Here is a 576,716-nt window from a genome sequence, read left to right as displayed (position 1 = left end):
CAAGCCCTGCATGTCACAACAATGCATGGACACCCATCACAGACCTGCATCGACACCCATCACCAAAGCATGTCCAAGAGAGAGACTCACCCAGGGCACACAATCACCACTCACACAAGGGCCAAGGCGATATTGCAAGTACAGTAGTAGAGGGAAACACAACCATTGCACAAGATGGCACACACAGATACAATAACAATGCATTTACACCCCTACAGGACCCCTACCCAATGGCACCAGACAGGAGGTGCCAGCCATATCCTGTCGCCCCACAGAAGAGGCCCACAGTGACGACAGCAGCCCTGCACGCCGGGATCAAGATGACCAGCCCGGCCCATCAGGGACTTCTGGACATTCGGTTCCCCTGCCACAGTCCCAAACCACCACTGAACCTCACCCCTCAGGAAACACCACCACAGCACCCACCCAGCGGGCCCATGCTACTGTCCCCAGGACACGTCAATCAGCAGTGTGTCCACCACTACAGAGACCCCAGCCAATCCCAGTAACACAGGACGATCAGGGACCTGGGGTCAGTGGCAGTGGGCACACGGTTCAGGGGACAAAGGCACAAGACAACAGGGAAGCTGGGAGGACTGCTGTACGACAGGGGGAGGACAGGCCCAGGGAACCCACTCTCCACGAGGCACTCTCCAACATCATGAGAGCATACCACCATTCCCAGGAGACCATGGGCACGGTACTGGCCAAGTTTCAGGAGACCCAGCTGCTGCAGGAGGAACAGTACCTGGGGATCAGGGAGGACTTGAAGTCCATTAACACCACCCTGGTCACCATTGCAGGGGTGCTGGCAGACATGGCCAACACCATGAGGGAGACAGTGGCATATTACCAGGCACCTGACACCAGCCCGAACGATGAACAGCCTTCCACGTCCGCCGGCGCTAGTGGACAGGAGGTCCGCCACAGGACCAACAGGCCACCAGCACCCCACCCCCTGCAGAAGGAGAACCGCCCCGCAAACGGTCCCTGTGATGCAGGCAAAAGACAGAGAACATTGCCAAGATCCCCGCCAGGAAATAAGACTCTTCTGATTGTCACCCTTCTGTCCCACTATGTCACCCTGACCACCTGGAACTGCCATTGCTCCACTTCCTATGCCCCCTTGGACAATGAACCTGTGATACCAAGAGACTGGACTCTGCCATGGATATTCCTCCACCATCACCCCGGCCCATTGCACATCCCCCTCTACTTATTAGCACTTAAATAAACACTCTTGAATCACAAAACGATCTGGAGTCAGTCTGTACTTTCACAAATGAATTATTACAACTTCTTCGACAAATATCAATGTAAATGTTCATTTGCACATACCAAAGTTTGACAGTTGTTGGGCAGCAGTAAACATAGCAGAAGGCAGAATGAGGTACCCTGATCTGTGAAAAGGAAAGTCAAAGTGAACTGTCAGGGTCCATACAAAGAGGTTAAAAGGCTGACTTATACAATGTCCTACAGTAGTCAGATATGAGATGAGCAGTGCCAGTCTCTTACCTGTGTCTCACTAGAAGTACTGCATGATGATGTTGTTTCGGTTGTCAATATCTTCTTCCTCTGCCTCCTCTTCCTCACTGTCCACAGGCTCCACAGCTGCCACAAGACCAACATCAGGGCCATCGTCCTGCAGAAAAGGCACCTGGCGTCGCAAAGCCAGGTTGTGCAACATACAGCATGCCACGATGATCTGGCACAACTTCTTCGGTGAGTAGTATAGGGAGCCACCTGTTAGATGGAGGCACCAGAATCTGGCCTTCAGGAGGCCGAACGTCCGCTCAATAATACACCTAGTTCACCCATGTGCCTCATTGTAGCGTTCCTCTGCCCTTGTCCTGGCATTTCTCACTGGGGTCAGTACCCATGAGAGGCTGGGGTAACCAGAGTCACCTGCAAATATTGATGGATATCTGTTAGACACACACCAACCGTTAGGGACTACCCCATACCCAGACACCTACTCATACTGTGTGGGGACTTTGGGCTCACCTATTAGCCACACATGGTGCCTCTGGAGTTACCCCATCACATAAGGGATGCTACTATTCCTCAAAATGTAAGCGTCATGCACAGAGCCAGGATACTTGGCATTCACATGAGAGATGTACTGGTCTGCCAAACACACCATCTGCACATTCATTGAATGGTAGCTTTTTCGATTTCTGTACACCTGTTCATTCCTGTGGGGGGACAAATGCCACATGTGTACCATCAATGGCATCAATTATGTTGGGGATGTGTCCCAGGGCATAGAAGTCAGCTTTCACTGTGGCCAGATCCTCCACCTGGGGGAAAACGATGTAGCTGCGCATGTGTTTCAGCAGGGCAGATAACACTCTGGTCAATACGTTAGAGAACATTGGCTGAGACATACCTTATACCATGGCCACTGTTGTTTGAAAGGAACCACTTGCCAGGAAATGGAGCACTGACAGGGGGGATACCTGTGGGATGGCGGATAGCTGACATCAGGTCTGGCTCCAATTTGGGCACACAGTTCTTGGATTGTGGCACAATCAAGTCTGTAGGTGATAATGATGTGTCTGTCTTCCATTGTCGACAGGTCCACCAGGAGTCTGTACACCGGAGGATGACGCCATTTCATCATCTGCCCCAGAGGATGTGTGTGGAAAGGGCCCCTGCCTTCACTTCGGAGGAGTTGGAGAGACTAGTGGATGGGGTCCTCCCCCAGTACACGCTACTCTACGGTCCTCCAGACAAACAGGTGAGTAAACTGTGAGCATGATGCGTGGGCCATGAATGTATGGAGTGGTGAAGATGGAAGATACATGTGGGGGGGCTGAGGCCTGCATGTGAGGATCGTGAGTGTATGTGTGTCAGGGCATGGGTGGAAGTGGTGAGCAATGAGTATGACGAACCGGACGGGGGAGTAATTTCCTTTCATCCCTTACCTTTCTTCTAGGTCAGCACCCACCAGAAGAAGGGTATTTGGTGTGCCATCGCCAAGGAAGTGCGGACCCTGGGGGTCTATCATAGACGGAGCACCCACTGCCACAAGATATGGGAGGACCTGCACCACTGGAGCAAGAAAACGGCGGAGGCCCAGCTGGGGATGGCCTCCCAACGTGGAAGAGGTGCCCATCGCACCATGACCCCCCTGATGTTCCGGATCCTGGCGGTGGCATATCTGGAGTTTGATGGGTGCTTGAGGGCATCACAGCAGCCACAAGGGGGTGAGTAGAGTCTCATTCAGCTGACTCTGTGCACTTTACGAGGTGTCTGGGTGGGGGATGTGGGCTGTGGGTTCCCCTAGACCAGGGCAAACTTGGTAGGGTAGGTCCCTTGTTAGGCAGGCTCTGTGGCACTCCAACCCCAATAGTGGTAGTGGCCATCTACAACTAGTCAACCTCCTGTGGGTTCCAGGTATGCAGCAAATGGGGTTAGGCATAGTCCCCCATGGGCAGGTGCTTTTCCTACTAACTGCTAGTGCATGACCTATTGCATAGGGCTGCTCCCTGTGTGTTGTGTCCACCAGCGGTAGTGGTGTTTCTGGCATTGACCATGTGTATCATCTGTCTTTCCCCCGCTTTTTGTTTTGTCACCCTGTCCTTGTGTGCATTAGCACCATCTGGCGGAGGAGCAGAGGCACTGGAGACGGAGGGAGCTGCATCCCACATGGCCAAGGAGGGTGAATGTACTGAGTCTGAAGGCACCAGTGGGATGAAGGGCGAGGGGAGCTCCATGACGGGGACATGAAGGGACACAAGCAACAGCAACTCCTCCTCTGATGGGAGCTCCCTTGCGGTGGCGGGCACCTCCCTCCCAGCAGCCCCTCAGCATGTTTCCGGTGCCTGCTCACCAAGGAAGGTGGGCATCTCCTTTGCCCCAGGCACCTCAGGCCCTGCCCCAGTCAGCCCTGCTGCCCTCAGTGAGGAGGCTATTGACCTTCTGAGATCCCTCACTGTTGGGCAGTCAACCATTTTGAATGCCATCCAGGGTGTCGAGAGGCATTTGCAACAAACAAATGCATACCTGGAGGCCATTCATTCTGGCATGGCGGCCCAACAAAGAGCATTTCAGGCTCTGGCCTCAGCACTGATGGCACCCATTGTCACTGTGTCCAGCCTCCCCCCTCCAACTTCCAGTACCCAGACCCAATCCCCTTTACCTAAGCCTATCCCAAGCACACCGTCAGACCAGCATGCACACACATCAACACACAAAAGTGGCTCAGGCAAACATAAGCACCACACATCCCACAGGCACTCACACAAGCACCATACCCATGCAGTCACATCAACATCCACTACCTCCACTGTGTCCCCCTCCTACACGTACTCAACCTCCGTCCCAGTCATGTCTCCACTCACACCTGCATGTACTACATCCTCAACCACTACTTCCATCACCAGCATGCCCATCACTACACACCGCTCACGTGCAATCACCACCCCCACTACCATTCACATGTCCCCTGTGTCCTCTCCCAGTGTGTCTGTGAGCCCTTCCCCAAAGTATACAAATGCCGGCACACACCCACTCAACAGCCATCCACCTCACAACAACTTCCAACCCATGCACCTTCACCCAAACTCAGCAGACGTACACCTCCTACAACCACGACCTCTTCCTTCACTCCCAAACCCCCTCCATCTTCCCATCCCAGTGTGTCTAAAAAACTTTTCCTACCTAACATTAACCTCTTCCCTACACCTCCCCCTGTCCTTCTCCTAGGGGCAGAATGTCTAGATCCCAGACCAGCATCTCAGCCACCAAATCTGTACCTGCTACTACTGGACAGTCAAAGGGGGCACCCGTCAGAGCTGCCAGTGTGCCACCTACTGAGGCTAAGCACCATCCGATTCCACCACCTGCCAAGGTAAAGAAGGGGCCAGCATGCAGAAGGGAAAAGCCGCACCACCCACCCAGCAAGGCCTCATCCAGAACCAAAGAGGACAGTGTCAAGGTCCCAGCAGCGACTACCAAGGAGGGGAAGGGACACAAAAGCAAAGGAAAGTCAACTCAGGGCACAGAGCCTCCTGGTGAGGGACTGGTGACCCCCATTTCTCATGACAGGCCAGCAACCTGTACCACAGTGCGTACCGCCGCAACGACCTCCACCTGCACTGCCATTTGCACCGCCACCTGCACGGCAGCTGCCACAACTACAGTCACCAGCATCATCCCCAGTGGGCAGCCATCCGAGGCTGCAGGAGATGGCCTGGGGCCAGATGTAGAAAACGTTTGCGACTCGCAAACGGGCCGATTCGCAATTTGCGACAGTGCAAAATCGGAAATGGGATGCAAAAAGCCCATTTCCGACTCGCAAAAAGCGATGGGACCCGTTTGCGAGTCGCATCCGTTACGACCCCATTTTGCGACCCGCAAATTGCAAGTCGCAATTTGCGAGTCGCAAACCTTATGCAATTGCAACTCGCAAATTGTGACTAGTCGCAAAAAGCCCAGTTTGCATGTCCCATTTACCACTAACTCAGAGCAGGTGGTAACCATTACCAAAGTATAAAGGGGGACCCAGAAGGCATCTGGGTTACTCAAGATGGCAGAGATATACCTGATAGCAGGGAGGAGGAGAGTCTACGCAGCCCAGCAGAGGAGGAGGAGGGGCCACAGACAGGAGAAGATATATAGAACCAGGCAGACTCTTTTTCAGCAAACTGAAGAGGAGATCTATGACAAATACCGCCTTAGCAGCGCAGCCATTCTAGAATTAATAGATTTACTGAAACCACAGCTAGAACACAAGACTCTGCGTGGCTGCGCCATCCCTACGCATGTGCAAGTGCTATGCGCACTGCACCTCTTGGCCTCAGGGAGCTATCAGGGGGTCATTGCCGGGGCAGGTGGGGTATCCCAAAGTGCAGTGTCAAGGTTCCTCAGGGCATTCCTAGATGCCTTAGTCACGCACATGTCTCACTTCATATACTTACCAAGGAATGAGGCAGAAATTAACAGCACCAAGCTGGACTTTTACCGCATTGTCCACTTTCCTCATGTCATAGGGTGTGTAGATGGGACACACATTCAAATATGCCCCCCTGCTAATCTGGAACACATTTTCCGCAACAGGAAGTGTACCCACTCACTCAACATACAGGTTGTTTGTGATGCCCATTATGTCATCACAGACATCGTAGCTAAGTTTCCTGGTAGTACCCTTGACTCATACATTTTTAGGCATAGTGGGATACATCAACGCCTGGAACGTGGGGAATTTGGAGACGGTTACCTCCTAGGTAGAGCCACAGACACTTGCAGACATACACACAGGTCACTGTGCACGACAATCTGGACTTCCTAACCGTGTACTTTTGTGCCCAACAGGTGACAGTGCATATGCTCTCAGGCCTTGGATCATGACTCCGTTTTTAACACCCAGAACTGAATCAGAGAGGCAATACAACAGTGCGCATAAGAGGACCAGGAACCTGATCGAGCGCACCTTCGGACTGCTGAAGGCAAGATTCAGATGCCTCCACCGCAGTGGAGGCGCCCTCCAATACACCCCCATTACCGCTTTCAAAATCGTGGTCGCATGCGCCATCCTCCACAACATAGCCACCCGACGTGGGCTACCTCTCACCCCTGCAGACCCAGATCCTGATGATGAAGAGCAAGAACAACCACATCACCATCATGGGGATAGGAGTCTAGCTAATCAAGGCAGACTGAGACGGGACCACATTGCAACGCAATATTTTGGACGGTACGTGTCAACTCCCACCATACTCACCTATTAACCATTTGTTAAGTGGACCAAAAATAACTGTTTTATTAATGTCATGAAGAACCTATATACAAGTTGAAATTGTCCATGGGCAGGAAAATGCCAACCAGTCATGTGGCACATTAACGCCATGTGCCACATGAATCTGTCCTGGCTGTTATCTATTATCTCCTGCCCCTCCTGCCAGCCTGGCTGGTCCCTGCTGCGTCCATGGTGCTGTGCCTACCACTCCTCAGCACCCTACTGTGAGTGGCAGAGACACTGCTCACTGTTGAGCCCTCCTCCCAGGTGTATTTGTTAACTTCCTGGCTGTGATGTCATCATCATGTGCCAGGAAGTGTTTCCAGGGTGTTCTGGTATGCTTTCTGGAGTGTTCTGCTGCATCTGCAAGCAATTTTGAAGGTATTCGCAATTTGCGACACCCACTCGCTAATTGCGAGTTCGTTTTTTGCACACTCGCAAACAGCGACCTCGCAAACTGCGGACTCGCACACAGCGTTGCGAGTCCGGCTGCGAGTCGCAAAATCGGATCGCTTTTTTTTCTGGCATTCCAATTTGCGACTCGCATTTTGCGAGTCGCATCAACTCGCAAAATGCGAGTCGCAATTTTTATTTTTGCTACATCTGGCCCTTGGTGTCTCCCTCCACTACTACAGACACCTGCACCATGGGCAGCACCACCAACATCTCTGCCGCAAACACCGCCGCAGCCACCGCCACCTGCCCCGCGACGTGCCCAGCCACAGCCAGTGCCACTACAGCAGACATCAGCAGCATCCCCAGTGGGCAGCCGTCACATACTACATGAGGCACCACCACCAGCACTGGCACTACCAGCAGTTTGCAGCCTAAGTCGCCGCAAGGTGGAGTGTGGCTCTGCCTCTGTGGAGTATCATGCTACCTGTTCCCTGAAAATTTTGTGGCTCAGACACCCAGGTAAAGGAATGGGAACTGACAAACCCCAGGAGCAGCATCACTGGGCACGAAGCCCCCTCCAGAACCAGTAGAGAAAAGCATCCACTAACACAGTCCTTGGCAGGATGAAGCACACTGGGCACCAAGCCCCCTCCAGAACCAGTGGAGAAAAGCTTCCACTAACACAGTCCTTGGCAGGATGAAGCACTCTGGGCACAAAGCCCCCTCCAGAACCAGTGGAGTAAAGCATCCACTAACACAGTCCTTTGCAGGATGAAGCACTCTGGGCACCAAGCCCCCTCCAGAGCCATTGGAGAAAAGCATCCACTAACACAGTCCTTGGCAGGATAAAGCACTCTGGGCACAAAGCCCCTTCCAGAACCAGTGGAGAAAAGCATCCACTAACACAGTCCTTGCCAAGATGAAGCACTCTGGGCACCAAGCCCCCTCCAGAACCAGTGGAGAAAAGCATCCACTAACTCAGTCCTTGGCAGGATGAAGCACTCTGGGCACAAAGCCCCCTACAGAACCAGTGGAGAAAAGCATCCCCTAACTCAGTCCTTAGGAGGATGAAGCACTATGGGCACAAAGCCCCCTCCAGAACCAGTGGAGAAAAGCATCCACTAACACAGTCCTTGGCAGGATGAAGCACTCTCGGCACCAAGCCCCCTCCAGTGGAACATGTCACTGACTTGAGAGCCTGTGGATTTGCACTCCCCGGGAACAAGCAGTGGGCAAACCACCCACTTGAGAGACTGTGGCTTTGCACTCCCCAGGAGCAAGCAGTGGGCAAACCACCCACTTAAGAGACTGTGGCTTTGCACTCCCCAGGAGCAAGCAGTGGGAATGGAGCCCCCATGAGGAGCAATGGCGTCGTCCCATCATCCGGCTGAGGTGCCCCCCCTCCCCTTCCCCCTGAGGTGCCTGGTTTTGTTTCTCGACCTGATGCCCCTGCAGTGTTCTCTCTATTTTGAGGCAGGTGTCATGTGTGGGCTTTGCCCATGCTTTTTGGGACCACTGGTCCATGGACATTTCATGGGACAGTGTACGGACTTGTGTACTTGCTGTAAATATTTGTATATACTGATTATTTACTGTTCTCTTGGGCTATCTAATTGTTTGAATATTGCACTAGTTAAACTAATTTCGTTTGGTCCTTGCGTTCTTCCAGGGGGTGACGGGGTGTATCTGTGATGTGATTGGATATGTGTGTGTGTTGTTGTGTATGGGGGTGTTGCATGTGTGTGTCACTCTCTTTTCCCTCCTCCCCTCCCCTGTGTGCTAGGTGCAGTACTCACTGTGGTTGTCGCCGCCGTCCTTCATACTCCTGGTAGATGAGAAGATACACTAACATTGGTAACACCTGTAGTTCGGGCTCCATGGCGTCCTGGTTCCTCGCTGGGTGTCAAGAGGTGAGTGGTTTCCCTTCTGTGTACTGCTTCCGCCGTGCTTTTTGATGGCTTTGGTACCGCCCAGAAAAGCTGGCGGATTGGTGCCTTGCAATAGTGTAGGTGGTATATTGTCTTCCACCTGTCTGTTGGTGGTTACCGCCGCAGTGTTTGTTTCTACCGCTGTGGCGGTCGGTGTGTTAAAGTGGCTGTCTGTGTTGGCGGTTTCCGCCATGGTCGTAATTTAATTTTTTTACTGCCGGCCTGTTGGCGGTATTACCTCCGCTTTATCTCCGACCGCCAGGGTTGTAATGAGGGCCTTGTGGACTGTCCCCGAACTTGATATATACAGGATCTCACTTCTTGACTTATTAAAGAGACCGAATGTGGCTACCATTCCTTGGGTCAGACATGAGCCCAACTGGTTTCGAACCCTGGGCCTGGAAAGTTTTTGGGAGAACCCGCATAAGTTGGAGAAATACCATAAAACTATTTTGAAAGCTGAATATTGGTCCCATGTAAGGAATGATTATATTTGATGTAAATCACGCAACTGACTAACTAATTTATTTATTGATTTTAAGTGGTACCCACAGTATGAACCATATTTAGACATAATACCAGATTTATTGGGTAAAGGTTTTTACGCTCGTTTTCGTTTTGGGAGTTTACCGCTGATGTCCTTAATAAGCAGCTGGGGATCAATTGCTACCTCTGATTTATGTCCAGCATGTTGTGGTAGCTCAGAAACTGTTGAACATTTTATGTTTTTTTGCCCTGCCTACTCCTCTCCTCGGTCACAATGGATTCGCAGAAATTGCCAAGAAATGGGCTTGAATCAATGTTGTACAGCAATAAGGGTTTTAAAAAGTGATAGCTCTAATGATTTAATTCTTGCAGTCAGCACGTTTTTAGTGGCAGCATGGCACATACGCAATCGTTTTTTAAATAATATTTTATGATGGAGTATGGGTGGAAGTATTTAGACTTGAGAACTTTAAGATTCTAAGTATTTATTAGTTTTATCTCTATAATTGTATTGGGTTTTAAATTTTTTTATTTGGATTTTAAATTGTACTGTGATGCTTTGATGGTTATTTGACCAAATAAAGCTTGTCCGTCTAACGCTTTTTCTATGGAAACATGGTCCTAACTATAACTACGTATTGCCGACCACCAGTAGGTAATATATATGTATGTATGTATATGCATATATATATATATATATATATATATATATATATATATATATATATATATATATATATGTATATATATGAATATATATATATATATGTTTATATATATATATATATATATATATATATATATATATGTATATATATATATTTGTATGTATATATATATATGTATGTATATATATCTTCACTGGAAAAAAACATAAAAACAAAGGTTACAGGGACATTATAGTTAGGAACCAGAATTACAAAAACACAGAAATTCACTTAAAAAAACAAACATTGGGAGCATTGCCTGCCAAGATGGCCAGAAGGATGTAATCCCGTTCGGCTCCACAGTTGTTCAGATTGGAATTAGGACAATGACTAGTATCAGAGGCACCTACCCACACTCCCAATGTCTCTGAACATAGAGGATGTCGTAGGCTCCCCAATAGGCTGTTTGCGGGGGGCACGGGCGGCAGATGGCAGAAGATTCGAAAGCCAACGTTTGGGGCCTTGAAAGCGTGGTCCCGCCTGAGGACTGGAGCACCCGTAGGCACGGCTGCCCCGGAGACTGTGATTCGCCCGAAAGCAGTGGTGCCAGTGAAAGTGACAGGTGACAGTGACAACCCTCTCACACCGTAGACTTGCCAGTCAGTGAGATCGCCTAGGGGCAACATGTGTGCGGGACGAGTGGCAAAGGCCTCTGGTCTGAGGCTAAGAACCAAAGGACTCACCCGAAGGTGGGGAGGGTGATCAAGAGTGCCGATGGGCACAGGCCAACCCCCAAGGCAGCACTCCACCTGTGGAAGTGGGAGAGGCCCCCCAGACATCAAACCTGCATCAGCAGGCTGCCTGACCTCAAGATAGCACCCGTCTGACCTGGGCGACCACCAAGAGATTTTACTGGTACACCAAGGGGGAACATTCAGTGGGGCATACCAATAAAACCACAGAAGAGATCCCTGCAGGTAGCTAACACACCGAAAGACACTTGTACCAGTGGCGGCAAAGGAGGCAAAGCCACACATGGAAGGGTTTGGGCCTGGTAGGACACACACTCCCGCTATGGATAGGCCTCCCAGCAGAGGGAACGAGCACCGAGAAGCTAGGTAGTAGTAATAGTATTTACTTTATTTTGGTTAAACAACCATAAAAGTATGCACAAATACATTCATAAAATTGAGTATACACAATCTCCTAGTGCATTCAGAGCTTAAAAAAAGATAAGAATATGCATTATTTACACATGTAAAAGAATTAAAACACATATGCATCGTGTAAGTGCAAGGTACAAATTTTATTTGAAGTACATGTACTGCATTTGGGAAACAGGTTTAAATTGGAGATGGAGTAATCAAATGTAAATTCAAAAGTATCTGTCCGATAGCTAGACAGCCTGGGCGCTTTGTCAGTCCAAGAATACCCATTAGGACATGGCTCTCTGTCATATGAGCCATGATTGCTTCAGATATGTGGTTACATCAACAACTATCACCGCCTTCGAGTCATATTTAAGGATTCTCAGGGCCTCCCAGTAGTGTTTGCCACCCAAGAGCTTAAAAACAGAGATGATCCATCTCCCGTGAGGGTGTGAATATTGGGGGAAGAAAAAGTGCTCTTTCAGTTTCCTTTAGCTGAGGACAGAAATGACAAGACACAGAGGAAGTTGCTTCTCCCATTTAGCCGTTAAATGTCTTAGTGGTAGGGACCCGTACCTAAGCTGTACGTACAGGAGCTTGGCAAAGGGGGATGGATTTCATCCAAGAAATTTTCATAGGATGGGGAGCATTTAATGTTTAAAAATTGACCATTGTTTAACCATGTCTGTTCCAAGGCATAGTTCCAGTAAGCTCTTTTTAATGTCAGGGATACGTCCTTGGCAACCACTGTGGGAGACTTCCAAAGGTCTATCATTTTCAGTTTCTCTCACTGGGACTTAATGTAGTTCAGCCAAGGCGTAATTACCCGTGAGTCATTAGAAATTAGGTCAATCAAGGAGTCCCTATACGGTGTTAGTTCCCTGCATTTCCACAGCCTCACCCAATACAACAAGGGTTTTAAAGCCACCACCAAATCTATAGGGTTTAGTGCTAAATCCATCCTCAGTGGCACCAGTGGTGTGCCTTTAGGTAACTTGAGCATTTTCCTAAGAAAATTGTTGAAGGGCAGGAGCATCCGTGAAGCCCCAAATCTCTGCCCCATGAGTGGCTGCTGTGAGGGGCAGTAGCTTTGTATATCTGGAGAACCGGGGACACTGCATCACTCCCTGTTTCCTTCTGTTTCCTGCTGATTGGGTAAGCCTTCTGGATGAGAAGATTTTTGCTCTTCACCAACTGATGGCCCCAAGACATTGAATCAGACAGTCGGACCCCCAAGTAGTCAAAGTGTAACATTCTCCCTCTAAATGTCTTGTGGGTGTTTATCCCCATCCCATAAATTTTGTTTTTGTTGGGTTAATTTCCAGACCCCTTGACTTACAAAGGGCCAAAAAAGGAGTCCAGTTCTGCCTGAAGGCCCATTGGAGTTCTAGAGATGAGCAGGTTCTAGTCGGCGAACATTAATATCGGAAGTGGGGTTCCAGCAAGCTTAGGTCAAGCATCATGCGTACATTGTGAAAGCCATTTAACTGCCCCTTTAATGTAGAGACTGAAAAGTGCCGGGGCCAGTACGCAACCTTGCTTTACCCCTCAATGAGTTAGAATCGGGTCTGTTAAATCCACCCCGTGTTCCATCTCACTTTGGCATAGGTGTTTATGTGGAGTGCTCTCAAGTGCTCCTGAACCCTGCTGGTCATCCTCAAGGATATGATTGTCCATTATCCATGCTTGTAGTTTAGACAGAACCTGTCTGCAAAAGATTTTTTGAGAATTGTCCAACAGGCTTATGGGTCTGTAGTTAGAGGGAACTTCCTTACTTCCTGGGCCAGGGCCTTCTCCTTCTTCATTTGCATCAGGGCTACCCTGGTTTCAGCCTGGAAGAAATATGGGCACTCGGTCTCTACGTTAGCCTCCATCTCAGGAGGGTTGGAAAAAGCCTCCAGGCCTACCAAGCAATCCCTCTCAATTAGTTCCTCCCTAATGTTTTCATCGTGTTCCACCCTCCCCGCCCCCCCACCGTACAGGAATCTGAAGTGCTCAAACCAAGCTCCCAGTTGCACTACCGCTCAAGGTGGTTATCTATTAATTTTGAGATGGATGCCACCAGTGAACAAAACATCTTCTGATTTTTACTCTTAAGTGCATAGGTAAGCTCTTCCCATTGGGCCATCTCCCAGTTCTGTTTAGCCTTTTTTAGGATAACCTTGTAGTTATTCCTAGCAATCGTTATTTTTGGCTTGATTCACTGCTTCAAAGTGTCTAGGAGACTGAGCTTGGCCAACCGACAGCCCTTAGTGAACCATCCTGGGGAAACTTTGTTTGAAGGCCCTCTTTTCCTAATTTTAGTAAACAGAGGCCTAAGCTGTTCCATGAGCTAACAATGCACAAGAACCATATCGGGCTCATACCTCCTTAACGGTGTTACTTCAACTAGGTTATCCACAAATAGTTTGTATATTTTAGTTTGAATTTCCGCATATCCACGACTTTTGCCCTTTTCACTTTCCTCCTGTAATTAACTGTCTGTTAGGGATTTGCATGGATTACCACTGACAGATTAAAGCTAGTAAATATAGCAGGAGAGAATACAGCACTTAAGGCCTCATGATCGCTATCTGGATAACTGCCATATCTGTCAAGAGCGGACACATTCCCAGGTCGACCAGGAGAAAGTCAATATAAGAATCAAAATGCCTCTCTTAAAGGTCGGGTGCGGGGGATTATCGGAACAGGTATTGCCATTAGCAATTAATAAGCCATTTTCCATTATCAGATCTTCTAGTTGGCCAGCTACAGTGCTTGATTTCCCTGTCATTTGTGCGGCTGCCCCAGAACCAATCAGGGCATCTATAGATCCTGCAAATAGACTACCTCCCTCTGCCCTTTTCCAAGTGTTGTGTTAGAATCACCTGCGATCAATTTTAAGGTACCTCCTTTTAGATACTGAACAGTTTTAGCGAGATGAACTACTGTGGTGGAGGGGATATTTACAGGGACTGATCTAATGTAGGCATTAATTATCGCAATATATTTAGCCCCAGTAGGCGTTTTAAGTTTTATTTCTACCCCTAGCAAGTCCTTACTTCCCATTGGTACTACTTTCACTAATAGGAAAAGATCTAGCTTCAACCAAATAAGAAGACCCCCAGAAGCTCTACCCATGGATGAACGACCGCATTAGCAACAAAGGTAATATACCCACTTCTATGTACTGGTGCCACTGCCCACGTCTCCTGCAAAAGTATAATCTGGTGATGATCAATGAACTCACCCCACTCTGGGTCTGCAAGCTTAGCACAGACGCCTGCTACATTCCAAGTTAGAACCCTAATGGAGTTTTCGGCAATCAGCCTGCTATCCCACCTCGGTCCCGCCCTAACGCCTGCCTGTTCAGCCATAATAAAATTAATCTTACTCTGTATAGCTGTGTCCCGCATATCTTCACCCACGGCACTCAGCTCTAGTTCCTCGATTGCGCATGCTGCAGTTTGCCCTCTCATGCCTCCCCTAGATGTACAGTTGAGGACAGAACTTGTCCTTGCCCCCCTCGATTGTCAATCAATGTCTGCTAAATTAGAGCATTCCCCCACTAATGTGGTGCGATGGAGGTGAGTTAAAGAGTTACACCCTTCAGGGATCTGGGGTTCTACTAGTCAGCTGGGGGCATTGTGTTTAAGGCGTATGTGTGTTCTTGGTGTAGGTCTAAATCTTAATTCCATGGATATCAGCTCATCCACCAATTTAGGACTCTTAAATTTCACTCCTATATAATCCCATTGGTGTGCAAAGGGGCTACAACGTGAGGCAGATAATATGTCATCCCTAATGATAGATGTACAACCCCTGGTGTGGCGGAGCCAGTGGATTACTTTGTTAATGCAAGATTCTTGAGTTTCACTGGCTCCGTGTGTAAATTTGGGGACATTTGTCAGGTGGATTATGCTAGACAGGCGTGTACTCCGGTTGTTACTGAGGTGTTTTGGCTCCCACAATGAATCTGGTCTGTTTGGCATGTGGTTGGCCGAGTGGGCTGTGCACCGTGTTTCTTGAAGGTGTATCTATCTCCAATTAATTCTCCTCTTACAAGGTTAGATGAGGTTGAGCATGCTACGCTAGCAAACCCACCATTGTCAGCAGCTAACCCATTACCCTTAACTGACTGGGGCTTTGGAAGGGGTGCTTGGCTATAGTGCTTTGGCATTGGGTTTGCTCCGCTTATCTTTGTTCCTAAGTTTTCCACCAAAGTAGATAATTTGGCCACCTTTTCACCTAATTCGACAGCCTTCTTGTTCATACACTCACGTAATCCCTGTATCTCTCCACTAAGTGCCTGTAGCTGTAGCTGTGCCAGTGATTCTCCTATCTTGGGCTGATATAGATCTACTGTGTCTGGGTGCCTTGCTAGATCCAATGAATCGGGGTTCTCATCTGGTACAGTTCCTTGGTTAGCTAGGAGGGCAAACCGGTTTGAGGAGTCGATATTAATAGCGGCTGTGCTTTCAACTTGAGGATGATCTATTGAAGGGACCGTGCAGCCTCTAGTGTGCTTACTCTTAAATGCTCATCCCCTGGTGCATAGCTATCTTTTGGGCTAGAGCCGGACCTGGTACTACGCCCCTTTTTCGTTTTCTTAAAGTAGGTCTGTATACCCTTGGGAGGTATAACTCGTTTCCCCTTACGCTGAGATGGGTCTGCATTGTTTGTGGCCAATAAACCCTCTACTTCTACTATCAGATCATCAATTTTATTCAGGGTACAGTTCTCTGCGGAATGCATAGTGAACTTGGTTATGCCTGCTGCCCCAAGGGTTTATCGGTGGCCTTTCTCTTGCCCATAATAAATGAGTTACTTCCAGAATTACGAAGGAATCTTGCGTGCCTCAACGATATGACAGCGATTTAACTATAGAATGCTTTATTGATAGAGGCCAGCTCAGCCCTTGTACCATGTGATACCCTCGCAAGCGTTCACCCGCACCATTCAAGAGATTATGCCCCATATACCCAAGCCACCGACACCCTGCGCCAAGACTATGACGGGCCTAAGGAAAGCCTTTGCCGTCTCTTCCCTTCTTTCCTACCTGCCCTGCACAAGAGCTCCCACGCAAAGGCCAAATGGGATGGCCCTGCCTCTTCCTGTCGCTGATGGGCGCAGGACGGGGCTGCCATTGGCCCAGGCTTTTCCCGGGCACGTCCAGTGCTGTGATATGCCCCCTTGCGCTTTATAGCCCTCGTTGGATCTGGCAAGTGGGAGCAGGTGATGCAGAAAATGGCAGCCTCCAGGGGCCACAAAGCAGTCTGGGATCTGTAGTCCCTCCGGCCTCTGGTCTCGATCAGCACATCCTATGCTGCAGTATGCCCCCTTGTGCTTTATTCCGCTTGTTGGATCTGGGAAGTGGGAGCAGGTGATGCAGAAAATGGCAGCCTCCAGGGGCCACAAAGCAGTCTGGGATCTGTAGTCCCTCTGGCCTCAATCAGCGCGTCCCACGCTGCGGTATGCCCCCTTGCGCCTCATAGCGCTTGTTGGATCTGGCAAATGGGAGCAGGTGATGCAGAAAATGTCAGCCTCCAGGGGCCGCAAAGCAGTCTGGGATCTGTAGTTCCTCTGGCCGCTGGTCTCAATCAGCACGTCCCGCATTGCGGTATGCCCCCTTGCGCTTCATAGCACTTGTTGGATCTGGCAAGCGGGAGCAGTTAATGCAGAAAAAAGCAGCCTCCAGGGGCGGCAAATCAGTCTGGGATCTGTAGTCCCTCTGGCCTCTGGTCTCAATCAGCACGTCCCGCGCTGCAGTATGTCCCCTCACTCGTTATAGCGCTTGTTGGATCTGGCAAGTGGGAGCAGGTGATGCAGAAAATGGCCGCCTCCTGGGGCCACAAAGCAGTCTGGGATCTGTAGTCCCTCTGGCCTCGGGTCTCGATCAGCGCATCCCTTGCGAGCTGCAGAGCACAAGCACCGTAACACCTTCTAGGTCCTTTACATCTGCTATGATAACTGAATCCAGTGACAGGGCCAGTGGAGTACCAGAAGTCATGAAACAAAGGCAGGCTTGGAGTTTAACTCCCTTTAGGCACTACTTAGCTACATGCTACCCAAAAACAACATACTAACAGGGTCCTTAGCTACTTCACCCCCACAAAAGCAAGGCCAGCATCACCTGAAGCTACCAATATGGCACTTTCACAAGATGAGCTGCTCTCATCACTAAGAGACTTAAAAAAAGTCCTCTCAATTAGATGTCCACACGAGTCATCTGGATGAAGTGACACAGTCCCTATGACAGCAACTCCAGGCATCAATACTCAAACAGGTGGACCTAGAGAACAGGTCTTGGCGAGACAATATCAGAATCTGGGAACTAGCAGAAGGTACAGAAGGCCGGACCTCAAGGCCTTTGTGGTAGGCCTGTTTACAAAGCTCCTGGGGGAGTCGAAGATAAAAAAGAGTTCACAGAGTCGGCCTACATACCGTTATGCCAACAAAACAACATCCTCCGCATTATGACCCACAAATCACCACAGCGCACAATCAATGGTGGGAAACCATTGGTGGTAGACACCAGCATCGTCAGAAAGGCCACCCAAATTTATAACAACCCAACATTGGCCAAAACTAAAATCAAACACCTGACACCGATACACACATCACAGCCACCCACCGACAGCACTCTAAAATACACACCCACATTACCCAAAACCCTTTACGAACATGAAACATAGCCAAGAGATAGCCACGCAAATCTCAGACACAACTACACACCACATACACCCATCCATCCGTCACGCCCCCCACACCCCATCACATTACTCAACACCCAATGCACAACACACACCACACAACACCCATGTCCCTGCAAAGGCACCCCCCTTTCACAGATAAGGAGTTGCGGGTCATGGTGAAGGAAATAGTCAGGGTAGAGTCACAGCTGTTTGGAGCACAGGTACAGCAAATCTCCATTGCAAGGAAGATCGAGCTATGAAGGAGAATCGTGGACCGGGTGAACATCATGGGACACCATCCAAGAACAAGGGATGACATCAGGAAGAGGTGGAACGACCTACGGGGGAAGGTACGTTCCATGGCAGCAATGCACCCGCTCGCCATCCAGAGGACTGGCGGTGGACCCCCACCTCCTCCTCCACAGCCGAAAGCATGGGAGGAGCAAGTCTTGACAATACTGCATCCTGAGGGACTCACTGGAGTTGACAGAGGACTGGACACTGGTGAGTCAATATTTACTACCTGTCCCCCCACATATCTGCATTTCACCACCACCCCTCACCCTGACACCCATCACTCCACTCAATTCCCCCCACAGTGTACCACCACAATATACTAACCTGAATGCCGAGCCCTGCATGCCATACCCACTGCATGAACATCCCTCCACCACCAATCCATGCACTTCATGAATAACAATTAATCTCACAATACATCACCATACACAAACAAAGGTGGCAAGGCAAGAGCAAGGATATAGGCTAAGCTTGGGATGTAGAATATGTCAAATATGTAGAATATGTCACAGACATGTAGCATAATACACCACTTACATCCCCACAGGTGCCCCAGTCAATCCCAGTAGCAAGGAGGTGCCACGGCTACCCAGTCTCCCATCAGAAGATTCCCCCAGTGATGACAGTTACTCTAGACTTCTGGATCTAGATGAACTTCCTGGCCCATCAGGGACCACTGTTCAGTCGGCTACCCCAGCCCACACCTACTCCACCAGAGAGCCTCCCCGCAGTACCCAACACCACAGCAGCCACCCAACGTCCCCACAACTCTGTCCCCAGGACTCATCAATCAGCAGTGTGCCTACCTGTACAGGGAGCCCAGTCCACACCTCATAGCCAAGGTAATCAGGGTCCTAGGGTCAGTGGCAGTGGGCACACTGTTCAGGGGACACAGGCACAGGGGGACAGGGACACACAGAGGACAGCTGTGCACCAGGGGGAGGACAGGTCCAGAGAACCGACTGCCTAGGAGGCACTCACAAATGTCCTGGGGGCTTACCAACAATCCCAGGACAAGTTGGGTCAGATGTTAAACATCATGTAGGAGAACCAGGGGCTGCAGGTGGAGCACCGCCAGGAGATCAGGAAAGATTTGCAGGCCCTCAACACCACCATGGTCTCCATAGCAGGGGTGCTGTGTGATATGGCCAACATCATGAGGGACTACACAGCACACCAGCGGGCCCCTTCCGCTAGCCAGTCAACTGAACAGCCCTCCACATCTGCTGTGGCTAGTGGACAGAAGACCCTGTCACAGGACCCACTGGCAACCAGCACCCCTCCCATTACAGAAGGTGATCCACCCGGCAAACGCTCCTTGCGACCCAGACAGACGCCAGAGACACTTGCCAAGACCAAGACCACGGACAGGAAATGAGACCCTCCTGAATGTGCCCCTTGTGTTCCACTCTGCCACCCTCTCCACTTTGAACTGCAATTGCTCCCCTCCCTATGGCCCCTTGGAAACTGGACCTGTGCTACAAACAGAATGGCCCAATACCCTGGACTTACCTCTACCATCACCCCATTCCATTGCACTATTCCTTCTATATTTTTCACTACAATAAACACCCTTGAACACAACTTGAGTGATAGTGCTTTATGTGATTAAAATGTGCAATAATATTGACATTTTCATCTTATGCAATTGTCCTGAACTTTGTGATTGCATACAAATAATGGCCTGTAGCTGTCTGTAGTCATCACATCAGTACACAGTTGTAACCACACCAACATCTGCAAAATGAGAAGGCATAGGTGACAGTCAGTTGAGATGGCAAGGCAGTGACTGCCATCATGCTTCAGCCACACTCAAAAAAATATCTTCAGAGGAATGGTCAGTTCCACTGTCTTACCTGTGTGCTATTGGAAGACCTTCTCAGGGGAGTAGCAGAGGGATCCACCTGTCAGATGGAGGCATTTGCACCTGGCCTTCAGGAGGCCGAAGGTCCGCTCGATTATCCTCCTGGTTCGCCCATCAGCATCATTGTTCCTATTCTCGGCCCCTGTCCTGGCTTTCTTTACAGGGGTCAAGAGTCATGACAGGTTTGGGTTGCCAGAGTCACCTGCAAGAACTGAGGAACAAACATTAGCCTAGCACAATGGTATGAGGGATGACTCCTGAAGGCATACACTAACATGCATTAGGTGGGGACTCAGGCTCATCAGTTAGCCACATCCTGTGCCTCTGTAGTTGTGCCATCACATTTAGGATGCTACTATTCCTCAAAACAAAGTTGTCATGCACCGACCCAGGATACTTGGCAGTGACGTGGGAGATGTACTGGTCATCCAGGCACACCATTTGCACATTGAGTTAGTGGAAACTATCCTGATTCTTGAACATCTGTTCATTGTGCTGGTGGGGGGGCAAATGCTATATGTGTTCCATCAATGGCCCCAATAATATTTGGAATATGTCCCATTGCGTAGAATGTAGCCTTTACAGTGGCCAAATCTTCCACTTGGGGGAAAGCGATGTAGCTGCACATGTGTTTGAGCAAGGCAGACAAAACCATTGCCAGCGCTATTGAGAACATTGGCTGTGACATTCCTGCAGCCAAGCCCACTGCCACTTGGAAAGAGACAGTTTCCAGGAAATGAAGCACAGATAGAACCTGCAAAAGAGGGGGGATCCCAGTGGGATGACGGATATCAGATATCAGATCAGGCTCCAATCGAGCACACAGCTCTGTGATTGTGGCTGTGTCCAGTCTATAGGTGAGTATTATGAGCCTGTCCTCCAGTGTAGCCAAGACCACAAGGGGTCTGTACACGGGGGCTTGCCTCCTCCTCCTATTCCTCCACAGTGTTAGGTACCTAAGGGACACAAAAGTGAGAAGGGAGTGACAAACTGAACAATGGAACCACTTCAGTGTACATTGACCATGTATGTAACTGGACTATGTAATTGGCAATGAATGTGCAATTGACAGCAGTGACACAGTTTTCTATTTCAGAATGTTGACCAGCACCATAAAATGGCAAGCGCCTGTCCTGTATGTAGGGACAGGTGGAAGTGATGTAACTCCGCCAGTGTTGGGCATCATGGTGAAAGGCGGTCTTGCACCGCCGTGCTATTCCTCATTGGCTAAAACGGGGCTCTATGGAGTACAGTGTCCAATAAGGATCACCAACGGCAGTGACGGTGTACACCGCCGTTGACGTGATTGTCATTTTCTGTCTATGACCTCACTTGATTCCTGACTTTCGACAGGATAACACACCCACTGCATGTGATGCTGTGACCTGAGTCTGGAACCTGCCATGCCCCGTGTGACAAGGGAAAGGGCCCCTATCTTCACTTGAGAGGAGTTGCAGCACCTGGTGGATGGTGTCCTACACCTGTGTGGACAGCTGTATGGGCCTCCAGACCAACAGGTAAGTACAGCATGGGGACACTGCATGCAACAAGGTTGCATGTAGATGTGTGTGTGCCGGCAGTGTGTTAGTTGGGTGGGAGGTATGGTTGGTGGTAGTGTGCATGCAGGGCTCTGGTTGATGTGTGTGACAATTGAGGGGAAATGATATTTGTGGGCCATATGTGTGACAGGCTGGATTGTATGGTTAATGGTGTCCTCCTGTCTGTATTTCCTCTGCAGGTCAGCGCCCATCAGAAGCAGGGATTGTGGAGTCCCATCGCCAAGGACGTGTGGACCCTGGGGGTCTATAGCAGGCGGAGCACCCACTGCGGGAAACTGTGGGAGGACCTCAGACGCAGGGCCTGGAAGACCGCAGAGGCCCAGCTAGGGATGGCCTCCCAACGAGGGAGGGGTGCCCGTCAGAACCTGAGCCCACTGATGACCCGCATACTGGTGGTGGCCTACCCAGAGATGGATGGGCGCTTGAGGGCAGCTCAGAAGCCACAAGGGGGTGAGTACAGTGTGTGTAACAACCATCTTTGTTGCCTAGCATGGGATCCTGGTGGTGGGTGACCCTTAATGTCAGCTCAGACATTGCTGCGTGGTCTAGCTCAGGGTATATGCGCGAATGGCAAAATCTTGTTAACTAGCTAGGTGGCATTCCATGTCAGACAGGGATTAGTAGGTCCCAGGAGGGGTGTAGATAGCGGTGGTTGGCTCTCATCTTGCTATAGTACCTAGCGAATGGAATGCCAGTGCGGTGCATAGTGCTCAATCTTGATCCCTGTCTGTAATGGTAATGTGTATGCCATCTGTGGTGTTGGTGCTGTAATTGACCCAGTGCTCCCTTTCTCTCTACCCTCCCTATATTCTTCTGTCATCCTGTTCATGTGTGCATTAGCATAACCTGGCAGAGGAGCAGGGGCACTGGCTTCTGAGGGAGCTGCAGCCCACAGGACCCAGGAGGCAGAGTCCACCGACGCCGAGGGAACCAGTGGGACGGAGGGCAAGGGGAGCACCACGGCGGGGACAGGAGGTGACAACACTGACTCTGATTCCTCCTCCGGTGGAAGCTTCCTGGTGGTGGCAGACACCTCTGGAACCACTACAGGTACAGCCAGCACTTCCCATACCAGCACCGCCCTCCCAGTAGTCCCCCACCAAGTTGCCTGTGCCCGCTCACCCAGGAGGATGGGCATATCCTTCGCCCCAGGCACCTCAGGCCCTGCCCAAGTGAGCCCTGCCGCCCTCACTGAGGAGGCTATTGTCCTCCTAAGATACATCTCTGTAGGGCAGTCAACCAAAGTGAATGCCATCCAGGGCCTGGCATCCCAGATGCAGCAATGCAATGCCTACCTGGAGGGCATCCACAGTGGGTTGGTGGCCCTTAAGAGATTGTTTCAGGCTCTGGCCTTCTCTCTGATGGCAGCCAGTATCCCTGGTCCTACCGTCCCCCCTCCAACTACTACTTCCCAGTCTCCTTAACCCCAACCCATCTCATGCACACATACAGACAAGCCTACACACAAAACATCACACAAGATTGGCACAGACAGCACACTTCAATCCACAAGCACTCACACATACAATAGACAGTTGCACAAACAACAACATCCACTGCCTCCACTGTCTCCCCCTCCTCCTCATCCTTCTCCTTCCTCACAGTCACATCCGCACACACGCCTGCATGTACTGCATCAACAGCCACCACTACCATCACCACATCATGCAACACACATACCTAACTTGCAGACACCTCCACAACATCTATCCACACGTCCTGTTTATCCTCTCCCACCCTGTCTGCCCCCCCTCTTCAGAGGCACAAACACTCCCACTCAGACACCCAAAAGCCATCCACCTCACACATGCACACAGTCCATGCACCCAAGTCCAGTAGACATACACCTCCTACAGCCACCCCCTTTACCTCCAGTTCCATCCCTCCTCCACATCCCGCCCCAACGTCTCTAAGAAGATTTTCCTTACCCAACTTGACCTCTTCCCTGTTGGAAAGTACCATCTTCCTTGGCATGTTACCCCCATTTTGTACCTGTATGTCAGTATGTTGTTGCCTGTCTCACTGGGATCCTGCTGGTCAGGACACCAGTGCTCATAATTTATGGCCGAATGAGCATGCCTGTGTAGTGCCTAACTGTGTCACTGAGGCTCTGCTAACCAGACCCTCGGTGCTTATGCTCTCTCTGCTTTTAAATTTGTCACTGTAGGCCAGTGACTTCATTTACCAATTTTAATTGGCATACTGGACCCCCCTTATAAGTCCCTAGTATATGGTACCTAGTTACCCAGGGCATTGGGGTTCCAGGAGATCCATATGGGCTGCAGCATTTCTTTTGCAACCCATAGGGAGCTCAGACAACCCCTTGCACAGGCCTGCCATTGCTGCCTGCGTGAAATAACACACGTTATTTCATAGCCATTTTCACTGCACTTAAGTAACTTCTAAGTCACCTATATGTCTAACCTTCACTTGCTGAAGGTTAGGTGAAAAGTTACCAAGTGTGAGGGCACCCTTGCACTAGCAAAGGTGACCCCACATACTTCAGGGCCATTTCTCAGGACTTTGTTGAGTGTGGGGACACCATTACATGTGTGCACTACATCTAGGTCAATACTTATCTGTAGCTTCACAATGGTAACTCTGAATATGGCCATGTAACATGTCTAAGATCATGGAATTCTCCCCCATTCCACATCTGGTATTGGGGAGCCAATTCCATGCATCCTGGTGGCTCCACCATGGACCCCCAGTACTGCCAAACCAGCTCTCTGAGGCTTGCACTGCAGCTACAGCTGCTGCCACCTCACAGACAGGGTTCTGCCCTCCTGGGGTCTGGGCAACCCAGTCCCAGGAAGGCAGAACAAACATTTCCTCTGAGAGCAGGATGTTACACCCTCTATCTTTGGAAATAGGTGTTACAGGCTGGGAAGGGGTAGCCTCCCCCAGCCTCTGGAAATGCTTTGAAGAGCACAGATGGTGCCCTCCTTGCATAAACCAGTCTACACTGGTTCAGGGACCCCTTCTCCCCTGCTCTGCTGCGAAACTGGGCAAAGGAAAGGGGAGTGACCACTCCCCTGTCCATCACCACCCCAGGGGTGGCGCCCAGAGCTCCTCCAGTGTGCCCCAGACTTCAGCCATCTTGCTTTGCAAGATGTGGGGGCACTCTGGAGGCCTCTGAGTGGCCAGTGCTTGCAGGTGACATCAGAGACCCCTCCTGATAGGTCCATAGCTGATAAGGTAGCCAATCCCCCTCTCAGGGCTATTTAGGGTCTCTCCTGTGGGTTCTCTTCAGATTCTGCTTGCAAGTTTTCTTCAGGAATCATCTGCAACAACCTCAGACTCTTCTGACTTCGGATCAACCGAAGCCTGCTCCAAGAAATGCTGTAACTGCAACAAAGTGTCTACAAGAGACACTTTTCTTCAGCAACCTCAGCATCAAGTCAATAACTGCAACAGTTTCTACAGTGTGCACATTCTGGGTACTCCCTGTCTTCATTCTGCACCAGAAGGACTGAAGAAATCTCCCGTGAAGTGATGGAGTCACTCCCCTGCTCCAAGCAGGCACCTTCCAAGACGACGACCGGCACCCTGGGACTCCTCTCACAGCGACGAGCATGCTCCTAAGGACACAGAGGGTGGACATCATCGACATAAACTGAGTCCTGCTGACGTAATTTAGAGGTGGTAAGGCCCTGCCTGCCCTGAGAGTGACGGTACGCCTGTGTACTGCATCTTCTTCACCTCCTGAGTCCTATGTGCACTCTTTGCAAAATTTCTTCATGCACAGCCTGGCCCAGGTCCCCAGCACTCCATCCTGTGACGCTCAACTCGCTGAGTTGTTCTCTGGCGGCGTAGGACCTTCTTTTGTTGTGATGCATCAACCACGTTTTGCACCTCCTTGGTCCCCGGATCCTGCGACTCCCGGGGGCGCTGGCTGGTATCCTCAGGGCTCTCTAAAGTGCTGAGAGCGACCTCTTCCACCTCACACAGAGTTGAGGCCCCCAGGTCCCTCCTGGGTCCATCCAGTGCCATTTTGACGCAAAACTTACTTTTGTCATAGCCAAGGCTTGTTGGCGACTTCCAACACGAAATCACGTCTGCAACAATCTTCACACCGTGGACATCTTTTGCATCATGCAGGAACCTGCTGGCATCTTCCTAGGGTGCATTTCTGCAGTCTTCGACTAACGGTGGACTCTTCTTTTGCACCCTCTTCTGGGTTGGCAGGGGCTCCTGTCCTTCCTGAAACTTCTTTCGACTTCTGGACTTGGTCCCCTTCCTTTGTAGGTCTTCAGGTCCAGGAATCTAAGCAGTTGTTCTTTGCAGAATTCCAATCATGAGGTATAGTGAGTCCTTAGGAAACTTGCAGTACTTTACTCCTGGTTTTCTGGGCTCTGGGTTGGGGTAATTTACTTACCTTTACTGTATTCTTACTCTCCCAGCAATTCTGCACACACTACACTTGTCTAGTGGGGAATTTGTGATTTGCATTCCACTTTCTTAGTATATGGTTTGTGTTGCCCCTAGACCTATTTTCTCCCATTGCAATCTATAGCATTTCCTATTGTTTGCATTGTTCTATGACTATTTACTTGTCTAATTTTGGTGTCTAGTGTATATATTGTGTATTACTTACCTCCAGAAGGAGTATTGTCTCTAAGATATTTTTGGTACTGTGTCACCCAAATAAATACCTTTATTTTTGGTAACATTGAGTATTGTCTTTACTTGTGTATAAGTACTGTGTAACTATGAGTGGTATTGCAGGATCTATGCATGTCTCCTAGTTCAGCCTAAGCTGCTCTGCTATAGCTACCTCTATCAGCCTAAGATGCTAGAACACTACTACATTTCACTAATAAAGGGTAACTGGACCTGGTATAAGGTGTAAGTACCCAAGGTACCCACTACAAGCCAGGCCAGCCTCCTACATTCCCTCTCCCTCCACCCCCACATTCTGACTGTAGGAGCAGGGTACCAACGACCCAGCCCAGCACCTCAGCCAAACAGTCTGCCACAGCTCCCACCAAAAAAACAGCTGCTGGCACAAAGGGGCCCCTGAGTGTGACAGCAGCCACTCCTAGTAAGTGCACACCACCACCTCAGAAAGGGAGGACTAGGGTGGCAAAACCCAATGGACAGAGGACAGGGTCAGTGGATGCACCTCCTAGACCTGGAGACAAGGACACCAGTCAGATGTCAAAGGCCAAGGGGCCCGTCACAAGAGGGAACACATGGATCCCCCTCCACCACCAAGGAAAGCCAAGGAGTCCCCTCCACCACCAAAGAAAGCCAAGGAGCCTCCTCCACCACAAAAGAAAGCCAAGGTTCCCCCTACACCACCAAAGAAAGCCAAGGAGCCCCCTCCACCAGCAGAGGGCAAGGAGCCCTCACCACCAGCGAAGGCACCCAAGGAGCCCTCTCCACCAGCAGAGGGCAAGGAGCCCTCTCCACCAGCAGAGGCACCCAAGGAGCCCCCTCCACCAGCAGAGGGCAAGGAGCCCTCTCTACCAGCAGAGGCACCCAAGGAGCCCCCTCCACCAGCTGAGGGCATGTAGCCCACCCTCCAGAGACTGTTGTGCAAAGAGGCTGTGGCCTTTCACTCCCTGCCCGTGACAATAGGGCAAGTAGCCCCCTCCAGAACCAGTGGGCATGTTACTCACTTCAGCTGAGGTGCCCCACTCCTCCCCCCCTCCCCCTGAGGTGCCTGCCCATTTCAACATGATGCCGTGAACAGTGGAGTCCGGATTATGTCAGGAGTCAAGTTGGGCCTTGGACTGTGCCCTGTGGCCATGTGGGCCTTTGGTACTTTGGACTGGCCATTTGCCCAATCTGGACATTGACACCTGCATTTACATTTCATGTTTGTTTATGGGGGCTGTTGGCAGCAAATTACAGTGTTCGTACATCAGTATTGTTGTCCTTGCATTATTTTCACATAGGTCCTGTGACATTAGTTTTTCTCTGCAGCTGGTTCTGTGTATGGTGTGTGTGTGTGAATGGTGTGTGTTGTGCGTGTGTGTCACTCGCCTTTTCCTCCCTCCCTCCCTTGTGTGCTAGGTGGCTTTACTCACCGTCATCGTCTTCATATGCATTGGTGTTCCAGAATGACCATGCCGTGTTAGAGCATTGAGAAGACTTGGAATTCCAGTTCCATGGCTGCCGAGGAGTCCTCTGTGTCCCTGATGGTGAGTCTTTCGTTTTCTGTGAAGTGTTTTCACCAGACTTTTGATGGCATTGGTGCCGCCCCGAAAATGCTGGCGGTTTGCTATGTCATAATATGGTGGGCAGTACCTAGACTTCCACCTGGCTGTTGATGGCTACCGCCGTGCTCAGTGGTGTTAACGCCCTGGCGATTAGTGTGGTACATTGGCTGTCTATGGGAGGTATCACCGCCATGGTAAAAATTTGGCGGTAATTACAGCCAGGCTGTTGGCAGTATTACCAACACTTTAACAGTCACCGCCAATGTCATAATGAGAGCCTTATTCTTTTGAAAATTCATATCTTGGCTTGTGTATGATGGATTTTTGTCATTTTGGTCGTTTGATTTTGATAAATATTACCTATTTTCCCAAAGTGGTGTGGTGTCCATTTTGTGGTGTTTTCAGTGTATTACTGTGTGTGTTGGTACAAATACTTTACACATTGCCTTTGGGATAAGCCTGACTGCTTGTGCCAGGCTACCAAGGGGGTGAGCAGAGGTTATCTTGAGTGTGTACCTTCATTGCCCTGACTATAGTGAAGGTCCCTGCTTGGACAGAGTGCAAACTGCCTGCCAACCAGAGACCCCATTTCTAACAGTGTCACAAACCGAGATCCAATCAGCAGCCACATGACAATTGACCCCCATTGTAGAATTAGTCCAATGAGAAGGCACTGCTAGAGGGTCTGAATCTTTCCCTTACTCCCTACTAGTTACCACATTAACCCCAGCAAGACCTCGGCATCTCGCCTTTTGGAAACATATTCCGGGGACAATATTCCAGACACACAGTGAGACAAACTTAGAGATATTCAGAAGTGCAACCGCTCCATAGCATTGAAGGAAGCTCATTCTAAGACCCCATACAATTAGAACCTATACCCTACAAAATTGCAAAGGATATTTCCAGCAACCTCAGATCTCTGCCGGGGGGGGGGGGTTGTGGACTGCTGCGTGACTTCCACCACGTGTGGTGGGACTGTCTGGAAAGAGATTCTAACACATATTAGGGATATCCTAGGATACCCAATACCCAACACAATAGGCTTTGCCCTTCTGGCTTTATGAGACGATAATCTTGAACACCAAACACGCAGTTACAGGGCCATCATGCAAGTGTTCCAGCGAGTTATTATGGTCTTTGTACTAATTTTCAACTTAATAAAAACAATTTTGACCAAAAAAAACAAAGGTTACAGGGACATTATAGTTGAGCTCCCATTTTAAACTTACAAAATCATAGAAATTCACCTGTTAGAGTTATCTCAAGAAACTATAACTTGTGCCCTAAGGTAACTATAACTCGCACCCCCGCCATGCACAGATTTTTCATCAAAACTTTGACTGAAAATATTGAATTGGTATTAACAGTGATGTTATCAAAGATGTCATGAATGCTGTAATTTGTGGGGTGATTAGCAGTGCATGGTGAGGGTGCAAGTTATAGCTACCTTAGAGCACGAGCTTAGGGCACGAGCTATTGTTACTTGAGATAACTCTAACTCTAAAAAGTTAATTTCTATGGTTTTGTACATTTAAAATGTGAGCCTAACTATAACATCTCTGTAACCTTTGTTTTTTTTACATGAATTCCTATAGTTTTTTTAGTTCTTTTTCCTAACTATAACATCCCTATAATCTTTGTTTTTTTCAGTAAATTTCTATTTTTTTTAAAGTAAAGTAATTTTCATTACTATACATTAATCCAACCACCCCATGCACAGCCTGTGGTCATGTGCTGCTGCAGTTGGCCGGTGGGCCTGGCCTGCGGCCAGCCCCTGCTATCAACTTCCCTAACTACCCAACGCTGAGACAGAGAGATATAGAGAGAAAGTGAGAAATTGAGAGAGAGAGCTGTTTAGGCTTTGAGGAATGATATACTTAGCTATGACATGCAACCCACAGATTTTGAAGGAAAAGGACTTCAATGTTCCATCACTAGGAAGGTTTAACAGTCAAAATACTAAGAAATAAACAGACACACTGTCATGATGCTAGGATTTGAACCTTCAACCAACTGACAGTGCAACAGCTGTACCATTAGGCCAGAAGTGACCCTTCTCTGCTATCCATCAAAACAAACATCTAGCTAGTTTGACTCTTTGAAGCTATTGCTTGTAGTGACCATTGTAATAACAATCTCTCTCTCTCTCTCTTACATCCCATTATGGAATGGAAAATAGAGGGAGAGAGAGAGAGAGAGAGAGAGAGCGAGAGAGAGAGTGAGATAGAGAGTGACCGGACCACAGACGGAGCTTCAAGGCTCTCTTAGTCCTAGCTGGCTCCCCACATCCTGCGGGAGCTGGCACTGCTCCCAAAAACTGGGAGCTGCTTTAAATAGCAGCTCCCTGTTTATGGAAGCAATGTTTTAATTTGTTTCCCTACACGTATATTTGCGTGGAAGGAAACACATAAAAACCTCGCTTTCTGCGAGTGAGAACTGTTTGACAGCTCTGAATTAGCAAGAACTGTCAAAGCTCCTGCCAAGTCAGAGCAAACAGCGATATCCCAGGTGTGTGCACCCCAGTACATAGCCGGAGCCGGTCCTAGGGGGGTGGCGATCCCCAGGGCCATCTATGGCTCCTCAAGGGGGGCTGTGTGCTCCCCCTCCAATGTAAAATAGTCCAAGAGCGGTGGTGGTCCCCTGGGTTGTGGGGGGCCAAACAGCCCCTGGATTATACTTGATTAAAGCCCTGGGGTGGTGGTGGTCCCTAGGAATGCAGAGGGGCAAGCACCCCCTGCACTGTATTTGATTTCAGCCCTGGGGAGGTGGTGCTTTAATTAATGTTGGGAGGGTCATGTGGACCCCGTGCCCCGAGGACCACCACCTACCTGGGGCCAATGTAAAGTGATGTGCAGGGGGGGGCTGCGTGGCTCCCCACAGCCCCGGTGACCACAACCTCCTCTGGGCTAATGTTTAATTAAATGCAGGGGGCTGCCTGGCACCTCCTGAAGCCCCGGGGACTGCCACCTCTCTGGGGCACAATAGTAATGACATGCAGGAGCTGCCCCACATCCCCACTGCCCTGGGGACTACCATCTCCCCAGGCCTACTGTTTAATTAAATGCGTGGGGCCACCTGGACCCTCCTGCAGCCCTGGACCGCCACCTCCCCAGGCACAATAGTAATGACATGCGGGGAATGTGTTCCCGCATGCGAAGGTCAGGGAAGTTTGATAGCTTTTACTATCTCAGCTAGAGGGCGTGAATGAGAGTTGGCCTTGTTTTGGAGCATATAGGTCAGTACTGTGAATGGGGAGTCTCATCAGCTGGTAGACCCCGTGTTTACAGTAGGTCTGAAAGTAGGGAGTGCAGGTTCATAAAATGGAAAGCTGGACCACTAGGTCCATGAAGAGAAGGAGCAGTAGCTGCTGGCAAAGGAAGCTCAGAACAATAGCTGTAGGAAGAGGTCATAGATGTGTATGCTGAAGAAGAGGAGGTCAGACCCGTAGGTTCAAGATGGGTCATGAAAACCGGGAGGTCAGGTAAGAAGCCAGAACAGTTAGGTAAGGTGGGGGCCAGTAGGACTGTAAACGGGGGGCAGGGTTGGGGCGGGGGGGGCAATAGGCCCAAGTTGGTTGTACATCGAGAGGAGGAAGTCAGCCGGGCACATTAGTCTACGGATTAAGGGGACTTTCTAGAAGTAACTGGCCACGCGACAGTGTCTCTGTTTTTGGTTGCTCCGTTTCATGCAATACCCATAGTTTTCGAGTTTCCAGGACTAACTGACTAGCAGCTTCAGTCCAGGTCTTCTTCTTTGCATTCTGGGGCTTGTGCACCTGATTTTGTAATGGGATAACCACGACTACTTGGACTGGAGCAGCTAGTCACCCACTGACCTGGAATCTTTGGCAGGGCTGAACGCTACTAGTACAGGTGTGCTTTAGCTCAAGGTGCTTTAGTCCCTCCCCCACCCTCCAGTTGCTCTGGGCTGGGCTGGGCTGGGCTGGGACCTCTGGGCTGGGGATACCAGCTTGGCCTAGCCGGGTAGTCAAGGTAAAGCGTTCTGCTCACCTCATAAACATGTTTAGAGTGGGGGACACCTTTTTTTGTTTTCATGTTTTAAGGTGCCCCTGCTGTCCACTCCGCCCTGCCTAATCATTTCCCTTTCATGAAAAATGTGTCTGTGGTACAGGTGTAAACTCAGCAGCAGCTGGTGAAAGCTGTTATTATCGGATTCCACCACAACCCCAATAGACAGAAGGGTTCCTCTGTAACCAGGGGCGTAGCTTGGCCAATAAGATTTGGGATGTGAGCTTCAGATTTTCCAACTACCATGCAGGCATATAATGTAAAAAATACATTAGACGACAATCAGTGCATATGAGAGGGGCTAAAGAGGCAGTGGAAAGGGAGACAAACACAGATTAGTAGGGTTATTAAGTGAGAGAAAACACCATGGGCCAGATGTATCAAGCGTTTTTGCATTCGCAAACGGTGTGAATGTCCGTTTGGGAATGCAAAAATGCATTTTACGATGTATGAAAGGCATTTGCAGTGGGAAAATAAGAAATAGCAAAAATAGAGATTTTTTGCGAATGACACACGAATTAGCGTGTTGCAAACAGCGTATCGCAAATAGCGATATGATTTACCAAATCGCTTTTTGCAAAATGCTAATTGCGATACAGAATAGCGAATTGCAGATAACGATCTCCTAAATTGTGCCGCTATTTGTGAGATGCAGATTGCGACACGCAAAACCGGATTCGCAATGTGATGTAGCAAAAAATCGCAAATTGCGATTATTCGCAGAATGGCCGTTTGCACATGCAATTTACCACAAACTGAAACCAGGTGGTAACCAGGTGCAACCTTTATAAAGAAGCCCAGAATGCCTCAGCCCCTCTTCCACAATGGCTGCACTCTATGTCATGGCAAGGAGAATGAGGATCTTGGCAGGTTTGAGGAGAGAGAGGAGGAGACAGGAGCGCATTTTCAGAGTGCGCATAACCCTTTTTGAGCAGACTGAGAAGGAAATTTATGATAAGTACAGGTTAAGCTCAGCCATGATACTTGACCTGATAGCTGAGCTACAACCCATGATGCAGCGCACAACACACAAGACCAATAGTATACCCACACATGTGCAGGTATTATGCTCCCTTCACCTACTAGCCTCAGGGAGCTATCAAGGAGTCATAGCAGCAGTTGGAGGGGTATCAAAGAGTGCCCTCGATAGACTTTTCAACGCATTTCTCAATGCCATGCTGAGCAGAATACAACTGTACATAAGATTCCCCAACACCCCACAGGCATTATAACAAACTAAAGTTAATTTTTACCAGATAGCACAGTTCCCACATGTCCTAGGTGCCATTGATGGGACACATGTGGCAATCTGTCCACCATCGGCCAGCGAGTATGTGTATCGCAACTGTAAAAACCTTCATTCTATGAACATACAGGTGATATGCAATGCCTCCTTCATCATTACCGATCTCGTGGCCAGGAAGCACACATGACTCCTACATCTTTCGCCACAGTGGGATACACACAAGACTGCTAGCTGGGGAGTTTGGGGAAGGATATCTACTAGGTAATTTGATAGGTCAGAATAATGCATGACGTCAGACAGCAAATATACTCATTTTACTCTCTGTGCATTCAGGAGACAGTGCCTACGCAGTGCACACCTATATGCTAATGCCCTACCTGAGCCCTGCCACTCCAGCAGAGAGGAGGTACAATGCTGCACACAGGGCTACCCGCAATGTGGTGAGGTGCTCTTTTGGGCTGCTGAAGAGCCGTTTCAGGTGCATCCATAGGAGTGGAGGTGCACTACAGTACAGCCCTGAGACAACATGCAAAATTGTGGCCACATGTGCTATCCTGCACAACATAGCAACCTCCAGGGGCATACCAGTGGAACTCACGGAGCCAGACTCAGATGAGGATGATGATCCCTTACCACCCCTTCTACAAGCAGACAGGACCAGTGCAGCAGAAGGCAGGCAAAGACGTGCTGACATCATGCGCAACCATCTTTGATGTAAGTAATGACAAATCCACTTCAATTACTATGTATTTCAGTAGTTAGCATCTTTATTACCTTGACTTCAGGTAAAAAATGTGTCATTAGGACATAGCTATTCACAATAGGCAGACATGAACTATTAACAGTGTCACACTATTAGCATCATAGCACTTTATGAGGTGGTCCTCTGTAGCCCTAAACATCACTTCTTACGCCCACGCACACTCCACTTGAGTGCTCAGTGCCCTCGCTGGCACCTCTAGTAGCAGGTTCACCTGCAGTACTGTGTCTGGCACTGCGACGCCTCGGATCAATCACAGGGACTGTCAGACTGCTGAGGCTAGAGGACTCTTCACTGTCACCAACACCCAGTTTGCTGGTTGTGGCACTGCGTGCTGTTTGCATGGCATCTACTACGTTAGTAATTTGCACCAGTCCCTGTGCAATGTCCCGACTGCAATGTGCCATCTCCACCTGAGTGGTAACGGCACGCAATGATATCTGTGCTGTTGAACTTGCAAGCTGATTGACTGATCTACAGAAGCTATCAAACTTTCCCAGATATTGGTGATGGTGCCTGCGCTGGTTGACGTGCTCCTGCCATATCTCAGTGCATAGTTCCCCAATGGCCTGTTTCAACTCCTTGATGTATTTGCTGTCCCTCAATCAGGGTCTCCAAGTGCTTGTTTTGTAACCCCATATTGATATTGTGAGACACAAACTGTCTGAGCAATGACTTCAAATGTTTGCATTGCAGGCGCTGCACCTTCAGCATGGAAGCTTCCAGGCCACCAAAGATTGCCCTGTCTGCCTGCATCGTGGCGCCTCCTGAGGGGAGTTGACTGACGCTGGTGCTTGTGCAGGGACTGCTGTCTTCCTGTGGTACTCGCCGCTGGTGGTGGTGTGGGTCCATGTTCTGGCATCTCACCTGAGTCCAGGTTGTACTCTGGCAGTGGTAACACCCTTGCCCTGCGTCTAGTCGGAACAATACTGTTAGACTCACTGGTATTTGAGTCTGACTGTGTTTCTGCTTCCCCCACTTTTTCAGATCCTGCAGCAGCAGGGACCAAGTCATCTGCAAGGACAATGTGCAGCATGTCAGTTCTAGCATTTGTCACAGATTTGCTTTAAATGTACAATTACATTGTGTCACCCTGAGTCGTTTGTTGTGTTTCTCTATGTGGCTGACCATTATCTTGCTATTTATGTTGTGTATTCACCTTAGGGTTGTGTACTACCACTCCCATAAGGCACTCTTTTGTTGTATGTAAGATGTGACATGGACTACTTTTCATTGTGCATCAAGCTATGTTCTATTTCCTAAGGAGCATGTGTACATGCACATGTGGGGATACACATAATCACTGGCCTTACCTTTGCTGGTGCTGGGTGTCTCTGACGTGTCAATGTCAGTTACACCACTGACAGCTTCCGGCAGCAATGTGGGCTGCACCAGGTCTTCCATAGGGGTGGACGGTGTGTGGGTGGATGGTCCGCCTCCGGTGTTCCTTGCCTCCCTAAGCCTGCTGGTCACCCTCTCCTTGGCACGGGACCGCAAGTCGTACCATCGCTTGTGTATCTCCTCCACAGAGCACTGCGTAACACCCACTGCGCATATGTTTGTCTGGATGTCAGACCAGAGTTTCCGCTTCTCACTCTCAGGTACTTGGAGTAAGGTCTTGCCAAAGAGTTTATCATGGTTCCCAACAACCTCCTCAATGAGCACCTCCAATTCTTTCTCACTGCATTTTATCTTCCTCTTCCTGTCTCCCTTCTCCTTCCCATTGGTGGCATTGGCCAGGTTGCAGTTTGATCCTGGCTTCTTCACAATGCTGACTCCCTGGTGCAGGGTTGTGTTGCTCTCACTGCTCCTATGGGTGTGGCATCTGGAAACAGCATGGGCTGACTCACTTCCTGCTTGTGATGTCATCAGGCTTTTCCGGTTTGCCATTTTCGCTATTTGCGATTTTCAGTTACTGAATCGCACATTTTTTTGCGATTCGGTATTTGCATCTCGCAAATAGCATTTGCGAATTTTAAGAAAACGCTACTAGCGAGTTTCAAATTTGAAACATTGCGTTTTGCATTTCTAAAATTGCAATTTCTTAAAATTCGCAATTTGGAAATCGCTAACTGGAATCTTGATACATCTGGCCCCATATGTTTTAAACATTTGAAGACTTTTAAAGCAAAGAAGGAGACAATGAGTGTACGTTTTTGTCTGTGTTTATGTAACATTTCCTTATGAAATCCGACAGACACCGCCCCACACCCAACTGAAAGCACCTGTACCTTACTGTTTATCAGAAAATACATTTATTGCTGGGGGTGTAACACCCCAAACACCCCCCTGACGTTTTGCCCCATCTGTAACACTCTCAGACCAACAAGATGGAGGCAATAATAGTTATCACATGGCTAAAAAAAATATAGAGACAATTACAAGGTTTTAAAAAAAGGATTGAAATTGGAACAATGCATGCCATTAAAACACTGATATCAAAAACACATTGTTCTATTTTTTGGTTGCAAGCTAACCATTCCTAAGTGCAGTAAGGGGGGAAAAATACAGTATCCTGATATAACGAGTTTAAAGTACTATATAAGTGAAATATCAAAACATGCACAAATATGCATTTGTATATCGCTAGGCATAGCTGCCTTCGACCCTGAACTAAAGTTCCAGCTTTAATTCCAGCAGTGGTATCTCTGCTTTTCATCCTTCAAGGACTGATACTATGGTCAAGACTACGTACCATTTACGGTCTGCAAAAATGTAAAACATCCTGTAGCAAATGCTATTCAGAACACAAATAATATATTCATAAAATGTGAAAACAGCTTTCAAGAAAATTTAAGGCTGCATACTACAACACCTATAAATAAAAGCTCTCTAAAAGAAATCAGTTACATTGCTTTTAAAAATCAAACTCCTTTCCAGTTATATTTTCTCCTCCTGAGTAATGGATAGAATTATGTCCTGTGCTTAGTGTAAAGATGGACATTCAGAATTAGCTAAACGGTTGTATGTTTTTATTCAAAAGTACCTTAATGGATGCACTTCAAAATGTTTACAAAATATATTTGTTATGTGATGTAGTCTACTCTGTTGTTCCCTTAACTCTGGTTCAATGCTTTACAATAAGGAGCTTTCAATAACTAAGACCCAGATTACAAATGGACCAGTTAATTACGACATGTGCATTTACTCCTTTTTACTCCTTTTATGGCATATATCCGAATTAAAAGTTTTGTGGTAAGCATCAGGATCTCACAATTTTCAGGGCCTCACAATTTTCAATAGGTAAACTTTCGCTGGGAATCCTGCTGAATTTACTGGGGGAAATGTTGGTATGTGTGGAGAGCACTAAAATCTGCATCTTATGCTCCATTGTTTTGGGAAAAACGCATAATTGGTGCTATTTATGCATGTGATAAAGTAAGATTCCTGTGGTCTCAGATTGTTTCCGGTGAGAGGAGACATTCTCATCCACAGTATTCGTATTCGTAATGTGGTAGATCTGAATACGTGTCCTTATCCAGGCTTGTTTAGCAAAGGAAACAAGCCTACAATAATGCTTTTCCTGAATGGCCATGGTTTTTTGATGGTGTGTTTACTTCATCCACGTTTAGTTACCTGATTTAAATGTGATGTAGTGCAACTCCAATGGTTGTGCTTTGCTGGAAGAGTGAGTTTATGGGGTAACCTTGATGGAAAAAGAATTGCTGTCAGCCCTGTGGACTACTTGGCTGATGGTGTCATGATGCACCATACATGTGGGTGTACTTAAGTTTGGAGTGAACCGAAGATGAGTGAGAAATATAGTCACAAACATTATACATACCACTGTTGTGCAAGTTGGTGGATTTAAAATGTGACCTGGGGGGAAACGTTTTGTTGTACAGCATGGTAAACAGAGGGGTGCTCTTGTCATCAATATTGCAGATCCACTTAAACTTGAAATGAAGTGAAGATGACTTAGATATGCTAATACCTACTATGTGCATCAAGGTGACTGACAGCTCTTTGGGACTGTTAGTGTGTGTACTGCTTTGCAGTATAGATGTCACTTATTACTTGACAGTTGCCACAATTTATTGTCTACCAGAAGAAATGGTCTTGTGGTCTAAGGGTGGAGGTTGCTTTGGGACTTAGTTCTGAGATAGTATTCCAGGCTAGCAGTTTTAATTACATGATGGTCTGCAAGGGCCTCTCACAGGGTGGTACAATGTTCTAGGTAGCGGTGTACACCATGTTATGAACTTCTGAGAGTAAGCTGTTGTCAAGGTTTGAGCAAAGTACTATGGTGCCGACAATGTTCCTACTACCTCTTGGTCGATAGGTAAAGCACGCACACATCAACCAGCTAACATGAGGGGAAAAAGAGAAGAAGGAAGAAATATACCAGTATCAATTGTCCGCTTCCTGAGTTCAGCTAGGAGGTTAACAAGCTTGGTAGTGGATGTGATGTTATTCACAAATAAATATATATAAGTCTGATGTGCAGCAATGATAGATAAATAACCCAAGTTATAAATATTAAATCTTTCTTACCTAACTCTATTGTGGATGTGCTGTAATGAGCTCCACCCCAACCACGATACAGGCATGGAACCCTGTAGTTCCAGGAGAGTCAAAGGCAGTGTTAAAGGTAAGGAATCAAAGAACAAGTGGAATTGAAAGGACCCTGTCTAATTCTGCTAGCACGTGGTAACAGAAAATGATCTGTAAGCTTACGCAGGGTCATCCCCAGTCTTTTTGCCTCCTTCCTCCTGGTTTTTCTGACCTCTTGCTGTTGGCTCTAGGACTCTGAGCACTTTATCACTGCTGACCAGTGCTAAAGTGCAGGTGCTCTCCTATCTAAAGTTGGTATGATTGGCTTATACCTAATTGGCATATTTTATTTACATATAAGTCCCTTGTACAGTGGTATCTCTATACCCAGGGCCTGTGAATTAAATACTACTAGTGGGCCTGCAGCGCTGCTTGCGCCACCCACTGAAGTAGACTTTCAAACGTGTCCCAGGCCTGCTAGCGCAGGGACTGTGTGAGCAGGTTTCTGCCACAGGGACCTGGCATGTAAATTTACTTGCCAGGCCCAAAACTCCCCTTTTACTACATTTAAGTCACCCCTAAGGTACGCCCTAGCAAGACCTATGGGCAGGGTGCCATGTATGTAGAAGGCAGGACATGTGCCAGGTTGCGTGGCCTGTCTTGATAGTGACAAACAGCCTAACTTGGTGTCTCACTGCTGTGAGTGCTGCCTTCTCATAGGATTGCATTAGAAATGCCCTGCCTTATGTGTAAGGGGTATTGTCGGATTTATGAGGGGTAGCGTAGACGTGTTTGGTATGGTTGTGATGGTGATAATAAATGCTGCTTACTGGTGTAGGTGTATTTTTTATTACTATTACAGAAATGCCACTTCTAGAAAGTGCGCATTTATCTGTGCTTATGACTCTGGTGTTTTGCAGCTTGACTCCAATCAACGTCTGGGCAGAGTGACAGTTGGGGCTTTGTGCATACTTTTCCAACAGCCTGTACACAGGGAGGGTGGAGGTGTCACAGAGGTGCATCTGCATACTGAATAGTCTTCCTGGGCCGAGAGAAGGGAGAGGCGGGCACACCTACATTTGTAAAGGCTGTGCCCTGGTCTCACACAATAGGATTGTTTACCCCCCACTGATGTTTGGAGCCTGTGCTGAAGGAGAGATGGGGCACTCCCAGAACCAGTTGTAACTGGCTGGAACCTCCTCTCCCTGTCATTGCAAAACATTGTAAGGACTGAGATTAAGTACAGGGGAATTTTCCCCACAATTTGGAGACTCTTGGAATTATTTTGGAACTGCACACCAAAGGCTGAAAGGACTCACCAAGAACCGCCATGGACTGCTGCTGCTGTGCTGACCTGTGACCTGCTTGCATCCTCTATGTGCTGGCCTGTTCCTGGGCCCCTTCACCTGTGGGCCTTCTTCCGGGACATTGTCCCCCAGGGGCAGGGTGCTGTGGCCCCTCACCCCTGCATCAATTTTTATCATGAGGGGTGCTTCACTTTTGTTGTGGCCGTCACAGTGCTGAGTGCAGTGCGCTTTTGGAGCCTTGGGAGCTCGTAGGTGCCTTGCTGTGTTCTGTCCTTTAAACAATCACCGCCGTGACCGGGCTCGCCAGGAATCTCTTGCGCTCGTAAGCGCTCTACAACTGGAGGATTCACCGTCGCAACCCGGGTTTCACTGGAGTTCCGAGCGCGTCGGAGGCGCTCGGCAGTTTGTGCCCCCAGGGCACCTTCAGGAAACATATCAGGGCAAACGAGCTCCTAGCACGCCCCAGGATGAGGTTCACTCTAGGGAGCGCCCCAGGGGCACAACCAGGCACCTACTGGGTGGCTGTCGTCGGCTGCAGCCCGGGCGGGCCGCAGTGCACAAGTTGAAGGCGGGCAGGGAGAGAAGCCGCGTCCGAGGCTCCCTGCCCCACCAGAACCCTTGTGTGGGCCGTGCCCCGATCGCGGGCCCCAGGAGGGGCCCGGTCAACCTCATTGGCAGAGCGGGCGGGGCGGAAGCCTCACCGGGGGCTCCCCGCACCGCCAGGCCTTGTGTTTGGTGCTCTGGGCTTTATGGTGTCCCCCCCCGAGTGGGAGGGCCAGTGGTGGCCTGGGGGGGGGGCCCGGCGACCGCAGGCCCCAGGAGGGGTCTGCCCTGAGAACAGAGAGCGTGCATTGCGCCCCCTCCTTCACTGAAAAACATTTCCCTGACTCTGCCCCCCACTCGTGAGGGCCAGTTGAGGCCCGGGGGGCCCCTAATGATCACGGGTCCCCAGAGGGGTCCGTTCACAAAAGAGAGGAGGTGCGTGCCGCCCTCCTCTGGTCTAGGGATCAGGAAGGCCCCCGTTCGGCGCAGAGGAGCCCCGGGGGACCCATCTTCTCATCTTCTAGGCACAGGAGGTGCCTCATTATCAAGACCAGGTATTTCCTAGGGAAATAAGATATATTCTCAGTTCTTCCAACAGACTGGAGTACATGTATTGCCTACCTGCTTGATGATGTTTATGTATGTATGCAAATGTTCCTTTTATGGACATGATTAGCTGATATGTATTTTTTATGACTTGCCGTATGTTTTTTAATGTTCCTACTCTGGGCATTTTATGATATTCGTATGACAAGTGCTTTGGTGTAATAACGTTTTTCCTGACTACTGCTTATGTTGCAGAATACTGAGTAACCTGTGTGTTATGTGAGACTACTGCTAGTTTGCAGAGTAACTAATGTGTAACGTTCTGACAACGGCTAAGGTAGCAGGATAGTACTGATATGTGATGTTTGGTCTAATAATTGCGTTGTGTACAATACAGTATATTTTCATATAATCTGGTGTTAAGTTTCCTTTGTGGTGGGGATAGTGCGTCACATGTGTTGTGTGTGTTGTGCAAACGCTTTACACATTGCCTCTGGGATAGGCCTGACTGCTCGTGCCAAGCTACCAAGGGGGTAAGCAGGGGTTATCTTGGACGTGAAACTCCCTTACCCTGACTATAGTGGGTGGGTTCTGCCTGGCTGAGGTGCATAACCTAGCCAACCAGTAACCCCATTTCTAACAGTAAGAAATAACAATCTTTTGCGTGGTGTACCCAATGATTTTTGCCCAATCTGTTTTTGCTGACTATAGCACTCTATTCCTTTTACCCCTGCTAACCAGTGGTAAAGTGGCTGTGCGTTTCTTTTCAGTATCATGAAATTGGTATGCTCCAAACTGACATTTTTTACTTGCCTAAAAGTTCCTAGTCTATGTAATCTAATTAGTGGGCAGCAGCACCTATTGCTCCATCCACTACACTGGGAGAATAAAACATGGCTTCAGGCCCACTCATTTTGCATGACCAAAGCAGCTTTTAAGCTACAATTCGGCTTGTCAAAATAAATCCTTTGAACAGGTCTACACTTTTCTTTTACATTTTAATACATCACTCCCAGTCAGGCCTTAATGCCCATAAGGCAGGGTGCATAATAATTAAAAGTATATTTATTACAAAGCCTACTTCACTGGTTTTAAGTGACCACAGAGGAGCAGTTGATTCTATCCCTGGGCACACCCCCGGGGAGGGCACACAAGTTCTGCACAACTGAAGAAGGGTTTCACCAACTTAGATTTAGGCTGAGCGGATCACTGTGGGTTTGTTTGTTGTAGGACACAGAGGAGAAGCTGCAAAGGTGGGTAGGGTTACCCTCTGAATCTTTACCCTATTGTTTAGTGAGGGGCAAGAAGTCATCCTACCCACAAGCTAGTGCCAACTATAAATATGGCACCCACAAATATGGCACCTACTCTCTTCAAAACATTACTGGACCTGTGGAATTTCGGAAGAGGACTGAACCTGTTGTTTGAGAGCTGAGAAGAGCTCTGAAAGGCTGGACCTGCTCTCCTTTTTGTATCCAGGACAAATAAGTGGACCCAAAATGTATAAGGCTGGTCTGTTCAAGTGATAGGGACAAAAAACTACAAGAAACAGGAGGTCTTTCCTGCAGCTTCCCAGCTGACCAGTTTCAAATAAACATCCACATGACCCTGCTTGTGGCTCCTGTTGAAGTGAGTCTTAACCCCCAAGTGCTGTTCCTGAGATTGTGGCACCTTGGACTGTGTCAAAGCGTACTCCACCACATCCTGAGAAACCTTGGTCTTGGAAACTGTTGTCCTCCAAAGATGTAGGGAGGACCATGACAAACCTGCTGAGCTGATCTGACCTAGATGTGTTGGCTGAGGATTCAGGTTCCCCACTCAGACTTTTTTAATAGCACCAATACAATACAGAGGGACCTTGCAGAGGAGGATCTGGCCTCGTGGAACCCTCTTCAGCTACAGCCTGCCGCCCTGCCCCACTGGAGGAATCCGAGCTTCAAAAAATAATGTACTTGTAACTGTAGAAATCTTTATTGACCAGGTGCCTAAACTATTTGTCTGGTGAGGAACAATCTTTGGATTCAAAATTTTAATTCCTCCCACTTGGAGCTTCTCTGGCAAAAGTCAACAGCTTCATCAGGACTTCGTCCAACAACTAGGAATCCGCATGGTTCCTTCCTCAGCCACAGCCTCCTGCCTTGACCTGCTGATATTTTGGACTTCCATTTCAGAAACAGAAGGTAAAACATCTGACTGTATCATACCTAGATTCTCTAGCCGACCCACACTTGTCGCAGTTGACTTCAAATTGCACCGAGGTCCTGCTCTATCCTGAGCAGTTGACCAAAGTTGGTGTTCAAGCCTTTTTGCAGCTATTTTTGTTTAAGAGGTTTAAAACTTTAAAAAAATCATATCCATTAACTCATATTTATTTTACCCCTTAGTGGATTTTTGTCATTTTGGTGGAATTATATTTCTTTAAATGGTCCTTCATAGTCTAAATTCATTTCAGATATTTCTTTACTTTTGACTTTATTACGGTATTGGTACTGCATAAATACTTTACACATTGCCTCTGAGCAAAGCCTGTCTGCTCTGTGCCAAGCTGCCAGGTCTTGAGCTCCAGTTTACTTACTGAAGGGAGCAGTAGTGGTGGTGACTGATTGGATTGGGAATCTATACATCCAAATGGAGAGTTTCCAGGCAGTTTCTACAAACTGAACTTAAATACTGCTGCTGCCTAGACTGCCCCAGAAGTGGTGGGCCAAACATTGAAATGAATAAATAATTGAGTTTGTGGTCTAGTTCTCACTTCCAACTTACATTGCCATGTTCTTCACCACTTCCAGCCTACCTTAAAGGCTCTAATTTTGGTATTTGTGGTTGCATTTCAGAACTTTAGTCTGACCTGTCTCTTACCTGCATCATCTGTTTTCTCCATTTATGGTTATTATTATCCCTTCCTGTAATGTTAACTTGACCCTGCTTCACACTGCTTTCACTTGCAAAGTTATTTCTAGGGATGCTATGCTTTGGAGCTCTGATGGGAGGGGCTGCCCTTTTGTTTTCATTTGATGGCCAATTTGTAGAGCCTTGTGTAATACTGGAAGAGCATCTTGTCACTATAGTCATTTCACTTCTTCCGTTTATGTCTTTACCATTGAAGGAGTCAGAACGTAGCCTAATCTTATACAAATGAGATATCAAGGAGGCAGGAAGGTGATAGTTGAGTGCGATTAAGCTGAATGTGTTTGAATGTCTGTGGAGGGTATTGTTGGTCTTAAAAATTGTACAACTGATAATGGTGGGCAGGTAAACATTGAAAGAGCTGAAGTGGTGGTCTCTCTAGATGACAAGAAGATTTACTTTCCAGTCACCAGGTAGAGTCCTGGTGGGGAAATGATTACATCCAGAGTGTGCCCAGCTAGTCATTGTTATCGTACCAGGCACAGGAAGTAACTGGCTGCAGGCATTTTGGCAAAAGGTAGAGAGCAATGAAAAATTATTAATGAAGAGGGCACGACAGAGTGGGAGAAGGAAAGATGTAGATATCATGAGGAAGGGTTACAGTGAAGCAATTGCGGATGGCAGAGAGAGAGAGAGAAATATAGAAATAAGGGCAGAAATATCTGAGCAGGCCAAGGAGAGCCCCTGTGAAGCCTGAACTGACCACTCACTCCATGGAGTCTAAAGGCAGGCCTCTAATAACAGTTATGTTCAGCTGAAGAGGTATCAAGAGGAAAAGCGGGAGGGAGAGACCAGCTTCTTTGGGGACTGAGGCCAATAGGGCCAGAAATGTATTGTCTGTAACTGTGGTTTAAGAGGGTGAGAGTTAGAAGGCAGGGCTTTCAGGGAAGGAAATGGTTGAAATGGAGATTACTGAGTGTAGGTATTTTCCGTCTTAGAGTTATTGCTTCCTTCTCAGATACGCCATTGCTATACTTCTGAAAATAAAATGAGGGTGGGATTAGATTTGATTTGCATGCACTATTGCTTAACATTGTCATTAAAGGTATTGCTACCTCACAGTTTGATCATGCTATTATGTAAGTGTGTGTTCCAAGTTCTATACTTCAATGGGTATTCATTTACAACTGCCAGAAGTAGTTGAAGTGACTTCACCCAATTTCATTGCCATATGTAGCACAGGGTGACACTTCGACACACACGTAGCTCTTCAGCATCCCAGTATTTGCTGCCCAGTCTCTGGGTGGAGGGAAAGGCATATAAAATAAATAATTTAAAGAAACAAGGATTTTAGAGACAATTTGTAGGAGAATCAATACCATGGGTACCACATAGTAAACTATTTCAGTAATTGCTACACCTGGTAAACCATATTGGAATTCCATGTATGGTCTGGGGCAGCATGGCTAATTCTTTGGACATGCTATAACAGGAAATCTTTCCAAATATTAGTACACCTGAATCTGTATTCCTACCAAGAAATTAAACCAAGAAAATGCAATGGGAGTTATTCAGTACCAATGAATACATTTTCCAACTTCTATGTGTTACAGTGCTTTGACATGGGGCATTCCCACCAGACAGCAAGAGAGGGGTTTATTTACTAAAATCCTATTCTGGCAAAAGCACGAAAGTATTGTGTGCAGATAAATGCAATTGGACTGTAACTCAAATGTGCTTAAACTGCATTGTTTTCTCCCACTTTTCTAAAGCTTCTTTTGGGGAAGGATACTCCAATATCTTGTTAAATGTGTGTTTGCTTTTAAGGCCTATTGGGTTGGTGCAACTGGCCTAATGTGTTTGGAACCTATAATTTGTCATAGATTGACGTTTACAGTAGAACCTCACATTCTACATCGTACTATGTCTGATGAACAAATATGTAACAAATTGGAATAGTTGCCATTCATTGTGCTACAATTCATTGAAAACACTAAAACCTATCTAACTAATGTTTCTCCCACTCTTCTAAACCTTCTTTTGGGGAAGGATACTCCAATATCTTGTTAAATGTGTTTTGCTTTTAAGGCCTATTGGGTTAGTGCAACTGCCCAATGTGTTTGGAACCTATAATTTGTCATAGATTGACGTTTACAGTCGAACCTCACATTCTACATCGTACTATGTCTGATGAACAAATATGTAACACATTGGAATAGTTGCCATTCATTGTGCTACAATTCATTGAAAAAACTAAACCTACCTAACTAATGTTTCTTACCTAGTATACTTTAAAATGCTTGCTTGCCACATGTAGTTGAGAAGAATGCCCCCCTGGGTAATTCCAGGCATACCCCCAAAGGTAATTTTGACATGGCTATAAAGATGTTTCCTCCCAACTGCTTGATGTGTTGCCCCTTCCCCCCCAATGGTTGAGCCTAGTTTTGCCCCATAATAGTATACACAAAACAAGCATTTGCAATGCAACGGGTCTCAAGTTTGCTCGAGTTAGAGCTATTAGCTTTGTGAATTCCTAACTGGACATTTCTTGCCACATAAACTGAAAACTAAAACTAAAACAGTTGGCATAAGCGAGCCGGTTCAAAGCGCCACTGCCACCAGGAGCGTGAGCGCAAAGGAGAGACACAAAAGGAAAAAGAAGTTTGCTCCCAGTCAAAGCTATCGGCAAAAGTGCAATTATCCATGTAACAGGATCGATGCCCAAGGTGGTAACAAAACCGCCCCAAGGAGGGACAAATGTAAAGCATTTACCAATGAAAACAAAGGATTTTTGAAAGGCAAGCCCATCAACGAGTGATAGTGATGGGCATGCAGTGGGCATGGTTAAAAGCCCAGATACATACTGTGGTGTGGGCCCTCACCCACTCTGCCAATAACACAGACCACACTCTCAGCTAGATGCTCACAGGACTGCCGGGTCAGCAGTCGTACATTTATTTATGAACTCGGGCTTACGCCCGCCCTCTTGCTCCCAGAGGGCAACAAAGTATAGAAGAGCCTGGGTGGCTCTCTACATCCTTCCAAAGGTTTAATAAGGAACAGAAAGAATTAACTGAAACAAGAGAAATAGGAGGCAACAGAAGATGTAACAATAATGCAAGTTCAAATACAGGTGGTTCGTTTGAAGCAGCCGCTTCATCCACATTTTGTCTCACCGCCATGTCCTCAAGGTTGGGTATCCCAGGCAGCAGAGTTCTCTCGACCTAAAATCATTATTCAGCAAGCAAAATCTTTCAGTCTCTGGCTGGGCGCAGGATTGGGTCGAAGATGATACCTCTCACTCCAACCAACCTGCACTCCCTCCTCACCTTCGCCAGACCAATCCGTCCCTACCAGTGGCAAAACCTCTTGAGTGTCCGTCCCTCCTTCCACTCCGTGTTCACTTTCTACGATGACACCATCTTCCTCTTCCACCTCGCTCATCCTCGACTCACCAGCCCACTTGTAGTGTGATGCATTTCTTGTCACTCGTCTCTCTCCTCGGCAAGCGGTCGCCATGGATCCATGTACCTTTACTACTTTCCACACCTCTGGCTCGAATGGTGTCTGAAACTTCCCTCCAGGGTGCCGGCTCTTAACAACTACATGGTCACCTGCACGGAAGTTGCAGGGGTGTGTTCTACTGCTCTCATTCACCTTCTGGTTGGTCCGCATCCGGCGTCATTGGGTGGCTTCCACATCTAACTCTGGAGACTCCCACTGAGGGTCACCCGGGATGCAATCCTGCGGGGCTACCTTAAACATCAACGCAGCCGAAGCACAGTTAGTGGTACTGTGGGGCCTTTGTCTGTAGGCCCTTAGGAATGAGTGCAAACAGTGTTCTGCATCTTAGCTCCTTTCTACCCCAATCCGCAAGGCGCGGTTTAGGGTCCTCATGAATCTTTCCACGTCCGCGTTGGCCTGTGGCCAGTAGGGCATGATCTTGCGATGACGTACTGCAAACCTTTCCAGATAGTTCTTGAAGTCTTGGCCCTGAAAGGGCGGACCATTGTCTGTGCGGATTTCATCTGAGAGCCAGAAGACTGCAAAAGTTTTTATCTAACACAGGTGTCACGTTTTCAAACGAAGTGGAGGGTACCACCTCCACCACCGGAAACTTGGTGTATGAATCGATCATGACTGCTGTCAGCCGCCTGTCAGGAAAACTTCCAAAGCCCAGGCTCAGTTTGGACCATGGCTTCTGACTGGGAGGTTCGGTAACTATTGGGCAAACAGGCAGTTTAATGGAGGTAATGATGCATGAGTGACAGCTTCCAACTAGGGCGTCCACATTTGGGTCCATGCCGGGGAACCATACTTTGGCTCTAAGCCGCACTTTTGTCTCGGCGGCCCCTTGGTGGCCCTGGTGGGCGAGTTCCACCATGCGCTTCCAAAGGCAGCGCGCAAGACTATCCTCTGTTCTCACAGGACAAGACCATTACCTCCTAGAAACAGCTCATCCTTCACCTTCCACATCCCCTGCATGGTGGCTCTTTCTTCAGGGTCATATGTTCTCGCCCCTCCGAGGAAGTGTTTCCATTGTCTCCTGCTGAGCGCTTCTCTGATGCGGGTAAGCACTGTGTCCACTTTCGCAGCTTCTGCGATGTCTGTCACTGTTAGGGACACAGTGCAGGCTGACTGGATGACCATGCTCACAAAGTTCTCGGTGTTCACTTCATCCCCCTCATGGAAAGCGTCAAGGGTATCCGTTGAGGGGTGCCTGGACAGGTAGTCTGCTGGGTTATTTGCACCAGGCCTGTCTGTGACCGTAAACTGGTAGGGTTGGAGCAGGACAGCCCAGCGCTCAATCTGTAGGGGAGCCAGGCGCATGGTCCCCACAAACAAGGAGACCAAAGGCTTATGGTCCATCACCATGTGGAACTCATGCCCATAGAGGTACAGATGGAAGTGATTACATGCCCACCAAATCGCCAGTGACTCCCTCCCTACCTGGGTGTACCGGGTCTCCATGTCAAACAATGCCCTGCTGGCATACGCCACTGGGGCCCACTCCTGGTGACGCTGTTCTTGCAGTAGGACAGCCCCCAGTCCTACCAGGCTGGCATCCACCACTACCTCAGTCTGCTTTTTTAGATGAAAATAGGCCATGGTCACTTTGTCAAGGAGAGCCTTTCTCACGTCATGGAACGCTTTGTCGGCACCAGGGCTCCATTACCACTTATGACTTGCCTTTGTGAGCTGCTGAAGTGGTTCCGCCATCGTGGCCAGCTGGGGAATGAACCGGCCAAAGTATGTAGCCATCCCCAAGAAACTCCTGACTTCAGTTGCATTCCGCAGGATTGGAGCTTGACGGATGGCGTCAGCTTCCCATGGGTCTACCTGAAGGCCATCCTTGGAGAATATGTACCCAAAGAAGTCAACTGATGTTTGGTAAAATGCACATTTTCTCTTGTGGAGGCTGAGACCCGCGTCAGCGAGTCTCTGCAGGGTGGATCTCAGGCGGTTGTGAGGCTCCTCATGTGTCTCGGAAAAGACCAGGATATTGTCGCTCAAGTCGATTACTCCTGCCAAACCTGAGAGTGTCTCCCTGATGGCGTTTTGAAACACTTCCGCTGCCGACGACACCCCAAAGCTCAACCTCTTGTACCGTCTTAACCCCACATGGGTCGAGAATGTGGGGATGTTTCTACTGTCCAGGTCTAGCTCTAGCTGGTGATAGCCAGAGTTCAGTTCCAGCTTTGATAACCACTGAGCTCCGTTCAAGTCCGCAATAAAGTCTTCCATTATGGGTGTTATGTGATGTTTTCTCCTGATGGCACGGTAGGGGAGACGCATATTGACGCAGAGGCAAATGGCTCCTGGCTGTTTGGGCTTGGGAGCAATCACTAACGGTGAAACCCAGAGGGTGGGCCCATCAACCTTTTCGATCACTCTTGGTCTTCCAACAGCTGTAGTTCTCTTTCAACTGCTGGCCTGAGATGAAAAGGCACTCTCCGGTGTCTCAGAGCCACTGGTGTCACATCAGTGTCAAAGTGTAATTTAAATCGCTTGCCCTCGAGTTTCCCTAGCCCTGTGAATAGCTGCGGGAACTCACTGAGAAGAGATTTGGTCTGTGACTCATACAATTGGCGCGCAAAGAATACTAGTTCCAGATCTTCCACAGTATGGCACCCCAGCAGAGTGCCTCGGTCTCCTTTGACAACATAAAACTTTGTATTGGTGGTGCGTTGTCCGTTAGCTATGGACACCTCTATGGTGCCTTGCAGGGGAGGAGGGTCACGTCCTCCATATGTGTAGATCTTTGTTTTGCTGGGGGTCAGGCTTGGTTTGGGCGAGAGCTGTTTATACATGGAATTGTCCATATTGACCGAGGCCCTTGTGTCGATGAGCACTGCTACCGGAGTGTTATTAATTGTCAGCTTGCTCATGGGAGGTGGTCGCCTCTTGTGTTGCCTCCACCCTGTAAATGAGATGACAAAGATCTCTTCTACGTCGTCATCCTCATACGTCTGCACGTTCGTGTCTCTGTGTCCACAAGGTGTGTTATCTCCCGAACTTATGCTCCTGAACATGCCCGCTTTCGCTTTGGGCTCCCACTGTCTTCCTTTTCCCATCTGGCACAGTTTGTCAAAATGGTTACCCTTGCCGCACTTATTGTACGATTTTCCGCTTGCTGGGCAACTCCCCTGCATCTTGTGCTCATATTCGCAGCTGCCACACGTACTCTTGCACTGTCTCAGGTTACTTTGATGACGTGCGAGAGTCTGACAGGTCTGTATGGCCTCGACCTGCTCCTCCTTCACAGGAGATGGGCGAGGCGTGGTGGCAGCCGCCATGGATTGACCTCTTACAGCAACCATGGTGTCCGCTCAGACGGCAGAGAGTTCGTGGGAGAGTGCAAGGATAAAGATCCCAGTAAGGGAGATACCGGGCTATCACATGATTAGTTTCCGCAGCATGTTGGACCGGCACCCCTCAATGATTTACGCTTGAATCTCTTTGTGTTGGTTCTATAATTTGGACTTATATGTCAGTACTGTGTTGGAAATCATATTTTGGTAAATTTTTGCTTGATATAAATTTTGTTGGTTGTTGTTTACAATTTGTTACACGTGTGCCTTCACAATCAGTGAAATGTAGTCCAGTTGTTTGGTTTGTGCTCTCATTTTTTTTTTCAGTTAGTGTAATTGCGTACTGGGATATCTGCCCAGGGTCAGGCAGTGCTGTTTGTGCCCTTGACTGTCCCTAATACTGGGGCATTGAAGCTGTGATTGCCAGTAAGCTGTCACTGGGGTGATGACCATGCACGTACCTCTTAGTGTCCAGCCTTGGCCATATGCATTCAGTCCTTCATGGATTTGCGTTATTTTTTTTCTCTTTTGCTGTTTATTGCCCTTTTATTTAGTATTATACATGTCCTTTGCTGATTGTTTTTTTTTTTTTAATTGAGGCGTCCTGTGCCCTTCAGGGAGCAAGCCAAGCCTACCTTGCTCCTGATCGTCGTGTGGACAGGCACTGCGGTGGCCGCCTTCCTGGGTCCTTTCACCAGCCTGCCTCGGACAGAGATGCCACACGGGGCTTCTCTCCTCGCGGCCTCCTCAGGCACCGCTCCTGCAATGCTGTGTCTCCGCATGTCGCTTGGTTTAGCGAGCGCGCACACCCCTTTGTCTAGAGCATTGGAGTGAGCGGTTCAGGACAGGTAAGCCGCTTGTTCATTCATGGCGTCGTCGCGCGGGGCTCAGGCCGTGCCTGCGGTCTGGAAACAGGGTCGGCAGGGAAATCCACCACCAGACTCGCGAGTGTAGAGGAGTGAGTTTAGTTCGATTGTGCACACCGGATTTTATTTTCTCCATGCCTTCGCAGATCCTGCCCTCATCGACAGTGTGGTGTGGGCCCTCACACACTCCGCCAATAACATAGACCACACTCTCAGCTAGGTGCACACAGGACTGCCCGGTCAGCAATCATACCTTTATTTACGAACTCGGGCTTACGTCTGCCCTCTTGCCATCAGAGGGCAACAAAGTATAGAAGAACCCGGGTGGCTCTCTACACATACCAACACGTCAGAAGAGCAGTGCTCGGGCGCTGCTATGCTCAACCTGAAAAATGGGTGCGGTGTGGACAAATTATTCCCTGGTGTAGAGAGCCACCCGGACTCTCCTATATTGTGTTGCCCTCTGAGGTCAAGAGGGCGGGCGCAAGCCTGAGTTATTAAATAAATGAAGGGCTGTTGACCCGGCAGTCCAGTGTGTGACAGCATACTAGTGTGATGTGTTTCAATTACTCATTACATTGGCGACAAGCGTGGGATCTGCAAACCCGTGGCATCCACAACGCAAAACCCTCAGAACAGAGCATTGGCGCAATACCGAAGATTGGACGGACGAAGGAAACAAAAAAGAAAAGAAAGGAAAAATGTGGAATGGCCGATGGCACTGTGATCGGGAGCAAGGCAAGTTCGGCCTGCTTACCGACGAATGCTGGCCATGTCGAGTCAGCCACTAAGGCCCCGCAGTAGTGTGGATTTTATTTATTTTTCTCTTCCTTTTTTGCTTTTCTGGGTTTCCCTCTCATGAAAAGGGAAACTCAGCAGTTGACCCATCGCAGATAAAAGGCCACTAACGGCAAGAGGGCATAAAAAAAAAAAATAACACCACATTCCGCAGGTGCATGCTCCATAGAGAAAAAAAAAAGAAAAAAAAAGAAACGGTGGTGAAGGAAAAAAAAAGAATAAACCCTGCTGATAGTGACACAGACACTTTTTCACCATCAGGGGGTGCCCAGCATTTCCCACAAAACTGAGTGCGCAAGGCATACTGGTAGCCCCAGGAGGCGTGCGCCAGGCTCTGATCCTGCTGAATGCTTGGCCACATAGTCCGCTGGTGCCCCGTGTGCCACTCTTCCCTCAGAGAGACACTTAACGTTTGGCGGGGATAAATGAGGACGTCACAGCAGAGTTGTGAGAAGCCACCCGCACCTGCTCCCCCAAACATCCACTCATCGGTGGCAGCATTGCCCCCTTTCAGGCAGCTCATTGACCCCCATCACAGCTGCGCCGCACTGGCGTCTCTGGCTCAGCCGGATGGATAATTATTTCTGCGCCAAAAGAGAAACGGATGGAGCTGTGCGCAGGTTACTGATGCTCCACATGGGGGCAACGAACTTCACAAATTTTTCGACACGCTCCCCAACACGGGGGTCGCCACCAATTATGATGCTGTGGTCACCATGCTGAACTGGCACTTCGACCCTCAACCCAGATTACGGACGTTTCAAAATGCACCAGGCTCAACAGACTGACGTCGAGTCGGTAGACATGTTCTATGCCAGACTTATAAAACTCACCTGCACGCGTGAGGGGTGCTGGTCCAACATGCTGCGCTAACTAATCATGAGGCAACTTGGCATCTCCCTTGATGAGATCTTAATCTTGGCTCACTCCCACAAACTATCTGCTGTCCGAGCGGACACCATTGCCGCGGTGAGAGGTCAGTCCATGGCGGCTGCCACCGCGCCACGCCACTCACCACTGAAGGAGGAACAAGTTGATGCCATCCAGATACGTCCACCCCTTGCACATCGTCAAAGTAACCCAAGGCAGGGAGAGGGAACGTGTGGCAGCTGCGGCTACGAGCATAAGATGCCTGGAAGTTGCCCGGCGAGAGGAAAATCCTGCAATAAGTGCGCAAAAGCAATCACTTTGCCAGGATGTGCCGGATGGGAAAAGAAAAACAGTGGGAGCCGAGAGCGAAAGCGGCCACGGTCAGAACCATCAGCTCGGGAGAGACCACACTGTGTGGGCACAAGGACACCAATGTGCAGACTTACGAGGAAGACGACAAAGAGGACATCTTCGTTGTATCATTCACAGGGTGGAGACAATACAAGAGGCGACCACCCCCCATGAGCACAGTGTCAATAAACAACACTCCGGCGATGGTGCTCATCGACACAGGGGCATCGGTTAATGTCATGGACAATGCGATGTACCAACAACTCTCGCCCAAGCCAAGCCTGACTCCCAGCAATACAAGAATCTACATCTATGGAGGATGTGACCCGCTTCCTTTGCAAGGCACCATCGAGGTATCCATAGCAAATGGACAACGCACTACTAATGCAAAGTTCCATGTAATAAAAGGAGATTGAGGCACTCTGCTGGGGTGTCACACCATGGAAGACTTAGAACTGGTATTTTTTGCACGTCAGGTGTATGAAGCGCACACCGAATCTCTCCTTCACGAGTTCCCGCAGATCTTTTCAGGGCTAGGGAAGCTCAAAGGCAAGTGCGTTAAATTGCACATTTACCCAGATGTGACACCAGTGGCACTGAGACATCGGCGGGTGCCCTTCCACCTCAGGCCTGCAGTAGAAAGAGAACTACAGCTGTTAGAAGACCAGGGGGTGATCGAAAAGGTTGATGGGCCCACACCCTGGGTTTTGTCGCTGGTGAACGCTCCCAAACCCAAACAACCGGGAGCCATTATCCTGTGCGTAGACATGCGTCTACCTAATCGTGCCATCAAGAGAGAACGCCAAATAACACGATGGATAACATTATCACAGACCTCAATGGAGCTCAGTGGTTCTCGAACCTAGACCTGAATTCAGGTTATCACCAGTTAGAACTAGACCCAGACAGTAGGAACATTACCACGTTCTAGACTCACGTGGGACTGAGGCCTTATAAGAGGTTGAGTTTTGGGGTGTCATCGGCTGCGGAAGTGTTTCAAAACACCCCCAGGGAGACACTTTCAGGGTTGGCAGGAGTAATAAATTTGAGCGAAGACATCCTGATCTTCTCTGAAACCCACGAGGAGCACCATCAATGCCTAAAACCCATGCTGCAGAGGCTTGCGGATGCAGGTCTCACCCTCCACAAGAGGAAATGTGCATTCTACCAAACGTCAGTTGATTTCTTTGGGTACATATTCTCCAGGGAAGGACTCAAGGTAGACCGGCGGAAAGCTGATGCCATTCGCCGGGCCCCATCCCGAGAAATGCAACGGAGGTCAGACGTTTCTTGGGGATGGCAACATACTATGGCCGATTCATACCCCAGGTGGCAAAGATGTCGGAACCACTGCGACAGCTCACAAAAGCATGTCACAAATGGGAATGGAGCCCGGATGCCGACAAAGCCTTCCATGATGTGAAAAGGGCTCTACTGGACAAGGCAACTATGACCTACTTTCATCCAAAAAGACAGACTGAGGTAGTGGTGGATGCTAGCCCCGTAGGCTTGGGAGCCGTCCTCCTGCAAGACAGCATCACCAAGAGTGGGCACCAGTGGCGTATGCCAGCAGGGCATTATCTGCCGTAGAGACCCGGTATGCCCAGGTAGAGAGAGAGGCACTGGCGATCCAGTGGGCATGCAAGCACTTTCACTTGTACCTCTATGGGCATGAGTTCCAAGTGGTGACGGACCATAAGCCCCTGGTCTCATTGTTTGCAGGAACCATGCACCTGGCTCCCCCACGGATTGAGCGGTGGGCTGTTCTATTCCAACCTTACCAGTTCACAGTCATCTACAGGCCGGGCGCGAACAACGCGGCAGACTACCTGTCCAGGCATCCCTCATCGGACACGCTGGATGCTTCTCAAGAGGGAGAAGAAGAAAGCACTGAGAATTTTGTGAGAATGATCATCCAGTCCTCCTGCCCTGTGGCCCTGACAGTTGCTGACATTGCGGAGGCCGCGGAAGCCGACGCCATTCTCTCCCGCGTTAGAAAACCGCTCAGCAGAAAGAAATGGAAACATTTCCTTGAAGGCGTGAGAACACATGCCCGGACGAAAAAGCCACCATGTAAGGGATGTGGAAGGTAAAAGACGAATTGTCAATGAGGGTCGATGGTCTCGGCCTTCAGGGACAGAGGATAGTCCCCCCACAGTGCCTATGGGATCGGGTGGTAGAGCTCGCCCATCAGGGTCACCAAGGTGCCGCCAAGACCAAAGCAAGACTCAGAGCCAAGGTATGGTTCCTGGGCATGGACGCAAAGGTAGACACAGTGGTGAGTAGATGCCATTCCTGCATCATCACCTCCATCGAACAACCTGTATGCCCAATAGTCACTGAGCCTCCCAGTCAGAAGCCATGGTATAAAGTAAGCATGGACTTCGGAGGTTTTCCAGACGGGCGGCTGACGGCAGTCCTGATAGACTCATACATGAGGTTTCCTGTAGTGGCGGTGATTGCCTCTACCTCCTTCGAGAACATGAAACCAGTGCTGGACAGAATCTTGCAGTCTTTGGGCTCCCTGATGAAGTCCGGATGGACAATGGTCCACCCTTTCAAGGAAAGGTTTGCAATACGTCACCGCAAGATCACGCCCTACTGGCCGCAGGCTCCTGGGGATGTGGAAAGGTTTATGAGGACACTAAACCGTGCCTTGTGAATTGGAGTAGAATGGAGCGAAGATGCAGAACATTGTTTGCATCAGTTCCTGAGAGCCTACAGACAGACGCCTCACAGAACCACTGGCAGTGCTCCGGCTGCTTTAATGTTCAAGGTGGCCCCGCAGGACTGCATACCATCCAACTCTCATTGGGAATCTCCAGAGCTGAATGTGGAAGCCACCCAACAATGCCGGGTACGTACCAATCAAAAGGCAAACAAGAGCCGAAGAACGCGTTCCTGTGACTTCCAGGTGGGAGACCATGTGGTCGTGAAAAATCGGTGCCCTGGAGGGAAGTTTCCGACACAGTTCAAGCCGGAGCTGTGGGAGGTCGTAAAGGTCCATGGGTCCATGGTGACGGCCTGTCGAGGCGCTAGACAGGTTGTGGGAAATATGTCACACTACAAGCACGCTGGTGAGTCAAGGATGACTCAGGAAGAAGAAGAGGCAGGCACCGTTGGTGAAAGTGAATACGGAGTGGAAGGTAAGACGGCCACAAGGGACACCTTACCATTGGCTGAGATGAATCAGTCTGGCGAAGGTGGAGAGGAAATACAGGTCGGTCATAGTGAGAGGTATCATCTTTGCCCCAATCCTGCACCCAGCCAGAGGCTGACAGACTTTGGGGGTCATTCCGACTCCCGGCGGCGGCGGTAAGGCGGTATGGCGGCGGCGGCCATTCTGGCTTTCCCGCTGGGCTGGCTGGCGACCGCCAGAAGGCCGCCCGCCAGACCAGCGGGAAAGCGCCTTCAACGAGGAAGCCGGCTCCGAATGGAGCCGGCGGAGTTGAAGGCGTGCAACAGGTGCAGTGGCACCCGTCGCGATTTTCAGTGTCTGCTTGGCAGACACTGAAAATCAATGTGGGGCCCCCAGGGGCCCCACGACACCCGTTACCGCCATCCTGTTCCTGGCGGTGATAACCGCCAGGAACAGGATGGCGGTAAGGGGGTCGGAATCCCCATGGGGGTGCTGCAAGCAGCGCCGCCGTGGAGGATTCCCTGGGGCAGCGGGAAACCGGCGGGACACCGCCGGTTTCCCGTTTCTGACCGCGGCTGTACTGCTGCGGTCAGAATGCCCATGGAAGCATCGCCAGCCTGATGGCGGTGCTTCCGCGGTCCCCGGCCCTGGCGGTCATGGACCGCCAGGGTCAGAATGACCCCCTTTGTCTGCTGAACATTTAGGCAGCTCCAGAGAACCCTGAAGTCCTAGGAGTCACCCTAACCTGGAGATCCTGTTAAAGACTACAAACTGTGTATGGACCAATTATATATGTATATATATATATTCTCATGTTGTTTTTTTGGTTTTTCTTTGTTTCATTTATTTCTCGTTGTTCATGACTAAACCCTTGGAGGGATGTAGCGAGCCACCCGGACTCTTCTATACTGTGTTGCCCTCTGAGGGCAAGAGGGCGGGTGCAATCCTGAGATATTAAATAAACGAAGGGCTGCTGACCCGCAGTCCAGTGTGTGACAGCATACTAGTGTGGTGTGTTTCAATTAATAACGAGGGCGAGGGCCCTGATTACACCTGGCACACAACCACTGAATAGAGGGAAGCCACAAACCACTAAATCAGACAATTATAAGCTTACCCTGTATACATGAAAGCTTTGCTTGAGACGCATATTTACTTGCTTAACCAAACGCGGCAAACAGCAGTCTTCATTGCGAGCGGGCAGCAGTGGGCTCTTGCTATTCAGCTTCCCTTGATGCGGATATTAGAGACAATAAGGGAGAGCCTGCAGCCGGAAAGACACACTCACATGCAATATCCGTACCCGTCGCCCTGCACACTCTTACTGAGCCAGCCTCTGAAGTCCTCCTCCAGTTCCAGCTCCCTCTTGTAGTTCTGCACATATCGCCTTTTGACTGTGCCCGGGGACTCGGCGGAGGATGCAGACCTGGAGATTTGTTGGAAAGAACTCTTAACGCGCCCTTTTATGTTAATTTATTACACATTAGGACTCGTTTTAGGCCAATGAATCTTTTGACCCAGTTGAGAGACACCGTAGGACGAGACAGCTGATCAATATGTCAATCAATATATCAATAATGTCATCAATATTTATCACCACAATACATTTCACTTTGGTCAAAATCATTAATCAAAATTTAGCGATGCAACCATGACCTTCAGCCATGAATAACCACACCTTTATTAAAATGTTATGTATTTTATTCCCTATTGATTACAATCTACGAGCAAAAGAGTCAATCTCAACACCAAGAAGCATAGTAGCATAGTCACGATATGGCAACTGTGATGAGATTTCATTAACGCGAGAATCACAAGCATTAGAACATAACACGGCGTAAACATAGATCAGAATACAGTACAGCAAATGTCATATACGCATCAAATCAGCATAGCATAATGTCAGTCATTTGTCTATTTGCGTCAGTCAAAGTGAACTCCTGTCCTAACCACAGATTAGCATCAGCATTTTGGGCTTCATGCAAAACAATTTAGAACACCAATTTGGAAAACATCTAACTATGGTCTCTAACAAAATGAGCAGTTGGTACCTGGAAAGGAAAAGCAAACAGACAAATTACAAGTTGCATTGTCATAATTACCCTCCAAAGATTAGGTCAGCACACAGGAGCAGTCTTCGACTTCAGGACATCAGTCAAAACGCCATCAGTCAGGACTCAACTAAAGGGCAAAAGTGGGCACTCCCCTCATAAGGAGGATAAGTGAATGGGCAGTCTATGGGTGAGGATAGTTTCTAATAAGTCTCAAGTCACCAAACAGAGTGACAGAGTTTCTGGATAAAATCGATAACCTTCCCTATCTAATTCTCCTGACCCTTCTGTGACGTTGGTTTTTATCCCTATAGTACAGTCCCCCAAAATTTGATTGGTCATTTACTATACCCCACTATCTTTAACCTATCAAATTAAGCATTAGGTAATCCCAATTGTCACCCCACGATTATTCATGACATTTTGATTGGTCTTCACAATTGACATCTGTGGAGGTGGCACGTCCGGGGTTACTTCATCTTTTGGCATTTCTTGGCACGTTCTTTGGTCAGCAGCTTTCATCGTTCACGGTTTAAGTGACCTTGTACATAACATTAATCTACACTTGTTTCAATTTTGTATACAAACTTAAACTAAGGCGGCAAATATGCGGAATTACAAAGATACATGCATCTTCCAAGTTGGAAAAAGAACATTTGCAGGGTCATGGCCCTTTGCGATTCAGCACACTGGAAAACAGCAACTAAACTGCAGCTTACGTTAATTTAAGGCCTATGAGGAATTTTAATACAGTTTCATTAATACGAACATTAATATAAGCTTAATTGAATCTAACATAAACATTTTATTCATTATTATTAGTTTGCGTATCTATTGGTGGCCATTTACCGTAGTCACAAATCAGATGCGTGTTTAAGTGAGTTTGCTATTATTACAGTTTTCTATGCAGTATCATCACACATTAATATAGATATACTACTCTAATATATGTTATATAAATCTACACTCTCTCAGAGACATGGCTTAAAATCCATCGAATCCATTATTTTGCTGAGCCTACCTCACAAGAATATCGGCGCTTCGTTTGTGACTGCTTTTGTCACCAATTTGTATAGTAATCCACCAAAAACCCAGCCTTGTGGCGCCATCTATCGTTTTCTTGAGAGAAGTGGGAAGTGAAATCGGCAATGCTTTCTTTGGCTCTTTTGCCTCATCTCCTTTCAGAAGAGAAAGGAAGTCCACGTAATGTAATGCATGTATTTCCTCCTTTGCTGCTCCCCTGTGTTGCTAGGGCCTAGCAGTGACAGCTGATTGTGTTGGGGCTACACTGATATTTCAATTCCATTTGGCCTTGCTACATCAAACAATTTAAATTGCACTTCGGCATTGAATATCAAGCACTTTTGGCTAATGGCCGTACTTAACCCATTTTATGCTAAATGTGTTTAAGCAAGCACATTTAGAGGGAGAGTCATGCCAGGGACAGTTTAAGGATTTCGGGTGCCCTGGGCCAAACTTAATTGGGGGTCCTGTTGAGAACAGCTTTGCATTTATAATCTAATTTCAAGTCTCTCGTGCTCTCTTTAGTCAGGTCACTGACAGTGCTCTAACAACCTGGTGCAAACTGCAAATGTGTTTACATTTAGGGCCATATTTATACTCCGGTTGCGCCGAATGTGCGTCAAAAATTTTGACGCACATTCAGCGCAAACGATGCCCCATATTTATACCCTGACGCCCGATGCGGCGCACAAGGGGAATGGCGCTATGTGCGTGAGTTTTTGGAAGCGGCACCCCGCCCTGCGTTAATGACATGCAGGGTAGGCGTTCCCGTCCAAAAACCCACGCATACAGCGGTGCGTCGTATTTATGCTTCCGGGCAAAAATGTCTCCCGGGCCGTAGGCGGCGCAAAAAAATGACGCAAAGCACGAATAGCGTTAAATTTTAACGCCTGGGTCAGGGCAGGCGTTAAAATGGGGCAAACACACCTGTACTTAAGCAGAACACACAGAACAAACAACAGAGCAGCAGAGCAGCAACAGGGAGCTATGGAGGTGCTTTTTCTTCAACGTGCACGTAGACGCAGAGCCCTGCAGCAACAACAGCAGCTACAACAACAACAGCAGGGACCCCAAAGACAGCGCAGAAGGCAGGACAGGATATTCCGCCCAAGAACAACCCTGCATGGCCTCAGGGAACGGGACATCATCCAGAGGTACCGGTTGAACTGGCAGGCCATTCAGCAGCTGCTGGCAAATATCGAACAACAGTTGGCCCCCACTTTAGTGACACCCCGCACTATCCCAACTGAAACAAAGCTGCTTGCCGTACTACACCTGCTGGCAAGTGGCTCCTTTCAGACAACTGGTGCCCTGGTTGGTGGAATATCCCAACCATCATTCTCTGCATTCCTGCCTAAAGTCCTGGATGCCATCATTCGCCTGACACCCCGCCATATCTGCTTCCCTAACACACTGCAGAAGCAGCAGGAAATTAAACAGGGGTTCTACGCCATCAGTGGCTTCCCGCACGTCCTTGGTGCAATCGACTGCACACACGTACGCCTTGTGCCACCTGCTGATTCAGAACACCTCTACCGCAACAGGAAGCACACACATTCAATCAACGTGCAGGCCATAGTCGATCACCAAGGACTGATCACCAACATCGTGGCCAAATATCCTGGGAGTGTACATGACGCATTCATCTTCCGTCACTCCACCATCAACCAACACTTCCAGGATGGACGCTATGGCAATGGACTACTTGTTGGTAAGGACAAAAAACAAACCCATACACACACCGCACACAAACCCTCTAGGACAAACAACACATACACCACAATAGCAACACCTAGCCAGGAACACACTGAGGTACTCACATCACTAGCCATGTGTCAGAAGTCAACATTTAACCTGTCACACATTGGAATTTAATCCACAGCCTAATGTGAAGACATCAATGAGTGTGGTTGGCCAAATGTCACTTTACAGATTGGAAGTCTCAAAATAACCTGTACACTAATACAATGCATAAGTCAAAAGGTATGGGATGGCCTGGGCTCATACACATGAAGGTGTCAAATACACTTTCACGTTTTAACTCGGCATGGAACTAACATCACACCCCCAGTGAGGACACACAGACAACTGTATCACTAGTCACAATGCTAGGGAGGGAACACTCTACTGCAACAACAAAAACAGTCCTTCTGACAAACGGTTAGCCAACAAACACTTGCTCAGCCAAGGGAAAATATATCAAAGCAAAGTTTTCAATAACAACCATAGGTTGGAACATTAGTACACAAAAGAGTCACAGACAACACAAGACAACTACAGCCATCAAAGATCCGTACAACACTGCCTCCTACATCTAATTCAATCCATTCTCTTTCTCTTTCAGCTGATCAGGGGTATGGCATCCAGCCTTGGGTGATGACACCATTCGGGAACCCAATCACTGCTGCTGAGCGGGCATACAATGACGCCCACAAGAGGACCCGCAGCATTGTGGAGAGGACCTTTGGGATCCTAAAGTCTAGGTTCCGCTGCCTTGACATCACTGGCGGGAGCCTACTCTATTCCCCAGAGATGGTGTGCAAAATCATCCTCACTTGTGCCATATTGCACAATATATGTGTCCAGAGGAACATTCCCCTCCTTGAACTGGACCCAGGCATGCCTGAGGATGACGAAGAGGAGGATGCTGGGCCGCAACAGGAGGGGGGACAACCCAACACGGCAGCAGGACAGCGTAGGCGCCAGCAGCTTGTAAATAATTTTTTTGCTTAATGTATAATAATCACCTGTATTACACTATTGTAAATAAACACAGATATCAAACACCACATCATGCTTTGGTCCATGCATTACTGAGCACCTTTACTTATAAAATGCTGACGAAGAATGTGGTCTCCTTGACCAACAATGCCATAACAATCATCACAACAAAAAAGAACATTTCAATTGTATGCACAGAGGGTAGGATGTGACATGATACATTGCCATACACAGAGGCCCACATGAGTACAAATGTGGCAAATCCACATGCTACATCAAAACACCTGAGACAGTCTTGCACCCAGACAAAAAAAGTAGATCATGTGAAAGTCACATCACATGTGGTCAGAGACAGGGTGGGACCATCCATGTGTACGTCACCATGTCATCAATGGCTTCTCTCCAGTGGGTGATATGAGCAAAACACAATTGGGACAACATTAGCTGCCACTAACTCAGGAGGAGACCTGGATGTCACAGTGACAACATACACCCAGACAGGTGATAGTGGATCCACATACCAACACACATGTACACATATGTCATACAATCAACCAAATTATTGAAAGTAGACCATCACAGTCGGGTCCCAGTTTGAACCTAGCAGGAAGAATGTGACATGCCACTTAACCAGTTAATGCAGAAAGGGACACAGACACCCACTAAAGAATATTCCCCAGAACATCAGGAACGCTCAGAGTCTTCCAAACATAGTCATTGGGAAATGGTAGGCATGTCAGCTCAAAATCATCATTACTGCAAACTTCTAATGGGCTAATGAGATGAATGAATGGTCAACAGTCATACATACCATATGGCCTTACATTAGCCTGCTGCTGCAGGTTTCCCATAAAATATTAAGCCAAGCCATGGATACTGTAACTAATCAGGATGGTCAAATCCTAGGGTGCTGGGGGCCTAAGTCCACTTCTACGGTCCCACACACATACACAAATCCTGTACTTGTGAGCCAAACACATGCATAAGGTACATGTGTGGCCTACATGTCAAGAGTAGAACACAAAGCACAAACACAAAATGAGGCTAGGACATGGTTAGCCCCATAATAACTGTAAGTGACCATTGCACTCCCTGTTAGGACTCCAGATAAAAGCATCACCATCATAAGTGTGGACCAAATTTGGAGAAGGAATACATCATGGTATCCCATCCATCATTTCCAAACAGCCATCAGCAATTGCCACAAATATGTTGTCAAATATGGAAAAGACATTATGTAACGTATCCACACCATTACTGTGTGAATGCCTGCCATACATACAACAATGGACATGTGGCATATCCAAACACAAATGTGTATCACATTGCCCCGTTTGACCCTGACAAATCACCTTCCCCAAGTTAAAAACATGAAGACGTAACAAAAAGATTTGATCATAATTCTACGCATACAGCATGGGTGTCATATTTTGGTCACGTACATGAGTGCACAGAATGCAGAGTCAAATCTGAATGTATTCAAAAATTTCACAGATTTAGACAGCAAAATATAAGTTACATCATATTTCAGATTTGACTCAGCAGCATGTGCATTCCTGTACGTTTCAAAAATATGACGCCCATCATGTATGCGTCGGAAAAAATGACGCAACATGCACATATTTTCGTACATCTCGTACAGTAAATGAATATTAATATTTGTAGGAGGCTGGACTGGCTTGTAGTGAGTACCAAGGGGTACTTGCACCTTGCACCAGGCCCAGTTATCCCTTATTAGTGTATAGGGTGTCTAGCAGCTTAGGCTGATAGATAATGGTAGCTTAGCAGAGCAGCTTAGGCTGAACTAGGAGACGTGTGAAGCTACTACAGTACCACTTAGTGTCATATGCACAATATCATAAGAAAACACCATACACAGTTATACTAAAAATAAAGGTACTTTATTTTTATGACAATATGCCAAAGTATCTTAGAGTGTACCCTCAGTGAGAGGATAGGAAATATACACAAGATATATATACACAATAGCAAAAATATGCAGTATTGTCTTAGAAAACAGTGCAAACAATGTATAGTTACAATAGGATGCAATGGGGAAACATAGGAATAGGGGCAACACAAACCATATACTCCAGAAGTGGAATGCGAACCACGAATGGACCCCAAACCTATGTGACCTTGTAGAGGGTCGCTGGGACTATTAGAAAATAGTGAGAGTTAGAAAAATAACCCTCCCCAAGACCCTGAAAAGTGAGTGCAAAGTGCACCAAAGTTCCCCTAAGGACAAAATAGTCGTGTTAGAGGGAGAATGCAAGGAAAACACAAATCAGCAATGCAACAACGATGGATTCCTGTCTGAAGGTACCTGTGGAGCAAGGGGACCAAGTCCAAAAGTCACAAGCAGCTCGGAGATGGGCAGATGCCCAAGAAATGCCAGCGGTTGGTGCAAAGAAGCTCTTACTAGGCTGAAGAACTGTGAATACTGCAGGAACGACAAGGGCTAGAGACTTCCCCTTTGGAGGATGGATCCCCCACGCCTTGGAGAGTCGTGCAGAAGTGTTTTCCCGCCGGATGGACGCCAACAAGCCTTGCTACACGCAAATCGTGCGTTTGGCGTTTTTGGACGCTGCTGGGGCCCAGGAGGGACCAGGAGGTCGCAAATTGGACCTGCGGAGAGAGGGGACGTCGAGCAAGACAAAGAGCCCTCACTGAAGCAGGTAGCACCCGGAGAAGTGCCAGAAACAGGCACTACGAGGATGCGTGAAACGTTGCTCGCCGAAGTTGCACAAAGGAGTCCCACGTCGCCGGAGACCAACTTAGAAAGTCGTGCAATGCAGGTTAGAGTGCCGTGGACCCAGGCTTGGCTGTGCACACAGGATTTCCGCCGGAAGTGCACAGGGGCCGGAGAAGCTTGCAAAGTCGCGGTTCCCAGCAATGCAGCCCAGCGAGGTGAGGCAAGGACTTACCTCCACCAAACTTGGGCTGAAGAGTCACTGGACTGTGGGGGTCACTTGGACGGTGTCGCTGGATTCGAGGGACCTCGCTCGTCGTGCTGAGAGGAGACCCAAGGGACCGGAGATGCAGCTTTTTGGTGCCTGCGGTTGCAGGGGGAAGATTCCGTCGACCCACGGGAGATTTCTTCGGAGCTTCTGGTGCAGAGAGGAGGCAGACTACCCCCACAGCATGCACAAGCAGGAAAACAGTCGAGAAGGCGGCAGGATCAGCGTTACAGAGTTGCAGTAGTCGTCTTTGCTACTATGTTGCAGGTTTGCAGGCTTCCAGCGCGGTCAGCGGTCGATTCCTTATCAGAAGGTGAAGAGGGAGATGCAGAGGAACTCGGCTGAGCTCATGCATTCGTTATCTAAAGTTTCCCCAGAGACAGAGACCCTAAATAGCCAGAAAAGAGGGTTTGGCTACCTAGGAGAGAGGAAAGGCTACTAACACCTGAAGGAGCCTATCACAAGGAGTCTCTGACGTCACCTGGTGGCACTGGCCACTCAGAGCAGTCCAGTGTGCCAGCAGCACCTCTGTTTCCAAGATGGCAGAGGTCTGGAGCACACTGGAGGAGCTCTGGACACCTCCCAGGGGAGGTGCAGGTCAGGGGAGTGGTCACTCCCCTTTCATTTGTCCAGTTTCGCGCCAGAGCAGGGGCTAAGGGGTCCCTGAACCGGTGTAGACTGGCTTATGCAGAATTGGGGACATCTGTGCCCAACAAAGCATTTCCAGAGGCTGGGGGAGGCTACTCCTCCCCTGCCTTCACACCATTTTCCAAAGGGAGAGGGTATCACACCCTCTCTCAGAGGAAGTTCTTTGTTCTGCCATCCTGGGCCAGGCCTGGCTGGACCCCAGGAGGGCAGCTGCCTGTCTGAGGGGTTGGCAGCAGCAGCAGCTGCAGTGAAACCCCAGGAAGGGCAGTTTGGCAGTACCAGGGTCTGTGCTACAGACCACAGGGATCATGGGATTGTGCCAACTATGCCAGGAATGTATAGAGGGGGCAATTCCATGATCATAGACATGTTACATGGCCATATTCGGAGTTACCATGGTGAAGCTACATATAGGTAGTGACCTATATGTAGTGCACGCGTGTAATGGTGTCCCCGCACTCACAAAGTTCAGTGAATTGGCTCTGAACAATGTGGGGGCACCTTGGCTAGTGCCAGGGTGCCCTCACACTAAGTAACTTGGCACCTAACCTTTACCAGGTAAAGGTTAGACATATAGGTGACTTATAAGTTACTTAAGTGCAGTGTAAAATGGCTGTGAAATAACGTGGACGTTATTTCACTCAGGCTGCAGTGGCAGGCCTGTGTAAGAATTGTCAGAGCTCCCTATGGGTGGCAAAAGAAATGCTGCAGCCCATAGGGATCTCCTGGAACCCCAATACCCTGGGTACCTCAGTACCATATACTAGGGAATTATAAGGGTGTTCCAGTAAGCCAATGTAAATTGGTAAAAATGGTCACTAGCCTGTTAGTGACAATTTAAAAGTAATGAGAGAGCATAACCACTGAGGTTCTGGTTAGCAGAGCCTCAGTGAGACAGTTAGGCACCACACAGGGAACATATACATGCACACCTATGAGCACTGGGGCCCTGTGTGACAGGGTCCCAGTGACACATACATATAGGCCACAAACCTATGAGCACTGGGGTCCTGACTAGCAGGATCCCAGTGACACATAACAACCATACTGAAAACAGTGTTTTCACTATAAGCACTGAGGCCTGGCTATCAGGATCCCAGTGAGACAGTGAAAACAGTGACAAACACCCTGACATACACTCACAAACAGGCCAAAAGTGGGGGTAACAAGGCTAGAAAGAGGCTACCTTCTCACAATATTCATATCATATTTTTTCACTCAGCAGCATTAGCACTCCTGTAGGTGGATAAAATATGACGCCCATCATGTATGCGTCGGAAAAAATGACGCAACATGCACATATTTTTGGACATCTCGTACAGTAAATAAATAGTAATATTCATATCATATTTTTACACTCAGCAGCATTAGCACTCCTGTAGGTGGATAAAATATGACGCCCATCATGTATGCGTCGGAAAAAATGACGCAACATGCACATATTTTTGGACATCTCGTACAGTAAATGAATATTAATATTCATATCATATTTTTTCACTCAGCAGCATTAGCACTCCTGTAGGTGGATAAAATATGACGCCCATCATGTATGCGTCGGAAAAAATGACGCAACATGCACATATTTTTGGACATCTCGTACAGTAAATAAATAGTAATATTCATATCATATTTTTACACTCAGCAGCATGTGCAATATTATGCGTCATAAAAAATGACGCGAAATTATGTATGCGTGAAAATACGACGCAAACCGCGATTAAAAAACGGCAGCCATTTTATGCAGGAAGTGATGTAATAGGATATCCTGTTTGCCAAATCTGTATTGGAAGTTGACTTTCACTTTCACTTTTCAGTCTCAGATTTTTCTAGACTGTGTGGTTCAGTGAAGAGTGTTGTCCTGTGAATTACTGCTTTGTTGTCCTGTGTAGCTTGTCTTTTGTACTTTGTTCATTCTAATATTGTTGTGTATCATTGTCTCAGTCTGTTAAGTCTAGTTTTGTCCATTCCTGTATTTGTTTGTATTGTCTGTGGGAGTCTGTTGTGGCTAGGGTAGTTATTGGGGTTAGTTGGGCTATTTACTCCTTTTCTTAACTTCACACCTCTACCTTTCCCCATTTCCTACTTTATTTTTTCTGTTAGTCATCAGTCATAATGTCAGGGAGGCCTCGCCTGTCCAGGATGGGCGAAGATGAATTGGGGGGATTTATCTGGCTAGTGTGCCATTTCCTCCCGCTGATGCTGGAGGCTGGGGGCCGTGTGATACAGGGGTATCACACGGAGGCCCGGAAAATTAGCTGGGAGAAGGTGCGCCATCACATGGTCCGGGTCCATGGGACCATGCGGAATGTCCATCAGTTGAAACACCGCTGGGCCGATCTGATCACGAGGGAACAGGACCTGCTGGACCACCTGGGAGTCAGGATTGGTGGCCCTGTTGGTGAGTAGCAATCAATTACATGGACATGATAGTAATCTGTGTGTGAACATGTGATGAATGTTACCCAATCTGCTAGATAAGGAGCTGCCTATGTGTAATGCTAGGGAAACCTAGGCCCTTGTCAATATATATTGATATCCCCAAATTGGCAACACTTTTTCTCCCTCAAACAGCAGAAACTTAATACATATATCTGTATTTGGCAGGTGTGGCCCATCTCTGCGTGATGCAATGATGCAAATGCTGCCTTACTAATGTTTACATATGTGCCCTAATGTGTACGTGTTGCACAATGTGTATGAAGACCTATGCTAGCAGTCAGATGGCTCAGTTGTTCTACACATACCAGATGGCTGTAGCTGTATGTAATGTAGTGTAGCATTTGTGTCAGACAAGCAACACGTTAATGGCTCTATTTGTACTCTACATGTCATAATGGGCAATGAGTAAGTCATGTCGAAACAACATACCTACATATGTAGACCCCATCGCTCGAAATCTGATTTGAATCCCATGATGATGATATACATGTGTGTTTTATACACGTCACATGAAGTCAGATATGTTTTCCACAGATATGTCACATGTGTGTGTGGTTGCTGTGTGTTGAACATGTCCACATAGGCTGTTTGACTGTGAGTGGTCATGCAGTCCTCATGGAACAAGTGTCTGGATGTCTCTCTGGAATGCACATGCTGAGATGTTTGGATAACAATATTGGCGGGGCATAATTATTGTGAGTAAACTTGGACGACACCTGACTGTCCTGGCCACTGCATGTGTGTAGTAGGGTGTGTAACTGTAGCAGGAGAATCATCCAATGTTAATGTTGAATACAAACTCATCCATGCAGTATGAGCATGTGTGAAAGTGTATCATTACCATGTCATATTCTCACAGTGTCATTGTAACAGAATTATTTTGTCAGTCCACCCAGTCTGAGTACATTCTTCCTGTCATGCTTTACAGGTGGACCAGAGCCTTACACCGTGGGAGAGGTGGCACACTTCGACGACCCCGATACCTACAGTGAGTGTTGCCTGAGTGCTATTTGATATATTTATTTGGCAATGACGCAAAATGGACTACTGTGTGTTCAAGAGAAATCATGATGTGATGCGCTGGCCGTTCATTGCCATTGTCGTGTTAGTGTGATATCAAATTGGACTTATGTTTCTGTTAAGCAACACCTAGCCATCTCTGAGATTGAGGGGCTGTAGGACATTACAGTTGGGCCGCAATGGGGAATGGGATGAGTTACTTAGAATACACTGGTCAAAGTAAGACTTGGTCGGGGACTTGACATGAACTGAGTCTGCATATCAGACTGACAGTCTCCCATATAGCTTAGGCACATGGCTGTGATGAAAAGTGCATCTTCCTAGTTGAGGATGGACTGTGCACACTGTAGGTTGGATCTTCCGGGGGCATGTACTTACACAAGCTGAACTAGGAGTGTGTGTGACTTGAGTGCAATGGCCTATGTGTTCTGTTGAATCATGAGAATGGGTGTTCCACCTCCTCTGTGTGTGTAGTAAAACATGCCTCACTGATAGTATGTCATGTTGGCAAAAGTCATATCATTGTGACATGTGTGGTCCATGGATGTCACAATGTTTGCCTAAGTCCAACGTGTTGCTAGCCATTCATAGGTCTTGTGTGTGAAGGCACATACTTGGTGAACGTTCAATACACTCCTGGGTGTGCATTTCACATGGGATTGGTGGTTGTTCTTCCCACACCACCCTCAACGACTGGGATGTTAATGTGAAACAGGCTACCTTGGACTGTAGCAACCAGTATCTCACACTTACTTGACACCTTTTGTGTCGTGAGTCAGAACCTAGGGCCAGATGTGCCAAACTGTGTACAAGTTGATAAACTCATAATTATTGTGTGTGAGTTGCAAACATCTGTTTCCTATTCCGAAATGTATTAGGTGATCATGAAAATATATGGGAGATTTTATTCCTAATCCTAAATATGAAGGCTTTTTCCAGTCCTATTTGCAACTGACAGTGGTATGCAAGTCCATTTGCAATGGAGTTTGTGGTTGCTAAGTGAGTCGCAGTTATCATCCACTTTAAGTGGATGGTAACCCACTTGCTAGCAGTAAGGGGTCCCCATTGTAACCCATCACCTTTCCGAGTGTACCAAAATAATCCTGTACAAAACAGGCAGTGGTCCTTGGGACCACTGCGGCCCGTATTTATAATTTTTTTGCACCACATTTGCCCAGCTTTTTGACGCCAAAACGGCGCAAACTTACAAATTACAATTGGAATTTGCAATTTTGCGCGGCTTTTGCGTCAACAAGTGACGCAAATGCGGCGCAACAACAAATATAAATACGGGCCTAAGTGCCTTAAATTATTCAATATTGAAATTGTCGTAATTTATTTCTAAGTGCTGCTCATTTCCCGTTGAGGTAAACGGCCTACACTTGGGGAACATGTTCTGCGTTATTTCCAAGCGGTCACGGACATGGAGGTCTGCTGTTCCCAGCAGGCCTCCATCCCCGTGAGTGCCCATAGTTGCAAAGGTGGAGCAACTTGCAACCCACATCATTGATGTAAATGAGGTGGCTCTTAGCAACCCCATAGCAACTCACAGACGGTGTCAGATACCCCATTCTGCATTGCAGATTGTTCGTCCCATTTCCCATCTTCCTACATCTGGTCCCTAGTGTAGACATTGGGTTATAGCCCATTGGTTCAATCTTAGCACACAACCAATTCCAGATGGCTTAGAGTGAGGAGTGTGATAGTTATCACATATAGTGACATATGTAGTGAAGTAAGTATGCGGAAGAGGTGCAGCCATGATGTACAAAACCGTAGGGATGATTAGGATGAGTAGTGTAGGGTGATGTCATCCATCATGTAGAGACCTGGATATTCTAGGTGTGATATGCCCTTATGTATGCATGCTTCACATGTACTTCCTCTGAGCCCTTCTGTGAACTATGTTGTGACAATTGCTGCAACCTATACATTTCTAGTAATGTACAAATAACCCATTGTGCTATCCCACCCAATGCAAAGCCAAAGGTAAATATCTGCCTTTTCTCTTCACAGCTGCTAACATGAGGGCGGCCGATCGCATCCATTTTGAGCGGCGTGCCATCCGTTACAGGCACATCCTGCAGGTGCAGTCTGGGTATCGGCGGATGGGCCGCAGGTATCACTCCGAAAGGGCCTCCGGGGCGTGGTGGGCCACACCACAGCCTCCAACAAGTGTGCCACCTACAGCCACCAACGACACAGCCACCAGGTCTGGCCCAGTGGTCCCATCTACTTCGGCTGCCATGGACCCGCCGCATGCAGCACGACCTGGACCCAGCCGTGTGCTGGCAGCAGGACAGTCACATGTCCCACCAACAGCTGCCACTAGCTCGACCTCTGCTGGCACACAAACCCTCCCCACAGACCCTCCCGTGGACCCTGCAGCCTTCCAGGCATTGTCCCAGAAAGTGGACAAACTTTTGAGGAAGGTGGACAACCTGACTGATGACATGAACTATGTAAAGACCCGGGTCCGCGACATCAGGCGCACACTAAGGAGTGCAAACGTCTAGTTCGTTTGCCCTCTTAAACTTTTATCCCTCCCCTCTCACCTCTTTCCTTTTTTTCTCCTGTTAGTTGGGCTTTGGGGATTAGTATTAGGATTAGGATAGGTATGTAGCTTAGTTAGTGTTAGGGAAGAGGGTGGGGGGTCCTTGTTATTTTTCTCAAATATTTGTGTGTGGGTGGGTGGGTGGGGGGCAATGTTGGGATTCATGTTTAATAAAACAAAAAAACAAAAAAAATGTAAAACAAAAAAATAAAAAAAATTATCTGCTTGTTTAGGATAGTGTAGTATGTGTGTAGGTTAGTATGTTTTGTCCTGCATGTGTCCTGTCTCATAATGGTGGGTGGGGGGTTGATGTTTAGATCGTTTCGTTACATGTGTAGAGTAAGTTTAGCTTAGGTTAGATAGGGACAGTTGTGGGTTATTAGTAGTCAGGTTAGATTAGTGTAGGTGTACCTTTCCCTTAGTTGCCTCTTGTAGTACTAGATATAAATAAATATTTTGTTAACCCTTTACTTGATGCGTTAGGTGCTACTTTATCATGGCCTTGACATCCATGTTGCAGAATGATTTAGTGTGACATTTGTGTCCTATGCTCAGCATCCCCTGGGAATGGATGTTTAACATCCCATCTACCCGTGTGCTCACTTGTTAAGTATCCTCAAATTGGGAGACTCCCCATTGGTAGTGTGCATTGTACACCAAGCTTTTGTTATGATATGTGTCCAACTTCACAAAGAGTGCTTCATTACATGTCAATGTGGGTTAATTGTTAGGTCGGACAGCAGTGTGAAGCTCAGGGAGATCTTTGTAGATGAGGAGTTGTTCACACTCATGTATTGCTGCTTTCATTGCTGAGCTACATCATGTGTGTACTGAAGCAGCATGAATTTCCTTCATGGAAGCCTACTCTGTAAGGGAAGTTAATGCAGTGTGATTTGTACACGATTCATTACATTAAGCGGCATCCATTCTTATTTAAGTCTTGCATGGAGCCTACATTTCCCAGACACCATTTGCTCTCTGGAATAGCGATAGATGGTGCATCATTCTGACCAACACAGCATGATTGTGTGTGCTTAGTTCCTTCCTCAGTTATTTCCCTCAGTATGGTAGGGCTATGATGCAATCCTGGCCAATGCACAGATGGATCTGAATATATGACATCAGGACAGTAGTATAGAGATTCAACAGGGTTGCCACACAGCCACTTTGGAGTTAGGTACTGCACAGTTGAAGTGTGAAATGACACAGAGACACAATAGGTGAGCAAGTGCGATTTATTTACAGGTGTTGTAGTGCAAATTGTCCATTCAACATTTTGGCAGAGTCCGTTCTGGGGCATCATTTCTTGGTGAGCCTATAGAAGGTGTCAGTGCAGAGGGACAGAATTACCAAATTGTAGGAGAGAGACATTCACTGGCAATGTGGACAAGTCAAACAGTGGATTGCCAAACAGTCATTGAGTGTAGGTGTTCAGAAACTGGGCTTTGACTAAACGCAGGACCTTGGTCAGAGTAGGCCATGGTGCAGGGACTAGGGCTTCCGGGTACTCCTCCGTGTGAAGGTTATCTGTTCCACGTCTTCTTCTTCTGATGTGTGTGTTGCCTCCTCTGTCCTTGTTGTTGTTGGTTGTGAAGGGGCAACACACACCTCAGTGTTAGAAGACATGGAGGCAGACATCCCGGGGGCTAGTCCCTGTGGACTTAGGAAGGGCAATACTGCAGCAAGGAGGGCCTGCTGGTTTCTCAGAATGGCAGCCACATCCCGATGGTAGGCAGCCAGGTCAGCCCTGAGGGGTTCGATGTTGCATTCGTGCACCCGTTGACTGGCTTGCATTCTTAGTTGTTCCGTCAACTGGATGACAGCTGTGGCGATTTGCTTTTGAGTTTCTACAAGTTCCTGCATGTGCGATGTTAGTGCTTGCATCACAGCTGTCTGATCAGCAGGAGGGATCATGCACGAACGCACCCTCTCAAGGCTGGCTGCCATAGTTTGCATCCCCACCTGCACCTCCTTGGCCAGCTCCCGCTGGACCCCAACGACGGTTCTTTCAAAGCTGGTTCCAGTGTCGTCGGAGTCCTCAGCTGTGTTGGAGCTGGCAGGTATTACATTTGGGGTGGCAGGTGGGTCTACTGGGGTGGCTGCTTCTTCTGGGCTCCTCCTTGGGACTGAAGGTGGGGTTTGGAGGCTTCCTAAGACCATGTTGAGGGTTTGTGGGGAGAGGTTGATGGGGTCGTCATCGATGTCATCAGGGAAATCAGGGTCAGGCATATCGGCAGGAGATCCATGTTCCTCTGCAATGAAACAGGGTACAATTAGTGTGTCTGTGTTGTAACAAGTTTGCAAACAGTTACAGGCGTTTGGATGCCTTATCTTTGGTGTCTGTTTTTTTCTGGGTATCTGCTGTCCTTCATATGGGCATTGTTGTAGGCCTATGGCCCACCTGTGTGTCACATGTGTGATGTGGAGCTACCAGACTTGTCTGCCTAATTGCCGCTAGGTGTTGCTTTGTAACATTTTGTGAATAGGCATCTTTGTGTCCTACTAGTCCCTCCGTGATTAACTATTCTTATGTAGAGACATTTTCGAGGGTGTGTTCTCATTATCCGACCTGAGCTGACTTGCTTACGAGGCAGCAGGATAGCTAATGGTGTGATGGACTGAGTCTGACCCACTTTTAATTGACTCTGTCACCCTGATTCTTTCATTTTGCTCTAGCTAACTAGCATTGGCTCATGTCTCCCACAGCAAAGGAATGATTATACATCCGAGCGCATGACATCTTTGGAACTTTTCAGGGAAGTTGTGGTCACTCAGATCCCAACATCTTCACTCTTTTCTAGTATGAACTCATACACAAAAGTCAAAGACAGTATTTGTTTCATATGATGATCTCTTTGAACAACTGACTTGTCTATATTTAGGTGTGAGCCACAATAACCCAAATACTTCAACATGGTAGACTTGAAATAGTCAGCAGGAGAGTAAGACATTGGTCGAAAGCTATCATGGTGCCTAACAGTTTGTACTCTCCCTCTGCTTGTTCTATTTATAGCACAGCATGTTAAGCTTCTAGCCTGCCTGTCTGAATCACTGGGGAGACTTCATCCGTCATATCTGAGCAATGGCCTGTGATCTGGTTTTGCATCTGCAGCAAGGCAGGCAGCGTCTGGTGTTTCTCTGTTTGGAGACTCCCTCTTGTGTGTCTTGGGACAAGGAAGTGATTTTATAAGTCATAAGTCATGGTGATGAGATAGTTTCCCTACGCAGGAATGGCAAATCAGAACCCCTACCCCATCTATCCGCAAAGTACCAGACTGTATCCTTGACTGGGGCACAGAGTGTATCTGTTCTGGCACACTCCAGTGCAGATGTAGGCAAAACAGTGTGATTGGACTTATTAACAACACCCTAGGACTGGGTATTTGGTATATTTCCTGATAGGAAGGCCAATGAGAAGCATGTAGTGCAAAGTGCTCAGAGGCTCTTAGATGTGAGCATATGCGTAAGAGTACATTCAGGGTAAGGTGCAGAAAGGCCTACAGCCTGAGGCTAATGCGCAAAGTATACATTACACTTGCCAGAATACACATTGACTGACTGTGGGTGTTGTGAGTGCCCTGCCAACACACTTGCCTCTCAGGACCTGCCCCATTCACTTTTGATTCACATTGCATGCAGTGTACATGTTCCGTGCCATTTCCTATGCATGTTCATGTTTGGATGTGGTGTGGATGTAAACATTGTTGATGTTTGAAGATGAAGGTGGGTCATGTGTGTTTGATTGTATAAGCCTGTTTATCGTATGAAGGTCCGATTTGTTTGTCAGACTTTGCAGGTGTGTTGGAGTGACCAGTTGCCTATGTCTCCTCCTCAGGTGTTGTCTGAGCAGTATGACATTAGTGATGTAGCCTTGTTATCCAGGCATGTGAGGGACCCTGACGTATGCAGCATGTGTGTGTGGTTGGTGCTGTGTGGGTCCTATTGCTGTTTACTTTGGCTTATGTATGTGTCAGGTATGGACATTGGGCATTTGAGTGTACTGGAGCGTTTGTATTTTTACACTGACTTGTTGCGGATGTCAATGTCACCCCCTAATTTGTGTATGTATATTCCATGGGGAGGTTGCTGCCATTTGGTACTGTAGCTGCACAGAGATGAGAGGCGTTATTGTAAGGTGTTGTGGCAGTTACATTGCAGTTGTTGCTTTGCCTACTGGGTTACTGATAGGGACCTAGTTGCTGTAGGATAGATTTTACAAAACAAGTGCCTGGATGTGAGTTTGCTGTAGTGGCCTTCCTACCTGTCGCTGCTTTCCCTTGGCTCTATTGTTGTACTTACAGGATGTCCCCATGGGGCTGTACTTCTTGCTGTGTTTGGTGGTGCCCCAGCTTCAGTGTGTGCTAGGCATGCCCCCCTACTGTGCTCCTTTACCCATGCCACTCTATGTATATGCTGACTTACATGCATTGTGTAGTAGGTATTCCCCCCCTGGTTGCAGTTAACATTAGTGCATTATAATTCCCCATGCGACTTACCCTGCATGTGCATTGTGTCTTGGTAGTCTGCACTGTCCTGCCCTTGAATCCCTGTGACGATCTCCTCGGGGATGACGGCTGCAACCATCTCCTCCATGTGGTCCAGGGCCTCCTGTTGTGCTGGACTCCCACCTCCAGTCTGCATTGCTGCCTTCCTGTTCCTGGCCATTTTCTCTTTGGTCCTGCGTTTACAGTCATGCCAGCGTTTCTTACACTCAGTGACTGTGCGGCGTTCTTCAGCCACACTGTTGATCTTGTCCACTATTTGCTTCCATATGGCCTCTCTCCTACTGAGTGGCAATTTGGATGTTATGAAAAGTTGGTGCTGGTGTTCCGTCACCTCTCTCACCAGGATTTCCTGCTCCTCTTCACTGAAGCGACACTTTCTTTTCTTTTTTTGGTTATCCTGGTTTGTTTGTGGGACCTCTTGGCTGGTTCCTGGTCTGCTGTCATCATCCTGGGCTCTGTTGTGTCCACTGGGATCCATGTTGGCTCTCTGGTAACACTGCAGTTTTCGCGCTAGAATTTGACGCAATTGCGTGAGAAAAACCAGCGCTTTCACGATTGCGCTGTCGTAAATCGGCCCACGGTGATGTGCGTCGCCTTTACGTGGTTTTTCCTTACGACTTGACGCCGCTGTGTGCGTCACAATATCCTGACGCCCACCTGTTGGTTGCGCCGCCGTACGTCAAAGTATAAATTTGACGCCCGCACGGCGCATCCAAATGGCGTTAGACGGCGCAAATTTTTTTGACGCAAAACTGCGTTAGCGCAGTTTTGCGTCAAAAAGTATAAATATGGGCCTTAATATTTGTGGATAGTTATGTGTATTTTCCCTAACATTACTGCAAATAATCTTTGTGACCCCCTCCCGTATCTTATATGTAGACCTGTTTTGATCTAAAAGAAGCTTTTGTGTATGGATGTTGCGTGGTGTGGAAAAACAAACATTTTCCTGAAAAATGTCTGTGATAGACTCCCATGCATCATCCAAATTAAAATAAATGAAAGGGAAAGGGTACTTAAACAACCTGTTTAAGAATAATTCAAAGTCATCAGTGCAAGACTGTCAGCAGAACAGAGTTGGCTCTGTCAGCCCCCCTTCTCCTCCACCGAAAGGCTGGGGCCCTGGGCCAGGGTTCATTTTGCCCATGCCTTAAAATGTCCCTGAGTGGTGCTAGGTTTCTCGGATGGCCCTAAGAACCAGTGCACGTGTCGGCCCATTGCAATTGTTTGGCGTAAATATGCAGAAAATATAGAGTGACATAATCTTTCAAATGATACACAAGAGCCATTATTGTATAGGCCACACCCTGAAATAAAATACTCCACAGCGCTCAATGGGCCATATTTATACTTTTTGACGCAAAACTGCGCTAACACAGTTTTGCGGCAAAAAAATTAGCGCCGGCTAACGCCATTCTGAAGCACCATGCGGGCGCCGTATTTATTGAATGGCGTTAGCCGGCGTTAGCCGACCGGCGCTGCCAGGTGTGCCTGAAAAAAAACGACGTACACCAGGGAAAAATGGCGTTTGGGCGTCCCAAAATGGGGCAAGTCAGGCTGAGGCAAAAAAATCGTCTTAACCCGATTTGCGCCATTTTTTTGGGGCGCCCAGACGCCATTAACATGACTCCTGTCTTAGCAAATACAGGAGTCATGCCCCCTTGCCCAATGGCCATGCCCAGGGGACTTATGTCCCCTGGGCATGGTCATTGGGCATAGTGGCATGTAGGGGGGCACAAATCAGGCCCCCCTATGCCACAAATTTTTTTTTTAAAAATACTTACCACAACTTACCTTTTCTTCCCTGGGATGGGTCCCTCCATCCTTGGGTGTCCTCCTGGGGTGGGCAAGGGTGGCAGGGGGTGTCCCTGGGGGCAGTCGAGGGCACCTCTGGGCTCATTCTGAGCCCACAGGTCCCTTAACGCCTGCCCTGACCCAGGCGTTAAAAAGAGGCGCAAATGCGGGGTTTATTGCCCCGCCCACTCCCGGGCGTCATTTTTGCCCGGGAGTATAAATACCACGCACATGCCTGGGAGTCATTTTTTAAGACGGGAACGCCTACCTTGCATCTCATTAACGCAAGGAAGGAGTTCACGCCAAAAAATGACGCTAACTCCATGAACTTTGGCGCTAGACGCGTCTAACGCCAAAGTATAAATATGGAGTTAGTTTTGCGACTAATTTGCGTCGAAAAAAACGACGCAAATTCGGCGCAAACGGAGTATAAATATGCCCCAATGTGGCTATCAAGGAAAAACAGCATTGGCAAAGCCACTATTCTTGGCCTCGTATTTATCCGTATTCTTCTGCATTGACTGGTGATTGTAGTGTGCGTATGGGTGGATTTGATCGTGGAGTAACTGATGAATCAGTGAATGAGTGAGGGAATATGTGGGTGAACCTGCTGACTCATGTTCCTGTCATCCATCCACACACTCTTTGGAGTGCAACTCTGGGTAAAGGAATGAATGTAACAGTGGGTTCAGGAATGAATGCTACATAAGTGGATTAGTGCAGCACTGAATGAGTTTGTACCAGAAAGAATGCATGAATGCATATCACTGAATCAGTGTATTAATAAACGTCTGAGAAGAGCATTTATTATGTGATAGTTCAGAAGTGAGTGAATGGATAAATGAATGAGTGAAAAACTGTAGGAATTAATACAGAGCTCAAGGAATAAATGCAAAAAATTGAATGTCAGCAGTAACAAATGAGCGAGTAGAGAAATATATGAATGAATAAGTGGGTATACGTAAGTGAAAGAGTGTAGTAGTGAGTAAACGACTGCACCAGAGGGTGCATAGAACAGTGAATGGGGGGACTGAAGCAATGAGCATTGGCAGCAAGCACTGAGTGCAATAGTGTGTGTATGAGAGTGCGAGTTTGAGAAGGTCATGTTTCTGAGTGGCTACTGCCAGAGTGATGAAATAAAACCAGATAGAACAAACAAAGAAAATAAAAAAGGGAATCTCAAGGTGCAGATCAGAGCTAGGAGAGTAAAGGGGCATAGGACTTTGACTGTTGGAGCTACAACTAACAATATGAGGAACAAATGTTTTCACAGTACCAAATTAAGGATTTATGGGGCACCGGGAACACCTATTTTGTGGCGCTGTTCAGAACAACTGTTCATTTATTGACCTTTTTAGCTAAATCCAGCCATCAGAATTCCAAACAAAATTCAAATATACTTAAAACAGAGGCCCAAAATGCTGAAACTACCAGGCTCTTGACAGCCAAATAGTACCTAAAGAAAGCTCAAACAATTGTTGATAAAGCCATTTCATTTTTGTGATTGACTCCAGATTGTGTGCCCTGCAGCCATAATAATTCATGTGAAATTCAGAGCCTAGCCAGCCTGTTCTTCCCAGTGTATCAGAGACATAGTATCGGTGACTTTGCGGATGCTTAATGGAAAGCTGCATAATATTAGAATAGAACATATGCAGAAATCACTTGAAATGCTACCGTTACTTTCAGATATTTATAACCGGAAGTAAATCAACTTCACAATCGGCATTCCTGTTGCCACGGTGAAAAACAAAGGGCTACACCGAGGTTTTTCATCATTCCATCAGGTGAAAGCTGATAATTTTCTGCTTACAAATGCCTCCCTGCCTTGTCCCTTCTCTCTGCTTTCTATGTGTGCACTTCTTTTGTTAGGCAGTAAATTCACGATTTACCGAGTAAGTTGAAATAGCACAAGAGGGGGGTTGGAGGTAGCGATACAGCCAAGGTGGAGAGGTAAGCGAGGTCGGAGGGATGTAGGGGAAAGAGAGATAGCTAAGGTAGCCAGAATGAAAGTTACAGAGAGAAAGAACGAGGAAGAGGCAGGTAGAGAGAAAGAGGTACCCAGCTAGGTAAGGTGTTACAGTGAGGAAGAGAGAGCTAGAGATGGGGAGAAGGAAATGTAGGGCGAGTGATAGAGGTGGAGTACACAGGGATAGAAAGAGATAGGAAATTGGTGATATACTAAACCATATAGATAGATCAAAGGGAAATAATGTAGTGCCGGAAGGAGAAAGGTAGAATGGGATGGGTGAAAAGTAGAAAGAAAGGTGAGGATTGAGAGAGAGCAGTTGTGAAGCAGAGAGACAACTGGGGTATAGAGAAGTGAGATTGATGTGATGGTGGAGAGAAGGTGGGGAAGGTGGGGACATGAAGTCAGAGGTAAGATAGAAAGTAGTACAAAGAGAGGGATGTAAGAAGAGGAGAGGAAAAGAGGGTCGGCTGAAATAGAGAAAGGGACAAAGAGTGATGAGAGAAAGAGAAATTAATGATAGAGAAAAAAGTGGCTGTAGAGTAAGAGAAGTAATGAGAAAAGTAGTGAGAGGTGAGGCTTATGGAAAAGAGTTGCAAAGAGATGGGAACTGGAGAGGGAAGGGAGTGAATATATGGTGAAGTAAACTGGTAGGTTTGGTACTAAGGGAGAGAAAAAGATGGGGAAAATATGAGGTGTAGTGAGAGAGATGTGAAGTAGAGAAAGAATTATGATAGAGAGAGGTGAGGTAGAGAATGGTTCGATAGAGGGGCTAGGGAGCCTAAAAAGGGTTCGGAGAGGTCCAAAGAGGTGTAGTATAGACATGAGAGAGATCGAGAAGTGATGTAAAGAGAAAAAGGAGGTTGAGTGAAAGGTGAAGTAGATAAAGGAAAGATAAAGTAAATGGTTATGGAAACAGAGCAGTGCGATGCAGGGAGAGGGGCATGGTAGATAGTGTTGGCGTAGCGAGGTGGGGTTGAAGAAGGGGATATACAAGTGGTGTTATAGTGAGTAGTGGAGAGAGTGCCCCAGTGATTGCTTGGAAAATGGGGCCCTAGAACATTGCCCACTTTACCCATGACTTTAAAAAACTCTGTGATCATGGTGCATTCCATTCTGAGATCACATTTTTAAAAGCAGTTCCCAAAGTAGCAGGCTGCACACAGACACCTCACCTGACATATAAATACACTAGGACACAAAAAGAACATGAAAATCATCCATACAGGTTTGGGATGAAAGTGCTGCTAACACACTGTATCAAGCAAGATGTGAAAGTGCATCCCATTGTATGTAGCTCCCACATCCATATTTCACACATGCACATTCACTGTGTCACATTCACACTCATTCGTTCACATACACGCATACACAGAAATCCTTGACTTTTGGCCAGAGTCTCAACTACCATTGTGATTGTATAGCTCTAGATAAAACAATTGTATAAAAGAAAAATAAATATCTGTGGTTTGAGAAGGACCGTAAGTGGTGGGGTTTACGCAAATAGTACATGGAATATTGTACGGATTCCCAGGATCACAGGTTGACTATGTCTGGAGTTCAGCAATGAACTTAATGCTTTGTATTCCCAAAGTCAAGAAAGTACACTTCATCTGTGGATTTTGCTCCTCGACTGGCATAGTTTAGAAAAACCTGTGTTAAAGTGTAAAAAAGAGTACTGCAATAAACCACTATTGCTTTTGGTTAATCTTGGGGGGGCTAGTATGAAATTTGCAGGTTTTTCACATGGACAATTCCTTACCCTGCTAAAGCCCAGGAACAGAGCATGATTCTGATTGGTATCACAATCCATAGCTCTACTGAGTTTTCACAGCAGGTCACAAAGCAGAATACAGCATGTGATAACGCGTCCCAACTTTGATAATTTACTTACAGGGGGACTCATTTTAGGCCAATGAACCTTTTGACCCTGATTGGAGACTCCTCAGGATCTCAATTGATAGATCAATAATCAAATTGATATTCACAATAACTAATCAATCAAACTAATTAATAAAATGTAATGAGAATGAAACACACCATGACCTTCCATCCATAAATAACCACACTAATCTAGTAAGAGTTTGGATATTTATTCCCTATTAGTTACAATCTACTAGCATATTCATTAGTCTCAATATCAATAAGCACATCAACAAAACTACGATATAGCAACTCTAATAAGACTTTATCAAAGCAAAGATCATGAACATTAGGACAAAGCACAACTTCAACATGAATCAACTTTAGCAGAGTATCATTAGTACATTATTCAACAAAGCAAAGATTCAGTCATTTGTCTATTTGCACCGATATTAGTGAACTCCTTAACTAACCTCTGATTAGCATCAGCATGTTGGGCTGCATGCAAAACAATTTAGCAACATGAATTTGGAAAACATCGAACTATGGTCTCTATCAAAAGAGCAGTTGGTACCTAGAAAGAAAAGGCAAACAGACAATTTCAATTCATCAGCAGATAGTTACCCATCCAAAAGGGTCAGCATGCAGGATCAGTCTTCGTCCTCAGGACATCAGTCGATTCACCATCAGCCAGGATAAGCAGGTGAGTCTCAGCAGGGCATAGCAAGAAAAGGCTCTTCCCTCATAAGGAGGAAAAGTGCATATCAGGCAAGGGGTAGGATGAGGATGGTTTAAGTAAAAGACAAAGGGGGTCATTACAACATTGGCAGTAAAAGCCGCTTATTGCCGTGCAGAAGACCGCCAATACACCGCCGCGGAATTCCGCCACAGCTATTATCACCCACGTCTCGGAATCCGCCGAAATTCAGACACCCACACAAGTCCGCCACACCAAAGGTCAGTGATAAACTAGCGAAAACAAATCCTCCACCATCACGCCAACAGAAACACGCCCAGGCTATTACGACCCACGAATCCACGCGGCGGTCTTTCAACCGCAGTATTTCATTGGCAGTATACACCGCCGCGCTCAAAATACACACACATCTCCAAAACACCACCACATTGGACAATTCGAAATACACACACCTGATACACATACAAACAACACTCCCACACACCCAACACAATATAAAACACACACCCACATCACCCACAAACCCCTACGACCCAAAATCAGAAAACCTCACCACACAGAGGCACAAAACACCATCACCCACACAACATCCACGCACAAAATTCCACACACCACTACACATCACCACACTCATCACCACATACACCACTCCACACATCACCTACACCACCCCATGGCACGCCAAAGACACCCCAGGTTTTCGGAGGAGGAGCTCAGGGTCATGGTGGAGGAAATCGTACGGGTAGAGCCACAGCTATTTGGATCACAGGTGCAGCACACCTCTATAGCCAGGAAGATGGAGCTATGGTGAAGAATCGTCAACAGGGTAAACGCAGTGGGACAGCACCCAAGAAATCGGGAGGACATCAGGAAGAGGTGGAACGACCTAAGGGGGAAGGTGCGTTCAGTGGTCTCCAGGCACAACATCGCGATTCAGCGGACTGGCGGCGGACCCCCACCTCCTCCCCCACAACTAACACCATGGGAGGAGCAGGTCTTGACCATTATGCATCCAGAGGGCCTCGGAGGAGTCGGTGGAGGAATGGACACTGGTAAGTCAAATCTTAACTATCATATCCCCCACCCTACCTGCATGCTATCACACACCCCCACCCTCACCCCCTCCCCTATCACTCCAACTCCTCACTAATGTACTAATAACACAAACCACCCATCCCAACACCAAGCCCTGCATGACACAACTAAGCATGGACACCCATCACTGAAGCATGCCCACTGCACATACCCATAACACCCCCCCAACCATCATCACACAAGCCCCCACACAGGAATGCTTGCACTGGGGGACACGCACACCCACCCATTGCACACCATGACACACACACATGCAATAATCATCCTTTTACACCCCTGCAGGACCACTACGTATTGTCACCAGACAGGAGGGTCCAGACATGTCCACTCCACCCCCAGAAGAGGCACACAGTGATGACAGCAGCTCTGGCCAACTGGATCCAGGTGACCAGCCCGGACCATCGCGGGCCTCGGGACAGTCGGTTCCCCTCGCACAGGCACAGCCCAACACTGACCTTCCACCCTCTGGTAACACCAGCACAGCACCCACCCAGCGGGCCCATACCTCCGTACCCAGGACACATCAGTCAACTGTGTGTCCACCACTACAGGGAAGCCAGGATAACCCACCACCCCAACAACAACAGGGACCTGGAGGCAGTGGTAGGGGGCACACGGTCCAGGGGACGGAGGCACAGGAACACAGGGAAACTGGAAGGGCTGCCATGCGACAGGGGGCGGACAGGCCAAGGGAACCTACTCTCCACGAGGCCCTCTCCTCCATCATGGGAGCATACCACCACTCCCAGGAGACAATGGCAACGGTCCTGGCCAAGTTTCAGGAGACCCAGCGCATGCAGGAGGAACAGTAGTTGGGGTTCAGGGAGGAGCTCAGAACCATCAGCTCCGCCCTGGGCACCATCGTAGGGGTGCTGAAGGACATACAAAAGACCATGAGGGACACCGTGGCACTCCAAGGGGCCCCTGACACTAGCATGGATGATGAACTGCCCACCACCTCCGCCGGCGCTAGTGGACAGGACGCCCCACCACAGGACCACCACACCAGCACCCCACTCCCTGCAGATGGAGAACCACCCCGCAAGTAGTCCCTGAGATCCAGGAACAGGACAGAGCAAGATGGCAAGACCCCCACCAGGAAATGAGACCACCCTGATTGTCCTCCCACTGTCCCACTTTATTACCCTGTCCAGATTGGAACTGCCCCAGCTCCACTTCCTATGCCCATATGGGCAATGCACCTGTGAGACTAATAGACTGGACTCCGCCATGGACATTCCTCCACGATCACCCATCACCATTTTGCCACCCCTCCAATAATTAGCACTTCAATAAACACCCTTGAACCACAAAACAATCTGGAGTCAGTCTGTGATTTTGAAAATGTGTATTAGCTATGAAAGTGACAAAATCCGTTCTCAATAGTAATGTCAACATACCTATGTCACACATCACAAGTCCATGAAGGATGCAAGCAGATGACACACATTGGTAACCACACCTGTGAAACCGTAATGGAAATGTATGACTCAGTTAGCAGATACTACTTCAAATTGACAGACAGGATAGAGGTGGAAGTGTGAAAGTGAATGTAATAGTAAAAAAATTGTTCTCACCTGTGTGTCACTGGAAATATTGCTGTATGACAGAGTCCCTGTTATCAATGGCTTCTTCCTCTGCTTCCTCCTCATCACTGTCCACAGGCTCCACAGCTGCCACAACACCGTCATCTGGACCATCCTCCTGCAGAAAAGGCACCTGGCGTTGCAAAGCAAGATTGTGAAGCATCGAGCAGGCGATGATGATCTGGCACACCTTCCTTGGTGAGTAGAATAGGGAACCACCTGTCATATTGAGGCACCTGAACCTGGCCTTCAGGAGGCCGATGGTGCGTTCTATCACCCTCCTAGTCCGTCCATGGGCCTCATTGTAGCGTTCCTCTGCCCTGGTCCTGGGATTCCTCACTGGGGTCAATAGCCATGACAGGGTGGGGTAACCAGAGTCCCCTAATAGCCACACACGGTGCCTCCAGAGTTGACCCATCACATACGGGATGCTCCTATTCCGCAGGATGTAGGCGTCATGCACTGAGCCAGGGAACATAGCATTTACCTGCGAGATGTACTGGTCTGCCAAACATACCATCTGTACATTCATCGAATGAAAACTCTTCCGGTTCCTGTACACCTGTTCACTCCTGTGGGGGGGGGGCAGAGCCACATAGGTCCCATCAATGGCACCTATGATGTTAGGGATATGTCCCAGGGCATAGAAGTCACCTTTAACTGTAGCCAAATCCTCCACCTGAGGGAAAACGATGTAGCTCCTCACGTGTTTCAGCAGGGCAGACAACACTCTGGACAACACGTTGGAAAACGTAGGCTGGGACATCCCTGATGCCATGGCCACTGTTGTCTGAAATGACCCACTTGCTAGGAAATGGAGCACTGATAGCACCTGCACTTGAGGGGGGATTCCTGTGGGATGGCGGATTGGTGACATCAGGTCTGGCTCCAACTGGGTACACAGTTCCTGGATTGTGGCACGGTCAAACCTGTAGGTGATGATTAAATGTCGCTCCTCCATTGTTAACAGGTCCACCAGCGGTCTGTACACCGGAGGATTCCGCCATCTCCTCACATGTCCCAGCTGACGGTGCCTAGGAAGGACAACAGCGACCACAGAGTCAACAAATTCTGAGGTATGTACCCACAGCTACACAGAACACGACACTAAATACAATATCCTTCCTGTATGTGTGTTGAGTGTAGGCCTAGGTATGTGTGACGCAGTTGTAAATGAAGTCATGTGGGCCCCTCAAATGGCGGCTGCCTGACCCCTAAAGTGGGACAGTGGGATGTGAGGTAACTGCACTGGGGTTGTACACCGTCGCGGTAGACGGTCAAAGACCGCGGCGCAATGCTACATTGGTTAACATTGGACCCTATGGGTCCCAGGAGCCAATGACGAAGTGCGCCGGCGGTGATGATACGCACCGCCGTGGACGTCACCGCCGCGGACGTGACCGCCATTTTCTATCTGTTCAATCACTCGATACCTGATCTTCGACAGGAGAGGACCTACACTGCAAGTGCTGCTGTGACCTCGGTCTGGAAGAGACAATGGCTGATGCGTCTGGGGAAAGGGCCCCTGCCTTCACTGCACAGGAGTTGGAGAAGCTCGTGGACGGGGTCCTGCCCCAGTACACGCTACTCTACGGTCCTCCAGACCAACAGGTAAGTACACAGGGAGTACGTTGTATGGGCTATGCCTGGGTGGAGAGGGCTGGATGTCAGTAGGAAGGAGGCAGAGTCCACATGGCAAGGGCAGTGATGTGGGCCACTCACTTCGACGGTGCTGTTGCTAATGACTTCTCTTCTTCCCCTGTACATGTCATGTAGGTCAGCGCCCACCAGAAGAAAGATATTTGGCGTGCCATCGCCAAGGACGTCCGGACCCTGGGGGTCCACCAGAGACGGAGCACTCACTGCCGTAAAAGATGGGAGGACATTCGCCGCTGGAGCAAGAAGACGGCGGAGGCTCAGCTGGGGATGGCCTCCCAACGTGGGAGGGGTGCCCGTCGCACCATGACCCCCCCTGATGTTCCGGTTCCTGGCTGTGGCCTACCCTGTGTTGGATGGGCGCATGAGGGCATCACAGCAGACACAAGGGGGTGAGTACACTCACATTCTCATGACTTTGCACTCAGTGGAGGTGTCTGGGTGGGGGAGGAGGGCTGTGGGTTTCCCTAGGCCAGGGCGAGTTCAGTAGGCAAGGCCCCTCCGGAATCCAGGTCATGTGCCACTCCACCCCACCTCTGTAGAGTGCCAAGTACAGGTATACATGCCCCTGTGTCATCTATGTGGGTAGATGACACTCATAGCCATGTAGGCCATATCCCAGGAATTGCATCTGTAGAGGCCAAGAGCACGGTGTAGTGCAGTGGGCTGCTGTGTCTGTATTGTCCGCCAACGGTAGCAGTAAGCCATGCACTCAACCTGTCTTTCTTCTGTTCCCCCTACCTTTTTGTGCTCTCCCTGTTCTTTTGTGCATCAGCATCATCAGGCGGAGGTACAGTGGCACCGGAGCACGAGGGGTCTGAGTCCCACATGGCCATTGAGGGCCACGCCACGGACACAGAATACACCAGTGTGACGGAGGGCGAGGGGAGCTTCAGGTCAGTCACCGGATCAGCAAACAGCGCCACAGACTCGTCCTCCGATGGGAGCTCCCTTGTGGTGGCAGCACCATCTGTGCCCCCACTTCTACAGGTACAGCCGCCACCCCCCCTTCCAGCACTGCCCTCCCAGCAGCCCCTCAGCCTTCTCTCCGTGCCCGCTCATCCAGGAGGGTGGGCATCACCTTCGCCCCAGGCACCTCAGGCCCTGCCCCTGTCACCCCTGTCACCCCTGCTGCCCTCAGTGAGGAGGCCATTGACCTCCTCAGGTCACTCACTGTTGGGCAGTCTACCATTGTGAATGATATCCAGGGTGTAGAAAGGGAGTTGCAACACACTAATGCATTCCTGGAGGGCATTCATTCTGGTCAGACTGCCCATCATCGAACCCTTCAATCTCTGGCCTCAGCAGTGATGGCAGCCATTGTCCCTGTGTCTAGCCTCCCCCCTCCAACTTCCTCCATCCAGACCCAATCCCCTGTACCCCAGCCTATCCCAAGCACACCATCAGACCAGCCTGCACACACCTCAACACACAAGGGCAGCTCAGGCAAACATAGGCACCACACATCTCACAGGCACTCACACAAGCATCACCCACATACAGACACAGCAACATCCACTGCCTCCACTGTGTCCCCCTCCTCGTCGTCTCCCTCCTCCCTCTCAGTGTCATCTACACTCTCACCTTCATGCACTACCACTACAGCCACTAGGACTCGCACCAGAACACCCAGCACCACACCCCGCACACCTGCACTCACCACCCCCACTACCATTTATACGTCCCCTGTGTCCTCTCCCAGTGTGTATGTGACGCCCCATCCCAAAGTACACAAATGCGGACACCCACACACCCATCCACCTCACGACAGCCTCCAGAACCTGCACCCAAATCATCTAAAGTTACACCTCCTACAACCACCTCCTCTTCCTCCACTCCCAGACCCCCTCCAGCTACCCATCCCAGTGTTCGTCAGAAGCTTTTCCTGAGCAACCTTGACCTCTGTCCCACCACCCCCACCTCTCCAATTCATAGGTCCCGTACTAGCACCTCAGCCAAAAAAAGTCCGGTACCAGTGGTGCGTGTTAGAGGTATGTGGAGTGCACCGGCCACCAGGGCAGCCAGTGTGACACGGAGCCAAAGCACTGCCAGTCCACCCCCTGTAAAGCACCAGAAGTTGGACAGTGTCCAACGGGCGAGGGTGAAGACTCCTGCTGGCAAAGCCGCCCACAAGGGTCCCGGGGGGAGTGTCGAGTTAGCTCTGACCCCTCCCAAGGTGGTGAAGGGGCAGAAGAAGTCTCCAAAGTCTGGTAAGAGCAGCACGGCAGAGGCGGCCGCCATCCTCTCCGCTGGCCAGGATGCCACCTCCAGCCCCATCATAACTGGTCCGGAGACCACTGCCAGAGTCAGTGCCCTGGAGGGCAGCACTATCGTCACTGGTCCGGAGACCACCGCCAGAGTCAGTGCCCTCGAGGGCAGCACTATCGTCACTGGTCCGGAGACCACCGCCAGAGTCAGTGCCCTGGGGGGCAGCACTATCGTCACTGGTCCAGAGACCACCACCAGCGTCAGTGCCCTGGAGGGCCCCGGCACCCATAGCCCCTCTGGGCACTGAGGGACCGTCATGCCACACACCGCTGCACAGGTCACAGACAGCAAAATCAAGCACCGTTGAACATGGCAAGCACCGCTGAAGAGGGCAAAGACCGCCATGGCAATCACCGCTGAACATGGCAAGCACCGCTGAACAGGGCAAAGACCGCCATGGCAAGCACTGCTGAACAGGGCAAGCACCGCTGAACAGGTCAGAAACGGCAAAGTCAAGCACCGCTGAACAGGGCAAAGACCTCCATGGCAAGCACCGCTGAACAGGGCAAGCACCACTGAACATGGCAAGCACCGCTGAACAGGGCAAAGACCACCATGGCAAGCACCGCTGAACAGGACAAAGACCGCCATGGCAAGCACTGCTGAACAGGGCAAGCACCGCTGAACAGGTCAGAAACGGCAAAGTCAAGCACCGCTGAACAGGGCAAAGACCGCCATGGCAAGCACCGCTGAACAGGGCAAGCACCGCTGAACAGGGCAAAGATCGCCATGGCGAGCACCGCTGAACATGGCAAGCCCCGCCGAACAGGGCAAGCACCGCTGAACAGGTCAGAAACGGCAAAGTCAAGCACCGCTGAACAAGGCAAAGACCGCCATGGCAAGCACAGCTGAACAGGGCAAGCACCGCCAAGTCAAGCATCGTTAGCCCATGTGCGGCTGGGACAGTGACGGAACTGGGACCGTCACGTGGAGCGTGATGCACTCTGGGCACCAGTCCCCCTCCAGAACCAGTGGAGAACTGCATCCACTACCTGAATCCTTCACAGGATGAAGCACTCTGGGCACCAGTCCCCCTCCAGAACCAGTGGAGACTGTTATCCACTTGAGAGACTGTGGCTTTGTACTCCCCAGGATGGTACAGTGGGCAACCCACCCACTGTTATCCACTTGAGAGACTGTGGCTTTGCACTCCCCAGGATGGTACAGTGGGCAAACCACCCACTGTAGAGACTTGAGAGACTGGCTTTGCACTCCCCAGGATGTAACAGTGGGCAACCCACCCACTGTAGAGCTTTGAGACACTGTGGCTTTGCACTCCCCAGGATGGTACAGTGGGCAACCCACCCACTGTAGAGACTTGAGAGACTGTGGCTTTGCACTCCCCAGGATGTAACAGTGGGCAACCCACCCACTGTAGAGCTTTGAGAGACTGTGGCTTTACACTCCCCAGGATTGATCAGTGTGCAAACCACCCACTGTAGAGACTTGAGAGACTGTGGCTTTGCACTCCCCAGGGTACATCAATGGGCATGGAGCCCCGTCGTGGATCTGGCTTTGCACTCATCCGGCTGAGGTGCCCCCCCTTCCCTTCCAACTGGGGTGCCTGTTGTATTACTATCTGATGCCCCTGCGGTGTTCTCTCCGTTTATGGACAGGTATCGTGTGTGGGCCTCGCCCATGCATTTTGGGCCCAGTGGTCCACGGACATTGAATTGTGCATACCTGCACTACTAATCGTGATGTATATATTTGGAATGTGTATATATTTCTGTATATATGAGCTTACTGTATTTTTATTCATTACAATAGTTATACTGATTCCATTTTGTCTTTGCATTCTTCCGGGGGGGTTGTGGGTTGTTACTGTGATGTTTGGATATGCATTAATGTATATGTTGTAGTGGGTGAGGTTCGGGGTAGGGGTGGGGGGGTTGCGTTTGTGTTCCCCTGACTTTTGCCTCCCCCTCCACTATGTAGTAGGTGCAGTACTCACCGTTGTCTTCGGCGTCGCCGTTGCTGATGTTCGTAGAGGAGCAGGAAGACAAGCGCAGGGAGTATTTGGAGTTCGGGCTCCATGGTGCCCTCCTTCCTCGTGGAGTGTGTTAAGGTGAGCGTTTTCCCATTGCAAAAGCTGTTTCCGCCGTGTTTTTATCCACGGTGAATCCACCCCGGAAAAGGTGGCGGATTGGCCTGTTGTAATAGTGTGGGCGGTACATTGTCTCCCGCCTGTCTGTTGGCGGTGACCGCCGCGCTGCTTGTCTGTACCGCCGTGGCGGTCGGAGTGTTAAGGTGGCTGTCTATGTTAGCGGTTTCCGCCACGGTCATAATTCCCTTTTTTTCTCCGCTGGCATGTTTGCGGTATTACGCAGCTTTAACACCGTCTGCCAGGGTTTTAATGACCACCAAAGTCTCTCAGAAAGGCAAAGGGTGATGAAGAATGTCTCGATAATGGCAGGATAATGGCTAAGAACGGCAAAGTAATGGCTGGCTTCTCCTTGTGTCACGTTGTTTTATCAAAGTTGTCGGAGAGGTCCCTAATTTCCCATTGGGCAATATTTGGTGTATCGTTATCTCTGTCCAATAATCAGTCGCCCACCTCACTAGAATTTTCACCTAAGACAGTTCTCATGCAGTCTATTGGCTCCTGTGACTGACGTCTTCACCGGGTAGAATGTCAGGAAAGAAAAGTTACACTTGTTGCTCCAGTCAGTAGTTCCATTGTCTTCTCCTAGTTTAGGCGACCTTTCACCTGTTGCGAATTACACTGTTGCATTCGGCAAGAATGTCTCCTTAAGCAAGTCGGGTCCCATGAGAAAGAATTTACTACAGTTACACACATATCTCTAGCTTCTGGAAAAGTACAGCGTCGTGTCCTTCAGGGAAGCAGTACATTGCACGTTAGAAAACACAGTTAATATGAGACCAGGCAGCTAGGCCCAGACCCTTGCTAACTAAGGCCTAGTGAGTAATTTATCAAACCTTAATACAGAACTCTTAGTGCTAATACAAAATCATACATGAATACATTATTAATTCATTTTAGTCAGTTTAATTAGTCATCGTATATATTGGTGGCCACTGCCCGTGGGCACATTTCAAACGAGTGCATTGTATTGCATTTATGCGGTTTCATTAGACATTACATTGCAAGCTTTTCATGTTAATATTGATTATAAAAGTCACACTCCAACAATCCCTCCTCTGATGACTCTTGTCATCACACAAACCTTCCTTCACAATTTATTCATCTTCTGAATTCCTTCATCTCAATTTCTTCCCCCATTTTTGTCGCGTCTAATTTTTCTCTGAACAATTTCTCCCTTTTCGCTTCTTCCTTCCTCTGATTCTTTTTCGCCCTTTTCATTTTAATTCATTTACTAATTTTGCATGACAACCATAATCCAAATAAGCAAGCCAAAATAATCAATATTCCCTGTATTATTTCTGCTAATATCCCATGCCAAATGTTACTAAACCAGCTTCCCACTTTAGCAAGTCCCTTTCCAACCTTTTCCCAAACACCTGGTTCCTTCAGTTCCTTCAAATCTGTACTTTCTCTTGTTAGGTTAGTAAGCATACTTCTAATTTCATTACTATTGTCAGGTATATACGCACAACAAAGTCGCTTATTAAGCATCTTACAGACTCCGCCATTTTTCGCTAAAAGAATGTCTAAAGCAAGCCTGTTTTGAAGAGTCATGGCCCTCTCCGCAGCAAGTTCAGTATCCATCAGGAGTATAGCTCCTGTAAAATTTGTCAGCATGTTATCCACAATAGTAGACAACTTTTGAATCTTTATGGAGTTCAGGATAACTCCCACTGAAGGAATTATTGCTCCAAATATGTCTCCTACCACACCAGCAGCAGTCTCTCTCTTTTGTCTAGTATGATGTAATTCAGACAATTTCGGAAACTTTTTCAAATCCTCTAACTGATATATCTTTGGGAAAACTATCCCCAAATAACATGTCCCATACCATCCCTTTGGAAGACGGTAATAAGCATTAAGTCCACAGGTATAATAGGTCCACAGGGATCGCTGGATCCTGTACATTTAACATGAACGTCCACTTACTCTGAAACAAAAACACATGCTTACATTCACTTGTTCCCACAAACACATTGTCATAATATGACTTAGGTCGTGTTATGCAAAGCTTTCCTACGTGTAGTGCATCTAAAGCTAATTTCCCTTGTTCCCTAATTGCACTATAGCTCTCACTATTTACAAAAGTTAGCTGCTGCAATCCTTTCTCCAACTTCCCTTTCAATGCCCTTCTTCTATCTTCCGTGTGATCTAGAAAGCTTTTCTCTACAGGTGCAAGCAAACATGTCAGATTGTTGCGGTGTGCATAAGATGTACTAATTGCTAATGTCGCCTCAAAGAACCCTTTACCTAACTTTATGTTATAGTATTTCGCTACACTATTCAGATCCTCTATGTTAGGCACATAAGAAAACACAAGATCATTATTAGAATAAAAGTACTGGATCTCTTCTTGATTATAGAATCGGGTTAGTAGCAAACTACAGCTTATCCCATAAGTTAGAGGCAAACTATGATAGGTAACTCCCTCTTGCACTGAAACGGGAATTTGTGTACACACATAACAATCTTTTGCATCCCTAGTGTCAACATACTCACTCAGCAAGCGATAGAAAACATTAGTAGATAGTTCCCCTTTTACGTTAGTTCCCTCATGCAAATATCTTGTATCCTGCTCGAACCTCTCCCACGGTGTTAGTGTAGCAGTCTCAGGAATTATAGCATTGTTAGTTTCACTCTTATCCACCATAGGCATTCCCACAATCAGAACTATAATGAATATCACACATACAACACCCAAAGCAACCCCCAAACATTTACATTGCCTACTTCCCCTATTATCATCTCTAGTGTTAACCATGATCTGTAAAGAATCAGAAAGTAAAGTGCTATAAGTGCAAACAACAACCAACTGAGGACGGTTAACGCTTTTGCTTCTTTCTGTTTTTTCAGCAAGTTAAAGCAAGCGGAAGTCTTTCTGTCGCAATGATTTACAGCTTCCACATTCACTCCCAGGATCCTTGTAAATTCCGGTTAGCAGCTTGTCAAAATCAGTTTTTAAAAGTCAATTCAGGATAACAGTGTCACATCCGGTAATTTATCAGTCTCTTTTCTCAGTTCTCTTTAACTCAATTTTCACATTAGCACAGTCTCTTTCCCTGGCCAGACTCAGGTACCATAGTATTGACCTGGAACTTCTCGATCAAAACAGAACGGCAAGAACTCTTGCTGCCACTCAGCTGATGTTGTGTATGCCCATTCAGGACCTGCGTACCGTCTGTTTGCCACTCTCTTTCTTTTCAACTTGCGATCACCCTGCAACTCTCCTTCACTCAGATCTTCCTTCCTTGTTGTATCAACTTCTTCCTCTACTGTATCATCGACAACCACCTTTCCTTTTGCCACTTGTGATTTTGGCCACTTATCTCCTTTCAGCGTCTCTCTGGTCTTTGATCTTCCTTGTGGCAGCTCGTCGCCCTCCTCTGACTCTATGGTGTTTTCTCTTGGTGGACCTGCAATTGGCTCAGGAGGAGTCTGAACACTTTGACTCTCTTCCGCCTCAACTCCTTCGCATTCTGGGTCTGCTAGAGGCTCTACTTCAATACCGCATCCGTCTGCTTCTGGGAGAACCTCTCTCTGGGTCAGTCCTCCTGGTGCCTCAGTTGAGATAGGCTCACTGTCACCCCTCTGGGTCTCGTCTCTAATTGGAGTGACCAAGCCGTCCTCAACGGGCTCTCCTTCTGTCTCAGTTCCCCTTTGATTACTCTCCGGCCCTGAAACTTCCTTTTCTGGAGCTGTTATTTTCGACAATTCAATTTCCTCATCAGTTGGACACGTCACCTTTTTCATGTGACTGGCATGGATCCAGTTTGGAATTCCCGCACACTTCACAGCAGTAGTAGTCGTTAGTATTACTTGATATGGCCCCTTCCAACGTGGCTCCAAACATGATTTCTTCACGTGTTTCTTGATGACAACCCAGTCACCCGCTTTCAGGTTGTGACCTGGATCATTTATCGGTGGCAATGTGGTAGCTTCCACCTGGTGAGAGAAGGAGCAGACCTCGTCAGGCAGACCCTTGCAGTAGTCAAACACCATATCATCCGTGATATTCACAAGAGCATTTGCAGGCACTGCGGGCAGTCTCATAGCTCAGCACATGAGAATTTTATGAGGAGACAGTCCTGTTTTCTTGTTGGGTGTATTTCTCATTGACATTAGCACTAAGGGCAATGCATCAGGCCATTTCAAATTTGTAGCTGCACACATTTTTTCCATTCTCGACTTCAGGGTACCGTTCATCTGCTCCACTAGTCCTGATGCTTCAGGGTGGTAACTACAATGCAACTTCTGTTCAATGTTCAATGCTTCACACAAGAGCTTAACCACCTCGTTGTTGAAGTGACTTCCCCTATCTGATTCTAAAGAGATCGGAAACCCGAAACATGGAATCAACTCCCTAAGCAACAGCTTTGCTACTGTGAGACTGTCATTTCTGCGTGTAGGGTAAGCTTCAATACAGTGACTAAAGATACACACAATCACCTCCACACACAGGCATCTCAATAAAGTCCAATTGCATTCTGCTAAATGGACCTCCTGCTCTCCCAATGTGGCTCAAATTCACCACTGTCCCTTTCACAGCATTCATCTGCTGACAGATGATGCACCTGTGGCAAATCACTTCTGCGGCTTGTCTGAACTTTGGGTTAAACCAATCAACTTTGAACAACCTGATCATGGCATCTCTCCCAATATGTGCTTGCCCATGGTAAAACCTTGCAAACTATGACAGGAGACTGTTGGGCAAAACTATTTTCCCTTCATCTGAAACCCACAAATCATCTGGTCTTTGTACACATTGCATCTTTAGCCAAGTACGTTTCTCATCTCTGCTAGCACGTCCATGCAACAATTTCAATTCCTCCAGCGTGTCAACCACCCTTAATGCGTAACCTGTGCATGTCTCATTTTCTGTTTCAGGTAACAAATCCCACTGATCCTTGAACGATATACAGTTCAATGCTCAAAACCTTGCAACTTGATCCGCATATCCATTTCCCATTGAAACAAAGTCTTGTGACTTCACATGAGCGATACATTTTACCACAGCAATTTCAAGAGGTAACTGAATCGCATGCAACAATTCCTTAAAAATGTCACAATTTTTCACTGGAGTGCCAGAAGAGGTCAGAAAACCCCTCTGTGACCACAGCTGACCAAAATCATGAACAATTCCAAATCCGTATCTGTTATCAGTATAGATAGTCACTTTCAATTGGGCAGCAGCATGGCAAGCTCTAGTAAGAGCAACCAACTCAGCCACTTGAGCAGACTACACTCTCTCAAGCCAGGAAGCTTCCAGGATACCAGTGATCGTGCACACAGCGTATCTGGCTCTCAGCACTCTTACTGAGTCTCTCAAGCATGAGCCATCAACAAAGATAATGTGGTAATTTTCTTCCAATTGGGTATCTTTAATATCAGGTCTTGGTTTGGTGCACAGTTCTGTTACCTCAAGACAATCATGTTCTACCTCATCAGCATCTTCAACCTCTGTATTTTCATTTGAAAGCAAAGTTGCCGGGTTCAGCACTGTACATCTTTTCAAAGTTACATTTGGTGACCCCAATATAATCGTTTCATATTTCGTCAGTCTTGCATTTGTCATGTGCTGCGTTTTGGTACGGGTTAACAAAATCTCAACTGAGTGTGGGACCATAGCTGTTAAAGGATGTCCCATCACTATGCCTTCACACTGTCTGAGGCTTTGACCAACTGCTGCTACTGCACGCAGACAACCTGGCAAGGCTGCTGTGACTAGGTCCAAAGTAGCTGAAAAATATGCTACTGATCAGTTTGCACCTCCATGGACCTGTGCCAGGACAGATAAAGAACATGCATCACGTTCATGACAAAACAGAACAAAAGGCTTTGTGTAATCAGGCATACCTAAGGCTGGAGCCCTGCACATACATTCCCTTAGCTCAATGAAAGCCCTCATCTCTTTCTCGGACATAGTTATGACATCTGGCCCATCCTTAACCTCCTTAACCATCAGTCTAACCAATGGCTTGGAGATAATTGAGAAATTCGGGATCCACTGGCGGCAGTACCTCACCATTCCCAGAAACATCCTAACGTCTCTCTTTGTCGTTGGGGGACTCATCTGCAATATGGCGGTCACTCTTTCTTTGGATATTTTCCTCGACCCCTTCTCAATTAGATGACCTAAGTATTTCACCTCTTTCTGGCAATACTGCAGCTTCTTTGGGGACACCTTATGCCCATTCTTTCCCAAGTGGTTTAGTAAGGCAATGGTATCATACTTGCAATCATCTCTTGTTTTGGATGCAATTAACAAATCGTCAATGTACTGCACTAGAGTCGATTGAAAAGGAAATTCCAATGGCTCCAAATCTTTCTTCAGTATCTGATTGAAGATTGAAGGTGATTCCGAAAACACTGGGGGAATTCGACATCAACTGTAAACCTTGTCCAAAAATTTGAAACTGAAGAGAAATTGGCTGTCCTCGTGAAGAGGCACAGAAAAGAACGCTTGGGACAAATCAACAACTGAGAACCATTCTGCATCACATGGAACCTGGAACATGATCACAGCTGGATTTGGCACTACTGGGCAACACTTCACCACTATGTCATTGATTTTCCTCAAGTCCTGCACAATTTGAACTTTCCCACAAGGCTTTCTCAGTCCCATTATAGGTGAATTACATGGACTGCTCATCACATCCTTCAGGACCCCTTGCTTCACAAAGTCTGCAATTATCTGTGTTACCTGTATTAAGACATCTTGCGCCATGTGGTACTGCGGTACCTGGGGAAACACGGCATTTGGCTTCACACTGACCTTAACTGATTCTACTCCTTTTATCAGTCCCACTTCCTTTCCTGTCAAATCCCACACTTTCTCCTTTACTGTCCCCTGCAAATCTGATGGCAGATCAGTCACTGTGAACATTGGGAAGAAGCTTATCAGGGGGTACTCCTCCTCTGTGGTCTCCGTCTCAGGCTCTGAGATCTTTCCGTCCTCCCCTTCGTCGTCACTGTTTGTCTGCACCTCAATTCCTTCATTGGAACAGGTGATAGAACACCTCGTCTTCCACAGTAAGTCTCTTCCCAGTAGGGACACGGGACTTGAGTCACAAACCACAAATCTGTGCAATCCCTGAAAAGTACCAATCTCAACCTGAACCGGATCTGTAATCGGGTTAGTCAGAAGCTGATTCGCCACTCCTACCACCTTTATTGTGCGTCCCGAAAGGGGCAATTTCGGAACCTCTGCACTTCTGACTGTAGAGCGTGTATCTCCTGTGTCAACCAAGAATGAAACCTTGTGACCCATCACTTTCCCTTGCACATAGGGCCCTCTTTGATCTACTTCTATGGACGCTGCAAGTCTACACTCCTCACCATCTGAACTGTGATCCGACCATTCATCGTTTATTCCATTCTCACCACGCAATGGGAACTGTTGTACTGCATTATTTTGACTCATTCCTTGACCTGTGACCTGTTGAGGTAGCATTACCTGTTGCTCTCCCATTGGTGCCAAGGGCAACTGCATTTGCTGTCTAGGTACCACAGGAATCTGCTGCTGCACTTGCTGCATCTGCACTGGTTGTACACGTGGCATCTGCAATTGTTGCATGGGTTGAAGACCCTGCATCTGAACCATGTTATTCTGGAAGTTCGGATTTTGACCCCTTATTCTTGGTCCTTTAACATTTTGGAATGCTTATACATCATTGCTTTGTTGAACAACACCCTCCTGCACCATCATCAGGCACTCCCGCTTCCAGTGTCCAAAGCCCCCGCACGCATGACATGGTAACACCTTCTTCATCCCCTGTACATCATTTTGAACCACTACAGTATTCAAATCTGGACCACGATTCTCAAAACCTCCTCGACCTTTACCTCTTACTTGCGTCTGAAACATCCCGTTTCCTTGCGGCTGTTGCACCATCTGCTGTAAACCATTTCCCTGCATCCCTGCTTGTGCTGCCTTCATTTGCATCACCATCACTTTCTCCTTCAACTTTCTCTCCCCCTGCAGCTCCTCCAGCTCCTCCAGGTTCCTGAGTTCCTGAGACCCACCTCACAGTAAGTACCCCCCACCTCCCAACCCCCCGCCCTGCTCCGCGCTACTCACCCTCTCTCCTGCTCCTGCTTCTTTTCCTCCTCTCTGTCTCTTCCTCCTCGCTCCTCCTCTGCAATCTTCTTCTGTACTCTTCTTCTCCCCGTCTTCTCTCTTCTTCTGTGTGCTCGTCAGCCTCTCCTGTCGCCTTTCTTCTTCCTCATCTTGCTCTGTGGTCTTCTGCCTTCTGCTCTTCGTCTTCTGTATCTTCTTTGTTGATCTTCTGTTCGTCTGCTCTTCTGCTTCTTCGTCCCCTGCATCTTCCTCTGTGTTCTTCTGTTCTTCTGTGTTCTTCTCTTCTGTTCTTCTGTGTTCTTCGGTTCTTCTGTGTTCTTCTCTTCTGTTCTTCTGTGTTCTTCCGGTCTTCTGTGTTCTTCGCTTCTGTTCTTCTGTGTTTTTCCGGTCTTCTGTGTTTTTCTCTTCTGTCCTTCTGTGTTCTTCCGGTCTTCTGTGTTCCTCTCTTCTGTTCTTCTGTGTTCTTCCGGTCTTCTGTGTTCTTCTCTTCTGTTCTTCTGTGTTCTTCGGTTCTTCTGTGTTCTTCCGGTCTTCTGTGTTCTTCTCTCCTGTTCTTCTGTGTTCTTCTGTTCTTCTGTGTTCTTCCGGTCTTCTGTGTTCTTCTCTTCTGTTCTTCTGTGTTCTTCTGTTCTTCTGTGTTCTTCCGGTCTTCTGTGTTCTTCGCTTCTTCTGTTCTTCGGTCCTCTCCGACTCCTGTCTCTTCCCGCCCCTGTCTCTGCCCTCCTGCTCCTGCCTCACCCCCCTCTATCTCTCCACCTATCTCTCACTATCACCCACATCTACCCTTTTGCTACCTGCCTCCCTCACTCCTCTACCTATCTCTCCATCTAACTCCCTCACTCACCCCCTCCTCCTATCTACCTATTTTTCTATCTCTCCACATATCTCTAAATCTATCTATTTCCCTACCTCTCCCCCGTCCCGACACCCCCTCTGTGACCTATCTCCCTATCCTCTCACTCTACCTCTCACCCTCACCCACCTCTACCACCCCCCCTCCCCTATCTTTTCAACCCTACTCCTATCTATCTCCCTATTCTCCTAAAACTCTAACACTCACCCCCCCTCCACCCTTAAACCCCCGCCCCCAGCTCTTCTCACTCTACCTGTCCCCCCTCCCTCGCGCTTTCCCGCCGCGACCTCCTGCACGCCCCGCCCCCCAGCTCCCATTTGCCCCCAGCTGACCGCTCCCCCCCCTCCTCCCTCTTATGGCGGCCGCTGCGCGACAGTGGTAGCGACCCTTGACCCAAGGGTAGGTCGCTCCCCCTGCCGTTGCAGCTCCTCCAGGTTCCTGAGTTCCTGAGACCCACCTCACAGTAATTACCCCCCACCTCCCAGCCCCTCGCCCTGCCCCGCGCTACTCACCCTCTCTCCTGCTCCTGCTTCTTTTCCACCTCTCTGTCTCTTCCTCCTCGCTCCTCCTCTGCAATCTTCTTCTGTACTCTTCTTCTCCCCGTCTTCTCTCTTCTTCGGTGTGCTCCTCAGCCTCTCCTGTCGCCTCTCTTCTTCCTCATCTTGCTCTGTGGTCTTCTGCCTTCTGCTCTTCGTCTTCTGTATCTTCTTTGTTGATCTTCTGTTCGTCTGCTCTTCTGCTTCTTCGTCCTCTGCATCTTCCTCTGCGTTCTTCTGTTCTTCTGTGTTCTTCTCTTCTGTTCTTCTGTGTTCTTCTCTTCTGTTCTTCTGTGTTCTTCCGGTCTTCTGTGTTCTTCGCTTCTGTTCTTCTGTGTTCTTCCGGTCTTCTGTGTTCTTCTCTTCTGTCCTTCTGTGTTCTTCCGGTCTTCTGTGTTCCTCTCTTCTGTTCTTCTGTGTTCTTCCGGTCTTCTGTGTTCTTCTCTTCTGTTCTACTGTGTTCTTCGGTTCTTCTGTGTTCTTCCGGTCTTCTGTGTTCTTCTCTCCTGTTCTTCTGTGTTCTTCTGTCCTTCTGTGTTCTTCCGGTCTTCTGTGTTCTTCTCTTCTGTTCTTCTGTGTTCTTCTGTTCTTCTGTGTTCTTCCGGTCTTCTGTGTTCTTTGCTTCTTCTGTTCTTCGGTCCTCTCCGACTCCTGTCTCTTCCCGCCCCTGTCTCTGCCCTCCTGCTCCTGCCTCACCCCCCTCTATCTCTCCACCTATCTCTCACTATCACCCACATCTACCCTTTCGCTACCTGCCTCCCTCACTCCTCTACCAATCTCTACACCTAACTCCCTCACTCACCCCCTCCTCCTATCTACCTATTTTTCTATCTCTCCACATATCTCTCCATCTATCTATTTCCCTATCTCTCCCCCCGTCCCGACACCCCCTCTGTTACCTATCTCCCTATCCTCTCACTCTACCTCTCACCCTCACCCACCTCTACCACCCCCTCCCCTATCTTTTCAACCCTACTCCTATCTATCTCCCTATTCTCCTAAAACTCTAACACTCACCCCCACTCTACCCTTAAACCCCCCTCCCCAACTCTTCTCACTCTATCTGTCCCCCCTCCCTCGCGCTTTCCCGCCTCGACCTCCTGCACGCCCCCGCCCCCCAGCTCCCATTCGCCCCCAGCTGACCCCTCCCCCCCTCCTCCCTCTTATGGCGGCTGCTGCGCGACAGTGGTAGCGACCCTTGACCCAAGGGTAGGTCGCTCCCCCTGCCGCTGCAGCTCCTCCAGCTCCTCCAGGTTCCTGAGTTCCTGAGACCCACCTCACAGTAAGTACCCCCCACCTCTCAACCCCTCGCCCTGCCCCGCGCTACTCACCCTCTCTCCTGCTCCTGCTTCTTTTCCTCCTCTCTGTCTCTGCCTCCTCGCTCCTCCTCTGCAATCTTCTTCTGTACTCTTCTTCTCCCCGTCTTCTCTCTTCTTCTGTGTGCTCCTCAGCCTCTCCTGTCGCCTCTCTTCTTCCTCATCTTGCTCTGTGGTCTTCTGCCTTCTGCTCTTCGTCTTCTGTATCTTCTTTGTTGATCTTCTGTTCGTCTGCTCTTCTGCTTCTTCGTCCCCTGCATCTTCCTCTGTGTTCTTCTGTTCTTCTGTGTTCTTCTCTTCTGTTCTTCTGTGTTCTTCCGGTCTTCTGTGTTCTTCTCTTCTGTCCTTCTGTGTTCTTCCGGTCTTCTGTGTTCTTCTCTCCTGTTCTTCTGTGTTCTTCTGTTCTTCTGTGTTCTTCCGGTCTTCTGTGTTCTTCGCTTCTTCTGTTCTTCGGTCCTCTCCGACTCCTGTCTCTTCCCGCCCCTGTCTCTGCCCTCCTGCTCCTGCCTCACCCCCTCTATCTCTCCACCTATCTCTCACTATCACCCACATCTACCCTTTCGCTACCTGCCTCCCTCACTCCTCTACCTATCTCTCCACCTAACTCCCTCACTCACCCCCTCCTCCTATCTACCTATTTTTCTATCTCTCCACATATCTCTCTATCTATCTATTTCCCTATCTCTCCCCCCGTCCGACACCCCCTCTGTTACCTATCTCCCTATCCTCTCACTCTACCTCTCACCCTCACCCACCTCTACCACCCCCCCTCCCCTATCTTTTCAACCCTATTCCTATCTATCTCCATATTCTCCTAAAACTCTAACACTCACCCCCCTCCACCCTTAAACCCCCCCTCCCCCAGCTCTTCTCACTCTACCTGTCCCCTCCTCCCTCGCGCTTTCCCGCCGCGACCTCCTGCACGCCACCGCCCCCAGCTCCCATTCGCCCCCAGCTGACCCCTCCCCCCCTCCTCCCTCTTATTCGGCTGCTGCGCGACAGTGGTAGCGACCCTTGACCCAAGGGTAGGTCGCTCCCCCTGCCGCTGCAGCTCCTCCAGGTTCCTGAGTTCCTGAGACCCACCTCACAGTAAGTACCCCCCACCTCCCAGCCCCTCGCCTTGCCGCGCGCTACTCACCCTCTCTCCTGCTCCTGCTTCTTTTCCTCCTCTCTCTCTCTTCCTCCTCGCTCCTCCTCTGCAATCTTCTTCTGTACTCTTCTTCTCCCCGTCTTCTCTCTTCTCCTGTGTGCTCCTCAGCCTCTCCTGTCGCCTCTCTTCTTCCTCATCTTGCTCTGTGGTCTTCTGGCTTCTGCTCTTCGTCTTCTGTATCTTCTTTGTTGATCTTCTGTTCGTCTGCTCTTCTGCTTCTTCGTCCCCTGCATCTTCCTCTGTGTTCTTCTGTTCTTCTGTGTTCTTCTCTTCTGTTCTTCTGTGTTCTTCCGGTCTTCTGTGTTCTTCTCTTCTGTTCTTCTGTGTTCTTCCGGTCTTCTGTGTTCTTCGCTTCTGTTCTTCTGTGTTCTTTCGGTCTTCTGTGTTCTTCTCTTCTGTCCTTCTGTGTTCTTCCGGTCTTCTGTGTTCCTCTCTTCTGTTCTTTTGTGTTCTTCCGGTCTTCTGTGTTCTTCTCTTCTGTTCTTCTGTGTTCTTCGGTTCTTCTGTGTTCTTTCGGTCTTCTGTGTTCTTCTCTCCTGTTCTTCTGTGTTCTTCTGTCCTTCTGTGTTCTTCCGGTCTTCTGTGTTCTTCTCTTCTGTTCTTCTGTGTTCTTCTGTTCTTCTGTGTTCTTCCGGTCTTCTGTGTTCTTCGCTTCTTCTGTTCTTCGGTCCTCTCCGACTCCTGTCTCTTCCCGCCCCTGTCTCAGCCCTCCTGCTCCTGCCTCACGCCCCTCTATCTCTCCACCTATCTCTCACTATCACCCACATCTACCCTTTCGCTACCTGCCTCCCTCACTCGTCTACCTATCTCTCCACCTAACTCCCTCACTCACCCCCTCCTCCTTTCTACCTATTTTTCTATCTCTCCACATATCTCTCCATCTATCTATTTCCCTATCTCTCCCCCCGTCCCGACACCCCCTCTGTTACCTATCTCCCTATCCTCTCACTTTACCTCTCACCCTCACCCACCTCTACCACCCCCCCCATCTTTTCAACCCTACTCCTATCTATCTCCCTATTTTCCTAAAACTCTAACACTCACCCCCCTCCACCCTTAAACCCCCCTTCCCCCAGCTCTTCTCACTCTACCTGTCCCCCTCTCCCTCGCGCTTTCCCGCCGCGACCTCCTGCACGCCCCCGCCCCCAGCTCCCATTCGCCCCCAGCTGACCCCTCCCCCCCCTCTTATGGCGGCCGCTGCGTGACCGCGTGGCCGGCGCGCCAGAGGCAAGCCTGTCTGCATCTGTCCGCGCCTGGCCCGCGCCTGGCCCACGCCCAGCGCCACGACCCCTGGTCCCCAGCCCTCCCCTACCCCGCTGACCCGCTACGACCCTACCACCCTCCACGCCCTCAACCCCGGGCGCTCCAACACCTGCTTCCAAGCCCACCCCAAGCGCACCCATGGACCCTTCGCCTGTAACACCTGCAAACGCATCTTCCACCACGCAACTACCACGACCACCAGCCCACGCGCCATCAACCACCTCAAGTGCATCCTGGTCAACGCTCGCTCTGTCCACAAGCACGCCGTTGAACTCTGGGACCTCCTGGACTCCACAGCTCCGGACGTCGCCTTCATCACGGAAACCTGGATGAACGCCTCATCAGCTCCAGACATCGCCACTGCCATCCCCGAAGGCTACAAGATCTCCAGAAACCAACCAAGTAGGAGGAGGTATCGCCATGGTCTTCAAAGACTCCATCAGCGTCACCACCTCCACCGAAGACACCCCTCTAGCCGCTGAACATCTGCATTTTCAAATTCACACCGACCGCAGGACCACCCTCAGAGGATCCCTCGTCTACCGTTCCCCCGGACCGCGCGCCCCTTTCAGCGACGCCATCGCCGACTTCATCTCCCCGCACGCCCTCACCTTGCCGGACTACATCCTCCTAGGCTACCTTAACTTCCATCTGGAACAGAACAACGACCCCAACACCACCGCCCTGCTCGACAACCTCGCCAACCTCGGCCTCAAGCAACTGGTGAACACCGCCACCCACATCGCCGGACACACGCTCGACCCTATCTTCTCCGCCAGCAAACACATCTTCTTCAGCCACTCCTCCGCTCTACACTGGACTGACCACAGCTGTGTCCACTTCACATTCCGACGCGAGACCCATCCCTCGTCGACAGTGGAACAAGATCCCCGAAGAGCAACTCTTCTCCGCACTCGTCGCCAACCAACCCACCCTCACCACCGACCCCAACGACGCAGCCCTCAGCCTCACAAACTGGATCTCCAACTGCGCAGACAACCTTGCTCCCCTCAAACACACGCATCGACAGACCAACACCAAAAAACCTCTCTGGTTCTCTGACACCCTCAAAGAATAAAAGAAAACTTGTCGCACCCTCGAGAAGGCCTGGCGCAAGGACCACACCGCTGACAACATGACCGCCCTCAAGAACGCTACCCGCGAACACCACCACCTGATCCGCGCTGCCAAAAGGAACTTTTTAACCGACAGACTGGACAAAAACAGCCACAACAGCAGAGAACTTTTCAGCATCGTCAAGGAGTTCTCCAACCCCAACACCAACGCCGTCACGCCCTCACAGGATTTGTGCGAATCCCTCACCACCTTCTTCCATCGCAAGATCAGCGACCTCCACGACAGCTTCGGACACCAGACCCAACCAAACATCACCGAACCCGCACCCCCTGCCTTCACCCTCAACAACTGGACCCACATCAACACTGAAGAAACCAAATCCATCATGAACTCTATCCACTCCGGCGCTCCTTCGGACCCCTGCCCTCACTTCATCTTTAATAAAGCCGATGACATCATCGCCCTGCACCTCCAGGCCGTCATCAACTCTTCTTTTTCTTCTGCTACCTTCCCCGAATGCTGGAAACACGCCGAAGTCAACGCCCTCCTAAAGAAACCTACGGCTGACCCGAGCGACCTGAAAAACTTCCGCCCCATCTCTCTCCTGCCTTTCCCAGCCAAGGTAATAGAGAAGACCATCAACAAACAGCTGACCACCTTCCTGGAAAACAACAACCTGCTCGACCCTTCACAAACCGGATTCCGAACCAACCACAGCACGGAAACCGCCCTCATCTCAGTCACAGACGACATCAGAACCCTGATGGACAACGGTGAAACAGTCGCCCTCATCCTCCTCGACCTCTCGGCTGCCTTCAACACCGTCTGTCACCGCACCCTAATCACCCGCCTCCGCTCCACCGGGATCCAAGGCCAGGCCCTGGACTGGATCGCCTCCTTCCTCTCTAACCGTTCCCAAAGAGTTTACCTCCTACCGTTTCGCTCAGACCCCACCGAGATCATCTGTGGCGTACCTCAAGGCTCCTCGCTCAGCCTGACACTCTTCAATGTCTACATGAGCCCCCTCGCCAACATCGTACGCAAGCACGACATCATCATCACCTCCTACGCCGACGACACCCAACTTATACTCTCCCTCACCAAGGACCCCGCCAGCGCCAAGATCAACCTACAAGAGGGGATGAAGGACGTCGCAGATTGGATGAAGCTCAGCCGCCTAAAGCTGAACTCTGACAAAACGGAAGTCCTCATCCTCGGCAACACCCCGTCCGCCTGGGATGACTCCTGGTGGCCCACGGCCCTCGGCACCGCACCAACCCCCACAGACCACGGCCGCAACCTCGGCTTCATCTTGGACCCCCTTCTCACCATGACCAACAAGTCAACGCCGTGTCCTCCGCCTGCTTCCTCACCCTCCGCATGCTCCGCAAGATCTTCCGCTGGATCCCCGCCGACACTAGAAAAACTGTGACCCACGCCCTCGTCACGAGCCGCCTGGACTACGGCAACACCCTCTACGCTGGGACCACCGCCAAACTCCAAAATTGCCTGCAAAGCATTCAAAACGGCTCGGCCCGCCTCATCCTCGACTTACCCCACAACAGCCACATCTCTGCACACCTGAGACACCTGCATTGGCTCCCAGTCAGCAAAAGAATCACCTTTCGACTTCTCACCCACGCACACAAAGCCCTCCACAACAAGGGACTGGAATACCTCAACCGACGCCTCAGCTTCTACGTCCCCACCCGCCTCCTCCGTTCCTCTGGCCTCGCGCTCGCTGCCATCCCTCGCATCCGCCGCTCCACGGCGGGTGGGAGGTCTTTCTCCTTCCTAGCAGCCAAGACCTGGAACTCCCTCCCCACCAGCCTCAGGACCACCCAGGACCACTCCGCATTCCGGAGACTCCTAAAAACCTGGCTTTTCGAGCAGCAGTAACCCCCCCCCCTTTCCACTAGCGCCTTGAGACCCACACGGGTGAGTAGCGCACTTTATAAATGTTAAAGATTTGATTTGATTTGATCTCTGCTTTAACTCAATTTCGTCACTACAGTATTTTGCATACTGCAACACCTCATCAATAAGCTTCTCTTGCCAACAGATCAAATGATTCTTAATCATCTGGATAATCTCTGGTCTCAATCCCTCAACAAACCTTAACACAAGGTGATTCATGTCTTTTGCTTCTATGACCTCTGTACCACTGTAGTGTTGGAACGGTTTCAACAACCTCTCATAGTAGGCTTGTATCGACTCTTTGGCTTCCTGTGCCGTTCGATCAATCTTTTGCCAATCAATAGTTTGCGGCCTTCTGCTTCAAAAACTCAATCACCTTATAGTAGTACCTCATTACCCACACTAGTACTTGGTCTATTATCATCTAGGGCATATGGTGGTGGTTGATCATGTAACAACTGATTAAGGAACTCATCATCATCTGAGTCATTTGCCTCTGCCCAGGACTTTTTAGTCTCCTTTTCTTTGCTAGAACCATTATCCGTTTTACAAGTGGCTTTTCTCCCTTGCGTGCCGGCTTCTTGAGTTATTGCCGGAAACATCCTAACTCCATCTGTTATCTCCCTTATCCACATCCTGTGGTCACTATCCCACCTAACCTCCGCTAGTGTCTTTTCTGCCTTCCTCATTCTCCTCTCAAATTTCTGTTGCCATTGTCGTATGGCCATCAATTCCCAAATTGTTAATGCCTCAAACTGTGCTGGCCTCGGAGGCAGCTTTTGCTCATTTAACGCCTTCTGCAAATTCTCTAAGATCATTATATTGAATGACCCATGCTCCAGAAACGCCAAACACCCATCTTTCTCTGTTAATTTGCACCATTGCTTTAGCCAAAGACATGGCCCGACTCCTCTCTCCTCCATTATGGCATAAGCCAGAGTATCCTCTGGCAGTGTAGGCTCCCCCACACTCGCGGTAATGTACACATCTCCCCTCAAAGCACTCCTTAGAGCCTTGAAAAACGTAAATTTTGCATCTTTTATTTTGTTTACAACTGAATCAGGAAGTGACTTTAATTCCCAGAACTGTCTTCGCACACATTCTCAACCAATTGTTTCTCACGGACGGCTGCCAATCCATGCGCGACCCTTCTCACTGACTGACCTATCCCAGCGCGGCTCCAATGACGTCACACTCACATGCACTGCAGCTGACAAAGTCTTGCGGCTTGTCTTCCTCACTCTCGATTCGCACAAAACTAATGCAGTATATTGCGAGCACTAACAAAAACTCAAATTTGCCGATTTACTACAGGAAGGGTAACCCAATCGCTTCAGAACTTTACGTAGATTTTGGTTTAAGCCTCAGCCGCTACCCTCTCCTTCTCATCTCCCACATTGGCAAGCAAAATTTGACCCGCAAATTCTACTCACGACTTGTCAATGGTTACCTTAGACCTCCCCAAATCTCCATCGAAGTTTTCATTCACTCACTATGACTCAAACTCGACTCGTCAACAACGCCCGATTGACATATTAAACCACACAAATTTCAACGTAAACCATCAATATACTCCGGAGTCTTAGACCACGCATGGTCTGTACATCACCAACAACCACGTGGACAATTTTGAGCACAAAGCATCAAACTCACATGAAGTTCGCCAACTTCCCTACTCTCATACTGCGGAGTACACCCACTCCTACTAAAACATTACCTGGCCTAAAATTCTCATAAACCACACAATTCACCTGCGGTATGCATAAGCTGTGCAAGAGCAAACCCTACATCACCCACACTATCACTAGAACGCCGAGAACATACCCTACTTACTTCGGCAAGCTCTGAGATTCCGGGAAAGTCATTTGGGACTTAGGGGCACATCATCTCTTCAATTTGCATTATCTCAAAAACAAGTTTCAAACAATGGTCCCTCGTCCTAGGGCCCCAAAGGTCCTAAACCGTCCTCTGTCACCAGAACTGATAACGTGTCCCAACTTTGATAATTTACTTACAAGGGGACTCGTTTTAGGCAAATGAACCTTTTGACCCTGATTGGAGACTCCTCAGGAGGAGATATCTATTTAACATCTCAATTGATAGATCAATAATCAAATCGATATTCACAATAACTAATCAATCAAACCAATCAGTAACATTTAATGAGAATGAAACACACCATGACCTTCCAGCCATGAATAACGACACTAATCTAGTAAGAGTTTGGATATTTATTCCCTATTAGTTACAATCTACTAGCATATTCATTAGTCTCAATATCAATAAGCACATCAATAAAACTACAAAATGGCAACTCGAATAAGACTTTATCAAAGCAAAGATCATGAACATTAGGACAACGCATGACTTCAACATGAATCAACTTTAGCAGAGTATCATTAGTACATTATTCAACAAAGCAAAGATTCAGTCATTTGTCTATTTGCACCCGATATTAGTGAACTCCTTAACTAACCTCTGATTAGCATCAGCATGTTGGGCTGCATGCAAAACAATTTAGCAACATGAATTTGGAAAACATCGAACTATGGTCTCTATCAAAAGAGCAGTTGGTACCTAGAAAGAAAAGGCAAACAGACAATTTCAATTCATCAGCAGATAGTTACCCATCCAAAAGGGTCAGCATGCAGGATCAGTCTTCGTCCTCAGGACATCAGTCGATTCACCATCAGCCAGGATAAGAAGGTGAGTCTCAGCATGGCATAGCAAGAAAAGGCTCTTCCCTCATAAGGAGGAGAAGTGCACATCAGGCAAGGGGTAGGATGAGGATGGCTTAAAGTAAAAGACAAAGGTGGTCATTACAACCCTGGCGGTCGGTGTTAAAGCGGCGGTAAGACCGCCAACAGGCCGGCGGTAAAAAAATTGCAATTACGACCGTGGCGGAAACCACCAACAAAGACAGCCACTTTAACACTCCGACTGCCACGGCGGTACAATCAAACAGCGCGGCGGTCACTGCCAACAGACAGGCGGGAGACAATGTACCACCCACACTATTATGACAGGCCAATCCGCCACCTTTTCCGGGGCGGATTCACTGCGGATAAAAACACGGCGGAAACAGGAATCCCGAAGGGAAAATGCTCACCTCTACACACCCCATGAGGAACGAGGACGCCATGGACCCGGACCTCCAAATTCTACCTGCAATAGTCTTCCTGCTCCCCTACCAGGAGCACCAACGCCGGCGGCGAAGACCACGGTGAGTACTGCTCCTACGACACAGGGGAGGGGGAGGCAAAAAACAGGGACACACACACGCAACACCCCCACCCCCACCCTCAACCACTACAACACACACACTAATGCATATCAATACATCACAGTTACACCCACCAAGCCTCCCGGAAGAATGCAAAGACAATAGAAAATGAGTGTAACCATTGTAATATATTAAAAGCAAGTAGGCAGAAACATATATATATATATATATATATATATATATATATATATATATATACCATGCACAAAATATATTCCAAGCATAGTAGTCCAGGTAGTGCACTAAGAAAGTCCGTGGAACACTGGGACCACACGGTATGGGCGAGGCCCACACAAGATCCCCGACCATGACGGAGAGACTACTGCAGGGGCATCAGAGAGCAACTAAACAGGCACCTCATGGGGGGGAAAGGGGGGCACCTCAGCCGCTTGAGTGCACAACGCCAAATCCACGAGGGGGCCACATGCCCACTGTTCCATCCTGGGGAGTGCAAAGCCAGAGTCTCACAAGTCTCTACAGTTGGTGGGTTGCCCACTGCCATATCCTGGGGAGTGCAAAGCCACAGTCTCTCAAGTCTCTACAGTGGGTGGGTTGCCCACTGTTCAATCCTGGGGAGTGCAAAGCCACAGTCTCTCAAGTCTCTACAGTTGGTGGGTTGCCCACTGTTCCATTCTGGGGAGTGCAAAGCCACAGTCTCTCAAGTCTCTACAGTGGGTGGGTTGCCCACTGTTCCATCCTGGGGAGTGCAAAGCCACAGTCTCACAAGTCTCTACAATGGGTGGGTTGCCCACTGCCATATCCTGGGGAATGCAAAGCCACAGTCTCTCAAGTCTCTACAGTGGGTGGGTCGCCCACTGTTCAATCCTGGGGAGTGCAAAGCCACAGTCTCACAAGTGGATGACAGTCTCCACTGGTTCTGGAGGGGGCATGGTGCCCAGAGTGATTCATCCTGCTAAGGACAGAGGTAGTGGATGGCAGTCTCCACTGGTTCTGGAGGGGGCATGGTGCCCAGAGTGCTTCATCCTGCTAAGGACAGAGGTAGTGGATGGATCTCTCCACTGGTTCTGGAGGGGGCATGGTGCCCAGAGTGCTTTATCCTGCTAAGGACAGAGGTAGTGGATGAAGGTCCCCACTGGTTCTGGAAGGGGCATGGTGCCCAGAGTGCTTCATCCTGCTAAGGACAGAGGTAGTGGATGGATCTCTCCACTGGTTCTGGAGGGGGCATGGTGCCCAGAGTGCTTCATCCTGCTAAGGACAGAGGTAGTGGATGGATCTCTCCACTGGTTCTGGAGGGGGCATGGTGCCCAGAGTGCTTCATTCTGCTAAGGACAGAGGTAGTGGATGGCAGTCTCCACTGGTTCTGGAGGGGGCATGGTGCCCAGAATGCTTCATCCTGCTAAGGACAGAGGTAGTGGATGAAGGTCCCCACTGGTTCTGGAAGGGGCATGGTGCCCAGAATGCTTCATCCTGCTAAGGACAGAGGTAGTGGATGGATCTCTCCACTGGTTCTGGAGGGGGCATGGTGCCCAGAGTGCTTCATTCTGCTAAGGACAGAGGTAGTGGATGGCAGTCTCCACTGGTTCTGGAGGGGGCATGGTGCCCAGAGTGCTTCATCCTGCTGAGGACAGAGGTAGTGGATGGATCTCTCCACTGGTTCTGGAGGGGGCATGGTGCCCAGAGTGCTTCATTCTGCTAAGGACAGAGGTAGTGGATGGATCTCTCCACTGGTTCTGGAGGGGGCATGGTGCCCAGAGTGCTTCATTCTGCTAAGGACAGAGGTAGTGGATGGCAGTCTCCACTGGTTCTGGAGGGGGCATGGTGCCCAGAGTGCTTCATCCTGCTGAGGACAGAGGTAGTGGATGGATCTCTCCACTGGTTCTGGAGGGGGCGTGGTGCCCAGAGTGCTTCATCCTGCTAAGGACAGAGGTAGTGGATAACAGTCAGGGGGCATGGTGCCCAGAGTGCTTCATCCTGCTAAGGACAGAGGTAGTGGATGGATCTCTCCACTGGTTCTGGAGGGGGCATGGTGCCCAGGGTGCTTGATACTGCTAAGGACAGAGGTAGTGGATGACAGTCTCCACTGGTTCTGGTGGGGGCATGGTGCCCAGAGTGCTTCATCCTGCTAAGGACAGAGGTAGTGGATGGATCTCTCCACTGGTTCTGGAGGGGGCATGGTGCCCAGAGTGCTTCATCCTGCTAAGGACAGAGGTAGTGGATGACAGTCTCCACTGGTTCTGGAGGGGGCATGGTGCCCAGAGTGCTTCATCCTGCTAAGGACAGAGGTAATGGATGGATCTCTCCACTGGTTCTGGAGGGGGCATGGTGCCCAGAGTGCTTCATCCTACTAAGGACAGAGGTAGTGGATGACAGTCTCCACTGGTTCTGGAGTGGCCATGGTGCCCAGAGTGCATAATTCACCCCGTGACGGACTCAGTTGAGTCAGTGCCCCTGCCGCTCATGGGCTAGCGGTGCTTGAGACGGCGGTGCCCTGTTCAGCGGTGCTTGAGATGGCGGTGCCCTGTTCAGCGGTGCTTGAGATGGCGGTGCCCTGTTCAGCGGTGCTTGAGACGGCGGTGCCCTGTTCAGCGGTGCTTGAGACGGCGGTGCCGTGTTCAGCGTTGCTTCAGACGGCAGTGCCCTGTTCAGCGGTGCTTGAGACGGCGGTGCCCTGTTCAGCGTTGCTTGAGATGGTGGTGCCCTGTACAGCGGTGCTTGAGACGGCGGTGCCCTGTTCAGCGGTGCTTGAGATGGCAGTGCCCTGTGCAGCGGTGCTTGAGACGGCGGTGCCCTGTTCAGCGGTGCTTGAGAAGGCGGTGCCCTGTTCAGCGGTGCTTGAGATGCCGGTGCCCTGTTCAGGGTCTCAGCTGCTGGCAGTCCTTTATGGCCCAGCGGGGCTTTTGCTGGCGGTCCTTCATGGCCCAGCGGGGTTTTTGCTGGCGGTCCTTCATGGCCTAGCGGGGCTTTTGCTGGCGGTCCTTCATGGCCCAGCGGGGCTGGTGCTGGTGGTGGCCTCCTGGCCAGGTGGGCTGGTGCTGGCGGTGGGCTGGTGCTGGCGGTGGCCTCCTGGCCAGGTGGGCTGATGCTGGCGGCGGCCTCCTGGGCAGCTGGGCTGGTGCTGGCCTCCTGGCCAGGTGGGCTGGTGCTGGCGGTGGCCTCCTGGGCAGGTGGGCTGATGCTGGCGGTGGCCTCCTGGGAAGCTGGGCTGGTGCTGGCGGTGGCCTCCTGGGCAGGTGGACTGATGCTGGCGGTGGCCTCCTGGGCAGCTGGGCTGATGCTGGCGGTGGCCTCCTGGGCATCGGGTATGATGTCGTCTTCTCCGCTGTGCTGCTCTTCCCAGACTTGCCAGGTTTCTTGTGGCCCTCCCCACCTTGGAAGGTGTCACAGCTGACTCCACACTCCCAACGGGACCCCTGGGAACAGCTTTTGGTCGCTGGAGTCTTCCCCTCTCCCGCTGGGCACTGGCCAACTTCTGATGCTTCACAGGTGGGGGACTGTCTGTGCTGTGGCTCCGTGCCACACCGGCTGCCCTGGTGGCTGGTGCACTCCAGATTCCGGGGACTACAGGCACCACTGGTCCCGGAGATGTTGTGGCTGAGGTGCTAGTTCGGGACCTATGAGACGGACGGAGTGGGGGAGGTGTGGGAAAGAGGTCAAGGTTGGACAGGCAAAGTTTTTTGAACACACTGGGGCGGGTAGCTGGAGGAGGTTTGGGAGTGGAGGAAGAGGTGGTGGTTGTAGGAGGTGTACGTTTGGTGACTTTGGGTGAAGGTGCATGCGCTGGAGGCTGTCGTGAGGTGGATGACTGTTGGGTGGGTGTGTGCCTGCGTTTGTGTATCTTGGGAGGGGGCATCACAGACACACTGGGAGAGGACACAGGGGAAGTGTGAATGGTAGTGGGGGTGGGGGTGGTGACTGCACGTGAGCGGGGTGTGTGGGTGGGTGTGCTGGAGAGGGACGTAGTGGCTGTAGAGGTAGTGCATGGAGGTGTGAGTGTAGACAAGACTGGGAGGGAGGAGGGAGACGAGGAGGAGGGGGACACAGTGGAGGCAGTGGATGTTGGTGCATCTGCATGTGTGTGATGCTTGCATGAGTGCCTGTGGGATGTGTGGTGCTTATGTTTGCCTGAGCTTCCCTTGGGTGTTGAGGTGTGTGCATGTTGGTCTGTAGGTGTGCTTGGGATAGGCTGAGGTACAGGGGATTGGGTCTGGGGAGGCTAGAGACGGGGACAATGGCTGCCATTAGTGCTGAGGCCAGAGTCTGAAAAGCTTGCTAAAGGGCCGCCTGACCAGAATGAATGCCCTCCAGGAATGCATTGGTTTGTTGCAACTGCCTCTCTACACCCTGGATGGCATTCAAAATGGTAGACTGCACAACAGTGAGTGACCTGAGGAGGTCAAAGGTGACTGGGGCAGGGCCTGAGGTGCCTGGGGCGAAGGTGATGCCCACCCTCCTGGGTGAGCGGGCACGGGGCAAAGCCTGAGGGGCTGCTGGGAGGGCGGTGCTGGTAGGGGGGGTGGCGGCTGTACCTGTAGATGCGGGGGGCACAGATGTTGCCGCCACCACAAGGGAGCTCCCCTCAGAGGACGAGTCCGTGTCCCTGGTGTCAGCTCCTGTCCCCGCCATGGAGCTCCCCTCGCCCTCCGTCCCACTGGTGAATTCAGACTCCGTAGTGTCGCCCTCCAGGGCCATGTGGGATGCAGCTCCCTCGTGCTCCGGTGCCACTGCTCCTTTGCCTGATGATGCTAATGCACACAAGAACAGGGAGAGCACAAAAAGGGGGGGAAGACAGAAGAAAGACATGTTGAGTGCATGCATTACCGCTACCGTTGGTGGACACAACAGACACAGAAGCCCCCTGCACTACGCCACGCTCTTGTACTCCACTGTTCAATTCCTGGTAAATGGTCTACAAGGCTATGGACAACATCTGCACACATAGATGACATAGGGGCATGACTAGGTGTACTTGGCACTTTACAGAGGTGGGCTGTGGTGCCACATGGCCTGCCTTACAGAGGGGCCTTGCCAACGGAACTCGCCCTGGCCTAGGGAAACCCACAGCCCACCTCCCCCACCCAGACACCTCCACTGTGCGCAAAGTCAGCAGAATGAGAGTGTACTCACCCCCTTGTGGCTGCTGTTATGCCCTCAAACGCCCATTCAACTCTGGGTAGGCCACCGCCAGGATCCTGAACATCAGGGAGGTCATGGTGCGACGGGCACCCCTCCCACGTTGGGAGGCCATCCCCAGCTGAGCCTCCGCCGTCTTCTTGCTCCAGCGGCGAATGTCCGCCCATCTTTTTTCCGGGAGTGGGTGCTCCGACTGTGGTAGACCCCCAGGGTCCGGACGTCCTTGGCGATGGCACACCAAATATCTTTTTTCTGGTGGGCGCTGACCTACATGAAATGTACAGGGGAAAACAAGACGTTATTACCAACTGCACCGTCAAACTGATTGGCCCCCATCCCTACCCTTGCCATGTGGCACATGCATTCACCATCTTTCATGCACGCAGCACTCTCCCCCCTTCCTTCTTACATCCAGCCCTCTCCAAACAGGCATAGCCCATACAACATGCTCCCTGTGTACTTACCTGTTTGTCTGGAGGACCGTAGAGTAGCGTGTACTTGGGAAGGACCCCATCCACGAGCTTCTCCAACTCCTCCGATGTGAAGGCAGGGGTACTTTCCCCAGACACTCGAACCATTGTCTCTTCCAGACCGAGGTCACAGCAGCACTTGCAGTGTAGGTCCTCTCCTGTCAAAGATCAGGTATCGAGTGATTGAACAGATAGAAAATGGCGGTCACGTCCGCGGCGGTGCGTACCGTCACCGCCGGCATACATCATCATTGGCTCCTGGGATCCATAGGGTCCAATGTTAACCAATGCAGAATTGCGCCGCGATCTTCGACCGCCTACCGCGACTGTGTACAACACCAGCGCAGTTATCTCACATCCCATTGTCCCACTTTACAGGTCAGACAGCCGCCATTTCAGGGGCCCACATGGCTTCATTTCCAACTGTGTGACACATACCTAGGCCTAGACTCAACACACATACAGGCCACATTTTGTGTATGTTTGGTGCAGGTGCTGTCAGTGCTCCATTTCCTTGCAAGTGGGTCTTTTCAAACAACAGTGGCCATAGCATCAAGGATGTCCCAGCCTATGTTTTCCAAAGTATTGTCCAGAGTGTTGTCTGCCCTTCTTAAACATGTGGAGCTACATCGTTTTCGCTCAGGTGGAGGATTTGCCTACAGTGAAAGGTGATTTCTATGCCCTGGGACACATCCCCAACATCATAGGTGCCATTGATGGGACCCATGTGGCTTTGGTCCCCCCCCCCCACAGGAGTGGACAGGTGTACAGAAACCAGAAGAGTTATCATTCTATGAATGTACAGATGGTATGTTTGGCAGACCAGTACATCTCCCATGTGAATGCCAAGTTCCCTGGCTCAGTGCATGACGCCTACATCCTGCAGAATAGCAGCATCCCTTATGTGATGGGTCAACTCCAGAGGCAGCGTGTGTAGCTATTAGGTGAGCACCCGGAGGCAAGTCAGTGGGAATGGTTGTCTGGGTCTGGGGATATCCCTCCAGGTTAGTGTGTGTCTAACAGTTGTCCCTCACCATTTGCAGGTGACTCTGGTTACCACAACCTGTCATGGCTACTGACCCCAGTGAGGAATCCCAGGACAAGGTCAGAGGAAAGCTACAATGAGGCCCATGGGTGAACTAAGAGGGTGATCGAGCGGACCTTCGGCCTCCTGAAGGCCAGGTTCAGGTGCCTCCATATGACAGGTGGATCCCTATTCTACTCACCAAAGAAGGTGTGCCAGATCATCGTGGCCTGCTGTATGCTTCATAACTTGGCTTTGCGACGACAGGTGCCTTTTCTGCAGGAGGATGGTCGAGATGACGGTGTTGTTGCAGCTGTGGAGACTGTGGACAGTAAAGACGAGGAAGCAGAGGAAGAAGACATGAACAACAGGGACTCAGTGATCCAGCAATATTTCCAGTGAGACACAGGTAAGAGTACAGACCTGCCTACTGCATGTACTTTAACACTACTACCTCTCTACTGTGTGTCGTTTTCACCCAGTGTATGGTCACTGAGTTGTCACTTTCCCTTACGATTTCACAGATGTGGGTCCCACTGTGTGACACCTGCTTAGATTCCTCATGGACTAGAGCTGTGTGACATAGGTATGTTGACATTACAATTGAAAGAGCATTTTGTCACTGTAATTGCTAATACACTATTTCGAAATCACAGACAGACTCCAGATTGTTTTGTGCTTTAAGTGTGTTTATTTAAGTGCTCAATATTGGAGGGGGTAGTGAAATGGTGAGGGGTGATGGCGGAGGAATGTCCATGGCATAGTCCAGTCTATTAGTCTCACAGGTGCATTGCCCAAATGGGCATAGGAAATGGAGCTGGGGCAGTTAAAGTATGGACAGGGTGACAAAGTGGGACAGTAGAATGACAATCAGGGTGGTCTAATTTCTTGGCAGGGGTCTTGGCATCGTGCTCTGTCTTTGTCCTGGATCTCAGGGACCGTTTGCGGGGTGGTTCTCCCTCTTCAGGGGGTGGGGTGCTGGTGTGGTGGTCCTGTGGCAGGGTGTCCTGTCCACTAGCGCCGGCGGAGGTGGTGGGCAGTTCATTGTCCCTCCTGGTGTTGAGTACTTCCTTCAGCACCCCTACGATGGTGCCCAGGGTGGAGCTGATGGTTCTGAGTTCCTCCCTGAAACCCATATACTGTTCCTCCTACAGGCGCTGGGTCTCCTAAAACTTGGACAGTACCGTTGCCATTGTCTCCTGGGAGTGGTGTTGCATTCGGCAAGAATGTCTCCTTGAGCAAGTCGGGTCCCATGAGAAAGAATTTACTACAGTTACACACATATCTCTAGCTTCTGGAAAAGTACAGCGTTGTGTCCTTCAGGGAAGCAGCACATTGCACGTTAGAAAACACAGTTAATATGAGACCGGGCAGCTAGGCCCAGACCCTTGCTAACTAAGGCCTAGTGAGTAATTTAGCAAACTTTAATACAGAACTCTTAGTGCTAATAGAAAATCATACATGAATACATTATTAATTCATTTTAGTCAGTTTCATTAGTCATCGCATACATTGGTGGCCACTCCCCGTGGGCACATTTCAAACATGTGCATTGTATTGCATTTATGCAGTTTCATTAGACATTACATTGCAAGCTTTTCATGTTAATATTGATTATAAAAGTCACACTCCAACACATGTAAAGTTGCACATGGCTGTCAGACACAAATTAACATGTCGTGCTCGTAATCAAATTCAGGAACTGCTAGATAGACTAATTCAAGAGTCAAACAAATTGCTGGTTAAGCCATCTTACTCCAAAACTCAGAGGCTGAACATAAGCCTCAATAGTGTCACATTATCACCTGCAATTCTCCATGGTTCTGTGAGCATTGACTTGTCCCAGCTGCTGAGCAATCCAATTACAGCCTACATTGGGTGAAATGAGTAGACAGAGCATTGACCCTCTTTTTATGTGTGAAAAAGGCCGCTTTATTGAAACAGGTGTGCATCACAACATCAACCTTGGCATGCTGCCTTACAAAACTACAGTCCTCAATATACATCAAAAATCCCCCTACCATCTATCCCCTCGCCCCTAAAGGCCCACCCTCTCCTTTAACCCTGCAAAACCATGCATCATGATCTACTGACTTCTAATAGTCAAAACACTTGAAGGTCCCCCTGCTCAACTTTAAACTCTTGAACATTACTAAATGTAACCTCCTGTGGATAAACTACAGGTCCTGCTCTCTTCTGTTTTTAACTTGTTGAGTTCTTCTCTTAGAGCCTGGTTCCCCTTTGTGAATTGCAATACCCTTCTGTAAAGGCCCTGCAAACTTTATGGCCATCGGTCTACCCTTATACCTGTTTCAACGAAGTGACAATGAAGTACAGCAGTTAGAACCCTACGCACCTGTCACCATACGCAAAAGGCTGCCTGAGCCCTACTCCTGTATCTCCTACTATTAAACCCTAGGGAGGGAAGGGAAAACCACAGCACACTGCATACTGGCGAGGGGCTGCCAGCAGGTGTGCTCACCCAGTGGCGGCTGGTGACATTTGAAAGTGGTGTGGCGTAAAAGTCTGGATACGACTTTTATGTAGCGAGTGAAGTTAGCAAGCTCAATGGCAAACATGGGGTCCAGGGTTGTACCTCCTCCAAAGAAAAAATTTAAAAAAGGTTGACAAATGTTGCATTTGAAAGGAAATACATTTAGTGAGAAAGCAAGGTTTATATAGCAGTGGGAATGTATAGACTTGAAATATTAAACACATTGAAAACTGCCAAAGATCTTACTGCATAGATATGTTCACCCTTTACTTTAATGTGCAAATTGTACACTGCAATAACTTCAGGCCCTTTAAAGTGTGTGCTTACCAAGTGTCTTGCACTGCATGCAGCATCAACGTTGGAAGAAAATGCTCTAACCAGGCATCAGGAAGCACCCACATATGCTGGCTGCATCCGGTCATACAGAAATATGTGCAGACAGGTCTTTAGGTGGAATGAAAACAGTGGGGGCTCTCTTAAAGGGAACATGTAAAATACATTTCTGTGATTCTCATAGTGTGCCACCCAGCCTGTATTTTGGTTTGTCTCTGAGATGTTATTGCATCCAGAAATATAACACAACTGGCATGCACCTAAAACCTGCCAGTATTGTTGTCTTTGTCAATGGCTGTTAGCTGTTTAAGATAAATGAGTAACAACAATGATTAGTTATAAATAATGAACTTTGGAAATTTTCAATTCTGAAAGTGTGAGACTGTGAATTAAGTATTATTGAGGCCTGTGGAGAGAGTAGGGCATCAGTTATGTGTGCTTTGTGTTAGGTATGTTTGCCCTTTTTCTCTTCACATGTCATCCATCTTTACAATCTCCTCTCTCCTCTTCAGCACCCTTTCACTTTCCCCTGAATGCACTTCCTAGATCTCCTCATTTTACCACCCCAAACATACACTGCACTCATGCACATGTAAGCACTTTATTTATTTGTGATTTTGCCTAAATATTTTGACCTCTGTGTACTCCCTTCCCACACATTTACACTGAATTTGAATTGTAACTGGAATACATGACCATTGTTCTGTGTGCTCTGCAGACCCACTGACAGGCATTTTGCTTTACCTTCAGCCTCAGCACCAGCACTCTCACTCAACGCCTCTCTTAAATAAGGGTCACAAGTCAAAGTGTCTACTATGCAAGAGTAATACAATGCACAGAAACACAGCATGATGTAACAGCTAACTCTTTTGGGGAATGCAACATTAAGTAAAACATGAGAAATAAGAGGAACTAAATCGCTTTTTTAACATTCGTTGTTTGCATATCAATCCATGTTTTTGGCTAAGGGCATAACAATATGGCCAATTTTAAAGCCATAAGGCAGATTAGTGCCTTTACTGTAAGCACATATTTCTCCTTTTGCGCTTGACTCCGATATTTGGATCAATTTCGCAAGGGAGCAAGAACCGTGCTCATCTTTTGGATCGATTTCATGAAGGAACAAATACAGAAGATTCATTCTGAAGAAGCAAGCGATTTGCAGCCAGGGACTGGGGTGTCACAGTAGGGGATGTAAGTGTGACAAGGGGTCTTAGTACAATAAAAATAACACAATATTAGCATTATAACAAATTACGGAAGCCAAGGCACCAAGATACAAGTGCTTGCATCCACTTCTACTGCATGACGGATGGGGAAAGGGCGGGATCTATGCCTCTCAATGATGGATGGCTGTCCTCTAGCAGGTATTAAGACTCTGACACCTGAAACCATGATGCTAAAAGGGTCACTGGCCTGTAGTGGATATTGCCATAGACCACAATGAAAATGAAGGGCTGTATAGCAGTCAGCCCTGCGCTGTACATCACAGTGTAGAAAGTTGATTTACTGCCTGGCTTCCATCTCCTGCTTCAAAGCGATGTGGGGCAGACAGCCCAGACTTAAATGTATCGATTTGTTTAGAGTTACGTTGCGATCTCATTTCTGAACAAATTGATCTATTTTCTTTTTTGCTGTAAATGTGTACGAATTTCAGAGGGGTGCAGCCCCTCAGCCCTAAAGGAGAAACCACCCTGTGTTCACCCTAAAATGGTGACCTACACCGTAAAATTACCGCAATTAATATCCATGGGCACCATCCTTTACCAGATGTAACCCAAAGTAGCCCAGTCTTTTAGACTGCGCTACCTTCCCTTAGTGCCCCCGGGAGACAGACTGGCCTGCCGGTTGGCTGTCCCCCAAAACCCTATTGATGTGATAACTTTCTTGGAAGGAGAATAGGCTGTCCAGAAAGGTTGTTAGTGCTTGCACTACATAGTGTCATGGCACACCCTCCTAATGTATATCTATAAAAAGTGCAACAACGCCTTGCAACGTTCCTGTCTCAAAGCGTGAGACAAGCCTAGTCAAATTGTAAAACTGAAAAGCTTAAAAGGCAATTCATTTTACAAAATGACATCTAACAGTAAACCCATCACTAATGAAAACAAAGTGCATACTCTGGCTGGCGGGGCAGCACACGCTGAAATAAAGGAGCAACATTTGGTATGAAATGAAATGGGCTGAAGGAGGTGTTTTTCATCAGACAAGCCTTTGAAATGTCACCGCTTGTTGCATGAACCTAGTAACTTGTAAGTCATGGCTTTATGTCATAAGGACGTCCACAGTGCAGAATGAATATTTAGTCATTCATATTTCCCAAGTGAACTTGATTACTTTCAAGGCGTATGTGCATATCGTGTAGAAGCAAAATGCTGTCACTCAAAATGAGGAGAGCCAATTACTGAAGTAGACCTACTGACTGTCCCATACTGTAGGCTGAGCTGGGCAGAAACACAATTTGAATGACTGTTGTAGAGACCAATGGATGAAGATCACTAACTGAAAGCCTCTAAATATACGTATAGTATGTATGAATATTTTGTGAATTCAACAGCCTGGCTCAAAATCCAGACCTAATGAGACTATGATGTAATGACAGTTGAAGAAGATCACACTATGATAGGGAAAATCTGGATTTTAGCCCAGGTTTCCTGGTGTCCGATAGTACAGTTTGGTATTGTAATGATAGCTTCTTCTGTATCCTGTTTGATACTCAAAGACAGTGTTTTTTATCAGTTCTATCAGGAGCTAAATAATTTGCTGTGATAATTATATATATGCTCGAATGTTATATCAATCTGACACAAAACGTTGTATCAGTAAAACTGTAAAGTTATTTTAAAAGAATGTACTACACACTTTATATATTTATATCACTGGCTTCTTCTCACTTAACAAAGAGAATGACTTCTGGAGTGGTTCAACACTTCAGTGGGCACTGTAATTTATATTAGCTGAAGAAAGAGGCGTTGAAGATCACACAGAGTTGGCTCTCCAGGTTCTACAAGTCTTCAGAGAGACACGTGGAAGCACAGAGCTCAGCTGCAACAGAATTCTAAAATACACTGCAATTCCCCAGTTATACTTAGATTAACTATAACTTTTGCCCCATCTGCACTACTTATAACCCCAAATACGACACTCCACATGCCATGCTAAATGACACCATTGATGATCTCGTTGATATGATCGTAAATGACTAAATTGATGACTTCACCAATAGCATTGCTGGTGACATCATACAAAACCACCAATGCTCTGAACATTTCCCTTTAAAAATATTCTTAAGGATATTAATATTTACAAAGTGTCTCACCTAAAGTACTGTTATAACTAATATTACACTCAGTGCAGCCTGTTAATCCATATAGTTTGCCTATGAGTACATCTTGTAATAGTACTGTAGCTATTACCACAGAAAGATAATGCGTTCAACAATTAACCCACTATAATCATAATAAACATTGTTTTAAAGTACATGCCTCATTATTGATTACTGAAACCGACTGAACCTGTCATAAACCACAAGAAACTGACCAAGACAGACAAAAAGACACCCAATATCTCACTACAACACATGTCTCATTACAACATGATGCATTCACCATAATATACCACACAACTGCAGTAGAAAGTAAATCACTCATTATCATGCTGCGGCAAACTTTCCATGATTTAGAAACTCTCCTATATAATACAGATTCATCAGTTTCATAAATCACATATTCACTATTAAATACAAATACAGAGAAGTGTAGTCAGCCTGAACAGAGCAAACATGAACAGATACACAATTAGAAACACTTTCACCATATAGCATACAATAACATAAGCATCACCACATAAACGCAAATGTAGTCTCAACCCCATATCCCACCTCGGGCATGTTATCTAACACAGCGCAACCTATGCTTATATAACCAGTCAACAAACATTCAAGTATTTGTACAGAACAGAAGAAACACTATTATATTGCAAAACATGAACAGCAACCATCCACTCTGCAAATTCTATAAAATACTGTCACAGAAACAGTAGATCCAAAACAACTCGTTATGAAAAAAAGATATTACTCATGTGATGTATACATCTAAATTAATAATTTACATTATTATAAAACTCAAACAATGTCAATAGCATTAACTCTGGACATTGTCATCAGTGGTGTCATCAAGTGATATCATTACTGATGTTATTTAATATGCCCTGAGTGACATAGTAAATGACATCACATGCACTGCTTAGGTAGTAAGCAGTGCATGAAGGAGGCACAAGTTGTGGTTAGTTTATCTAAACATAACTGGCAGATCTCAGAGTTTTTAGATTTCGTTCTGTAACTATAACCTCACTTAAATGTCTTTTATTTCAGTGAAATTCTATATATTTAGGTTTAATAACTAAAGCCAACCACAATCTCACTTTCACCATTTGTAAGTTTAATTGATCATAAGCCACATGGAAACTAAGACCAAACTTAACTGCATTGATGGTGGTTGGCTGCACCCTGTATCCAAACGTCTGAGAGTGGCTAAGACCTGCTGCTCATGACCTTTAGTGGGGATTAGCCACAGAGCCTGGCTGTTAGGAATTTGAGAAAGTATTTGGCTGACAAGACTTAGTGGTAGGACGCAGAAATCTCCAGTGAAGAGACAGAGCAGACCACAGCCAGACACACTTGCAGTTACGAGGAGATTTGGCTGTAATGTTAGTTAGAAGCTCTAGAACACTGAAAAATGGAAGCTAGAGTCAAGAACCTGATAGCTAACCACCTTGCGTGCTCACTTCCAGGTTAGGAAATCCATTCCCATGGTAATATAAGTAGTGGGAATATTTAAGCCTAGTGTAAGCATGCACAAGCTGCCTGGTGACATATGCACTGTTCTGTATGGCTTCTCAGCTGCTTTCACACTCATATTCCAATTCCCTCAATTTTTTTTGTTTCCTCCTTTTTTCCTGTTCCCTCGCATTAGTTGGGTTTAGGCAGGCTTCCTGTTGTTTGCTACTTTTTCTGTCTGTACATCCTTCACCTGCAAGAACTGGCTTTCCTTGGCATTTTAAGGTTCCACACCTGTATCCAGTTTGGTGTGGTACTCAGTCCACCTGGGAGTTCAGTAAGCTATGATCAGTGCTGGTTTTCTGATTTGATTATTCTTCTGGGTAGACATCTGACCATTGTGTGTTTGTCTGTAATCAAGAACCACATCCCAGCAGAACCTGTGACACTCCTCACTGAGCCAAAGAATCAGACGAGAGGCCCATGTGTCTTTCTCTCCCTCTCTTTCTCTCGCCCTTTCTTCCCATTTTGCTCTGACTTAAATGATATTTGTGTCCTACCCATCAACAGAGAAGGAGTGGGATGGCAGAGATTCTTCATATCATCTTAGCCCTTCACTCAAAGCTTGTCACTGATTCTCTACTAGGGCCTGTGTCCAACATTCTGTGGGATGTCAACCCATTCTGCGCAAGGCCGTCAATCATGCACAGTAGGGAATGTCTGTAGGGTCAGGGGCTGTGCTCATCCGTCTGAGGGCAGCTAATTACTCTTCTGGGTAGACATCTGACCATTGTGTGTTTGTCTGTAACCAAGAACCACATCCCAGCAGAACCTGTGACACTCCTCACTGAGCCAAAGAATCAGACGAGAGGCCCATGTGTCTTTCTCTCCCTCTCTTTCTCTCACCCTTTCTTCCCATTTTGCTCTGACTTAAATGATATATGTGTCCTACCCATCAACAGAGAAGGAGTGGGATGGCTGAGATTCTTCATATCATCTTAGCCCTTCACTCAAAGCTTGTCACTGGTTCTCTACTAGGGCCTGTGCCCAACATTCTGTAGGACGTCAACCCATTCTGCGCAAGGCCTTCAATCATGCACAGTAGGGAATGTCTGTAGGGTCAGGGGCTGTGCTCATCCCTTTGTGGGCAGCTGATTACTCCTCTGGGTAGACAACTGACCATTGTGTGTTTGTCTGTAATCGAGAACCACATCCCAGCAGAACCTGTGACACTCCTCACTGAGCCAAAGAATCAGACGAGAGGCCCACGTGTCTTTCTCTCCCTCTCTTTCTCTCGCCCTTTCTTCCCATTTTGCTCTCACTTAAATAATATATGTGTCCTACCCATCAACAGAGAAGGAGCGGGATGGCTGAGATTCTTCATATCATCTTAGCCCTTCACTCAAAACTTGTCACTGATTCTCTACTAGGGCCTGTGTCCAACATTCTGTGGGACGTCAACCCATTCTGCGCAAGGCCTTCAATCATGCACAGTAGGGAATGTCTGTAGGGTCAGGTGCTGTGCTCATCCCTCTGTGGGCAGCTAACACCCACTGTACAAAACCATAGACTATTCGTACCTAGGGTTAGGGTTTCAGGCAACCCTTCAGGCACCCTTCAGTGCATAGCCTTTGGTTGTGCGTAGCAGGAGTTGGCCCTAAGACCTGACCGGTGGCTGGCCTGGTGTTTGTTTTTAAAGAGTGTTACGAGTTCTCAGACCCTTTTTTGGGGTTTGCAGAACTAACTTTGGTAACGTGGACCTGAAATGGACGATGAGAGTAAAAAGCTCCCTTGTTCAATAGGCTGCTTTTGTTTTTAAATTCGGGACTGAGGACAGTCTGTGGACCTTGGTTTGAGCACTGTCCGCTGACTAACAGTTCAGATATCTCTAACTTTATTCCTTTCAAGCCCAACAACACATCTTTGTAATGCTAATTTTATAGAAAACTATTGAACAAATTTACATCAAGTCAAGCAAAGGGCACTCAAGATATGAAAAGTGCAATCCAAACATGGTAAATGTACAAATCTGTAAATCTGCACAATGTTTTAGCAAATTATGTTAAAACCCATTATGCTTCTCTGTTAAATTGAACCCGACATTTCTGCACCGGGATTAGCAAGCTAAGAGCCAGCCAAAGTTCATGCAGATTTATTAAAGAGTATCAAAGTTATTGGTGCGTGAAAGTATTTTGCCCCCTTTTCACCACCCCTTCTTAATTGACCTGCAATAAACCTGTCAGCCCCACAGAACACTGAGGGGCATATTTATACTCTGTTTGCACCGAATTAGTGTCATTTTTGTTTTTACTCTAATTCTGTGCAAAACCAACTCCATATTTATACTTTGGCGCTAGACCCATCTAGCACCAAATTTATGGAGTTAAAGTCATTTTTTGAACGTGGAAACCTACCTTGCCATAATGAGATGCAAGGTAGACGTTCCAGTGCAAAAAATGACTCTGTGGCCTTAATGCCATATTTATACTCCCCTGCAAAAATGGAGCAGAGGAGGGAGGAGGGGTCAAAAAATGGTGCAAAGATTACTTTGCCCCATTTTTTAACCCCTGGGTTAGGACAGGACAGGAGTCATGTGGTATGGATGGTTTTGTGTCGGAAAATGACTCTAGGCAAGTTAGAGTAATTTTTTTTACTCTAACCTGCCTAACGTCATTTTTTGGTGCAAAACCCCCTTCTTCCATACCACCAGCCCCACCCTTCATTTATTTTTTACACTAACCTACCCTTTGCACTGGCTTGCACCGTTCCATGAATATGGTGCCAGGCTTTTGCACAGAAATGGTGCAAGCCGGTGCTAAACTTTTTGGTGCAATACTGCCTTAGTGCAGTTTTGCCCCAAACAGTATAAATCAGGGCCAAAACATGCTAAATGACTACACAATTTCTTCTGGTCTTCTGGATTCATCACATTATATCACAGTAAGTAGCAACAAAGACATTTTGATGCCCCTTTTAACTGTGCCCCCTTGACCAATCGGTAGAAGTTAAAAAATATGAAGTTCGTTAAACATACTAAACATCTTCCAAATTTAGTATGAATTCATCTAACTATGCTAAACTAATAGAGAATGATAAATACACCTTTCCAACTGTCAAGCTATCTCTATAATTTAACCTCTTCAAGCCCAAGCTGAAACAGTTTTTAAGCACTAATTCCAAAAAAGATACTTAACATATTAAATGCAAAAGGCAGGTCCTTCAGTAAAGTTTACCTTTAATGCCTAGTTTGGTGTAATTTTGCTCAGCTGTTTTTCTGGCACAAGGAGCAAATAACTCTTTGTGGGTTAAAATGGGAAATGTCTCTTTTTGGGCCCCCTCTGTTTTTGGCCCTGGCTTGACAAATCTAAATGAAATCTCCCACAATGAACCCAAAGGGAATGAACCTTTAATTGGAACGTCTAGTGCCAAACATACAAAGAGCTAATAAAATAACAGAAATTGCCCTTTAATAGAAACTCTGACCTAACCATAACTACATGGGCACTAGCACCTGTAACAAGCTTGTAAGCACGGCTACATCCACCTCCAGCACCAGCGCTCATGGTACGAGTCTTATGAGTTTGATCCGACAAACTCTCCCCCCCCCAAAAAAAAGGATTCCTGGTGTTGACATTTTCTCAGGTAATCTGATATGATAGAGATAAAGAGCCTATGCAGGATTGGGGATGGTGTTGGGCTTAAGATGTGAGGAGGAAATGTGCCCCTAAAGACAAGATTCAAAACAACATTTCAAATAACAATCAATTATTAAGTCCCAGGACTTAAAAACGTTTTAGGAAGTTAGAAACCATAAAGGTTTATTAAAAATATTAAAGTGCAATTGTAGGAAAGCACCCTTTTTGCAATGGCTAGCCCCACACTTTTTGCCTTGTACCTGATTTGGCTTGGACTGTTCGTGCACTGCGTCCCTGCTAACCAGGCCCCCAATTCAAGAAATCTTTCCCCAAAACTGCACAGTTGTTTTGTACAATTGGCAGACACTTTAACACTCACTGTAAGTCTCTAGTAGATGGTATCACTGGTATGTAGGGCCTGGGGTTCTAAGGAAGGTCCCTGAGGGCTGCAGCAACAGTTGTGCCACCCCCAGGGAACCCTCACTAAACCCACAGAGTGCTGTCATTGCAGACTATGTGCGTGGTGCAGGCTAAATTGAAACAAGGCCTATCACACACCCCTGTGTGCCAGGTCCACTATCACTGCATGTGCCAGCTGTAAGCCACCCATAAGGCATGGTGCATCAGGGCACATGTGAAGGCATACATGCATGAGTAGATTTGCCCCTGCTATGTCTCTGTCGATTCTGAGAGATAGTACCTGAACAGGGAAGCCATTTTAAATGCATGTGCTGGACACTGATCATTACTAGTTCCCCAGTTGTATGATGGCTTCTCTCAACCATGGGATGTTTGATATCAAACATCTCAGAATCTTATTATCTCAGAATAATGAACCCTCACTGAATCCAGTGATGGATTTTTTAAATAAATGCACACAGAGGACACCCTGGAGGTGTCCTCTAAAAAAACTACCAGCTACTAGTGTGCTGACTAGCTGATTCTGACCAGTTCAGCCACCACAGACGCGTTTCTGCCCCCATCAAAGGTGAGAGCCAGCGCTCTAGAGGGTCTGAGACAAAAGCCTGCACTGAGCGGAGGTGTTACCACCTCACCCACGCAGGATGGACATTCCTGGGTGGGGAGCTTTAAAGGTCTAGTCACCCTTGTAATGTGACCCAGGTCTCTCCATATGGTGGAGATGACCAAACCCTCTCTCTTGACCCAACTTTTGGCAGCAGCACAGGTGGGAAATGTAAGACCTGACAGCCTTAGTGTGGTCATCCCCCAAATTTTTGCCTGCCTCCCTCCATTTTTCTGATACTGTTTTGCTCGTTTTAGGACTCTGCGCTCTTTACCACTGCTATCCAGTGCTAAAGTTCATATGCTCTCTCCCCTATACATGGTAACATTGGTTCCTACCCCAATTGCCATATTTAGTTTATCTGTAAGTCCCTAGAAAGTGCACTACATGGGCCCAGGGCCTGTAAATTATTAAATGCTACAAGTGGGCCTGCAGAACTGATTGCGCCACCCACATAAGTAGCCCTTTAACCATGTCTCACGCCTGTCATTGCAAAGCCTGTTTTGCAAAGCCTGTGTGTGCAGTTTCATTGCTACTTCGACTTAGCCTTTAAAACTACTTGCCAAGCCTTAAACTCCCCCTTTTCTATATATGTCACCCCTAAGGTAGGCCCTAGGCAACCCATAGGGCAAGGTGCTATGCAGCTAAAAGGCAGGACATGTCCTTATGTGTTTTACATGTCCTTGTGGTGAAAAACCCATACATTCGTATTCCACTACTGTGAGGCCTGCTCTTCTCATATACTAGCATTAGAACTGCCCTCATATACTCTTAAGTGTTAGATTATGATCTGAAAGGAGTAGCAATGTCTTGTTTGGTATTGCCAGAATGGTAATAGAAAATCCTGCTTACTGGTGAAGTTGAATTTAATATTACTATTTTAGAAATGCCACTTTTAGAAAGTGGGAATTTCTCTGCACATACTGCCATCTGTGTCTTACAGCCTGTCTCCAATCCACGCCTAGTTTGTGCTGATTGATAGCTCCCCTTGTGCATTCCACCAAGGGTGCCAAAAACACAGGACACTCAGTCACATCTGCATTCATCTGCGTACCGAATGAGTCTTCCTGTGCACGAAGGGTGGAGGGGCTTATTCTTACATTTCAAAGGCCAGTGACCTGCCCTCACACAAAAGACTGATACCCCCCCCCCCAAACGAGGATCCTGGCAGACAGGACTGAGATGAAAGGGGAACTTGTGCACTTCAAAACCACTCTTTGAAGTTTCCACCACTTCAAAGGCATTTTTGGGTATATAAACCGGGTCTCTGACCCCACCAGATCAGACGCTTCTGGACCTACACCTGCACTCTGTCAGAGGAACTGCCTGGCTGCCCCAAAAGGCTCATTGAGACTGCTTTGCTGAGAAGGACTGCTGCCCTGCTTGTTGCCCTGCTGGGCTCTGACTCTGCTGGAAGGACTCTGCCTTCCCCCCTGAAGTGCTCTCCAAGCTCTTGGATTGAGCTTGCCTCATGTTCCTGAAGTCTCAGGGCCAACACAGTCACTTCATGAAAATCCTCATGCATCGAAAATCGACGCAACGCCTGCAGAAATTGCAGCAAAGCTTGCATCAAGACTGAGAAATCACCGCACCACTGATGGAACGATGAAACACTGACTTCCTGACTAAAAAATCGATGCAGCGCCTGCCTTGCGACGGAAAATTCAATGCATCGTCTACCAGATCGACGCAGCGCCTGCTACTTCTGCCAGCGAGTCAAGGATTTTCAACGCATCTTCCCTGGGTATCAAAATATCCCTGCATCGCAGTGAGGAACCAACACTGCGCGCCTGAAAAATGACACAACCCCTTGCAGCGTGGAAAGAAACAACGCATCGTATCTGCCACACTGGAAAATCTGACGCAACACCTTATTTATCCACGCATCTCCTCCTCTGCGGTCCCAGTGCATCAGTATTTTTGACACATCCCGGGTACTGTGTGTTACAAAGAAACAACTATTGATTTCTAAGGATTAGGACTCTGTTAAACTTTTTAAAAGTGATATTTCAACTTATGTTTATTGGATCTTTGTTGTGTTGACCTTATTTTTTTTCAGACAAATATTATCTATTTTTCCAAACTTTTGTGGTGTATTTTTGTGGTGTTTTCACTGTGCTATTGTATGATTTATTGCACAAATTCTTTACACATTGCCTTCTAAGTTAAGCCTGACTGCTCAATGCCAATCTACCAGAGGGTGGCCACAGAAAACTTTGGATTGTGTTCTGACTTACCCTAACTAGAATTATGGTCCCTATTTGGACAAGGGTGTATATCTCTGCAAACTAGAGACCCTATTTCTAACAGGAACATTATGCAGATTAGATGGTGTGCCCACTTCATGCCAGTCCAACCCCTATGGTGGATGAGCTGAAGTGGACACTACTTTTCAAATTCTTCCATCTTGCTTGGAAGGAATTAGGCCGCTAGGGTTAGGGTTAGGGTTATGCCCACTTCCCAAAGGAAGTGGTCCTGGAAAGTGTGTAGTCACCCTAGAGGGAGGAAGCCCATTGTCTACCGTCTGCCCCTCCCTGTAATGCCCCTAAATTCTGTATTTAAGTAGCACCCCTAAACCCTAGAACTCAGATCCTGATGACCTAAGAAGATGAGGACAAAGAAGAGTTGCACCCGCAGAAGAGGAAAAGAAGAAGCAGCTGACAATGATGTACCCCAACTACCCTGAGCTTGAGTCCACCCTGGGTCCACCCCTGCCAGACTCCCCCACAATGCCTGCAGCCTCAACACACAGGACCCGCTGACCGCGAGTGCTCTCAGACGAGAAAACCCGACACCTAAGGACACCCCTGCATCCGTCACCCCTGGACCCTGTAGAAAAGGACCAAAGGTGCACATCTGTCCTCAACCACCCCAAGTCTACTACCTACCTGCTTGTTGTCACTGTCTGGCTTTCTAGCCAGAGTCTGTAGCCTGTTTGTCATGAGGTCCAACTCCCACAGAGAACCATTAGGCACCCAGCACCTTACTGCACCCCTGCATGCGGCCACCCCATTGCAGCCCGGTATGACCTGTTGGTGTGGTTATGATTAGTGCTCAGTACTTACCTTTGCTCCCTGAGCTTGACCTCGTAAGTCACTGTTAACCATGTGTTTGCTGAAGATTGTTTTCCTCCATAAGATAACATTGAGAAAACTCTGAAAATCGCACTGTGTTGGTTTCTGAAACTGCAAAGTATTTATGCTTAAAAGTTTACTTACCTGATTACGAAGTTCTTGGTTTTGAAACATATATAAAAAGAATTGTTATTTTTCTAAATTGGCCCCAGATTTCGGGGCTGATTACGAGTTTGGCGGTCCCGTGACCGCCATGTTGGCAGTGATGGTCTGACCGCCAACAGGCTGGCTGAGCAGATCGCCTTATTATGAGTTTGGCGGCTGAGGAAATAGAAGACCACCATTGCACACCTGCCACCGCCAGGAAGCACAGACCACCACAGTCTTCTGGAGGCATAAACAGGCCGGTGGAGACCATTTTTCAGCTGGACCTATTACAAGGTTGCACACCGCCAATGTGACTGCCACGGTCCACCCACCATGTGCCAGAAGGCGGAAACGAGCAATTTAAAAAATGACACTCATCTGCAGACAGCAATACACGTCCGGAGCTTCGATGGAGCCATTCCTAAACATCATGCTGCTGCTCCTGCTTGCCGAAAGACAAGGGATACAATGCAGATGTGGATAACACGAATCATAAGTTCACACACCTACCTGTATTAATAACATGTATAACTTTTTTTACCACTACCAAACACATTATTTAGGGGGTGGGAGCCAAGGTCAGCAGCTACACCTATCTTTCCCGACACACACACACACTTCCATACTGCAACTTAAACATAAACACACATTCACAACATGCACACTTCAGCCAGGGCACGCACATACTGCACGGCAATGCCACACATATACGCACAGATACACAACACAGGCTCAGCGACATAGAAGGCCACAAACATACACACAGAGAGCAACAACACAACCAATGCACAAATACAAAATCATTCCACAAACTCACACTCAGCACTGGCCATTGGACTGCCCACACATACAACACACAAATACATCCATCTTCCATGGCACACACACAACACCACCATCAAACAACCCTCCTATCAACAGACACACACACGTACACCAATGGGCCAACAATGCCATGCACAATGCGCACAGATACAATTAAACAAAAGACACACAACAACACCAGCAAGCTGCAATGGGAGCAGCAGGACCATACCTGGAAGGAGGCTGCACTGGACACATATTATGTTGAACAAGGCACCAAACAACATGCGCACAGCAGTTGCACACAAGTGGATATCAGGGACAAGCAATACCAATCTCAATTGACTTGCACAGTCACACCATGGGGAAAGGGCATGGGAACAAAGAACACACAACTCACATTCCATGGGATATACCCCTACACCAACCAGCTGCAAGGGACACACACCTACATAGGCACATGTGCACTCAAATGCAAAGCAACCTACCACAGCTGAACACACACCAGGTCTGCACTGACAAAACTTAAGAACACACACACTACATGTAGACATTAGCCATATCAGGGGACAAGTCGTTCAACATACATGTCCACACCGCACAAAACAAAAAGATACACATACCACTACATTCACAACACAATGCCATGACACCAACATTGCGCTGCACACACACTCACATACTGCAAAAAACACCACATGGAGCAGCAAGCAGCCCAAACACACACAACTACAGGGACACAACCAATGTCAGCCAAGAAGAGCAGAAACCTAGGGAAGGAGAAGCAGGACAAAGGTCTATCCAAAATACCAGCAACTGGTTGGCTTTATTAAGGAAATTTTCTTGTAGTCCAAGGCCATAGGCCATTCCAAAAATGTCTGCCAAAAGGCACACTGTTGGGCCTCTACTTGATTTCTGACTGCCATGTAACCTCCACAGGTAGGGACATCAAGGGTTCAGGCAGGCACCTCAGGGATTATCAGGAGGGGGTTGGGTTTGGGCTTTGGGCTTGGGAGGGGGGGTTTGGGTTTGGGCTTGGGAGGGGGTATTTGGCTTTGGGCTTGGGAGGCGGATAACCTTCTCAGGAGGGGTTGGCATGCAGGAAGGAGGGGCACAGACCTAGCACTCACTATCAGGAGGAAACCAAATTGTTATATAATGACAATCTACATCACTACCCGCATATCAGACATGACAAGAATGGCATCTGTATGTGGATGATTCCCTGAGCCCTAACACATGTTATGCCAACATTACTGCAAGTCAATCCATGATGCATCCATACAGTCAGGGCACAATTCCCAAATAACACAGAGGTGATGTGAACTGACAACCATCATACCACATCAAGAGTACAAATCATCATGTGGATCAACAACCTGCCCCTACCTGTCTTGTCCATCCTAGCTACTGCAGTTTCACATGACTTAAGACATACTATGATGCAATAATGTTCCTGTCTGACTATGTATCATGGTGACACAGTCCTGTCTGGGGCATCACAGCAACTGGACAGTCTTTGCAGATGTGTTATAAGGACAACAGGACCCCATGAACATACATGTCAGACTTTCACATCATCCCATATGCATGGCTAGCACATGCCATACATCTACTTCACATACATGTATCCTAGTGGGAATGGAGCATACGCAGACACGTTGGCTCAAGGTATGTGTACTACACTGATGACACATTAACCCTGGCAATGCCCATTCCCCACTTACCAAGGGAAAGTAGTATGCTACAGCTGCCAAAATTTAACATGAAAGTCATGTCACATGTATGATGGACACCCATGCATCACAGACTGCTGTGAGGCACCAGCACTTAATATACAATGGAGAAATCTTGCAGCTTGTTTGAAGATGTCAACCTACACATATCCCTAGACACATGACATGGGACTATGACCCATATCCAACTTACCTTTGGACTGTAAAATTTGTCTGGAGTGATTTGTTGGTAGAAAGTAACAACCACCAGGGCAGTCAAAACAGGATATCTGAACAATAAACACAGTCATACATGCTCCATGCTGGGCATTTTGACTAAGGGTTCACTATAGCTTATTCCTAGGTCCCATATACAAAATGGATGAGCCCACCAGTGTGAAACACATGGCACATCCACACCAATTTGATACCAGAAGATATGTGACACATGACACATGCTACATTGTCAGGGGGAGCAGTCTGTCCCTCACTCAATCACCCACAAGAGGTTAAATCTTGATCATTCTATGTACTCACTTCCTCAAATGCCCATCCAAGGCCAGATGGCCCACTGCCAAAATGCAAGCCATGGGGGGGGGGTCATGGTCCGACGGGCACCCTGTCCTTGTTGGGAATACATCCTTAGCTGGGCCTCTGTCATCTTCTGGGCCCAGCATCTCAGGTCCTCCCACCTTTCTGACAATGAGCGATCTGCCAGTGGTGGACCCCAGGGTCCGCACCTTCTTGGCAACGGCACGCCATATCCCCTTTTTCTGATGGGCGTTTACCTGCATGGATACAAATGACAAGACAGAATATTATGTCTACAAATCCCATACAGAATGGCTGAGTCACATACACGTCATTTCACCTCTTAGGCCTGACAGCTCTTGGCGTGGTTTCCCTGTACTTTTTGCTTTTGATCCCCTGTTTTTGAAACCTGTGCTGTAATTCGTTTTTGCTGGTTTTGGTGCTCTGGGCACTTTACCACTGCTCACCAGTGCTCTCTGTCTAAATTGTATTGGTGATTGGTTTATTCATGATTGGCATATTTGATGTACTGGTAAGTCCCTAGTAAAGGGCACCAGAGGTGCCCAGGGCCTGTAAATCAAATGCTACTAGTGGGCCTGCAGCACTGATTGAGCCGCCCACATATGAGTGGCCCTGTAAACTTGTCCCAGACCTGCCACTGCAGTGTATGTGTGTGCAGTCTTGTATTGCAATTCAACCTGGCAAGTGTACCCACTTGCCCGGTCCAAACCTTCCCTTTTACTACATATACGTCATCCCTAAGGTAGGCCCTAGGTAGCCCCATGGGCAGGGTGCAGTCTATTTAAAAGGTAGGGCATGTATTGATGTGGTTTACATGTCCTGTCCTGCTAAATTCAGTTTTTACTATTGCAAGGCCTATCCCTCTCATAGGTTATTATGGGAACTGCCTTTAAATATCTTTTAAGTGCAGTTTCCCATCAGGAGCAGATAGAGAAGTGGAGTTTGGGGTCTCTGAACTCACAATTAAAAAATTCATCTTTTGGTAGAGTTGGTTTTTAGATTTTCTGTTTGAAAATGACGCTTTTAAAAAGTGGTATTTTTCTTGCTTAACCATTCTGTACCTCTGCCTTCCTGTGGAATCCACATTTGGGTCAGACTAACAGTTGGGCTGTTTGTGAATTCCCTCTAGACAGTAACACAAAGGGAGCTGAGGAGTGTCCGGCATATCCTGATAAGTCCCTTGGGCTAGAGTGGGGAGGAAGGAGCTGACAAATATACCTGAAAGGGCTGTGCCTGTCCTCACAAAATGCAGACTCCAACCCCCTGGAGTGTGTCTGAGGCCAGGCCTGGGCAAGGCAGGATCTTGAGAACAACAGAGATTTTCCTTTGAAGTTTGCCTATTTTAAAGGCAGAAATGAGTATAAGTAGTAGGTGCAAAACTCCACTCTTTTAGATCACTTCTGGATCAAGGGGAACCTCTGCCAAAGAGAAGAGCTTGATGCTTGAGGAGGACCTGCCACTCTGCCTATTGCTTTGCTGTGCTGGCATGCTGCTGCTGCTGCTTCTGCCTGAAGAGGGAAAGAACTGGACTTTGCTTTCCGAATTTCTGCTTGTGAAGTTTCTCCACGGGCTTGGACTGAACTTGCCCCCTGTTCTGAAGTCTCAGGGACATCAAAGACTTCATCTACCAGTGCCTGGGCTCTTTTGCTGAGAGTCCTGACTTGCTAAGTGGCTAAATTCAGTCCCTGGGCCCTTGGAAGTGGAAGCTGGTACCCTGTGTGGGAAAATCTACACACTACTGTGTGCGCATCAGAAAAATCAATGCTCGACCTGTCCTGTGGCTAAAAATTCAACACAGCTCCTACCTCGCACCTGGAGAAACAATGCTGCACCTGTTCTCACCACGGACTCTTCGCACAGCGCATCGGGAAATTTCCCTGCATGGATACTGGGCGGCAAAGTCTTCATCACCACATGGACCTGAGGCTCCACACCCGGAATTGCTGCACGGCCTCCCTTGCGCTAAAAGAATCGACTAACGACCTCCAATGCATGTAAAGAATCAACACACAGCCTCACTTGCGAGTAAGGAATCAACACATTGCTTGCTTATCTGACGCACTGTCACCCTTGCACAACTCATTCATTGACTTCTATGGATTAAGACTCTTTTACTTTAAAAATGTATATCTTAACTTGAGTATGTTGGATGTTTGTTGTTTTGGCCTTGTTTGATTTAGATAAATATTGGCTATTTTTCTAAACTGGTGTGGGGTCCTTTTGTGTTTTGTTTCACTGTGTTACTGTGCATGTTCTGTGCAATTACTTTACACATTGCCTCTGCCGTAAGACTGACTGCTTGTGCCAAGCTACCAAGGGGGGATGATTGGGGTTATTTGAGCTGTGTATCTCCCTTACCCTAACTGGAGTGAGGGTCCCTGCTTGGGCAGAGTGCAAAATGACTGCTAACCAGAGACCCAATTTTTTAAAAGCACCTAGTTAATTACATCCTGTCCTGACCATCCTGTCCACCTGTGGCACATACCTTGCAATAGACTCAGGAACATGACTGAAAACACTTCAAATAACGGAGCAGTATACGCACTCTCCAGCTCAGGGCCTGCACTGACATGGTAGAAAATCAGTGACTTGGATGGGACATGAGTTAATCACATGCCATTGACCAGTAACACAATGGAACACATCTCACAATGTTGCAGTTGACAGGTAAAGCACACTGCACACAATGCACAAATACATTCACTACCACTAAATGTCACCCACTGCATACAGTCCTGACTTGTCACAGCAAGCCTACATACAGACCTATTGTGCTTGGACCACATTTAAGGGTGTGACATGTTGAGCACACAAAGAGGCAAGCCTGTCCATGTGTCGACATGTGCAGATACAGATGCAGGCACCTGCTAGTTCTGGTGGTGGTGGTCTGTGTGTCACATCCTCATTTAGGAACAAACATCCACACGTGTGTCTACAAAACCTATGGTACTGAAGGAGAATCCTGGCCCTGCATTGTACACGGTCAGTCTCATAACCATGATCGCAGAGTCCAGTATTATGGCACCTCACTGTAAGGTACACTGCATGGAGATGTATGATGTCCAAAATATTATGCACGTGCATTGGACACATCAGAGCTGGATGAAAGAGACAACAGGCCAGTGGCATCTAGGGATAGGTCAAGGCTATGTAACGCATATTGTCAGATATGATATTAGCACATCAGTTACAGATTGTGACCCTGCCCCCAATGCAAATCTCATAGTAATCAGTGGTCATGCCCTCAAGAAGCTGCGTATTGGCTGTGAGGCATGATTTTGCCCCATCACATGCTGTCCAGGGATACAGGGAGTGGTCACTGTGTCACACCTTTTGTTTAACTATGAATAGATATCAGCAAAGATTTCTAGTTATGGAGTGACTGACAATACACAGGCCCCCTTTCTCTGCAGCTGTGCAGACATATCTACATAATACGCCATGTCCAAAAACATCACATGCATTACAGTACATCATGTAGCCCACAGCCAATTTAAATTTGCTCCCCTATGTGCAGAGCTGAGGGGCAGAGTGAGTCATTACTTGGCTTCAGAACAACAGTCCAACAAGGCCAGGTGTGGCCAGAGATCACTGTGCAAACACAGAAGGAGCACAAATGGTGGCCAACCAACACAAACAACATGCATTCAACCCTACAGCTGTCATGCAACCACATGTGACTATGCGTTACAGACATTTAGTGGCAAGATTATGATGGGGATGGCTGTCAGAACACCTTACCTAGACATGTGCATCAGACACAAGTTGGTTCAGGGAACACTCAATGCACACTCACCATATTGTCTCTGGACTACAAACCTGTCAAGTGACATAGATACATGCCCATTGACTCAACAGTTTATGCACACTGACAGCAACTGCAGGGCTTTGCAGATACAATCACGCAAACTGGACTTAAACCTAAGATGATGAAAGATGAAATAAGTAAGGGTACAGAGAAAAGTGTGCACATGGTGCACTTACCTGCCTCTGGTGCATCATAGAGCTGTTCATACAGGAGTAGGACCTCCTCCACCAGCTTCTTCAGCTCTTTGGGTGAGAATGCAGGGGCCCTATCACCTGTAGGATGTGGCATGATTGCTTCCAGAGGCGGTACCCAGCAGCTCTGATCGTGGAGGTTTGCTGGCAGCAGTGTCAGGAGTTAAGTGAGAGAATCAGTAGAAAATGGTGATCACGTCTGCCACGTACGTGAACGTCACCACTGCCGGACACTGCCATTGGGCCAAGACCACCACAGGCAGCAATGTTCTCCTATAGCAGTGTCCGCTGCGGTAGCATCCACCTACATCAATGACGACTTCCGCTGGCTGTCATGGGCGCTTCCTAATGTCCAATGGAGTAGGTCAGGCAGCTGCCATTTTAGAGGTATTCAAAGCAATTACAACATATACCTTGATGCGTCACAAGCATAAAAATGATGTGCTTGCTTATATTGCGTGCTGGCCTTGTCCTGTCATGTAGGTCAATTGTTTCCGTTACAATGTAGATATGTGGTCCTGCAGATGTGACACCATTATTGGGGATACAGCCACCACTTTCTCCCACACTTGTAAATCGTGATTTGGGTCACTGAATCACAGGCAGTTTATGGAGTAACTTGAACATGAGTTAGCTGACCATATAGAGATTGTTTTACACATATGTCGATAAGAAAGGCATCAAGGTTTCACAAATGGGCAAGTGTCATCCCTGGTGTATGTTGTGTATCATGTTTACAGTGAGTCACATGACATGACACATTTTATGTCTGACATGTATAATGTAAATTGCTATTGACACATTTAGTGACTGCGTTTTTTCTTTTTGTCCCACATAGTTACCCTGGGAGGAGAAGGATCAAACACCCTCCTATGTACCATCCACTAGCAGACTTGCATTTCATGGTTGAATTGACATGTCATACACTTGTACCATCTGGATTGGCAGACAATCATGGATCTCTGTGGTCAGTTGGAGCCAGATACGATGCCAGCCATAGTGAGAAAGTAGCCTCTTTCTAGCATGGTTACCCCCACTTTTTGCCTGTTTGTGAGTGTGTGTCAGTGTGTTTTTACTGTGTCACTCAGATCCTGCTAGCCAGGACCCCAGTGCTCATAGATAAAAACCTGTATGTCAGTGTGTTTTGCCTGTCTTACTGGGATCCTGCTAGCCAGGACCCCAGTGCTCATAGTTTGTGGCCTAATGTATGTGTTGTCAGTAGTGCTTGACTGTGTCACTGAGGCTCTGCTAACCAGAACCTGAGTGCTTATGCTCTCCCTGCTTTTAAATTTGTCACTGTGGGCTAGTGACTTCATTTACCAATTTCAATTGGCATACTGGACCCCCCTTATAAGTTCCTAGTATATGGTACCTAGGTACCCAGGGCATTGGGGTTCCAGGAGATCCATATGGGCTGCAGCATTTTTTTTGCCACCCATGGGAAGCTCAGACAAACCCTTGCACAGGCCTGCCATTGCAGCCTGCGTGAAATAACGCACACGTTATTTCACAGCCATTTTCACTGCAATTAAGTAACTTATAAGTCACCTATATGTCTAACCTTCTCTTGCTGAAGGTTAGGTGCAAAGTTACTAAATGTGAGGGCACCCTTGCACCACCTTTCTAGGGTGCATTCCTGCAGTATTCGACTAACTGGGGATTCTTCTTTTGCACCCTCTTCTGGGTTGGCAGGGGCTCCTGTCCTTCCTGGAACTTGTTTCAACTTCTGGACTTGGTCCCCTTCTTTTACAGGTCTTCAGGTCCAGGAATCCAGCAGTTGTTGTTTGCAACCTTGGTTGGTTACTGCATAATCCCAATCACGATGTGTAGTGTGTCCTATGGAAAGTTGCAGTACTTTACTCATGCTTTTCTGGGGTGGGGTAATTTACTTACCTTTACTGTATTCTTACTCTCCCAGCGATTCTGCAAACACTACACTTGTCTAGGGGGGAAATCGTGACTAGCATTCCACTTTCTTAGTATATGGTCTGTGTTACCCCTAGACCTATTTTCTCCCATTGCAATCTATAGCATTTCCTATTGTTTGCATTGTTCTATGACTATTTACTTGTCTAATTTTGGTGTCTAGTGTATATATTGTGTATAATATTTACCTCCAGAAGGAGTATTGTCTCTAAGATATTTTTGGTACTGTGTCACAGTAGGAAAGTACCATCTTTCTTGGCATGTTACCCCCAATTTTACTTCTATGTCAGTATGTTTTTGTCTGGCTCACTGGGATCCTGCTAGCCAGGACCCCAGTGCTCATAGTTTGTGCCTAAATGTATATGCCTGTGTAGTGCCTAACTGCGTCACTTTGGCTCTGCTAATCAGAACCTCAGTTCTCATGCTCTCTCTGCCTTTAAATTCGTCACTACAGGCTAGTGGCTACATTTACCAATTCTGATTGGCATACTGGACCCCCTTTATAAGTCCCTAGTATATGGTACTTAGGTACCTAGTATATGGTACCTAGGTACCCGGGGCATTAGAGTTCCAGGAGACCCATTTGGGCTGGAGCATTTCTTTTGCCACCCATAGGGAGCTCAGACACACCCTTACACAGGACTGCCACTGCAGCCTGCGTGAAATAATGCAAACATTATTTCACAGCCATTTTCACTGCATTTAAGTAACTTATAAGTCACCTATATGTCTAACCTTCACTTGCTGAAGGTTAGGTGCAAAGTTACTAAGTGTGAGGGCAACTTTGCACTAGCAAAGGTTCCCCCACATAGTTCAGGCCATTTCCCCGGACTTTGTGAGTGCGGGGAAACCATTACACGTGTGCCCTACATATAGGTCAATACCTATATGTGGCTTCACAATGGTAACTCCGAATAGGGCCATGTAACATGTCCATAAGTCCCTAGTATATGGTACCTAGATACCCAGGGCATTGGAGTTCCAGGAGATCCATATGGGCTGCCGCATTTCTTTTGCCACCCATAGGGAGCTCAGAAAAACCCTTACACAAACTGCCAATGCAGCCTGCGTGAAATAACGCACACATTATTTCACAGCCATTTTCACTGCACTTAAGTAACTTATAAGTCACCTATGTGTCTAACCTTCACTTGCTGAAGGTTAGGTGCAAAGTTACTAAGTGTGAGGGCACCCTTGCACTAGCAAAGGTGCACCCACATAGTTCAGGGCCATTTCCCCAGACTTTGTGAGTGCGCGGTCACCATTACACGTGTGCACTGCATAGAGGTCAATACCTATATGTAGCTTCACAATGGTAACTCCGAATATGGCCATGTAACATGTCTAAGATCATGGAATTGTCTCCCAATTCCAAATCTGGTATTGGGGAGCCAATTCCATGCATCCTGGGGGCTCCACTATGGACCCCCAGTACTGCCAAACCAGCTCTCTGGGGTTTTCTCTGCAGCTACAGTTGCTGCCACCCCACAGAAAGGGTTCTGCCCTCCCAGGAAGGCAGAACAAAGCATTTCCTCTGAGAGCAGGGTGTTACACCCTCACCCTTTGGAAATTACAAGGTGGGGGGGTAGCCTTTCCCAGCCTCTGGAAATGCTTTGAAGGGCACATATGGTGCCCTCCTTGCATGAGCCAGTCTACAACGGTTTAGGGATCCCCCCGTCCCTGCTCTGGCGCAAAACTGGACAAAGGAAAGGCAAGTGACCACTCCTCTGTCCATCACCACCCCAGGGGTGGTGCCCAGAGCTCCTCCAGTGTGTCTCAGACCTCTGCCATCTTGTTTTCAGAGGTGTGGGGGCACTCTGGAGGCCTCTGAGTGGCCAGTGCCAGCAGGTGACGACAGAGACCCCTCCTGATGGGAACATACCTGACTAGGTAGCCAATCCTCCTCTGACGGCTATTTAGGGTCTCTCCCTTGGGCTTCACATCAGAACCCGACTTGCAAGAATCCAGCAGGACTCCTCTGCACTTCTCTCTTCGACTTCTGCCAAGGATCAACTGCTGATTGCTTCAGGACGCCTGCAAAACTGTAGCAATGTAGCAGAAGACTACCAGCGACATTGTAGCACCTAATCCTACTGGCTTTCTTGACTTGTTCCTGGTGGTTCATGCTCTGGAGGCTGCCTGCCTTCACCCGGCACTAGAAGCCACGAAGAAATCTCCCGTGGCTCAACGGAATCTTCCCCCTGCTGAAGTAGGCACCAAACTTCTGCTTCACCGGTACTCTGGGTCCCCTCTCATCCTGACGAGCATTGCCCCTGGAACACAGGTTGTGGACCCAAGTGACCCAGACTGTCCAGTGGTCCAACTGTTTGAATTTGGAGGAGGTAAGTCCTTGCCTCCCCTCCCCAGACAGTAATCCTGTGCACCGTGTGATCTGCAGCTACCAGGGCTTCTGTGCACATTTCCAAGAAATCCTGCATGCACAGCTTAGCCTAGGTCCCCAGCACTCCGTCCTGCAATGCTCAGCTCCCTGAGTTGACCTCCGGTGTCGTGGGACCTCTCTTTGCAGTGTTGAGATGACTGCTGTGTTCAGTCTGCTTGAACATGTGTTCAAGGACTTTTGCGGGTGCTTCCCTCCTTTCAGGGGGCTCTCTACATTGCTGAGGGCCCCCTCTGTCTCCTCTCCCAAGTGGCGACATCCTGGTCCTTTCTGGGCCTGGGCAGCACCCTTTTTCTTTAACCGTCGCAGGTAGCAAGGCTTGTTTGCAGTATTTTGCCAAGGAAACAACTCTGTATCCTCCAGCACGCCCTGGGACATCTTCTGCCTGAAGAAGAACCTCCTATCACCTTTCATTGGTGCAAAACCAGCATCTTCTTCCAACCGGAGGCAGCAATTTTGCACCTTCATCCGGGGGTTGGTGGGCTCCTGCCCTCCCCGGGACACTTTATCGACTCTTGGACTTAGTCCCCTTCCTTTGTAGGTCTTCAGGTCCAGGAATCCGTCTTCAGTGCTTTGCAGTCTGTTGTGGTCCTTGCAAAATCCTTTATCACGACTTTAGTGTGTTTGGGGGAAATGGTAGTACTTTACTCCTACTTTCCAGGGTCCTGGTTTGGGGTCTCCTTTACACCCTTGGTGTTTTCTCACACTCCCAGCGACCCTCTACACACTACACTTGCCTAGGGGTGCATTTGTGGTTCGCATTCCTCTTACTTAGTTTATAGTTTGTGTTGCCCCTAGGCCTATTGCATCCTATTGTGTTTTACAGTGTTTGTACTACTTTCTGACTGTTTTACTTACCTGATTTGGTTAGTTGTGTATATTTTGTGTATGTTACTTACCTCCAAAGGGAGTATATCCTCTGAGATATTTTGGCACATTGTCACTAAAATAAAGTACCTTTATTTTTAGTAACTATGAGTATTGTCTTTCCTATGATATAGTACCTATATGATATAAGTGGTATTGCATGAGCTTTGAATGTCTCCTAGTTCAGACTTGGCTGCTCTGCTATAGCTAACTCTAGCAGCCTAAGCTGCTAAAACACTACTAGGCTCTGCTAATAAGGGATAACTGGACCTGGTATAAGGTGTAAGTACCATTGGTACCCACTACAAGCCAGGCCAGGCTCCTACAGTCACCCAAATAAATACCTGTATTTTTGGTAACACTGAGTATTGTCTTTACTTGTGTATAAGTACTGTGTAACTATAAGTGGTATTGCATGAGCTTTGCATGTCTCCTAGTTCAGCCTAAGCTTCTCTGCTATAGCTATCTCTATCAGCCTAAGCTGCTAGAACACTACTACATTTCACTAATAAGGGATAACAGGACATGGTATAAGGTGTAAGTACCCAAGGTACCCACTACAAACCAGGCCAGCCTCCTACAGCCATGCTTCATCCAAATAGCATACCATCCATAGTACAAGTCATGTGAGTGTTGCACTTCCTGGCCACAGGGTACTTCCAAAACACAGTGGCCCCATGTAGCAGCCTATGTTCAGTTCTGTGTTGAAGGATGTTCTCTCTGCAGTGTTGAAACACCTGGACAGTTACATTTGTTTACCTCAATGTGAATTGTGCCTGTGTTAAAGCAGTGTTATGTGGTTTGGCACACATTCCACATGTTGGAGGAGTCATTGATGGTACCCATGTAGCCCTGGTTCCACCTCATGGGAATGAACCGTTCTATCGGAACAGGAAGAACTTCCATTTCATCAATGTCCAAGTAGTGTGTTTGGCAGACCTCTATATTTCTCAAGTGTGTGCCGGGTACCCGGGTTCAGTACCCTGGTTCAGTATGATGCCTTCATCATGTGGAACAGTGCTATTCCCCAGCTGATGACACAACTGTACCCAGAGATGGTCTGGCTAGTTGGTAAGTCACACATATCATGTGTGTATGTATGATATGCCTGCTGCTACTGACATGTTGTTCTGGACCGATGATTGCACGCATGCCGTATTTCCTTATAGAGGATTCTGCCTACCCAAACTTTCCCTGGTTGTTGACACCAGTGAGGAATCCAACTATGCCAGGGGAAGTCCGCTACAACGAGGCACATGGAAGAACACACCGTGTTGTGGAGCAGGCTTTTTGTCTCCTGATGGCAAGATTCCACAGCATAGACAAATCCTGTGTAGCCCTCCTTCACTCACCAGAAAAAAATTGTAAGATCATTGTGTCCTGCTGCATGCTCCACAACATTGCCCTGAGGAGATACATACCATACATCCCTGATGAGGGGGAGCTGGCAGTGCCACCGGTTGAGCCTCCTGAAATGCCAAGTGTGGATGACAGTGATGGGGATGTAGGGGGAGACATGCAGGCAGATCTCAACAATCAGTACTTCACATGAGTCTAAGTATGTGATGTTCTGTGTGACTGCATGGGGTACTGGAGGGGTCAGGATTTGTGGAGAAAAGTATCTCTGTCACCATGAGACAGGGCATCTCATTCTATGCACCATACAGGCCACATTTGCTGGCTTCATCTGACCTGATGATGTGCCGCTCTTGAGGACCTCCTATGTTTGGGGCAGTCACATTGCACTGTCAGGGAAAAACAGAAGTTTAAAATGACTCTTGTACCTCATGTGTGCCTTTGCCTGCCCAAACTCCTTGTATGTCACTTTTTCCTTCCAGATCTCTTCACCATGCCATTCTCATGTGGTCATTTCAGAGTTGTGTCATTGGCAGGTGGCTGTAGCTGGTCCGACATGTGACGGGGACATGGAATTGATCCAGGTACTGTTTGTCACATATTTGGGTTGTGTGAGTTCCATTCCCGGACTGCCTGGACAGTGAGAGGGCAGTTATCTGAGCTGCAGAATAGACCTGTTTGCCATGGTATGTTGGTCTATTGGTATTCATGTGTGTGATCATGTGGCCTTGTAATGTGTGATCCTGTGAAATCCATCCATTCTCCCTACAAATTGTGTTGCTAATGATCCTGTATGCCCTGCAGGTAGATGTCAATTTGTTTCCTCATTGCAGGCCATAGTGCCTGTGCCACAATAGTGACATACGTATGTAACATGCCTCCAGATGCCTAACCATTGTCATGGAATGGGCCTCTGACTAGGGACTGTTGTACTGTCATCTGTCTGTCATGGGATATGGTAGTTTGGATAGAACTGGTTTTGGTATGTGATAAGGGTCAGGCTGGTGACAACATCCACCAATATGTTTGCCTATACTACGGAACAGGGTCTGACATAGCCCTGTCTTCTGTGGACAAGAGGATGGTACTTTTAGATATGTAGCCAGAGGGAACAAGTTTAATCATTCTTGGCAATGACGGTCCAGACATATTAGCAGCCTATGGGCTGTACAGTGTAAATAAAAAAAATGGTGTGAGTGACCACTTGTGTTGTTGTGTTGCTAGTAATCCTTAGCCTGACAGTGCCAGAGCCATACCCCTCTTTACATTACCATCTTAAGAGTAGGGTTGTGCAGAGAGCTCCGCCCTGCTGGCGGAGCTAACAATGTTTTTGGAACTCTGTCCTCTGCTTGTAGCACTGAGTTATCCAAAAACTTCGCTAGCCCTGCCAGCGGAGCAGAGCTCACCCGTGGCACGCTCCAGCCCAGTATGGGCTGCACAGACAATCAGTGCTTGCGCTGTTTAGCCCATAACTAGGCTGCAGCATGCACCGGAGCAGAGGCCAGAGGGAGGAAGCTGATGAAGACTCGTTGCCGTCAGATGAGGAAGAGAGGAGGACCCCCTGGAAGACCCAGGTAAGTCCTTGTGTCTTTCTTTTGTTGTCATTGTTTGTGCACATTGGTACGCAAACAAGGACTGAAATGGCAGCTTTTGCTGCCTATGGCCCTGGCCTGAATTCAGGCCAGGACCAGGGCCGTAGGCAGTAAAAGCTCCCTTTTCAGGTCTCTTGTGCACAGGCGTGTTCTGTTTGCACTGCACATGGGGCAGGCTAGTGCACAACAGGACTGGCAGCTTTCGCTGCCTGTGCCCTTGCCTGTATTCCGGCCAGGACTGTAGGCAGGGAAAGAAAGCTGCTCTTTCATGCCTCTTATGCACAGGCCTGCCCTGTGTGCACTGCACAATGATGACAAATCACAATCAGACATTGATTATGTGCTAGTTGAGTTTATTTATAGGAACTCTGAACATAGAGGTGGATTTTGATTAAACCAAAAATGCAAATATTGAATAAATCAGTCATATTGGTTGTAATCAATGGAGTAGCTGCCACGCATTTGAAGTCCAAAGTCCAGTGTCCTGCAATTCTGTGTGAAGAAAAGTCAACAGAGTGATTCATGGCACACAAAGGGGCTCCATCAGTAAGGGGTCACTTCCTGGCAGTGGTTGAGGTCTTGGTAGCTGTATCTCTTGGTTGTTTGGGTGGACATCCCTACTTGCAGGGGGGTTCTTCAGCTACAGAGGCAGGGGTGTCTGAGGCAGGTCCTTTCATTGGCAGGGCCTCCCTTCCACTGGGTGCTACCAAGGTCGAAGGGGCAGATGTTACTAGGACAATGTGGGGGGGGGGTAGTGTTGTCCTAAATCCCTGCTCATAGTGGTTTTCATGTCCCTCTGCACCCCTGTTAAAGACGCCAAGGTGACATTGTAGGCCTCGCACTGTTGCAATATTTCATGATGGTAATCCCTCTGCAGCTGCTTGATCTCCCTGAGTTCAGTGAGTACCTGGCTCATCACGCCTTGGGATTATTGGTAGGCTTCCAAACCGTGAGTGATGGTGTCCTGGCCAGACACATCCTCAGCAGTCTCATTCCGCTGGCCCACACCATCCCTCCCATGCACCCTACCCCCACATGCCTGCACCCTTGGCACAGTTTGGCCCCCACAACTGGGTCCAGGTCCATCATTCTCTGAGCTGTCTAATTGTAATACAAGCACCTGGACTGGGGGGCACAAGATTGTTGAATCAGTCGTCTAGGCCCAGGTTCGGGGCAATCAGTTGCCAGAGATGTTGATGCAACAGGGCTGGGAGGAGTCAATGTGGTCAGGGTGAGGCTGACGAGTGTCATCTGACCAGGTTTCCCCAGATGGGCCAGCGCCCTCCTCAACGTCTACATGTCCAGGAGTGGTATCCTCTCTGAGGGCTTGATCCATTGGGGGAGCAACAGTGTCTTGATAGGTGCCTGTGTACCCAATGGCAGATAGACCTGTTGGAGGAGAAACATTATATTTCAGTTTGTATTGTGACATGTACCACCAACAGTTTACAGTGACATTTGACTAAGGCCGCGTACATATTAGCTTTGCATTTTTCCCTTATATGAGAGGCACACCTGCTATCAACTGTATAGACCTGACATATGGGGAACAGTCCAATGCCATTTCAAGTCTACAGGATGTCTGAATATTTTGGCACTTGGTTGTGTGTTCATGGACTCCTACCTTTCCAGCAGTGCAGTCAAAATAGTAGATGTGCATAATGTGGCCTAGCTCATCCCACGACCTAGTGGACTGTGATGCAGGCAGAACTGGATCCTTGTTGTTGTATATCTCAGTTGTCATCATCTGGTCAGAGCACAGTGAATGTGTGTCCTGCCACAAAACATTTAGGTACCTTTGAGGTGTCCTACATTCATTGGGCACATACGTTGGCTCTCCTTCCTGTCCACATTATTGACATCTTGGCTTATCTGCTTGAGATGTATCTAGTTGATTAGGCTGATCACAGAGTATATCATGATCTGTATTTTGGGCCCTCCTAGGTAGGTAACCTGCATTTGTGATTAAACATACAACAGCACTATGTCATTGTGGACAGTGTCCTGGTTATTGGAGGTAGAAGTACTATTCCTCCTAGGATTTACAGTCATGTTACACCAAGTTCTACACACAGCATACATAAGTCTTTCTCTCAGGTGACTAGACTTTCTTAGTGCGTTGATGTAAATGGATGTTACAACAGATAAACAGTGAGCTTGTCTTTTTTGCACTGAGTAGACAGTGCCTGCTGACCTTGGCATTGCTGTCTTGGCTTGACCTAGCCACACCCTATCGAGTTAATATCCCCATGGGTGAGTACACTGCAAATGCTGAGTAGGAGTGGAATGGTCCTATTAGCAGTGCACACAGTATTGGCTGAGTGGATTGACATTATCAGTGTCTGCTGACCTTGGCATTCCTGTCTTGTCCTGTCCCCCAAGGGTGAGTACATGGCAAAGGCTGAGTAGAGGGGGAATGGTCCAAGTAAAAGTGCACACAGTATTGGCTGAGTGGACTGACACTACCAGTGCCTGCTGACCTGGCATTTCTGTCTTGGCCTGTCCTAGCCACACCCTACTTCAGTTAATATCCCATCAGTGAGTACATGGCAAAGACTGAGTAGAGGGGGAATGGTCCTAGTAGCAGTGTACACAGTATTGGCTGAGTGGATTGACATTACCAGTGCATGCTGACCTTGCCATTGCTGTCTTGGCCTGCCCCAGCCACACACTGTACAGTTTGAATCCTCTCAGGTCGGTACACTCCAATGTGGAGTTGACAAAGGTAGTGATTTGGACTGGGCTACACTGTTCTGGTCTTAGTGATAGTGGAACAGGATCTGCTGGGAGTTGAAGGGCTGTCAATCCCTGTACTACACTGACTATACATAGATGTTGTTCCCCCAGGAGGGCGTGATTGGCATGTAGGAAGCCAGAAAGTGGTTTATGGACAGGTGGATACTGGTCTTTTGTGTGGTGTGACATTGTAGGTGAGGAAAGGTGATCAGTGAGCATGCATTCCAATCCATTTTGGTGGGCAAATTTTGTTGATGTAACTTACCCTACTTGATTCCCCCAAGTATTACTGTTAAGCTCTCAGGATGCAGGATGGCCAAGACCTTCTCTTCCCATGATGTGAACTGTGAGGGAGAAGGAGGGGACCACCACCAGTCTTGTGGACCACCAGCTGGTGCCTGGCAGACATGGAATGTACCTTCTCCCTGAGGTTGTTCCACCTCTTCCTGATGCTGTTCCTTGTGAGCGGGTAGCTGCCTACAGAGTTCATGCTGTCGACTATCCCTTGTCACATTTCCATTTTCCTAGCAATAGTGGTCTGCTGGACTTGTGCTCCTAAGAAATGTGGCTCTACTCTAATGATTTCATCCACCATGACTCTTATCTTGTCATCTGTGAAACATGGATGTTTTTGTGGTGGCAAGGTGGTAGTTAAGAAGTAATGAGGAAAATAATTTGTAGGTGCTGTGTGATGAGTTGAGCGACGGGGTAAATAGTGTGATGAGATGCAAATATGTGTGTTGGTGGTGTTGTGAGGATGTGTGATATGTGCTTTGTGTGAAGTGGTGGGGTGCTTAATCTATGGTTTGATTTGCTCTGATGTTGCTCTTTCTTCTGTGTTTGGCAGGGGAGATGCAAAGGATTGTGGTGTGTGGAAGGGTGTGTTTTATAGTGTGGTTAGTAGGTGTGTTGAGTGTCTGAATGTGTGTCAGCTGTGTTGTTTTCAAATCTACCTAATGTGGTGTTGTGTATTACTGTGGGGAGTGGAGACCGCCTCGGTTCGCACCGCAATTGGAAGACCGACAAGGCGATTTTCAACTTCTGATAGGTTCGGTGGTTGGTTGTCAGGCTGGCAGGGCCAGTAGTTGGACCTCCTCTTTCCCGGCCTCCAGAGTCCTGGCAGTGTTGGTAATTTGGCTGTTTTTTTAGCAGGCCTGTGTGTGTAACTCGTAATACGGCAGTCTGTATGACTGCCAATCTGGCGGTCTTTTGGCAGCCGCCACCACGGCGGTCTGGCGGTCAGACCACCAAACTTATAATGAGACCCTTACTCTTTGAGTGTGTGTCTCATTTATTGCCTCTGTGAGTACAACAAATGCTTAGCACTACCCCCCGATAAGCCTAACTGCTCGCCCCCACTACCACGAAATAGAGCATTAGACCGATCTACTTTTGCCTCTGCAAACCAATTGGAAATCCACTGGACTCTCTGTACAGTGTACTTCTTTTTAGTGCACAATATAGAGAGTCAGTGTCCTACAGCAAGCAGAAGGTAGACATATAGTTAGTCTCATAATGAGTCAAATGCATAATAGCCAGTCATAGGGAATTACCATAAGGCTCAGAAATCATTTGTCATCAAGGCTGGCAGCATTTAAATAGATGCAGATTGAGCAAAGTCTGTAAATAGTCTGAGTCAAGAATATGCAGAAACTCTGTAGGAAATTTGGGAGCATCCCTACAGACTCAGAGAAAGGGCACTCAGAGCCTCAAAATCATGGCTTTTTATAGACCCATTCATAAAAAATGCAAGTGAAAAACTCACAGTCAGTATAAGGTGAACAAATGTATCACAGGCAGGTGAATCAACATGTATAAGTAACACTACATCATATAATGCCACCATCCTAGTACTATCCCCCTCATTGCATAATAATAACAAACCCCACTCTGATCTGATATCATCAGAAGCAGCAGTACAAATATTGTTACATAAACAATAAAAGTCATATAAATGAATGAATCTGCATTGAGTGAGCCAGAAAGAGACCATGGAGAGAAACAAATTAGCAAAACAACTTCCTCAGAGGCTCTTCAAGAACAGTGTGTCATCACAAAGCAGTGGTGCACATTTTGCTGTGAGGGTGTGAATGAGAAATGAAAACATGATGAAAACATGGCTATTCTCAAAACTAAGAGGGAAATGCCTAATTGAAGCTCAGTTTGGCCAATGCCAAGAAAAGAGTCCTCTCCATGCACAGTGTTGTTATCGGTGATGTAGTTTCAGATGTCATTAGAGATGTTCTCAATTCAGACATTGAACATGTCTTGAGTGATGTAATATGTGAGGGTACAAGCAGTGCATAATGAAGCGTGAGGTATAGTTACTTTAGGGCACAAGTTTTAGTTACTTGTGACAACTATAACTGGTGAATTGAAGTTGTCTTGTTAGTTTAAAATGTTCATCTTTTAACTGACATTTTACCTAACTATGAAGTCCCTTTAATCTTTGTTTTTGTCAATGAATTTCTATGGCATTTTTCAAATGTAAAGTAAATGTTATTACCTTATCTAACGTTAAAGTCACTTTAACCTTTGTTTTCTTTTCAGTGAATTTCTGAGGTTTTTTTTTTAACATAAAGTAACAATATAAAGGCTGTCATTTTACATAAGGCAGACCTACTGGCTTTGTCAAATGACAAGAAGCCCAAAATTAAAAGGCAGGCCTATTGGCTCTAGAAGGAAATCAGCACATCAATATATATAACGCACTAAGTCACCACAATAATTTATCAATAACTATAATCCAATGTTTTCCCATGTATAAGGCTACAATTAATAATAAGTACTTTCACAAACATATTTTAAATAAAATATTTTGATCCTACATGTTATAAATAGGGTCTCTAGTTGGCAGTGTTTTTCATCCTGTCCAAGTAGGGACCCTCACTCTATTCAGGGCATCACACAGCTAAGATGACCCTTGCTCACCTTCTTGGTAGTCTGGCTCAAGCAGTCAGGCTTATCTCAGAGGCAATGTGTAAAGTATTTACACACACACACACACACACACACAGTAACACAGTGACAACACTACAAAAGTACTCCACACCAGTTAAGACAAAATAGCCAATATTTATCTGAGTAAAACAAGACCAAAACAACTATAATCCAATATTCACAAGTAAAGATACACATTTTCAAAAGTCAAATCTTAGTAAAACGCTTAGAAGCACAATAACTCCAACTGGGGTTATCAGGATGTCTTGACGGAGACATTCCAAACAGTCTGATGCCACTCGCAAGGGGATGCGAGCCAGTCATGGAGTCACATGGACCCTAGATACAGTACCTTTAAAAATGATGAGAAAACAAAGATGTTGGACAGAGTCGGGGAGGTGAGGTGTCCCTGAAGGCGATGCGGTATCAGTTCCTTGCTGCTACCAAAGAGGTGAGGTATAGGTTACTTGCTGCTATACAGGGGAGGTGAGGCATTGGTTCCTTATCGTTACAGGGGAGGTGATGTGGCGTCGGAAGTGAGGCATTGGTTCCTTTCGATCCAGCCTGGTCGATGAATCCAGCAGGTCAAGACATGAGACATTGACTTTGCGGTGTAGCGATCACACCACTGGGCCACAGGTGCTGTGGAGGAGCTGGAGTCGGGTGTTATGGACATCGGTGACACAACACTTGGGACTCACGTTGTGGTGGGACGTTAGACCTGACATCCTTAGGGTGGCCTTACCCCAGACTTTTTGCCTTTACCTCCTGTTTTGTTGATGTATCTTTTTGTTGGCTTTAGGTCTCTGACTACTTTATCACTGCTAATCAGTTCTAAAGTGCATATGCTTCTCCCCTAAAACATTGTAACATATGTGTGTCCACAATTGACATATTTAATTTACTTGTAAGTGCCTTGTAGAGTGGGATACCATATACCCAGGACCTGTAAATCAAATGCTACTGGTGGGCCTGCAGCACTGATTGTGCCACTCGCTTAAGTAGCTCTGTATTCATGTCTCACGCCTGCCACTGCAAAGCCCGTGTGTGAAGTCTCACTGACACCCGTTTGGCATCTAAAACCTCTTTCCAAGCCCAGAACTCCCCTTTTATTACACATAAGTCACCCTAAAGTAGGCCCTAGGTAACTCATATGGTAGGGTGTCATGTAAGCAAAAGTCATGGCATGTATATTTAAGTTTTTCATGTCTTAGTAATGACAAACTCCTGAAGTCACTTTTCATTCCTGTGAGGCCTGCCCCTCTCATAGGCCAGCATTAGAAATTCCTTATAAAATCTTTCAGCTGTAATTCCTGATCTGAGAGGTGTAGCTGTGTCATGTTTAGTGCCATTGGAATGGTAACAATAAATCCTCTTTACTGGTAGAGTCAGATTTGTTATTACTATTTTACAAATGCCACTTTTAGAAAGTGGGCATTTATGTGCACTCACTGTCCTGTGTGCCTGCAACCTATTTCCAATACATATCTGGCCTGGTGAGATGACAGTTACACTTGTGCATTCTCTTCAGACACCTACAACACAGGATACTCAGCTATATATACATTCACCTGCAAGCTGATGGGTCTTCCCGGAGAGGAGGTTGGGAAGGGCTCGCACTTACATTTCAGAGGGTAGTGATTAGAGTCCAAGCAAAGGAGCTTTATACCTCCCACTTACAGTCTGGAGCCGAGGCTGACCTGAAAGGGGGACCTGTGCCCTTCACAAGAACTCTTTTGTAGTCACCCCCCCACATCAAAGGCATTGTCAGTATAAGTACTGGTTCTCTTGACCCACTCAAGCAGTACACTTCTGGACTCAAAGAAACTCTGCTGGAGTAAAGACTGCAGCGTGCCAGGATTGCCACTGTGTCAGATCTGACTGTTCCCAGGACCTGCTGCTGTGCCCTGCTTCATGCAGATCTCTGCCCTGCATGCCATGGACTAATTTTCACTCCAGAGTGTCTCCAAGGGCTTGCTGGCTTGCCCCCTCTTTTTCCCCGAGGTCTCAGGGACAACAAAGACCTCATGCTTCCAGCCCTGCACCCCTGTGACCAAGACTAGCGCTCTGAGTTGTAGGAGTTTGGCAGGCACATCTTTGGAGCAAACACGGTAACCCACCTCTGCACCTTGCACTGTGTGACTCAAGCAAGTCCCTCGCCGTTGCTCATTGCTTGCCAGCGGGATTAGCGCTACCATTCCCTGAGTGCAGAGGAGGAGCATTCCTCGCTGGGGAGAAGCATCGGAAGAGCAGCGCTTCCCGGTGTGGCCGAAGTGGGTGCCCTCCCAGTCGTCCTGATAACCTCTGCAGTCTGAGCGCGCACCCACCAGTCTCCCAGAGACCACCAACAGCACCTGCAGCTTGTTCCAACTCATCTGCACTGCAAAGCCATGCAGTGACGCAACTCACCATCCAATGGCTGCGATGTCCCCCTAGCGGTACCGAAACTGTGGTTTACCATCAGACCTGAACAGTCTACAAGGATTTTGCTGCGCTCCTCGCAACTGACCCCAGTTCACTTTCAGTTGACCTAATTACTCTGGCCAGACCGGAGATGTACCAAAATTTCCCTTTACTGTGCTCCTCACAGCAGACTAACATGTTCCCTAATTACCGTAAAGACTCTAAGAGGAGCCCCGTTCTAAGCACTGCTTTTTGATTATCCTAAAAAGTGAATATCTTGAAAAATACTAATTGGATTCCTGTTGTTTTGTTCTTATTTCAATCAGATAAACACTATCTATTTTGGAAACCTGTGTAGAGTTTTTTTGTGGTGTTCACCCTGTGATTACTGCATGTATGTTGCACAAATACTTTACACATTGCCTTCTAAGTTAAGCCTGCCTGCTCTGCACCAAGCTACCTGAGGGTGAGCACAGGTGAATTTAGTCTGTGTATCTGACTTGTCCTGACTAGAGTGGTGGGTTCTGTCTGGCTTAGGTGCATACCGTAGCCAATCAGAATCCCGATTTCTATAACAGGATTTCTGAGGAATTGCGGTGGCGTCGGGCCTGCGGCATCTGTCACGGTCATGCACTCAGCTGGGACTGTGACTGCAGTGCAGGTAGCCCTCTGGAGTCAGACAGCAACGCTGGTTCCGAAATCCCTTTGGAGTCGATGTGCTTGTTTCTTCTTGGTTACACAGGAGCTCACTCCCAGGTGCCCAAAAACTGGATTTGGCACCACTTGGCAAGTCAGGACTCTCAGCAAGAGAGCCCAGGTGCTGGCAAATGAAGTCTTTGATGTCCCTGAGACTTCTTAACAGGAGGCAAGCTCAGTCCAATCCCCTGGAGAACCTTTGGAAGCAGGTTGTAAAAATCAACGTCCAGTCCTTTCAGTCCCAGGACAGAAGCAGCAAGCAGCAGGCCAGCATAGCAAAGCAACAAGAAGAGTGACAGTCCCTCATACAGCATCCAGCTCTTTTTCCTGGCAGAATGTGCTCAATCCAGAAGGATCCTAACTTTATGGGGTCAGAGGTCCAGTACCTATACCCATTGCTGTCTTTGAAGTAAACAAACTTCAAATAACAGTCTTTGTAGTGCACAAGCACCTGCCTTTTCCTGCCCTTGGCCCCAGACATACTCCAGGGGGTTTAGAGATTGCTTTGTGTAAGGATAGGCACAGCCCTATCCAGGTTCCTACAACCACTCTAGCTCAGGAAGACCCATCAGGAAATGGAGGGCACACCTCAGGTCCCTTTGTGTGACTGTCTAGAGTGAATTTGCAAACATCCCAACTGTCATCCTGACCCAGACGTGAATTCCACAGACAGGTAGAGGCACAGAATGGTTAAGCAAAAAAAAGCCAACTTTCTAAAAGTGGCATTGTCAAACTTACAATTTAAGAAAACCAACTTTACCAGGAAATGCATTTTTAAATTGTGAGTTCAGAGACCCCAGACTCCAGATCTCTACCTGCTCCCAATGGGAAAGATAGGCCTTGCAATAGTGAAACCCATATTTAGCAGTATTTCAATATCACAACATGTAAAACACACCAGTACATGCCCTACCTTTTAAATACACTGCATCCCTTCTCATGGGGCTGCCTGGGGCCTACCTTATGGGCCCCAGGCAGCCCCATGTCTTACATATAGTAAAAGGGAAGGTTTGAGCCTGTCAAGTGGGGGCACATGCCAGGTCGAAATGGCAGTTCAAACTGCCCACACACACACTGCAGTAGCAGGTCTGAGCCATGGGCCATGAGGGCTACTCATGTGGGTGGCAAAAACAGTGCTGCGGATCTACTAATAGCATTAGATTTGCAGACCTGGGCACACGTATTGCACTGTACTAGGCACTTACTAGTAAATCAAATATGTCAGTCATGGATAAACCAATCAACAATACTATTTAGACAGAGAGAAATTGCACTTTAGCACTGGTCAGCAGTGGTAAAATGCCCAGAGTCCTAAAGCCAGCAAATACCAAATTCAGCACAGGATCAAAAACAGGAGGTCAGAAGCAAAAAGGAGGGGGAAACTACACCAAGAGCTGACAGGTCTAACATCACACAGTCCTAAACATGTGTTTACGCTTTTTCATATTCTTCAGCACACAAACTATAGAAATAGAAACAACCAGAAGGGGTTCCCTCACAAATGGCCTACCAAGTAAAAAACTAATAACATTAGCCCAGGGCCTGTCACAGAAGTAACCAAAGACTATAACATGCTAATATAATCCGGATACAAACAAAGAAACTAAAACACACTCTCACCTCTAATGGGCTGATCTGAAGACACTTGGGTTGGCATCTGGCATCAATAAGGACAGAGACATCAACCCACATTTGACATCATATGTTGGAATGTTTATGACAATACCATGTCTCAAGAAGCAAAAACAAATTATATAGTTGAAAGGTGGAACAATACCTTCCAAGGAATGCTTTGAAGAAGACACCCAATTCTCAATACATTTCTAGAAATGCTCAAAAAAGAACAAAGGTACAAAGAACTAAGAATCCGTAACAGAACTAAAACCAAATATAGACTGGCAAACTAAACAAATTCATTAAATGCTAGCAAAGTATAGCTATTTATTGACAAATAACATGTACCCTATCTTGAAACAATAGCCAGAACACTACTATACAAAATCACTTTTAAATTAAGCTAAAACCTGGTTCATACTAATTAAACAACAGAAACGTACATACCTTTATAAATAACAAGTTAGCATTTCCTTCTGAATAACAATAAAAAGAAACACATTTTAGTATCATAAAAATTGACAATATTACTTATAAAAAACAGAGCCAAATAAAAAAACGTAAAATACAAGAAAATAAAGCACACAAAAATTAACAACTGTACATAACAACTGTACATAAAAACATTACACACATTTACAAAATACCAACACATTAGCAAACAACTAAGTCCCACCCAACAAATAAATACAAAATAAATTTACTCATGATTTTGTAGCTGAGGTCCTCCATAAACAATACGATAGCCATAACAAAACATAATTTGTCAAAATGGATAAAAAATGTAGCCCAAAATGGAAAACTACAAATAAGGAATATAAACTATCCAATATGGCCAAATGAAGACACCACCCAAAACCCAAACAATAATAAAAAGACAAAACGTGTTCCAAGAAAGCCACAAAAAACAAAGAAAAATGAAATAAAATCTTGGTTAAAAATACCAACTAATTTTCCTTGTAAATACAAAAATTAAAATGTATCCCTCATCCAAAATCAGTATCTCGCCTTCTTAAACAAAACATGTTAAATAAAATGCAAGCAGATACCCCCCAAAAAAACAAAAAAAACCACTAACAAACAAAACATTTAAAATATAGCAAACTAACATTAAAAATACATTTACATTAAATCAGATTTAGGCCTAGTGCATACCCCCAAACATCAATGAGAAAAACCTTCACTAACTATAGTTAAAAACACATAAAAATACAGAATACTAACCTAGAGAACAACATACCACTTCTTCAATTCATATTAACTATGCAAAAGAGATTAAAATTAAACTTATCCTCATTGAGGGACACCAATCAATCAATCAATCAATCAGGATTTTGTAACGCACACTACTCACCCGTGAGGCGGTGAGGGGGGGAAGGTCTTGAGAAGTTTCCTGAAGGTAAGGAGGTCTTTGGTCTGACGCAGGTTGGTGGGAAGAGTATTCCACGTTTTGGCGGTGAGGTGCGACAATGATCTACCACCGGTTGTAGTTCTGCAGACGCGTGGGACGATTGCGAGGTCGGCGGAGCGGAGATGCCGGGTCGGGGTGTAGAAGGAGAGCCGTCTGTTGAGGTGTTCTGGTCTGGTGTTGTGCAGTGCTTTGTGAGCATGGGTGATGAATGAACCAATAACCTGTACAGCTGCTGGCATCCAAAAAGGATGAAAGCAGACTACAAAATAGAGCAAGTGGTATAAAATTGGTGGAATTATGAAAATGAAAAACTACTTTCTAACTGTGTAAACCAATGGAATAAATTAATACAAATAATGTATTTTGTTTCAAAAAAATGTACAAACTATATGAAAATATTATAAATATGCAAGGCTGTTTTAAAAGGTAATAATTCATTAGTAATTGTTACAATAAACTGTTATTTTTGCTATTTACCAAAGTGTGTAAAAATAATAAACATGTAAAATTATTAAATGAATTCTATATCATGGTAAATAACATTGTATTAACTTCAAACTAACCAATATAACCCTTGATCCTCGACCTCCCTGGTCTAATGAGCCACTCCTCCACTGCTGCTACCTCAGCGCCCGATAATGTGACTCAGCCACAGTCTGCAAGCCCTCCAGTTCAGACCCACTGTCGAGTGACTGCATTGTTTGGACCTTCATTGTCAGTTTAATCCCCCTTCTGTGTTATTGCTGGGAGACTGAATTCCGTAGCAAACATTCTGCACACACAGGAGGAAATTTAGGAAGAGGTGGAACGGCCTGCAGGGGAGAGTGTGTTCCCTGGCCTCCAAGCATCACCTGGAGGCCTAGAGGACTGGTGGTGGTTCTCCTAGCCCCCCAATACAACTATTTCTCTGGAGTGAGAAGGTCTTACAGATCCTACATCCTTAAGGCCTGACTGGAATCCCTCGTGGAGTGGTGACTTTTAAGCTAAACTTAGCAATATCACACTAATCACAAATGGAGGTTTTGCTCTTATGTTAGCTGTTTAGAATGTTTTAAGACCCTTATCAAAACATGTAAATAATTAAAAATTAATTCATCAAAATATCTTATTTTATCCATATGGTTGTATTTTTCTTTTTAACAATGAGATATCAGAATGTGTGTTGTTCTCCATTGATCACCCCTTACATTTGCCTAGTTTCTTGATTTGGCTTAATCCTTGTAAGTGTTCCTTTCACCTATGTACTTCATTCACATGAGTGTGTACATATTGTAAATATGTGTTCATTTTCACTGTAGGTATCAAAATAGGTATGTTTAACTCACATTTTTAACAAGTATTCTCAATGGTAATTACCAATGACTACAACTACCACAAAGCCAAGTTTTTGACTCTGGAAAATAGTAGCACAATATGATGCAGTTCAACTTCTCATTTCTTCCATAAAGGCACATATGTCAAACTGTTACACATTTGTCAGTCACCATTTCATGCTATGTATGAAAATGGTATTTGCTGTGTATGTATGTTGTCACCTTCATTTCACTCCATTGAAATGATGTGATTGCTTTCATAATTCATAGTCTGTTGAATTAAAGATTTCCAATCGTATTCTGTGGCATGCTGAATATTAGCAGTTATGTTACAAAATTTACTTTGCAGTATTTGTTTGATGACCAATGTCATTAATTCTACTAAATTGTACTGTAGTCTGTTTTTAGCCTGCTAGGCCTTGGAATGGTTTAGTTCTCAATTCTCCCCTCTACTGTGTTGGGATGAAGTCTGGTAGCTGTAATGTACACGTTCTAAATAACATTTTTCATTTCGGGACATCTCTTCAACATTTTTACTGAAGTTTGCATCTGTGTAAATTAACCTGCATGTGTAATTTAAGAAAAATCACACAAAGGCCTAATCATTCCATCAATCACATTTGTTTAGTTTTAAGTTACTTCATTTGTAGCTGAAAACACATTTGAGGTACAATCAGACATTTAATTCCAAATTGTTTTCAATTCATATCAGGTCCAAAACCCAAGGCCAGTGGACTACCCTCTACAACTGAAGACACCTCCACTCCAGACCAGGATCAAGTCTTCAGTGGGGACACCACTCATTCAAGTCTGGTTGATGTGGAGCTGCCTGCTCCATCTGGTCTGTCTGGGCAGACAGCTCCAGTGTGTCTCACCCGGCCCATACCTATACCTCCCACCCCAGCTGCAACAACACCTCAGTCAGTGGATACCTCCACTTCCTGTACCACAACCATCTTGTGCCCCCCAGTCCTGGCTGCTGTTGAGCAAACCCCACCACCACCTCCGGTTCTGCCAGGACCCAGTAGGGTGGGACACACTGCCTCAAGAGCACAGGGTAGTGGGGGTAGGGGTTGTAGGAGAGAATCTGTGGGCCAGCAAAGTAAGGCCACAGGGTACAGTGTCACCCAGACCACCATCAATTAAGTCTTGGAAGCACTACAGAAGTCCCAAGAAGTGATGGGCCAGGTCCTAACAGAACTCCAGGGCACAGAGCAGGAACACAATGTAGAGATGTAGAATCTGTACTCAAATGTGTGCTCCCTGATTGGAATGATGTTTGACATTTATCATCACATGTGCAGTGCATTTCCTCGACCATCTACCTCTGTCAATGGTCCTTCAACATCGGCACAAAATACATCTGCCTCAGCCATAGACAGGGAGGTCCTGCCACAGCAAGAAACTGCTCCACCCACCCCGGTCCCTGAAACTGTAGACCTCCCCCACATTCCAGGAGGGGACGTTCATCCGAAACACCAGGAGAGGATGATCAGGCCTCCACTACAACCTCCAAGAGATGCCTAACCTATTTTCTTCCATTGTGTGTCTACCATTCACTCTGTGGACTATTTCATGGACACATTTACCTTTTTTGAGGACAGTTGTATTTTGTACATTGGACTTCAAACAATTTTAGTTCTACAAAAATAGTTTCATCCACCATGATGGTCTTATTTCATTTTCCTTTGGTTTTAAGTTTAAAAAGATATTTAGATAGTGTGAGTTATCAAAATAAATTCACATAGCACAAATTCAATGACTGGTGTTGTATTTATTGTGGTATTTCCTTTTTTATGTCTTCCTTCCACCATCATTTAAAAAAAAAAACTAGTAATCAATAAGATTCAATCACAAATAAGATATAACATTTAGGCTATGTGTTTCCCATTTCCAAAAAAGGTAAATAACAATAAACCAGATCTCAATGTATTGGTTTCATTCATTTGTAAGTAACAATTATTTGTCAAAATGTTAAATAATTTTTACATCCCACACATAGCCCAAGTCTGTGCCATTTAGATTTGACGCTTCAAGACCTTGACACCATGGAAGAACGGGAAATAACCCAAATGAACATATTAAATAGGCAAACTATTATTGATTCATGTCATCAGTTTGAGCCAGACATCCTGCCTCATAATAGGAATTCAACATCATTTACACCAATAGTCAAACTCATGGCAGTACTACATTGTCAGTTAGGATAAGCTGAGTCTCCTATTTGAAAGTGAAACATATATATTGACCAATATATTCTCATCCCATTGAACATTTGTAAACTAAACAAACAAATGATCCTATTGTCATATTGTACTCACCAGCAAGCTAGACCCTCTTAGATCCACCTTGTGACATTTGCAGGGGTATGGTGCTGTTCCCTAGTACAAAGGACTCATGTGTTGACCCAGGGAAGTGGGCATACACGCTTGAGATGTACAACTCTGGTAGACAACTTGCACATTGAATGGAAGTTCTTCTGATTACAGTAGGCATATTCCCTGTTGTATGGTGGCACCAAGGCAATTTGTGTGCCATCAATTGCTCCATCTAGATGTGCTATGCCACTCAAAGCATAGAAATCTCCCTTCACATTTGCAAAATCCTGATGTCGTGGAAACTGGATGATGCTGTTGATGTATCTCATCACTGAAGAACTGGCTTACTGTTGCGCACCACTGAAAGTTGGTTGGGACATGCCTCCAGATACTGCCACAGTATATTGAAAGAATCCTGTGACCACAAAATGAAGTACTGCCATTAGTTTTACTATTGGTGTAAATGATGTGGAATTCCTGTTGTGAGGCAGAAGAACTGTCTCCAGCTGATGACATAAATCCAGGATTGTTTGCCCATTCAATCTGAATTCATTATAATGGCCCTTTCTTCCATGGTGGTAAGCTCTGAAGAAGGTCTGACTATATGAGGCTGTTGTCTTTTATCTTTCCCTGGGTCCATAGGCCTGCATATAAGAAAAATAAATTATCAGTTAAAATGGTCATACAAAACTTTGAGAATCAATATACATCTCATGTCATTATAAAAGTGCTTTTTTTGTGACATATAAGTACACATCAATTTTCTATTGATGTTGCAAATTATAATTACAATTTTTCACATCTGATATTTAAAAAAAACAATGTGTAAATAATACATTTGAAATGTATTATTGCCACTTTTTTTAAATCTTATTTTTCTAAAGCTCTGTCAATGAAAGTATAAAATACACTGCATCACTATCGATTTTAAAAACAGTAATGAATTACATTATAAGATGTAAAAAAAAAAATATAAACAGTGTTGTACGTATTTTTCATTGGTAAACAAAGTAGCCACCATTTTGAGTGGTGGTGACGCTCTTCACATTTAATAATACACTGGTTCACATCCTTAAATGGCACCTGCCTGACCTTGCCGCCAGGACATTGGCAACCTAAAGGCCGTCGGTGTAAGTTGACCACGTAGTAGGTGTAACACTCCACGACAGACACAGCCATAGGCTAACATGTGTGACAGCAATGCACGAAAGCCAATGGCTGTGACTGCTGTGTCACTGATCAAGTATGTCATGTAGAAGTACACAGCGTTAGGAAGAAAGCTCACTTGCCTCCTAACACTGAAGCCAACAACACTTCCTCCACTTTTGCTGCTGTTATCGACCTCTGAGAGCCAGGATGTTGGGCAGAGTAGGTGACAGGCCCCCTAACTTCTATACTGCCGGGTGAGGTAGAACCCGTCGGTCCACCTAACACCGCCCACGGTATTTTGAGCATCCTTACTGCCAGGGATTCAGTGGCTGCAGCCCCGACACAAAATCCCTAGCGGTAAGGATAATGGCAACAGGAATACTCCCACCCCGACCCCGTTCTGTACCCCCACCCCTGATCCCTGTACTGTATCCCAGCCCACGTTTCCCTACTGTACCCCTGCCCTCCCCATCCACGCACGCACGCACACACCACACTTGCATGCATGAACGCAGACACCACACATACATACATACACGCACACATCAATGCTCACTCATTCACACACACATGCACACATGGCCACAACACTCCCCCACCCCCCGCATACATGCACACATACACCCCCTGCATACACACAGTCACACAGGCACACAGACACTTGCACACAAACACACACAGCACCCCCAACCATTCACAGACACACCCTTCATTCATGCACACAAAACTCAAAACCCTCCCTTTCCGGTCGGTCGATCACCTCACCTGGTGGTCGTGGTGGTCGTCCGGAAGGGAACGGGGTCCATGGAGCTTGCTCCGCCACCAGCACCCCGCCAACACAACACCGCCACGCCGTCTACAATCTAGTAATATGGCTAGCGGTGTTGTGGTGACGTGGCGATGGAATAAGCTCCACTAAGCCCCTGGCCGCTAGTATGGCTGTTGGCCAAATAGTGGCGGAGAGCAGCCGTCAGGCTTTATATAGCGGTCTGAAGACCACCAACACTGGCGGTCATGTGGCGGACATGACCTCGGCGGTCTAAGAAAAAGACCGCCGAAGTCATAATGAGGGACATAGGGGGTCATTACAACCCTGGCAGACGGTATTAAAGTGGCGGTAAGACCGCAAACAGGCCAGCGGTAAAAAAATGGGAATTATGACCGTGGCAGAAACCGCCAACAAAGACAGACACTTTAACACTCCGACCGCAACGGCGGTACAGACAAACAGCGCGGCGGTCACCGCCAACAGACAGGCGGGAGACAAAGTACTGCCCACAGTATCACAACCTACCAATCCACCACCTTTTCCGGGGCGATTCACTGAGAATAAAAACACAGCGGAAGCAGGAAAACACTCACCTCTACACACTCCACGAGGAAGGAGGACACCATGGAGCCGGAACTCCAAATACTTCCTGCACTAGTCTTCCTGCTCCTGTACGACCATCATCAACGGCGGCGCCGAAGACAACGGTGAGTACTGTACCTACGACATAGGGGAGGAGGAGGCAAAAGTCAGGGACAAACACACGCAACACCCCCACCCCCACCCTCACCCACTACAACACACACACCAATACATATCCAAACATTACAGTAACAACCCCCAACCACCCCGGAAGAATGCAAAGACAAAAGGAAATTAGTTCAACCATTGTAATATATAAAAATACAGGAAGCAAATATATACAGCTATATATACACATTCAACAAAATATACATCACGATTAGTAGTGCAGGTAATGCACCATTCATTGTCCGTGGACCACTGGGCCCAAAATGCATGGGCGAGGCCCACATCAGATACCTGATCAAAACAGAGAGATCACTGCCGGGGCATCAGATTGAAATACAACAAGCACCTCAGGGGTAAGGGAAGGGTGGGCACCTCAGCCGAATGAGTGCACCACGCCAGATCCACGAGGGGGCTCCATGCCCATTGATGTATCCTGGGGAGTGCAAAGCCACAGTCTCTCAAGTCTCTACAGTGGGTGGTTTGCCCACTGGACCATCCTGGGGAGTGCAAAGCCACAGTCTCTCAAGTCTCTACAGTGGGTGGTTTGCCCACTGGACCATCCTGGGGAGTGCAAAGCCACAGTCTCTCAAGTGGATGACAGTCTCCACTGGTTCTGGAGGGGGACTGGTGCCCAGAGTGCTTCATCCTGTTAAGGACAGAGGTAGTGTATGCATGACTCCACTGGTTCTGGAGGGGGACTGGTTCCCAGAGTGCTTCATCCTGTGAAGGACAGAGGTAGTGGATGCATGTCTCCACTGGTTCTGGAGGGGGACTGGTGCCCAGAGTGCATCACTCTCCCGTGACGGTCCCAGTTCCGTCACTGGCCCTGCCGCTCATGGGCTAGCTTTGCTTGAGTTGGCGGTCCTTGCCCTGTTCAGCGGTCTTTGCCCTATTCAGCGGTGCTTGAGTTTGCAGTGTCTGACCTGTTCAGCTGTGCTTGCCATGGCAGTCTTTGCCCTGATCAGTGGTCTTTGCCCTGTTCAGCGGTGCTTGAGTTTGCAGTGTCTGACCTGTTCAGTGGTGCTTGCCATGGCGGTCTTTGCCCTGTTCAGCAGTCTTTGCCCTGTTCAGCGGTGCTTGCGTTTGCAGTGTCTGACCTGTTCAGCGGTGCTTGCCATGGCGGTCCTTCATTGCCCAGCTGGGCTGGGGCTGGCGGTCCTTCATTAGGCAGCTGGGCTGTGGCTGGCGGTGGCCTCCTGGCCACTGACGATGGGGCTGCCCTCCTGGGCACTGACTCTGGCGGTGGCCTCCTGGCCACTGACAATGGGGCTGCCCTCCTGGGCCCTGACTCTGGCGGTGGCCTCATGGCCACTGACGATGGGGCTGGCGGTGGCCTCCTGGGCAGCGGGGGATGATGGCGGTCTTCTCCGCCGTGCTGCTCTTCCCAGACTTTAGCGATTTTTTCTGCCCCTTCCCCACCTTGGGAGGAGTCACAGCTGAGTGGACACTCTCCCCCGGGACCCTTGTGAGCTGCTTTGCCGGCTGGAGTCTTCCCCCACTCCCGCCGGGCACTTTCCAACTTCTGGTGCTTCACAGGGGGGGAATGGCTGTGCTGTGGCTCCGTGTCACACTGGCTGCCCTGGTGCCCGGTGCACCCCACATACCTCAGCAGGCACCACTGGTACCGGAGATTTTTTGGCTGAGGTGCTAGTACAGGGCCTATGAATTGGAGGGGGGGTGGGAAAGAGATCAAGCTTGGTCAGGAAAGGTTTCTTCGGTACACTGGGACGGGTAGCTGGAGAGGGTCTGGGTGTGGAGGAAGAGGAGGTGGTTGTAGGAGGTGTAACTTTTGTGGCTTTGGGTGCAGGTGCATGCGCTGGAGGCTGTCGTGAGGTGGATGTATGTTGGGTGGGTGTGTGCCTGCGTTTGTGTACTTTGGGAGGGGGCGTCACAGACACACTGGGAGAGGACACAGGGGACGTGTAAATGGTATTGGGGGTGGTGAGTGCAGGTGAGCGGGGTGTGGTGGTGGGTGTGCTGGTGCGGGACCTAGTGGCTGTAGTGTTAGTGCATGCAGGTGAGAGTGTAGACGACACTGGGAGGGAGAAGGGAGATGACAAGGAGGGGGACACAGTGGAGGCAGTGGATGTTGCTGTGTCTGTATGTGTGTGATGTTTGCGTGAGTGCCTGTGGGATGTGTGGTGCTTATGTTTGCCTGAGCTCTCCTTGTGTGTTGAGGTGTGTGCAGGCTGGTCTGATGGTGTGCTTGGGATAGGCAGGGGTACAGGGGATTGGGTCTGGGTGGAGGAAGTTGGAGGGGGGGAGGCTAGAGACAGGGACAATGTCTGCCATCAGTGCTGATGCCAGAGTTTGCAGGGTTCAATGAAGGGCAGCCTGACCAGAATGAATGCCCTCCAGGAATGCATTTGTGTGTCGCAATTCCCTTTCTACACCCTGGATGGCATTCAAAATGGTAGACTGCCCAACACTGAGGGACCTCAGGAGGTCAATGGCCTCCTCACTGAGGGCAGCAGGGGTGAGAGGGGCAGGGGCTGAGGTGCCTGGGGCGAAGGTGATGCCACCCTCCTGGGTGAGCGGGCACGGGGCGAAGGCTGAGGGGCTGCTGGGAGGGCGGTGCTGGTAGGGGGGGGCGTCTATACCTGTAGAAGTGGGGGGCACAGATTTTGCCGCCACCACAAGGGAGCTCCCATCGGAGGATGAGTCCGTGTTGCTGGTTGCTGATCCGTTGACCGCCGTGAAGCTCCCCTCGCCCTCCATCCCACTGGTGTATTCTGAGTCTGTGGTGTGGCCCTCCATGGCCATGTGGGATGCAGCTCCCTCATGCTCCGGTGCCACTGTACCTCCGCCTGATGATGCTGATGCACACAAGAACAGGGAGACCAAAAAAAGGTGGGGGGGACGACAGAAGAAAGACAGGTTGAGTGCATGGCTTACCGCTACCGTTGGCCGACAATACAGACACAGCAGCCCCCTGCACTACGCCACGCTGTTCGGTTCTACAGATGCAATTCCTGGGATATGTCCTACATGGCTATGGTCGACATCTGCACACATAGATGACACAGGGGCATGTATACCTGTATTTGGCACTCTACAGAGGTGGGGTGGAGTGCCACATGGCCTGCATTACGGAGGGGCCTAGCCTACGGAACTGGCCCTGGCCTAGGGAAACCCACAGCCCCCCTCCCCCACCCAAACACCTTCACTGCTCGCAAAGTCAGCAGAATGATGTTAGACTCACCCCCTTGTGTCTGCTGTGATGCCCTCAAGCGCCCATCCAACTCAGGGTAGGCCACCGCCAGGATCCAGAACATCAGGGGGGTCATGGTGCGACGGGCACCCCTCCCACGTTGGGAGGCCATCTCCAGCTGAGCTTCCGCCATCTTCTTGCTCCAGCGGCGAATGTCCTCCCATCTTTTACGGCAGTGGGTGCTCCGTCTCTGGTTGACCCCCAGAGTCCGGACGTCCTTGGCGATGGCACACCAAATATCCTTCTTCTGGTTGGCGCTGACCTACATGACATGGACAGGGGAAGAAGAGAAGTCATTACCAACTGCACCGTCAAAGTGAGTGGCCCACATCCCTACCCATGCCATGTGGCACATGCATTCACAGTCCTTCATGCACGCAGAACTGTGGCCCCTTCCTTCTTACAACCAGCCCCCTCCACTCAGGCATAGCCCATACAACGTGCTCCCTGTGTACTTACCTGTTGGTCTGGAGGACCGTAGAGCAGCGTGTACAGGGGGAGGACCCCGTCCACGAGCTTCTTCAACTCCTGTGCAGTGAAGGCAGGGGCCCTTTCCCCAGACGCACAAGCCATTGTCTCTTCCAGACCGAGGTCACAGCAGCACTTGCAGTGTAGGTCCTCTCCTGTCGAAGATCAAGTATCGAGTGATTTAACAGATACAAAATGGCGGTTACGTCCGCAGCGGTGACGTCCGCGGCGGTGCGTATCATCACCGCCGGCGCCCTTCGTCATTGGCTCCTGGGACCCATATGGTCCAAGGTTAACCAATGTAGCATTGCCCCGCGGTCTTCGTCCGCCTACCGCGACGGTGTACAACGCCAGCGCAGTTACCTCACATCCATTTGTCCCAGTTTAGAGGTCAGGCAGCTGCCATTTCAGGGGCCCACATGGCTTCATTTTCAACTGCGTCACACATACCTAGGCCTAGACTCAACACACATACAGACAACTTTTTGGATTATGTTTCGTGTTCTGTGTAGACTGTGGGTACATACCTCTGAGTTGGTTGACTCTGTGGTCGCTGTTTCCTTCCTAGGCACCGTCCGCTGGGACATGTGAGGAGATGGCGGAATCCTCCGGTGTACCGACCGCTGGTGGACCTGTTGACAATGGAGGAGCGACATTTAATCATCACCTACAGGTTTGACCGTGCCACAATCCAGGAATTGTGTACCCAGTTGGAGCCTGACCTGATGTCAGCAATCCGCCATCCCACAGGGATCCCCCCTCAAGTGCAGGTGCTATCAGTGCTCCATTTCCTAGCAAGTGGGTCATTTGAAACAACAGTGGCCATGGCATCAGGGATGTCCCAGCCTATGTTTTCCAACGCGTTGTCCAGAGTGTTGTCTGCCCTGCTGAAACACATTCGGAGCTTCATCGTTTTCCCTCAGGTGGAGGATTTTGCTACAGTTAAAGGTGACTTCTATGCCCTGGGACATATCCCCAACATCATAGGTGCCATTGATGGGACCCATGTAGCTCTGGTCCCCCCCTCCACAGGAGTGAACAGGTGTACAGGAACCGGAAGAGTTATCATTCGATGAATGTACAGATGGTATGTTTGGCAGACCAGTACATCTCCCAGGTAAATGCTATGTTCCCTGGCTCTGTGCATGACGCCTACATCCTGTGGAATAGCAGCATCCCTTATGTGATGGGTCAACTCCAGAGGCACCGGGTGTGGCTATTAGGGGACTCTGGTTACCCCAACCTGTCATGGCTACTGACCCCAGTGAGGAATCCCAGGACCAGGGCAGAGGAACGCTACAATGAGGCCCATGGGCGGACTAGGAGAGTGATAGAAAGGACCTTCGGCCTACTGAAGGCCAGGTTCAGGTGCCTCCATATGACAGGTGGTTCCCTATTCTACTCACCAAGGAAGGTGTGCCAGATCATCGTGGCCTGCTGTATGCTTCACAATCTGGCTTTGCGACGACAGGTGCCTTTTCTGCAGGAGGATGGTCCAGATGGCGGTGTTGTGGCAGCTGTGGAGCCTGTGGACAGTGATGAGGAGGAAGCAGAGGAAGAAGACATTGACAACAGGGACTCAGTTATCCAGCAATATTTCCAGTGACACACAGGTGAGAACACATTCCTGCCTACTACAAGTACTTTCACACTTCTGCCTCTATCCTGTCTGTCGCTTTCAACCAGTATATGGTAACTGAGTTGTACATTTCCCTTACGGTGTCACAGGTGTGGTTACCAACGTGTGTCATCTGCTTAGATTCCTCATGGACTTGAGATGTGTGACATAGGTATGTTGACATTACATTTGAGAACGCATTTTGTCACTGTCATTGGTAATACACATTTTCAAAATCACATACAGACTCCAGATTGTTTTGTGGTTCAAGGGTGTTTATTGAAGTGCTAAATATTGGAGGGGGGTGGTAAAATGTTGAGGGGTGATGGTGGAGGAATGTCCATGGCAGAGTCCAGTCTATTAGTCTCACAGGTGCACTGCCCACATGGGCATAGGAAGTGGAGCTGGGGCAGCTCCAATATGGACAGGGTTACACAGTGGGACAGTGGGATGACAATCAGGGTGGTCTCATTTCTTGGCGGGGGTCTTGGCATCGTTCTCTGTCCTGTTCCTGGATCTCAGGGACCGCTTGCGGGATGGTTCTCCATCTGCAGGGGTTGGGGTGCTGGTGTGGTGGTCCTGTGGCGGTGCCTCCTGTCCACTAGCACCGGCGGAGGTGGTGGGCAGTTCTTCGTCCATGCTAGTGTCAGGGGCCCCTTGGAGTGCCACGGTGTCCTCCTGGTGTTCAGTATCTCCTTCAGCACCCCTTCGATGGTGCCCAGGGTGGAGTTGATGAATCTGAGTTCCTCCCTGAAGCCCAAATACTGTTCCTCCTGCAGGCGCTGGGTTTCCTGAAACTTGGCCAGTAGTGTTGCCATCGTCTCCTGGGAGTTGTGGTATGCTCCCATGATGGAGGAGAGGGCCTCGTGGAGAGTGGGTTCCCTTGGCCTGTCCGCCACCTGTCGCACAGCAGCCTTCCCAGTTCCCCTGTGTTCCTGGGCCTCCGTCCACTGGACCGTGTGCCCACTGCCCCCAGGTCCCTGTTGTTGTTGGGGTGGTGGGTTATCCTGGGTTCCCTGTAGTGGTGGACACACAGCTGATTGACGTGTCCTGGGGACGGAGGTATGGGCCCGCTGGGTGGGTGCTGTGCTGGTGTTACCAGAGGGTGGAAGGTTTGTGGTGGCCTGTGACTGGGTGTGGGGAACCGACTGTCCCGAGGCCCATGATGGTCCGGGCTGGTCATCTGGATCCAGTTGGACGGAGCTGCTGTCATCACTGTTGGCCTCTTCTATGGGTGGGGTAGAGATGTCTGGACCCTCCTGTCTGGTGACGTTGGGTAGTGGTACTGCAGGGGTGTAAAGGCATGATTATTGCATCTGTGTGTGTCATGGTGTGCAATGGGTGGGTGAGCGTGTACCCCAGTGCTGGTATTCCTGTGTGGGGGCTTGTGTGATGATGGTTGGGGGGGTGTTATGGGTATGTGCAGTGGGCATGCTTTAGTGATGCGTGTTCATGCTTTGTTGTGTCATGTAGGGCTTGGTGTTGGGATGGGTGGTTTGTGTTATTAGTACATATGTGAGGAGTTGGAGTGATAGGGGTGAGGGTGAGGGTGGGGGTATGTGATGGCATGCAGGTAGGGGGGGATATGATAGTTAAGATTTGACTTACCAGAGTCCATTCCTCCACCGACTCCTCCGAGACCCTCAGGATGCATAATGGACAAGACCTGCTCCTCCCATGTTGTTAGTTGTGGGGGAGGAGGTGGGGGTCCGCCGCCAGTCCGCTGTACCGCGATGTGGTGTCTGGAGACCACAGAACGCACCTTCCCCCATAGGTCGTTCCACCTCTTCTTGATGTCGTCCCGATTTCTTGGGTGCTGTCCCACTGCGTTGACCCTGTCGACTATTCTTCTCCATAGCTCCATCTTCCTTGCAATGGAGGTGTGCTGCACCTGTGCTCCAAATAGCTGTGGCTCTACCCGTACGATTTCCTTCACCATGACCCTGAGCTCCTCCTCTGAGAACCTGGGGTGTCTTTGCCGTGCCATGGGGTGGTGTAGGTGATGTGTGGGGTGGTGTATGTGGTGATGAGTGTGGTGATATGTAGTGGTATGTGGTGTTTTGTGCGTGGAAGTAGTGTGGGTGATGGTGTTGTGTGCCTCTGTGTGGTGGGGTTGTCTATGCTGTGCTGTCTCTCTGGCCTTCGTCAACATTTTTGGTCGTAGGGGTTTGTGGGTGATGTGGGTGTGTGTTTTATATAGTATTGAGTGTGTGGGAGTGGTGTGTATATGTGTGTCAAGTGTGTGTCTTTCGAAATGTCCAATGTGGCGGTGTTTTTTTAGATGTGTGTGTATTTTGAGCGCGGCGGTGTGTACCACCAATGGAATACTGCGGTTGAAAGACCGCCGCGTGGATTCGTGGGTCGTGGTAGCATGGGCGTGTTTCTGTTGGCGTGACGGTGGAGGTTTTGTTTTTGCCAGTTTATCACTGACCTTTGGTGTGGCGGACTTCTGTGGGTGTCTGAATTTTGTCGGATTTTGAGATGTGGGTCATAATAGCTGTGGCGGTATTCCGCGGCCGTGGCGGTGTATGGGCGGTCTTCTGCACGGCGGTAAGCGGCTTTTACCGCCAATGTTGTAATGACCCCCATAATGTTTGTAATGTCTGTAAACTTAAATGAAAAGTAATCTGAAAGAATAAGGTGACTTTTCATTTCTATGTACTCACATATCAAGATTTAAGTTTGCAAACTGCATGACCCTTACTTCCAGTAGTCAGTAGACACTGTACCATGAATATAAGTGAAAAACACAGCCATATCTTGAAATGATAGAAATGTTAAGTGCAAGAAAAAACTTTCAAGTTATGGACTTGTCAGAATATTTGCTGTACGTTAGTTTTATCCCATTTTCTGAAAAATGAATATTTGTATGTTTTACCAATTAAATGTTGCCACATATGGGGAAAGTAATATCCTGTGCTGCAAGTACATGTGCCACAGGCTTTCAATTACCCATACACTTATATTTCTTTCCTACACACACTTGTTCATACATCACCAAGAACCATGCTATCACTGACACATGGCAGCCCTTCCATTCTGCCCTTAGTCATTGTATGTAATTCAAACCACAGTATCTGGTTCTAAAAACATTAGGCAACCAAAGTAGCTGTGCATGGGGATGTGTGCTAATAATGTACAAGTTGTTTAGCCTTCAGTAGCTCACAATGAATTGTACTGCTCAAAAGTAGCTCCCACTACGGGACATCTTTCAGACTCCTGGCATAGATTATGTTTGCAGCCTGGCTTTGTAACCTGCAGACATTAAAAGTGTTGAAGGTACTCAACAGGTCACTACAAATTAGTATTTCCTAGGACAATTAACATATTGGTAAATAATCTGTACTAATGTTTTGGAAATGGCTGTGAGAGATCTTACAAAATTATGTCACAGACAAACTAAACTTTACAAAACATATTTTTCTTTTTTTTCTTTTTTTATATCCATGCTGGTCAACGCCCTCAGAAGATGGAGATTTGGAATGCCATCAACAGGAAGATGCGGACCTTGGGGGTCTACCAGTGGCGCAGCCTTCATTGTCGCAAAAGGTGGGAGGATCTATGACGCTGGACCCCCAAGTCAACTGAAGTCTAGCTCAGCCAGTCCTCTGAATGTAGGAACCGTGTATGCTTTACCCTGACCCACCTAATGGCCCACATTCTTGGAGGGCCTATCCGGACCTTGATGGGCAGTTGCGAGTCCAACATCAGCATCTAGGGGATAAGTTAGTTTATTGAGTTTTTATTGTCACCTGACTATTTTGTGATACAGCAATGATTTATGGGATCAACATTAAGGTTGACACACATCCAAGGCACAAGAGGATATCTGGAAGCTATACATTTGGCATAAGGTGTATGATGATATTTTTTGTGTATTGATTTGTGTTAAAGGATGCCACTTGATTACTTATCACAACCAAAGCATTGTTTTGAGCAGACATATGCCTGCCTAAGACAAAAAAGGTACCTGCTTTTTGTCTATGCTATGAGGGACAGTTGTATCACACAGGCCCCAACTGAGGATTCTCTATGGTGTGATGCTGCATCACTCACAAGTGTGAGTAGATAATGTTGGTCCTATTACAGGTGACATGGCATACAATGCACTTACTTATGATACAGTGTATGTTTCTGACTTCACATTGGTAAGTTGTTATTATGACCAAACAATATTGAGCAGCTGGTCAAAAATGACTAGGAACTTGAGTACAATGGCAACATTTCTTAGCAAAGACATTTGACGTCACAGTTTTTACTGCAAGGTTTAAGTCAGTTCATGTTGACCGTAGCAGACTGGCATGAAGCAGTACTCCTGCACAAATGTGCATGTAGGCCAGTCTGTTTCAACAAACATAAATTTAGCAGGCAAACATTCTTAATTGAAACAGACAGGAATGTGTACACATTGATGAAGGAGTACCACATACTATTAACCATTTTAAGGTGTCCATTGTTATGTCCAGATAATAGATCAACGATGAAGAAAATGGAAAACTTAAAGGGACTTTTGTAGATGGAAGGTTCCATCACATATATGTTTGAGTATCCATCTGGAAAACTCAATATCAGGTCCAAATCATGACTCATTTTGAAAATGTAGAAATGCATGAAGTTGTAATCTGTAGAATATTGTGAGTTGTATGTGCATCGTTGATGAAAAAATTACATATGAATCAATGTATGTAATATTTACTGTGATGTTGTAACAATGTTTGCCTAAAGTGAAAGCCAGCATATTTTGTAAAACAATTACACAATGGTAAAAAAAACTTCCAATAATAGAGATGTTTAGGAATCAAGGCCCATATTTATACTTTTTGACGCAAAACTGCGCCATCGCAGTTTTGCGTCAAAAAAATTTGCGCCGTCTAACGCCATTTGGATGCGCCATTCGGGCGTCAAATTTATACTTTGACGTACGGCGGCGCAACCAACAGGTGGGAGTCATTATTTCGTGACGCAAACAGCGTCGGTCTGTCGTAAGGCAAACCCACGTAAAAGTGACGCAAATCACTGTGGGTCGATTTACGACAGCGCTATCGTGAATACGCCGTTTTTTTTCACGCTATTGCGTGACATTTTTGCGCGAAAACTGCACTTACAGGAGAGGAGACCCAAAATGGATCCCAGATGCCCCAACAGACCCCAGGAGGATGAGAGCAGACCAGGACCCAGCCAGGAGGAAGCACACAGGAACCAGGACATGTTAAAGAAAAAAAGAAAGTGTCGCTTCAGTGCAGAGGAGCAGGAAATCCTGGTGAAAGAGGTGACGGAACACCAGCACCAACTTTTCATATCCTCAAAATTGCCACTCAGTAGGAGAGAGGCCATCTGGAAAGAAATTGTGGACAAGATAAACAGTGTGGCTGAAGAACGCCGGACAGTCACCGAGTGTAAGAAACGCTGGCATGACTGTAAACGTAGGACCAAAGAGAAAATGGCCAGGAACAGGAAGGCAGCAATGCAGACTGGAGGGGGGAGTCCAGCACAACAGGAGGCTCTGGACCACATGGAGGAGATGGTCGCAGCCGTCATCCCAGAGGAGATCGTCACAGGGATACAAGGACTGGAAAGCGCAGACTACCACGACACTACGCACATGCAGGGTAAGTCGCATGGGGAATTACAATGCAATAATGGGGACTGTAAGCAGGGGGGGGATACCTACTACACAATGCATGTAACTTAGCACATATATGAAGTGGCATGGGGAAAGGGGCACGGCAGGGGGGAATGCCCAGTACTGACCATAGCCGGGGCACGACAAAATACTGCCACCACTACAGTCCCATGGGGACATCCTGTAATTACAACAAGAGAGCCAAGGGAAACCAGTGACAGGTGGGAAGGACACTACCCTGAATCCACATCCAGGCACTTGTTTTGCACAAACTATTCCCCATCAACTAGGTCCCTACCTGTAATGCAGTAGCAAATACAACAACTGCAACTTAACTGCCACCACAGTTGACAATAACACCTCTCATCTCTGGGCAGCTATAGTACCAAATGGCAGGAACCCCACCCTGGAACATACATTCCTAAATTAGGGGGTGAGGATGACATCTGCAACTACTCCTAGAAATAAGACAAAGCTACCAGTACACTTAAATGCAGAATGTCCATAACTGACATACATAAGCCTAAGTAAACAGCAATAGGAGCCACACAGCACTAACGACACACACATGCTGCATACGTCAGGGTCCCTCACGTGCCTGCCTAACAATGCTACATCACAAATGTCATACTGCTCAGACAACAACATTGACGAGGGGACACAGGCAACTGGTCAATGAAACACATCTGCACAGTCTAACCAAAAAATAGGACATTCATACGATAAACAGGCCAATCCAGTAAGACACACATGAGACCCCATCAGATACAAACATCAACAATGTTTACATCCATACCACATCCTAACATTGACATACATAGGTCATGCCACCTAATATGTACAGATCATGCAATGTGAATAAAAAGTGTATGGTGCAGGGCCTGTGAGGCAAGTGTGCTGGCAGGGCAGTCACAACACCCACAGTCAGTCAAAGTGTAGCGTGGCAAGTGAAACGTATACTTTGCGCAATAGCCTCAGGCTGGAAGCCTTTTTGAATCTTACCCTGAATGTACTTATACTCATTTGCTCACATCTAAGTGCCTCAGAGCACTTTGCACTAAATCTCATTGCCCTTCCTATCAGTTAATGTAGCAAATAGTCAGTCCTAAGGTGTTGGCAATTAGTCAAATCACCCTGTTTTGCCTACTTCTGCACTGGAGTTTGCCAGAACATATTCCCTCTGTGGCCCAGTCAAGGATACCGTCTGGTTCATTGATGATAGATGTGGTAGGGGTTAAGGTTTGCCATTCCTGCGTAGGGAAACTTTGTCATCACAATGACATATGTCTTTTAAATTCACTTCCTCGTCCCAAGACACGCATGGGGGAGTTTACAAACAGAAAATCACATCTAGATGCTGCCTGCCTTGCTGCTGATGCACAACCAGATCCCAGCCCATTCCTCTGATATGAGGGATGATGTCTCCCCTGTGATTCAGACAGCCAAGCTCCAAACTTAACATGCAGTGCTATATATAGAACAAGCAGAGGGAGAGTAGAAACTGTTAGGCACCATGATAGCTGTGTACCAATGTATTACTCTCCTGCGGACTATTTCAGTTCTAACTGTGTGTATTGTTTTGGTTATTGGGGCTCACACCGAAATTCCTACAAGTCAGTTGTACAATGAAACTTCATATCCAACAAATACTGTCTGTGTCATTTGTGTATGGGAACATACCGGAAAAGATAGAAATGTGTAGGACCTGAGTGACCACCACTTCCCTGAGAAGTCCCAAAGATGTCATGGGCTTGGACTTCTAAACATTCCTCTGTTGTGGGAGACCAGAGGCACTGCTAGTCTGTCTGAGCTAAATACAATATCTGGGTGACAGAGTTATTTACAAGTGGGTCAAACTTAGTCCCCCACACCATTAGCTATCCTGCTGCCTAGAAAGCCAAGAATCACATGTAGGATAATGAGAGCCCACCCAAACAAATGTCCCTCCATAACAATAGTGAAACACCGAGGGAGGAGTAGGACAAAAAAATGCATATTCCAAAATAATTACAAATCAACACATAGAGATGACCTGGCAGGCATGTCTGATAGCTCCATATCATATATGTGACACACAGGTGGGCCATAGGCCTACAACAATGCCCTATGACAGACAGCAGATACCAAGACAAAATCAGAGTACAAAGTAAAGGCATCCAAAGGCTTGTATCTTAGTGCTAAATGATCTCAACACAGACACACTAATTGTAACCTGTTTCTTTGCAGAGGAACACGGATCTCCTGCCGATATGCCTGTCCATGAGTTCCCTGATGACATGGATGACGAGAACATCAACCTCACACAAGAGACCATTGACATGGTCCTCGAAAGCCTCCAAACCCCCCCTTCAGTAACAAGGAGGAGCCAAGATGAAGCAGCCACCACAGTAGAACCACCCGCCACCCCAATTGTAAGACCTGCCAGCTCCAACACAGCTGAGGACTCTGACGACACTGGCACCAGCTTCGAAAGAACAGTCGTTGGGGTCCAGCGGGAGCTGGCCAAGGAGGTGCGGGTGGGGATGCAAACTATGGCAGCCAGCCTTGAGGGGGTGCGTTCGTGCATGCTGTCAACTGCTGATCAGGCAGCTGCAATGCAAGCCAGAACATTGCTGTTGGAGGAACTTTTAGTAACACAGAAGGCAATCTGCACAGCTGTCATCCAGTTGACCAAACAACTCCAACAGCAAGCCAGTCAGCGTGTGCACGAATGCAACATCGAACCCCTCAGGGCAGACCTGGCTGCCTACCATCGGGATGTGGCTGCCATTCTGAAAAACCAGCACGCTCTCCTTGCTGCAGTACTGCCCTTCATAACTGGACAGGGATCAGCCCCCGGGATGTCTGCCTCCATGTCTTCTGACACTGAGGTGTGTGTTGCCCCTTCAAAACCAACAACAACAAGGACACACCAGGCAACACACACATCAGAAGAAGAAGACATGGAACAGATAACATTCACACGCAAGAGTACCCGGAAGCCCTAGTCCCTGCACCATGCCCCACTCTGACCAAGGTCCTACGTTTTGACACATGCCAGCCTCACTCCAACTACCCTCAATGACTGTTCGGCAATCTACTGTTTAACTTGTCCACATTGGCTGTAAATGTTTCTCTCCTACCATTTGGCAATTCCTGTTCCTCTGCACCGTCTGTGACATCACCCCAGCATGTCAGGAGCATCATCCACACCCTGTAAATAGGATCACCATTTAAGAATGCACCAGAACGGACTCACCTAACATTGTTAATGGACTTTTTGCACTACTCAACCTAAAAATAAATATCACTTGCACACCAATTGTGTCTCTGTGTCATTTCACACTTCAACTGTGCAGTACATAACTCCAAAGTGGCTGTGTGGCAACCATGTTGATTCTCTAGACTACTGTCCTGATTTCATGTATACTGAAACATCTGTGCAGTGGCCAGGATTGCATCATAGCTTTACTAGACTGAGGAAAATAACTGATGTAGGGACTAAGCACACACAATCATGCTGTGTTGGACAGAATGAGGCCCCATCCATAGCTATTCTAGACAACTAATGGTGGATGAGAAATGTAGGCACCTTGCGATACTAACACAATACATTATGCTGTGAAATGAAAGGAATGATAACCAAATTACACTGCATCAATCACCCTTACAGCGTAAACTACCATGAAGGAAAGTCATGCTCAAGCAGTACACACATGATGTAGGTCAGCAATGACAGCAACAAGACAAGAGTGTGAACAAATACTCATCTACAAAGCTCTCCCTGAACTTCACAATGCTGTCCGACCTATCTATTTACCTACAAAATCAACTCTGGAAGCACTCTTTGTGAAGTAGGATACATACCAACCCCAAATCTTGATGATCTATGCACACTACCAATGGTGGCTCTCCCACACGGTGGATACTTACCAAGTTAGCACACGGGTAGCTGGCATGTTAAACCTCAATAGCCTGGGGATAGCGAGCATAGGACACAAATGTCATACTAAAACTTTCTGCTACACTGATGTCAAGGCCATGAAAAGGTAGCACCTAACGCATCTGGTAAAGGGTTAACAAATGTTTTATTTCCAATAAGTAAGAAAAGAGGCAACTAAGGGAAAGATAAACCTACACTAATCTAACCTGACTACTACTAACCCACAACTGTCCCTAACTAACCTAAGCTAAACTTACTCTACACATGTAACGAAACGATCTAAACATCAACCCCCCACCCACCATTATGAGACAAGACACGTGCAGGACAACACTTAATAACCTACACACATACTATACTATCCTAAACAAACATATATTTTTTTGTATATATTTTTTTTTTTTTTTTTTTATCAAACAGGAATCCCAACATTGCCCCCCACCCACCCACCCACCCAAAAATATTAGATAGAAAGTATAAGGACCCCCCACCCTCTTACCTAACACTAACTAAGCTAATTACCTATACTTATCCTACAACTAACCCCCCAAACCCAACTAACAGTATGAAAAGAGGAAAGAGGGGAGAGGGGAGCGGTAAAAGTTCAGGAGGGCAAAATAACTAAGGATTTGCCCTCTGAAGTGTGCGCCGGATGGAGCGCACCTTCTTTTTAACCTCCGCCATGTCCTCCGTCAGGTTGTCAACCTTTTGAATTAACCTGTCCAGTTTCCTAGACAATGCCTGGAAGGCTGCAGGGTCAATTGGAGGGTCACTGCTGGTCTGCGTGCCGGTGGAGGTGGAGATTGTCGCTGGAGTGGAGTGGCCACGGGACAGCCCTGCTCCCAACACACGGCTGGGTCCAGGTCTTGAGGAAGATGGCTGGTCCGTCGCTGGGTCCCCTTGGGCAGACCTGGTGGTTGTAGGTGGCACCGTTGGTGGAGCCTGTGGTGTGGCATACCACGCCCCGGAGGCCCGTTCCGAATTGTATCTGCGGGCCATCCTCCGATACCCACACTGCACCTGCAGGATGTGCCTGTACCTCATTGCACGGCGCTCAAACTGGTTGCGAGCTGCGGCACTCAGGTTTGCAGCTGTGAAGGGAAAAGGCAAATATTGAGCATAGAATTTACAGTGGGTTGAATACCACAATGGGTAATTTGACCATTACTAGCAATGTATTGGTTGCAGCAATTGTTACAACATATTTCACGGGAAGGCTCAGAGGAAGTACATGTGAATCATGCATACTGAAGGGCATATCACATATAGCATATCCATGTCTCTACATGATGGATGACATCACCCTAAACTACTCCTACAATTCATACCTAAGCCATTATACATTATGGCACCAGCTCGTCCGCATACTGACTTCACTACATATGTCATTCTATGTGATAAGAATCACACTCCTCACTCAATGGCATTTCGAAATAGTTGTGTGCTAAGATTGAACCCCTGGCCATGAATCATATGTCGACACTATGGGCCAGATGTAGGAATTGATGGGAAATCAACTAGCAAATTGCAAAGCTGAACGGTGTCTCTGACACCGTCTGCGAGTCACTATGGGGTCCCTAAATCCCACCTCATGAACATCAATGATGTGGGTTCCAACTTGCACCACCTTAGCAACTATGGGCACTCACGGGGATGGAGGCCTGCTGGGAACAGCAGAACTCCATAGACGTGACTGCTTTTAAATGAAGCAAGTTATTTTTCACCAAGTGTAGGCCCTTTATCTGAAAGGAAAATGAGCTGCGATTTGTTTAAATTCACAACAATTGATTGTTCGTAATTTACACAATAATTATTGCTTCCCTAGACCACTGTCTGTTTTGTGCAGGAGTATTTTGGTCCACTCACAAAGGTGAAGGTTCACAATGAGGACCCCTTCCAGTCAGCAAGTTGGTTAGCAGCCACTTCAAGTGGATGATAACAGCTACTCACTTTGCAACCACGTACTCGTTAGCAAATGGGATTGCCTAACACTGTGATTTGCAAGTAGGGCTGGTAAACTCCTTTATTTTTTTACTTTAGAAAAGCATTTTGCGAATATGTACATGACCACCAAAAACATTTCGGATTAGGAAACAGACGTTTGCAACTCACTAACATCAAATTATGCTATTTGCAATGTGGAGACATTTTGCTACATCTGGACCTAGGTACAAACTCAAGTCACAAAAGGTGTTAAGTATGTGTAACATACTGGTTGCTACAGTCCTAGGTACCCTGTTTCACAGTAACATCCCAGTCTTTGTGGGTGGTGTGGGAAGAACAAACAACAATCCCATGATCAATGCACAACCAGGAGTGTACAGAAAGTGCAACAAGCATGTGCCTTCACACACAACACCTATGAAGGGCTAGCAACACGTTGGAGTCAGCCCAACCTTGTCACATCCCAGGTCCACACATGTCAAAATGACATGACTTAGCCAAACATAACATACTATTAGTGAGGCATGTTTTACAACACACACAGAGGAGGTAGAACACCCATTCACATGATTCAACAGAACACCTAGGCCATTGCACTCAAGTCACACACACTTCGAGGTCACCTTGTGGAAGTACATGCCCCCGGAAGATCCGACCTACAGTGTACACAGTCCATCCTCAACTAGGAAGAAGCACTTGTCATCGAAGCCATGTGCCTAAGCTATCTGGGAGACTGTCAGTCTGATATGCTGACTCAGTTAATGGCAAGTTCCTGACCAAGTCTAACATTGACCAGTGTGTTCAAAATGAGTCATGCTATTCCCAATAGTCTCACTAATTGAATGACCTACTGCCCCTCAATCTGAGAGATGACTAGGGATTGCTTTACCGAAACATTATTCCAATTTGATATCACACCAAAACAACAAAGCCAATGAACGGCCAGCACATCATATCATGAATTGTCCTGAACACACAGTAATCCATCATGCTTCATTTCCAAACAATGTGAATAGCACTTAGGCAACACTCACTGTAGGTATCGGGGTCGTCAAAATGGGCTACCTCACCAACGGTGTACGGGGCTGGTCCACCTGTAAAGCATGAAAGGAAGATTATACTCAGACTGGGTGAACAGACAAATAATTTCTGTTACAATGACAGTGTGTGAATATTACATGGTAATGATACACTTTCACACATGCTCATCCTGCCTGGCTGACTTTGTATTCTAGATTATCATTGGATGAGTCTCCTGCTCCAGTGACACACCCTACTACACTCATGCAGTGGCCAGGACAGTCATGTGTCGTCCAAGTTACTCCTCCATTAGTAGGCCCGAACAATCATGTGATCCATACATCTCAGCATGTGCATCCCAGAGAGAAACATTTCACAACTGGTTCCATGAGGACTGCATGACCACTCACAATCAAACAGGCTATGGGGACAGGTTCAACACACAGCAACCAGACACACATGTGACATATGTGTGGACAACATGACTAACTTCATGTGACGTGAAGGCAACACACAGGTGTTGCATCATCATGTGTTTGCAATTTTCGGTCTAGCTATGGCGTCTACATATGTAGGTATGTTGTTTCTACATGACGTACTCACTGGCCATTATGACCAGTAGAGTACAAATAGAGCAGTTCACGTGTTGCTTTTCAGACACAAATGCAACACTACATTCCATGCAGCTACAGCCATCTGGTATGTGTTGCAAAGATAAGGCATCGGCCTGGTAGCATAGGTCTTCATACACACCCGGCAACAAATACACATTTGGACACATATGTATACCTTTGTAGCGCAGCATTTGCATCATTTTGTGACGCAGAGAGGGGGCTACTTAGCAAAATACAAATAGATGTTGCATTTTACTGCTGTTATTGGGTGTACATGTGTAGCAAAAATGGGGATTTATGTGTATGCCCATGGGCCTAGGTTTCCCTAGTATAACACGCAGTCAGCTACTTATTTTGCAGATTGGCTACCAATCATCACATGTTCACGCACACATTCCTATTATTCCCATGTAATTGATTATTACTCACCAACATAGCCACCAATCCGGAGTCCCAGGTGGTCCAGCAGGTCCTGTTCCCTGCTGATCAGATTTGCCCAGCGGTGCTTGAGTTGATGGACATTCCTCATACTCCCGTAGACCTGGACCAGGTGATGGCGCACCTTCTCCCAACGTATTTTCCTCGCCTCCGTGTGATACCCCTGTATCACACGGCCCCCAGCCTCCAGCATCAGTGGGAGGAAATGGCTTACGAGCCATATGAAGCCCCCCAATTCGTCCTCACCCATCCTGGACAGGCGAGGCCTACCTGACATGATGCGAGGTGTAAAAAAGTACCAAAGAAAAATGAAAGAAAAAGTGGGAAATGGGGAAAGGTAGAGGTGTGAAAGAAAAAGAAGAAGGAGAAAAATAGCCCAACTAACACCCCAAACTATGCTACCCACAACAGACTCCCACAGACAATACAAACTATCACAGGTATAGACAAAACAACACTAAACAGACTGAGACAATGTTTGACAACAATAAAAGATTGACACAAAGACAAAATACAAGGCACACAGGACACTAAAGCAGTAAAACACAGGACAACACCTTTCACACAACAACACAGTCTAGATAACTCTGAGACTGCAAAGTGAAAGTGAAAGTCAACTCCCAGTACAGATTTGGTTAACAGGATATCCTATTACATCACTTCCTGCATAAAATGGCCGCCGTTTTTATTTTCGCGTAATGCGTCATATTTTCACGCATACACAGATGTGCGTCATATTTTTTTGACGCATTACAGTGCACATGATGCGGAGTGTAAAAATATGCTATGAATATTAAAATTTCAAATTGTACATGAGATGACCAACATATTGTGCATGTAGCGTCAATTACACCACGCATACATCATGGGCGTCGTTTTTTTTACACGTACAGTGGTGCACATGATGCGGAGTCAAAAAATATGATATGAATATTAATAATTGATAATGTACATGAGATGACCAACATATTGTCCATGTAGCGTCATTTTGACCACGCATACATCATGTGCGTGGTTTTTATTACACGTACAGTGGTGCACATGATGCGGAGTCAAAAAATATGATATGAATATTAATAATTGATAATGTACATGAGATGACCAACATATTGTCCATGTAGCGTCATTTTGACCACGCATACATCATGTGCGTGGTTTTTATTACACGTACAGTGGTGCACATGATGCGGAATCAAAAAAAATGCTATTAATATTAATAATTAATACTGTACATGAAATGAGCAATATATTGTGCATATAGCGTCATTTTGACCACGCATACATCATGTGCGTGGTTTTTATTACACGTACAGTAGTGCACATGATGCAGAGTCAAAAATATTGTGGATGTAAATAATAATTTGAAGGTGAAATATCAAGACACTTTTGGATACATTTGTATCTGACTCTGCATTGTGTGCACTCATGTACATGAACAAATTATGACGGCCATGCTGTATGCGTAGAATATGGAGCAAATTGATCCAAATGTCTTCATGTGTTTAGCTTTGGAAAGGTGATTTGTCATGGTAAAACGGTGCGATGTGAGACACATTTGTGTTTGTATCTGACAAATGTCCGTACTTTTATGTATAGACGGCCTTCACACTGTGATGTTTGGGATACGTTAACTAATGTATTGACCATATTTGACAACATATTTGGTGTAATTGCTGATGGCTATTTTGAAATGAGGTTTTTGATACCATTATGTATTCCGTCTCCAAAATGTCCCCACCTTTATGATGGGGATGCTTTTATCTGTAGTCCTAACAGGGAGTGGGAGAGTCACTTTCAGTTTTTAGGGGGCTGACCATGTCCCATTATGATTTTGTGTTTCATATTTGTGTAGGACTTGTGACATTGAGGCCACATATGTGCCTTATGCATGTGTTTAGTTCACAAGTACATGATTCCTGTATGTTTTGGGGGTGGTAGAGGTGGAGTTAGTCCCCCAGCACCCTAGGATTTGACCATCCAGAATAGCTACTGTATCCATGGAGTATTTTTATCATATCCTGGCAAACCTGCAGCAGCGGGCGAATGTAAGGCCATATGGTATGAATGACTGTTGACCATTCATTCATCTCATTAGCCCATTTGACGTTTGCAGTATTGATGATTTTGAGCTAAGTTGCATTCCATTTTCATATGACTAAGGGGGTCATTCTGACCGCGGCGGGCGGCGGTCGCCGCCCGCCAAGCGGTTCCCGCCGAAAGACCGCGGCGGTCATTCTGGCTTTCCCACTGGGCTGGCGGGCAACCGCCAAAAGTCCGCCCGCCAGCCCAGCGGGAAACACCCTTCCCACGAGGACGCCGGCTCAGAATGGAGCCGGCGGAGTGGGAAGGTGCGACGGGTGCAGTTGCACCCGTGGCGAATTTCTGTGTCTGCAAAGCAGACACTGAAATTCTTTGTGGGTCCCTCTTACGGGGGCCCCTGCAGTGCCCATGCCATTGGCATGGGCACTGCAGGGGCCCCCAGGGGCCCCGCGGCTCCCCCTACCGCCATCCTGTTCCTGGCGGAAGACCCGCCAGGAACAGGATGGCGGTAGGGGGTGTCAGAATCCCCATGGCGGCGGAGCGCGCTCCGCCGCCATGGCGGATTCTCAAGGGCAGCGGGAAGTCCGTTTCTGGCCGCGGCTGAACCGCCGCGGTCAGAATGCCCATCGGTGCACCGCCAGCCTGTTGGCGGTGCTACCGCCGACCTCCGCCAGGGCGGTAATTACCGCCAGGGTCCGAATGACCCCCTAAGTTTGCAAGACTCTCAGCGTTCACGATGTGATAATGCGAAGATTGTTTTGCTTGTCTGTGTCCCTTTCTGCATAAACTGGTTTAGTGTCATGTTACAATCTTCCTGCTAGGTTCAAACTGGGACACAACTGTGATGGTCTACTTTCAAATATTAGGTTGGTTGTATGACATATGTGTACATGTGTGTGGGAATGTGGATCCAGTATGACCTGTCTGTGTGTATGTTGTCACTGTAACTTCAAGGTCTCCTCCTGAGTTAGTGGCAGCTGATGTTGTTGCAATTGTGTATTGCTCACATCATACACTTGAGAGAAGCCATTGATGACATGTTCACGTACACATGGATGGTCCCACCCTGTCTCTGAACCCGTGTGATGTGACTTTCAAATGATCTCCAATTTTGGGCTGGATGAGAGACTGTTTCAGTTGTTTGGATCCGGCATGTCTAATTGTCACATTTGTACTCTTGTTGGGCTCTGTGTATGGTAATGTAACATGTCACATCCTACCCTCTGTGCATACAGTTGTGATGTTTATTTTTGGTGTGATGATTTTTAATGGCATTCTTGATCAATGAGACGACATTCATCTTCAGCTATTTCAAACTAAAGGTGGTCAGAAATGAATAGGCCAAAGCATGATGTGGTGTTTGTGATCTGTGTTTATTTACAAGTGTGGAATACAAGTGATTATAATGACTTAAGTAAAAAAATTGTTCACAAGCTGTTGGCGCCTACGCACTCCTGCTGCGGTGTTAGGTTGTTCCCCCTCCTGTTGCAGGCCAGCATCCTCCTCATCATCATCCTCAGGCATGTCTGGGTCCGGTTCAAGGAGGGGAATATTCCTTTGTACACAAATATTGTGTAATATGGCACAAGTGAGTATAATTTTGCATACCATCTCTGGGGAGTATAGTAGGCTTCCGCCAGTGATGTCAAGGCAGCGGAACCTTGACTTTAGGATCCCAAAGGTCCTCTCCACAATGCTGCGTGTCCTCTTGTGGGCTTCATTGTATGCCCGCTCAGCAGCAGTATTTGGGTTCCCATATGGTGTCATTATCCAAGGCTGGATGCCATACCCCTGATCAGCTGAAAGAGAAACACAGAATGGTATCAATTAGATGTAGGAGGCACTGTTGTACGTATCTTTGATGGCAGTAGTTGTGTTGTGTTGTCTGTGACTATTTTGTGTACTAATGTGACAACCTATGGTTGTTGGTGGAAACTTTGGCATTGTTTTTTTTCCTTGGCTGAGCAAGTGTTTGTTGTCTAACTGTTTGTCAGCAGGATGTATTGGTTTCTCAAGTACAGTGTGCCCTTCCTTGCATTGTGACTTGTGACACAGGTGTCCGTGTGTCCTCACTGGGGGTGTGATGATAGTTCCATGCAGAGTTGAAACATGAAAGGGTATTAGAAACGTCCATATGAACATAGCCAGGCCATCCCATCCCTTAAAAGTTATGCATTGTATTAGTGTACAGGTTATTGTGAGACTTCCAATTTGCAAGGTGACATTTAGGCAACCACAGTCATGAATGTCTTCACACTAAGCTGTGGAGTAAATTCAAATGTGTGAGAGGTTCAATGGTGACTTGTGACACATGGCTAGTGATGTGAGTACCTCAGTGTGTTCCTGTCTAGGTGTTGCTATTGTGGTGTATGTGTTGTTTATCCTAGAGGGTTTCTGTGCAGTGAGTATATAAGTAGATTTTTGTCCTTACCAACAAGTAGTCCATTGCCATACCGTCCATCCTGGAAGTGTTGGTTGATGGTGCAGTGACGGAAGATGAATGCATCATGTACACTCCCAGGATATTTAGCCACGATGTTGCTGATCAGTCCTTGGTGATCGACTATGGCCTGCACGTTGATGGAATGTGTGTGCTTCCTGTTGCGGTAGAGGTGTTCACTCGCAGCAGGTGGCACAAGGCATACGTGTGTGCAGTCGATTGCACCAAGGACGTGCGGAAAGCCACTGATGGCGTAGAACCCCTGTTTTGTTTCCTGCTGCTTCTGCAGTGTGTTAGGGAAGCAGATGTGGCGGGGTGTCAGTCCAATGATGGCATCCAGTACTTTAGGCAGGAATGCGGAGAAAGATGGTTGTGAGATTCCACCAACCAGGGCACCAGTTGTCTGAAAGGAGCCACTTGCCAGCAGGTGAAGTATGGCAAGCAGCTTTGTTTCTGTTGGGATAGTGCGTGGAGTCACTAAAGTGGGGGCCAATTGCTGTTCAATATTTGTCAGCAGCTGCTGAATGGCCTGCCAGTTCAACCGGTACCTCTGGATGATGTCTCGTTCCCTGAGGCCATGCAGGGTTGTTCTTGGGCGGAATATCCTCTCCTGCCTTCTGCGCTGTCTTTGGGGTCCCTGCTGTTGTTGTTGTGGCTGCTGTTGTTGCTGCAGGGCTCTGCGTCTACGTGCACGTTGAAGAAAAAGCACCTCCATGTCTCCCTGTTGCTGCTCTGCTGCTCTGTTGTTTGTTCTGTGTGTTCTGATTAAGTACAGGTGTGTTTGCCCCATTTTAACGCCTGCCCTGACCCAGGCGTTAAAATTTCACGCTATTCATGCTTTGCGCCATTTTTTTGCGCCGCCTGCCGCGCGGGAGTGATTTTTGCCCTGGAGCATAAATACCACGCACCGCTATGTGCGTCTGTTTTTAGACGGGAACGCCTTCCTTGCATCTCATTAACGCAAGGAAGGCGTTCACGCCAAAAAATGACGCTATTTGCCCATACTTTGGCGCTAGACGCGTCTAACGCCAAAGTATAAATATGGCGTTGGTTTTGCGCCGATTTTGCGTCGAAAAAAACGACGCAAATTCGGTGCAAACGAAGTATAAATACGGGCCCAAATGTGAAAATATTTTTGCTCTGTACTGAAGTGGATTAGAAATGTATTGAGGCCTAGGTATTTACTTATGCTGGAGAAGTCATTTTTCAGTCCACCACCAAATATTTTTTCATAATTTCTTTAACAGCATAGATATCTACATAGTGTGTGATAAATTGATAAGCTACTTCAGTACAGAATCCATATAATCTTTTTTACATTTGAAATGTACTTGAGTTACTTGAAGTAAGTGTTACCATTGTGAAATGCCCAAACAAAGGAAACAGGTTCTCAGTTTATACAAATATTGGTGCTACATTGCAGTATTTGTTGACACACATTGATTCTTTTTTTACTTTTTGTGAATGAAAATAATGCAGATTTCTGGACCTTGTAATCACATTGTACGAATGCATTTTTGGTTTACATCCTTTTTGGTGACATAAGTTCACTATTCTAACCCACAAAGCTCAATCGTTCAGAACTGTTAAACAGGGATATAAAAATTGATAAGAGACAACTTTATACTTGATATCGAAGCTATCATGGGGAATTACAAAACTGTGACCAAATGGTTTCTGAAAATGTTCCCTACATGCATCAGATAATGATAATAAAGAACCAAAGTTTGAGAGCCTTGATGCAGATGAAATATCAAGACTTGGAAAATGTTTTGTGATCAAAGTTCATGATCAGTTCTATTTACACAGATACACCTGAACGTACACAACATACACCAGACCCACCGGCAACTGCAACCTCAACAGACACACACACATCACGCACTGCCACTCCCTCTACCTCCCAAACTCAGCTGCCTGCAGACCATCCTACCTGTTTTCCTCCTGAAGATGTTTTATTTGCTCTTGCCTTGAACCCTTCCAAATCCCAAAACACCCCTCCCAAATGCAAAGCCACCCCTTCCAAATCCCAAACCACCTCTCCCAAACACAAACCCACCCCTTCCAAACCCCAAGCCATCCCTTCCATACCCAAAACCACACCGCACAAACCCATAACTACCCCTCCCAAACCAGAAACCAGCCCTCCAAAAACCAAGACCACCCCTTCGCAACCCAAACCTCATCCTTCCAAGAAAGATCAATGAGTTGCCTGCTCTGTGCCTACTAGATGCCCCTTCCTCAGGAGGTTCCCCTTGGCAGTTATTTAGGAGGCAAGCTTACTGCTACAGCACAACAGTGCACTGGACAATTGTGATTTATTAACGTTTTTAATTTGAAGGATGTGTCTAATTGGTTTAATAAACCACTATTTTGATTTCACCAATTTTGTCTTGACAATAATTTTCCTCTGCAATTGTTTGATCCCTAGCAATGTTTCTCGCTGAAATGTGAAGTACATATTTTTATTTATTATTATGGCAGGAAAAACAACATTTTTTAATGTTTATTTTGTTACATGCATACACTTGTTAAAATAAGATGTGATGGTCATTTGTATTTAGGTGCAGCCATTCATCATAATAATGGGCACTTGCAGCAACAAATAGATGTTTGAATTTATTTTTTGAAGTGTTACTACAGGTGTGGTTATTTCACCTTGATTACTGAATAGAATAAACACATATACATTACACCTTAAAAAATAAATAGACTATTGAATTTGGATACCCTACAGGACTTGCAATAGACAAGGAGAAATGTTTCATGGATGAATATGTTGAATTATTCGAATTTGGGACTGACATTTATTTAGCAGGTAAGTACTAGGGTGAAGTTCATACCTTGTCTAGTGCAATGTCTACATCATGTTACTTTGCACTTATCCCATTGATGTGTAATGCATATGTTTTTAATTTGACAATTTTCAAAATGTATTTAAACACACTTGTGTGGTGATTTTTTGATTAGGTGTCCATTTTTTTGAGGCAGCTTGCACCAAATTTTGAAGTACAATGTAATCATACAAGTGTGTTTCTTTAAATGACCTAAACATCAACACGACACACATAGGACTTGCACATTGGTATGCTATTGCTTGTAAGAGGGATTTAAAAATGAACAAGCCCAGTGCAAATGTTTATAGAGAAATCAAAAGGTAATAGGTAAAAGCGGAGCTTACCGTTGATTCCGGCCACTACGGTGTTGAATTTGTTTGTCATCAAGCAGCAGCAATATAGGCAGTACTTAGAAGATTGGGTCCATGGTGGACAAGGAAGTGGGAAAGTGAGAAATTGTGAGTTTCTGCCTTATATTCCTTTGAAACTGCCAACCCAGGTGTGGAAGTATCACCACCACTGTAAGGCTGGTGGGAGGGCATATTGTGATTGCTCCAGCAGAAAAACTGACGGTTCTCCCTCCGGCAGCCGGTTTTGCCTACGCCGCCGTTGACGCAGGTGAACATACCTGGTAAAGTCCGCAGCACTCCAATGGTCTTTTGCCAGTCGCACCACCAGCATCTAAATAGAGCGGGCGGGCCACCTAACAGGAAGATGGTTAATCCATTGAAAAAGTGACGATGGGACCATTACCGCCAAGATCTAAATCAGACCCTTAATATCTCACACTCTCTCATCCGGTGTTCAGTGTGTAAATCTTCTTTTATTGGAGCCTAGCCATTCCACTGTCACTCAGTCTGCATCTACCCACTCTCTACTGCCCATCATGGAGCAACACTTGAGACCCTAATGTAACCTTGAGGAGCCCTTCACTGGCCCTCTCATTTCCTCAGACAACACTCACAAAGCCTCAGCTGCCTTTTACAGCCCCTCAGATAGCTCACATAATAGACCATTAGCCCCACGTTGATAGCCACAATATCCCCAGGGCTCCTGTACTTTCTGTTGAATCAGTCACTAAGTCCTAAAGGGTACCTCATCTGGCATAAGGCCATGTCTGCTGATGTTCTGATATCATAAACACACCTTTGCTAGTCCTCGTCCTCTCCGCCCCTGTGCTCCACAATATCCATTAGACACTCTCTCCTTTTCAGTCTAATTAACTTCCTGACAGTGGGCCATGAGCTCCGTGCTCTAAGCTCTAAGCCGCCAGGCACCAGCACTAACTGCAGCTGGTACATCACAGGTCTGCTGCTTCCAGGTGGCCACAAGATATGAAATTCAAGCCCTGTCCATTGGAAAGGGACTTAGCCCTCTGCAGGAATCTTTTCACATGAAGCATATCAACACAGTTTCAATTTCAAACCTATAAGTGCAGGGGTTGCCCAACACTAGGGGGGCACTTAAAGGCCCCTCTGGTGCTCGGCACCAGAGGGAGGTCCTTTCTTTTATTTTTTAACCAGGCTGCTCAGGAAGAGCTTACCAGGCAGTCTGATCCCTGTTTTATTACAATGATGATTGGTCCGCAGGGCGTGCTGATCTAATTGCAGTAAAAATGAAAGAGAAAGAAGCAGATGGGTTTGTTTTACATTCACTGAATCAGTGCTCAAAGCACTGATTCTAAAGGGAGGGGTATCGTTGAGAAGGAGAGAATATCCCCTTTCCAAAGGTACCTCTGCCCATTGGATCCCTGCTTGCCACAAGGGAGCAAACCCTAAACTGGGTTCCACCCATTAGCCACCAAGGATGGGGGAGCAGCCCCTTGAGCAAGGGCTTGTGTTCCCCTTTGGGCCCTGTTTTTAAATTTTAGTCTTTCTACCCTCCCTGGGGGGGGGGGGGCAGAGCACCCACTAGGCACCAGGGATCTGTTTTTAAAATAAAACTAGAGGTGTGGGGACTGCCCAGAATGGGTATGGACATAACCCACCACTAATAAAAAGGGATCTGTCTCCCCCCAGGAAGACAGAAAGTCATCTAGGCACCAGGGATTTATTTTTCAAATAAAACTAGAGGGGTGGGGGCAGCCTGAAATGGGCATGGCCATGTCCCCACCCCTAATAAAGGGGGGAACTGTTTTTCTGCCCCACAAGGGGGGAGATGGGGACAATTGCATCCATCTGCACCCCCAGGTGGAAAAGCTACCCCAGCGTAATCCATGCGAGGGCATCCATTGACCTTGGTTTGATCAGTAGGTTCAGCCACAGAAGGGGGACAGCGTTTTTATCGGCACAAGTGGGGTAATGCTGAGTGATAGGAATTTTGTGGATTCCTGCTGGTTCCGTAAGTTTCAATCACAGAAATGTAAGAGAAATGCAGGATTTAAGATGATGTTTGAGATTTGCTGGGCAATGTGGGTAAAACTACCTGATGGTATCCACGCAAGTCACTCCATCCTGGATCCCCCTAGGTGTCTAGTTTTTTTTAAATGTGCAGAATTGCTAGTTTTTCCTAGGTGTCGGCTTAGCTAGGGCCCAAAATCAACAACTACCTACTTTGGAAAAAACATGTCAGTTTTAAATGGAAAAATGTGATGTATCCATATGCATTTTGGGCAGTTTCCTGTTATGGGCACTAGGCCTACCCACACAAGTGAGGTACCATATTTATCGGAAGACTGGGGAATGCAGGGTGGAAGGAAGTTTGCAGTTTTCTGTAGATTCCAAAGCTTTCCACCACAGAAATGTGAGGAAAATGTGTTTTTTAGTCAAAGTCTGACATTTGCAAAACAACCAGATGAGAGCCATGCAAATCGCCCTATCATGGATCCCCTACGTGTCTAGTTTGCAAAAAATTTACAAGTTTGCTAGGTTTCCATAGGTGCTGGCTGAGCTAGGGTCCAAAATCCACAGCTAGCCACTTTGCAAAAAATGGCTCAGTTTTGAGTGAAAAAGTGTGATGCATCCATGTTGCATTTTGGGCAGTTTCGTGTGGCAGGCACAAGACCTACCTACAGAAGTGAGGTACCATTTGTATCAGAAAACATGTGAGAGCATAGAATAGTAGGATATTTGGTATTACCAATTGGATTTTGCTGCATTTGTGCCTCCCAAATGTAAACCAGTGTGCAAGAAAGAACACATTCTGAAAAATACCCTCTAAAACATATGCTCCTACGGGTAGCCAGAAATTAAGAGATGTACAAATAACCACTACTCTTAAATTCCATATCTTGTGCCCATTTCAGAAATACACAGGTTACCTTGATACCTTTTTTCAATCTGCATATTTCACCATATGAATTGGTCTATACTCTGTACACAATAAAAAAACATAATACAGTGCAGGTCAGTTGTTGTCTCTGGGTACCTCGGGTTTCTTTGAGAACCTACAAACCCTATATATCCCCACAACCAAAAGGGTCTGGCGAACATAATGGTATATTGCTTTTTTAAATTGGCCATCGCGACAAAAAGTTACAGATGAAAACATTGTCACAAATGCAGTAGTGGCCGACGTCAGGTAAGGGTGGTGGTGGGGTGGAGAGAGGTTCAGGGGGTCGACGGTGAAAATAAGAAAATACATTTTCAAAAAAATAACTTACCTGCCTCATGAGGGATTGCCGCTCTTCTGCTCCTCTGGCTCCACAGAAGGCACAGGCTCCCAGCCTGCCCTGCAGCCAATCCTAACACTGCTCTTATGCTTCTGGCAGCATGAGAGGAGCATCAGGATTGGCCTGAGCGCCCTTGACTTGCGCTCCCAGGCAGACTGGGAGCCTGTGCTTGCTGTTTCCAACCTAGCAACATAGCTCGGGTTGGAGACAGCTCAGTGCGCATGTGGGTTTGGCCGTCCTGAGATGGTCAGCCAAACCCACATGTACACTGAGGGGAGTGCACACCTCTCCCCCTCCATGGCTGTCATCACGATGATGACCCCATCCCCAAGACTCGGCCAGTGACAAAAAATAAAATAATAATAACCCTTGTTTATTATCATTTCTATTTTTTAAGTTTGTCTCTGCTGGCAGGGGAGCAATGCTCCTCCCCCTTAAAGGAGCAGCCGCTCCTGCACAAATGGCTGGTTTTACTACTGGTTTTCAATGTGTCTTTATTTCAACACGTAGGGCTTGATTTAGATATTGGTGCACAAGTTACTCTGTCACAAAAGTGACGGATATCTCATCTGCAGAGATCTAAACTCCATTATATCCCTCTACGGGACAGAGAAAATAGACAAGATATAGCTACATTTTGAGTTTTTGGGGGAAAAATATGAAAAAAAGTGCTCCGGATAAAAGTGTTGTTTTTTCTTTTCCATAAAAATGACATCAAATAATGGTTTGCTGTACTAAAGTTGTCATCTTCACTGCTTTCAGGAACATGAAGAGGTGAATCAAGAAGCCTATTTTTTTTACCACCGTTTTTGCATTTTTCAAAGAGGTAGCTCATTTTTTCCATTTTCTGTGCTTTCAACCTACTATCAGTTTGTGGTGGAAACCAGTGTGAAACCCATTGGTGATCCAGGGAAGCTTTGTATTTCTGAAAAGTGGACACATTTCCAAAATCAACAAGGGATCATATGTGTATGTTAGACATGGGGTCTCTGGTTGGCAGTCAGTTTGCACACTGTCCAATCAGGGACCCTCACTCTGGTCAGAGTAAGGGAGATACACACCTAGGATAACCCCTGTTAACCCCCTTGGTAACTTGGCACAAGCAGTCAGGCTCATCTCAGAGGCAATGTGTAAAATATTTGTACAATCACACACAGTAACAGTGAAAACACCACAAAAGGACTCAACACCAGGTTAGAAGGAAAACAAGACCAAAATTACAAAAACCCAAAATACACAAGCGAAGTTATGAATTTGCAAAGATTAAACTTCAATGTAGTGCTTAGGAAATCAAATGTTTAAATTTGGCGATATTATGGCGTTGTGACGGAGTTGCTCCCAACAATCCGACACCACTGGCACTGGTCACGGAGTCACACGAACCCCAAGTACAGTACCTTGTGAAAATGAGGAAACAAGCCTGTGCACGGAGTCAGGAATTGAGGCACCGCTGGGCCTGGTGTGGCGCCGGTTCTGGGGCTGCGGAGTAGAAGAGTGGAGGCATGGGGTCCTTGCTGCGGACCTGTGGAAATGAGGTGGCGTCAGTGCGAAGCATCAGATCCTTGCACTTCTGGAGTGGTTGATATCCGGCGGTTATGGCTTGGTGCAGTGACCTCACGGGTTGCGGCCATGCCATGAGGCTGCAGGCGCCGCACCAGAGTCGGGTGTTACAGACGTCGGTGACACGACACATCGGAACTCACGGAGTCATGGACTTTGGTGAGGCTGCAGCAGTGTCGCATCTACGGGGTTGTCGCACTCTAGCGGGGACCACGGCTTCAGTTGCAAGCAGTGTTGCAGGATCCGGCAGCGGCGTCAGTCCGGGTGTCGTCCAAAGTCAGTGCATTTGGTTCTTCATGGTTTTTCACCAGCTTCTCCATTCAAGGTCCCAGGGACGGGATTAGGTACCACTTGGCAGGGTAGGAGTTTCAGCAAGAGAGTCCAGGTACTGGCAGAGGAAATCTTTGATGGCCCTTAGACTTCAAAATAGTGAGTGACCTTAGTCCAAGCCCCTGGAGAAACTTCTCAAGCAAGATACACAGCAAAGTCCAGTCTTTGTCCTCTCTAAGGCAGAAGCAGCAACGGCAGGCCAACCAAGCAAAGCACACACAGCAAAGGGGCAGTACTCCTCCTCCAGCTCTTCTCCTCGGCAGAGGTTCCTCTTGATCCAGAAGTGTTCTAAAATTCTGGGGCTTTGGGTCCACTACTTATACTCCTTTCTGACTTTGAAGAAGGCAAACTAACTTCAAAGGAAAGCCTCTGTTGTTCACAAGCTCAAGCCTTGCCTAGGCTGGCCCCAGGCTCACATCAGGGGGTTGGATACTACATTGTGTGAGGGCAGGCACAGCCTATTCAGGTGTAAGTGTCGGCTCCTCCTTCCACTCTAGCCCAGATGACCCTTTGTGTCACTGTCTAGTTGAGATTGACAAACAGCCCAACTGTTAGTCTGACCCAGACAGGAAATATACAAGCAGGCAGAGTCACAGAATGGTTTAAGCAAGAAAATGCACACTTTCTAAAAGTGGCATTTTCAAACTGACAATCTAAAAATCAACTTTACCAAAAGCTGTATTTTTAAATTGTGAGTTCAAAGACACCAAACTGCACATCTTTATCTGCTTCTATTGGGAAATCACAGTTGGAAGATATTTCAAGGCAATCCCCATGTTACAGTATGGGAGAGATAGTCCTTGCAATAGTGAAAAGCGACTTTAGCAGTATTTTACTATAAGGAGATGTCAAATACACTAGTACATGTCCTACATTTTAAATACAAAGCACCCCACCCATGGGGCTAGCTTTGGCCTACGTTAGGGGTGACTTACATGAAGTAAAAGGGAAGGGTTGGGCCTGGCAAGTGGGTGTACTTTCAAGGTCGAAATGGTAGTTTAAAACTGCACACGCTGGCATTGCAGTGGCAGGTCTGTGATATGTTCATAGGGCTACTCATGTGGGCGGCACAATCAGTGCTGCAGGCCCACTAGTAGTATTTGATCTACAGACCCTGGGCACACATAGTGCACTTTACTAGGACGTACTAGTAAATCAAGCATGCCAATCATGCATAAACTGAATGCCAATGGGAGCTGAGGTGAACCCTGCTTTTCCTGATGGCCCATTATCAGGCTGATGGACCTTCGCGAGCTAGAGTGGTGGGAGGAGCTGACACTTGCACCTGAATCGGGCTGTGCCTGTCCTCACACAAAGCAGTTTCCAACTCTCTGGAGTGTGTCTGCGGCCAAGGCTGGGAAAGGCATGGTCTTGTGCACCACAAAGACTTCTCTTTGAAGTTTGCCTACTTTAAAGACAGAAATGGGTATATGTACTGGACCTCTGATACCACATAGTTAGAATCCTTCTGCACTGAGGACATTCTGCCAGAAAAAGGAGCTGGATGCTGTAGGGGGGGCTGCCACTCTGCCTGCTACTTTGCTGTGCTGGCCTGCTGCTTGCTGCTTCTGTCCTGGAAGTAAAAGGGATGGACTTTACTTTCTACATCCTACTTCCAAAGGTTCTCCAAGGGGTTGGACTGAGCTTGCGTCCTGCTAAGAAGTCTCACGGACATCAAAGACTTTATCTACCAGCTTATGGGCTCTCTTACTGAGAGTCGTGACTTGCCATGTGGTGCTAAATCCAGTTCCTGGTCCCCTAGGAGTGAGTTTTGGTGTGCCAAGGAAGAAACAAGTGCATCGACCTCCAGAACGACTTTGGAACCAGCGCCGCTTTCTGACCTCAAGCCACTGCCTGCTCTGGAGCTGTGGTCCCCACTGAGTGCAATGACCGTGACCGATGCCACAGGTCCTCTGCTGCCGCAGTGCCACCAAAGTACCTCCACATCGCAAGTCCAGAGTGTCGTGCCACCAACGTCTCTGGCCACAGAACCCATGGTCCCATGGTGTGATCGCGGCACCATGAACGGGACGCCTCGCATCTTGGCCTGCAGGATTCATCAACCCAGCATTGTCGTAAGGAACCACCCCTCTCTGCCAATGCCACACCGCCTACCATGCAATGGTAAGGAACCAATGCCTCACCTCCCCATGTCACGCAGTAAGGAACCAACACCTCACCTCCTCGTGGCAGTAGGGAACCGACACCGCAACGGCGTCAGCGCCACCTCTCCTCCCCAACTTCGTGCAACGTATTTGTTTCCTCATCGTTTTCCAAGGTACTGTAACCGGGGTCTGTGCAACTCCATCACCGGCCCGCACTCCCTCGGGAGAGGTGTTGGACTGTTGGAGACCACTCTGTCAAGACGTTGTGATAGCCCTAGTTAAAGTTATTGTGTTTCTAAGTGGTATACTAAGATTTAGGCTCTCATTATGACATTGGCGATAAACCCACTTACAGCCACGCTGACTGCCGCCAACTTACTGCCTCTGCGACGGATGTCCGTCCACCATATTATGACACACGCACACACCAATCCGTCACTATTCAGCCACATACACAATTCCGCCACACCAAATGTCAGTGATAAACTGGCGGTATCAAAACCCACAATGGTACGCCAACAGAACAACGCCCATCACATTATGACCCACGAATCACCACGGTGGACATTCAATGGTGGTAAACCATTGGTGGTACATACCGCCGCACTCAAAATACACACACAGAAACAAAACAACACCACATTGGACAATTCAAACAACACACACCTGACACCCATACACACACCACACCCACCCACTCACACCACTATAAAACACACACCGACATTACCCACAACCCTTTACTATTACAAACAATTGCCAGCAGAGAGACAGCAAGACCACAGACACAACCAGAGGCACACACTACCTATACCTATACACCAACCACACACACCACATCACACACCCCAACACATTACCCTACACACCCTCGCCTACACACCTCACAAAACACCCGTGGCACCACAAAGACGCCCCCGATTCTCAGAGGAGGAGTTAAGGGTCATGGTGAAGGAAATCATCAGGGTAGAGCCTCAGCTATTTGGAGCACAGGTGCAGAAGATGTTGATAGCTAGAAAGAAGGAGCTATGGCGGAGAATCGTGGAGAGGGTCAACGCCATGGGACAGCACCCAAGAACTAGGGATGACATCAGGAAGAGGTGGTACGACCTACGGGGGAATGTATGTTCCATTGCAGCAAGACACCAACTCACTGTACAGAGGACTGGCGGTGGACCCCCATCTCCTCCCCCACAACTAACAACATGGGAGGAGCAATTCTTGCCAATCATGCATCCTGAGGGCCTGGCCGGAGTATGATGAGGACTGGACTCTGGTAAGTCAACTCTATACTATTATCACCCCACTACCTGCATGCCATCACATACCCCCACCCTCACCCTCACTCCCATCACACCACCACATTCCCCACCCCCCAACATCACATCTCACTCATCCCACTGCCAAACCCTGCATGCCATAGCAATGCATGGACACCACTCACAGCCCTGCATGGACACCTATCACAAAACCATGCACACTAGAGAGAATCAGCTATCCCACCACATACCAACGTAAACAAGTGAAAGCTGTCAGGGCAAATACAACCAAAGAGGGCAAGCCACGGATGCACAATATGTCAGACACAGAAACCATAACACATAATTTACATCCTCACGGGTACCCCAACCAATTTCAGTGGAGAGGAGGTGCCAGCAATATCCATTCCCCCAACTGAAGAGGCCCACAGTGTTGACAGCAAATCTGGTCTTCAGGATCTGGATGACCAACCTGGCCCATCAGGGACCTCTGGACAGCCGGTTACCCAGGCCCAGTCACACACCACCACAGAGCCTCCCCCATCAGGAAACACCACCAAAGCACTCACCCAGCGATCCCATACCTCTGTCCCCAGGATACGTCAATCAGCAGTGTGTCCACCTCTACAGGGACCCCAGGGCACACCTCATACCCAAGACAATCAGGGACCTTGGTTCAGTGGCAGTGGGCACACGGTTCAGGGGACAGAGGCACAGGACAACAGGGAAACTGGGAGGAGTGCTGTGCACCAGGGGGAGGACAGGCCCAGGGAACCGACTCTCCAGGAGGCACTTGCAGAGATCCTGGGAGCATATCAACATTCCCAGGGCACGATGGGCCAGATCCTGGACAATGTGCAGGAGAACAGGTGGCTGCAGGAGGGACAGCATCAGGGGATCAGGGAGGACTTGCAGGCCATCAACACCACCCTGGTCTTCATAGTAGGGGTGCTGGCAGACATGGCCAATATTATAAGGAAGGCAGTCTCACAACAGCGGGCCCCTGCCACTAGCCAGACATCTGAACTACCTTCCACCTCTGCTGCCGCTAGTGGACAAGAGGCCCCGCCACTGGAGCAGCACCCCTCCCCCTGCAGAAGGAGAACCACCCGCAATCGTTCCTGGCGATCAAGACAGAAGCCAGAGACACTTGCCAAGACCCCCACCAGGAAATGAGAGTCTCCTGATTGTCACCCTTGTGTCCCACACAGTCACCCTGTCCACCTTGAACTGCCATTGCTCCCCTTCCTATGTACCCTTGGACAATGTACATGTGCTACAAACAGACTGGAACAATACCCTGGACCTTCCTCCATCATCACCCCATCCCATTGCACTTGCCCCTCTTTTTCTTAGCACTTCAATATACTCCCTGGGAAAAAATAGACGTACGGAGTATGTCAAATGTTTCAAGTATGTATTTATTTAACCAGGTTCAAACATTGCAATTCAACTGTACAGTAAATGAGCATATGTTAATGACCTGTAGCTGGCTGCAGTGATCACACCAGGAACTATTGTGAGGCACCAACATCTGTAAAATGAATTGCCAAAGGGATACAGTAAGTGGGCACGGAAGTGCGAGATAACAGCATGTCAGTGCCACAGAAATTCAAAATAATTACAATGAAATGTGAAGTAACACTGTCTTACCTGTGTGTCATTGGAGGTATTGTCTGATGACTGCTGTTCTGTTGTCCTCATCCTCATCCTCTGCCTCCTCATCCTCACTTTCCACAGGGTCCACTGCTGCCACACGGGCATCTCCATCCTCCTCTTCCTGCAGAAAAGGCACATGGCGTCTCAGTGCAAGGTTGTGCAACATGCAGCATGCCACTATTATCTGGCTGACCTTCTTGGGTGAGTAGCACAGGGATCCACCTGTTAGATGGAGGCACCTGAACCTTACCTTCAGGAGGCCAAAGGTCCGTTCTATAATCCTTCTGGTTCTCCCATGCGCCTCATTGTAACGCTCTTCTGCCCTTGTCTTGGCATTCCTCACAGGGGTCAGCAGCCAAGATAGGTTGTGGTAAACTGAGTCACCTGCAATATTGAGGGACAATATTTAGCCACACACTATCCCATATGGCCCACACCATACCCATACACCAACATGTACTGCGTGGGGACCAGGGCTCACCTATTAGCCACACCCTGTGCCTCTGTAGTTGGGCCATCACATTAGGAATGCTGCTATTTCTCAGGACAAAGGCGTCATGCACCGTCCCAGGATACTTAGCATTGATGTGGGAGATGTACTGGTCTGCCAAGCACACCACCACTGTATGTACCTGGGTGTGCCTGGGTGTGTCAGTGTCTGCATCAGTGTGTGCCTGGGTGTTTCAGTGTATGCATCAGTGTGTGCCTTGATCTGTGAGTGATCCCAGTGGGTTGACGGATAACAGATATCAGGTCAGCCTCCAATTTGGCACCCAGCTCTGTGATTGTGGCCCTGTCAAGTCTATAGGTGAGCATTATGTGCATGTCCGCCAATGTTGCCAAGTCCACCAGGGGTATGTACAAGGGGGTATGTCTCCATCTCATAGTCATCTGCAGCAGTAGCAATCTATGGGGCAAAAGAATGAGGAGCTAGTCACAAACTGAACAATAGGGCTACAACAGAACATTGCATGCTGTTAACTTGTAATGGGTCAGTGTGAATTGTCCAGTATGTCCAAATTTAAACAGTGATGCAGCAATTATCCAGGGCTTGCCACTCCCCCCTTGAAATGGCATCCGCCTGTCCTGTGTGGAGGGACAGGTGGAAGTGAGGTAATTCCGCTGATGTTGTGCGCCATGGCGGGAGGCAGTTGGGAACTGCCGTGCAACTCCTACTTGGTTATAATTGGACCCTATGGGTTACAGTGGCCAATGGTGATCTATGCCGGCGGTGACGGTATGCACCGCTGCAGACGTGACCGCCATTTTATATCAGATTCCTCACTTGCTACCTGATCTTCAACAGGAGAGGACCTACACTGCATGAGCTGCTGTGACCTGTGTCTGGAACCTACCATGGCCCGTGTGACTGGGGAAAGGGCCCCTGCCTTCACTTTGGCAGAGTTGGAGAGACTGGTGGATGGAGTCCTACCCCAGTACCGACTGCTGTATGGGCCTCCAGACCAACAGCTGAGTACACTGTGGGCACAATGCATGTGGAATTAATGCATGGAGCGGTGTGTGTGAAGTCCTCGTATAAGGGGGGGAGGGGGGATGTCCTCTGGGTCACGTATAGGTTGTGTGCTGGGCCATGTGTGTAAAAATAGTGATGTGAAGGAGTATGGTGGGTCATAAGTGTAACAGGTAGGACTGTCTGACTAGTACCATTTCCCTGTGTGTATTTCTTCTGCAGGTCAGCGCCCATCAAAAGAAGGGTATATGGCATGTCATCGCCAAGGAATTGCGAACCCTGACCCCCCTGATGGCCCGCATACTGGCGGTGGCCTATCCAGAGCTGGAAGGGTGCTTGAGGGCATCACAGCAGCCACAAGGGGGTGAGTACAGTGCCCATCATTACTACTAATTCCTGGTGGGGTGGTATCCGGGGGGTGGATGTGTGTCAGCGGGTGCCCCAGGCCAGGCCTGACATTGCAGCATAGGTCCCCTGGTGGCTAGGGTTCTGAAGGGATAGTCCTGCTACCTAGCTCGTAGGCATCCACTACTGGTCAGGGCTGCGTGGGTCCCAGGTGTGCTGGATTTGCTGGTGTGTGCCCCTCCCCATGCCTTGGTGGCTAGCAATATCACTGGTAGTGCAATGCATAGTGCATAGGCCTGTTCCCTGTGTGTGACGGTGATGTGTACTCCAACGGTGGTGTTGGTGCAGCCATTGACCAAGTGTATCCTTTGTCTCTCCCCCCCTTCTTGTTTTGTCACTCTGTCCTTATGTGAATTAGCATCATCTGGTGGAGGACCAGAGGCACCGGCGACGGAGGGAGCTGCATCCCACAGGACCCAGGAGGCAGAGTCCACTGACGCTGAGGGCACCAGTGGGACGGAGGGTGAGGGGAGCACCACAGCAGGGACTGAAGGGGACAGTTCTGACACGGATACCTCCTCTGATGAAAGCTCCCCGGTGGTGGCGGACACCTCTGTGACCAACCCCAGCTAAGGGTACAGCCGCCACCCCCTTACCAGCACTGCCCTTCCAGTAGCTCCTCATTGAGTTGCCCGTACCCGCTCACCCAGGTACACAAACGCAAGCACTCAGACACCCAACAGCCATCCACCTCACAACAGCATCCGGCCCATGCACCTACACCCAAAACCAGCAGACAGACACCTCCTACAACCACTTCCTCTTCCTCCACTCCCAAACCTTCTCCCTCTTCCTGCCCAATGTCCCTAAAAAACGTTTCCTAGCCACCATTGACCTCTTCTCTACCCCTACCCCCGTCCAGCATGTCTGGCCAGGGTGCCAAAAACCCAGCCAAGCACCTCCGCCACCCAGTCCACGGGCCCAGTCGTCCTCATACCAACTCTTGGTGGAAAAGGATCCATGGCACATGTCCTGAGGGTGAAGGAGCCTGCACCAGGCAGCCTCAAGGGAAAGGAGTCTGCCAAAACTGCCGAAAGGAGCAAGGAGCCTGCCCAAGCTGCTGCCAGGAAGACAAAGGAGCCTGACCCAGCTGCTGCCAGGAAGACTAAGGAACCTGCCCCAGCTGCTGGTAAGAAGTTAAAGGAGCCGGCCCCAGCAGCTGCCAGGAAGTCTAAGGAGGCTGCCCCAGCTGCTGCCAGGAAGACTAAGGAGTCTGCCCCAGCTGCCAGGAAGAGCAAGGAGCCAGCACCAGGAGGCAGGAAGGGCAAGGGGCCTAGGGCAGGAACTGTTACGGAGCCCCCACCACCAACCATGGTTGTGCAGCCGTCGGAGGTTGCAGGGGATTGGCAGGAGCCTCCCCCCAGCAGCAGCAGCACCACCACCATTGAGCAGCCGTCCGAGGCTTCAGGAGATGGGCAGGAGCCATCCCGCCCCCCAGCAGCACCACCACCATTGAGTAGCCGTCCGAGGCTGCAGGGAATGGGCAGGAGCCCCACCCCCTCAGCAGCAGCAGCAGCACCACCACCACCATTGAGCACCCATCACCGCCGGCGGATGGTATGTAATCCTGCCTCCATGGGCTGCTGTGCGGGCTGCCCCCTCCAGAACCAGTGGGTAAGTCACCTACCTAGCCCAGCCTCCCCAGGATCAAGAGCACAGGGCACAATGACCCCCCCTCCAGAACCAGTGGGTAAGATACCACCCTACCCCAGCCTCCCCAGGAACGAGAGCACAGGGCACAATGCCCCCTCCAGAACCAGTGGGTAAGAAACCCACCTGAGAGACTGTGGCTTTGCACTCCCCAGGATCAAGAGCACAGGGCATGTTGCCGCCTCCAAAGCATGTGGGCAAGCCACCCACTTGAGAGACTGTGGCCTTGCACTTCCCAGGACCAAACACAGGGCATGTTGTCCCCTCCAGAGCATGTGGGCAAGTCACCCACTTGAGAGACTGTGGCCTTGTACTCCCCAGGACCAAGCACAGGGCATGCTGACCCCTCCTGAACCAGTGGGCAAGTCACCCACTTGAGAGACTGTGGCCTTGCTCTCCCCAGGACCACGCACAGGGCATGTTGCCCCCTCCAGAGCATGTGGACAAGTCACCCACTTGAGAGAATGTGGGCTTGCACTCCCCAGGACCAAGCACAGGGCATGTTGCCCCCTCCAGAGCCAGTGGTCTTGTTCTATCTGCCGGCTTACGTGCCCCCTGTCTGCCGTCTCCCTGAGGTGCCTGCCTATTTCAAAACTGATGCCCCTGTAGTGTTCTCTTCGTGTTGAGGCAGGTGTCATGTGTGGCCTTAGAATTTGGCCTGTGGCCATGTGGACAATGTACATTGTGGACTGGGCTGTGTCCCTTTTTTATGTACATATGTATCTACCTATTATCTTGCCTCACTTATTTATCTTGAGGTATTGCTCCCATTACATTCACTTTTTCTAACACGTTTTGTCCTTGCATTATTCATCCGGGGTACAAGGTAAATATGCTTTAGTAATGCAGCTGATTGTGTGTATGGTGTTGGGGGGTGTGTGTTGTGCATGTGTGTGTCACTTTCTTTTTCTCCCCCCTTCCTTGTGTGCCACGCGTCTGTACTCACCATCGTCGTCTTCGCCATCGTTGGTGTTCGTGGTGGAGCAGCACGTAGAAGACCATGGGGAAGACATGCAGCTTGGGCTCCATGGCGGCGTGGTTTTTCTCTGTGTCTCCAAAGGTGAGTCCTTTCACTTCTGTGCAGTGTTTCCGACAGGCTTTTGATGTCGTTGGGTCCGCCCCGGAAAAGGTGGCGGTTTCTTAGGTAATAATATGGTGTGCGGAACATTGACTTCTGCCTGGCTGTAGGCGGCTCCCGCCGTGGTGGTTGTTGTTTCCGCCCTGGCGGTCGATGTGGTACATTGGCTGTCTATCAGAGATAACACCACCATGGTCATAATTTGGCGGTAATTACACCAGGCCTGTTGGAGGTATTACCGCCACTTTTACACCAACTGCCAGGGTTGTAATGAGGGCCTTAATCTTTGAAAATTTGTATCTTTGCTTACGTATGTTGGATTTTTGTTGTTTTAGTATTGTTTCACTCAGATAAATATTGGCTATTTGTCTAAACTGGTCTGGAATGCTTTTGGGGTATTTTCACTGTGTTACTGTGTGCCCAAATACTTTACACATTGCCTCTCATCATTGGACAGCTTTTAAAGCGATGAGGAAGAGTGCATTTTGTTTTTCTGGTTAACCTGCTGGGTTTGGCGGCCACGTGTTACACGTGGGCAAGCCAGCAAATACATAGAGAGAGCCTAGCCTGAGCGGCCGCACGGGGTCTGACTTGGCCGTAAAAGTCAAAGCACAGCCTTTACCACCAAAATATTTGGTATGTAAATTAACCAACAAAAAATTAGTAAAATTATAATAAAGACTTTAAATGTTTAAAAAAAGTGTGTTTCTTGAACATTTAGGGCCACATGTACGTAGCATTTTGCACGTCACAAATGCTGAATCGGGCCGTTTGCGACGTGCAAAATGCACTTTGGGATGTACAGACCCATTTTTGCGATTTGGTAAACTATTTACCGAATCACAAAAAGGGGTTGCGAGTCGCAATAAAGAAAGGGTGTTCCCTTCCTAATTGTGAGTCGCAGTCCCATGTATGATTGTTTTGTGACTGCGAATGCGGTCGCAAGACAATCACAGTTAGCACCAGTTTCAAACTGATGGTATCCCATTCGCAAACGGGAAGGGGTCCCCATGGGACCCCTTCCCCTTTGTGAATGGCACCGAAAACATTTTTTCAGAGCAGGCAGTGGTCCTACGAACCACTGCCTGCTCTGAAAAAATGAAACAAAAACGATTCATTTTTTGTTTTTTTAAATGTATCTCGTTTTCCTTTAAGGAAAACGGGCTGCATTTTTTTTTTAAACTGCTATATTTAAAAGCAGTCACAGACATTGTGGTCTGCTGTCTCCAGCAGGCCACCATCCCTGTTAGGGCGGCCATTCCCAAGGGAGTTGCAAAATGCGACCTACCTCATGAATATTCATGAGGTAGGTCATTTGGGACCCCCTTGTGAATCGCAAACAGTGTCATTGACACTGTTGAACATAAGGTTTTGCGACTCGCAAATTGCAAGTCGCTCTGACTCACAATTTGCGAGTCGCAAATCCTATATTTCGTACATGTGGCCCTATGATATACATATATTTAGTATATTAGATTTAATCTCTGTATTTAGTCACACTTAGTCAAGGTTACTAAACATTAACTTAGAAACAGTCATGAACAACCCTGATGATACTGCCATGAGTGATACAAGAGGCAAGTGAGTTATCATTTGCCCTTTACATATGGCCAACATATCTTTCATAGATGTAGCACATTATAGTCTATTAAACAATAACCAAAACGTTTTTTTGTATGGGACACATTGTGAACAGAAATACTTAAGTGAAGTAAAATGATTTGATTAGCACCACAAACAATTTCCACATGACAGGAATGCAGGATTTGAATTTCAGATTTCTTGGTTACACACAGTGCAATTCAGCCATTCGATTGATATATTCTTCTGTATCCCATTTAACACAAATGATAATATTTGTGTTAATTTTTTAAGGAACTACACTGTAAACTGTATTAAACATAACCCCTGATCACATCTTAAATCAATCTGACACAATGTATGTGTCTACAAAAAAAGTACGAATTTAAGAAAAAAAGTATGTAGTTAAGGGAAGGCTATTTGTATTTTATAGTATCACTGGCTTTACCTGACTTAAGAAAACGATTTTAGGAGTTCTTCATCTTAGTGAACGTAACTACAAATATTAGCTAAAAAAAAAGGTGTCAGACATCCCACAGAGTTGGCTCTTCAATTACTACAAGTGTGCAGTGGCATGCATAAAAGTTGACTATTCGGCTGCAGACTGTTTCATTCAGACTTTCTGCATTTGAACTGCAGACAGTGCTACATGCAGACTTTCTGCAGCAGAAGATCACTTTTGTTTAGCATTTGGTATGTGCTCATATATCCACTGCTTACATTTTCTAAAAAACACATCAGTGAGGGAAAAGGGGAGCATTTGGAATGCCAGCCGTGGTCTTTTTTGACAAGCCAGTCATCATGGTCACGACTCAGGCCTAGACAGACATTTTGGCCCTGCCAGGCTTGAGCCCTGTGGCCTGCTTACCCACCTATAATAAGTGTGAGTCTCCAGTGGTGTCTGTGACATATGTCATCTACCCTGGGACACTCACAGACTTCACTAAAGCCAGTGGTGACGCAACGAGTTTCAGAGTGGGGGTGCTACCATCAATGTTACATCACTGAAGTCGTAAGACTTGGGCAAAATCCAAGGGTTACACTAGGAAACAGTGTAGCATATGAGCCATACCCAATCAGCAGGAGCGTGATATGGGTATAGTATGTACACTGTGGTGCATTTTTAGTATATTAACGCAAATACACTACCAAAGCATGCTGTGGTGGCACACTGTCGCTTATAGACAGCACATTTCTAGTTGAAATGGCCAGTAAATTTGCACAGGCATACAGTTTTAATAATAAAACTACATAGTGCACAAACAATGTGTAGAAAACGTGTTTCAGTAAAAATGTATCATTTGTGCATCACCAAGTGTTTTGATTGGTTTTGATCCTGTTACTGTCTTTGTTTCCATTATGCTACAGAATTAAAAAATGTGCTTCATTGGGCTTTCCTAACTGCTGATATATTTTGAAACAGTTGTACAGTCCATTTACAAGTAAGCAAATTCCGTTGGTTGTTAGAAAAAATTACACCCCACAGCCTTTCCTTTTATACCTTCTGTACCCAAACAAGATTGTCACATAGATTACTTTCGAAAAAGCCTCTCACTTTGAAGTCAGAGAAAGACTCGCAATAATCGCCATAATAAAAGAATAAGCAGCAATTTGTCAAACGACATAGCCTCATATTTGACCGCTGTCTTGGAACTCCCAGCAAATGTGTGAAGATAAAAACAACATTTAAAGGCATCTTTATTGCTCGTTTACCTTATGAACTCTGGCATGGTTATTTTGGGTGTGCTGCAGCACTTCCAGCACCTTATGAATAAAGCTCTGTAAAACTCTGCTCTATCTTACAGCCTCAGGGAAGCAGAGGCAGAACATGAAGGCTGCACACAGCATGGACCTTTGCTGTAGTCATGCTTCCACTCCACTTAGACATACACTACGCAACCCTGCCTCTAGCTGGGGCACATACGATTTATCGATGACCACCATTTTGTTTTACACTTACAATCAAGCAATCAATGAAGCAGAAAAAAGTGTCGCTAAAATATGTAAAGTTTATTTAAGCAAATTAAGTTATGTTGAGTGTATCTGTAATTTGAACTAAAGCTAAAATAAAGCAGTGTCCTAGTGAAGTGTTCTAGGAGTGCACAACTGGAAAGAGCATTGATACTGTTAGGACACTTTGCTCCATGCAAATTCTTGTGAAAATTCCGGTAAAATAAGTGCCCTCTGATGAATCTTTAGTTTTTATCAACCTTTATTTTTGGATTTTATATCATATAACACAAAAAGTAGACATTGCAAACACTGCAGAGGCTGCAAATCCAGATATAATAGTAATAATATTGCCATCAGTCCTAGAGAGTTAACACAGTACTAGTTATAAAACAGCTGGCAAATGTATAACAGGGGTAAGGGAAGGGGTGTGGGTAGAAAGGTTTATTAACGGAGCACATTGCTGAGACAGAGCCAGTAAATGAAGAAAAAATAAGTTGAGAGAGGCTGAGGGCGCCAATCGCCCAGGTTTACAGTGAAACTGTATGCGCAGGGGCCTGCATACGAGAGGGCACGCAGGAGGCGATGTATTATCAAAAAGGTGGGGTGTCTCCTAGGCCATCTGTTAACGGAACAGTCAGGGTTAAGAGATAGTTCAGAAGCGGCTGTCATATGTTTTTAGGATGTGAGGATGGCGGTTGCAGTGTTGCATACATTTCGCTGGTAGTATCACAATAGGACATTTCTCACAGCCAGGCCGATATAGTAGGGAGAGTACTGCTACCCCAAAGAAGTGCGATCCGGCACTTCCCAAGAACTAGGGCCAGGGCAACGAAGTGTCGGTAGGCAGCGGCAGTGGTTTCACATTTCCTAATAATGCCAGTAGCGGGGATCGGGGTAGGTAGGTGCCCTGTCATTTGTGTGAGGGTAGTATAGATGGAATCCCAGTATGCACGGATCGGAAAGCAAGTCCAGGTGAGGAGCGCAAAGTCAACATACTTGACAGAGCATTTTGGGCATCTGTGGGATTGAGAGGGGTCTAGCTTAGCCAACAGCCGGGGTATTAGGTATGGGCAATTTAAACATTGGTAAGGCAGCAGCTTATGCCGATGATTGTTGGAGATAAGCTTAGTTTGGGTACAACAGTAGACTTCTCCACTCTGTCAGGTCGTAATTGAACAGAGGTGTTGTAGATACGGGATATCAGATGCATATTGTCGGGGGCTACAAGGATCAGGGAGAGAGGAGAGAATTCAGTTGGCTCCTCTGGATACTTAGGCAAGATGGGATGCAATGTGCTATGTAGGCGGTATAGGATAAATCTATCCATGTATGTCGTGTTATGTCCCTCACGTAGAGCGGCAGATGATGATGAATCTTTAGTTGACTGAGGCTGACTTCAAGATCAATACATTTCAATAATGTGAAGGACATTTGGCCCCACAAGGAAGACAGACAATGTTTAAGTTCAAAACCTTAAATGTTTATTAAATGATTCGCAAAGTTACAAACTTAAATCATCAGGATTATTTGTAATTTAATAGCCAAAACATGAATAGTCAACATATTCAAAATAATACAAAAGCATATGAGCAAAGACAAACTGTTATAAAGTTGTCTGAAATGGAATAGAGCAAAGCAGTTCTCCCATAAAGGAAACAGCCTACACTGCAAGCTAGGTAGGTCAGGAAAAACTGAAGAGATTTCAGGATTCTGCCAGCAATCCTCTCAAAGGCAAAGGCAAGCATCTGCTCAAAAAGAGGGAAAAACAGAATCTGAATCTAAAGACAGGCAGGGATGCACCTGAACACTCGTCAAGATTGCATTTGTTTAAACACACACCTTTTGTAACACTCTTTACACCTACAAATGATTCCTCGACAGAGAACCAATCAACTTAAGTCTCAAGCAGATAAGGTAAATTCATTACTTTTCTCAAACTACTACGCAAAGAAGCTTCCCATAAACGTCCTTCAGACTTGTAGTTATCAATAACATAATGAGATACATGTTTGAAGGCTGTGCTTTGCAGGTGATTCACAACAGCTCATTAACACATTCTACAAGGATTGCATAAAGAAAAAGGAACACCAAACAAGCATTGATAATATACGTGGAGTCGAAATCTTCTGAAATAAAAACACATGTTTAAAAAGCAGGTTACCAACAATTAACCATTTTAAAATAGGCCATACATTAGTTAGAGTCAGTTTAAATCTGGAAAAAAAATACTTTCAATACATTTGCGTGTTGCATGGTAATATTGATACTGAAGCAAACTATTTAATTATGAAAACAAACTTCATCAATACGATCGCACTCAAACATGACTACTGTGATAATTTATTGAAAGCAAGTGGTGCTTATAATATTGAAAAAAAAATACAAAATAGGGCATGTAGTGGACATTAGAAAGAAAAGGGGTAAGACCAAATGACCTGGCAAGACATGGTCTACTGAAATAAGCAATATTTTATTATTAAAGATGGAGATCATCCCTCTGTTGGTAAGTAATGTAGATTTTCCTAGTAAACTATGACAGAAAGTCTTAATTTTAATAAAGACACGGAGGCGAGTGTTATTTTTCTCTAATTTCTCTAATATTGCTTTAATTGAATAGCAGCAGTCAAGAAAACTACAATTCCCACGAGGCTAGACAACAAATAGCCAATGGGAATGCAAAAAGTATCGTAATAAGCACCAATCATAAACCAGCATATAGTATAATCATAATACTTACCTGCAACCAGCTCTCTTTTCTTGTGCAAGAAGCTAGTCAGTATGAGAGAACATAAGAAAAATAGATAAAACTGTAGTAATTGTCAGAATCAATGACAAAAGTTCTGGACAAACGTTCAACCTTGAACAAGTAGAATTCTGCACTTCCGGAAGAAAGCCATGCTGGTGTCGCGTAGGCTCTCATTATTCTAATGAGACTACTGGATTTCGAATGGCAGAATCGCCTGAGGTGTGGGAGACTGAGTCTAACCCACAACAGGTAACACCTGTTGCTCCAATCAGGTTCTGCTTCGGCTAACTAGCAGTGCCTCATCTCTACCCAAGGGGAGGGATGATTGGGCAGCCGAGCGCATGACATAACTGGTTTCTCAGGGAAGCCGTGGTCACTCAGGTCTGATCTGTTTCTCTCAGTTACATTAGTCTCACACACAATGACAAACAGAGGCAGTAGATATTTCAATAATGCTTTATAAAGCAACTGCATCTAATATAGTAAAGCATGGACTGCAATAACCAGGACGATACAGCATGACAAGATTTAAATTGTGACAAGGAGAGTAAAACATAAAAATAACACTACCATATTGTCACTAGAGTCAACAGACTAATTCCTACCTAGAGTACAATAGAGCACAGCGTGTTAAGCTCTAATCTGCCCTTCAGTTTACCCTGGGAAGACATCATCCCCCATACCTGAGCAAAGGCCTGAAGTCTGTAAAGACAGCTGTAGCGAAGCATTCGGCAATCAGCATACAGCTGTGGTTCTCTGGCTGGAAGCTCCCTCTAACGTGTAAGAGACAGGGAAGTGTTTTTATAATAAAACAGCTGATGTTCTGAGAAAATGACTCCACGTAAGGATGTGTATTTTCTATGAATGTCAGAGACTAAACTTATACCACGTTTACCTGCAACCTATCTTAATGCAGCCTCGGAAGAAGCACAGAGTGAGCAACAATGTCTTGTTTGAGAACAGAGTGCTGGCCTAGGAAAAAACAGTCAGTTAGAGAGAAAATAAAACAAGACCATAAAAGTGGCTACTGTAACAATAATAAAGTAAAGCGGAATAAAGTATATCTAGGTTAAAGTGCACAGCAGCAGGCCTAGTTATGTTAAAATAACGTGCATGAAGCCATAACTAAAACGGCTACACGACACTGGACCCGAGATGAATCCACAGGAGCAGATGAAGACTCCAATAAAACTGTTCAACTACCAGGAAAAATATGTTGGTTGGATCACAGATGTTGTTAGGGAGGGAAATGAACAACAACAGTTACTGAGAGTTGTGGAGGGATAATATTCGCCTTCGTGTCTTTAATAAAATTAAGACTTTCCGTCATAGTTGACTGGGAAAATCTACATTTTATGTCAAGACTGGAGGCTCCTATTATGCTTTTTTAAAGTATGTTAATCACTACAGAAGTTGCTGCATGAACTAGTTTACAACAAAGCGTCCTGAAAACATTATCATTGGACAAATTAGCCGATTTCAGAATGTCTTCAAGTCTGGAACCCACCCAGAAGGCCTTGGAGACCATGTCTCCCCTAGATGAATGAACCCCAAAATCCAAAGTATCAATGCTTGCAAATGACATTACTCAATGGACCCATCTGGCTAAGGTAGCAAAAGAAATGGGTTTGTGAGGTTTGCAGAGAGAAATAGGAAGTTGAGAATGAGAGGGCATTCTGAGATTAGCTGTGTGCTCTTCATAAAGCATAAGTCATTGAACTTCACAAAGTTTAGGTTGATTAGAAAAGTAAGGATAGAACACAGTACGTACATTAGCCTTAGTACATTTGTTGTCAAAAAACAATACTTCAGTTAGAGTAAACTGACGAGAGGAGCTATCTAAAGCTTTAACATCTGATATACGTCTAATGAAAAAAAGACATAACAACACAGTGAGTTTAGCAGAAAGCATTTTCAGTGAAAGGTCTCTATTATCAGGCCAAGATAAAAACACATTTAAAACAACATTAACATCCCATAATTTTCAATATTTGGGTAGGGGAGGAATATAAAAGGTTACTCCTTTTAAGAGACAGCAAAGGAGAGGATGTTCTCCCACTGATTTCCTGTTAATGTAGGTGTGATGCATGGAAATTGCAGATCTGTACAGATGAATTGTTCTGTAAGACTTACTTGCACTGGCTTCCGTAGATAACATTTTTATAAATAAATTATATTGGCTGAAATGGGATCGAGATTCCTTCCCATACACCAGCTTGACCAAAGAGACTTAGCTGAACTGTATGCCTGTCTAGTACCTGCAGTCCAGGCTTTGTTAATAAAGTCTGATGCTTCTGTCGAAATTTGGATGGCAGATTGGTCTGACCTGACTCTTTCCATGGTGAAAGGGTGAGGGATTTGTTGAGAAATAAGTTGCCGGGATTACCTTAAGGTTCTAGGAGGAAGGAATCAAAGGATGGAAGCAGGACTGGGAACTGTTTGCCATAAAGGTTCTACTATCTCCAATGTTGCTTTCTGACGTCTGACCTGGGCAAGAGCTCTGCTGACCATGAGGAAAAGAGTGAAGGCATAATTCACCAAAGTGGACCAGTCCTGCAGAAAAGCATCTGTGGCCAGAGCCAGGTGATCTGGACACCAGCTGAAGAATCAAGGTCATTGGGAATTCAGGCAGGAAGCAAAGAGGTTGATGCAAAAAGGACCCCATTTGTTGAGGAGAGACTGAAATACTAAGGGATGAAGTTTCCAGTTGCTAAAATCTCGAAGAAAACGGGAGTGCCAGTCTGCGGTTGCATTGAGTCTGCCAGGCAGCTACTCCGCTGCAAGGGTTATCCTGTTGTGGAGACAAAACTTGCAAAGGCTTATTGAGTGATCTACCAAAGTTTTTGATCTTGTACCTCCCAAATGGTTGATGTAACGGACAGCCGAAATACTGTCTATGCGGAGGACGATAGAACATTGAAATTTGTCTCTTGCTAGGCTTTTGATTGCAAAGGAGCCAGCAAGCATCTCTAAATAGTTGATAAGCAATTTGGACTCCACGATGTACTAAGTACCTCCAGTCGAGATTGAACCACAAAGGGCACCCTAGCCTGTCAAGCTTGCATCTGATTCTAACACAAGATCTGGGGCTGATGTGAAGATAGTCCTGCCGTTCCAGGCCTCTAAATGGTCTATTCATCACTGCAGTTCTGAAGAAGACCCTTGGTCTAAGCTGATAACATCTGAATAGGCGAGACCTTTTCTTAGATGATGATTTTTTAAGCGATGAAGGGCTCAATAGTGAAGAGGTCTGGGAAATTTAGCTTGAATCGATGAAGAAAGGAGACCTAATATCCTAGCTAGTGATCTGAGAGAGATTTGTGTACTGTGGAGAATTTGAAGGATCTCTGTTTTTATAGTTTTTACTTTTTGCTGAGGAGGATGGAGAGTAGTGGTTGAAGAGTCCACCACGAAACCTAGAAACTTTATTTGTTGAGTAGGAATCGTAATGGATTTTTCTTTGTTTGTTATGAAACCAAACTGAGAAAGAAGGGAACAAGTAATGTGGAAATGAGACAGAAGTTTGTGATGTTTTGGTTCATGAGGAAAAGGTAATCTAGATATATGATTAACCTGGCGCCCAGAGATCTGAGATGTGCTACCACAGGCTTCATTATCTTTGTAAAGAACCAAGGTGCCGACGAAAGGCCAAAGGGAAAGGAAGAAAACTTGTACGTTTTTCCCTGCTCCTGGAACCGAAGGAACTTTCTGTGCTATGTGTGAATTGGAACGGAAAGGTATGCATCCTGCAGGTCCAAACGTACCCTGTAATCGGGCTGGAGAAGAGCGTCTTTTAGATGTTTTATTGTTTCCACCTTGAAGTGACGATAAATGACATATTCGTTGAAAGCTCGGAGGTTGATAACCAGTCTCATTTTGTTGTTTTTCTTTTTTACCTGAAAAAGGGAACTTAGAAATTCTGAAGGGTGTGTGTGAGTTGGATGGCATTATTTGATAGAAGAAAACTGACTTCCTCTGAAATGAGGGTGGACATTTCCATAAAAAAACGAGGGAAGGGCTGAAAGAACCTCTGAAACTGGGTAGAGTAACCCTGTATTGTATTTAGAACCCATGTGTCTGCAATTATCATTTTCTATTTTGTTTAAAACAATTATAGACGGCTCCCTTCTGGAGGAAGGCCAGAAATAGAACTTACCTTGTTGATTACTATACCTGAAACTGCGTTGTCCTCTATCTCGATAACCTCTGCCACTTTGAGGATAGAATTGGGGTTTGTATTCCTGCACTCCATACAAAGAGTTGAAGGAGCCTCTACATCCTTATGAATAAAAGGAACGGCCGGTAAAGCAGCTCCAGCCTCTACAAGCCTGTGCAAAACCCCGTAGGTTGAAAACCTTCTTGAGAGATTGCTGAGGTTTATCGATAGAGGAATATGTAGACACATATCTGCTCAGATCCTTAATGAAGGAGTCTCTGAATAGTAGACCATCCGCTTTGATGCCAGGATCGAGAGTTGCCAAATTAGCTAGTTTAGGACCTAGCTTTAACAAAAGTCCTTTTCTTCTCTTGTGAGTAATGGCTGCATTAGTGTTCCCCAAAAGGCAGAAAGCTCTCTGCATCCACAGAGAAAGTTCTAATTGATGAATGTCTGAATTTTCCAGCCATGCTGACTCCGCCATATAACAAATACAGGCCAAAGGGCCCACTAAGTCCAGCAATTTGCCCTGGCAGATCGAGCAGGCCTTGTCTACCCCTTCACGTGGATCTTTGCCGAATTTGGAAAAGAAGGTAAGGAGGGGTTGGTCTATGGAGGAAGTAGATGTAATATTGGGAGATACTGAGGGTCTAGAGCATTCACATTTAAATGTTACCCTTGTCAGTTTATCTAATGGTAGTCTTAACCTGGAGGAATTGTAATCCCCAATAGGGGAAGAAGGAAAGCATTCTGTTCAATTAAGATGGTGTAAAAGGGAGGGGTCAAACACAGAGGTGCCTTCTGAGTCTACAATAGTTTTGTCAACATAAGTGTCAGGGGAAGAAAATGATAACTTAGGTCTGTTGGGAGGAGGGGAAGAAAAATAAATAGTGCCCAAATATCAGAGGCATCATCCATATCACCCATGTCATCATCTGTATCAAGGATATGTAAAATAACAATTTAGGCGTGCTCTGCAAATGTTCTACCTTAGATCTGCATTTAGAGTGTGTAACAGAAGAATTATACTCCTTAACCCCTTCGCTCCCAGGCCTTTTCCCCCTCCTGTGCCAGGCCTTTTTTTGCCTATTTTGGGCAGTTCGTGCTTAGGCCCTCATAACTTTTGTCCACATAAGCTAACCAAGCCAAATTTGCGTCCTTTTTTTCGAACATCCTAGGGATTCTAGAGGTACCCAGACTTTGTGGGTTCCCCTAAAGGAGGCCAAGAAATTAGCCAAAATACAGTGAAAATTTCGTTTTTTTCAAAACAATTGGAAAAAGTGGCTGCAGAAGAAGGCTTGTGGTTTTTCCCCTGAAAATGGCATCAACAAAGGGTTTGCGGTGCTAAACTCACCAGCTTCCCAGCTTTCAGGAACAGGCAGACTTGAATCAGAAAACCCAATTTTTCAACACAAATTTGGCATTTTACTGGGACATACCCCATTTTAAAAAAAATTTGTGCTTTCAGCCTCCTTCCAGTCAGTGACAGAAATGGGCATGAAACCAATGCTGGCTCCCAGAAACCTAAACATTTCTGAAAAGTAGACAAATTTCTGAATTCAGCAATGGGTCATTTGTGTAGATCCTACAAGGGTTTCCTACAGAAACTAACAACTGAAAAAGAAAAATATTGAAATTGAGGTGAAAAAACATCACTTTTTCTCTATGTTTTACTCTGTACCTTTTTCCTGCAATGTCAGATTATCGAAAGCAATATACTGTTACGTCTGCTGGACTCCTCTGGTTGCGGGGATATATAGGGCTTGTAGGTTCATCAAGAACCCTAGGTACCCAGAGCCAATAAATGAGCTGCACCCTGCAGTGCGTTTTCATTCTATACCGGTTATACAGCAATTCATTTGCTGAAATATAAAGAGTAAAAAATAGCTATCAAGAAAACCTTTGTATTTCCAAAAAGGGCACAAGATAAGGTGTTGACTAGCAGTGGTTATTTGCACATCTCTGAATTCCGGGGTGACCATACTAGCATGTGAATTACAGGGCATTTCTCAAATAGATGTCTTTTTTACACACTCTCCTATATTTGGAAGGAAAAAATGTAGAGAAAGACAAGGGGCAATAACACTTGTTTTGCTAATCTATGTTCCCCCAAGTCTCCCGATAAAAATGATACCTCACTTGTGTGGGTAGGCCTAGCGCCCGCGACAGGAAATGCCCCAAAACGCAACGTGGACACATCCCATTTTTTTTAAAGAAAACAGAGGTGTTTTTTGCAAAGTGCCTACCTGTAGATTTTGGCCTCTAGCTTAGCCGGCACCTAGGCAAACCTACCAAACCTGTGCATTTTTTAAAACTAGAGACCTAGGGGAATCCAAGATGGGGTGACTTGTGGGGCTCTGACCAGGTTCTGTTACCCAGAATCCTTTGCAAACCTCAAAATGTGGCTAAAAAAACACAATTTCCTCACATTTCGGTGACAGAAAGTTCTGGAATCAGAGAGGAGCAACAAATTTGCTTCCACCCAGCGTTCCCCCAAGTCTCCCGATAAAAATGAAACCTCACTTGTTTGGGTAGGCCTAGCGCCCGCGACAGGATATGCCCCAAAGCACAACGTGGACACATCCCATTTTTTGAAAGAAAACAGAGGTGTTTTTTGCAAAGTGCCTACCTGTAGATTTTGGCCTCTAGCTCAGCCGGCACGTAGGGAAACCTACCAAACCTGTGCATTTATGAAAACTAGAGACCTAGGGGAATCCAGGATGGGGTGACTTGTGGGGCTCCGACCAGGTTTTGTTACCCAGAATCCTTTGCAAACCTCAAAATGTGGCTAAAAAAACACATTTTCCTCACATTTTGGTAACAGAAACTTCTGGAATCAGTGAGGAGCCACAAATTTCCTTCCACCCAGCATTCCCCAAGTCTCCCGATAAAAATGATACCTCACTTGTGTGGGGAGGACTAGCGCCCACAAAAGGAAATGGCCCAAAACACAACGTGGACACATAACATTTTTTCACAGAAAACAGTGCCTACCTGTGGATTTTGGCCTTTAGCTCAGCTGGCACCTGGGGAAACCTAGCAAACCAGTGCATTTTTGAAAACTAGAAACCCAGGGGAATCCAAGATCGGGTAACTTGCGGGGCTCTGACAAGGTTATGTTACCCAGAATCCTTTGCAAACATCAAAATTTGGCCAAAAAAACACTTTTTCCTCTCATTTCGGTGACAGAACGTTCTGGAATCTGAGAGGAGCCACAAATTTCCTTCCCCCCAGCGTTCCCCTAAGTCTCTCGATAAAAATGGTACCTCACTTCTGTGGGTAGGCCTAGCACCCACGAAAGGAAATGGCCCAAAACACAACGTGGACACAACATATTTTTTCACAGAAAACAGAGGTGTTTTTTGCAAAGTGTCTACCTGTGGATTTTGGCCTCTAGCTCAGCCGGCCCCGGGGGGGGCAGAAATGCCCTAAAATAAATTTGAACCCCCCGCCCCCCCTGCCCGGGAGCGACCCTTGCCTAGCCTACGGGGTCACTCCCCCTGCGTGACATTGGCGCCAAAAAACAAATCCCCGGTGCCTAGTGGTTTCTGCCCCCTGGGGGGGGCAGAAAAAGGCCTTCCCCAAAAAAATGCCCCCCCCTGGGAGCGACCCTTGCCCAAGGGGTCACTCCCTTTTGTCACTTTCTGGAAAAGAAAAAAAAATCCTGCTTTTGAAACCCTGGGAGAGACTTCAAAGGGAAGGAAATACATTTCCTTTCCTTTGAAGCCCCTCCGGGCCTCCCCCAGTGATTGAAAGAGAAATGCTGAGCATTTCTCTATCAATGCTTCCAGCGCGATGGGGGAGGTCCCTGTGACAAATCAGCGTGCGCTCGCGTGCTGACGTCACAGGAGGGGTGGGGGGGTTCGGGGGTGGAAGGCAAAGGTCTTCCCCTTCCATCCCCGCTTTGGGGGGGAAGAGGGGGGTTCACAGGGGGGGCGCGCTAGCGCTCCCCCAAGTTCCCGTGCTTTGAACGAGGTGACCTCGTCCAAGGCACACAGGAACTGTAGCCTTGGACGAGGTGACCTCGTCCAAGGCACAGAAACGGTTAAGAAGGAGGCCTGGGAGGATCTAAGGGCCAGGTGTATGAAAAAGGCCTTTTGCGAATCGGAAATAGCGTTTTTTAAGAAATCGCTATTTCTGATTCGCAAAATGCAATGTATCACATTTGCGATTCGGTAATAGCGATTTCTTAAAAATCGCAAATGCTATTACCGAATCGCAAATTGCAACACCAGCCCCCATTCGCACCTATGGGCCTGTAGGCCCATATTTGCGCATTTTTTGCATTTCCAAAATTGCGAATTCCTAACTGGAATTTTTGGAAATGCAAAGTCCAGGGTGCTGGGGGACTTAGGTCCCCTCTGCTGCACCCCAAAATATTTTTTTACAACACGTAAGGTGCACACATGCCAAAAGGGCATGTGTGCTTTACATGTTAATTTTAAAAATGCATTTTAAATGCATTTTTTTAATTTGCACATGGTTACCATCAAGTTCAACTTGGTGGTAAATAGCGATTCCTTAATGCCCAATTCGCATTAAGGAATTGGTTGTTACATGTGCTTTAGAAATCGCAAATAAGTATTCCTTATTTGCGCTTTCTTATTTAGAGAGTTGCAATTTGCGACTCTCTAAACAGGGTCGCAATTTTAAGGAATCGCTATTTTAGAGATTCCTTAAAATTGCATTCAGAATGTCTTTGATACATTCTGGAATGGCTTTTTGCATTCGCAAACGGGCATTCGCACCGTTTGCGAATGCAAAAAGCTTTGATGCATCTGGCCCTAAGTCCTCAATCTGAAGTGAAGAAACTTCACCAGTCAATGCAACGCCAGAAGGGGTGACGTTAACTTTGATCTTGAGGGATGACATAACATGAGTTTACATTTTCTGCTATCCCCGCTGCCGAGCCCAAGACACGTTCATCGGGACGGTGAGTCTTGCTCCGAGCCCCCCAGGGTTCCGAGCAAGCCACGCTATGCGACACACAACTTCTGCCTCGGGCCCGCGACCCCGCTGAACCTGCTGAACCCTGAGGGTCCATCTGAGCTCCTCGAGGCCCGCTTTGGAATCTGCGTGGCAGGTTGCAGGACATCTGGACAGCTGGCCGGCTGGCTGGCTGACAGAAGGAGTGCAGAGTGCCGACCGGGACGGACATGGCTGATCCCTTATGTTATGGGTAATAATAGGTTGGACATTTAATTCCAATAATATGGAAAGACAATCAATGTAAAGACCATGCAAATATAAGCCCTGAATGACGAAATGCGTTGGCTGATTGCTCGTTTGTTCTAGAAGAGGCAATAATAAAAAATGAAGATTTTTAAAAGACAACGTTGTGTTATTGGACTTTACTGACTTTGCGCAGTGGTGCACTATCCATATCTTTTTGCAGGGGAGGCACAGGAGTAGAGTTCAGTGGATCACAGTGGAGTGGTCAGTCATTGTGCTTACATACGCCACAGGGGGCCACAGGGGGCCAATTGACTTTGTAAGGGCCCTTTGCTTGGGCCCTTCAGGACAGTAGCATTGCAAGTAGTCAGTTGCATGAAATATTGCCCAAAGCATGCTTGTGCCCCCCGCCTGAGGTGAAGCAGTGAAGTAGAATGGCATGGGGTGAGGCAGCGCTTGACTAGTGCTGGTGGTATGTGGCAAGTGGGCAAGCAGACAAGCGGACAATTTGTTCATCATTCTCCTAATGCAATATTCTTCTAACCTAAAGAACGCCCACAAAAAGCAACATAAACGTTTAAGAAAGGAAGCAAGCACCTAAGCAAGTACCTAATCAAGAAAGCAACATCAAGTAACATCTCACACAAGACTACTCCCTGGGCTTTTGGGCATAGTTCCTGGGCAAAATTCCTGAGTAAATGCCCTGCACAAAGCCCTGTGCAAAGTTGGTTTATGCCTCCCCTGGAACAGAAGCAGGAGCTGGAGCAGAAGGCTGAGGCCGAGAGTAACAATGACAATGTCAACTATACGTTGATCATCAACATTAAGTCCCCTTGAAGTTGTGAATTCATGAGGTTAGTGACTGAGATACAAAGGGAGAGAAAAAACTGAAAATTGGAAAGAACAAAGGCTCTCAAAATATTCGGAGGTAACTGGAAACCGGCTCATAGAATTTTCTCCAAACATAGGGTTCGCTGCAAGTTGAAGAGACAGCTCGCATCAACACAACAGTCTCAGCTCATGGACAAGGGTCCGAGGTTATTCAACTGGTCCAACATGCTCAATATGGGAGCTGGTATGGAAGACGAAGGTGACCCCCAAGAGAATAGACACCCCGTAAGCCCTGCAAGCTCCACAAGGGCCTTGGCTTGCTCCACAGAATTTAGAGAACTTAAGAGTCATGATGTGGATGACAATGAGCTGGGTGTGGAGGCAGGTCAGCTGCCGGTATATCGGCTCAAGGACTAGAGGGATCATAAGTTGGGGCCCAAGTGTAAGGCTCTGAATTCTGCAAAGCATATATACACAACTACTTTACAAGAGAGAGGAGTGGGGTAAGGGAATCTATTAAACCCATGGGCAACCAAGTCACATGGATAGCTCCTCCCACTCTGATCTTGGAACTAGATCCATTAACGATGCCAACACAAACGGAGAAAGCACAAGGTTTTGCTAGCTGCACTACAGGCTCCAGCCTGGATGCTCCAAGGGGAATTGATAGAGCTGGCAGACACTGCATTAGGAGAAAGCAGGAGCAGTTACCACAGCAATTACAACAGATCTAGTATCAACACCAACCCAACGGAAATAGACTGCGGTACCGAGGCAACCAGAATTTCTCCCATGTTGTTGACATCTTGACAGTTGAATGGGGGCAGTATGCACCCTCAAGTACAAACAAATTACAAATAGAGACAGAGGTCCATTGGACAGTGCAATCTAAACCAGTGGAAAACTATGCATAAGAGACCTTTGGCAATAGTCAGTCTTGCTCTACACCTCTACGAGGTGTAAAGGAAGGTCCCCAGGTCATGCTCACCACATAGGCTCGTCATTGCAACAAACAAGCTTGGAAGAACAAAGCTGAGAAGTAGAGTGTAGTGGGGCCTCTGGGAAGGATGCAGCAGAGGAAAATTCGTCCAGTGAGGGGTTGGGGGAAATGGATTGACCAGACTGTATTATAAATACCATTAACGCCTCTCTCTTAGCTGCAGTTGAAGCACTCACTTGGCAGTCACACAAAATGGAGATCCATCTAGAACTAACCCACATACTGGCTCAAAGTATACTCACGCTAGATAACAAATTGAATTCACTAAGCAGAAAGCTAGACTGGTGGGGCAACAGATGGAAAGATGTCAATATGGTGGAGGGGAGCTGCAATGATGAAATAACAGACAAACTATCACCCTGCCAGATTTCTTAACTAGCCTCATCCATCATTGCAAAATAGTTGATGAAACTAATAAAAGGCTTAGTGGTCGGACTCCCGGAAAAAAGCAGCAGGATATAGTTCCTACCGAACTAACCAGTAAAGGGGGATCTTCCATATCCACAGAGGATAAGGAAGGAGATAGGGAGAAGAAATCAAGTAACAGGCCAGCTATTACTGCACACTCTACGCTGACAATCTCTCCAGGCACTATTGTTGCTGAAAACAGTACAAAAGAGCAAGTTTTGGAAGTAACTTTCAAGCCACTGCGTGAGCCTGATATTGGGAATACTCAGCAGCCACAACTAACAGGAAGACAAAAGAAAAAGCTGAAAAAATCACTCAAAGTTACGAAAAAAACAATGGACGGAGTCGTAAAGAGAAAGTCGTGAATGCATCTGGTAATATGCCAGTACAGCTTGGGACCTACCCAATTTTCCAGCAGTGGTCATCTTATGTTTCTATATCCACTTTCTGCGCACATGCACCCATTGCCCCATCAATCAGGGAAGAACTGGCCAGTGAAGGAGATTACAAATTTCTACCTGTCAATAATGTGGAAAGAGGCCACAATGCTCAGTTGGCAGGGCCTACAGCAAACATCGGCAAGGTACCTTTGTTTGTGTCAACGGCGTGACCAAAGGTCAAGGGCTACAGTGAGGAAATTGATGATTCAATTCTAATGAGAAACCAAGCACCCTAACAGACCAGTGAGACTGAGATTGTATATGGCCAAGAGCCGCTCCCTAAGACCGAGGGGGGTGTTGAACTTATGCAAAGTGCTACCTCTAAGAGGAAATCCTCAATACACCAGCTTCTGCTGGAGGGAAAGATGCGCTCCATAGAGGGTAACTCAGAAGTGGCGGCCCAAAACAACATCCATGCTAACAACGGAGGGCTAAAATTACACAAAAAACACAATGGAGAGAGTATGAGGATACCCCCCATTCAGTGACCAACCCAGGAAGAAACCACACTTGAATCTAATAACCGCTTACTAGGGTTACAATTGAAAGGATTGCGGGAGATGACTAATGCAAGTCTCTCTATATCAAGGCAGCCCAAGCAAAAATGTGACTATCAGGAATATAAACCCATGCAAGAAGTAACTCCATCCCCAGAGGTAACATCGATGGGCCAGGAGGAGGCTCTGAGTAGAGAATGAAACTACCAATTGCCTGTTTATTTAACTACTTGAGAAAATCCTGTCACACACGGATCAGAGCTTGAGCAGGAGCACAATGGAAAACTAAACATAAATATTGTAAATCTTCAGGAAAACACCAAACAGCTGGCAATAATAGTTACCCCTCTATATGCACCACAGGGGCCATGGGATATACTCAACAGGACAAATATTCTGCGGCTGCTGCACCATTTACCATTATTTGCGAATCAGGGGACCTCTCAACAGTAAATTTCAACACTTATGCATGGATCAGCCAACATTGACAACATGGACTGCTAAATGTATTGTCAATAGAATATTTGACTATGTGGGGGCTGCTGGAAAGTGGGGGCATAAAAATCAGCAAACCACAAATAGAACAATACCCTTGAGTTCTGTCTATAGGAAATCAATAACTATGCACAGTCAAAAAACCATTCAGTGCCGTGAGAGGAACCCCGGTGATAGAACCATTACGGGTGGATACAAAATTTCAATACAGTTGACAAGGAATACAGGAGATATTCAACTTGCTGATGCAAGAAACGATCACAGGTAGTCAGGTGGGCGGGCTGGTACTGGCTTCCCGCAGCTTTGACCACCAAAGGGAAAACACATTTTTAATTGTGAAGGTCTCTCACCAAACAATCCAAAAAATGTGATCAAGATAATTATTTGGAATGTGGCTGGCCTGGCTTCTCTTATCCCTAGTTCCAGCATTGAGGGCTTTGTAAATAATAAAGATATTATGTGCTTTCAGGAAAATTGGTCGGTGGAGCCATTAACCATACCGGGCTTCATAACAACTCAGAACCCTGCACAAAAGAAAAACCTGTTTGGAAGACATATGGGAGGACTTGCAACATATGTCAAATTAGATTTAGCTGTCAAAGTGGTGCCTTGGGAGAAATCAATAAGGGATGTTCATGTGCTAACTATATACGGCCTAGCCTTTACTAAGAAAACAATTCTGGTATCAGGAATAAACTTGTACATAAATCCCACTCAGGGAAAGAAAAAGGCGAAGGTTAAAGCAATTTTGTCCCTACTGAAGGAATTTTTATATGATCACCCTGATCACGAACACATGATTGCAGGAGATTCTAGCATCTGCTACCTCAACCAGGAGGCAGGGCATCCAGAAGACCCCGTAAAATTAGCCCTAGAAACCTTTTTTAAAGAATTCGAGCTGAGGATGACCAATTGTAGTGACACAGTAATGGGTACACTCATTCCAACATTCAGAAATATCTCCACATTAGATTACATCTTTCTAAGCTCAGTAATGATGTGCAGATGTCTAAATCACAAGGTGATCAACAGATCTGAAAGTGATCATAACCCCTTGGCAATAGAAATCGATACTGGTGCAGTAAGACATCAGTCCTACAAGGCGAGTGGCAGCAATTATCAGCCAGCTTTTGCCCCTTGACAAACCTGATCAAATGGAGAAAGGCTTGCACGGCAAAATACGATCTATAAAAAGCAGGCCAATGGCCCATTAAATCTTAAAACTGGGGCAAGTTGGTTAAAGCAATTTTGTCCCTACTGAAGGAATTTTTATATGATCACCCTGATCACGAACACATGATTGCAGGAGATTCTAGCATCTGCTACCTCAACCAGGAGGCAGGGCATCCAGAAGACCCCGTAAAATTAGCCCTAGAAACCTTTTTTAAAGAATTCGAGCTGAGGATGACCAATTGTAGTGACACAGTAATGGGTACACTCATTCCAACATTCAGAAATATCTCCACATTAGATTACATCTTTCTAAGCTCAGTAATGATGTGCAGATGTCTAAATCACAAGGTGATCAACAGATCTGAAAGTGATCATAACCCCTTGGCAATAGAAATCGATACTGGTGCAGTAAGACATCAGTCCTACAAGGCGAGTGGCAGCAATTATCAGCCAGCTTTTGCCCCTTGACAAACCTGATCAAATGGAGAAAGGCTTGCACGGCAAAATACGATCTATAAAAAGCAGGCCAATGGCCCATTAAATCTTAAAACTGGGGCAAGTTGGATCACCGACCAATGGGAAAACATGATCAAGAACCTACATGTCTCCCTTTGCAGCCCAGTGCAGCACGGGCACATAGGGAGTACAAGGTGAAAAGTTGACAATTTTGTAGCATCCAGAGAATTTTTACAGAGCAAAAGATAATTCAGGCAAATAGAAACGCGATACAGGAGGAATAAATCCCCTGCAGTGAAAGCTCTTAGAAGGCAGGTAAGGAAAGAGTACAAGGGAATAATATTGAAATTGAAGCTAAAGGAGACTGAAGAATGCTGGAACAGATTATATGCACTGTTGCCACCAAGCAAAAGCAGAGAATTTTGGGACTATGGCCCTCATTATGAACACTCCCAACCCCTCCCAGCATCTCAAGCCATACACACCAGAATAAGAGGTACTTACCCAACACAAGGCAACAAAGACCTGCACCAAAGTACACACACCCCCACACCACACCCCCACAATGAAACGATGAACCACATCTCTATATTGTGCGAACAGCACCACTGGACACACAAACTTTAATAGACCATTAAAATAGTAATGCCTAAATAAGGCCATTGGCCAGTCCATGCAGAATACCCTGAAGGGCCCAAATGGGCCAGACTTGACTCCCACATGTGCATAAGGTACTCCACTGTAATGAGTCATCAATGGGGCAGCCAGGCACCTCAAGGAACAGAGGCAGAGGGTGCCGGGGTGGGGATTTACGCCTGGAAGGGGTGGCTTGGGCTTACGTTTGGGAGGTGGAGGGGGTTTGGGCTTGCCCTTGGAAGGTGGAGGAGTGGGCTTGGATCGGGGGGTGGTAGAGGGACCTGGGGCGACATGGGGCTTCTCCCTCTCTGGTGAAGGGTCATGGGAATGGGAAGGGCGTACTGGGGCAGACTTGGACGAGGAAGGAGTGGGCAGGGCAAGGAGATGGGCATGTTTAGGGACGAGACAGGGTGGGCCAGTGGGTTCAAATAGGTCACCACAGGAGAGGAAAAGTCTCTTTGGGGCAGTTGGGGTGGATATGGAGGAAGGTGTGGGAGTGGAGGTAGAGGGAGTGCATGTACCAGGTATAGGTGTGCTGGACGTGGACGCAGGTGCCTGTACAGTATGCTGATGTGTGGTGGATGTGTGGTGAGTGGGTGTCTGGGAACGTTTGAATGTCTTGGGAGGTGGGGGGGTGGACACAGTGGGACAAGACAGGCTGCCATTGTAAATGGATGTTGTCTGAGTGTCTGCAGGTCTGGTGAGTATGCTGCATTTGTCAGTCAATGTATTTGTGGTGAGTGCAGGTGTGGTGTCTGGGGTGGATGACTGGATGTCAGATGTTGTGGTGACTGCAAGAATGGGGCCAGCAGCAATGACTGAGGGTGCAGAGCTTGTGGGTTTGCATGTTGAGGTGACAGACAGGGAGGCAGGAGAGGTGGACACACTGGGGGAAGTGGATGTTGTGGTGTGTGCCTTTGTATGTTAGGTGTGTGTATGCCTGTGGTGGGAAGTGTCATGCTTGTGTTTCTCTGTGTGCTTCTTGTGTGTTGAGGTGTGTGCATGGCTGTCTGAATGTGTGCTTAGGATGGGTGAAGGGAGAGGGGTGGTGGAAGGGGTAGAGGTGGTGGTAGAGGGGGACGGAAAGACTAGGGACACTGGCTGCCGTCAAAGAGGAGGCCAGAGCCTGAAAAGATCTCTGTAGGCCAGACAAGGCACTGTGAATGCTTTCCAGGTGTGCATTGCATTACTGTATTATGGATGATAGCCCCTGGGTGGCATTCACAATGGTTGTCTGCCCTACAGAGATGGTCCTCAGGAGGTCAATAGTCTCCTCTGTGAAGCCAGCAGGGCTGACTGGGGCAGGGGATGAGGTGACCGGGGTGAAGGAGACGCCCACCCTTCTGGGTGAGTGGGCACAGGCAACTGGGTGGGGAGCACCTGGGAGGGCGGAGATGGCATAGGGGGAGGCGGAAGATGACAAAGAATGGGCGAGCCCACTAGGGTCCGCCACCACCAGGGAGCTGCCATCGGAGGAGGTGTCAGAGTCACTACCGCCAGCGGTAGTTGCCTCCCCGTGGTACTCCCCTCACCCTCCAACCCAGTAGTCTCCTTGGGCTCCGCCAACTCTGCCTCCTTGGAACCGTGGGCAGCTGCATTCCCACTCGCCAGTGCCACTGCTCCCTCGCCAGATGATGCTGATGTACACAAAGAACACAATAGCACAGGGGTGGGGAGACAAAACATGAACGAAATCTGTAAATACCTGTATGAATGTACATACTTGGTGCACACACAACCACATCCAGCTTACACACCTACACGCAGCACCTACAACAATAGTCATGGCTATGCCCCTGACTAGTGGCCACTACCCCAGAATACAATTCATTTCCCACATGAAACACAGACTTGATGAGCTGTGCGGACTACACACATGGGGGACCATGGCCAGCCAATGCACCCACTAGTCCATGGGCCCACAAAGAATCCTACAGTACAGGAAGATCAACCCCCATGGGCCTATTTGGACCGGCGACACCTGCCCCACACCATTTCTGTGCCTTTGGGGGGCAGGACTGCAGGAACACACCTGTCAGAGTGCCTGGCACTAGACAGCATACATACCACAGCACCCAAACACATCCATCAACGTAGCATTAAACAGTGTTGGCACTCACCCCCTTGTGGCTGCCGTGCTGCCTTCAAGCGCCCATCCAAATCTGGATATGCCACCACCAGAATGCAGGCCATTAGGGGGGTCAGGGTCCGATGGGCACTCCTTCCTCATTGGGAAGCCTTCCCCAGCTGGGCCTTGCAGGTCTTCCTGGCCCAGCGCCACAGGTCCTCTCACTGCTTCCTGCAGTGGGTGCTCTGCCGGTTGTAGACCCCCAGGGTCCGCACCTCCTTGGCGATGGCTTGCCAGAGTCCCCTCTTCTGATGGGCGCTGACCTGTATGGGACACACAGAGAAGAAAAACAGACGTCAGGCTATGCCCATCTGATACAGCTGATTTGTCGTCCCTATGGGACGGAAACTTCACAGGATCATTTTACCAACTCACCAACTCACTAACAGTACATGCCACACAATCTACGCCTGTGCTGTTATAAATCGAGCACACATGCATACAGGCATCTGCCACCATCACACACATCCATGCAAGACAACCACCAACTCACCTGCTCCTCTGGTCGCCCATATAACTTGCTATACAGGGGTAGGACCCCGTCCACCAGCTTCTCGAGCTCCTCCGTGGTGAAGGCCGGGGCTCGTTCCCCTGTGACTTGTGCCATTGGAGTAACCAGAGTCAGGACACAGCAGCACACTCAGTGGAGTACTTGCATGCACGGGAATCGGGAGTCAAGTGAAATTGGGATGACGTCATGGCGTACGCTCCGTGGCGGTGTGCACCGTCACCGCCGGCGGCGATCATGATAGGCCCAGTTTCCCCATTGACAACCATGTAAACCAATGAATGGGTGCACCGCTGTCAACAACGCCTTCCGCCAGCGGAATGATGTCACTTCCACTCCTTCATATCTGGATGGCAAGAGGCTGCCATTTTTCTAGCACCACAGACATATTTCCTGGTCAGGGGCCCCATTCAGAGCCTACAAATCCCAGCCCTTAGTCACCTGCCCGCATGAGTGTCTGTTCCTCACATTCACCCATCTCATGTAATGTATCCACACTGGCATGCCATTAGACCAGAGGTATCTCTGCATACAGGTGCCTAACGTTGTACATCATACATCGCTTGTGTGTGTAACCTACGTATTGCACACCAGTTATTCATTCACAACATGTTTTGCATGTGTATGTGTGTCCCTTTTATGTCTTCTCTCCTCCCCATAGGTACAGACCCATGTGGCGAGGGAGGGCCCCATCTGTGTACAGACCTCTTGTTAATTTGGATACCATGGAGAAACATAACATCATTGTCACCTACAGACACAATCGTTCAACAATTCGGTACCTATGTGCTTTACTGGTTCCTGTACTGAGACGGGCTAATCGAAATCAGCATGCCATTCCTACTGAAGTGCAAGGGCTATTTGTACTCCATTTTTTGGCTACGAGCTCATTTCAGGTGACAGTGGGCATGGGTGCAGGGCTCTCACAGCCAATGTTTAGCCTCATTGTGTCCAAATTCCTGGATGCATATGTACAACACATCCAGACATATGTCTAGTTTCCCCAAAGGGCTGAACTCCCTGCCATCAAGTCCAGATTTTATGCCTTTGCTAACATACCCCATGTGATAGGTGCCATTGATGGAACCCACATAGCTCTCATCCCCCCAAGAGTGAATGAACAGGTGTACAGGAACAGAAAAAACTTCCACTCAATGAACATACAATTGTTGTGTACTGCTGACAAGTACATATCACATGTCAATGCCAGGTTTCCAGGATCAGTTCATGATTCCATTGTCCGGAGTAACAGCAGTGTGCCACACATGATGGAACATCTACAAGGGGACAGAGGTTGGCTCATAAGTGAGTGTTTATGACACTGGATCAGTACATAGCTGACAGACAGGCTGTATGTACGTAATAGCAGTTTGTTAAAGTCCTCTTTCACCCACTTGTGCAGGTGATTCTGGCTACCTCAACTTGCAACGGCTCCTGACACCTGTGAGAAATCCCAGGACAGATGCAGAGAGAAATTATAATGAGGCCCATGGACGTACTAGGAAGGCTAGATTTTGTTGCCGCCATCTCTCTGGGGGATCCCTGTGCTATCGCCCTGAGAAGGTGTGTAGAATAGTGGTGGCCTGCTGCATGCTGCACAACTTGGCTGTGAGGAGAGCTATCCTCCCAGCTACCTCCCCTCTGGGCAGCAGTAAGCTCTTGGTGTGTCTTTGAGTGCGCGCAAAGGGAACCAGTCGGGGGTTCAGCCAGTGTGCCTGTTCCTTCCCTTGTCGCTGCTTACTGAGCCCCTGGTCGAGGAAAAGAAAAAGATCGAGAGCAGACTTGGGCAGAGGGAGTCCTGCCTGCTGCTCCAGCAAACTGTGCTGCAAAAGTAGGAGGTGGCAGCACAGGGAGCCGCTGATCACACCCACCTCCCATTATAAAAGGAGTGCAAGGCACGAACTGACCTGCGGCAAGAGCCGGCTGCTGCTCTCACTACATGGATTATCTGTGGCTGCATGGCTGAAGCTTGCTGACATTGCACTGAAAGAATTGCTTCCACCATAGCTTGGAACTCCGTTAGAGCGCTTTGCTACAAGGGACTACCGCCTCCGCGACCAGAGTATGATGTGGTTTGTATAGGCCTTACTGGTGCTGGCAAGTCAAGCCTCCTCTCGCAACTGCGCTCAGAAAGTGCAGACAACATCGTGCCTACTACAGGTTTTAGCATTAAAGCCGTTCCATTCCAAAATGCCATCTTGAATGTAAAAGAACTTGGAGACTTCCTGGCCGCTCCTCCGCAGATTGGTGGTTTGGTGCGGCGTCTTTGGTGTCTGGGAGCTACACCAGATCATATTGCAGCTGGTGATCACGAGCACAACAAATTTGCTGTAATTTTACTACCACTGCCTCTCCTTACTACGTTTAAAGAAATCTTATAGGCTTGCACAAAGGTTGTGGGCGATAGATCGACGATACAGCGTAGCAAATTGGAGACTTTCAGATCCTCAGTTTAAAGAGCCATAGAGGCCATGAGTGTTGGCGGCTCAACACTGAAAGGACTGGGATTGAACGTGCGGAGGACAAAATGACGGCAAAAAAATTGAGATCCGGTCGTCTGGTTTTGGGGAGATCATGTTCAAAAACAAAATCTAATCCACTGCGCAATAAAGTTTTAAATACCTATGGCCTAAAATGCCGAAATAAAAATTTCTCCCTATGGGATAAAGAGAAAGCTCCCCTTATTCCTTCTAAGCCAGACTCTTTAGATCAAAAGGGTTTTTCTTTACCAGAGGAACCCCTTTCCACCTGTCCATGTTACAAGGAATCAGCCCCTGCACATGTCTTTGCTGATCTAAATAAGAGCCCCGCTTTGTCTCATACATCTTCCTCCATTCGTGAGCCTGTTACTTGTTGCAAAGTCTTTTCACCTGCTTCAGTTATTACTCCTTTACCAAATCACGACGAGAGCAGCTTACCCCCGGCAAAGGAACCTTCATCTCAGAATTCTGGCTCTGATGCTCTTTTTTCATGTACCAACCAGGAGAATCTTCCCGGGGACTTCACCCTCCCTGATCTAGACTTAGAACTTATCCAAAGATATGGATCTCATCAGGAAGCTGCTACTCCCCCGCCTTCCCCTCCCTCTCTACCCAAGGGATTAGGGCTTTTTAGTAGTACACCCTCCAACCACTCCTCTTTTTGTTCTCACCTTTCAGTAACACCTGATCTGAGCCTAAACATTAATCCTTTAAACAATAATCTTGATCCAAACACTTTGGTCTCCTCTTCACTCTCAAGCCTAAAGAGTCTTCTATCCTCCATTTTGAACCTTTTAGAAAAATTGGTTGGCGGGTCCGATTGTATTCTTGACTCTGTAACGACCATTTTAAAAGAACTTACAACTGGCAATGGAATAATTCCTGGTTTCCACACGCAGCACTGCAATGATCTCCTAGCACAGAATCACACAATTATAAACAGTGAAACACCCGCTGGTATTGACTTTTGTTCCCAGGCTGGAGCTCTGCTTTCCATTGGCATGACAGACGTGGGTCATGCCAATTGAAAGCCCGGTTAACTCCATCAGATTTGTACTAAGAGACTTTACAACAGAGACAGACACAGAATCGGTCTGCCAAAATCCCAAGACGGCTATGTTTCCAATCTTTAAAGCACGTTCAAAGGCTAACATCTTAACTAGTACCTCTGATATCCTAGAGCAGCCTCCAATACAAAAAAAGGGTCTAGAAAATCAACCCGGAGACATCTCAAAAAAGGTCAGTGAAAGATACGTTTTCACAAGGTACAATCTGGCCTGCAAGATTCCTTAATCCAGGAGTCCCCAGCTTTACATTCTTGCCTCGCACCTTCTGCCTCTCCATCAATGTGCGTCCTCCACCCTCCTATCGACATTTCCGTAACGGCCAACCACATTTTAACCTGTGAGCCAACTACCTTTCAATCAACTAGGTTATCTTTGAATCCCCTTGCTCAATCTTTTGAAGCCACCACCGTTCCTACACCGGCCCAGACCTGGCTGCAACCTGTTTCAATAGGACAGGGTTGCTACCCTGTGAACACCTTAACATTAGATTTCATGCTCTTATTTGACAATGATCTCTTCTTAAACAGATCTCAATTGTTAAAATGTTTCTCCAGTATTGAACTCCTAAGAATTATTGAAAGTAAGGACATACATTTGGTTTTCTTGAAGGTCGCAGATTCTGGTCTGTCTTCACATGTATCGTTTTTCTCCAATTTGACAATTAACAAAATATTAAGCAATTTGGAGTCTTTACAACATAAAGGTATTGATGTAGTTCCCGTTTTAAGTGAGATGGCTTTAAGGTTAACAAAGGGGGATCTCCAATTTTTCAATGGTGTGTGGAAACCTCTCCCCTCAGGCATCCCTTTGGTTAAACAGGACATAAACTCTCACACTTACCAGGACCTAAAAATTCACCTGGGGGCCTACGGCCGGTAAGTATTATTTGAGGAGCCTCCCGTTTGTCCACCTACTGATTTAAGTATCAACCCCCACTCTTGGAATTGGTTACCAGCAGTTCTGAGTAGTTCTACTACAATCTCTAGACCAATAGCCCCACTAATGTAGCAATGAGCCTACCCTTGTATCCTGGAATGTGGCAGGTTTTAAGTCTAAAGGGGAAAAAATAGATTTTCTAAATTCTCTCAATTCCGATATAATTTGTCTCCAAGAAACATGGTTTATTGGGGAGCTTCAGCTTAAAAAATACTATTTTGTTTGTTGTAAGGCCTCCCCCTCAACGAGAGGTGACGCAAAGGGGGGAGGAGTCGCATGTCTGCTATCGAATAGACTACATTGGCAGCATGAATGCTTTAGAGATTCCAGTAATTTGTTTTTAGCAGTAACATTACACCGCATTGGAGTTGGAAACAAGGTAGTCTCTCTCACTTTAATTAATTCTTATGTTCCGCCCGGTGTCCCTTTTAATAATCTTCTACAGAAGGTATTTCTTTACATTAAGGAACTTTATTACAGAGATCCAGAAGCACAAATCATATTGGTAGGAGACCTACATTTTAAGCTTTCTAACCCGGGCGTGCATCCTTCTAGGATGAGGAAAAGGAAGAAGCATTTAGATTACCGCCTTGTATTTTTCCCCACAAAATAAATTCTGATAAGTGTGGGCGGCTCTTTTTAGAATATTTGAGAGAGAGTGATTGCATTATTGCTAATGGTAGACTTCCATCTGACTCTCCAGCCCATCCGACCCATAAATTGCATGGGGGTGCCGCAATCCTGGACTACGTGGTAACAAGCTACCAGTCTTTCTCTATATTAAAGAATTTATTTGAAGTACAGACCACCCTTAGTGATCACAATGTTCTGGTAGTATCTCTTGATTTGAAGGCACAACATTCTGATACATGTAGTCTGGAAAGGCAGCACCCCCAGCTAAGCGTTAAAAATGGCAGAACATATTGGTGCGTGAGTAGTTTTAAGGGGATTAAACGTATTCTGGAACGTACCCTGATTGATCTCGGTAGCTGGGTAGGAAACGAAATGGAGAGTTTCATTTGTTTCATGCAACTAGTTGCTTCAGTTTCTAGTCAAAAGCCTCTGAATAAATATATAGCAAAACCCTCCCCCCTTTTATTAGTAAACAGAGCAATAAACGCTCTAATCCGTAAGCAGTATAGGAATCATACATCCATGAGGCAATCCCAGTTAGATATTCTAAAAAGAAGGAGAAGGATATTAAGAGTGCACCTAAAAAAAGATGCCATAGATAGATCCTGGGTCACAATAAGAGCAGCAGCCTCTTCCGGCCACACTAGGCGGTTTTGGTCCCTCATTGCTGAAGGGTGTGGTTCTAAAGCCAAGCCCCTCCCAATAGCTATTTGTGAGTCAAGCTGGTCGACATTTCTATCTGTTCTTTATGCCTCTAATGGTACTACTATGGATATCCCTCTAACTAGATCTGATTCCCAATACTCATATCCAACCCTAAAAGAAATTGAGGCTACAATAAAAGGAATGCGTAGTTCCGCAGCAATGGGACCTGATGAAATCCCAATATTGTTAATAAAACATGACATATCGTCCTGGTGCCAGATTTTATTCCCAGTGTTCCAGCATTGCTATGAAGTCAGGGATATCCCCCATTCTTGGAAGGGTAGCGTTATAGTCCCCTTGTATACAAAAAGGGGATCAAAACTGTCCTATGAATTACCGCCAGATTGCGGAATTCCTGCTGCCACAGATTAATAATTGGGCAGAAAGGTGCAAAATTATTCCCTTAGAGCAGTCAGGTTTAAGGAAAAATTCTGGCACATTTGACAACATTTCCATTTTGCAAGTAATTAATGAAAAATATGTCTCTTTGAAAGGGGAGCAGATCTATGCAGCCTTCATAGATTTCTCCACAGCTTTTGATAAGGTTCACCATGTTCTGTTATGGAAAAAGCTTTTAAGATTAGGCATGCCCAGCCCCCTCTTTGACCTTGTGGTTGCTCTTTACTCCTCCACCTGGTGCAGAGTTTTGCTAGGGGGTGAACTAGGTCTATCTCATGTTATACTCACTAAAAACGGCCTAAAACAAGGATGTAGGTTAGCTCCACTGTTATTTTCTCTGTATCTTTCAGACTCACCAGCACATTTAACTTCATGTGAGGGTTTTGCTCCCAAATTAGGAGGCAGATCGTTATGCTGTCTACTTTATGCAGATGACATAATCATTTTAGATCGTACCCCAACAGGGCTTAATAATAGGCTAAAAACCATCAAGCAATATTCTGAAGCGCACTTTTTAAAGATAAATTGCTCAAAAAGTAAAATCTTGTGCTTTCATGGGAACAAAAAATTAAAGTACAGCAATTTTAATTGGACCTTGGGAGCTCAACAGCTTGAAGGAGTAACCTCTTACACATTTCTGGGTAAAATTGTCTGTGGGAATCTCAAAGAAAGAGAGCATATCGAGCATAATCAAAGAAAGGCCCAATCTCAAGCCAATGGTTTGAATACCCTCTATAGAGCAACGGGCAGAAGGCATTTTAGCATCTCCTAGAGGTATATCGGGTGAAGATACCTCCATTGTTACTGTATGGTATTAAGCATATTGCAGTTTCTAAGTGAATCTTTCTCGACAAACTCGAAGGACGTGTTTTAAGAAATATTTTAACCGTAAACTCTGCCTTCTCTGCACCGTTACTAAGACTTGAGTTGGGCCTGCGTAGTGCTTTTATTCAAGGCCTGGCCGCAATAATCCGTTGGATGTTTAATCTGATGATGAGCTGTGACGACTCCTTGCGGTCACTGCTAAAAAAAGAAATATTAGCTGATCACAAAGTAAAATATACCATCAGTAAGAATTTCTTGTATGACATGGATCTCTTACAACTAGTCCATCTGCAATTTTTACCCTCTCACCAGCACAGCTTAAATTCGCTCTGAGGAAAGTAATTTGGGCAGTGAGTTTCAGCCACGACAGTCAGGCCTGTACACATGGACAGAGTTTCCATATAATAGCTGACTCTTTAAGGCCAGGGGTCACGCAGCCCGACCTTATCTGGAACTTGCCTCATGGGGTGAGAAGATTCTGGCTCCTGCTGCGACAGGGGCAGCTTCCCCATAACACATTACAAGCAAAATGGTTTGGCCCCTCCGCCATTTGTGATCTATGCTATAATGGCGTTCAGGATTTGACGCATGTCGTCTTAATTTGTTCAGCCTCATTGCCTTATCGTCGCAAGTGGTTGCGCCCCATCTGTCTATCTCTCTCACTCAGATCTGCATCATATTTATTTCAAGCCTTATTTATTCTGCCTAATGAAATGTTCTGTGCTAGAGTTTTCAACTATTTTAAGTGTTTTTTAACTTTGTAATAATGTATTTCAAACTGTCTATCAAAGTTTAATTCAATTGTTATTTCTTATATTTCTTCTCATTGTGTATTCATGTTTATATCTTATGTGGATCTCCATCGGAGTTCCATAACATAATAAACTTGAAACTTGAGAGCTATCCCCCTTCTAGAGGAGGAGCGCGCTGTACATCCAGACCTGCAATCTCTGAGAGGGGATGAGAGTGATGGTGAGGATGAAGAGAGGGTAGATGTCAGCTCCAGGAACCAGCTGATCCGCCTATACTTCCAGTGACTATGAGGTACTGTTCACTGATGCTGTTGTCTGCACTGCATAATGTTTGCCTGACTCATTTGCTTGGGGATGTGCTGTCTGTAGTCATTGACACTTTTACCTGAAGACTGAGGTGGCATATGCCATGGAAACAAACTTGGTGTACATTTTGACTTACTCCAGATTCTGTTGTGCGTGGGGTACCATTCCTGCAATAAAGGTATGATTATGGAGTTGACTGGCTAATGGATTCACACTAACAATTGCCAACTCATAATGACAAGGGACATACGAATTGGTGTAGATGTGTTTTATTACGTATCACAATTTCATAGGTGCGCTGTACTGTAATAGGGAGTGGGCTCATGGTGCATATCCATACCAAGTACATGGGCTCAGTGATTGGCAGCAGTGGAAATGGGTCAATATGTCCCTTGCAAGTTGATATGTTGGTACTGGCGGGTCAAGATGGTAGCACAGTGGCACACAAGAGAGACAGCTCAGGGCTGAGTCACGTCTTAGCGGGGGCCTTGGTCTTGGCAGGAGTTCCAGTGCCATATCTGGGTCTGAGGGCACGTTTGAGTGACTGGTGCTAGGCTGCAGGGCCAGAGGTGCTGGTCTCCTGTGTGTCCTCTGCCAGTGCCACCAGTCCAGTTGCTGCTGCAGATGTGGATGGCAGGTATATGTCCTGGCTAGAGGTAGGGGCTTCTAGGTGTGTGGGGGTCTCAGGCTGGCTAGGGTATTGGTACTGCAGCACCCCTGCAATGGTGGCTATGGTGGCATATAGCTGCTTCCATTGATCCATTGCCTTTTGGTGTTGTGCTATCTGCAGCCTTTGATTCTGCTCCAGGGTGGCCAGGATCTGGTCCATCCTGTCTTGGGTATGGTGGTATGCTCCCAGGACCTCAGATATCACCTCCTGTGCTGCAGCATCCATCCTTTGGCCTCCCTCCTTGACCACTGATGCCCTCCCACTGGGCCTAACCCCCTGTGCCTGTGTCCCCTGCACAGGTCTGGCTGTCCCACTTGCACTGGGGCCATCATCGTCCTGCCTGTTGGTTTGTGGAGACTCTGGCCTCTGTACATGTGGTCCATCAGTCTGTGGCCTGGAGACACTGGCGTGGGGTCATTTGGCCAGAACTGGTGTCTGGGTGGTAGGGGTAACAGTGATATCCTGGGTGTGACTGCTGGAGGGTGACAGGCCAGGACTGTGTGATGGTCCAGGGTATTCCTCACTGTCCATACATCCCTCGCCAGTCTCCTGAGTGGGGCCTCTGTCTTTGTGTGGGGTGCTGGCACTCCTTGGCCTTTCCGTCCTGGTGGCATGGGTGGTGGTGCCTGTGGGGGGGGAGTAGACGTGTATGTTACATGTACAAAATCAGATAAGGATGCACAGCCCTGCCCTATTTTATGCTGCTTATTCCCCTGTCGGGCCATGCAGGGACCTTTTGTGGGATTATCCTTTCATTTTTGCATGGGATGTGGAGGTGCATTGTGGGTGTAGTAGTGCCATTGTGAATCCTTGCAGGGGTAGGTGACTGTGCACAAGAGGAGGGATGTCGGCCTGTTAGTGGGTTTATGGGCATGTAGGGTGACTGGATGTGAATGTTGTGGCCTGGTTGGAGATGTGGTCCTGGTGGTAGTTGGAGGGTGGGGTGGTACATGTATTACAGGTGTGGTGGATATGAAGTAATTTTAGATGAGTTGCCTGAGTCCAGTCCTCCGGTGAGTCCAGTGAGCCCCTCCGGGCGCAGAATAGCCAGTACCTTCTCCTCCCAGTCGGTGTAGGTGGGAGTCCTCCACCAGTCGTCTGTACTGCAATGTTGTGCCTGGATGCCATAGAGCTCACCTTCCCGCGCCGGTCGTTCCATCTCTTCCAGATGTCGCCCCTATGTGTGGACGGTTTCACACTGCACTGACCTTGTTTACAATCGTCTGCCATAACTCCATCTTCATGCCTATGGGTGTGTGCTGCACATGTATCCCGAATAGTTGTGGCTTGACCTTGAGTATTTCGTCCACCATGGTCCTTAGCTCCCTATCTGGGAAGTGTGGTTGCTTAGGGGGTGCCATGGTGTGTGTTATGGGTGTGGTGTTCTGGGTGTATTGGTGAGGGTGCTTTTGTTTATATGTGTGTGTGATTTTTGATATGTTGTGTACAGTGTGTGTGTAGTGTTGTCCGTCTGATTCGTGCAATTGGCGTTGCAAAGGATTGTTGGGGTGTATTTGTGAGTGTTTTATAGTGTTGTGGATGTATGTCAGGTGTGTGGGTTTCAAACTTGCCAATGTGTGCATTTCTTGCTGTTGGGTCCCATTGCTGTCCGTGGCGGTCCATACCGCCAATGGTCGTTCGACATCCACTATCCGCCAAGGTGATTTGTGCATCATTATTTGATGGGTGGAGGATTTGTCTGCTTGGCGGCGGCAGGGTGGGATGTACAGCCTTTTGGCCATCATAGGCCCTGGCGGTGGCTGGAGGTTGCAGGATTTTTGGAGGTTTCTGTTTTTGGCATCATTATATGGCGGTGTGCTGATCACCGCCACTGGTGGTTTTCTGTTCACCATCCCCACGGCGGTCAGCGGTGTTTCCCGCCATGTTCATAATGACCACCTATGTCAACTCTTTGCTACATGCATTTGTAAAAAGGTCAGTGTGATTTCTGCCTGTGATTGGGAAAGCCAAGTGGTAAATCTTTATGTGGATCCAGAGTACGTTGATGCCCACGGCACCACTGGGTTGCAACATGAGTTAGACGGCCTAGATAACCCGGCGTTAATTGTCACTGCCAAATCAGTGAAAGTGGTGCTCGGCAGCATTAGGCGCGATGGGGCACCTGGACCGAATGTCCTTTGGGGGAGCAATTTCAGCGATGAACAAGACTTTTGGGTTCAGCCTTTGACCACTCTATTTAATGAGTGTTTACACTACTCTGCGGTCCCGCAGGCATGGAAAGGGTCAATATTGCACCCAATCTATACAAAAGGAGACATCACTGTACCAGAAAATTACAGGCTAATAGCCCTATTAGACGTGAATGGTAAGGTCTTTGCAAGGGTATTGCTTCAAGATCTTGAAAATTGGATTACCGAAAATAACATCATACCCATATACCAGAATGGCTTCAGACCTTGCTCTTCCACCTTAGACAATGTTCTTGCTCTTTCGTACCTTGGTCAGAAAGCACTGAAATCATCAGCTCAGCTGCTTTTTTCTTGTTTTATTGATTATAGTGCGGATTTTAATGGTGTTGTGCGCCATCTTCTCTGGACGAAACTGGCCGCCTGGGGAATTCCAAGGAAATTGCTAGCATCTGTAATCACACTATACTCAGACACTTGGGAACGAATCAAGATCACAGACACACATGTAACCAAGAATATATGTACTAACAAAGGCTTAAAGCAAGGCTGTGTCATCACCCCCACTCTTCTTAATCTATATACGGCTGACCTGGGCGCGGAGTTCCTCAGAGGAAATACATTTCCCCCTAAACTGGGTCGGACTGTGCTCCCCATAATCCAGTATTCTGATGACCTGGTCTTGCTTGCCCAGACCCGGATAGGGTTGAAAAAGGGCCTGGATACACTACATAGCTATAATGAAAAAACGCATTAAGGGCAAATGCAACCAAAACCAAGGGTCTGGCCTTTGACCACCAAGCCAAAAAAACACCATAGAGATTGGAACTTGGCCCGTTAAAAAAAGAGATGGAAGACAAGTATCATTATCTCTGAGTCTGGATATCAAACATGGGGAAAATCTCATATCAGATAGCGGCCTTAACAGCTAAAGCAGAGAGAACTACATATGCTTTAACAAAGCTCTATCACCGGCTCGAATCATCGACATCAGAGGCAATCAAGAGAGTTATTAAGACAAAACTACTACCTGCAATCTCCTATGGACACCTTGCATATCCTGGCCGGCTTATAACACAGTTGGAGAACTGTCAGGTGAGAGCCTATAAAAGGATATTTTAGATTGCCAGACCAACCAGGCATGTAGGAATACGCCCGGAATTTGACATAGTAAGAATGGATATAAAATGTAATATGGACATAATTAAGCTCTTCCATTGTGTTTGTAGGGCCAAACAGTTTGAGGGGGTCCTTGAAAGTAATCTTTAAAGATGAATCCAGTAGTTGGGCAACCAATCTCAGGTGTGCCGAGGAATCCTTTAAGTTGGCTCCCTCCTATGTAACAGATCCTATTATAACGATCGCTCTGCTAAAAAAGACCTTAAAAGAGCTGGCTATGCAAGCATCAATGGAAAGAGACATTGCCACAATCCGGAATATCAAGAGAGCTGAGGGGCTAGCTGAGTCTTACGCAACCACTAATGGCCAACCGTATATGAAAGCAGCATTGGGTGCTCACGCGTTCCACAGCATCTTTCCAATGCGTCTTTTAACTCTCCCTGCCTGGGACTATAGACCCAATTTGAAGTCCTCGCATGGCTATTTGTAAAAATGTACTCTGTGTAAATACCATACTGAATCAATAATACATCTCGTATGTTGCCGTCCATGCTTGGCCTCAGAGAGACGTCAATTATTAAAACCCTTATTTTTGAAATATGGCCTGAGAACATGCAAAGAAGCTTTAAATAACATATTTACTGCAGTGGTCACTATGGAAACCGCCTGCCTTGGGAAATTCTTCACCAAAATGGGAAGGGTTTTACAGCTTGCACATGGCCAGCAAAGGGTGGGAACAAACAGGGGCGGTTTGGTTCAAAAAGAAACTTTACTGTTGAAATGGCTCCTACCTGCATGATAATCTTATTTTACTTATGATATCTTTGGTCTCTGTGTTTAAGGCTTTGGCGCTGCAGACATGTCACAGGACTTTAACCTTCAAGCTTTACCACTTTCTTCATCACATTTTGTCTTATCTTGCTGTTACCTTCATACTAAATTTTATTTCACCCATTTTTGCTCTAAAGTTTCTGGTTCTACAGTCACGTCTTATGGCTTCGACTTTTAAATTCTACCTCCCTTTCCTTCACATTCTGTTTTAACTTGTTTAAGATAATATATGCAATATTAATTAATTTCTACCGTGGTTCACTTTATACTGTGTTATGTAATTTTAATGGATTTTAGATATACATGTGAATGTGTAATATGATAATTTTCCGATCTTGGCATAGCTTCACCGCATCTAGGGCCAATGACCTGGCAGATAGGATATATTCTGCAGTATTTGACCTACTTGGGAGGCTGGACGATAAGAACTTATTATGCACTTGCACTTTATTTGTCGTGATCCCAGACTCTCAGTATAGGAAACAATCTGTGTATTTCTTTTGATTCATTACAGGAGGTGAATGATGGATAGGAATATTTGTGTAGGCATTTGCACTTTCACTTTTGTGATTTTAGAATTTGATGATAAAACATAAGTTGCTTTGTTTAAGTATCTTGTGTTAATGAGCTCCATAAAGATGCCTGTATCTTACAGGTGGCAGTTAATATCGTTGTAAACATTATTGTTTACACCATATTTTGTGTCCCTTCACCATGGATTACTTTGTTCTCGGTGCCCCATAGTGTGCAATATATATGTAATTGCGAGTTAAAAAATGTATTATATATGTGTTTGTATGTGTTTTTTTGTATTCTGTGCAACTATTTTAAGTAATCATACAATAAAGTTACGTGCCTACCTACCTATTCCCGTTGAATGGGCCAGTAAAGATTTTGTCATCATACTCTTAACAGAGGTTTCCAGATTTTGGCCATTTTATCCATAGAGGCCTCAATAACTTGTTCCACAGAGTTGTGAATAAAACTACTTAAATCTTTATTGAAAATATCACCCTCATCATTCGTAACTTGCATAAGGGGAGAGCTGTCTATTTCCATAATAAAATCACTAAAAGTATGGACTTTGGGGAGAAAAGGGTTAGGAGTCAGTTGACAAACCCCAGGAGGAAGAAAAAAATAGAAGTACACCCCCGAGGAGGCATGAACTCTCTTGCCTGAGGCAGAGGGAAAAGGCTTGAGGGAAGAGATTTAGGCCCCTTCCCCTGTGATGCAACAGGGTGGGAGGGCCGGAGTCAACAACAGGAAAAAAACGAGCAAACGCTGACAAGATGTGAGAGAGAAAGCATCTCTGGAGCAAACAGGAATGGCTGCCTTAACGGTCTGGCAGAGTTACCAGAGGTAACAAGAAGCGACCATTAAAGGCGTTGACAGAGCACAAAGAGTGCGCGTGGAGAGCATGTCAAAACAGAATGGTAATCAAATTATAAAATAGAAAATACCAATGACAAAACAAGTTAAGCAAACTATTGATTCTGTGTATAAAACATGAGAAGGGAGTACTTATCTTGACTGCGAGCAGCAAGAAAAGAGGGCTGGTCGCAGTCAAGTATTATGATCATAGCAAATGCTGGTTTATCATTTGTGCTTATTACAGTACATTTTGCGTTCCCATTGTCTATTTGTTGTCTAGCCTCATGGGAATTGTAGTATTCTTGACTGCTGCTATTCAATTAAAGCAAGATTAGAGAAGCATAATAGGAGCCTCCGGTCTTAACATAAATGGGTGTTATTTGCCTGCCATGCAATTGTCAGTTTAATATAAATGGAAGGACTAGTGAGAGGAAAAAGCATATACTTGGCCAATCAGTTAATTTTTGGTTGGAAACTTCTACCTCATTATCCTTAGAATATGGAGAAGCCAAAAATATGAGCAAAATAATGTGTCATTACTGCAGTAATTAGCTAATTGCGATGAAAAAAGAGATTGTGCAGTACAACACCTCATATAATTTGGAACTTTCATTCACGCTGAAACCAAGAGAGAAAAAAAGAACTTGCAGTTAGTTGGCTGAAAAGAAAAGTTTGCTGGACGTAAATTACTTGTGTGATTGAGTTTTCACTACGGTTTCACAATAAACAATACGAATTACATAAACGTTTGTTTTGGTACCTTTTGAGCATTAATATTACATCGACATAAACCTGCCAAAAGAACACCTAATATTTGAAAGGAATTCTGCTTGTGTTTGTATTTAGGTGGTAACAAAGCCAAACCAATGGATAAATCAGAGGAGGAAGGCGAAAAGGTTACAAATGTATCTTCAACTATTTTTTTAATTTGTGACAGCAACAGAAAGCGAGAAGAGACAGCTGCACGCTCCACTGCCATGCTGTGGTCGAAGGGGGCTGGACAGGAGGAGGAGGAGAGAGGTTTAGATTTAGAGACCGCACCAAGCTCTCTCACGTTACCAGCACGCCTGAGTCCGGGAGGTCAGCGGGCTCTGTCCCGCGCTCACTCCCCGGGCGACCGCACCCGGGCTCGGCCGGGCCCTCTACGAACACCCACGTGAGGCGGGTAAACTCCCCTTTTCCGGGCTGCATGGAGCCGCTGTCCTGCCTGAGCTCGCACCTGCCGCTGGCGGCGGCGCTGCTGCTAGGTAAGCCGAGCTTCCGGAGACTAGCGACCCGCCCTGGCTGCTTGCTTGGGCGGCAGGTGCGGGCCCTTGTGACCGACCTGGGAGCGCCTTGACCCTGATTTCCTCGGCCCGGTGACGCTGGTTGTTACTTCACGTGCAGGGGAGGAATTCCCTGCCTAGTTTGCAACGGGAACACCACGCCGTGTTTTCGTGGAATCTCATTTATACGTTGTTTTGTCAATTATCCATTTTGGAACTTTTAGTATTTCGGTTTATAGTTTTTCATCTGAAAATATTTTATGCCATTTATCTGACACCTTGTAAATAATATATACCCCTTTCGCTCTGATGGTGGCACAGGGTGCCGTGGTCCCCTATTAAAAGCAAGGAGACCACCCCTCAACATTACCATATTTATTTATGTATACCGTAAAAAAAAAAAAAAAAACGGGGGTTCAGCTGGCTCCTTGCGCCTCTGGAGTTGGTACCTATGCACCTGTTGCACTATTGATGGGCACGACCCACCGCTCTGCTCTCGCGTTTAAATTCATGAGTGACGTACGCTACTCCCCCCCCCCCCCCCCCGCCATTCTATCGACTGCTCTCTTTGGGGTCTCTTCTGTCCGCTTAGGTTTGGGATGGGGACACTGGGTCTTGCTCACCCGTCCTAAAACAAATAACGTATATGGAATTCAGAAGGAACTTCCTCCGTAAAGACCGGTTATTGCCATCCTTGGAGACTGAGAAGACTTCGTTCTTAAGTTTGCTAAATGGTTTATTGGTGCTTCCTTAGTTGGGATGAAACGCATGGGCACATTTATGGTAAAATAAATTAAAGAAATTCTCAGATTTAACAAGCTTTGATTGTGACAGTATGTTTTACAGTACCACGAGTAAACTCCCCAGCGTTGCTTAATGACTCTGGAATGCACATAATAAACACTGAGGTTGCAGAACAGGTGCTCGGTGAGTGCACTTGCACAACGCCTTTGTTTAATTCTTGAGCTATTTTGGGTGGCGCTCTTGGGTTTGTTATTACCCAGCAACCTCTATGAAAGTGCGCATTCCAACTTTTAACTGGGGGACTGATATTTCAGAAGAAGCCTACACCTCCGATGCTGAGGTACTTTACTCCCCTTCCTAGTACTTATTAAAATTTGCTGAAGAAGGAACTGAAAAAACACAGTAAATACACTTTGAAACTTAACTCTCTAAATAGACTGCACTATATCGCGTCTAATTTGGCTGCAAAATCAAATTTAGCTTTTTGAGAAGGTTGCTATTTTACGTTCCTATTCTCCAATTTGATGAAGTAGGGCAGCATGAGATGGCCAAAAGTAAAATGTCAACTTTCTATTAAAGCTCAGGCACCTGCCGAAAACCTAATGTTTTTCCACGAATTTGTACTATCCGTTAGTAAAGTATATGCGTCTGCTGTTTAACAGAGCTGTTACAAGAGCTGTAAATTCAGTGGTTTTCTCCGTCTTTAAGGGGTACCAAATACTAATATTAGTTGATTTAATTTAGACGTCTGACTATTTGAAGTATGATGTGTTGAATTTTATTTACATAAAGGCTGTTTTTTTTTCTTTTCATGTCTCTAAAATAGTAATATAATAACATTTTATCACAGAATACAAAATACTAAAAGGTCGGTAGTTTTTTAAACCAATTGAAAGCCTGAATGGGATCATGAGTAATCTCAGTTGAAAGAGCTTCACAAGATGTACACCTTTTGAGTGTAGCTTCTCAGGGTCTATGACCGACCTGAAAGCCTGCATATACACAGTCTCCTACGCCAAAACCATTTGACTATTTAGATGACCATTGCTGCCCATCAGCACTTTTGAAGCAGTCCCAGTTTTTCTATGAGAGAAACTAACCACTCTCCCTTTCCTGCCTCAGGTCTACACTTGTTAAGGATACGGTCTTAATCTGAGGCCAGATACCATTCCACCTGTTCCATTTAAGAATTGCTTAAGGAGGGGCACCAGTCTTACATGTCTATCCAGAGCAAGAGGGGGAACCTAGAAATTCAAAAGATGCATTGCATGATTGTTCAGGCCTGGTTATTAAGGAGAATCAGACTTCAGCGAGAAGTACAGTGATTGATTGTGTCTAGGAGGAGCAGTGCAAAAGCGCAAACAAGAAAATAGTGCAAGATCTAGGACTATCACCTCTGTGACCCACTACTCTCCTTTCCAGATTGGGTGCACGCCTGGGACCACTGCGGTGTCATTGTTGCTCCTGTTTTGAGAAGACCGCCAATGTGAGATGCTGAACTCAGGCCACTAAGAGAAAGACCTACACTCCGAGAAGAGCATAGCCCAGGTTGTTGGAAGGGCATGTGTGGGAAGGCTGTTGGATTATGTTGCCTGCCTGTCAACCACCCATCTGACCTACTGTGAGAGAATTGCTCCCACGTATGAGTGCTGTGTGAGTGCAAGGTTTTATCCCCTCCCGCAATCCCGACAACTGCAGAATGTCATTTTATATAAAACATAGTTGAGCACTCTTAAAACTAATCATTTTCTCGGATAATTGGGTGCTGTTAAGCAATTCTCCTGGTTGAAGTTTGTCTCCTCCCCTTTCACAAAGAACAGTGGTAGTTGATAAGTCTTGCGGTGTGGGGCAGCTTTTCTTTGTCTATCCAAGTAGACTTGACTCAGTTAGATAGAAAGTGGCAGTTTTAGTGTTTTGGGGGAAAAGTATGCCTTTTCTGTGTTGTTGAAGTAATCGTCCACTTAAAGACTCAAGCTTACCTTTGCTCTGTCGTCTTATTGGATTCCTCCCTTTTCTTTCACTTTGTTTTGATTGGATAAATGATTTCCTTCCTCAACTGATGCCCTGAAACTGTTTTTCCTGGGCTGTTTTTCTGTGGCATTTCACGTTTTGAAGTAATGAATGGCTCCTCCTCTTCCTAACCGCACTCTTATTAGTCCCATGGCTTGCTTTCTGCCTTACCTCTATCTACTGTGGCTCCTTCCCACTATTTCTCCTTCACCATCCATTAGTGTGACCACTGTTCCCCTCCTGTATACCTCACATACTCTAATGGACTGATTAGTAGTGGTCCTTGTTAGTCGCAATAATTTTTGCTCCTGATGAAACCTGACATCAAGATGTTTGGAATCTGTTGGCTGAGATAATTATGCTATAAGTACCTAACCCTTTTCGCTGCTAAATTCCAACAGGTTTGACCCTACAAAATTTAATGGAGGGTGTAAACGTTGTTGCACCCAGTAATTAACGGGTGCAATAAATATCACTTTGCTCATAACTGTAATCCCTGCACAGTTGTAATTGTAATAAGGCACTTAGTGTGGGCTTTTCGTCTGCCCCTTGCGCATGATCCAATTTCTTTTGTGTCTGTCTCATCTCCCTGCTTTTCATTGGATGGTTTACCAGTCTATTCTTGTGCTTGTGCTACCAGAGGAGCATTTTACTTTCATCTTGTTTTGAGTAGATGAGTTGTATCATTCCACTGCTGATGTAAGCTAACTCTTTTTATTTTTCATGTTTTGCACTCAGTGAGAGTAGATGGCCCTTTCTTTTTTTCCTCCAGCCCTTCAGAATTTCAGTGTTTTCCTTCCCGCCTTGTGTTCATTTCCCCATGGCTCAGTCACATGATCTTTATGTGGCCACCACTCTCCCCTTGCCCCTCCTTCTATACTTTGTGTCCAGGTTTGTGATTAAGATGGATACAGTAAACATTGTTGTCAATATTGCCTTTGCGAATGCATGTGCAGTTGGAGTGTAAAAGTTGACAGAGCCAATCATGTAGCCTCCTTCAGAATTCTATTTTTTCAATTATTTACTGCAGTAATACCCTTCCAAAATTACCACCACATTGCAGCCACTGTGGAATGGTGTAACTATAATACTAGAAAAAGTTAGAGTTCCTGGGTGAATCCCACACCCCCAACAATACCCCATCCACACCCCACAATGCTTTTCTAATCTATTTGATTTGACAGGCTGAGAGTGCCTGCATTTACTGCGGAACCCCAAGTGGTGGCCTGAAAACAACTTGAAAAGGAGATTGTACTGAGTTTAGAAGAAGAATGCTATAAAGCTTCCTCTTCTTGAATGTAGTCTTGTTTTAGTCCCACATTAGACAGAATGGTGCATGAAGCCTTCTTCCTACACGTTCGTGCTTTTCTGAATAAGGACAATATTTTGCCCAGGTCCAAGAAATATTCCCCTTCATAGTAACAGAGTACAATTCTTCATGCTGAAACTGGTCTGACATGAGCATTCAGACAGTCCATTCTGGGATAACTACCACAATAAAATGGTAGAAGGGATTGGAGAGGTCCTGAATAAGCCTCTGGGGAAAGAGGGATCACTATGGAGGACTACAGCTATATAAGAGGGCTTCTAAAATAGTTTCCTTCACCCCCTTTAGATTCTGGTGCCAATGCAGTGCCGTGGCCAAAGACTGTGATCAGAGGCAGTGTTGGGGGTGAGGTTTTCTATGCATACTAAGGAAGAATGCAACTGCAGTAGTCCTTCAGTCTTCAGCTACAATCTTCATGTTACCCTGGGTGTGTCTGAACGTAGGCAAGGCTTGTCTTTCAAACCAGAGTTCCCGTCTCTTCACAGATGGGACATATCTTGTAGTGTTGACTGGTAACAGAGTATCTGGTCAGGGTTCTTCTACTTCTACTTCTGGCTCAATAGCCTTTGCAACAGGGAGACCAAGTTGAGGAACACTCCTGTATGGGAAGTTAGTTGTCATTTGAAGTAGCCCAGTGTTAGAAATAGAAAGGAGCATTCTCTAAATTCATGGTGTTCTCAAACATCTTTGCCTCTTCTGTCATCAGCAATGGTGTGAGTGTATGTAGGGCCATCACTGTGTGAAAGGAATTTATAAACAGACCAGGTCTAAACTTATTCCTTTTAAGGTACTGTCTTAGTGACTGTTTGAGTGGCTTTAACACAAAGAGAGAGGTGAGTGGAACACAACCCTCCACACATCCACCCAAAAGCTAATCAATACCCACCAAAGTTGTGGAGGGGCAACTAAGTTAAAGTGGGTGCGCTCACTTGAAGCTCCACCCAAACAGAAACAAACTAGTAGTTCCGCAAGTGGATGCGTTAACTTGAGGCTTGAAAATAAATTTACTAATGCTTCCACAGGCGTTCATCTATTAACTGGAATAGCAAGAATTCCTTCTTTTTGGAAGAGGTGTTCTCACACACTTAATAGTGTCATGCTTCATCATAGACCACCTCTCCCCACCCCGTAGGACAATGCCACAAGGGATGAATCAACCTCTCAGTTCAGGCTTACCAGAGGGAGATCTTAGATAAACCTCACTGGATTGTGTCGGGATCCAAATTACTAAAAATACCTAGTGGACTACCAGTGATTTACCTTTAATTAGGGTGTCCACTGACATGGTTTAAAAAAAACAAAAATCGACCATAAGCATAATGACTCAGCTTAACTTAAAAAACAAAACAAAACAAAGTCCAACATGTTTCTGTCCTCTCTATAAGCCTGTATTGATCTGGGGCATTTATCAGGGCTGTGGATCCCTATCTAAGTTAGAACGGATTCTTGCCAAACTAATTAAACAGTGAAAGCAAATAACAAAGAACACACTCTGGCCCTACCTGAGTGGTTTCAGTCATCTGAGAACCCTATTTAGATGAGTTAAAGGTCTAGAGTCTGGCCATTTGTCAAAGGATGCATCACTCACTCACACCTACCTATCCACCTCTCCCAGCTGCTTATCCTGAGGCCTTTAACCCATCGGTTCTCGGATGACAAGAGTCCATTCTAACTTAGATAGGGATCCGCAAACGGCTGCACTTGAAACATTTGAGCCTAGTAGTCGCTGTCTGCCTTAAAACCAGTTGCATCAGATTTGCTGGTCAAAGGTTGGAATTCCAGCAAGGACTACTCTTCTTTTTATCCTTTCAAGAATAATTATTCTTGTAAAAAGAACAGGATTTCAATGTCTTTCAAAAGGATTTATTGCTTTACCAGCCACAACGTTGACCTCCTCAACAGCCAGCCCAACGTTTTGCTTGGAACTCCTGCGCCAGACAGGAAAACATCATAATGAATATTACATCATCAACATTCTATTGAATAGATAAAACCCACTCCCCTGAAGAATATAATACATCTTCCTTTATAATCATGTAAAAGAAAACATAAAAGTAACAAGAGAACTGAATAAAAAGGCGCAAAATGACCAGTGGCGGCCGGCAGCTTTAGGAGGGAGGGGGGCGGGCGGGAAGGGCGCACTCACACACTCATTCTTTCACACACAGACACGCACCCACGCACATCCATGAACAACACACAGAACATTCAAACATGCACACACCAAACATTCATTTTAAAACCGCACACACAGACACACACTCACTCATTCTTTCAGACACGCATGCACGCACATCCATTAAGTCATAACATTCAAACATGCACGCATGCACCAAACATTCATTTTAAAAGATCACACACACTCATTCTTTCACACACACACATGCGCATGCACACCCAACCATTAACAACACTCATAACATTCAAACATGCACGCACGCACCAAACATTGATTTTAAAACATCACACACACTTACCTTCCGCCTTGAGGTCCCAGAAGGCAGCAGTTCCAGCCTCGTCAGAGTAGGATGGGGTCAGTGAGACTGCTGACCCCACCCCACTCTGTGACGAAGTGTCACTGATTGACACTCGCCCTGGGCGCTTCAGGGCTTAAACCTGAAGCGCCCAGGTCAAAGTCAATGGGTGACTCTTTCCTCGTCACCCAGGGGAGGGCCTCGAGGCACCTTTACTAAGCCGAAAAGGTCACGCCCATAGGAGCTGTGACCTCCTCAGCCCAGCAGAGTTCAGCTCAGGCAGCCAGGAATCTGCACAAATCGCGCATGTTTTACTCCTGGCTGTCTGAGCTGAAAATGAAGTGTCTGTCAGGCTGACCTTTGTTCAGCCTGACAGACACTCTTCATGAGGGGCAAAAGGTGGGGGGTGGTGTGGCCCCTCCACCCTAAAGGACGGGCCGCATCTGAAAATGACGAATACTTTACCATAATCCGTCAAATATTCAGGAGACCTCCTCAATCCAGGTGTCCTCCTTTGCTCTTGCGCACGTCTCATCTCCAATAGAATATCTCCACCCTCCACAGTCACTCTCCCACCAATTACACTGGGTTCTTTTCCATGGTTTCTTCCTAGGACCTCATTGCCACCCATCAGTATGAAACTATTAAATCCACTCTTTGTTTGCACTTACTTTACGAGCCATACCATACAAAGCAGCGCCACTCCAATTCTATCTTTCCCTATTCTCCAGCATCACAAAGTACTGATGAAACTCTTTAACCTTAAAAGGTTAATGGAACTTCTTCAGACCACCATCCACACACCCAGACTTCACCTTCCCCCAAATCACTTCCTTCAGTTCTACCAACCCATCCTTTCCCTGGGAAGGAATACCTTTCCTTTTCATCCGATAAAGACTTCTTCCAAGATTGTAAAGTTTCTTTGTGCCAGATTTCCTTCCTCTCATTATATCAACAGGAATCCTAACTGAAACTCCACTCTTACCTGTAGGATAAGCCCAAACCAGATCCATCACCTCCAAATTGACATCCTTCCCATTAACTACTGCCATCTAAGTCACCATGTGGTTAGCTCTTTCCACAATACCTTTGGCCTGTGGTTTGTACAGGTTAGTACGTGAACACTTGATCCCACACACTCCCAAAAATGTTCTCAGCTAATAAGCTACTAACAGAGTTCCATTATCCATGATTAATTTAAAAGGAAAATCTTCCCTTCAAACAACGTCTATGGCCTTAATGAAAGGGTTTGTAGCCGTGCTTAATTTGCGCTGGTGGTTTCCAGTGCGGGGCAACAGTACTTATTTTTGAGGTCCCTCACTTTTTCTGCATTATTCATTTACAGCGAGCAAAAGACACATATGGGAAAGGCAGAGGAAGAGAAGAATGAAAAAGTGTCAGAAAGGGAGAGAGCAGAAGGCTGCAAGAGTGAGCTGAAGGGGCATGGAGTGGTGTGAATGGTTTAAAAGGCCCCAGTAGGCTTTAGGATTATGCTGCCTCAATGGACTGTTTGCACATTTAATTGCAGCAGCCGTGCGTTTCACAGGAGAGCTTTGGGCACCAGCATGTTTTTATTTACAAATTAAGCACTGGTTTGTAGTAATTCAAATTTAATGCAAAATTAACCTCCCATCCATCATCACTAAGTGGTCCAATAAAATCCATACATATAGTATGTCGCACATCACCTGGATTCTCTATCACTCCACCATATGCTTGTTTACCAACTGTCAATCTTTCCGCACCTTCTTTGCAATCACAACACTACTCCACCATCCATTTCTAGATACCAAAAATGTTCACTCAACCTCTTCTTTGTCAACATTTGGCCTAACTGGCCTTCCTGTGCTAAAATAAACAATTTCCTTCTCATACTTTCTGGTGGGACAAAATGTATCCCCTCTCGGGATGACATTCCCATCCAACACAGATAATTAATTGACCATTTGACTAAATGGCAGAACCCTCAGACCCACTGCACTTTCTCTCTTGCTCCTTTCACAATTAACTTTACCACTTCTTTTAAAACAGAATTATCTGTTATTCCTCTTTTGACACTGCACCATGGGTACAGTCAATTACATCCCCAATACTAGCTACAGCTTCTCTTCCAAAATTGTTCATGTTTGTTTTATCAACATTTTCCCCATATAAAGGTAGACATGACAGACAATCATCTTGACTGTTGAGCCATTTAGGAGTATATTCTATATGGTACTCATACTCCTGGAGGTGAAAAGCCAATCTATCCTTTTCCTGCTTCTCCTGGTAATAGTATTTTCATTATTGTTTTATGATCAGTGCAGAGAATCACCTGGAGAACCCAAATGTAAGTTCTGAAATACTACATTCCCCAGTCCACAGCCAGTGCCTCCCTCTCCACCACTGAGTAATTTCTCTCAGTGTGGGTTAAAGATCTTGAGGCAAAAGCCACTGTCCTTTCATCACTGGCATGTATTTGAGACAGTGTTCACCTTCCCTAATGGCACTGGCATCCACTGTGACAAGCATTTAGCCCAACATCAAATTGAGTTACTGCTCCAGCTTTACATAAATCATTCTTTGTTTTCGAAGGCCTCTTGCTGACAATTCTTCCACACAAAATCCCAGCCTTTCCTCGTGAGCTTTCTCAAATTCCCAGTCTTATCAGCAAAATGTTAAAAAAATTGGAGTAATATTCTGCAGGTCCCAAAAAGGACCTCAGTTGATCTTTAGCCTGAGGAACAGGAGCATCTATTATAGCCTTTAACAGACCTCTCACCACCCTTTGAAAGAGTGTACCCCAGGTACTCTATCTCCTTCACCAGAAATTTGCATTTTTCCATCTTAAGAGTCAACCCTTCTACAGCAAATCTGCCCAATACCTGCCTTTAGGGTAACAGTATGATCTTCCGTGGTTTTATTAAGCACTGGGATGTCATCTTTGAAAGATATTAAGTTGTCTGTTCCTCTAAATACCTCTCTTGTCATTCTTTGAAAAACATTTACAGCGGATAATAGTCCAAACACCATCCTGGTTAACTGGAAAGTATCCTGCATGGTAATAAAAGCAGTAAGTGGCATGGACTCTTCATGGAACTTAATATGACACTATTCATTTTGGAGATCCAATTTACTAAATAATCTCTCTCCTTTTAGTAGCAAAACCAATTCATTAATGTTGGACAAAGGATAATTGTCAACTACAATGTTCTGATTAACACTCAGATGATCAACACAGAACCTGAGACCCTCATTTGCCTTCTTCATACTAACAACTGGAGAAATGCAGTTAGAAATCTTAGTAGGCTCAGTGATAACTTCCTTCACCTTGTCCAGAAGCATTTCCCTAGCCTCCTCACTCGCTACCACCAGAACCGTGCTTAGCTTACGTTGAACAGGAATGACATCTGGTTTAATAACATTTGTATGACATAACCCTTCAGTTTTCTTAACATTTCAGCAAAAAATGTATTTAGCACCCTACACAATTTCATCAGTTGAAATGTCATCCATAACCTGGTTGGGTGCTTTTAGAGTGATAATGTGCAGATCGTATTGATGTAGCCAACCCAAAACTGAGGGACCACTCTCTGCTTCATACAGTTTCCCCAATATTAGTCTGTCTTAAAATTCAATCTTAGTCAACATATGTCTAATAACATCAATTATTTCAAATTGATAGCCAACAAGATTTATGTATTTTGGCAACAAAGAAGTATGTGGCCACTCCTGTAAGAACATACACCTAGGAACAGTAGTATAAAGTGAACCTGAGTCCACCGTAAGTTGAACAGTTCTCCCTTTCACTTTAACATCACCTTTAGGCCTTCCAACTTGTTAATGTCATCCACACATAAAATTCCCTCTGTTTTCTCAAACACTAAATTCTCATTTTTATCCCCCACCACATTTTCTTGTATCACAACAACTTTAGTTCTCAAATTGTTCTTACATATATTCACAAAGTGCCCTTTGCTTCCACACTTCCTGCATTCTTTTCCCACAGCAGAACAAGACTTAAATCCTGAATTGTGAAGTGTACTCCCACACCTAGAACAATACCTATTGAACTGTCTGTGCAACGCTCCACATTTGTTGGAGATATTACTTCTGTTGGTCGCAAATAATACATCATCACCTTCTTTCCCCACAAATGTGACATCTTCTTCATTTTTATTCCCCCCTCTTTTCCATCTCCCTTGTGCAAAACTCAGATTGTTCTACCACTTTAGCTATTTCAATACCATTTTTCAGCATTCAGCATTAGCAGAGACAGATTTTCAAGCACCCAGAGCCTTTCTTGCATTTTTTTTCTATTGCAATGTAGTATTTCATCCGCCATCGTGCCAAATTGGCACTTAATAAACATTTTACTTAACCTGGACACATTCATCCACCAATTTACGCTCTTTCTGAGGTTGAGTATAAAATTTAAATCTGTTAATAATCACTCTGTTTATAAACTAGGTTTATAAAACCAATCTGTTTATAACCTTTACTCTGCTCCTTAGTAAGCATCTGTAACTTCTTGCCCATCTTGATCCAAGGCAATGGGTAAATACTTGAAATATGTTGTCCCTCTTTGCCAAGGGTGCTCAAAAGAATGGCTTTTTCCTGGATGGCTGAAGATTTTGCCCGTCCAGAGCTTCCAAATAGTTTTCAAAAATATATCTTTCCATTTTTCCCAATCAGTAAAGTGGAGTCCCTGTTTGAGTCAAAAACAATGTCAGAAGTATTAATCCTGAAGAATGTGCTGCTTTCATACTGAAAATTAACTGTAGTTATGGAACTCAATAGTCATTCAACTGTTTCCACTAGACCCAGGAGTAAATACACTGTCAGTCCCTTTTCTATATCCACAGAAAACTGCAGTGCTCCAGTCCTGTGTCAGTTTTTATGGCAAATCCAGGAGAACAGAGATGTGCAGAGGAGAGAAGGGAGCTCAGTGCCACCATGGAATACCGTCACAGAAAAAATCTCTCAAATAGAGCGGTACTGTGAGAGCAAGTCTCCTCTGTGGAGAACATGCAAACAGGATTTCAGTGTCTTTCAAAAGGATTTATTGCTGGAACAGCCAGAACACAGTCCTCTCTCATCATCCAGTACCAACCTACTCACTTGAAACACCTACGCCAGGCAGGAAAATATAATTGATATATACATCATCCACATTCTGTTGAATATAGAAAACACACTTCCCTGCAGAATATAACACTTACCAATCTTCAGTGCTTTGTAATAGTAGCCCTCATTTCCTATAGTGTATACAGAGTGCAAACATGTGAGCATAAGGTGCTAGATAAGCTTCTATATTGAAGTATTTAAAGCCTGCCATCCTATTAGGTGTTTGATTCCCCCTGATTTAATTGCAGAACGGTCTTTTGGATAACTCAGCAGGTTGACAAGGGAAGGCACAGATTTTTAGCACAGCCGCAAGAAGGTAGGGGGACACCAGTAGCCGTACTGTAATAATTTGGTTTTATAGTCACCAGCTTGCCTGTCTCCCATATTGTGAATAATTGCTAGAAAGAGGTCTTTACGTAATGACATAACAATTTGACAACGTTGATAATAGGGTTGGTGGCCAAAGGCAGATTGGTGCACACAGGCAAAGGTTCCTGGTGTGAGAACCTGAACAACATAGTGGAGGTGGTTCAGCCATGGAAGAAAGAGAAGAGGCAGAACTAACTGCATTCTTCCCCAATGGAAAGTCAGCAGCTGGGAAATGTCAGCCTTACCACAGCCAGCAACTGTTGGGTGTATAAAAGAGGGTAGGTTGCAGTAACTTCTTTTAAAATACCGTTTTCACTTCGGTGAAGCAGGACTTTAGTTATATATTTGGTTTATGATGTAATCTTAACAATGTATCAAAGCAGATGAGATTAGTCGATTTTGATTTGCAGCTCCTGGTTAATCATCACAGTTTTCAATTTCAGTCTGTTGGGAATCAATGATGAGTTGGTGTGAGATTCAAAGCATTATTCAAAATCTTTTAGTAAGTTAATCCGTAATAATTAGCATCAGAAATAATCGATCAATTGAAAATCAGTATAAAAAAACTAGCATCAAAGCAAGTCCATAAAACATGTTTCATAAAGGGAAAACATGCTATTCTGAGCTATGGAGAATTGAGAAAATCATCCGTCAGAAACCATAAAAAGGCTCTAAATCATGAAGTGAAAACATGAAGCTTTTAGCATCAACTCTCAAAACGTAAAGCAGAACTTCCCATAATGAGAGGTTCAAGGAACTCAGAGTCTCAGAGCAGCATCGATTCAGGCAGGAAAAAAGTAAGGTTCTTTCAGAATGATCCTAAGAAGAGCCTGCAAAGGGTTCTGCTGAGAGTCTCGAAAGGGTCAAGCAGAATTTGTTTACTCTAGGTACACACACTTATATAATGCTTTCTTATCATTGTTCGAAACAAGTTGTTTCCATCTTCAGTTCGCTCATCCAATCAGCTTGTGTTATCTTTGTGGGAACAAGAAAGCTTCAATCATCTAAGCAGTCAAGAGACAATAACTTACAGATATTAACATTAGAGTGAAACATTATGTGAAACATTTTGTAGAACTTTGGGGAGTTCTCACCATTTCTCTGCTATAAGAAAAGTATGGTGCCTGTTTGGGTTATTTCATCATTCATTTAGATCATGGCTCTTTCACCCATTTTAACTAACAAGACTGTTGTTAATACAGAAACATTCTACGGAAATTTAATTTAACATTTTAATACAATATTCTTTACAAAATATGCCTATCGGAAGGCCATAATCGAACATTTTTTGTTAAGTCATTCTCTCCTCAGTACATTAGTGTCATTGAAAGTTTAACATTCTATATTCCTAACCTAGGTTTGGTTTTGTGAGAAGAAAAATGCATTCTGCTGCTATTCAAAATTAACATGTAAATGTGAAAGCCTAGTGCTCTCGCTTACTTTTTGGGTAAGGCCTACATATTATTTCTGCATGTTAATTGAATTCATTTTTATTATTCAAAAACGCCTCTGCAATTTATAGCTATTAAAGCAGGCTGGCAAAGATCCAGGATTCCCATCACCAAATAGTTGTTGCTTTCACTAGGAAACTTACTTGCTCCTGATGCAAACACAGCAGTGGAAAGAGAATGCGAAAGAACCAGGTACCAAGGGCATAATCCAGGCTCTACAGTGGGGGGAGGGAGGATCGGACAACCGTTCAGGGGCCCCCCATTTAGCTCAAGGCCAATGAATATCTGTGAGATATAGGAGACTAAGGGGCCCCTCTTCACATTCTGTGGGAGGGCCCCATTATTTTGTGTTGTGCCACTAGGTACCTAGGCTCATTAGTATGTGGTGGACTATTATTAAAATGTTGAAAAAGGGTTACTGATAATTGGATGGTCACACAGTGGATTTTTTATTTTCTTGATTACTGACTTGCCCAGAATTGCAGGATGTCGATCTAACGCCGAAACACAAACCTGGTTCCCCAGTTGTAGAATCTGCAGCTCTAGCCGTAACGCCCCATCCTGCCCCCTAATATAATCAAGTGATTAACTGAATAAAAAATATAGAAGATAGCAAATAATTTAAAAGTGCTTTGTTGCTTTTGAGAACTCGGAAAAAACATTCTCATTTTAGTTTTTTAGAGCACTAACCATAATTTCATTGAGAATACAACCCTTTTAGTTTTATAATTTCTAAAGCAAATACTTTAAGTAATGCAGTTTAATTACATCAAGATGTCGGGCGTGACACCCTTTTGTAATAAATATAGAATGTTAGCAATCTTGTTCTTCATTAGAATACTGTTGGGAGGCAGAAGTCAGGGGCACAGACTCGGATAATTGTGGGTGAGGGGAGGGTGCAGAGGCAACAAGTTGACTACGCTCGGCAGCCGGGAGGGTCAGTGGCAGCACAATGGACCATAGAGGGCAGGGGCAACAAATCAACCATGCAGGACAGGCAGATGAGGCTGTAGCACTTTAGCAGATCATTGCAGAAGGAAGAGGCAGTGGTAGTACAATCATACCTGCCATCAGACCCGATTCAGGCAGGAGACTCCCTTCATTTTATCCGTCACCGATCTAACATCTTCTCCTTATTAATGTAAATCAATAGGAAAAATCAGTTTCCCTAATTTTTTTTTTTCCAAAATCTCCCTCTTTCCAAGTTCTAAATGTTGGCAAGTATGGTACATTTCATCATGGAGGATGGAGTGTTGGTATAGGGTAGAAATATGGACTTGGATAACAGGCAGGAGGGAGATGGGCAGGGGCACCAGACTAACCTTACAAGGCAGGTGTCACGGTCTTCAGCAGCACCATACACCCCACAGGACAAGCGGGATGGCAGTGCAGCACAAGAGCCCATGTAAAGCATTAGGGAGATGACAGGGCCATGCACATGGCCAGCAGAGAGCAGAGGAGAAAAAGGCAAGGGCAGCAAGCTGGGACAGTTGCAGCTTAATGGACCATGAAGGGCAGGAGAGAGGAGGGAGGGAGGGTATAGGGGCCTGCACATGGAGGGTGGGGCAAGGGGGCAGGGCAGGAGCAGCAAGCTGACCATGGAGGGCAAGCGGGATGGGCACTGGAAGCAAAACACACCTCGGAAGGCAACAGGGAGGAGTTAGATGGGGCAGCAAGCTAACTGTTCAGGCAGTCGGGAAGGCCAATGGCAGAACAATGCATAGACATGCCTTTGGTTTTTATCAGTGAATTTCTATTTTTTTTTTTTATTTTTTTTTTATGTGAAATAATATTTAATTGCCATACATTAATTCAACTGCTGAACACAGCCTTTGTCAGTACATGGTGGGGTTGGGCAAAAAGGCCTGTCTAGTAGGCAAGCCCTGAGGCCAACATGCAGCCCTGTGGCCAACCTCCTCCAAAGACAACTAACCTGGGAGGGAGGCACGCAGACCCTTCCCCCCCAGCCCCCAGGCCAATTTCGTACCCAGAGACCCCATCATCTGGGACCCACCACTGGGTTCATGGGGGAGGGGGGGCACGTAGCCAGTTTCTGCCCTGGGGACCCCATCTCCTGGGACCTGTTCATATATTAAATGGGGAGGGGGAAGCTGGCTGGCGCTATGGGGGTACTGGGGCTTTTGCTATGCAGATTAATATAAAGTACAGATTCTTCTAGTACCCAAGTATGGATCCAGATTATTAGGAATTTTTTCCTAAAAATGTGCTCAAATAGCAATGGACCACCAAGCATTAAAGTGCAAGCTTTTGTTCAATCTCTTGGCCAGCATACATACTCTGAAGAAGAGTGACTTCTGAACAAATAATTTTCTGTTGGACCATTTGTTTATGTTTTTAACCTTATCATGAATTCTCATAGAATAAAGTGGATGCATGTGGGTTCACAAAGTCCGTTTTAATCTTCACTGCTATTTCACTTACTTCACAGAATCACCCACCATATCACCCGTGCACAGATCACGATTATGGGCAGTGAAAAGAACTCCCATAAAAAGTGCACCCTCTTAAGGAGTCAGACACCCGCTACTCTTTGCTGTGCTCGCTTATCGTGGATCTGAACCCGTTGATAAAGTATGCCACCTAGATGGGTGAGGTTTAACAAATCCTAATTTGGGGTGTCCCACTTAACCTGATTCTAGGACACAGATGACCTCAAATAACTAGTAGGTTGAGGTTAACTTTGTGGAACCTCACATCTTATTGATTTTCTTAATGTTTATAGATTTTAGTCCTACTTTAAATATTACAAAAGGCAGAGTGGCGATGTGATAGCCCTAGTAACTTAGTGTTACTCAGCTTGTATGTAAGTTGGATAAAGTGCCTGCAAGGGAGTCCAAAGGCATGGAACAAAACCCGGCAGTAAGAAAAAATATTATTTCCTCCCTTGATTGCTTCACTTCACTAATCCCTTTTGCCGTTCTCAGGTTGATCAATCACATGGTTCTGCAATTCAGTCTGCTTGGAATTCCCAAGCAGAGCTTTTAGGCTCAGAATAGCAATGCTATCTTCTTAAAAGCAGATGTACTAGCGTAGTATGAAGCTTGCAGCCTTTGACTGATTGGGTTTTATTAGTACCCCCTTACCTCTTTGAAAGTTTTGGCTCTAAAATCACTATTACATAGGTCTTGAAGCGAGCACTCAATTGGTGCGGCCTTCTATTAGCAGCAGAATAGAAAAGAAGAAGGAAAAACGTACTTTTATTTCTCCATTAAAGCATGTATCTTGGACTTGTCTATAACTTGCCACATGCCCTTCCTTGCATCTTACCCCATGGCTTTTTTAAATTTATATGTTAAATGTTTGTTTACCCTGGTGTTATAATGACAAAATTATGCCATAGATGGCTCCCTTGTCGCTCTTCATGTTAGGTTAGCTCTTAAATAATGCTGCTGATATCCACGCCCTAATCTGTGTCAACCCTCTCTACTAAGTGACCTTCAAGATGTGGATCTAAGCCATTGGTGTTCATCATGGATCTACGATGGCTGAAGCCATGCTGGATTTTCAGGATAAACTGAGTGATTACATTTTTCCTTAGTAGTTTTGGAACCAATGTATGATAGTTCTTATGTGAATAGTCTGAAAATCAGCATGGATCCAGCCTTCCTGCAGCTTTGCTGGGTATCCTTGCTCTATCTTCAATAAACCCTTTTGTGCACTTATAGATCTTCAAATCAAATCAAAAACATTTATAAAGCGCGCTACTCACCCGTGAGGGTCTCAAGGCGCTAGGGGGAGGGGGTTACTGCTGCTCGAAGAGCCAGGTCTTGAGTTGCCTCCGGAATGCGAGGTGGTCCTGCGTGGTCCTGAGGTTGGTGGGGAGGGAATTCCATGTCTTGGCCGCCAGGTAGGAGAAGGATTTCCCACCTGCCGTGGTGCAGCGGATGCGAGGGATGGCGGCGAGTGCGAGATTGGGGGAGCGAAGATGACGGGTGGGCGTGTAGAAATTGAGACGACTGTTGAGGTATTCGGGTCCCTTGGTGTGGAGGGCTTTGTGTGCGTGGGTGAGGAGCCGGAAGGTGATCCTTTTGTTGACGGGAAGCCAGTGCAGGTGTCTCAGGTGGGCGGAGATGTGGCTGTTGCGGGGTATGTCGAGGACGAGGCGGGCGGAGGCGTTTTGTATTCGCTGCAGACGTTTCTGGAGTTTAGCAGTGGTTCCTGCGTATAGGGTGTTACCGTAGTCCAGGCGGCTCGTGACGAGGGCGTGGGTCACAGTCTTTCTGGTGTTGGCGGGGATCCAACGGAAGATCTTTCGGAGCATGTGGAGGGTGAGGAAGCAGGAGGATGATACGGCATTGACTTGTTTGGTCATGGTGAGAAGTGGGTCCAGGATGAATCCGAGGTTGCGTGCATGGTCTGAGGGGGTTGGTGCGGTGCCAAGGGCTGTGGGCCACCAGGAGTCGTCCCAGGCGGACAGGGTGTTTCCGAGGATGAGGACTTCCGTTTTGTCTGAGTTCAGTTTCGGACAGCTGAGTTTCATCCATTCTGCGACGTCTTTCATTCCATCTTGCAGGTTGGTCTTGGCGCTGGTGGGGTCCTTGGTGAGGGAAAGTATCCGCTGAGTGTCGTCGGCGTAGGCGGTGATGGTGATGTTGATGTTGTGTTTGCGTACGATGTCGGCGAGGGGGCTCAATTAGACATTGAAGAGAGTCGGGCTGAGCGAGGAGCCTTGTGGGACGCCGCAGATGATCTTGGTGGGGTCTGAGTGGAACGGTGGGAGGTAGACTCTTTGGGAGCGGTTAGAGAGGAAGGAGGTGATCCAGTCCAGGGCCTGTCCTTGGATACCGGTGGAGCTGAGGCGGGATATTAGGGTTCGGTGGCAGACGGTGTCGAAGGCAGCCAAGAGGTCGAGGAGGATGAGGGCGACTGTTTCTCCGTTGTCCATCAGAGTTCTGATGTCGTCTGTGACTGAGATGAGGGCGGTTTCTGTGCTGTGATTGGCTCGGAATCCGGACTGAGAGGGGTCGAGTAGGTTGTTGTCTTCAAGGAAGTTGGTAAGTTGCTTGTTGACGGTCTTCTCTATGACTTTTGCAGGGAAGGGGAGGAGCGAGATGGGGCGGAAGTTCTTCAGGTCGCTGGGGTCTGCCGTAGGTTTCTTCAGTAGGGCGTTGACTTCTGCGTGTTTCCAGCTCTCTGGGAAGGTGGCAGAAGCAAACGAGCTGTTGATGATGGTCTGGAGATGCGGGCGATGATGTCGTCGGCTTTGTTGAAGATGAAGTGTGGGCAGGGGTCCGAGGGGGCACCGGAGTGGATGGAGTTCATGGTAGCTTTGGTCTCTTCCGTGCTGATGTGAGTCCAGGCGTTGAGGGTGATGACTGGGGTTGTAGGTTTTGTGGTGGTTGGCTGGGTCTGGTGTCCGAAACTGTCGTGTAGGTCAGTGATCTTACGATGGAAGAAGGTGGCGAGGGAGTTGTAGAGGTCTTGTGGGGGCGTGATGGCTTGTCCCTGCAGATTGCTTATTTTGGGTATGAAAAGTGAATATGGAAAATATTTCGGCCACCATCATTTTTGCAAACAGTCCTTATAAAGTTCTCAACAAGCACTGTGTTGAGTTATTGAAATAACTTTCACAAAGCTCATTACGAGTGTTTCTTCCTGCCTGTAGATTTGCCATCGAACGGGGATATCTACTTGCTAGAGGGGTGGGATGCTTCGGATAGCTTCTTGACCTGTTGTTAACAGTCCTTTTGGTGCCAGCAATGAGGTGAAGCATTATGGCAGTGTTATCATTATATAAAAGCTTTGATAACTGTCTGATAGGCTTCATCTCAGAATTGAGTTTGAATTCCAGTAAGGCCCTGATTTTGCAACCTTTCTGGCAATCTAAATGCAGGGGCAGGAAATAGACGGAAAGTAATAGTTCCAGGAATGGAATGCTCCGTAAATCTCTGATCATCCACAAACTCCTATATTTAACCCCTTGACTGCTGCTCCCCCCCCCCCCCTTCCAGTTATGAGCCGCTTTTTGGCTTTTTTGGGGTGCTTAGGCCTCCATAATGTTTTGGCCACATAAGATATCCATGCCAAATTTGCGTCCTTTTTTCTCAACATCCCGGGGATTCTGATGTTTTAAATGGCATTCATCAAATAAGTTTCACTAAATGATGTAGTAGAAAATATTTAAAATTGCACACCAGTTTAATAAAACATTTTTAATGTATTTGTTTTGTTCACTTTTCTTTTGAAAGCAACCATTCACCAGTCTTGCTTTCCTGCTTTTACCTCTATTCACATATATTCAAGGAGCATTTCTGGTGCATTATAATTAACCTGAGATTATTACATTTTTCAAAGGGAACACGTTTTTATATAGCAACCACTATCAGTAATGCAAGCTGAGCTCCCAGCTGCCTGCGTTTCCTGAGAGCACTTGTCGTATTAGTAAAGGCTTTACATTAATAAATCGTATTATACAGTTTTGAAGACCTAGCACATATGGATGCTAACCTCGCTTTAGTGACAGACAAGGCTCTTTCACAGATCCATACAGTGGTACTGTAAACTGGCAGTCCAAGCGTTTATGCTGCAGGGTGTTAGGCCTACTTGTTGGGAGGACAAAATGCATATGGAAGCTTGCTGCCCTTGATCCCAAATAATATGTCCTCACCCCTGAATCTACTCACAATTGTGATGTCTCCTTCTTATGGAGTGGTATTGATTTCAGTCAAAACCTAATATCCCTAGCCCAGTGAGTTGTCTCTAATGCAACGTGAACATGTGGGCCAGTGATCCATACAATATATACCCCAAGGAGCAGTTGTAGACATGGAAAACCTTAGTTTCAACCAGTTGGTTAAGTAGCCTACCCACAGGATACACCATCTAATTATCACATTCTTCCTATTTCTCTATGCTTCGTGTTACTGATGACTGTCATCTCTCTCATAGTCTCACCACTCTCTCCTCACCAATCTGCCTAAATGAGTGGTGCAGATTTAGTACACTGTAGGAAATGATACTCTGCCTCCCCTTCTGGTGAAAAATATTTTGTTCCAAGCATCAGGTGCTTTTCTTGAAGGATTCTTCTCCTACATCTGTATAGCCTTAGGCTTCCCAGTGACCATTGAAAATAATGTGAATACAGGATTGCCTCCTTCAAGTTTTCATAAATTCATGACAGGCAAGGAATCTGCCAACCCGTCGCACATGGATGGTCTTCATTAACTACAACGACAAGGCAAAAAGTGGGGAAAATCTGACAGAAGTGTCATCTCCCTTCTAATTGAACAAATTCCTCCTCTGCTATTTTGGAATAAAGCAAGACCTACTGGGAATCTAAAAATACTCATTTCCAAAGTCAGATCTCTGAGACAGACATCTGTTTCACAAAGAAACCTCAGAACTGATGATATTCACCTCAGTACATTTTCTCACCGAAATCATTATAAATGATCTGTGTAATTCTTGTGAATCACTTCAGTAACAAGATTGGTGGCATTGAAGCCACAATCCCACACACCTCTTCACTCGAGACCACCTCTCTAAGAGCACAGCCCTCTTTTTTTCATGTTTACTTCAGCTACCAAACATAGTATAAACAATCCTAGCTTTGCTCCAACAAACATCTTTTCTAAAAGACCTCTACAATCCTAAGATATCCATCTTGATCCTACCAGTCCTTGCTCTTTTTATCACCTCTCACATCCATGATTCCTTCCCCACTGGTACCTTGCCTTTGACCCATTTTAGCAAAAAATGAATGCCAGTGTAGGGGACTCGGACCTGCCAGTTCACACGGTACTACTGTGTGTCCCACAGTTACAGCTCCTTTCACATGGTCACTCAGTGAGGAGTGGAAATCACACAGTGGCGGAGAAAACGAGCTGGCTCTCCATCTCATCTTTAGAAGCTCTGAGAAGCTGATGTCCATGAAGGGGTGAAAAAACACTGGAGGACATGGGCAACAGAGGCCCTGTCTTTCCTTTTTTTTTTTTTTTTTAGAAAGGAGGAGTTTGGGGGCCTTGGTGAGGAGCAGAGTATCTCTTGGGTAGCTTTCATCCCGATACCCTGAGTCCTCTGAGTCCCTGCCCCCTCCTCACACAGTCAAATCTATAAGTTGGCAGGTATGTGGACTTAACCCCCTTTAATTCCTTCTCTGGCTTTTCAGTCACAGAAACTGCTTGAGGCTACCATCTCCAACCTCTGTCCTTTTACCTGGAATTCCACTGCCGCCTCTACAAATCTTAATCTACATTCTGCTCACAGAGAGGAACGAAAACCACTCAGTTGTGGTTAAGGGGGCAACTACTATTGTATATCCACTAAAAGAGTGAGAGGGTGACGAGTCCTAAACACAGCCTCTCTAACAAAATATATACCACACCAAATGTACTATGGTCAAAAAAGAAGTGAATAATTCTTTAAATCCTAAATTGTCCACAGGCATCCAAAAAGATCTGGCTAGCTCACCTCAACCACTCGTTGTTGTGGCCTGCTTCATCATTGATGTCCTATCAACACCAAGGAAGATGCACCTTGGAGGACTCAACCGGAGAGTAAGTGGTCAGTTAAAACAAACTAAATATTAACAGGGATCCTCACTAAAATATCTTCTGGTATATCCTTTAGGTTTTTCCGCTTTTAGTGGGGTACCCTCTATATGGATAGAACCGTGTTACATGGATGTCAGATGAATTGTGGTAAATCACGCATCCACTTTTACTTAGTCACCATATTTGAGCCTTCATTTAAGCCCTAATGGGTCATCTGCCTTCATCAGGGCTTCACTAGGTTTTATATGCATGGCTATGTCACAATTATTCCATGCATCACACAAAGGAATGCACATTTGTTTTATGACCTACTTGGTTTAGATTGGTACCCTAATTTTTGGTTACCTTTGTGTCCAGGACATGAGTGCCCCCCCCCCTTATAGTCACACATTTGTCAAGGGTTTTTGTCATGTGTTTGGCGCTGTGGTCAACCTACTGGTTTCTCATCAGTAGGTCACTACATTAACCTACCCACACATTGCCTTCACTACTTTGTCTGTCAGAACGTTGTCTCAGGGCTGAGGGGAGACCAACCGAATTCCATTTTTCTTTTATACTTTATGTATGTTTTATCCAAATTAGCTTGGAAAATGCTAAAGAAATAATTTTGTTAGTAGGCCAGTGTAGTGGAGGTGATGTACTGGGGTTGTAACTGTTCCTTTGCAGTTGTGTTACAATGCTTGTTAAGAAAATGTTACCTTTTTCAAATGTTTCCAAGCAACAGGATACTCTCTCAATATCATGGAGTGGCATTGCCTTGTGAAGCCAGAAGGAGGGATTCCAGATTTTTCTCAAGGTCTAGGCCTGACATGGATGAAAACGTCCAAGGCTGACCTCCAAATCGATCATTTAAGACTTCTGTCTGCATTTCATACAGTTGAAAAGAATTTAACAGTAAAATAACTCTTTCTTATGTAATGTACCCATTTCTCCTAGGATGGATGTAGCACTGAATGGTGATAACTGGAGCAAAGTCCTCAGTCTCCTGGTTTCCCAAGGCTAACTCTAGATGATTTCTTGTAAACCCAGATGCATAGGATACAAAGAATTCTTATGCAGATTGAAATTAATAATCAAACAAATGGTTTTTAAAATGGTACATCCATTACATTCCAGTTACCGTTAAATGCTGTGGCAGATGGACAGTGGGCAATCTACCCTAAGAAACAAGTTTAAAATGCATTTTAAAACATATGTAGCTAGGAATTTTTATTGTATTTATGGTTGTTGTAGTCTATGACTGATTCTACAGATGTATCAAATGCTTTTAAATTATTTTTAAGACATATAAAACATGTTAATACATATGTTTTTATTGCATAAGTGTGAACAGTTTGTTTTGGTTAAAGCACTTGTGTGTGTGTGTATAACGTACTGGCAGCCGCCAGTATGTAGTTATAGTTAGGACTTAGTTTCCATAGGAAAAGCATTTTTTTGTTTTGCCAATAACTTTAGCACCGTTTGACGAATCTTCACAAAATTGTTCAAAACTACTTACCACTCTCTACAACTGCAGTCTGGAATGTTTTGGGGTGATTCGCCAAGCGGGGGTCCTCGAACACATTTTCCCCTTGCAATTTCACATAGGGATTTTAGAAAGGATACAGCCCGAACCACTGAACGGAATATCGCCAATTTTGGCTGAAAGCTAGATCTTGGTCCAGAAAGAGTGTTTGTTGTAATTGGGTGTAAATCCATTCAGTAGTTTTGGAGTTATTAAAGAAAAATATGTATGTATATCTAGAGATGTGAATCCTCCCTGGATCTGACAGATCTCATGGTGAAATCTGATTGGCTGCCACCACTTCAACCAGGAAGTGGTGGCAATGAGCTTGGGAATCAGGACTCGATGAATCCTGAGAAGAAAAACGTTTAAAAAAAAAAAAAAAAGACAAGGGGGCAGGGTAAGAATGCCCTGACTCCCTAGGCCTCGTGGCGGGGTTCCACAGAGACCCCCCTGCCAGGGGCCAAAAACACTTTAAAAAAAAAAAAAAAAAAAATCTGCGGATCCATGGCAAAATTTTACAAAATTAATAAAACGCACAGTTTCCTGCTTAACTACTCTAACATATATATTACTATGTAAACCATTAAGTTTGTTTAAATCTTTTCCAAGATAGACAAACTCTCAAACTTCAAATATGAATGCAAATCAAGTTTTTATTGTCGATTTCCAGCAGTGCCTGAAATTTATTACTGCAGCAACTCCATAGATCAAGCAAACACACATAGATTATTCAAGATAAGCTTTTTGTCTTTCAGCTGATGCTGTTATTGGTATGTGTCTCCTAGAATATTTTTTCCACCCAACAAATTGTTTCTTGTTGTATGTCATATGGAAATAAGTATGCACAAATCAATCTTTGAATTTTCAAGTGTTATGAAGCAAATGGCTGACTGCCTTATTTTGTTCTTTAAGGTGGTATGGCAACTGTTTAAAAAAACAATGGCTACCTATGAAGCAGATGCACTTGTCAAATTAAGGTAGATGTTTTACTTCCTCCTTTTCTTCACTATACTTTGTGACTGAATCAAAACAATGAAGGAATATATCACCCTTTTATTGACAGTTAATTAAAACCATTTAAAAAACACAATTAGCCAGTAGTGTAAACATGCCTTGCGTCAAAGACTTTAGTTAAAAAGCATTGGTATGGTAAAGCCATTAGTACAGTTACAATGTTAATAACAACCATGTGACTTAATAATTCACTGTAAGACTTTACTGTGCAATTTTAATTTAGTTCCCTCCATAGATTTGCTGAAATCGCTCAGCAAAGTCTAATCTGTACCCTTTAAAAAAACAAAATATATAGATCAGGGGTCTCCAACCTTATCATTTTTATGGACTACTCATATTCAATTAAAATTATCATGAGTTACCAATATTATCAGTGTTGTAATAATGACCACATCAGAAAAGATTACATTATTGGTCACTCCATGCAGGATTACCAACAGTGATCACCTTATGTATCAAGCAGGGTTTCCAGTGGCAGTGTAAAAAGACACTATCAATTTTGAATCCTCTTATATAGGTCCCGCATAACAGCCATAGCTGCAAAGCTCCAGCCCCCAATGTAATAGTAATAAGTCTCCCCAGCACCAAATGATTTATCACTCAAATATCCCCTTTAAATGTATTTTGGGAAATCAACCATTTTTCTCCAAACAGCCTAAAAATTCTGACAATACACACATTTGCATCACCAACAACACACCCTTTTCAATTTTGATATACATACATTATTTAATTCAGCCTAACGAAAGCTACTTAAGCGGTAGATCTGCACACTTTAAGGAAGCTGGAGATGGTACCAGCAGCTCACAAGCTACTTGTTGGAGAAGCCTGAGATAGATAGTGAGCGATTGCAGGTACGCACACAAAGTCCTGGAAAGGCGGGCAAGAAGTAGCAGTTCCGTTGTTTGAAACGATCGGAAGAAGTTATAATCAAATTGACAGACAAAGCAGGTGCTATGGTAATCCAAAACTGGGAAGACTACGAACTAGAAATTGAGAGACAATTGAGTAACACTGAACACTACTTAACAGTGAGTCATGATCTAATCGAAGAAGTACAGGCTGAGAATAACGCACTAATTGGTGATGTGTCGATTGAAGAATAGCTCTCAAAAACTGAAATTAATTAATTGATCAATAAACATCCAAGGACAGCAGTACTGGATAGAGTACTAAATATTAATAGGGATCCTGTGACACCACCTGGAAGACCCATACAATCTGGGGTAAATTCGATCTTGGATCTTCTGGCCACGTAGACATATGTATTCTTGAGCCCATTCATTTTGAAGGTAGCATCCTAAGTCAAAACGCAACTCTGCTGTGCATGAGATGCCAAAAGAAGAAAGTGTCTATCCTGAGTTAGTCAGCTATATTTGGAGAAAGAAAGAACAACTTTCCTCCAAATATTCCAGGAAACTTATTTACTATTCTAACTCAGTCCTGGAATACTTTGGGGAAGTAATATAATCTATATTTTTTAGGAAGGGTTGGAAAGTAGCAATTTGAATTGCAAAAAGTGGTTCCCTGAGGGCACAGCTCGGGGCAAAAAACTAGGCATACCCAGCGTAGACACCACATATGTGTCACCTAAAAGCAAAGGGCCAAAAGAAACGAAGGCACTGACTCCCTATGATGGTTAAACAAACCTAGGGCACGAAGGAGCGGCAAAATGATCAGAAACTGCAAAGGCGCAAAACCCACAAGTAATCGAACCGCATAAACAAAAGGTGCCTAGGAAGGGTTGGAAAGTAGCAATTTGAATTGCAAAAAGTGGTTCCCTGAGGGCACAGCTCGGGGCAAAAAACTAGGCATACCCGGCGTAGGCACCACATATGTGTCACCTGAAAGCAAAAGGCCAAAAGAAACGAAGGCACTGACTCCCTATGATGGTTTAACAAACCTAGAGCACGAAGGAGCGGCAAAATGATCAGAAACTGCAAAGGCGCAAAACCCACAAGTAATCGAACCGCATAAACAAAAGGTGCCTAGTTTGTACCTAACAACATAACTGAGCCTGACAGAAAGGCATAAATCAGCAGATGAGACCAAGAGGGTGGTGCGCGTGGGGTGATGAAAGATGGGTAAAGTCTAAATTCGGGAAACTGGCACACATCACTTATTTCCTTATTTTCCAGGAACTTTCATTGTTTAGGAGTATATTGTTATGTAGACATAGATATTTTTTTAAGCACGGATAGGATACAAGATCACCGGTTTCTATAAAGACACACCCGGCTTACACTTACATTTTGTATATGCCCCGAAGATCTTGTTGTTTTTTTTTTTTTTTTTTTTTTTTTGGTCCTCGTATATGAAATTGAAATGTGTTGGCATTACCGTTTATTGCTTTGGTGCCTTCTTTTAAATGAACAAAAACCAAAAAAAACATGTACTAGGTTCAAGCACCCTGGAAAGCAACTAGGTAACAAACCGTATAGGGCTATTCTTTGAAAAACAAGTCTTTTAAAACAAATGTTGGGAATGAGGCTCATTCTATTTACACTAATTATTTGAAGTGCTTAAAATCGCTCTTATCAAGTGTTCATGTTGCCGTATAGATGTATGTCTTGCATATATCAATGTTGTAATGTTATTTTCATGGAAATATGATTTGGCCTGTATAACTACAATTCACTCTTATCTGATAAAAGGTGACTTGATGAATAAAGTCTGCATGTTGCCAAACTTCACGAAATAAATGATAATCAGTAGTAAATGATGGAACTTTCTTTTTGTTTATAGTAATATGTACTCCTACTCATCCTCCTGAACAGGGTCAAACCCTGTATTGTTAACACATAGGTGAACAGTAGCTTGGGGGTGGGTCACAGTAGTGCTCAGTATTTGCAAAGAGCACCCATAGGATGTGTGGCCCTAATGGACCAGTGGCTTCTCTTACCAGGTACTTCTCAAGCGGTAAATGTGGAGTAGATGGAGAGCACCCGACAGACAGGGCAGGGCTCCTGGATAGTAACCGACACTGTGAGGACCAGTTCTAGTCACCCTCCTACCATCATCCATCTGCCCTCACCTCCCTGATGTCTTTGCCTTCCAGTGCTTGTCTTGGCGCATTGCCCAGCAGGTTGCATTTGGCTGCTGCTTCCTTCCTCCCAGTTCAGCAGGCCTAGACTGCAGACACTTTGCCTTTGATTTGACAGTTTCTTTTAACCCGACACAGTAATACATCAGGGGACATGCAATGCAGACGGAGACTCGCATTTACAATCGCTCCACCAGCATACGCCGTCATACTTTGTGCGTGACTGATCCTCTTCTGCCCCTACAGTCCTTGGTGCACTGTTTGCTGTTGGGAGAGGAGGGCCAGTATGGGAGAAAGAGTGCTAGGGGCCAGGCTGCACCTGACATGCCCGCGGCACCAAACCCACAAAATAACAGGACATTTGGGCCGCTCATAGCTGGCAAGTGAATCCAGGGGCACCAGCAGCCGTGGGAAAAGGTTCCTTGCATTTTCCTAGTCATATTGGGTATTAACATGGCATGCGCGAAAGTGTTCAAGGCTAGTGTCCTTTCGGTCATCTAGACAGTCACACCTTCATTATTACTGCTCAGATTAATGCTATTGGAAATCATTGGCAATCCACTGTGAGTGGATTCCTATGTAAAGCACACAATTAAAACTGCTGCTATCCCAGCATGAGTTTGAAAACAGCAAATATACATTTTCGTGATCAGCATAACAGAAGTACATGTTAGAGCATTTCGAGTACTGTTTTATGAAAACATATTTTAAAATCTATGAAGTATCTACCAGGCCCATAGCGCGTTTCACCACATAGTAGAATAGAAATGCAAAAGTAAGTAATTTGTAGTGTTATCGATTTTTGGATGATATACTTTTGTTAATGTGTTCTGCACGTTTTGCAGTGAGGAGAATTGCCCACATAATGTCTTCAGCATTGCCAGTGCAAAATGGAACGTCAGGTTTTTTGTGGAAAGAAAGTCTTGAATAGTTTTTGAATCTGAGTCTTTTTGAGGAGTACTAGCTCCCATGGAGCTGTTATGTTCAAATATACCATACGTTTTTTAAAGATGAGTCATGCATGCTATGCATATTTTGGCAGGCTTACGGGTGCTTTCTTCAGTTGTGGATTAACAGAGACTCTGCTCTCAAAAATGCATGGCAGGTTACGCTGTTTCTAAGCCCTCCCAGTGGACCGGTTCTGCGTTTGAGTATTCATAAAGATGGGCTGAAGACCTTTGGAGAGATTCACAAAGCAAATCACAAACACACAACCATGATCGCTTCTGGAAATCACAGATGGTGGGTTTGTCTTAGGTGAAGGACTTAATCACATGGACATTTTTGTGTGAGTACATTTGCTCCTGGGATAAGGCAATAAGCGTTCCATGTTTCGAATGCACCGTTTGTTCACATCCACAAACATTCATTCTTTATGGGTATACCCAAATGTTGGACCTGGCCCTTTCTGCATGGTCATGCCCATACCGTTTGCCGTTACCCTCTGCTTTTTGCTGTATTAGTTTTTGTTGGCTTTAGGACTCTGGGCACCATACCACTGCTGACCAGTGTAAAAGTGCAGGTGCTCTAAACATGGGAATATTAGTTTACCCACAGTAGGCATACTTTTTATATTTGTAAGTCCCCAGTAAAGTGCACTATAGGTGCCCAGGACCTGTAAATTTAAATTTAAATGCTGCTAGTTGGCCTGCATAACCGATTGTGCCACCCACTACAGTAGCCTTGTAAACATATCTCAGGCCTGCTACTGCAGTATCTGTGTTTACAGTTTTGAACTGCCGTTTCGGCCTGGCAAGTGTACCTTCTTACCAGGCCTAAATCATCCTTTTTATTACATGTAAGCTACCCCTAAGGTAGGCCCTAGTTAACCCCGAGGGCAGGGTGCAATGTATTTAAAGACTTGGACATGTACTTTTAGGTTTAACGTGACCTGGTAGTGAAAAATTAGTAACTCTCTCGTAGGTTATCTTTGGGATTTCTTTAAAACATCTTTAAGTGTAGTTTCCAATTGGGACAAGATAGAAATGTAGAATTTGGTGTCTCTAAACTCACAATTTAAAATCTGAATTTATGGTGAAGTCAGATTTGAAATTGTAAGTCTGAAATGCCACTTTTAGAAAGTGGCATTTTCTTACTTTAACCATTCTACGCCTTTGCCTGTCTCTGAATATACATCTGGAGTGGATTACAGCTGGGCTTTGTGCGTTCCCTCTAGAAAATCCCACACAAAAGGAGATGGGGGTGTGACATTTGCATCCTGATGGCCTGTCACCAGACTAATGGGTCTTCCTGAGCTAGATGGCGGGAGGAATGGACACACCTGAATATGGCTCTCTCACCACACAAAGGACTGCGTAGCCCCCTTGTAGAGTGTCTGGAGCCAGGGAAGGAAGGACAGGGACCTAATGCACATCAATGTCTCTATTTGAAGTCTCCTCCACTTCAAAGGCTCAACTGGGTGTAAGTACAGGCACTCAAACCCCACCAAATCGGAACTCCATTGGAACCAAGGACATTCTGCCAGGAAGAAGAACTGCTGTGCTGCCAGGAGGAACTACCACTCTAACTGCATTGCTGTGTTGGCCTACTGTTTCTTGCCTGGAATGAGAAGGACTGGATCTTTTCTCTACATAATTGAGCCCAAGATTTTCCAAGGGCTTGTTGGCTTGCCCCCTGTTCTTCTGCAGTCTCAGGGACATCAACAATTGCCTGCATCTCTGCTGTTGCCTCTGGATTCTGCTGTCTGCGAGTCCTACCCTTGCCTGAGGTGCCCCCTCCAGTCGTAGGCCTCAGGTATGGGCTTTGCAGATGTTTTCATCAAAAAGCAAAACATTGAGGCTGTTGCGACATGTGGAACCACTGCAGTGCCCTCTGACGCATTGCTGATTGGATGATGCAGGTTCGACACACCTCCGATCCGAAGACATTGCTGCATAGCTCAGGACGCATCTCCACGGAGTTCGACGTTGATGCGGGACCCGACTGCAAGGCTCGATGACTCATCTACCCAAGTGCACGGATCTGAACTGGCGCATCAAGGCATCGAAGCTTGCTCTATACAGGGTACTTTTTCAATGGGCCTGCCTTCCATCTGTGTCGGCCTCAACTTTGAATTTACCCCGGTCTAGCATGACCTTTAGTAAACTCTTCTTCTTCTTCTTCTTTCTTTTTATTTTTTTATTTTTTATTTTTATTTTTTTATAATTTTTTATTGTTTTTGTTTTTAAACAAACCAGATTCTCCAACATTTGGTACAGACAGCACAACAAGTTTCAATTCCATGAGTCATTGACATTTGACCTATGACATTTCAGGGGACATGCGTGTTTCTCCAGCTAAGTTTAACAATGAGGGAATTGTTTCCCACTCTGACCTATAGCAGCATCTCCAGCCATTCACCCCATATCTTTTCATGTTTCCTGGGACATCCTCTCGATTCGTACACCCACCTCTCCTGGTTTGCACACCAGTCCATTCCTCTTCTCCATTTTTGTATGGACGGGCCGGAGGGCGAGTTCCAGGCCGCGGCAATTTCCCTTTTGGCAATCAGCAGGGCTGCACCAACAAGAGCGCGGTTCGCCCGGGATCTCACCACGTCCTCCATTACCCCTAATAACACTAATCTAGCAGAGAGCTGTACCTCTGGCTCCAATATCCTGTTTAATTCGTTTAACACCCTTTCCCAGTATATCTGCAGTACTGGACAGGACCAAACCATATTAACAAAAATCCGCGAATTCCTCCGCACATCGTGGACATTGACTATTGGGCCGCAATCCATCTCGACTGAGCCTGACAGGTGTTAAATATGCTCTGTGGAGATAGTAGAATTATATTGTGCGAAGCCTCACCGATACAGCCAGGGTCCTGGGGGCTCTCAGTGCTTCCAACCATTCTAAGTCGTCTAGGGTGTCCACCCACGCCTCCCACTTTGCTCTACTCGAGTTCAGGTCATCTGGTGTATTATAAATTAACATTTTGTAGATCTGCGAGACCCCTTTCCCATCTAGACTCCCCATAAGCAACCTGGCCTCAAATGGGCTAAATTCAGGAAGAGGACGCGCCCTCTGAAGGTGTGTTCTTAGGGCATGTCTAAGCTGAAGGCACCTGAAGAATTGTGTGCGGGATAACTGAAAGTCTGTCTGTAATTCCTGAAATGTCTTTAGTGTCTCTCCTTTCCACACAGCTCCTACCAATGAAATGCCCAGCAAGTCCCACTCCGCAAACTCTTCTAGCGCAAGAGTAGCGCTCATCCATTTCCCCCTCCACAGCAGAGTCTCGAGAGTAACCACAGCATTCCAATGGGTGTGTCACAGTGCCGCCCGCCACGCCAAGAAAACCGCCCTGGTAATCGTTTCCATACTTTGGGGGAACGGGTGTACCATATAACATATCAAGGATACGCGGGAATCCCAGGACTTCCAGTTCCACCTGGTATGCCGGATCCGACCATCCTCCAGTGAACCAATCATGAATCACTAGCAACTGGGTCGCCAGGTAGTATAGGTATGGGTCAGAGGCACCCAGGCCCCTTTCAAATATTCCTTTCTGGCAGTACTGTGCCGTCACTTGGTGCCTGGCTCCTTTCCAGAGGAACAGCGCCGCGGCTACCTCCAAAGCCCGGAACCATGAACGTGGGATCGGGAGGGTTAAGTTCTGGAAAACATACAACAGCTGAGGCTAAACCATCATCTTGTACAGAGCGATACGGCCCATTCCATTCAGCGGCAGTGACTGCCATCTCTGTAAGTCCGTCTTGACACGCGCCAGAAGCGGATCTATGTTCTTTGCCCATGTTAGTTCCATTAGGAGAGTCACCCAAACGCCGAGATATTTAAAACATAATCTATAGAGGGGTATTGTGTCTTGCCAATCAAAACAGTCGTGGGTGATGACCAAGGGAACAAGCATCGATTTTGTAGGGTTCATTTTTAAACCTGATGCCATTTCATAGCTTTTTAAAAGAAGGCAGCGCGGGCCCGGCACACCTGGTGTGCCCATGTACAGCAGGACGTCGTCCGCATATAAGGCTATTCTATCTTCCCGGGTGTGCCTCCATCTCCAACCACAATATATTGTATCAGACCGGAACATCTGAGCCAGTGGTTCAATAACTAGGGTAAAGAGAATGGGAGACAGCGAGCAACCCTGTCTCGTACCTTGTCGGACTTCACAAACTGATGACAGGGTCCCGTTGACCTGCACCCTGGCCGAAGGGTGTACCTTTACCAGGTGACAAAACCTCGGTCCGATACCCGCCCGTCAAAGCACCAAAAAGAGAAAACCCCAGTCTACTGAGTCAAAAGCCTTCTCAAAGTCGATGAATAGAAGAGCCAGGTCCCAGGGCAGTCGGTGACGTTCAGCAAGGGCCACGTGTAGATGGCGGATACAATGTCGAGTACTCCGAGTTGCAATAAATCCGCATTGGTCGGAATTAATCAATTGTGGCAAGACTCTTTTGAGACGCATTGCAAGGATAGTAGCGTAAATTTTAACCTTGCAGTTAATCAGAGATATCGGCCTATAATCCGCACAGTGTAGCGATGGGGGTTGGGTTTTGGGGAGCACTACAATGGTGGCGGCATCCAGCCCTCCTGGAAAAGACCCACGCCGCTCCGCCTCCATGAACTGAGCCAACCGTCAGGGCCCCAAGTCAGCCTTATACGTTTTATAGTATTCTGACGGGAAACCGTGAGGACCCGGAGTTTTCCCTGTCCCTAACTCTGGCTCCGCTGACGACCTCCTCGCTAAGAGGTTAATCTAGAATTTGCACCTCAGTCAGGGGCAACCACGGCAAGGAAATGTCTTCCAGTAGCAGGCGGACATGGGTTAGATCAACCGATTCCGAGGCCTTATAAAGCGCTCCATAGTAGCGGGCGAAGGCCTTCGCTATTTCCTGGTGTCCCTCAACTCTGCCCCTCACCCCGTCCCAGATTTCAGGAATAGTACTAGAGGACCGGTGGTGGGAAACCAACCAGTACAGCAACTTTCCATTCTTGTCTCCCCAAACATAGATTCTCGCGGTGCTCGCTCGTCATAGAGCTTTCGCTGCCTCTAGAGATAAATCCCTAATTTCCTCATGTATTAAGGAAAGCTGTCGCGCCGCCACTTTGTTGGGCTCTACTTCCTGTGTACGTTCGATACGTGTTGCCCGCAGTTCCAATAGTTCGATGTTTTGGGTTTTTAAGCGTTCTATCTCTCGCATTTAGCCCTTGGCTGACCCCCCGCAGCATGGCCTTGCCTGCAGCCCGTAGGGTGCCAGGAGAGGACACTGAACCGTCGTTAAGGGTAAAGTATTCATTCTGCGCCTGTGGTAGGTGCCCCACAAATGCTTCGAGCTGCAGGTACCAAGCATTTAGCCTCCACATAGGGTGGTTGAGCGGTCGGGTATGGCTCATCACAAAACGGAGTGGTGTATGGTCGGAGATACCTCGCGTCAGAATCTCAATGTGGGAGAGGGCACCACAATCCATACTGGGCAGCAATATCAAGTTGATTCGGGACTGTAAGCCGTGGGCCCTGTGAGGTATGGGTGAACTGCCTTTGTCTCGGGTGCCATAGCGCCACGCGTCATGCAGCCGCTAGCCAGTCCGCAAGGCTCGCCGCCATAACGAGCCTGTGAGTCGGTATCGGACCGACTACATCCAAGGCGGGGTCTGGAGCCGCATTAAAATCTCCTCTCAACATAGTAACCCCCTGAGGCAGGCCTAGGAGAAACTGGGTCAGATCCCTGAGAGTCCCGCGTACCAGCGCCGGAGGGGCATACACACTGACTATGTTCATCGTTACCCCTTCAACTCTTCCAGTAATGGCCACAAAACGCCCTGACTGTCCCTCCAACTCTGTACCACTGTCAAAGGAAAGGAGCGGTGTAATAGAATCGCAACCCCACCCGTGATCCCCGTGCGAACCCTGCATGGTACACCCTATCAAAACCCCTCCGCTGCAGGAAGGGGCAACGCTCCCCGCAAGGTGCATCTCCTGTAGCAGGAGCACATCAGGTCAATATCTATGTATGATGGTAAATACTGCAGTGCATTTTAATTTTGTCTAAAAGACCATTAACATTCCAAGAGATAGCCTATATTGGACTCATCAGAATAATTGTAGGAAGATGTTACAACACTACCCCTGGGTGTGGCTGTTCTGGGTTTGAGGTTCCCCCTCTTCTGCCTCTTATGGGCCTGAACAAGAACTTTGTTTTGCCAATGAAGTCTCTGTACCTTCTGTCCTGTACGTCAACTAAAACAAACAAACATGTCAACTCGACATTAAACAATAGTGAATATCTTAATATAGGACTTGAACTCCCCAAACCCCCCCCCCAGAAGCATCTGTCGCCCCTATATATAAGCATTACCCCCCAAATCTAGTGGGGTAAAAACCAATAACTGAGTGAGCAGTGGTGGACCCCTCCATATCGTCGGATCATTTAAAGAAGTACAATTCATGGTAGTTAGTTATGTATGGCATTAATTCTTCATCATGGCAAGTAGCCCCCTCCCTGGAGTTGTCTTCGTTCATAGGGTTATAGTGCCGGGCTGCAGGATAAGTCAGTATTCTCAGATGAGTCCGAACCAGCCCGCGGTGAGCTTTGCGGCTTCAGGTCTCTCTCAGATTCCCCAAGCCCCTTCAGTAGCTGTGTATCTTTTGGGTTGTCAGATGCGACCACTAATGGGGAGTTCGAGCGAGAGCCAAAGCGTTCCCTGCGTTTCCTTGAACGTGTGCGATGCTGCTTGGCATGCAGTCGTTTCTGTTGGGTGCTAGACCGGTCTTCCGTCTGCGCCAGACCGAGGCGCCCGCCCATCGATCCGAGCGGCAGCTCCTCAGTCAACCACGTCCAAGCCGCAGTCGGTTGCTCAAAAAATGAGGTTTTATTGCCATGAACCACTCGCAACTTCGCGGGCAATAAAATACGGCACTGAATGTTCATTGCTCTCAGTTTTTGTTTGACTTCAAGAAATGAACGCCATTGTTGTTGCACGTCCTTTGTATAATAGGGAAAGAGGAGGACCTTAACCCCATTGCAAAAGAGGTCTCCTTTGGAGCGAGCCTCCTGCAAAACCACATCTCTGTCTTCAAAATTAAAAAGGCGAAGTATCACCGGTCTAGGTGGAGAGCCCGGCAGGGGCTTCATTTGTAGAGCTCTGTGAGCTCGTTCGATGGCGAACCATGGGATGAGACTGTCCGCTGGCATCCAGGAGCGAATCCAGTCTTCTAGGAACGTAGCGAGGGGCACCGCAGCTGTGGCCTCCGACAGACCCACAACCCTGAGATTATTTAGTCTAGATCTGTTTTCGGTGCCCCAACGTGATCTCAGATGCCTATCTTCTTCAGTTGTCTTCAATGGGCTCCGAGAGATGACCCTGCCATGTCCTTCTCTGGCGTAGCTCAACTCCTCCCAACCTTCTGCACCCCCCGTCACAGCCCCGAACAGAGATGAGGGAGAAAGAAAAGGGAAGCCAGCAGGGGATGTTCCATGGTGTACTGCACGCTCTATCTCCGCCTGCCTCAGCGTGACTCTTCCGTTGTTGTCTCCAAGGAAGGAAAAAAGGGGGGTGAGAAATGAGGCGAGAGGGGGGTTTTGTTCCCCGGTACTAGCACAGCCCCCCTCTTCAGTGTCCTGGGCCCCCCCATCTGCGCTCCTGTACCTTATCGCCGCCGCTGTCTCCAACGTTGGGCCAGCTCAATTCAATCCCGAGCCGATCTCCGTGACCGGTGGGCGCACCACCCTCCCAGGCACAGTCTTCCGCGTCGCAGCCACAGCAAGGGAGCCGACTCCGCTCACCCGGACCCTCGGTTCAGCCCACACCGCCGGCCGCCATCTTAGATGCGGGTCGTCCTGACCCTTAGTCGCCTCACCGCCGGTCGACGAACTGGTCGAATTCCTCTGTTCGGGAGGGGGGATGGGGAGGGGGGGAAGCGATCAATCCCCGTCCCCGCTTCTGGATAGCCACGGCAGGGGAGCGAAAGCTGCTCACCCGGACCCTCAGCACTTCTGCGCCGTCGGCCGCCCACGCTGGCCGGTAACATGGGCATGAGTCGCCCCGGCCCTTCTCTTCTTCACAACCGGTCGAGAAGCCGGTCAAAGTTTCCAGTGTACCGGGAGGGGAATAGCAATGCCCCCCTAGGCAAGAGGATGCCACTAATGAAGGCGGATTCTGGGCGAATTTGAAGGCAGATGAATGAGCGGTCCGGAGCACTACAAAAGTGCATCCGCCATCTTGATGCCTTGGCCACGCCCCCATCTTAAGTAACCTTTAAGCGCTATTGACTCCTAAGCACTGTTTCTGGATTTAATCTTTAAAAATTCACTTCTTGAAATCTTTTAATTGGATTTTTGTCATTTTGGTCTTGTTTTACTCCAATAAATATTCTCTATTTTTCCAAACTGGTATGGAGTCTTTTTGTAGTGTTTTTCACTGTTACTGTAATTTAAGTGTTGCACAAATACTTAACTTATTGCCTCTCAAGTTAAACCTGACTGCTCTGTGCCAAGTTACTAGAGGGTGAGCAGAGATGAATTTAGGTTGTGTATACTACTTACCCTGACTATGATTGTGGTCTCTACTTGGACAAAGTACATACATATGCCAACTTGAGACCCAATTTCTAACACCAAACATCTGCCCCTCACCACTTTACCCCACCCACCACCACGGAACATGCACATGTTTTCCAAAGGTTCTCCTGGAGAAACATGCAACTGCTTCAGTTTTTCAGACATACTTCTAGAAACATGTATGATTTTCTAAAGATCATACATTTACACCAAGTGTGGTACGTGTATGGGTGCAGATTTTGGTGTTCCCTAAAGAACCATACTTGTTCCCAATGGCAGGCTGGTTTACCAAATATATTTGAAATCGAACTTTTAAAGACTACTGTTTTTTTTGTTACTTTTAGGATGTAGTTGATTTGCTAGGTTGTTGAGGTGAATCTTTTTGTCACATTTTAACGGTTTACTGCAGATGTATAAAATGTCTAGGTTACTTCAACTTCCGGCACTGGAACAACAGCCACACTAGCAGTGCAGCCCGGGATTGTAGTTCTTTCTTCAGGAGGTGCACGTCTGCTGCAAGGGCTCAGACATGGAGGCTGTGTATAGAAGTGGTTAGCTTGCCAGTCAGTTACTCCTTTGTGTGGAACATGAAAATAACAACTTTTAAGTTAAAAAGAAACTCCCATCATAAGAGTGTCATTTTCTTTTCTCTTATTTTCTATCAAGGACTCACTTTTCTTAGATGTATCGGTGCAGACTGGAATTCAACAGCCAAGAACGAACTTAAGGAGGCGCTCTGTGCTGAAGCAGAAGAGAACTGCACAGGTAATAAAAGACTAATACTAATTGTAAAAATCGGATAAGAATATTTCTATGTAATGTAATTTAGCAGACACTGATTTGTGAAATCGAAAGGAGGCCCAAAATATAATCCATAATAGTCTGATTGAAGAGTACCTAGGTAAAATAGTGGACATTGGAATCGGCACATTGTTTAGAGTAAATGTGCAAAGATTTAAATACTCGCAACTTCCTCTCTTATTTACCATTCATGTTTGGAAACTGAGTTCCCTTCAGTTATGGCGTTCACCTGGCTCCATTCACGGCTTGCTTTATAGGAAGGGCTACCTCTGCCTTATGACAGATAATTGTGTGCAAGCTTTATATGGCACATTACTGGTATTTGACCTCTGCCTTTGTTAGCAGGCATAGCATATATCAACTCAATGAGGTAAACTGTAATGTAACTCCTCCGTCCATCTATGTTTCTAAACTGGGTAGTTAAGGGGTGGTTGGTGTGTTACACCCCCAATTAAATACATTCTTGGCAGTTTGGTGTGGGGGCCCTGAGTCATGTCTGCTATGTATGTTGGCTTTTTTGTCATCCTGTTTTCAATAAAGGTTTTTACATGTTCATTTTTGGGGGGATCATGAACTGAAATCTATTTAGGCCGAGATTTACAAAGATTTTGCTTTGGGGTTGCGTCCTTTTTGGATAGAGCTCCAATGCAAAATCCTTTTTGGTATTTACAAAGCCTTTCGAATGTCAATTTATGTGACTGTAAGAAAAAGTAACACAGTGCACCATGTTGCACTGTTTTGTGTTACTTAGCGTCCGGTAGGCATTCTGTGGGTGGTCCATGAGAGTCACTGTGCATCCACCCATGTATTTTGATGCAAACCCATATTTGCATAGACCTAGATTTCCAAAGATTTTGTCTGGTTGCAATACTTTTTTGTCACACCCTTCATGCAAAATCCTTTTTGCCATTTACAGATCCAAACAAATGTTCCATGGGTGGTGCATGGGTGTTCTGTGCATCCAGCCATCCCATGGGTTTTGACACAAACCATATTTACAAAGATTTGTAGACATGGATTTCCACCAAAATGGTGCTCATGTCTGAGGCTGGTGTAATGAGGCTAAATATCTTTATTTCTCCTCGTTATGTCCTCTTTGCCTGTGTGCCACATTCTGCAGCACATATACAAAGGAGATAAAAGACTCCAACGAGAGTTTTTTTTTTTTTTTTTTTTTTATGCAGGAAGATACGACATCTTGCACCAAAAACTGTCTTGACCATACCACAAACACCCTTGCACCATGGCACAATGGTGTCTGCATTGTGGCCAGACAGCCCAAAGTACACCAGGCCGTAGAGAGAGCAGAACTGCAACATTTCTTTGAAGATATAACACAGTTGTGCCCTCAACAACCAGCAACTTTGGTTGCTCTGGTGGTTTGCAGCACTTCTTTGTAAATATAGTCATTAGTGGCTGGTTCACCAAAAAAGTAGCAAATCTGCCCCATAGTAATACTCCTTGAATTGTGTGCAAATTTACTACATTCTAGAATTCATAAACATTGGCAGTAGTAGGTTTGGAAAACTACTCTAGTCTCGTGTTTCCATGCATTCTACTTCCAATCAAACAGCCAAAAGTTGATGAACAAATGCTTGCAAACAGTCTAACAATGGACAATGCCTCGGGTAGCATTCCAAACCATTGTTTATTGCCCGTTGTGCCACTCTAGACACTCAGCAGACAGAGTAAAGGCAGGGAGGGTGACAGAGAACTTTATAGTGGGGTACCCTCATTACATTGTCTCCATTATATCTTCTTACCATTACCCCATCAGTTTCACCTTAAATCTCCCTTGTCAATCACCTGTAGTTTGACACCATTACACTGGAGTTATGTTTCCCTTGATTGAAGTAAATTAACATAAGGCCTTTTAGAGCATGGGTACTCGCAAACATTTTCCAGGGGCCACAATGTTTGGTCTGTGAAGTGACAGAGGGCCACATTGATGCCAGCAGTGTGATGGTCAGAGGAGGATAGGGTATAGGGGAAGCGAGGCATATACATCCAGTGGCTGAATTGCACAATGTGAAACCAGAAAACCTGGGATTAATCATAGCTTCCCCACTTTACCAACCTGTGACCACAGGCAATTGTTATACGTCAATTTCTCTCCTTTTTCTTCATTATCCTCAAGATACATGACTTCAAGATGTGCACTCCACAATACCTTCTCCTGTGTTTTATTCAGTAAACTATAATGTTGTTCATGTATAACAGGAAGTCAGGCCACACGAAGAGTGCACATAACTGACTTGCCCCTTAGTTCACTATTGGCATTGTTGTCCATGTGGGGGGAATAATAAATATATCTACATTCATATTTGAAAACTATAATTTTAAGAAAATACTTCTCAATGCATGGATATAATCCTGATGTACTAAGGTGAAATAGTTCTGCATGTAAATAAAATACACATTTTTTTTAATTTTGAAGAGGTCTTATTATATTGTCACACTTTTACGCAAGATGGCTTTAAAATAAAGGTGTTCCTAAAGTTAAGTGGTCCAGCACAACCTAGTTATTTCCTTTCTTTGACTTCAATTAACCATTAAAAAAGGTTTGCCTGTTAATTTAACATCTTTTTAATGTTAGTGCTGAATCAAGTGAACAACCAGGGGCCGCATGTAAAGGTCAGGAGGGCCATACTTTGTGTATCACTTTGTTACAGAAAGTTTCAGGGTAAAAGTAAAAAATAGGGTAACATAGGCTTAAAAGGTGCAAACTGATGAGGAAAACTATTGAAATTACATTAGTCAGAAGAAAACTATTATATAGTGAAACGTTTGGAAAAAATATCTTATTAGTCTGGGAAAAACAAGTTTTAATCATATGACATAACTTAATGCATAATAGTGACTTTGCCGTACTGGGATTGTAGGAAAGTACCCTCTTTTTGGCATGTTATCCCCAATTTCTCCCTGATGTTAGTGTGTTTTTGACTGTGTCACTGGGATCCTGCTAACCAGGACCCCAGTACTTATGGTTTATGGCCTGCTTGTCAGTGTGTTTCACTGTTTTTCTAAATTGTCACTGGAGTCCTGCTAATCAGAACTCCAGTGCTCATGCAGCCTCTGTTTCTAAATGTATCACTGCATACTAGTGACTATATATTTCACTCCAAATTTGCATACTGGACCCCCCTTATAAGTCCCCAGTATATGGTACATAGGTACCCAGTGCATTGGGGTTCCAGGGAATCCTTATGGGCTGCAGTATTTCTTTTGCCACCCATAAGGAGACCTTACAAAGACTTCACTGCACCAGGTCACTTATAAGTCACCTATATAGCTAACCTTCAGACCCTGAAGGCTAGGAGCACAGTACCTGTGTGTGAGGGCACCCCTGCACTAGTGGAGGTGCCCCCACATCGTTCAGGCCCATTTTCCGGGACTTCGTGAGTGCGGAGACGCCATTATAAGTGTGCACTACACATATAGGTTACAATGGTAACTCGGAATATGGCCAAGTAAGGTGTCTAACAACTGGGAATTGTTGCACAATCCCATGCACTCTGGGGGCTCCACCATGGCCCCCCAGTACTGCCAAACCAGCCTTCTGAGGTTTTCACTGCAGCCCCTGCTGCTGCCACCTCACAGACCGGCTTCTGCCCTCCTGGGGCTTGAGCAGCTCAATCCCAGGAAGGCAGAACAATGCATTTCCTTTAGGAGAGGGGTGTTACACCCTCTGCCTTTGGAAATAGGTGTTACAGGCATGGGAGGGGTATCCTCCCAGAGCGTCTGAAAATGCTTTGAAGGGCACAGATGGTGCCCTCCTTGCATAATCTTGTCTACACCGGTTCAGGGACCCCCCCCCCCCCAGTACCTGTTCTGGCGTGAAACTGGACAAAGGAAAGGGGAGTGACCACTCCCCTGTCCATCACCACCCCAGGGGTGGTGCCCAGAGCTCCTCCAGAGTGTCTCTGGGTTCTGCCATCTTGTTTTCAGGATGGTCAGGGAACTCTGGGAGCATCTGAGTGGCCAGTGTCAGCAGGTGACATCAGAGACACCTCCTGATAGGTGCTTACCTGGTTAGGTGAACAGTCTCCCTCTCAGGGCTATTTAGGGTCTCTCCTCTGGGTGTTTCTGCAGATTTGGATTGCAAGACTCTAGCAGGAATCCTCTGCATCCTTTACTTCATCTTCTACGGACGGATCAATCGCTGACTGCTCCAGGAACTTTACAAAACTGCAACAAAGATGCAAAGATGACTTCTGCAACATTGTAACTTCAGCTCCTGCCAGCAACTGCAACAGTTTCCAGGTTGTGCATCCTCCGAGGACTGCCTGTTTTCAGCCTGCATGTGAAGAACTGAAGGCATCTCCACTGAAGTGATGGAGCCACTTCCCTGCTTCAGCAGGCACCTCTCTGCAGTGACGACTGATGGCTTGGACCCCCTCTCCAGACGACCTGCTAGATCCAGCAACACGGGTGGTTGACTAAAGTGACTCTGACAGTCCCAACGTCCAGCTGTCCAACTTTGGTGGAGGTAAGAGCTTGCCTCCCCACGCAAGACAGTACCCCAGTGCACCGCCTGACTTGCAGTTGCTAAGGTTTGTGTGCGAGCTTTCAAGAAATTCTTCATGCATAGCACAGCTTAGGCCCCCAGCACTCCATCCTGTGATACACAGCTTCCTGAGTTCTCCGGCGGCGTGGGAAACCTTTGTGTTGTGCTGCGTGGGCCCACATTTGCATCTTCTTTGTCCCCGTCCTGAGGGACTCCTGTGCGCGCTGCCTGGTCTTCTGAGGCTCTGTGAGTTGCTGAGAGCCCCCTCTGTCTCCCCTCCTGGGTAGATGCCATCGGGTCCCTCTTCGTCCCAGGCAGCGCCATTTTCAACTAACCGCAAGCTTGCGTTTACAAAGGCTTGTTGGTGGAATCCAGTGACGCAAACCAGACTGCATTCATCCATCCGGTGTGGGACATCTTCTGCACCAACCAGGAACCCGCATAACTCTTTTTTTTTTTTGGTGCACAACTGACTTTGTCTTCTGACTGGTGGTTCCACTTTTGCACCATTGTCCAGGTTAGCAGGGGCTCCTGTTCTCCCTGGACACTTCAGTGCTTCTTGGACTTGGACCCCTTCTTCAACAGGTCTTCAGGTCCAGGAATCCATTGTTGGTGTCTTGCAGTCTCTTCTGGTTTTTGCATTATCTTCTACCACGACTTCTAGTGTGTTTTAGGAAACTTTCTGTGTTGTACCCCTGCTTTCCTGGACTCAGGGGTGGGGCTCCTTACTTACCTTTGGTGTCTTCTTACACTCCTAGCACCCCTCTACACACTACACTTGCCTAGGTGGAAAACAGACTTTTGCATTTCACTCTTTTAGTACATGGTTTGTGTTACTCCTAAGCCCATTGCAACTATGGTGATTTCCGCTATTTGCACTGTTTTCCTACTGTGTACTTACCTGTTTCTGGCTACTAGTGTATATATTGTGTGATTTACATACCTCCCAAGGGAGTATAGCCTACAAAGTATTTTTGGCATTGTGTGACTAAAAGATAGTACCTTTATTTTTGTAACACTGAGTATTGTCTTTCATGTGTGTAAGTACTGTGTGACTACAGTGGTATTGCAAGAGCTTTGCATGTCTCCTAGTTTAGCCTTGGCTGCTCTGCCTACAGCTACCTCTAGACAGCCTGGCTTCTAGACACTGACTACATTTCACTGATAAGGGATAACTGGACCAGGTATAAGGTGTGAGTACCTCTGGTACGCACTACTAACCAGGCCAGACTCCTACAGGGATCACATGTTGATGTATTCTGCATTTAACTAATCCAGATTGTAGCCATGTAATCATCTAGTTAAAGTTGACATTTGTCCTTAAAAAGCGGGGACCTAGATAATATTAAAGTGAGTTATACAGTTAATACAAAATCATGAATGGGATAGCTTGAAAATAGTGGAACCTGGACATTTTATGTTTTGTTATTGTTGTTTTATAACATGCTAATCAGCCATGAGGGCATCTGGTTGCTCTGTAGTAGGAGTCTGAGGCCAGCCCTGTGAGCTTCCTCGAAAAGCCAAGTCTTCAACTTCTTGCAAAAGTCAAGAAGGGAAGAGGAGGCTCCGATATGTTGTGTGAGGTCATTCCAGGCTTTAGGGGCCAGGTACAGGAAGGCACAGCCCAATGCTCTGCTTTTGTGTATGCGTGGGGTGTGTGCTGTTGAGAGACAAGCAGAGTAGAGGTGTCTGGAAGGTTGGTGTAAGTGAATATGCCTGTTTGGGTAGGCAGGGCATATTCACTTGCAGAGAGCTTTGTATCGAGAGCCAGTGGAGTTCCTCCAGTGTGGTATGAGCTGGGCTTGGCGTGGGAAGTTGAGGGCCACTCTGGCTGCTCAATGTTTGATGGTCTACAGTCTTCTTGTTAGCTGGTTGGTAATCCCTGCATGCAAGTTGTTACCATAGTCTAGTCCAGTGGTTCCCAAACTGTGGTCTGGGGGCACCTGGGGGTCAGCAAAGCCTCCTCAGGGGTTCCACGACTGCACAGAAAGTTAAATAATATTAACAGAATAGGTCCTCAGCTTTCAGTAATGACTCAGTAGGGGATCCACGGATGATTCAGTGGGGGTCCCCGGGTTCCAGTAATAAAGTGGGGTCCACAGAAGTCAAAAGGTTGGGAACAACTGGTCTAGTCTGCTGGTAATTAGGGAATTGGATGATTGTTCTCCTGGTGTTATCTGGTAGGCACTTGACTGTTTTCTTCGCCATCCTTAGTGTGTTGAAGTAGGTCGAGAACACTGCTTTGACTTGGGCAGTCATGTTCAGTTTGTGGTCTATGATGATTCTGAGATTGCTCAATTGCAAGGAGGAAGTTTGAGTGGGTCCAAGGGATGTTGGTCACCAGGTGGAGCCCCATGGCAAGGCATTCTTCCTGAAGATTACCACCTTGGTCTTGTCAGAGTTCAATTTATTGGATTTCATCCAGGTGGCTACTTCTGCCATGCTTGTGGAGAACATGTCCCTTTTTTTTTTTTTCTTCTACCAGAGAGAGACAGTATCAGTTGTTTGTTGTCGATGTAAGTGAGGATGTTTATGTTGTGAGCTCTAATTATGTCAGCCGGTGGGGTCATGTAGATGTTGCAGAGTGTTGTGCTGAGCAAGGAGTACTGTGGTACTCTGCAAATAAGATCTAGTGCTTCAGAGGAGTATGGCGCCATGTTAACAGTTTGGGTCTTCCAGTGAGGCAATCCATTCAAGAATAAGTCCCTTTATGCCTGCCTTGTGGAGGTGTTGGATTAAGGTGTGGTGGGAGACTGTATCGCAGGCCGCTGATAGATCTATAAGGATGAGGACTGTGGTTTTCTCCTGTCTAGTATGTTACGGCGGTCCTCCAGTGCTGCCATAAGGGCGGTTTCCTTGCTGTGGTTTTGTCTGTATCCTAAGTTTGTGATATTGAGAAGCTGGTGTTTGTCAAGGTGGTAGGAGAGGTGCTTGTTGATAGCTTTTTCCAGGGCTTTCGATGAGTAGGGAAGGAGAAACAATGGTCAGTAATTGGCAAGTTTGGTCAGGTCTGCCAACAGTTTTTTTTTTTTTTTTTTTTTTTGGGATTGTGTTGATGGCTGCATATTTCCATGGTTCTGGAAAGGTGGCATTACTGATGAGGATATTGAAAATAGGGGTGAGGCCTCGCTGATAGGGATTGCTCATTTGACAAACTTGTGGTGGGGGGCATGGATCTGCTCGGGATGCAGAGTGAATGATTTTCCTGATTGTTGTTGTTTACTCTGTGTTCCTTGTGGCGATTGTGTTGACTTTCTTTGTCACTTGGAGACATCTGCAGAGACCGGCGGGGACTGTTCTAGGGGGAGGTAGAAGTATATGGCTGAAGTGCTGCTGCAGAAGATGTTTGAGAGGTCTATGCATAGATATTGCAATGAGTTGATGTTTCAGGTGACAGCTGTGAGTGTGGTGAGGTTTTTGAAGACTGAAGATTTCTTTGCTGCTGGTGTTTATTCGTTCAACTAGGGCCTTCCTCTTGGTTTCTTGGATGAGTTGGTGGTACTGCCTCTGGACAGACTTGAAGGGGTCTTATTCAACTTATCTTTTGCTGGTTCTCCATTTATGGTCCAATTGTTTGCAGTGTCACTTAGTCATTTTGATGTCTTCTGTATACCAGCTGGATTGTGTTCTGGTTTTTTCTGTGTTACTATGATGCATGGGGTAGTGCATCAGTGCAGTGTAAGATCCATTTGTTGAAGTTCTCGATTTGTTGTGTGCCAGGATGCCTGTAGTTTCCTGTGTGTTCTCATGTAGAGTGGTCATCCACTTCACCTCTGTTATGTTGCTCCAGGGTCGGTTTGCTAAGCCCACTGTGGGGGTCTTACAGATTGATAGAAATGTATTATAAAACGGACTGTGGCATGTTCTAGCCAGGTGGTGAGACTTGATCATGATGTAGTCAAAAAATGTAAAGAAGTGGTGTAGGATATGTCCTGAGGCATACGCAGGCTTAATGACTAGTTGTGTTAGTCCCAAGTTTCTGAGTTTGTCAAGCAGTGCAGCTGAATTGTGGTCAGTCCAGTCTTCAGGATGGAAATTGAGGTCTCCTAGGAGGATGGAAGAACTGGAGTCGAGGACATGGGGAGGGATGAAGTATGTGATGTTGTGTTTGAAGTTGACTCACCGGCCTGGTGGGTGTTGGCCTAGGATCCCATCCAGTTTGACATTTTCTGTGATTTGTAATTTGAAGTTCTGGTGATCCATGTAGTTTGCTCTGCTCTGGTTTTGGCGGAGATGATGCAGATGAATGTCTTTTTAGAGGATGGGTATTCCTTCTACAGGACTATTATTGGCAGTCTTACCTGGAGATCTTGTGTCCGGCAGGGATGGTGGTGGCTGTGTCTGGCACTGAAGCTGGGATAAGCCGTGATTTAGTGAGGAAGAGGAGGTCCAGGGTGTCATGTTCCAGCAGGTCCCAGATCTCCATGGTGAGCTTGCTGAGTGTGTGGTACTGAGGAGCATGCACGCTATTCGTGTGGGGGGCTGCTGGTGTGTTTTTGGTACTGGTGTTTGAGTGCATGTTGGTATAGTGGATAAGTTCTTGGTGGGTGTTGTGGGCGCAGTAGTGCAGGTGAAGTCAGCTTTAATGTTGTGTTGTATGGTGTGGCGTACCAGCAGAAGGTAGTAGGGCATCCGAGTTTCAAGGCATTAAGGAGATCCGCAAATAGTGTCTCTGGCACTGGGCTTGGTACGTGTGTGTATGGGCTTGACTTTGATGCACCTTTGGCACACCTGCTGCGCGCAGCTGCCATTAATTATTCCCTGGGAGGGGCGCAGGCGGTGATAGGCGGAGCTAAGGAGGAGTACAACAGCAGAGAAGGTGAAGGTGAGACTCGGATGAGGAGCAGGGGGGGATGTGGATAGAGAACGGGTGAGAAAAGGGTGCAGAAAAAGGTGAAGGGATGGCAAAGGTAAAAAAAGGAATGAAAGAAATGGCACAGAAAAGTCACAGAAGTAATAATAGAGTGAGAAATGGCACAAACAGCCAAAAAGAGCAGGAAACGGCACAGAGAAGTCACTGAGTGAGAGAAGTGGCACAAAATTTACAGAAAGAGATTAGGTGACGGAGAGAACTACAATGAGAGAGTTGAGGCGGGTGCCGTGAGGTGGTGGAGCTGGCCCTTAAAGAGCCTTCACCATATTGGAAGAGAGGTTGAAGGTGAGTCCAGGAGGAGGAGCTGGACCTATGAACCTGCTGAAGTAAGCTTGCTTTGATGGCTGATGCATCCCCCACCTTGGATGTTGGGAGTGAAATGCACTGTGAGATTCTTTTCAGCAGGGGAAAACAGGATCTCCTGAAAAGAGCATAGAGTAACCCCTGGGAACTTAAACCCCTTTTTTTAGGGAGGAGGCAAGAGTCTCCTCTCCACGCATGGCCCTGCAAACCATAAATTGGACGCCCCCAAGGAATCCTCGTGAAAGTACTTTCTGGCCCTGCGTTAAAACTGAAGAAGAATGACACTCTGTTTTCTGTAACCTGAGAGGAGCCCTGAAGGACTGGTCCTGCTCCCTCCTGTACCCATGACCAAAATGTAGATTCCAAGAGTCAGTCTGCTGACCTGCTGTGCGGCTACAGGGATATAACAAGCTGAAGAAACAGGTTTGTCCCTCATGGAGTTTCTTTGCAACAGTAAATCAATTTCAGAGCGCCTTTGTCGATAAGGTGTCCAACCCAGTGGGGCCTTCTTTGGATACAGCTTGCTGCCTTGTCCCACTGAAGAAATCCGGGCTCCGCTTCAGAGATTAACTCCCAAGGTAGAAATATTGACTGGACAAATGCGCCAAAAGTATTAGACCAATGCAACAATGACCCTGGTTGCAAAATTCGACTTTTCTGCCTCTGAAAGTTTCCTGCAAAATCAGTGGCTTCAGCATGAGCTCCTGCAACGTCAAGCAGATTCCAGTAAGACTTTCCTGGATTCAGACTGCGGCCTTGCCCCACTGAGAGGTTGTGACTTCCATTTTGCAGACTACGGGCCTGATTATGACCTTGGCGGAGGGGATTACTCCGACACAAACGTGACAGACATCCCACCCACCCTACTACAAGTTCCATTATATCCTATGGAACTTGTAATACCACGGATGGGATATCCGTCCCGTTTATGGCAGATTAACCCCCTCCTCAAAGGTCTTAATCAGGCCCGAACTCTGATATATTCCTCAACAGTCCAGCTTGGTGTATCTGACCTCTGGATCCATTGTGGTCACCCTTACAGTATGTGCAGGTCCTGGTCTTCCACAACTATTGTACCTTAGCAGCTTTTAGCTCTATTTTCAATTAAAATAAAAAAAAAAACTAACATCTCTGGTTCCCCTGACTGGATTTTTGTCATGTTGGTGTCATTTGTTTATTAAAATGTACTCTATTTTTCCAATTTGGTTTGGGATTTTTATTGCTTTGTGTTTTGACATTACTACTGTTTTGGTACTGCATAAATACTTTATACATTGCCTTAAGTTAAGCCTGTCTTCTTTATGCCATAGCTACCAGGGGGTCGAGTTCAGATTAGTGACTTTTGGGATTCAAATTGAAAAATAGTGTTATTATGGCCTGTGATAGGTGACCTCCCACCCCATGTAATAATCCACTTATTTACAAAGAGCCAACAAAAATCTTTATCCAGCAAATTGCAAAGCTCTATGCCAGCAAGCGTTTTTAGCAGCTTCACCCTGGCTCTTTCCTGATCTTCTCGGCAAAACGTTTATAATCCCATTATAGCAAACTAATTGACGACTCCTGCTCAAAGCAAACCTCTCCATAGATCGCTGTGGGGTGATACTGAAAGCACCTACTGTGGTCACCAAGTTAGTAATGCTTCTTTCTGGACACTCCAAGTAGTGATCTACTGCTATAAAAATATTGCCAATACAATTCAAAGTCTGCAGGCCTCAAATATCCAGCCATATGTTCTCCCACAGTCTTTACTTGGAGACAAGGCAGGACAGGAGCAGTCACCACATCCAAACATGTACTCCATGCCACCAGTAATCTTCCCCCTCATTGCTAGATGTTCGTCATGGACTAAACTGGATAGGATAGTCTTTCTCATAATACATATCTTAATGCAGTCCCGTGCTTCAGATTTAACTCATCCATCACAGACCAAATATTGACAATTTCTCTTAAGTTATTTTTCTTAGGAAACTTTAATTACTTTTCAGATCAGTTCTAAACATCTGTGATCGTTTACAGCATCCACTTCCCAGTCTTCCTCACCCAAACACACTTTTGCAGCATAAACACTTTTACTTAGCCTTTGTTCTTCATAAAGGTAATGTGAACATTTGGTAGATTTTGCATTTCTAATGAAACGTTTAGCAAAATATGCCACCTGCTTCATGAACTCTATGGAAGTGGAATGTAATTCTTGGCTCTCAAAGATAGCCTGTAATGGTTCATGATGTGTTTTTGGTAATGTGTTACCTTACAAGAATGGCTCACATTTTCAGACTCATAACATCTTACCTCAACCCTATTTTTTTCAACGGTTGCACATATCTTTGAAATACATTTGCCTCACTGACGTGACCCAAAAACTTCCTTAGGCTCCAATAATTGACAAACGTGGTGACCTAATGTTTCCTCCATACCCCTTCTGAGTGATCGTAATGGTTACTTGCACAGTCCCATATATGCTCTCGTTGATGTGCCTATGTACAACATTTATTGTACACAAAAATACAACAACTTAACAGGAAAACATAACAAGTATGCAACATGCAACTTGAACTGTAACAGCGCTATCTGGTGTGTTTTTCTGTGTACACATATATGATACTGTTTTTGTGTTTCATTTTTATTGTGTTTCTTGAGTGTGTTACACTGTACCTGGCCTGAACCTTCACTCAGGCCTCTTTGACCTATTATACAACTGGACCCGCAGCCCGAGAGGGTCCAGGAGTCTTTGGAGGCCCCGTTTAAAATTGCGGACAAATTAACCAGAAACCTGGTAGTTTGGGATTAAAAGAAGTTGTTACATTGTGCCTTGTGTTCGCCTTTCAGCTCGAAGGAGCGCAAGCCAGAGTTGGAATGTGCCTTTGAGGGAAACTGTAGGCCCGTGCTGTGAAGGAAACAGTGGATGTGAAGAATAAGCACTGTTGAGCAGTGTTGGAAGACTGCTGTGAGACCAGGAATGAATATTTACCTTGACTTGAGCGCTTCTTGTCGCTGCATGATCACTACACCAGTCTCACCTTAGAAATAGTTTAGGGGGTCCCTCCAACAGCTTCAAGTATCTGGGATATTAGCTAACGTGTAACCTTCTTACAGAGCTTTCTTTGGTTAAAAGAGATTGAGAAACTCCAGTACCTTGTGTGTTTGTCCTAACATCTGGATGAGAAGCTCGAGCGTCAATTTCATGATCATCTTCCAAATGGCTCAGCTCTAGAATTTTATATACTTTTATGCAGGGGCGGCTCCTTCGCTGTGGCAAAGGAGGGCCGCCCCCAGCTAAGCCAGGAGCTGGAAGATCAAACAATATTTCTTTATTGTTTTATCTTTCAGCTGCTTGCTCAGCCAGCAGCATGTGGAGGGAGGAGCAGGCTGGACCACGGGAGGTTGGAAGAGAGTGCCCCTAAGTGCGCATGTGTGTTTGGCCTGCAGTTTCAGGCCAGCCAAAAGACACATGTGCACTTAGGTTTCTCCAGCCTGGCTGCATTATACAGCCAGGCTGGAGAAACTGCACAGACCCCGGGGTTAAGTCTGAGCAGCAGTCCAAGCCGCTCATACCAATCCAGACGCTGCTTTCTTGCTATGTTTAGCATGAAAGCAGCACCAGATTTGCTGGGGAGCCTTTGCTGGTGTTCCAGTGAATGCTGGTACACCAGAAGAGAATCGAGGCAGCGACAGCGACGGGAAGAGGTAATTTCTTTTTTTAATTTTTTTAATTTTTTTGTTATTTCCCCTCCCCTTGAGATTTGCGGCAGACACTGCTGCGTTTATAGCATATGCTAGCAATAAACAACACAATATTGTACAAACTTTAAAAAAACACTGCTATATGTACAAACCATACATTTTTATTATGTGATTTATACATTCAATATTAATAGAAAATTTGAATCAAAAATAAATGCTACATGTATGTAAATTTTGATACCTATGTGGAAAATACGAAAGGTAGAACCAAAGAAAGACATTTTTTATATCTTCATAGAGTTATAGGTTTCCATTCTAGCCTAATGCTTTTAGGTAACTGGGATGGCATCTAGTGTTTATAGTGGTTCATATAACTCAGAAACTGTCACAATTCACATATGATGGGGACTTCAATCTACCCCACAGGGTTCTAAGGCTAATTCTTTTCCTCAATAATGTTCATGGCCTGATCTCAATATTTTGAGGAGTCTTGTTCCTTGGGCTAATATTCTCAATGGCATTATTACATCACACAGAAATCTGGAGCAGTGTTTCTACTAGGCACACAAAATATCTGGTGGCAGTATTTCTCCTGGTAAAGTAGTCTTCGTAGTACTTCTGTTTATAAGATGGCCATATTTATGCTGGAATTCTAGCCATGATGAGAATTATTACATGAGCCCAGCTTATCAGTTACAAACATTTCATCGCTTGCACAAGCATTGTGCAATAGCAAATCCAAAATTTGCAAAGTCAATAACCAGTTCTGTCTGGTGCAAAGGGGCAGTAGAAAGGTATTCCTCCAGCTTTGTGGCTATGTAGTATCCCAGATGAATCTCAGATTTAGGCTCTGCTTCAGGAACTGATGTTATTTTCTAAAGTCAGTACTTGGTATGGGGGTAGAAGAGGGTCTTGCATGCCAAAGAAGTATCAGTCCCCAGACAAGTTGTAAATTCTAATACGATTGTCAGTAGGACCCTCATTTGGAGAGAAACAGGCTCATTAAGTCTGCATGTGCAGAGGAGAAGAACCTTGGAGAAGTTCTGAGTCAGCACGTGGTAATGAAAAAGGAAGGGAACAGGGACATTGTAGGTGTCTGTGGGCGTGCAGCTAAGTGTGTGACTTTGTGTGTACATGGCATATGAAACCATCTAGTGTGGGTGGGGGTTGGGGTTTACAGTGTGGGGATCCATTGTGGCCCACCATGACTTAATGAAGTCCTGTTTAGCAGCAGTTGTGTTCTTTATGGCATGATAGTGGTCACTCCAGAACTTAATGTTGCCATTTTTGTTGACATTCTGACTATTCTTGGCATACATAGTGACTCCTTCATCAAATATTTGGGTCATTTCATAGTGACAATCTAGCTTTCCTTGGCACAATGGTAATCGCTCCCAGACGTAATATCCGTTTTGACCAAATTATGGCTACCACTGGCACTGGTTATAGCCACTCTGATATATATCCTGGCATTTTTTACGACCGCCTCTTTGTCTGACATAATGATGGGCAGACCTTGACCTAATATGGACATTTTAGGCAGAATAATAACTGTGCCTAGCATAATGGTATCTGTCCTTGACTTATTGTGAGTGTCCTTGACACAATTCGGGTGTTTGACCTGGCCCTTGTGGCAGGGTCATCCCCTGACTTTTTGCCTCCTTCCTCCTATTTTTTTCTGACCTCTCGCTGTTGCGTCTAGGACTTTGAGCACTTTATCACTGCTGATCAGTACTAAAGGGCAGGTGCTCTCCCATCTAAAGTTGGTATGATTGGCTTATACCTAATTGGCATACTTAATTTACCTATAAGTCCCTTGTACAGTGGTATCTCTATACCCAGGGCCTGAAAATTAAATGATACTAGTGGGCCTGCAGCACTGCTTGCGCCACCCACTGAAGAAGCCTTTCATACCTGTCTCAGGCCTGCTAGTGCCGGGCCTGTGTGTGCAGTTTTCTGCCATAGGGACCTGGCATCTAAATGTACTTGCCAGGCCCAGAACTCCCCTTTAATTACATGTAAGTCACCCCTAAGGTAGGCCCTAGCTAGCCCTATGGACAGGGTGCTATGTACGTAGAAAGCAGGACATGTGCCAGGTTGCGTGGCCTGTCTTGGTAGTGACAAACAGCCTAACCTATTGTCTCACTGCTGTGAGTGCTGCCTTCTGGTAGGATTCCATTAGAAACGCCCTGCCTTCTATTTAGGTGGTATTATCTGATTTATGAGGGGTCGCGTAGGCATGTTTAGTATGATTGTAATGGTGATGAGAAATGCTTGTTAATGGCGTAAGTGGATTTTTTATTATTATTACAGAAATGCCACTTCTAGAAAGTGAGCATTTGTCGGTGCTTATGACTGGTGTTTTGCAGCTTGGCTCCAATCCATGTCTGGGCAGAGTGACAGTTGAGCTTTGTGCATACTTTTGAGACAGCCTGTACACAGGGAGGGGGGAGGTGTCACAGAGGTGCATCTGCATACTGAATAGTCTTCCTGGGCTGGGAGAAGGGAGAGGCTGGGCACACCTACATTTGTAAAGGCTGTGCCCGGGCCTCACCCAACAGGGTAGTTTACCCCCTACTGATGTTTGTAGCCTGTGCTAGAGGAGAGGGGGGGCACTCCCTGAACCAGTTGTAACTGGTTGGAACCTCCTCTCCCCTTCCTTTGTGGACACACTGTAAAACTGAGTATAAGTACAGGGGGGTTTTTCCCACAATTTGGAGACACTTGGGAACTTACTTGGAACTGGACACAGAATGCTGGAAGGACTCCCCAGGACCCGCCATGGACTGCTGCTGCTGTGCTGACCTGTGACCTGCTTGGTCATATGGAGGAACTGCCAACTGCCTGCATTTACCTTGTGCTGGCCTGCTGCTGGTCCCTGCTGCAATGTGTTTCCTTAACTTCGTCCCCCAGGGGCAGGGTGCTGTGGCCCCTGACCACAGTAACTACTGACAACACAGGGAGTGCTGTATTTCCCTTTATAGCGCCTGGAAGGCACTTCACGGAGTTTGTCATAACAGCCTTAGCGCCTTGGGAGCGCCTTCTTTTTGCTTATTTGCTCTGGTAAGCGATTTTCTGCCATTAGGAATCACCACCACGACCCGGGCTCTCTAAACATCCGAGCACTTCTGCTGGTGCCCCCGGGAGGAGGAGGAGGAAGGGAGCACTGCGTTGAGGTGCCTCCAGGGGACTGAGGAAATGTAAGAAGTGCCCCCGGGGCATAAGCAGGCAACCATTCCTGGTGCCTGGTGCTCCTGCCGCAGCGCCTCTACGAGGGAGGAACAGGGCAGGAGAGGACTGTGGTGGCCCTGAGGATCGGGGCGGATTAGGGGCCGCTGCCAGTGCTGTGCAGGCAGCGGCCCCTGGAAGGTGCAAAAGCACCATTTTGGCTCGTGGACTGGGGAGGGAAACCTCATCGGAGGTTCCCCAGCTGCCGAGCCTTTCTCGCTTTGCCGTCCCCCTCAGCTTTTCGGATCAGGGGAGGGAGGCCTTATCGGAGGCTGCTTCCTTTTGCCCTCATTGTTGTACCCCCCCTCGTTGGACGGCCAGTGATGGCCCGGGGGGGCCTCCCAGAAATGCAGGCCCTAGTGGGGCCCATTATAAACTAGAGGGGGTGCGTGGTGCCCACCTCCTTTCCTAATCATGTTGATGGCTTTGGTCCCTGCTCTAGAGGGCCAGTTGAGGCCCCGGGCACCCCCCCTCCTGAGATCGCAAGCCCCAGGAAGGACCCGTTATAAGCCAGAGGGGGTGCGTGGTGCCCCCCTCCTTCCCCATACTGCAGAGTGGCCCCCAGAACGAGCGGAAGGAGCGCGCGGGTGGGCCCCATGTTATCACTCTTGGCACCAGGAGTGCCGTTTTTATCAGGACAAACGGGTACTTTAAAAGGCATCCCTACTTCTTAGGGTTCCTAATATGGACTTTATGGATTGAATTTAAATGCTAACCTGTTTGCCTTATGATGTGTTAAGTATTTGTTTGCTAATGTTCCTTTTATGGGCATAACATGCTAATATGTTTTTTCACTTGCCATATGTTTTATAAGTTTCTTGATATGGGCGTTGATGATATTTCTATGACAAGTGCATTGGTGTAGTAATGTGATTCCTGACTACTGCTTATGTTGCAGATATTAAGTAACCTGTGTGTTATATGTGACTACTGCTGGTTCTGCAGAGTAACTAATGTGTAACGTTCTGACAACTGCTAAGGTAGCAGGATATTACTGACATGTTGTGTTTGGTCTAATAATTGCGTTGTGTACAATACAGTAGATTTTCATATAACTTGGTGTTGTGTTTCCTTTGTGGGGGGGGATAGTGCGTCACGTGTGTTGTGTGTGTTGTGCAAACACTTTACACATTGCCTGCTTGACTGCTCATTGCCAAGTTACCAAGGGGGTGAGAGCAGGGGTTACCTTGGACGTGTAACTCCTGTTAACGCGTCCTTTTATGTTAATTTATTACACATTAGGACTCGTTTCAGGCCAATTAATCTTTTGACCCAGTTGAGAGAGACGTAGGACGAGATAGCTAATCAATGTCAATCAATATATCAATAATGTCATCAACACTTATCACAACAATACATTTCACCTTAGTCAGAGTCATTAATCAATTCAACGACGCTACCATGACCTTTCAGTCATGAATAATCACACCAGTTTAGAAGAATTTTATGAATTTTATTCCCTATTGATTACACTCTGAGTAAATGAGTTAATCTCAAAACCAAGAAACATACAAGCATAGTCACGATATGGCAGCTGTGATAAGATTTCATTAACGCGAAAATCACAAACATTAGAACATAACACAGCGTAAACATAGGTCAAAATAGCAGAGTGCCAAACACACGTCAGTTCAACATAGCACAATGTCAGTTGTTTGTCTATTTGCGTCAGATTTGATGAACCCCTGTCCTAACCACTGATTAGCATCCGCATGTTGGGCTTCATGCAAAAGATTTAGAACCCCAATTTGGAAAACATCTAGCTATGGTCTCTGTCAAAATGAGCAGTTGGTACCTAGAAAGGAAAAGCAAACTCACAAATGCATTGTCATAATTACCCTCCAGAGATTTGGTCAGCACACAGGATCAGTCTTCGTCTTCAGGACATCAGTCAAAACGCCATCAGTCTAAACTCAACTAAAGGGGATAGGGGACACTTCCCTCATAAGGAGGAAAAGTGTAAATGGGCAGTCTATGGGTGAGGATAGTTTTAATAAGTCTCAAAGCCACCAAACAGAGTGACAGAGTTTCTGGATAAAATCAATAGCATTCCCTACCTAATTCCCGAGACCCCTCTGTTACATGGGTTTTTATCCCTTTTTCGTAGTAAATTCCCCCAAAATCCTATTGGACATTTACTATACCCCACTATCTTTAACCTATCAAATTTAGCATTTTGTAATCCCAATTGTCACCCCACATTTATTCATGTTTCTTTGATTGGTCTTCGTAATTGACGTCTTATGAGGTGGCACATCCGGTGTTACTTCACTCTTTGGCACGTCTTTTGGGTCAGCAGATCCATTGTCCACCTGTCTAAGTGACCTTGTACATTACATTAATCTACATTTGTTTCAATTTGCACATAACTTTAAAACCAAGGCACCGAATATGCGCTTGGGAATGGAATTAACATAGATACATTCGTCTTCCAAGTTGAAGAAAAAGAACATACATTCGTCTTCCAAGTTGAAGAAAAAGAACATTTGCAGGGTCATGGCCCTTTGCGAGTCAGCACACTGGAAAAACAGAAAAAATGCATTTAATATGAGAGCTGGGCAGCTAAAACCCACAGCTCATGCTAACTTAGGCCTATAAAGATTTTCAATATAAATGCAGTAACATAAATGTTAATACATGAACATTTTATTCATCATTATTAGTTTGCGTATACATTGGTGGCCATTTACCGTGGTCACAATTCAGGTACACGTTTAAGCAAATTGCTATCATTATTATTTTTCTATGCAGCATCATCGCACATTGATATAAACATTTCATTTTAGTATATATTCTTATTTAGACGATGCTCTTTCACTCCCTTGCCCTGACTAGAGTGGGTGGGTTCTGCCAGACTTAGGTGCATACCCTAGCCAACCAGAAGCCCCATTCCTAACATTGGGTTTTCCACCATATAGCAAAATTGTGACCATCTCTGATCTGTTATGACATTCTTGACCCAATCGTGGCTTTCTCTTTCCTAATGGTGATAAAATTATCTGACATAAGTAGACATCCATGGAATTTGAAATGAGGTAAATGAGCATGAAATGTTGGCTCTCTCAATTTGAATCACTAGTGTCTGAGTGCTTGGTGATAGTGACAAGTTGCTGTTAGGGGAATCGTACATATTCACTGGAAAAAAAAGAAAATGTGATATTTTGAAGCGAAAACCCATTCTCCTGCCTGCCCCTTAGTGATCTTTCTGAATGCTGTTTGGGCTTTGATGTTTATGCCACATTTCTTTCAAATTCATCAGGCACCAGTATTTATATCATTGACATAACAGCTACATAAAGGCCCAATTCCTAAAACGAGTAGTAAGTTTGCACCTGCGGTTCTGTTTCTACATGCAGGTGAAGATGTACTATTGTTTGGAGTTCGCCATTACTTGCTATGCTCCACTTGTAAAGCTGTCCCTCGCGAGGTTTCCATGCAGATTCAATTTTGAATTACATGATGGCAAACGTTTGTTTCCATTCACTGTGTTTGGAGCTATCATTTGTGGCGAGCTCAGCACAGGGCAAGTGGATTCCCTTGTGCAAATGCACACTCATTTTGTATTTCCCCCACGGGGATTTTTTTTTTTTTTTACCCAGGGAGAAATCCCTTCCCCCCCTGCCCAAAAAGCCAGTGATACATGCTTTTTCCCACCCCAGAAGGAGAGTTACACCATCCCTGTCATTAAGTGCCTCTCCTGCCATTTCCATGGTGTGAATGGGGTAGATTGTAATTTGAGGCAAATGTCAATGTTTGCGGGTGTTGCGAACTATAAAGGCAAGCTATGCATTGACCTGTCCATCTGCCTGTGTATTTTGTGGATTTAGCGCTGTGGAGCTCCCGGCTCTTTTGTCAGTGATCCCCTCACCTGCAAATGAGCTTAGGTCTGCGAACAGCCCCTTTCTGATTTCTTAGGAGGCATAAAAAAGGTAAATGTGATTGTAAATGTTAGTTTACAGCAAAATGTACCTTTGTGCAAAGGGCTGTGAGTTTTTATTAAGGTGGAGAGAATAATTTAGGAGATTTTCACATTTGTTGTTACCACTTACTGTGGTATGGTAGATTCATCATTAAAATCATTCTTTCCCCAAGTACGACTACTGGTTGCTTCTTGTGATTTATAAATGCCAAGATGTAATTTTGATTAATCACATTCCTGCTGCGTCGACAGGACATTTTCACTTCTTTTTTCTTATATAAATAAACCATGGGTCCTTAGAAAAAGGTCTTAAGGGAAAACCCTTCTTTATAATGTGTTCTTGTGGAACTTGGGGCTGAATTTGTTGATGTTGCTTTAAATATTGGAATGTTTGTATTTGTCATGCTATCGTTCTCGGTACCTTCTCTAATCTCCAATCGGTTACTGATTCGAGTTGCAGGCAGCTGTACCAGAGACATCTTGTGACCTTCCGATTTTAAAATAAACTTCCTTCTGCTCATGATCACCAGTTTCCTAAAATTCCTTAGCGATGGCATAGCCTATTTTGATGAGGAGCTATACCTCCTACAAGTCGATTGCTTTCTCTTATCCAAATCACAGGATTTTAGCCCAGTTGGGTGGAGCAAAATACTTTTCAGCTCTAGATCTAAGAGCCACTTATCACCAGGCCGAACTGACTTAGGATTTCGGTTCTTTGACTGCATTTAACACCTTTTCTAGGGCGTAATGAGTCCACTTTTTGGAAATGAAAAAGGGGTTATAGCATATCAGGATGGCTTACTGATATTCAGTTCAAGAACACTGAGGTGCTTTACAGGGTCTTAACCGTTTTCGAACTGCATGATGTTACAGTTAATAGAAACAAATGTAATTTCTTGTTGGATGTAATTGATTTATTTGGAATATCCTCTATCGACCCAGGGCATTACACCCAATACATTGGCAGCTGCCTCCTTCTCCAACCTGATGCATGGAACCTTGGAATGATTGTCAACTCTGAACTCTCCTCTAGTCACATCAATATGCTGTGCTTAACAGGTTTCCACCTCTTAAGAATCATCAAACAAATATTCCTTTTTATCCCAAAATCGGCAAGGAAAGATCTGATCAAGGCTTTATTTCTGTCAAGGTTCAGAGACAAAGTAAAATCTTTTTTCTTTGTCTACTACAGGGCAAGCTTGTCTGCAGGCTCGATAGTGCCTCTTAATGGATGACAAATCTGCCTTCCACTGCCGACTTTTGGTTAGTTTTTGCTTTGGACACTTACTCCTGGAAGTAACTGACTGTGCTGTTTCAACTATAAACTATGAAGTCAAATCAAGAGACCTCATTGAACTAATAAGGGAAGGACTGTTGAGGAGGTTACTGATGAGTGGTTGTTAGAAATGGGGTCTTTGGTTGGCAGTCAGATTACCCCCTGTCCAAGCAAGGACCCTCACCCTAGTCAGGGTAAGTCGCACACAATCCAAATTATCCTGTGCCCACCCTCTGGTAGCTTGGTACTGAGCAGTCAGGCTTAACTTAGAAGGCAATGTGTAAAGTAGTTGTGCAATATTCATACAATAACACCACACACATACACCACACAGTGTTTAGAAAAATATATAATACTTATCAGGATAAATGCAGGTCAAAATGATTAAAATGCAATAAGTAAATGTTGAGATATCACTGAAAAGTATTTTTAAAGCAAACAAAGTCTCTTTCAAGCACAAAGTACCTGGTTCACGTGAAAAATCTCCGCATAGAACCACAGAAGAGGAGAAGCATGGAAACAAAGGGGTGTGCGTCGATTTCTCGGGCCGCACATGGCAATGCGTTGTTTGGTTTTCATGAAGGGGCGGCTGTGCGCCGATTTCCGGTGCTCGGTCGTGGATCCTTTTCGGGTTGCGGGGTTTTCAGACGCCCTGGGGACCGTCCGTGAATTTCTGGCACTGGCAGTACAAAGTCACAGGAGCTCTGTCGATCCGGTGGGTGTTGCTTCGAATTTTCTATTGCGTGGCAGGCGGTGTTTCGCTTACTCTCTGGAAGTTGGGCTGCGTCGCTCCGGCTCTGCTCTGCATCGATCTGGTAGGGCCGTGTGTTGAATTTCTGGTCGCTACGCTGGTGCTGCGTCGATCTTCTCGTTGCGAAGTCGGGCTGCGTCGTTCCGGTTCGGCTTTCAGTGAAATTTTCACTGCGATGCAGGCTGTGCGTTGTTTCTGGGAGACTGTGTGTCGAATTTCGCCGCACAAGGAGTCCTTCTTGTAGATTATGTCTTTTTGGTCCTGAGACTTCAGGGAACAGGAGGCAAGCTCTATCCAAGCCCTTGGAGAGCACTTCTTCACCACAGCCAGAGAGCAGCAAGGCAGCAGTCCTTCATAGAATGCAGACAGGTGAGTCCTTTGAGCAGTGAGGCAGGTCTTTTTGGCAGGATGCAGGTTCTGGTTCAGGTTCTCTTCTCCAGGAAGTGTCTGAGTTGGTAGGGGCAGAGGCCCTGTGTAAATACCCAAATGTGCCTTTGAAGGGGGGGGGGGGAGACTTCAAAGAGTGGCTTAGAAGTGCACAAGGTCCCCTTTCAGTTCAATCCTGTCTGCAAGGGTCCCAGTAGGGGGTGTGGCAGTCCTTTGTGTGAGGGCAGACTACTTTCCTTTGACATGCAAGTGTCAGGCCCTCTACCCTCCCAGCCCAGGAAGACCCATTCAAAATGCAGATGTATGCAAGTGAGGCTGAGTATCCTGTGTTTGGGGTGTGTGAGTGAATGCACAAGGGAGCTGTCAACTAAGCCAAGCCAAACGTGGATTGTAAGGCACAGAAAGATTTAGGCGCAGAGAAATGCTCAATTTCTGGTGGCATTTCTAAAATAGTAATATTAAATCCAACTTCACCAGTCAGCAGGGTTTTGTATTACCATTCTGGCCATACTAAATATGACATAACTACTCCCTTTAGCAGTTACCACTCACAGTGCATGAGGGCAGCCCCAATGTTAGCCTGAGAAGGGGGTAGGCCTCACAGCAGTGTAAAAACAAATTTAGGAATTTTCCACTACCAGGACATGTAAACTACATAGGTACATGTTCTGCCTTTTGCCTACAGAGCACCCTGCCCCTGGGGTTACCCAGTGCACACCTTAGGGGTGACTTATAGTAGAAAAAGGGGAGTTTTAGGCTTGGCAAGTACTTTTAAATGCCAAGTCGAATAGGCAGTGAAATTGCACTCACAGGCCTTGCAATGGCAGGCCTGTGACAAGGTTAGGGGGCTACTGAAGTGGGTGGCACAATCAGTGCTGCAGGCCCACCAGTAGCATTTAATGTACAGACCCTAGGCACATAGAGTGCACTCTACTAGGGAATTATAAGTAAATTAAATAGCCCAATTGGGTATGATCCAATGTTACAATGTTTAAAGGGAGAGAGCATATGCACTTTAGCACTGGTTAGCAGTGGTAAAGTGTGCAGAGTCTAAAAACCAGCACAAACAGTATCTCACAAGTGGAGGGAGGCAGGCAAAAAGTTAGGGGTGACAACCCTAAGGCTGTCAGATCTAACAGTTGTGTAAAATTAATTTGGGGAGCTGAAGAGAGTGGGGCATTTGAGAAATGTAAACCCTTGATCATAAGAGGTCCAGCTCTCCTAGTGTTTAGAAATGATGTCTGGCTGCCAAACCTTTTGCAATGTGTTCAAAAGGGAGAGAGATCATGTTGGTTATGGATAACAAGGCTTAGGTATGTTTACATGACAACAACATGGGAAACGTAAGTCAGAGTTTAATCAGCCTTTTTTCAAGAAGTAGAAGTTAAATTTCAAAATCAAACACATTCCTGGCGGGAGAAGTGCTAGAGCATATTTTTGGTCTGTGTCTCCGATTTTCAATACTGAAACGGGCAGTGATGAAGATGAGAGAAAGCATGACTGGTCTTCTCTATAGCATTGTGGCAAACTCTGATCACTCCACAGGAATGGAAGAAGTCTGTGGTAGACATGTCTGACCAATCTTAAAGAGTTTTTTGTTTGTGGTTGGCCTAGAGAGAATGGTTTTCCAAGATAATTGTCACTTTCCAAAGTGAGAGGCCAATAAATATCGAGAGAGCTTTGGTTCTCGGAGATAGTATGTTAGTCCCACAGACTGAGGTAAGAATCCAGGTGACTGGGCTAGTTTCACAAGGCCATACAGAATGTACTGTGAATAAAAAAAGGACTGAAGTTGTACTGCTGGTGGCCCAGCATGGAGACAGAGGTGGACAAGTTTGTGGCTCCTTGTATCACTTGCAGTGATTATGATGAATTGCTGAGATCTTATAAAGCACTTTAGTGAACTCGTAGTTTTCCAGGTTCCCCTGGGAGACGTTGGGAAGGGATTTTGTGGGATCGATATACCAATTGAGGTGAAAATAATGAGGTAAGCTTAAGGGGTTGTGGACAGTTACTCCAAGTGTTGTCTTGCGAGTTCATGAAAGAGCCTACCACGGACAATGTGACAGTTTCTGTGTATGTTATTTTGATTTGCGGGAGCGCCAAAAATAATGATTACTGACAATGGAGTACAATTTAAATCTTTCCAGATGGAGTCTTTTTTTAGGTGATTTAACATCCAGCATTTGTCAACTGCCTTATATAGCCCCTGGGGTAATGGTGTGGTGGAGAGGCTGATCAGAATATTGAAGGAGACTATTCAGCTGGCATGCAATTCTGGCTTGGACACTAAGCAAGCTTTCTTTGACAGAATTTGGAATAACACTCCTCATTCCACCATCATGAGACTTTGACCTTGTTATGTGGAAGGAATTATTTAAACTGTCTCTCGCCTTGTTAGGTGCTCCAGAAAATATGGCAACTAATGTATGTCAGAGGTGGGTGATAGAGTAAAAGTTATGCAGGAGAAGAGTAAAAAGGTATGATGAACTGAAAGGCTGGGTTTTCAAGTTGAATATGTGATTAAAATGAAGAGATTAGCCATTTCCAAGGAGGGGTCCTTCAAATATTATCCAAGCACTACAATTTTTCAGGTGGTTTAAACATGCAGTCTTGTTAGGATATGGTAGAGCAAGAGCAGAGTTGCAGTAATACAAAACTCATGTTCACATGATAAGAATGATGAGGCTCCTGGTAAACAGATATTGATAGAAAAGAAAATGAGTGAGTTTCTTAATATAGAGGAAGGTGCTGGAAAATACATTGTGAGTAGTGCAGGTGGAAATGAGTGCAAGTTTGTTAATGATGAATGACTTGACTTGTGTTATGATGAATGGCCGTGCTGGTAACCCGATCAATGGTCTTTCTGGTAACATGTTTCAGAAGGACAGTGCTGCAGAACGGTCTTTGTTGAATTACAGATACAAAGGGTCTTCTCACAACCTCAAGCATTTGCAGAAATTATTTTTTATATTAGTTTTTCATTTAAGTTATGAGTTTTCATTATGAGGGGGAGGTGTGTTGTACTTGTGTATTGCTGGAAATAACCCTGCAGGGTCACCCACAAACTTCTTGCCTTCATGTTTTGCTGAATTAGTCATTGTTGGCCACAGGACTCTCTGCACTACCCAGTGCTAAAATGCTTGTGCTCTCTCCCTAAAACATGGTTTATTTGCCATATACCCAGTTGGCATATTTATTTACTTATAATGCCCTAGTAAAGCACACTTAATGTGCCCAGGGCCTGTAAATGCTCCTAGTGGGCCTGCCGCACTGATTGTGCCACCAACTTAAGTACATTACTCAGGCCTGCCATTGCGGAGCCTGTATGTGAGTTTAAACTGCCATGTTGGTTGGGCATTTAGAACCCCTTGCCAAGCCTTAAACACACCATTTTAATACATATAGTTCACTACTAAGGTAGGCCCAAGGTTGCACATAGAGGAGCAAAGTTCTATGTAATTAAAATGTAGAACATGTGCCTTTCAGTTTCACATGTCGTGGTAGTGAAAAACCACGTTAGGAGTTTTTCACTACTGTGAGGCCTACCCCTCTCATAGGATAAAATTGGAGGTTCCTTATTACGTTTAAGAAGCTGTAATTCCTGACTAAGAAGAGGTAGACACATCATGTTTAGTACCTATTGAATTGTAATAATAAATCCTCTTTAATGGTAAAGCAAGATTTATTGTTACAATTTTGAAAATGCCACTTTTAGAAAGTTAAAGGAACAGATGATGGACGGAATGCTGTACAATGCAAACATCCCCCCCCCGCCCCTTATAGGGTATAAGAATGAGACTTCTGACCCTACCAACTCAACATACTTCTGGACCTGTGGATAGTCTGCCAAGAAGAAGGGCTGCTGTGCTGCTACAAGGACTGCCACTCTGCTGGACTCTTGCTTTGCTGTACTGACCTACTGCCCTCCTAGCCTGGGTGAGAAGAACTGGCCCACATTACTTGAACCCAGCACCCAAAGTGACTCCAAGGTCCAGCTGACTGGTCTCCTGTTTTCTGAAGTCTCCGGGACACAAAAGACTTCCAACTTTCCTGCTACAGCACCTGGACTCTTTCATTTCTGAGTATTGTCCTGCCACTTGGTGCCAATCCAGTCCTGGGCCCTGGGAAGTGGGGATATAAAATGTTGCTGCAATCAGAAACCCCGCATTGATGCTGTTGCGCTGCTCTGAACTGGCCCATCTCCATCAACTCGTCGCTGCTGGTGCTAGAATTGAGTGCAACGCATCGCTGACTGCATGGCACATCACCTCCATTTCTGATGCATCTCTGCCTTTGAGCGGCTCAGAGCCAATGCATTGTCTCCATCTGAAAGATCACCGCTATTGCATGGCTCTCCTGCTCCTCGCATCTTCCTCGAAATTTATGCAAACAAGGTACTTTTCCAGCAGGGCAAGGCTGGTCCTTGAATCCGACCCACGCTCAATTGCGGTTGGCCTGATTTTCAAATTTGACCTGGTTTAACACTACCAGATAGCCCTGGTTGGAGCTTTATGCTTTTAAGTACTGCATTTCAGTTTGTTTATTATATAAAAATTCATAACTACCATTCTACTTATTGGATTATTGTTGTTTTGGTTGTGTTTTGTTCATAAAATTAAGTACTGTTTTTCTAACCAGCTGTGGTATCTTTGTGTGATGTTTCAAATGTTTCACTGTTTGAACTGTTGCACAACTACCTAACACATTGCCTCTTAATTTAAGCCTGCATACCCTGTGCTAAGCTACCAGGGGATGAGCACAGGCTAATGTAGGGTGTGTTTGTGACTTACCCTGACGGGGATTGTGGTTCCTGCTTCGGCGGAGTGCATACCCCTGCCAGCAGGAAGCCCGAAAACATGGTTGATGTTCCATTAATTATTGGAATTTTTCTATTTGTAAGGCCATGACTCTTGGTGTGTGTTAGAGTTGGAAAGCCGTCTTGCGCAGTTCCCATTTTGGACTGTTTACCAGCAAGATCTGCGAGAGGGCATAACTTATTTTCCCCCCATACCTCTTGCTGAACGGGTTCCACTTGGTTGTTGAACTCACTCAATAAGTAACAGAAGTGTTTTTATTTTTTATTTTATTTAATCCTTAAATTGTATTGAACTGAGGACTTTGGCCAGCACGCATACTCAGAAAATTGTTCCAACACCTCTGTTCTAGACTGTCGTTTTTTGGCTATCATCATTTAGTGTACTCCCGTGCTGGGTCGAAAAACCTATTACCTGGTATACTTGTATGAAAACTGATGATTGGTTAGTAATGCACAGTTGGGTTGTTTTTCACCTCGCACTAGACAGTGACACAAAGGCGGCTGGGGTGTAACATGCATTTCCTGATTAGCCATCTCTGCTAGGAGGGAGGGGTGCTGCTTGACTCGTGAACGACGGAGGACGACGACGACGCAGGTGCCGGGTGGCTCGCGTCTTGGATTCGCCGCGGAGGGTGGGCCGTGAGCGTACCACCGCTGCCGCTGCTGCTGGCGACCTCGGACGGTGTGTGCTCCCGGCAGTATTTCGGCAGTTTTCGGCAGTATTTCGGCCGAGGGTGAGGGCTCCTTTCCAGCGTCGTGGTCTTGGGGCGGATTGGGGTGCGAGGAGCCAGAAAGGAGCCACAAGGAGCCACAGGGAGCCTGAGGGAGTCTTCTGCCTCCCCTGCGGACCCCCTGCAGACACAGCCCGGACCAGGTGAGCAGACCAGGAGAGCAGCTGGTCTGGCTGTTTTTTGGGGGGGGGGATCCCTGTTCAGATCCTGTCGTATGGGACACTTCTTGGCCACTTGATCCTCCCCCCGTCTCTACTCTCGGCTCTGGCCCCTGGTGCTTAGTCTCACCTAGCCCCACCCAGCCCCATCCAGCCTCGGTTCTAGCCCCAGCTTTAGCCTTGGCCTTGGACCTGGCGTTGTTGTTGGTGGATGTTGTTGGTGGTCCGGCTGGTGGTCTATCCTAAAGACTAAGTAAGGAAGGAAGCTAGTAAGGAACTAAGGAGCCAAGTGGGTGGGGAGCGAACGGTGAACGGTGAACGGAGAAGCCCTCGAAGATGGTTGGGACAAGAGGAAAAACAAAGAAGGCCAGGGAGGCCAACGAGGTGCTCGTTCACCCAGTGAAATTCAAAAAATTCAAAAAATCAGAGCAGAAACTCAATAGTTCACAAGGTCTGGGGTTTGACCAGGACCAGGGGGGGGGTTCATAAATCTAGGAGAGGACACAGCAGAGGGTGTCCAAATCGGGATTCCTGGCGACGAACGCGAGCCTGGAGAAGTGTTGGGTGGGACACCAGAAGCGGTGTCAGCGCCTCGGCTGCCAGCCCATATTGTCTCCGATGACGTGGGGAGCGCATTACTGTGTGCAGGGGAAACTGTGGGGGGCCTTGCAAGTCCTCTGTGTAGGAGACAACAGTATACACCGATGTACCCGGGCCCGGGTGGAAACACAGGAGTAAGGAAAACTAGATTAAAAATAAACACTATTACCAACTACTATAGCCAAGTGAACTTAAACCCCGAACAGCTGCAAATGCAAAGTTCCAAAGCCAGTGATCTCCCATTACAGCCATCGGGGGAAAAGGGTGGCAGCAATGTGGGGGGGGGGGGGTGAACTGGAGCTATCAGAGACCGGGCTCCAGGACACTCGCCTATTCCAGCAGCAACTGGCTGGCTTATCGCGACTATCCTGTCCAATGAATAACCCCCTTGGGGATGGCGAAGTGGAGTCAAATAACTTCCCAAAGTGGGGCAATTTTTCAGGAGAGCAAAGGAAAAGCAACGAATCACTTTATCCTGAACCCCAAATGGGACTATCAAACTCCGGGAATCTCTCATTAACATTTCCTCCACGATGTGCCCAAGCAGAGTTTATAGCACTCCAGAATACAATGGGTCCGGAAATAGATCAATTACCATCCAAACAGACCCATAAACTATCAGCGACACAGCCTCACTGCGAAAGCCAAATTGTAAAAACAAATTTAACTAATTTAATGCTGGGCAGTCTCAATAGTAGTACCTTCAGTCTGGAGTTTCCTTGCCTGACAACTCCGTTATTGGCAATATAGATCCCCAACTAAACAGTATAACATCAGAAGATCTAAACTTTCTGGAAGGTAGCATAATAAAAGGCCACAGAGGAGAGGAAGATAATAACCTAGGAGGCCAGATAACCAACGAGCAAAGTGGGCAAAATTGGGGAAACAGAGATGACCCTTCATTAGATCAACCAATTCTTAGCATCATGAAAGTTATATGTACAACACTGGGCTCAATTGCAACAACGATTATGGCCCAGTCTCAAAAATTTGACGACCAACTTGAGCTGATTAAACAATTTACAACCTCGATACAATCTATAGATTACAGGATGGCCCTAGTAGAGGGCGTAATAAGGGAAAACCTGTTGCACCAGGCAGCGGCTGACAAGATGGACAAGACGGACAGACAAGCCTGTGGACCACTGCTGGAAAAATTACTGGAAGTCCCGAAAGTAATCAAAGACATAATCGAAGATTGCAAACATAGCCTCAAAAGCACACAGGTGTGCAATTATGAGTCAGGAAAAACAGAATCTAGATTAACTGAAAGGCCAACAGACAGAGAAGAAAGAGAAAGGCACCCTGGCCCAGGACGAGAGAATTGCCCAGATGCAAAAAATCAGACAGACAAGATGGAGAGAACCAACGGAAGTCCTGAACTTGGAACCAAAGCCCCAAATATAGCAGAAAAAAGGACCCCGAGTAAAAGGCCTCAACCAATAGGCAGATGGAAAAATACAGGGAAGAAAGCTAGAGGAAATAAAAAAGCACCAGCAAAAAAGGTTTTAAACATGCAACAACAGATAAGCCCAATAGAAGAAATGAGGAACACATGTGATGAGACTGCTCAACAGCAGCAAAGAGACGAAAGCATTAAGTCTGAGAGTCTTGAGAAACCTACTGACAAAGTCATTAATTTTATAAATAAAAATCCTGGTTTACTATGCGACAAAAGTTGCACTCACCATTCCCATATAAATCGCATACCCACTGGCCCCAGGGGACACCAAGCATCTGGGCATGACTTAGATAAAGGAACGTGGTCTGAAAAAGATCCTGGAACAAATCAGGGGACAAACGAGGCTTATGAGGCAAACGACCCCCTAGCCAATGGACAACCCAAGGGGAGCCCAGAAACAACAAAATCAAGTACTGGCATCGATAAGTACCTCTCAGCTATAAAAATAGAACACTCAGCCCAGGTACATTACTCAAACATAGTAGGAGATCTCCATGGAAAATGCCAGCAGCCTCCAAACTCCATTACTGAGGTGGTAGAACAAGATAACAGCATAGGTGAAAGCAGAAGGGCAGAGACCCCAAAGCACATAGGAAGAAGCAAACAAAGTATAAGAACAACCATGTGCGTGGACAACACAATAGCCCCGGTTCCTGCACCCCGGACAAAGGTAAAATATTGCCCTCAGGTTAGCCCTGGAAATTACAATCTCAGTAACCAGTCTGGGTGGATCACTGATTCGCTTGCTCTACCGCGCCCAGCACTGGACCCGGAAACCAAAGGAAAAAGGGATAACTGGCTTCCAAAAAGGCAACCTAATGAAGAACATGGGTACAAAGAGTTGCAACTTGGGAGGGAAAAATGCCAGGTAGAACGATCATTGACTAGTCGGGCTGTTACCACTCATGACAGACAAAATGAAGATAATGAACTCCAAGGAAGACGGTCGCAGGGAGGTGGTGGGCATACTGAGATCTGCACTGAAATAACTAAAGAGCTTGAAGCCATGATCACGTTTATCCCTGAGTACTCTTCAAGAGGAAGTCACGACATCCTGAACAGGTCTAACATCCTACATTTGGTCAACTCCCTGCCAGCCGTACAGAATGTAACATCTAAAGACCTCCTCTCAGTAAGATTCATACCAAAAAAAGAATTAGAGAACGGGGAATCAACCGAAACAGTTTGGGCCTCACCTTGGATAGCAGAACAGATCGTAAAATGTTCTAACATGATGAAGACCTGGGGAATATCCATTGCTATTCCACAAAAGGAACCATATCCAACAATATTTCTCGAAAAAGCTTCAAACCAAAACATGTTGGGTAGGCAAAAGGTAAAAGGCAATCCTGGTTCGATACTCCAGGGAGCAATTAGCTCCAAACAACAACTCCCTGAACGAATAAATCTGAGTAATATGAGGTTCTGCCTGTTGGCTAATTCCCCTAGAAACAGCAGGGGCAATCCTCCACAGTCACAGAATCGCGAAGAGCAACCATCTAGAAGCTTGTAGCAAAAAATGGACGGCTTGAACACAAAAGAAAAAACTAGTCCCAGATTAAAAATTCTAAGCTGGAACATTGCAGGCCTAAAAAACAAAATGGAAGATAAGGACTGGGTTGAATTCATTAAAAAACAAGACATCAGCTGTTTCCAAGAAACTTGGTCTATTCATGCTATTGACCTAGATGGGTTCTCCACTTTCCACTCACCCGCTATCAAGCAAAAAAAAAGGAAGACCATCGGGAGGTCTGATCATTTGGATCAGAACTTCACTACTGGGAAACTCCGTAGTAACTCATGCTGTATTAAGCAAGGAAATCCAGACGCTTGCAGTAAAATATGAGGAGTGGTCACTCAAAATAGTAAACGTGTATTTCCCTCCTATCAGCCGGGTTCAAGTCATGCCAGGTGTGCGGCTCCTTAAGGAACATATCCTAAATAAAAGAACTAAGGGTTGGAGGAACCCAGCACTAGGTCACACGAACAACCGCTCTCCTCAGACTTGTAAAACAGTTCTACTATATGCGGTGATTTCAACACTAAACCTCATTCTATCCTCTGGGATGAACAAGTAGTAGAGGAGGACCATGCTTGGAATATTCCAACGCCTCTCACCCAGCGTTGTAAAGACTCCAAGAAAGGAGAACTAATCTTTGAAGCATTAATAGAAGGAGGAATCCGCATATTAAATGGAAGAACAAATTCAGATAGAACTTTTAAATCTACCTTTCGATCTGGAAAAAGGCAAAGTATAATCGACTACATGGCAATAAACATCGAAGCCTGGCATTATGTCATCGATATGGAAATAAGGGACAGGATTGAGAGTGATCACGACCCACTGCTAATGGAGATAGTCCATCCGGACACGAGCCCAGGGAAGGCTGAGTCTCCATTCAATGGAAATAGCTTAACAATAACCATGAGACCAAACAGGAAAAACATATTAAGGTCAAATGAGGACGAACCTTATATGAGTGCACCTAGTCAAACCTGGTTGCAATCACTTAGCACGTTTTTAAACCTACCAGTTAACGAAGCCTCACCCCTCCTGCATAATTTTAATAATTTGCTAGTACAAACAAAAAAGGAAAAGACCAAGCATCTTCAAATTAATCCTAAAATGATGGAGGGCTGGTTCGATGAAGAGTGTTTGAAGCTAAAAAAGACCTTATCACAAGCACTAAAGAACCGGCATTTGAACGACTTCAGTGAGCAATATTTTCATGACTGCAGGCAACAGTACAAAAAATTACTGAGATACAAAAGGAAGATATTCCCACATAAACTCTGGAAAATTCTACTGCAGGCAATATCGGCAGGGAACTGCAAAAAGTTTTGGGAGATAGTCAGGTGGGGATGCGAAGGTCCTTTGAAAAATCTAGAACTGAATATCAACCCACAACTTTGGGTAAAGCATTTTACCGCCTTGTACCAGGAAGAGGCCAAGACGGCATCCGGGAGCACCAATAACTCAAACACTCTCACTCAAGGGCTGGTAGGCAGAAATCAAAGATCAACTAAGGTATTTCCACCTCAAAAGACTTATGCAGTATCTTCAAATTGGCTTGCTAGATTAGCAAATGAAACCCAGAATGAATTAGTCCCTAACGAATTCCCCAGCACAAATTCCATGCAGGTAGCCTATGCCATTCCGTGTGTAATGGAGCTAATACCGGAATTCAGTGAGAAAGAGATTAAACAAGTTATCCTCCTCCAAAAGCCGCATAAGGCCGCAGGCCCAGACGGCATTCCTTTAGACGCTTACCGTAACCAGCTAGCGTTATGGTTACCTGCTCTAGCCCGTCTATTTAACAGTGTTTGGCACCACGAGGTAATCCCTACCTCTTGGAAGAAATCAATAATTGTTCCAATTCACAAAAAAGGGCGTCGGGATATGGTGAGCAATTACAGGCCTATTTCACTGCTTGATAGTGTTGGAAAGATTTTTGCCAAAATGATTCAGTCGCGCCTAGACCAATGGTTAGAGGATGGAGATCTAATATCAACACACCAAGCTGGTTTTAGGAGAGGCCAAAGTACAACAGATCAACTTTTTAAGCTAAACATGATCTGCACTAAATATGCCACCCTTAAAGATTGTCCATTATATCTGGTCTTTGTGGATCTTCAAACAGCCTTTGACAGCGTAAATCGCCAAACTCTATGGCAATTATTGACGGAAATGGGCATACAAGGAAAAATTTTAAGGCTGTTAATTCTATTGCATACAGGAAATACTGCCAGGGTCAGATACACCACGAGAAATGATTATACGGCAGAAATTCCAATCGAGCGAGGTGTAAAACAAGGCTGTGTTTTGGCCCCAACCTTATTTAATTGTTATATAAATGAAGTAAGTCAAGTCCTGAGGGAATTAAATCTGGATGTGCCAAAACTAGCCAATGAAAGCATACCTATCCTGCTCTTTGCTGATGACGCTGTACTACTAGCAAGAACGGAGATAGCAATGCATCGACTACTCGGGGGTTTCGAATCATTTTGTACCTCAAGGAGCATGGTAATCAACGAGGGGAAAACAAAGTTTATGATTCTTAACCAAAAACAGACGATGCAATCGACTTTTAGGGCAAACAACAAGCCTTTGGCCCGAGTGGCTACTTATGATTACCTGGGTTGCAGATTAGACGAAAAACAGACATGGAAACCACAAATCTATAAAAGTAGTATTTCCTTGGCCCAACAAGCTGGAGCAGTACTCAGATTTGCAAAAGCTACAGGCAACCATTCTGTGAGTTCTGCACTGCTTGCATATAAAACAAAAGCAAGAGCTGCAGCACTTTACAGCGCAGAGATCTGGGGATTCAGAAAGACGCCATCAATACAAGTAACCGAGAATAAATTTTTATGCCGATTACTTTGCTTAGGCAATGCTACACCAATGAATGCAATAAGACTTGATCTTCAAATGAGAAAGGTTGAGGACTACATTGCTCTGGCTCCAGTAAGATACTGGATCCGTGTTTGGTCAAAAGAGGAACTTAAACCATACAGAGACGTACTTAAGGACATCATGAAGCTACAAAGCCATCGGAAATTGCCCTGGTTCAAACATATCTCAACTACCCTGGCTGCTATCGGCCAGGGAGACCTCTGGCTCCATCCAGAAAAAATCAGAAGGCCTAGTTTAGCTGTCATAAAAAAGGCATATTGGGAGCAAAAGACTGAGATTATGTGTGAGTCACCTAGCCCTTTATTTAAGCGCTACATTTTGTTTAACCAAGAACTTAAACCAGCAATATTCATAGACAATATTTTTCCGGAGGAAAAAGGGTTCTCTATTTTAAATTCCGTATGGGCACACTACCTGTGACGGCGGTGGTAAACAGATGGCAACCCGTTCCTCTGGGTAGATTAGAATGTTGTCCATGTCTTCATGGTGGCCCAGAAACACTTTCCCACTTCCTTTTATTATGTCACTTTACGCTCAAACTCCGCAAATTGTATTTACGCCCACTTTTCAGATCTTACGGAGTTAGGAAGTGCAAGGAGGCGGAAGTGTTATGTATGCGATCAGACGAGAAACACATTGTGACAAAGGTTTCAACTTATATCTTGGAAGCATGGAAGTTACGTTCATCAATGCACCCACAGTTGGCACAGGCATAATCGCTTATGTCATCCCATAGCTATCCAGCTTGGGAAATCGGTGCAGGGTGGTGTAAAACTGGGTTAGGCCTCGGGCTTCCATTAAACGTTTGGCAGACACTGCAAGGTCCCAAATGATTTGTGCCAGAACAAGATATTTAAATATTAGATTTATAACGTTTTTAGAATAAGTTAAGTTTTTATGTAAATTATGGTTATATATTATGTTTTATGATAATGTAGGGTAAATCGGATACATTTCGGCACATGTTAAATCAATAACTTAAGCACAGTTTCCTTTTCTACTGAGATGTTTTATTAATGTGATTTTTACCGAGTGTGATGGATTGATATTTATTGTGTGATTATTGTTATGGCCGGATAGGCTAACAACAATTAAATAAATGGTAAAATGGTTAGTAATGCAAAATATATATATATATATATATATATATATATATATATATATATATATATATATATATATATATATATATATATATATATATCGTTGGAGCTTCAAATAACGGGTTTCTAGTGCACAGAATGAACAAAAAATCCAGTTTTCTTAAACTCCAATAAAAAAGATCTACTTTTGATTCTCAGACAGTCTGGAGCCGGAGAAGGGAAGCCATTTTTCTCGGTGTGCCAAAGAGTACGAACACTACTGTGTCAAAGGGAAGTGCCGCTATGTGGTGGAAATGAAGAAACCGTCCTGTGTGTAAGTTCTTTTTGGGCTAACGCTTAAACTTGGACACGTTACAAAGTGCGGTTATTTTGGGCTGTGTGAAGTTACCACTGCTAATGCTTAGTAAAGCCAATGAGTCAAACCAAAAGGCGCTATCCTGTCACAAAAGCATGAGTCAGGCAGGGTCCCGGGAAACGTGAGAGTGCCAAGAAATCTATTTCTGTGCTCCGCCTCACCTGCTGCAAACATGCAGAACGCTGTGCAGTATTTTGAAAGCACGCATGCGGAAGTTCAGTTTAACGGCACAAGTTGGTTGTTGGTTTCATTTTATTTGGCCCTGGGGTACCCGACGTCGGCTGCAGTGACATTTTTAAATGTTGCCCCCCTCTGCCCTCTGGTTTGTCACTAGACTCAGCTTGTGGGCTAATTAACTGGTGCAGCTGTCTAGTGAGCCACTTAGAATAGTTAAATAGTGGATTTGTAAATTAGGTTTAATAGGTTATACCACAAACATATCCCAACAGTGCTGAAGCCTTTCTAAGTGAAAGGGAATGCATCCCAAAGCAATGATTATTTCGAGAAAGGGGGACATTTTCAGCACATCTGGTGTGAAATAAACCCAGCGGGCTGTAGCACTTGCTGCAGAGGTCTGTCTAACGAGAAGTTCTCTCGTTTCATCCTTATTCAGACTGACTTCCACTTTATTACAATATAGATAACCGCCACTAGCAATGAGAAGGGGGGATACCTGCACTTGATATCTACAACGCTAACCACAGACCCAAGGAAGCAGTGTGTGGAAAACGCATTATCACTTATTTTTAAAGGTCTCAATGTAAGTTAGTCAGTCCGTTTACATTGTTTTATTTTTGATTACGTATTTGGAATGAAATGGCAAAAACTCATCTAAACTATTTTCCCTCAAATGTATATTTTAACTGTGTGAAACGTTTTATTTCCGGGCAACTACTGAAACACTTCACATACCAAGTTCTGACGCTTTTTAGGAGACGCCTCAAGACAGGACCACCAGAATTATGCGTCAAGAGAGGGCCATATCATGCGACAGGCTTTAACTAAATTATGCAACAAGAAAATGCTAATTATAGGGGTCCGTGAAGCACGTTTTGTGATAGCATCACTTAATATATTTTGTCATTTTACACTTGTAAACACTGTCTGGGTATAGTTTGCACCTACTTCATAAGTACGAGTTTAATACCCAAATTTAGCAATAAGCAACAGAAAGTTGACCGGTCAACCTTTACAGAAGGCCTTCCACTGTGCGGCAACACGTGTCTGTGCATTTTTAGCAACTTTTGAAGTGTTTGAAGTAGAAACAATTTTTATTTTTTTCGTGGGTAAAATCTGCATATTATGCAACAGGTGGTCGATTATGCGGCAAATCCATAATTATTGTAAAAACTCAGCAGCCGAACTGTTGCATAATTCCAGTGGCCCTGCCTATAGACAACTTAAGCTGTCTTTTTGAACACCTGTTGTCCCTTCTCTATCAAAATGTTTACACGTAAAGGGCTTTTGGTCAGATCCTTGCTCTGTATTATAGGATGGAGTTCTCCACTTAACTCATTTCTGTACTTCTTATTCATTGGCTCTCCTCCGTGTTCCTTGTTTGTTCTCTTTCTGAAGCATTTTTTATTTTTATTTTTTTTGATTTTGTGCATTTTTTTTTTTTTAAATTGCGCACACTCGACCCAAGGTATGGAAGCACTTTACAGGAGCACCAGTTACATTACACAAGGACACATTCATTTTTTGTAGGCACAGGGAGATTAAGTGATTTGCCCAGGATCACAGAATGTTGAGCCAATGCAGAGACTCGAACCTGGTTCCCCAGCCTCTAAGTCGGCAGCTGTGGCTCTTATCTCACTTACTCTTTACTAGTTCTGAATGATGACTTGTGTCCTTCCACTGCTTGCATGCCAGGAAGTACATTTATTTTCTTTTATTTTTTTATTTTTCTTGTTATATCACTCGTGTGTTTCTTTTTCTTTTCTTTCTCTCTATCTGCTGATTTCTCTTTCCATGCTGTCCGTTCTGGATCCACGTTTCTGTCCAACTGAAAGTTAAGACTCATAAAGTACAACATGCATTGTTTGAAATATGGCTCCTTGTGTAGAAGAGCTTAAAAAGCTCAGTAAAAGTACTTATGTGTCACTGTACAGACTTGTCACTGACGAGTAGTGCACCCAATTGACTCATTTTCTGCATGGAATCGTGACATATGGGCTCCCTTTTTCAGAATTAAAATTACAAGGCAAAGTTTTTTTGGAAAGCAAACATATTTGACATGTGAAAAAGGGGACATTAGCCGCTCTCTGTGTCACATTATCATTAATTTCAGCCTTTTTTTAAATGGATGCAAGCACGTGCAGTCAAAAAGATGACTGATGCCAGTAGCTCCCAATCTGCCCCAGAAAACTGCTCACTTATGTGCTAATAGGATACCTGGGGCCCTATTACTCACAGTGCGCACTTTCTCTGTTTGTTCCACAGTGTTTTGAGGTGTGCCGGGCGCAAACAGAGAAAGTGCGCCCTTTTACACTGAATGTGCTTCCCTTGGGGCCCTGGTGGCGGCACATTCAAATGAAATAGAGAACGGCTTTGAAGCAGCCACACCATATTTCACTGTGCAGGCACAACCCACCTGCACTTCTAAAGGGGATTAGCGATCCCCTTGCAGACTGGTGCAGTGAGTGAATGCAGCCTCCTGCAAGGGGATGTCTGGGGGATCCATTGAACCCCCTTCAGCCCTCCATAGGGCTGCCATCATGGGGCACACTAAGAGTGGGCCTCCTGACAGCTTCTTTACCTCTGCGCCTGTGTCTGTAATATGGCGCAAAGAGATTTCCTCATTTGCATGGGTCCATGCCCTCATGCAAAGGAGGGAAAACCGCTGGGGCACATATAGCGCTATTGCTATCTGTATTACAGAAAGGACCACACAAGCGTCTGCAGCCCTTTCTATAATACTGAAGTGCCCCAGGGTGCACAATGCAGGCGCACATGCCTTTTGCGCCCCTGGGGCATTTTGTATAATATAGCCCTTGGTCTCTTAACAGATATGATAACTGTCCTCCTTTCCACAGCACATCCGGACTCTTGCCATGAGAGGTTGGCGTCTGATGTAAATGGGCGGATTTGGGGATTGGAGTGCAGAATAACCCAATATTACAGGGGCTGTATTACATAAATGCCCCAGGGGAGCAACAAGTGTTTGTGCCTGCTTGGTGCCCCTCCCCCCGGGCCACTTTTATATTACAAGACCGGCTGCAATGCTTGTGCTGTCTCTTCTGTAATGCAAATACTGCTGACTCACATCTAGCGCCAGCGTTGTCAATAGAAGGTGTCCCCTCATTTGCATAGGGGTGTGGTCCCATGCAAATGAGGAAATCATTTTGCCTGTGCACTCACACTGTATTTCCGATGTGGGCGCAGAGGCAAATGTGCCTTTAGAGGTGCACAGAAAGTGCACCACAAAAAGGTGGTGCACTTTCAGTGTGCCTTCTAAATGCAGACCTCTTAAGTGTTGAAAGTGGTCCTATGGACCCCCCCCTCCCCCAGACATCCCTTGCAGGCGGGTGCAGTCACTCACTGCACCTGCCTCCAAGGGGATCTCTAATCCCATTTAAAAATGCAGAAAGTTTGCTGCCTGTACAGAGAAACACAGCAGCTTTTAAACAGCTGCTCCGTATTTCTCTTGAATGCGCTGCCCTGGGGCAGCACAAGTCAGCGGCTGTCCCAAGTGCAGCACCTTCTGCCTAATAGGGCACACTTTCCATGTTTGAACCCGGCACACCTGCTTTAAGGTGCACCGTGTTGCAAACATGGCAGTGGCCCTATCTGTAAAACGGGGGCAGGTGTCCAACAAAAGAACTGAAGCTCCTACTCAGTCCATTATCTGAGCCTCCACTTCAATCCCTCCCAGCTACCACTGCTGTTTTCTTTTTTTCTCTACACTCGTAGAGACGACAAGTCTGCGATTCCTAGCAACCTTTTGTTTTGTCTGGGTTGCAGCTGTCCAATGTGGCCTTTACCACCCAGGTACCTCCTGCTGGATTGCCAGCTCACTTACCCTGCAGGTGGTATATCCTTACTCTCCTGTATCTGCTTGACTTCTTTGCCACAGTTATCCTCATTGTACATAATCAAGAACATACACTAAAGAGTCTTATTCAAGACCCTTTGCTTCATGTATGCAAGTAAAACGTACAGGAGGAAGTTTTTTTTGCTGTATGCCTCACTAGGAGCACAGTGTTTGCTAGTTCAGTCCAATCTTTAAGTATGGTCTGTTTTGCCCACCTGACACACTTGACACACATGTGTAATTCTCCAACCTAGTGATACATATGCACAAAATATTACTACCATGGTTCACTGAAATAACTATCACAAGTGGAGCATGATTAACTTAGAGCTTCACTCATAGATACAGATGAGGCCCAGCATTGGCAAAAACGGTGCAGTATACTTTCACTAACATTATCTGTATAGGCAGCAGCTGTACAAGCCTCCAGTAAGCATTTTTAAATTATTCACTGGGACTACTTTAAAATAGGTAAGCAGTATCACATGGCCACAGGGAGAGCAAAATCCATGCCATAGTCCAGTTGCTAATTGGGTGGTAATAAAACCTGCAGAAAAGTCAGGTTGTATTACTGCTGTGCATTTACAAGCTGATTCTCCTCCAAGTGTGCACCACGGTGGGCACCAGAATTGTTGGGGTGGGAATGTTCCCTACATGTTGTACAGTCATGCCCCTACCCCGAATAACTAACTGTAAGATCTGGTATTCTCTTGTTTGGATTTTTCCCCACAGACGTGCGCTGATCTAGCGTTCGTGGAAAGCCCCTATGCCTGACCCTTGATGTGGTTTCACCCTGGGAGGTGTGCACAAAGTACAGTCTCCATAGAGGGCTACTGTCTGTCATGGTATTAAGCGCAACGTTGGCTGCATGTCATGTTTTTAGTGATACCAGCGTCACCTGACCTTTTTTGTGTGTCACAGGATTGGTGGCATACTTAATGTTCCATTGCTAGAGATGTACTTAGATCCCTGAATCAATATTCCAAGTGCAGGTGTGTAGTATTATGCATGTGTGTGGTCTACCGGTTACACATTGTGCTTATCTGACTGAACAAGAGTGAAGGAAGCCTAAGGGTTCAATTTTGGGAGCCCTTGGCCTGTTCATGTGCCCAAGATGAACCAACAATGTAAGAGTATTCCTCACATTCCTGGTTGGATACATGGGACCTAGACACTGAAATGGGGAGAAAGGAGACAAGCTCCCATTGGAAATTTCTTTTGCTTAAAGGGACTGTTGATCATTCTCCCTAATCACTACCATTTGTTGGATGGTTGGAGTGTAGGGCAGGTCTGCAGTTGTTGTTAGTGTGTGAAGGATCCTTCAGAAATTTCTCAGCATTTTAACTCTCTCCCTGACAACTGTCTGGCATGATTGCTAGGTTCAGAATACTCCCACCTCTTTGTGCCTCTGTCGTGGGTATTCCAACACAATATGACCTTGCTATGAGGAGCGTCTCTATGGAGAAAGACTGTCTCTGTGAGACCACCTGAGAAGGACACGTGAAAGAAGCACCTTCCATAACTGACTCAGGTAGTGCAGTTAGAGAATACACATCCTTGATCTGCTGTACCTGCATAAATTATGGGAGCTCTTCACTCACTGGTTGTCCCAGTTCTGAGTTCTCTTCCACCACTTAGGGGGTGCTCTGCATAGTGTCTAGAGGACTATTGCCCAAAGAGGGCTGATGTTTTCCTTGACAGCCAGCTCTCAAGAGGTGATGAGACATCACCTGGAGTCTGACCTGAAGGAAGAGCTGCTCCATGCCCTGGAACACCTGTAGGATCTTACCTGGAAGAAGAGGGTAGGAGTGAGCCAGCTCTATTGTGCATGAGCAGTTGCCTCTGGTGCTGTAGGTCGATCTGATTGAGACTTGTGGAAGCGTGACTAGTTTGCTCCAACCTAGGAGCCGGTCACTATTGCAAAGGAGAAGGATTTGCCTCACCACACTGTAGAAGTGTGCCTGAGCTGATCGTTATACCGGCCGGGGCACATGCCTCAAGTGTACCCAAGTTGTGTATGTTGCTGAAGAGACTAGTGTAGGCCCATGGTACTTGTCAGAAGTGTGCCCTAATGGACTTGTACTGTGTCTAGGCACTCTGTTCACATTTGACCTCATGGGCTACATTGCTAGTAACGATACTGTTGCCTCCGGGCACTTGCCCCTGTTTGTTCAAGTGACTGCATGTGATTTAGTGCTGAATGAACATACATCTTATTGAACCAAGCCGCTGCGCCTCTAAAGTGACTCAGCTGTTGTTCCCTGATATGCATCCAGAAGGGGACTGCATCACATCCTGGATCCAGGTAGGACCAAGCTTCTGAATCAATAGCTTACCAAATCAAGGAGGAAGAAAACCCTGCCTCACCCTGCAGGCCCCTCCACCACAAATGGTGTGTGCATAGAATAGGGCTGCTGACTTTAGACCGTTGCATGCCTGCTGTGGCGTCCGAACATTGCTGCGTGGCCTGCCTCTGCATGAAAGGAGGGGAGCAGCTGTTTTACACACCTGTTGCTGGCACATCTTCCCCCACCACGGTATATCGGGACTGAAGAGTGTAAGGTCTACCCCAGACAAGTTGAGTGAGATGAGCACTAAGTGCCTGTTAGTGCCTACCATACCAAAGGGATGAGAACCACTACACCTATGCTGAATCCTGCTACCAGAGCTGAAAAAATTAAGACTGTGCACTGTTATGACGAGACAGTAGTCTCACACCAGAGAGTACCTGATTGTTTTTCTGTAACGTGTAATATTGAATTTCACTGTTTATTTAAGTGGATGTCTTTTTTACAAAGTTAAACATGTAACTGTGTGCACAGCACCTTGCCTTCCATCACAGCCTCCAAGCACGTTCCAGGATTTTTCATACAACACTCACTCACCTCCTCCAGACTGGAGGCAAATAAGTAAGCCATGTGTGGGACTCTCATGAATGTCAAGACTCACAAAAAAAAAGAAAAAAAATGAAATTTGGTTTTGTCGCTTGCCGGCCTGTGTAAGGTGACCAGTCTGATGGACTGGAGGAGCTGGATCGTCCTCTTGAGCAGCCAGAAGTCGGTGTGTGCTATGCTAGCCTTTTATCTCTGGGGAGCCCAGTCCCCATCACTTTATTTCCACTTAACTGCTTTTGACGTCAGCCCTGCAACTTAGGCCCTGAGTAGAAGCGGCAGGGCTCTTAGTTGGTCTCTGTAATCGGATGAGTACCTAGCTGACTGAGAAGAGCTGCTGTCTCCCTAAACAGGTCTTTGTGCTAGCAAATCACTGAGCACATTAGCAGGAAGTGCTGTATGGCGGAGGATCAAATACCTCTACCGTGCTGCGTCACCCAGCCACTATTGTTGCTCAGATTGTATAACTAGAATCTCTGTTTAATGGTTAACATTGCCATGCAAGACTGTTTTTTTCAGTAAGGGCGGAGTTGGCATTACAAGGATAGTGTGCTTTTATGTCAGTTCCTTACTCAGGGCCCACTTCTTAAAACCTCCCACTTTACTTTGCGTTTTCTATTTGACCTTTATCCCTAAACACTTTCAGACTGATGCCTTGCGATCAGCATCATGCAGCACTGAATTTGGGACACTGGCAGAAACAGTTCTGGCTTATAGACCAACATAACCTTTTCACAGGGACAACCTAGATTCTACTTCCTTGCGCAGCTGTACAAGTGTATTATTGAAGCCTCCTTTTATGGGCAGTAATCCCCAGCCCATTTGCTAACAACGTTTTGCAGGCCAAGCTTAGTGACCATGGATGCCAGCCCTATGACAGAACCTAATTCGACAATCATAGAGCCTATAATTTGAATTTAATGCCCTATTAACCTGCATGAACAAACCATAAAGCACTGATAATGTATTCCTTAAAATATAATAAGCACCTGTACTGTAGTGCATATTCAACTTATTGTTGGACCCAAAAGTAGACCCCAATACTTTGAGGCACCAATTTCATCAAGTCAGCCGAAGATTGCTTCCCAGAAGTTAAAAAGAAGGAATCATCCTCTGGTCCCTTACTTAGTCCTGTGCCACATTGATGAGTTAGTCATGGAACTTGCCCACACATGCAACACAAGATGAAAGAGATCCTTTTGGAAGAAGCGACTGTATAGGGAAAAGCTTTAATTCTATTCTGCATGTTCCTACCTGCCAGAGGAAGTCTTGTTTTATCCTGGGGTTCTCAATAGAGCTGCATAGTCCAGTAGAATCCAAATGGAAAGAAAGTTAGAGGAGCCTTGTTTCCTTCTAGAAACGTTAAGCAAAGCTAATATTTTTAATTGGTCTCCAATGTGTATCTTGTATAAAAGAGGTTGATAAAGGTTCGTTATATCTAGGATGTAGCAACAATTTAACTCCCTCAGTGTCGCCACTTTATTGAACCTTCTATCAAGATGGGCCCATGCTGGGATAGAGAGAGCAATAAATTGGGTGCACTGGGTAGCTTCTCTCTGGTGATTTTCCAGTCCAACATCATTTCTCAGTTACTGTCCTCACAGCAATGGGTAGTCATTGAGTAATTGTTGCAGTTCTTCCCTGCTCAACAAGAGAAAACAGGTAGACTCTGTTAATGCAATAATAGAGCTAATATCTAACACCTTTTTGAAATCCTCATTAGCTGCATCGGATACAGTCAGCAGTCAGCTCACAATGGATTCGGTATGCAGCCTCACTCATGGTTACACTTTTCGCTATTGAGGCCTTAGGTTCAAAGCCATGTAACAAACATAGCATTTTACTAGGTACATCAATTTGGGTCTTGTGTTGACTAAACACCATAACTTATTCAAAACAACTCTGAAACAGCTAAAGCTATGTGCGCCATCCAGCAAAGAGGAACCTTTCATAGGGGAGGAATATCACAGGCCAGACCATAAAGCAGGTGGTGATACACCATTCTGGTGTATCCATGACCTGTTTCTAAAGTCTACTTCTGAACTGCAGATTGCTGTCCTTAGAATATCCCCAAAGTGCTATACTGGATCAAGTGATTTTTTTTTTTTTTTTAATTTTTTTTTTTTTGTGGCAGTGCTCCTGCATGCACCTAGGTGGTGCCGTGGTACTCTGTGCTGTCTCCATACTGCCTTCGAGGAGACTGAGCGGAGCTGCAAATAAGTGCCATCCCAGCATACTGATGTCACTGTTTTTCTTTCCGCACCATTGTGCTAGGGAACAGTGTCCCCATTGGAAATAGCAGGGTTCAAGTTGCAACTACAGAAGGCAGATGTTAGTCATGGACCTGCAAGACATGTGCCTTAGTGCGTGGGCTCAGTCGTCTCCTCAAAGTTGTATGATAAGTGTACCTTCATGCACCCATAGCTATTCTAGAAAAGGATATAAATTTGTATGTCACCAAACACAGAGAGCCATGGCCCTCACGTATATTCTGGTCCCAGTCAAAGTATTGGTCCTAGTCACAGGACTGCTTCGGTGACCGCTCCATCGACCACCTTATGTCCTCCTTGAAATCCTCCCGCAAGCCTTAATCCAAGTCTAAACGGAAGCATAAAAAAGCAGGAGTCAACCAATTCCACCTATCTCTATCCAGAGAGAAGGGGTGAGGGGGTTCAGATGTTAAGCGCACCTCATTGAGGTCGCTGTCCACAGAGCCAATCCCTCCGACTCTTTGCATCCAACTTTTTTAATCTGTTGCAGATGAAGGCCTGCAAAAAGACCATGACAGACTTTTTCAGAGTACTTGCAGCTCTCTGTGGTCTGCCTTTGGGCCCCAGGACAACGCAGGGGCCTCCAGTCCGGTTACTGCCAGCGAGCCCCTCCCATCAACATATTTTCCCTCTGGCCTATTTACTGGGCCCATATCCCCTCCAGTACAGACCTCTTCTCTCACCTCTAGATCATCACTGGTTTCTGCTTGCTGTAGATGACCAAGTTCTGATGCCCAGGACAGACCATGAAGAGATGTCAGCTCGAACTTGACTAATGTCACGTTAGGTGATTATATAAGTGCAGTCTGTTGTTATGCTCCCTGACTTAAAGCCTTTTTTGCTACCATGTTGCAGCTATCCGCAGATGCTCCATTGTCTTTTTTTTTTTTTGCCTCTGTTTCTGACCCGATGCCAGAGCAGGGTAGAAGCCAGCATGTTGATGGACATCTGTTATGGAATGTGGGAGTTGCTCGCCAAGGGTGACATAAAGATGGTACCGGACTATGAGAAAGACTGAGGTGGTCATTCTCTCCATCTCCTCACACCAAGAAAACAAAGGCAGAAGATGGGGCCATTAAATCCTATCTGCCCTGGACTCAGGAGCCTCTGTGTTCTTAGACTTGCAGGAGGTATATTTTCATATATCCACCCTGCAGTCCTACAGCGTTACCTGTGATTGAACATGGACCAGGAATATTTTCGGTTTGTCCTTCTCTCCTTCAGCCTCACCAGTGCTCTTCGGACGTCCACGAAGGCCTTGATTACTGGCCATTTTCAGAGGTTGAGATTTCCTGTATTCCTATACTTCAGAGACTGGCTGTTAAAGGTAGGCTTGCTGCAGTTATTTGTGGATCCCTCCAGACGATGGCAGTTTCTCACATCCTTGGATTTAAAAAAAGGAGATGGAGCATGCTACCTAGCATACCAGCACACTCAGTTGGGCAGATGCATGGCGGTAAATCTAGTGCATAACAGTGACTTTAGTTGAAAATATTTGCAGTATTCACTGTTATTGTCAAAGCCGGTGCTGTGTATCTCTAAACGTGCTTCCAGATATTTGTACTCCTACAGCAGAAATTAACACAGTTTAGGGTGCTGGAAATTCAGTCTTTCTCAGGTGTCTAGCACTCACAGAGCACAGGTGTATCCTAATGAATTTTCCTCCATAAACGAGCCAAAGTCTAATCTGAATACCTCACAAAGACTTCTGTTTGTCCAGCCAATCCTAGACACAGTGGAGTTGAGGTCCCTGCCCATCCTCCTCCCCCTTTGCAATGAGTCCAGGATATTCATGCAATGAGCCAATGTTTCAGGACATGGATTCGGACGGGGTGGGTCTGAGGCTTCTTAGCTTGAGGGTGTCTTAGCTTTGTACTTCTTCCTCTTCAGCCGTTCCAGATGCCACATGTGAGCCATGCAGGGGAAGCTAAAATTCCTGTGGCCCAACATCTGTGGGCTGCCTTTCAACCAGCTCTCGAGGGATGGCTGTTCAAGATCTGCAGTGGTGGCTGACTGATCGCACACTGTCCTGTGGCAGACCCCTTTTTATTACCCTCCCATACTTGACAGTGGTGGTGGATGGAGTGCTGCTGTATTGGGAGGGGGACATGGATCTCTGAGGGCTCTGGTCTCCAGTGGAGGAATGGCTCCACATCAGCCTATTGGAGCTGTAGGACCTTCATCTGACCCTGAATCCCTTCCTGCTCTCCATCAAGGGGAGGTTGATGCAGGTTGTCGTAGACAACACTGATGTAGTACCGCAACAATAAGGGTAGAGTAGGGTCCTGGGTCTTGTGCCAGGAGGGTTTGTGCTTCTCGATGTAGCTAGAGTACCTTGCCATCTTTCTGATTGCAAACCACCTCACAAGGTACCTTAATGACAGAGCAGACAAATTGAGCAGACGTCTGGCAGATCATGAATGGCATGTGCATACTTAGGTGGTGCAGGGTATGTTCCATGAGCGAGAAGAACCCGGTCTAGATCTTTTTGCCACCATTGAAAATAATCTGTGTTGGAATTCCCCAGTTGGCTTTTTCTCTGAGACTCCTGCTGCCTAGAGTGAACCTTAGGACTCCTGTATGTGTCTTCCTGAGCTGCCTCTTCTGCCCCTAGTTCTGAAGAATATCAGGAGCGACTGGTCCCCAGCCATGCCAGTGGCACTGGTTTGGACCAGGAAGTTGTGGTACCTGAAACTCCTGGCCATGAGCATCTGTACTCGAGCCAAGCTGCCACTTCTGGAGAATCTTCTGTTGCAGCAGCAGGACAGGTTGCTGATCCTTAGCCTGCACAATCTGCATCTCCATGCTTGGAGATGTGGCACGTGACCCCCATTTGACATTCCTCCTGAGGCAGTTAATGTCATCTTGGTTGCAAGGCATCCCTCTACAAAATCCCTGTATGCCAGTATTCGGAACATATTTGTATATTGGTGTGGCACCTGCTAAAATTTACCCAATACAGCCAGGTTTTCTGACTTTTTTGTCATTTGTGTCTCTTGCCCAATAAGAACTTGCTTTGGGCACTATTAAAAACTTTTTGTTAGCCTTTTCGACTTTTTTGAGGTTGCCGGATGAGTCTTTATTTAATTCATCCATTGTAATGAGATTTTTAAAAGGTTTGCACTGGTTTCCTCCAACAACCTTCCTGATGCCACAGTGAGATTTGAACTTAGTTCTCATTTTTTCGATGTGCAACTCTTTTGCTGCATATTTGTCCATTAAAGCTTGTGACGTTTAAAACGCATTGGCTAGGCATGTGATTTAGCTGCAAGCTATTTCTGTCTGCACACCTTATACAAGATTTTTCCAAGATAACTTGGTTTAAGGGCTCAAGCTTTCTTTCCACCCATAGTGGTCAGTCCATCTCATGCTGGGCATGCTAGTATCTTTCCAGCATTCTTTGTCCCACCTTTCCCTTTAAGGAGGAAGAGGGACTGTATTGTTTGGACCCTAAAAGGGCAATAAACTTTTATATAGATCACACCAAAGGCCATTGGGTGGATGGTCAGCTCTTTGTGGGGTTCTGTGGGGAAAAGAAGGGCAAGGCAGTGCAAAAAGACTATCTCCTAGTGTGTTCTCTGCATAAAGAACTGCTACGCACTGGCGAAGATGCTGCCTCTGGAAGGCTTACGGGCTAATTTTACCAAAGCTAAGGCAGCTACCACTGCACTAGCACCTGGAGGACCTGTTCTGGACATTTGTCAGGTGGCTACATGAGTGTCAGTACAGGCATTCATTAAGCACTAGTGCCTCGCCCATCAATTGGGGGGGGGGGGGGGGGGGGGGGGGAAATCTGATTGCATTTCCTGCAGGACTTTTTGATCTGAGCCAGTTTGCAGATGCGTCACCATGGGAGGTATTGCTAAGGTATCTATTTACAAGGGGATGAAGCTTTGGTTAAAAGTATCCGTCTGAAGAACAAGTTACTTACCCTAAGTACCGCTCTTTCTGGTGTATACTGTAGCTAACCACGGATATCTCCTCAACCATTCTGCCTCTTCGTTCTGTGAACTGGACTCTCTTCCATCTAAAAAGGTCCAAATCCAGAGATGTGCACACTGGCCGTGTCGGCCTTCTAATGGGCTCTGTGTCTGAAAGTACACATAGCCTAAGAGAGCAACTGATTTCAGCATGCATGCATGGTGCTAATATGCTCCTCTGCCCATCACTTCTGCAGGGGACCAACTTGGTGTGGAGCCTCAGGGCACCACCTTTCGGTGCATGGGGGTACTGCTTTAAAGTTTCTGATCCAATCTAACACTTGAATATTCACAGGGTGAGGAATATGCAGTTAGATAGAGCATCCACCAGAAATACTGTCAATGAAGATAATTAACTTGTTCATCTAGTCCGCACTGTGACCATTACTATAGATGTTTCCCAGACAGGTTGAGTCTTTCATGATCAATGGTAGTGGTTTCATATCAGTTTCCAGGTACTGCTGACAATGTTGCTTGTTGTGAGGGCTCTCCGGCATAACTTGCATAGGCTTAGTTGTTCAGTTTGTCACAAACCACCCCAGATCAGGGTTTTACTGGAACAAACATGCAAGGCAAAATAATTGATCTCACAGTCAAGACTGGTTCAAGTCAGTTGGCACAGAAATGTTCAGAACTCAGCGCTATAAAATGTTCTGTTTTTGCCAAGGGAAAAGAAAAACATTGCAGACACTCAGTGCACAATTGGGAAACGTGCACAATTGGCAATTAGACCAACCAGTGGAAATGAGACTATGCACTCATAGTGTCCATCCTCAATATATATTAATTCACTAGACAAGGCAACAAACAAAATGTCTAAACGTCGCCTGCCTGAACCCACGGCTACAATGTAGGGCAGTTCTGTAGATCCCTTGATCAAGGTCTGCTGCTTACTTTTTTCTCGATTCTTCTACTTCTGCCACACATGGTAGCCAAAAGCAGATTTTTCAGAATGATTGTGAATCCCCTACCACTTGCTAGGGTACAATAGCCATGCTTCACACGCTTAATGCATATTTTGGCCCACTGCACAGAAACGCCCTTTGCCATTTTACTGAAGTTGCTATGTATAGAAGTCCGTTACCTAGACTTCGTCAATAAACATGAGTGGCTCCTAAAATGTTAGATTTTTGATTGCTACTGCTCTCTCAACGATTAATGGCTCTCGAGGGTGAATTGAAGGCCTGCTGCAGAGATAATTTATGCTGCAAAATTGCAACGTTTTAATGCTTGGATTGCAATTGCCAACATCTGATCTAACATCCTCCAAGATACGCTACATTTTCCGAATTCTCACTTACCTGTTTTAATGCATTTCTCGTAGAACGTATCGAAGTGCATCATTGTCACATTCTCATAATACATTCCTTTTCAAATAATGTAAATTAACTTTACCCACCGGTATTCAAGCCTATACTCATTTAAGGCAGTGAATACGGTCCAAACTGTAACCCACGCATAACTTTTATTTTAAACACTCAAGCTGGAATGTTGCCATTTTGGTTGCAGTTTTTCTCAACCAAAAATGACAAGTGAAATCCCAGTGCGACCCCAATAATTTGTGATAGTAGTTTTACACTCACCCCCATCATTTGTCCCAAACGTTGTTTCGTCATTCCACATTTATCGGCCTTTTCAGTTGCCTTCCTTCTTTCCTAATCTACAGTTGGCAGAAAAATTGCTTTAAAATACTTTGGCTAGAGTAATGTGTTGTGGTGGTGGTAAAAATAATATATACTATATAATCTAACCAAACCCCTTACCGGGCCCTAAAAACTACCCATCCTTTAACCATAAAATATCCTTACCACTTCTATGCTCCACCATTCCCTGGGCCCTAAAATGTACATACAATCGTGAAAACTACCCACCCCTGAACACTAAAAGCTTACTACCTTATGCCTCACCGTACTATGAGCCCTAAAAACTTCTTTACACACCTAAACCTATCCATTCCCGAATCCTCGATTCCTTACCACCCCAACGCTTCTTGTAGGAATGTGTTGTAGAAACCGTGTTGTGTTGGTGATGCCTCTTTGTGGATTCATTGTTAAGGTGAGTTAATGATTTCTGCGCCTATAAATTCACCAGCTTCTACAACATGCAAATGTTTTCCGAGCGAGACCACTATTCCATCTCTAAAACAAAAAATCAGAAAGCACGCAAAGAAGAAATTGCCATGAACTTGGATGACCCGCAAGGCTAATCATTTTTTTGAACCCGCAATGGCATGTATCCTGTGTGCTTTATCTCCAGTATGGTTATCCGGACAGTAAATGAGGAAAGCTCACCTTGAGTCTTCAAACTGTTGCGGGCCTGGTCAAAACAGAATCGTGAATTACAAGCTAATTTTTGGGCCATGTGTTGCCTGTCTGTAGAAGATATATTTGCAATACCTGCAATGTCTCCTACATACTCCTTATAGGGAATCCTAAAATGCGGAACTGTGACCTTTTATAGAAGGTAACATTGAAGTTTACGAGTTGCAAACGTAGTGGGAGTGATGCTCGGATGCCGTACATCTTACATGTAAGACTGCTTGTGATGTGGCTTTCTGGAGTGATGAGATGATAGTTGTGGAATGAACCGATTTAGATTGGGTAACCCTAGGCCTTGAGCGGATTCTACACATCCTCGTGACTTCTCTGGCTAATTGACAGTGCTGTAATGTTAAGTCTGTATTCTTTCAACTAATTGAAAAGACAAAGTACATTTGTACAGGTCGTCTCTAGCCACTGATCATCACCACAAACCACAGCCCAAGTCCCTGTAAAACAACATCCTAGCAAAGCATAACGGGAAAAGCATGTAGGTATTTAGTTGTGCTTTTAAGTAGTGAACGGTTTTTCTTATCTTAAGGTTTAAGGGAAGATCATGCCATATTTTAGCTGCTGATCTATATCATCTTGTATTGGTGGAAGTCGTCAGCCTTTCGAAGAAAGTTTAAAGGATAGTGCCTATAAACGCATCTTATTAGCACCCCTTAAATATCGCTTATTCTGTATGAAGGGAGTGTAGCTGCAGGTTAAGCTCGTGTCATGCTATCCATACATTTAAACGGTAAGAATCAGATTTTAAAATGAATGGGCTTCATATTGTGCACCATTGTAGGTTACATTTACATACAGAAACGTGCGCACATCACCTCAGGTCGAATTTCTGTCTAATGGCTGTTTTGGGCTAACTGCATCATTTCGCATTGGATGGCAAGCCTGCATGTAATGCGTTGCAGTAAGGTAGAAAGGAATTTATTGCAGCTCACTGGCAGCCTTCAACACTATGAACAGGTGCAGCATCGAGGCTGGGATCGCATAGCACCTGGCACGTGCTAATTCAAAACCTTCTTGAAGAGTTTTTGAAGTATGAACCTCTATTGAGCCTAGTCACTCAGGCTGTGGTTGGGCTGCCCAAAATGACATTGTCCTATGATTTAATGGCTACTTCTAAATATGGAAGAAACAACAAAAGGAGGGGCAAAAAGTGGGATATTCGGAGTGCAAACTCCTGGTCCCGTGCGTAAGGTTCCCAGTAGTCAATGAATCAAAAAAGATTACACACGTTTCCAAACAATACAGAGGGTTTCTTTCAAGGGGATGGTTCAATCAGTAGATGAAAACCGAAATTTTCGAAGCAAGAGCCCTCACTCACCTTCCGGTGACATGCTTCACAATAGGGCCCAGCTCCTCGTCAGGCCGGCGCTGCAATGCCTGACGGGCCCCACAAGGGGGCTCTTTGCCGGAGATCTTTTAAGAATCGTGTATAGCCGGTCAAAAACAATAAAGTGAAGGATTGGTATATGGGAAAATGTTAAAAATGACTAGAGGTAACTACTAATGATTTTTATTCTCATGTTGATACTTCTGACATGATTAAAACCAGTATGTGGGGAATTAGTGGGATGATGTCCACATACCCCATAAAAAACAGGTAGGTATAGTTGCTGTGTCTCTTAATAGGGAATAGTAAGAAAGAGACAGTGCACACAGGATCCCCTGTGTCACTCTATGTAGTTGGTCAACATGTTTCTCGCTTTTTTCTCGTCAGAAAATGATCTTATGCGATTCGTCAGGACCTAATTACATACCTAATCCTTTAAACCATGGATATTCCCAAAAATAAGGAAATCAAAACCCTCCAAAGACTAATGGTAGGGCCTCATCGGGGTACCAGGCTCTAAAAATCCACTCTGATTTTAACAGATGGCGCGCACTGCCAGACCACCTACGCCTGTTCCTATCCCCCGGTATTCATACCTATTAAGAGACACAGCAACTATACCTACCTGTTTTTTATGGGGTATGTGGACATCACCCTTGTGGGGCCCGTCAGGCATTGCAGCGCCGGCCTGACGAGGAGCTGGGCCCTATGATGAAGCATGTCACCGGAAGGTGAGTGAGGGCTATTGCTTCGAAAATTTCGGTTTTCATCTACTGATTGAACCATCCCCTTGAAAGAAACCCTCTGTATTGTTTGGAACCGTGTGTAATCTTTTTTGATTCATTTACTTCTAAATATGTGCAGACCTGCAAGCTTGTGATTTTAATTTTATTTTTTATTTATTTTTAAATGTGTGTGGAGGGGTCGTGGCCATGAAGGGGGGAGGGCTTAGTACAGAGCACAGCCTGAGGCACTTCTAAATCCATAGGCTCCCCCCAAACATGACAAGCACCTGCCCCTCCTACAACACCCCTTCCTTACCACCACAAACGGAAATGAAAGCTTTTCAGGCTGCTGCAGACATCCTGGGGAGGTTTAACACCTCATAATGGAAATGGGATGTGCTAACCCTCCAAACAAAAACAATTAACTGGAAACCTGCTCTCTGCAGGGGTTTCCACCTATTTGTTTGCCCACCATGTGATGTCAGTTCCTCACCTGGTGACCGTGTAAAAGGAGCCGATAATGTGGTACACACAGTGGCACTGTGTGAGGTGGCAGGCCTGTATTTGCAAAACTTGGAACTTTCTGGATGTTGTCGTGGATTATCACCCAAGTAGGAATGGTGTCAGAACTCGCATATTCACTACTCTATAGATTCCCCTCAGTGCGTTAAGCACCTGCTCAAGAGAGTTGTCTGGAACCTGTATATCACCCATACTTTAACTGTACATTCTTTTAGCCATGAAAGCTTGTACTAATTTTCCCTGCTTGATCTGGTCTGCTGGGAGTGGAAAATTGCACTTGCTGCCTGCTGGGTGGATGGGTTGCTTTGCTACTACAATCCAGTAACAATTCTGTGAGGAAGCAAAACTTGCAATGCTGCTGCCTGATTTGCATGTCCTTTGACTGGGAAAGCTTGCCTTGCTGCTTCCCTACCTATGTGTCCTCTGCAGGAGATAAGCTAGCACTATTTCTGCCTGACATGTACCGGTTCTATGAGGAAGGGGTATTTTCATTGCTGAATTAAGGTGTCTTGACTGCTTATGAAGAAAAGAGGATATTCGTGATGCACTTGCATAATAAGCTGTACGACTAGGCACTTTTCCACAATATTTGATTTGAGGAGCCTGTAGTTCCTGAGGAAGTTCCTAGTCCCAGAGGGGCAATAATTGAGCGCCAAAGCATTTTGATGGAAAAGAGAAGCTGTCTCTGTTGCCCTCTGTAGGAAATGCCTCCTTGGCATGGTTACCCCCTAACTTTTTGCCTTTGCTGATTCTAAATTATGATTTGAAAGTGTGCTGGGACCGGGCTAACCAGGCCCCAGCAGCAGTGTTCTTTCCCTGAACTGTACCTTTGTCTCCACAATTGGCACAACCCTGGCACTCAGGTAAGTCCCTTGTAACTGGTACCCCTGGTACCAAGGGCCCTGATGCCAGGGGAGGTCTCTAAGGGCTGCAGCATGTCTTATGCCACCCTAGGGACCCCTCACTCAGCACATGCACACTGCTTCACAGCTTGTGTGTGCTGGTGGGGAGAAAATGACTAAGTCGACATGGCACTCCCCTCAGAGTGCCATGCCAACCTCACACTGCCTGTGGCATAGGTAAGTCACCCCTCTAGCAGGCCCTACAGCCCTAAGGCAGGTGGCACTTGTACCACAGGTGAGGGCATATGTGCATGAGCACTATGCCCCTACAGTGTCTAAGCAAAAACTTAGACATTGTAAGTGCAGGGTAACCATAAGAGTATATGGTCTGGGAGTTTGTCAAACACGAACTCCACAGTTCCATAATGGCTGCATTTAAACTGGGAAGTTCGGTATCAAACTTCTCAGCACAATAAATGCACACTGATGCCAGTGTGCAGTTTATTGTAAAATACATCCAGAGGGCATCTTAGAGATGCCCCCTGAAAACATACCCGACTTCTAGTGTAGGCTGACCAGTTCCTGCCAGCCTGCCACACACCAGACCTGTTGCTGGCCACATGGGGAGAGTGCCTTTGCACTCTGTGGCCAGGAACAAAGCCTGTACTGGGTGGAGGTGCTGCTCACCTCCCCCTGCAGGAACTGTAACACCTGGCTGTGAGCCTCAAAGGCTCACCCCTTTTGTTACAGTGCCCCAGGGCATCCCAGCTAGTGGAGATGCCCGCCCCTCCAGACACTGCTCCCACTTTTGGCGGCAAGGCTGGAGGAGATGATGAGAAAAACAAGGAGTCGTCTCCCACCAGTCAGGACAGCCCCTAAGATGTCCTGAACTGAGGTGACCCCGGCCTTGAGAAATCCTCCAACTTGAGTTTGGAGAATTCCCCCAATAGGATTAGGGATGTGCCCCCCCTCCCCACAGGGAGGAGGCACAAAGAGGGTGTAGCCACCCTCAAGGACAGTAGTCATTGGCTACTTCCCTCCCAGACCTAAACATCTCCTAAATTTTCAGTATTTAGGGGCTCTCCAGGTCCCAGGAATTCAGATTCCTGCAACCTGAAGAAAGGCTGCTGACCTACAAGCCTGCAGAGAAGGAGGAAGATGACAAATGATTGGGCCCCAGCCCTACCAGCCTGTCTCCAACTTCGAAAACCTGCTCCAGCGACGCATCCGACAGGGACCAGCGACCTCTGAAGCCTCAGAGGACTGCCCTGGACTACAGGACCAAGAAACTCCGGTGAACAGCGGCCTTGTTCAAAACCTGCAACTGCTTTGCAACAAAGAAGCAACTTCCAAAGACTTCACTTTTCCCCACGGAAGCGTGAGACTTCACACTCTGCACCCGGCTCGACCTGCAGAAAACCAACACCTCAGGGAGGACTCCCCGGAGACTGCGAGCCCGTGAGTAACCGGAGACGACCCTCCTGAGCCACCACAGTGACGCCTGCAGAGAGAATCCAGAGGCTACCCTGACGCGACTGCCTGTAACAAGGGACCTGACGCCTGGAACCAACACTGCACCCGCAGCCCCCAGGACCTGAAGGAACCGAACTTCAGTGCAAGAGCGACCCCCAGGTGACCCTCTGCTTAGCCCAGGTGGTGGTAGCTGTCCCGAGAAGTCCCCCCTGTGCCTGCCTGCAACGCTAGAGTGACCCCCGGGTCCCTCCATTGTTTTCAATCTAAAACCCGATGCCTGCTTTGCTCACTGCACCCAGCCACCCCTGTGCCGCTGAGGGTGTACTTTGTGTGCCTTCTCGTATCCCCACGGTGCTCTACAAAACCCCCCTGGTCTGCTCCCCGAGGGCGCAAGTACTTACCTGCTGGCAGACTGGAACCGGAGCACCCCTGTTCCCCATAGGCGCCTATGTGTTTTAGGCACCTCTTTGACCTCTGCACCTGACCGGCCCGGAGCTTCTGGTGTGGTAACTATGGGGTTGCCTTGAACCCCCAATGGTGGGTTGCCTGTGCCCCAAACTTGAGACTTCTAAGTGTTTTACTTACCTTCAAAACTAACCTTTACTTACCTCCCCCAGGAACTGTTGATTTTTGCACTGTGTCCACTTTGAAAATAGCTTATTGACATTTTTACAAAGACTGTACATGATATTGTTTTCATTCAAAGTTCCCAAAGTATCTAAGTGAAATACCTTACATTTAAAGTATTAGCTGTAAATCTTGAACCTGTGGTTCTTAAAATAAACTAAGAAAATATATTTTTCAATATAAAAACCTATTGGCCTGGAGTAAGTCTTTGAGTGTGTGTTCCTCATTTATTGCCTGTGCTTACCACTGCCGTCTGATAACCTACTGCTCGACCACCCTACCACAAATAGAAGATTAGAATGATCTACTTTTGCCACTATCTTACCTCTAAGGGGAACCCCTGGACTCTGTGTAAACTATTTCTTACTTTTAAATAGTATATACAGGGCCAACTTCCTACACCTACCCTCTATTTCTGATCATGTGGAGGGATGACACAAGTAACATATTTTTCATATTGGTGTGTAGGTTTAACAAAGAGGAAACATATATGTTGACATAAGGGACATAACTTCACAAAAATAGTGAACCGATAACTAGGAGACTACAATTAATAAACACTAGTACTCTGGAATGTTTCCAGAGAGTGAACAACAGTACTTTAATTTTGCCAATGCTTATTTTAATGCATGACATGAATGGAAGAGTGAACCTCTACAAAATATGTGAGCGGAGTTTACTTTTATCTGTGAACAGTCAAGTCAGATTTTAAAGTGTACTAGATGACTTTGTAACATTTTAAAACCTAGCTGAAAAGAGACTTCATGTAATATCTAACCTCTTGAACAAGTTCTGAAATTTTAGCCAGAATCACTTTGCATTCTGGGAGTTTGAATCCATAAGGTAAGTATTAAGGCACACATATAAGCCCCACAATACAATATGCCGTTTGATGTAAACCGAGGAATGGTGGGATGTCAGTCGCGGTGTAGGAAAGTACCATCCTTCTTGGCATGGTACCCCCAATTTCTACCTGTTTGTCAGTATGTTCTTACTGTCTCACTGGGATCCTGCTAGTCAGGACCCCAGGGCTCATAGTTTGTGGCCTATATGTCAGTATGATTTATGTATTTTGTCAGCATGCTTGACTCACTGGAGTCCTGCTAACCAGAACTCCAGTGCTTATGCTCTCTGTTTCCAAATTTGTCACTATAGCCTAGTGACTCTACATTCCACTCCAGATTGGCACACTGGACCCCCCTTATAGGACCCTAGAATATGGTACCTAGGTACCCAGGGCATTGGGGTTCCAGGAGATCCTTATGGGCTGCAGCATTTCTTTAGCCACCCATAAGGAGCTCATACAAACACTCCTTCAGGACTGCCATTGCAGCCTGAGTGAAATAGTGTAAACACTATTTAACAGCCATTTTTACTTCACCAGGTACCTTATAAGTCACCTATATGTCTAACCTTCAGTTACTGAAGGCTAGGTGCAAAGTTACTATGTGTGAGGGCACCCTTGCACTAGCAAAGGTGCCCCTACGTTGTCCAGGACCAATTTCCCAGACTTCGTGAGTGACGGGACCTCATCATAAGCATGCGCTACATATGTCATTACATAAATGTATCTTCACAATGGTACTTCCGAATATGGCCATGTGAGGTGTCTAAAATTGAGAAATTGTACCACCAATCCGAATCTGGCATTGGGGGGCCAATTCCATGCACCCTGGGAGCTCCACCATGGACCTCCAGTGCTGCCAAACCAGCTCTCTGAGGTTTCCACTGCAGCCCCAGCTGCTGCCACTGCACAGACATGTTTCTGCCCTGCTGGGTATTGAGCAGCTCAATCCCAGGAAGGCAGAACAATGCATTTCCTTTAGGAGAGGGGTGGTACACCCTCTCACGTTGGAAATAGGTGTTACAGTCATGAGAGGGGTATCCTCCCAGAGCCTCTGGAAATGCTTTGAAGGGCACAGACTGTGTCCTCTTTGCATAATCCAGTCTACACCGGTTCAGGGACCCTCAGTGCCTGCTCTGGCATGAAACTGGACAAAGAAAAGCAGTGACCACTCCCCTCTCCATCACCACCGCAGGGGTGGTGCCCAGAGCTTCTCCAGAGTGTCCCTGGGTTCTGACATCTTGTTATCAGGATGGTCAGGGAACTCTGGGAGCATCTGAGTGGCCACTGCCAGCAGGTGACGTCAGGGGCCCCTCCTGATAGGTGCTTACCTGGTTAGGTGACCAATCCCCCTCTCAGGGCCTTTTAGAGTCTCTCCTCTGGTTGTTTCCTCATATTTGGTTTTGCAAGATTGCAGCAGGACTCCTCTGCAACCTCTGCTTCACCTTCTACCATCGGATCAACCGCAGAACTGCTCATGGAACGCTACAACTGCAACAAAGTATCCAAGAAAGCTACTGCAACTCTATAACTTCAGCTTCTGCCAGCAAATGCAACAGTTTACAGGTCGTGCACGCTCTGAGGACTGCCTGGCTTCATTCTTCACCAGAAGGACCTTAAAGAATCTCCAGTGGAGTGACGGGGTCACTTCCCTGCTTCAGCAGACACCTCTCTCTGCAGTGACAACCAGTACTCTTGGACTCCTCTCCTGTCTATAAGCTTGATCCCTGGAACACAGGTAGTGGACCGAAGTGATCCTGACTGTCCAAAGGTCCAGCTGTCCAAATTTGGTGGAGGTAAGGGCTTGGCTTGCCTCCCGAGCCAGACAGTAATCGTATGCACCGTGTGTTTTGCAGCTCCTAGGGCTTCTGTGTACTTTTTCCGGAAATCCTTTGTGCACAACGTAGCTCAGGTCCCCAGCACGCTATCCTGCGATGCTCAGCTCCCTGATTTGTTGTTTGGAGGCGTGGGATCCCTTTGTGTAGTGTGCGACTACTGCATTTTGCAACTCCTTTGTCCCCGTGTCCTGGGACTCCTGTGGGTGCTGCCTGGTCTTCTGAGGGCTCTCTAAAGTGCCAAGAGGCCCCCGTCTCCACAATCCGAGTTGAGACCCCCCAGGTCCCTCCTGGGCCCAGGTAGCGCCTTTTCCCGCAACCGTGACATTTGCGTAAGCCAAGGGTTGTTGGCAGAATCCAACGATGAAAATCAGCCTGCATCCAACGACTCGACGTGGGACATCACTTGCACCAAGCAGGAACCCACAGCTGTCTTCTTTGGTGCATTTCTGACTTTTTCTTTCAACCGGAGAATCCACTTTCGCACCTTCATCCTGATTAGCAGGGGCTCCTGTTCTTCCTGGACTCTCCATCTTTTTTGCACTTGGTCTTCTCTCTCCACAGGTCTTCAAGACCAGGAATCCATTGTTGGTAGTATTGGTTGGTTTTTGCATAATCCTTTATCATGACTCCTAGTGTGTTCTGAGGAAACTTGCTGTACTTTACCCCGGTTTTCCCAGGCTCTGAGGAGGGATACTTTACTTACCTTTGGTGTTTTCTTCCACTGCCAGCGCCCCTCTACACACTACTCTTGCCTAGTTGGGGAACCGACTTCTGCGTTCCACTACTTCATTATATGGTTTGTGTTGCCCGTAGGCCCATTCTAGCCTATGGTGATTTTCTCTATTTGCACTGTTTTGTGACTGTGTACTTACCTGATTTTGGTTACTGGTGTATATATTATATATGTTTTACTTACCTCCTAAGGGAGTATTGCCTCCAATATATTTTTGCCTTGTGTCACTAAAATAAAGTACCTTTAATTTTGGTAACACTGAGTATTGTCTTTCTTGTGTGTGAGTACTGTGTGACTACTGTGGTATTGCAAGAGCTTTGCATGTCTCCTAGTTCTGCCTTGGCTGCTCTGCCTACACCTACCTCTAGACAGCCTGGCTTCTAGACACTGCCTACATTTCACTAATAAGGGATAACTGGACCTGGTATAAGGTGTAAGTACTATAGGTTCCCACTACAAACCAGGCCAGCCTCCTGCATTCCTTCATTGGAAATACGTGGTTGTGGTTGCAGCGTTTTCTGCAAAATTGTGTATTTGGTGTACTTGTCACATAATTCATCATCTTCTGCATAATTTGCAGATTTTACCCAGAAAAAGTTTTCAGCATACACGGATCAAAAGTTATTAAAACCTCTACCACATGTGTTGCTGCACTGTGGCAGACATTTTGTCATGCAGAGGAAGGTCACCTTTCAGTAGCTGTTAAACTGATAATAATGAGGTAAAATCTTTGCCCATACAGTGTTAATATATGTGAAAATAATAAAATAGTGAATTATTAAAACTTCACAATGTGGTGCACTGGGCCGCATAGTTTGCCTTTTCATGTAGCATAATTTAGTTAGCCCTGTGGCATAATTTGGTTTTCCATTGCAGTAGAATGCCAGGGGCCCTGGATATAGTGCACTTTACAGGCAAGTGAAATGCAAAATAAAATTTTGTTCCTGGCTTTCTTCTTTTTTTCCTGAGAGTGAAACAGCCCAGTGGGTGTGATGGCCAAGATACCCTTTCAATGCAAGTAGAAACATCTCACTGCTAATGGGCTAACAGTAACACTGCCAGGGGGGCTTGCTAAAAAACACAGGGGGTCATTATGACCCCGGAGGTCGGAGCTAATGTGGCAGCAGTAGCGCCAACAGGCTGGCACTACTTACCCCCACATTAAGTCATTGGCGGGTTGGCTGAAGCCAACCTGCCAATGTACCACTCCGACCGCCATGGTGGTAGCAACCGCCGGGCTGGAGATGAGAATCTCCAGCCCCGCAGCCACCATTGTGCCGCATACAGTATTATGTCCCTGCCTACCAGCCATGAAAACCATGGCGGTAGGCCCGATCAGTGACTGGCAATTCCTTCCCTGTCACTGATAGGAGACCCCCCTCCCCCAACACTACCCAGATACTCCCTCCCCCTCTACATCCACGCCCCCCTTAAACACACAAACACACACTCATCCACACATACATACACGCATGCATACATTGTTTAATTCACGCACACATCTGCACACACATCAAAACATACATGCAGACACGCATTCACATTTCCATTCATACACACACTCACACACATTCATACACGCACTCGCATACATTCATACACACACGAAAACACTATATACATCTTGCATTCACACACACTCACACATACATGCACTCAACCACACACACACACACACACACACACAAAACACCCACCAACCCCTGTCGGAAACCTGACTTACCTGGATCCAGTGGGTCTTCCGGGAGGGGACGGGAAGTTGTGCTGCTACCGCCAGCAGCACCCACCAGCAGAACACCGACAGGCCGTATTATTTGACATAATACAGCTGGCGGTGGTCTACTGGGGTGGCGCTGCTGGTGGTAGCAGCGCCACCTTACCCACCAGTATGGCCACAGCTGGATTTCCACCCTTCTTTCGGCAGAAATCCGGCTGTGATCATAATATGGCAGACGGATGGTAGCCGCTGCGACGGTCTTTTGGCTGCAGTCGCCGCGGCCGTAGGCGTTTTTTACTGCCATTCTCTAAATGAGGGCCATAGTTTCCCAGAACAATGCTAACAGCAGACACACTATGAAAAGACCTGTGCTTCAAATGGTGCAGCACGTGATGCAGTTGCTGCCTCACGAGGGTCGTCCGTGCTGCAGCTTCTTAGTCCTAAATGTCGAATAGAAAGAGGAGAGCAAATATACATTTTTCAGTTGGATAACTGCTATACCAATCTGAGAAAGGGGTGATGTTGATATTCCTTATTCCTACTACTGTTCAAAACCGATCTCCAGTATTTTGAGATGAGTTCGTTGTTTATGGCGCTCTTGCCACTGATCACCACTCCGACACTTTGTATTTCCTACCTTCATTGCCCCCATTCTTTTGTATTTCTGTTTTTTCTTTTTTCAAAAGCTCATGCCTTTGAACTGTATGGAAATGTCACAGGGCATGTACCATTGCATGGCGCAAAGGCACTGGAAGTAGGGGTGCTGCAGCACTCCCAGAAATAATCATGCTGTAATTCTGCAGGTGTATGAGCAATAAAGATGGTTTTAAAATGTGTGTTTATCTTGTCACGTTTGCTGCGTGTTCAAAGACAACGGTGAAATGTCCGACTCTGTCTTCTGACAAATTACTGCTTATTTGGAAACAAGACAGTACTTTTATTTCTCCGACTGCAACGTGAGATGATTTTATTAAAGTGATTTAGGTGATATTCCTGCCGGGGTACAGGAAATGAAAGGAAAGGCTATTGGATTTCAGTTTTTTCTAACACACGCAACATTTAAATGTTGGTAAATGGACTTTACACACATTTGACGTTATAGTTTTACTTCATTAAACACTTACTCTGGAAATCTTTTCCTTCATTTCTGCATCTCTGTTTTTTGTAGGTGTCAGCATGGTTACATAGGATCAAGATGTGAGCTGCTAGACCTCTATTACCTGAGAGGAGACCGTGGTCAGCTTGTGGTCATTGGTCTCATTGCTGGTTTGGTAGCCATCGTCATCCTTATAATATGCACATGTGCTTGTTCGCAGTAAGTGATGTTTTTTTCAGTGTTTATACACACACATACACACACACTTTTTCTGCCGCCACTGTGTAGTAATCATTCAGCATTTCCATAGAAAATGCCATTTTTGTTTTGCTGATAGGATTCCTGCTGTTTAATGAATCTTCATGAAACTGTTCAAACAAGTGCTGTCTTTCGCCTAGTTTGTGCATGGAAAGTTTTGGGGTAATCTGTGAAGCAGGGGCCATGAGAAAGGGGAAGGGGTCCCAAATCACAAAATCCCCATGCATTTTCCATATACTTTCTTTTTAAGAAGCACTGCCACAAAAACTGCTGTACGGAATGACACCAAATTTGGCAGGAAGCTAGATCTTGGCTGGATTGTGCTTTTCCTGATTTGGTGTAAATCCGTTCAGCAGTTTTTGGGAAATTAACGTTTAGAAATAGTTGTAGATCTGGACAGTTGGTGTTCAGATATTCCCTGATTGAGCAATCTGAAGGAAACTAATCAATCCTGATTGATTTGTGACAACCTGAACAATATGTTTTGGCAGCCATTACAAGACTCAGAGACTTGGTCCTTGTGTCCTGAAAATGAATAAACAAAATTATGCAAAGGGGAAAGGTGTCCACAGCAGACCCCAAAGGGCATGTGCCTCATTTATTCGCTGGTCACAACATGCTCTGTCAGCTGTTTCAGGCTTTTGGGGCAGGGACCCCATTAAAATACATTGTAATAAATGGCTGATTTTGAGGGTCACAAAAAGGAACATGTGTAAAGGGTGATAACCTATTTAGTTACAATACAAATCATTTGTTGGAGGTACCATATTAATTTTGTGATTTGTGGTGTGTTCTAAGGTGATTTTATCATGTGATTTAAAAAAAAAAAAAAACTGACCCTCTGCTTGGATTTCATGAATGATATTTGAGAAAAAACTGTTTTCTCTCATGATTTTCTCAGAGGTTATGGAAGGTGTTCAAGAAGCTAAAATGAGTGCATAGTTCTGTAAATTCACCCCTTCTTTCTATGGCATGTAAGAGTATAGTCTGACCTTCTCAGTAAAGCGTATTTCCAACAGCAATAGCCCGTCGGTTCATTATCCTGTGTTCTATTGCCCCTTCCAGAGTGTTAGAAAGAACAGCTAGAGCACTCACATTTTTACTTATATCAAAAGTGTGGTAGTCCAGAAGCCATTTTGAGTGAATCAAACTGGTAAAATGTAAAACATTTAATTTAGAAAGAAACAAAATGGAGGTCATTTTGTCATAGAAATCCAGCTAAAAGAGAATGGGAAGCGGAAAAGTGGGATGATATGCTAGTTGCTGCTAGCAATGGGGACCTATGTGGGTTTTTAAACTTGGCCTTGACGGGTAGTAAGAAGGGTGCCAGCCCTTGTGGACTAATGTCCTAGCAGCAGATTGGGTTACACATTTTTCCTCACTCTACTCATCAAATGGGGGTGCAAAAAACCCCTGTAGCAATCATTGCTGGATGATAAATCAATGGAAGGGGAGATTGCTATTAGTAACGGCAAAAATAATTTCCCAAGCTCTGAGGAAGAGGGAAGAACAGCAATTGCTAAAATAGCTCCCAATAAAGCACCCGGGTTGGAGAAAGCCCCTGGGATCTTTTATTCCAGTTAACCAGACATTTGGGCCCCCTATTTTATGGTAATATTTTATGCTGTCATGGCTGATGGAGGAATTGGTGCACCATAGGCAGGGGCTAAGGTTATTCCCATCTATAAAATGGACTCCCCAGCGGATCTATGCAACTACAGGCCAATAAGCCTATTTGATTGCTCCCAAAAACTATTTAGCTCCATACTCCTTGGTCGGTTGCAGTCTTGGATGGAAGAGAATGACATTCTTACCCAACTCCATGCAGGATTCAGGGAGGGAATCGTCACAATAGATCAGACCTTTATATTTCAGATAATTTATTGGACAACAGTGGTATTGGGAGGTGGCTGCCTATATATTGCATTTGTTGACTTACGTTATGCATTTTATTTAGTTCCCCGCCCCCAAGTTATGGCAGACTTTGGCAAATCATGGGGTTCTTGATGATTTGTTGGCCATTATAATTAGATTACACACTAATAACTATGCCCAAGTGTGCTACGGACCGTGTGGAGAGCTGACGGACCCCTTTTCTGTGGATCATTGGGTCAGGCAGGGCTGTGTCCTAGCGCCCACCCTCTTTTCATTATATGTTAATGGGCTGGTTGCGCATCTGAATCACTGCAGTGGGGATGATCCCCAGTTGGCTAATCTCAAGATTCCTGCATTATTATTCACAGAGGATACCCGCCTGATATAAAAATCACCTATGGGGCTGCAAAGAATTTTTAATTGCTTTGAGGGTTTTTGTGCACAGAGAGGTTTAGAAATAAATGTGGAGAAAATTAAATTCATTATATCAAACCCAGGCCATTCTACAAGACCAAACCCTAAGCTCGCAGGTGTTCCCCTAGATCGTGTCCATGTCTTTGATTACCTGGGACTGATCCTTACTGAAAATTTAGATTGGAGCTGACATATATAAAAAGGTAGGCTGAAATTGGTATGATGCATGAAGGAACAAATTTTAGGACACTGCACAGTATATATGTAAGTGTACCAGTCTGTCCACAACATCGCCAACAAGTACTATCACTTCCCGTCTTCCAGCCGGCAATTCCTGCAGAAGTATAATACCAATAGTAGGCTGTTATAAGGAAGAGTTACCTACTCGCCATATTACTTGCTGAAACGGGAGCGTGGTGCAGTACATCACGCCGCTCACGATCTGTAAAGGTGTGTTCACATTCTGTCCCCCACCTACGTTGTGCGGGGGTTTTGGTCAGTTGTGGTGGTGTGATCAGAAGAGCATGTATATCAGGAGTTGTTTGTTGGAGGTGCGAGATAGCAGCCACTTCTTGAACTATGTAAGGGGTCTACTGGCATAAGGGCGAATAGAGGTCGGGATACCCAATGTCGAACAGCTAAGAATTGCCAGTGGACTGTTGCAGGAAGGCCATATTCTGACTGGAGCTAGGTGAAGTCCATTATTCCGTCTGCATCGAAAAGGCCACCTAATCTTTTACAGTTAGCCACCTGCCAGAAATGATATGAAGGGCAGAAAGTCTGGGATCCCTATTATCGGTGTATGGGGAGAGATGGGAGTGGACACACCCTTCCATATATGTACCCGATCCCAAAACCCCATCGTAGTTCGCAGTGCAGGAGAGATGTACACTCCGGGTGGGCGGTGCGCTTTTTGTAGGCATGGCGGCTTCCAAATGTGCACACCTGCTACTGCCTGATCAATAAAGCACCAGTGTTTTTCAGTGCTTGGTAGGACCATTCCACCATGTAGTGCAATTGGGCGGCTTGATAGTAGCTCATGAGATGGGGGGACTCCCAAACCTACCTCCGCCTGTGGTAAGTAAGCCTGCACTTTTGCCATTCTTGCCTTCTTGCCCTCCCAGAGGAACTCCCAAATGAGACTCTGCAACTTACCTAGCATCTGTGGGGGAGGCTGTAACAACGTCTGCATAACATATAACACCTTTGACAAAAGTTTCATCTGGACTGCCGCCAAATGATCCAGCCAAGAGAGGCCATAGACCTTCCATTTTCTTCAGATCAGAGGGAGCACTCAGCAGGAGCGCGGCACTGTTGTCTTCTGCCGTGGATGCTGATGTAGGGTGTATCTGTAGGCCTGAGTATATCACCCCCTGCTTGGCCCAGGTAAATGGGCAGGCAGTCTCCAGCAGGGCTCTTTCAACTGCGGGCACAGTGAGGTTTAAAATGGATGATTTATGCAAGTTAGTTTTAAGACCAGGTATCTCCCCAAAACGTGCCAGTTCCTCCATGACCCCTGGCAAGGAGACCTGCAGTGCCGATAAAATAAGCAGAACATCATCTGAACAGAGTGCAAGTTTGTATGCTCTGCCCCCATAGGTATGCCTAATATACACTGATGACAGCGTATCGGTTCAGCAAAGAGCTCCATGCATAGGGCAAATAATAGTGGTGATAGGGGGCCGCCCTGTTGTGCGCCCTTAGTGATGGAATTGTCAGGACAAGGTTCCGTTAGCACGTACCATAGCCTTGGGTGATTAATAGCTGCATTGAACCCACTTGTAAAACTGCTGATCCAATGCACGTCAAGCCAGTACTGTGTGAAAATACTGCCAGTTTACTCAAACAAATGCCTCCTCTGTGTCGATGGATAGGAGGAGGGCAGGCACTCGAGAGCGCTGTGTCTTGTCCAGGAGGTGACAAAAGTTTTTGGTGTTGTCGCTACAACTCCTTATGGGGATAAACTCAGTTTGGTCTGGGTCCAACAACTCCTGCATGTGAGGGGTTAGTCTTTTTGGCAAGATGGTCATAAATATCTTTGCATCCACATTCAGGAGGGAAATGGTACACTAGGGAGAACAACACCGGGGGTCCGTCCCCACTTTGGGAATGACTGCAATCTTTGTCAATTGCATCATGGGAGTGAGTGAGCCAGTGACACCAAAAACATTATATAGTCTTGCCAATATGGGAACCAAAAGTGTCCCAGATTCTTTGTAGAATTCTTCACCATACCCATCGTGACCAGGAGCCCTACCAGTTTGGAGACGTTGTATCGTCATAAATATTTCACTGGAAGTTATGTCATTGTCTAAACTTGTGACGCCTGTCGTGGGGACCTGAGTCAGGGAAACAGAGTCCAGAAGCCCCTTGATTCCACTAGCATTGAGCTCATCTGTGGCATAGAGGGTAGCATAGAATGATTCAAACTCTTTTGTGATCAGTTCCTCCTGACAAGTCAGGGTGCTATCGGCCAACTTTACCTTCTTCACTCTCCGCTGCACTGCTTGGGAACAGAGGCTGTGAGCTAAAGGGCACCCTGCTTTATTCCCCCTGCATCGTATTTTTGCTTCACCTGCAATAGAGCATACTCTGCCGTGTCCATGTCTTTTGCTCTCAATTGCTTACGAGCCATGGCTGACTGTTGCCTGGTTGCTAGTGATCCTGTGTGTATTTGTAGGTTTTCAAATTACCCGATCGTGTGTTCCAGCTGCGAGCGCTTATTGCATCTATCTGCATTCAGGCATGCTGCAAAGGCAATGAACTGACCCCTTACAGCCGCCTTCAGGGTGTCCCACAGTAGTGCAGGAGTTGTCGTCGGTTAAGAAGACCTCTATCATGCCCCAATTTCTGTGAGTGTGGTATCGTAGGTGAGAAGTTTTGTGTTGAAATGTGGAGTCGATGTGAAAGTAGGCGGTGTGAAAATCAGGGTGATGAGAGAATGATCAGAAAAGACAGCCACCCCAATATCCACTGTAGATGTCACACCAGTGCTGTGCGGTGAGGTGATAAAAAGGTCTATACGAGCATATGTTTGGTGTGCTGCAGAGAAAAAGGTGTAATCTCTCTTGGTCTGGCGTGTTTGTCGCCAGATGTCTCAGTCCCACCTTCGTCAGCTAACGAGACAGTGCACACCAGCCCATGTCTTTGGATAGATCTGTCTACCTGTGAGTTGGGGACAATGTTAGTCACCCCCTGTAATATCCACATCGTATTAAGAACCTGTCCCAGTGCATCTCGAAGAAAGTTTCCTGAGGATCATTTGGGCCATAAAGATTTGCTACTGTAAACCTATGTCCCTGCAGTTCAGTGCGCAAGGAGAGGAGCTTCCCAGGTACCTCAGTATGTGTTTGCGTCACCCTTCCCGGGAATTGAGTCACCGCCAACTTAACCACCATCTCGTTTTTCAGGTCTTGATGAGAGATGCTGGCGGTTAAACCTCCGTGATTTCAGCCGCTTCCAATTGGCCCTAAGCAAATGTGTTTTTTGTATGAGGCAAATGTCGCATTTGGCCTCACAAATAAGGGAGAGTAGGGCCATCCGCTTCACAAGGGCGTTAAGGCTCAGGAAATTAATACTAAGTATGTTGACTATTATCTGGGAGTTGGCTAATGTATGCCCTCAAAACCTGTATAACTTCTGGGGGTCCTCAAAAAGTTGCCATCAGACAGTGTCTGTGAAAAGGGTAAACATATAAAGATCGTCACATGAGGGGGAAAAAGGGGTGAAAAGGAAACAGATTAACAAAACAGTTCCTCGCCTGGGAGCACATTAATTCAAGCTTGAGGGGATCCATGTCGTTGGGCCGCGGTCTTTACAGCACCCTCTTCAAGTGGCAGGATGTATAGCCCCACTGCACAGATTGCGACCAACTGTAGGAGGCCAGCCTTTAGTGACCATGTTAGTCTACAGAGGCGGTATTGAGCCGCCACATCAAAGGCGCCCGGTGCATGAGGCAACCAAACAAAGCAATTCAGGGATGCCAGTGCCTTAGTGGTCATTATCTGCTTCCGATGCTACATCCTGATGCTGCAGTCTACGGATCAATGCAGCTCTTTCTTTGCAACTCTTAGTATCCGAGGGCTTGCATAGTTTCCCTTTCTGCAAGCGAGCTGGAAAGTGCTGGTCCGCTACAGATGCAGCCAACTCCTGTGACAACTCCTGAGTCAGCAGGCCCCCTAAGAGGGACGGCTTATCCGTCAGAGAACGGGTCTCCTCCAGTGTGTGATCCAGACAACCTGAAACGGAAGTGATGTCCCCATTTATATCTTATCCCTTTCTCGTTGAAGGAGTCTTTAAGAGGGTAGAGGGACTGGCGGCGCTGCAGTGTCACAGAAGAGAAGTCCTGATACAATCCTATTTTGAGTCCTTCCAAGTCTATGCTGATAGAATGGCTTTTTTTGTCTATAGTGGTGCAAGCATGTGAGGATGCCCCGTGCCTGGCCAGGGGAGTGGGCCAGTCAACCAGCCCTGTGGATGCGGTCAAGGACTATGTCCTGTCCTTAAGCACAGGGGCCACATGGCGGAAAAGATGGACTCCTAAAGACTCCCCGATACCGCCTGCAAAAGGACTCCCTTAATAGGGATGTTAGAATGCTGAGATCAGTTCTCCAAATCCTCCAGGTGGTACCGCAGTTCCAGGTGCATGTCTTGCAGTGCCAGCAGTTTGGGGTGATGATTAATTTCCTCTTCACGGGCATCGAGAACCTACCAGCATCTCTCTTGGGTTCTTTGACCTCTGACGCTATCTCCTGTTTAAGGGTTGCAAAATCATCCCAGAGGACCCTGAATCGTTGTTTGGGGAAGTGTTGCGTTATCGGGGCAGTGTCACTCTCCAGTAGTGCCTCCTCCTCCATTGCACACAGGGCTGCAGCGCTTTCTTTCAGCAAATCCACCTTCTTCCCTGGGGTTTTGTCAAAGAGGTCCTTAAGGGTGCCCTCTTTTTTTGGTATGGTGCTGTGCAGTCATTGCGCCCTGAGGTACGTTTCCTGATTTCACCAGATGTGGGCCCATAAGTCAGGCCTGCAGAGTACTGTGCGGTTCTGTAGGAGGCTGGGCTGGTTTGTAGTGGGTACCCTAGGTACTTACACCTTATACCAGGTCCAGTTATCCCTTATTAGTGAAATGTAGCAGTGTTCTATCAGCTTAGGCTGTCTAGAGGTAGCTGTAGCAAAGCAGCTTAGGCTGAACTAGGAGACATGCAAAGCTCCTGCAATACCACTATAGTCATACAGTACTTGTACACAATAAAAGACAATACTCAGTGTTACCAAAAATAAAGGTACTTTATTTTAGTGACACAAGGCCAAAATTATCTTAGAGGCAATACTCCTTCTGGAGGTAAGTATTATACACAATATATACACTAGTAACCAAAATCAGGTAAGTAAACAGTTGTAGAATAGTGCAAACATTAGAAAATACAATAGATTGCTATGGGCCTAGGGGCAACACAAACTATATACAAACCATATACTAAGAAAGTGGAATGTGAATCACAAATTCCCCCCCTAGGCAAGTGTAGTGTGTAGAGGAGCGCTGGGAGTGTAAGAAAACACCATATGTAAGTAATGTACCCCACCCCAGAGCCCAGGAAAGTAGGAGTAAAGTACTCCAAGTTTCCTCAGGACACACCACAACTCGTGATAAGAGATTTTGCAAGAACCAAGCAAGACTGCAACCAACAAACAGTGGATTCCTAGACCTGAAGACCTGTGAAGAGAGGAGACCAAGTCCAGAAGTCGCAGAAGATTCCAGGAAGGACAGGAGCCCTTGCCAACCTAGAAGATGGTGCAAAAGTGGATTCTCCTGTAAGAAGAAGAGTACAAAAGAGCACCAAAGAAGATGGCTGCGGGTTCCTGCATGGTGCAAAAGATGTCCCACGTTGAGTTGTTGGATGCAGGCTGTTTACGTCGCTGGATTCCGCAAACAAGCCTTGGTTCACGCAAGAATGCGGTTTGCATCGAAAAGGAGCTGGCTGGACCCAGGAGGGACCTGGGGGTCTCAACCTGGACTGAGGAGACAGAGGCGGCTCTCAGCACTGTAGAGAGCCCACATAAGACTAGGCAACACCCACAGTAGTCCCAGGACACGGGGACAAAGAAGATGCAAAGGAACCACCCAGAGGAGACACCCTAAATAGCCCTGAGAGGGGGATTGGCTACCTACTCCGGTATACACCTATCAGGAGGGATCTCTGACATCACCTGCTGGCACTGGCCACTCAGAGGTCTCCAGAGTGTCCCCACACCTTGGATTCTAAGATGGCTAATGCCATGGACACACTGGAGGAGCTCTTGGCACCACCCCTGGGGTGGTGATGGACAGGGGAGTGGTCACTCCCCTTTCCTTTGTACAGTTTCATGCCACAGCAGGGGCTGTGGGGTCCCTGAACCGGTGTAGACTGGCTTATGCATGGCAAACACCATCTGTGCCCTTCAAAGCATTTCCAGAGCCTCGGGGTGGCTACCCCTCCCAAGCCTGTAACACCTATTTCCAAAAGGAGCAGTTGTAACACCCTCCCCCCAAAGGAAATGCATTGTTCTGCCTTCCTGGTAGTGAGCTGCTGTGAGGTGGCAGCAGCTGGGGCTGTAGTGGAAACCTCAGGGAGCTGGTTTGCACTACTGGGGGTCCATGTAGGAACTCCCAGGGTGTATGGGATTGCCCGCCCCAAAACCAGATTGGGAATGTGGGGGGGGGACAATTCCATGATCTTAGACACCTGATATGGCCAAATTCAGAGTTACCATTGTGAAGCTACATATAGATATTGAAGTCCGGGCAATTGGCCCTGGACAACGTAGGGACACCTTTGCTAGTGCAAGGGTGCCCTCACACTTAGCAACTTTGCACCTAGCCTTCAGTAAATGAAGGTTAGACATATAGGTGACTTATAAGTTACTTAAGTGCAGTGAAAATGGCTGTAAAATAGTGTGGGCACTTTTACTCAGGCTGCTGTTGCAGTCCTGAAGAAAGGTTTGTCTGAGCTCCTTATGGGTGGCAAAAGAAATGCTGCAGCCCATAAGGATCTCCTGGAACCCTAAAGCCCTGAGCACCTAGGTACCATATACTAGGGGCTTGTAAGGGAGGTCCAGTGTGCCAATTGGAATATGAAGTCACTAAACTATAGTGGCTAATTTGGAAGTAGAGAGAGCATAAGCACTGGAGTTCTGGTTAGCAGAACTTCAGTGACACAGTTAAGCGTACTGACAACACACACAGGCCCCAAACTATGAACACTGGAGTCCTGTCTAGCAGGATCCCAGTGAGACAGGCAAAAAACACTGACAAATGGGGTTTTAACTATTAGCAGTGGGTTCCTGGCTAGCAGGATTCCAGTGAGTCAGTAAAAACACACTGACAAACACTAACAAACAGGCCCAAAAGTGGGGGTAACCATGCTAGAAAGAGGCTACTTTCTCACAGGCTCCCATAAGAAATGAAGAATTGCCAAAGGACTTGGTAATTCCAGTTCCGAGTGATCCCTCCCCCACCCCCCCACCCCTCCCCTACCACCACCCTAGGTACAAGGTGTAAATGTAAAATAGAATCACGGTGTTCCATAGGTCTGATAATTAAGTTGTTAATGGACGGTCTTGAAGACCACACCCAAGGGCTAATTTATATCTTCATAACTTTCCTGAGTAATGATGTGCCCTTGATGTTGTATGTCAATACAAACCATACATCATTTGACTTGTAAGCAATTAAAAGGGGAGTTGACCAAAACAGATTCCCATATGCATGAAAAATACGACCTGGCTTTAGTCCTGGTGGGAGGAATGAAATATAACGCAATGGCAAGATTTCCAAACTGCCGAAGACAAACTTGCATTATCTGAAGAATGAGAGTGAAGGTTGGTGTTGCATAAATATAGAGGGGAAACAAGGTCTTAATCTGATCCAATTTCCAAAGGTATATAGCTTTTTCTTCTAATTGATACACTTCAGAAATAATCCCCAGCAATACCCAGTTATTTCGATAGGTGGCCCGGAAACTATGGAAAAATGCTAACTGAAATTTTTGTAACACCAATCCACATTTCACCCCTGCACTGGTGGTTCCTTATCACAGCAGCTGCAATCCTGCCTCCTTTGAGACACTGCAACAGCTAACAATTTAACTGAAGTAGTATTTTTATGAACACTGCCAGTGCGCTGGTCTTCACTCCCAGATTTTCTTCAAGCTCCTGATCACAGGAGGATAAGGGGCTGAGGCATGACCAAGTGCCAGAGCACTGTCAAAACAGCACCATGTAGTTGGATTTGTGGATTGTGCAAGTCTCTGTAAGGCATAGTTTAACTATGATCCCATCACATAGGCACAATCCATTTTGTTTAGCAGACATACTACATGCCTCATGCAGCAGAGTATATCTGCTAAAATGTTGCTGTCAGGGTGCCCATCAGTGCATCCGTGAGGCCAATGTGTGTTCACACAGAACTGGAGGGGAACCTCCCTGTCAATATTCCATCTTTTAGGGCTATGCTTGCAGTCCTGTCAAGAATATAAGATAGGCATTGAAGTGGGTCCTTCCCTTTTCAAACCTGGCCTTGCTGCTCTAGCTGGCTCCTCATTGAGAATCATGGCTTGCTGTTTCCAGAGACCAGAGCCAGATTCATGCTGTCTGTTGCTATGGAGCATCCAAGTTGCCAGAAAAGGAAGCAAGATAAGTAAAAAAAGAAAAACCATGTGTGGTGTACATGTTTGTGAGCAATGGAGAGTAAGTGAGAGTGTATGTGTGTGCTTGTGTTTGGAAGTGTCCATGAGAATGAAAATAAGTGTCAGTCTGAGTCGGAAAGAGTATATGAATGTGAAAGTTGTGTACAAGGAAATTAGTAAAGGAGTGTGAGTGGTTTGAAAGAAATAAATGTATGGAGATTGTGAGAGGGAGTAGAAGTGTCTCAGGCGTCTAGCTATCAATGGTAATAGCAGGTAGAGTGGCACCAGGCCCAGTGTCGGAGAGTGTGAAATGGTGAGTATGTGTGTTTGTGAGAACTAGTAAGCTTGAGTATGTTTGCATGTGAGTAACAGTGAGTATGAATGAGAATGAATTAGTGAGGTAGAAGAGAGTGAGTATGAGTTAGTGTGTATATGAGTGAGGAGAAGTGTGTTTGCATGTTTTATGATGATGAATTAGCTGCTGACCATGGCATACTCAAAATAATCCTGGGCTTATGGCAGCATCCACAGTAACATGCTTCCACTGGAATAATGCAGATAATTCTTGGCATAAGGAAAGGGACCTATGGCAAAATACAGGTCCTGACATACTAGAAGTAATTCATTGCATCAGTGCCCCTTTCGAAAAATGCTGGCACTTGCATACTGGAGGAAGTTCTTGGCATGCGGGCACCCATGGCACAATGCTGGCGCTCGGACATTAGAGGTAATTGTTGGGAAAAGGGAGGCAGGAAAAATGCTGGTGCTGAAATACTCAAGGTTAATTATTTGCCTCAGAAAGGGCATCCATGGCATATTGGGGGTGGGGGAGTGGGTTGGGGGGAGCAAACCAGGATAAAGTTCTGGATCTTATTGAGACTTCTAGCCGCAGATTCCTTACCTTTGAATTATCCCCAGGTGTCCTACCGAATATGGAATTTGTTTTTAGCAGTACTCCTGTGCGCTGGTATGTGGCACCATTTGGCTCCACGTGGTGTCATCAGCACTGGAAGTGAGTTGTGCAGTTCCTATGTAGGCAGCACAACAGTGTGCTGATATCAGTTTTTTTTCTTTCCGTGCCAGTCAGTGCAGATCTGGAGAGAGTTACCCCTAGTCACTTTTTGTCTGACTTATTTCTACTTTTTGTCAAAGTTTTTTTTAAATGTCTCCTGTTGGGGCAGGGACGTCCATGAAGAAGGCTGGATTCATCCCTGCGGCGCCTGTCACCAACGGATATCAGTTACGGACTTGCACCTCATCTGTCTCTGGTTCTTTGAGCAGACCATAACACCAAGACCTACTTCGATTGTCATGCCATGCACCCCAAGGCCTTCAGGGAACAATCCCTCAAGCTCCTTGCCACTCAACGTACGACACCCCAATGGTCTTGATCCTGGTTAAGAGGAAGGTCACAGGATCAGTTGAGAAGCCGTGGATCTTTGTTGCAGTCAGTGATCTCACTCCAGTAAGTCCCAGAAAAATAAGAGCAAGAAGTTGAAGAGATCTTTCACTTCACCCTGTCCATCAAAGTCATCCAGCAAGATGAGGGAGCGTTGTTACTCGAATACTGGTTCCATGTTTGAGCCTGCACCTGAGCTGTCTCTGCACCTCACCTGCCTGCACCTCTGAGTTTCCAGGAACCAGAGCTACCCCCACCCATCTCCAAGAATTCTTTGAGGCCAGGCACCTCATATTCAGGCAGCCCGACCCGCTGGAGCTTCTTTGGCCCTGCAGGTTCAGGAAGGCCCCATACTGGCTCACTGCAGGTGGTTCCCCCCTCTGTGCCAGTCTGCCCCGTTGGATCTACAGAAGTGTCTGGACCAGCCACCTCAACCTTCCCCTCTACACTGGTCCCACTGTTAATGCCTCCAACAGAACCAGCCACATTGGTCTAAGACTTGGGCAAAATTGGGAGAGGCCACTGGATCCTGACAAATACCAGCCCCTAGAGCCAAATATGGACTGATGTGAGGAATTGGTAGATGCCAGGTGACTGGACACCTCCCAGGTACTGTCTTGATCTCCCTGCCATGGCTATGGAGGAGGCTGCCACATTTTCTATGGTGGTGAGAAGGGTTGCCGAGTCCTGGACCTTAAGTTGCCCTCAATGGCTGTCTAGACTAAAGTCTTGATGGAGGTGCTTCAACTAGGAGTCACAGCAGCAGAACTGTTTCTCTCTTTTAATAAAGACCCCTCATGTATATCCTGCTCAAGACCTGGTCCAACCCCTGCACAGGGGTTCATATGGGCAGGATAATTGCTTACGGTGATTGGTCACCCCCTCTCCATTCCCAGGGGTTCCCTCTTTCCTCATCCAACACCCTACCCCAGAGAGTTTGGTGGACCGAGCCGCCACCTCCTGAGTAAATTCTGGTGCATTCCATACCACTCCACCAAATCAGGAATTCTAAAGGCTGGGCACCTTGGTATAAGAAAATGTTTTCTTATCCCAGCCTGGCATTACGGTCTGTAAACAACTCATGCCTTTTTGGCAGTTACTCCCACTCCATATGGGATTTGGTTGTACAGGGGCTGCCTATGGTCCCGGAGGACGCCTGGTCCATACTCTCCCAAGCTATGGCTGATGGGAGTGACGCACCTAGGTTAACAACCAGATGTGGACTGGGAATGACTGGCCCTAGGCAGAGCTGTTTCATCATACGGTGGCCTTACAACACTGTGCCTGGCTGAGGACACCTGGCTTTTTAGGGAATGTCCAAGCTTTGCTTATGTACATGCCCTTTGATGGCTCCTGTCTCTTTGGCAGCCAGGTAGACTCACCGCTGGAGCTCTTCAAGGACAACAGAGCAGGATGGACAGTAGGATACCCCATCACCTGCACCACTGAAGGTCAATAAGATCAGACGTGTGGGTTCTCCAGTGCCCAAAGGGGCTACTCCCTCCCCTTCATGACTACCCCTCCACCCATGCCACCCACTTACAGCAGGCTTTGAAAGGATCATTTCTCCTTACTGCTGCCGGGAGAGGTGGCTTTCTTGGCCAAGGGAGCCATAGAGAGTGTGCCCGCATCAGAAGAAGTTTGTATTTGCTATTCCCACTAATTTCTGGTACCCAAGAAGAACGGAGACCTTCATCCTACCCTATTCTAGACTTGCACCCTCAATTTCTTTTTGAAAAAAGGAGAAATTCAGAATGCTCGCACAAGTCCTGACTGCCCTGGACCCGAGAGATTGCATGTTGGTTTGGGCTTCCAGGATGCTTATTTCCACGTTCCGGTCCTGCCTGCCCAGACATTTCCTGCAGTTCATAGTAGGTCACAAGCGCTTTCAGTTTGTAGTGCCACTCTTCGGCCTTACCAGTGCCACTTGGGTGTTAATCAAGGAGATGGCAGTGGTTGCAGCTCATCTGCTGAGATCAGGGGTGCCAGTCTTCAGCTATCTCAATGACTGGCTGTTGAAGGCAGGCTCATCACAGGTAGTTGTCTCCCGCCTCCAGACTTTGTCGGACCTTCTGCATTCGCTTCGGTTCATTAACATCCTGCCAAAGTCACACGTGACCCTTTCTCAGGTGCTCCGTTTCATCCGAGTTGTTCTGAATACAGTGCAGTTTCAGGCTTGTCCTCCCGAATGGAGAGTCTGGGATATTTGGGCTATGATAAAGATGTTTCAGCCTAAATCCTGGCTTTCAGTGAGACTCCCTGAGGCTCCTGGTCATCAGGGGCTCCTGCATTCTGCTTGTGAGACATGCCAGCTGGCAAATCTGGGCTCTGCTGTGGAACCTGAAGTTCCAGTGGGCACACATCATGGGAATCTCTCCAACCAGGTCCAGATCTCTGAGGGCACTGCAGTGGTGGTTAATGAACCATGATTGGGTCAGCGACAGACTCCTCTCACTTCCCCAAATAGATCTCACAGTATTAATAGATGTGCCACTCCTGGGCTAGGGCACCCTCTCTGGGAGAGGTGTCGATCAGAAGTCTCTGGTGGAATCCGGACTTCACATGAACTTATTGGCGCTCCAGGCATTGAAATCCGTTTTACCCTCAATCAAGGGAAGGCTAATGCAGGTGTTCATGGACAACACCACTGCCATGTAGTACTGCGAACAAAAAGTGGGGTGGGGTCGTGGACTCCTTGCAAGGGGCCCTACATCTCTGGACATGGGTGGGATTTCAGGGATTTCTCTGGTGGTTCTACACCTGGTGGGCTCTCTGAATGCCAGAGCAGACAAACTCAGCCGAAGATGCCTAGCTGATCACAAATGCCATCTCCATTCGCAGGTGGTGTAAGGTCTCTTTCAGAAGGGGTGATAGTCCTGGTTACATTTGTTTGCCAATGTTGAGAACCCACAATGTCAGCAGTTTCACACACTGGTGTTTCCAAGGCGGCTCTCGCTCAGTGATATTTTTCATCTCGAGTGGACCTCACGCCTCCTGTATGCCTTTCCACCCATACCACTCCGGCTCAGAGTCCTTAACAAGATGAAGAATGTCTGGGCCCGAGTTATCATTATGGCTTTGGTCTGGGCTTGGAGAGTTTGGTATCCTGAGCTGTTGAGCATGGCCATTGGTCCTCCGATCAGGTTGCCCTTTTGGGAGGATCTTCTGTCGCAGTATCCGTGGAGGATTCTCCACCTGAACTTGTCAACACTCTGCCTTTATGCATAGAGATTGAGCAGAGACAGTTGCCAACTTTCAACCTTCCACCCGAAGTCTGCAATGTTATCTTGGTAGCCTGGCGTCCCTCCACCATGACAGTAAACACCGGCCATTGAAATAAATTTGTGGTATAGTATGCCAGGAAACAGATTGATCCCTTATCTGCCCCCTTTCCCAGGTATTTTTGTTTAGCCTAACCCTAGCCAGGGCTGTGCTTTGGGCACTTTGAAGGGTTATTTATATGCCATCTCTGCCTTTCTGTGACTGCAAGATCAGCCCTCTCTCTTAAAGTCCCTATTGTAAATTAGTTCTTTAAAGGTCTACAACACTTGTTTCCCCCAGCCCTCTTTGTTATGCCTCAATGGGACCTTGACTTTGTTCCTGTTTTTTTTAATCTGCACTCCCTTTGAGACACTTCATTCATGTCCTCTTAGGCTCCTTGCTATCAAGACTGCCTTTCTGGTGGCAGTTACATTTGCCTGAAGGGTCATTAAGCTGTGGGCAGTGTCCTCTCAGCCTCCCTACCGCTCCTTTTTCCCCTGGTCCTTCTGATTCGAGCATCCCTCTTGCTGAAGATAGTCACCCCATTCCACGTAGGCCAGTCCCTCACTTTACCCACCTTTTATGCTCTGCCTCCTCTCTTTAAGGAAGAGAAACTACTCCATCGACTGAACCCAAAAAGGGCATTTTTATTCTACCTTGACCGCACAAAACTGTTTGGGGTGGACATCAACTCTTTGTGGAGTATGTCGCTGGCTAAGAAAGGAAAAGCCCTGCAGAAGCGGACTGTCTTAAGATGGATTGTGCTCTACAATAAAATCGGCTCCTCATTGCCTAAAAAGCAACCCCTTGGGGGTTTATGTGCTCATTCCACCAGAGTCAAGGATGAAACCAATGTGTTAGCCCTCGGAGTTCCGGTCCTGGACATCTGCCAGGCAGCAACGTATGCAACTCTGCCCAGGTTTACCAGCACTACCGCCTGGAAAGTCAGGTCTACTGGTGGGGCACTTTGCCTATTCGGTCCTACAGGATATGTTTTGTTTGAAATTGTTTTGCAGACCCACCTTTGTGGAGGTATTGCTTGGGTATCTATTCTAAGGTAAGGAATCTGTGGCTAGAAGTCTCTATCAGGTGAACAAGTTAGTTACCTCTGGTAACGCCTTATTTGGTAGAGATTATCTAGCTGCAGATTCCTTACTGACCCACCCATCCTCCTCACTCTGCGGACAGATTTCTAGGGTCAAGGCTGTTCCCGTGTCAGGGCCCTAGTTGCTCACACCAGTTATCAGTGTTCTTCATGGCTCCACGATCCTGGTTTGTTAAGTTGTGAAAAACTGTCAGCATGCTGAGGGGGCACAAATATAGGTACCGTGCACATCACTTCTGGGTGCGAATGATGTGGAGCTGAGAGATACCACCTACTGGCGTCCAGGGGTACTGCTCACGAAAAATTTCTGAAACCAGTTTGACGCCTAGGCATAACTATAAGTTAAGAAATTTGCAGTTAGATAGTCTCTGCCAGATAAGGCATTACCAAAGGTAAGTAACTTGCCGGTCTGAAATATTGGAAGTAAAATCTGAAATGAGGGACCTATAGTAAATTAGCAGTGTCAACAGTGAAATTCTAGTGCTGGAATACTATGTTATTCTTTGAATAAGGGGTACCTGGAGGAAATTGCTAGCGTTGGCCAGAATGAAGGTACTTTTCAACACATGGGAAACTCTCAAAGGAAATTTTGAAAAACAAATGGTATAAACTCCTGGCAAGTATTACGCCTCACCACTTTCAAAGATCACCAGCTGCCACTACACCCCAGTAACTGAGTTTGTCAAATGCTTTCCAAATGTATGCAGTGAAGGCAGACTTTGAAATGTCCTTAAAAGGTACCTGTGACATAAGTTGCATTTGTCTTCACACATAATTCTGTGAGTCCGAATGTGCGACACATGGCCACAAGTGACGTATTTGTGCTCTAAAATTGAGCTTGAGCAAAAAAGTTTGTTACTCCTTCTTTGCTCATTGTTGCTCTGAGGTCAGTATTTATTTTAATCCTTTCACTGCTAAGGCGTGCCTAATGTTTTTTATTAAAAATAATGGATGAATGGTTCTTCATACACATTTATGTCTTTGGTCTTACTGTGCACCCATGCAAGCTGTTTCTTTTTGTTTTCAGCAAATTGACTATGTATTAGTGCAACCACTGAATCAATTATCTGATTGCACGCTGGAGCTATGATGAGCAAAGTAGCGTTTTATATTGTTTTAACGAATGTGCTTAATATTTTTTTGCACTTTTCAAATAGAAAAAACTAAGTCCTGGAACGCTAACCCAGGAAAAAATTCCCTGAGTGTCCAGAGATTGAAAGTACCAAATATATATGGCTTTTCCTAGGACATGTGGTCTGTCCAAACAATTATGTAATAGCGCAGATCACTGAATTGTCACAGAATCAGTGTTTATCATTGTAGAACATCAAACGCTGGACTAGATGGCAAGTATAGAAAACAAACTTCATACTTCCTGCTCTCCGCTAGATCCCATAGTCTTCCGTATGCAGAAATATGAACATATCCCTGACTAGGCTTGACCCACATTCATATGCTCTTGGCCTCTTGAGTATGGTGAATATTTACAGGCTTTCATTGGGTTTGTTGAGCCCACTGGCAACAAACTGGACGCACTGCATTTGGGAAATTTCAATAGGAATTTGAAGTGAAATGCTAGTTAAGGGTACCTGCAACAATCGTCCTCTGGGCCCTATGGAAACCCATTACAGCCGTTCGCCAAATGTTTCTTCTGTAGCTGGGAGCCAGACCTCACTCAACCTGCTTGGACTGTTGAGAGCACATGTTGAACATGACGTTTGGAAAGAATTACCATGGTGTGTTAAAAATCTGATGGTTTTATACACACTGGAAAATATCCCTACCAAAATAATGACATATATTTGTTCCCGCACTAGCATCCATGGAACGCTTTTGATGTTCATATGTTCCATGGGGGATGACTGCAATTTTGGGCCTGGGTCTGCCTGTGTTCAGGGAAACGTTCCAACTCAAGACAATTCTGAAACCTACAGACAAAGGGAAATTCAGGGTGGTGTGGCTTGTGTGAACCTCAAATAATTTTCTTCCTAGAATACATTGCAGATATCATAACTTTGCCGTACTGCATCCAAATTCCTCTCCTTGTGCATGCGGGATGGCTTGGTCCTGTGGTTATCTGTTACCCTTGGAACACTACCAGCCCCGAATATTTCGGAAAATCGGAGACCCTGTGGGGAAAAAATGCTGGTGTAGATTTGTTTTCCTTACTTGAACTTCCTTGCAAACATCCTAGCCATGTAATAAATATAGTTTCCTCGTTGTTCCTATGAGGATGAGGATGGTATTGTTCCCTGGGTCGTCCAGCACCCATAAAAACGTACCAACCCCAGACATTTCCAAAGGTCCAAAACCACACAGGGAATTGGAGGTGGTGTGGTTTGTGATCTTTGCATGTTTTACTACCTAGAACTCTCTGGGTAAAGTACGGCTAAAAATAAAATCGGTGCCTTCACTTTTATGAGACAGAAAACACAAGCATTCTCTACTTCTATTGGGTCCTTGGTGCCGCGACCTGGTTCTCCCAGGCCCTTCATGATTGTTGATTATCAAATGTTATAAGCTGGAATTGTGATTGGGGTTGAGGGCATAGCGTGTAGACGTCTCATACTGTATCGTCAGTGCATCACCACGCTATGTATCTGCCGTTTATATTGAAGTCTATAAATAGAGTTGATTTAAAAAAAAAAAAAAAAATGCAATCATTGGCAAATGTGAGAAACTCTGCCATCTAACGTTTCGACACTTCTACCAATAAAAATGGGTGTCTATATGTGTTGGTGAGACTATTCATGTGCAGGAATAGGCCACACGTTGCCCAAGTGAAGATCACACTGACACAGTTGACGTCAAACAGCCACAGTGTTGGCCTGTTCAGTATGGCTTCCCACAAAAAAACTGTTTTTATTAGTAGATGTGAGAGAATGCAGGGTGGTGAAACTTTTGTTGTTCCCTACAAATTGTCACAGAAATGAGAAAATGTTTTTCGAGCCAAGGTTTGATATTTGCGGGGTATTCTGGATTAAAGAGAGTGGTGGCATCGGCACAAGACACACCACCCTGGGTTCCCCAACTATAAACACTATATTTTATGTGGCTGACACACCACCCTGGGTTCCCCAACTATAAACACTATATTTTATGTGGCTGAAACTGGTCTGGCAGACATAATTTTTTGTTGTTTGAGTATTGGCCTTCTGCGCAAGAAGCTCAAGGTGAAAACGTTGTTACCTATGATCCTTGTTCACTCCTCGTTGTACTTATTAGTTTTTTATTTCAATGATTAGATTTTGCTCAGTGATTTCCTAAAGAAACTAAACACATCACGCCTTTATGAATTCTGAACATTTTCTAATTTTCAGCAATTTATAGGCTTCTGAGATCTCCCTTTGTTTTCGCCTGTTTTCCTCCGAAATTGTAAATTGCTATGAAACACAAAACATATGGAATGCCTTGCTGATCAAGCATTGATTATATGAATACATATACATGCAACATGGTAAGTAGCCTTATTGGATAGTGTTGGCACGTTTAAAATGTCCTTGATGACATCTGGTTGTTCCATAGCTTCTATGTAGCATTTAAACAGTTTCAGAAGGAACATAACCTTGTTTTACCAGAAAGTAACATTTAGCAATATGTTTTTCTCTTTTCCAGTCATTGTAGGAGGCGGCGAAAAGAAAAAAAGAAGGAGGAGCACGTTGAAACCTTAAACAGAGATGACAGTAACACTGGGGATGCTAGTGAGAGTCCAGTGGCACCCAGGCAAGTTTAAGTATTTGAGTTCCCAGTAAAATATTACACTCCGTGATAGCCGGTGCAAACCACTTGGTGAACCTTGTGTATGTATGGTTTATTTGTATAGCAGGAAACTAGCCAAAAGGCAGCTGAGGGTTCAACAGGATGAAACGTTTTTAGTGACGACACTTATGATTTCAGGAGAGGCAGAAAGTGAAGGTTGTATGTGCCTCCTATAAAACAGGTGATGCAGATACAGGAAGACATCTCTGTACGATTATTATAGGTATTATGATTGTACTAGACTTTTTCAGTGAAAAGACAAGTTGCAAAGAAATGGAGTCTGGTGTTATTTCCTTCTGTATGACACAGGGTAGGGTTCTCCACTTAATCCTATTCAGTGTGCAGCATTACTTTGCATGCACTGCCAAGGCCAATTTGATTTGTGCATCTCCGTCGATTTAGTTTGAGCATAGCAGCGCATAAGCGCCGTTTTTCACATGTTGTAACCTTTTCTGTGGGCTTTAACCACGCCCATCTCACGCCCATCACTTTCATTTCATAGGCTTGCCTTTCAAAATTCCCTTGATTTCATTTGTCAAAGGCATGCATACATCATGCCTTTTTCAGTGTTTGGCCCTCCTGGAGAGCCCCGGCACCTCCTGTTAACCTACTCGGCATCCATGTTTTAAGCATGGTTTCCGGGCTACTTTTTATTTTTTAAATCGGTGACCGGTCCAGTGCTCGTTGGGAGATAAACGGCTGGTGTTTAAGCGCAGTTAAGTAAGATCGTAGGAAGAGGTCCTATGGAGACCCTTAACCAGTTCCCATGGCGTCCTTTCGCACCATGGCATTATGCTGCCTTGTCATCATCCTTGGAACTGCACGTGTCCTCCTGCCATTGTCGCTCACTCCTTTCTGCCCATTTCAGAATGTCTACTACAGCATTAAAGAAGGTTTGACAAGCACAAAAATGGCTTTTTAATGGCCACAGTAAGTCTGCATGCAGTTAACATATCCATCACACATAGCAGCCCGAGTAATGTGCCTTGTGAGGTCTTTTAGAGGGCATGGTGGGCCTGCTTTTTGGGTCCCGCTGCCTCTTCTGCAGGGTACCTGCCAGTTTCACAAATCCGCTAAAATCAGTTGTGGCCGCCGTGTTTATTAAAACAATGGGAAAAAACTTTCAGGCAGTCTCCTGCCTGCCTTGCTCCTCTCATGAATAGAACAGATGCCGGCTACGGTGGTGGCATGAAGCGGAGTTATTCTCAATAGCCATGAGCGGCACCTTACCACTGTTATTAATGCTTTGGAATAGAGTGTGTACGCATTTCTTACGTGGGCGGTTGAACCCTGTTCTCGAGGCCTGTCCTCAAGACTCAAGTCAAACGCCACAGCTCAGAACTGGAAGACTACAAGTAAGGAGAAAGGTGCACCCTGTGGCACAATGGTAGTGCAGTGCGTGACCACATAGAATACCTGGTGCAGCAGTCTTTTTTTTTTTTTTGGCACCCCTCCTTCCCCCATGACCACCTTCTCTACGAATTCCCTCGCTACCACTCTCCAATAGTGCACCTCATCTCTCAATATCCCCTGTCCGATACACATTTTATTTTTTAAAGCGCTACACAAAGTTCACTCACATTCAGTTTTGTGATGTACATGATAGACATTATTTGTAGCAGGCACATTACCCCTCTGCGCTATGTTATCATGAGTCAAAACTGTAACTTGACTAAATTCCGTTCTCTTACGTACAGTAATCACCAGAGTTATCTTGACATATTTGTTGTTGCCTGAAACTGTTGGACACATAAGAGTTCATGTGCTTTTAAACCAGGTTATTTTTCAACACAGCGCCATACCCCCCCCCCCGCACCCCCTCCCACCGCACCACCACCACCACCACCACCACCAGCCAGTCAGCGGCAGGTGCAACTGCACCGATCGCACCGCCCTACAGCCCTAAATACCTGTGTGCATGATCAATGCTGCGTGGGAACATGTGAGGCGCTTAGGCATAAGAGGCGCGCACTGTGGCACCATAGTACTGCTCTTTGTGACCATGTAGGTAGCCAAGGTGCACATTAGCAGTGATCTTTGCTGCCATGTAGGTAACCAATGTGCACTGTACCAGTGCTCTTGTGTCCATGCTGATAGCCAGTGCGACTTTAGCAAAGGCCGGCTGACTGTATGAGTGCTCTGTGGGACCACAAAGGTAACCAGAGTGCAACACGGTGCTCTGAATTTCCATGCAGATGGACAAATGTGTAGCAGTGCTGTCTCCAGGCATGTATCCAGTGTGCAGTGCAGCAGTGGCATCTGTTGCTAGGGAGGTAGCAAATATGCAACTTACCAGTGCTGCGAGTGTCCAGGAATGTAGCCAACCTGCAACGTAGCAGTGACTTGCGAGGGCATGCAATAAGCCAATGTGCAATGTAGCATTGCTCTACATGTTTTTCAACACGGGCAAGCAATGAGCAGTTGAAATGCTAAATGGCAACATTTTATTTTTTTGCGGTGCAGATAGAGGAAGAAGGTAAATGGAAGTGCTTTATTTATGTGCAGAGCGACTGGAATTGTGTGGCAGAGAGGGCCAAATTATGGGGCAGGATTGACAAATATATGTGGCAAGAAAAGACCAATATTCATTTACAACACCAATAGCTGTAACTCTTGCAAATGCAAGACCTTTTGCCTTGCAAATGCTTGTTTATTTATTGTATTCATAGACCGTGGCTGTAGCCTAAGGGGCAGTATGGTGCCAACCTGCCCAATCGTACTAGCTGACCAAACCTTCCCCCAACCAATTTTGCTCTATTCGTTTATACACAGTTTTCGATTGGAAATAACCGATCACAGTTTGATTCCAATCAAACCCAAAAATATCGCTTAAAATGTCCCACAATTATGATTATACTGACATACGTCACTGTTTAAAAACCATAAATCATGCTCATAAGGTTATAAATCCCTGATAAGCATTGTAATTCACTGTCACACTGGCAGGTGGGAAGTATTTGACTACACTGGATGTGAAGCTCCTATGGGTTGAGCGTAGCAGGTTCTAGGATTCCTTGCTACTCATGTTTGACCTCCTATGCTGTTCAGGCCACGTCTTGTTTGTAAGTGCTGTGTCTATTTTGCGACTACGTCCTTGCTTCCTCTGTTACCCCTTCCCAGTGGTTCTGACGTTATGCATCCCAAGACCCACCAGCAACCATGCCCTTCTCTAGGCATTCTGACCACCCTTGGCCGTTCCACATTTGTGTCTGGCTTAGGATCCCTTGAATGATATGATTCCTTGATTGGGGGGGGGAGGGGGGGAGCATTTGAGTCGAGGGGGCTTCCTACTAGGTGTCCTGCACCAAATGCCTTTATGGTGAAGTGGATCTTCCTTCTCTCTAGTACAGCTATTGTAGTGGTGAATGGCGTTATTTTGAATAGGTTTTAATTGGATAATGGTACTAAGCAGGACTTATCCTTTACTCGATGCTGTTTGCCTTGGCTTGCCCTCTTCCAAATGCTGTTCTCTTAGGGAATGAGTAAGGGGGATGGTGTATCTGCTGCAATTTCTAGATGTCCTTTGAATTACCCTATGCTGAGTTCCAGACTCCTATTTTAACCCCTTCGCTGCCAGGCCTTTTCCCCTCCTGTGCCGAGCCTTTTTTTGGCTATTTGAGGCCGTTCACGCTTAGGCCCTCATAACTTTTTGTTCACATAATCTACCCACGCCAAATTTGCGTCCTTTTTTTCTAACATCCTTGGGATTCTAGAGGTACCCAGACTTTGTGGGTTCCCCTGCAGGAGACCAAGAAATTAACCAAAATACAGCAAAAATTTCGTTTTTTGCAAAAAAAATGGTAAAAAAGGGCTGCAGAAGGCGGCTCCTGTTTTTTTTCCCCTGAAAATGGCATCAACAAAGGGTTTACGGTGGTAAGATCACCATCTTCCCAGCTTTTAGGAACAGGCAGACTTGAATTAGAAAACCCCATTTTCAAAACAATTTTGACATTTTACTGGGACATACCCAATTTCTGAAAAGTAGACAAAATTCTGAATTCAGCAAGGGGTTATTTGTGTAGATCCTGCAAGTGTTTCCTACAGAAAATAACAGCTGAAATAAAAAAATATTGAAATTGAGGTGAAAAAAACAGCCATTTTACTCCACGTTTTACTCTAACGTTTTCCTGCGATGTCAGACTTTTGAAAGCAATATACTGTTGCGTCTGCTGGACTCTTCTGGTTGTGCTGATATATAGGGCTTGTAGGTTCATCAAGAACCCTAGGTACCAAGAGCCAATAAATGAGCTGCAGCTTGCAATGGGGTTTCATTCTATACCAGTTATACAGCAATTCATTTGCTGAAATATAAAAAGTGAAAAATAGGTATCAAGAAAACCTTTGTATTTCCAAAATAGCCACAAGATAAGGTGTTGAGAAGCAGTGGTTATTTGCACATCTCTGAATTTCAGGGTGCCCATACTAGCATGTTAATTACAGGGCATTTCTCAAACAGACGTCTTTTTTACACACTTTCTTACATTTGGAAGGAAAAAATGTGGAGAAAGACAAGGGGCAATAACACTTGTTTTGCTATTCTGTGTTCCCCTATGTCTCCCAATAAAAATGGTACCTCACTTGCGTGGGTAGGCTTAGCGCCAGCGAAAGGAAATGCCCCAAACACAACGTGGACACATCACATTTTTCCACAGAAAACAGAGGTGTTTTTTACAAAGTGCCTACCTGTGGATTTTGGCCTCTAGCTCAGCCGGCACCTTGGGAAACCTAGAAAACCAGCACATTTTTGAAAACTAGACACCCAGGGGAATCCAAGATGGGGTGACTTGTTGGGCTCTGTCCAGGTTCTGTTACCCAGGATCCTTTGCAAACCTCAGAATCTGGCCCAAAACACTTTTTCCTCTCATTTCGGTGCCAGAAAGTCCTGGAATCTGAGAGGAGCCACAAATTTCCTTCCACCCAGCGTTCCCCCAAGTCTCCCGATGAAAATGGTACCTCACTTGTGGGGGTAGGCCTAGCGCCCGCAACAGGATATGCTCCAAACACAACGTGGACACATCACATTTTCACAAAGAAAACAGAGCTGTTTTTTGCAAAGTACCTAGGTGTGGATTTTGGCCTCCAGCTCAGCCAGCACTTAGGGAAACCTAGCAAATCTGCGCAGTTTTGAAAACTAGACACCTAGGGGAATCCAAGATGGGGTGACTTATGGGGCTCTGACCAGGGTCTGTTACACAGAATCCTTTGTAAACCTCAAAATTTGGCCCAAAAACACTTTCTCCTCTCATTTCGGTGACAAAGTTCTGAAATCAGAGAGAGGAGCCACATATTTCCTCCCACCCAGCATTCCCCCAAGTCTCCCGATAAAAATGGTACCTCACTTTTGTGGGTAGGCATACTGCCCGCAAAAGAAAATGTCCAAAACACTATCTGGAAATATCAAAATTATCAAAAGCAAAACTACCTGTTTTTGCGGGGGGCACCTGCATTTTTGGTCCTGGGCTCAGCAGCCATTTAGGAAACCTACCAAACCCAGACATTTCTGAAAACTAGGTACCCGAGGGAGTCCAGGGAGGTGTGACTTGCGTGGATTCCCCCAATGTTTTCTTACCCAGAATCCCCAGCAAACCTCAAATTTAGCTAAAGAAATCACATTTTTCCAACATTTCTGTGTGGGATTACCGCACTGGGACAAATTTCATACCACTCAACGTTCCCCTCAGTCTCCCAGTAAAAATGATACCTCATTTTTGTAGGTGCGCCAAGTGCTTGTGAAAGGGAAGAGCCAAAAACATGTCGATATTGAGGGGGAACCAAAGGGGGTCCAAAAGGGCAGTTTGCAAAAAAACATTTTTAGGCTGGCAAGTGCAGCAGAATTTTTATCGGTATAGATGAGACAATGCTGGGTGGTAGGAATTTTGTGGATTCCTGCAGATTCCGGAAGGTTCCATCACAAAAACTTGGGAAAAATGTGTGATTTCCAGCCAGGTTGGAGATTTGCAGGACATTGTGGGTATGAAAATGGTGCGGGGTGCATGTGAAACACACCACCCTGGAATCACCCAGATGTTTAGTTTTCAGATGTGTCTAGGTCTTTTGGATTTTTCTACATGGCAGCGTCCCAAAGTCCATAAAGTGCAGCCCTCACCATTCCAAGTGGGGCGATTTTGAGAGTTAGCCAAGCTCTCATGGGCCAAATGTAAAACCAAAACCCTAAATAATCTTATGTCTTCTTGCTTGCTGTGGGATAAGATGTTTTAGAGTGCGGGGGAGAGCTGAAAGACTGTTACCCACTTCAGTTGGGAATGGGGCATAAGCTGGCCCATACCGGTTGGTAGCCACCACCCCAATATTTTTTGTCTTTTTTTAAATTCCCTGGCATCTAGTAGACTTTCTGCCCCCAAACCCCTGGGGTGTGGATCAGGGGTAATTGCCCTATCTGCCCACTGGTGGGCAGAATAACTTTGGCCCCATTTATTTGGGGTGGGGGTATTGCTATGCCCCCACCCTCTTATTTTTGAAAAAAAAAACCTTCCCTGGCCTCTGGTGGCATTTCTTCCCCCCTTGGGGGCAGAGGGGCTTTCCAAAAATAGGCCCATCTGCCCCCAAGTGGGGCAGATATGGCAAACAGTAATGTTCCCCCATGGGGAGCAACCCTCACCCAAGGGGCTGCCCCCCTAAAGAAAATACACGCACACCAATCCCTGGTGCCTAAGTGGTTTCAGAAATGGTCTAAAATAAATGTGCCCCCCCCCGGGGAGCGACCCTTGCGTGACATTGGCGCAAAAAAAAAGATCCCCGGTGCTGATTGACCTAACAAAAATCGGCTGATGTGCCCCCAAGGGGGGGCATAAATGGTCTAAATAAAATTTGCCCCCCAGGGGAGCGACCCTTGCCTACTGGGTCGCTCCCCATCTCTAAAGAAAACAAAAAAAAAATGAGCCCTGGCGCCTAGAGGTTTCTGCCCCCCTGGGGGCAGATCGGCCTAATAACAATAGGCCGGTCTGCCCACAGGAGGGCAGAAATGGCCTAAAATAAATTTGCCCCCCTTGCCTACGGGGTCGCTCCCCTTGCGTGACATTGGCGCAAAAAAAATAATCCCCGGTGCCTAGTGGTTTCTGCCCCCCTTGGGGGCAGATTGACCTAGAATCAGCCGATCTGCCCCCAGGGGGGGCAGAAATGGTCAAAATACAATTTGCTCCCCAGGGGAGTGACCCTTGCCTATTGGGTCGCTCCCCATCTCTAAAAAAACAAACAAACAAAAAACTAAATAAAAACACAAAAAAAATTAGCCCTGGAGCCTAGAGGTTGCTGCCCCCGGGGGGCAGAAATGGTCTAAAATAAATCCGCCCCCCCCGTCGCTCCCCTTTCGTGAATTTAGCGTAAAAAAAAACAAAAAACTGGTGTCTAGTGGTTTCTGCCCCCCTTGGGGGTAGACTGGCCTCATAAAAATAGGCCAATCTGCCCCCAAGGGGGTCAGAAATGGCCTAAATATAATTTGCCCCATAGGGAGCGACCCTTGCCTAAGGGGTCACTCCCCAACAAAAAAACAAAAAAAAGAAACAAACAAATAAAATGATCCCTGGCGCCTAGTGGATTCTGCCCCCCCTGGGGGCAGATCGGCCTAACAAGAGGCAGATCTGACCCTGGGGGGGCAGAAAAGGCCTTGAAAAATATTGCCCCCCCCCCCGGAGCGACCCTTGCCCAATGGGTCACTCCCCTCATGCCAGTTTCATACAAAAATAAATCCCTGGTGTCTAGTGGGCATTTCAAAAGCCGGATTGCTTTACAATCTGGCTTTTGAAATGCTCTGAGAGACTTCAAAGGGAAGGAAATTCCTTTCCTTCCCTTTTGAAGCCTCTCCGGGCCCCAGTGGCCTAGGCCAGCGTGCCTTTGAGCCCTGACGTCATCAGACGTCACTAGGGCGGGTCGGGGGTGGAAGGGGATGGGCTTCCCCTTCCATCCCTGCCTTGGGGGTTGGGAGGGAAGATAGCGCTCCCTCTGAGCTCTGTGCCCAGGACATAATGGTTACGTCCTCGGCACACGAGCACTGTGCCGCAGGACGTAACCATTATGTCCGCAGCCCAGAAGGGGTTAAGGAACTCAATAGAGTGTTTTGTTATTCTAGGGCATTGTATTGATTTTGATGAAAATATTTAATTGTAACTATCTTTTTGTGCGGTTTAGCATGGCTCTCACCAGATTGACAAAACCAACCTAGAGTAACTTTTGTTTCTTTGTTTGATTTTCGTTTTGTGGCTTTTAAGGGGGTGCTGGATGAGGGAAGTACAGAGTTCCCTCCCTTAAACCCTGATTTTTCTTTTCTTTCCAAGACCCACTTCTGTGCAGTTTTGCACTTTGACACCCCCCTTCCCACTTTACTCCAGTTTTTTTTAAAACCCCTTACTCTCTTCCCACATAACTCTTGGTTTCATTTTTATATAAACTTTACTCCCTGTTGGACCTGACCCTTTTTGCAGGGTTATCCACACATTTGTTGCCTTCTTACTCCTATTGTTTTCTGACTTGGTTTTGTTGGCTTTAGGACTCTGGGCACTTTATCATTGCTAACCGGTGCTAACGTGCATATCCTTTCTGTCTAAAATGTATTAGTGATTGGTCTCTCCATGATTGGCATATTTGATTTGCTAGTATGGCCCTAGTACAGTGGGCAGTGTGTGCCCAGGGCTTGTACATCAAATGCTACTAGTGGGCCTGCAGCACTGATTTTGCAACCCACCTGAGTTGCCCTGTAAATATGTTGTTGCAGTGCCTGTGTGTGCATTTTTAAACTGCTGTGTCGGCCTTGCAATTGCTCCCAGTTCCCAGGCCCAAACCTTCCCTTTAGTTACGTTTGTCATCCCTAATATAGACCCAAGGCAGACCCATAGGCAGGGTGCAGTGTATTTTTAAGGTAGGACATGTACTAGTGTGTTTTACATGGCCTGTTGATGAAATACTGCTAAATTTTTTCCAATAGGGTGACATGGGGATTACCTTGAAATGTCTTTTGTGTAGTTTCCCATTAGGAGCAGATAGAGAGGTGGAGTTTGGGGTCTCTGAACTTACAATTTAAATATACATCTTTTAGTGAAGTCGTTTTTTTAAGTTGTAAGTTTGAAAATGCCACTTTTAGAAAGTGGGCATTTTCTTGCTTAACAATTCTCTGCCTTTGCCTGTCTGTGGAATACACGTCTGAGTGTTTGTGGATTCACTCTAGACTTTTGCACAAAGGGAGCTGCGGTGTGCCCTGCATATCCTGATGGCCCATCACCAGGCTGATGGGTTTTTCTGAGCTAGAGTGGTGGGAGGAGCTGACACTTGCACTTGAGTAGGGTTGTACCTGTCTTCACACAAAGCTGTCTCGAACCCCCGGGGTGTGTCTGGGGGCAGTGCAGAAAGGGATAGGGTCTTGTGCACTCCAAAGACTTCTCTTTGAAGTTTGCCTACTTCTAAGACAGAAATGGGTATAAGTACTGGACCTCTAACACACCTAGTTAGAATCCTTCTGAACACTTCTGGACTGAGGACCTTCTACCAGGAAGAAGAGCTGGATGCTGTAGAAGTGATTGTCATTCTGCCTGTTTCGTTGTTGTGCTGGCCTCCTGCTTCTGTCCTGGGAGAGAAAGGACTGGACTTTACTTTCTGCATCCTGCTTTCCAAGGTTCCCCAAGGGTTTAAACAGAGCTTCTCCCCTATTAAGAAGTCTCAGAGACATTAAAGACGTCATCTACCAGTGCCTGGGCTCTACTGCTGAGAGTTCTGACTTACTGAGTGGTGCCAGTTCCAGTCCCTGGGCCCTTGGAAATGTGAGCTGGTAACCTGAACGAGAAAATCCATGCACCAACATGCCGCAGCTTCAGAATCAATGCAGCGCCTTTTTCACTGTTGCTCCATCAACACAATGCATCCGGATTTTCCATGCATCACCCCAGGGTGCCAATTTCTCATTGACCCCACACAGCAGAAAGGAACCAAGGCTGCGTGTCCGGAAATTAACACATCGCCTTTCCTGCAAGGAAAGAACCGACACATGACCTGCACTACCACTAAGGAGTCGACACGTTGCCTCTCCTGCAAGGAAAGAACCCACGCATCACCACCCCTACGCAGTACAGAACTGATGCATCGCATTGCTTTTCAGTGTGTCACCTCCCCTGCGGCCCACATTGTCTTTGTTTGTGACGAATCCCAGGTACTTTGTGCTAAAAAGATACAGCCATTGATTCCTATGGATTGACTCATTTAAACCTTTAGAAAGTGATATCTTTACCTGTATATGCTAGATTGTTGGTCTTGTTTAGCTCAGCTAAATATTGGGTATGTTTCCAAACTAGTGGGGAGTATTTTTTAATTATTTTCACTGTGTTACTGTGCATACAAATACTTTACGCATTGCCTCTGAGAAAGGCCAGACTGCTTGAGCTAAGCTACCAAGGAGGTGAGCAGGGCTTATCTTAGCATTGTGGCTCCCTTACCCTGACTAGAGTTAGGGTCCCTACTTGGACAGGATACAAACCACAGCCAACTAAAGACCCCATTTTGACCACTCCCTTTCCCATCTGGGTCCCTTTTCTTAACAAACCTTTTACTTTCTCATACACTACTTCTGTTTTTCAAGCCTCTTATTCACTGACACTTTAGCCCTTTTTCAAAGCCTTTACTTTATCTCCAGTGTTCCTCCTTTTAAAACTCTATAATCCTCTTCCTGCTTTACTTTTTTTAATGAATCTCTTCTACTTTATCTTTACCCCCTTCTTTACAAACTCATTACTCTTACACCATTACTCCTGCCTTTCTCCTGTTTTACTGTTACAAACCATGTATTCCCTTTCCATCTCTACTCCTTTTTACAACCCCTTAGTCCCCCACCTCTTACTTACCCCCTGTTAGACCAGACGACCTTGGCATGGTATTCCAGCAGAATATTTGCCTTCACTCCCCAATGTGCTGGAAATGTTTTGTTGGCATTAGGACTCTGTGCACTTTACCTCAGCTAACCAGCTCTAAAGTGCTCTCTCCTTCAAACATGGTAACATTGTATTACTCTCGATTTGGCACATTTAATTTACTTGAAAACCCATAGTGAATGTTGCTATATGTACCCAGGGCCTGTAAATGAAATGCTGCTTGCACAGCATTTATTGTGCCACTCATTAAAGCAGCATTATAAAACATGCCTCAGGCCTGGGACTGCAGCCTTTAGAGGGGTGTGGAATTTGATAAAATATCTACTTGTCCAAGGGACGGATTGCTTCATAAGCCAACTTGTCCTGTAAAAAAAAATCCACTTGTTCTATTGGTGCCTTGTAGTGTGGTGACAAATTATGGCAGCAACCTCATTATGTAAGAGGTTGGACAATAGCCTCTCTTGTTATCCCAGGGCTCATAATATTATAGGGTTTGAATACTAGCTATTCCCTTACCATATTGTGCACCTTTCAGCAGATCTACATGCTGGATCTGGAGGTAGGGGTAAGCAATAGTTCCAGGTTTGGAATGCCCTTTTGAGTCTGTACAAACCTACTAACATGCATGTCTTAGGGGTTTTCACCAGCTCTTCTCTCATGTTTTTCCCCATACTGAGAAAGGCTGAAAATGTACTCCTGATGTGAGCAGAAATAAAACTTCTTTCAGGGTTGGGGAAAAAGTGATTGGAGAGAAAGTGAACCTGTAAACGCTCAATAGATTTTCGCATGAGCAAATCTACACATGCGTATTTGCTTATGAGAAAATGTAGTTCACAAATATTTTCTAGGAGTACGATATCCTAGCCTACATCTGTAAATTCTTGTGAATTCACAAAAGTCTTAAATCTGCATTAAGGCAAGGATATATGCCAGGGGTGCACTTTTGTAATTTTCTTTAAGAATTGGGCACCTAATTGTTATCCAAGACCTTTAGTTTTTATTGCAATTCTCTCTCTCTCTATTTATCAGCTGACTTCACTCTGAGGGACAGCATTCTCCTCTTTCTCAAGGAGTATATTGGCACATAAAGTAGTTTTATTGAGTGCTAGGAACTACTGTGGCAATGTGTGCTTTTTGAGACCAAGAAATGTATTTATTTTTTTTCCAGTCTTTTTTTGTTTTATAATGGTGATGGCCTGGCAACTCCAACAATAAAGTTTTACAAAAACATGCCCAAGATACGGATTTACAAAACCAAAAGGCTGCACACCAATGTCAGCCCCATTAGCTTTGCCATTGCTTGTTTATTTTCATGTTTCCCATAATCTTGTTGAAATTGGTTACACTGATTTTGCCATTGAAACTATTTTTAGGGAAACACAATCCTGCATCAACACATTCTACTAAATGATGCTTCAAAGAAATAGTACCTAAAATTTCACATCAGAACGTTTTTTCATAGTTGCATTATTAATGAGTATTTTATTTTGAAAGCAAATAATCACTATTGCTTTCAAGCTACTGCAATATTTACATCTACCCAGAGAGCATTCTGGGAGCATTATACTTAGCCTCTGAATGTTAAACTTTGCAAACGTTTCTACACAATTATATGTTGGAACCACTGTCAGTGGTGCAGTCCGAGCTTACAACATTTTCTTAAGAGTGCTCACCCTAATACAGGCTTTGCATTGATGAACCATTAATACAAGTTCGAACAGCATTAACATATGGACACAAATATTACCTTACCTGCAGACAATGCCCTTTCCTGATCCATTTTTTAAAATAATTTTTTATTGAATATATTTTAGTCATGACATCGTACAGCACAACATCATTGGCATTTGTCATAAGTCCATACATAAATCCCCTCACAACCAGTTGAGGATGAGTAATTACAAATTGCAGGAGTAACTGTTCATATTGTTTATACTGAAAGGAAACCATGTTTAAACCAAACACATCATGTGTCAAAAAGCATCTGATATATGGTTACAGTACATTAATTCATTCCAGGGCTACTGCTCCGGGTCATTGGTAATTGCACCAAGTTTTTATGGCACGTCTTGTGCGGTGGCTGTGGGGCTGGTGTCTTAGGGAGGGTTCAACTGTGGTTCCACACAGCTAAGGGGGATAGGGGTGGTTGGAAGGGGTTGTAGGGTATTGGCTGTTTTCTGATAGCTGCTTTAGGAGTCGTGGGAGACCTCTGGGGTGATTACTAAGTCAAGTAGTAACACATCCCAATCCACTGCCTTTGGATATTTCAGTAAGCCTCTCGCCTCTTCATTTCTCAGGACAACTGCTTTCACACACCCCTATTTTTGTGCTGCTCGCCAGTGTGCTGTACTAGGCAACTCAGTGGCTTTCCAGTCCATTGCAATAAATCGGCGGGCTATTAGCAGTGCCAGGTCAACAAACCTATAATGGTCCCTGGCAGCAGGTGATCTATGATAGTCCCAGCAGTAAGACCTAGATTGTGCACACCATGCGCCCTGTTACCCGGTGCTGTTCTTCCAGGATCCCGACCCAGTAGTTGGTAGCCACAGAGCAGGCCCAGAACATGTGTTTCATGGCCGCACCCGTGAGGTGGCATCTCGGACATGTTGATGAGGAGCGAAACATGCTTGATAGGGAAGTTGGCATGAGATGCGCCCTATACCGGATGTTGCGTTGAGTATGCTGAAAGTTCGTATTACTTGAGGTTCGTATAGGGTATGCTGTGATTTTTATCCTTATATTCCTTGTATAGTTTTAACAGGTTTTGGCTTTTAACTCGTTTTATTACTACATATACATCGAGACTACCTTAGATTTGCTTGCGTGTTGGATGGCATACTGCTGCTCTCTCTGGCCCCGATAGGCACTAACCTTCTCCCATTTTCCTCCCCCCGGTCCGTGTTCAGTAGCCTCAGGGGCAGATTTTCTTCCTCTGTTTCTTTTGCCTGCACTTGTCTTCTGGTTGCTGTTAATGGCTAGTGGAGCACCCTGGTGGACGTTTGTTCGCGGAGGTTGCCATTTTTCCTCCTTTCCACTAGCACACCTCGAGCTGCTGTTTTATTTTGTCAGCGGTCTAGTTGCCACATTATCGACCTGCCGGCCTATATCTAGACCCGATGCAGTCAACGTGCAGCGGATTACTCTGAGTGAGTTGACAGCTGGTCACTCTGCTAGCGCTTTGTACAGTTTTTATCCTTGTATTCCTGGTTTAGTTTTAACAGGTTTTGGTTTTTAACTCATTTTATTACTCCATATACATAGAGACTACCTTAGTTTTGCCTGTGTGTTGGATTGCATACTGCTGCGCTCTCTGGCCCTGTTAGGCCCTAACCTGCTCCTCTTTTCCTCCCCCCAGTGCGTTTTCAGTGGCCTCGGGGCAGATTTTCTTCCTCTGTTCCTTTTGCCTGCACTTGTCTTCTGGTTGCTGTTGGTGGCTAGTGCAGCACCTTGGAGGACGTACGTTCAGATGTTGCTATTTTTCCTCCTCTCCACTAGCACACCTCCAGCCACCATTTTATTTAGTCAGCGGTCTAGTTGCCACATTTTCGACCTACCGTCCTATATCTAGACCCGATGCAGTCGACGTGCAGCGGCTCGCCAAAGGCGTACCTAAGGCAAGCCCGTCTGTGCCCATCCGCACCTGGATGGGCCCTGGGTCTTGACCCCTCTCTAAGAGGAATGTAATCTCTTCTGACCTCCTCCATACTCTTAGGCGGGCCTCCCTGGGCACATGTACTCACAGTTTCGACCCCACAAATGGCACGGGTCATTGCTCCACATGTCACTGGTCCCCCCGGCCAGAATCGGGTAATGAATATCTGTTTAAGGAGGAAAACACGTGTAACTTCCTCCTGGCAAATTGTCGCTACCTGGCAGCACACAAATTAGATAAAAATATGCTCTTGGGCGAGCTCTCACCCTCAGTCCTTTTCCTCACTGAGACCTGGCTTCATGAGGGTTCTGCCCCTGATGTTGCCTTAGCCATACCACATGGCTATTTGATAAATAGGCTTGACAGAGAGGCCACCAGAGGCGGGGGAATTGCTCTTATTTATAGAGACAGTTTAAAGGTCATTTCATATCCAATGCAGATAGTAGGCTGTGAAAGCATGTATTTTTCCATCACATTGAATCCTCAGTTTACTTTTTCAGGGGCTTTGATATACCATCCCCTGCCCCCCGAAACCTTTCTACACTCTTTCTCAAAACACATTGCTGAGTTAACTTGCACTAAACCCAACTTTACGTTGTTGGGTGATTTTAATATTCATGCTGAGGACCTAAATAATTGCACTACCAGATCATTACTCCTGGATATGCATGCTCTAGATTTAGTGCAGTTAATTAAGGGTCCTACGCATTTGAAGGGGCACACGATCGATTAAGTTTTCCTAAATATTTCGGAGCTGATTTCCATGCCTCCCCTCACTCTGGCCTGAACTGACAACTTCCTTATAACCCTCAAATTAGTCATTCCCATTAGTAGAAGACCTTCTCATACCACAATTCAACCCTTTCGATGCTGGCATAATCTTAGTCAGCACCTGGATTAAGACCTTGGATAGGTTGAAACCCTCTTCCAAAGGTAATATTATGTTTTTGCTAGAAACTTTCAATGGTTGGATTACTAATAGCCTAGACGTGCTGCTTCCCTATTCTACTAAAGATGGAGGATGTCGCAGGAAAGGCGCTCCACGGATTTCCCCCCACCGTCACCACCTTAAAAGAGAATGTAGGGAATTGGAAAGAAGATGGCAAAAATCCTATGATGATTCCTTAAAACATGAATATAGGAGAGCCATTGGGGCTTACCGCTTGGAAATTAAACTAGCCCAATCTACTTACTATGGTGCTAGAATCGAGCTGGCGTCAAACTCCCCTAAGGAGATTTTTCAGAAATTTAAAGAAATTATCCAGCTGCACCAGAATTCTGATCTTATGGAGGCTTCTCAAGAACATAGCAATAACCTTGCAAGGTTCTTCCAACAAAAAGGTTTAGATATCCATTCAACTCTCCCTACAGTTGCCGGTCAATCCTCGGAGTTGATAGGCCAGCAGACCTTGTATCCTTCCTCTTTTTCGGAATTCCTTTCTATTTCTGAAGATTTGGTGCTGAAATCACTTACCACTCTTAAGTCAGGTTCCCCCCTTGATCCAGCTCCTCCTTACATTAGGTACTCCGGTCATTGTACCTGTTAATACAAATCTTCTGAACTCCTCACTGTCCTTGAGTATAGTACCGGAGCAGAGGAACCATGCCATCGTCAAACCCCTCTTGAAAAAACCTAACCTAGACGCCACCTTGCCTAGTAACTACAGACCTAAATCACTGTTGCCAGCTCCATCCAAAATAATTGAAAAGCATGTAACCACTCAATTATCTAGCTTCCTGGAAGATAACAATATCCTTCATTCTACTCAAATGGGTTTTAAACCCCTTCACAGCACAGAGTCAGCTTTGATTGCAGTCACAGAAGATGTCTCGATCAGGGCACTGGAATGGCAATCATTCTTCTGGAACTTAGGGCTGCATTTGATACTGTTGACTCTGACATATTACTTTGTAGTGTTGTGTAGCCATTTTAGTTATAGCTCCATGAACGTTATTTTAACACACTAGGCCGCTGTGCACTTTAACCTAGATATATTTTATTCAGCTCCGTCTTATTATTGTTTCAATAACCATTTTTACGGTCTTGTTTTATTTCCGTCTATCTAACTGTTTTTGCCTAGGCCAGCACTCTGTTCTCAAACAAGACATTCTTGATCATTCTGTGCTTCTTCCAAGGCTGCAGCACGGTACATAGCCGGTGAACGTGGTAGAAGTTTAGTCTCCAACATTCGTGGAAAATACAAATCCTTGCGTAGGGACACTTTCTCAGCATATCAGCTGTGCTATTATAAAAACACTTCCTTGTACCTTACAAGTTAGAGGGAGATTCCGGCCAGTGAACCACGACTGTATGCTGATTCCCGAATGCTTCACTACAGATGCTAACGCAGACCACAGGCCTTTGCTCAGGTATGGGGGTTGATGTCTTCCCAGGGGAACCTGAAGGGCAGAATTAGAGCTTAACATGCTGTGCTCTATCCTAGCCTAGGTAGGGTTTAATCCATCCAAAATACTGACAATATGATAGTGTTGTTTTTATGCTTCACTCTTCTCGTCACAATTTTAATACTGTCCTGTTGTGTTGTCCTGGTTATTGCAGCTCACGCTTTGCTAACTAAGATGCAGTTGTTTAATTAAACTCATTATTGAAACGTATACTGCTTCGGTTGTCACTTACATATATGAGACTGAATTGTAAATGAGAGAACCGGATGAGACCTGAGTGACCACGACTTCCCTAAGAAACCAAGTATGTCATGCGCTCAGCTGCCCAATCATTACCATCACTGGATGGGGTTGAGGCACTGCTATTTAGCTGGAGCAGAACCTGGATTGGAGCGACAGGCGTCACCCGCAGTGGGTTATACTTAGTCCCTCACGCCGCGGGCGATTCTGCGGCTCAAAATCCAGTAGTCTCATTAGAATAATGAGAGCCTACGCGACAGAGGAATAGGAGAGGTCGGAATAACTGGTGCTTCCCTGGACTGGATCACATCCTTTATGAAGGGTAGATTGTTTCAAGTCTTGGACAGGTCCCACTTCTCTGACCTTGTTAAGAGCAGGTGTGGAGTGCCACAGGGGTCATCTCTTAGCCCCACTTTATTTAACATTTATATGTAACTTCTGGCAGAGGTTGTTAAGCTAATTGGGCTGTCCCTAGTGTCGTATGCTGACGACACACAGTTGGTAGTATCACTAGCTACATATTCCAGCACAAACGGTTCATTACTTACCCCCTGCCTTCAAGCAGTGGCGGGAAGGATGCCGCTAAATAGGCTTAAGCTCAACGACAATAAGACTGAGGTAATGATACTTGGACATCACTCACAGCTTAGTTCTAACCCTTCTATTTTGAAAGGTTTGGGAAATCTTCCACCCCCAAACAACTCATCAAGAGCCTGGGATTCTGGTTCGATCCTCAGCTCACTATGGCACATCATGTAAATAGGGTTTGTTCTATCTCTTTTGGCTTGCTTAGGCTTTTGAGGAAGGTTTTTAGAATCCTTCCTTTTGTTGCCAAAATACTTATCATCCAGGCCCTGATTAATTTGCACCTAAATTATGGTAATGCTCTGTGTATTGGATCTCCTAAATTTGTGACCAGAAAGCTGTAGGTGGTGCAGAATGCCTCGTCCCAACTGCTTCTGAATATACCGAGGCATGAATCAGTCAAATCAGCGATTTCTTCTCTTCACTGGCTCCCTGTGGTACACGGCATAGGGTTTAAGACCCTGCGCTATATCCACAGAGCCCTGTATAATAGAAGTCCTTCTTTGCTTAGGACATTGGCTCCCTTCTGTATATCCTCTAGACAGCTAAAGTCCTCTACAGCTGCCCTACCCATGATTCCGAGAGTAAAGAAGTCTAGATGGGGTTGAAGTTCTCTGGCCTATCATGGGGCCAAGTTATGGAATTCCCTACCACTCAGTCTTCGTCTCACCAGCCATGAACTATCCTTCCGTAAAGTTCTAAAAACTTGGCTGTTCAAAGCATAACCACTCTGTCCGTTCGCAGAGTCTTGCCCCCAACGATGGGAGGCCTTCTGGTAGCTGTGCACTTTATAAATTGACATAACATAACATTTCCTCCCTACTGAGGTCATGCTCCCATTCTCTGTGCATTGCTGCAAGTGGGTCCTGCTCGGCATATGCAAATGCCCTCGCTAGCCAAGTGAAAAGTTTCCACCCTGTGCCCATCAAGTATGGTATGTGTGTCAGCGGGTGATGATCAGGCTCCACGTCAGTGCTGCCCCAGAGCAGCCCCGCCAGCAGATGGGCGTGTGCTAGTAAATGTCCTGCCGGGAGTCTGTGGTCTCCTTGCAGCTGCTTCTAAGTTAAGAGTGAGCCCTCTCGAAACAGGTCACCCAGCGTTTCCACCCTTTCACCCAAGTTCCTATAGAAGGAGGGTATTGAACTCAGTGGGATTGCCGGCGAGTAATGTGGCATTTGGAGAAGAAGTTTAAGGCTATGATGAAAGCTTTCTAGAGTGATCTGTAGCAAACTATTTGGCCCCTTCGGTAGGTGGGCCTGTGGTAGGAGGGTCCACTGCAGCTCTGTCCATGCTTGTGCAGGGGTAAGAGAATGCATCTTTTCTGTATGGCGACCTGCAAACCAATAAACAGGCCAATATAACTGTGCTGCAAGTAGTAGTGCTTGCAGTTAGGAGTCCCTAAACTGCCCTGTGTGACAGGGAGTTGTCATTTCTTGAGCGCTGCTCTGTGGAGAACCTTGTTCCAGATGAAGGACCCCAGGGTGGAGTGCAGAGCCTGAAAGAAGGGTTGCGGGATGCGGACCGGCAGAGTTTGGAAAAAATAAACTGAATGGGGGGGGCATCACCATTTTTGCTAGGGATACTCTGCCTTGGACCATAAGGGGTCTTGTGCTCCAAAAGGCCAGTTGAGGTTTAAGGGACGTTACGGCTTTTGTGAAGTTGCCATCTAGTAGATCTTCTAAGTCATGGTAGATATTAATGCCTAGGTAGGGAAACGTACGGGTTTTCCATTTGTCTATGACAACGTTTTGGGGATGACTGTGGGGGTGCAGGCCCATCTCGGATCCATAATGTGTAGTGTAAACTTTCAGCTAACAGGTTGGTGCTGCAGGGGTTGGATCTACTTGTCCCAAGGACAAAATAAACATGAAAACTTGTTGCCCTTGACCCCAAATAATATGCCCTGGGCATCGGGCTATAGGATTTTTACACCCCTGCTGTAGTTCAGTTTTAAACTATTTCGACCAGGCAAAATAAATCTTTTACCAGGCTTAAACCTTCCTTTTTAATTCTTATAAGGCACCCCAAAGGTAGGTTGTAAAGGATAATAGGGCAGGGTGCAAGCATTGTATTTAAAAAAAAAGTAGGAATCTTACATGGCCTTATAGTGAAAAACTCCTAAAGTCGTTTTTCACCGGTGTAAGGCCAATCTGTCCCATTGACTGACACTGGGTTAACTTATTACATTTAACTTCTCATTTAGTTCATGCTAACTTCAGATTGGGGACAGATAGATATATGCGACTTACACTCAAATGAGTGGTAATTTAAAATCCTCTCTAATGGTAAAGTTGGATTTAAATTACAATCCTGAAAATGCCACTTGTAGAACGTTAGCATTTTCTTGTCCCAACCAACTGTGCTTTTCTGCCAGTGTTTGGGTCACATGACTGTGAATGTCTGTGCAGTTGGGGGAATTGTGTGTTGCTTCCAGACAGCGAGACAAAGAATCCTTAGGGGTGGAAAGGATGGGCCATCCTATCCGAATGCCTGCGAATGGGCTGTACCCAGCCCCACATAAACGTCAAAGGGTTTTCCCTACAGCACAAAGAAAGAAACCTGACCCCAAGCTTGTCCTGCCTTTTGTCATAATTGACCGTTTGGAGCTTGACCAGGCCTTTCTAAAATCAATTTTAATGGTAGGGGGGAGCCCTCCTACACAAAGGCAGGCACCAGATATAAATACAGGACTTTCAGAGCAACTCCTCTGAATAGTTTTGCCCCTGTCTAAAATTCAGAAGGACTGCCCTACTTCTAGAAAGTCTGCCCTGCCACTTGAAAGACTTATTGCTTACTGATGAAGGAAGATTGGACTTGCTTGCCTTGATCCCACAGTGACTGCAAGGGTCCGTTGGCTGATCGTGTGTGTGTGCGACAGGGACCCAGCTACAAGTTTCGAGATGCCTCCCTGCAACTGCTAACCTGACCAGCTGGAACTGGAGCTGCCTGAGCCCTGCTGCTGGCCTCTGCTTGAGTGAGTCCTGATCCCCAGGAGGTGTCCCCTAGGTCTTGGACCCTTAGTTGACATCAGTGAGGGCTCCTCTACAAGACAAAAGGGAAAATCCTGGAGCTTGGGCTCCTCACAAATGGTAACGTTTGGCCAAGACTATGCTGCCTGTGACAACCGCCATTGTGAAGTTCTGGTAAGACCTGCTGTTCACGCCGACAGTGACCATCTGGCATCACTGGCAATTCAAGACCTGCACTTCACATCGACACAATCTGTGATAATTAACCAACGCAAGGACCCAGTGACAACTGGCTCTTCATGCTATAGCAATGACCATGCACCACGCTTGACCTGCTCTTTGTGCCAAAAGTCTCCTCCTCTTGGCCACCTTCAGCGTGAAAGGAATTCTTCGCACCAGAATTTAAGAAAAGTAACTTTTCAGCGAGTCTAACCTGACCCTGAATCCGACCTGCGCTCTGTCACCTTTGCTTGAGTTTCAGACCTTCCCCCGGTCCATTCCTATTTTGTCTTAAAAAAAAAAAAAAAAAAATTCAGTATCTCTGATTCTACTGATTGGATTTTGTCTTCCTGACAACATTTTTTTTATTAAAATCCACTCTGTTTCTAAATTTGTTTCTTATGTTGTGTTTTCACTTTTTCTGTTTGTGTGCTGTCTAATTACTTTACACATTGCTTCCATGTTAAGCCTGACTGCTTTTATGCCGAGCTACTAGAGGGTTAAGTACAGGTTAATTTGGTGACTTTTGTGGTTCAGCATGACGAGGGTTGTGTTTGTTGCCTGAATGGGTATGAAACACCCTTCCCCTCAACCGATAACTCAACAGTTTCTTACACTTCCCTTTCTGCTCTTTAAAAAAAAAAAAATTAAACAAACGCCTTATTCAGCTTTACTCCTGTTTCAAACTCTACTCCCACTCAAGCTATACTCCAGTCTTTTAAATCCCTTTTTTATTAAGAATCCCATTGTTCCGTCTCATGCTCTGCTTTCTTTTTTTTTTCCCCCAAACACCCTTACTCCCTTTCCCAGTTTACTACTTTATTTATACAGTTGTAAGTGATTTTGATCCAAATCGAACAGGAAGAAAATGGTTTTGACATATTTCTGTCGAACCATTTTAGAGTTTTCTTTTAGAATGTGTTTCATAATGTTGATGGAAAAATCCTGCAGAAGGCCATTCTTAAAGAAACTTGTGTATTTTCATGTTTGATTTTCTTTTTGTGGCTTTTAATGGGTGAAGCCCCCTCCCCTTTTTTCTCCAAACCCGCTTTCCCTTTCCTTTGATGACCCTTGTGGTTCTACCCCTCCCCTTTTTACTCCATTTTGTTTACAAACTCTTTTCTCCATTCCAACTTTCTGCTTTCTGATGTTTTCCTTTTTACATATTCTTTGATTCCCTTCTAGCTTTACTGTTTTACAACCCCCTTACTGCCTCTTCCTCCTTATTTCCTTTTGTCAAACCCATTACTCCCCCTCTTGCTTCACATAGATTTTTTTTTTTTTTTTTTTTGACAAACCCTTTAATCCCATTCCAGATTTACAGTTTTTACATACCCCTTTATTCCCCTCTGGCTTTACTCCTTTTTTTTATTTTTATTTTTTTAAAAAATCCCTTATTCCCACGGCACTCTATTTTATTTTTTCTCCCCAAATCCTTTATTCGTCCTCCCACCCTTCTCCCATTTTTACAAACCACTTATTTTGTCTCCCTGTGAACTCCCTTTTTTGTTATAGCCTCCTTACATTTTTCCCCTTCCCCCACCCCTATCCTGTATACCCATCTCCTTTCCCCTTCTTACCTCTTTATCATGCATCGTTTTAAATAAATATTTACCTTTTCCACTGAAACAATATATTTTTATGGGGAGGGTATTTCGTCATTTTTACTTTTCTCCAGAATGAAGTTTCTTCAACTTGTTTTCCTCATTTGTAAAAATGAGAGATTACCATTCTAGGGGCGCTGTTTCATCTCATGTTGTCAGCACCCTTCATTGTTATTAACTGCTGGGCATCCTTCCATGAAGGCTATCTGTTTGATTGGAGAAGCCAAGTGTGGTAGGCAACACTGATTTACACATCCATTAGAGTGGTAGATTGTCCTTAATTTGTAGTGCCATTTGTACAACTTTGTATGTTTTAAGGCCAAGCTTTGGGGGGAGTGGTGGGGGGGGAGGGGTAGTTACAGAGCATCGACTCACCCAGGTAGGACCACCAGGCAGAATATCTGTACATTATTCTCAAACTGCAAGTTGATCAAAGGGTACATTCAAAGTATGTTCCTTAACTGAAGTAATTCATAGATTTGATAAAATAGATAATTTGCCAGTATCCTAAATTGGCCAGTCTTATCATTAAAGTTGTTATATTGCCTAAATGTTTCTATATTGTCTTGGCAATCAAAGTGTATATCACAGTCTTTTAAAGAATTGAGACACTTCATAACTAGCTTTGTATGGTGTTAAAATTAGATAGTTTAAAAAAATCCCAGGTGTTTGGTCAGGTGGACGCTCCCCAAATGCAAGCTGTGTTATTGGGCTATGCTTGAATTTTGCTTGAAAATGATATGGGGAGAAATTGCTTTGTCTTTTCTCTTGTCATTAATTTTGAATAATAGGGATAAACCGTACCCATTTGGTGTTCTGGGGGCATGTCGTCACCTCGAGTTCAGGCTCTTATTTGTCTGCATTACAAATACAAAAATAAAAACTCTTTAAGACCTTGCTAGCTATTCAAAACTGCAAGGGCGTCCCATGAATTACTGTAAATACTTCCTTGTGAAACAACTGGTACTTTAGCTGTATTTAGGTTCCGGCCAAAATGTTTGGGAAGTGGCGGGAGTCCCTTAGTTATCCCGTTTGGTTGACTACAGTAATATGATTAAAATAGTTTGAGGTGCTGCAAGATCAGTTTTCACTCACAGAGGCACTTGTTCGGCACAGTTAATGAAGGAATTTTATTATTAAATCTAACATTATGGAAGACCTATTACTCAGCCTAATCCATTGGTGAAATTGAAGGTGAACCTTTTGCCCCAAACTAGGAACATTTTAATCTTTGTATGTGCCACTTAAATTGAAGCACCTGTGTGAATGGCTTACAATTGCAAGCACTGCAGAGTGAGCAGATTTTTCTTGAGGATATCCAGCAAATTGTATTCTTAATTCATGGTCCTTTTAAGAACCACTTGTTTAAAGCTCTGTAGTATATTTTAAATTTTCCATTAGTATTGGCTTGTGCGCCTAGCTCAGTGGTGTCATTAGGAAGATTCATGCCATGCAAGAGAAAACTATGTTACACATATGATTGCAGTGTGGCTAAGTTTGATGGTACATTGGTGGCAGAGCTTTAATTTTATAATCAGTATTTCTTAAACACAATTATCTGCCCGGCTCTGGCCAGAGGTAACATTTTGCAAATTTCTACTGCAGAGTATTATGCTTTTATTTACTTATTCAATGTATTTATACGTGAATCTTCAATTTTTAATACCAGCAAAAAAGTTTTTAAAAAGTTTGATTAAAAAAAAAAAAAAAAATACTCAAACTAGAGTTGGATGTTATTTCTATGATGCAAAATCTTAGCACCGCTGAAATTCACCACACAACCATTGTTCCTCAAACTCTCCAGTGTATTGTTCATGACCTATCACAAATGATGTCATCAGTGTCAGTGAAAATATATCAAATCACAGTTGATAAGACAGAGGTTACAGACGTGCTGATTCATGGACCATGGTGTCTGGGTGCATATCACTTTTCATAAAGTCAGAAAGTAGAGTAAGAAAAAGAAAACATCGATTTTTAACTGGGTTGAATAGCTCTAAAATTAATCTTTTTAACTAAACTCTTTATTTGTTTCTGGCATTTTGTTTTCAAAACTATAGAATATAAAGTTAAAAATAAATCTTTGAGGTTCACAGCTCTTTTAAACCAGTGCATCATTACCCAGTTCTCCAAAATATTGTCCATTCTGGAGGTGAATTACCCACTGGAAGCCAGTACTCCCATGTCATATCTGCAGGTTGCTAACCTTGTGGATTGCAATCTTCTTTTTATATCCATAATCCTGGCCCACTGATAAACCTCCGTAAAAAGAAAATGTTGTCCAGAGATTTTCACTTTTTGATTTGTGTTTTTAGATCATTAGAGAAGTAATTTAGTTTGGGTAGACATCACTACTCCTGGCCGAATTTTTCTGGACAACATTTTTAACAAGCATTTGCAATGCAATGGGTCTCATGTTTGATCGAGTTATAGCTGTTAGCATTGTAAATTCCTAACTAGACTTTTCTTGCCACATAAATTGGAAATGAAAAGTAAAACAGTTAACATAAGCGAGCTGATTCAAAGCGCCATGGCTGACATGAGCATGAGCGCGAAGGAGAGACAAAAAACGAAAAAATATCAGTCGCAGTCAAACATATTGGCAAAAGTGCAATTATCTATGTAAGAGGGTCGGTGTCCAAGGCGGCAACAAAACTGTCCCAAGGAGGGACAAACGTGAAGCATTTACCAATAATAACAAAGGTTTTTATGAAAGGCAAGCCCATGAATGAGAGATAGTGATGGGCGTGGTAAAAATCCCACAGATAGATTACCACAGGTAAAAATAGCGGATGTGTTACAATGTTGATGTAATATTTCAGGAACTATGAGACCTATATACTTCATTTTGGTGTCAAAACATAGGTTTTTGGTGTCAAGTAGTCTTATAGAGGCTGAAAATAACTCCTCAGAGCAACCCTTCCTTCAATTTCCAAAATGGCGACTATAATTGAGGAAGAAGAGAACTATATAGAAGTGAAACAAATAATAATGATTTTTAATCCTTTAATATATACACAAAACAATGTTTATGATGTGAATATGAAAAAATGTTTATCACATTTTCATAGTTCACTTAATTTTTTTCGACAATCGCTCATGGTCCATTTGCAGAATGTTGAACATTTGAGGATAGCATACCAACTGGGTAATCATTTTGTAGCACAGGTTTTGCAAGTACATGTACCTGTAAGTTTTGTGTGTAGAGGCTTTAGAACTTTTGTAGGTTTTAGCACCCCATCAATATCTTCCCAACCATTTTCACATGGCTTTCTCTACATATACATGATCTAAAACATTTACACATCTTCTAATCAAGTAGAACACTCTTTTAATGTGTCCATGCAGAGTATGATGTCAGTAGAAGGTCATTTAGCAGGACTTGAAGTCACTGTACAAAGATTGTCAAATGTGTGACAGTCAGAACTTGTTTTTCGCTTACGCACAAGGTATTTTTTCTATGTCTTTAAAGACGCATTCTTCTTCTGTCTCAGCAAATCCTTCAAAAAACTTCACAAGTTCAGCTGTTAAAGCTCCAGGCTTTGCTCCAGTTTTGCTCATATTGTCACCCCCAGTAGGAATATGTACCTTGAAAAGAACACTGGGCATCTCTGGGTCATGTTTCCTGTATAGAATATGAAGCAGGATTAATTTCTTTTTTTCTTTTTTTTTTGCTTGCGCCATAATGTATCCATAATACTGACACTCCTTGACTTAAGAACATTTTAACAAATCTAAGTAGCTCAGTAATAACATCTGTGCCATTTGACGGGGGCGTGGCCTGGGATTGATGGAGCTGCACGCGTAGTGCGACCCTCCCGGGCCACATTCCAGGCCCGAAGCATAAATCCTGCCATAATAACAACCGGAGGCCTTGAAAATTGAAGAGAAGCGCTCGGAGAATATGCGGCACGAGTAGGGACCGCGGCGACCTCACGTTGGGGTAGAGTTTGCCCGAAAAACGCTCTGACAACTTCGCGGCTGTCGCAATCCAAAATGGCGGCCGTGGCGGAGCAGTGAACCTGTTGCGGCCATGGCCCTCGGCTAGGAGGGAGCGGCGGGCCCGCGGAGGTGGTGACCCCCACGCCATCCATTGATGAGCACAAGGGGTACAGACACCTTTGCCACCAACGGCCAGAGCAAAAATACGAAGTGGAACATCAGCAGACTTGGGGAGAGTGGAGAGGAGCGGATGAGGTGCGGAGCCCCGGGAACTTCGGGTGAGAGAGAGACGGCTCCGACGAGTCGGATCACCGGCTGCCACGAGGCCAGAGAGAACGTGGGGGCCGCCGCAGAGACGGGAGCTAATACTGGCACATTGAGGGGAATCGGTGACCGCGGTCTCATGTACTCCAGAAATCGATGAAATCTTGCACAACGGATGCCCAGCTGGAGATCGGGGACACCGGTACAGAACTCCCCCCCCTTGTTACCAGAACAGTATGCAGATGCCGACATCTGAAGCCCGGCCGGAGGTGAGATTTTAGCACTGCCTTTCTGCATTCACAAGCTGCCCTAGCTGGCGACCAACACGTGCATAACTGTGGGAGAACCCTCTTGTGGTCAAACAGCTCAAAACTGTGAAATTCTCACAGTACTTTTCATGTGAGAATACCGAGACTGGGGACAGGCGACATACAGGCTGGACCACACTGACTAACGATACCACCTTCTACTAATACGAAGGGCCTTCGCCAACCCGAGACCTATTACAATGGTAAAACCCAAAAAACACGACAAGCCACCAGCGGGGGACTCCTCGCCCACTGAGAATCCGCCCCCAACGCCCACCAGAGAATCACAAGCGGGACACGAGCAACAAGAAACTACTCTGGACACTGTGCTACTGGCCATTAAAGATTGCTGCGAAGCACTTGAACGCAAAATCGATAACCTTACCGCAGACCTTTCCCTTTTACGAGACGACCATCGTAAATTAAAGGAAATGGTGGGTTCGCACGAGAGTACGCTGACGGGGGTATTAGCGGCACACAAAGACTCATCCTCAGAAATTAAAGAACTGGCCACCCAGCTGAAGACATTGGAGGCAAGGGCGGAAGATGCCGAGAACCGAGCCCGACGGAACAACATTAGACTGGTGGGAGTACCGGAGGGGGCAGTCCATTGCAGCTAATACAGAAACATTCTTGGAACAGTGGTTTAGAGACACGATGGCCTCAGAGGGCTTCTCACCGTTTTTTGCAGTGGCGCGAGCCCACAGGGTCCCCGGTGGGCCCCCTCCACCGGGAGTCAGACCACGGCCGATAATCGCCAGATTACTCCACCACAAGGATAGAGACTACGTACTGTCACAATCCCGCCAGCAAGGAGAGATTCAATTGGACGGCCAAAAAGTCATGATATTCACGGACTTTACAAGAGAGACACAGGCACAGAGGGCATCCTACATTGCAGTAAAACGCACCATGCGTGAGCATGGTATAAAGTATGCCATGCTCTTTCTGGCTAAACTCCGAGTGGAATACAATAACGGGACCCATTTTTTTCTCACCCCTCAATTGGCGATGGATTGGCTCGAATCACTGAACATCCACTGCAGATCAACCCACGACCGAACATCTCGAAACCCTGGGAAGAAACGTAGTAGATCCCGGAAGAAGACCACAGAGGCGGCTCCATCGAAACATCAGTCACAACAGGAGATGCGTGATGCGGTGGAAACAGAAGCAGCGCTGAGCGGAGGAGACTTCCACACGCGTCGGACCCCAGATGCCACATCGGATGTTGATTCGAACTGCGAACACTCCTCAACATCCTCCCGAGACACTCTTATCGGCTTGCCATCGATCACCCCAAGAACATCGGACGAGCTTATATGACCTCACTGAAGGAACAAGCTGGCAAATGAGCTGGCGACTGTGGGGGAACCTCACTCTGTTTGGGGGCCTTGCTGGGTCCCAACCGTGAATATAGAACAATATGACCCTGGATGACACTTCTTAACCGGCACATTTCATGTGGTCGGGCCTGGGGAACGGTCCGGAGCGCTGCCTCTTGGTCTCTGGCGCACCTCCTTCCAATAGGTTGATAATTAAGATTACAATAGTTGTAATGGTTTGGACGGGGAGAGTTGTAGGTACCGGTCCTGGGGAGAGGGAGTTGCAAAGGGGTTTTGATTTTGTTTTTGTTGTTTTAAGGGTACATCATGCACATCTACGTCACAGCCCAAACGGTTCACACCTTAGATTACTGAACTCGATAGGTATATCCAGTGGTAGTAATAGAGCGGCGTCGGCAGGCCGCCTCTACATTCCTCCTTAAATTATGACCACAGAATACAAGATAATCACATGGAATGTTATGGGCCTAAATAACATGTCCAAAAGGTACATAAACGAAGGGGAGTGCAGATAGCTATCTTACAAGAAACTCACTTGTTTGAGCAGGAGGTTAAAGCCTTGAAAAAGCGCTGGAGGGGACAAATATTCGCCACTACCCACTCAGCGTTTGCTAGGGGAGTGTTGATATGGATCAGACCAGGCGTTCCATTACAGGTTCTCCATAACTTGATTGACACGGAAGGGAGATATGTAGTGATTTCTGGTAGATTGGACGGGAGAGAGGTAACCCTTGCGGGACTATACGCCCCAAATCACGAACAGGGGAGATTCCTAGATCGACTATTGCTGGTCATGAGCACGCTCCTCACCAGCACCACATTAATAGGAGGAGACTTTAATTGTGTAACAGATACCGCAATGGACAGATCGCACCCACCGTTGTTACAATCTGCAATCCATAAAACAGCACTGCTCTTCCAGCAGTGGCAAAGACACTGGCAACTAACGGATTGTTGGCGCAAACTTAATCCCCTCAACAGAGAATATTCTTTCTATTCAGCAGTCCATGACCTGCACGTACGACTGGACACCTTTCTGGCATCTCCGGAGGTGCAATCTGTGGTGGCGAAGGCCGAGTATCTTGGCCGCAGCATTTCAGATCATAATCCCCTATTGATTTCTTTGTCCTGGTGCGGCGAGAGACCTTTGATTCCCACTTGGCGCCTAAGAGCAGAGTCACTTGAGGACTAGGCTTTTAAGGCTCAACTGAGTACGCAGATCACTGACTTCTTTAGAAACACTGCTGAAACTGCTTCGTCCAGATCCATCGAATGGGAATCCTTTAAAACAGTGATCAGGGGATATTGTATTAGCACGACTGTGGGAGTACGTAAGGTGTTAGAGACAGAACTAGGTGATCTCGAGGATTCCCTTAGGGATCTCGAACGCAAACACCTGGCACAACCTGACCTCTCCGCACAACTAGAAGAGACAAGGGCTAGAATAACAGAAGCTAACACTAGATTGTCTCGTTTCGATTACAAGCAATTTTTGCAGAAGCAACAAGCAGAAGGTGACAGAGCGGGTGCCCTGCTAGCCTGGTTGGCCAAACCACTCCAACATCAAACCATAGTGGTGGAGTTGGAGACCACCCCGGGTATTAAAGTGTACGGGCAGAAGGAGATCAATGCTACCTTTCTTGAATATTACTCGGAGCTATATGCCCCCCCGCTGAAGTACTTATCGACGCTCAATTGCAAGAACTGGGAAGCCTCAACCTCCCAACACTGGATGGGGAGGATAGAATAGCCCTGGCGACTTCCATATCACTTACAGAAATAAAGACTGCAATTCAGAGTATGGCCAGGGGCAAGGTTCCAGGAGCAGATGGTCTCCCCTTGGAGTTTTACCTTATGTATCAGGATTCATTAGCCCCCCAGCTCAGCATACTATATGCGGAGGCATGGAAAACCAATAGCTTGCCTCCTTCCACTACGGAAGCTATAATGATTCCTCTTTTGAAACCCACCAAATCCCCCACGGAAGTTCGATCATACCGCCCACTATCAATGTTGAACTTAGATTATAAAATACTAAGCAGGGTGCTAGCTAACAGACTTTTACCGCACATGTCCTCATTAATCCATCAGGACCAATCAGGATTTATCCCACAGCGAAGCACTGCCCAAAATATTCGTCGATTGATTTCACTCCTTCATGCCCTGCCTTCTGATGCAGCTAGAGCAGTAATCATCTCGATTGATGTCAAGAAGGCTTTTGATAGCCTACGATGGGACTACCTAGAACGAGTCATGCTGCAGCTGGGACTAGGGGAAGGTTTTGTCAAATGGACGAGGCTTCTTTATACAAACCCCACAGCGAGAGTGCATACAGGCCGTACAATATCCCCTTCTTTTGCCATAGGTAGGGGCACCAGACAGGGCTGCCCGCTATCACCTTTACTTTTTGTGTTGGCAGTTGAACCTCTCGCCCAGTCGGCTAGATCCCAGAGGTTCTATGAAGGCATTACAATCAATGCCTGGACACATCATATTGCCCTATATGCAGATGACATGTTACTCTTTCTCCGGAACGTAGAGGCCGACCTGCCAGGAGCAATGACAATGTTAGACAACTTTGGGGCTGCATCCGGGCTCCGGATAAATTGGGGGAAGTCGTCCATTTTTCCAGCTACTAGGGGTATCCGAGAACCAACGGACAATCGGGCCTCCCGTGGTCCCCGTCCACATTCAAGTACTTAGGGGTTAATATCTATCACTCCGCTGAGGATCTACTGGAGGGGAACATACAGAGCACGATTAGGAGTATCAAAAACAGCATGGTATTCTGGCAGACACTTCCGTTGGCGGTCACTGGGAGAATTGCACTGATTAAGATGATAGTATTGCCTAGAGTGTTATATTACTTCGCAACCATTCTACTCATAATACAGAGGGTGGTATTTAAAACAATCACGTCCCTGATTACAGGATTTATATGGGGATCCAGTAGACACAGGATTGCATTGCGCACCCTCCAGAGAACAACAGCAGAGGGTGGTTTGGCTGTTCCCGACTTCAAATTATACTATTGGGCGAGCCAACTCCAGTGGCTGGCGCGATTTATCAGAGCACCCCCAGTGGGGGAGGCACTGAGAGCCCCTCTCCACTGCTCCCGAGATAGAATTCTGGGCATTCTACTAAACCCCAATAAACAGAATAGACCACTGCCGGTGGAATGGGAGGCATTGCGTTACTGCTGGGAACAATACCCAAAGCGAACACAAACCAGAGCTCCATACTCACCAGAGGCCCCCCTGACCTGCGTGAGGTCTATTGCAGAAAATCATGTGATAGGGGGTATCACCCGATACATGGCATTTCAGATCAACACCATAGGGGCTCTATATAATAATGGGAAACTGTGCTCCTATGCGGAACTGCAGGAAAGGTTCCAGCTACCACCAGGGCTGTTCCTGACCTATAACGCGATTGCCAGAACTCTTCGTAGGCAGTGGGGCACAGGACTGGAGGAACCCCCCAGACATACTACCTGTGACCAAATATGTACTATAGGATATCAAGGGAGGTTGATATCAGGGATATATACAGCTCTGCTAACCAGCACATGTATTCCCTTAAATAAACTTAGGACCAAATGGCAGGGGGAGCTGGGTGTTACAATAGACGACGCACAGTGGTCCAGAATAACCTCACACATATATACAGTTTCCAGAAATGCCAGGTTTAAATTAATAAATTTATATGTCTTTCATAGGGCCTACCTAACCCCCTATATGATATCAAAGATTTATGGTGTAGAAAATGCCAGTTGCCCTCGATGTGCAGAACTGGCAGCAGAATTGTTGCACATGCGCTTGAGTTGCCCACTAATCGGGGATTACTGGGCAGGGATATTTGAAGCACTCTCCACCTGCACGGGCAGAACATTACCCCGATCAGCCATGGTGGTGGTCTTGGGGGCTTTCCCTCGCCCCAGCAAGCATAAAATCACAAACCGGTTCATAGACATGGCCCTGATATTAGCAAGGAGAGAAATAACCTCGCACTGGAAAGACCCGAAGGGCCCACAGATAAATTGTTGGAGAAATGCATTAATTAAATGGGAGGAAACCGAAGGGACAGTACTACTGAGAGAGGCACTCAGGGGCCTAGGAACTAGAGACAATGCTCAGCATTGGAACACGATACTGGACAATTTTAGAACACCAACACTTCTAATTCTGATGCAGAGGCTAATCTATCAGAACCAGACCATGCATAGCTAACTAAGGCATTCCTATAGAAGATTGTCCAAGAGACCAAATAGGTTATTCAAATGTGAACTGAACAAACACTTTTATGTAATTGATAGAATGTGCAGAAGGGAAGAGGGAGGGGGATCAGAAAATTGGGAAGTTATTTTGTTATATATGCGTTATCATGCAATTATAAAGCAATAAAAGAGATCTAAAAAAAAGAAATCTGTGCCATTTGACAGTATAATGACTCAACTGGAACCATTTCGAACAGCCTACTCAGCATGTGGCACAGCAAAAAGGTCCGCTTCCTCCAATTTGCTGTTAGGTTCTTGAACAATGTGGCCCGTACCTTTTGAATATATCTCTGCAGGCACCAACTCCTCATTGACAGTCATTCCACTTGCAATAGTTGGAAATTCAGTGTTCACTGAAGCATCAGCAATGTTTTGTCGCAATAACATCTCTAAGTTCACCTTGTTCAATGTTGATGACCAGAATTGATCAAGTTGCAAGGGGACTAGGTGTTGAATTTTTGATGCAGGCAAGGTCAATTGTTCCACTTGTAGACATTCGTCTGATTCTCTCACATATTTTACAGATCGTTCAAGTTAACTGTCAAAGACAATCTGCAGTTCTTGCAAGGTGCACACTGACTTTGATATATGTAGAACAGTCTGAAAGACCTCTCTGAAGTTTTGCATGGATGAAATCTTGACCATTCACATTTGTGACATATAGCCCACAACAACAGCAGTTTTCAATGAGGACACCTTTTCAAACTGAAATTTTTCAGGTGAAAGTTTTTTTTCTGCACTCCTGTACGAGTTTATGCTTCACTGGTTTGGTCACAACATCTCCATCAAAAATGCATTTGTTTGATGAAGATCATGTGACAGAATGTCCTTGATAAATCCACCCCTTCCTTTTGCTACATCCATCTCTGTGCCTTTCAAAGTTGTCTTTTTTTTTTTTTGTAACCTGTTTCGTAGTGGCTGGTTGAACGAAACTCTTACTATGGTACTTAAAGCGTGGAAGTTTCGCTTTAGTGATTATGTGAAAGTTTTTTCTCTTTCAATATAAAGCTCTCCTGCTTCAGTTCTGCATATAGTTTTGGTCATGTTCCAGGACATCTAGTAGCTGTGTCTTTATATCGTTATACACATATTGTTTGGTTACAAAGTTGTATAGTCTCACAGGCAAAGTCATTTCAAAGAGGTTTCCTTGCTGCATTAAAAGAAGAAGGCGGTCAACAGGTTTATTAAAACCTTCCCCTTTCTTCCTTACAAGCTTGTGGTGAGGAACAGTTTCAGGATGGTCCATTAATTTTGAATTTGTCATCTCATCTCTCTGAAAACATTGTAAATAGAAGGGACTTCATGGTCCACATATTCACTTTTACGTATCTGACCAACAATTCCCTTGGAGTTTTTTTGTGATCTCTGGATCACGTGTTCCAGTTTCATATCTGGAGCCACAGCATTGAACCTTCCCTCTTGTCTTTACTACAAAATGTCTTTGAATGAATTTTCTGTAGAGGTATGGTTTATCCCCACTTCTAGCTTTTTCACTCTTTCCAAATACCAGGACCCATATCTCAGGTAGTTATTGCAGTCGAATTCACAAAACAGTAATCTGTGACTCCACAGTCTTCACGTGCAGCTACCAATCACCTTCCTGATCAGTATGTACCACTGTTTTCACTAGAGCTATCCTATCTAAAGCATTTCCCCAGTACTTGTAAATTCCTGATTTTTCTTCACAATATTTGACAAACTCTTCAAGCTTGTTTTTTCAGGAATTCTTATTTTGAACTAAGTGTATTAAATATTGCCTGGCTTTGCATTATATCATTTGAATGAAGTGCAACCTGTGCCTTTTTCACTACTGAGATAAGATATGCAAAATCTGATTTGTCATTCTTGATCCAGAAAGCATTCCAACACAACATTTCTATAGCCTCAGATATGATGATGAGTTCCGCTCAATGCTGGCTGGACAGTTTCTCTTCCAAAGATTTCAGCCTCAATATTTGCATTGTCAATGCCACATCCACTGAGCATTTCCTGCACACCACAACGTTTGTCATGTGAATAACACCAATCATTAGCTAAAGCTCATCAAATTCTACTGGATTGCTCATAAAAATTTCAGCTACAATTCAGAAAACCCCTTCATCACAGAAAATTGGCGGGATAGGCTGGTCTGGAAGCTGAGCATGCACATTTTGGACATTTTTTAGAGCTTTGTACTCTGCGTAGTTTGTGACTGTAGATAGTATTACTGGTAAAAACACAGCCTTCATCAGTGTAATGGTATTCTAGGAGATCAGAGCCTGAACTCTAGCCCAATGAGGAACTGGCTTTTATTCATCCTTTAGTCCACTACGATTAAGCGATAATTATAAATTCAGTTAAATCAGCTTTGCGGACCTCAGCATCAGTTAGAAGAAGATCCATGTCCTCAGCCACTTTGAAACTTTCTGGTAGACTGGGACGTGTTGGTGGCTTATAGTTATTTTGCACATGTTGACAAAGCAGTTGGGTTATAAGTTTGCACCTTCATTTGATTATGCCTACAGCTAACACAGCTTGTTTTCCACTAACTACTTCATTGGTACAGTCTTGAAAAAGCACCATGGCAGTATCATGTGTGCTGGATGTTCCAGACAAAGAAGAGCTGTCTTCAAAATCTAAATTATCAAGAACAACAACTGTAAATCCTTTCCTTGTAAAGTGACTTGGGAAGTGGTGTGCTGTCAGATTCACAAGACTTTACAGCATGAGCTTCTAACAAGTTCCTGCTCTGTACTATGTCATAACTTGTTGATACACCAATCCTATTCATTGAAGTGATTTGCTCTCTACTTTTGCACTTGTCATAGACTGTGTGGTGATGGTGATACCCTGAAACTGGTCCCAGGATGCTTGTTTCTGGTCCACGGAGGACCTGGCCTGGCAGTTCGGACTGGACTGTTCCCATGAGGAACAGGGTCAAGACTGATTTGCATATGGCAGGGTCCAAACTGGGGTGGCATGGTGAGCAAAAGAACGATGGATTAAACCCAGATCTGTGACTGGGTGAATGTTTGCATTGTTCAGCACTCCGTCCATCATCCTTTTGCGTTGCTCTAAGTGGGGGGGAAGGATATGCCCAAACGTGGGTCACTTGCTCACTGTGCCACTGGATTCAAGCTAGCCTGGCTGATGAAGGGTAATCCCCTGAAACCGCTCCCAGGATGTTTGTTTCTGGTCCAGGGAGGACCCGGCCTGGCAGTCCAGGTTGTACTGTTCCCATGAGGAACAGGGTTAAGACTGATTTGCATATGGCTGGGTCCAAACTGGGGTGGCATGGTGAGCAAAAGAACGATGGATTAAACCCAGATCTGTGACGGGGGGTGAGTGTTTGCATTATTCAGCACTCCGTCCAACATCCTTTTGTGTTACTAAAGTTGCCCTAAGTGGGAAGGGTATGCCCAGATGTGGGTCCCTTGCACACTGTGCCACTGGATTCAAGCTAGTCTGGCTGATGAAGGGTGATACCCTGAAACTGGTTCCAGGATGCTTGTTTCCGGTCCAGGGAGGTCCTGACCTGGCCTGACAGTTGGGTTGGACTGTTCCCATGAGGAACAGGGTCAAGACTGATTTGCATATGGCTGGGTCCAAACTGGGGTGGCATGGTGAGCAAAAGAACGGTGGATTAAACCCAGATCTGTGACTGGGGGTGAGTGTTTGCATTGTTCAGCACTCTGTCCATCATCCTTTTGTGTTGCTAAATTTCTAAAACCAACAGGACACTGGAGGACGGAAAAGAGGCAGTCCCACCACCAGCACTGCCAGCCTGACAAAAATCCTCTTATCAGATTACAATCAACAAATCACAGCAGCGGTTCTTCCATGGCAGAAAACCATTGGTGGTGCGAACTGCAACGGTTTCAACTCACACCACACAGAACACCACATCAGATAGTCTGAATACCCACAGCTGACACACATCCACACACCCCAAACACCTACTCACTGCACTATATAATATACCCCTACACAATCCTTTGCAACCAAAATGCCACACACAGCCACAGACAGCCAACATATTAGACAGATAAAAATGTAAGAGTAGCCACATTTCACTTTGCACACATCAAACACCTACACAACACACATTTTACTTCCACACACAGTCCACAAGAGTTATCACCCACTCACATCACAGCACCTACACATCACAATGTAACTTCTTCTGCAGCCTTACACTTTGAATACTACCAGACTATCTTCACCACCACTACCATGTCCCCGCTAAAACGCCAACATTTCACGGAGGATGAATTGAGGGTCATGGTGGATGAAATTGTCAGGGTAGAGCCACACCTGTTCAGAGCACAGGTCCAGCAAACATCAGTAGCCAGGAAAATGGTGGTGTAGCAAAAAAATAGTCGACAGGATCAATTCTGTAGGCAGCTATCCCTGCACAAGGGAGGACAACAGGAAGAGGTGAAACTCGAGGTGGGCGGTGTTGGAGAAGGAAGGGAGGTACGGCCCATGGCATTCAGTCACCAGCTGATGGTAATAAGACAGGCAGTGGGCCCCCACCTCCTCCTCCTACTTTCACATCTTCGGAGGAGAAGGTCTTGGACATACTGTATCCTGAGGGCCTGACTGGAATACCTGGGGGAGTGGAGTCAGGTAACTATCAACAAAATCCATGTCACGATTGTCATGTCCTGCATGCTCCCTCACCACCTTAACCCACCCCAATTAAGACACTACCCACTACACCGCTGTCCAAATGACCTAATACTCCTCTCTGGCATGCCACATGTCCACTAAACTCACCTGGCCCCACAGACCTTAGAAATGGCACGTGAAGTACTGGCAACTCATAGCACTACAACTCCCAGAAAGCAGTATCCCACCATTGTGAAAACCTGAACAGTGCACCAAATTGCATGTGAAACAAACTACCAATCTAACCCACCTTGAGTGTTCAAGTGTGGGACAGTTTATGGCAGTGACAGCAATGCAATGGCCCACTTCCACTATCATCACAAGCAAAACACAGCTATATCTGAGTGCCCACTCATAATGCCCTCAGAATAATGATTCCTGAGATTTAAATGTACTCACCTGGGGTGGAAAGCCAGATGGCAAGGTGGAAGCACATGCAGTACATTCAGATACAGGTCAATGTTTATTGCTTACTCAAATTCTGTGTCCATACTATGACACTATTGTGCATTGTACAGCTCTTATTAGTGCCATCTGTCATGCTAGACAGTTCACTAGGCAACAAAGGTGAACACCCATGTCTATAATCAGACGACATCACATGGCATCAGCAGTACAAACACTACTAACATAGTATAACAGCTGAAAACATGGTGTATGGAATTCAAGTTACAGAGTTTGATGTTGTAGACCGTTTGTGCAGCAGCTGTCATTGTCATTGCTGGGTATCATGTTAAGGCACTGTCTGCATCTTACACAACATCAATAATACCCCAAACTTAACATCAACTGTGTTTCACTTGCCCCATAGGTAACCTTGCCATTGTTGCCATGGACAGGATCCTAGAGACAGTCAATACCCCTCTGGATGAAGGCCACATTGAGGACAACACCCCTGGATGTCTAGACACAATTGACGAACCTGGCCCATTAGGGACACCTGGTCAGTCAGCAACTGGCAGCCTCACCCTTCCCATAGCCACTGTTCCCAGCTCTGTTGCATCTACAATGCAGGCAACCATTCATCCCCAAACCTGAGTTCCAAAGACTGTCTCATCCATTGTGTGCCCCACCGTACAGGCACCTGAGTCACCTCTTGTCCCCTCTGACAATGATGGTCCTGCCACCAATGGGAGTGGGCACACTGTGCCAGGGACACAGGCACATGGGTATAGGGTCCACAGTAGGGATGTTGTGGGCCAGAGGATCGGGACTCAAGGGGACAGTATTGACCTGGAAACCATACCCCAATTCTTGGGAGACTACCAACATTCCCAAGGCATGATGGGCCAGGTAATCACCGTGATGAGGGAAATCCAAAAGCTGCAGAGGGACAACCACCAGGAAGTCATGCAGCAGTGGCAGGCACAAAATGCCATCCTGGCTTCAATTGCTGGGGTATTAAGGGACATTACTACTACCCTGAGTAGGTCTGCCACACAACATCAGGCCACTTCCACTAGTAATAAGTCATCAGGCCCTTCAATATCTGTGGCTATTAGTGGGATTGAGGCCTTCCAGGGGAAAGACATGCCTCAGACACCCCACCCTCTGTATCAGAGGAACCTCTCGGCAAACGTGGACATCCACCCAGACATCCAGGAAGAACAGATGCCAAGACCAAACCCACTGCCAGGAAGTGAACCTCTCCTGACTTGTTCCCCTTGTTTGCCACCGATACACCCTTATGACTGTACCATTCACTAAAAACTTTGTGTGCATTTCTGTTACTTGTTACGCATATTGTTTTGCTGTCCACAATAAATCACTGTTAAACACAGGTTCTGCCTAAGTGTCATTTATCCACCATATACAACTGTTGTGCATGCCAACTATATTATTGATATCTCCCTGTACAATGTACAACCTTTGGTATGGACATCACATGTAGACTCCATCAGCAGGAGACTCATAACAGTAGGATGGTAACTTGGACAGATTGCAAAACACTTTAATGCTACATCTACTTACATGTATTGGAAGATATGCAAACTGCACACAGAGTATAACTGGCAGCAACATCAGGATGTTTGCCAAGATGTCAGACCATGCTAAACCACAGGATACAGATGTTGGGGGCATGTTAGTCTTCCAACAAACCAGGAGGCACACAGATTGGTCCTTTGTATCACCGGGTAAAGCCTTATCATATACTCAACCCTTAGCTTCCTAATAATCATACCCCATGGTACAGACCGAGATCAGTACTGATGCCCCCAGTCCAGAAATCTTTTGCTTACATTGACCACATACCTGTAGGCTTGCCACTCACCTACGTCAGCCCAATGTGACATGCACATTGGTCTGCAAAGTAGTAACACACTGAAAGCTAGGTTCAAGGTAGATAACCTACAATTGAAACCATTGTGATGGGAGAGACCTTGGTTCTACAATTACACATGTGCCAGACACACATTTAGACCAATTACATCATTTGACCACCTCCAGTACCCTATAGGTGAACATGACATGAAAACACATTTCTACCCCAGTGTTCTGACAGTCTGGCAATTGTTAGTTACACTCCACATACTCATGGCAATTACTACTGCGTTTCAGCCATGTCCAGTTCTAATGTCTGCCTGCAATTCCCATCTGCTTCTGACACTGTCTGTAACTTGCCAGGGATGATGAGCCAAACTGGAACTCCGCAAATTTGTGATTGACAGAGATATGGGATAGGACATAGCAGAAAACAATCCTCAATACAGACACCTCATGTTCTCAAGTGTGACTTTGCATATGCTACAAAAGACATAACATTGAGATCTCTGTCCATTACACAGTACAAATTTACAGTTGCATGTACAACTCATTCATAGGCGCTACCTACAACCCCATGAATGATGGTAAAAAGGAGATGACATGCTACCCATTAACTGTAGGTTACAAAATGAAATCACAATGTTAGGAAGATATTGCATACCTTTAAGTTGAAGTATTGATTGATGAGATCTGCCCTGGAGTCTCCTGCATCAACTTCATCAGGCTCTTCACTTGGCAAATCTGCATTTCCACCCACAGGTTCTGCAAACCCCCTCACCCCCAATCTGGTAGGAATGGTATCTGACGTCTCAGGGAAAGATTGTGGAGCATGCAGCAGGCATCAATTATTTGACATACCTTGTTGAGTGAGTAGAGGAGGGCTCCTCCTGAAATGTCCAAGCACCTAAATCTTGCCTTTAGGAGCCAAAAGTCTGCTCCACGACATACCTTGTCCTTTCATGGGTCTCATTGTAGCAGACTTCCCCTGGCATGGTTGAGTACCTCACTGGTGTCAACAACCAAGGACATTTTGGATAGCCAGAGTCACCTGTAACCACGTAGGTAGTACAACACAAACATATATCTTGGACATGCACTGATGTGATGGCAGGAGATCTACTTTGCAAACACAGTTTTCAGATCTGCCTTGCCAACCAGCCAGGCCCTCTCTGTGTTGAGTCTTGTCATCAGCAGTGGGATATTGCTGTTCTGCATGAAGAAGGAATCGTGGACTGATCCTTGATACTTAGCACCGACTTCTGAAATGTACTGGTCTGCCAGACAATCCACTTGAACAGTGATGGTGTGGTAGTTTTTTATTCTTTTTCTGTATACCTGTTCATTGGCACTAGGGGGAGCCAAGGCTACATGGTTGCCATCTATGGCTCCAACCACATGTCGAATGTGTCCCATAGCATAAAATTCTGCCTTAACAGAGGCTAAATCTGCACGTTGGGGAAACCTGATGTAGCTCTCCAGGTGTTTCAAAAGTGCACATAGCACATCCTTCAAAACCAGACTGAACATGGGCTGAGACATCCCAGCAGTTAAGGCCACTGTATTCTGAAAGGACCCAGTGGCCAGAAAGTGCTGCACTGACATGACTTTAATGATGGGAGGTATGCTATAGGGATTGCGAATGGCAAGCATCAGATCTGGCTCCAACTGATCACAAAGATCCATGATTGTATGCCTATCGGGTGACATGCCTGGATGGTATGTCTCTCCTCCATGGTGTGGGGGTCTACTAGTGGGCTACCAGTGGTGGTTCTCTTCCTCTCCTCATGGCAGGGAAGCTATGTGGAAACATATGAATATTGTATGTGACAGGAACAATGCACAAATTATGTATATGTCCATATACAAGTCACACATATCTGCTTTCGAGGTTGGTTACAACCTCTGACATCTACAGTGCAGCATATAGCTATGCATCCTATGACACTCCCCTTGGTGCACATTCCCTCAATTGTCTAATGTACTAAACATGCGTTTTATATCTGTGACTGTCAGTTTGTTAGTCCAACCAACTTTACACATACACAAATGATGGCACATTATCTACATAAACAACACACATAGGATCCTGAGAATAGGTGTACATTGCTATAACCACAAAGCCCTCACTTACACAGCTGTTACTAATCACATGCACAAATAGACAGCTAACCATAAAGGCAGTACTTACAGATATTTAGCACTATATACAGCGTAGTTTATTACGCTGATTCAAAAACCTTTCCGAAAATGAAATGTGCTCAAAAGGGCTGCTGCCTGACCTACTATACTGGACATGTGGAAGTAACCTACGTCTGCCGGCAGATGTCATGGTGTAGGCGGCCACAACCGCTGTGGAAATTGCCATTGGAACACATTGCCATTGGCCCAAGTCCGCCAAAGGCAGCAATGTCTTCCGGTGATGACAGTGTTGTAAGTGGCTGACGTGACCAGCATCTTCTGCAGTATTGCTCACTTGACTCCTGACACTACTGCCAGGAAGATCTCCACTACCTGAGCTGCCTCTGGGAGCTACCATGCTACAGCTATATGGGGCATCAGAGAAGCAGGTGCGTCAAGTGGTATACCAGTGTGTGAAAGGTGTGGGGTATGATGGTGTGCCTGACATGTAAAGTAGTGAAGTTGTTGATGCATGCAGATGCTAACTTGTGCATGAGTGTGAACAAAGAGAATGGGAATGGTTGCCTACATGCTGTCACCGAAGTGTTCTGTCCACTCGTGTTGGTATGGTGCATGTGGATATGACTTTTTCCTTTTGTCTGTGTCCTCTATGCAGGTCAACGCCTATCAGAAAAAAGGGAATCTGGCATGCCATCGCCAAGCAAGTGCGGACCCTGGAGGTTCACAACCGGCAGAGCACCCACTGTAGGAAATGGTGGGAGGACCTGAGTCGCTGGGCCCGGAAGACCGCAGAGGCCCAGCTGGGGATGTCCTCCCCTAGTGGCCTTCATTTTGGCGGTACCCTACAGTGAGTTTGATGGGTGTTTGAGGGAAGCACAGCATCCACAAGGGGGTAAGTACTGATTAAACGCATGTACATGCCCCCGCCAGTTAAGTATATGATGTTTAAGTATCTCAGCTGTGATAATGTGGCAAGTGCTACAGGTAAAAGGTCTCCTAGGAAGACCTAGTACTACAGTTGCCAACATTGAAGATGTCGCCATTGTGTATAGGGACATGTTACTCACCTATGTCAACCAAATAGTATGTCGGCATGTGGTGATGCACATGTGACTGTGTCATATATGTAATAACTCTGCACTGCGATACATATGTGTAACCTGCTGTGTCATCCTTCCCACCTACTGTTCCACAGTCCATATCCCCAATTGGTACGTTTTATAGGTCTTTGGTCTCTGACCAGTCCAATTCCACTGGATCTTGCTCTGTGTGCAACATAGGGTCTGAAAGATGAGTAACAGGGCCAAGTAATCCCGTGTCCTGAAATAGATAGGAATTTCATGTGAGGCTGTCATCCCAATCAGGAATTTAACATGTCATACTTACTACACTCCCTCTGAGGTTTGAGGAGGTGTCCCCATTGTTAAGTCAGAACTGTACATTGGGAAATGTGATGTTTGATCAGGGTGGACATCCAAAATGTTGAAAACCACGGTGGTAACAATACATTAACAGTAAAAGACATATCATTGACATGTGTTTAGAAACATTTTGTTCCATGTATATGGTGTTGATAAGGTAAGTGGCTAGCCTGCTGATCCCTTAGGCCATGTATTTTGTCCATGCTACATAGGGCAGTACCATAACTATATGGGTGCAACATACACTGTTTTGTGCCTACATCATGAGTTAATTGATACTTCCTGTCTAGACTTACCTTTGCTAACCTGAGGCTGTTTTGACAGATATTTTAGTGGATCAGCTCATTGCTGCTGGACTTAGTGTGGCAGGGGTTCAATTTGACTAACACAGGTTGGTGGTATGGGTTATGTGTCAATCATGGTTACATTAGTAGTGGGTTATGTCTGTGTTATGTATGTACTAAGATATTAGGTTACACATGTCTGGATAGTTGTTTGTGATGTAGGTGTTTCAATGTAGTCATGTAGAGGTGTCTACGCAGGATGAATAGTGGAATAATATGTGACCTTCATGCACATGATTAGTGTTCAGTGTATTGAAGGTGTTGGCATGCTCCCCGTGGTTGTCTGTGATTCTATCCTGTGTGCTAAGTAGGATCCTATTGCAGGACATACATTTGTTGTCTGTGTCAATGAGTTAGATAAGTGGGTCTAGAGCTGATTTCTAAACCTTTTTTATACACTTTTGATAGATGTTTCAATGACATCCTATGTTATATAATGAGGCACACTATTTGGGTATGCCATATGTAGTGTTTTCATTTGGGGTACCTGACATTGTGAATCATATGGACAGAGTCACAAGTTAGTAATGTGATTGCAAAGCACAATACTGTTTTGTGTTTTAAGAGAGATCAGTTTACTTTCATGTTAGATGAATACTGGTGATTGACTGGGCAAGTGTGGATTAGGGGAGGCCTGACATTGTGTTGTCAGTTAACAGCATTTCCTAAGGACGATTTGTTGATACACAGTGATGATCTGTATAGGGAGATTCTTTTGATGTAGCCAATTCATCTTGTGCATGATTTGTTTGTGTTAAAGCTGAATTGATGGGATGGTGATGTAATGGTATGATGGTTGGCTTTTGTGGGTGATACTGCAGTCATATGGGATTGTTGGAAGTATGTAGTTGTGACATTATGTAGGCTTTAAATGGATCCTATCTGGGGGTGTTTCTCACATAGATCTGTTGTTACTGTTGTGTATGGTATTATGTAAGTGTCTGTTAAGAATGTTATGACCCTCTCTCTATCTCTGTTTCTCTGCATCAGCATCACCAGGTGAAAGAGACTGGGCACAGCCGAGTGGGGAAGTTGCTGGCCACGGGACCTGGAGTGCTGATACCACCAGATTGAGGAACCAAGTGGCCTGGAGGGCTAGGATACTCCCATGGGGGAGACTGGATACAGTTCATCATCAGAATCCTCTGCCAGTGGATACTCCCTTGCGGTGACAGACCCATCTGGGACCACCCCAGCACCATCTCAGTCTGCCACCCCCTGCCTTGCTACCACCGTCCTCCCTGTAGCTCCCCACCTAGTTGGCTGTGCCCGCTCACCCAAGAGGGTGGGCGTCTCCTTTGCCACAAGTACCTCTGCCCCTGCTGCCCTCAGTGAGGAGGCTATTGTCGTCCTGAAGTCAATCTATGTGGGTCATTTGACCATTGTGAATGCCATCCAGGGACTGGCAACTCAAGTCCAACAGAGTAATGAGTTCCTGGAGGGCATCCACAGTGCACTGGCTGGCTTATAGAGATCTTTTGGGCTCTGGCCTCCACACTGACGGCAGCCAGCCATCCTTTGTCGCTCGTCCCCCTCCACCATCCTCTTCCTGATCCCAAATCCCTTTTCCCTGACCCAGCCAAAGCACACAGACAGACAAGCATGCATCCACCCCAACATCCAAGGGTAGCTCTCACAAACAAAAGCACCACAAGACACACCACCAGCATGCCAACAAGCAATATAGACCTGCACACACAAGTCACAGAATGCTCTGACACCCCCACCACCCCCAGCATCACTGACAACACACCTGCAGACACCACACTAACATTCACAGATCCAGACAGTACAGCTATCTTACCCACAGACGGCACCACAGCAGACACCCACCACAGTCACCACACCTGCAGACACCACACCCACAGACACACCTACATGCAGCACATCCACCATACCTGCAGTCACCACCCCAACACTCACCCACCCCCAGCACCTCCACCCCTCATCCTCCCAAGACACATAAGCACCCACACTTACCCACCCAACAGACACCCACCACCCACAAGCATACCTCGTACAAACATGCACCCAACAGGTCTGCACCAACACCTCAGACAACCACTCCTTCTCCCTCCACACCCAAATCCTTTTGTGATGACTGTCCCCTTGTGTCTAAAAAAGCTTTCCTTTCGGAGTTTGGCCCTTTTCCCTACTCCTGTCCCAACCCGTGATATACCTAAACGTTCTGTGTCCCTCCCCAAGTTCGGCCCTTCCACCTCCAAGACCTACCCTGCCCCCCCTGCAAGTTCCCATGCCCCTCCCCCTGCCAAGAAGTCTACCCCTCGACCTAAACTCCAACCCTCCCCTAAACCTAAGTCCAAGCCCAACCCCCCCCTCCCACGCCAGACCCCAAAGCCCCCCCTCCAAGACCTAAAAACACCCTACCCCACACACCCTCCCCCTCCCAATCCGATAACCCCTGAGGTGCCTGCCTACCCCTTAGATGACCCTACCTGTGGAGGTTACATGGCAGGAGTCAAGTTCGGGGCACATATCTGTACACTTTGTGCATACAGACTGGTGGCCTTATGGACTGGCCTATGGCCTTTGTTTTTTTGTTTTTGTTTTTTTTACAGATTAAAAAACATTTACTTAAACCAACCATTTGTTGGTTTCCTGGTTACATCTTTATCCTGCATTTCTTTACCTAGTCTGGAGTTGTTCCTGGCTGACATTAGTTGTGTGTCTGTATTTGTGTATGTGTTCTGCTTGGGCTACATGTGTTGTTTAGGCAGTATGTGAGGGTGAGGGCAGTGATTTTGTCAGAGGGTGGTAGGGTATGTGTTGTGTGATGAACATTTGTGTGTCGCAGGGTTTTGTAGTGTTGGTATTTGTTAGAAATGGGGCCTCTAGTTGGCAGTCAGTTCTAGTCAGGATAAGGGCGATACCTGCTCAGATAATCCCTCCTCACCCCCTTCGTAGCTTGGCATGAGCATTCTGGCTTATTTTAGAAGCAATGTCTAAAGCATTTGCACATAACACATAGTAATGCAGTGAAAACACTACAGAAGGACACCACACCAGTTTTAGAAAAATTGCAAATATTTATCTTTATAAAACAAGACAAAATACGATAAAAATCCAACAATAGAAAGGATATTAATTTTGTAAGAATTAGCTTAAAAAGACAGTTCCTGGAAGTCAATAGCTCCACCTGGGGCATAGTGATCAACAAAAACCACAGTTCAGGCCGGCCGCAGCGTCGCGGGCCAGCTATGGTGTTGGGAAGACCCGCTATGGTGTTGGGAAGACCCGCAAACAGTACTATCATCCATGGCAACCAGACCGCAATGGCGGTGCCGACAGTGCTATGGCTGTATTCTGTTGGGAACACCGCCATGGTCATAATATACCGGTCTTCTCTGTCAGCCTGTTGGCGGTATAACCATCACCGCCAATATGATGGTCCTGGGACTGCCAAACTCCTACTGAGGCCCTGAGTGTGAACCTGTAGCCAGCACTCGAGTGGCTTTGAAACTTAATTAGCTTTTTCAAAGAATGCAAACATAACTGAAGGCTGGTGGGTATGTTGCTGCTGGGAGCTCATTGTACATTCACATTTTCAAGTGTATGCATGCATGCAGTTGGGTGGGCATACAAATCTGTGGCAAATACATTCACTGTGCTGTTTAGATCAGCTACTCCGCTTAAAACTATATGTTGGGAAAAATTTGCTGTAGCTTATAACATAATTGCCCTTCGAGACTCGCATTCTCTGTACTTTGTTCTTTTGTCAATCCCTTCTGGCTAAACCACAGATAACACATTGAAGATCCTCTGCTTTCTCAAAAGACTCAGATTTTTGTGATTCACTATTTTCTGCTATTTTTTTAGATATTGTTTCCAGGCTTTTTTCTTTTGTATATGACTTGTAGCAGTTGTTGCAATGATATAATATTTGATCCTCTTCACTCATCATTTTCAATCTTTTGTGAACTTTGTCTTGCTGTGTTTCTGCAGCATTTTGAACTCTCTTCTGTCCAGCCTTTCTTGATGTTAGCTTTTCTTTTGGATTAGTTTGGCATACAACTAATTTTTCTTTGTTGAACAAGTCCTTAGATTTTGTAGTTAGCAACACTGTCAGGAGATAAAGATCCTCTGTTACCACCTGCTTCGCTCATGTTTACAAATTTGAATCAACCGAGAACCTGAAACAAAAAACAGTATTAAAATAAATTACCAGTATGATGGCTAAAACACATCATTATAGAGCTGCCATATTGGAAAATGGTGGGAGGGTTGCTCTGAGGAGTTATTTTCTGTCTCTATAAGACTACTTGACGACCCAAAACCTATGTTTTGACACCAAAAAGAAGTATATAGGTCTCATGGTTCCTGAAATATTACATCTGAACTTTAACACATCCACTATTTTTAAAAATGTCGCCTAGAAAAAATAGGCCCGTATTACTTCTCTAATGATCCAAAAACATAAATCAAAAATGAAAATCTCTGGACAACAATTTTTTCACGGAGGTATATCAAGGGGCCAGGACTACCACCTTTGCATGGTGATAAATGTTAGTCTACACTAGATTTCACAACGTTCTGGTGCAAGTTTTACAGTTTTGATATCTGTGCTGTCATCTTGTCACTCGGGAAATTGCTGCTGTTCTCTAGAATGTGGTGAGGTCTTACTTAGCCGCTTGAAACTACGTTTTTTATTTTTATTTTTTTAAATAGTCAACATTTGAAACAACATAGGAAAGCAATCTAAACTCATTACTGCTCAGACTCATGACGACTCAAACTTAAATTTCTTCACAAACGTACACATTTACATTGATTCATGTTTGCTTGTTTCTAGCTGTGCAAAGCAAAGGTACAGCTGTAAAATGTTTATTTAAACTTTTTTTTTTAATTTTCAAACTTGCAGTTTTTGACCGTGTGCAGGAGGCTGGCCTGGCTGGTAATGGGTACCAATAGTACTTATATTTTATGCTAGGTACAGTTATCCCTTATTAGTAGAGTGTAGTAGTGTTCTAGCAGCTTAGGCTGATAGAGGTAGCTATAGCAGAGGAACAACGGCTGAACTAGGAGACATGCAAAGCTCATGCAATACCACTTATATCATATAGGTACTATATCATAAGAAAGACAATACTCATAGTTACTAAATAAAAGTACTTTATTTTAGTGACAATGTGCCAAAAATATCTCAGATGATATACTCCCTTAGGAGGGAAGTAACTTAACCCCTTCGCTGCCAGGCCTTTTCCCCCTCTTTTGCCGAGCCTTTTTTGGGCTATTTGGGGCAGTTCGCGCTTAGGCCCTCATAACTTTTTGTTCACATAAGCTACCTACGCCAAATTTGCGTCCTTTTTTCCCAACATCCTAGGGATTCTAGAGGTACCCAGACCTTGTGGGTTCCCCTGAAGGAGACCAAGTAATTAGCCAAAATACAGTGAAAATTTAGTTAAAAAAAAAAAAAAAAATGGGGAAAAAAGGGCTTCAGAAGGCAGCTCGTGTTTTTTTCCCTGAAAATTGCATCAACAAAGGGTTTGCGGTGGCAAGATCACCATCTTCCCAGCTTTCAGGAACAGGCAGACTTGAATTGGAAAACCCCATTTTTCAATACAATTTTGACATTTTACTGGGACATTTTAACTATTTTTTGGGCTTTCAGCCTCCTTCCAGTTAGTGACCAAAATGGGTGAGAAGCCAATGCTGGATCCCAGAAAGCTAAACATTTCTGGAAAGTAGCCAAAATTCTAAATTCAGCAAGGGGTCATTTGTGTACATCCTACAAGTGTTTCCTACAGAAAATAACCGCTGAAATAAAGAATTATTGAACTTGAGGTGAAAAAAACTGACACTTTTCTCCACGTTTTACTCTGTAACTTTTTCCTGCGATGTCAGATTTTTTAAAGCAATATACCGTTATGTCAGCTGGACTCTTCTGGTTGTAGGGATATATAGGGCTTGTAGGTTCATCAAGAACTCTAGGTACCCAGAGCCAATAAATGAGCTGCACCTCACAATAGATTTTTATTCTTTACCGGGTATACAACAATTAATTTGCTGAAATAGAAAAAGTGAAAAATAGGTATCAAGAAAACCTTTGTATTTCCAAAATGGCCACAAGATAAGGTGTTGAGAAGCAGTGGTTATTTGCACATCTCTGAATTCCGGGGTGCCCATACTAGCATGTGAATTACAGGGCTCAGATAGATGTATTTTGTACACACTGCCTTACATTTGGAAGGAAAAAATGTAGAGAAAGACAAGGGTCAATAACACTTGTTTTGCTATTCTGTGTTCCCCCAAGTCTCCCGATAAAAATGGTACCTCACTTGTGTGGGTAGGCCTAGTGCCCACAAAAGGAAATGGCTCAAAACACAACATGGGCACATCACATTTTTTCACAGAAAACAGGTGTTTTTTGCAAAGTGCCTACCTGTGGATTTTGGCCTCTAGCTCAGCCGGCACCTGGGGAAACCTAGCAAACCAGCGCATTTTTTTAAATTAGACACCTAGGGGAATCCAAGATTGGGTGACTTGTGGGGCTCTGACCAGGTTCTGTTACCCAGAATCCTTTGCAAACCTCAAAATTTGGCCAAAAAAACACTTTGTCCTCTCATTTCGGTGACAGAAAGTTCTGGAATCTGAGAGGAGCCATAAATGTCCTTCTACCCAGCGTTCCCCCAAGTCTCCCGATAAAAATGGTACCTCACTTGTGTGGGTAGGCCTAGCGCCCACGAAAGGAAATGGCCCAAAACACAACGTGGACACATCACATTTTTTCACAGAAAACAGAGGTGTTTTTTGCAAAGTGCCTACCTGTGGATTTTGGCCTCTAGCTCAGCCGGCCCCGGGGGGGGGGCAGAAATGGCCTAAAATAAATTTGCCCCTCCACCCCCCCGGGGAGCGACCCTTGCCTATGGGGTCGCTCCCCTTGCGTGACGTTGGCGCAAAAAAAAAGATCCCCGGTGCCTAGTGCTTTCTGCCCCTTTGGGGGCAGATTGACCTAAAATTGGCCGATCTACCCCCAAAGGGGGCAGAAATGGCCTAAATACAATTTGCCCCTCCAGGGGAGCATCTGTAAAACAACAAAAAAAATCCCCGGTGCCTAGTGGTTTCTGCCCCCCTTGGGGGCAGATCGGCCTAATTAACATAGGCTGATGGCAGAAATGGCCCATAATAAAGTTGCCCCCCAGGGGAACAACCCTTGCCTAAGGGATCGCTCCCCTTGCGTGAAATTTGCGGAAAAAAAACAAACTCCCTGGTGTCTAGTGGTTTCTGTCCCCCTTGGGGGAAGATTGGCCTCATAAAAATAGGCCAATCTGCCCCCAAGGGGGGTAGAAATGGCCTAAATATAATTTGCCCCCTAGGGGAGCGATCCTTGCCTAAGGGGTCGCTCCCCACCTCAAAAATACAAAACAAAATGATCCCTGGTGCCTAGAGGTTTCTGCCCCCCCCCCCGGGGGCAGATCAGGCCTAATTATAGGACCATTAAGTCCTGGGCACAGAAGGGGATAAACAAAATATACACAACTAACCAAATCAGGTAAGTAACACAGTCAGAAAGTAGTGCAAACATTGTAAAACACAATAGGATGCAGTAGGCTTAGGGGCAACACAAACCATATACTAAGAAAGTGGAATGCGAACCACAAATGGACCCCTAGGCAAGTGTAGCGTGAAGAGGGTTGCTGGGAGATTGAGAAAACACTAAGGCCCATATTTATACTTTTTGACGCCAGGGCAGATTTGCGTCAAAAAGTTTATCGCCGGCTAACGCCGTTCCAATGCGCCAGCCGGGTGCCTTATTTATGGAATGATGTTAGTGAGCGCTGCGGCCTGGTTATCGTAAAAATTAAATTACAGTAATTGGGCAGCGGAGGCGAAGGGAAGACTGGGGGTTGTGCGCTAAAGAATGGTGCAAGTCAGGTTAATGTAAAAAATATTGTCTCTAACCTGACTTACGCCATTTTTTGACGCACAAACCCCATGGAAATGACTCCTGTCATAGGAAAGACAGGAGTCATGCCCCCCTGCCCAATGGCCATGCTCTGGGCATGGCCATTGGGCACAGTGGCATGTAGGGGGGCCCAAATTAGGCCCCCTATGCCACTTTAAAAAAAGAATATATAAACCTCAATCTTTAAACAGGACAGTGTGTGGTGTGGAGTGGGCCTTTGTTTCGAATTTTGATTTGTTGATCATTTGATTTGAAGTTGTGCCCACATTTGATCAGGTGCATTAGTAAGGATTATAAAGCTGTTTCAGAAATGGCTTCCTCATTGGAAGTTCGAAGGAAGGAAATGTCTAGTAAACTTTTTTTCACCCAATATGCTCGTGAAGGAGATACAGTACAAGGAGGGTCCACTATAAGCTCTGGGTTGCAAGTACAACTGTTGTATGATAAATTGGAGAAACTGATGAGGAAAGAACTCTATAAGTGGTGAGAGATTGAATCTCTCCAACATTATATTGAGGCTGAACGTGTTCCGAGAGGCTTACGTATCTATACAATTCCCTCGTATGAGGATCCGGAATTGTTGGATGAATGGGCGGAGAATTCCAAGGTTAGTTCGCTCAATGTGATGAAAATTCTGATCAAATATGCCTCTAAGGAACGAGAGAAAATATTAGAGGAGATTGATAAAACTACCAATTTGATCCTTACAACAGTCTCACAAAGTGCATTTGATGAAGTGAAGGCCAATTTAGATTAAAAAACTCTCTAAATCTGAAGAAGATATCACTACAAAGAAACAGAGGAAATTTATATTTATAGCTCCGTAATGACAGTAGTAAATCTGTCAAACAGGGCTTTAACTCAGGATGAAGAAAAACTCCTAGCCTTAGGACTTTCTTTCTGCCCTTCCAATAACTTTGATTATGTACAAACTCAGATAGATCTTTTCCATTTTGTAAGGAAATTAAAACTAAAGAAATGGTATAAAAATAAAATGTTGCAAGAAACTACTGTGGAAATAACAAATAGAATTAGCAAACTATGTATTTCAGATACAGACCTACTACATAAACTATCAGTGTTGGATTCCGATACCAATGCACATGATGACCCATTTGTAAATTTAGACAACCTGGGTATTGAGACAGATGTATCATGTCCCAGTCCTTTTAAGCCTAAATCTGTATTTCTACCAGTCGTTCAGTGTGATGCCATTCAGGTATTTGAAAAAGATATGATTAGCCAATTTAAGAAAATGAGATATGGCCATACTAATATGAAATGTGACAATCTTACCATGCAACAGAAAGTGGCTTTGGACAATCTCAATAATGACTCAAGTATTGTTATTCGTGAGTCTGATAAAGAGGGCAATGTAGTTGTCCTAGATAAGAACCATTACTTATGGGAAGGAGAACAACAGTTAAATGATTCCAATTGCTATACCCCTGCTAACCATCTGGAATTTAAATTGTCCAATATGCAGTATTATGGGCTATTGATTGACTGGAGAGATAAAGGTTTATTGGAGTGGGAAGAATACCAATTACTCAGATGTGATCACCCTAGAATTACGGTATTGTACCTGTTGCCAAAGTTGCATATAGATAGACAAAATCCACCTGGTGGACCGATTGTGTTGGCAATAGGATCACTACTGGAAAATACTTTGAGATACATAGATTTCTTCCTCAGGCCTTTTGTGGGAAGTTTACCTTCCTATGTGAAGGATACTACACAATTTTTGGAGGATGATTGATGGCCTGGGATGGGAGGATAATTTTCTGCTCCTGACATTAGATGTCACGAGCCTGTATACGTGCATCCAACATGAATTAGGTCTTAAAGCAGTCAGACACTATTTGAGAGCAAGATCTATCTCATATCTATTACATACGGAAATGATCTGTGATAAGATCTGGTACTGCCTTATAAACAATTTTTTTCTGTTTGATCAAGTGTACAAGCAAATTCAAGGGACTGCTATGGGTAAATGTTTCGCTCCTAGTTTGGCGAACCTTTTCATAGGGTGGTCGGAGGAACAGATTTCATCTAGCATAGCAGAGTATGAGGAAAAAGTGGTGCTGTGGTGCCGTTATATAGACGATATCTTCATCATCTGGAAAGGTGATGTAGAATCGGCACTGAATTTTGTGGCACGTTTGAATGATAACGAATACAATCTAAAACTGACAGAGCAGCACAGTAATACGTCCATCCAGTTTTTAGATGTTGAAGTCACTGTAGAGAACGGCTTGGTACACACCAACCTCTATAGGAAAAAAACAGCAGGGAATAGTCTGTTGAACGCTAGAAGTGCCCATCCACCCAATTTGATTAAAAGTATCCCATATGGAGATCTATTGAAAGCACAACGTATCTGCAGCACTGAAGAGAAATATCAGCAAGAATGTTTGCTTATGTGTTCAAGGTTTCAAGAAAGAGGTTATAGCAGCAGTATTATCAATCAGGCTGTTAAAGGTGGAAGGTTGTCCAAGATCTGGAATATTGTATAGAACACAACTGCATACCACCACTGATGAGAAGATTAGGTTTATTACAACCTATTCTAATCAAACTTACAATCTGAGAAAAGCCCTCACAAGAAGCTGGCACATTCTCCAGACTGATCCAGACTTACAAGAATTTTTGGGCAGTAGCCCTGCGGTAACTTATCGCAGGGGTAGATCACTACGGGATAATATAAGTCACAATATGGTGACAAGCAGTAATAAACTGGATATTGGAAAATCTGCAATTTCAGGTTTTTTCTGCTGTCACCATTGTAAAGCTTGTAGATATAGTAGTGATTGCAAAAGCATACAGGTGGGCAATGGACAAAGAGACTATGTGATCAAGGGATTTTTCACCTGTAATACAGAATTTTGCGTATACTGTTTGAGATGCCCATGTAATAAAATGTACGTGGGCAGTACAATACACAAGGCGAAGAAGCGTATATTAGAACATGTTAGAGCTATTCGCAATTTTGATCGTAGTTATCCTGGGGCACAACATTTTCATGAGATGCACCAAGGTGATGAAAGACTATTAAGCTATCTGGTGTGTGATCAAATCAAACTAAATCCGAGAGGTGGGGACCGACAAAAAATGCTACGGATTCTTGAATCCAAATATATTATTAAGTTCATGACTCTTTCTCCTAATGGTTTGAATCTAAGTGAAGAAATTAATACTCACCTTGGAAGTTAAATAGTTATTTATGTAGTTTCTCCTATTACGTGAGTGGACATTATAAACGAGCTGAGGGTTGTTGGTACTGTATAATTAATGTCACATTGGTTGTTTGGGGGTTTGTTGGACTCTATGTACACATTTGGGTGGGCGACTAAAAAAATTGGAATTTTTGGCTATATTGTTTAGACAATTACTTGAATTCAATAATCAGTATTAAGATCTAAGGATGTATTTTTAAATATCTAAACATTTGAGTATAACAAGTTTTTTTTTTTTTAAAATACAAAACAGTAATCCATACTGCATAGGCGATGAATAATCAATTGTAACCTGATGGGGATTATATGTTATTCAAGTATGCGATCTAAACGAAAACCATTATATAACCTATTGCAAGATGGCACCCACTATTTTCTTAACTGATATACATAGTTTGTGATACTGAGTCCTTCTTTTATGTTTATGTGTGTATTTAATTGTGTTGAATGAAACTTTCCCCCATCCGTGAACAAGGCTACGGCTAAAACACGTTGGGAGGAAGACCCTTTCTGTTTTGTTAAAGTACTTTGCAACTGATCTTTTGTGTCTTGACTTTTCTTTACACTCGAGAAGAAAATATGTGTAGCATATTTATGGGATTCATGTTCCCATGTCAAGACCGCTACGTTGGAGCCTCGATATTTCGGGAAACCTTTGAGGGCCTCTGTCTCCTCTCCCAAGTGGAGATATCCTGGGCCCGGGCAACACCCTTTTTCTCCAACTGCGACTCTTGCAGTTAGCAAGGCTTGGTTGCAGTATTTTGCCAAGGAAACAACTCAGCATCCTCCAGCATGCCGTGGGACATCTTCTGAACGAAGAAGAACTTCCTACCTCCTTTCGTTGTTGCAAAACCTGCAGCTTCTTCCAATCGGAAGCAGCCATTTTGCACCTTCATCTGGGGTTTAGTGGGCTCCTGCCCCCCCCCCCCCCCCCGGACACTTGCGTGACTCTTGGACTTGGTCCCCTTCCTTTGCAGGTCCTCAGGTCCAGGAATCCGTCTTCAGTGCTTTGTAGTCAGTTGTTGTCTTTGCAGAATCCCCTCTCTCGACTTTACTGTCTTTCTGGGGTAGTAGGGTAACTTTACTCCTACTTTTCAGGGTCTTGGGTTGGGTATCTTGGACACCCTTAGCTTTTTCTTACACTCCCAGCGACCCTCTACACATTACACTAGTCCTGGGTTCCATTTGTGGTTTGCATTCCACTTTTGGAGTATATGATTTGTGTTGCCCCTAGGCCTATTGTCTCCTATTGCATTCTATTGTGTTCTACAGTAATTGCACTACTTTTCTAAGTGTTTTACGTACCTGATTTTGGTTCGAGTGTATATTTTGTGTATTTTACTTACCTCCTAAGGGAGTATATTCTCTTAGATACTTTTGGCATATTGTCACTAAAATAAAGTACCTTTATTTTTAGTAACTCTGAGTATTGTGTTTCTTGTGATCTAGTGTTATATATGTGGTATGGTAGGGGCTTTGCATGTCTCCTAGTTCAGCCTAAGCTGCTCTGCTATAGCTACCTCTATCAGTCTAAGCTGCTAGAACACTACTAATCTACTAATATGGGATAACTGGACCTGGCACAAGGTGTAAGTACCATCAGGTACCCGCTATAATCCAGTCCAGCCTCCTACATTGGTGGTGCAGCAGTGGGATAAGTACTTGTAACTGCTTTACCACTTTGTCATTTGTGCTTTTCAGAAGAAAAACATATACCAAATACTTCAGAATATACACCGTAACCTAAACAGTTTAACTTTCCTTCTCTAAAATGTTCTAAAAAGTTTCTGAAAACTTTCAAAAGTTTGAAAGTTTTTCTCTGTTCTTTTAAAAGTTCCAAAAACGTTTTTTCTCTCTATGTCCTAAACCTTTTCTGTCATGTCTGCAGTAGAGCTTACTCCCACAGTTGTCCAGGCAACATATGGGAATCTATACTTTAAAAGTTTGAGGGGTCTCTGCATTGAAAGGGGTTTAGCAATTGGTAAGAATCCTACAGAAGATCTTCTCCTTAGCCTTCTCCTAGAGAGTGACCAGAACCAATCTGGCCCATCCCAGGATCAGGAGATAGAGGAGGGGGGTACCCAGCCAGACTCAGAGGAGTTCCAAGGACCTGCCCGCTAACAGGCCACCTAGTGACACTAGTAGTGGGAGGGGGTCACACACTAGTAGGGCACCTTTCACTCCTAAAGGGCCAGGTTACTAGAGTCCAGCCTATTAGGGACAGGTCTCTCTCTGCCAATTCCCACATTTCTTCTGTGTCTCACAATTCCCTAGCCTCCCACCCAGAGGATAACTTAATGGAAAGGGAACTCAGAAAGCTGAGGTTGGAAGAGGCCAGGCTGAAGCTTAAACAGCAGCAGCTGGCCTCAGACAGGGAATCTCTGGATGTGGAAAGGGAAAGGCAGAGGTTGGGGTTAGTTCCCCATGGTGGCAGCAGCAGTGTTTGTTATAGTAATCCTGTTAGAGAGCAAGATTCCAGAAACCTGCATAAGATAGTCCCCCCTTACAAGGAGGGGGATGACATTAACAAGTGGTTTGCTGCACTTGAGAGGGCCTGTATGGTACAGTTGGTCCCTCAAAGGCAGTGGGCTGCTATCTTGTGGCTATCTTTCACTGGTAAGAGTAGGGATAGGCTCCTTACTGTTAGAGAAAGTGATGCTAATAACTACAAAGTTTTGAAGGATGCACTCTTGGATGGATTTGACTTAACCACTGAACAATACAGGATTAAGTTCCGAGACACCGGATAAGAGTCCTCTCAAGACTGGACAGACTTTGTAGACTGTTCAGTGAAGGCCTTGGAGGGTTGGTTACATGGCAGTAAGGTGACTGACTATGAAAGCCTGTATAATCAAATCCTGAGAGAGCATATTTTGAACAATTGTGTGTGATTTGTTGCACCAGTATTTGGTAGACTCCGATCTGACCTCTCCCCAAGAATTGGGAAAGAAGGCAGACAAATGGGTCAGAACAAGAGTGAACAGAAAGGTTCATACAGGGGGTGACAAGGATGGCAAAAAGAAGGATGGTAAGTCTTCTGACAAGGTTGGGGGACAAAGATATAAAACATTCTGAGTCTTCATCAGGTCCACATAAATCCTCTGGGGGTGGGGGGGTCCAAATCCTCTTCTCACAATCAGAAAAGTCCATGGTGTTATTTATGTAAAGTAAAAGGCCATTGGGCAAGTGATGCCACTTGTCCAAAGAAAAACACCAAGGCTCCCACTACTACAACCCAAACTGCAAAATCTAGTGCCCCTAGTAACAGCAGTGGTGGTGGGAGGTCTACTACAAATAGCGAATCCAAGGGTGTAGCTGGGCTCACTATTGGCAGTGTAGTTGAGGTTGGTCTTATTAGGGAGACCACAGAGGCTGTTTTAGTCTCTGATGGTGGCATTGACTTTGCCACCTTGGTAGCTTGTCCCCTTAATATGGGTAAGTACAAGCAGCTACCACTAATTACTGGTGTCGAGGTTGAGGCCTACAGAGAAATAGGAGCTAGTGTAACTATGGTTATAGAGAAACTGGTTCACCCTGATCAACACCTACTTGGTCAGTAGTACCAAGTAACAAGGGCTCAGGACAAAAAGCAAAAAGGACAGGGAAGCTTGGATCCTGGAACAATGGACCAAGTGCTACCAAAAACTAGGGGTAGGAAGGGGTAAATCCTTGCCCACTATCCTTCCCTCACTAGGAGATTCCCCTTTTGAGGAAGAGGAATCCTCTCCCTGGGCAGAACCTACACCAGATGAGTTGGCAGCAGACACTGCTGAGCTTTTGGGTGCGGGGGGGCTGCTAGGGAAGAGCTGAGTGTGGTGCAGCAGACCTGTCCCACAATAGAGGGTTTGAGACAGCAAGCTGTCAAACAGCAGAATGGGGATGTCAGTGATAGCCATAAGGTGTATTGGGAAGACAATATCCTGTATACTGAGTCAAGGGACCCTAATCCTGGAGCTGCCAGGAGATTGGTCATCCCTTTGCAATGCAAAGAGTTTCTTCCTACCCTGGCACATGACATTCCTTTGGCTTGGCATTTGGGCCCAAAGTAAAACTTGGGACAGGCTTGTTCCCCTGTTTCACTGGCCTCATATGTCAGAGGACACCAAAGAGTTTTGTCTCTCTTGTGTGACCTGCCAAGCCAGTGGCAAGACTGGTAGCCCTCCAAAGGCCCCCTTAATTCCACTTCCTGTGGTTGGGGTACCTTTTGAAAGGGTAGGGGTTGACATAGTTGAACCCCTTGACCCTCCAACAGCTTCAGGCAATAGGTTTATCCTTGTGGTAGTGGACCATGCCACTAGGTATCCTGAAGCAATTCCCTTAAGGACCACTACAGCTCCTGCAGTGGCAAAGGCCCTCCTGGGAATCTTTTTCCAGGGTGGGTTTCCCAAAAGAAGTGGTGTCAGACAGAGGTAGTAACTTCATGTCTGCATACCTCAAAGCATTGTGGAAGGAGTGTGGTGTGACATACAAGTTCACTACTACTTATCATCCACAAACAAATGTCTGGTTGAGAGGTTTAATAAAACACTCAAAGGTATGATAACCGGACTCCCTGAAAAACTCTGAAGGAGATGGGATGTCCTGTTACCTTGCCTCCTTTTTGCTTACAGGGAGGTAACTCAAAAAGGAGTGGGCTTTAGCCCCTTTGAACTCCTCTTTGGGCACCCTGTGAGAGGTCCCCTTGCACTTGTTAAGGAGGGTTGGGAACAACCTTTAAAAGCTCCTAAACAGGACATTGTGGATTATGTACTTGGCCTAAGACGAAGAATGGCTGAGTACATGAAAAAGGCCACTAAAAACCTTCAGGCCAGCCAGGAGCTGCAAAAGCAATGGCATGACCAGAAGGCTGACCTGACCCAGTACCACCCAGGACAGAAGGTGTGGGTATTGGAGTCTGTGGCCCCAAGAGCACTCCAGGACACATGGAGTGGACCCCATCTAATTGTTGAGAAAAAGGGTGAGGATACCTACTTGGTAGACCTGGGCACTGCCAGGAGTCCCCTTAGGGTGCTCCATGTCAACCTCCTAAAACCCTACTATGACCCTACTATCTCACCCTGCTCATGGCAACTGATAAGGGACAGGAAGAAGAGAGTGACCCTCTCCCTGATCTCTTCTCCACAACTGAAGCTGATGGCTTAGTGGAGGGAGTAGTACTTGCAGATTGTCTTACTGCAGAGCAGAAGGACAACTTTGTAAATCTCTTAAGTCAGTTTTCTGAACTCTTCTCACTAATACCAGGGACCACTACTTGGTGTGAGCATACAGTCAATACTGGAGACAGTTTACCTGTCAAAAGTAAGCTTTTTAGGCAGCCTGACCATGTAACAGACTGCATTAAACAAGAGGTTCATAAAATGTTAGACTTAGGAGTGATTGAGCCTTCAGAAAGCCCATGGGCTAGCCCAGTGGTACTTGTTCCAAAACCTCACAGTAAGGATGGTAAAAGAAAGATGAGGTTTTGTGTTCACTATAGAGGGCTAAACCAAGTAACCAAGACAGATGCTCACCCTATACCCAGGGCAGATGAGCTGATTGATACACTGGCTTCTGCCAAGTATCTGAGCACTTTTGATTTGACTGCAGGGTATTGGCAGAATAAATTATCAGAAGATGCTAAACCCAAAACTGCATTTTCAACCATTGGAGGGCACTATCAATTCAATGTGATGCACTTTGGTCTGAAGAATGCACCTGCCACTTTTCAAAGTTTGGTGAACACAGTCCTGCAAGGGTTGGAAGTTTTTAGTGCAGAATATCTAGATGATATAGCTGTCTTTAGCTCAACCTGGGATGATCACCTGGCTCATCTGTGGAAGGTTTTGGAGGTCCTGCAAAAGGCAGGCCTCACTATCAAGCCCTCAAAGTGCCAGATAGGGCAGGGCAAAGTGGTTTATCTGGGCCACCTGGTAGGTGGGGAACAGATTGCACCACTGCATGGGAAGATCCAGACCATTATGGAATGGACTCCCCCTACAACTCAAACCCAGGTGAGGGCCTTTTTAGGCCCCTCAGGGTACTATAGGAGGTTTATTAAGAATTATGGCTCCATTGCAGCCCCTCATAATGACCTCACTAGTAAAAAGATGCCTAAAAGGGTATTGTGGACAGCTAGCTATAAAAAAAACTTTTGATGAGCTCAAACAGGCCATGTGCTCTGCACCTGTCCTAAAAAGCCCTTGCTACTCCAAAATGTTCATAGTTCAGACTTATGCTTCTGAATTGGGGGTTTGGGCAGTGCTATCACAGCTTAATACTGAGGGCCAGGATCAACCTATTATAGTGTTTTATGATATAAGTGGTATGGTAGGAGCTTTGCATGTCTCCTAGTTCAGCCTAAGCTTCTCTGCTATAGCTACCTCTATCAGCCTAAACTGCTACTAATCTACTAATAAGGGATAACTGGACCTGGCACAAGGTGTAAGTACCATCAGGTACCCACTATAAGCCAGGCCAGCCTCCTACATGGTGAAGCTGACGTTTGGTGCCTGCTAGAGCAGGGGGAAGATTCTGTCGACCCACAGGAGATTTCTTTGTGGCTTCCAGTGCAGGGTGAAGGCAGGCAGCCCCCATAGCATGCACCACCAGGAAACAGTTGATAAAGCCGGCAGGATTACGCGCTACAATGTCGCTGGTAGTCTTCTGGCTACTTTGTTGCAGTTTTGCAGGTGTCCTGGAGCAGTCAGTGGTTGATCCTTGGCACAAGTCGAAGAGTGAAGTGCAGAGGAACCCTGATGAATTCTTGCAATTCTTAATATGAGGAATAGCCCATTGGAGAGACCCTAAATAGCCCTCAGAGGAGGTTTGGCTACCTAGACAGGTATGCACCGATCAGGAGAGGTCTCTGTCATCACCTGCTGGCACTGGCCACTCCGAGGCCTCCAGAGTGCCCCCACACCTCTGGAAACAAGATGGCAGAGGTCTGAGACACACTGGAGGAGCTCTGGGCACCACCCCTGGGGTGGTGATGGACAGGGGAGTGGTCACTCCCCTTTCCTTTGTCCAGTTTCGCCCCAGAGCAGGGACTGGGGGTTCCCTAAACTGGTGTAGACTGGCTTTTGCAAGGAGGGCACCATCTGTGCCCTTCAATGAATTTCCAGAGTCTGGGAGAGGCTACCCCTCCCCAGCCTTTAACACTTATTTCCAGGTGTAACACCCTGCTTTCAGAGGAAATGCTTGGTTCTGCCTTTCTGGGACTGGGCTGCCCAGACCCCAGCAGGGCAGAACCCTGTCTGTGGGGTGGCAGCAACTCTAGCTGCAGAGAAAACCCCAGAGAGCTGGTTTGGCAGTACTGGGGGTCCATAGTGGAGCCCCCAGGATGCATGGAATTGGCTTCCCAATACCAGATTTGGAATGGGGGACAATCCCATGATCTTAAACATGTTACATGTCCATATTCGGAGTTACCATTGTGAAGCTACATATAGGTATTGACCTATATGTAGTGCACACGTGTAATGAAGTCCGGGGAAATGGCCCTGAACTATGTGGGGTCACCTTTGCTAGTGCAAGGGTGCCCTCACACTTAGTAACTTTGCACCTAACCTTCAGCAAGTGAAGGTTAGACATATAGGTGACTTATCAGTTACTTCAGTGCAGTGAAAATGGCTGTGAAATAATGTGTGCGTTATTTCACTCAGGCTGCAGTGGCAGTCCTGTGTAAAGGTTTGTCTGAGCTCCCCCCTATGAGTGGCAAAAGAAATGCTGCAGCCCATATGGATTTCCTGGAACCCCAAAACCCTGGGTACCTAGGTACCATATACTAGGGAATTATAAGGGTGTTCCAGTATGCCAATTGAAATTGGTAAATGTAGTCACTAGCCTATAGTGACAAATTTGAAGGCAGAGAGAGCATGAGCACTGAGGTTCTGATTAGCAGAGCCTCAGTGACACAGTTAGGCACTACACAGGCATACACATTTAGGCCACAAACTTTGAGCGCCTCCCAGTGAGACAGGCAAAAACATACTGACATACATGTAAAATTGGGGGTAACATGCCAAGAAAGATGGTACTTTCCTACAACGTGGAAACAACATTACAGAACCACTCCTGCATATTCACTAGTCCTCCACTCCTGTAGCCCAGAGCTTGATGGGCATTGCTTTTGGCCCTGCAGAGCAAAGTATGCGCACAGATAATGACCTTTCTGGTCGTCTCTGTCTGCCCCCTTGGCACTGTAAAGTGTGGCCTGTGCACAGTCCTCATGGCCGCAGAGCCCTCTGCACATGATCTGGTCACTAACTCTGCTATCTAAGGCCTTTAATTCAAACACATTTTAAGTTGTGGTTTTTAATGTTTTTTAGCAGGTGCTGCAAACCGTTGCCAAACTAGTTTGTAAACTGATTTATGCTTCTCAAACATTCTTTATAAATGTAAGCAGTTTTGTGCACCTTTCTGTGGAGTCTCCAAGTCACCCAGTGTCAGAGAGCTGTGCCCTTCTTACCCTCCACTTTGCTCCCCAAAATATTTTTCAACAGGTTCTTGAACCACTGACGTCGAAATCCATCGGACAAATTAAACAATTAGATCCAGCTGCAATTACACAATATTTCTAGAAATGCATGCCAGTTAGTTTTGCTCTGTAATTCACAAACAGTTCTCGAGACGAACTTTTGGAAATGCATAAAAGAATAGCCATTTGAAGTACTGCCAACTCAATTTCTAGCAAACTTCTTGACGGATTTACAGCATACATAAAAAGATCTTGTTTTGGAGTGCAATTCTGCAATGTTCGTTGTGATTCTGTTGTGCAGTTTTGCTGTAAAGGAGAGAAAAAAAATCATATTGAATTTCAAAATACCCCAATCCTATAAGTTCCAAATGTGTGGAAGTAAATGAACTGGACGTGTCAATTCAATTTATTTTATTTCACAATTTGGAACTCCAAAGAGGTCAAACATGTACACATCATCTATACAAAAAAAGTAAGAATAAAAATAAAATCCATAAAAAATATAAACTGACTATCTTAAATTCTATGCATAGAAGCAAAGAAAAATATAAAACCAAGTTATCTTTACAGTGCAATATAATCGGGTCTCTACCCATCACTTGTGAGTTAGGATATCATACAATATTTACATGGAGGAACCGACAATCGCAGAGAAAACTACAGTTTGGTCACTTTAGTTTTCATCCCCCACTAACTAATTACACATATAAAATTCAGTGCATAACATTATGATATAAAACTCAACAACAAAAGAACAATTGAATACCAATCCACAAAAGGTTTAGTGCATACACCAAAACAGATAGCTCCTAGAGGGGGTCCAGAACAGCACGTCCCAGGCTGTAAAATATAATAGTGCATTAAGAATGTAGCGACCGTTACGTCCACCAAAAGAGTGATACGATCAATAAAGATTTAAAAAAGACTTTAAAAAAATGTAAATCCTGTTGAGGAGACCGGATCGAATCTTCCTTGGGGTGGCATGCCTGGTGGCCAAGAGGGATATAATGGCGGACTGGTAGGCCAAGGAGGCCCCGGCACTGACTAAGTGGAGACGGGGGGTGGACTGGTGCGCGCAACTTGAAAAACTCGTATATGAGGCTAGAGGAAGCCCGAATAAATATAATAAGGTATGGGGGAAGTGGGAGGCCGCAGCGTGCTCCTAGGCTGCGTATAACCTTCATTTATAATGTGTTGCCTGGGATAATGGGTTCGACTGCTGTTAGATGCCCGTTGGCATCTGGTCAAATGTATGTACCATTGTTTTTATCTCTTGCAAAATAAATAAAAAATCTTTATCAAAAATAAAAAATGTAAATCCTGAAACAGAATATTTAGTTCGGAGGTTTATACATATTTAATTACCTCATCTGGTGAACGTATATTCTAATTCGCACAAAGCGATTTCAGCCATTTTTTCCTTAACTCAACTAATGTGGGACAAACGGATAACACATGCTTAAAATTCTGTATCCCCAGCTGGCAAAATTTGCAAATATTCGAGGATCCATCCCACTTAGCAGTTAGGTCTTCAAGAGGTAATCTATCAGATCTCAACAAAAAAGAGAAACCATCGTACACCATGTGGTAAGTTCCACGATAAATACGTTTGAGGGTAATTGAATGTCGCCAAATTAATGTCCTAAGCCTCCTCTTATTATGACAAAACTCCATATCCATTGAAAAGCTTTTGCCCCTTATGGCCTCTTTTAGGCTCTTTTTAAATTACGAGGGCTGTTGGAGTAAAAACTAATGAACATCTAACTGAAGCAATTGCATAACGAAGTTAATATTTCAAAAAAACTGAGATTTATCTCTTAATGAACCAAATATTTATTTGTATGCTAAGGATCTTAAGGAAGAATCTGCACTCTGAGCTAAACAGGAGGCTCTCCGAATTACCGCAGCTAGGCCCTGTGTATAAATATGCTTGATGCCAAATTCTAGCCTTAAGGCTGACACAGATACCTAATTATTACAGCACACCAAGCTTGTTGAAATCCGGCCTTCTATCTTGTTCAAGAACTCCCATTTTGAGATTTCTATTCCTTCCATCACATACAGGAGGGTGGGCGGGATTTTTGCTTGATAGATAGTAAATGAAAAAATGCTGCTGACCCACTGCATTATAAAAGGCTAATATACCATGACTGATACAGAGACTTGCTGATATTATTACATAGATGGTCTTGATTGGTAAGGGAGCAGGATAAGGTTTTTCCCAAAAAACAGTAGGATTTCACCCGCTCCAAACTCTGCTGACCCACTGACCATGTAAACTTAATTTTTTTACTGGATTGAATCCCCAAGAAGCATACCACTTGAGATTTTAACACATTTATTTTTAAGTGATGCTGCTTAGAGTAATTATATAAGGCAGCCAGCCGCCTGTTGAGACCTTTCGGGGTAAGATCAAGCACCACTGTCATCAGCATAAAGAATTCAAGAAATTGAAGCACCTCCAATTATAGGCACAAAGCCTTGGGTGTTCCCTAATACAGAGGGAAGATCATGAATATATATCAAACTGGACGTGTCACACGTCTGCTTAAGTTTGCACAGGTTTTTCTAATGATGCCAGTTATTAGCAAACCAGAAATCCAATTTTTTTATGACATGCGATAAATGTGTAATCATTCAAAAGCATGCCATAGCCCAACCTGTGTATGTCAAACGAAGAGTTTAGGTTTATTTACCACAGTAGGCGTTTTTTTACAAACATGTCAAAACAGGAAAGTTGGAGATTTTACAAAAGAAATCTGGATAATATATTACCCCCATTGACTTCTATTGAATCTGAGAATTTCAGGTGGGAGACGGCTAAAATAAACCCATTTTTCGCTGGAGTCCTCCTTCCTGATTCGGGTCTATTGGCATGTATTTTGTGCCTATGAACCCTTTAGCCTTAGTTAGGGTGACCAGATTTTTTATTTTTTTAAAAGGACATTTCACAAAAATAGAAGCAGGACTACAATTTTACATAATCTCAACACAGACAGCCAGGTAATAAAGAAATAAAATGCATTTTTAAGCCCAGCATCTTGCCTACTTATTAAATTGCTTCTTACTAACTAGTGTTGTGTTAGAACACATAAAAGCTGTCCCTCATTGAAAACCGGGACACAAGCCAAATTTACTAAAATCTGCCTGGACAGCAGGTTAAAAAAGCATTTGCAATGCAGTGTGTCTCGCGTTTGCTCGTGTTAGAGCTATTAGCGTTGTAAATTCCTAACTGGACTTTTCTTGCCACATAAATTGGAAATGCAAGTAAAACAGTTGACATAAGCAAGCCGATTCAAAGTGCCACAGGCGCCATGTGCATGAGTGCGAAGGAGAAACACAAAAGGAAAAAAGGTTTGCTCGCAGTCAGACGTACTGGCAAACGTGCAATTATCCATGTAACAGGCTCGATGGCCAAGGCAGTAACATAACTTCCCCAAAGAGGGACAAACGTAAAGCACTTACCAATGATGATAAAGGAGTTTTGAAAAGCAAGTGATAGTGATGGGCGTGTGGTGTGCGTAGTTAAAGGCCACAGATAGATTACAACAGGCCAGAGTGCTTGTGCCCTTTACCTAAAAAGGACCCGGGCACAGACCTCGTGGTCAGAACCCCTCAATGATTGGTGTTGCCTCAATCAATCAATCAAGGATTTATAGAGCGCACTAATCACCCGTGTTAGGGTCTCAAGGCGCTGGGGGGGAGCTACTGGTCGTAGAGCCATGTCTTGAGGCGTTTCCTGAATGTCAAGAGGTCTTGGGTCTGGTGAAAGTGGAGCGGTAGGGAGTTCCAGGTCTTGGCGGCTAGGTGAAAGAAGGATCTTCCTCCGGCGGTGGTGCGGCGGATGCGGGGGATGGAGGCGAGGGCAAGGCTGGCGGAGCGAAGATTGCGGGTGGGGGTGTGAAAGGTGAGTCTGTCGTTGAGGTAGGCTGGGCCTGTGTTGTGAAGGGCCTTGTGTGCGTGGATGAGGAGTTTGAAGGTGATCCTCTTTGACACTGGTAGCCAGTGAAGGTTTCGGAGGTGGGGGGAAATGTGGTCACGGCGTGGGATGTCCAGAATGAGGCGGGCGGATGCGTTCTGGATTCTTTGCAGTTTTGTTAGGAGTTTGGTTGTTATTCCTGCATATAGGGCGTTTCCGTAATCCAATCGGCTGCTGACCAGGGCGTTGGTGACAGTTTTACTGGTTTCGACGGGAATCCACTTGAAGATTTTGTGGAGCATGCGGAGAGTGTTGTAGCAGGAAGAGGAGATGGCATTGACCTGCTGAGTCATGCTGAGTGTGGAGTCCAAGATGAAGCCTAGGTTGCGTGCTTGGGTGGTGGGTGAGGGCGCTGTTCCTAGGGAGGTGGGCCACCAGTGGTCATTCCAAGTTGAGGGGTTGGTGCCAAAGATTAGGATTTCTGTCTTGTCTGTGTTTAACTTGAGGTGGCTTGATTCCATCCAGCTGGCGATGGCGTGAAGTCCATTGTGGAGGTTGTTCTTTGCAGTTGTAGGGTCTTTCGTGAGGGAGAGGATGCGCTGAGTGTCGTCTGCGTAGGAAACTATGTTGATGTGGTGGGTTTGTGCGATGTTGGCGAGGGGGGGCCATGTAAACGTTGAAGAGCGTGGGGCTGAGCGAAGATCCTTGGGGAACTCCACAAATGATTCTGGAAGCTTCTGACAAGAACCGTGGGAGGCGGACTCTCTGGGTTCTGCCTGAGAGAAATGACGAGATCCAGTCGAGTGCCTTGTCGCGAATTCCAGCATTGTGTAGGCGCGTGCGGAGAGTGTGATGACATACCGTGTCGAAAGCTGTGGAGAGGTCCAGGAGGATGAGTGCTGTTGTTTCTCCTTCGTCGAGCATGGTCCTAATGTCATCTGTGGCAGCAATGAGTGCAGTCTCAGTGCTGTGGTTTCTGCGGAATCCGGATTGGGAGGTGTTGAGTACCTTGCTGTGTTCTAGGAACCGGTATAGTTGGCTGTTTACAATTTTTTCGATTACCTTGGCTGGGAAGGGGAGGAGGGAGATCGTCCGGTAGTTCTTGGGGTCGTCTGGGTCTGCCTTTGGTTTCTTTAGCAGAGCGTTGATTTCTGCGTGCTTCCATCTTTCTGGGAAGGTGGCTGACTCGAAGGAGCTGTTGATGGTTTTGCAGAGGTGGGGGGCGATGATGATGTTTGCCTTATTGAAGATATGGTGTGGGCAGGGGTCCGATGGTGATCCGGAGTGGATGGAGGCCATGTTGGTGGCAGTGTCCTCTATGTTGACGGGGGTCCAGGTGTGGATGAGGTGGGTGTTGCTTGGAGCTTTGGGTTCTTGGGTGTTTGTAGTCAGCTGGTGGGTCTGGGGTTTGAAGCTATTGTGGATTTCTTCTATCTTTCGACGGAAGTGTGTTGCCAGTGAGTTGCAGAACTCCTGTGATGGCAGGGGTTCGTTGGAGCAGGTTCTGGGGGTGGAGAGCTCATTGACGATGCCGAAGAGCTCTTTACTGTTGTGAGCGTTGGCGTTGATGCGTATTTTGAAGTGGGTCCTTTTGGTGGTGCAGATCAGTTGGTGATGTTTGCGTAGGGCATCCTTGAAAGCAATGTGGTTGGAGTTGGTAGGGTCAAGGTGCCAGGTTTTTTCCATTCTGCGACATAGCCATTTGGATTCCTGTAGTTCTGGGGTGAACCAGCTGGCCTTGATTCTGTGGGAGGTGTTTGGTTTTTTTTCGAGCGGTGCGAGGGTGTTGGCGCAATCTTCTATCCAGCGATGCAGGTATGTGGTGGCTATGTTGGGGTCCGGGGTCCCAGGGGGTGGGGCCCGGGCGAGAGTGGAGATCAGTTGATCTGTTGATATTTTGCTCCAGTTGCGTCGGGGGGGTTGTGTGCGGTGGTGGTGAGTGACTGGTTTTTGGTAGGAGAAGTGGATGCAGCGGTGGTCTGTCCAACTGAGTTTGGTGGTGTGGCTGAAAGAGACGTGGTTGCTGGCTGACAAGGGTGGGGTTGAGTGTGTGGCCTGCGAGTGGGTGGGTGTAGTGACGAGTTGCTTGAGGCCGATGTTGTCGAGGTTGTCGATTAGGTTGGTGGTGTTGATATCTTTGTTATTTTCTAGGTGGAAGTTTAGGTCACCAAGGAGGATGTAGTCTGTTGAGGCGAGGGCTTGGGAGCTGATGGCATCGGCGATGTCATCACAGAACTGCGGTCTGGGTCCAGGGGGTCTGTAGACCAGTGTTCCTCTGAGTGTGTTGTTGGCGTTGATGTGGATTTTGAAGTGGAGGTGCTCGGCGGAGTTGATGATGTCGTGGGAGTTGGTGGAGACTCTTATGGTGTTTTTGTGGACTAAGGCGATTCCTCCTCCTGGTCTGTTGATTCGGTCTCTTCTGGTGATCTTGTAGTTTTCTGGTATGGCTATGGCTACGTCTGGTTCTGAAGCTGAATTCATCCAGGTTTCAGTGAGGAATGCGACGTCGGGCGAGTATGTGGTCAGGAGGTCCCAGAGTTCAATTGCATGTTTGTGGACGGAGCGGGTGTTAAGTAGGATGCATCTTAGTCGGTTGTCTGTTTTGATTTGGAGTTTGGAGGTTAGGTTGCAGGTGAAATTGCAGGTTTTGCAGGAGAAGGGTCCTTTGGTGCACGTCGGTGTGGACTGGAAGCAGATGGAGGAGTGTCCTGGATTAAGGGCGTGGAGTTCGTTGGCAGTGTAAAGGTGTTTGGTGGCATGGGAGGCATGTCAGCCAGGGGGTATGGCGCGGTCTTGGTGCAGACGGGCTTGCCTTTGGCTCACCAGCGGCGCGCCCGCTGCACGTGTCCGCGCTGTGGCCAGCATAAGAGGGGAGGTGGGAGGGAGTGGCAGCTGGTAGGAGGGAGGGAAACCTCCAATGGGAGTGCAGGGGGCAGGGGCAGCAGGAGTCAGGAGCGGGAAGAGCTCCGAGGAGGAGGGAGGGGGGTGGGGCCTTCCGGGAGAGGACAAGCCCAGACAAGCCCAAACAAGCCCAAAACAATGGCAGCACTTACCGGAGCAGTGGTGAGGAGGAAGCGACCTGCCTGCAAGGATGCAGGGTCAGAGGTCCATTTATTCTTCCACCTGCGTGCACTGTCCCCAGCAAAGCACACAACAGGCACGCAACTCTACCTCCCATCATGTGAGTTGCAAATATCAATAAAATGGCTTGGTCCATGCTTACATATTTTAGTCAGATTGGAGCTTTGGGTCTGCCTCCGTGACACGTTTTGACTTCAAAATTAGGGATACTCCACTTATTTTACACAACTAGCTTATATCTTTTGTGTTTTCAAGGCTGAAGGGATGAGGTGTGGTGGTCATTGAAGTTTCCTTTGTCTTCCTGTTTAGGATGCACCATTTTAAGTTAAACAATGGGCTCCAAAGTTTGACAATGCAAGTTAGTAAACAGATGTAGGTTACTGACTTTGTACTTATACTTCGGGAGCACTAAGAGCCTTCTGAAAAAACAAGAATGGCGAGTCTACCAAATCTCCCCTCTTGAACTACTCAAATGATGGAAATGTGCAACTCTTCCTTTTCTGTGCAGTGCCAATGATGTTTAACCTGTTTTCTTTAAAAAATATATATATATATATATGTATGGGCAATCTTCCACACAACTATTCTTTCCGAGAAAGTCAATTGGAGATTAAACAATATCCTGTTTGAAAATATGAAGCCGTGATGAGAATGGATTAAAACCCGATGGTATAGTTAAGAACATACAGCCCCCTTAAAGACTTTCAAAATTCTCAGAGAAAAGGTGCTGTTCGCAAGTTTTGCGGAGCAAGACAAAATATTTTAAGTTTTTACCTACCCGTGTTCTCTCCTGTCAAGAAAACGTAGATGGATTTTAATTTCGGGTGCAGAGCAGCCTGATAAGAGCCTATGAGGTGCCTCGAGTGGTGGCGTCACTACACCCTATTGCAAGGGTGCTGATGAGCGATGCCTGCTCTAAGACTAGTTCTGCTTACAGGTGCTAAATAATACTGCGTGTGCGCTCTGGTGAGACACTAAGGACATGCCGGTAGTGGCACTGTGCGGATTCCCATGCAGTGGGAAAAGCCGGCGTGTGTGAGAGTTGCAGGAATGGCTTTCTCAAGTGTGGTCAAGGAAGGTGCTGGTGGCGGGTGACGGGTCCTTAGGATTGGACAGGAACGCTGCGTGCAGGTACTGTAGTAACGGGCTTGGTACCGTAATTGAACACACACCCTGTAATTCACTGGGACAGTAGCATTAGCCTTCTCCCACCCCGCAGCCTGACTGTAACAGTTCATTTTCTGGTTGATTTACAGGCAACAAATGGCATCTTTTGCTTTGCATAAGTGCAGACTGCCCCGTAGGCTCAAAATATTAAGCTTCCCATAAGTATTCCCCGACAATAATTAGTGGTACTGAGGTGGTCAAGTACCGCCTATTTTGCAATTTTTTCTGCAATGGTGCCCCCCATGCACAGTTACTCTCACTGAGACATTGCGGTCAAAAGGACCAAAAGGGCCCTGGGTGGAAAACAAATTGGTACACCCTATGAGCTCAAGTCCTTAATTCAAAAGCTCCTAGTTAAATGTACAGACAGCAGCACAAGTGACAGTGTTTCTTATTCAAAAACAGTTACAGTACTTGCAGTAACAGCGCAAACTTTTGGTTGCAAGAACAGAACAGATTATTTGCGACATGTGCGGGTGGCAGATACATTATAATTAGTAGCAATACTTCAGACTGACATAGGCAAGGACCCCATGGCACTGGTTGGGAGCTCACCCTGTCCCGTTGGTTTTATCTTGTGCTTCCAGCTTTAGGTGATCTTTTTAATGCCAGAGCACCGCATAAAAGGATGTGTGGCTTTCATATAGCAGCAAAATAAACGTCCTCAAATTGAGCAGAATAACACGTGATTAGAAACGGCCGAATTGAAGAATGACATGGTACACAAACACAAGTTATTTGAAGGCCGCAAATTTGCCATGTGTGCAAATACAGCTAGTCTAACAAGCATTTGCAAAGCAGTGGGTGTCGCGTTTGGGCGAGTTAGAGCTGTTAGCGTTGTAAAGTAGAGGACGCATGGCAATGCGTGTGTGCAGCGGTGGCTGCCGCAAATCTGAAGGGGAGGGAGGGCAGGGCTGTGGATGGGCACAGGGGAAATTAAAAAAACATTTAAAAAACTAGCACGACCACGCTGTGTAAAACCCAGTGCAATCGCGCTGCGTAGGAAACAAAAAGAAAAGGTAGTCCAGAAACCATGCTTAAAACATGGAGCCACGTATGTTTTCAGTAGTTGGCCGGTGAGCTCGAGGAGGGCTAAACACCGGAAAAGGTATGAGGTATGCATGCCTTTCACAAATAAAATCAAGAGAATTTTAAAAGGCAAGCCTATGAACCAACGAAAGTGACGGGTGTGACATGGCATGGTGAAAAGCCCACAGAGAGATTACAACAGAGGCCAGAGCTTGCACGCTCGACCCTAAAAACTGGGTCTGTCCCAGCAAATCTGGTATGCGTGGTCACCTTAGCCCTAGTGCCAAATTTGTGTCTTAGAACCCTTTAGCCCTAGTGCCAGTTTTGCAGGAATAATCAATGTAATAATTAATCCCAGGCTAGAGCTGTTGTCTTGTCCTTTTCTTTTGGCCAAGTCAACTTAAGCAAGTATTCGATTACTTAAGAATGTTACTGTCTTATTGTTGGCATCCTTGTATACTTAATGTGGCTACACTAACCGTATTTATGTTAGCAGGGTAAGAATAACCTCTTCTGTAGTTAGCCCCAGTGTTGCTGCATGCCATGATTCGCTTATGAAAACTGTAAATCTGTCTCATGGCTTCCCATTGGCGGCACACCCTAGCAGTTTTTTCAAAATCACTAAGCGTTTTTAGAAACTATTCCTTAAAAGGAGCGCCTCACTGGCATTACCGGTGATATCTGCACCTGAAGAGCACACATATGCTTCCTAGAAACCTTAATACCTAGAGAGGAGTCTACTCTCTGTGCTCTAGTGCCAGGGTTTGTGGTGAGAATGGAGGGACTTGTTTCTGGTTAGGTGCTTCACTTCCAAAATTATCTGGCCAGCGGGCTGCTCTCCTTCTTCCTCCCTATTTACATTTTTTTTTTTTTACTACACCAGAGTTCACCTATGTATGCAAAAACATTTGGTTTTTGTGAAGTCCGCTCATGGATGCAGTTTAGGCGTCAGTTTAGCACAGTAGCCGAACTAGGCCGTGTGGTGTAGTCACCAGCGCAGGACTACACCACCAGAAGAGCACGAGAGTGGTGAGGCCATACCACCCCTAGGGCCAGGTCAGGATGGACTGGGCGGTGACGAGGTGAAGGGAGGTGACAAGTGAGGGGCGGAAAGGGCGCGAAGACAGTTTGTAAGGCGAGAGTGAATAAAGCGGATGTACTCCTCCACTACTGTGTCCCTGGCTATTATTCAGGGCCCTCTCGGGACCTGACAATTGGCGACAAGGTGGGCCTACCACGTATGGTAGCGGCACCACCCACCACCAGGAACACCACAACAAGGCAGAGAGGCACGAGCAGGCCAGCGCACCCACGAACACCCGCCAACCTCAAGGGGAACCCAGCTACCTGCCCTGCAGACTCCAAACCCAGACGGTCTCTCCAGCGACGTGGAAGAGAAGCGGCCGGCGAGCTGCTACCGACAGGTACCCGTCCTTTCCCCCGGAGCAACGCGCGCTCCGTGAGGGGCGAACAGTCAATGCTCCCAGCGACGCGGAGCACAACGCGGCGGCGTGTGGCCGCAATCAGCACCTACCTGTCCCTGTATCAGCCCCCTTGTGAAATCACGCGCTGCCCCAGCGCGAGCGCGGCAGCCGACAGGAGGCGCCCCCACCTCCAACAACGCCAAGTGAAAGACGGCCGGCGCGCTGCCACGGCAAGGGCACCCGCACTAGGCCTTTACCTGAAAGAAAAAAAAAGAAGACGAGAACGCGCTGCTTAGCGCAAGCACAATCGGCACTCCATCAACGCGCGCTGCTCAAGCGCGGGTGCCACCCAGCTCCAGTAAAAGTGCCCCACCCCTCCCGGAGCTGTTTTGAAAAAAAAAAAAGAATAAGGAGAACACGCAACGAGAGTCCACTGACTCCGCCCACCAGCTGACAAGACACAAAATAAAACCTGCAGTACACACTGAAAGGAAAAATAAATAAATAAATAAAGGGAAAGTGAGGAGCACAAATAACAGACACTACAAAAAGGCCACAAACTAAGTCACCTAAAAAAAAAAAAAAAAGGGGTACAATCCTGTTACCACTGTTGATGATGGCTGGCGTACCACCACTAGAGCCTTTCACCGTCACAGGCCCCCCCCCTCCCCCCCCACACACAAACGGCAAGATGGAAGGTCTGGGTAGAGCACCTAGAAACATACTTTGAAGCCCTAGACATCAAAGCAGAGCGGCGCAGACCCCTCCTCCATATCGGTGGAGCGGACATCCACAAAATATTCAAATCGGTCACAGAAGCACAACCACGCACCTATGAAACACTAAAAAGGGCGATTACAACACATTTTGAGCCATACGCCAATGCACACTATGAAAGATTTCTATTACGTCAAGCACGCCAAATCGCAGATGAGTCCGTTGACGTCTTCTACGCTAGGCTAAAGGAACTAGCCAGCACCTGCACTCTACCCGACGAAGAGGATGAAATCCAAGCACAATTCATACAGGGGTGCTCATGGTCAAAACTCAGAGAACGCATTCTCCAGCAACCCAACATGCTAATGAAGGACATCCTCACACTGGGGCGCTCACAAGAATTAGCGCGAGCTAGAGCAGCTCACATGGAACAACCGCCGGCAGCACAGATAAAGACGGAGACGGCCAACGCGGTAAGAGCAAACACACCTCGGCCAAAAAGAGAACCGTATAAAGGGAGACTTTGGGGCAAGCCATGCAAGTGGTGCGGTGGCCCAGCACCACACCCGACCACCTGCCCAGCCTGGGGAAAAATATGCAGTGCATGCGGAAAGCTCAATCACTTTGCTAAAGTCTGCAAATCAACACCGAAACAGGCAAACAACCCCACAAAGAAAACTGTCAAGATGGTGGAAGCCCCACTGACCCAAGACTCCGACAGCGACACGGACAACGATCAGCACACAGTCCATGTAATTCACGCTGTCGGAGGCCGACGTTTACCCACATTGTAAGGAAATGCCTCCTTGGCATGGTTACCCCCTGACTTTTTGCCTTTGCTGATGCTATGTTTTGAATTGAAAGTGTGCTGAGGCCTGCTAACCAGGCCCCAGCACCAGTGTTCTTTCCCTAACCTGTACCTTTGATTCCACAATTGGCACACCCTGGCATCCAGATAAGTCCCTTGTAACTGGTACCTCTGGTACCAAGGGCCCTGATGCCAGGGAAGGTCTCTAAGGGCTGCAGCATGTATTATGCCACCCTGGAGACCCCTCACTCAGCACAGACACACTGCTTACCAGCTTGTGTGTGCTAGTGAGAACAAAATGAGTAAGTCGACATGACACTCCCCTCAGGGTGCCATGCCAGCCTCTCACTGCCTATGCAGTATATGTAAGACACCCCTCTAGCAGGCCTTACAGCCCTAAGGCAGGGTGCACTATACCATAGGTGAAGGTACCAGTGCATGAGCACTGTGCCCCTACAGTGTCTAAGCAAAACCCTAGACATTGTAAGTGCAGGGTAGCCATAAGAGTATATGGTCTGGGAGTCTGTTTTACACAAACTCCACAGCACCATAATGGCTACACTGAAAACTGGGAAGTTTGGTATCAAACTTCTCAGCACAATAAATGCACACTGATGCCAGTGTACATTTTATTGTAAAATACACCACAGAGGGCACCTTAGAGGTGCCCCCTGAAACTTAACCGACTATCTGTGTAGGCTGACTGGTTCCAGCAGCCTGCCACACTAGAGACATGTTGCTGGCCCCATGGGGAGAGTGCCTTTGTCACTCTGAGGCCAGTAACAAAGCCTGCACTGGGTGGAGATGCTAACACCTCCCCCAGGCAGGAGCTGTAACACCTGGCGGTGAGCCTCAAAGGCTCACCCCTTTGTCACAGCACCACAGGACACTCCAGCTTAGTGGAGTTGCCCGCCCCCTCCGGCCACGGCCCCCACTTTTGGCGGCAAGGCTGGAGGAAACAAAGAAAACAACAAGGAGGAGTCACTGGCCAGTCAGGACAGCCCCTAAGGTGTCCTGAGCTGAAGTGACTCTAACTTTTAGAAATCCTCCATCTTGCAGATGGAGGATTCCGCCAATAGGATTAGGGATGTGACCCCCTCCCCTTGGGAGGAGGCACAAAGAGGGTGTACTCACCCTCAGGGCTAGTAGCCATTGGCTACTAACCCCCCAGACCTAAACACGCCCTTAAATTTAGTATTTAAGGGCTCCCCTGAACCTAAGAATTTAGATTCCTGAAACTACAAGAAGAAGACTGCCGAGCTGAAAAACCCCTGCAGAGGAAGAACAGAAGACACCAACTGCTTTGGCCCCAGTCCTACCGGCCTGTCTCCTGCCTTCCAAAGAAACCTGCTCCAGCGACGCTTTCCAAGGGACCAGCGACCTCTGAATCCTCTGAGGACTGCCCTGCTTCAAGAAAGACAAGAAACTCCCGAGGACAGCGGCACTGCTCCAAAAGAACTGCAACTTTGTTTCAAGGAGCAGACTTAAAGACCCCTGCAACTCCCCGCAAGAAGCGTGAGACTTGCAACACTGCACCCGGCGACCGCGACTCGACTGGTGGAGAACAACCAACTCAGGGAGGACCCTCCGGCGACTCTACGACTGTGAGTAACCAAAGTTGTCCCCCCCTGAGCCCGCACAGCGACGCCTGCAGAGGGAATCCCCAGGCTCCCCCTGACCGCGACTGTCTGAACTCCATTTCCCGACGGCTGGAAAAGACCCTGCACCCGCAGCCCCCAGCCCCTAAAGAAACAGAACTTCTGTGCAGGAGTGACCCCCAGGAGGCCCTCTCCCTTGCCCAGGTGGTGGCTACCCCGAGGAGCCCCCCCTTGCCTGCCTGCGACACTGAAGAGATCTCTTGATCTCTCATTGACTTCCATTGAAAACCCGACGTGTGTTTGCACACTGCACCCGGCCGCCCCCGCGCTCCTGAGGGTGTACTTTCTGTGTGGACTAGTGTCCCCCCCGGTGCCCTACAAAACCCCCCTGGTCTGCCCTCCGAAGACGCGGGTACTTACCTGCTGGCAGACTGGAACCGGGGCACCCCCTTCTCTCCATTGAAGCCTATGTGTTTTGGGCACCTCTTTGACCTTTGCACCTGACCGGCCCTGAGCTGCTGGTGTGATAACTTTGGGGTTGCTCTGAACCCCCAACGGTGGGCTACCTTGGACCAAAAACTGAAACCTGTAAGTGACTTACTTACCTGTTAAAACTAACAATAACTTACCTCCCCCAGGAACTGTGAAAATTGCACTGTCCACTTTTAAAACAGCTTATTGTGTTTTATGTAAAAAGTATACATGCTAAAGTAATGATTCAAAGTTCCTAGAGTACTTACCTGCAATACCTTTCAAATGAGATATTACATGTAAAATTTGAACCTGTGGTTCTTAAAATAAACTAAGAAAAGATATTTTTCTATAACAAAACCTATTGGCTGGATTTGTCTCTGAGTGTGTGTACCTCATTTATTGTCTATGTGTATGTACAACAAATGCTTAACACTACTCCTTTGATAAGCCTACTGCTCGACCACACTACCACAAAATAGAGCATTAGTATTATCTCTTTTTGCCACTATCTTACCTCTAAGGGGAACCCTTGGACTCTGTGCATGCTATTCCTTACTTTGAAATAGCACATACAGAGCCAACTTCCTACACACATGCACCGTCATAGTCAAGGGCTCCCCGACACAGGCGTTGGTAGACAGGCGCATCCATAAATTTAATGGCCATGGACGTGTACAACAACCTGTCACAACCACGACCAGCACTCCGACCCACAAACATACAAGTGTTTGCATTTGGAAACAGCCGACCGCTAGACATAGCAGGGGTTTTCACAACCGACATTACCCACGACGACACGGAAATGGCCACCAAAGTGTATGTCTCCAAAGACGGAACAGGATTCCTACTTGGTTGCTGCACGGCCCAAGACCTCAACCTGGTACACTTCGCCTTCGCAATCCACGTGAGCGCGCTCCAAGTCCTAATGCAAGACTTCAAGTCTCTATTTGAAGGCATTGGATGCCTCAAAGGACCACCACTACGCCGACACATTGACAAATCAGTGACCCCCACAGCACTCAGACACCGTCGAATAGCGTTCCACCTACGACCCAAAGTGGAACAAGAACTACGTCTCCTAGAGCAAGCAGGAGTCATTGAAAAGGTGTCAGGCCCGACACCGTGGGTCTCCCCCATCGTAGTCGCCCGGAAACCCAAGCAACCGGAGGCGGTCAGAATTTGCGTCGACATGCGCATACCAAACCTAGCGATCAAGAGGGAGCGACACCTAACTCCTACAATAGATGACATCCTCAGCGAGTTGTCAGGGTCTTACTGGTTCTCCAAAATGGACCTTCGGTCAGGATACCATCAAATCATGCTACACCCAGAATCACGGCCCATCACCACTTTCTCCACCCACAATGGCCTCTGGAGATACAAGAGACTAAACTTTGGAATCTCTAGCACAGCGGAAGTGTTCCAGCATGTCATCAAAGAGGTCCTGCAAGGACTCCCGGGAGTCCTCAACGTGAGTGATGACGTCTTAGTCCCCACCGTAGAAGTACATCTGAAAAGGTTACGAGCAGTGTTCGCCAGATTACAAAGCAAGGGGCTAACACTACATAAGGACAAGTGTGACTTCCTAAAACAAGAAATCTGTTTCTTCGGATACCGATTTTCTAAAAACGGAGTCGGACCTGATCCCCTGAAAGTCAAGGACATCCAAGAAGCACCGGCTCCCACATCAGTTTCAGGGGTAAGGAGCTTCCTAGGCATGGTCACATACTGCAGTCGCTTCATGCAGAACCTGGCGGACATCACAGGAACTCTGCGGCAGCTCACACAAGCGAATCGGCAATGGGGCGAGGAACAAGAGAATGCATTCCAAGCCACAAAGAGAGCGCTATCCGCAGAAACCACACTGGCGTTTTTCGACCCACAACGGCAGTCACAGTTAGTCGTCGAAGCCAGCCCCATGGGGCTAGGAGCAGTGCTAGCACAAAAGCAGGATTGCGGAGAATGGGCACCCATCGCATTCGCCAGCCGCACACTCACACCAACGGAACAGCGATACTCGCAGTTCGAACGTGAAGCCATCGCCATACACTAGGGATGCCGTCATTATCACCTCTACCTGTATGGAAAACCATTCTCAGTGGTGACAGACCACAAACCCCTACTACTGCTGTTCACAGGCTCCTCCTCAAAACCACCACAGAGGATAGAAAAATGGATCCTACAACTCCAAGAATATGACTTCACATTGGAATACCAACCAGGCACAAGAAACCCAGCTGACTTCCTCTCCCGACATGCCCGCACAGCCACACCACAAGAAGCAGAGGAAACAGAGGAGTACGTCAGAATGATAGTTGAGCGCGCCAGGCCCCTACCCATACCACTCAGCAAAGTGGTCGAAGCAACTGCCCAAGACGAATGTCTACAGCTAGCCATTGCAGCTACCAGGACGGGGAACTGGCGAGCCCTACAACGCCCGACACCTTCAGAACGCAGGAAGCTCAAGCTTGACTACATGCATTGTTCAATGTACGGCAAGAACTCTCCGCAAGTGAAGAAGGCTGCCTGCTGAGAGGCCTCCATTTAGTTATCCCGTCCATTCTGATAACCAGAACAGTATCCCTAGCTCATGGGGCGCACCAAGGCAACTTACAATCGAAAGCCCGCATCAGAGACTAAGGGGGTCATTTTGACCTTGGCGGACGGCAGAGGCCGTCCGCCAAGGTACCGCCGCTGAATGACCGCACCGTGGTCAAAAGACCGCGGCGGCCATTCAGACATTTCCTCTGGGCCGGCGGGCGCTCTCCAAAAGAGCGCCCGCCAGCCCAGCGGAAATGCCCCTGCAACGAGGACGCCGGCTCAGAATTGAGCCGGCGTAGTTGCAGGGGTGCGACGGGTGCAGTTGCACCCGTCGCGTATTTCAGTGTCTGCTTAGCAGACACTGAAATACTTTGCGGGGCCCTCTTATGGGGGCCCCGCAAAACCCCCTACCGCCATCCTGTTCCTGGCGGGAGACCCGCCAGGAACAGGATGGCGGTAGGGGGTGTCAGAATCCCCATGGCTGCGGAGCGCGCTCCGCAGCCATGGAGGATTCACAAGGGCAGTGGTAAACCGGCGGGAGACCGCCGGTTTACCCTTTCTGGCCGCGGCTGAACCGCCGCGGTCAGAATGCCCTCGGGAGCACCACCAGCCTGTTGGCGGTGCTCCCGTGGTCGGTGACCCTGGCGGTCACCGGCCGCCAGGGTCAGAATGACCCCCTAAGTGTGGTTCCCGGGTTTGGACAAACTGGTGGAAGACACAGTAAAACGATGCCTAGTCTGCCAGGCTAGTGGCAGCCCAGACCCCCCCAACGCCGATCATCACCTAGGAGGGCCCCACAGCGCCGTGGCAATGAGTCAGTGCAGACTTCGGGAGCCTTCCCGATGGTTCACACATGGTCATCGTGATAGACGACTATTCGCGCTATCCGGAGGTCGAAGTTGTACATTCCACATCCGCCCATATGGTCATCCCCAAATTCGAGACAATGATGGCCACCCACGGACTTTTCGGAGAAGTGCGCACTGACAACAGGCCCCCTTTCAACAGCCGCGAATGGGCAGAGTTCTTAGCGTCAACAAACACTAAACCTCGGCGCATCACGCCGCGATGGCCACAAGCAAACGGGGAAGTGGAGAGATTTGTAAAGACACTTAACAAAGTTATTCGCATAGCGGTAGCAGAAGGCGAAAATCCGGAACGAGCAATATATACCTTCTTGAGAGAATACAGAGTCACGCCACCACAGGAGCCACCCCCAGCCAGCTCTGTTTTGGAAGAGTGGTGTCTGATGCCACCCCACACCATCCATCATGGGCAATGAAGTTACCACCATCAAACAGGTCAGAAGCAAGAAGAGCCAACACCAACGCGAAAGCCTCCAAGAGACGGAGAGCCCGTGAAATGACGATACGAATCGGGGACACCGTCCTGGTAAAAGACCGCCACCAAAGAGGGAAATTCCGCCTTCCGTTCCAAGCACAACCCTGGACCGTGACTGTGATGAAAGGTACCATGATAACAGCCCGACAAGGGCCGGAGACGGTAACACGCAACACAGCACTGTTCAAACACGTACCCTGTGCGACGACAGGTGAAAGAGACGAAGACGGCGCTGGAGAATGGACAGACCTGAACATGGACACCGACGGGCCGGAATCCGCAAGCGGAGAGGCGGGAGATACTCCGGAACACAGTGTAGCCCACCCAACGGCAGAACAAAGACAGAGACAACCCAGCAGAGAAATAGCACCCAACGAAAGAGCAGAAGGGAGCCAGGAGTCAAACTGGTCCAAGACGGGAAGGTACCTGTTGAGGCACAATCCAGGCCCATCCCGGCGATACGAGAACTATGCCGATGATTGACCAACCCCAGGGCACCCACCCGGAGAGCCCAGAACAGTTCCAACAGAAAAGCCACACTGGCAAAGTAAACTTGTTACCAGTTAGTTGTGATGTTCATGTTAAAAGATTCCCTTCCCCGTTGGGGAGGGATGTGGTGTCGTCACCAGCGCAGGACTACACCACCAGAAGAGCACGAGAGTGATGAGGCCATACCACCCCTCTGGCCAGGTCGGGATGGACTGGGCGATGATGAGGTGAGGGGAGGTGACAAGTGAGGGGCGGAAAGGGCGCGAAGACAGTTTGTAAGGCGAGAGTGAATAAAGCGGATGTACACCTCCACTACTGTGTCGCTGGCTATTATTCAGGGCCCTCTCAGGACCTGACAGGCCGCTCACTAACTCCTGAATTGCTTTGATAGGGCTGGAAAACAAATGCAAATGTCCATCTCCCGTTTAATCGGGTCGTACAGTGATAGTCAATGAAGAGTGTGTTCGCTCCCGGCTTGTAAATTATAACAGACAGTTACGTTTTTGTGTGTGTGTGTTTCTGTCCTGACGGCTTTTAGTTTAATCCAGGAATGGTTAATAGTGGTGCTAGTTAGGCTATCCAATACAGCTGTAGCAAAATACATTTGTCCTTTTTTTCAGCGTATCGGTTGTCGATGAAGCTAATCAGACGGTCTCGTTACATGATGAGTGTAGAAGCCTCACTGAGAGGGGTCCGGAACATTTGGTGGATTAGAAAAAGGTAAGTCCTTGTATGTATATATTTGTAACATGCACAGCTGCAAAATGGCTCACTGAGTTTAGCGTTTGCGGCTGAAATCTGGCTGTAACTGCATCCCATTCTGCAGGGTCCACAAACTGAGTGTTTTTTTTTTAATCAGATGATTATTTACAGCACTATTGTTTATTTGATTGTTTGGATTGCGATGTCACCAGTGCAGCTTCTGGGTTTGTACTGCCCAGGGAACAATGAGGCTACGTAGAAAAGTACATTTTGAAAGTGAGTTTCAATCCATTAAATGTTTCGTAAGCTAGAGGGGAAGCAGTAGACTGGTATGAAAATATTTTAAGGGCCAATCTGAATTGTAGGAAGCCAGTTTTCTCCGTGAAAAGATTTTCTGATGGGTTGAACTTGGTATGTGAAGAGATTTCAGTAGCTTGGCTGTACAAATGCAGTCACGCCTCAGTTGGCTACCAGTAAAACAATGGATTAATTTAAAACTATTCTTATGCACACAAAGTTTTCTTTGAGACATAGAATTCCTTTACCAAAGGACACTTTAGTTTAAAGATTGCAAACAGGCCCGCCCATTACGCTACTAGGTCTCCATATTCAGCACTGCCTCCCTCCACTACCTAGCCCCAACCAGTGCTCCATTGTGGAACTCTTTTTCTCCAGTTTATCCAGTCTACTCTCAAATCACCTTTAGGAAGACTGTCGGAATGTTTTTATTTTACAGATTTTTTTTCACATTCATTATTTAATGTCTATTATACCAGACTGTAAAGTACTTGATTGAATGTTCTGTGGCACTGAGATGTCCCTAGAGTCGAACGCCGTACTCTCGAAGAATAAATCAAACCACCCTTCCATTCTTGTGTACCAAACTTGGGGACTGGCTAACAGCGCCTGGGAGTCCCACCAAGTCTGTCTGTCTGGGGATATGGTAAGAAATGCTCTGTATTATAAGTAATGCTCCATATGGCAGAGAGAGACAGCCATATGGAGCATTACTTATAATACAGCGTTTTATAGAGCATCATTTCCTGCACTAGGGTCCGTGTAACAACTTCAGGCATGGTTATGTGGTCCATCCTTTTTAGACTGAAGATGATGCAGCTGCTTTGGTCTCAGCCCTTAAGTCTGCCCAGCAAATTATAAGGTAGACCAGGGGCTTCCAACATTTTTCTTTTAATAAGAGCTACTTGTTAAATAAAAATCCCCAAGAGTTACTAATAGTAGAGAGGTAGTAGTAATCACACCCGACAGGATTGTAGTAGTTCCCATCATATGCAAGATTCCCCGCAGTGACCACCACTGTGCTTCGCACGGCTGCCTGCAGTAATGTAAATAAAATGCTTTATCAATGTGGAATTCCTTTACATGAGTAATACATAACTGCCACACCTGCAGTTCCCCTAGCACAAAGTTAATAATAGAAGTAATAGTCTCCCCCACACTTTGATTTTTATCACTCAGATATCCGCTTTAAATATATTTTGGAAATTCAGCCGTTACACATAAGTCATTGCTTCAGTGCATCTAGCACCAAGTTAATATTCGTAATAAACTGCTTGACACAGTTAGATTTTTAGCAATTAAAATATCAGCTTTTAATATATTTTGGCCATTCAGCCATTTTTCTTTAAACTATGAATTCTTAAAATGCACACATTTTCTATTCATATATTTGATTTTAAATTTTAGTATACATATATTACTTCAACTAAGCAAAAGCTTCAAATGTATTTCAGTGGGCTGTGTACAGGAGAGCTACTTACAAGTAGTAGGAGAACTACCAGTAGCTCACAAGCTACTTGTTGGAGAAGCTTGAGGTAGACCGATATAGATGGTGTTGTAAAAGTCCAATTAGGCTTACTGCTGATGGAACCTAACTAATCTAATAGTTTCTTTTAGTAAACTATTACTAGATGATAGCAATTTTTTGTCACACCACTGATTTGAACTGCGAATCTCAGATAGCAATCCTACAGAACCCAGAGAAAGGAAATAGAAAAGGCAGAGAATGGAAATGTTGTTCAGCAGTGAGAAGTCCATGTTTGCTTTGGAAGATGGCCATCTCTAGCTGAGCCCAGTCCTCGGGGTCTCAAGACCAACGTGATCCGAGCCCTCTGTCTTACTGGCTGTGAAAACCAACACAATGTGCCTGTGTTGGGTTCTTAAAGTATTAGCACAATGTTGGGTTTGTGTTTCTAGACACATCACTGTCCCTTAAAAAGTTTCAAAAAAATTAAAGCAACCTTGTGTAATGTAACTGGTGCTCATGTAAAGCACTCCAATAACTTCAGGGCTGAGTTTGTGCTATTTAAAATAAAATAAATCAAATAAAAAAAAGCCCAACTAATCATGCACGATCCACTGGCTTTGCCAATTATTTTTAAGCCATGTTGTGCAGCAGCTTAGAGGGAAAAAGTACTGTCTATTGGTCAACAACACTGGCTGTGTCGTAGCATTTTTCTTTCGTTTGACAATACTGCACAATAGTTGCACTACTGTATAACATCGGTAAAAAAAAATGACAAAGCCAATAGATCTTGCATAGCAGAAACCTATTGCTTTTGACAATGATTGTGTCATTTACATTCTCTACTATTTGAGCAATGCTTTTCCAGTGTTAAGAAAGAGAAGCCCACACGTCACTTTCAAGGGTACGTCCTGGTGCACATGTTCAACATTAATGTTCCCAGAAGCCACCATTGGATTAGCTCTGTGCCTGTGTGAATTACTAATCACACCACACTCTCATCCAAAAACCTATTGCAGCCCAGGAGACGATGCCTAAGCCGGCTGCTAACAGAACATTCTCTAGAGGCAAAGCTACAATTTATTCTCCGTCTTGTATGGGGGCAAACTGCATGCTGGAGTGTAAAGCAGTGTGCACCCTACTGTTGCCTGTTTAAAAAGGCTCCCTTGAGCTAGCAAGCTGACAAGCTTTGGTTGGTGCACTTGTGTGCCACTGAGTGGTACTGAGACCTGAGGGACTTTGGCAGCATTTCCAGCAACCCTAAAAAAAGCCTGCTGCCCTCTACTGGTGAAGGGCTAAACCTAGAAACACGAGCCTAGAGATATGCAGCACTAGCTGCACCCTCTAAGGTGAAAAACTACAGACAAATGAAGTAAGCACAAGTTTGTACTGCATTTACCATAGTGCATTGGGGCAACCTGCATGCTGGAGTGTAAAGCAGTGTTCTCCCTACTGTTTCCTGTGTACAAATATAAACCAGTTTGAAACAAGCTGTATTTTTTTTAGCAAAAAAAGATTTTATTCATGGCCAAAACATCCTACAAATTAGGAAACACCTAGAGTTGCTGAGATCAGACCCAGAGTAAATTGTTAAGGAGTTGAACGCGTTTTGCTTTGTGGCCACACTCCACTCCGGTTACAAAAGTGCTCTACAAATTAATCACGGGTTTGCATTTTTAATGTACTTGCAACAGCTTCTTTTGCCCTGGTAATTCTAATGAAGTGGTGTGGGCAAAGGGCAAGTTCATTTAACAGGTTAATGCTTGACATGTCTTTTATCCAGATAACTAATTGGTAGCAAAGTCCAACAGTACCCTAGACAGCTGACATTCGTAGAAGCACAAGTACATCATCACGGAACAGAACTTACACAGGTGTTGATATTGCAACAGCAATGTGCCAAAGAGTATGCATTTTCGTAAAGGTATTCTCCACAGAGGTAATAAACAATGTGTTCAATGATTCCAGTAACACTTGGCATAATAAAGTATATGCATGCCTCACCACTAGAAGCACACGTGGTCTACCCTAAACTCTGGTCACTGCAGATTACCAATCACTAGTTCATCATGCTCTCACAGAACACCACCTCACACATTTCTGCATGCATCCTCAGATACTCATTTTAATATGTGAAACATAATGCTTAAGCATATAACACACCAACAACTGCACTTCTGTCCTCAGTACTCAAAGGCACCCCACATTCCCAAGACAGTACTGCTGCAAATGGAAGATGCTGCACACTAAACGGATATCATAATTTGTTTTCTGTAATATGACTACTAGAAGTGTCTTGATGAATCTGCTTGATGCAGATAGATGAGATGTGCACATAAAATTAAGAAACGGCGAATATCTAACAGCAGCCCAACAAAAAATATGGAGAAGACCAAGTTAGTTGCAAAGTCCTTCCAGAGACCAATATGCACTAAAGCCTGGCCACCCTCCCAATCCTCTGGAAGATCGTTATAACTGCTACAGTGGGGGTGTCAAGTGCAGATTTAGGAGTGCTGGACTCATAAAAGATTTTCAGCTTACACATAAGATATATGTGCATACTGTAAATCTAAATGGAACTTATAAGAAAAGTAAATATCATGAAATTCAGGCATGAATTGGGTCATCTTGGATCTACTTTGGACACCCCTGTACTACAGTCATTGTGCAACCACGTTTTTGGCATTTCATTCAGGTCCAAAAGAAACAGTAGAACAGGAAACGTAATACTAAAATAAATACAACTGAAATAGGATTTACTTTGCCAGCTATGAATTTTGTTTCAATGTACACATTGACCAAATGGAGTAAACAGTAAAACCTGACAAACAAGCACATGCGTATATGATGAACAGTTCTGTGCACATACCATACTTTGTCCAACCCGTATACACAAAGTTAAAACAACCCCTTTTTTAATAAAACATTTGCATGGTAAGTAAAACATCCGAAACATTAGAAAACATGTACCAAAAATCAAGTGAATATAGAAAATCACCAAGGGTTAAATAGTAAAAAAAAAAAAAAAAACAGCTGAATACAAAAGGAATGCGTGTGTCACTCTCTTATCATTTAAAGCAGCAAGCAGCATGCCGGATAAATGAACGTTCATCAAAAACTGCTGAGCTACAACGCTTTATATTTTAGCTGTATGTGCGGATTAAGCAAGGGGATTTGACATAACCGGGCCTATAATCATCTAACAAGATAGTTTTTTTTTCCTGCTACAATTTGCTCTCCAACTCGTAAATTTAGAAACATAAATCAGTTTGAAACAAACCGTACTTTTAGCATAAAGGATTGAATTCACAACCAAAACATCCAATAAATTAGGAAATATATTTATTAAAAAAAATTAAGCAAGAAAGACAGGACAATCTATGAAGTAGGACAAAAGCAACTTCGAAGCAACTCAAAACAAGTAATGGCTGAATTAAAACTGTATGTTTTAAAAACTCTTATTCGTACTTCAGCATTAGCACGTGTTAGGAAACAGAAAAATCAATGCTAAGGTGGCATAATATTGCCATCTTGAGCAGAGATCTGAAAGGTCTAGGGGGCATAAAGCCTGCCATAGATAACCAGGTGCCCAAAGAGAAGAAGAGTCAATTTTTTCCTACCTCACCCTTATGTATACAGTGCAATTCTGTTTTTTTGTTTTAAGATGTTTTGTTAAAAAAGCAATTTGGGATTTTGCCTTAAAACTGAACACACAAAAATCGGCATTGAGCTATCTTGCACATGCTCGAACATCCCCTCTTAACCTGATTTTTAGGTCGAGCATTCGAGACCTCTTGTATATATTTCATTATATACTTGTCTTGTGGGCTTCAGGCCATTTCATTTATATGATTCAGTGTCCTTTAATAATCCTTGCTTGCTAGTGGTCAGTCCTGCCTTTTCGTCCCACCCTCCTTTCTCTTAGGGAGCAGGGACCAAGCACTGTAAGACTGTGCTTTGGTTTATCATCTGTGTTCAGGTTAGGTGTCCGTGGCTGTGTGCATTTTAATATTGCATTCCTCCCTCCCGCCTCCTCCCATGTCTTCCCCATCTCCCTGTGTGCCTGGGGCTCCCGTCATGTCCCTCACCCCTTCCACCACATTACTTATTTGTTTTATTTTACCGTTCATTGTTGCTGATGCACGGCTGAAGGCATGCCTCCTCATACTTCTTCTGTGTCTAGTTTCAATTTCCTCCGGCAACACTTTACATCACAGTTGGGGGACTTCCCAGAAGTAGTGGGCTGGGCTGTGGATGGCTCCAATGTGAAATACGAAGAACCCAAGTATTTGAGCCAGGACAATGATTGCACTCACGCCAAAACCTGTCTCCATGGCAAGCAGACGGAGCCTGTTGCGATTTGATCGCCAGCTTATCAGCACTGAATTGTTGCCAGCCAACAGGATCTGATGACCGCCCTCTTGCCTCTTTGCTTGGAAAAAAAGCATAAGCCTCGATTTTCTAGCCTTTCAATCTGTAACATGGTTTTGATTTCACTCATTTCAACAGATCTGCCAGGAGAGAAGCCCAACTGGTAAGGAAGGCCCAAGGATGTGTTTATGTTTTCTATTTTGCTTAACATTTACTAGGGCAGAACTTGACAGTGGCAGACCGATGATATCAAAGCAGGCCCTGCAATGTATGTAGGCTCTCTGTTAACTGGACTTGGTGTGACAGGGTGGGTGAGTGGTGGGCGGGAACGATCATGTTTTTCAACATTGCACATCATGTTGCTTTTTCGGATTTCCTTTCAAATGCCAAATGGTACCAAATTAGCTGAATACAATGTTATCTAGTGCATGGACAGCCTAATTAAAAAGTTGAGCTGCATTCCACTCAAAAAGGGCTACAGAAAATGTTATTATGTGTGCAGTTCAAGGGAGAGAGAGTCAACCATGACTCTCTTGACTGTTTATTTAAGACGTGAAAGCTGCTTTCCTCGGCAGCAGTCTGCTTTCTTTCTCACGCTCATTTACAAAATGACAATTGAAATAATGCAAGCATTAGCAAAATAAGTTTGCCTTTTTAATCAAAGGTGTTTTTATTGTTTAGCGAGTTTGTGCATGTGAGAGACTTTGGGGGAATGCACAGGGGAAAAGACTGACTGTTGCCTCATATGCTCACCAGTTACCGAGCAAGCGTCGCATGCAGCCATATGAGTGCCATAAACTCTTCCACATCTTCGGGGTGTAGTTTTTGCATTCCTGACCACCCTTTCATAATTGCAAACGGGTGTGGCCTTAAAGGGGGTCGAGGGAAGTGACATTTGGAGAAAGATTTTTTTATTCTTCCCCTGTCGTCGTTGCCAGCACTCCGGAGGGTGCAATCCTATGTACTGCATTTCAAAGAATACTAAGGAGTAACCAGCGGTATGTCTGAAAGTGCTTCACAATCTATGCCCCAGCTTTTCATTGCTGTAAACTGGTGCCCTGAGCATATCAGTATTTTGCAGTCTATCATCCCTAATAACTTTTATTTCCAGCCTTGTATTACTCATGTAATCTACCTTAATAAAATAGCCCGTTGTGATGGGAACCTTTGATGTGCAAGATTCTATTCATCATGTGCATTAATCTACAGAACTAGCCTGTTTGACCAGATATCGGCCATTGTGATGATCAGACTCATGTGATAGTTTCCATTGTAACAAGAATTGAAAAACCTAATGATTACGTAACACTTACCCCTCCTCCACACGGCAAACCACTGAAACCGGAACCTGAATGTCCTAACTAATAGTTGGTGTTTTCCTTAAACAACAACGGGCTGTTTATGGGGTATTTCTTAGAGAGTACTCTTTGTACAATTAAAAAACACACCTATGTCAAATTTTACAAAAGGATAATTCTTTGTACATAGTAAATCAACAGATGTTTGCATAGCCTAGAATTGGTGGCAGCATTGCAGTGATGCAGCCCTGTCTGATGCATAAGACGTGCCTCTCTTGGAGCTTGGGAGCCCTACTTTTAGAAGCATTAGGGGAAGGTTGCATGAACACCTACATGCATATCTTGCTCTTATTCAAAGCATATGATTAGCATGAAGTCTGATTCTGAATAGATAGGGGCTTGGTGTGTCTGATCTTCCCACCTCTCCAGGCCTATAGATTCTTTCAAAGACTCTGGACATGCATCGCATTCCGGTTCTGGTTCAACCTCAACTCCCACCAGTGGCCCTTCTTATGGGGGCCATATAATCCCTTCATTGTGCCAATTGTCCAATAACTGGGCTATTGCCTAATACAATGTCATTCTTTCTGTCCCTTGAACAAAACCGGGTCAAATGATATGAATTTCAGATTCTTTTTTTTATTTTTTATTTCTGTTGAATCAAGAGCACGAACTTTCATATCATATAATGCTGACCAGTTTGTATGCCTCATTATAATGTTGTGATCTTTTGACAGGAGACTAATATCTAATGCATTGTCCCTTCCTCACTCGAAACACTTCTGCATCTAGTTTAACCTTCTTGATCAGTACTGGTGAGAGAGCCCCTATAAAGGATCTGCAATTTACTTGGCTCAAAACGAGCAATAGGTGAGGACCAAAACCATTTCTTCTGACCACTTTGCAGGGACGAAACCCTTGAGTGAAACCAAACCAGAACACATAGGTAAAAGACATTATCATTTACAATGCCAATAGCTCTAACTCTCGCAAAGGCGAGACCCTACTGCATTGCACATGCTTGTTCTCTATACAAATGTACCTATAGTTTTTCCTCTTTCTTCTAGAAAGCACTGGGTGAACTCGTAAGAGACACCATGGAAACAACCGCAGACATATTTGCAATTTCGACTATTAGCTGTTTTCATACAGATGCCACGTCCTGTGCTATTTGTAGTCCTTTTGAAATAGCAGTGGACCAGCGTGCTCCCCCCCTGCAGTTTAAAACACCCTGCTTGACACAGCTCGCACCTTTTTAGGGTCGAGCCTGCGTTGCATGCGCTCACGCATGCGTATCGCAGTGAGACGCTTTAGTTATTAAAAAAGGGCTCGGAGCCCTGTCGATGTCACGTCAGTGTGTTTCATTGGTTGGTGGCTTGCCTAGTAAAATCTGCTTGCTTTCATTAGTGGAAGGCATGCCTTTTCCGGTGGTTAGCCCTCCTCGAGCGCAGAGAGCAAGTACAGAAAGCATGCAAGGCTCGCTGTTTTCTGTCTGGCTCGTGGGCTACTTTTTCTCTATTTTCCTAGCGCGATTTCGCTTGAGAGAAGTCGAGTGCTTTACACAGTTAATTTCACTTTTTTGGGTTACGTACATAAAAGCACTTTTGCCGATAGATGAAAAGTCGGGTTAGGAGTTTACAACGCGATCAGCTCTAACATGAGCAAACGCGAGACCCGCTGCATTGCAAATTCTTGTTTCTCTTGTTCCCCAGCACACTAAAATACAATCTGCAAAAGAACCGTGCTCCTTCTAAAAGGAACAAGGGGAAAGGAGCTGTAAAGCACACAGCTGTTTCGCTACAGTGCTCTGCTATGTGTGTGGCATCTGTCTGGCAGAGTTAATAATGACAACCACCTTTAATCCGGAGGTCCAGGATCAGAGCAGAGGATGCAGTTCTAAGTGTAAACCAGTGAAGAACACAAACAAAGCTTCCTTGAACAGTTCACAGCACATGGTGTTTTAAAACCCTGTGAAATACTGGGTAAGGATGGGATAGGATGCCAGACACTATCCAGATGAAGTCAAAACCTTTCATGAAGCAGGACGGGACAAAGGCATCAAGCCTCTGGAGTATTTATTGTGCTGGGTGGAAAGTCAGCATGGCAATGTGAGGGAGGCGCAACACAGAGGGAAGAAACAAACAGATGGTCGGAGGGGACAGAGCCAGCTACAAAACATGCTTTCTGTAGCGTAGCTCAACAAAAAGAAAAAAATAGATCTGAAAATTGCAAGCAGTGTAAGGACACAGTTCTTGGGCCATGCTCTGGGGGAGGGTGCCATGTAAGAAGAGGGAAGTGCTGATGGCAGAACTGACCAGCAGGAAGCAAGCAATTGAGAGTGGCTTTGTAGCCCATCAGAGGTAAGGCAGGCCTCCATATCCACTAAAAGTAAACAACAAGTCTCAAAGAAACCGAGCAAGCACAATCTATGCGAGACCTAAAAATGGGGAGTTTAAGTCACGGGACAGAGTAATATTGAGTGCGAAAGCAGATATTTCCCCCCCAAGGGGTACTTAGTTTTTGCAGTTTTACATAGTGCAAGCTTGACCAAGTATTGGCACGCTTTAGATGAGCACCAGTTACATTACACAGTCACATTCATTTTTTGGAGGCACAGGGCGATGAAATGATTACTCCCTCTACTCCATTCCCTCTCAGATCTGGACAGTGTCAAAACTGACAGTGATGTGTCTTTGAGAGGCATTTGGCTCAGCAGGAAAATTTAAGTGTTAACATGCCAGCCCCTCCCTTGTTTCTGCCACCGTCACCAGCTCATTCACATCTGCTGGAATTATTCATTTGACAAGTCTCCCACAGGTGCTCCTGAAATGGGAGATGCAGGTGGCTGGGGCAAAGTCTTGGATAAAGATGCAGAGAACTCTGCAACACTGTCCATTCTTCTTTATCCAGAGGGAGGAGAGCACTGCAGCATTGCATACCAATAAGGTAACGGCACCCTGCCCTCCTCTACTTTTGTCCAAGTTGCTCTCCATTTGATGTCATGTTGAAGCTGCCCGTCTCTTCCCAGCTCGCTTACCGCTATCATTTATGGAAAATGTGATCATATATCTATATATATATATATATATATATCTTTAAAAAAGTTTATAGCTTGATTCTGAATTTACTCCCACAAAACCATAGAAATTTAGCAGTTATAGTTATGGTTAGCTCAAGTAACTATATATATTTTTTTTATTACTTAATTTTTTGTCAACAAGTGTTACAGAAATAAAAAGCAAAAAGGAAAAGCACAGATTGCTTGCATTAGTTCAAAGTATAGTACAATTCTTTATATCAGACAGCACAGTTCTTGTATGCAACAGCAGGGATGTGGAATTCCTATCGCCCGACGCCCTGGACATCTTGTTTGGGGTCAAGGGCAACAAGTTTTTATTTTTACTTTGTCCTTGGGACAAGTAGGCCCAACCCTCTGTAGCACAAACCCTTTGGCTGCCTGTTTACAGAGAGTGGAACTCTCTGCAGTTGAGGTAATGTGTTTCCAAAAGATAATGCTGTTCGAACTTGTATTTATGGTTCATTATTTGAAATCCTTCATTATTAGGGTGAGTGCTGTAAATAAATGTTTTAAGGTCACACTTCACTACTGATGTTGGTTCCAGTACAAAAACAAAAAAAACGTGTATACACGTTTGAAAAGTTTAGGCTATGAGGCTAAGTATAATGCTCCCAGAATGCTCTCTGATTAGATGCAAATGAAGTGTCATTTAGTAAAATGTGTTGGTGCATGCTAGTATTTCCCAAAAATATTTCTAATGGAAAATCAGTGTAACCATTTTCAACACGATTATGGCAAGCATGAAAATAAACAAACACTGACAAAGCCATCTGATCTGACATATTTTTATAAGTCGTTTAGTTTCATCAATGCGTGTATTGTTTTGACATGGCTTTTGTAACACTTTATTGTTGTGGGAGCTATCAGGCCCTCAACACTGTAACAAACACTGGCAAAAAAAAAAAAAAAAAGTTTTTGAACTCTAAAAGCACACGTTGCCACCAGTGGCATAACAAAGGCCCCGCAGCCGCCCTCCTGGGGGCCCCTTCAGCACAGCACCTGGCCTGAGTGAGTCTGGAGAGGGGGCTCCTCCATGTTCTTTGCAAAGGGGCACCCTCCAGTTTCGTTACGTCAATGATTGCCACTGTAGTTCCTGACACTGAACAAAACTACCTTGTGTGCCAATATGCTCCTTGTGGAAGATCAGAATGCGATCGCTCACAGTAAAGCCAGCCGAAAGAGAGAGAAATAGAAGTTTAATAAAAACAAAATGTTTTGTTAACACCAGACCTAATTAGGGACCAAGGCCCACATGTAGGTAGCTTTTTGCATGTCGCAAACAGCGACTTTCGCTGTTTGCGGCGTGCAAAAAGCACATTGCGATGCACAAACCCAGTTTTGCCATTCGGTAACCTGGTTACCGAATCGCAAAACGGGTTTGCGACTCGCAATTAGGAAGGGGTATTCCCTTCCTAATTGCGACTCGCAGTGCAATGTAGGATTGTTTTGTGACCGCGAACGCGGGCGCAAACCAATCGCAGTTTTCACCCATTTCAAATGGGTGCTAACACTTTCGCTAAAGGGAAGGGGTCCCCATGGGACCCCTTCCCCATTGTGAATGTCAATGTAAACATTTTTTCAGAGCAGGCAGTGGTCCTGCGGAACACTGCCTGCTCTGAAAAAATGAAACGAAAACATTTCATTTTTCGTTTTTGTAATGCATCTCGTTTTCCTTTAAGGAAAACGGACTGCATTACAAAAAAAACAAAAAAACAGCTTTATTAAAAAGCAGTCACAGACATGGTGGTCTGCTGTCTCCAGCAGGCCACCATCCCTGTGAGGGCCACCATTCGCAAGGGGGTCGCAAATTGCGACCCAACTCATGATTATTCATGAGGTGGGCATTTGCGAAGCCCTTGCGAATCACAGATGGTGCCATCCTACATTTGGATTTGCGACTCGCAAATTGCGAGTCTCTCTGACTCGTAATTTGTGGGTCGCAAATCTGAACCTACTGATATGTGGCCCCAAAGTCTTAAAGAAAGTCACAAAAGTGACCCTATAAAATATTTGTGAACTGTATTTTAGCATGGGTAAATACGATGTGTAGATTTGCTCATGTGAAAATCTATTGAGCATTTGCAAGTTCATTTTCCCTCCAGCCACTTTCTTCCCAACCCTGGAAGAAGTTCTAATTCTGCCATTGTCAGGAGTAAATGTCCAACCTTTCTTATTATGGGAAAATATTAGAGAGAAGCTGGTGAAAATCTTTAAAACATGCAGGTTAGTAGGTTTGCAGGCTCAAAGGCATTTCAGCCCTGGAACTATTGCTTACTGCTTCCTCCAGCCCCAGTATGCAGATCTGCAGAAAGGTGGAAAAATAAAGAAATTGCTACAGTAGGGATTGAAACTGCAAGTATTCAAGCCCTACTAAGGTAGTAGCCCTGGCATAATCAGAGAGGCTATTATCAGAGCTCTTACATAATGAGATTGCTGCCATAATTTGTCGCCACACTACATGGCACCAAAGGGACAAGTAGATCTTTTTACAGGACAAGTAGATTTGAGAAGCAACCTGTCCCCTGGACAAGTAGATATTTTAATAAATTCCACACCCCTGAACAGGCATCACATCCTGCCGACCCTTTCTAAGTGTGTGTGTAACAATTAGGCGAGCATTGCCTGGCCCCTATTTTCTGTTATTATCATCTCCGCGGGCGGCCCTCCAACAATATGTTGTGTTGGGTTTGAATCAGCAGATAATAGGTAATTACGCAGTGGTTGCCATATGTTTTTGGGGCATGATGTAAGTGGCTGGAATTCTGTGTATATTTCACTGTTAATATCGCAATAGATAAGACTGTGCAGCCATGCTCCCACTGTGGGCAGTTTTTTATTGCACCAATATATGTCAAGTTTGCGTTTTTCTAAGAGTAGGGCTAGTGCTGTATACGATCGTGCCTATTGAGGTATGCCAGTTACATAGCCCATCAGTGCAAGCAGAGGGCATGGCTCTGTTGTGGTTTCAATCATTAAAGAAAGTATGCTAAAAATATCCTGCCAATATGTTGCCAGTAGGGGGCATGTCCATGTCATGTGTGCAAAGTCTGCTTGAGGGGCTTGACATTTAGGACAGTGCGATGAGCGTGAGGGGTCTATTTTGGCTAGAGCCTCTGGCGTGACATACACCCATCGTAGAAATGTGTAGTGTATGAGTCTATGGTGGTGGTTCAGTGAGATTTATCGAGTTTGTAAGCAGCTTGCAGGCAATATTTTATTCGTGATCAGCTGTCCCGTCGCAGGTCCCCCTCCTAGGCAGCGAGCAGTTTGGCGTTGTATCGGTAATAGCGTAAGGCATGTGCGATATAGCCGAGATATCAGTCTGTCCCCATCAATGTCAGTAACCAACAGGGTCAGTGGTGTGAAGTCGTCTGGTTCTAATGGGTATGTGGGAGTTTGCGCTCGTATGGCGCTTTGGAGGCGCCTAAGTACAAAGTGGTCCATGTGAGTTGCAGTGGTGAATTGTGCGCCTTCTGTCCTTGAGTACACCTGTCCTTCTGGAAACAGATCGCCAAGTGTGTAGAGAGCAAACTTGGAGAGCGTGCGCTGTACTAGTGTTTTCTCGGTCATGGGGAGCCATGAGGGATTGGGTAGGGGAATTGCAGGTGAGTAGAGAAGGTACGTATTGAGGAGCCGAGCCATCTTACGCCATACCCAACACATGGGTGAGACTGTATATCGTTGGGGTCCAATGGGTATCCCCTCGGGAGGAGGGAGTGCAAGGGGGCCAGATAGACAAGGCATCTCTCGGGTATGCTAAACTGCAGTCTGGCGTCCGGATGGTACCAACATTTCAAATTGACCTTGACCTTGACCATGTGGGATCATATAGTACAATTGAAAGTGTGGGTTGCCGAAACCACCGCGTTCTTAGGGAAGTGTCGAGATATCCCAGCAGATCCTGGGGCACCTGCCTGGCCAAATCAGATGTGTAAGGGGTCTCCTGAGGTCCAAAAAAAGGAATTTTAGAGTGGTATAGGGATATTTACGAAAATATATAAAAATCAGGGGAGGACAACCATTTTAATGATGGCTATGTGTCCCGCCATTGACAGTGGGAGGCGGATCCACCTGTCCACTTGTGCGGACAGTCTGTCCAAGCCAGTCCCATAGTTGAGTCGGGTCACCTGGTTCTTATCTCTATGGATGTGTACTCCTAGATACTTGACATGGTCATTGGGGAATTTCAGCGGGAAAGCCAAGTGGCTGGGTGATGTCCTGTCTGTAAAGGGGAAGAGTTCTGATTTGGACCAGTTGATCCGTAGCCCTGAGTATGTCCCAAATAGGGCCACCTCTTGTAGGACTGGATGCAGTTTGTCCTCAGGATTCCTTAAAGACAGCAGTAAATCATCTGCGGATTGTGACATAAGCAGTTGTCCGGTTCTGAATTGGAACCCCCTATGGGTATGTTTTTCTTGTAGGTGTCTTATTAATTAGTCCATGGCAGTGATAAAAAGAAGGGGTGACAACGGGCATCCCTGTCTTGTGCCACGTGCGAACTGGAAGGGCGGGTTCAGGGTGTCCTTGATTCTAAGTCTGGCCGTCGGATCAGTTTATAAAAGCTTTATTACAGAGAGGAAGTGATGAGGGATGCCAAGCTTCCACAGAGTTTCAGTTAAAAAGGTCACTCCAATGAGTTGAACGCCTTCTCCGCATCCAAGAGCGCCACTGCTGCAGGAGTTGAGGGGGAGACTCTGGTAAGCGTAGCAAACAATGTGCAGAGATTAATGGGTTTTGACTGGTGTGGGATAAAGCCGGATTGTGCTGATGATATGACACTGTCCAGGAGTAGGGCCAGCTGGGTTGCTAATCACTTAGCCAGGATTTTGTTATCGAAATTTAATAGCAAAATGGGCCTATAGGAGCCGCATTTTGTTAGGTTTTTGTCTAGTTTTGGCAGCAGTGTAATAACCGCCTCTCTAAATGTTGGCGGTAGGATACTGGTTTTTAGCTCTTCGGTATACATCTCTAATAGATGTGCTAGTTCAGTCTGGTATTCCTTGTAAAAGGTAACGGTGAATCCATCAAGCCCTGGGGCCTTTGACCCATTAAGACCCTCTATTGCCTGGAGTATCTCTTCGCATGTGAGTGGTTCAGCCAGAAACAGTTGTTGTGTGTTCGTCAACCACACCATTGCTATTTCGTTAAGATATTGTGCCAGGGCTGGATTGTTGCCACTCTGCGTGGCGGATTATAATTGGGTGTAATAAGTGAGTAACTCAGATTGTATCCCTGCTGTAACTATTATGCAGTCTTCCTTGTATAACTCTGGTATATGCGAGGAGGCCCTAGATGACCTTAGCAGGTTTGCCAGGGACTGGCCCAGTCCCACCCCCTCTTCGTATCGTCGAGCGTACGCATATTTGCCCATGTAGTGGGTTTCACGTTCAGTGAGGTCTCGGAACTCTTCCATAATGGAGGTTTGCCGGCTCCCGCTAGGTTGTAGATGGTTTGTCGCATCAGCTTGATCCAACTCTGCCAGTGCCCCCTCCACCCTAGACAAACTACTGCGGATATCTTGCAGGATTCCCACTTGTTTTGCTATGCAAACCCCTCTTACATAAGCCTTAAAAGCTTCCCATAGTGTAGCGTGACTAGATACTGTGCCTTTGTTAAGGGTGAAGTATACTGTAATTGCTTTTTGTAATTCGGCGCGGAAGAGTGAATCTTGTAAGGCTAAGGAGCAGAATCTCCATTTGTGCTCTTGTGGGAGTGTCTGCGGGAACTTACAGAAGAGCCTGACTGGGGAGTGGTCTGATAACTTGCATGGGAGGTGTGTGATATTGTCTGCCCACAGTGTGATGGTGCATGTGACCAGCCAGTAGTCTATCCATGTCCATGTGTTGTGTGGGGCCGAATAAAATGTGTAACCCAATGCCCGTGTGTTTTGTGAGCGCCATGGGTCTCGTAGCCCGTGTATTTCGCAAATGTCTTTCAGTACCCACAGGGATCAAATTTTGATATTTGGGTTCTCTGCTGTAGTGTCCTAGAGACGGTCGATGATCATATTGAAGTCTCCACCCATAATAATGTGGTCTGTTGCAACTAGCTCAAGTAACTATAACTCGTGCCCTGAGGTAACTACAACTCACGCTCCCGACTTGCACACTTTTCTTCTCTTGAGGTTATCAAAGATGTCATGAGTGATGTAATATGTGGAATTATTAGCTGTGTATGGCAAGGGCAATAGTTATAGTTGCCTTGGGGCACAAGTAAGAATTTTGTGAATTCTTGCTGATTATGGAAGTTTATGTCATAGAAATGCAAGGTAAATTTCAATCTTAGACAAAGTTTGAGGTTTTGAAGGGCATTATATGTAAGAAAACTTCATGGGATCCACGCGAGGCATATGACCTTGGACTCCCCAGGATGTCTAGTTTTCAGAAGTGTCTGGGTTTGGTAGGTTTCCCAAGGTGGCAGTTGACCTAAGCCCGAAAAGTGCAGGCATTCAACATACAAGTAGATATTAGGACTCAGCCCAACTCTGTTACCCATATGTATATAAAAAAAAACAACAAAAAAAAACAGATACTCTCTTCTTGCTAAAAAGATGGGGGGCAGAAAGACAGCTGGAATCATAGTGGAGGTGGAGGTGGAGGCGGAGGTTGAGCCTGATGTGTAGGCAAGTGGGCAGGCCACCCCCCTCATATGCTGTAGCAATACAAAAAAAAAACTTCCTGGTGTCTAGAGGGCTCTCGGTCTCTCCCACCGGGACAGATTGGAGTTAGACTTATCATATGGCCCTTTTGGGGGAGGGCGGGGAGAAACAGAATGACTGTTGCGGGTCATTTGAGGGGTGAAGTTAGGCTCAATGCCTAGGCATGCCACCCCTACCTGTTTTGCCACAAAAAGTCATCCCTAATTTTACTGCCTCCTCCGATATCCCCCCCGGGGGGGCAGAAAGACATTTGGGGCAGGAGGGTAAGGGTGAATATAGCCCATTTCTTTGGGGCTGCTCCCACCTCCAAATATAATCCCTTGTGCGCTAAGTGATTTTCTGACCCCCGCCGGGGGCAGAGTGGAGGAAAGCACCTCCTATCTGCCCAGAGTAGGTGGCAGAAAGACTATTGGGGGTTATTTGATTTCAATAAATACATTTCGCCCTGGTGTCTAGTGGTCTTTCTGACTTCCCTTCCCCCCAGGGCAGATAGGAGGTAATTGCCTTTAATCTGCCCCCCTGGGAGGTGGGGATGGGTGGGGAGGAGGGCAGAAAGTTGCTGGGAGTTGAGCGGGGGAACATTCGCCCATTACAAGGGTACTCAGCACAAAAGGTGTGATGCAGAAGACGGCTTGGAACAGTCCTCTGCACTGATGGAGTTAAACAAATGAGTGCCAGGCATGGTTGAGCCAGGTTGCCACTAGGGTAACAAAATGGAATGCATTGGCGACTGGTAGGGTCTGTATCTTTATAATCCCCGAAACAAGCCGAAAATTGATGATATCTAGCTGGGCTTGGAGAAGAGGGACAGTAACTGCTTTTAGGGGGGGTCCTCAAAGTCAGACAGAGCATTACAGGCAACTCCAAGGAACATTTGAGAAAAATTGACACCCAAGGGCATTTGCACACTCTATAAATTATAAATCAAATCAAATTATAAGTGGAACAGAAACCCGAATGCTGCCATATTGTGATCAGCTGGGGAAGGTCATACAATCCTTAATCTTCTGTTCGTCTCGTGGGTTGTTGGAACCTTCAAAATAAGGATAATTGGATTTTAAGAAAGCGTTTCAGTTTCCCACTTTCTTATGACATTAAGAGGTGGAGAAGTGCTTTCTCTGAACACAATTAGGACTTTGTTATATTAACCACACGCCATATTATAACCTAGAAGACATGAACTGGCAGACTGCCACAGTGAGATATTTTCAATGGATAAGAGGCATTTTTTTTTTTGTTTTTTTGTTTTTTTAAGAGCATGCAGAATGAAATGAAACAACGGCCTCAAGTAGTACTGACGCTCTAGTACTTAATGGCTATTTTTTTTTAATTACTTTTCTGTAACGGTAAGCTGAAGAAGGCAATGGTGCTTTCTCTGAATTAAATTAGCACTTCTTAACGCTACCTGCTACTGACAAGCCTTCTCTCCTGCTTTTGCAAGATCTTTGCGCAGCATCCTAATCAACACACTTTAATGGTCCTTCAGTCATTGCAGTTCATGGTCTCGTATGAGACGAGGGGAAGGCAGCACACAGTAATGACTGAAGAAGGCTGACCCGATGCCCCATGCTGCCCATACAGTGGTGAGCGGAAGCACAAGATGAATGATATTTTAAGAGTCTGCCAGACGAAGACAGCTGAACAAAAGCTCTTCTATGAATGTAAGTGTCCATGCACTTTCATTTATTAATTTTAAGAAAGAAATAGGTGGATGAGACTGTTAAAATGGTCTCTATGGCAGACTTAACATTGAGGGATAGTCTGAGTTCAGGCTATTTGTTATGACTATTGTTAGCATGACCGTTCCTCAGGACATCTTGCACTAATAAATAGTGACCCTTCACCCCACCCACAGGTTTTAAAAGGTGCAATGGAGCGCCCCTTTTTATGAGCACAAAAATAACCTACTTGCCTAGAGTAGTGGAATAGGAGGCAAAATACGTTTTCAGCCCGTCCCGTTCTAAGTGAGGAAGCATGCCTTTATACCTGCCTGTTCCTGTCTGTAGCTCTTAGCATCCATTCTCAACATGGATCATTTGTGAAAATGTGGAATAACTTAGCAACACTCATTCATGTGCAGTATATCTCCATAATGAGCAAAACCTTCCCTACCCCTAAATCATCAGTGTACTCTTTACACAACCCAACCCAACCTTCCCACATCTTGGTGGGCAGTGAGACCACATATAACTATCCAAACCAGGGGCGAGTATAAGGGTTGGCCAGTTCCGGCCCATCCACATAAGTGCACCCGTGACCAGATTATGAAGGAGGGCCATGTCGCACCATTTGAACTTTATAACACACAACATGGGAGGTTAGGAAAGGAGAGGCCTTAACAGTGAAGCACCACACCCCTAGGGAGGAGAAGGCCATCCATGCCATGAAATGAACATCAAGTAGTGATCAAAAACGGAGAACTATAAGGACTACTAGTCTAACAAGTTGTTGCACTTCGATCAGATATCAACCTGCTAGTGTACATAGGAGGAACTGCATGGAAGCAAGGCATACCCATAGTATGGCACAGTTCGTTTCCCTAAAACAAATAGGGGGGCATTATGACCCCAGTGGACGGTGATGAAATGGAGACATGTACTGCCAACAGGCTGGTGGTACTTTTCCCCATTAAGACATTGGTGGTTTGTACCACACTGTCCACCATGGCGACCGTCACTAGCCCACCTGCGGGATTATGACCCTGCCTACTGCCATGGATTTTGTGGCTTCCTTGCCGCCACGAAAACCATGACGTTAGGCACTATCAGTGACAGGGAATTCGTTCCCTGTCACTAATAAGGGTCTTCCCCCCTCCGCCTCCCCTGGTTTCCCCCCCCTCCACATCTCCCATTCATTCATGCACCTTCATTCACTTACGCACGCACACACACTCATTCTCACATTCAAGCACGCATGCAGACATCCATTCTCACACACACCCACACCCACCTACACCTACATACATACAGGCATACACGCACTCACACATCCATACATGCAAACACACACACACAACACACACCCGCATTCATGCACGCAGACATAAACACTCCCCCCCGCCCCCCCCCCCACACACACACAAAACACCCCGCACCCCCTCCTCTGTCGGAGCACACAACTTACCTTTTGTGAGGGGATCCTCCGGCAGGTGACGGGACGGGGCCCTGCTGCCAGCAGCAGCGTCCGCCAGCAGAACACCGCCAGGCCGTATCATGTGTCATGATACGGTCTGCGGCAGTCTACTGGTGTGGCGCAGCAGCGCCACCTTACTGCAATCCGCCGGCATGGCCACAGCCGGATTTCTACCATCCTTCTGGAAATATGGCTGTGGTCATAATCTGGCTGATGGCTGGTAGCCGCGGCGACGGTCCTTTGGCGGCCGTTGCCGCGGCCATAGGTGGTATATACCGCCAGTGTTATGGGTCCCTTAGTGTAGGACCAAAACAAGCAGTGGCTCATTTTAGAAACTAGACAACAAGTACCAATAAACAAGATAATATAGGGTCAAATTGTACTGTGATCACTAGTTATTCAGATCTGGGCAACTGATTAAAGAATGCTCCCTCTACTCCCATCTTCTTCAGAAATGTTGAGGCCTACTGAGGATCATTAAAAGAATGTAGAGGAGTAGAGCATACTGTTAAGAACATTCATCTGTTGCAGCTTTATCTTGATATTTTTGAAAACTCCACGGACATCCTGAATGGACTGATTGAAGTTTGGGTGAAAGGATATTGAGGTGCCAGGATAGATCTAATATATATATTCTGTCTGGCTAGCCCTACAGCAATGCCCTTGCCCCTGTAGTTTAGCAAGTGCACAATTATGGACTTGCCAGAGCGCCCGGCATAGGCTTTACTGCTGCGGATAGACGTTCACACTCTACAATGAACATTGACTGAGAAACTAAAATAGTTATCAGCAAGTTCTCTGCAAGGGTGTCCATCCAATCTACCTTCATAATTTTGGAACCCCAAGCATTTGAATATTGTTGTGCTAGGACATAACTTCCAGGTCTTCAATCTTTGCTTTGATTAGCTTCAGAACCTTTTCCATATTTAGTTTTTTTCAGTGCTAGCCAAAGCGTCACCTTTTATAACCTAGAGACTTTGCTTCATCACACCTATACAAGCAATGTGCTAATCATGTTCTCTTATGTGCAGAATGTACAGGATGAAATTTGCATCAGTAGTAGAACAGTTATTTAATTTTCAAAAGTAAAGATTTCAAATCTGTTTCCTCAGAGCTTCATGACGACACAAAGCCCTTACAAGTTCCTTGGCGTCGAATGAAAACTTCACCTGGTTTTGGACACACTTTCAAATTTTGGTTAACTGCACGCTGATTTGTAGACTCTTGATTGCTGAGCCAGGTTCACAACATTAGCTAGTATCTGACACATTTTAGTGATACAGGGCCAGCAGGAGAGAAGGACGTATTCCCAAATTTCAGCACTAGTCACTCCTTCACAGATACACCGACCAATTGGGCACAAACTTCGAACCACCATGAGTAGTTGGTGTGGCATTGCCAGTGTTCATGTACTCCCACAGGATACAACAGCCAAGACTCAGTGGGTGTGTTGAAGCTTCTGTTAAACGCAGTGAACATGAGCAAGAGCACCCCAGAAATAATTCTCAGGCAAGCATCACTCTTCAAACCCCAGTGTATGCTCAAAGCAAAGGGAACCTTATCCAAGTTCTGGGTACCTGAACAGGAAATGGGGCTTGCCATTACCTCTTTCAGAGAGCCATGGGGCAACCAGGGTTTTGTGAGACCACTGTAGTGGTGAAGGCCTTTTACTTCTATGTCCTGGGGCCCAGCTATGGATCCCAAACAACTGGGTCAAGTACCCCCATCTGCACTGGACTCTTAATAATAGCTGTGGATGAGCAGTCAAAGGCTCCGTCAGAGGGGGTAGTGTAGATTCAGGTAACTGAACACAACTATAATTTAAATTGCAAACAGTAAAAACAATAGATCAATGAATAGCCCAATACTTGTTTTTATAGGAAAATAAGTGTTTTATCTCTAACTCTACACATGCATAGGAATAACAATATGTACAAGCAGTAACACAGTTCCCTTGAGGTCAGGTATATAGTAGTTGTCAGGCAAATCCATACCCTATTCTTCCTTGTAACATGCTCAGGATTTTTCCATAGTCACTGGTGGCCACATCCAGGTAGTTGTCACTATTATATAAACCAAAATATTACACACACTGTTCCAAAAGGCGGGAAATAATCTTTACCGGTTCTGCAAAACAGGAAACCCAAAAGGTTGTAAGCACAAGCCCTCACTCACCTTTCGGTGACATGCTTCATCATAGGGCTGTGCTCCTCGTCAAGCCGGCGCTGCAATGCCTGACGTGCCCCACACGGGGGCTCTTTGCCGGAGATCTTTTAGAGTAACAATGCGTACCGGTCAAAAATAAAGAGCGAGGATTGGAATGAAAAAAGTTAAAAATGTCTAGAGGTAGGAACGATTGAATTCTTTAATTAAATGTTAGTACCTCTGGCAAGAATAAAAACAAAAGGCTAGGGATATGGTAAAATAATGTCTATACTCCCCATTAAACATATAAATGCTATTTATAGCTACCGACTCTCATACTAGGGAGTGGTATGGGTGAGATGAGGTGAACACAGGGTCCCCTGTGTTACTCTACATTAATGGTCAACATGTTTCTCGCTGTGCGATTCGTCAGGACCTCAAAAACGTACCTAATCCTTCAAATATTTGGGCTGCCCATATTAGGGAAAGCAGAACCTGAAAAGGATAGAAAAAAAGACATCACAACAAAAACAAACAAAATGGGGACGGTGGTGACTTTGTCAAGAAATGCAAACTCCACTCGTGATAACACCCAAGAAGTGCTGTGTAATAGACAAATAATAGTTAAAAAAGATGGAAGCATAGATTAGTATAACTTCCTTTGATGCTTACCCTGCAAAACTCAATGCGGGGCCTCTTCGGGGGACAAACATCACGTTGAAAGAAACCACTATGGTCTAAATATGTATGGAAGAAATACAAGAACCATATGTTGAATAAACAATTAGTCTGATTATCATCACCTAGTATGTAGGTAGGACCTTGAAATATTAAATAATGAATAAAACTAATCTAAGGTCCCCAATTAGAAAATAACCTACACAGTTGGCAGGGCTGAGAAAAGTAAGGGATCATAAAAATCAGCAAATAGCAAAACGTTATGTGTACACGCACAAGGGTGTGTTAACTATTAAATAATGGTGTGTTTACATGGAGAGTGGAGGAAGCAAGAAAAACAACAACACCGTCGGGCGGAGGTCACATTATGGCCTACACACAGCAACATTTTGCATTAGCAGTATGTTGAGTGGACGGTAATAGATGGACATGAAGCGAGGAAGACAACGACTGTCGGGGATAAAAATAATAATAATAAGGGCGCGCAATCGATACACTAATGCCGGCAGATATCGGAAATGCGAGAAGGGTAGGTGTCAGAGCGCGTCTGGGGATGCATTTATTTTAAGTTTCCAATACGAATCTACGGCGCCGGCAAGCGCGTCCCTTTGTTAGCGTTAATAATAGTCGTCTTTTCTCAACCACAGCCCACGAAGGGCTGCTAGTTAAATCGGAAATCCATCCGATCTGGAGATGCCTACAAAATGAATAAGTATCTCGGAAAAGGAGAGAGCGACCAGAAACAATCACTGATCAGAAATCGGACTGGGAAAAAAACGCAAAGCCCGATGTACTTACTAATGCCAAGACGTCGTTCCACTGTGAGCCTACGGTCGATGTAATTCCCCAGGACTAAGGGCAGTGAGCAAACTGGAGTCAGTTAAAGGCAAAGGAAAAGTGGTGGAAACAAAAAGAGGACTAGCATGTACCCTCAAAAGAGGCCATAACAGGTCGGCCATTTTAAGAGGGGGACAGAAAATATATTAACCTATTCCACGGATAGTAGAGAGTTAACCGTGAGGATAAAAGGAAATGAATACCACCAAAGAGCCAGCAATAATGTAAATTGTCCGGGTTGCTAGATAATATACGGTGGTAATAGTAGTCACAGTTGTGAACTAAGCACAAGAAAAAATTGGAAAAAAATAGGAAAAAATAGGTGAGAGGTCACTTAATGAACATGGCTGACACTTTCAGTAAGAAGAGTCCCAAAAAGTGAAGATCAGTTAGCAAATATACAGATAGCTCCTCAATGGATAAAATTAATCCATTGGATATCATCATTAAGACCAATTATGTGTGTCTGGAGTCTAAACACCCAGCGTTGTTCTTTTTTTAAAAAGTCTAGTAATGCAGTCTTTGTTATTTCTAATAGTTTCAAGCACAAGCCATTTCATATCATCAGGGGTGTGTAGTTTTTCGATGTAGTGATTCGTCAGTTTTGTGGAAGTTCTTTTGCATCTGATGGTACTGCGGTGCTCATTGATCCGGATTTTAACCATTCTGGTTGTCATGCCTATATACCTAAGGTCACAAGGACAGGTAATCATATAAATGCAATCCTTAGTACGACAGTTAGTGTGGGATCTCAATTGCCAGTTTTTTTGTTCACCAAGATCGACCTCTTGCATACGATTAGTCAGTGCACAGACATTGCAGCCACCACATGGGTAATGGCCTTTTACTCTCATCCATTGACTAGGGCCCATGACCTCTGTATGTTGAGGTGTCGTTGGTCTGGTGTGAACCAGCAAGTCTCTGATATTCTGGGTTCTTTTAAATGCAAAGAGAGGGTACTCTAGAGTTTCGCCAGTACTGGTCAAAATGGGCCAGAGTCTGCGCACCACTCGTTTAATCTGATTACTCAGAGGGGTGAACGTGGTGACGCAAGTCATTCTAGATTGAGGTAAGCGGGTATTGTTAGTCAGTAAGGTTTCTCTTGGGATGTTGCTGACTCGCTTTTTAGCTTGTCTAACAGTCTTCGTGGATAGTTACGTTCATAAAGTTTCTGGCACAGCGTATCTGCTTGAGTGTGGAAGTCAATAGTGTCAGAGCAATTACATCGTATCCTAAGGAACTGGCCAAAAGGTAAGTTATCACGTAGAGCCTTAGGGTGGTGGCTATTATAGAGTAGTAAGCTGTTCCTATCCGTGGGTTTATGAAACACGGATGAATGAAGGTATCCATCCCTAAGGGTGACTTGTAAATCTAGAAAGGCTACCTCACTATCAGAAATGGTGGATGTGAAGTGCAAATGCGTATCCAGGGTATTAACCCATAGTACGAAGGCTCTTGCTTGATCCATATTACCCTGCCAAACCACTAGGATGTCATCTATGTAGCGTCGCCACAATCTGATGTTGGTATAGAATGGTTGATCAGGGGTGAGGATATGACGTTTTTCAAAAGCAAACATGTATAAACACGCCAAACTCGGCGCAAACGTGCTTCCCATGGAAGTACCCTGTATCTGATGAAAGAGAGATTTCTCAAATTGGAAAAAAATTTATTTGAGGGCCAGGCTAGCACATTGCATGATGAAGCTGACGGGGGTATTGTGAGGCCAAGTCTCAGACAAGAGTATGTCTTCTACTGCACCTAGAGTCGCATCTTGCGGAATATTGGTATAAAGCGCCTCTACATCCAAACAAATTAATATGTCGGTGGTGCCTGTATTATTAATGTCTTCAAGTAGGACCAAAGTATCCTTAGTATCTTTCAGAAAGGTTGATGTCCTTGCCACAATTGGTTGTAGAAAAAAGTCACAAAATTTAGAGAGGGGTTCCAGAAGGGAGCCAATGCCTGAAACTATCGGGCGACCTGGTGGAGGTATACCTTTGTGGATTTTCGGAAGGCAGTAAAAGTAAGGCATTCTGGGATTTTTCGTGTCCAAGAACTCGGCTTCTTGGTGAGACAACCAACCAGCTGACTCTGCTTCTGATATCATGCCCCGAATTATGCTTTGTAACCGTGGGGTAGGGTTGTTAAGAATACGTTGGTAATAGGATTCATCGCTCAATAGTCTTGATACATTCCTGTCTGTAATCGGTTGTGTTCATCACTACTATTGCACCACCTTTATCTGCAGGTTTCAGGGTGATGTCCGGATTATTTGATAAAGAGTGAATAGCGGCTCGTTCCACTTTGGAGATGTTCTGGAAAGGGGAGGGAGATTGAAGGCGTTGTATTTCATAGCGAACAGCTCTTTCAAAAGTAAGAACCTCTGACGGGACTTTATTGGAGGGAGGAGTGAACGTTGATGGATTCCTCAGGTTGGTGTCTCCTCTTAGATTCAATACCGGGCTGTCTTTGAAGAAAAAGTGTAATCTAATTTTCCGAAATAGTGCCGCCATCTCGCAGTGAAGTCTAAATTGATCTTCCTTGGGAGTGGGTACAAAGCCCAGGCCTTTTTCGAGAACTGACATCTCTGGGGATGTGAGGACAGAATTGGAAAGATTCACGACAAGGGTTTCTTTTGTAATGTTTGACCGCGACTTCTGGTAATCATCTGGGGTTCCTCCTGTGCCCAGTGTACGTTTATGCCTCTCCTTCTGTTTCTGCCTCTGCCTCTGCCCCAGCCTCTTCCTAAAAAAGGATTGTAGTTGTATTGTGGCTGCGGATGAAAGAAAGGCATAGGCATATGCTGCCATGGTGGAATAGATTGATAAGGGAATGGAGAGTTGAAATGCATTGGTGGAGCGTAGCGGTTCTGGTTACGCCTCGGTCCCTCGTCACCGCTCCACTCGTCTGAACTCGAGCTGTATTGTGGTGTGCGTGCAGGGCGTTGTTGGGCGTCCGAATCATCTGAGGTCTCGGATGTACCTTCACATTGGTAATCATTTTTCGTATAGGGGTAAATTTTCTCTCGGCTAAAACGTTTGATATCTTTCTGTAGTTTGTTAATCTTCTGTCTGGTCAGATATTCCTTTGTCTCGTTGAGTTCTAGATTAATCTCGGCCAGGCGGGACTTAAATTGCGATAGTTGCACTGTAGTCTTCATGGCCGCTTCAGTAATAGAAATCTGGATAGTGATGGAATCTGCTAGTCGTTTGGAGGTATTGATGATCAAAATCAACCAGTCTCGAGTGCATTTCCAAGAAATCTGAGACCAATCAAGTCTAAATTGTGGATCCTGCAAGAAAATTCTGGGGACATTGGTGACAATAAGGCCATTCGGTGAAATATTGGCTCTCAGTTACTCTGTCATGATTGTCCCGTGTAGGATAGTCTTTATAAGTTCTTTTTTGAGATGTGACAGCTTTGTCCAATCTTCTTTATTACCGCTGGAAGGGCCACTGTCCTCACCGTCTAAAATAGACGGGGTCTGCAGTATGGCCTGTACCATACTATCATCAAAACTCAGACCTTGTAGGTCCGACATGTTCACCACCAGATAAAATTTATCGGGGTGAACTGAGAGAAGCCCCGTAGCCAAACGGCTACACTAAATCATCAAAAACAACAACAGGAGGGGCTGTAGGAGGGAAATTTGGAGGATAGACTCCTGGTCCAGTGTGTGGAGTTCCCAATACTGTATAAACCAAAATATTACACACACTGTTCCAAAAGGCGGGAAATAATCTTTACCGGTTCTGCAAAACAGGAAACCCAAAAGGTTGTAAGCACAAGCCCTCACTCACCTTTCGGTGACATGCTTCATCATAGGGCTGTGCTCCTCGTCAAGCCGGCGCTGCAATGCCTGACGGGCCCCACACGGGGGCTCTTTGCCGGAGATCTTTTAGAGTAACAATGCGTACCGGTCAAAAATAAAGAGCGAGGATTGGAATGAAAAAAGTTAAAAATGTCTAGAGGTAGGAACGATTGAATTCTTTAATTAAATGTTAGTACCTCTGGCAAGAATAAAAACAAAAGGCTAGGGATATGGTAAAATAATGTCTACACTCCCCATTAAACATATAAATGCTATTTATAGCTACCGACTCTCATACTAGGGAGTGGTATGGGTGAGATGAGGTGAACACAGGGTCCCCTGTGTTACTCTACATTAATGGTCAACATGTTTCTCGCTGTGCGATTCGTCAGGACCTCAAAAACGTACCTAGTCCTTCAAATATTTGGGCTGCCCATACTAGGGAAAGCAGAACCTGAAAAGGATAGAAAAAAAGACATCACAACAAAAACAAACAAAATGGGGACGGTGGTGACTTTGTCAAGAAATGCAAACTCCACTCGTGATAACACCCAAGAAGTGCTGTGTAATAGACAAATAATAGTTAAAAAAGATGGAAGCATAGATTAGTATAACTTCCTTTGATGCTTACCCTGCAAAACTCAATGTGGGGCCTCTTCGGGGGACAAACATCACGTTGAAAGAAACCACTATGGTCTAAATATGTATGGAAGAAATACAAGAACCATATGTTGAATAAACAATTAGTCTTTTTGGGACTCTTCTTACTGAAAGTGTCAGCCATGTTCATTAAGTGACCTCTCACTTATTTTTTCCTATTTTTTTCCAATTTTTTCTTGTGCTTAGTTCACAACTGTGACTACTATTACCACCGTATATTATCTAGCAACCCGGACAATTTACATTATTGCTGGCTCTTTGGTGGTATTCATTTCCTTTTATTCTCACGGTTAACTCTCTACTATCCATGGAATAGGTTAATATATTTTCTGTCCCCCTCTTAAAATGGCCGACCTGTTATGGCCTCTCTTGAGGGTACATGCTAGTCCTCTTTTTGTTTCCACCACTTTTCCTTTGCCTTTAACTGACTCCAGTTTGCTCACTGCCCTTAGTCCCGGGGAATTACATCGACCGTAGGCTCACAGTGGAACGACGTCTTGGCTTTAGTAAGTACATCGGGCTTTGCGTTTTTTTCCCAGTCCGATTTCTGATCAGTGATTGTTTCTGGTCGCTCTCTCCTTTTCCGAGATACTTATTCATTTTGTAGGCATCTCCAGATCGGATGGATTTCCGATTTAACTAGCAGCCCTTCGTGGGCTGCGGTTGAGAAAAGACGACTATTATTAACGCTAACAAAGGGACGCGCTTGCCGGCGCCGTAGATTCGTATTGGAAACTTAAAATAAATGCGTCCCCAGACGCGCTCTGACACCTACCCTTCTCGCATTTCCGATATCTGTCGGCATTAGTGTATCGATCACGCGCCCTTATTATTATTATTTTTATCCCTGACAGTCGTAGTCTTCCTCGCTTCATGTCCATCTATTACCGTCCACTCAACATACTGCTAATGCAAAATGTTGCTGTGTGTAGGCCATAATGTGACCTCCGTCCGACGGTGTTGTTGTTTTTCTTGCTTCCTCCACTCGCCATGTAAACACACTATTATTTAATAGTTAACACACCCTTGTGCGTGTACACATAACGTTTTGCTATTTGCTGATTTTTATGATCCCTTACTTTTCTCAGCCCTGCCAACTGTGTAGGTTATTTTCTAATTGGGGACCTTAGATTAGTTTTATTCATTATTTAATATTTCAAGGTCCTACCTACATACTAGGTGATGATTATCAGACTAATTGTTTATTCAACATATGGTTCTTGTATTTCTTCCATACATATTTAGACCATAGTGGTTTCTTTCAACGTGATGTTTGTCCCCCGAAGAGGCCCCGCATTGAGTTTTGCAGGGTAAGCATCAAAGGAAGTTATACTAATCTATGCTTCCATCTTTTTTAACTATTATTTGTCTATTACACAGCACTTCTTGGGTGTTATCACGAGTGGAGTTTGCATTTCTTGACAGTCACCACCGTCCCCATTTTGTTTGTTTTTGTTGTGATGTCTTTTTTTCTATCCTTTTCAGGTTCTGCTTTCCCTAGTATGGGCAGCCCAAATATTTGAAGGATTAGGTAAGTTTTTGAAGTCCTGACGAATCGCACAGCGAGAAACATGTTGACCATTAATGTAGAGTAACACAGGGGACCCTGTGTTCACCTCATCTCACCCATACCACTCCCTAGTATGAGAGTCGGTAGCTATAAATAGCATTTATATGTTTAAAGGGGAGTGTAGACATTATTTTACCATATCCCTAGCCTTTTGTTTTTATTCTTGCCTGAGGTACTAACATTTAATTAAAGAATTCAATCGTTCCTACCTCTAGACATTTTTTACTTTTTTCATTCCAATCCTCGCTCTTTATTTTTGACCGGTACGCATTGTTACTCTAAAAGATCTCCGGCAAAGAGCCCCCGTGTGGGGCCCGTCAGGCATTGCAGCGCCGGCTTGACGAGGAGCACAGCCCTATGATGAAGCATGTCACCGAAAGGTGAGTGAGGGCTTGTGCTTACAACCTTTTGGGTTTCCTGTTTTGCAGAACCGGTAAAGATTATTTCCCACCTTTTGGAACAGTGTGTGTAATATTTTGGTTTATACAGTATTGGGAACTCCACACACTGGACCAGGAGTCTATCCTCCAAATTTCCCTCCTACAGCCCCTCCTGTTGTTGTTTTTGATGAGTTGTCACTATTAGGCTGTATTCAAAAGTTCCTCTTTGACGCTTCAGGACTTATTCTAAAGTGCTTTTAGTGCCTTAGCATCTTTAGCAGTGAGTCCCTCAGGACCCATCAGACAGTTCACTTCTTAACCACTCCTGCTGCCTGGGGATTTCCAGAGTGGCAGAGGGTGTCCTCAGGGCAGACACCCTTGAGTTCTGATCCTGCTTTTGGAAGTCAGACTCTCAGCTCTTGCGGCAGTACCTGGTGGCTCAGGCTCTTCATTCTGAGGGGCTCTGCCAGCTTCTTCAGTTATCGAAGTAGCTATCAGCTCACAAAGGCACAGTAAGTCATCCTTTCTTAAGGAGTAAGGGGGGTGGGAATCCTTTCTTCATCTCTCAACTGGAGCCTGTTGAGGATGCATAATCGTCCATGGCGTCCTCTACAGTCTTCGGGGGTTAATCAGGGACAGTTCTTTAGCTGTGCGAGCTAGTCCTGCCAAACGCATCTGCAGTCTTTTTATTGGACGATGGACAAAATGTCTTAGCTACGAGGGCATACAGGCAGCCCCACCTGGCATACGGGGTTGCGGAAATACTCTATAAATCGGGCATGGACTCCTCTGATGTAAAAGCCTCCACCACAACAGTTACGAGTTGCCATGCTCCTTCAGGAGCAACTTGACCCGTGACCCTGCCTCTTATAGAGGGTCACCACATCGTGGTGATACGGGCTTAGCAAGACTTGCATATCGTCTAGCACAGGGGTAAGTCCACGGCGGCCCTCTCCTGGCATACAGGGATTTCCAAAATGACACTGCACATTGGCAGTGACCTGATCAGTGCAAAGCTGTTCCCTCACTCAGGGAGTCCTATTGGCAGGGCTCCCCACGGGGCCTCATTCCCGCCAATGCTCTCCTCGTCCTTACAGGGCACACTGTTCTTGGCAAGCAGGCAGTTGCTGGTGCTCCAGGCACAAGGGCCTGTGGTCTTGGTTTTCCTGGGTGATGTCCCAGGAAAGCAGAGAGACTATCAGGTCTTTGCACCCAGTCCTGGGCACAGCCAGAAGTCTTGCGGAGCTGCTCCTTCTCACACAGCCCGTCTGGTTGCTGGGTAGATGACAAAGTTTGAGGTCTGAACCTCCCCCTCTTATAGCCCATTTCCAGGCACTAAAACATGATTTAGGGTTTGAGTATTTGACGTTTTATTTTGGGGTTCTGCTTCTTTTGAAGTGACCACTTCTCTCTTCTTTCCCCCTGAAAAATGTCTGTCACAGCAGGCAAGACTCTAAAGCTGATTGACCCACAACACAGTTCATGGGAGTGACCAGGATTCACGCCTAGATATCAGCCACTTTATGTACATCAAAGATTAATGCCAAGCTTCTAGCCGTATTCTTTAAGATTCGCTTATCGGCACCCCATCTCCTTTCCTGAGATGTATCCAGGCCCTTTCCTTGTGATCTATCATTAAATCAAAGAGCAACCATTTGAAGTGTAAAGGGTGAGTCTCTTCCTCCTTTCCTCCAGTTAGACTCCCACCCAGCTCACAGAAATGCAGCAGTATGCACATCTGTCTGGGGGAATCCTTTACTCCTCATGCGTTCACTGGCAGGCCCGGGTTTTCCAGAATGGAACTCAAGTTCCTCCATTTAATATACCATTGCAGGCATACTTACTCAGTGTTCATTCACAGCACACTTATTTTCCAGTACTGTTACCTCCATGCATTTTGCCATTATAGTCACACATGCATTTAGCACACACATTCCGTCTGTGCAGTGTTCAGTACTGTAGCTTTTCTCTGTTGTACCAGGGTTCACTGTTTACAAAAACACACACTGCTAGCACGCATACACACACACTCCATGTGTGCACCGTGCAACACTTCACCCTTCATAGCACTGTATCTTTCATGCCATGTATTCCTTGAAGGCGTACATACACTCAGCACATGCACTAATCCCACATGTACTACTCAGTACTGCTCTATCCCTGTATTGTACCACTCTGACACACGTACATCCAGCGCAGATTGACTGCTCCTGCTCTGCCCAGCACTCCACATCAACCTGCTCTAGGCCAAGGACGAGTTAAGTATATAGCAGTAGAACTTTAAAAAAAACAGGTGAGTGAGCCTGTAGGCCTCACTTCAGTGCCACAGGGTAAAAAGGACCTGTTCACTATTACTCAACACTACATGGCGCTGCCACCACTGTGCTTGTGCTGCTTAACTCTTGGTGAGGGTGGTAGCCTTCGACCATCATGAAGATAGCGGTTTGGGCACCTCTCCCTGTCCAACAACACCGCAATTCATATGCCAGGCCTATGTCATGGCGCACACCCATGGTCCGTGTTTGTGTATGACAAAAAAAAAAATCAGCATTGGGAATCCAGACAACAGTACAGTTAGGCACTCACTGCGGGTGAACACATCTTAATAATGTAGATTACTTTTCCATCTCAAAGAGCCATAGTCCAAACCTCAAAGACAGATAATAAATCCCTCCCCACCTTAGACAACTATCATAGCTGAATGTAAACATTTTTTAATTATACCCTACTGGGCCCTGTACTTCCAGTGCCCATCATAGGGTGATTTTCCGATAGCTGTAGTGCAGATAAATGGGAGTATATATTAGAATAAGAGTTACCTAAGTGAAAAAAAAACAAATATTATTAATATCTACTGTAACAGCACTACTCTACCAGCACCTTCTGCCGGTAAGATACATCCACTGCATGCTGAGGCCAGTAATGCTGCACAATATTATTTATTTTTCTAGCTTTCTCTTTCATGTTCTTAAACTGTTGAGTATCAAAGTATCCTGCAGCTTACTATTTTGAAAATAACTGGTACTTAACCTGCATTGATTACTGTGTGCACTACTATGTGTAAAATGTACAAAAATAAAAAACCTGTATACTCTTCCTCATCTACATTTAATCTATTGTTAGCAGGAGTTAGTGTCGGTATGTACTCTGACAGTAAATATTACTTTCATTAGCACTTTTCTGTGTTTACATGCTAGTTCTCACGAGCTCTAGGTGAAATTTAAATTATGTTGGCCTAAATTGTGTAATTTTGGGAATTTGGTGTTATACTTGCTGTTATGCTTCCCTCAATAATAAAATCCCTCCCTCCTGAGCACCTTACATCCACCTTGAACATCAGCAACACATTTCCTCCTGACAAAAAAAGGAAACTTCACTCACGTAATTTTTTCTGCCTCTGCCCCATAGCACAAACCCCCTTTTCCAAGGAAAAGTTGAATGGCAGGATCAAACTAGCTTTCAGAGCAATATGATAGTTGCAACTTCCTCCAACCCTACTGATATGGATTTCACCCACCCTGTAGTACAGAGATTGCAACCTAACACATTCTAAGTGACAATTTATTGGTCTTGAATAATGATCCATGTCTCTTGGTGCTGTTTGACCTGTAAGTCGCATTTAATAACATTGCCCATCAGGTATAATTAAAAATGCTTGATTTAATGCTTAATTTGTGCTTGAACTTCACCTACATTGATTTTGGTATGAGTTTCACCTCTTACCCATCTAGCAAAAGAACATTTGTTCAGATCTCTACCAATTCCTGTATTTTACAGAGTTCCACCGGGGTACATTTTTATTCTCATGATGTTCAGCCTTTACACAGAGCCAATCAGAGTACTACTCAGATTACAAGATAGTGTTGTCAACCAACTATGCCCTAAAGTGACACTGGATAACAATATGCTTAAAATCAGATCCTGCCTGGTTGTCATCCACTCCTGGAAGTCCTTGTATCTGAAACTAATCCAGTGAAGACTCGATTTGTCCTCATACGCAGAAGTCCTCATTCAACTCATCTTTCCAGGGATGGCTCTGCCTTTCTTCCTCTGCTAAAGTTAAGTTTTTTTCTCATTGACTTCACTCTTTCCTTTAAGGACCATATCAAGTAAAAAAAGATAAACTGCAGTCATTCACCTTACATTACTGCTCAAAATAAAGCCCTTTGTCCTGATTGCACATTTTTGGTCTCTTCTGGGCTTAGACTTATCACACACTGACAAAAGCCACTTGCTACTCACTGCTTTTTCAGAGACTTTATTGGTTCTAGTTGAATGTTTTTTTCATGGAGTAGCTCAACTAATTACCAGCCAAAAAATTGAAGTCACGTTTCCCCTACCTTTTGAAGGACTGTTACCTTCCCCGCCTGTGTAATATGAGGCATTTGCATTTAAAAAAACTTGAACCTTGCCTCTGAGCTTAACGCACTAGGAGCACAGGCTTGAAATTCAAAAGACTTATTTGTTGTACACACACCAAAGTGCTTTCTCAGCATATGGACAAAGGCTCCAGGCACTTCCCTTTGCACCACAAACGTTCTTCTTCTGTGATGCAGTTAGGCAGGGACTAAGCCCTAACTCTTCTCAATCATCTTAACATCCTAAACTGTATTTTTCTTTTTTATGTGTAAGAAAGATTATTATTTTGGGTGGACGACTCACCATCTCATGCAATGATGACACTCCTCGTCACAATAACCACTCAAAATCGCTAAAATTACTTGAGCTAAACTCCCTGTTAGCCATGGCACAAAGCAGTCAGGCGTAACTTGGGTCAATGTGCAAAGTATTTATACTGTAATAAAAATATTAAAGTCGGAACACCAAGCAAAAAGAAAATCCCAAACCAAATTAAGAAAAAATAGGGAAAATATTAATAAACAAAATGACACCAAATATGACACTTTCTTTAAGGGGAATCAGCTATGAACTTTTAAATGTTTAGGTACAAATAGTGCCAAAAAGCACTAAGCGCCAATAACAGTATATGAAAGTGGTAGACCAGAACTTAGGTACGATTTCAGGCCTACTACAATGGAGCTTGGGTTTGGACACACCAGTGGATTATGAGTGGCTTAGTAATATTTTGTATGAAAATGCCTCTTTTTGCATGATCACCATCAGTGTTTTAGACCGATGCCGCTGCGTTTTTAACTCTGAGTGTACAGAAGGTTGCTAACCAGACCTCAGTGCTACTGCTGTCTCTTAAGAGCATATGCTTGATTGGCCTACACCCAATTGGGGTAGGTTAATTTACTTACAAGTCCCTAGTATATGATACCAGGGGTACCTAAGGCCTGTATGTTAAGCTGTCTCACCAGGCACTGCAACACTTATTTTGCCACCCTGAGAGTTTTATAAGGTAAAACATGGCTCCCAGCCGGCCACTGCAGACTGGAAGAGCAGTTTTAAACTGATAATTCAACTTTGCCATTTAAACTCATGATAACGGTCACAACTCTCTTTTTAATTATGTTACCCTTAGGATAGGCCTGTAGCACTGTATACTGTTAAGTAGAACATGTATTTATGTATGTCCTAACAGTAAAAACCCCAATTTGACATTTTTACTGTGGAAAGGCTAGTCGCCTTATTAGAGAGTAGAGAGTTACATGCTGACAACTCAGCAGTGCCTAAATCCTTAATGTGATTACTAAAATTGGTACTTCAGGTTATGAATGTTGCATTAAACTCAACTTGATGACAAGTTGAATTTCATGTAACATTTTAGTATGTGAAATTCTTAGAAAGTTGCCACTTGTTGCCCAAGTTTTCCAGTGACCATCCACAGGTGCTGACCACCATGTAGGAACAATGGAGGCCTGTCTTTTGGAAGAGGTGTTACCTCTCGGGCAGGAAGCCGACAGTGTGTGAGCCTAAAAGACAAGCTTATAAGAAACTGATTTTGAATAGCATCACACACTAGAGGGGCTTCTCTTCTGTTCAAGTTGACGGGCTGTTGTCCGGGAAAGAGAAGGAAAGAATGGTTACCAAAACAGTTTTCCCATGGGTGTGTATCCCTCATGTAGCCACACCTGTAGGATGAGCTACCAAGCTTACACACTGAGAGAAGGGTCCTGCCATCTTGGGAGTGGGCAGAATAGTGTACTCTGGTATAGTTAGTTGCCACACATTGCAAAAAGTCCTCAACAGGCAGGAGGAGACCTGGCAGCCCATTGGCTAGTAACTATTGCATGGCTAAGGGCACTTTCTGGGCATAAATGTGTCACCTCTGGCACCCAGACCTCAGATCACATCTGGACTGGAGAGCAGACTGAAGGACCGCCCTGCTGTTCCCTGAACCTTGCAAAACAGGCTGCATCAAAGACTGGATTGCACCTGCAGCTCATTTAGCTATCTAAAAGAAACTGTACCTGTGGTGCCTTGCTCAAAGTCTCTCCTGAGACCCAGACAGAAGAGGTGAACTCCAAGAGCCAGTTGGCTGTTACAGCCCCAGGAATACAAATGCTGAAGAAGCCTTCCTTGGCAAGTCAGTAGCTGCAATAGCTTGATCACCACTTATAGCCAAAGTGCAGCCTAGGAGGCAGAGCCACAATGCTCAAAAGTTGCACCTGAGACTGCTGGACCTGGGAGAGTTCTCTGAATGCAGTTTTGTAACCCAACACTGACACCAGCTTTCACCAGAGAAAACCGCTGGCTTTGCTGTGACCAGAGACCAGTAATCTAGTGGTAACTGGACCGAAGAGGACCTCGAGGAACATCCACCCCTGTGGCTGAACTCACCCCACCAGGACTGTTGACTGAGGAGTAGGCCAAACAAAGCTCCCCATCAACTGCACAGTATCCTCAGCATCTTCAGCATACAGTATCCCTTGCATCAGCACCATTCCATTGAAATTTATGGCATTGCCTGTAGAACTTGGAGCTGGACGTGAGACTGCTTTGGTGATAAAGTAACTGTTCCACAAATCCTCACTGGCTCCCTTCACCACCTCCTACTGAAGTTGTTGCCCAATAGTGGCCGAAATAGCCAAACACAATGTTAGAATAGTTGTACAAAGTTTATTCTGACTACAGCATTTGCAGATGCTTGTTGATGATTTGGGTGAAAATCCGGGGTTTAAATTTTTCTCAAAAATCTACATCTCTAGAACCTTCTGGTGGATGTTGTTCATGTAGGTGTGTTAAAATTAATAAAAATAAGATCTATTTTTATAAATTGGCATTCAATTTCGTTTGCGTTGCATGAATTTATTTCACAGTTTTGGTACTTCTGAATGCTCTACACTTGTTTCTTTGTTAAAGCCTGACTGTTTGAAGCTACAGGTACCCAAGATTGAGCTAAACATTCTACGAGCCCAGTTGGACCCAAGACAGTATTGTGAGTGCATTACATGGTGAGGTCTCATAACCACATGATGCAATACACCACTTTCCTCACATGTATAAAAAGGAAACCTTTGCCTGTCAAAAGGACTATTTTGATACGTTGCACTACAGGTTTTACTCTACAGCAGTCAGGCTACAATGGTAGGCCTGTAGCCGTGTTTTGTAGGCTCTTTTCCGGATGGCACAATATGTGCTGCTGCCCTTAGGTGGTGTTTACTTTAAATGCCTTGGATACATTTTCCAAACAATATGCTAGAGATTTATACACATTAAAAAGGTCAGTCACCAATTTACTACAGCCACTTTGTTCCTGGTTTGCAAAGGTAAAGTACACAGAGCCCCAAGTCCAGCAAAGATAGGATCCAGTGAAAGGTGTAAAATATGCGGTGATCATACAAAAAAGGTGAATTTACTGTAATATGCATTTATTGTCCTCCTCCGTTCTCATTGCGCCTGATTCTATGTACTACCTTGTTGGCTATGCATCCTGTTTCTATTTATTCACTTAATTAGCTGTTTTATAAAGTGTGTCTGTGCCAGGTCAGTAGTCCGTTTTCCAGGGGGGAAAAATGTAAAAGTCAGAACAATTCAACTAACAACATTAAAAATGGAAACTGTAACGAGGTGTGCTTTGAACAGTATTCAGATGTCTTTTGAGGCTATCTATAGTTCTCTTTCTTAGCACATACTTTTGGTCTTCATGGAAACTAAAGCACCAAATTATTACTGTGAAAGAACGAAATGATATAATTGTGGAATGGTGGTGCTGAAAATGTAAGCCATTGCCATTCTGATGTCTAAATATGTGTTGGTATTTATACTAGTTTTGTATATTTGTAGACGTGGGCCTGTATGTTGAATCAAAACTTTGATCGAAATAAATGAATATCACTGTTGCAGAATGCTTAAATGTGCATTGAAGTGACAATGTATCACATTCAAGCTTTCAAAATAATTTCATACAGATTTGTGGTGTAGTGCAAAATCGTTCACATCAAGCGGATCGAAAAAAGTGTCTAGAATAGAATTTTATAAAGATGGATGAATTTGAAAAAGAAACTAAATCCATCTGAGCATTTTAGCCATGTAGAATCAAACTTCAGCATTAGCTAATCATTAAGGGGGTCATTATGAACACCGCAGTGTTCATGCTGGCAGTCTTTCTATAGACCGTGAGCCCTCTTGAGACCCCGCCGGGCGCATAAAGAACATTCCACCGGGTCAGCAGAATGCAGGGCCGGGTGGAGCCATCGGCAGTGCCTCAGTGCGGCGGGTGCAGCAGCACCCGTTGCGCAGATCACTGCCTGTAAATCGGGCAGTGACCTGTGCGATGGACCCCTACACAGGGCCCCTGCACTGCCCACTTGGTATGGGCAGTGCAGGGGCCCCGGAGCACCCCTTCCGCTAGCCTTTCCCTGGTGGGGGAACCTGCCAGGGAAAGGCTGGGGGAAACTGGGTACATTATCCAGATCGGATAATGTAATCTGCCATCGTCAGGCTGCCTGTCGGCTGTAGCCTTACGGTGGCGGAGGGCTGCCACAGGCGGCCTTCCCTGTGTTAATCATGTGGCGGTCTTTTCCGCCGGCATGGCAGTCTGAACTGCCATGTTTGTAATGAGGGCCTAAGTCTGGGTTTAGTGTACTAACGCATGCAGGGTTGGCACGCTGGATAAAACATGCAGCAGGGAATGGCAGGAGCGAAAAGAAGGCTAAAGTTGCATTGAATTGCATGAGGGACCTGCTTTACAAGTACTGGATTGAAGTCCAAAGAATACGCCCTAACAGCCAGTATCATGAAATGAGAGACTAATTCTGCACCCAGCCATGACATGCTCGACAAAGTCTAAGGCCAGTGGTTGAGAGGGGCTTGTTGAAGAAAGCCATTCATTGATTGAAGAGCACTCCAAGCTAAGTCTATGTACTGTCAAAATTAAGACCTAGATATGAGATTTAAATGATGCTTGTATTCCCATATAACCTATTGCATTTTCTTCTCCCACAGGATATTTTGACGGTGCCTGCCGGCAGGTTCCAATACAACTTTATATTTTGCTGCTTCACAACGGAGAAAAAAAGTACTTCCACAAAGAGATATTATTATATATATAAAAAGTGTTCATATCTACTGTTTCTTATTTATAATGATTGTTGTTCTTGAAATACTTTTGTGTAGGTTTTTAAAACATAAAGTGCAGTGTTTTAGTAATAGAATTATCACAGGTGACCACGTTTTGCACAAAGATAATATGCACACAACTGTTGAAATGCAGTTTTCCTCCACGAAAGAACAAAAGTATTCTTATACAATATGATTTTTCCAAAAAGAAAAAAATAAAGCTGTTTAAGTCAAATGTGCCTGAATATTTCTTGATGACCCATCTTCAGGTAAAGTAAGAGTTGCCGTCCATTAAGGGGTACTGAACTCTGCTGATGATTGCCAATATGCATAGACATTGCATGACGGCTTTCACTAGTTACTGAAAAGTAATGGGCAGTAAAAATGATTGAAAATTACTTGCAGACTTCATGGTCACTCCGTGGCAGCGTGCCCGCCCCTTCTTCGCTTAAACATTGTTAATTTGAGAATTGAACGCTGTAAGAACCACAGTACTTTTAAAGGCTGGCAACAGTGCCAAATACAGGACAGATGTTCATACACCTTTGAAGATAACACACAGAGATAAGTGTATTGAAGTAAATGGTGCACGTATAGGCATGGAACACGTTACTGCAACCTCCCAAGTAGATGAAAGGGCTGGATAGACCTAGCACAGCTTTGCTTGAAAGTTTATGAAAACATGCTAAGAACTCTGTAAAATGCGTGCTCAGGCATTCTCCTAAATCTGACATCTTAGGAAATCAAATTATTTAAAATGACCTAAGATAAACTATGATCTGTGTGACTATAACTTGTTTTTTACTCTCCTTTCCTTCCTTGCAAAGTCTGTTGAAGCTTCACAGCTCAATTCAAGCAATCCATGTGATTTCCATCCATGGTATAGTTTCTTTTGTAAATTATGTAATCTCTAAGTGAAGTTAATTTGTTGATTGCAAACATATTTAACCACTTAACATATCCTTATTGTTTTATTTTTGTGCTTTAATGCATTTTTCCTGGTGGGAAAACCCACAGCCTTTTTATATGTGTGGCTACACCATCAGTAATGAATCCTTGACATTCCTGGACATAAGAATTTTCCCTGAGCAAGGAATATTACAGACAAGAACAGCCTATTGACATTTGATAGCTTCCACTCTGTTCACTAGGGGACAATCTCTGTTTTTTGAAAGTTATTACGTCCCCACAGAAAATGCAGCAGGTTACCAGACTTACAAAAGGAATGTGGAATCCCTAGCTGATAGACTGAGGGAACAAAAATATTCAGAACATATTATACAAACCACTAAGAAAAGGGCCAAGAACCAAAACAGATGCCCTTCAGGAAACTACCAACAGACAGAACCAGTAAGCTTTGTATGTGGTTTGTATGTGGTTTGCATCACCAGTTAAAAGGATGAAAAGGATCATCAATAAGAACTGTTGCATTCTTAATACAGACACAACCGGGAGCACCCAAATGGGTAAAGACATTTTAGAGATACTCTGGTCCACACAAGACCAAACAAGCATTCGCAATGTAATAGGTCTCACATTAGCCTGAATTAGAGCTATTGGTGTTGTAAATTCATAACTGGACTTTTCTTGCAACGTAAATTGCACAACCCTGCTCCTAAATTTGTGTTTTCCTGCCACATAATTACAGTGACCTTGACTATAACTAAAGCACTTCGATTTACCTTCTTTAAATGGCAGTAGACTTTTGAAAGAACAGTGCTTTAAGCCGATTAGGATACAACAATGCTTCAATTTAAGCCTCAGAAATTCATGCAAGGCACAAACAAGTGATTTTTTGTTTACATTTCACTACTTATTTACAAGAACATGCACGGATTGTACTGCTAGCTCCCAGAAAGCCCAACTCGGCGTCTGAAAGTGAAGGTTGCCCACCGACTGTCATTTTATGTTACAATGAAAAGCTAATATTGTCATAAACTGAGGGGGTTTAGAGCATCCAGCAGTGAACAGAACGTTCCTTCCTTCGATACAATTACCTCCCCCGATTGGATTTCTCACAGGCTTGACATCACTTACTAAATGCGTGCTGCCAACTAGCTTCTTACGCATCATGAGTGGCTTGCATCCTGGTACACAAAAGGGCTTAAGAAGCAGCAGAGAAAGGGTTAACAATTCCAAGACATCTCAAGCCAGCGAGCTCCATTATAAACAGAACCAGTCTCCAGCCACCACGTCAACGGGCAGCAATGGTGCGCACTACAATGGAGCATTCTTACCCTCTATATGCTCTATACTTAACCATGCATGTCTCATGTAGAATACATCTTTTAAAAACCGAAAATGCACAAAATGGTATCCATTGCTTGTGTAGGCAATCTACATATGAAAGGTAGTATAGTGTAACACAAGCTTTATTCGGTCATAAAACCATCAAAGCAGAAACAGTACTCCATATAATTACAAGTTACAAATGAAATTAAAAGAAAAAATAAAAATAAAACAGTAGGAACACCATTCATAAGAAACAATAAAAATCTCTCAGTGCGTACCCTAAAAAGACATACATATTTGCAAATTACAATATTTTTAAGAAGCGATTTTGTATATACCATCAGGACACAAGGAACCTGCTCGCTGCATGAATGAAAGTAACAGAGGTGTCACTCTTTAAAATCCTGAGGGCAGTAGCAAATTGTCTAAAACCCAAATTCTGACAGACTGGATGAATACACATACGTCGAGGAGAAGCATACTCTGGACAGAAGAACATAAAATGTTCAACTGATTCCAGTGCATCATTGCAACCTGGACATAGGTTGGACACCATTTGTGTCTTCCAGCTGCCAGTAAAAGACAGTAACTGTAAACATCCGTAACGGAAGCAGACGTACAGTCTCTTTCCTAGAGAGTCGGGAATAAGATCTAAATATGGCTCATACTGGGGGTACCACTTGAAATCAGGAAATGCATTGGTCAGTTGTCCATGTGATGTACCAAGGAGGTAATTGTTCCTGACATAGGAGCAATAAGCTGTTTTCAGGGATAGTTTGTGGACCTTCCCTAAATCCTGTGGATTCTCCCAGTAGTTCCCATGTCCCAGGGTACGCAACCAGTTAGACACATGGAAACCATGGAAAAGAGGCTGCATTAGGTCTTTTTAAAAGATCGAGAAGAGAATCCCTGTAAGTAATGAGCTGAAGAGTCATCCAGATTCTTACCCAAAAGAGTAATGGTCTTAAGGCTATCATATCAGAAATACTGTTAAAACCAGGTTCCAAAAAGATGGGAATCAAGGGAGTACTGCCTGGGCACACAAGTAGTGCTCTAGCAAAACTATTTTCACCCACAGACAGTTTAGTGATTTTACAAATGCCCCACACCTCAACACCGTAAGTAGCAGAATTTTGTGCTTTAGCCTAGTAAATCTTTATAGCCAGAGAGACGGCTTTCGTGGCAATACTCTTATAAAAGCACAGAATAGTCCCAGATCTATGTTGGAGAAGAGACACATTCTTGTTGATCTGTTCTTCCCAGTGTAATTCATTAGAGATCATCACACCCAGATAGTCTATCGAGCTTACTTTTTCCAAAGGGGCACCAGCTAAAGTAATAATACTTCTTCTGACTAGTCCTGAGCATTCAGTTCCAGCCCTTGGTCAGTACAGAAAGTTATAAACTTATCAACGTGAGTCTGGAGACCCATTGGGATCTTTGAGATGAGAAGGGAGTCATCCGCAAAGAGCAGTATGGGAATTTATTGCGCATTTAGGGAGGGGGGCATCATTTTGACAGAGCTACAGCTTGTACCACCTCATTTATTTATAAAGTGAATAAAGTTGGTGCCAAAACACATCCTTGACGAACCCCCTGCTGGATGGCAATGTGATCAGTTAGTTCTCCTTGATTACCCCACCTCACCTGGCATATGTTCCCTCATGTAACCGCTGTAAAAGATGGATTATATTTATTGGAGTACCTATTTTATATAGAACACCCCGTAGTTTTTCTCTGGGAACCATATCAAACTCCGACCAGAGGTCCACGAATGCAACATATAAATTTTGTTTGGCAAGCGTTACATATTTCCGATATAGGAGCGCCAGCCTAGAAACCTGATCCGCAGTACTAATTAGGGTGAAAACCTGCCTGAAGTGGAGACATCACATAATGTGTGTCAGCCCAATCTAAAAGCCTATCCAAAAGCTGTTTAGCAAAAACAAATTTTAGATTATCAATGAGGCTAATCGGTCTATAATTAGCAGGAGAGCTCACCACTCCCTTTTTGTAAATGGGAACTATTCCAGCCCCTTTCCAAGTACTGGGTATTGGACCCCCAGCTGCTATTGCATTGGATATCATATTTATATAGCTGGACCAAATCACTGGCTCAGACTAATATAAATCCCCGTTATCTTAACTGGGCCTGGGGCTTTAGAGGGTTTAAGGGAATTAATTGCAGCAATTGTTTCCTCCAGGGTAAAGACAATGTGGTAATTTTGACTGTGCACATCCGTTTCTAAGTTGTTAGATAGTGGGCACACTCCAGCCAACTGCTAGGAGAAAGAATTGTGGGTGGAAAAATTAAAGGGCAGAGCATAAAGGTTAGAAAAATGATCAACCCAACTCTCAGGTTGAATATGAGTGCGAATTATGTTCTTACCCTCTCTGTGTCTATGAGACAATAATTTCCAAAAGAAAACGTTGTTGTTATATCTAGCAGCGTCTAACAGATTCTGCCAGATTGAATCATCCCAGCTTTTCTTTGCTTGTGCTATAGCTTTATACTAGGCTAGTCTGGTTGTCCTTATCGCCCCCTGTGAACGGGACACAATGGCTAGCTTAAGCTCAAGTTTAGCCTTAGAGCAATCCTTATTACACCACTCCCTGATTTTATGTGTGTGGTCAACCTGTTTAGTGGAAATGTTCTTATAAACAATATTCTGTAACTTGTGTCATTGCCACATGAATAGTAAGAATTGGGATGTTGACGACCTTGTGTTCCTCATAGTTAGCCATTACATTAACGAACAATTCATAAATCTTCCTAATCATATATGGATTAGACAACACTTTTGACCAGCTAACACGAATATGACTGCTATCAAAGAATGGCTCTGTGACAACAGTGTAATAAATATTCTGGGACCTTCTGAATTCAACACTGTAAAGTAAGGAGCAGAGAGTTATGGTCGCTGTCATGGCGAAAATCCACCTTCATAATCTTCCAGCATTGGCCATAACCTGACATCCAATGAAAAATAATCAATAACACCAGACGACTGGCCTCATTTATGAGTGGAGGCAGTGCTTGGATCGGAGCGCGTGCGGCCACTGCAGTCCCTAAGTCCATACTTAAGACACAGTTATGTCAACTGTAGGGGAGCATAGGAGCGAATACAAAATTGCTCATTCGTCAAGTGTGGAATACCCTAGTATTCATCCTCTTCGACCGTTTGGTCATTGCTTAAATATGAGGGTTCAAATGTGCAATTCAGGTCCCCTGCAACCACTAAGTTGATGTTGGGAGGCAAAGTGTCTAGGTATTCAAACAACTGAGTCATGGTCTGGGACTCCAATCCCCACGGTACTGACCTTGTATATACATTAATTATAATTACCTTGAAGCCTCTATTAAATACAAGCTGAACACCTAATATGTCTGGGGAATCAATCTTTTGTACAAAATGGTCACACTGCAATTTCTTGTTTAACAATATCAGTAAACCTCCCTTGGCGAGACCAGTATCCCCGCCTGCAGGTTGGGCCATCACATGATATGAAAACAGGGTCCACAGCCCAGGTCTCCTGGAATAAACACATATCCTGCTTGTTTATGTAATTAACCCATTCAGGATCCAGCAGTTTCCTGCCCAGCTAGATTCTAGGACATGATAGCGAGTTCAGCACTAGTTTCCAAGTTTCTGGTTCTGGGACAATGAGCTTACCCACAGTTGACAAGCTCATCAGACACCCCAAGCCTACCCTCAGAACCCAGAATAGAGATTGTTAGGTTGGAATCAGTGAATAGTCAATCAGTATCTGATGATAGATGGGAATTATTTGCTGCCAAGGCGTAAGCACACTTGTGGCTAGTATCAGACTTTCCACCAGTTGGATCTCGGCACTTTGTAGATGAACAAGCGGTAGGCGGTGAGGATTTAAGTCTAGTACCAACCCCCCTAGACTTCCTAAGATAACAAGTGCGCTGTTCAAAATCAATACGATTTTCTACTAACAACCTGTCCACAAAATAGAGATAAGATCAAAATTAGAACCAAACTGGCAGTGTCTTCCCACCTCTAAAATATCTGCTTGAATAACAGAAAGGCATTTTTGCTGAACTCTCAACCAATAGATGTCCTTATTTATCAAGGAATCCTGCATTTCCACAGACCCCAGTCATGAATAAGGTACCTCCTCTGTTCCCAGGAGCTCAGACCTGTTTCTTGAGGGCTGGCCGTCTCGTTCCAACCTGATGTAGAATACCTTCAGGTGGCTTAATATGATGAACTGGGGAAATGACTGCTCCAGCCAGCACCTGGGAGTCTTCCGCCCCCTCTCTGAGACCCTTGACGTGATCAACAAATTTAGTTTTACCGGGCCTATCAGACCCGGTAAAGTCCCGACCTTTGGTACCAATGCTGCATTTACGCCTAGTGGCCTCAGGGGGGCCTGTGGTCCTTCAGTACGGAGAACAGATGAATTTGTGGGGAGGGGAATAATACCAGGCTGTAAATATTGATTGCCTAACTGAGGCCTGGATTCAGGTACAGCAGAAACAATAGATGTACCACCCATGACAGATGGGGGCCCATCCATGCTTGGCCTAGAACACCTACAACCACACAACAGCCCAGGTTCCCTCGTTAATTTGTTCATCAATGTCAACACCAGGCTCTTTACTTCGCCCAACTTTAGGCGAACAGAGGACAAATCAATGTTGCCACACGGCATCGGCAGTCTTTCCATGCCCAAGCATAATTTGGCTGCAACATCAACATCAGCGCATGCCCCAGTGTATAGATGTGTAGCAATATCACAGGACCCTTCTTTCTCCACCAAGGGCCCATACCGGTTAGAGCACGGGATATTGGGAAGCACCAAAACCTCAGGACTTAGAGGAAGACGGAGTGCCTCATCCTCCACAGGAAGACCACCAGTAGTACACAATGCAGCATCCAACCCACTGCACTGAGTCGTCTTTTGTTCCATCTCCCTATATGGATTAGGCGGCTGCAGCCTTTTCTTAAATATATTAGGGATTTTTATAGCAGGGGTACCCTGTTTTAAAGAGGGTAAGTTAGAATTACTTCCTAAAATAGCCTCCACTTCTTCAATTAGAGTTTCTTTATCTTCTAGGGAGTGACTTCCTGGATTGGGTATAAAGCTTGTTTTATTATTAGACCACTTTTTAGATTTTTTTGGGCCACTAATATGAGCAGGAACATCCACAGCTTTACACTTCGCCATCTCTGAATAGCATAAGAAATAGAAAAGTATGCAAAAGCAAGTGATTCAAGCCTTTAGGCGATTCCTGGAGCGAGAACTTACTTCTCTAGAAGCAGATGGTGATGCCCAGCCTAAGTCAGGCGATGATGGGCGTAGACGGGCCTGTCTTGGCCCAGTCTTCGCCGGGGCGCGTCATGCGCTGCGGGGCCTGGAAGCGCTTATATGCATGAGGTAACAGCAAGGGAGCCTGGGGGACATAGTCCCACCCCAGGTTCAGCAGGGCCTGAGTTCAAGTTTCCACAAAGCGTGTCCCGCTCTGCGGGGCCTTGAAGTGCTTAAATGTGTGAAGTAACAGCAAGGGAACCTGGGGGACTTAGTCCCACCCCAGGATCAGCAGGGCCCGAGTTCAAGTTTCCACAAAGCGCGTCATATGAAAGGTAAAAACAATAACAGGTGCACATAAAAAGGCGCAAGGACAGCAAACTGTTGAAAAATATTTTATAACAGAGAACATTTTCCGAATAGAAATATTACATTTTGGAGCAAATACTGAACAATCCCCGGTGAGAGTGCCCAAAAACCCTGCACACTCCAGCCCCGCCTCCTAAAGTGCATAAAACGAACACAATACAGGGTTGACTTGTGTGACGCCTCAAGTGTCTTGGCTCATGTGGAATTTTAGCAGTCCTGCTTTTTCAGTCACTAGCATTGAGCATACCTGGACAAGTATGCACGTACTTTTTAAAGCAGAAAAGATGAAACTACAAGTCTCAGCATGCTTGGCTGAAGATCAGGATTGCTCTAAAGGAAATGAGACGAAAGCTAAGTTTCAGCCAAGGTTTTTTTGTCACTTGCAAACAAGCTCGGAAAGAGACTATGCAGTTTATTTGCTGAGCTTCTGTGCGTTTTGGATCCCTCAAAAGTTGTCATGAGCACATCTCGGAAAAGCTGTGTTGAGTGGACCGTGGATTTATGATCATCATCGGCAAAATGTAGGCAGCAAATTGTCCCTTAATTTCCTCCACTGAGAACCGACTGTAAGCCATGGTAAACTGCACACACCCATATCTAAAATAGAAACTTTATTTGCGGGTGATGAGAAGTAGGGGGCTCCATACCTCCCACTGAGGAAACTACATGCATGCCAATACTCACCTTTATTAAACGGAATTCTTCAAGAAATCCAGACACTTAACAATTAATTGCGGTTAGTTTATAGTTTATTGTTTTGTTTAAAACATCCAGCCCAACAGTACAGCATTTACACCAACATCAAACAAGCGATCTTCCCTTGCTGTCTGTGCCAGATCGCAGGCAGGCAGACCCCAAGGAAGGGCAGGAGCCAGTCAGCTTAAAGAGGGTGCAGAGAGCCCACAAAGTCGAAATGTGACCAATACAACAGCCTGATTTATAGCCTTATTTACAACTAAGCTAAACTCACAGCTAGAATGCTCTGCAAATTAAAAGGACAGTTTCCCTGGACATGAGCAGGAAACGAAGTAAAAACAAAAAGTCCCCTACAGACCAGATAAACAGGACAGTGTGTAATTTTACAGTAGTCGGTCCCTGCTCCCACTCGGAGGAAGGTTACACTTAAACTAACAAATGAAATGAGGTTGCACGCTTATGCTTGACCTAAAAGAAATCACAGAAGTGGCCCCACCACAGTAAGACCATTTGACCTTTCAGTGGTGGGCCATTTTCCCTGCGGACAGTGCAGTGTTTGTCCTCTCGGTGGGCCATTTTCAATGCAGACAGTGCAGTGTTTGTTCTCTCGCTTCCAGGATGAAAACCATTGATCTAGGCCTTCTCTAACCCTGACAAATCTGCACAATTGCAACTCACACCAGGCAATTTATATGATAAAATGCCCGTGTGGGGATAATGACATTGGGATGACTACCTGGAAGATAAAAACACAAATCTGCAGACATAGAAGCAACATACGCTGCAGATGCATTACTTCTAAAATGGCAGAACATTACATCTCAAGTGGGCACACGGACTTGACCTTAAATGTGTAGTGATCGACAAATAGACGGAGACAGCAAACACATAGAAAAGATACTGTTCAAAAGAGCACCACTGGATATATAGATTATCCACACATACGCAAGGTCTGAATGATAATATCCCATGGTGACATATAGACACATGAATAGATCTTCTGGACACTGGAAATGAAACTAGTATGGGAGACCTCCCCCTTTCCTCCGTGATACTTCATTTTACATCCCGAGTGTCAAGTTCTTGAAAAAAGCCAGAAAAAAGCTACCAGCTTAATGATTACAGGACCTGCCCAAGACTGTTATTATCACAGTTCACTAGATCTTACAGTGACACATAATGATCATGTTGACAACACACTACATGGAGTCTTCTTAACACAGAAATTCCTACATACAATTACATAGTGAATCTGATCTGACACAACCACAGTGATTTCGATCTGTCAGAAAAAAACTATAGATTTACATTCAAACATGCTGTATCCAGGATTAGGGATGTTCCACACAGATCAGGCACAACAATTTCCATCTCCCATCATTGTACAATCATTTTAGTGCGTTTCAGAACCTACACCCTAGAGACCAGGTGGGGCAGGGAGCCCACTCTACATGTACTGAGGGGAGGGAATGAGACGAAAAGGCTATGTTAAAATAAAATACATAGGGCTGTCTACCCTGTCACAATGCACAATTCTGTAAACCGTGAACCAGAGGCATACATGGTATGCGATCTAGTTTTTTTTTTTTTTTTATTAGGTTCATTCGGTCTAGAAATCTAGTCCATTTAAGATAGTAATAACAATCATACTTGAAAAAGGAATGTGATAAAAACATAGTAACAATATAAAACCAATAGACGTCAAAACATTGTAACAATAAGAACAGCAGGACAAAGCATTTCATCATATATATAAATACAATAAAATAAAACATAAATAGATATAATAAAAGAGGGGACAGAGCTAAAAACTAAAATGTAGAACTTTTTGTCTGGAGGACCAGTGTGCACAACCAGAAGACAAAAAAGACTGAAAATAGTCTAGTTGGACTAAAAGGAAACATTATCAGAGTACCAATCAAAAAAAAAAAAACGCAGGAAAACTATATGGGAAGGCTATATAAGCTTGTGCAGTCTTGGTAGTCATAAGAAAGGCAACAAATTCGTAATGGAAATTTCCTACTAAAAGCAATACAAAAAGGATAAAAAGAGAAGATTAAAATCCTTCTAAAAACTAGTATAGAAATGACTCAGGAGCCTTTGGGTGCAATGAACTTGCGACGGATGTACCAGGCCTCCGATAAGTATTTGGTAACTGGAATGGCAACCCTGGGAGAAAAATCATGTGTGCAGATTCTAATGGCAGTTACTCTATCCTGAAATGACATGTTTTTACAGAGGGGGATAATCCACCTCTTTCTTGGTGTCTTGTACAAAGGGCAGAAGAATAATACATGCTCTGATGTTTCTTTACAATGTTGACAGAAAATACACCTATCGTTTGTAGCGATGTTAGAAGGCCAATGGGCCGTGAAACCATTGGTAGGCAATGTACCATATCTTAACTGCAGGTATAGAGTGCGTGCATACGGAGGGATAGGGAGGTTCAGGAAATTCTCAGCCCAGGGTTCATGCTTAATTTGAAGAAAATCCATTGTTAACCTACCCGCCCTCTTTTGGTGCAGGGAATCTTCGCTAACTTTCTCCCAATATCTGCTCGCAACAAATCTCCTAGCCTTATCAGGGATTTGATCCGGGTGGTTCCAATAATGGGAGAGACCCATTTTGTCCCAGGTAATTTTCATCTCTTTCAGCCAAGGGATTCTCTCCAATGCCTTGGGAGCGGCTATCAACTCTCTTATAGCCAGCCTATATGGTTCTAGTTCAGCAGATTTCCATAGACGAATCCAGTAGGTAAGGGGTCTTAAGGCCGCTATGGTTTTAATGCCATTTAAGCCAAGGTCAGGCCTTAAAGGGGTCATTGGAGTGCCCGTACCTAGCCTGGACACCTGCCTGAGGAAAATGTTTTCCTTAGTTTGCAGAATGTCCAGGTTTTTATGGGACCCCCAAAGTTCCGCTCCATATAGGGCTGCTGCTCTGATTTGAACATTATAAATCTCCGCAAGAATGTTCAAAGGGGGGCTCGGAGCCTTTCTAGATCTGCGGACTAAGGCCCCACCTCTTTGGCTTATGATCAGAGCCCCTTTGTCAATTGCTGCCTTCCATTTGCCTGATGTAGATAATCTGAAACCCAAGTAATCAAACTCTTCAACTTTCTCCAATGGGGTCGAATTCATCTTAATATTAGTACGCAATCGTTTTTTAGAGGTAGTGAATATCATAAATTTGGTTTTCTTAATGTTTACATCTAAACCAAAATCACTACAATAAGCACAGAACTGATTAATCAGGTGTTGAATTCCCATTGGCGATTTTGAAAGTAGGATCGTATCATCTGCATATAGCAGGCAGGGGATTTTTTTCCCACCTAGTTTCGGAGAATCATTTATGCAGTTCTCTAGGTAGTGGATGCAATTATTAATGTAGAGCAGAAAAAGAGTAGGTGCCAAAACACAACCTTGTCTAACTCCTTTTTTGATAGCTACAGGGTCAGTCAGCTCGCCCCCCTGTCCACACCTGATTTGGGCAAAGGTATTTTGGTGCAACTGAGCTATGAGTTTCAGGAGGCCAAATGGCACTCCCATGTTTAATAATGTTGACCACAGCAGATTCCTGGGGATCAGGTCAAATGCGGCTCTTAAGTCTATAAAGACCACGTAAAGGTTACCCCCCCCCCCAGGTCAACATTCTTCCATTTTATTGACATAAATCTTAGAGCTTGGTCAACTGTGCTCACTGCGGGTCTAAAACCCGCTTGTAAATCAGAAAGAGCTTCAGACTCTATAATCCATTCCTCAAGGTGGGACAGAAGATGTTTCGCATACATTTTTTGGAAGTTATCGAGGAGACTAATTGGACGGTAGTTAGCCGGAATGTTTGGATTTCCTTTTTTGAAGATCGGTACAATTTCAGCCCCTTTCCAAGTAGATGGAACTGGTGCGCCTGCTGCAATAGCATTGCAGATAAAATTGAGGTAGGGAGCCCATATATCAGGTCTAGATTTATATAAATCACCTGGAATTTTATCTGGGCCAGGAGCCTTCCCCCATTTCAGGGAGTCTATTGCAGCTCTAGTTTCGGAAAGAGAAAAAGAAATTGGAATGATCTCTTGGTTTGTTGAATCATTGGGGGGCCACAGAGAAGCTTCTGGTGGACCTCCATAAAGTTGCCCAAAATGCTCTACCCAAGTTGCTGAGAGAATTGTAGAGCCAGGCGCGGCTGGGGAGTCACTGTCATTATCAGCTATTAGTTTCCAAAACTTGGAAGTATTATTAGATAAGGCTGAAACCAGAATAGTGGCCCATCTGGCCTCCTCCCAACTTCTGCGTGCCTTTGAGCATTCCTTCTTGTAAGCGCCCCTGGCTATTCTCAACGTCGCAGCATGGCCTTCTTTGATTGCATCCAGGAGAGCTAGTTGTGCTGTTCTGCAAGAATTGTTGAACCAAGGAGCATTGTATTTTTTATTGGAGTTGTTAACAGTCTCTTTAGTGAAAAATTGTTTTAAAGATTGGAACAGGTCAGTGTGGGCTGTAAGAAGGCTATCGCCCTCCTCAGACTCATCTAACCGGATCATACACTCCATATGATTCGCAAGCAAGCTGTAAATGGATGCTAGATGTTTAGGGGAGGAGGTAACAGATTCCCATTTTAAATTGCATCTATTATTGGTTAGGGCCAGTTGGGACACATTGGACCTAGAGTGAGGCACTATGAACGAAGGAAAAAGACCTCTGGTTGATAAAATCAGAGGATCGTGGTCGCTCACGGGCTGCTCATCTACCCTCATATCTACCATGTAGCGCCAAAGACGGATATCAAGAAGTATGTAGTCGATGCGACTGCTATGTTTTCCGCGCCTAAAAGTAGGTCGCAAAATAGCATCCGAGTGTGAGCGGCCATTACAGGCTCGGAGGCCATGAGCTAGTGCAATGTCAGCCAAAAAGCGTGCAAATTTGTTCAATCTTGGTTTTTTGTTGGAGACTAACTGGGGGATGCCCCAATGGGCATCCTCTTCTTTACAAATTCCTTGGACTAAAGGATTAGGTTCGAAGGTAACATTAAAATCTCCTCCAATTAAAACAAAAGAGGAGGGATTACTTTTAAGAACATAGTCCAAATTCGACAGAACGTCAGACTCAAAGTGGGGACTCACATTCCTGTTATAGATATTAATTAAAAGGAGGGGTTTTTCTTCAGAAATCATTAACAATAGGGCTTGCAGGTCCGGGCAACCAGTGTCTAATTCTTCTATCTTGCACCTGAGAGAAGTATTTAGCCACACGAGCAACCCTCCCGAAGGTCTCCCAGAAGATGACTTACGGGCCGGAACCCAAAAACTTTTGAAACCGAGTCTATATTTGGGTTCTAATGCCCATGTTTCTTGAAAAAGGCAAATCAAGTGATCATCAATAAGGTTACCCCAACCTGGGCTATGTAATTTGCTTTCCAATCCAGCTATATTCCAGCTGAGCACCTTATCAAGATCCTCTGAGCATGAGGACCCAACTTTATTCTGGGCATATAGAATACTAGGGAGGGGACTGTTAAGGACCATGGTGCTTCCCTCGGGTGAATTAAGATCAGAAGATTTCTTACTCTGTGTCTTTAGAACCTCGCTGGATATAACCCCAATAGTGTTTGGATTTGGTGAGTTGACCATGCAGGTGTGACCCAAGGTATAGGGAGCGTTTGACTAATTAGAAATGCATTCCTCAGTTGCTTGACATGTTAAACTTTTGGGTGAACCCGGGACAACAGAATCGGCTGAGATGTTAAGACCAATAGGGCAAATGAACTCAGCTTCGCAGTTAGACAATACCACATCCTGAAAGGCATCTCCTAGTCAATCTGCCTCAGAGAGAGAGGATAGAGGACGTCTAGGACCAATTACGGGGGTGGGCAGTGTATGAGAAACCGAGCCAGCCCCGTATAATGGTGGTGATTGAGTACTCCAGGACGACATAGAAGGTGGATAAAACACTTGTAACCTGCAAAGAGAAGTTTTGCCAGTTGTAGGATAAAATCTGTTAGCATTTAGAGAAAGTCGATGGACAAGATCGGGGGAATTAAAATTAATGACAATACAATCCCCAACACCGATCTTCGCTAGAGGGCCCACCCACCCTACCCTTCTCACCATCAATATTGAAGATGACATGGAAAAAGCAAACCCCGCATTCACATGCAACCAGTGGATAACCTTATTTTTGAGTTCGATGAAAGATTCGGAAAAATGAGGTTTGAGTTCAGGAACATTTGAAATAATAAGAACATAAGGGCATGATTCAGGTGGTAAATGAAGCACTTTAGGTTCTTGAGAAACACTACTCTTATCCATCTTCTGGTATGCTGGTTGTGAGGATTCCCTAATAGGGGGGCCGTCTCCCGAGTTAGTTGCTGGGTTGTTCCATGTGGCGGTTCCTTTTAATAAGGGAGCTAAGGCCATATGGGGCTTGTTCGTCGGGATACTGGGGGTTTTAGCAGAACTAGACCAGTCATGATTTAGAATAGGAGGAAAAGTTTTGGGTATTTGGTCAGTGTGACTAATGGCAACAATAGGGTCATGATTAGGATGAATTTCTACAGGTAAAGAAATTGTTGGTAGCTGACTGCTCGTAAGACTATCAAGTTTGTCCTCAATTATTTGAAGACGGTTGGAGATAGGAAGAAGTAATTTAGAGAGCTCATCTCTTATGAGATCCCTAATGAACACATTTGCATGGGAGTTATTGGTATTGTGTAAGGAGATTGGAGCCATATCATTGGTAGAAGATTGGGCCAGATTAGAGGGACTCAAGGTTCTAGATCGTTTATTTTTGAGGACAGGTTCCCTACGCTTCCTTTTCCCTTTGGTATTAGATTCAGTTAAAGTAAGGGAACCTTCTATTGGGGGACACTGGACCAATGGAGTTGGTGCGGCACAAATGGCAGGTGCAATTGGAGTGTCATCTTGGGTCTCTTGGGGGATTTTGGATGGAGAAGGGGGATGGATAATCGGGACAGACTGGAGCTCTAGTCGCGGGTGGGGCTGTGAGACTGGGCTAACATGGGGTGAACTAATGGATGCAGAAGGAGGGGCAGCAAGACGACGTTGCACTAATTCTATTTCTCTTTCAAGTTCCCCAACGGCCTTTTGTAAAAAGCCGTCCAGGGTTTTGTTAGAGTGCAATTTCCCGTCCAAACCCCCCCCACGTCGTCGGCCCATTTTACTAAAAACCAAGGGCCTTATATTTAGTGGGAGATTCAAGTGAGATCACAGCGGGGCGAGCAAAGGCAGGTTAATATTAGTAATTGACCAGTAGCTAGGTAGAGGCCAGGAGCTTTGGGGGAAAGCTACCCCTCCGCAGTGTAAATAAGCTTGAGTTTGAACTTCGGGCAGACAAGTGGAAAGTGGTTATCTGGGACCACAGTTTAAGGTAAATGACAGGGGGGTGGCCCTGCCCTGCCTCTTCCTGGCAATGACGGGCAAGGACGGGCCCGCCCTTGGCCCGGGCTTCGCCCGGGCGCCGCCCGCGCGCGTCCCGCGGAGCGGGAGCGCTTACGTGATTTTAGAGGGCTCCTGCCCTGGTTGATGGCAGCACACAGCTGCTGCCCACCACCTCCTCGATTTCCCGGCAAAGTTTTCGGCGCGTCCCGCGGAGCGGGAGCGCTTACGTGATTTTAGAGGGCTCCTGACCTGGTTGATGGCAGCACACAGCTGCTGCCCACCACCTCCTCGATTTCCCGGCAAAGTTTTCGGCGCGTCCCGCGGAGCGGGAGCGCTTACGTGATTTTAAAGGGCTCCTGCCCTGGTTGATGGCAGCACACAGCTGCTGCCCACCACCTCCTCGATTTCCCGGCAAAGTTTTCGGCGCGTCCCGCGGAGCGGGAGCGCTTACGTGATTTTAAAGGGCTCCTGCCCTGGTTGATGGCAGCACACAGCTGCTGCCCACCACCTCCTCGATTTCCCGGCAAAGTTTTCGGCGCGTCCCGCGGAGCGGGAGCGCTTACGTGATTTTAAAGGGCTCCTGCCCTGGTTGATGGCAGCACACAGCTGCTGCCCACCACCTCCTCGATTTCCCGGCAAAGTTTTCGGCGCGTCTCGCGGAGCGGGAGCGCTTACGTGATTTTAAAGGGCTCCTGCCCTGGTTGATGGCAGCACACAGCTGCTGCCCACCACCTCCTCGATTTCCCGGCAAAGTTTTCGGCGCGATTAGGCAGTAGAGAAGGCTGCATAACTACCATCCAGGACACCTCTGTTGGACCAGAAATAGCTGCTTCAGTTGGGATGTAGTATTAACTTTATGAGGAGATCCAATTGCAGTTGCTGTCTGTTGGTTAAAGTGCTGCTGCTATGTTCCACTACTGGTCAACAAGAAGAGTGCTGTTGTTCTCTCAGGTAAGTTTTCCCGTCAGGAAGTCAACAGTGCTGTTGTGCAAGTGCTTTACTGCCAGGACCACACAGCCTACACCTTTGTGCGACGTGCGGGTTTACTTAATAGCATTCACGGGAGCCACTCGAGTCATTGGTGTGTCCTGGTGCCTCTGGCCTGGGCGCTGGCACACTTCGGCGAACAGCCTGCCCTGGCCGCAGTTAGCTGCTTCTTGTTTTCTGTAGAAAAAGATATTTGACTGCACGAATGCGTCAGGAGGTGGTGCTATGATGTGCATGTCTCGGCCTGCATGTGTGGGCTTTAAACTAGTCCTTCTTACTATGGTGACAGCATGCAGGGCCAAGAGGATCAACTTTAGGTGAAAAGCAGGGTGTGGACTCTTGAAGAAGTAAGTCTCCAGGGGATGCTTACTCGAGGCATTTACAAAACTTGAAACAGTGGATTCAGTTTTTTGTGATTTTCGCTCTGTGACTACAGAGCCCGCCCTCTGTCAGAGATCCTATGAAGCCTTTATTATCAACAGGGCAGTGTAGGTCTTGATACATATTTCTCTTGCATGCCAGTGTGTTTTCTCCATCTGAAACTCATTTTGTGTGATGTGCTCTAAGCATAGTGTGCCATATTCACCACTGGAGTGTGTCTTTTCTGAGGGGTCGAGTTTAGAAAGGTCACAAGTGTGCATGACACTGGGTCCAAAACCCAATTGGTTGGATTCCTGTGACAAATTTGATATAATTATATTGTCTTATCTGTTTTGTTCTCTCCATTTTTGAGGGGTAAAGAACATATATAGGGAATTGCCCTGTTATGGTTTTTAAGAACAAGCTTAAGTAAGAGTGAGTTTGTCCACAACACTGTGTAATTTGTCATTGAAAGTTGACAATAGTGATAAGGGATTGATTCGTAGTGGTCCTGCCGAAAGCCCAGTGACACGGATGGGCACACAGCAGAGCTGAAAAATGTCGACCTAAGTTTAGGGGGGGGGGGGGGGGGGGGCATAAAACACCCCATAAAAGCCACCAATCTAGTCTGTTTTTAACCTTGCCAAATGTACTCATAATAAAGAGAATACATATAGGAACCTGCAGGCGATTTTAATAATTTAAAATCACTTAGTACATAAGTGCTCCGCTGACAAATTCCGTTAAGCCCGCCCGCTCACTTTAGGTATAGTGGGTGAGGTTCCAGTGATGAAGCGTGCCACAGGTGCTACCTGTGGACATGGACCTCCACAAGTAATCTAAAAGATTTTCAGGATCTACCGAAAACCACTCTGCAGAGTTCAAGAGAATGGTAGATTCGGCCCCTCGTTATTTTGAGTTCGATATAGGGAAGCTGAGAGTACACATAAGCAACTGCTTTTCCCTCCCTTTTTGTGTATATAAGACTCTAAGAGTAGTCGTGGCACTCCACAGGTTCACGTTTTAAGGGAAGAATGAAAGCTGCGAAAAAGAGGTCACAGACGTGAAGCATAACAGTTTATTGTGCTGTCACTGCTAAAGTCATAGGATACGGCACTCGCCTAGTGTGTCCTGTCTGCCTCATTAGGACATATGTAAGGAGACCGCAATCAATTAAGAGTAATTTCTCTTTACTATTAGGCAAAATAATGTTAACAGTATTGTAGCAGTGATACCAAACGCCTTGGAACAAGCAAGGACATTTTCTTGCTTCACTATATTTGGGGTGTTAAAATAAAGCAATTAGCAGGGTTCAGTGGACCACGGTGCACTGCACCTGCTGCACCAACGGTAGCTACGCTTGAATGTTAAAATTTAACTGCCTTTGGAAAAACATTCCTAACTTCCTAATTGTAATTGGACTTCATTCAAAGTTGGACCCATCAAACATATAGTTCATCTACAGATCATTAACTCTTCGTGTTTTTATTGTTATGTTTATATACTAAGACTTTAGTGGGAGGTTGTACCTCCAGCAGAAAAAGATGAATAGAACATTTAGCATTGGATCGATCTAATAATGCCTTTAGTTGCATAAGCAAAACATTTGAACACCACTTTGTTGAATTGTATTCCTTTAATAAGTTGACTGCTCCTATTATGCTCTTAAAAGCATTCCTGACTGACAACAAACAAGGTGTATGGTGGACGTCTCTAATGCAAATAAAAATCCATTGACAAAGATCTAATAATGCAAAGCTTAGCTTTGGGAGTTGTATACAACTTAGGATCAAAGCAAAAGAAGCTCACAACTCTAAATAAAAACGGTGTGGAGAAACTTCAAAACAAATTAAATATTTGCATGTGATATCTGAGTTGCATAAACATTTAACGAAAAAAAATACTTGTTCAAAGGGCCAGTAAAAGCCCTCTAAAAGTTAAGACAAAATATTATTGGAGGAAACCTTTTTACAGCCATTAAATTGTTGGTCGATTACTTGAAAATTAGAAGGATCACCACATATAGAGTATTATAAACATATAAAGAGCACCCGTTGCTGTCTGATAAAGTGTATTCAAATACTTTTGAGAATTAATAGAAATGCTTTTAATCTAAAAATATATATCCTTCTAAACAAAGTTTGTGATGATTACATCAGACATTTGTAAACCATTTGGGGAAGAAACAGATTTTAGTAAATCAGAAGCATATCTCTCTCTAAAAGAAACGCCAGTGTTACAACAAGAAGCAATATCATCATTAAACTCTTCAATACATATCGTCTTGTTCCCTATAACGAAGATTTTTCAAAAGGCAATAATTGGCCAGGCCACTACTTTAAGTTTTTGACCAGCATACTTCTCTGCTGGCAACCAGTGTTGAGGAAACTGGGCAGGGTCAGCAGAGAGAGGATGGTTTTTAAGATTTGTGGCTAAATTGAGATTGGTTGAGCTGGATTAATTGTATAATTTATAGTTGATTGATTATATTAAGTATACGTTTTAATGATATTCTTAAACTAATTAACTGTATAATGTAAAACCAAAAAAAAATAAACACTCACTAATGAAGGCAAAGTATTTTCATTGTTCAACCTAAAATTATGTATAGTGCTTATAATCTTCATCAACATAAAAATGCTCGTTTTGAACCTCAAAAACAGTAGAAAAAATATGCGTAACGTTTTTTCCAGAAAGGTAACTTTTGGTAAGGCTCTCCCAGAATTACAGACTGCCAAATCCTCAAATTGCATCATTGATGTATGTGCACCTTAAATTCGTATGTAGTAGAATATATGCGGCAACGTGAATTTCAAGGTAAATTATGATATAATTTCACAAATAAGAGCAGTTTGTTGAATGAGCAACCACTGTAGGCTGTGTACTTTCCTTGCAGCTATTGGACAAAATGTAGTCCGATCACCCACTATCATTACACTCCCACAGATTGTACCAAATAAGTGGAGCCTAATGGAAGATCAATTTACACCTACCTAGTTCAGAAATCACCTTTACTATCTAAGAAATGTTTTCTATTACGTACGTGTCTGTTCTCTCCTGTTGTGTGGAGTTACTTCTAAAAGCACAGAAGTATAGGTATGGAGCATTTTGGCATAATACTGTCATCATCATCATCTTCAATTCTTTAGCCTTTATTTTTGAGTACAGATAAAATTAAGTACGTCATATATAAAAACGTACATGTGAAAACGTAAGCCATAAAATAGTTTTATAAACGAGTCTTAAAGGACCTAGTGCGTTGAAAAAAGTAGCAGTTCACTATAATAGAACAATAGTGCTTGCTGGCAACAGGAATGCATCTATAAAAAGGACCCTCAATGTACTATTACTGTCATTTTTAGCACTTTTACAGACAACTGATAATGTGCAGCTCTGTCACAACCAAGGTAGAGTTAAGACTCGGATCAGTCTATTTTTTTTTTTACTACAACAAAACCTTTAAATGTGGAACCTCCATTTTATTTGTTTCATCAGATGTACTGCAAACTGTTATTACTCACCAGAATTCAGTTTTTTGATCTCCCTAGCTCTACATTTAGTGGCATATTTACCAAGTAGTTGCATCACCCTTGGGCCACACAAAGGGGCGCAAGGGCAACACAACTACATAATAAGATTTATCAAGCCATGCAAGGACAGCTTGTGTGGCCCTGTGTGGCTTGATAAACCTAGAGTAACGCAACCCAGCAAAAATTGCCCCATGGGGGCATTGCGTAGGTGGAGCGTGGGTGTTCCCACTCATCCACCAATGGATTTTGGCCCATTCCCAGATTTACCATCACTGGTTGACCTGGAAATGCTTCATAGGGCTATGCCTTCCAAGGTGAGGCATAATGAGGATAAATATCTTTGTTTCTCCTTGTTTTTTACTCTTTCTACGTGTGTGGCATTCTGCAGCACATAGAAAGAGGAGAATACCTCAGAGGATTGTTTTAGTGCTGGACAAACCAATCCTGTGTGCAACACAGACACCCTTGCACTACAGCGGAAGGGTGCCTGCGTTGGCGCTCTGCAGCCAAAAGGGCGTCAGCACAAGGAAAGGACAATAATGCGGCATATTATGGTAAATACAGTGCATTTCTGCCCTTTCATGCAGTGGAGCAAGGTGACTTGTTGCGCTGTGTGAAATATTGATAAATGTGCCCCTTAGCAATCTAGACAATAAGCACAAACCAGCATCATTAATAAAGAAAAACAATAAAATGTAATTAAGACACAAATACAACGAAGCACACTGAATTAACATGTATACGCAACATGTGCAGAATTGTTAGAATAATATCCACACAGCACCGTGCATCTTTACTTTGAAATCCATGAACAGCTGTAAAGGCCATATTCCCTATCGTATTTGTAAGCTACGTATTCTACATATTCCTAGGGGACAGAATAATGGATAGTGCAAACCTGGCAGAACTGGCCTAAATATCACATAAAGAGGACAAGTGCTGGGAAGGTATGTACGCTCAGGATGAGGCTTGCAGGTCTCAATCTTTTTATTGGCAATAATGTTTTTGCCACTGGATGTCGATGAAAAAAAGCTCAAGATTATAGCTCTCAACCCATTAATAGAACATGGACTTAACTAGAGGTCCAGCTCTAGCCGATAGTGTGTCAGGAGAGCAGGGACAGCTCCTTCATTAGGGCAGAGGAGCGTCGCTCCTCCGCCAGCAGCAACAGCTGCAAACCTTTACAAGGAAACAATAATAAAAAGTGTTTATTATAATTTCCTTATACAATGGCTGGGGCACAGGGGTGACAAGGAGTGAGGGGGAGTGCTCAGCACACACTCCTCAGAGCGCATGTTTGTTTGGCTGGCCAAACACACATGCGCAGTAGGCTCTCTCCAGCCCGGCAACTATTGGAGAAAGCCTACACAGGCTTCCAGTCTGCCTGGGAGCACACTGGCTGGCTCTCATTTTGGATGACCACTGTCCAATCTTATTTGTTCCCACTTTTCTCCAGTCTTGAGCACCCTTGCAGGCAGACTGTACTCTCCTAGCGCTACCATGTGCTACCTTCTACGTGATTTAATTAATTCTTTTAACCAGGAAACTAACAGTGTACTGTTGAGATCCTCAGCCACCAGTGGAAAGAATCTTTAGTCCAGCATAGCTCAAATAAGTTTATTATAGTATAATAGACAATGGTACACTGCAAGTATGGAGATCCAATATGCCAGTCCAGGTCCAGACTCTCTCAAATTATTCTCCATCAACATTCTTTTATTACATCACTATATGATCCCCCCCTCCCAATATGTATGGAAGCTCATAAGATTTAGCAGAGAATGGAAACTAAAATGAGAACACAAAACATTTCCCTCCATTTAAAAAAACAAAAATAACTATGTTAAAAGCTAACATGTTAAACAATCATACTAAAATAAATCTTAAATACTATGCTAAAGCATAGCTTGTTTACTAATTAAGTAAATAAATCTTACATGTATTTACAGATGATAATGCCTAATAAAGTTTTAAGATTAGATTAAGACTAGATTTTGATTTGGAACAAACTAAGAAAACAGTTTATGCTTCAATCACATACAAATTTTCAAACCTTTTCACCTTCCTCACATTCATGCTCTGACACCATTACCTTCATTAGGCTTAACACCCTTATGTAACAAATTCATACCACATCTGCAATTCTGTACCAATTTGCTTTTCTTTGTCCGGTTGTGCTTTTTCCATACTCCAAGCCTTTATCACATTTCCACTCTGGGCCAACCAGCTCCACTCACTTTTTCTTTTCTTCTCCTACCTGGCATGCACCCATTCCATGACCTTATTTCCCTTGTGAATTGAAAAGCAGCTTATGTGCCAGACTTTTCCATCACTTAAAAGCGCTGAATTGCAGAATACCTTCCTAACTTGTGATGACTCAGAAAATGTATTTTCCCCTTTCTTCACCATGATACTCTTCTTTACCTTGACAATGTCTCCCACAGAAATGTGAACTGGTTTACAATTATGTTTGGCATCATAAATGTTCTTGCAGAAATGTGCTAGTGCCAATTTCTTCTTCACTACCACAGGGGACCAATTTCCTTTTTTGGATTTGGCCATCCATCCTAGATTCTCTCAAGAATGGCATTCTACCTCTCATGATCTGTAGATTCACAAAGGGTGAATCTATATGCCCAAAAAATATAAAACACCTCCTTCCTCCAATTCACACCACAGTTCACAGCCAGTTGCACAGTGAACTTAATAACCATGCTTAAGCGCTCCACACCACTATTTCATGAAGGGTGATAAACATATGTAGTCTTATGCACAATGTCATTCAGGTTAAAAAAAAAGCTTTTAACACTTCGTATGTGAAATGCGTACCATTATCACTTACAACAATTTTTGGCAGACCCCCTTTCAGAAAAACATTATTTATAAATTCACAACTGCTGTGACATCTGCTTTGGAAACAAAGATGATTTCTGGCCACTTGGAGAAATGATTAAAAATCACAATGAGCTACTCTATCAAGAATGGGTCTAGTAATGCCAATGCCAGTCCTCTCCCATGGCATGTTGGGACTGCTAATGGGACACAAAGGTGGTCTCAAGGTAATTTGCATTTTGTCTGAATCATTACAACTAACCCACTCATTTATCTTTCTCTCCATGACCAAGACCATTCAAGGCCACTAACACAACTATTTCATCCTACTGTTGGTTTTAAAGATACTAAGATGGCCTTCATGAGAAATATCTAAAATCTTACCTCTAGTACTTTCTGGATGAATTACTCTACCATTTCTCATAACTATAACTTTGCCCTCCACTTCAGACGCTTTGTCAATTTTTCTCAAGGGTATTTGTCTCAGGCCATCCTTGACTTTTCCCAATTCTAACTTCTCTTAATATGGGAAACTCTTCTTCAGCACTCAACCACTCTTCATTAGAGATACGCTGATCATCCACTTCAGCCACACATAACTTTATACATTCATTCATTGGTACATGTTTTAAGGTTAATGGCATCCAGTCAAAAATCTACAACTCTGTTTTTCACACCAAGTACGTATGTACCTGGTAATTGTAGTCCAATAAGTTTAAAGACATTAAAGCCAGGTGGGGAGAAGCCCTGCACAGTCCCTTCATAATGCAGATTTTTGTCAGGATAACCCCAAATATATTGACTGAAATAATTTAGTCCCTAATCACATGCAAGTGCCTCACTTTCTTTTACAGCATATGTTTCCTCAGTTGGGGATAGAGCATGAGACAAAAGTAACAACTTTCTCCTCTCCTGATTCACTAATTTGTGTAAGAACAGCTCCTGTACTCCTACCACTTGCATCATTGGTTACAGTGCTTCTTAGGGTTAAACCACATAAAGGCAGAGTGAGACAAATATCATTTTTAACACCTTGGAATGCCCCTTGACACTCACTTGATCATTCAAATGTGTGCGTTTTTGAGAAGTTGTTTGATGTGATAAGTCCTTCACAAATTTTTAGTAAAACTGCAAGACCTAAAAACACCTTAACATCATCCTTGTTTTTAGGAGCATTCACTATGGCATTTAGTAGTTCTGCTTTAGGTTTAATCCCTTCCCTGCTTACCACATGGCCCAAATATGTTACTTCTTTCCTCGAACATTTGCATTTCCTATGCTTAGCAGTAAGACCTTTCTGATTGAGGAAGCCTAAAACTTGTTCAAGATTCAAATCACATTCCCTCTCAGTGTTACTCATAACCAGTATGTCATCTGGGAATTTTTTTTGTTCTCTATCCCTTTAAATAATTCATACATCAATCTTTGAAACATCCCAGCCACCAATGTGAGCCCAAACGATATACTTGCAAATTGAACACTGGGTTATGAAAGCAGTAGGGTTTCTGCTGGTGGGGTGCAGTTGAACCTGGTGGAAGGCAGATGTAAGGTGGATTAATGTAAACCATTTAATAGCCTTGATGAACAATAGTAATTCATTTATTTTGGGTAAGAGGAACCGGTCAACCAAAATGTTCCTGTTCAAATCTCTTAAGTCCACACATAGTCGAATCTTACAATTTACACAGTGCGACCCAATCAGAGGATTCTATAGGTTCTATAATCCTATTGCACTGTTATTTCTGCAATTCATTGAAATCTTCCTCCTGAATTGTTGTGGGTACGTGCCTTGCTTTGTGAAGGCATGGCACAGTGTTCTCCATATGGACAATTTTATGTTGGAACCCCTTGCAACTTCCCAATTTTTCTTGAAAATACCTCGGGTAGTCCATCCTCTTCATTGCCTCCTAACACCAACGCTGGGTCAGGGCTGCTTGGATCTAACATTATATCTAGTTCACCCTGATCTCTCACCCCAAAACAGATGGGTCTTTCTCAGATACATAGGCCCGTGGTGCAGGGAGCTACAGCAAGTGCCTTGCTCTGCTGCCCTGTGCCATGGGAAGAGGGCAGGAATTTTCTGTATCTACAAGATACAGTGCATTTCTGTCCTCTCCCCCTAGGCTGGCGCAGAAATTGTTGCCATGCGCCAATGAAGGCACCCTTATACCATGGTGCAAGGGTGCCTGCATTGTGGGGATGATTGTTTTTGCGCAAGAAGGGACACCTTCCTGCACAAGAGCAATCATAAGAGGTGATTTCTTCTTTCAATGTGTGCTGCAGAAAGAGGGAACAATAAAGATATTTATCCCTGATGTGTCACTCTTACACCACCCTTGAGTTGGTGTAGGAATCTGATGCATTCCCAGACTTGTAAATATGGGAATGCGTCAGATTCCTTCAGGTTCATGAAAGGGGTCCATATTTACAAGGCCATGAAAAGCCAGGCAAGCCAGTGACGCTCCAGTGGCGCAGTGTCCCGCTAGGGCCTCGTAAATGAGGCCCATAGAGTGCACATCCAGCGTTCCTCCCCTTGAAATCAAACATTAAGGGCCACATGTGGGTAGCTTTTTGCACGTCGCAAACAGCGAATTTTGCTGTTTGCGACATGCAAAAAGCACATCACAATGCACAAACCCCGTTTTGCGATTCAGTAACCTGGTTACCGAATTGCAAAACGGGTTTGCGACTCGCAATTAGGAAGGGGTGTCCCCTTCCTAATTGCGACTCGCTGTGCAATGTAGGATTGTTTTGTGACTGCGAACGCAGTCGCAAACCAATCGCATTTTGCACCCATTTCAAGGGACCCCTTCCCCGTTGTGAATGTCACTGTAAACATTTTTTCAGAGCAGGCAGTGGTCCTGTGGACCACTGCCTGCTCTGAAAAAATGAAACAAAAACGTTTCAGTTTTTTGTTTTTGTAATGTATCTCATTTTCCTTTAAGGAAAACGGGCTGCATTACAAAAAAAAAATGCTTTATTAAAAAGCAGTCACAGACGTGGTCTGCTGTCTGCAGCAGGCCACCATCCCTGTGAGGGCCGCCATTAGAAAGGGGGTTGCAAGTTGAATAATCATGAGGTGGGCATTTGCGACCCCCTTACGAATTGCAGATGGTGTCAGGGACACCATCCTACATTTGTATTTGCGAATCGCAAATTGCGAGTCGCTCTGACTCGATATTTGCAGGTCGCAAATCTGAAATTTGCTATATGTGGGCCTTACTTCCTACAACTCAAAATGTCACTGGTTTCACCAGTGAAACTTTTGGGTGCAATGTCAGAACTTCTAAGTGCTCACCAATTCCTTGTAGAAATTTCTGTTCCCATACTTTTTTGTCGATTATAGTACACGGGGACCCTGAGTCTATGACAGTGCTCATTTCACAGATGATGTACCTTCGCCTAAGCTAACATCAAACATGATTTCATTTGGAAGATCGGTTTCATCAATGCTCAACACGCACATATTCATCTCACATGCCTCTGTACTACTGGAGTGCGGGACCGATTTTGAATCAAACTTTTCATACAGAAACTCGATTGCGCTGTCCTTTCTTTTTCAATACACTTTATAAAAATGACTTATTGTGCCAAAACACTTTTTGTTCTGAGTGGGACATTTCTTGTCATTCACACAATGGCCTGTGTTACTGCATCAGTAACAGGCTCCTGACAATGAGCCTCTCTTGGGATTAGACTGTATCGCATTTCCAGACTTCTGGATTCCTTTATTGTCTACATTATAATTTCTTCCGGTTTTTGCTTTGGCAACTGTCTTCTCATCCTCCTTGTCGTTTTCCTTTGTCAAAACAGTGTTTGCAATTCCTGGTGAGGGGACTCCCCTTTCGCCAACTATTCTCCTGAATAGTTGTGTTTCGAAGCATGCATAACCATTTGATTATGTATCAGTTCGTCATGTAACATGCCAAAACAACAAGTTAACGGAAAGGTTTTTCAAGCAGAAACAAATTCCTCTATATATTGGTTTTTACTTTGTTTTGTGTTATAAAATGTTCATCTAGTCCAACACAAACTGTTGGCGTGAAGTAACAATCAAGGTTCTCAAGGGAATTGGTAGATAGTACCCTGGCCATGTTGTTTAACTTTTTCACAATGTTATTATAAAGGTTAAGACCACCAGGCACCATGCAGTGTTATAAAACCTTTTTCTTTTCTTCAGACATTTCTCCCCTTTTAAAGATGGTTCACAAGATGCTGAGAGAAAAGCCTGGAGTGAGGTTTACTGATGAAGCATATGCCGCAATACAGCAAAACTTAAATTCTATGCACCTTACCAACAGTTTCTTATATATTCCTCCAGATAACAGATGTGAGAGGAATCAGCGACATGGAGAACAGTGTTATGTGTAGATGATAGTGAACAGAAAAAATGTTGTGTAGCTTGCTGTTGCACGATCTTAAATGGAAACTGCTTGGGTCACTCGGTACAACCACACTACCAAGATGGCCACAGTCAACGTAATCCTGGCTGTGCATAATGCAACCTTCCCTGGAGAAACCTTGACCGCAGAAGCCAAAAGCAAATTGATGCGACAATCTATCAAGATGGACGCATGTAATGTCATGTAGCGTGTGACCTTCTGGTGCAGCGCAGCTTCCGGTGACACTTGTCAAGTATCTTGACCACACCAGCAGTTACAACTTGGTGCGACAGTCCACCAAGATGGATGCAAGTAATTTCACATAGTGTGACCTTCAGACACAGTTTAATCTGAAATGATGCTCGTAGGAAGGCTCGTGGTCGGGGTATACACATGGAAAAAACATTGAGGATTTTTTTTTTAATCTGGCAAGACTTACCTGAAACTTATAGTTTGTTGTTAATATTGTAGTATTCATGTCAAAAGAAATTCATGCCCTATGTTATAACCACGTTTTGCCTCCAAAAAGCAGATTTACGATGTAGATAAGCGTAACATGGCAGTTCCACCTCTGAATTAAACTTAGGTCTGGTTGCCTGTCTACTACAGCTATACAGTTGTAGCTGGTTGTACCAGGGTCAGGGCTATCCCATCCTTGTCACTAAATTTGTAAAGACTCAGTATTCCAGCAAAGCTCTAATAAGTTTATTGTACTATATTAGACCCTCGTTCACGGCGAGTACGAGTGCCAATATACCAGTCCATCTCCCATCTTTCTCCAATCCTTCTCCTTCAACATTCTTTGATTACATCACTATAGGAACCCCACACAGGGAAGCTCACAAGGTTTACACAGAATGGAAACTAAACTGAGAACACAACAACCAGTTCAAAATGTCTCAAAGGTCTGATTTCCATGCAAGACCTTGTACGTCCTGCAAGTTTCTGTTCACCAAACTTTTCAATATTTAGATTCTAGTGCTCCACACACCACTTTTCATTCAGATAAGAGGAGGACTGGAGCCACTTGCCACCAATGCATCTTACAGCTCCTTCATTTGTAACAGGTGGTCTCGGAGTTATAAGCCTCAAAACACCCCCCGGACACCTTCCACTCACAAGGAATGGTACTCCAAACCTCAGTCTATATAATGTGGTAAATATGAGCAATAAGTGGGAACTCCAAGTAATTCACCATGTTGTCCTCTGGCTGGCTCTTGTGTAGGAGAAAATACAGGAATGTGTACGTCATATGGTGCTTTTACATATTTCACATTTGTTTTTACAATTGTAGGCACATGGAGATCAAGTTACTTGCTCAGTCCCAGGATTTTAGTTGTGCTGAAGGAGGGCTCAGAATCCAGTCCTTTGAGCTCCAGATCTGCAGCTGACACTAAACAACATCTCTCAACGATAAATAAATAACCTTCTGGGAGATAGTTAAGCTTTAAGTTATTATACTGGTTCCTATTGCCAAACCCCATGGCATGTCTCCTAATTGAAGATGGATCCGCTTTTAAATAGTATAGCTTGGTAGATAAATCCTGGAAACCATTATTTCTGCTCTGTTTGAAAGACTCATTTTGTCCAAGGCAACCCAGGTAATTTTTATTTATTGGAGTGTTTTTTGTAGCATCCACGAATCACTGTAAATACAATATTCATTTAATATTTTGTCCACAGTGAAAATTCAGTGATAGATGTGAGATCACTTATAGTGCTTAGGTTTGCTCCACTGTAATTAAAACTGTCACCAGTAATGTCATGCACAAGGTCATACGCAGCGCATTGCTGGGTACTGATTTTGGTTTAGGGAGCTTTGCTTTTGTTGTTTATGGAAATATCTGGGGTCTTATAAATTTACCTGGCTCCCCAACAATAGGAATGTGTGTTTTTTAAATGTTGGGGCAGTATCTTCCCATCAAGAACCCCAAATACCTTCCTTGGGTGCTGTCCTATTATGAATACCCTGACGCCTTCATATCACAATGTATATTTAACGTTCTCACATCTGTAATGTCTGACAAACAAAATATTTTAGGTATGTATAGCCGCTCGTATGCCCACATTCACATATAGTAATGATTGCAAAAACATAGTTTCTGATGGAGCTAGCCAATTGGTTTGCTTTGGTGAACCCCGAATGACATTCCAGTTGAAGAGGTGTATAGATATTTTTGCCTTATTTTGCCCTTAATATTTTGTTCCACAAACATGGCTGAATGGATTATTAAGAAACTAAAAAAAGATTTAAATGTTGAACCATGACACTTCACATCATCCAAGTTTCGCAAAAATTCTTTAAGTGTGTTCCCCCTTGGGAATTAACATGAATTTCAGCCCTTTTGGCTCCATTTATACTTTCTAGAACTTAGTCAATAGGGATGAACCAGGCTTTAAGAACTTTAAGAAGGTGTCTTGCAGTTTAGTCAAACACCGTGACTTTGGGAAGGATTAAGAAAATGCCACTCTTGAAGTTGCTTTTCGGCTTGTTTCGAACTGTGGTGCTGTTTAATAATATGTCCAAAATGTACAACACATTCAGCTAAGTATTGGGATGTTAAGTTTAGTGCAGATGTGTCTCTGGGAGAAAGAGTTTAAGGTACTGAAGTATTTCCATTGTAGCTCCTATGGGAATCTTTGATCTGTGCTACAGCAAAATCTGCTGAGGGGAATTAAAAAACCAGTAGGACTCACCTCTGACGGTAAATGCTGACCTATTGGCTTTGCCAATGTTTGTTTGCACTAGCACTCCTGCCCCTGACACATAAGGGAGCATTAGTCACAGTACCTGTACATTCATGCTTGCACACGGTGGCCATCTTAGAATGGTAAGGAAACCCATTCCTAAATGGCGGCATGAGTGCACATTTTGGCACATGTGCATGATGCATGATCTTGGGTGCCTCGCAATTCAGGCACATATATGCAGCATGACGCATTGGCCATTGTGGTTATTTTTGGTTTAGCGTTAAGACATGGTTGATGACTATTGAAGAATGCTAACGTAAAAATTATTTTAAAAAATACACAGAAGGAGAAAACAATAATTGAGTGACCTGGTAGAATTCTGCAGCTGCCAAGCCTTGTGAAAACAGTAATGTGGCGGGAACTGGGGACAGGCATGCTGTGCAGCACTGGAGGGACATGAATATGGTGAATGGAGAGGGGGGAGAGGATGTCGTGGGGCAGCTACTTGTGTGTGCCAGAACCAGGAGAGAAACTCTTTTTCAATTTTGTTTCTTTGTTTATTAACTGTTTGTATTACCTGAGGCTGAGGAGACCGCTAAAGCTGTCCATAGGTGTGTTCTAAAAGTGCCATGGGGCAACAGTTGGGATACAGATATTGTGCATTAGACTGTTGCTCATATATTTTTTTACGGTTTCACAGTATGTGACCCAACCTAGGAAATTGCCCCTTCTAATGTGTTCTCGTTGATCTAGAGAACGGGGAGCAACCGCATGTGGCTTTATTGGCCCAAAAATAAGCTCAAAGCAGTGACGGCTGTACCTGTAACTGAGAAGTTTCTACTACCAGATAATTTAGATGAACAGATCATAGTGCTGAATAGATGCAAGTAGCCATTATTTTTTTTAGTGAAAAATTTAGTTTGCGAATTCAAGTCAAAAATTCGCTGTGCTTAATTTGAACAGAGAGGTGAAACATTAAATCTAATTACGGGGAAGTGAGGGAATTTGCACAATACAAACTGTAAATCGATTCCGTTAGAGTGCCCTACAGAAAAATCAGCACAGAGTTAAATGTGCAGATTGCAGATCAGCTGTATTTTCAACCTTTCTGGAAGCAGAAAGTAGCCATTGCTCATCATCTTTGTGAAAACTTCAATTCACAAAGCTTTAATCAATCAAAGTAATGGCACGTAGGACCTTTGACAGATTACGAATACCAATGCTTGTTGGTATTGATCAGAAGCTGTTTTGCAAGAAAAATGTGACTTGATATACACTTGTTAAAGAAGCACTCAAATATCTTTCTATAACATGCAGTCATACAAGTTTTGTACAACAAATAAGCAGCTAGTTTCATGAGTTTTTCACACCTCCAGTATTGCAACAGAATACCTAGTTACCACAAACATCAGATCAGCTAAGACAACTATCCTAATATCCATCTGTGTGCCCTGCAGATATGTAAGTTGGGCACAAAAAGAAAACACAAAAGAAAACGAGTTTATGGGATTCAGGAATGGCATTGAAAAATCGAAAATATGGTTTATTTATACATCTGCTATTTAGCAGTAAAATAAGCTGCAAGTAGCATGGTATCTCGGTGCGATATATTTGTACCAAGAGATAGCGTTTTCGAGTGGTACATTTATTCATGGGGCACGTTTTTACTGCGTCCCCCAGTATGAGATTTACCAGTCAGAAAATCCTCACACAATTGTTACGCATACAGATGTTCTGTGCAAAAACACTGTCTGTATTACCCCCCAGACAAAATATGCATGTGCTAAAGATGTCTGTCTTCTGGAAATGCAAAAACAACAAGGTAATGGATGGAATGCTTGAATTAATCTCCGCCACTGGCTCAGGCCACATCCCAAGCCATCATTTTTCCCCCACCATGCCACCTCAATTTGGACCCAGCCATACGCAAATAAGTCCTGATCCTGTTCGTCATGGGAACAGTCCAGTCCAAGATTCCAGGCCAGGTTGTCCCGGGACTGGAACGCAAGCAACCCAGAAGTGGTTTCACCCTTGTTTTAACATATAGCATGGTTCCAGTGGCACAGTGAGCTTGGGACCCATGTTGGGGCAGACCCAGCACACTTAGAGCATCAAATGAGAAAACAACAAGGTGTTGGATGGATTGCTTGTATACATCTCTGCCACTGACAATCACTCAGGCTGCATCCCGGTTCATCTTTTTTCACTTACCATGCCACCTCAGTTAGGACCCAGCCATATGCAAATCTGTCTTGACCCTGTTCTTCATGGCAACAATTCAGCCCGAACTGCCAGGTCAGGTCCTCCCAGTACCTGAACACAAGCAACCCAGGACCATTTTCGCCCTTGTTATGGGCTCTTCAGCAGAGTGTAGTGTTGTTCCAGTGGCGGGTGGTTGGGAGATGGAATGGACACTGTTTTTTGTGAATTATTCCTGGTTGTATTGGCATTGGTATAAAAATGGGCGTAATACCTTTTTAGGTACAGATGTTTTCTCAGTCAATTTTGTTGATTTGCAATGTTATATTTAAAAAAAAAGTTTTTTTTACATTTTGATACCCATGCTATCTCCTCTGGGTGAGAAAAGTTGTGTGTCACTGGTGGCTTGACTGTTTCTGCAGGGTTATTCCCAAACATTTTGACTTCAACCTGCTGTTTTCTGAATTGTTTTGCCTTCACCTTCCTGTTTCCTAAACCTTTTGTTTTTTGGCTTCTAGGACTCTGTGCGCTTTGCAACTCCTAACCAGTGGTGAAATGCTTATCCTCTCTCCTTTAAACTTGGTGGAATCTACTTCCACCCAATTGGCACATGTAATTTATGTGTAAGTCCCAAGTAAAGTAGTAATACGTATAGCCAGGGCCTATACATTAAATGCTATTAGTGGGCCTCCAGCACATATTGTACCACCCACTTAAGTAGCCTTATAAACATATCTGAGGCCTGCCATTGAAGCTTGTGCGTGCAGTTTTCAAGCTGTCTTTTCCACCTAGCAAAATAAACCCTTTGCCAGGCCAAAACCTTCCTTTTTAATGGATATGCCACCCCTCGTGTAGGCCCTGAAAAATCCAGTGGACAGGGTGCCATGTTTTTAAAAAGGGGGACTTCTGCGTTTCAGTTTTTCATGTCCTAGTAGCGAAAAACTCTTTGATGTACTTTTCAGTACGGCAAGTCCTACCTCACCCATAGGATAACATTGGGTTTCTTAACTATATTTAATGAGTGGTAACTTTCAATTGAGAGAAGGTAGGGATGTTGAGTTTGGTGCCTATGGAATTGTAATTAAAAGTCCTCTTTAATGGTAAAGTTTGATTTTTAATTGCAATTTTAATAATACTACTTTTAGAAAGTTGGCATTTTCTTGTCCAAACCATTTAGTGCCTGCCCTCTGATCCTGGGTGACATGACTAGGTATAACTAGCAGTTGGTCTTTGTGCACTGCTCCCAGACAGTGAGTCAAAGGGAAGATAGGTGTTGGCAGGATGGGCCACTCTAAGTTGATGAGGGGGAGGAGCTGTCACCTACCACACTTGCACATTACAAAAGTCCTGCCTCAGCACTCTCATGCAGGGTTTGATACTGGCCTTTTGTGACCGCAGACAAGCTGGTGCCAGGACAGGGAGGAAAGGGAAGCTTTCATCTCGGGGGGGTGGAAACCTTTAGAAGGTTCCTCAACTTCAAAGTAGGTACCAGGTATAAATATTGGACCTCATACCCCAACTCTTCAATACACTTCTGTACATGTGGAAGACTGTCAGGAAGAAGGATTGTCAGGAAGAAGGACTGCCACTCTGCTGGACTGCTACCACACTGTGCTGACCTGCTGCCATCTTGTCTGGGTGAGAAGGACTGGACCTGCATCTCGAAACCTAGGCCCCAAGAGTGACTCCAAGGGCTATTTGGCTGACATCTTGATCAGACGCCTTATGGACAGAACAGAATTCCAACAACCGTGAACCCAGCAAAACTCCTGTCCTCCCTATTTGTGTCATGCTAGTCCTTCAGCCTTGGCAGAGGGCTGAAGGTGTTCTGCCAACCCATCTGTAGATTCAGGAGACCCAGTGCATCTCCTGCAGAACCAGTGCACCACCTCTGCTGCTTGACGTATTGCCCTCAGAACCGCTGCACCACATCTGCTGCATAGACTTCCCTGATGCAAGGACTTCACATCTCCTACAGCAGTCCATCAGAACCACTGCTTTGCAATGCTTCTCCCTCAAAGACACTGCTTCGTATAACATCAGTAAATGTTGGTTTGTTTTGGCTATCTCACAGTACGACAGCTAAATCCCTAACCTGACCAGGGTAATAAATGTTATTGGTAACCTCGAACAGGGCCACTGATTCCCAAGGAATTTTTGGAAACAGATCAAACTCTTTCATTTGTTACGTTTGGATACCCAAGGTATAAATAAGATAGGAACGGAAATGTATTTGTTGAAACATGTATTAAAATGATAATTTATGATACTTCGCAGGGCTGCATCTTAGTCACAGTGGTTCTATGATAACCTCAGCATTAAGTGCTCCTCTCACAGAGCCTAGTACAGATGCTGTTTATATAATAAAACACTGTCTTTATTGCACTCTGGCAGAGTGCAGAATAGCTACTTTGATTTGTCTAGAATAAATGAGTTGTCTCCAACAAGCACAGAAAATAAAACAAGGGAATTGCGTTGCGATTTTACAACCTTGGAAATAAATGTGCAGACTACAGGGCAACAATGCCTACCACGAATAAATATTTATGTTGCACATTCTCATGTTTAGAGGAAAATATTTAAAATGTCACCATTAGGGAAAGATGTCATGTTAAAAAGGAAACCTAAAATGGAGGCTAAGCGCAGGCCCTACAACAGTGCGATGCATCTCCTCACCTGAGCTTCACATCGCTTCCGCTGCATCCTTGACACAGGACTTCATATCTCTTGGCAACCGGGATTAAGGTACAGTGTTCAGTGGACCTAAGTAGGTCCCTGTAGCTGGCCAACGCTCCATTGCGGTCGGCCTGAGCTTGTGACTGTCCTGGCTCTGCATGACCAGATAAAAACAGTTGGAGCTTTGTGCTTTTTGGTACTATATTCACTGAAATCTTTAAACTTGCATATCTCTAGTTCAACTGATTGGATTTATGCCTTTATGGTCTTGATTTATTTATTAAATGTTACTCTATTTTTCTAAATTGGGATTTTTCCTGTGTTGTGTTCTCACTTCATTACTGGTTCAAGTGCATAAATACTTTGCACATTGCCTTTAAGTTGAGACTGACTTCTCTGTGCCCAACCTAACAGAAGGTTGAGCACAGGTTAATTTGGGGTTTGCTTATGACTCCTCCCTGACATGGATTGTAGTTGGTGCTTGAGAAGGGTTTCACTCCTTCTCAACCACTAACCCAACTTCGTACAGTCTCTAATTCCTCATGTAGAGTTGATTACCATCTAACTTGTAAATTTAGTTTGAGAAATATTCTGCATTCAAATTACTGCACAGTAATTTTTCCTGGTTTTCTACATGCAATTTTTCGTATGCAGAATTACTGCACAGTAATTTGTCATTTTCTGCATGTTATTTGTACATGCACATTTACTACTAGATAAATCTGGACGCAGAAAACTTTCATGCAGAAAACATTGAAGCCATGGAGTGAAATTAACACTTGAAAATGTAGACATTTCACACTGTACAAATCATGATCAGACCCCTAACGTTATTAGACCAATGGTGGAAGTACTTCTCAAAGCCCTAATTTAATTTAGGTTGTACATTTATGATGGTCATAGACCAGACTGTCTAACAGTAAGTTTCATGGTACGAAGCCAAGCATGGTCAGCATTTTTGACTTGTTTAGCCATTGAGGCTGTAATCATTTCAGGGCTGGATCAAGGATGTTCATGTGCTAAAATCATTAAGATATCACAGACAATTTTGAACTAATGAAGATTTTTCATCTTTAGGTGTTTCAAACCTTCCAATAATCCATATATATATCTGGGAGTCATATATATATATATATATATATATATATATATATATATATATATATATATATATATATATATATATATATATATATATATATATATATATATATATATATATATATATATATATATATATATATATATATATATATATAATCCATACATATATATATATCTCTAGGGCAGGTGACTCCTAAGATGTAGCCCAGAACTGGGCCAATGTGACAATATCATCACGTCCAAGTTCAGATAAAACTTGGATCAAAAGAGTGATCAGTAGACCAGCTTATGAACACATTTTCAGTCTTGCTGAAAAGTGATAGATTTGCATTTGCCCATACTCTGACACATATAGCACAGCTGTTACTATCTAAGCCTGAAGCATCTTTGAAGCAGCAGAGACTGTTCTACTGCCAGAATCTCTTTATAGCACCTGTATGATGACACACAATTAAGACACTTTTTTGAGCCAGTTTGCCATTTACTGAAAAATTGGGTTTTTGGTTGACTAAGGTGTGAGCCCTGGTCAAGCAACAGTCACAATCCCTTTCAGGGTGAACTACAAAAAGTCACAAATTTAACCTGCGCTTAATCCTGGGTAGCTCGACACAGAAAGCAGTCAGCCTAAACTTAGAGGTAATGTGTTAAGTATTTATGCAGTACACAAACAGCAACACAGTCAAAACACAACACAATACAAATCCCAAACTAATTTTTAAAAAATAAGAATATTTTAATAAATTATTTGACACCAAAATCATGAAAATCCAATTAGTAGAACCAGGGTTCTGACTGTCCTTGGTTTTGAAAATTGGCCACCTGGGCACCTTTGGCACCATGTCCCGGAATGGATGTAGACCTCTAAGGGGCTTAAGATTCACTCATGTTGGGTCCTGGTGCAGGTTTAAGATAGTAGGAGCCTTTTATGTTCCTGTGGCTCAGAACAGGTGACTAGCTAAGCTAGCCCTCGGAGTCACTTCTGAAGTACTGGGTGCAGGTGGTGATGAAGGGCTATAGAGCAGGACTGGCCTCTGAAAGTTTCAAGCATGTTCCAGGCAGCAAAGCAGTCATTCCAGTTACTGCAGCAGTCTGACAGAGTGCTCAGTAGGTCACAGCAGCAGGCAGTCCTCAGGAAGTTCTTCCACAGGTCCAGTAGTGAACTGAAGAGTGGGTCTGAGAGCCCTATATTTATATACTGTACTAGTGCCCTGCTCCTAGAAGTTGGGTGATGTTACCAGAAAGGTTCTCTGAAGTTCCAGGAATTGCCTGCATCCCAGACCTTGCTCCTAGCTGGCTGTACTGACAATAAGGGGTAGGGAAGGCTATTGTGTGGTGGAGGAGCCCAGCCTATTAAGTTACAAGTGGGGCTGTCATTTGCTCTGATGTCAGTTAATTGCCCATTCGGGGTCTGCTAATCCGCCTATTGTGCGACTATCTGGGGTGAATATACAAAGTCCAACTGTCAGTTATACCCCTTCATGTGACCTAAGGAAGGTTACAGGCACGGAGGGCAGGAAAATGTAAACTTTTTAAAAATGTCATTTTCAAGCTTGTAATGATAAATTCTACATTACTGTTAAAGAGGGTTTATCATTACAAGGTCACAGATACCAAACATGACACATCTACCTTCTTTGGCAAAAAACTCTGCTAACCCCGGCAGCAGAGCGTAGCTCACGGGCGTGTGGCTCAGGGCAACTGGACTGCACTTTACAGTTTACACTCGGCCCAAAATGAAGACATTTGCCCTGTAACAGGCAAGGAGACCCATGCCTGAGGCTTTGCTTTCTGCCAGTCGGTGTTGGGCTACTGCTGCAAGCTGCTGCTGAGCGCGAGCTGCAGCGGCTCCAGCCCCTCTCTCTTTTCACCATCCTCATCAGCCCAGGAGCAGGGGGCAGAGGGAGGAGGATGTCCAGGCCACTGACAAAGGGGTTCATGGACTCAGGCAGCATTAAGACCCTCATTTCACTTTCTCTTCTATGTGTACATTGGGGCTGGTACTGGGTCTAGCCATTATTTACATATGAGGGGGGGAGTCTGTGTTGGGAAAAAAAAGGAAACTTGCAGGCAGAGCTCCATGGAAAAGAACCTGTCTCCCCAGACTCCCTGAACTTTCTCAGAGAGTCTGGGGAGACAGGTTCTTTTCATTTTTTTCCAAGCACAACCCACCCCTCCACCCCACCACACATACAATAATGTCCAGATCCAGTGCTCCTGCCACCTGTGCCTCTTGTCTATGGACTTGGGGGGGCTGATCCTGGACATTATTTGCATATGTGACGGGGCGGGGAGATGGGGGTCTTGCAGATAGCTCCACAGAAAAGAACCTGTCTCCTCAGAGTCCCTGTGAACCAGAGAGGAACCCCTGCGGTGCCTTGTGGAGAATCAAGGTCATCTCCTCGAGGCACTGTGTACCAGCGAGAAGGCCTGTGTCCATCATGCCAGTGAATAATGTCCTCAGGCCTGTGGCTGGTGCATGAATGAAAAAGCATACAGTACTCACCTGTGTTATAGTGCGCTGCACCAACAGTCAAGTACATACTAGAATACTAGAATTAATTGCAAAGTGCCAAATACAAGATTTAACATCCAGTCTCCTGGTGCTATGGCTAAAATTTTCCCACTGGAACAATTCGAACTGTGGAGGTTGTCTGCACACTTTGTAAGGGTGTTTATTAAAGTTTTTTTTTATAGCACTGGCTACCTTAACTGACTCAGTTTCTAAACACTACTAACGTTTACAGACAAGCCAGTAAAGGCATAGGAAGATTGTTATGCCTAAGATAATGGTTCTGTCCAATTCAATATTTATGTCCTTTGAACTCTTGACTCGCCAAACATAGAGCTATGAAGCATAGAATGTGTTCTCCACTCCCAGGACTACTAGACGAATAACAACTCAGGCACGGCATAACACAGTATTGGGAAAGCTGTCTTTTTGAGGGACTAGGGCTTTTATTTAAAGTAGAGCTACATGGAATGGAACCGTCAAAATAACTCCATCACTCATAGACCACACCATGTACATGAAACCTTGAACTCCTCCCACCACCAAGCCCCCACCCTACATCCCACAACTTCCACCATGCTGATATCATCAGTGGCGGCTGCCACTCAACGGGGGTGGTGGGGCAGAAAAAAACGCTTACCTTTGGGGGAAGACACGTTCGTCTCCGCTCCATCGTCAGCCTCTTCCTGTTCCCGGGTGCACACAGGCTCCCAGCCAATCATGACACTGCTGTCACCAGCACAACAGCAGCATTGTGATTTGGTCTGAGTGGCCTGCTTCACCACTCAGACTGGAAGTGGGAGCCTGGGCATGTTCTCCACTCAGCTGTGAGCACATTCGACTAGAAAACATGAAAAGTGCGCATGTCTGTTTGACTGGCCAGACAGACAGGTGCACTTTGTGGTGTATGTACACCTCATCCAGCCATCCTCCGGCCCCCTCCCTCCAGCCCAGTCCCACCCGCCCCTTATACCAGGAAAAATAAAATACAAATAACGTAGCATTATTATTATTTTTCCTTTCCCCACAATCCAGTGGGGAGACGCTCCTCTGCCTTAGCGGAGGAGCAGCCGCTAGATATCATTGCAGCACTCAGTCACCACAGACCATACATTTGGCCTCTGGGGAAATTGTTTGTGAGTACCCATCATCTAACAATGATTGACAAGTTTTATATTTCCTCCATTTGTGCTCAAATGTCTTGAGAACGCTTTTAGTTTGGGCAGTCAAATCAATTCAGCAGACCTCTTAGTCACTAATTGTCAAAATGCATTATGACACGTTCCTGAGTTCACCAATGTTTCCCAATTTGTCAACTACCACTCATGATTTTATCATTCATCAAATTTATTAGAAAGAATAATTATATCATCTTGCATTTCAGATAACAGCTCTCATTAGGCCTGATGACAATATTCGCCAAATTACGAAGATGGCTTCTGGTGGCTAACAATTTACAATTTCGGTCGTTCTGATCTGAATCAGAGCAAAACTGTTTTCATCAGGGGTAGCATTACATAAAGCCTGCAGTAGTGATAACGATTGGTCAAACAATTTTGAAAGCAAGGCAATCACCTCTTTTTCCCCTGTGATGATTTTCTTTTACTAGCAAGGTACTCAGAATCAATTGCTGAACTGTATCAATTATCAGTGGCCAGTTGGTGTTTCCTCAAACTGAGAATTAAGGAAGCATAATCTCTTTTCAGACTTTGAACTAACTTAATCGCCCAAGCGTATTTCGTATAATGCACAGGATTTTCAGGAAAGTTGCATATTTCGTATTGAATATTTTGCCCACTTTTAGTAATAAGCAAAATAGGTTCAGCAAAGTACTGAAGATAAAGTACGTCTGCATTAACACCTTTGTATTTTATAACTCTTGCTCTCTGACATCCTATACAAACTTAGCTGCTCCACGTATACTACGAAATGGGCGGCTGGGATGGGGCTGGCGGTGGCCTCCTGGGCAGCTGGGCTGAGGCTGGCGGTGGCCTCCTGGGCAGCGGGGATGATGGCGGTCTTCTCCGCCGTGCTGCTCTTCCCAGACTTGCCGGGTTTCTTGTGGCCCTTCCCCACCTTGGGAGGTGTCACAGCTGAGTCCACACTCCCACCGGGACCCCTGGGAGCGCCTTTGGTGGCTGGAGTCTTCCCCCTCTTCCGCCAGGCACTGGCCAACTTCTGATGCTTCACATGGGGGGGACTGGCTGTGCTGTGGCTCCGTGCCACACTGGCTGTCCTGGTGGCCGATGCACTCCACATACCTGTGACTACAGGCACCAGTGGTCCCGGAGATGTTGTGGCTGAGGTGCTAGTTTGGGACCTCTGAGATGGACGGGGTGGGGGAGGTGGGGGAAAAAGGTCAAGGCTGGACAGGAAACGTTTTTTGGACACACTGGGATGGGTAGCTGGAGGGGGTTTGGGAGTGGAGGAAGAGGTAGTGGTAGTAGGAGGTGTACGTTTGGTGACTTTGGGTGCAGGTGCATGCGCTGGAGGCTGTCGTGAGGTGGATGGCTGTTGGGTGGGTGTGTGCCTGCGTTTGTGTATCTTGGGAGGGGGCGTCACAGACACACTGGGAGAGGACACAGGGGACTTGTGAATGGTAGTGGGGGTGGTGACTGCACGTGAGCGGGGTGTGCTGGTGGGTGTACTGGTGAGGGACATAGTGGCTGTAGAGGTAGTGCATGCAGGTGTGTGTGTAGACGAGACTGGGAGGGAGGAGGGAGACGATGAGGAGGGGGACACAGTGGAGGCAGTGGATGTTGGTGTGTCTGCATGTGTCTGATGCTTGCGTGAGTGCGTGTGGGATGTATGGTGCTTATGTTTGCCTGAGCTTCCCTTGTTTGGTGAGGTGTGTGCAGGCTGGTCTGATGGTGTGCATGGGATGGGCAGAGGTACAGGGGATTGGGTCTGGGTGGAGGAAGTTGGAGGGGGGAGGCTAGAAACAGGGACAATGGCTGCCATCAGTGCTGAGGCCAGAGTTTGAAAGGCTCGGTGAAGGGCCGCCTGACCAGAATGAATGCCCTCCGGGAATGCATTAGTTTGTTGCAACTGCCTTTCTACACCCTGGATGGCATTCAAAATGGTAGACTGCCCAACAGTGAGGGACCTGAGGAGGTCAATGGCCTCCTCACTGAGGGCAGCAGGGGTGACTGGGGCAGGGCCTGAGGTGCCTGGGGCGAAGGTGATGCCCACCCTCCTGGGTGAGCGGGCACAGGGCGAAGGCTGAGGGGCGCTGGGAGGGCGGTGCTGGGAGGGGGCTCCCATCAGAGGACGAGTTCGTGTCGCTGGTCTCCGCTCCTCTCCCCGCCGTGGAGCTCCCCTCGCCCTCCGTCCCACTGGTGAATTCAGAGTCCGTAGTGTGGTCCTCCATGGCCATGTGGGATGAGGCTCCCGCATGCTCCGGTGCCACTGCTCCTCCGCCTGATGATGCTAATGCACACAAGAACAGGGAGACCACAAAAAGGGGGGGGAACAGAATAAAGACATGTTGAGTGCATGGATTACCGCTACCGTTGGCGGACAAGACAGACACAGAAGCCCCCTGCACTACGCCGTGCTCTTGGGCTCTACAGTGCAATTCCTGGGAAATGGCCTACAAGGCTATGGACGACATCTGCACACATAGATGACACAGGGGCATGAATAGCTGTACTTGGCACTCTACAGAGGTGGGGTGGGGGGGCCACAGGGCCATGCCTTACGGAGGGGCCTAGCCTACGGAACTCGCCCTGACCTATGGAAACCCACAGCCCTCCTCCCCCACCCAGACAACTCCACTGCACGCAAAGTCAGCTGAATGAGAGTGTACTCACCCCCTTGTGTCTGCTGTGATGCCCTCAAGGGCCCATCCAACTCCGGGTAGGCCACTGCCAGGATCCTGAACATCAGGGGGGTCATGGTTCGACGGGCACCCCTCCCACATTGGGAGGCCATCCCCAGCTGAGCCTCCGTCATCTTCTTGCTCCAGCGGCGAATGTCCTCCCATCTTTTCCGGCAGTGGGTGCTCCGTCTGTGGTAGACCCCCAGGGTCCGGACGTCCTTGGCGATGGCACGCCAAATATCTTTCTTCTGGTGGGCGCTGACCTACATGAAATGTACAGGGGAAGAAGAGAAGTCATTACCAACTGCACCGCCAAAGTGAGTGGCCCCCATCCCTACCCTTTCCATGTGGCACATGCACCCACCGTCTTTAAACTCTGCCCCCTTCCTTCTTACATCCAGCCCTCTCCACACAGGCATAGCCCATACAACATGCTCCCTGTGTACTTACCTGTTTGTCTGGAGGACTGTAGATTAGCATGTACTGGGGGAGGACCCCATCAACGAGCTTCTCCAACTCCTCCGATGTGAAGGCAGGGGCCCTTTCCCCAGACGCACAAGCCATTGTTTCTTCCAGACTGAGATCACAGCAGCACTTGCAGTGTAGGTCCTCTCCTGTCGAAGATCAGGTATCGAGTGATTCAACTGATAGAAAATGGCAGTCACGTCCGCAGCGGTGCGTACGATCACCGCCGGCGTACATCGTCATTGGCTCCTGGGACCCATAGGGTCCAATGTTAACCAATGCAGCATTGCGCCGCGGTCTCCGACCGCCTACCGCAACGGTGTACAACGCCAGCGCAGTTACCTCACATCCCATTGTCCCACTTTAGAGGTCAGGCAGCTGCCATTTCATGGGCCCACATGGCCTAATTTCCAACTGCGTCACACATACCTAGGCCTAGTCTCAACACACATACAGGCCACCTTTTGTGTATGATTGGTGTTCTGTGTAAACTGTGGGTACGTACCTCTGAGTTGTTTGACTCTGTGGTCGCTGTTGTCCTTCATAGGCACCGTCCGCTGGGACATGTGAGGAGATGGCGGCATCCTCCGGTGTACCGACCGCTGGTGGACCTGTCGACAATGGAGGAAAGACATTTGATAATCACCTACAGGTTTGACCGTGCCAAAATCCAGGAACTGTGTACCCAGTTGGAGCCAGACCTGATGTCAGCAATCCGCCATCCCATAGGAATCCCCCCTCAAGTGCAGGTGCTATCAGTGCTCCATTTCCTTGCAAGTGGGTCATTTCAAACAACTGTGGCCATGGCATCAAGGATGTCCCAGCCTATGTTTTCCAACGTATTGTCCAGAGTGTTGTCTGCCCTGCTGAAACACATGCGGAGCTACATCGTTTTCCCTCAGGTGGAGGATTTGCCTACAGTGAAAGGTGACTTCTATGCCCTCGGACATATCCCCAACATCATAGGTGCCATTGATGGGACCCATGTGGCTTTGGTCCCCCCCACAGGAGTAAACAGGTGTACAGAAACCGGAAGAGTTATCATTCCATGAATGTACAGATGGTATGTTTGGCCGACCAGTACGTCTCCCATGTGAATGCCATGTTCCCTGGCTCAGTGCATGACGCCTACATCCTGCGGAATAGCAGCATCCCTTATGTGATGGGTCAACTCCAGAGGCACCGTGTGTGGCTATTAGGTGAGCCCCTGGAAGCAAGACAGTGGGAATGGTTGTCTGGGGTTATCCCTACGGGTTAGTGTGTGTCTAACAGTTGTCCCTCGCCATTTGCAGGTGACTCTGGGTACCCCAACCTGTCATGGCTACTGACCCCAGTGAGGAATCCCAGGACCAGGGCATAGGAACGCTACAATGAGGCCCATGGGCGATCTAGGAGGGTGATCGAGCGGACCTTCGGCCTCCTGAAGGCTAGGTTCAGGTGCCTCCACATGACAGGTGGATCCCTATTCTACTCACCAAAGAAGGTGTGCCAGATCATCGTGGCCTGCTGTATGCTTCACAACTTGGCTTTGCGACGACAGGTGCCTTTTCTGCAGGAGGATGGTCCAGATGGCAGTGTTGGGGCAGCTGTGGAGCCTGCGGACAGTGGTGAGGAAGAAGCAGAGGAAGAAGACATGCAGAACAGGGACTCAGTGATCCAGCAATATTTCCAGTGAAACACAGGTGAGAATACATTCCTGCCTACTACATGTACTTTTACACTACTACCTCTCTACTGTCTGTCGTTTTCACCCAGTGTATGGTCACTGAGTTGTCACTTTCCCTTACGGTTTCACAGATGTGGGTCCCAACGTGTGTCATCTGCTCAGATTCCTCATGGACTAGAGCTGTGTGACCTAGGTATGTTGACATTACTATTTCAAGAACATTTGGTCACTGTAATTGCAAATACACTATTTCGAAATCACAGACAGACTCCAGATCATTTTGTGCTTTAGGTGTGTTTATTTAAATGCAAAATATTGGAGGGGGAAGTTAAATGGTGAGGGGTGATGGCGGAGGAGTGTCCATGGCAGAGTCCAGTCTATTATTCTCACAGGTGCATTGCCCATATGGGCATAGGAAGTGGAGCTGGGGCAGTTTAATTATGGACAGGGTGACAAAGTGGGACAGTGGGATGACAATCAGAGTGGTCTCATTTCTTGGCGGCGGTCTTGGCATCGTGCTCTGTCTTGTTCCTGGATCTCAGGGACCGTTTGCGGGGTGGTTCTCCCTCTGCAGGGGGTGGGGTGCTGGTGTGGTGGTCCTGTGGCGGGCGTCCTGTCCACTAGTGCCGGCGGAGGTGGTGGGCAGTTCATTGTCCATGCTAGTGTCAGGGGCCCCTTGGAGTGCCACAGTGTCCCTCCTGGTGTTAAGTAGTTCCTTCAGCACCCCTACGATGGTGCCCAGGTTGGAGCTGATGGTTCTGAGTTCCTCCCTGAAGCCCATATACTGTTCCTCCTGCATGCGCTGGGTCTCCTGAAACTTGGCCAGTACCGTTGCCATCGTCTCCTGGGAGTGGTGGTATGCTCCCATGATGGAGGAGAGGGCCTTGTGGAGAGTGGGTTCCCTTGGCCTGTCCGCCCCTTGTCGCACGGCAGCCCTCCCAGTTCCCCTGTGTTCCTGGGCCACCATCACCTGGACCGTGTGCCCACTGCCACTGCCCCCAGGTCCCTGTTGTTGTTGGGGTGGTGGGTTATCCTTGGTTCCCTGTAGTGGTGGACACACAGCTGATTGACGTGTCCTGGGGACGGAGGTATGGGCCCGCTGGGTGGGTGCTGTGCTGGTATTTCCAGAGGGGGGAAGGTCTGTGGTGGCCTGTGCCTGTGTGAGGGGAACCGACTGTCCCGAGGCCCCCAACGGTCCGGGCTGGTCATCTAGATCCAGTTGGACAGAGGTGCTGTCATCACTGTGGGCCTCTTCTGTGGGTGGAGTGGACATGTCCGGACCCTCCTGTCTGGTGACGTTGGGTAGGGGTCCTGCAGGGGTTGAAAGGCATGATTATTGCATCTGTGTGTGGCATGGTGTGCAATGGGTGGGTGACCGTGTACCCCAGTGCTGGCATTCCTGTGTGGGAGCTTGTGTGATGATGGTTTAGGGGGGTGTATGGCTATGTGCAGTTTGCATGCTTTGGTGATTGGTGTCCATGCTTTGTTGTTGCATGCAGGGCTTGGTGTTGGGATGTGTGGTTTGTGATAATGGTACATTTGTGAGGAGTTGGAGTGATAGGGGTGGGGGCGAGGGTGGAGGTATGTGATAGCATGCAGGTAGGGTGGGAGATGTAATAGTTAAGATTTGACTTACCAGAGTCCATTCCTCCACCTACTCCTGCGAGGCCCTCAGGATGCAGAATCGGCAAGACCTGCTCCTCCCATGTTGTTAGTTGTGGGTGAGGAGGAGGGGGTCCGCTGCCAGTCCGCTGAACCGCCAGGTGGTGTCTTGAGACCACGGAACGCACCTTCCCCCGTAGGTCATTCCACCTTTTCCTGATGTCCTCCCGACTTCCTGGGTGTTGTCCCACTGCGTTGACCCTGTCCACTATTCTTCGCCATAGCTCCATCTTCCTTGCAATTGAGGTGTGCTGCACCTGTGCTCCAAATAGCTGTGGCTCTACCCGGACGATTTCCTTCACCATGACCCTGAGCTCCTCCTCCGAGAACCTGGGGTGTCTTTGCCATGCCATGGGGTGGTGTAGGTGATGTGTGGGGTGGTGTGTGTGGTGATAAGTGTGGTGATATGTAGTGGTGTGTTGTGTGAGGTGCGTGGAAGTTGTGTGGGTGATGGTGTTATGTGCCTGTGGATGCTGTTGTACTTGCTGGTGGTGTCTCTCTCTGTGCTTCGTTCTCAATTTTTTAGGGTGATGTGGGTGTGTGTTTTATATTGTATTGGGTGTGTGGGAGAGGTGTGTGTATATGTATCAGGTGTGTGTATTTTGAATTGTCCAATGTGGCTGTGTTTTGTAAGAGTGTGTGTATTTTGAGCGTGGCGGTGTGTACTGCCAATGGAATACCGCGGTTGAAAGACCGCCACGTGGATTTGTATGTCCTGATAGTATGGGCGTTTTTCTGTTGGCGTGACAGTGGAGGTTTTGTTTTCGCTAGTTTATCACTGACCTTTGGTGTGGCGGACTTGTATGGGTGTCTGAATTTTGGTGGCTTCCGAGATGTGGGTCATAATAGCTGTGGCGGAATTCCGCAGCCGCGGCGGTGTGTTGGCGGTCTTCTGCACGGCGGTAAGCGGCCTTTACCTGCCAATGTTGTAATGAATGCCTAAATTCTTTCTTACACGCGATCATTGTGGCTACAAAGAACACAAAAATGAGGAAATAAACGAAGTGTTCATATTGCAAGAATTGCATCTAGATATATTTAATAACATTAAGAATGTTTACTAAAACGAATGTGATATGAATACTTATGCTTTTCTAGAAATTTATTTTGAGGACAGTGTGCTTAGATGCTAGTGCCTGATTTAGAGACTGGCGGGCAGGTTCCCCAGTCTGTCAAACTCTGAAGCGGGCCCATACGCCGAAATAAATGCTTTGTAGTCAGTCCTCTTTATTCATATAAAAAAATATTCACGAGTACGCCAATATGGGAGCTGTTCACAAAGACTCAAAATTCTACCACCTAATCTGAGCGCTAACGTGGCTGTAGGCCAAGGGTCATGTGTAGCAAATAACCATATTTTCTGTGAGCAATTTTGTCTTGCTCCAGGTTTAGGTGTTGTTTACTCACCTATTCTCAGTACGACATGTTTGCCCATGCGAAAAAGCTCTGAATCAGGTCCATGAATAAACTTGTTTTAGTCCTGTAATTTGCACTAGTAGGTCACAACTACGCATTGGGTGAGAATTAACTAGGTTGATAAAAAAAAAAACTTTGCGAATCAGGCTCCTCTGCCTCGTTTAAACCTAGCATGCTACAAGCGGTTGCAATTAGCTGGCCAGAATTACAGATCCCTATGTTAATTTCTCCCCTGTACTGCGCAATTAGTTTATTATGAGTTATACAGCTGGAAAGAGAATTACTTGTGTGGCCTGGATTTCATGGCCCATTCCTACATGTTTTCCTGATTTCATGATACTGCACACAAGTTCCTCGTGATTAAAGTCAATCTGTGTGCACAAAAACGTATGGAGACATCAGGTGCAACGCGTAATGAAGTAGTATCTCCCAGGGAAAATGTACTAAAACTTGTCTTTTTAAGACGAGCATTAACAACAAAAGTAAACATTTACAACAACCATTAAGACACTAGAGGGAGCATTTATTGATCATCGCTCGTCCTATTGATGAGGGTTTGCAAACTCGTTCTGTGAGTTATCATGTTAACTGAATCCCTGCCTTTCAGTTCTCCATTGCTAAAAATGTCTTCTGTCGGTAGGAAACGTTCTGTAGTATTGCACTGGTCATTAAGCAACTTTTGAAAGCGAGGCTGAAGGTTTTGCATTCATTGCATCCACTCATGTGTAGCACTGTTGCTATAAATACAATTTGTCCGTGGGAATTGATAACTGGTCTTTAAAACACAACTTCAAGCTGAAAGCATTCCAGGAGGGCTTGAGTTCAAAGGAAAGTTTCTGCAAATGTTTGCTACCATAGCAACAGCGCCTTTGGACATGTTTATTGTCCAACAGGAATCCACTGTAAAACCGATGCCAAGTGAATACAAGGTGTAGTATTTCCTCATTCAGAAGGGCTCATCACCACTCCAAAGTTAGGATACCTTGCCAGTACTAATGAAATGTTTATATCTTCTGCTTTATGAGACAAGGAAGCCAATCTAATGGAAGCGCTGTTCACGACAATCACTGTGAACAAGCATTGGCTAAGCCAATAGGTTTTGCCTTTGCGAGAGCGATTGGCTTTGCCAAGGGGTTTTAGCCATGTTGTTCACCGGCGTGGCAGTTGTTCAGCATGGCTGAACGTATTGGCATAGAGTGGCATAGAGTGGAGTGGAGTATTGTAGGGTGGAGTGGCAGAGAGGGTTGTGTATTGGAATGGCATACACTGGAGTGACAGAGAGTAGAGTGGACTGGTGTGGAGTGCATTGGTGTAGTGCTGCAGAATAAAGTGGCATAGAGTGCAGTGGCATTGAATTCAGCCATGTATAATGCAGCGTTACAGAGCCCAGGTCAGTGATGCATATTAGAGTGGGCATAGTGTAGTGCAGTGGCGCAGACTGCAGTGGTATAGAGTGTAGTGGTGTAGATTGGTGCAGAGTGGAGTGGCATAGAGCTGAGTGATGAAGAGGGCAGTGGTGAAGAGTAGAATCTAGAGGCACAGAGTGCAGTGGCGTAGAGTGCAGAGTAGATTTGAGTGGCATAGAGTGCAGTGGCATAGAGTGATCCAGAATAGAGTATAGTGTCATGGATTACAGTGGCATAGGGTGGAGTAGTACAGAGTAGAGTGGTGTAGAGTTCAGTGGCGGAGAGTGCATTGTTGCAAAGTAGAGTATCAGCGTGAAGTGGTGTAGCGTACAGTGATGTAGAGTGCAGGGGCATAGAGTGCAGTTATGTAGAGTGCATTGGCATAGAGTTCAATGGTTAAGAGTTAGGGGCATAGAGTGCAGTGGCATAAAGTGGAGTGGGGCAGAATGGAGTAGAGTGGCATAGAGTGCAGTGGTGTAGAGTAGATTGTTTCAGATTAGAGTGAAGTGGTATAATATGAAACGGTGCAGTTGCATAGAGTGGCATAGAGTGCAATGGTTTAGAGTAAAGTGGTGTAGACTGCAGTGGCATAGAGTGAAGTAGTGCAGAGTAGATTAGACTGGTGTCCAGTGGGTCAGCATACAGTTGAGTGTTACAGAGTAAAGTGCATTTGCTTGGAGTGTTTTGGCACAGAGTGCAGTGTTGGAGAGTGACATACAGTGGAGTTGTGCAAAGTAGGTTGGTGTGGCCTAGACTGGAGTGGTGAAGAGTGAAGTGGTGTGCACTAGAGTGGCAAAGAGTGCATTGGTATAGGGTAGACTAATACAGGGTGGAGTGGTGCAGAGTGCAGTGGCATGGAGTGTTGACAAGTGGAGTAGTGAAGAGTAGAGCACAGTTGTATGGAGTGGTGTAGAGTAGAGTGTAGTGGAGCATTCATGGTGTGGTAGCACACTGCCATTACAGACAAAACGTTTTTAATTGAAATGACCATACATTTGCACAGGCATGCAGTTTTACTAATAAAACTATACAGTACACAGATGAAAATGTGTGGAAATTGCATCAACTAATTTATTGATTTCTTTTGATCATATTATTTGTTTAACCAAAATGTGCTTCATTTGTGTGTTCATAATTTGGATATATTCTGAAATACTTACACAGTTCATTGAAATGTTGTTGTCTCACTGACTTTGAAGTCAGAAAAAGAAAGGTAAACAAGCGCCCTTGGAAGACAGCGACTGACATTTGACCTCGGTCTCTGAATGCACAGCAAATGTGACAAGTTAAGAACAAGATTTAAAGGCCTGTTAACAGAAAGCGAGTTTGTGAAAGAATACAAAAAAAAGGGTTCATGCATCGGAAGGGGAGAACTGAACTTGGAGAGCCTAAAGCAAATAAAGCCAGCAAATGGAAAGCCAGAAAATGTGCATTTCTAACCACACAACCAATGGTAATCAACACATGGAAAGCATTCAAAGGTCAACTTTCTGAAAGTCTCCAAGATGTCTTTAGCAAACCAGACAGCTGCACTGTTTAGTAGGCTGCGACCTAAAAAGGGCAGGAATGTGCCTCAACATGTTCACTCCTAGGTTTAGAACAAATGTGGGCCCTTTTTTTTAGAATTTAGAAAGATTTTCAGGCATCCTGCTGGAAACCACAACATTGGTAGCATTTTAAGACTCACATGTATAAGTTTTCTGAATGCAGAATTGTAAGCTGGTGCACTATGCCACATGTGGAAATGCATTGAAAATGTCCATTAGTTGGTACATTTAGGGGCATATTTATTCTCCATTTGCACTGAATTTGGGTAATTTTTCTTTTTTACGCACATTTGGTGCAAAGCTAACTCCATATTTATATTTTTACATCAGACACGTTTAACATCAAAATATTTGAGTTTGCACCATTTTTTAGATGCGTGAACCTACCTTGCGCCAATGAAATGCAAGGTAGGAGTTCCCATCTAAATAATGGTGCTTGCTTTGCACCATTATTCCCATCTAAAAAATGGTGCTTGCTTTGCACCATTATTTAACACCTGGGTCAGACCAGGCGTTAGGTGACCTGTGGACCCATTTCCATGGTTAAACACCATGGAATGGGTCCACAGGTGCCCTCCTCAAGCCCCAGGAACACCCCCACTCACACCAGGCGGACACCGGAGGATGGGGGACCCTTATCCCAGATAAGTTGGGTAAGTATTTTTTTTGTTAAATTAAAATGCCATCGGGGGCCCAACTTGGGGCCCCATGCATGACACAGGGTGCAATGGCCATGCCCAGGGGGCATGGGTCCCCCTGTGCTGGCCATTTGGGTGGTGGACATGACTCCTGTCTTTTGCAAGACAGGAGTCTTGTGGTATGGATAGTTTTGCGCCAGAAAATGATGCTAGGCTCGTTAAAGGCTTTTGTTTTGCCTCTAACCAGCCTAACATCATTTTTTGGTGCAAAAGCCCCTTCTCCCATACCACCACCCCAACCCGGCAATTGTAATTTTTTTTTTTTTTACGCCAGCCCACCCTTTGCACCGGCTTGTGCCATTCCATAAAGATGGCACCCAGCTGGTGCTCAGGAATGGCACAAGGCAGTGCTAAACCTTTTGATGCAAAACTGCACTTTTGCATCAAAAGGTATAAATATGCCCCTTAGCTTTACTTATGTTTCTCATAGGAAATATTTTTGCCTCACCTTCGCTAGAGATGAGTTGATTTTGTTGCTTTCCCACAGAAGGAAACAACCTTGAGTTTGATAATTATATACCACAAACGTGCATGTTTGTGGGTGTTTACCCCCGGAGGCCCTAAAATCAATCTCTAAATCTTGAATTCCACTATGGCTGAGGGTGAGAAATTGGGTTGTTGGTTGGGTTGGGGAATTAAACCATACTTCAACAATAGCCACAATCTTTGTCGGGGTGAACCACAAGAAGTCCCTCTATTAACCTGTGCTTAACTGTCTGGTAGCTTGGCACAAAAAGCAATCAGGTTTAACTTAGAGGCAATGTGTAATGTATTCAGCACACAGGTAGCAAAAAATGTGAAAACAAAAGAAAAATTCCACACCAATTAAAAAAATAAAGTAACATTTAATAAATGATTTGAAACTAAAATGACAATCAGTGGAGCTGGAGTTATGATTTTTTAAAGGGTTTAGTAAAATCTAGCGCCTAAAAGATCAAAGCACCAACCGCAGGCATTAGTCTCACGAGAATGGGGCAAAGTCGAAAGTTATAACAGACTGCGATGGAGCACAGTTCAGATACACAAATGTGGATTGGGCCCATTCTCCTTTTATCTTAGCAGTTAGAGGAAATTTTGAAGAAAAATGTCTGAGAAGGTAAAGTTTAAAGAGGCAAGGCAGCTGGTGGGGTCAGAGGAAAAAATGTCATTGTCAGGGAGCCGCTGGACGAAGTTGTGGTGAAAATGTCTTAATTCGGGCATAGTCTAGTCATAGAAGATGAAAACCTCCAGCGGGATAAAGTTTAAGCTGTACCCAACGAGGGCTTCAGGAGGAGGCGTACCATTCCAGAGAGGAGTTGCTGAACAGGTTTTGCTGCTGTGGAGGAAAACATAGCAGGAGATACCGCAAAGTAAGGCCAACTGGTGATGCACCATGGATTGGTCAGTGCGCAGGTCGGTTGTGGTCTCCTCTTAGGGGAGCTTTTGTCTGAAACCTTTTTAAATTTCAAGTTTTGGATTTGGGTTATCTGGGCACCTTGAGTACCACTTCCAAGGATCCAGTACTGGAGGGACACCACTTAGAGGGCCAGGACTCACTCAGGTTGGGTCCAAGATGGTTGGAGCATTTTATGTCCCTGAGGCTCTGATCAGGGGGCCAGCTTCTGGCCCTTGTAGTCACTTTGCAAGTCCTAGGTTCAAGCGGAAGTGCAGGTCTCAAGCAGTAGGGGAGTCCTCAGAGGTCACAGGGCAGGCTTTAGGCAGCAAAGTCATTCTCTTGGAGTAGCAGGCAGTCCTCTGAAGTACACAACAGGCAGCAGGGCAGTTCTCTGAGAGCCCTCCACAGGTCCAGAAGTGAACTGAAGAGTGGGTCTGAGGATCTTGTTTTTATACCTGGTGCAGGCTTTGTAGTGGAAGAAACTTCTAGAGTTTCCCCCCCACAAAAGTGTCTGGAATTTCCTGCCTCCCTGCCCTGGTCCCAGCATGTCTGGAGTCACAATGGCCTAGTGTGATGTCATTTGTGTGTGTGTGCTGAGGCAGTGTCTTTGAAGTGTAAGTGGGACTGTAAACAGCTCCTTCCCCCATCCCACTAGAGCGGCCAATCTTATCACCAACCAGCCACTTCATTGTGTGGCTACCTGGGAGGAATACATAAAGGCCAACAATGTTTTAGCACAAAGCGCACCATTCACTTGGAGTATGCCAACTCCCCACTCTCTTACCTGGAGTACGCCAGCTCCCTACTCAATTCATATATCACATTTCACTGCAATTTGCCACAGCATTGTAATCACAAACCCTACTCAAAACACATACCATACATTTGTTACACATTGCTGAGATTTCATCAACCCTTCCACTACACCAAGAACAACTCACATTATGGGCAAATTCTGACTCTTCTCCTCACAAGACATAACCATAGCAATGGCTTCCAAAAACTGCTGGCACGCAAATGGTCCGGGAAGAATTATCTTCCCGATTCCGGTTCAACATCTACCGTTGTGCTGGGTGAGACACCATCACCAATCTCGGCTACTGAGGTCGACTGAATCTTTGGACTTGGCGAAGAGGATAGTAGTCAGAATCATTCAATAACAAATCAATCACATTATACCGTAAAACAGTACCAAACACCATAAACAGTTTAAACACTCCACCAGACTCCAAACCGAATAAAGTTTCTAAGCTTTATTACAATCCCAAAATCAACGTCACATATACATGGTGTGCAAAACTAAGTTATAAACATACATGAAATCCATAGGCTGACCAAAACATCTGAAAAGATTCAACCTACTAAACATCAATATGGTTAGACACTCCAAAAGTATAATATAGATCAACAACAATACAATATGCACATGACTATTAGCATTCAAAGCAAATTATGATGACACCAGTAAATCATCAAAATACAATTTAACATTAAATTTTAGATTTTAGTTTTAAAGCTCAGCCATTCCTAACACTAACCAGAATTGGGACTTGCACGTGTGGGAATGGTCTAACACATGTGGGCAAATATAAAGTAAAAAAAAAAAGACAAAATAATTTGGAAAAACATTAACTAGGGCAACTTACTATGAAAAAATATGCTAGTGTAAGTCACTAACTAAAGAATACAAGAAACGACATTTAATTATACCTCCCCTCATGGGACAGCTGACAGGAACAATTCATCAGGCAGGATAGTCACTTTCTTTAGGCGTCAGTTAACAGCAGCATCAGGACAGTGCAGAGCACGAGCTGCACACAGGACAATCAGCAGTCCAGAATTAGTTGGCGTTATTAGTACTGAACCACATAACACAATAGGGCAGTTAAGACTATGATGAGGAAACTCATCAAGAAACTCAGAAAAGAGTATGTGACAGCAGACTTAAGACAGACATGGACAGAGTTTGGGACAGTTTTGAGACATGAGGGAATCTCTGTGGAGACTGAAATTTTCTCACTAATTAAAATATGCAAAATCTATTATATTGGCCCTTCAGGTGGGCACACTCTGGGTGTCAATTTCAGCATCCAATCACTGCAGGTGGTATCACCAAATTCTGATCCTTTCAAAAATATTCTCAGTAAAAGTGCATTGTCATCAGGTGTCTTTTCATGTGACTAACAAAATATTACATTCTCTAATTATCTGTTGCTTGAAATCCTTTCTTACAGCACACAATAACCTAAACTAATTCATTTCATATGAGAACTTTGAGTTTCCTGTTCTGTTTAACATCTAGAATAAATAGTGTTCATTATTGCATCTAAAACAAGTCTCTTGCCTACAATACAATAGGACATTCAACATTCACATTAGCAGCCCAGGGAAAGAATTCAGGTCCGAGGGAACAAAATAAACAAGTGATTTTCCATTACTGCAGCAAAATGATTTTCCAGGCCTAGTCCAGTTAAGAAAGCTTTAATACATATCAGTATATTTAATACATTAATAAACCTATTGCACACCTTACAATTCATATATGCAAAGCAAATTATTTTAATTGAAAAGATAATTCAAAATAGGTTACAGCTAATTTTAAATGTGCATTTATTTTTCCAGCATACATATAATTTGCAATAATAAAATCTAGTTATTCATATATAAGTACAATTGATTCATAATCATTTTAACACGTCAGTTATTAATCTTCATATTAATAAAACAGTTTTAACTTTAACTCAATTTTAAACTTTCATTTAATAAAATGCAAAACTCTCATGTTAAAATGCGGTGCACAATATGAATGGTGGCCACATGGCTCACTATAATTCTTAAAGGTGCACATTTTGCAACTCATGTTGCTTTCTCTTTTAGACTCTTAAATGCAGGTTATGCTAACTTCTATGTCACTCATTTATTAATAACATTTGAACTCTCTCACTCTTTTCTGTACTCTTTTATGTCCTCTTGCCCTTGTGTATTGAACTGATCCAAACACATCTACAATGGGAAAAAAATGTGAATATTCATGAAATATTCACATATCGTTAGTACATGTAGAAAGGACTGCATCCTTTTTGTACTTTCAAAAAAGGGGAGTTGGCCATTTTGGGATGATTTACAAGGGCCTACAAGAGTAGCGATAGGGTACATCAAAAATACTACTTTGCATACTTACTAATGCATTTGTGAGTCGGCCACAGAGAATGTGTAGTGCTTGATTTGTTGCTTACTGGTATGTGTATTTGAATGTTGTAAAGTAAAAATTAATGTACATTCTCTAAAAAGAACAGTTATGTCAAAGCAAAGTAAAACAGGGAATATGGATCACAGCAGAAGCTTTTTGGGGGAAGACCATGGAAAAAATAGGTGTACCATTAGTATGTTGGATACCCACAAATGTTACTTATCATATGCTAAGACTAACAACAGAAAATAACTAGAGGAGAGTTAAATCGGGGTCCCATAAGGCCTCCATGGTACATCTTGAAAATTGTGTGTATTTACTTAACATACTGTCATGGTATGTCACATTAGCAATAGACCATTTTAAAATGTAAGTATAAGACATTTCAGGTTGTCTTACTGCAGGAAACAATAGTTTGTGAAGAACTAGATGGAAATCAACTGAGGGTGAACTGGCAACCACAATTGGCCCTGGCAAACGTTCAAACCACACCCAAACTGCAGGAGACTACAACTGTGCAACCTGATTAGGACAAAAAGGCATTATTGCATTATAGCAGCCTGTCCTGCTCTGAAAACAGCCCCAAACCTGCAGCCTACTGGGAAAATGCAAGAATTGAAAAATGGCTAGTACACCACTGACTGAATTTCAAAATATTTCTTTACCTCAGGTTCCTATTGTGGCATGATGAATAAAAGGGAGGCAGGATGAAATGTATTTTTTCAACAGACAAATGAGTTTTCACTGGCATCCACAAAATCCCCCAGGATATAGGAGCGATTCCCTCCCAGCAGAGAGCCTTGGGGGCCTCTACTCTTCAAGACATTCTCTAAGCTATCATGGCCTCTCTTAGGCCCTAGAAATGAAAACCGGCACCTTAGTAGCTGACATGGGGATAATGGAAGATGATTATAGGTGGCTTGCACACTGCATCATGACAGTGGAACAGTATCTGGCAGAGGTACCCTCAGTGTTGACATCAATGACAGGAAAAATAACAGATACAGAAACTAGAATCGGGGTGTTAGAAGTCGGGGTAGAAGATGCAGAAAAGAGGCTGCGTCTTAATAACATCAGTGTGATCATCCTGCTTGAACAAGTGGAAGGGGACCATATATTAGATTCCCTGGAACGTTGGCTATAGGATGAAGTGGCATCAGAGGGGCTATCTCCCTTTTAGGCAATGGAAGGAGCCCATTCAGTGCCGTCAAGGTCCTCGCTTCCCGAAGCACCGCCACCCTGAGCCCGAAAAGTCCTCGGAATGCAAGGCGGGCATTAAACCCCTGAGCTCCCACAACTATTCCATGTGCTCCTGTTGATAGCTGAGCCCCCTTCTGGTGATAGTACCAAAATCTGCATATTGAGAAGCTGTTGGAACAGGTGTTTACAGAAAACCTGCACACGGGTCCCATACTCTTCAAATATGCCCTTAGGCATGCTGCAGGTATTACCACATGGGGGGAGTGGCGAGGCCTGGCTGACCGATTGCCCCAGGAGCAACACGAGTGGGTGATATGTTCCATGATGAGGAACTTGTCCCCTTAGAGGATTTTCACACGGAGTTTAATTTACCCCAGGGACACTTCCTGCTCCATAGAGCAGTGACTGCAGCAGTGATGGCTCAGTGGGGGGCAGGCTTATCTGAAAAACCACTCCATAGGACCTGTCAATTTGTAGTTATGTCCTCAGGCACGTTTGAAGCTGTTACCTGCATAGATAGGGAGATCATGAATGACATGTTGCAACCATTGGATACATTACGGGTCCGCTCACCTCCCCTGTTGTTGTCTGCTACATTGACCCATGCCCTCTTCCCATATCTCCTTGCTTCCTCCTGTCCCGCTAAAAAAAAAGCACCCGAAATCACACCAACGGTGTCAAGATGGTATGAGGATGAATCAGCACTGCACTACCTGCTCTGCATGGCCTTTTTGGTTCTGTCTTCATGCGGGGCCAAAACGGTGAACTTCAGATTAGATGTAAGATATTAAAAAAAATTGGGACAGCAGAGAATAATATCATTATAAGAAAATGAATCACTGCCCCTTGCAGTCAGTGCAGGCTGCATTATAGCACTTTTCTTCTAGCTTTCAGCCATACTGCACAGCGAAGGTAACAGCCCCACCCAAACTTTGCTGCTAAGAAGAGAGAAGATGTTGTGAGACATTTCAAACTGGCAAAAACTGTAGTAATGTGATTAAAAATTCATTAAGTGAAGACAAACTTTTCTAGTGCCCTTTCTATATGCAAATGTTCCATTATTTAAAACAATGTTGCACAGAAATCTCCTACTTGAATAGAAGCACGCAGAATATGTTTTTATTTTTTAAATCAAGTTGTGTAATGTGTTAATTTAAAATCCTTACAGTGTTAGACTTTACTTTGTGACAACAACACATGTATTTACAGATAAGGTAACACTTCTTGTGGGACCTGGCCCTCTCTGCAGAGTCATGCCCAAACATTTTGGGGGTTATTACAACTTTGGAGGAGGTGTTAATCCGTCCCAAAAGTGACGGTAAAGTGACGGATTTACCACCAGCCGTATTACGAGTCCATTATATCCTATGGAACTCGTAATACGGCTGGTGGTATATCCGTCACTTTTGGGACGGATTAACACCTCCTCCAAAGTTGTAATAACCCCCTTTGTTTTTGCACTGTACTTTTTTGCTGTATTCGATTTTGTTGACCTTAGGACTGTGCACTTTAGTACTACTAAACCAGTGCTAAAGTGCTTGTGCTCTGTTCTTAAAATATGGTAACATTGACTTTTACCCAGTTGGCATATTTAATGTACTTGTACGTTCCTAATAAAGTAGCAGTAGATGTGTCCAGGGCCTGTAAATTAAATGGTACTAGTGGGTTTGCAACACTGATTGTGTCACCCATCTACGTAGCCCTTTGAACATGTTTCAGGTCTGCCATTTCAGAGCCTGTGTGTGCAGTTTTTATACTGCCATTTCGACCTGGCAAAATAAGCCTTTTGTCAGGCCAAAACCATCCTTTTTAATACATGTAAGTCACCCCTAGGGAAGGGCCTGGACACCCCAGAGGGCAGGGTGCAATACATTTAAAAATTAGGTCATGTACGTTTTTTACATGTCCTGGTAGTGAAAATCTCTATTTGTTTTTCACTTCTGCAAGGTCCATCTCCCCCGAACGATAACATTGGAGTTGCCTTATCATATTTTATAATTGTAATTTTCTTATAGGAAGAGACAAATGGTTCATGTTTGGTGCCTCTGGAATCCTAATTTAAAATCTTAAATTTTGGTGAAGTCCGATTTTAAATTACAATTCTGAAAATGAAACTTTTAGAAAGTTAGCATTTTCTTGCCTTAGCCATTTGGTGTCTGTAGCCTGCCTCTGGTCACATGCCTGGGTGTAGTTGGCATTTATACTTTGTATATTGCTCCTAGACAGCCATATACAATGGAAGCTTAGGTGTCACTGTTTGGGCCATCACTGGCAGGATGGGAGGGGGGACCTGGGCACAGCTACACATACACTTGAATAGGTTTTGTCCTGTCTCTACACAAAGGGTTGCATACCCCCTATAGTTAGTCTGGAGACAGGGCAGGGAAGGCAGGGCATCTGTGTACTTCATAAACATGGCTCCACAAGCCCCTCTCCACTCCAAAGGCACAACTGGGTATAAAAGAAGCATATCAGACACCACCAATTTAGTACATTTCTGCACTTGTGGAGACTCTGCCAGGAAGAAGGAGTGCTGTGCTGCTACAAAGACTGCCACTTTTCTGGGCTGCTGCTGTATGAGGAACTGCTGCTCTGATGTGATAACCTGATGTCTGCTGCCCTCTTGCCTGGGGAAGAAGAACCAGACTTGCAACTCTATCTAGAACCCAGGGCCCCAGAGTGACTCAAAGAGCTAGTTGGCTGGCCTCCTGATCTGAGCCTTAGAGCCATAAAAGTCCCCACACAGTTCCTGGGCCTGTGTTCAGCGAGTTTCTAACACCCAAGTGGTGCATCTCACCTCTGGACCCTTGGTGAGGCTCTTGAGTTCTTGAATTCAGGCATTATGGCTCTTTGTAACAGGAAATGGGCCCTTTCGCACAGGAACCACACTGCTCACTTCGAAAATGAGTGCAAACAGCCACCAAGCTGTCTCTTCACACAGCAGCATCAACAGCCCATGAAGCTCCAGCCTGTCCATCCATGAAGCCAGCCTGTTCTTCATGCCATGTCAACCACTGCCGGTGATGCTCTTCTTACTCCTTGTGGCCCTCTCCAATGCAAATGGGACACTTGGCGCAAAACGTAAGAAGGTAAAATTTCAGCAGGACTAAGCTGGGACTACATCTGACCCAAGCTCCATCTCAGTTGGTCTGAACTTTTGACTTTGACTCATTCCAGCACGGCCATCTAACTATTTTGCAGTTTGATGTTTGAAAATTCATAACTTCGGTTCTGCAGATTTGGTTTTCCGTCATTTTGGCCTTGTTTTATTTGTTAAATTAAGCTCTATTTTACTAACCTGGCGTGGGGTCTTTTGTGTGATGTTTTCGCTGCTCTACTGTTTGAAGTGTTGCACAAATACTCTACACAGTGCCTCTAAGTTAAGCCTGACTTATCTGTGCCAAGCTACAAGGTGTGAGCACAGGTTAATTTGGGGTTTGCTTGTTCCTTCCCCTGACTAGAATTGTGGTTGCTGCTTAACTAGGGCTTACACCCCAGTCAATTACTAACCCATTTTCTAACACTTTGTTTATAATTATTCCACATTTAGACCATGTATTTACGTTTCACATTTTTCTCAAAGAGCCTCACATTGAAACCCCACTCTATTAAATATTGGGAAAATAGTAAAGATGTATTATTTGTCGTGAAGCACTGCATGCACCCTTTATGCCCGAAATAAATTTCAGCACACATGGCCAGAGTTGTAGCGTGGTCAGTTAGATGGGGGGTGTGTGTGTCAGATTTTCCAGCAATCAAGTTGCCATATCATGTTGACATACATTACCCCGCAAGCAGGGCGCATGAGGGGAGCATAAGGAGCAGCGGAAAGAGAGAGGGACACATATTTTTAGGGGTACTAAGTGAGAGAAAACACAATATTTTGTGGAATAACAAATATCCTTGAAGAATTTCAAACCAGATAGAGGGAGACAGTGTGTGTGCATTTTTTCTGCCTGTATGTAAAAATGCCTGGTGAATGCCAACAGACACCTCACGATACCCGACTGAAAACAGCTGTACTCATCTATTCACCAGAAAATGTATTTATTCAGGGGTGTAACACCCCAAACAACCCCGTTGAAACTACGTCCTTGAGTAGGGCTTACCGCTCTCTAAGGTGTGATGTAGTTGTGAATTTACTTGCACATATATTTCATGCTCACGGTGTCTGGAACCAAATGAGCAAGCCAAAGGGATGAAAGGGGGTGAAACTCTTGCGCTGAAAAAAGTAATGGGGTGAGAAATTAATATACATTTGAATGGCCAGATTAGAGGAGTAGGGGCCTGAGTAATACTTAGCTTGGGTATGAGAGAATTTGCTCATTGTTGAAGATCTTGAGGTTTGTCTCTTTGGAATTCCTTATTCTGCTTATGTTGACAAATAATTTTCCAGCACTGTTTAGTGTGGTTGGTTATGCTTAAGAAACAGCACATTAGCAGGATCATTATGACAGAGATGGTAGGGCTGAAACTAATGCAAATGGTATTTGTGCCCATGTTGGCACTAGTTCATATTAGCTGTAACTGCCCAGTATCTCTGTGCCTGTTTGTGCCCAAGCACTTACCAGTAGCTTACAGCTAATTATCCATGCGAACACAAAAAAATGTGTCTTAATGTGTTGAAAACCAGTACAAACACTGTTTGTGAACAACACAACATCATTTTTGCAATCAGTGTAAATTCAGTGGCAAACTAGGCTTGATTGGCCGTACCAGGTATCGGGTGTTTCTCCAGGAGCAGAGTTTCTTGTATATCCAAAAGTTTTCTGACATCAACAAAAAGTGCCAAGATAACTCTGGTGTTTAATGTACCTGCTGGAGTGAGAGATCAAAAGTCTATCAGCATTTTTGGCTCATCTAAGGTAGCGCAGAGTGCCAATGTGTCTGATGTAAAGAACGTGTACTATGCAGATCACAGAACAGAATTCAGTTTGTATAACTCAGTGGGATACTGCTTTTGTCACAGAGCTCCTTTTGTTACTGTGATGTTCATAAGTTACAAACATAATTCAGTACACTGTACCATAAACTGCCATCAAAGAGCTGCATACAAATTGTATGGTACAGGTTAGAAAGTTATATCTTTGATTATCCTAATTTTGCTGAAAAGGGTTTGTTTGGGTAGAAATAAATTGATATTAGTTAGGTCAACCCTAACTACTGTGTTATATTCTGAATCCTGAGTTTATGCTTCCCCAGATGAAGCGCTCTTAAAAAGTGCCTAACCGTATGAATGACGTGAATCCTGCACCTTGTAGTCCCATTTGTCTTATATAATATTTTCTACACAGTGATTTACACACAGATGATTTATTCTCTATTCATATGTGTGTGATATACAGTGCTCTAACCCCCTAAGCTGGTAAGAAAGGCACTATGAAACAAATGAAATACATGTGAGAGATGGGCCATGAAGAGATTTGAGGTACTGTTAAAGAGTCATGGTGAGGGAATCTTTGAAGAGTCCCAATAAAGATTGACGTATCCTGGTGCTCTGTAAGGTCATCTTAACTATGCTTTAAAAAAACAAATACAGTTGAATATCTAATGAAAAATGTGTTGTAGAATGCATTGTTTTTCCAATTTTTCACCCAAATTTTCTTGGGGGGGGGGGTGGTTATGGGAGGAACCCCGGAAGCCCTATTGTAGTGGTCAGTCTCACTCGCTATGTACCTTACGGTGGCTAGTCTAACAAAATTTGCCAGGGCTGCTTTGGGTTCCCAGTCCGGCCCTGGTGGCAAAACACTGACATCCATTGTGAATTTTAACTCACAAAATATTTTTACTCTCGGTTTTACCAGAGGGGTCTAAATGACCCAGTTACTGTTCTAAATGATACCTACTTAAAACCGCCACACAACACTACATTGAAACATAGTAATTTGATGATAGAAAGCATGATGTTAGCACAAAGTACCAGAATTGCAAAGAATTTTAAATGTGATTGCTTCAATCAGCAATACAAAAGGTCTGATACAGGGTACAATTCCTAAAGAGGTGGGGGGACTAACCAAGTTAGGCAGCATACAAGTGACATCATGGCGCGTGATATCATAGCATGTGACATCATAGCGCGTGACATCGCAAGTGACATCACAGGAAGTGGCATTACAACCCATAACGTCACAGGGAGTGACATCAAACCAAGTTACATCTGATCTTAAGACTTCACAAATATGTTTAGAAGGGCTATACTGCTCAGATTACTTACTGGTAATCTTCATTACTCTGATTCTTCCTTCCTCGTCCCATTCCTAATGAATGGAGTGGATGTGCCCATTCACTCCCCACATCACCTCTAGAAAGCTACTTCTTCCCTTTGCATAAAAGGGAAGAAGGACAAGGAGCACATAGCTCCTCCTCTCCCCAGAACTACTTTTGTATCACCAACAACCACACACCGGCTGATAAAAGAACAGGGAGGGAAGGAGGGACATAAGGAATGGGATGAGGAAGGAAGAATCAGAGTCATGAAGATTACGGGTAAGTAATCAGAGCATTACCTCCTCATTATCGTTTCCCGTCCCATTCCTAAATAATGGAGGAATGCCCAAGCAAGACAAATTTCAGCAGTCACATGAAAGAACCACAAGGGACACAAGCAGTGCAGTGCAAATTTTAATGAGGTACAAAGAAAAGAAGCCTCGGAACACAACAGACCAAAAGCCAGTGACATGAACAGTCCCCACCCAAGGAGCCGCCTCAGGAGAAGGAAGCAGCGGCAACAAGGAGTTCGGAACCAAAGGTCAATTCGGAACCTTGAGCAATGTGTAATCTGTAATGGGAAATGAAAGTGGAAGGAGAGGACCAGGTGACAGCCTTCCATATATCCCAGAGGGAAACCCTGGACCATTCATCCCAGTGAGCAGCCATATCTCATGTGAAATGGGCCGTAATCCCACCCAGAATCTCCCGGCCCAGGGCCTGGTAATCTGAAAAGCTAACAGATTTAGTCGAATGGGACAAGCTGGAAGAAAAAGGCCATCCGCCCTACTGCACAGGGCCAAAGCTGACCTAAAGGTGGCCAGAGATTAGAAACTCGGAAGACCTAGCTGACTAGATCTTCAAAGAACAGACTACCTCCAAAAGAATCAAGGAAGAGTCAGAGACCAAGGCCTCTGGAAGCAGTACAGGGAAAACAATTTCCTGCTCACGATGAAAGGAAGAATTCACCTTAGGGAGGAAGTTAGGATTCAGGGAAAGCATAACGCAGTCCAAAAAACGCGCAGGTAAGGAGGGCGACAAACCAAGTTATTAAGTTTGTCCAAATACCTTGCAGAGGTAATGGCGATCAGAAAAAAACATTTCAAAGTCAGGAATTTGAGGGGCATCGACTTCATGAGCTCATACAGTGGGGACTTCAAATGCGAAAGTAGCACAGGAAGGTCCCAGGGAGGAAAAGGGATCTGAAGGGGAGGACGAAGAAGGTGGATACCCCAGAACAATTTAGAGGCCAGACCTGCAAAAGATGACAAATAATCTCATGGAGCCTGAAAAGTTTTAATGGAGCACCACTGAAGTTTCAGAGTAGCCACGGAGAGACCCTTATCAAAACCTTCCTGAAGAAATTGAAAAATCACAAAGAAAGGGGCAGAAACAGGAGACAAAGACCAGGCCCTGCACCAATCAAAGGAATCCCAATGATGCACATAAGCCTTGATTGAGGAACCCTGTCTAGAAGACGGGAGGTAACGGGGTACCTGCAGAGAAACACCCTTCTTCATGAGACCCTCCCTTTCAACCTCCAGACCGTGAGATGCAAATTTGCCAGAGTCCGCAGAGGAAGGAGAGGGATGGACAAAGGGGAAGGTTCCAGAGCAAGACAAAACTCTGGCCCCACCTCCAGGAGACAAAGAAGTGGGAACCAAGGTCTTCGAGGCAAAAAAAGGAAGGACCACCTCTGCCACTTCCCGGAGTAGGCGAGATAGGAACCGGTGGATCAGGGAAATTGGGGAAAAGGCATAAAGAAAACTGAGAGGCCAAGGCTGGTCAGGGCATGCCCGAGTAGGGAACCGGGCAAAGATGAGGGGAAGCCTGGCCATTCAAGGGGGTAGCAATGAGATCCACTGTCGGAACACCCCAGAGACTGCAAATATGAAAAAACACCGAAGGAGCCAGAACAAACTCCAGGGAGGACTCAGAAGATCCACCTGACACTTCAGCATCCCCTGAATGTGAATGGCCCGCAACCCAAGGAAATGGAACTCTGCCTACGACATGATGAGGCCAGAAAGGAGATTGAAGGAGGAGGACCCTGTACTGAACTGCTGATTGATGTACGACATCACCACTCAGTTGTCCACCCACACCACCACCAAGTGATCCCAAAAAGGGAGGCAAAGACCTGGAGGGCATTCCAGAAGCCCCGCAGCTCCCTCCAATTGGAAGACATCGAAGCCTCCTCCACTGACCAGAGACCCTGAGCAGTGAGATCCCCCAAGAGCGACCCCAACCCAGGCTGCTGGCATTGGTAGTGAGAACCGAAGGAGTCAGAGACTGAAGAGCCACGGTCCAGGGAAGGAGGATGCAACCACCAGAGGAGATCCTGGCAACTGGAAGCAGAAATAGGAATAAGAGCCTCATAGTTGCTGCTGGTCGGTATCCAGTGAAGCAGGATTTGGTGCACCATGGGGCCCAAGTGGAGGCACGCCCAGGGCACGACATCCTGAAAGAAAGAAGAGAGAACAAAGTAGCACCATAGAAGTCAACTACAGGGACAAGCAACATAGCGGCAAAGAATGGGGAGAATCACGGTAAAACAAACCCCATCTTACCATCATACCCTTAAGATGCAGCCATTCCTTTGCAGCAGCTTCGTATACATGCAGGACACACTGAAGAGACTGACAGAGCTGGGCACACCGGAGACAGGAAGGGACACTGTCCCTTACACAGTATCGAAAAAGGCACCAATATACTACAGTTTCTGAGAAGGAGTCAGGTGGGACTTGGAGAGATGGATCAGAAGGTTGTGGAGATACGGGTGGACCAAATCACCCCTGGAATGAAGGAGAGCCACCATCAGATCCAGAACCTTGGTGATAATCCTGGTGGAGGACTTGAGCACAAAGGGAAGAACCCTGAAATGCCAATCTTGGGTGCCCACATTAAGCCTCAGGAACTTCTGAGAGGCAGGAGCCACCGGAATATGAAGATAGGTGTCATGAAGATCGATCTTTGTCAGGAAATCCCCCAGAGAGACCAGCAGAATTTCTTGATGCAAAGTGGACATCTGAAAGTGCAGGGTTGGGACAAAGCGGTTCAGAAACTGCAGGTTGATGACCAGCCGAAAATCCTCCATGATCTCCCTGACTATGAAGACACTGGAAAAGCAATTGCACCTCCTCTTGCGAGGAGAAACTGCAAGGTGCGCCCGTTTTAGGACTAGGGAGGTGATACCATCTGCCAGGGCCAAACGCTTCACTGAATTCTGAGGCCATGGCGTCTACAGGAAGTGGGCATCTGGATCCAGACAAACACCCTGGGAAACCACCTGAAGAGCCCAGGCACCCGCAACAGAAGCAGCCCAAACAGGAAAAAGCTGGCCCATGTGCCCCCCAACGGGAGAAATGGAGGGAGCGGCCTAGTCAGGAAGAACGTTTCAGACCACCTTACCAACAGACTGCCCGAAGGCACCCCCCTGAAGGAGGACCATTATGCTGGAACAGTGAGAGAGCAGACTGGGACTCGGGGTGACGTTTCTGAAAGCGATCAACTTGTCTCCTTCCACCAACCCAGATTTTAGGCTTCTGATGGAAAGGTTGAACATGTTTCTGACTGTTGAAGGATTTACTGAGGACCACCTCCAGTTCATCCCCAAAGAGCTTAAACTCTCCAAAGGGCATGTGCAACAAACAATTCGTCTGAGACGAATCAACTCTCCAGCCTCTGAGATGAAAATGTCGCCTAGCAGAAACAGAACCAGCAGTGGCCATCTCAGAAGCCTGAAGAGAGGCAAGGGCAATATCGGAGAGAAATATAGCCTGAACCTCCAAATGGACATCAAATCAGAGAAGTTCTCACCATCCTGAATAGCAGAGGAGAGTGACTGAAAATCCTTGACCAGGGACTGAGAAGTATAGAGTCTATAAATGTCAGAATGTAAGGAGCAACTGAGTCCATCGTGAGATCTTTTGAGAGCAGCCTCAACCTTCTTATTAATGGAATCAGTCAAATTAACCTCCGACAAAAGTAAGGAAGGTTTCCCTGTAAGGTAAAAAATCTAAGAATGCAAAATGAGAACGTGAGGAACGGAAGTCTCCCCTGGGGAGAAAGGATAAAGGTGGCCCATAAAGCGAGGAACAGAGACTCTATCAGGATCCTGCAATCCATGTGGCAGCAAGGATTGAACAAGAGGGATAATAGGAAGCTTGGGAATGGAAGGATGCTGGAAATTACGGAACCATTCCCCACTAGTGCAAGGTCGGTCCAAATCCACAGGGAGCTGGAGATTGGACAACAAATAAGAGACCACCGTACCCAAGTCACACTTCAGAATATATTTCCCCTTAGGAGAGGCACAAGCCGGAAACCCCAGATCGTCCTCATCATAATCAGGAGACAACCAGGAGGACAATGAAGAAGGGGTAAAAACAGACCAGGCCGAACTAGAAAAAGATGCAGGAGAAGACTTCCTGTGATGCAAATTATAAGCATCCGACACCTGACAAACCATGTCCTGGATTTGGGCGCCAGGAACCCGGGGTCAGTGACGGTGAACCCCACCATCACACAACCCTTTAGGGGGTAAGTTAGGAAAAAGAGGGTGACTCTTCTGAGCATGTTTCCTTATGTCATCATCGTTTGGAACAGAAGCAAAAAGTAAAAAAGAGCAACAACACACAGAACTACCTGGGAGATAAGACAACCAAGGACACCGTATGACCACCAAAAAGCCCGGGAAAAAAAGAAAGGACCCCCAGGCTTTCGAAAAATTCACCCAGGGGGCAGAGAAATAGGGCAAGGGGCGGGAAGGCTGTAACTAGCCCCTGTAGGAAAGTACCATCTTGCCTGGCATGTTACCCCCATTTTTCACTGTATATATGTTGTTTTAGTTGTATGTGTCACTGGGACCCTGGTAACCCAGGGCCCCAGTGCTCATAAGTGTGCCTGAATGTGTTACCTGTGTAGTGACTAACTGTCTCACTGAGGCTCTGCTAATCAGAACCTCAGTGGTTATGCTCTCTCATTTCTTTCCAAATTGTCACTAACAGGCTAGTGACCATTTTTACCAATTTACATTGGCTTACTGGAACACCCTTATAATTCCCTAGTATATGGTACTGAGGTACCCAGGGTATTGGGGTTCCAGGAGATCCCTATGGGCTGCAGCATTTCTTTTGCCACCCATAGGGAGCTCTGACAATCCTTACACAGGCCTGCCACTGCAGCCTGAGTGAAATAACGTCCACGTTATTTCACAGCCATTTTACACTGCACTTAAGTAACTTATAAGTCACCTATATGTCTAACCTTTACCTGGTAAAGGTTAGGTGCAAAGTTACTTAGTGTGAGGGCACCCTGGCACTAGCCAAGGTGCCCCCACATTGTTCAGAGCCAATTCCCTGAACTTTGTGAGTGCGGGGACACCATTACACGCGTGCACTACATATAGGTCACTACCTATATGTAGCTTCACAATGGTAACTCCGAATATGGCCATGTAACATGTCTATGATCATGGAATTGCCCCCTCTATGCCATCCTGGCATAGTTGGCACAATCCCATGATCCCAGTGGTCTGTAGCACAGACCCTGGTACTGCCAAACTGCCCTTCCTGGGGTTTCACTGCAGCTGCTGCTGCTGCCAACCCCTCAGACAGGCATCTGCCCTCCTGGGGTCCAGCCAGGCCTGGCCCAGGATGGCAGAACAAAGAACTTCCTCTGAGAGAGGGTGTGACACCCTCTCCCTTTGGAAAATGGTGTGAAGGCAGGGGAGGAGTAGCCTCCCCCAGCCTCTGGAAATGCTTTCTTGGGCACAGATGTGCCCAATTCTGCATAAGCCAGTCTACACCGGTTCAGGGACCCCTTAGCCCCTGCTCTGGCGTGAAACTGGACAAAGGAAAGGGGAGTGACCACTCCCCTGACCTGCACCTCCCCTGGGAGGTGTCCAGAGCTCCTCCAGTGTGCTCCAGACCTCTGCCATCTTGGAAACAGAGGTGCTGCTGGCACACTGGACTGCTCTGAGTGGCCAGTGCCACCAGGTGACATCAGAGACTCCTGCTGATAGGCTCCTTCAGGTGTTAGTAGCCTATCCTCTCTCCTAGGTAGCCAAACCCTCTTTTCTGGCTATTTAGGGTCTCTGTCTCTGGGGAAACTTCAGATAACGAATGCATGAGCTCAGCCGAGTTCCTCTGCATCTCTCTCTTCACCTTCTGATAAGGAATCGACTGCTGACCGCGCTGGAAGCCTGCAAACCTGCAACATAGTAGCAAAGACGAGTACTGCAACTCTGTAACGCTGATCCTGCCGCCTTCTCGACTGTTTTCCTGCTTGTGCATGCTGTGGGGGTAGTCTGCCTCCTCTCTGCACCAGAAGCTCCGAAGAAATCTCCCGTGGGTCGACGGAATCTTCCCCCTGCAACCGCAGGCACCAAAAAGCTGCATTACCGGTCCCTTGGGTCTCCTCTCAGCACGACGAGCGAGGTCCCTCGAATCCAGCGACTCTGTCCAAGTGACCCCCACAGTCCAGTGACTCTTCAGTCCAAGTTTGGTGGAGGTAAGTCCTTGCCTCACCTCGCTGGGCTGCATTGCTGGGAACCGCGACTTTGCAGCTACTCCGGCCCCTGTGCACTTCCGGCGGAAATCCTTTGTGCACAGCCAAGCCTGGGTCCACGGCACTCTAACCTGCATTGCACGACTTTCTAAGTTGGTCTCCGGCGACGTGGGACTCCTTTGTGCAACTTCGGCGAGCACCGTTTCACGCATCCTCGTAGTGCCTATTTCTGGCACTTCTCCGGGTGCTACCTGCTTCAGTGAGGGCTCCTTGTCTTGCTCGACGTCCCCTCTCTCTTCAGGTCCAATTTGCGACCTCCTGGTCCCTCCTGGGCCCCAGCAGCCTCCAAAAACGCCAAACGCACGATTTGCGACTAGCAAGGCTTGTTGGCGTCCTTCCGGCGGGAAAACACTTCTGCACGACTCTCCAAGACGAGAGGGATCCGTCCACCAAAGGGGAAGTCTCTAGCCCTTTTCGTTCCTGCAGAAACCTCAGCTTCTTCTGTCCAGTAGAAGCTTCTTTGCACCCGCAGCTGGCATTTCCTGGGCATCTGCCCATCTCCGACTTGCTTGTGACTTTTGGACTTGGTCCCCTTGTTCCACAGGTACCCGAGATTGGAAATCCACAGTTGTTGCATTGCTGGTTTGTGTCTTTCCTGCATTATTCCTCTAACACGACTTCTTTGTCCTTAGGGGAACTTTAGTGCACTTTGCACTTACTTTTCAGGGTCTTGGGGAGGGTTATTTTTCTAACTCTCACTATTTTCTAATAGTCCCAGCGACCCTCTACAAGGTCACATAGGTTTGGGGTCCATTCGTGGTTCGCATTCCACTTTTGGAGTATATGGTTTGTGTTGCCCCTATCCCTATGTTTCCCCATTGCATCCTATTGTAACTATACATTGTTTGCACTGTTTTCTAAGACTATACTGCATATTTTTGCTATTGTGTATATATATCTTGTGTATATTTCCTATCCTCTCACTGAGGGTACACTCTAAGATACTTTGGCATATTGTCATAAAAATAAAGTACCTTTATTTTTAGTATAACTGTGTATTGTGTTTTCTTATGATATTGTGCATATGACACTAGGTGGTACTGTAGTAGCTTCACACGTCTCCTAGTTCAGCCTAAGCTGCTCTGCTAAGCTACCATTATCTATCAGCCTAAGCTGCTAGACACCCTATACACTAATAAGGGATAACTGGGCCTGGTGCAAGGTGCAAGTACCCCTTGGTACTCACTACAAGCCAGTCCAGCCTCCTACATTGGTTGTGCAGTGGTGGGATAAGTGCTTGAGACTACTTACCACTCTTGTCAGTGTACTTTTCATAAGAGAAAAATATACAAAACAAGGTCAGTGTATATACACATAGCCAAAAAGTTTTGCATTTCCTCTTTTCACTCTTTTCTAAGTGCTGAAAAGTACTTCTAAACTTTCAAAAAGTTCTTAAAAGTTTAAAAAGTTTTTTTCTGTCTTTCCAAAAAGTTCTGAAAACTTTTTTTCTTTTTCTATCACTTTAACTCTCTCTAAAAATGTCTGGCACAGGCCAAAATGTTGATCTGTCCAAACTTGCATATGACAACCTTAGCTGGAAAAGAGCAAGGAGTCTCTGTATAGAGAGAGGTTTGAGTGTAGGGAAGAATCCTTCCTTGGAACTGTTACTTAACATGCTTAGAGAACAGGATAAGGCCATAGGTGCCTCATCTGGTGAAAAAGTACCTAATAGTTCTCAATCTGATTCAGGGACTCCCCCAGGAAAAGATTCAGGAAAGAAACTTCCTAGCCTGCCCATTACTAGACAATCTAGCATAGTTGGTAATGATGATGAGCCACACCATATAAATAGTGTTGTCTCACATCATAGCAAAAGCATTTATTCTCACCATACTGGTAGTAATGTTTCTGTTAACCAAGCTGTTAGGGTTGCTTCTGTAAGGGACAGGTCTCCTTCTGTTCATTCCCATCATAGCTCTGTTTCTAGGAATGTCCCTCCCACCAACCCTGATGACAGAATGTTAGAGAGGGAACTCAATAAGTTGAGGGTGGAACAAACCAGACTGAAGCTTAAAAAGCAACAGCTGGATTTGGATAGACAGTCTTTTGAATTAGAGAAGGAAAGACAGAAGTTGGGTTTAGATACCCATGGTGGCAGCAGCAGTATTCCACATAGTCATCCTGCAAAAGAGCATGATTCCAGGAATCTGCACAAGATAGTTCCCCCTTATAAGGAGGGGGATGACATTAACAAGTGGTTTGCTGCACTTGAGAGGGCCTGTGTTGTACAGGATGTCCCTCAAAGGCAGTGGGCTGCTATCCTATGGCTATCATTTAGTGGAAAAGGTAGGGATAGGCTCCTTACTGTGAAAGAAAATGATGCTAATAATTTCCAAGTTCTTAAGAATGCACTCCTGGATGGTTATGGCTTAACCACTGAACAGTACAGGATAAAGTTCAGAGAGACCAAAAAGGAGTCTTCACAAGACTGGGTTGATTTCATTGACCATTCAGTGAAGGCCTTGGAGGGGTGATTACATGGCAGTAAAGTTACTGATTATGACAGCCTGTATAACTTAATCCTGAGAGAGCATATTCTTAATAATTGTGTGTCTGATTTGTTGCACCAGTACTTGGTGGACTCTGATCTGACCTCTCCCCAAGAATTGGGAAAGAAGGCAGACAAATGGGTCAGAACAAGAGTGAACAGAAAAGTTCATACAGGGGGTGACAAAGATGGCAACAAAAAGAAGGATGGTAAGTCTTCTGACAAGGGTGGGGACAAATCTAAAAATGAGTCTTCATCAGGCCCACAAAAACACTCTGGTGGGGGTGGTGGGTCCAAATCCTCCTTTAATCAGAACAAGGAAAAGAAACCATGGTGCTATTTATGTAAAATAAAAGGCCATTGGACAACAGATCCCAGTTGTCCAAAGAAAGGCACCACTGCTCCTACCACTACAACCCCTACTGCTACACCTAGTGTCCCTACTAATAGCAGTGGTGGTGGGAGCAAACCTACTAATAGCCAATCCAAGGGAGTAGCTGGGCTCACTTTTGGTAACTTAGTTGGGGTTGGTCTGATTAGGGAGACCACAGAGGCTACTTTAGTCTCTGAAGGGGCTATTGATTTAGCCACTTTGGTTGCTTGCCCCCATAACTTGGAGAAGTACAAGCAACTAACCCTAATAAATGGTGTTGAGGTCCAGGCCTACAGGGACACAGGTGCCAGTGTCACAATGGTGATTGAGAAACTGGTGCACCCTGAACAACACATACTTGGACACCAGTACCAAGTAACCGATGCTCACAACATAACACAAAGCCACCCCATGGCTGTTGTAAATCTCAACTGGGGGGGGGTAACTGGTCCAAAGAAAGTTGTGGTAGCTTCAGATTTACCTGTAGACTGTCTATTAGGGAATGATTTGGAGACATCAGCTTGGTCAGATGTGGAGTTGGAGGCCCATGCAGCAATGCTGGGCATCCCAGGGCATATTTTTGCTTTGACAAGGGCTCAGGCCAAAAAGCAAAAAGGACAGGGAAGCTTGGATCCTGGAACAATGGACCAAGTGCTCCCTAAAGCTAGGGGTAGTAGAAGCAAACCACTTCCTACTATCCCTCCCTCTACAGTGGATTCTACTTCTGAGGAAGAAGAATTCCCTCTCTGTGCAGAACCTACACCAGAGGAGCTGGAAGCAGACACTGCTGAGCTTTTGGGTGAAGGGGGGCCTGCCAGAGAGGAGCTGAGTGTGGCACAGCAAACCTGTCCCACATTAGAGGGTCTCAGACAGCAAGCTGTCAAACAGGCTAATGGGGATGTCAGTGACTCTCACAGAGTTTACTGGGAGGACAACCTCTTGTACACTGAGCATAGGGATCCTAAACCTGGAGCTGCCAGGAGATTAGTGATTCCTCAGGAGTACAGAAAGTTCCTCCTAACACTGGCACATGACATTCCCCTAGCTGGGCACCTGGGTCAAATGAAAACTTGGGACAGATTGGTTCCATTGTTTCATTGGCCTAGGATGTCTGAGGACACAAAGGAATTTTGTAAGTCCTGTGAAACCTGTCAAGCCAGTGGCAAGACAGGTGGCACCCCAAAGGCACCCCTTATCCCACTGCCTGTGGTTGGGGTTCCCTTTGAGAGGGTAGGGGTTGACATAGTTGGCCCCCTTGACCCTCCTACTGCTTCAGGCAATAGATTTATCTTGGTGGTAGTGGACCATGCCACAAGATATCCTGAAGCTATTCCTTTAAGGACCACTACAGCTCCTGCAGTGGCAAAGGCCCTCCTGGGAATATTTTCCAGGGTGGGCTTCCCAAAGGAAGTAGTATCAGACAGGGGAAGCAATTTCATGTCTGCATACTTAAAGGCCATGTGGAAGGAGTGTGGTGTAACGTACAAGTTCACAACACCCTATCATCCACAAACAAATGGACTGGTGGAGAGATTTAATAAAACTCTCAAAGGCATGATTATGGGTCTCCCTGAAAAACTCCGCAGGAGATGGGATATCCTTCTACCATGCCTCCTTTTTGATTACAGGGAGGTACCCCAGAAAGGAGTGGGCTTCAGCCCCTTTGAACTTCTTTTTGGACACCCTGTTAGGGGTCCACTCACACTTGTAAAGGAGGGTTGGGAACAACCGTTAAAAGCTCCTAAGCAGGATATTGTGGATTATGTACTTGGCCTCAGATCAAGGATGGCTGAGTACATGAAAAAGGCCAGTAAAAACCTTCAGGCCAGCCAAGAGCTCCAGAAGCAATGGCATGATCAGAAGGCTGTTTTGGTTCAGTACCAACCAGGGCAGAAAGTGTGGGTCTTGGAGCCTGTGGCCCCAAGAGCACTCCAAGATAAATGGAGTGGACCCCACACAATTGTTGAAAAGAAGGGTGAAGTCACCTACTTGGTTGACTTAGGCACTGCCAGGAGTCCCCTTAGGGTGCTCCATGTCAACCGCCTGAAACCCTACTATGACAGGGCTGATCTCACCCTGCTCATGGCAACTGATGAGGGACAGGAAGAAGACAGTGATCCTCTACCTGATCTCTTCTCTTCCACAGAACAAGATGCTCTTGTGGAAGGGGTAGTTTTGGCAGATTGTCTTACTGCTGAGCAGAAAGACCATTGCATAAATCTCCTAGGACAATTTTCAGAACTCTTCTCTACTGTGCCAGGCACCACTTCTTGGTGTGAGCACACTATAGACACTGGAGACAGTTTACCTGTCAAAAGTAAGATCTATAGGCAGCCTGACCATGTCAGGGACTGCATAAAGCAAGAAGTTCAGAAAATGTTGGAACTAGGAGTGGTTGAGCACTCTGACAGTCCATGGGCTTCTCCTGTGGTACTGGTACCAAAACCCAATTCTAAAGATGGAAAGAAGGAAATGCGGTTTTGTGTAGACTATAGAGGTCTCAACTTGGTAACCAAAACTGATGCTCACCCTATACCCAGGGCAGATGAGCTTATAGATACACTGGCATCTGCCAAGTATCTAAGCACTTTTGATTTGACTGCAGGGTATTGGCAGATCAAATTATCAGAAGATGCTAAACCTAAGACTGCATTTTCTACCATTGGAGGACATTACCAGTTTACTGTAATGCCTTTTGGTTTGAAAAATGCACCTGCCACTTTTCAGAGGTTGGTGAACACAGTCCTGCAAGGGCTGGAAGCTTTCAGTGCAGCATATTTGGACGATAAAGCTGTCTTTAGCTCCAGCTGGGATGATCACCTGGTCCACCTATGGAAAGTTTTGGAGGCCCTGCAAAAGGCAGGCCTCACTATCAAGGCTTCAAAGTGCCAGATAGGGCAGGGTAAGGTGGTTTATCTGGGACACCTTGTTGGTGGGGAACAGATTGCACCACTTCAGGGGAAAATCCAAACAATTATTGATTGGGTTCCCCCTACCACTCAGACTCAGGTGAGAGCCTTCCTAGGCCTCACTGGGTATTACAGGAGGTTCATTAAGAACTATGGCTCCATTGCAGCCCCTCTTAATGACCTCACATCCAAGAAAATGCCTAAAAAGGTATTATGGACAGCAAACTGTCAGAAAGCTTTTGAGGAGCTGAAGCAGGCCATGTGCTCTGCACCTGTCCTGAAAAGCCCTTGTTATCTAAAAAATTCTATGTCCAAACTGATGCATCTGAATTAGGAGTAGGGGCAGTCCTATCACAACTTAATTCTGAGGGCCAGGATCAACCTGTTGCTTTTATTAGTAGAAGGTTGACCCCTAGAGAAAAGCGTTGGTCTGCCATTGAGAGGGAGGCCTTTGCTGTGGTCTGGGCTCTGAAGAAGTTGAGGCCATACCTGTTTGGCACTCACTTCATTGTTCAGACAGACCACAAACCTCTACTTTGGCTAAAACAAATGAAAGGTGAAAATCCTAAATTGTTGAGGTGGTCCATATCCCTACAGGGAATGGACTATACAGTGGAACATAGACCTGGGAGTAGCCACTCCAATGCAGATGGACTCTCCAGATATTTCCACTTAGACAATGAAGACTCATCAGGTCATGGCTAGTCTTATTGTCCTTCGTTTGGGGGGGGGGTTGTGTAGGAAAGTACCATCTTGCCTGGCATGTTACCCCCATTTTTCACTGTATATATGTTGTTTTAGTTGTATGTGTCACTGGGACCCTGGTAACCCAGGGCCCCAGTGCTCATAAGTGTGCCTGAATGTGTTACCTGTGTAGTGACTAACTGTCTCACTGAGGCTCTGCTAATCAGAACCTCAGTGGTTATGCTCTCTCATTTCTTTCCAAATTGTCACTAACAGGCTAGTGACCATTTTTACCAATTTACATTGGCTTACTGGAACACCCTTATAATTCCCTAGTATATGGTACTGAGGTACCCAGGGTATTGGGGTTCCAGGAGATCCCTATGGGCTGCAGCATTTCTTTTGCCACCCATAGGGAGCTCTGACAATCCTTACACAGGCCTGCCACTGCAGCCTGAGTGAAATAACGTCCACGTTATTTCACAGCCATTTTACACTGCACTTAAGTAACTTATAAGTCACCTATATGTCTAACCTTTACCTGGTAAAGGTTAGGTGCAAAGTTACTTAGTGTGAGGGCACCCTGGCACTAGCCAAGGTGCCCCCACATTGTTCAGAGCCAATTCCCTGAACTTTGTGAGTGCGGGGACACCATTACACGCGTGCACTACATATAGGTCACTACCTATATGTAGCTTCACAATGGTAACTCCGAATATGGCCATGTAACATGTCTATGATCATGGAATTGCCCCCTCTATGCCATCCTGGCATAGTTGGCACAATCCCATGATCCCAGTGGTCTGTAGCACAGACCCTGGTACTGCCAAACTGCCCTTCCTGGGGTTTCACTGCAGCTGCTGCTGCTGCCAACCCCTCAGACAGGCATCTGCCCTCCTGGGGTCCAGCCAGGCCTGGCCCAGGATGGCAGAACAAAGAACTTCCTCTGAGAGAGGGTGTGACACCCTCTCCCTTTGGAAAATGGTGTGAAGGCAGGGGAGGAGTAGCCTCCCCCAGCCTCTGGAAATGCTTTCTTGGGCACAGATGTGCCCAATTCTGCATAAGCCAGTCTACACCGGTTCAGGGACCCCTTAGCCCCTGCTCTGGCGTGAAACTGGACAAAGGAAAGGGGAGTGACCACTCCCCTGACCTGCACCTCCCCTGGGAGGTGTCCAGAGCTCCTCCAGTGTGCTCCACACCTCTGCCATCTTGGAAACAGAGGTGCTGCTGGCACATTGGACTGCTCTGAGTGGCCAGTGCCACCAGGTGACGTCAGAGACTCCTGCTGATAGGCTCCTTCAGGTGTTAGTAGCCTATCCTCTCTCCTAGGTAGCCAAACCCTCTTTTCTGGCTATTTAGGGTCTCTGTCTCTGGGGAAACTTCAGATAACGAATGCATGAGCTCAGCCGAGTTCCTCTGCATCTCTCTCTTCACCTTCTGATAAGGAATCGACTGCTGACCGTGCTGGAAGCCTGCAAACCTGCAACATAGTAGCAAAGACGACTACTGCAACTCTGTAACGCTGATCCTGCCGCCTTCTCGACTGTTTTCCTGCTTGTGCATGCTGTGGGGGTAGTCTGCCTCCTCTCTGCACCAGAAGCTCCGAAGAAATCTCCCGTGGGTCGACGGAATCTTCCACATTACACAAGGGAGAGCGGATGGGAGCAAGGGGAAAAAACCAAACCGTACTCGACTCCCATAAGAACACAATCACAAAAAAGGGGAGTACGGGGTTGTTTATAAAGTAGGGGGGTCAGTAGTGTACTAATTGTGACGCTAGACCACTCGTAGTCCTCAACTAGAGGTGAAAATTGGGTGGGCTGTATAGTGATGTTCGGTCTGGGGGGAAGGAGAGGAGCTGGGGAAAAAACAAGGAAAGGAAAGTTTCCTTTACGGACTAGGTGGTCTCACACACTATATAGTGTCATGCTTCATCATATGACCACCTAGCCCCACCCAGGTAGGACAGTGCCACCTGGGCGGACTCGACCTCACTGTTAAAAGAACAGGAGGGAGTGCGTAAATTGATCTTATTCCTGGAAATAGGGATCCAGCTATACTAGGGAAATAAAAACACCTACTCAGGTACCCGGGTAACTTTAATGGGGGTCCTGTGTGGTGTGGTTAAAAAGGATGGGGAACCAGTGTGAGAGCAATGACTCACAAGGTCACCTGTCTAAAATGGGGTAGCCGACATGTTTCTGCCCTTATGGTGGAGCTATGGAGAGTCTCTGGGCATTCATCAGGGCATTGGATCCCTGTAGTGATTCCTACTTAAACACTGCGAAAATAATCACAAGGGAAGGGAGGGCCTACCTTAACCAAGAAAATATCTGGGGAGGACCCTCACAGTTGAGGCTACTAGCCTCTGGTATCCTGGAGAGGGAGCGTCCCCTTATAGTAAGACTTGCATCAAAGGTGGGCGCTCTCTGTGCGCCTATACCGACCTCTCGTTCAGGACCGCTTGGACGGAATCTTCCCCCTGCAACCGCAGGCACCAAAAAGCTGCATTACCGGTCCCTTGGGTCTCCTCTCAGCACGACGAGCGAGGTCCCTCGAATCCAGCGACTCTGTCCAAGTGACCCCCACAGTCCAGTGACTCTTCAGTCCAAGTTTGGTGGAGGTAAGTCCTTGCCTCACCTCGCTGGGCTGCATTGCTGGGAACCGCGACTTTGCAGCTACTCCGGCCCCTGTGCACTTCCGGCGGAAATCCTTTGTGCACAGCCAAGCCTGGGTCCACGGCACTCTAACCTGCATTGCACGACTTTCTAAGTTGGTCTCCGGTGACGTGGGACTCCTATGTGTAACTTCGGCGAGCACCGTTTCACGCATCCTCGTAGTACCTATTTCTGGCACTTCTCCGGGAGCTACCTGCTTCAGTGAGGGCTCTTTGTCTTGCTCGACGTCCCCTCTCTCTTCAGGTCCAATTTGCGACCTCCTGGTCCCTCCTGGGCCCCAGCAGCGTCCAAAAACGCCAAACGCATGATTTGCAACTAGCAAGGATTGTTGGCGTCCTTCCGGCGGGAAAACACTTCTGCACGACTCTCGAAGGCGAGAGGGATCCGTCCACCAAAGGGGAAGTCTCTAGCCCTTTTCGTTCCTGCAGAAACCTCAGCTTCTTCTGTCCAGTAGAAGCTTCTTTGCACCCGCAGCTGGCATTTCCTGGGCATCTGCCCATCTCCGACTTGCTTGTGACTTTTGGACTTGGTCCCCTTGTTCCACAGGTACCCGAGATTGGAAATCCACAGTTGTTGCATTGCTGGTTTGTGTCTTTCCTGCATTATTCCTCTAACACAACTTCTTTGTCCTTAGGGGAACTTTAGTGCACTTTGCACTTACTTTTCAGGTTCTTGGGGAGGGTTATTTTTCTAACTCTCACTATTTTCTAATAGTCCCAGCGACCCTCTACAAGGTCACATAGGTTTGGGGTCCATTCGTGGTTCGCATTCCACTTTTGGAGTATATGGTTTGTGTTGCCCCTATCCCTATGTTTCCCCATTGCATCCTATTGTAACTATACATTGTTTGCACTGTTTTCTAAGACTATACTGCATATTTTTGCTATTGTGTATATATATCTTGTGTATATTTCCTATCCTCTCACTGAGGGTACACTCTAAGATACTTTGGCATATTGTCATAAAAATAAAGTACCTTTAATTTTAGTATAACTGTGTATTGTGTTTTCTTATGATATTGTGCATATGACACTAGGTGGTACTGTAGTAGCTTCACACGTCTCCTAGTTCAGCCTAAGCTGCTCTGCTAAGCTACCATTATCTATCAGCCTAAGCTGCTAGACACCCTATACACTAATAAGGGATAACTGGGCCTGGTGCAAGGTGCAAGTACCCCTTGGTACTCACTACAAGCCAGTCCAGCCTCCTACAGCCCCCACTCCAGGAAACCCCCCAAGCCACCCGGTAAGGCAGGCCAAGAGCAAGAGACCAAAATGAAGGAGGCCAAAACACCACAGGGCCAAACCACAGCTGAATGCACCCAGCCAGCCTAACCATGGCAGCATGAGGTCACTGCAAGCCGTCAAAAAACGAATGCCGAGGGCAAAAGAGGGAAAAGATGGCAGACAAACTGTTATGATAGTACTTACTTCTCGTGCTCTGCGCTCATGTGTTTAAGCATTGCCGAGCGCATGTGTTTAAGCATTCCATGATTGTTTTAATGTTTCTTAACATGACATATATTTGTGTTTGAAATGTGTTAATATTTAGTTGGGTTCTATGTTTCAGCCTTAGCCAATGCTAGTCACTGTGGTGACAGTTGATGAAGCACTTCCGATAGTGAGAGGTTGCGACCATGGGCTCGTTTCATAAATAAACTTGTCTTGGCAATATTTACTTGGTTGTATGCGAGAATTATCCTTCTTTACATTTGGCGACAAGTGACCTGCATTCTACAGAGCCCAACGGTTGCACCTCTCAGCAATATTTCAGAGAAACAGAGAGACCTTGGAGGTCGGATTGTGTTGTGTTCCCTGTGGGCCCCTCTCCTCTGCCTCGCAACAGCTTAAGATAAAGAGCTCAAGTTTCGTGTTCTCCACAGCCTCTTCTCACCTTATTGTCTTCGTTATTGTTCGGCACCAGTGTTTGGATTTTCTTCCTCCTTGGCGGTTCAATATTTGCAGGCAGTTTATTGCCTGGAAGACGCTTCCCACGCCGACTTCTGCCATCAGGCGTCAACACTAAATACACGTCTCCCTGTCTTTCAGGAAGCATTAACCCTTTGACTGCAATGCTTCTGTTTACTTACATTGTTTCACCGTAGGATTTCAGCGATTGGCTCACCTGTAATTAAGAGCCGATTCAGCGATTGGCTCACTTTTTATGTGGAGCTAATTCTGCGATTGGCTCGCATTTTGAAGCCATCTATTTCTGTTTGTCTACATAGACACTAATTTCTTTATTTAAAAAAAAAAAGACAGAAAAGAATAACTTTATTCTTTTAATTATCTGTAATATCGTTTTACAAAAATGTATTTTACATTAACAATTTATACCCTCTGAGATTTTACATTACCAATTATTTTACTGTTAACTTGGTATTTATTCGTTAGTTATTATTTTGTTTTATAACATCACTTTTGCACAATATCCTGTGTAATTATCTCCTTTTGTGCAGAATCTAGATAAACCTACAGTTCCCTGGAAACATTGGATTCGCACTTTTGAAAATGTTATTGTAGCTATTTATACTTTTGCATTTTCACCACTTAGAAAGGTAGCCATATTATACAATCATCTTGGACATGAGGGTCAACAGATTTTTGAAAATCTTCCTACTATAAAAGCAACTGCTGGAGGAAGGGATGGATGGAATTACTATACTGAAGCAATCTCTAGTTCAGAAAATAAATTTACGGAGCAACCCAGTGTACTTTTAGAAAGGTATAATTTTCATAAAAGGAAACAGTTACCTGCATAGTCAGTTGAAGAATTTATCACTTATTTACATCTTTTAGGCTCAACTTGCAATTTTGGAGTATCTTTTGACACTCATTTAAGAAAAATACAAGGAAGACTATTAAGTTGTAGGGACCATTCTTTAGAAGAAGCAATTGATATAGCTAAAGCTATTGAAAGATCTATAGTGTCAAGCAAACATATGTGAACAGAGCAGTCTCCTGGTACACATGTCAGGGTATATTCATGTGAATCTGATATAAATGTTATTTGTAACAAAAGTAAAATTGAAAAGTTTACACACAAAAAATCAAACAATTTGTTTTAGATGTGGTTCAAGATCTCATATCTGTAACAATTCTAATTGTCCTGCCACAAATAAAAGATGCAACGAATGCAAAAAAATGGGACATTTCCAAAGTGTGTGTGTCGGGGGTTAAACTTCTGGTAAAAATAAGCAATGTAGATGTTTCTTTGGAGAACTGTACTTCAGAACTTTCTAATATAATTTTAAATATAGAGGGTGCTCAAAAAGAAAATGTTTTGAAGGCTTTTCATAAAGTTAGAGTATAACTTCTGAAGGAATCAAACCAAAGTTTTCATTGGTGCAAGCAATCCAAGATGCACCCTCACCCAAAGATAAGGATTCACTTCACTCTTTTCTTTGGCTCAGTGAATACTATTCACGTTTTATTTAAGGTTATGCTTTTGCAGTTCAACCTGTTCGTGCTTTACTCAAAAAAAAGAAAACTTTTATTTGGGACACTGTTGTTGCCAAAGCTTTTGATATTATCAAGGAAGAATTACTTCAGCTCCAGCTTTGCCACCTTTGAGCCCCAGTGGGAAATATTTTTTGACAGTGAATCCTAGTCAAATTGGTTTAGGAGCTGTACTTTCTCATTGGGTCGAAGGCAAAGAGCATACTATAGCACTTGCTTCTTGTTGTTTTAAACAGACTGAAGTAAACTATTCTACTACTGAGAGGGGGGCATTGGCCTGTTGCTGGGCAGTAGAGACATTCAAAACCTTTTTATGGGGTAGTAAGTTAAACTTATTCATAAATCACAAACCACTAATTTACATGTTAAATCACAGAGGTTCTGGCAAAGCATTGTCTAGATTAGTCAGATTGCTGGTACGTTTACAATAATTAACTTTTACCATACAATACATTCCTGGTGGTAAAAACAGCACAGCAGATTATTTATACAGAACACCTACCTGTCCAGAATAGTGTTAGCACTGAATTAGAGGAAGGTATTGAGTGTGTTGTAGCTCTGTTGGATGATATTTTACCTGACAAGGAGGCATTTTCAAAAACGGAATTGACTGATGTCCTAGCTGCTGATCCTATATTGAAAATGTTACGCTTTTCAGTAACAAATGATGGCTGGAAGAAATGAAACTTGATGTGCTATACAAACCATTCAAAAAAAATTCGGAAGAGCTATCTATTATGAATGGACTTTTGTTGTGTAATGATCTTTATATTCCTCTCATAGTTTTTCGTGATAAACGTATTAGATTTGCTCATGAGGGTCATTTAGGGATAGCTGCCACATGCTGGTGGCCATCTTTGGATACCCAGGTTGTTCAGCTAGTCAATACATGTAGTGTTTGTATCCATTCGGACAAACACTGGAAAATGTTTGAGTCACCTTTGCATATGATCAAACTACCTGAACATCCTTGGGAGAAAATTGCTTTAGATTTTGCTGTCCCTTTTTTAACGCTTAACACCGGAAAAGAGGTTCCTTATAGTTTTAGTTGATTACTATTCTAAATGGGTACATTATGAATTTGTGAAGTCACCAACAACTGCAAGTGTTATTGTGTTTCTAAAAAACAATTTGTACTGAAGGTGTACCATCAATTGTAGTCACTGACAATGGAACACATTTTACATCTTCCATGATGAAGGACTTTATCAATGTCAATCACATGTCTCATCTAAAAGTAGCTTTACACTCACGAATGTCAAATGGTTTAGTTGGAAGGGTGAATAGATTTTGGAAGGAAGGTGTACAAACAGATTTTACAAATGGTTTTGATGTTGAAGAATTTCTGAGGTAAAACATGTGGGCATATTTAGTCACACTTCACAGTACTGTAGGTGTTTCACCTCTGGAACTTTTGAGAAAATGTGAGCCTAGATCAAATCTGTGTCCTGACAGGCTGAAATCCAAAGTAATTAGTGAAAATTATATTCATGCCCAAGTTTCAAAATCAGTTTCCAAACATCACAAACATACAAATAATTATTTTGACAAAAAAAGGGTGAACGAACTAGTAGTTTATGTTAATGATTGTTTCTTGTTAAGAAACCACAAAAAATATGTAAGGGAGAATCAAAACTATAATATACATGACACACTAGTAAAAATAGAAATCTT

General features: G+C 45.8%; 1 protein-coding gene across 4 annotated transcripts; it reads left to right on the top strand.

Annotated features, from left to right (window-relative positions):
- Positions 1 to 247,017: 247,017 nt before the first annotated feature.
- On the top strand, positions 247,018 to 492,231 carry BTC (betacellulin). 4 transcript variants are annotated; one of them, XR_011203821.1, is made up of 9 exons: positions 247,018 to 247,290; positions 285,056 to 285,154; positions 321,607 to 321,721; positions 349,084 to 349,230; positions 369,601 to 369,708; positions 434,337 to 434,444; positions 452,066 to 452,165; positions 482,067 to 482,112; positions 491,883 to 492,231. XR_011203821.1 is itself a non-coding variant. In XM_069235472.1 (8 exons), exons 1-7 carry the CDS (start codon positions 247,233 to 247,235, stop codon positions 452,157 to 452,159), a joined length of 729 nt encoding a protein of 242 aa, XP_069091573.1. In that variant the 5' UTR covers positions 247,019 to 247,232; the 3' UTR covers positions 452,160 to 452,165; positions 491,883 to 492,231. The 4 variants fall into 4 exon arrangements, 2 of the variants coding, with proteins under 2 accessions (XP_069091573.1, XP_069091583.1); XM_069235472.1 differs by lacking the exon at positions 482,067 to 482,112 and having other exon boundaries at positions 247,019 to 247,290; XR_011203824.1 differs by lacking the exon at positions 434,337 to 434,444 and having other exon boundaries at positions 247,020 to 247,290.
- Positions 492,232 to 576,716: the final 84,485 nt, after the last annotated feature.

The sequence above is a fragment of the Pleurodeles waltl genome, chromosome 1_2 (genome assembly GCF_031143425.1).
Source record: "Pleurodeles waltl isolate 20211129_DDA chromosome 1_2, aPleWal1.hap1.20221129, whole genome shotgun sequence".
NCBI classification, from domain to species: domain Eukaryota; kingdom Metazoa; phylum Chordata; class Amphibia; order Caudata; family Salamandridae; genus Pleurodeles; species Pleurodeles waltl.
Note: the sequence above shows the minus strand (reverse complement) of the source record. Positions and strands in the feature narration are given on the sequence as shown.

Coding starts and splice junctions, on each gene's coding strand:
- BTC (XM_069235472.1), top strand. CDS start 247,233: ATGGAGCCGCTGTCCTGCCTGAGCTCGCACCTGCCGCTGGCGGCGGCG. Junction 369,709..434,336: donor GAGAGTCCAGTGGCACCCAG/GCAAGTTTAAGT, acceptor CTGTATCCCCAG/CTGGCAAAATTTGCAAATAT. Junction 434,445..452,065: donor AAACCATCGTACACCATGTG/GTAAGTTCCACG, acceptor CCTTTTTTTCAG/CGTATCGGTTGTCGATGAAG.